Source organism: Engystomops pustulosus, chromosome 5 (assembly GCF_040894005.1).
Source record: "Engystomops pustulosus chromosome 5, aEngPut4.maternal, whole genome shotgun sequence".
NCBI classification, from domain to species: domain Eukaryota; kingdom Metazoa; phylum Chordata; class Amphibia; order Anura; family Leptodactylidae; genus Engystomops; species Engystomops pustulosus.
Window position 1 is genome coordinate 50,706,118 of NC_092415.1, and position 576,716 is coordinate 51,282,833.

The 576,716-nt window shown below is 41.0% G+C and overlaps 1 protein-coding gene across 2 annotated transcripts; it reads right to left on the reverse strand.

Annotated features, from left to right (window-relative positions):
• Positions 1-38,921: 38,921 nt before the first annotated feature.
• SNTG1 (syntrophin gamma 1) lies at positions 38,922-458,663 on the reverse strand. Of its 2 annotated transcripts, XM_072151933.1 has the most exons (21): positions 458,288-458,663; positions 316,528-316,594; positions 287,515-287,556; positions 234,815-234,929; positions 218,688-218,742; positions 186,236-186,370; positions 162,909-162,965; positions 151,336-151,393; positions 149,546-149,589; positions 149,419-149,460; positions 134,791-134,893; positions 133,797-133,879; positions 100,523-100,653; positions 76,216-76,345; positions 63,728-63,766; positions 57,833-57,949; positions 57,611-57,682; positions 57,220-57,372; positions 51,515-51,607; positions 48,033-48,143; positions 38,922-46,868 (listed from the first exon to the last, which is right to left on the reverse strand). In XM_072151933.1, the coding sequence occupies exons 5-21, from the start codon at positions 218,712-218,714 to the stop codon at positions 46,698-46,700; spliced, it is 1,566 nt and encodes a 521-aa protein (XP_072008034.1). In that variant the 5' UTR covers positions 218,715-218,742; positions 234,815-234,929; positions 287,515-287,556; positions 316,528-316,594; positions 458,288-458,663; the 3' UTR covers positions 38,922-46,697. The 2 variants fall into 2 exon arrangements, with proteins under 2 accessions (XP_072008034.1, XP_072008036.1); XM_072151935.1 differs by lacking the exon at positions 316,528-316,594.
• Between the last annotated feature and the right edge of the window lie 118,053 nt (positions 458,664-576,716).

A 576,716-nucleotide genomic window follows, 5' to 3' on the forward strand; every position in this document is an offset into this window, starting at 1 on the left:
AGCCGGGAATGGTTGTGTGTGACAACGGCCGTAACCTGGTGGCGGCTCTGCAACTCGGCAGACTGACACATGTGCCATGCCTGGCCCATGTGTTAAATCTGATAGTGCAGCGTTTCCTCAAGACATACCCCAATCTGTCTGATTTGCTCACGAAGGTGCGCCGCATCTGTGCGCATTTCAGGAAGTCCAGCCCAGATGCTGCCACTCTCAGGGCAGCGCAGCGCCGCCTCCAACTGCCCGCTCACCGACTGTTGTGCGACGTGCCCACGAGGTGGAATTCAACACTGACCATGTTATCCAGAGTTTACCAGCAGCGCAGAGCGATTGTAGACTGCCAGATGTCAACTTCCACCAGAACTGGTAGTCAGGTCAGTCAGCTTCCTCAAGTCTACAATGAGGAGTGGACGTGGATGTCTGATATCTGTCAGGTGCTGAGTAACTTTGAGGAGTCAACACAGATGGTCAGTGGCGATGCCGCCATCATCAGCCTCACCATCCCGCTGCTTGGCCTGTTGAAAAACTCTCTGGTCAGCATGAAGTCGGAAGCTTTGCGCTCGTCACAAGAGACGGGGGAAGAATATTCCCTTGTTGATAGCCAAAGCACCCTGAGGTCTGTTTCTCAGCGCATATCGGAGGAGGTGGAGGTGGAGGAGGATGAGGAGGAAGAGGAGGAGAATGTTGGCGAGACACAAGAGGGGACCATTGTTGAGTCCTTCACTGTTCAGCGTGTATGGGCAGAAGAAGAGGAGTTGGAGGAGTTGGAGGAGGAGGAAATGGACAGTCAGGCCAGTGAGGGGAGTGAATTCTTACGCGTTGGTACTCTGGCGCATATGGCAGATTTCATGCTAGGCTGCCTATCCCGTGACCCTCGCGTTCAAAGAATTTATTCCAGCACCGATTACTGGGTGTTCACTCTCCTGGACCCACGGTACAAGCAAAATCTTCCCACTCTCATCCCTGGAGAGGAAAGGAGTGTGAGAATGCATGAATACCAGCAGGCCCTGGTGCACAAGCTGAAACAGTATTTCCCTTCTGACAGCGCTAGCGGCAGAGTGCGTAGTTCTGCGGGACAAGTAGCGAGGGAGAGTAGGCGAGCAGGCAGCTTGTCCAGCACTGGCAAGGGTACGCTTTACAAGGCTTTTGCCAGCTTTATGTCACCCCAGCAAGACACTGTCACCTGTCCCCAGTCTCGGCAGAGTAGGGCTGATCTTTACAGAAAGATGGTGAGGGAGTACGTAGCTGACCATACCATCGTCCTAAATGATCACACAGCTCCCTACAACTACTGGGTTTCAAAGCTGGACATGTGGCACGAACTGGCGCTGTACGCCTTGGAGGTTCTTGCCTGCCCTGCCGCTAGCGTCTTGTCTGAGCGGGTTTTCAGTGCAGCTGGTGGCATCATCACCGATAAGCGTACACGCCTGTCGACTGACAGCGCTGACAGGCTGACGCTTATTAAAATGAATAAAGGCTGGATTTCTCAGAATTTCCAATCTCCACCAGGTGAAGGAAGCTCAACCTGAATAATTGATCCACTCCTCCTCCTCCTCCTCATTTTCCTCCTTCTCCTCCTCTTTGTACAGTAAAGCAGAGGAAAATGGCTATTTTTTGACAGGGCCCACTGGCTCTTGCTATAGTACTTCATGCATTTAATTTTTCTGGAGGGCCACCTACCCGGTCCTCTGTTTGAAACAATTTTTGTGAGTGCCACATACAGGCACTCAATCTATTCCATTTTTCTGGAGGGCCACCTACCCGGTCCTCTGTTTTAAAAAATTTTTGGGACTGCCACATACAGGCACTCAATCTATCCCATTTTACTGGAGGGCCACCTACCTGCTCCTCTGGTTTGAAACATTTTTGGGACTGCCACATACAGGCACTCAATCTATTCCATTTTACTGCAGGGCCACCTACCTGCTCCTCTGGTTTGAACAATTTTTGGGACTGCCACATACAGGCACTCAATCTATTCCATTTTACTGGAGGGCCACCTACCTGCTCCTCTGGTTTGAAGAATTTTTGGGACTGCCACATACAGGCACTCAATCTATTCCATTTTACTGCAGGGCCACCTACCTGCTCCTCTGGTTTGAACAATTTTTGGGACTGCCACATACAGGCACTCAATCTATTCCATTTTACTGGAGGGCCACCTACCTGCTCCTCTGGTTTGAAGAATTTTTGGGACTGCCACATACAGGCACTCAATCTATTCCATTTTACTGGAGGGCCACCTACCTGCTCCTCTGGTTTGAAACATTTTTGGGACTGCCACATACAGGCACTCAATCTATCCCATTTTACTGGAGGGCCACCTACCTGCTCCTCTGGTTTGAAAAATGTTTGGGACTGCCACATACAGGCACTATCCAAATTAAATTGTCTCCATAGCAGCCTCCACACGTTGTCTCCATTGCTACCTCCAAAAGTCGTCCATATAGCTGCCTCCATACATCGTCCCTTTATCAAACGAGGTGTGTCAGGCAGAAATTTGGGTTGTTTTCATGGATTCCACATCAAAGTTGTTAACTTTGTCGCCACCCTGCTGTGTAATCCACAAAATATACTTGCAAACTTTTACCATTTAGGGATATTATTTCAGCGCTTCTTGCGCATCTGTTTACATTCCCCTCACCCGCCATATCCTAAACTTATAAGAACGCTACTACACTTGATCTTATACAAAAGGTTCTTAGAAGTGCTGTTTGGGGAGTAGCCTAGAGACAGGGGCTTGGATTGGCGAAAGCTCGCCTGGCAGCGGAACGCCAGCTCCATGCGCATCATGCGCTTCTTGCGCATCTGTTTACATTCCCCTCACCCGCCATATCCCAAACTTATAAGAACGCTACTACACTTAACTTGGTGCAGGCTGGGACCGAGTCTGACCCTGGGGCTGGTCATATACTGCCGACGCAGAGAATTGCGGGGCCTACCTCGGTCCAGGTCTCAAAGGCCTACTATACCTCCTCCCACCCCTCCTCCACCTCCTCCTCCTCCGAATTACCATCCGTGGGCATGGCGCCATCAGTCGGTAGCTCTAGGCACAGCAGCAGTGCCGTCGCTAAGCGACAGCAGGCGGTGCTGAAACTGCTGAGCCTAGGCGATAAAAGGCACACCGCCCAAGAGCTATTACAGGGCATTCCACATCAAAGTTGTTAACTTTGTCGCCACCCTGCTGTGTAATCCACAAAATATACTTGCAAACTTTTACCATTTAGGGATATTATTTCAGCGCTTCTTGCGCATCTGTTTACATTCCCCTCACCCGCCATATCCTAAACTTATAAGAACGCTACTACACTTGATCTTATACAAAAGGTTCTTAGAAGTGCTGTTTGGGGAGTAGCCTATAGACAGGGGCTTGGATTGGCGAAAGCTCGCCTGGCAGCGGAGCGCCAGCTCCATGCCAAGATCCAACTAACATAGTTTTAACTGCAGCACCTTTAATCTACTACTAGTTCACTGCCTCCATACATGGTCCCCTTATCAAACGAGCTGTGTCAGGCAGAATTTTGGGTTGTTTTCATGGCTTCCATGTTAACTTTGTCGCCACCCTGCTGTGTAATCCACAAAATATACTGGCAAACTTTTATCATGTACCGATATTATTTGAGCGCTTCTTGCTCACCTCCTTTGGTTCCTCTCTGCCACCCATTGGTTTGAAGCCTGAGTCCATTTAGGGTATGTCGCCATGCCACTCTCTAGCCTTCCGCTGCTGCCGCTGCCTCTGCATGCCGTCCCCTATAGTGTCAGGGTCAATTATTGGATGTTTTAGATGCTATCTAGCTTCATTCTGTCACTCTGTCATGGCCATGCTGTTGCCCATAATTTTGGCATAATGGTGCGATTAGGCAGCCTCAGAGGCATCCATGCATGCTGCCCCTGCTGTTTCCTGTCCATTTCCGTGGTGTTTCCATCCTTTTCTGAGGTTCCCAGGTGTTTGGCCAAGCTTCCCTGTGCAGAGCCTCGGTCCCCTTGAAAAATGCTCGAGTCTCCCATTGACTTCAATGGGGTTCGTTATTCGAGACGAGCACTCGAGCATCGGGAAAAGTTCGTCTCGAATAACGAGTACCCGAGCATTTTAGTGTTCGCTCATCTCTAGTGTTTATGTATCAGCCGAACATCAGCAGGGAAAACATACCATTATTTAATAAAAAAATTCGATAGATTTAAAGGGGTTGTTCCCTTTCAGCAAATGATTGATATGTTTGTTTGTCTGTTTGTCTGAGAAAGTAATCAGAGCTGTCTGGTAGTAACATCTTGTGCACCTGCGTGTCCACATCGACAGGTTTCTGTCCACTAGAAGTAAACATAGAAGCTTTTCAACAGCAGGACAGCAAGCAGAGATCCAGGAAACCATGAGGAATTGATACAAAAAGTATATTGTAAAATTGGATAATTTTTCCTTACACAAACCATATCAATTATTTGCTGAAAGTAGACAACGCCTTTAAGTGACAAAAAGAACAGTGCCGGTTTGCCTATACTATACTATACTATACTATACTGTGCAACTATATCATCATCTTTTTAATCCTTGCTCATACAAGTGACTTTTTTGCTTTAGTTTTCATAGTTAAATTACCTATTTTTCCCCTATCATCTTTTGCTTTTGTCCATTACCAACACTCCCTACCACACACAACTGTATGCTGTACAGTCAGGGGCAAATTAGCATTTAACACCAGGGGTCCCATACCGTGGTGGGATACAGATTCATCTGGACTGGTTGATATAATCTCTGGTTTGGAGAACGAAGGAGTAGCTGCACATACCCTGTTCATCCCTTAGACCTCATGCTCATAGCACCGTGCCACTGTTTGTGGCCTGTAGGACATTCTAGTGCCACTCAAACCACTGATGTGCACAGGAAATGACTGGCACTGTCCCAAATCCTCCCAAGAATCAGCTTTATAATTTGCAGTGCAGCCGCAGATGTTCACGGTGATACACAATAAATCCACTGTGCCTCACCACGCCATGAACCATGGGGATCGTGAATTAGCTGCTGTTTGGGAGGCTAGGTCTCTGCACCCAAATCCAGTCATGTGCATGAGGCGTAAGTGTGACGCTGAGTCTAAGTTATAGAAAAATTGGTTGACTAAATCATTGACACCAGATCTGTCATTAGGCTTTACTGCCCTGTGCTTGGGTATCATAATATGAGGGGCAGTCAGCTACCTTAGTAGCCAAAGTACCCCATATTAACATCCTGACTGATAGGAGTGATCAAAGAATACGCTGGATACACATGGGCCAACTTTACTTTTAGTTATTTGTGGCACAGAAAACTGTCTCAGGCTATAGCTGAAATCTAAATGCCACTGCCAGACCTGGCATATATTTTAATTCCAGCATGCACCAGTTGTTGCACAAAGCCCTAATGTGAACAATTAGGGATAAGACTTGAAGTTCCCATTTTTAGGTTGAAATTAGAAAACACACAAGAATGTATATTAATGGTCAAAATATATTCTAATTTTTTATGAAACACCATGTGCCTACTTTCCTGGGATAATATAGTTTTTTAAAGTGTCATTAAGTTTTGAAAATTTTTTTGCTGATGAAAATTGCAGGAGTGTTAATCACCAAATCACACTGTGAACCATATACTTGATCATTGAATCATCCAGTGTTATAAAGATATTGACTGCTGAGAAACATTTTGAAACTTTGTGGTTTTATATCACTTAGCAGCACAGTTCACTGGATTTTAATTTGCATGTGTAAGATTTATTGGCAATTCCCAATAGATAAGATCTCTGCTGAATTTATATAATGCATTTCTTCAAAATCGGAAAGCTTAAAATATATGTTGCTGTTCTACACGAGACAAGTATAAATTTTGACTGTTGGGAGTTAAATGAAGTTACTTTGCAAAAAGTTAATTTTTTGGAAATAGCAAGATGTATTAGTGCTAATTTATGATGATGTATGAGGAAATTACAGTAGCAATTTAGGAATCTCCATTCTATCCACCAAAAATACAGCACAATCCCAGTCTCCCTTTGCAATATCTTCAAGTAAATAAAGTGACACCGTCCTAACTGTACATGTGCTTCCATTCACGTATTGTAATAAAGAATACCTATCTTAAAATTGTAAACTAGGATCTTATTAGATACTTTTTATAAAAGGAGATTCCATTATTTTAGGCAGAAATTTGTGTCTATATTATTGTATTTTGAAACTTTTGGGTACAATATATAAACCATTGCACATTTTTTTAAATTAAAAAAACTATTGGTCTGACCCCTGTGGAAGACAACAAATTGAGAATGCAATTTTGTTACTAAAAACATGACAATTGTATTAATAAGAAAACAAATCTAAGTCTGTTCCATATGGGTGAATAGCCACCTTTAAGTATAGCACTAAATAGGTAAATGAAACAAATGCTCTCTGCTTTACCTGGGCCTGGAGGCAGGTTGAGCATCTTGCCTCAGGCAGCAGATGGCAGAGCCCTAAGTGGATAGTTAAATATCCAAGTATATTGTGGGTCCATGGCCGCCAGAATTGCCCAACAGGAAAATAAATTGCCTCTGTGCCTTTAAGGCATATAGATGGAGGGGTGCAGACAGGTTTAGTGCCCATAATCCCTTCAGTAAAAAGGCAGCATGTATTGACGTCCTTGCAGAGAAGTGGACCTGTATATAATAAAACTTTAGGGGGTAGATGTGAATGGAGACTAGAGACTGCCAATGTGAGGGTGGCTTCATATAATATAACTGGATGGGAGCTGTATGGAGACTAGATGCCAATGTGAGGTTGGCTTCATATAATATAACTGGATGGGAGCTGTATGGAGGCTGGACTCCAATATGGGAGGGGGTTGTATATAATATAACTGTGGGGGGCTGTTTATGGAGGATGGGTGCTAATAAGGGGGCTGAGATGTGTGTAATTAAAATTTGTGTAGGGAAACTTACAGTGAGTTACATACATTTTTTGACAGAGGCAACATGATTCTAATTTTGTTTCTATACATTACCACAATGAGCTTTGAATAAAACATTTCAGATGCAGTTGAAATTCACTTTCAGCTTTATTTCAGTGGGTTGAACAAAATGATTGCATAAAAATGCGAGGAAGCATTTTTAAAATACAATCCCTTCATTTCAGGGGCTCAAAAGTAATGAGACATTTAATCGGACACTGTCTCAGACTTCTGAAGATACTTCCTGCAGATCCTTGAGGTCCTTTAAGGCAGAGGTCACTCGAGAAGTTTGATTTTATTCCTCCTGAATGATAGATACCTCCCTCTCTCATGTTGGAGAGGGAGGTTACGTCACACAGGAGACATGAATAATAAGTAGCCCGGAGCGCCAGACATCTTGTCACTGCGATCTAGCTTGCTAATTATAATTTTTTTTTAGGTGATCCCAGTCAACATTAAATAAGAACATCGCCAGGATCGGGATGAAGAGGAGCGCAGGTCCATGAGCGGGTGTTTCCCAGATGAATGCCAGAACCCTAGGAATATCCTAGCAAAAATATTGTTCATAGCATCACTCAGCCACCATATGCTCATTAATTCTCCTTGCAGTGAATTCTGGTGCTGTGCTTTCTATAGGTAAGCAACACTCATGTCTAAATGAAGTAAAATAACAAATTTCATTGCTACATGTTCACATTTAGGCACTCTAGACAAAGAAACAGTCCACTAAAGCACCATGGTCTGCATCTATTGTCATTACCCATGCCTCCTTGATGTTTTTACCTCTTTCCCAGTGTTAGCTGGTCACTTCCCAGTGTGTTAACGTCTGTTTTGTACATTCCAATTTTTGTCTGAATTTTTAATATATATTTAATAAAGCTTTATGGTATTAAGTTGCTGTGCAAATCTGTTTTTTTTCTTTTGAGTAGGTTTTATATATTTAGTACCAGTTACAGGTTTACTTTAATTGTTACTGAGAGGAGTTTGGGACAGTATTCCACCTCTGTTTCAATTGCTCTTTTGGAGATTGCTATTGATGGTCTGCATCTATGTAGCTTTATATTCAGATTGCTATGTTCTGTGTATTCTAGCATCCTTCCAGTATTATATTTTTATATAGTCATCCTATAGTAGCAGGACTGTGGGATCTAGCTAGATGTTGTCTAGCCTTCTCTCCCTATGTTCATCAATGAGCCTTTGGCAGCTGTAACTCTGTTACTGGTTTCCCAAAAGCCCTTCTTTGTTGCACTTTTGATAGCTGCAAACCTCTAAACACCAGATGAAAAACCCTCAAGTTTTTTTGTTGAGATGCTATAAACCAGACATCTAGGTAATAACTTGCTCTATTATCTATTTCTTAAAATAACAGGCAAAGGGTACTGCCACCTCATTGGCTGACATGTTTTGGGCAAGAAAATTATTGAATGCCCCTAGATGCCATCAGATGCTATGATTAAGGGCATCCGATAATCTTCTTGCCCAAAATGCACCATGCGCTTTAGGTGGAAGTACCCTTTCTCTATTACTGTATTTTAAGATGTAACTAATAATGTATTAATGTTATTATTTATATTTTTCCTGGTGCTGGAACAGTTTTTCCCTATCTTCATGAAAGTCTCCACAGCTGCAATCCAGGCAGCATTGACTCTGAGCATTGAAAGTCCATTAATTAGAACCCAGCTGATAGGCTGTGGAAGCTGTTCCTTTTTGCAGTTTTCTCCACATGGGTCCATATGGATATGGTGGGTGGATACAGAAGAATATGCCATCATGTTCATCTCCCCCCTCCCTGAAAGCAGGAAAAGGAGTGAACATTGACTGTTTAGCGTGTTATCTCCAGTCATGTTGATGTCCTTATGTGGGCAGTGTTCTCTATGGGGACCTCTCCAAGCATATGCTTAATGCAAGTTGGGAGAGGGATGCAATACTTTGCGTCCATTTCCAATAGCCTTCAATGTACCGTATTTTTCAGATTATAAGGCGCACAAAAAATCCTTTGATTTTCTCAGAAACCAAAGGTGCGCCTTATAGTCCAGTGCGCCTTATGTATGAACCGTACTTACAGACATAGCTGCCTTGAACTGTGCACAGGTCTGTCACCTGTTGGTCATTCATCCTTATAATCAGGTGTGCCTTATAATCCAGTGCGCCTTATATATGAACCTAGAGGTTTTAGCAGGCATTGATGGTGCGCCTTATAATCCGGTGTGCCTTATAGTCCAAAAAATACGGTATATGTGATGTCTGTATATGCTCAGCTGGAGGGAACATAATTCCACACTGTATACTTTGCAGAAGGAGGTAAAAGAATGGCATACTGTATTTCCTGGTGTATATGCTGAGTGCTCCCTAATATATCCCACCCCTTGCCAGGAGCTATTGTTACTAATATTTTAGATTTTGCCTGTCAGTGTTTGTGGAGTTATAGCTGATGAATGTAATCAGTTATCAGTGATCAGTTACTGCATTTGCATCCATATGTTTAGACTATATTTCTCAATGCATTAGGTAATTGGGTATTAATCATTTTATAATTACAATAACCACTGAAACAGCCATATTTCTCAATTACAGTGATATACTCAAAGGTATGTGAACTTAATAAAATGTTATTTAATCTCATCAACTAAAAGATTTATAAATCAAGTCTAGCAGGTAATAAAGCATATCCTCATCATTTAAAAAAAGGCTTATACTGTGCAGTGAATTATTGAAAACTTGACATTTTAATGTGTGAGCTATACATAACACTATGATGGCACTGCAAATGTAAATGGCAATGAAATGGCTGTAACATTGCTTAATGTTATCTAATGTAAGCTACAAATAAAGGATAATATTAAATTATATATAAGTTCCTAAGTGAATTTTAAGTTTACCTTCAAAGTAGATGGAAAATTGATTTTTAAAAAACTGAACCAATGTATTTCTGATTTGTAAGTGAAATTTATTAACATTAATTTATCATTAAATAATAAATAAAGGGAAATGATTAATTATTCTAATATTGAAGGATTTTCCAATAGTATACCACATTATATAGCAGAGTCATATATATAGCATTATATAGCAGAGATAAATATGTCACGGGTGCCCCTGCGACCCCCGCGCTACTCACCTTGCCGGGTTCCAGCAGCGTCTCCCGTGCGTCCCCACCACCTAGGGAGTGCGCGCTGGCTCTGTTAAATTTAAAGGGCCAGCGCACCGGTGATTGGTGCTGGCAAGCTGCTATTCCTGATTCAAAGCCACTTCCTGTTTCCCTGCCGAATCTTTGTGTCTCACAGCCTTAGAAAAAGCTTTGTTCCCATGTCCTTTGCCTTTATAGTGTTTTCCCGTTGTGACCTACACTCCTCTGCTGCCTGCCTTGATCTGTTGCTACATCCCCGACTCTGATCCCGTGCTTCCCGTCCTGACCTCCTGTCCCTGACTCTGATTCTGCCTAACGTCTGTGTACCTTCCCTTGGCTGCCACTGCAGACAAAGTCGCACTTATGGAACAACCTGGTGGTACCACGCCACAGTAAGTCCAACCCACTTTGCGATGGTTTTTTAAAGGGTTAACACTGTCAATGGCGTTTTAAAGGCTTTTTAAAATTGGTGCCAGACCCCATTGCTGGTTTTATCATTTGTTGTACACTTTTGTTCAAAGTTTGAATGAACACAACGAATCATTAAGAACAAGCACAGATCATAAAATATTTTTCTAGAATTAAAAAAAATTTATATTATAGCTGATGTATTGTATAAGGTGCGGGGCTTTATGCTGACTATTAGTCCCACTTGTACAGAAGTAATGCAGTAATATAATGGAACTTATCTGTCATAAAACCTACAATAAAATGTTAGTTGCACAAAGCAGGACATATCCACCATTAAACTATATAAAGTTAATATATTTGTAGATAACAAATTATTATATTACATAAAACATGTTTAGCTTATCCAGTCACTTATTGCAGAATGTTGTAGAAAATTTCCATTTTCTCATTTCCTACTAGCCTTCCATAGCTGGAACATAATACCATAAAACATACACTACAATTGCTTTAAGGGGTTTGCCCATGAAAAAAAATTCTCAAATCTCAATCCCCAAGTGATGTTTACACAATAAAGATAATTTTTAACCCCTTACCTTACAATGTTGCTCAGTTTTATTGCTGTTTTAGCTCCTATCACTCATCGATGGTCAGTGTAAGATTTCAGAGTGCGGGCGGGGTTACTTTAAGAAACTTGTCTTTGTGGGAATACCCCTTTAAGAACCTTTTTTTCCAGGGAAAGTGGATAATTCCGACCAGTCAATTGATAATTATTTTACTATAGCAATGTACAGAGGGAATCTACAATAAATTACTTATGTGGGAAGTGATAATTTTGTTAGTGCTTTTTGGAAGTTACAGATCAATCTCTTGGTACTAGTGCAAATTCCATAACTTCTCCGCCTTTACCATGTACAATATACTATCTAGAAGAGGTGAACAAACCCACATTTTGGGTTAAGGTTTGGAGTTCAACTGCATCCCGTGCAAATTTATTTTTCCAGATCGGCGGCTTTGCAGTCAATTTGGCAAACTGACATCCCTATCTATTAGCCATAGCTGTGATTGGCCATGAGGAACAGCCCTGGCTAATAGGCAGGGGCGTCAGTTTGTCAGATTGACTGCAAGGCCATTAATCTGGCAATATGTCCACTTCACAAGGCACGCACCCAAACCCCTTCACCTGAACAACAAAAGCAATCCCACTTATCTCTACTATCTAGTCTTTTAACCCAAATATGTTTCAACATAATTTATACATATACATAAGCATAGAAATGTTACACAAATAATAATGTGGGATATTTTAGTATGATGATTAGAGATGAGCGAACATGCTCGTCCGAGCTTGATGCTCGGTCGAGCATTAGCGTACTCGAAACTGCTCGTTGCTCGGACGAATACTTCGCCCGCTCGAGAAAATGGCAGCTCCCGCCGTTTTGCTTTTTGGCGGCCAGAAACAGAGCCAATCACAAGCCAGGAGACTCTGCACTCCACCCAGCATGACGTGGTACCCTTACACGTCGATAGCAGTGGTTGGCTGGCCAGATCAGGTGACCCTGGGATAGACTAGCCGCTGCCCGCGCTGCTCGGATCATTCTGTGTCTGGATGCCGCTAGGGAGAGAGCTGCTGCTGGTCAGGGAAAGCGTTAGGGTGTTCTATTAGCTTACTGTTAGGCAGGAGTGATTCTCCAAGAACCCAACAGCCCTTCTTAGGGCTACAATAACGTTCTACTTTTTTTTTTTTTATTTGCATCTAGTACCATTTTGTGAGGAATTAGCAGGGGGACTTGCTACCGTTGTGTTTAGCTCTTAGTGGCACACATATCCACCTCAAACACCAAAGTGGGAAAATTTAGTAGGGGTTTGATTTCAATTAGGCACAGTCTGCCATTAACTTTTTTTTTTACGTTTATTTTGTTTAATAACTCAGTGTCATCTCATCTGGCATAGTAGTGTGCTTTGATACTTGGCTAGAAAATAGCCATAGGAGAATCCAAACAGCTTACTTACGCCTACAGTAGCGTTCTATATATTTGATTTCTGGTTGATCTGCTGGTGGCTGTACTTGCTGCAGTGCATGTACTAGCCAATTCTGAGCAATTTGTAGTGAGACTTGCGACCGCTGTGTTCTGCGCTTAGTGACGCACATATCCATAGCAAAGACCGAAGTGGGAAAATTTAGTAGGGGTTGGATTTCAATTAGGCACTAACTCAGTGTCATCTCATCTGGCATAGTAGTGTGCTTTGATACTTGGCTAGAAAATAGCCATAGGAGAATCCAAACAGCTTACTTACGCCTACAGTAGCGTTCTATATATTTGATTTCTGGTTGATCTGCTGGTGGCTGTACTTGCTGCAGTGCATGTACTAGCCAATTCTGAGCAATTTGTAGTGAGACTTGCGACCGCTGTGTTTTGCGCTTAGTGACGCACATATCCATAGCAAAGACCGAAGTGGGAAAATTTTGTAGGGGTTGGATTTCAATTAGGCACAGTCTGCCATTTGTCCTTTTTTATTTTACGTTTATTTTGTTTAATAACTCAGTGTCATCTCATCTGGCATAGTAGTGTGCTTTCATACTTGGCTAGAAAATAGCCATAGCAATAGGATAGCATCGTTTGGTTTTAAAAACTCAAAAACACAAAAAAAAACAAAAAAAACAAAAAAAAAACAAAAAACACAAAAAAAAACAAAAAACACAAAAAAAAGTTAAAAAAAAATTAAAGTTATAACTCTCATTTTAAAAATGTTTAACCCGAGGGCTAGGGGTAGAGGACGAGGGCGGGGACGTGGGCGTCCAACTACTGCAGGGGTCAGAGGCCGTGGTCCTGGGCGGGGTGAGACACCACCTGCTTATAAGGGAGCAGGGGAACGCCGCAGAGCTACACTCCCTAGGTTCATGTCTGAAGTTACTGGGACTCGTGGTAGAGCACTGTTGAGGCCAGAACAGTGCGAACAGGTGATGTCGTGGATTGCTGACAATGCTTCGAGCAATTTGTCCACCAGTCAGTCTTCCACGCAGTCCACCCATGTCACCGAAATCGCCACTCCTCCAGCTCCTGCACCTCAGCCTCCTCCCCCCCAGTCTGCCCCCTCCCAGGAAAATTTGGCATTTGAACCGGCATACTCTGAGGAACTGTTTTCTGGACCCTTCCCACAGTCACAAACCACTTGTCCGGTTGCTGCTGAGCAATTTTCCGATGCCCAGGTTTTCCACCAGTCACAGTCTGTGGGTGATGATGACCTTCTTGACGTAGTGGAAGTGTGTAAAGAGGTGTCCGACGATGAGGAGACACGGTTGTCAGACAGTGGGGAAGTTGTTGTCAGGGCAGGAAGTCTGAGGGGGGAGCAGACTGAGGGATCGGAGGATGATGAGGTGACAGACCCAAGCTGGGTTGAGAGGCCGGGTGAACACAGTGCTTCTGAGACGGAGGAGAGTCCTCGACCAGAACAGGTTGGAAGAGGCAGTGGTGGGGCCAGACGGAGAGGCAGGGCCAGAGCTGGTGCATCAGCGCCAAATGTGTCAACTAGTGAAGCTCCCGTGGTGAGGGCTCTTGCGGCGAGGGCTAGATCTTCAGAAGTCTGGAGGTTCTTTAAGGAAACACCGGATGACCGACGGACTGTGGTGTGCAACATTTGCCAAACCAGGCTCAGCAGGGGTTCCACCACTACTAGCTTAACTACCACCAGTATGCGCAGGCATATGAATGCTAAACACCCCACTCAGTGGCAACAAGCCCGTTCACCTCCGGCCGTGCACACCACTGCTCCTTCCCCTGTGTCAGCTGATAGTCAGCCCCCTGCCCAGGACCCTGCCACAAAAACCCCATCGTCGCCTCCACGATCCTCCACAGCATCCACCAGCGTTCAGCTCTCCATACCCCAGACGCTGGAGCGGAAACGCAAATATAGTGCAACCCACCCGCACGCCCAAGCCCTTAATGTGCACATCTCCAGATTGCTTAGCCTGGAGATGCTGCCCTATAGGCTAGTAGAGACCGAGGCCTTTCGCAACCTCATGGCGGCGGCCGCCCCTCGGTATTCGGTCCCCAGCCGCCACTACTTTTCCCGATGTGCCATCCCAGCCCTGCACCAGCATGTGTCAGACAACATCACCCGTGCCCTGACCAACGCCGTTTCTGACAAGGTCCACCTGACCACGGACACGTGGACGAGTGCTGCCGGGCAGGGCCACTATATATCGCTGACGGCACATTGGGTTAACTTGGTGGAGGCTGGGACCGAGTCTGACCCTGGGGCTGGTCATATACTGCCGACGCCGAGGATTGCGGGGCCTACCTCGGTCCAGGTGTTTCAGGCCTACTATGCCTCCTCCTCCTCCCACCCCTCCTCCACCTCCTCCTCCGAACTACCATCCGTGGGCACGGCGCCATCAGTCGGTAGCTCTAGGCACAGCAGCAGTGCCGTCGCTAAGCGACAGCAGGCGGTGCTCAAACTGCTGAGCCTAGGCGACAAAAGGCACACCGCCCAAGAGCTATTACAGGGCATCACGGCGCAGACTGATCTGTGGCTGGCACCGCTGAACCTGAAGCCAGGCATGGTTGTGTGTGACAACGGCCGTAACCTGGTGGCGGCTCTGCAACTCGGCAGACTGACACATGTGCCATGCCTGGCCCATGTGTTAAATCTGATAGTTCAGCGTTTCCTCAAGACATACCCCAATCTGTCTGATTTGCTCACGAAGGTGCGCCGCATCTGTGCGCATTTCAGGAAGTCCAGCCCAGATGCTGCCACTCTCAGGGCAGCGCAGCGCCGCCTCCAACTGCCCGCTCACCGACTGTTGTGCGACGTGCCCACGAGGTGGAATTCAACACTGACCATGTTATCCAGAGTTTACCAGCAGCGCAGAGCGATTGTAGACTGCCAGATGTCAACTTCCACCAGAACTGGTAGTCAGGTCAGTCAGCTTCCTCAAGTCTACAATGAGGAGTGGACGTGGATGTCTGATATCTGTCAGGTGCTGAGTAACTTTGAGGAGTCAACACAGATGGTCAGTGGCGATGCCGCCATCATCAGCCTCACCATCCCGCTGCTTGGCCTGTTGAAAAACTCTCTGATCAGCATGAAGTCGGAAGCTTTGCGCTCGTCACAAGAGACGGGGGAAGAAGATTCCCTTGTTGATAGCCAAAGCACCCTCAGGTCTGTTTCTCAGCGCATATCGGAGGAGGTGGAGGTGGAGGAGGATGAGGAGGAAGAGGAGGAGAATGTTGGCGAGACACAAGAGGGGACCATTGTTGAGTCCTTCACTGTTCAGCGTGTATGGGCAGAAGAAGAGGAGTTGGAGGAGTTGGAGGAGGAGGAAATGGACAGTCAGGCCAGTGAGGGGAGTGAATTCTTACGCGTTGGTACTCTGGCGCATATGGCAGATTTCATGCTAGGCTGCCTATCCCGTGACCCTCGCGTTCAAAGAATTTATTCCAGCACCGATTACTGGGTGTTCACTCTCCTGGACCCACGGTACAAGCAAAATCTTTCCACTCTCATCCCTGCAGAGGAAAGGAGTGTGAGAATGCATGAATACCAGCAGGCCCTGGTGCACAAGCTGAAACAGTATTTCCCTTCTGACAGCGCTAGCGGCAGAGTGCGTAGTTCTGCGGGACAAGTAGCGAGGGAGAGTAGGCGAGCAGGCAGCTTGTCCAGCACTGGCAAGGGTACGCTTTACAAGGCTTTTGCCAGCTTTATGTCACCCCAGCAAGACACTGTCACCTGTCCCCAGTCTCGGCAGAGTAGGGCTGATCTTTACAGAAAGATGGTGAGGGAGTACGTAGCTGACCATACCATCGTCCTAAATGATCACACAGCTCCCTACAACTACTGGGTTTCAAAGCTGGACATTTGGCACGAACTGGCGCTGTACGCCTTGGAGGTTCTTGCCTGCCCTGCCGCTAGCGTCTTGTCCGAGCGGGTTTTCAGTGCAGCTGGTGGCATCATCACAGATAAGCGTACACGCCTGTCGACTGACAGCGCTGACAGGCTGACGCTTATTAAAATGAATAAAGGCTGGATTTCTCAGAATTTCCAATCTCCACCAGGTGAAGGAAGCTCAACCTGAATAATTGATCCACTCCTCCTCCTCCTCATTTTCCTCCTTCTCCTCCTCTTTGTACAGTAAAGCAGAGGAAACTGGCTATTTTTTGACAGGGCCCACTGGCTCTTGCTATAGTACTTTATGCATTTAATTTTTCTGGAGGGCCACCTACCCAGTCCTCTGTTTGAAACAATTTTTGTGAGTGCCACATACAGGCACTCAATCTATTCCATTTTTCTGGAGGGCCACCTACCCGGTCCTCTGTTTTAAAAAATTTTTGGGACTGCCACATACAGGCACTCAATCTATTCCATTTTACTGGAGGGCCACCTACCTGCTCCTCTGGTTTGAAACATTTTTGGGACTGCCACATACAGGCACTCAATCTATTCCATTTTTCTGGAGGGACACCTACCTGCTCCTCTGGTTTGAAAACTTTTTGGGACTGCCACATACAGGCACTCAATCTATTCCATTTTACTGGAGGGCCACCTACCTGCTCCTCTGGTTTGAAACATTTTTGGGACTGCCACATACAGGCACTCAATCTATTCCATTTTTCTGGAGGGACACCTACCTGCTCCTCTGGTTTGAAAACTTTTTGGGACTGCCACATACAGGCACTCAATCTATTCCATTTTACTGGAGGGCCACCTACCTGCTCCTCTGGTTTGAAACATTTTTGGGACTGCCACATACAGGCACTCAATCTATTCCATTTTTCTGGAGGGACACCTACCTGCTCCTCTGGTTTGAAAACTTTTTGGGACTGCCACATACAGGCACTATCCAAATTAAATTGTCTCCATAGCAGCCTCCACACGTTGTCTCCATTGCTACCTCCAAAAGTCGTCCATATAGCTGCCTCCATACATCCTCCCCTTATCAAACGAGGTGTGTCAGGCAGAAATTTGGGTTGTTTTCATGGATTCCACATCAAAGTTGTTAACTTTGTCGCCACCCTGCTGTGTTATCCACAAAATATACTGGCAAACTTTTATGATTAACCGATATTATTTCAGCGCTTCTTGCGCAGCTGTTTACATTCCCCTCACCCGCCATATCCTAAACTTATAAGAACGCTACTACACTTGATCTTATACAAAAGGTTCTTAGAAGTGCTGTTTGGGGAGTAGCCTATAGACAGGGGCTTGGATTGGCGAAAGCTCACCTGGCAGCGGAGCGCCAGCTCCATGCCAAGATCCAACTAACATAGTTTTAACTGCAGCACCTTTAATCTACTACTAGTTCACTGCCTCCATACATGGTCCCCTTATCAAACGAGCTGTGTCAGGCAGAATTTTGGGTTGTTTTCATGGCTTCCATGTTAACTTTGTCGCCACCCTGCTGTGTAATCCACAAAATATACTGCCAAACTTTTATCATGTACCGATATTATTTGAGCGCTTCTTGCTCACCTCCTTTGGTTCCTCTCTGCCACCCATTGGTTTGAAGCCTGAGTCCATTTAGGGTATGTCGCCATGACACTCTCTAGCCTGCTGACGCTGCCTCTGCATGCCGTCCCCTATAGTGTCAGGGTCAATTATTGGATGTTTTAGATGCTATCTAGCTTCATTCTGTCACTCTGTCATGGCCATGCTGTTGCCCATAATTTTGGCATAATGTTGCGATTATGCAGCCTCAGAGGCATCCATGCATGCTGCCCCTGCTGTTTCCTGTCCATTTCCGTGGTGTTTCCATCCTTTTCTGAGGTTCCCAGGTGTTTGGCCAAGCTTCCCTGTGCAGAGCCTTGGTCCCCTTGAAAAATGCTCGAGTCTCCCATTGACTTCAATGGGGTTCGTTATTCGAGACGAGCACTCGAGCATCGGGAAAAGTTTGTCTCGAATAACGAGTACCCGAGCATTTTAGTGCTCGCTCATCTCTAATGATGATACATTAGTCAAGATATGTAAACTACATTTACTTGATTCTTTAGGCACATAATGATTATGGACCATCACAAGTAAAAATGTCAATGACAAAAAACAAGTTATTCAGTTGCATTGTGTTTTGTAAATAACTTTATTCTTACTATTAATTATTAGTTGGGTTTTTGACATTTTTATTTGAAGATAAGTATAAACCAATTTTAAGAAAATGACAGACTATCACCATATCTGGATATACTGTGAAATATTGATTGATGCTTATAGCTGCCACTATGTTTATGATGTTTCTGATACTGAGTTTTTATATTATTATTTTACGCCTAGATAATATAAATCAGGAAACTCTTGAGAATAGATTTTTCTTTAAGGACTGTTCTTGTTTACTGTAATTTGCTATTGACCTTCACAGTATGATAAATCACTGTTTTGTATTTTCTGTAATTACTTTTAATATGCATTGCATAACTCTTATCTTCTGAACGTTCAGGTTTTATGTCCGTAAACTTGATTTTGTCCTTTTATCACTTTAACGGATTTTAATGTTCCTCTTCATCTTTGTCAGTGTCTAATCATCTTGGAAAACTTTAATATTTTTGCTTTCATTTTTTCCGATTACCTAGAGAATAGTTCATGTAATATATCTGCTCATTCAAATACCATGACTTATGGAAAAGAAAAAGAAAAGAAGAAAAAGATTAAAAGAAAGTTTAACATTTTCTCAAAATTCCGTATTGGAACAAATTAGTTTTAACTGGAAAATGTTATGAAAAAGTTTTTTCTTCAACAATATTTATGTATTTACATCTTATGTTATTTTTATTTGAACCCAAAATTTGATAGTGTTCAAAAATTACTTTTGACAAAAATGAATAATTTTTTCGTAACTTCTCACCCAGTTATATGTTGTTTATATATTTTACCATTGTAAATTGAATATGATTATATTTTATGTTCAGTCAATAAACTGGAACATAAACTAATTTACAATTGTGATTTAGTTACCAATAATGATTTTAAGCTTTAAAGGGTATTCTCATTTGGGCAATCAAATTTAATTTGACTCATCTATCATATACATACATTTCTTCAATTGAATGTTATTAAAAAATGTGTGATAAAGATAATTTCCCATTAATGTAGTTAAATGAAGAACAGCTGTCCTTGGATATGATCACCACTGCTAGAGTCATTTCTCTGGAAACAAATATTTTTGTATATGAAATGGTTATGAGTTACTACATGTCCCTCAGCCATCCTGTGTTAATTATCCAGATGGTCAGCCAGGTCTCATTAGCGCATGTCTGGTCACTGCTATAAGTTTGCTAAATGTATATGACAGGGAGTGGGAAGCTAGAGGGAGTTACATGAAATGAGTGTGGAGGTGACACAGGCACACACAGGCTGCAGCTGCCCTCCTCCCTGGAGACTCACCACAAGCTGCTGGCAGGGAGCCAGGTAATGTGAATTAAACATACACCGGGAATAAGATGGTGAACCCCGGCGGACCTGAGAGCAAAAGCGACACATGCAGGATATCGGGCGCACAATCTTAGTTAATCGCGGCAGAGAGCATGATCATCGGACAATGCATTTTCATGAACTCCGCAGGACCGGGTAAGTTAATGTGCCCCTATGAGTCAATGGGGCACATGTATTATAAGTCCAGCTTTGTCTGTCTGATTTTGGGGATTTTTCTTGGCTTTTTTGCTGGTCGGATGTATCTTAGTGTTTGTTTTCTCATGATACATGTGGCGTTTGGTCTTTGTCTTCAAAACAAAAGTGGCAAAGAACTTCCAAAAGTCGCAATTAATTCCAAGCTAATTTCTATGCCTAGTCAGGGGCAGCTGTAGATTTGTGCCAAAATTTGCGACTTTTTAAAAAAGTTGCAACCTTCACATCTGGATTTAGGTGAAATAACTCAGGGAACACTGCAGAAAACTAGACAAAGGGGACTTTTTTAGGCTCAAAAAAGTCACAAATGAGCACAAGCACCATGAAAAACGTAAAAATGACACTACAAAGCAAGCCAAAACTTTGATACATGTACCCCAATGTCATCAAAAAGCCACGTAAAATGTAACCTTACAAGTCCCATCTGCAGCAAATTGTTGGCTATCTATATGTATTTTGTGTAATATATTTCATATCTGGTGTGCTATTTATTTATATCTGGGGTGTCATAGCACACAATAAAGATTACGGAATCTTTACTGTTTTTCTCCTCTACAAATGTCTTTACTAACATTAAATATCTCCGTGCTCTGTGCAGCAGATGGTATATAAGAATATCAGCAGCAATAACAGTTGTATATGCGCATTTGGTGCAAGATATTGTCTATAGCAAAATGAAATGTTACCATAGTTGTAGCTGGTCAATCTGCCCATCCAGCTGCTGTCATTACAGGCTTTTGTCACTGCAAAGCTGCACAGTCCAGTAAGTACTTGTGTTGCATTGTCTGTACATACTGTAAAGCGATGATTTGCATGAAAATGGATCTGAAGAAACAAACTTCTGGGGATATCAGTCCGGAGCTCCACTTGTACTGCAATCATGTTGCCTGGTCTCTCATAATTAGTTGTCTTGTTTATCGCAATTAGATTTTATTCTATAGTTTCTGATGACAGTAAATAGAACACATTTCCAATGTAAGCACAGACAAAGTAGAATTAAATCAGGATTGTGGACAGGGTAGGCGTTAGGGGCAGGGAAACACATGGCAATGGCCAAGAGACCAATTCCCAAAGTAGTTCCCAGATAGTGGTTGTTGTTGTTTAATTTACCATACATAGCATGTGTGTCATTATGTACAGTCTATGTTTTATGTATAAGGTGTACTGACTAGGGATGACTGGACCTGAACCGAAATATTTGGGTCTGTGCTCAAGTTAGAAATTTGGGTTTGGCGTTCAGGTTAACACCTATGATAAGTGTTGGTACTGATTGTGGACATTATCGGTAAGTATGGAATCGGTTCCCGTTCAGCTCTCTTAACCAAACCCTTTTTTAAGGTTTGGCTGAATGTGCCCAAACCTGATTGGGTTACAACTAATTCTTATAATAAAGTTGATAGGATAATTTATGTATTCTTTCTTTTTGTGCAACTGATAGAGGTTGACCTTTATTCAAGGGGCTGAAGAAATCCCTTTTCTGATTGGCTAAAAGGTCCAAACAATAGGGAGGAGTTACGTAAAATAATTAAATAATTACTTACCCGGTCCCTTCGCAATCCAGCGGCACGTTCTCTGGGGTGGATTCGGGTCCGGCCGGGATTCACTAAGGTAGTTCCTCCTGCTTTAAATGCGGCGGTTTTTCCGCATTCGTCGGGTTTCCGTTCGGCCACGCCCCACGATTTCCGTAGCGTGCATGCCAGCGCCAATGCGCCACAATCCGATCACGTGCGCCTAAATCCCGGGGCAATACAGGGAAAATCGGCGAAAATCGGAAATATTCGGGTAACACGTTGGGAAAACGCGAATCGGGCCCTTAGTAAATGACCCCCACTGTGTCTTAGATTGTCCCAGGTGAGTGTGAGCCAGTCGGTCACAGAGTTAGACTAACGCAGTTTGTTTGTGCAATTTGACAGGAGTGAAACTGTACCATGAAAAAAGTGTATCTTATTTCATTTGTTTTTTTTATATTTTTGTTTTCAAATACAACAAATAACCTAATAAAATTACCTTAACATTGTGTCTTCCTACATGTTTCTCCCTTCATATTTTTCTTCCTTGTTGAGGGAGTAGTCTCTGTGTACTGTAGTAATAGGAGTGTTTGACATCTGGACAATGGATCAGAATTCCCCCTCTCTATCCATACCCTTACCCAGTACATACCCAGTACATACACAGAAGGCTATCCTTAACTTGAGTATGAGAAAACATTTTGGTAGATATCACATAATAAGGATGTAACTGCTTAAGAGTCAAGATAAACTTGACTACAGTTGCATTAATATCTCATGAAAGTAAGAGCATTAGGAATGAGCAGACCCAAACTGCAATGTTTGGATTTGTGCCTTATATTGAAGGTTTGTGCTGAACATTGCGGACTTCAGCTGGATATTCAGGTTGTGGTTTAGTGTTTGGGCTCACACCCACCAGTAACACCAGCAATTGGGTAAAATTGTGATGAGTGGCCTGCCAGTAAGATTTAAAGGGTTGACACCCACAATTGTTTGGTTTCCGGTGTAGAAAATATTAGCATTTTATACCTTTATTGCAGCTACGAACTGTAATAAGTAGGTTTAATACAAAATGGTATCCTGCCACTATTGGGTCTGAATAGCTTAATGATAGATTTTTACATCCTGCTGATTGGTCCATTTTAGCTAACTGAATGCATAACTGATATATGTATTCATATGTAATCAGACAACATTGATGTGGTATATTTATGTGGGTCATGCTCCCTTAGGTATTCACACAAGGCATAATTAAAATTAATCAGATATATTGTACATGGCAGTCTGTACAGAGTTTGCATAAAAGGCCTCTAAAGGAATCTAAATTTCTTTCTCTGATGAAACTAAGAATAAAATTCTTGCCTTTAAACTTATTACTGGTGCAACCATGGACTAAAGGCCCCAAGCTATCCATACAGCATGATTGTGTCTGTATCTTGCATGGTGTTTTTTTTAGACTGAAAATATTGAAAAAGTAGTTAGCGCACCACAATATTTGTATTCCATTATCCACTATGGAGTGCCAGTAGAGGAGGATGATCTGTGTCCACTTCAGCTTGAAACAAATATCAGAAAAGGAAGAATCACCAGCACTTCAGTTGTAGAAAAATGTGAAACTATTTTTTATTAAAGCATTTAAAAAAAAACAGATGTGCATCCATAGCTAAAAAGCAAAAGACCTATGCGCTTCGAGCCCTTCGAGCTAGTGTGTGTGCATCTGCTGACATGCTGCATCCTCCTAATATACCGGTGAGAGACACAGACATCAGCTACACATGAATCTGACATGTTCCACTGTAACATGGCTGCATGGAGCTGCTATATCTCTCCTACACACACACACATGCACACACAGGCTGCAGAGGGCGTGGCCACCAGCACCAGGAAGCACACCATTATACAGCCTCACATCATTATACAGGCTGTCAGTCATGCACTGGGGGTGTGGCTGTGCCTCCCACTCATGAATAGAGTGGACAGCTTGAATATGCTAATGCTTCATTGGACATTTCACAGGTCATTTTCATACAGCTTTAGGACCTCATTGCTTAGGTTTACAGGCCTGTAGAGGGACAATGAAGGGATAGAGGCAATGCTCTCTAATGGCAGTTTATGAAAATATATTTAGTTTAGGGGGTTATTTTGCATGACGGGTTCTCTTTAAGGCCACCCTACAGTACGGTGGAGACTTATAGTTATTGATGCTTCACTGAGGGATTCTGGGAAATATGCAAATACATTTTCCAGGATATGATAAGGAAAACATTGCCTCTTTTGGCAACCTTGTAAGTCTGTCTTTTTGGCAGCTCAGATTTTCATACCGGTCAGGGACCAAGTAAGGCTCAGTGGAAATAAGCACAGGAAAATGGTTCACATTCCTACAGGACAATGACCCTAACCACACAACCAATACAACAGCTTAGCGGAAACTCTGCAAACCTGTGTAATCGTACCCAAAAAGACTGGAGGCTGTAATTAATGTTAAAACTGCTACTGGTTACTGAATAAAGGGTCTGAATACTCAGGTCATTACAAGCTTTTACAACCAAGCACTGCTCATCAAATGCCCAAACACCATTGCTGCAGGGAAGCATGGTGGTGGCTGTGCCATGCTGTGCCATACTCAGTGTAGCAAAATACACAGATATTCTCAAAAACAACCCAAACCAGAGTGCTAAGGCCCTGAGGCCGATGGTTCACCAACTAGAAAATGTCCCTCACCACTAGTACAACTTGAGGAAAACTCTACAACTTGAGGCAACTTACCCAAGTAGATTGGAGGCTGTATTCAGTGCTTAAGTTACTTCAAATTATTATTGAGAAAAGAGTCTCAGTAAACCTGCATGTCCATCACATGACCATGGACACAAGCAAAGATCTAGAAAACAGTCAGGAATTGATACAATATTCTAAAAACAATTTTTATTTTTTTTATTTTAAGGTATCTATTTTATCATTTCTATAAATTTGTCCTCTTCTTTTTTTATGAAACAGAACAAGTCTAAGGGAGAAAAAATACCCACAGAGTGGTTATTGTTCAAAAAATGACAATAAAATAGACCATAATTCTGTCCTCTGCACCTCATCTTGACAGTAAAAACAGAAATGTAGATGCTTATGCTAATTTATTAATCAAGAAAAACTGAAATATGACATGGTAATAAGTATTCAGCCCCTTTGCTCAGTATTGAGTAGAAACACTTTTTGTGCTAGTACTGCCAGGAGACTTCTTAGGAATGATACAACAAGTTTTTCTCACCTTGATTTGGGAATCATCTGCCATTCTCCCTTGCAGATCCTCTCCAGTTCCCTCAGGTTGGATGGTGAACGTTGTTGGAAGCCATATTCAAGTCTCTCCAGAGATGCTGATTTGTGTTTAGGTCAGGGCTCTGGCTGGGCCAGTCATGAATGGTCGCAGAGTTGCTCTGAAGCCACTGCCTTGTTATTGTAGCTGTGTGCTTAGGGTCATTGTCTTGTTGTAAGGTGACCCTTCGGCCCAGTCTGAGGTCCAGAGAACTCTGGAAGAGGTTTTCATGCAGGATATCTCTGTAATGGTCACATTAATTTTTCCTTCCATTGCAACCAGTCATCCTGTCCCTGCAGCTGAAAAACACCCCCATAGCATGATGCTGCCCCCACCATGTGTCACTAGTGGGATTGTATTTGGCAGGTGATGAGCAGTGCCTGGTTTTCTCCACACATACCACTTAGAAAAAAAGTTCAATCTTCGCCCCATAAGACTAGATTTCTCATAGTCTGGGAGTCCTTCATGCAGGCTCTTATATGTCTTGCACTGAGGAGAGGCTTTTGTCAGCACACTCTGCCAAAAAGGGCTGATGGAGGGCTCCTGTAATAGGTGACTTTGTGGAACATTCTCCTATTTTCCATTTTTGTTTTTTTCTGTCAAGATGGGGCTCAGAGTGTAGAATATTAAGCAAAAAAATTACTTTTTTAAATCTTACTTATTGGCTGCACTGAAACAAAGAGTGACACATTTAAAGGGGTCTGAATACTTTTTGTACCCACTGTATATGGTATATGGAGCAATGGTTTATAGCTGATCATATATTCAGCAGATTATAGAGAAAATCTAATTCATACCAAGCAGGGGAGTAGTTTTCAACCAAATTGATGTCCCTTAAATCCCAATCCTACTTGCTAGGTGATGGTCATTCAACTTTAAAACAGAATATCAACATCAATTTATTACCCTTATGTATTTTCTTATCTTTATATGGCATTACATTGGGATGTCTCCCAAATGTCTAAATTTTGTCTTCACAAATCCTACTTTTCTGTGATGTCTTAGTTTTACACAGATAAACCACAACATAGCATTTACATAGAGGGGGTCATTTATCTTTTTTTTATTCCTGTTTTTCTGTCTTTTTTGAGACATTTTTTGGCGCATTCCAATTTTTGCACCTTTTGGGGGGGCATTTTGAAATTTCCACCAGACATTTGTGTTTCATCAGTACGACACATTTTACTTCTATTCCAGATGTGCTAAATGTCGCAAATGACATTTATAATTTCAAAGTGTCTAAAATGTGCAACATTTTTTGGCGCAAAAAGTTCCATACTGAACCATACTTAAGGAAAACATAGAAAATGGAAAGAAGTCACTTGTGACATTTTTGCAACATTTGTAACAATTGTCTCAAAAAGAGATCTTAAAAAAATCCCCCATTTAACACAAGAAAAAAGTGAGATTGATAAATTAACAAAGAAGCAGACAGAAAAACAACAGGCAAAAACAAGCCAAAACACACAGAGATAAGAAAAATAACTCCTGGAGTATTTCTTTACTGGAAATTTACCATCACAATCAAGCATGATGAGCCAGAGGCACCTGCTCATAGTTTCAGGTTATGTGACTATGATTACATCCATATATACTCATATGTTCTTTTAAAATTATGCTAATGAACCTGAAGGACTCCTGGGGATGTTACCAGAGCCTCTCCATGCTGCAGATTCACAGATGCACATTCGCTGTTGTATGTACAGGCAGTCCCCGGGCTATGTACAAGATAGGTTCTGTAGGTTTGCTCTTAAGTTGAATTTGTATGTAAGTGGGAACTGTATATTTTATAATTGTAACTACGGCCAGAGGTCCATTTGTAACTAGGGCAGTCTGTAGGTCAGGTGTTCTTAAGTAGGGGACCGTCTGTATTTATTTTATTTCTACTTGAGTTTGCTTTTCAGTGATACATATTGGGATATATATTCGGATATAAAAATTGGTTTTAAGAAACCTGATTTATCAACCTTCAAACCCATCAAATGTACATTATGTACAGATGTAAATAGGAAAATTAATCTTATACTATACATTTAATTAAATTCTTCCAATAAACAAGTAAGTATTGATCGGTAATCACTAAACATTTAACTCACAAGACTAATGCGATTCAGAGAGGTAACCAAGAATGGCAAATGGATAGGGAATCAAATATGATCTGGTTCAAAGGAGCAGCTACACCTTAAAGTCCTGTAATGTACCATTCATTTCTTCTAACATGGTTACACATATCACACTACTCTGTGTTTCAGTCGTTGTATAGTGAACATTAAAGGGAACCAAGTTTATACCTTATTTTTGGTTATTTGTGATGAATTTTTAAAAAGCTCCATGTCCCTTTCTATTAGTTACAAAATACTGTATTTTTCAATTTGCATTTTTAGCACTTAGCCTTATAATATGCTGACACTTCCTTATTGTGCAGGGGGTGTTCTATGGAGCAGCCACCAAATTTTCAGCACACAAAGTATTACAATAAAAGATAAAAAACACCATCAACCATCATTTCATTCTCCACTGAAAGGATGATGTCACATCTTATCTTCACCTCCTATCTGCATAGACCATGCCTATTACATTCTCCTATAGACCTGTAGCCTGACAATCAGTCCTATACATGCTGCTGCCTGTGATTGAGATTTCTGTAAAACATATCACTAAATGCCATTAACACATAGCAGAACACATAATCATGGACATAAAAGAAGAAAAACACAGTATTTTACGTAAAATAGAAATGCATTCCGTAGACAGAGGAAGCTTAATACCATAGCGCAGGCTGCTGCTCTCGCTGACGAGGTTCTCACCACCAAACTTTACTGGAGAAAGCTGTTGGAAGGTAGACAGAGGAACGTCTATGTTCATCAATCACAAATCATCTAACCAACAGCCCCTAATACTCACCCTCGAAGACGACCACCAGCTCATATACCTCCATGAGTACATTACCCTTCTGCAAACCGTGCTCTCATCCTTAGGATGGGGCTAGGCAGAACTATAACTGAGTCCAAATGTTATGCAAGTAGGCAATTTGGGCATCTGCAAGCCAGCTGTCCAATATAAATCATTCTTCACCAACTAACTGGAAATCCCTTTAGCAAAGGAAGTTACTGAAGATATTACTTCCCAAGTATGTTGGTCACATCCACCCTGGCATTATCAGGATCATACAGAACTAAAGGTGAGCACAGATGGTTTTAGCTCATCCCAAAATTCTCAAGAAGTGTGGAGATACAACTGTAATACCCACATAGATGAGATGTATGAGGCCAACCCCGGTAACCAGTGTTTATGTCCCAGAAGAAGGAGAACTCAGTCACCTATTAATGAAGTACTGTGCCCATTTTATTAGGCTCTGATTCTCATGGACCCATCTCATATGAGTTGCCAAGAAGTTTAAGAGCCCTGCCATGATGCCCTGAGGTTTGATGTGCCCAAGCAAAATGGTGGTGGAGGTGCTGCAGACAGCGTTAACTCCCATAGAGAACCATCCAGGGAAGAATATCAAAATATACTAGTCCTCAGAGTGTAGTCCTTGGACTACAAATAAAGAAACCGAGCTGTATCTGGATCGTCTGGTTACTGCATTGACCCTTGAATGTACCCCGTCACTAACCCCTTTAAAGATAACCCCTATATCTTGCCACTGACCGCATTGCCTTCCACTGAAGCTGTACAGTAAACAATTACACTTACAAGGTCCCATCTCCATCATCAAAATGGAGGAATCCAAAAAGTAGTAACATAAACTGGAAACTTCTACTGAAACTTTATATGACTTTATATTCATAATGGAAAGGGGACACGGAATACACGGTATGCATTAGAGATGTGCATATGTACTTAGTATAATGAGGACAATTATAGTGCAGTCATGACAAATGCTCTTGTCCTGATAAATGAATTGATTTGTTTAATGCAGGCATTAGTAACATCAGGACAGGCTACTACGCAACCCACTGATGTACGAATATCTAATTATAGGACAGAGTATGGTAGTGAATACAAATAGAAGAATATACATCTTCTAAACAAATTGGAAGAATTAGAATAATAACAAGAACATTTATTAGCGAAACTACACTATGATAATTGATGGGAGATGCTCTTCATGTCTTCATGTGAACATGTTTGCATGTTTTACAATGACCTGGAATTTCCAGAATTCAGAATTCTTTCTGAAGGAGTTCCATACAATACCTGTCTATAAGCTGCAATAAGATAGGCACTATTTCTGGAAAAAAATATATGTGTTATTCTTTGTTATCCAGAAACATGTGAAAAAAATATGACAAAGATCATGTAATTCTGCTGTAAAGAAACAGACAAAGATGGAAAAAAGTGAGCCCTTAATGGGGGTTTTTTCTCAAATCAAAGTTAGGCCCTATCCACAGATCTGATCAGGGGGGGTCTCAGTGATTAGACCCCCACAGATCACGAAAATGATGGGTCCGATGGGGCCCCAGTTACTTCAGTAAGACCCCTCGTCGCCCCCAGGGGTAATGGAGGGGGCGGCCGCGCATGACCATTCTGATGGAGATTGCAGCCCAAAACAAAGTCAACAGGAGATAGACAGGTGTGTTAGAATCATTTAAGACACCCATGAATGGAATAAGAGTGGTATACGTTCAGACTAGTGCAGGACAGAATGCAAACAAAGCACACAATCACAGTCAGCAGCCTATGCTTTATTGGCAGAGTATGTTACCAAAGCCCAAACAGACACAGATGTAACAGATTAAAGGAACTTGTCAGGGGTATTTGGGATACAATGCCCACCCCCTCCCTAAGGTGCCTATGATTTGATGGCTTATTGTTTCAAACAGCCTATATAAACTCTATAATGCATGCTGAGGCAATAAATAAAATAATACTTATGATTATTTTTTCATGCTACACATTGTACAGGAGTATGGTAAAAATGGTATTACCCCAAGACCAAGACACCAAACATTAGAGCTATCTTGAGGGCATACTGTTTATTTTCTAATGGCTGTGTTGAAGTGCTTTTCAGACAACGCTCATTTACATGTGAATTATTCTCTCCATAATGGTTATTTGTTGCAATATGCTGATTTTGCTAATAAAGTATATGATATAGATTATGTATATTATCATTGTGGATCATTGGTTCATGTTTTTTTTTTGGTTGTTGTTTAAGTGTGTTAAGGGTCCATTATTTTGAAGCAGAGATTTTTGTAGGTTATTATTATGAAACCAGAGGTCCACCTTTTTTGTCACGCCTGGTTTCTGTTAAATACTTTGAAACCTCTCCCAGAGACCATGGGGTCGATGTCTATTTAATGATGCTTTTTGCAGAACCAAGCATGAGCTGGAATGGATATCAGATATGACCTGCCTCAGTTTTTAATTCAATCAAGGGCAAAGAAGGAAAGATGGGGCAGGAATGGGACAATGTTTTAATTAAGGCGTTGGTGACATTTGTTACAGTCCAAGGCTTAATTGGTAAATACACACATCAACACTCGTCAAAATGGACCTCACTTCTTCATCAGGTCAGATATACAGCATGACAAAACATGAATATGACAGGATATACATAAACATGCCAGATCTTGTTCGTTGGTGGGAGGGAATAATTCCCGAATCCACCATTTTTTTGTACAAAAAAGTTAAAATAAAGTTAGTATGAAAAACAATTATAAAAAAGCTTATTTCGTTAATTATAAAACTCAAAACACATAATTTTAGATACTTTGGTATCTACATTATAAATGTAAAACAATTAGAAGTACAGGTAATTCATTGCACATGTTAAGAATAATGATATCACATATCAATGTATTAAATATAAAGTGAAGATCAAACATAAAGTGTCACCATGTCATAATATAACTACGGAAGCTGAGCAGGTCCAATCCTAAGAGTGTTTCTGTTTCAAGGGATCCTCAACCATTGTAGCTCGGCAAAGCTCACTTTGTGTTCCCTAATCAGACCAACCACCTTGTGAAATTTTATTCAAAATTAGTAGACAATGCCAAAGACGACTGTGGGAATTTGGGAACTTATCCATACCAACTTATGAGCTCACATCCTCCCAACAAGGGCTGCCGTGTGTATATATATACTGTCATATTACTGTTTTGCCATACTACATATCGAATCTTTCTCTACACTACTCTGCATTTTTCAAAGTGGATCCTGTCTGCAGCCTGTTTGACAACTAACCCCATGTTTTTTAAGTAGTTGTGCACACATAGAAAAGGTGCAGACCTATATTTTTACTTTTCCTTTATGGGAAATATAACTTGTTTTGCCTTATGAATGCTTGTTGTCCTTTTTTCTTGTCTTCTCTTTGATTTTTTAGTCATGAAATAGTACATTTGGCTGGGCCTGGCCTTTGTTGTTCCATGCCCTGGCATCCTCAGTGTCTTAAAAAGTGACACATGTGGCTCAAGAAATGAAAAGTCACAATTTTCAGGCCATGTACCTGAAACTAAAACTTTTTCATTCGTTGTACGTCAAGACATGATACATCGGTCCCCATATCTTTGTGTAAACCCCCCTCCCAGACCATATATAACTTGACAGATTATCAATTGCTCCATATGCTGTATAATAACTTAAAATATTCATTGAATAGATCTAATGCCTTTCAGTGCAGATTCCATCAAAAATCACAGATAAAATAACAGTACATGCTGAACCATTTAGTCCAGGATAGTGACAGATACCATAATCGAATTGCGATGGATGTGATTATTCAATGAGGATGTTGGGCATAGTTGGTTTTCCCCTGCTATTTGTTTTGTTATGGAAAAACAGTAGCAGAGATGTCTGCGTCTATGAGGAATAACGCCTCTATTCTGTGTCATTCATCTAATTTTTGTTACAAAATCTATTACTAGATATCAGATTCCCTATGAAGCATAAGAAGTTTGTGCTACTCAAACTCATTCTGTGTAGGAGTATGATGCATCTACACTCCTAACAAGAACCTAACATTAATTATATACAGCCCCCTATAATAACTATATACAGCCCTTTATAATAACTATATACATCCCCCTATAATAACTATATATAGCTTCCCCATTAATCACTATATACAGCACCCAGCAATCACTGTATACAGCTCCCCAGCAATCATTACATACAGCTCCCCCAGCAATCACTATATACAGCAACCCCAGCAATCACTATATACAGCTCCCCCAACAGCCACTTTATACAGCCCCCCCAGAAATCACTATATACAGCCCCCAGTAATCACTATAAACAGCACCCGCCAATCAATACATACAACACCCAGCAATCACTATATACAGCTTCCCCAGCAATCACTGTATACAGCCGCCAGCAATCACTGTATCCAGCTCACCCAGCAATCACTATATACAGCTCCCCCAGCAATCACTGTATCCAGCTCCCCCAGCAATCACTGTATACAGCTCCCCCAGCAACCACTATATACAGCTCCCACATTAATCACTATATACAGCCCCCAGTAATCACTATATACAGCTCCCCCAGCATGCACTATATACAGCTCCCATAATAATCACTATATATAGCCCCCAGAAATCACTATGTACAGTTCCACAGTAATTACTATATACAGCCCCAAGTAATCACTGTATACAGCTCCCACAGTTATCACTATATACAGCCCATAGTAATAAATATATGGCTCCCCAGAAATCACTATATACAGCCCCCAACATTACCTATATACAGTCCCCCAGCATTAATCATACACAGCCCCCTATAATAACTATATACAGCCCTTTATAATAACTATATACATCCCCCTATAATAACTATATACATACTCCCTATAACTATATACTGCCCCCTATAAATATGTACTGCCTCCCTATAATAACTATATACAATCCCCCTATAATAATTATATACAGTCCCCTATAATAACTATATATTCCCCCTATAATAACTATATACACCCCCTTTAATAACTATATACACCCTCCCTATAACTATATATAGTCCCCCTATAATAACTATATACAGTCCCATATAATAATAATATACAGTCCCCCTATAATAGCTATATACAGCCCCCTATAATAACTATATACAGTCCCCCTATAATAACCATATCGAACCCTCTGTAATAACTATATACAGTCCCCTATAATAACTATATAACTATATACAGACTCCTTATAATAACTACATATAGCCCCCCTAAAATAACTATATGCTGCCCCATATAACTATATACTGCCTCCCTATAATAACTATATACCGTCCCTCTATAATAACTATATAAAGTCCCCTTATAATAACTATATACAGTCCCCTATAATAACTATATACACCCTCCCTATAATAACTATATATACCGTCCCTATAATAACTACATACACCCTCTATAATAACTGTATAGAATACCCCTATAATAACTATATACAGCCTCCCTATAATAACTATATACAGTCCCCTTTTAATAACTATATACACCCCCTATAATAACTTAATACAGCCCCCTTATAATACCAATATACAGCCCTCTATAATAACTATATACAACCCCTATAACTATATACACCCCCTATAATAACTATATACAGTCCCCCTATAATAACCATATCGAACCCTCTGTAATAACTATATACAGTCCCCTATAATAACTATATAACTATATACAGACTCCCTATAATAACTACATATAGCCCCCCTAAAATAACTATATGCTGCCCCATATAACTATATACTGCCTCCCTATAATAACTATATACCGTCCCTCTATAATAACTATATAAAGTCCCCTTATAATAACTATATACAGTCCCCTATAATAACTATATACACCCTCCCTATAATAACTATATATACCGTCCCTATAATAACTACATACACCCTCTATAATAACTGTATAGAATACCCCTATAATAACTATATACAGCCTCCCTATAATAACTATATACAGTCCCCTTTTAATAACTATATACACCCACTATAATAACTTAATACAGCCCCCTTATAATACCAATATACAGCCCTCTATAATAAATATATACACCCCCTATAACAATATACACCCCCTATAATAACTATATACAGTCCCCTTATAATAACAATATACAGCCTCCCTAAAATAAATAACTATATGCAGACTCCTTTTGTTGCTATATACACCCCCGCTCCCTTAATTAATATATTCAATACCCCTATAATAACTATATACAGTCATAGATAAAATAATAAAATTCTTCTCACTCTCCATCGTTCCCCTTATTCTGTCCTCATCTTTCCTCGTGGTGTCAGATGGAAACAAAGATGGAACCGTTGCAGTGCCATGACGTCAAACGCTGCAACATCAACCTCTGTGCCACAATTTTTGTTTACATGCGATCGTCTATGGCAGAGCGAGAGAACAATAAATTCAGGCAGGCACATTGGCGAGATTCGGCCCAGGGAGCTCGGAGCCAAATACAATGTTGGCGATTCATGCGGTCATGTGACTGCCCAAATCGTCCACATTTGGAGGGGGCCCCTTTAAGGGCAAAGTGGTGGGGGTACTGGGGCACGAGCCTCGGTACCCCCCTCTATGATCCGCCCTGACGAAAGGATCACATGCAACACAAATGTGGTGCAGACACTTCTTAAATACATGTGCAAGCAGGTTTTTCTTTGTAACGTATTGTAACATGTAAATTGTACTTAGTTAGCATGCTTTACGTGTTTAAAATTTTGCACATAAACCTGTTGGACATTGAAAGCTTGGGCTGCACTTTTTTAAATTTAAAAATGTTACTGAAATTTATTGGATACTTCTAAATTTAGCTTGTTTTCAATCATTTGTTGTGTGGCCCAAGTACAAGTGTTTATGTAAGTTGTAATTTCCTGATTTAGTCAATTTCATATGTCACAATCTCAATCAATCTCACAATGCAGGCCTCAGACTCAAATGCATATGTCTAAAATTTATAGTAGTGTCCACTCCAGCACATAACCCTCTCATGTGACTTGTGTCAACTCCTGCACATAACCCCCTCATGTGACTTGTGTCCACTCCTGTACATAACCTCCTCATGTGACTTGTGTACACTCCTGTACATAACCCCCTCATGTGACTTGTGTCCACTCCTGTGTATAACCTTCTGATGTGTCTTGCATCCACTCCTGTACATAACCTCCTCATGTGACTTGTGTCCATTGCTGTACATAACCTCCTCATGTGACTTGTGTCCACTCCTGTATATTACCTCCTCATGTGACTTCTCAATCAATCTCACAATGCAGGCCTCAGACTCAAATGCATATGTCTAAAATGTACAGTAGTGTCCACTCCACCACATAACCCTCTCATGTGACTTGTGTCAACTCCTGCACATAACCCCCTCATGTGACTTGTGTCCACTCCTGTACATAACCTCCTCACATGACTTGCATTTACTCCGGTACATAACCTCCTCATGTGACGTGCTTCCACTTCTGTACATAACCTCCTCATGTGATTTGTGTCCACTCCTGTACATAACCTCCTCACATGACTTGCATTTACTCCGGTACATAACCTCCTCATGTGACGTGCTTCCACTTCTGTACATAACCTCCTCATGTGACATGTGTCCACTCCTGTACATAACCTCCTCATGTGACTTGTGTCCACTCCTGTACACAACCTCCTCATGTGACAAGCATCCACTTCTGTACATAACCTCCTCATGTGACATGTGTCCACTCCTTTACATAACCTCCGCATGTGACTTGTGTCCACTCCTGTACACAACCTCCTCATGTGACGTGCATCCACTTCTGTACATAACCTCCTCATGTGACTTGTGTCCACTCCTGTACATAACCTCCTCATGTGACGTGCGCCCACTCCTGTACATAACCTCCTCATGTGACTTGTGTCCACTCCTGTACACAACCTCCTCATGTGACGTGCATCCACTTCTGTACATAACCTCCTCATGTGACTTGTGTCCATTGCTGCACATAACCTCCTCATGTGACTTGTGTCCACTCCTGTACATAACCTCCTCATGTGACATGCGCCCACTCCTGTACATAAACTCCTCATGTGACTTGTGTCCACTCCTGTACATAACCCCCTCACGTGACTTGTGTCCAATCCTGTACATAACCTCCTCACATGACTTGCATTTACTCCAGTACATAACCTCCTCATGTGACTTGCGTCCACTCCTGTACATAACCCCCTCACGTGACTTGTGTCCAATCCTGTAAATAACCTCCTCACGTGACTTGTGTCCATTGTTGTATATAACCGCCTCATGTGACTTGTGTCCACTCCTGTACATAACCTCCTCATGTGACTTATGTCCATTGCTGTACATAACCTCCTCATGTGACTTGTGTCCACTCCTGTATATTACCTCCTCATGTGACTTCTCAATCAATCTCACAATGCAGGCCTCAGACTCAAATGCATATGTCTAAAATTTACAGTAGTGTCCACTCCAGCACATAACCCTCTCATGTGACTTGTGTCAAGTCCTGCACATAACCCCCTCATGTGACTTGTGTCCACTCCTGTACATAACCTCCTCACATGACTGGCATTTACTCCGGTACATAACCTCCTCATGTGACGTGCTTCCACTTCTGTACATAACCTCCTCATGTGACTTGTGTCCACTCCTGTACATAACCCCCTCATGTGACTTGTGTCCACTCCTGTACATAACCTCCTCACATGACTTGCATTTACTCCGGTACATAACCTCCTCATGTGATGTGCTTCCACTTCTGTACATAACCTTCTCATGTGACATGTGTCCACTCCTGTACATAACCTCCTCATGTGACTTGTGTCCACTCCTGTACATAACCTCCGCATGTGACTTGTGTCCACTCCTGTACATAACCTCCTCATGTGACTTGTGTCCATTCCTGTACATAACCTCCTCATGTGACTTGTGTCCACTCCTGTACATAACCTCCTCATGTGACTTGTGTCCACTTCTGCACATAACCTCCTCATGTGACTTGTGTCCACTCCTGTACATAAAATCCTCATGTGACTTGTGTCCATTCCTGTACATAACCTCCTCATGTGACGTGCGTCCACTTCTGTACATAACCTCCTCATGTGACTTGTGTCCACTTCTGCACATAACCTCCTCATGTGACTTGTGTCCACTCCTGTACATAAAATCCTCATGTGACTTGTGTCCATTCCTGTACATAACCCCCTCATGTGACTTATGTCCACTCCTGTACATAACCTCCTCATGTGACGTGCGTCCACTCCTGTACATAACCTCCTCATGTGACTTGTGTCCACTCCTGTACATAACCTCCGCATGTGACTTGTGTCCACTCCTGTACACAACCTCCTCATGTGACGTGCATCCACTTCTGTACATAACCTCCTCATGTGACTTGTGTCCACTCCTATACATAACCTCCTCATGTGACGTGCGCCCACTCCTGTACATAACCTCCTCATGTGACTTGTGTCCACTCCTGTACATAACCTCCTCATGTGACGTGCGTCCACTTCTGTACATAACCTCCTCATGTGACTTGTGTCCACTCCTGTACATAACCTCCTCATGTGACGTGCGCCCACTCCTGTACATAACCTCCTCATGTGACTTGTGTCCACTCCTGTACATAACCTCCTCATGTGACATGCGCCCACTCCTGTACATAACCTCCTCATGTGACTTGTGTCCACTCCTGTACACAACCTCCTCATGTGACGTGCATCCACTTCTGTACATAACCTCCTCATGTGACTTGTGTCCACTCCTGTACATAACCTCCTCATGTGACTTGTGTCCATTGCTGCACATAACCTCCTCATGTGACTTGTGTCCACTCCTGTACATAACCTCCTCATGTGACTTGTGTCCACTCCTGTACATAACCTCCTCATGTGACGTGCGTCCACTTCTGTACATAACCTCCTCATGTGACTTGTGTCCACGCCTGTACATAACTTCCTCGTGTGACGTGCGTCCACTCCTGTACATAACCTCCTCATGTGACGTTTGTCCACTCCTGTACATAACCTCCTCATGTGACTTGTGTCCACTCCTGTTTATAACCTCCTCATGTGACTTGCGTCCACTCCTGTACATAAAATCCTCATGTGACTTGTGTCCATTCCTGTACATAACCTCCTCATGTGACTTGTGTCCATTGCTGTACATAACCTCCTCATGTGACTTATGTCCACTCCTGTACATAACCTCCTCACATGACTTGCATTTACTCCAGTACATAACCTCCTCATGTGACTTGCGTCCACTCCTGTACATAACCTCCTCATGTGACTTATGTCCACTCCTGTACATAACCCCCTCACGTGACTTGTGTCCATTCCTGTACATAACCTCCTCACGTGACTTGTGTCCACTCCTGTACATAACCCCCTCACGTGACTTGTGTCCACTCCTGTACATAACCTCCTCATGTGACTTATGTCCACTCCTGTACATAACCTCCTCATGTGACTTGTGTCCACTCCTGTACATAACCTCCTCATGTGACTTGTGTCCATTGCTGCACATAACCTCCTCACGTGACTTGTGTCCACTCCTGTACATAACCTCCTCATGTGACTTGTGTCCATTCCTGTACATAACCTCCTCATGTGACTTGTGTCCACTCCTGTACATAACCTCCTCATGTGACTTGTGTCCACTCCTGTACATAACCTTCTCATGTGACTTGTGTCATGTGGATTTGTAACAAAAAGTCTCAAATAACAACCAAGGGAAAAGACATGAACAAACATAAGGCACAAAAAAGACAGGAGAAAAGTCTCAATTATACCAAAAAAAGTAGGCAAGATACATGTACGTTATCAAATCAATGAGAAGGCAGCCATGCAATACATCAAAGGAAAATGTAGAGATATTTTTCCTCCTCTGTCTGGAGTTGCAGCATTGAAAATGATAATAACAGCTGTGATTTCTTTTGTAAAACAATTTGCGCTTTTCCTCCGGGTCACCTGAAGACTTCTCAATCATTGTTGTGGAAAAACAAGACGTTTTAACCTTCTTGTAGTTAAGATGAAAACAAAAATCTTGGATTTACCAAACAAAAGCCACATCAGCAAAAAATATTTTATTCTCTCTTATACTTTACAGAGCAATAAACCTCCTTTTCGTAGAGTAAAATCAAGTACATCTTTCAGGTTTCAGGTTTCATTTGATACATTTCTGTAAACCCTCTTTATAGTTCTATCACAGAATCGTTTAAAAAAATAAAAATGGAGTCACTTTACATCGAGTCTTTCAACTTTCTCAGCATTTCTATAATCTTGCAAAAATAACAGCAGGATATACTGATATTGAAGTCCATAATGATTGTTACTCTCAATATTGCTTTATTCTGCAGTAAGGGTTACTCACCGCTTCAGACTACACCAGTGAAGATTTTGTATTAGTTCTATTCATGTTAAGATGTTAAAAATACTATTTACAATTTTTCTTTGGAAATACATCACCTCATTACTTTACACCCATTATCTGTAATATATATATAAAGCGCAATCATATCCTAGAAGTCTGTCTGTACACTCAATAATAAATATACAGTCCTTATATACAGAAACAAATACAAATGGTGGGAAGGGTCTTGTTCCTGAGAACATACAATCTATAATAGTTGAACAAAAGGAGAATACGTGGTAGTTAGTATTGTAGGTGAGTGATGCTCTTTAATAAGATTCTACTACATTATTTATTTATTAGTATGGATTGCAACGGGTAAAAAAATGTTATAGTGTGCATGACCAATGGGAATGAGGTATAGAATAAAATTGCCTGTTTTAAGTATTAATGGGGTATTCGACGAATCGGCATAATTCATATACAAATGGGTCCTTAAAATATAAGCTAATATGTAATTAGTTGTTATTTAAAATTTTGCTTCCCTAAGCAGAAAAATGCTGTTGACATAAACTGTAATGAAGAATTAAAATGCTACTGGCCCTTTAACCAGATTTCCTCAGCGTGGAGCAGACACAGGACAGAAGATGGCCGCTGGTCACATGTCCACATCACATATCCTGCACCTGCCTGGGCAGGTCATGTGATCACCACTACGTTTGGCTGTAGTCGGTTGGTTGCAGTGTATCCAGGATGGCCAGTGTTGTGGTGATGTGCAGGGATGGCAGTTACACATCATTACTATGGTAACAGAGCAGGAGAGTCTGTTACATCATCACTGGGAGCAGAGTATAATAGGGAGGAGGGGTTACTAAGAAACTAAAGGCTCATGGGACATCTTGGTGATAACTCCACCTACTTTAGAAAGCCCATAATATTTTGTTAATCATAAAATCAAACTATTGAGTCTCCATTTTGTGACTAATGATATGGAGTTTTGTTATATTCATTTATTTATAGCATTATGGGTTTTTGTATCAGACGGTCATATTCCCGGAATACCCCTTTACGCATTAAAGTGGTCAGTAATCCTAACTAGGTGGATGCACAAAATTGATTTGGGACTTCTGCCATACTGAGCTGTAGTAGGGATGCCATGCAGATCTAAGAGGCCGGTACTATACCCCTGCATGGAGCTGATGTCAAATGGTATTATCTGTCACATTCTGAATAAACATGACAAAAAATAAATAAATAATGGAACCTGTTAGAAATAATGTTGGAAGATTCTTCTATCTATGACCAGAATAAAAAACAAAAACTCACTTATTCTTACCTCGGTCCAGAGCTCTCGCCACTTATGCGTCATACCGTTTAACCAGTGAAGTACAAGCCCCACTTCACTACATTTCCCCAAAGTACAGCACATGTGCAATGAAGCCAGGGTGTCCTACTCCCACTCCCTATTGCAATGTGCAATGAAGTAGGAATACCAGAGATCTGCTGCTTTATCAGTCATCTCTCGCTGACCACAAACAGTGGGACAATAAACCACTGGTCCATACGGATCTGTAGTTGGTTTTGTGTCCCAAAGTGCCTTGACAGGTTCCCTGTATATTTTATTAGTTAATTACAAAATAAGTCTAGATTAGCATCTCTGTGAGTGTTTCTGTTATAAACTTGCGTGTTTTTTTTCAATATTCTACAATTATTTCCATTAATTTATTACATTTATAATGTTATTCTTCATGTTTTTAGTTTTCTGTTATTATTTATTTAAAAAGTGGAATTGATATTGGAGGGAAATAATGTTACCATTAGATATCTATCTGCGTTCATCCATTTATTGCTCACCTGTCACCGCCCCAGCGGCAGCTGTAGACTGGGCTGCATCCGTCAGACGTGACAATGTAATCACATTTTGTCTGTCGGCTTAAGAGCCCCGTACAGCCTGCAGAGAAAAGTGAGTACTGTTTGTGTATATATATATATATATATATATATAAATATATATATATATATATATATATATATATATATATATATATATACATACAATTTTTTCTTCCTTTTTTTCATCAGAAAAGAGAAGGGGGGGGGGCTTTGAACCACAGGGACATTCTGAGTGTTTGTGTGGGGGACAGAGGAGGGGCTGGAAAAAATATAGTGGCCCCTTTTCTGTTGACCTCTTTTAAAACGGCAAACCAGAGAAAAGGGGGTATTTTAAGGAGGATGCACAGAAAAACGGGACATTCTAAAGAGCAGGTCAAAGAAAAGGGGGTATTCTAAGGAAGGGGACACAGTAAAGGGGATATACTAAGGAAAGGGGCAGCAGGTACGGGAGCACTAAAAGGGGGCTAAGGAAAAGGGGACACTATAAAGAGGGGCTTAAGGAAATGGTGCATTGTAAAATGGGGGCTTCTGCAAAGGAGGCAGTATGAGATGGGCACACAAGGTTTTTTTTTCCAAGGACCGGGGGGCGCTTTTCCTTTGGTGCAGCTAGTCACTGGTTACAAAAAGGTTTGGAGCCACTGGGTTAGAGTAGTGTTATTTCCTATTTTAGCTAAATAAGGCAACATAAATCAAAATGGTAATGTAAGCCAGCGCTTAGCTGACTGATTATCATTAGGCTTTTTATTTAAAAAAGTCAACAATCTGTTATGTGGACAACCAAAGAACCTATAAAACCCAACGAAAACACAGAACGGTACAGTATACATTTCAATTATATTCAAGACATCTTTGTTGAATAAAAAGATGTTAAAATGTTAACTTATGTTTGGCTTTTGTCCAGCTGGATACTGTTTAATATTTATGCACTTTTGTGGTTGTCAATAAAATGGAAACTAAATGGTAGATGTAAACAATAGGTGAGGGTAGGGGTTATCATAAAGCATCATAGTAGGGGTGTTACTATGCATTGGTGAAGTGGTGGCATTTTTACAGATGCCCATATATTGGACTTTATAGTACTTTGAACCATGGTCCTGGTATCAGACTAAAGAAGCTACAGAAGCTGTGATACAAAGATTTAAAGACAAAGGGACACATTTACTTCCCCGTTCGTGGCGTTCACTAAGATCGTGCGCCCAATAGAATATATGTGTCGCTACCCCGCTCAGGTCCGACAAAGTTAACCTTTTTCTTCCTGGTGCATTGTCACAATTTGAAAGTTAAATCCAGCTATCAGTCCGAATCAGTCGATTCCTCCAATGGCACACCCCTTAATTTGAGCCACATGGAAGCCAGTGTAGCTGCGACAAAAAACGATTGTGTCCAACACAATCCCAGCGCAGACACCTGTTAAATGCCTGTCCAAGCTGTGCAATCCCTGAAAATGGCAAACAGTCCGACGAAAGAGCGTTCTGCGACCCTTAGTAAATGAGCCCCATAGTATGGAATCTTTAGCTGCTGCTTGTACTTCCAACTGTGAGTGTTACCTGCCCACATCTCCTATTTTGCAGCTCACAGAATAGGATGAGATTATTTTCTTTAATCTGTGGCTGTAGATCTTAATACATAGGCATCTAAATTAATGTCCCCCCTCATGACTGACCAATATCTGTCAAAAAGATAATGGGGCTCATTTACTATGGGTCAGCGGACTGCACAGTTGCACGCAATCGCGCCGGCTTTCATGCGACACAAATCGGCAGTGGGCCATCGGACAATCCAATGTATTCGGACAAACCCCGCAATTTAACTTAAAAATTGTGTTGCAAGCCATGCACTTACATGCACCAGGAGGACGATGGTGAACTCCAGTGGACCTGACTGGGGAAGCGACACATTCAGCAAGTCGAGCGCACAATGAATCGCAGCACAGTGCATTGTTGTCGGACAATGCACTTTCGAGATCTCCTCTGAACCGGTAAGTAAATGTGACCCAATACGTTCTCAGCTAATTTTTCAGATGATTTTGGAGGGAACTGTTTTATAGGTAAACTGGTGAGATTTCACATAAATGTGGCAATTCTAGATAGGATATTTCATACCTTACCTGAGTGGCTGCTCCCTCAGCACATCCACCTCCCTCTACCTGCTGTAATCTCACAAAGTGGGTGAGGGAGTGCTCCTTGCACACAGTCACAGCCTGGGATTCTGCAGCATGGATGGGTATTGGTTACACCCCCAGGAGCCCTTCAGGCTTCTTAGCATCATTTTAAAAGTTGGTATTGAAAGGCATAGAATAATTTAACTGGAAAAAGCCTAGTGCAACACCAACAAAGTATGTCCTTCTCTGCAATTCTGGCTTTTTAAATCATTTACTGTGTGACAACAGTTAACTAACTTTTGCTGCCACTGATGAATGAAATAAAGATTCTTTAATGTAAAATCACAAATAAAGTGATTTATATTCATTACAATAATTAAATAAGAATGAAATACAAAATGAATTACTAATGTTAGAATGAGAAATTAGGAACTTAGGCAGTTCATTTCAGTTCAGTGTGTAGGAAAGTCAACTTTATGTGGTTTAAAATAAATCATACAGACAAATAGTTGTTTCGTTACTGCACTTCCAGACCAGGCTTATTTTGTTTGACCTTAGAACCTTCAAAATTTTAGGCTTTCAGTGGATTCATATTTGTATATTTTGATAAGGCTTTTTGAAGCAGTTCTAAAACCAAAATAAGGTAAAATTCAGACAGCACTTTCTCTTACTTTTTTTTCACTCTAGGAAATGGTACCTGCATAACAGAACTAAACACAACCTGATCAAAAAATGCATGAGTGAATGTACCTATAATCCTGTGTCAGTAGTACTGAGAGGCTCGGTATCCAAATACATGTCCGTTCTTCACATACCGTAGAGTTGTCAGTAAGATTTCATCTGTTTAGGTATGCACCAAAATTTGGTTTGAAATATGAATTAAAAAAACTGAAACCTACTCTCTATAATTAAATCTGATACATACTGTCATTAATATGCATTCACCTTCATTATGGGAAATAAGAAAATTGACGCCTCTTAAAGCTGATCTACTAAAATGGGCCAAGATTTATACTGTCCCACATGATTCTACTTTACATAGAAACAGTAAGTGTTTGTCTTGAAAGGCTGCATGTGTAAAATGTACATACAATTTATAGCAAATGTTAGTGTGATGTTAGTGTGACCCTTACCATGATGGATACCATTGAAATGACTGGTATTTAACTATTGTTTAACTATTATAAATGTTGTACATAAATGAGTAAATACCTGTAGAGATACCAGAAAACGCATCCAATTAGGCTAAACACTCTGGAAACCATTTGGTTTAATTGAAATAATTTTATTTCAATTTCATTAAAAAGCTTGTGGCCATGGAGACAACAAAAACGTAAGGCTTTAATGCACAATGCTAGGTTGTCTTCAGCCTCCATGTCTACAAGATTTTTAATGGAATTGAAATAAAGTACATGATGTAAATGGAACATGTTGACTGCCGGTGTTTTGCCTATTTGGATGTTTTTCCTATATGTATCCATATGCATACATAGTGGGGTAAGAGGGCGCCACTTAGCAGCAGGCAAAGGCTTGGTGAATCCTTGTACACATGACTAAATAAAAATGTCATTAATGTCATGCATGTCATCATATTAGAGCTCAGTACAGCTTCTCTAGGATTTATATAGGATTTGTAGAAGAAAATATCCTGGCGTGTCACATGCCGGGTGTTAATCTATTGTTATTATATTATATTGTTGTAAGGCAATCACACAACATGTCTTCATATAGACATGTATCAGGGTTTGTATGATTATTGTTCCCTTTATGGCCACCTTCTTGCCAAAGGGGCACGGAGGGGCGTGAAGAGGGCTGCATCTGGCAGCAATGTGGGCCAGTACAGAACTTTCCTGCCCAATGCCATAGCAGTGTGATCAGAAGCAAATAATCCCTCCCCCCAACCACAGGGTACATCATTTCACCTGGTCTGATATGTTCTGGCTTTTCCCTGTCCTTCTCAGCTCTCCTATTTAGATATATAACTTGTCAATCAAATGGAGGGGGCAGGGAGAAGGAGGGGAGTCACCTAGAGGACACTTCTTCCTGTTTCCTGTGGTAATATTGTAAAGGAAAGTGATGATAGACCATAAATATGGCAGAATGAATGAAATGTTCACTTCATTTCACTTTTCTAATTGGCAGCTTCATCTGAACCATTTCCATACTCCCATCTGTTGCCTCCTTTCCACAATGACAGAGGTCATCTTTAACTGAGCCAGTGGAAAACGTGTGTATACAATGTCTAATCTACAAATCAGCATCCGGTGGTCTACCAACCAGAATCATTCCATTCTTAAGATTCAGCTGCTAATATAATTGCAGTATAAAATCAATTTTGTCATCCACACCAAGTTTCTCTATAGGATTAAATGTGTATTTCATAAGGGATTAAGCTACAAAACCAGCGGGCTTCCATGTTAGAACAAATAATAAAGGCAAAACAAGTACTAAATTCTGAATTTGCACAAAATGAAGGATTTCAAAAGAGCACACATGGATCAATCAGTATTACTCATCCTTTGGTTAATCCATGCAACTTCAATTATGAAGGGTTTTGTAAGCAGCTTACAGAGTAAATAAGTACTTAATTTGGAAACCACTGAGCATATGTTGTTTTTTGTGTTAACCAGTTGCACATTGTACACTTAATCTTATCTTGGTATGGCTTTTATGTCTCGAGTACCATGGAAATAAAAAAAAATGGTAAAAAATGACTATAAACGATGCCGGGCATCTATGGTAATGAGAACAGATTTTTGTAACTTACTTACAAACATAGGAAATAATATTATCAACACCAATTGTTGTTGCTTATTATGCATGGACTTTGTTGCGTTTCTGTGCACCACAGGCATTTGAAATGGGCTGATATTGACCATCACATGGGTGAGCTGGCTTGCATTTGTTTTTTCAAAATAATATTAAGGTACAAAAATTTCCAGTGACATGATAGCAAGCAAACGGAACAAAAAAACAAGCACCCCTGCCTCGTTTCATATGTTAAAGTTTTTCCACAATGTCTTTAAGCCATTTGCCGGAACAGTTGGTTAAATATTGTTTCTTCTTCTCTTGTTAATATAAATCCCCTCCACAAAAAAATATCATGAAACATTTTTGTTTTGCCACCTTTTTTTTAAATGTTAGAAAATAAGTGCTGATTTCATGTTGTCATATTTTTATTATTTTTGTATATATATATTTTTGTATTTATTTTTGAACACGAAGATTGAAACACATAAAATAAAAAAGGTGTCCTTGTTGCCGGAGATTTTATTTTGAATGCCCTCTTTTCCAGCAAATGGTTTTGATGTGATATGTTTGGACTGTACAGTAGGTAATAATTTTAACCCATAACCCACTTTCTGGTTAAAAAAATAAATCGGTAGCCATTTAATTTGTCTTTAAATCCAAGTTCCAAAATGTCAGGCTTTCTTGCGTTCAATAAATATTCATTCACAGTTTCAGTATCCTCAGAAGATGAGTACATTTCTTTAGGACATATCAAGTTGAATACTTTGTTTTACAAACACCTGCTGTGGTAGAAGTAGCTGATGCAGAGGCCGAAGAAGCCCCCTGGCTGTCTACAAAAAGAGGGTCCAAACAAGCTACTTTAGCTGCAAAAAATGAATGAATGCAGTGAAGAACAGCAAACAGATTGGAGAACTCCAGTTCCTGTAAGTAAAGAGTAGGAAACATTTATTTTTGTACAGTTTGCTAAACCATCAAATGCAGCCACAATCTAATATCTATCTATCTATCTATCTATCTATCTGTATATATATATATATATATGAAATATTCAGCCTGAAGTTATGTTAATTTGGTAAGTGTCCATAGATAAATAAGTGATGTCCATCAAATTTTGGTTTACAGAAATACTGTCATTTGTACATGAGAAACTTGACATCACATGGACATGTGCATATATATTATTCTTGTTTTAAAATAATATATATAATCAACACAATGCATATAATATTATATAAAAAAGGCCTAATCTTTTTTTTCTTGTTTTACTGATGGTAGACTAACCATTTCCTGAGTAATTGTTCCTCTCAGGACTTCTTTTATTATAACTCCATATGACGAGATTTTGCCAATACAGGCAGTCCCTGGGTTACGTGCAGGATAGATTCTGTAGGTTTGCTCTTAAGTTGAATTTGTATGTAAGTCGGGACTGTATATTTTATAATTGTAACCCCAGACAAAAATGCTTGCTTGGTCCAGTGACCTCTAGCACTACTAACCCAATAATCTAACCAAAGCCCAGGGGAATAGTACAGTGCTTAAACCGGAGAATGGTAAATAATCTTCGAAAATGCCTTTTAACTGTGGGTGAGCATTTATTCCATACTTGAGGGCCTTCTTCTACTATACTGGTATGATAATCTGAAAGAGTACCCATATACCCTAAACATATGCATCATACTTTATAATAATTACAAATGAAAGAACTGTGTGTATTCTCTTATAAAGTCCTAATAGCGTCATGAAAGCTAAATGAAGGGAATCTATTAAGACTGGCTCTTCCTGCCGATGCACTGAACATCAGATTTACTCCAGCCTCTTAGTAAATCCATTGAAGAGTATACAGTATGTACTGTAGAGCAATCGCTGGCAGGTCCGAAAACTGGCAGACAAGACATGTTAAATTCCCCCCACAATTTTTTACGAAAAACAACAACCACAAAATAATATCAAATCACATTACATTTCAGAGCCAATACCTTGACTGGAGACCCATGAAGATATAAGGGCAGTATGGAATCTACAGTATAAACTCCATCAATTATGCCATCAATCCCACAAAAACTAAAAACAAGTAAATCTATTTACCTTTGCTTCAATTTGTTTTGTATCTTGATTCTGGAACAAAAACTTTATTTTACTCTTTCCATCATCAGAAGAACCTTTTAGCTGAGAAAACTTATACCTCCATAGTATGGCCTAGGAAATAAAACATTGAAATAAAAGATAGGGACTTAGATCCTGGTATCTACACTATGCTGTTAATATCAGTACACAATGTTGTCACCCTTAGTTTATATCTAACTTTTGTATATATACACACATATACAAGCCAGCTACAACATTTTTACAAAAGGCATTACAAAATCTGGAAAACTTGTCAGTACTTATTGATTCTTAGAATCTCATAGTTATTGTGTATTTTGCGTGGCATTAAAACACTACAGGCAGTCCCCGGGTTACATACAAGATAGGGTCTGAGGTTTTGTTCTTAAGTTGAATTTGTATGTAAGTTGGAACTGTATATTTTATCATTGTAATCCCAGCCAGAACTTTTTTGGTCTCTGTCACAATTAGATTTTAAAAATGTTGGGTTGTCATAAGAATCAGGATTAACAATAAATCTTCATTACAGACACCTTTGATAACTGTTACAGCTAATTATTGTAGCCTAGGACTAAAGTACAATAAATTACCAATATCCACTGGTCCGTTTGTAACTAGGGGTCGTATGTAAGTCGAGTGTTCTTAAGTAGGTGACCGCCTGTATTTATAAACCCTTTGTTTAACATTACTTTAAATTCATTTTTAAAGAACTGAGAAAAAATACTCATTCTTCACTTATCTGCCTCTTCTCCTGCCCTCTGTACTTTAAACTGACTTATACTCTGAGGTCCCTGAGATGTGGTTGACTAATACTCCTCAGGACACATTGGGGGGAATTCATTAAGACTGCATTAAGATTACATTGAGAATTCATTTATGTTATGGAAGCCCTCAGGGGACTGTGATAAGAAGAAAAAAGAATGTATCCTTCCCCTATTGGCTCCTGCATTGCTTTGGTTCTCCTGATTTTGGACACTGTCGGATGTCACAGGACATGCTTGATCCAATGTCTGATGTCCTCAGACCAGGGGCAGACACAGGAAGTGAAGACCCTTGGAAAATGGCAGTGATGTCCTATGTCAGAGAAGGCCAATCATTGGATGAAGTTGATCCTGTGAGCCCCCAGAACTTCCGTTCAGGTGCAGTACCTAAAGGAAAGATACTGTAGGAACTGGAGCACAGAAACCGGAAGCCGTGTAAGTGTGAGGCTTTTTTTCCCTTATATGTCTAATAATATTTTTGAAAAACCTAATTGAATTATGAATGTCATGAATAAATTGACAACCAACCCAACCCTATCTTACCCCAGCCCTCTGGGGGTTTTCCATATTCATATTCATGGAAAACTATACTCATGGAAAAACTCTTGGATTCATGAATGATGAATGTCATAAATAAATTGACCACTATGTGTGTCCAGGCATAGTCTGACAGGCAACACTAAATCGACAGTGTCAGACAGGAAAGAATGTATGAAAACTAGCCTACTACCAATCAATACTAGTCATTATGCAAGATAATTTTCTCCATTCATTCATAGAGTATGGGAATATAATTAATTACTGAAACCAAGAAACCAAGATCCAGTTTTTCAGCTTACCACATACTAGTTCAATATATAGAAAGCATGCATTAATCTCCTAAAGGCCCTGTAATGGTGGATATTGGCAGAAAGATTTATCTTTGTGCACATGAAATCAAATAAACCAGGGACACTTACTCATAGATCCAAGCACTGTAGCCGTGTTAATCTACTTATATTTGTTATCCACAACCTTCTAAAATCAACTTTTAAAATTATGTTAATGAGCCAGAATGGCTATAGGGTGGGGTCACCAGAGCCCCTCTATGCTATAGCTTCATAGGCTGTTGCAGTGTGCAGGAGCAATTCCCCCCACCCACTGTGTGTTGTAACTTCCTCTTCTGCTGTATGATTTCAGCAGGCAGCGGGAGGGGGAAGTGCTGGGGGAGCAGGTGGGAAGGAAAGGTAGCCTGTGAAGCTACAGAACGGAGAGTTTCTTGTAACACCCCTACAGAGCCATTCTGGTTCATTCATAATAATAATAATAATAATTCTCTATTTATATAGCGCACACAGATTATGCAGCGCTGCACAAAGCTTGACAAATTGGTCCCTGTCCCCATGGGGCTCACAATCTAATCAACGTCCAGTATGTTTTGGAGTGTGGGAGGAAACCGGAGTACCCAGAAGAAACCCACACAAACACGGAGAGAACTTACAAACTCTTTAGCATATTTATAAATTTTGATTTTAGAAGGAAGGATGCCCAGGGGAAACAAATATAAGAAAATTACCACAGTCATGGTGCTTGCATCTAAGTGTAAATGGCCGTGGTTTTATCATGTTTGATTTTGATGGTAGATTTCTTTTAAGACAATTTCACGTTAAATATACATTCCTTACATTTTATTATATTAAGCATTTAGCAATGACCCAGGCTCTCAATTTTAACTCACTGGTGACTTAATGCAGTGCTTGTTGGACAGGTCTTTTTCTCTGATTATCTGTATAATCTCTGTGGTATTACTGAGATTTTGCTTCTATTTTTGACTATTCTTTGTCTTCAGATTTTCTACCTCCGTGACATATTAGTTTTGACTCAGTTTGTCTGACTACGCTATTTGTCTGTCTGTCCCTTTTGTTTGTCAATCTGTCCTGTGCTTGAACCCAGAATAGTAACTGTTGCCCAGTTGTCACCTACAATATAGTGCAGGAGTAGCAAGTAGGCAGGGACTTAGTTTGTGGGTAACACAGGGCTTGCATGTCTTCCCTGTATTGACACATCCAATATTATGTTGCATAATGTTTTTCACATGCCCTATAATGGGTGCACATATCATTTATCTCCATAGGTGTAATTTCCTGAAGAATTATTTTATCAGGTTAGTGTTTATATCTCAGTTAGTGAATTCCAATGTTTTGAATATTATATGTGCAAAGTAGTTACAAAGCACAAGCCCCAACAGTTGTCATAACAGGCACCCAACACTGTAAAAATATCCCAATGACTATTATGGGGACCATGGCCTGACACACACATATGAACTGAAGCTTATGTATGTGACACACATAGAAAATAAACAGTAAAAAAATAGAAAATATTAGTAGCTTTGTGGATATCCAATAAAGCTCTATTTTTAAGGCTATCCAGCATTCTTCATTATTTGCGGTGAGCTAAAGTAGCTCTTTATAAAAAATTCAAGCCACTGTACCATATCTAGGTACACATCATTTAGGATGATAGAGGTCAATAAGCCAAATCATTACTGTGTGTGAATCCTTAGTTCTTAACAATACAGAACTAACTAGTTGTCCAAAAACTCTCATCCCTAATTGCATGGGTCTGAAAAAGCCTTGTCAACTTCCCCTTTTCACAGTTTTCGTGGTATTATTAATATTATTGCTGTACATTACTTGACATCCAATAACACAAATGGTTTACCTTTGTTGCCGCATCAAAGCAGATAAATCCCATGCCAAAGTCAATGGTGAGGCCCATTAGATGACTTTCAATAACACATGCATACGTTTTACACTGAAAAAAGATAATACATCACTGGTCATTATTAATATCATTCAAATGTGTTAAACACAGTATCAAGCTCTATAATATTCACTAATATTGTACTTTTTATTTTGTATTTTTCGAAAACTGATATATTGATATATGTAGTGCCCATCATTGTATCGAGTATCCTCCAAATATCTAACAAATACCATATGAGCATAGCATTTATTTGGCCCTCATTTTGGAAATTGATACAAACTAGGAATCCATGTCTCCTTAACAGTTATAAAACTTTTTTAGTGGAAGTCTTTTACTTCCACTCAGACTGAGTTTCTGTACCACATGAATACTATAAAATTGGTAAAATTAGTCGCAACCTACACTTATCTGCCTTCCTTTATTGTTCTTCATTAATACAATACCAAGTTGTAGAGTCTACAGTTTTTACAGGGCTCCACCACTTTCTCATCCCATGTTCATGTACAGTATGAATAACAGTCATCCGTTACTGGTAACTGAGGGGAGGGTGGTACTAACTTATGAATACAACAGGATCATAACTTTAGATTTGCCATACTTTTTCTTAGGTACTTTGGCAGAACATTTCAGTACCATTTGGGATAATATTTAAGATGGACTGTCTCTATAACATTTTTAGAGGGGGCAATACATTCTTGTCATGGATTAGCTCAATCTGCAGTAAAGCCCCTAAGGACTGTTAACAGGAATGTTCTGTAGATTCATCCCTTGACGCCCAAAATACTAGGGGACTACTTTGGCACTAACTCTATACAGTGAATAGAGACTCCAAATCGGCAGCTGGAAGGCTGCGGTTCCATGTCAGGGGAAGATAAACAAATGTTTGTGTGTAAGACATGCTTTTGATTAATTATCAAAATGCATGGGCAGAGGCATCTCTGTGCGTTCTGCCCACATGCACTGTGCGACAGCACACAGTGTGTGCGGGCAGAGTGCATAGACTTGTCTCTGCCTTAGATGCTGCATGGGAGGACATGGGGAGAAGAGAAAGCTAAAGGTGGGAGTTAAGTTTATTTTTTTTTGTACAACAAGGATCCTTAAAGGACAATTTATTGGTGAGGGGAGGTTGCTGCTAAACACTTTTTATTGAGGGGAGGCTGCTGTCAGACATTTCATTAAGTGGAGGCTGCTGTTGGTCAATTTACTGAGTGGAGGTCGATGGTCATTTTATTGAATGGAGGGAACTGCTGGTCAGTTTATTGAGTGGAGGTTGCTGGATGTTTTATTGAGTGGACTTTGCTGCTGGAAATTTTGTAGAGTGGAGGCTGCTGCTGGACATTTTATTGAGTAAAGGCTGCCTGCTGGTGATTTTATTGAGTGGAGGTTGCTGGACATTTTATTGAGTAAAGGCTGCCTGCTGGTGATTTTATTGAGTGGAGGTTGCTGGACATTTTATTGAGTAAAGGCTGTCTGCTGGTGATTTTATTGAGTGAAGGTTGCTGGACATTTTATTGAGTAGAGGCCGCTGGTGATTTTATTTAATGGAGGCTGCTGCTGGTGATTTTATTGAGTGGTGGCTGCTGGGTGTTTTTATTGAATGGACAATGCTGCTGGGCATTATATTTAGGGGAGGCTGCTGTCAGACATTTTATTAAGTGGCGGCTGCTGGTCATTTTATTGAGTGGAGGTAAATGGTCATTTTATTGAATGGAGGGTACTACTGGTCAGTTTATTGAGTGGAGGTTGCTGGATGTTTTATTGAGTGGACTTTGCTGCTGGACATCTTGTAGAGTGGAGGCTGCTGTTGGACATTTTATTGAGTAAAGGCTGCCTGCTGGTGATTTTATTGAGTGGAGGTTGCTGGACATTTTATTGAGTAGAGGCCGCTGGTGATTTTATTGAATGGAGGCTGCTGGGTGTTTTTATTGAATGGACAATGCTGCTGGGCATTATATTTAGGGGAGGCTTCTGCTGGACATTTTATTGAGTAAAGGCCGCTGGGGATTTTATTGAATGGAGGCTGCTGCTGGTGATTTTATTGAATGGAGGCTGCTGGGTGTTTTTATTGAATGGACAATGCTGCTGGGCATTATATTTAGGGGAGGCTGCTGCTGGACATTTTATTGAGCAGAGGCTGCTGCTGGAGATATTGAGTAGACGCTGCTGCTGGAAATTTTAGTGAGTGGAGGCTGCTGCTGCAAATTTTAGTGAGTGGAGGCTACTGCTGGAAATTTTAGTGAGTGGAGGCTTCTGCTGGTGATTTTTTATTGAATGGAGGCTGCTGGGTGTTTTTATTAAATGGACAATGCTGCTGGGCATTATATTTAGGGGAGGCTGCTGCTGGACATTTTATTGAGCAGAGGCTGCTGCTGGAGATATTGAGTAGACGCTGCTGCTAGAAATTTTTGTGAGTGGAGGCTACTGCTGGAAATTTTAGTGAGTGGAGGCTGCTGCTGGAAATTTTAGTGAGGGGAGGCTGCTGCTGGAAATTTTAGTGAGTGGAGGCTGCTGCTTGACATTTCATTAATGAGGGGAAGCTGCTGCAGGACACCTTACAAATGAGGGTGGTTGTAAGACATTGGTTCACATTTATCAATAGTGTGCAGAGTGTGCCAGATTATTAAAGCAGCGCATGGTCTATAATAATCTTGGATACCCTGCATACACTAATGATGCTGACATATTTGTGAAGCACATCTGTTAAACTGAGTACACCAGAAAAAAAACTGGTGCACTCAGTTTAACAGACGTGAGCCACAATTATGTCAGGACTTCCAACACAAATATGGTGTCCTTTTAGGTGCACAGTTTTGTGTGGTGGCAAATACAGTGCAGCCCGGACACAAAACTGCCGCAAATGCATCTATGTGCAAACAGCACCAGAAAACTGGGGCAGAGCATTTCATAAATGAAGGCCATTATCTTATTAAGGGGGGTTGCTGTTGGAATCTATGTATAAGGTGTTTGAGTATGGGGCTGTGAGTATATGTTGGTGTAGCATATGCAACGTCCCTGCCAATGAGCATGGCAGAGGAATTGTGAATAAGCCCTTTTCCGATACAATACATAAAGATGTAATTGTGCAGTGGTAGATTCTGCCTGGATTGGCAAGGGTTAAAGCAATGGTATCCAATCATCATCCAATGATGTTCCACTGTTTGTAACTGGAGTGTGATTGTAGGAGGAGACCACCTGACAACGGAGTAACTAAACCCTTAGTCAGGGGAGGAGTTTCTAGTCAGTTCTAGAAACTTCAGAGAGAGCAGATCTCTCAGAACCAGCTCTCACCACAAGAGAATCTGCTAGGCCTCAGCTCATCAACCTGACACAGAGTGATACTGAACCACAAACAGGACAAAGCTGCAGCATCCAGGACGGGACACAGCTACATCCCAGCCTGTCCCTACATCCAGGCTGGTGAGACAACTCCTGAGGTTCCTCTCCAAAATCACTCCAGTACTGCATTTGTACCGAATCGTTTGGCGTGTTGTTTCCGTTGGTTGAATAAAGAACTGTAAGTTACTTTTATGCACAATATTGCCTACGTCTGGTCCCTGCTACAGCTGTATCACCATCAAGGGCGCCCCATCTATCTATCTATCAGGGACACATACTACAGACTCTATGGACTGCCCCAGGGAGAACCAGTACCACAGCCTCTCCCTCTACATCATTTCTTGCCAACACCACCTGCTGGAGACCTGCCAGGCTGTAGGACAGCCCTCCAGTCCCCATACCAAGCACCGTGGCACTGGCGTGCCTAGGCCGCAACCGCCAGCCACTCTGGTATTCTGGGCCCCGGCTGCCTCCAGACCACAAGAAAAGGCTAGGCCTCGGTGGGGGTTGTTGCACATATGTGTGTATTTTCAAGTCTATTGTGGGACGGGGTGGCAGCACGATTGTAGGTAAGTGGGGGCTACTGTTATGCCACTGCTTTTCTTTATGTACCCTCCTAATAAAATCTAAGATAGAAAATAATTATGCTACTGCATTATGTAACTTGTCTGGCAATGAAAGCTCAGACAATCACCCCTAACATTGTAGTAAAATTATAAATAATAAAGTGTTATACTGTAAAACATTTTACTTATTTTCTGGAGCTCAAGAGCCAGATATTATTATCAAGCCATGCTTGAGCCATGTACAGGACCTGTCACACAACCAATGTAAGAGCATACAGACAGCTAAAATTTAGAAATGACAGGAGAGACTCCACCATTCATGTAATGCACAGGGATGAATTGTGCAAAAAAATACCCTATTTGTTTCCTTTTTTTAAAAATAACAAGCAATAATAGACAATAAAAAGATATGATTGTAGAAACATCTTTTCCTTCTATTTTGTTTGTTAAAGTCAGCAGAATCTCAGCTTGAAAATGTAATTTGCTGGTGTTTATTTTTAGTTGAATGGACACGGTTATATTTATTGTATTTGTACTCTTGAACTCTCTTTGAGTGCCGTTCTTTATAGAAAAAGCAGCATGCGATACAATTATCTAAACTAAAATTTTAATTTTTAGTATCTTGACATACTGTGAGCCTACTTTTCCATATGCATACCAGCTGTTCTTTTCATTAAAGCATATCCTATAACAGGAAGGCTGACAGTGATAAATACTTATTAATTTTGTATTCTATCATCAGAATTAAGCAGGAGACCTTACAATCTAATTTATTTGCTTGTGGGTGTTCTCCAATGCAGCTAAAAATAAAAGTAAGAATAATTTCTGTAGAAATTATATTACAAGACAATAATTTCCTTACATGACTGATTCCACAAGGTTTTACCCTATCAATAAAAAAGAAACTACAAGAAATACACAGGCCATGCAGGCCAATGGTTGGAAACCTGAACTGCCTATATCTAACCTTATATACTAAGCGCAATGAACCAAGCATTTTGTGCAGTTATGTGATCTTAATAGTCCCTCAGGTCCAAATATATAGAGAGTGACCAACTCACTGTGCATTTACATTAATCCGAAATAAAAAGCATCAATATTGGAAATTAGGATTGCGCATCATTGACCATTGTTCTTTTTGCTACGATGGTGAAGATGCATGTGAAAGGTAAACAACAGAAAATATATGTCCATTTACAGTATTTACTGATAAAGATTCCTAGTGGAGGATTTATTAGGCAACGCTTGATACTATCCCAACCCCTCCAGCTGCACAGTATATAACCCCTCCCATCCACTTATATACCTGGCGGATGACAGTATGGCTGAACAATTCTACACTAGGTACTGCCTGGTGTAAAATTATGCCCTAACCTTCACCAGTAATGGGCTCTTGTTATAGCTAGTGCATTGGTGCTGGGCTGTCAACTCCGCCATCTGGAATGCCCCACTCAACATCCCTCAATGCCAAGTTGCGTAAGGGGGGAAATAGTCACAATTCCTGCCCCCCTTAGTGTGTCTTAGAGCATGGACACACCAGAGGATGCGGACATCATGTTCTATCTTTTTTTTTTTTAGGTATCCTATTTGCGACTGTGGGCACTACAGGAGATGTTTGCATCTTTTCCTATTTCTATCAGCATAATCAGTGTTTAAGCATTATGGCACACCTATTTCACCTTCTCTATGGCACACCCATTTTCAGGCATTACAACCACACCTTGAAACATCTTTGGGATTATATACAGAGTTTCTTGCCTGTATCCTTTCAACTTCTAAGAAAGTTGCTGTCTGGAACGATTTCTCCCAATGTATGAGCTCATTCTCCAGCTCCACAGAAAAGTACAAGTCTTCCCCAGATTCCGATTGAACACCAAAGCAGTGTTTTCGGCGGTCCAGAAGATCACTGTCCTGATGAAAACCTGAAGTTATACAATCTGGCATACATCAAGTAATATTTCTTACATAACTTTGCTTTAATAGATATGGAAGCCAAAAATAACAATAAGTTCAATTTTGCACAACCACACAATAGACCCTGTAAAATGACGTGCTAATAATAATATGCTAATGATACAAAAAATGCATATCAATAACATGCTCTATGGAATTTAATATACAATTACTTCTTACAGACATCCCCCCTTACCTTAAAAATTTTAAACATAATTTCATATACTGTAAACTTTTTTTCTGCCCTCATCCAGTCCCATGTTGTTACCTTAGTTAAAAACAGAAAAATAATGTATTTAGTATTACAAGAATTAATATAACAGAGTAATTTATAAGTATTATTATTATAATGAATTATGAATTTATAGAAAGAAAGTATAAAAGTATACATAAAAGTGTTAAGATATATGTTACTTACTGGAGGTGAATTGAATTTAAAAAGTGATGGTCCTCTAAGGGCCAGAAACTTTGGTGTGTACATGTGGTCTTGAAGATTATCTTGTTCCCGTTCCTCAACCCAGCCCATGTGTATAATCTGTCAGTAATAAAATTACAAACTGGTTCTTTAATTGGTTCTTTCTGTAATATGGATAGAAACGGCTTAAGTAATCATTTAAAATCTTTTTTACCATGTAAAAAAAAATTAAAAAATGTTAAAAATAAATACTAAATAAATAAACAATAACATTGTCTGATATATTCTTCTATTGCTACCAACAAGTCAATTTGTAGTTTGAAATGAAACCTGATCGAAAACTGATCTTTACACTGTATAATCCCAGTCCAACACATGTAAATGGGCTTACTTGTACCATAAGTCCCTCTCTTCTACCAAGCAACACCCTTGTACACTGACTATACCATCTTAACTCAAAAGTGGTTTAACAAAGAGAAGAAATGTAATGCACTGTATGTAATTCTCTTTTTTTCCAGAAATAAAACTAAAACATATTTCTTAGTAAACTTTTCTCTACAGTTATAAACAAATTAATAGCACCTGACAAATGTGACTGCAATGAAACTTGATCATTAATCCTTGTTATAATGACGACCTAAAATACTGAAAATCCAATTGTAGCAAAGACAAAAATAAAATTTGTTTGGCATTGCACATACAAAATGTACCTGGTCTGACTAACATACAAAATAAGAACAAACCAACATAATCTGAGTTACAACCGGGGACTGCCTGCACATTTATTCATTTCTTATCTGAATCTAAATGCAGTGTAATGTGAAAACTAGAGGCACTAGGGGGCAGTTATCATGACTTGAAAATCTGTTTTCCACTTTTTGGCACTGTGACATTATTCAAATTAGGCAAGGTGAGGCACATGGTGGGTACTTTAACTTCCACCAGAATACAGGAAGGACATTGGGAAGATTTCATATGGCATCTCGAGTGCTGAGTCCGGAACCTCTTCATAATCCCGTTGTGTTATGCGCTAGCAAGGGAGTATTAAGACTGAAACACGCGTCAGTTTTATATACATTTCCCCCAATGACTGTATCTAAACAAAGGACCTTAAAAAAACATAGATTGGAAAATTATATGGCAAATTGCAGTTCTCCTCTTGAAGTAAAAAAAAAAAAACTCTCTTTTGCTCGTCTTATGTCTTATCGCCCCAAGAAAACATTAAAATGCATTACAAAAACAAAGAAATCACTTTATCAGTACTATCCAAGCTGTAAAAGAAATATCTTAGTGGTCTGCAATACCCCACAGCTGAAATCCTTTTAGAACTACTTTCTTAAGAAGTCCTCTTAGTAGGACTATTCTGGAATGATTTGCTATTGATTTTCCGTGTAGAGAATAGAATTGTTCTACTATAAATCTTACTTTGTAGCTGATCATAGGAAATATAATCTGTTGAATTAATGTTTTATTATTCTAATTATTATTTCTTCACTTGTGGCACAAACTCTAGATGTGTTGAAGTGCATATATCTGGCTTACTTCTTATACATAATGATGTGTGATGATCATAACGGAAGACAAGTCACATCTAACATCACAGTTCTTAATCTTTGGATGTAAAGTTCATCATATTTTAAGATTTTATTCTGCACTTAACCAAGGTACAATTTTATTGCTTAGCAACCTGTTTTTACTTTGAAATTCCTGCTGGTTTAAAGCAACAATAGCTATAAAACATAATGGTTCATCCAAAAGAAAAGAGATAATTGCAGAGGGAGACAACATTTTCTTCACAAAATAAGAAACATCTTTTGAAGTCTCAGCGCATAATATGCAATAAAGGGACTGAGAAGAAAATGGGCTTTTTACTGTTTAGTGTTACGACAGTTAGCCCTACATCTACCTGATAACCGCTATGTAAAGTGTTCTACTATGAAAGCAAAATACAAACTGTTTCCCATGATTCATGTTTGCAACTTTACCATTGAAATGTAAGTGAAACTATATTTCTAGCACTTGATCTCAATTCACTGATCTTTGGGCTCAAGTAATTCCAGATTTTCTAGTAACTCTTTACTTTTCAACATAATTTTACTCTGTATGTCGCATCTACACGAAAAGGTTTAGAATAAGATAAGGAGGGGGGGGGAGTGGGCATTATCGTGGCTTATATGCCAGTTTTTCTGTATATTAGACATGAAAAAAATTGCAAAGCCTAGCGAAACATCAGGCACTATTTTGCAAAGGTAAATAGCAGCAAACATTCCCATCTACCTGGGTAAAATAGTGAAGGTGGTGCTGCTAGCTACAGACCGGTGTGTTTAATGGGTAAAAATGGATGCCAATAAATTGCAAAATTGCTGAGCACTCACCTCTAGTAGTGGTAAGTGCTCAGCAATTTTGTATTTGATTGACTTAGATTATTTTCACCTTTATTCCAAGTAGGGGTAGGGGCCTGAAGAAGGAGTGGAGTGCAGCGTTCCTACTCCACACCTCCATACTCACTACAGACTGCAATCGTTCAAGTCTGAATTGTTGCTGGAAATAGCACAATTCCAGAATTTTATTTCAGCACAATTACCCTGCTGCTCCGGCCCCCTGGTTTATCCAGCAGTGCTGGAGGGGCATGGTTTCAGCACAAGGTGTTGTCATATTATCTATCTACCCAATGTCTATTATTTCTATTGTGTATTTACTGCTGAGGACAGCTGACTGGTGGGCTGTTGTGTTTCAGACCACAATCAATCTGATACTGATTAAGAATTGCTATTCTTTTACTGCAGATATTGTACACTTCTTTGTTTGTCACATACATGATATTGAAAACTATTATAAACAGAAGCTACATATTACAGAATTTCACATACTGTACCCAAAAAATTTCACTCAAGGGCAACAAAATGCTCACATATACAACCACTTTTTGCACACCTTTAATACAATTAAGACTTTATCAAGATACCTTAATGAAAGGTTGAAAACAAAAAGTAATTACTAATTTTTTTACCATTTACTTAATGGATGTAGAGATGGGTGAATCGATCTTAATGAATCAGAATTCATTTAGAATTTCAGGAAAACTTTGATTCGTCACAAATCCGAAGTTTACGGTGATTTGCGGGAACGAATTTAATTTTTTTTTCCACTTTATTAGCAAAATGGCCACGAGCACAAGGTGTTACATGGGGCAGAGAACTCTGTGAAGAAGAAAGGAACCTGGTGGTACTGTTCCTCACTTAATGGGGGTAGTGTTCCTCACTGTATGGGGTTAGTGTTCCTCACTTAATGGGGGTAGTGTTCCTCACTGTATGGGGGTAGTGTTCCTCACTGTATGGCTGTATTCCTCACTGTGTGATGGTAGTGTCCCTCACTGTATGGAGATAGTGTTCCTCACTGTATGGCGGTAGTGTCCCTCACTTTATGGGGGTAGGGTCCCTCACTATATGGCGGTTATATTCCTCACTGTATGGCGGTAGTATTCCTCACTTTATGGGGGTAGTGTCCCTCACTGTATGGGGGTAGTGTTCCACACTGTATGGGGGTAGTATTCCTCACTGTATGGGGGTAGTGTTCCTCACTGTATGCGGACAGTGTTCCTCACTGTATGCGGACAGTGTTCCTCACTGTATGGCTGTATTCCTCACTGTGTGGTGGTAGTTTCCTTCACTGTATGGCCATAGTGTTCCTCTCTGTATGGCGGTAGTGTTCCTCACTGTATGGCTGTATTCTTCACTGTATGGAGATAGTGTTCCTCACTGTATGGCAAAGTGTCCCTCACTATTTGGGGGTAGGGTCCCTCACTGTATGGCGGTTATGTTCCTCACTGTATGGCGGTAGTATTCCTCACTGTGTGGGGGTAGTGTCCCTCACTGTATGGCGGCAGCGTTCCTCACTGTATGGGGGTAGGGTCCCTCACTGTATGGCAGTTATGTTCCTCACTGTATGGCGGTAGATTTCCTCACAGTATGGGGGTAGTGTCCCTCACTGTATGGCGGTAGTATTCCTCACTGTTTGGCTGTATTCCTCACTGTGTAGTGGTAGTGTCCCTCACTGTATGGCTGTATTCTTCACTGTATGGAGGTAGTGTCCCACACTGTATGGATGTATTCTTCACTGTATGGAGGTAGTGTTCCTCACTTTATGGCAGTAGTATTCCTCACTGTATGGCGGTAGTGTTCCTCAGTGTATGGAGGTAGTGTCCCTCAATCTAAGGCTGTAGTGTTCCTCACTGCATGGCGGTAGTGTTCCTCACTGTATGGCTGTATTCTTCACTGTATGGAGATAGTGTTCCCCACTGTATGGTGGTAGTATTCCTTGCTGTATGGTGGTAGTGTTCTTCACTGTATGGCTGTATTCCTCACTGTGTGGCGGCAGTGTCCCTTACTGTATGGCCATAGTGTTCCTCACTGAATGGCGGAAGTGTCCCTCACTGTGTGGCGGTAGTGTTCCTCACTGTATGGCGGTAGTGTTCCTCACTGTATGGCTGTTGTATCCCTCACTGTGTGGCGGAAGTGTCGCTCACTGTATGGGGGTAGTGTTCCTCACTGAATGGCGGAAGTGTTCCTCACTGTGTGGCGGTAGTGTTCCTCACTGTATGGCGGTAGTGTTCCTCACTGTATGTTTACTATTTTACACTTTGGTGTACGGAGCTGTGGTGTCATTTTTTAAAAACTTTTGATGATGTTTTCATTGCTATCATTTTACTGACTGTGATCACTTTTTATTGACTTTTAATATTTTTCAAACTGGCAAAAAATTGTCATTTTCGACTATTGGTGATATCTTTATGTTACGGGGTTTAACGCAGTGAAAAAATGTTAGCATATTTTGATAGATCGTGCATTTTCGGACGCGGCGATAGCTAATGTGTTTATAATTTTCACTGTTTATTTATTTTTATATCAGTTCTAGGGAAAGGGGGGGGTGAATTTTGAATTTTTTTATTTTTTTTTTTATAGTACCGACCATGGGTGTTACCAGTAAGCCTTTTCTTCAATATGCAGCATAGACTTACCAGCTGGAGAGGCCTCAGCCCGTGAGCCCGGTCCATGCATCTGCACCCGGCATGTGACATACTGTTACATCACATGTCGTGATTCGGTTTGATTCGATTCGAATCAAATTTTTTCAGAAAATTCGGAGAACCGGGTCAGTCGAATTGAGGGAAATTCACCCATCTCTAAATGGATGCAAAAACTATAAAAAGTCAATCGAGAGGTTTTTAGTTAAATTAAATTAAATCTTGATTTGCCAATGGCTTCCCACTGTCTCTGTAGTCTCTGTGCACATACAGGCACCATGTGACTAATAATATAACTCGCATCATTGATCCCAGTAATACAGTGATGCCAGTATCACTATTTGACTGCGGCAGTAAAAAGGATGAGCAGCTGTAGTTGTAGCTGTAGAGTTGTAGGTGAGTAGCATTTTTTCTTTTATTACATGATATTTTTTTCTAAACTAAATGATGCCTAGATATTTAAATTTATCTAGACCAGTCATGGCACTCAGAGCCCTCTCTGTTAGCACTCAAGCCATCACCGGGCACAGAGTTCACCAGACAGGACTCAAAGAATCTTCATTCAGTTCCAAGTAATTTTAAAATTGCTGCTTTCAACGAAATTTTAAAGCCACTCATCCCTGACTGTTTAGGATTGCAGACAGGACTGTATTATCTTTGGAGTTCCTCCTGTCAGCCCCAGAGGGACACCGGAGAGAAGCTACAATAATAATCCAAAATTTCCCATCTTCTTTCAACTTAGGAGAATTTCAACACAGACCTAGAATTTTGATACTGTAGGTGAATATGAAAACGTTAAATAACTATGGTTGTACTTGAAAAATCGCAAAAAACCTTTATTATAAAATAAAGAAAAAAAACATAATAAAACATACCTGCTGATTTACTGGAAAGTTCCTGTTAATTTTTTTAATCTGTAAAAAAAAAAATAACATGAGTGGAAAACATGAGAACTTTGCAATTAACAAAGAAAATAAGAAAATATGGTATATATTTCATGGATGGACTTATTAAGAGCTGTTATTTCCTATAGATGCAGTATGCAAGCTAGGGTCTGTTGGTTTGTTCTTAAGTTGAATTTATATGTAAGTCGGAACTGTATACTTTATAATTTATAAAATTTTTTGGGTCTCTATGACAATCTTATTTTAAAAATGTTGGGTTGTCATAAGAACCAGGATGAACAATAAAGTTTAACTACAAACACCTTTGATAACTGTTACAGCTGTTCATTGTAGCCTAGGGATAAAGTAGAGAAAATTATGAACATCCAAGGCTGTTTGTAACAGGGGACCGCCTGTATTTTATAATTCATAAAATGAGGTAAAGCCCTGTTATTGATTCATTTAGAAATTTCTGAATTTAAAAACGGAGGAATGGGACTATATAGAAAAGACTGATTTCAGTAAATGGCACCATGCCGATCCTTGTAGCTGAGTTATTGTCTGTAATCATAAAGCCTTTATTACTCCTCTCTCAGGATTACAAGCCCCAATCAATGCAACAGTTATAACATCCATAAATTATGTGTGAATAAGCAAAGTAAGGCTTGAAGGGAAAAAGGGCCCCAAAAATGGTATACTTCGGGGAGGTAAAAGAAACCAAAATACTCTTCACTAAAATACTGTAAGGAGGCATTGGCTTCCTCCAACATGAAGAATATGTCATCAATTAATCCACAAATCCTCATAATGAAAAAATATGTTACTAATTCTAGGATATTTAACAGTGCCATGTAAATCATTGCTGTGGTTACTCTTCTATATTCTATATCCAGAACCAAAAGCCTGGGGTTCTTGCTCTGCAGGATAGTAAATCACATCTCTGTGGGTACCATGTAATCTAGCTCCCACCCACCAATATATATATATTCTCAGTTTAAGCAATATGCTAATGAGGCTTTTGGCGCACATGTCATCACCTAAAGTGCTGCTATTCCCATCTAAATAATTGCCCTTTTTCATTATTGCCCCATGTTTCGAACAAGGCAAATCGCCTACTTATTTTACAAAGATGGTAGTGGTATAGGAATTACTATCGGTGCTCTGGGTGCTGGGGACACACCCTGGGTGCACAAACTGCCTCAATAGCATGCAGATTAAAATGAGAATTCATCAGAAACAGCATAATGGACATAAATATCAAAAGTATAATAAAAATCTTGATACATTTCTCTACCACATGCTGCTAACAGATTACAATTCTTGTGGCAGGTGGAAGACTCCCTTTAAAAAGAGTGACTATGACAATTTTTAATGGTCTAAATAGAAAACAGAATCAGTGAATCTGCCCTGGTGACCTGGGGAAGAAAAGTGTATTTTCTAGATAAAACTTATCAGAACATAAAATAAACCCACAATACAAATAAGTGTAGTTGTAAACACAGTAGATCACAGGAGCACTCCGTATGCAAATTGTAAGAGGAGAATGCTGATGTTCAACTCTGCATAAGTCTGAACACATGTAATAATGTCTCTCAGATGAAATAAAAAGAAATACTAGTTACATTTTTATGTCAGTTCATAGGTGTATAAAACCTCTCTGTTTAATTCAACTTCAGCCAAAAACTTTTATTTTTAACTAAACCAATTCAACAAAATATTAATTGAATAAACCAGAAAGTGGCCCTTTGTCCCATGTAGTGGCTCCATACAGTTAGATACCAGGAGACAAAACATATGGAAAGCACAGATTCGAATGAAGACCAGTGGAGCCAGATTCCTAAAGGTAAAGTGGTGGTTTCCCACAAAGCCATCGTCCCACAGGCAATATAGGTAAGTGGAAAGATATAAGGTACTCCGACTGGAAAGAGGTGCTGCTTTCATGTCCAAAGATGAGTAAGTATATTAACTAAAGCTATGTATGGCATGTATGTAATGTCCTTGCCCAAACGCGTTGTACAGAATTTTATTCAATTAACCTGGACATCATAGCTTGGCTCTTTCTACCCTGGAGTACCTTATGCCTTGCAACTTACCAATGCAAAATCAAAATCATAGTGCCAGTATGCTCATTGGATGTCCACATGCAAACTAACAGTAAATAATGTTGCATTTAAAATCTTACAACCTAATGGTACATGTATCTGGACCAGCCAATTGGACAAGTTTGAAAGCACCTAACTGTTGGGGCACTCTGGGCCCCTGTGATAACTCCTATCAGTAGTCATAACTCCTTGGAAATATGAGATATAGGGGCAAATTTACTTACCCGGTCCATTCGCGTTCCAGCGGCGGCTTCTCCGCTCTGGATTCGGGTCCGGCCGGGATTTAATAAGGTAGTTCTTCCGCCGTCCACCAGGTGGCGCTGCTGCGCTGAAAGTAAACTCATCGCGCCGGAATGCACCGAGCTGGACCAGGTGAAGGTAAGCGGTCCTTATGCGACACATTTTCGGTTTTTAAATGCGGCGGTTTTTCCGAATACGTCGGGTTTTCGTTCGGCCACGCCCCCCGATTTCCGTCGCGCGCATGCCAGCGCCGATGCGCCACAATCCGATCGCGTGCGCCAAAATCCCGGGGCAATTTAAGTACAAGCGGCGCAAAACGGAAATATTCGGGTAACACGTCGGGAAAACGCGAATCGGGCCCTTAATAAATGACCCCCAGTGTTTTTGAGAAATCTGAATCTTTTTTTAATAATCCTTATTACACTTTATGAGTGCAATTTATACCAATTTGTTCATGTCTAAGATTAGATATAGGGCTTTATATATTTTTACCGTTTCATGAAGAAACAAAACCAACAGCAGTTGGAGTAAATTTTATTCAAACGCGTGAAAGACTAAATATCCGTATATATCTCACTACTATATTACCTTCACATTGTACTCTACTGTGTTACTTTATATTAGTTTATCTTCCCTTTCTTCACTTTAAAGCATTCTCAGTCATTTTGCAGATCGATATCTGAGTTTGCAATAAAGCCTTTGAATCTGCACTTCCAGAACTGCGGTGAAGAGATGATCTCGATAAAGTGTGCCTTAAAATATGAATTGTTCAAATAAAAGGTTATCAGTAAAACCTATGATACTCGTATTTCTAGAGAGCTGCATTCAGCAAATCATTTCTCTAATACATTCACTTTATCCAGGCTTACTGTGTATTTTACAAAAACCATGCCCATTTGAAAAGTGAACCTTTAAATTCTATGTAAGTGGATGGCCATAGTGCCATAGCAATAGTGTTAGGAACGTACTGTTTTAGAAATGAATTAACATAAGAACAAATGCATGAGTTGCATGTGTTTTTTAACTGTTTTTAGACAAATAATATTTGATAATATTTAATAAAGATTTGTATGAATCTTTGATGAATCATGGACATCCCTCTTCCTTTGTTTGACTTACCAATCTGGGTGTCATCAAGCTATATCTTAGACCCTTAGGCCCCTTCCACACTAGCGAGTGTGATGCGATGAACTCGCATCACACTCGCAACGCAAGCTGCCGGGAACGCACGGCCCGAACCCTGCACCACGGGAGTGAACTGACATGCTGAGTTCACTCCCGCGGTGCAGGGTTCGGGCCGTGCGTTCCCGGCAGCTTGCGTTGCGAGTGTGATGCGAGTTCATCGCATCACACTCGCTAGTGTGGAAGGGGCCTAATTCCTATACAACAAATGAGTGACATGTGACAACATCCCATATATTTTATGTTAGAAAATAAGAAGCCATGTATCAATTACAAACCTTTATAATTAGATATCGGAGGTGCATAATTTTTAATTTTACTAATAATATTTTTTAGTTTTCAATCCCTCAGTTTTGGCTTTAAATGAAACTTCTCACTAGCACGAAGGTCTATAAACTTTCACAACCCAGTTTACCAGGTTGGCTCAACAAACAATTATTTTATGTTCTCAGAAATTCAGCATAATGTAAAAAAAATATTTTAAAATGCTGTATTTATATTATCTGTAAGGAGCAACTGTTGTGCAGGATTAGGTTATATTAGCCTGAGGGTTTCAATAATATATTTTTGATTGGGCAATTTTTATATAAGAATCCCTACAACTGATTGAACTGATAAAGGAAACCTACCATCAGGGATCTACATAACAAGCTAGATCCAATGTTAGGTTCCTACTATCGAGCTCATCCCCATAATGTATATGACTAATACAAGAGTTTAAATTTAAAAAATATATATATCTTATATCTATGCAAATTATCGATCCTCAGCTACTTGAGTGTGGAGTGGGAGGAGCAGGAGTAAACGATACTCCACGACCCGTTAGCCACGGCCGAACCCACTTATCAGTGCCTCCTATCTTCTCTTCTTCATTCTCAATGAGAGAGTGTGGTGGGGGCGCCCTGGTAGGCGGGATGACATAGCATGCGCAGAATTCCGACTTCACAATGAGGATGTCATCCCGCCTAGCAGGGCGCCCCCACCGTGCTCTCTCATTGCCGAAAAGTTGATGGGAGCGCAGCAGAGATGCACTGATAGGAAGGATCAGTTGTAACTACATGTTTGTGGAGTAGCCTTTACTCACACTCCATGGCACGGCTCCGCTATGCCCAAGTAGCCACGGACGATAATTAGCATAAACGTAAGATACGTTTTTCTGAAGTTCTGGCTCTTAATTCTTTTACTAGCCACACTCTGTATGAGAATGAGCTCAATAGTAGGAATCTACCATCGGATCTACCTTATTATATAGATCCCTGATGGTAGGTTTCCTTTAAGTCTTTCCAATATGGATCAAAAAAACAAAATCCTTTTTTTAATTGTAAATATTCAGCTGTTGACCATACAGCATATTATTTTTATTCTATGGGTCAGTAAGAGTACAGTAGGATAGAGCCTATGTAGGTTTTTTGGTGCTGTACTCGTTTTGAACATTTTTGCAAAAAAAAATCACAAACATTTGATTTTGTGGCAGCATGTCCTGACAACCATAACTACTTTAATTTTAAAGCGGACCTCTCAGGGGTGATCTGTTACAGTAAACCACTGTCAGGTCCTTATGCAACGGTGGTTTAGAGTCCGAAATTGCTCTTTAGCAAGTCCCTCTGTGAGCACTAGTAAACAAAAAACTTTTGGACTTACATTGTTCCAATGCTCCCTGATCCTGCAAAGTCCCACAGTGAAGTCAGCATACTACACCTCAGCTACACTCAGCGCAATGAAGCCAGAGTGTATTGCTACGGCTTCATTAAAGTACTGTGTAGGCATGGGAAACACTGGAGATGGGTCTAATGCGCCTCAATGGTCCCATCTGTAGATAAGTATAGTATTTTTATACTGTGTGCACGGAGGGAGGACTTTTTGGTTGTTAAGTTTCTTGACTCGACAGGTCCTCTTTAAGGGCTACTGTTTGGTAGGATGGGCTGTATTTTTTATTCACACCATTAATAAATACGTTTTTAGTTGCTGTACATTCTGTTTTAAATAGCAATGATAAACAAGGCACATCCCCTTTGAGTTTGAAGGTTTCATATTTCATCTGCATAGAGCTGTTTCTTGTCACTCCAAATGCACACCAAGATACTGGTTGGCTTGATAAGGTGTGCCTCAAACAGAATTGAAGTGGGTGGTATTGCTTCTTCATGAGGGGTTACAGATAGTGTATACAGACAAAATAAAAGGGATTGTCTTGATGAGGTGAGCCATTTACAAATAGATCAAGAAATACCAGTCAGCTACTGAGCACTTCAGAAACAAGAGTGAGGAAGACAGTGTTACATCCAATTAAAACCTCTACCTGATAGCATTGTTCTCCTAAGTAGCTCAATCCTACTACTTGCCAATACAATGTTGTGCCGGTTACATTGTACTGTATTCATTGCTATATTATCCTCAAGTGACCATGATAAAAGTCACTTTCATTTGAGTACATTCACAGACTATGTAATATTTATCTGACAGGGTCATCATTGAAATCGCAATGAACTAACAAAATATGTTCCAAAATCATGTTAGTTACAAAATAAAAAGCATGTAGCCATGAAGGGAAGGTTGAATCTCGAAATGTTCTTTCAATCTGTAATGGCCAACAAGGTCTGGTAATGTAGTTCTCCTATAACATGTAATATTTGCAGCCTTTAATTTTCATGTTAGAGACTGAAGTAGAAATTAAAAAAATGTATAGTTTTAAAGCCTCCTGTCATGCCAAACACCACATTTCAAAGTTTGCACATTCCTAGGATGAGGGTGGCACTTGCTCTCATGAGTGACCATTACTTATGATGGACAGGACAAAGAACTTGGCTTGTTCTTGCCGGACAGGGGTGAACTTTAACTTTCTGCTGCCTGAGGTGAGCTACACAATGCCCCCCGCCCCTCCCCCCATTGCCCCATTGGTAACATATAAGGTTAGAATTTTAGTGGGTTCTCCATGCTGTGTCTCACATCCATGCTGACATTGGATGGAAGAGAAACTGTTTTAAGTGTCAGTTCCTGCTTTGTAGCAGGTAGCTACATACCTGATGCTGTTCCAAATCTTTCTGCAGTGCTGCCTGAAGCAAGACGCTAAACTCACCTCATGTCTGGTGCAACCCTGTTGCCAGATTTGGCCATATGATACCTAGCAAAAGATCACTAGCTGACCACGCACTGTCCCCGCACTAATGTAAATAATGAAATAGAGAATAAGGTTAACCCATCTAAGGTTAACCCAACCCAATTAGGAAGAAGATTAAATGTATATCCCTTGATAATTCATGTTTATAAGGTAAATGGGGCCCTCCCCACCTTTGAGCATTCTCTTCAAGGTGTTTCAAATGTGCAAATGCTCCTGGTTGGCCGTGAATAAACCTTGCACCTAAAGAATATGTCTCTGCGAGTGGTATTTTACAAGACCTTCCTTTGCTATGAATATTGGGAAAGCTTCCAACACATACACATAGTGGGGGTTATTTATCATATGCCGAGGCTCTGGCCTCTTGTCTATCCGGCAGTGGCCTGTGCAGATTTTTTTTCTACATTAGGCCCTACCTGGTGTAGAAATTAACGTAGCCAGAAAATTGCCATTTGGCATAATTGTTGAAATCAAACTTTCTGCAGTTCCATGGACTATATGACACAAGTAGTAGCTTCCATTATAAGCTTCTTATAATAATTACTGTATATAATAATTATAATTAAAAACTCATAGATCAGCTTTCCTGACTGTATTTTTATGGTATGGAGAACTTGGTAGGGAGTGCAGGGATGACATCTTGTGATTCCTCTGCAATATTTCATCATTTTTTCAGAATGGAATTTTGAACTTTGAGTAAGAAATAATTTAAGTGAAGGGAATCTTCTAGGATAACAGGTTCACCATCAATACATGGAGTGATAAAGAACATATTGTAGCTGAAGCAATCGTCAATGTACCCTGTAGTTATGATGATTCATGTTTATGCTTGGATTATGGAGATAGGATTATCTATTGAAGAGATCAAACATCAACCTCTGGCTCTTTTCTGTAAGCTTTTTATAATTCGTTCAACACTATAAAGCCACACAATTGTAACATGCAAATCTATTGTATCAATCTAGTCCTGAACTTCACAGCCTTTTAGTGAGATTTTTAGCCTGATGTACAAAATTGTCATCATAGGAATTGCTATCATTTTTGTACTGCAGTTGGGAATGGCCAGATGAACTTGGTTACACTGTAAATTATACCTGTTTTTTTTAATGTTTTAAAAATCCTTTGTGGACATTATTTTAGCGCCATTTCTTTATGCAGAACCATAATCTGAGTTTGTTAAATAAAGAAACCCATAAAGAATTGATTTATTGGAATATCTGTCACCACGTCACTATAGTCATTTGGGCTTTCTACTGTGATTGAAGGATAAAAGAAACAATTTGTTACAGTTCTGTGTTTAGTGATAATTGCTAAGTTTGAAAATCCATAAGCAACTGAGAAATACCATTGTTTTGCTAAATCAGTCAATCTGTCTGAAATGTCACTGAAGCTTTCTGCCGAGAACAAGTAAAAAATTATTGCTCCTAAACCAGTTATACTTCAACAATAAGTATTGCAGTATAAATAACTGTATTATATTTTAGTGCAGCTTAATTTCAACTTTCCCGTTTCTGCAAATGTTATTGTCTGTATGTAGAAGTTATACAATTTTCCAATATACTTTCTGTATCAATTCCTCATAGTTTTCTAGATCCCTGCTTCCTGTCCTGGTATAGAAAGCTTTATTGTTTATTTCCAGTGGTGAGAAATCTGTCCATGGTCACAGAGGTTTTAACAAGTAATGTAAACCGCAGTCACTTTGCAGGCAGGGTTGCACTGGCTACATGATGATTATCACATGTTCCTGATGTCAAACGCTAATAAGAGCGTGTTCTTTAAATAGATTTGCAATTTTTTGTGAAAGTAGACCATGACTAAGCTCGGATGAGCGAAACGCATAGGTCGTTTCATGAGATGCCACATTGTACATTACTATGCACCTTGCCATGAAAGTATGTTTTTATCTGGAACTCTATAAAATGGAATAAGTTTCAACTATATTTCCCCAAAGTGCTGGTGATTCTTCTTGGAGAGCGTTTGTGCCTGGAGTCCATGGGATTGTTGTCAATTTGTGCGCTGGCGGGGAATCATTCAGAAGGCGAGCTGTACCATTTGGATTTTCATGTTTGTACAAGATGGCAGTGTATGGGGATTTTACACATCATGTATTACAAGGTGCAAATCTCACATTGTAATACATGGTGGAAAATGAGACAGCCTCATGTCTTTTTCATAGCAACGGATCACTGATCCCTGATGATGTGATGGGGAGCAACGATCCACATCAAGAAAGCAAACACTCACTGGCTATGCAGAGGGCTCAGCCCGTTAGCCCCCTCCAATCATGTGCAGCAAACATGTGACATAATAGCAAGGGGTTAAAACGTAGCAAAACCTACCATTCACAAACAGACTATCTTTACACTGTTAATGGTACTATACCTTGTGTGGTGCACAGCCCATGATACAATATACAAAGACATGAACTATAGTTTTCAGGAACTAGTTAAAAAAACCTTCTCTTTTAGTACATTGTATGGAAGCAGGAAAGCAGAGTTTCCCTTATCCTTAATCTTTTCAGGCTGATTCAGTCCCAATCTAAACAGAAAAGCTGATATTAACTCAATTTAAGTACTCTATATACTAAAGTATAAGCCGAGTTTTTTAGCACAAAATTTGTGCTGAAAAACCCTAACTCGGCTTATACTAGAGTCTATAAAAGAAATTAACACTGTACTCATTGCTTGCTGTCGATGCTCTGGTGCCTTTTCGCGTTCTCCTTGTGTCCTTCCAATCCTCTTTGGGTTCCTTTTAATGCCGGCGGCTCACAAACAATGATGTCGGCAAGCAGATGACGTCATTGTGTGCAAAGACCCAAATAGAGCCAAAAGACCCAAAGAGGAGCTAAAGAAGACCAAAGTACATGAAGAGGATCTGAAGCAAGAAGAGAATCTTACGGGGGACGGTGAGCACAATGTTTTTGATTTTTTTTTTACTACAGGGGGGCTGGCAGGCTATATAAAATGAGCCTGGCAGGCTATATAATACAGGGGCAGGCAAGTTATATACTACAGGGTTTGGCAGGCTATATACTACAGGGGCTGGCAAGCTATATACTTGGGGGGACTGTGACCAATGCATTCCCCACCCTCAGCTTATACTCAGTCAATAGGTTTCCCATTTTTTTGTGTTAAAATTGGGAACGTCGGCTTATACTTGGGTTGACTTATACTCGAGTATATATGGTATGTGATTTTCTGATTATACTTTATTTCAGAGATAGTCTTATTGTATAGCTCTATTTTATGTGGTTATAAAGAGACTAATGTATTCATTTAATTATTTTATAATTATCAACGTTCTGCATGACAAAAAATGATTATAACATGTATATATGCGAAGTATAAATGTATACACAGAGGTTCCCTGGGGTCTTCAATGCTAACTAATACATTCTGGCAAGTGGCATTTTTATATGTAGTGTTCATAAAGGTTACTCATAATGTAACAAAACCAGTTAAATGTCACATAAGATGCTATGGTAGAGATAACATACTAGAATGCTCTATATACAGACCCCTTGGGATTTTTAATTGATTTGATATATTTAAATTGATATCTTGCACAAACAATTTGGCCAATGTTGTCCATGCACATTGCTTACATCAATGTCTATTGTTAACCAAAGCAAGACTGCTCAATGGTTCAAATAATATATTGGCCGAGATCACCTTTCTGTTGTTAAACCATGAACTGCACAGCAGCTTTTTGCAGCTTGCTTTGAAAGAAAAACTTTCCTTTTTTTTTTTACACATATTTGCCAGATTTGTGTAGTGCTGGACTTTAGTTATTTCGTGGACAAATTCTCCTCCTGAGCTGTGGATCTCCATAGTGACCCTGGGCCTCTTGGTTACTTCTCTAATTAGTGCTCTCCTTTTTTGGGGTGTCCATTCAGGAATATAGTCATGTCGTTATTTTTCTAACCTGTCCGTCACTTTACTCCAACTTCACCACTGAGCTGTCTGTTGTGTCCCTTTGTTTTTTAATATGCAGTTTGTTCACTAATGTTTTCCAACAAACCTTTGACCTTCTTTAAGGTGATTTAGGATCACTGTATTGTATTTATGGGTATCCGAGTACAGGGGGCTGAATACATTAGAAAGCTAAACTTTTCACTTTCAAAATTGCAAAAGTTAAAAAAAAAAACAGTTTTCTGTACACTTCACAAATACTTGATACTTTGTTTAGCTCTATCTCATTTAATATTAATTAAAATTCCTACATAGTTTGTGGCTGTAACATTTAAAATTAACGAAAAGTGGAAGGGGTAGGAATATTTTTGAAACTCATTGCAGTTTCCACATATTATGAAGCATTTGACATTTCAGAAGTTACATGTATAAACCAAAGCAGACATTTAATGAGTAACACTCGAAATGCCACTAAAAACTGTGTAAGTCTCTGTCATATATCTGAAGGAATTAGAAATGTGCATTCCAATTATAAAGTCAAAATATAAAGTTACAGTTCTAAGTCATCTATATATTGCCTGTTCTCTAGCCCGAAATAGGACAATGGAGAGTCAGTGTATATGTCCTAATAATTACTGCTTCCACACAAAAGTAAGCAACCATTTTAGAAAAAAACATCTAACTGAAGACATCAGATATGTTGACTATGGATTCCTAAAATTTGTTTTCTGGTTGGGTGGTTGCTTTAATTTAGCTCTAATTTACTTAAGGTCTCCAACTTTTCATGAAACCAAGTCAATACAATGTTGTGACACTAGAAGAAGCAATTTACAAATCAATGAATAGTCTTGCCTGGAAATATTGTGAAGCGCATAACTGGATATTTCTAAGCAGAGCTAAACATCTGTATCACAAGGATCATTTTATGTAATGTATACAAGTGGTTATTATGAATTTTAAAACCTCCATATGGAACTGGCTGTAACACTTGTTGTAATTCATTTGTGAGTTGCATTTAAAATATATGCTGTGCATGAGTTTTCTAGGGTGACAACACCTACTGCCTTTCACTTTTTATTTTTTAAGAGAAGTTAGTTAGAAATTTGACTTTTTGATGACAGCATTCTAGAAGGTTGACATTGAGAGCCACGTCATTTTGGGGACTTGTGTATTGTGTTTTCTTGGTATCTTATTGCATTTTGTAGAAAGATTTATTCAAAGTTTATGAAATGCAACACAGCAAAAAAAAAAAAAAACTAGGATTCACTAGGTATGGCAGTTTTTGGTTTTTTGCATTTTGTTTCTGTATCTGTCTCTATCATTTTTACTCGGCAAATGTATATTATATTATGTTTCTGCCAAAAGAGTTACAGAAGAGAAAAATGCATATAAATATACACTAAAAAATAACCAAAAAACTTTATTTTTGAACATCAAATAAAACTGTATTACTCAGATTCGGAAAATGATATATTCATTACATTTCATTATTCTACGAACGTAAAGTAAAAGTATATTGAACTCAATGCATATTTTGGCTTCAATAATTCATTACTTTAATATTCAATATAAATTGCATTACTCTGATCACGTTTTAGTTAATATGTTTACCTGTTAGCATTGATTGATTTCCATAAAAATTGATATTCAGGGGGTATGTAGCTTCTTGGTTCATCGAACCAGAGCAACAGAGATTTACAGAAATGCACCTGACTCTAAATAGTTGTAATGCAGAGTAAACCCCGGGCAGAATCTCACTTTTCATGAATGTTTCATAGTTGACTTAGTTCTAGTATTATGTTCATTTCTCACGAGAAGCCCCAAGCTTTGCTTATCCAAAGATAAGACAAGGTGGCGTCTCTCAGGCATCAACAACAAAAGGATTACATGAAAAACCTTTTTAAATGAATCAAAAGCAGATTTTTGACTTACGTTGTGCTTTGTGAGATTGGAAATATTAGTAGAAATAGATTGTAACCACTCTATGCAGTCATCAGCCGATAAGCACTGTATTATTCCACTGCAAACACCATCTACCGCCGTGATTTGAAAGGCGTTCTGCCTGTAAATAGAGCAATCATTTAGGAGATAACCATTATTTACCAAGCAACAAAGCTGTGCTAGAAGAAATTATCCACAGAAAAGACATAAGCTGTAAAAAGTGCTTAAAACTATATCACAAAATATCTGATATCCTGAAAATGTTGTTAAAGGAACGGCTGTATTATTGAGCACATACAGTCTAAATTGTTTGATGACTGAAATCACTTTTTAAATCCTGACACGTCTATGGGGGTCATTTACTATCTGTTGTCTGTTGTCTGACTATTTTTTAACCTCTGCTTTGTCAAGGCACAACTATGCAACTCCGGCATAAAGGGGGTTTGCCACTCTCTGATCGCATTTGGATACTACTGAAGTATCTCCAGGTCACCAGTACCTGATTGGTGGGGTTTCAATACCAATCACCTGATGTATACAATATTGATATTGATACCCCACCACCACCAGCTAGGAACATTGCTCTAGATATACTGAGAGCCTTCAGATGGATGAATTTTGAGCCAGTTCTTTTCTGCCATCAATTTGCACTATAACATGCACAAGGAATGCAGACTATGGTAAATGCACCTCATGTACTGTCATGCTTATTTAGCGTGAGATGGGGAGGGGGGAATTTGCATTGCCTGATCATAGGCCAGGTATTACAACTTTTTAATGTACAACAAAGAAAGAAGGCTTGCATCTTCACAATTTACACTGAAACTGGGAACGAAGCCATCTGCTGCCAGATCCATCCACTGTACAGGAGTTTGCCAGAAAAGTGATTATGAAATTCTTAGTTGCTGAATACACCCTGGTTGGAGAATGATGCCCTAATAGGCTGCAAGTTCATCAGTATAGAAAAAGATTAATGAAGAAGACAGCTGCATTAAGTTTAGTACTTAATCTATTTGCTGTATTGTCAGAAGCTGCAGGGTTTGCGTCGTGCCTAACATACTTTACATGCTGTAAGCTCTGCATATTCTTATTCATTAAAGGGGTTATCCGAGATTAATAAATAACTTAGGGCCTGGCTAGGGTGGGCTTTTAAAAAATAAATGTGTACTCACCTCCGTGCCACAGTCCATCTGATCCATGCCGCTCTGGGAGCTTCTGGCTGGCCGACCACTCTCATCCGACACCATATCCCAGAGCCCTGCAATTCTGAGAGATAGGGACAGATGGGAATGGCCGACCACCTCGGCCAGCCTGAAGCTCCCACAGCATAGCCTCCGTGCCCCTTAAAACAAACAGGGGCACAGATCAGACGGACAGCAGTGCGGGACTTCAGCATCTGCGGAGGAGGTGAGTACACGTTTATTTCTTTTAAAAAGCCTGCCCCAGACTGGCCCTAAGTTATTTATTAATCTCAGATAACCCCTTTAATTAAAAAAAGGACAAATCCAACACAACAAAATCACCATTAATTATAATAAGCCCAGAATTATAGCAAACATATACTACAAAGCCCCCAATGAGAAAAAAGGATGTGTAACATCTGCGCCAATGTCTTCCTCTGTCCGCATTATGTTACTTAGGTGGCATTCATTTTTTTGCTTTACTTGTCAGTTGTCTGTGTGAACACGCAATCAGCTTGCAGGATGAATTAGAGTTTATTGTATCACGTCCTTAACCTCCTGCAGTATCCTCTGGTCCAACTCCTATAAGTGACTGGTTATCATTAAGAGCAGTACCGGTTTTGCTTGGTCTGCTTCTTTCTCTTTTTCTGTTCTGTTGCTAATCTTCTCACATCTCTGGTTTTCTGATTTGTTTTTTTAACTTTTTGTATCTGGGATTTTGTACCTTATCTGCCATCTCTGCTGTGACCTGGACCTCTGACTACGCCTTATTGTGTTTTTTGGCATTCTTGTTTTTTGTCCGCACTTTGCATAGGGAGAGAACGGCTTCTAGTTGTCCTGTATCATTTTAGGATAGCTGAGGCAAGCAGGCAGGTGACAGTTTCCTATCTGTCCTTCCCAGATGGAGAGCCCTCATTACAAGATTATTATCTTTCTGGAGAAAATGTAAAATTTCTGAAGAACCATATCCAAATACTGGGTACAGATGTGTTTGCTCAATGACCCCTTTTACATCAGCTATAACGTGGGAGCCTTGGATAATTTCAAGCTTCTTATGTACACAGATATTCTCTTTCTTTGATCATTTTTATTTCTTTTTTTATATAACTTCACAAAAATTGGATATTTTAATATATTGAATAAATGTTCTCATGATTTGTTAAACCAGTAAGAAAATGCTAGTCACGTGTAATACAGATAAAATAAAATGTATTAAAGGTAACCTATTGCTAAGCAAATGTAGTTCAGTTTGCAAGCAGCATAGTATAAAAGTATCTGTTCAGCTCTTTCTGCTCTATAACATATTAGTTGAAGAACTTCTACCTGCAGATTACACTGTAGTTTCAGGCTGACATATTTTAAGCATCCTATTATAAAATGTATTTGCACATAATGATATGATGACTGGAACAGTAAAACAGAATAACAAAAAGATTGCTGTGATTTTCTGCATTTCTTTAACACAGTCCATTAAAAAATGGGTCCGTGTTGTAAAGAAAATTGATAAAATCTTTAATCAAATAATTAATATTGTTTGTGTGATAAAAAGTTATACATTCTTCCAAAATACTTACATTATCAATTCTTCACCGTTTTCTAGATTTCTGCTTGCTGTCATTCAACAAGAAGCTGCATTGTTTATATCCTGTACAGAAAGACCTTTCCATGGTCATGTGATGTCAAACAGGTATGCGGCTCGTTATATCAGATTTGATTGCTCTCTGTGATCTAATCGGAGCCGTGCACCTGTGTGACATCACATGACCATGGACCGATTTCTATCCACTTGAATTAAACATAGAAGCTTCCTGTAGAATGACAGAGATCTAGAAAGAGAACAGTCATGATCAGATACAGAAAGTATATTGGAAAACTGTATAACTTTTTATTACGCTAACAATATAAATTTTCGTAGACAAATCCTTTAAGGTTGTTAACTGCAATAGAAACATATACCCTATTTATTGTATAAGGGATAAGTGTCTGAAAGGGGAAAAGCGTCCAGTGTATACAGTGTCTGTACATACAGGGGTCTATATAAAGGGTCTGTACATACAGGGTCCATATACAGGTGCTTTACATACAGCATTATCATGTTCTAGAATTTATATGTTTATGTTAAGCACAGCCTAAAATTTGTGGTAAAAAGTTCCAAAATATCCAACTGTCACTCTTTTCATCAATGGAGGAGTCCTTACACCCCTCAAAAATATATTAAGTTAAGTGAAATCTACCATCAACATCAAGCGTGATGGTAACAGTAAGTGTGTTTTTTTTCTTATATTTGTTATCCATCACCCCTTTCTCCTAAAATAAACTTGAGAAATAGTAATAATAAATAATTGAGAAAATACCCTTTTTGCTGTAGATTTATGGGCTGTTACACTGTTTTATCCTCACCCTCTACTCCCTTAGCACTTCTCCCTCCCTTCTAGTCCATTAGCATGCTTTTAAAAGTTGATTTTAGCAGGAAGGAGGGCATGGATAATAAATATAAGAAGATTGGCACAGTTGTGATCCCTGGATCTATGAGTAAGTGTCCCTGGTTTATGATTTTTTTTTTGTAGATTTCCTTTACGTCATCGGTAAACATAAAGGGAGTGACTTATATCCACTTAGTCTGCTTTTTTTTTTTTTTAAAGACAAATAAGTCTCAAAAAGCAGTAAATAAAACTAGACAATGTGATGATAGATCACCCCCAAAGACTTTTTAAGATTTCCGTAGAGTGAGACATTTCCTCGGGGATGAGTTTTGTTTATTGTACAACTTGTATATAATATCTTTTACATGACTGCTAAATGGATGTCATTGTTGTTTATCATACAATTTTTCTGCTGAGGCCAACATATTGTTCGTGCTGGTTTATTGCTTAACAATATGCTAATTAGAATTTAATGACTCTTTTGTATTTATGCTGGATAGTTGTGTGTGGCCTCTTTTGTTATTAATGTCTGTAGGATTCTAAGTAATGGAGCCAGGTGTTCTTGTTTTAAGCTTTTTGTCAAGGGAGTCTCTGCTAATTAATACACAACATATGGTCGTTTTGTAACCTTCCTTTACTTTGAGAAAATATGTTTTTTTATACTTTCAACATAATGACATTTTTTTGGTTTAGAACTTCAGTAAAATCCATTGTTTGTAAATGTATGAGTCTGATACAGAACCGTGCTCATTTATCCTTAGTCTGCAAATTTTTGTCTATTGTTTTGGGTTGGGGGGGTTCTTGTTTGATTTATCTTTCTCATTGGCATTGTTTGTCACATCCATGGTTCAGTAATTGTCACTGATGCCTCACTGATTTTTATGGGTGTTTTCGCATTGGCTTTTATTTTCACTGATCCGTGGAAATAAAAAGTCTATGGTGGACATGTATCTTAGTTCTTCTTCTTTGGTGTATAATTGCGACACTTGGAAGGTCTTTTTTGTGCCTTATCTATGATCATTTGTTATACATGTTTAGTTTTTTCTATCCTGGCAGGTGTAACTTTTGGCTTTTTTTGAAACTTTTTGTTGAAAATGTCCCAAATCCACATGGGTACAAGTCAAGCGAGGGGGTGATGGTGGTGGTGGGGGTTATATACAGGAGTGGATGGACACTGCTGTAAACTTTGGATTCAAGGCAGTGTTCTACATTTTTAAGAGCTCTAGTCACACCCCAGGGAGATGACAACAGATGAATCAGCATTTAAAAAGTCGCAAAAATAAGCAAAAGAAGTGATACTTAAGTGTAAAATAGCATGGAGCATCTGGAAAATAAAGATACATTTGGCGCAGATCAAGGTGTACTTGAAAAACGATAGCAAAAGTTGCTGTGAAATGTTGTTAAAACAACAAAAGTTAAACTAGAAGAAATATAGTTACATGTCCCCCAATGGGTCCACAAAAAACAAACAGTTTTTTTTCCACTGATGAGACTGAGAAAGCAGTGTATTATGTTTTCAAAGCAATGTTAAACCTTCAGGTTTTTTGCGTACATGGAGATAAAACGGAAGTAAAATGGAGACACAATGGAGAACGGATGCTCAAGAGAAGCGGAGCACACTGAGATAAATGTGACATCTGAGCTTGTCATTTTGTTTCAACTTTTTTAAGAAGTTGCACAAAAGTTTCAAATTCTTACAGAAGGGGAATGGAGTTTTTTGTGCAAACATTTTCTTTTTGCAAGTGTTGCACAAAAATGTGCAACTATTTTGAGCCTAAAAAATGTTGGTTCTAAATTGATAAAGTCACAAAAAAGCACAAATCTAAAAGAAGTGGAAAAAAAGAGAAAATAATGGGGGGGGGGAGAGGTTGTATCAATCTGTCTACTTCAGTAAACAGGAGTAATGTATGCCTGAAATGCTATGCACCACATTTATTGAAGGTTAAAAACTATTTTTAGGCAGTTTTCCGACTCATCTGAAAAAAGGGGCATGCCCTCAGTAACTGTTGGGCATGACCACAAAATTTAGTTCATGCGCCAGAAAATTCAATATTGTGGAGCAGCAAACTAGACCAACTAATAGGAAGTGCAAAGGAGGATTTACACTGCAGCAGATTAATAATCCAGCACCAGACACAGGGGTTAATCTGGCTCAGCAAAAAACTGCCTAGTTCTACTCTGAACCGGACAAAACACCTATATATTAATACATCTCCCCCATGTGATAAATCCACCCTCATTTGTTTTGAAAGGTCAAATACTATATAACTGACTCTAGAACCAGCAATAGAAATTGAATGACAATATACATTAATGGCAAACAGAAATTTCTAAGTAGAACAGATTCTGTTATAATCTGATTGCTTTAATTTTCACATTTGGATTAAATACAGAAGTTCCTTTGAATGAACAGATGTTTGACACATTAGGTTGTGAGATTAGATTTTCACTGTATTCATATGAAGATCTATACTGTATGTGCAGTCTGTTGAAGGTTGAAGCAATGTATTACTCCATAAACTTGCAATTGCAGATACTACTATTGATTTCTATTTTTTTGGATATTTAGAATATTGCAAAATACAAGAAAATCTGTAAGAAAAAGGATCTACATATGGATATAAACCTTGGCATCTTATATAATCTTGTTCTCATTCCGCCAGAGATGCACCTCCCACATAACATCTATACATACTACACTGGATGTGTAAAACTACAAATCAACTGTTCCTTTCTGCTCAGTATTCTACAATACATAGATGACTGAATATAAAGAGTGGGGGATGTGGACCAGAATTGTGGAATGTTCCGTGGACATTATTTAAAATTTTTCGGGCTGGTAATGAAACTTTTTGAATGAGAAGACAAAGGAATCTTGATTTTTTTTTGTCAGATTTAACGGGTGTGTTTATATTGTGTGGCAAGAGATATAGCATTTTGATACATTTTTTCACTGATTCTGGATTCTGAAAAAAATGACCCCCTAAGAATATCTAGTATTAAATTGGCAGAAGTGTCCACACAATTTTAATCTTAAAGGCTCATGGTGAGCTTATTTTATTCATATTTCACATTTATAGAAGTATTTTCTTTTCTACATATTGGGGCAGATTATCAAAAGCGTCACCATGTAAAACATCTAGACCAGACAGGCTTATACTGTGACATTTGTATGGGTTACCTGTTGTGTGTGATAAAGCTTGTGTCTTTGAAGACTGTGAAGTCATAGTTTGCATGATCTTTTAGTTGGTTTAGCTCACGTCAGAAAACTTTTTATTAATTTTTATTTTTATTTATTTATTTTTTGTTATTGGAAAATAGAATGATGTATTTTTGTATTGTATTTGGAAAAATTATAAAGTGTTTATGAAGCAAATTTCTGTTTCAAACAGTTGGCTAAATCTGCTGTATAGCTTCCTTCACCAAAAACAAAAAAAGCCTTGGACAGTCAGATATGGTTATATTTTTTTTCTTCTGTAGAACATTCCGTTTTACCATATTGACAATTTAGTAATATTCATAGACACAAGCACCAAAGATAAGTGAATTAATAATAATTTTCTTTCCTGCTTAATGACCATAAGAAGATTCTGGGTAATTTACTGAACCCAACAAATTGGTTCCACGAGATCAAGTGAATGCTAAGAATGTGTTAATTTAAGAACTCTTTTTTTTCTCTGATTCTGTGATGTATGCTTCAGCCTGAATTACTACAAGCCTTGCACTCGACAAATCGATGACCAACAAAAGGGCTTGAGTGAATGTCAAAATAATTTTGTGTTTTAGATAGTTTGGCCCTTACCCTTCAAAATCTCAAGAAGTTGTTTGAAAATGTATAGAAAACAATTCTAAGGTTAGGTAAACATGTTTATTCCCAATACTTTCGAAAGTGTCCTGTCAATCAATAGAACTGAACAAACAAATGCCTTACAGTGATGTGTCTATAGAGAATTATAGGGAATCATGCTGGCTTATCTTTTACCTTCTCTAGCTTTACTGAATGCACATTGTGCCGCTCCTGCAACTCTTTCTTTAATCATCAATCCCAACTGAGAAAATATGGTAATGTCAGGGAAAGAGAAGGAAATCCTTATTTCAAACAAACTGATCTTACATGGTAAACATTTCTTGTCCGTCAGCAAGCAGTTTGAGACAAAGGACCCCCAATTTCCATTGGTTATCATTACATAGTTGGGTTTAATTTAATAAACAAAGTTGCCAACGGAGAATGAGAATTTTGCTAAAAATGTAGACAGCTAATGCTAACCTTGATATCATGTTACTCTTTGAAATAATCAACATTTTGGAATAATCAACCTTTCTGTTACGTCTGTGTCTTCCTCTTCCTTTATTCACACTAGTAGGTTGTGGAAACAATGAGTGTTCCTGTGATTCACTCATCTGGTAGTATGAACTAGGCTCTAGTAGTAGGCTGCCTATTATATATGCGACACCCATCTCTCTGCAGTCAGACCAGCAAAAGTTAACACCTGTGAGTGCCTGCTCGTCTCCTTACTATTAGGGTCTTCCTCCTTCACCGTTGGCTAGTTAGATTCAGTTGACTTTGTTCTATTTCTGTGATTCTCCTGGTTCTTAATTTATGGATATGTTTTACTGGTTAATTTCTGCCTCTGTTTGCTGACTGTTTCTCTTCTGTCTTAGTAATTTTTTTTTTTTTTTTATCAATTCTCTTTTTATTAAAACATTTTGTAAAAACAGGATTCATACAGTGTACAATGTCAATTTGTTTGTTCAATGCAAGAATACAAAACATACCTCGTAATAATTCTACTGTAACAATTGAACAAATATATTCAGTATTATTATCTCCATCAGGTTCGCGAGCATTTACAGATATACTGCGCGTTTGTGCAACAGAAAGTCATACTCCATACCTGCACGAAACCTTTTTGAGCTCATGACATTGCAAGGTATTAGTAACAAAGCAAGTGTAACAACATAATATCGTGAACAAATATATAACCAGATCATGATGGTAGGATCCAATTTTATGGTAGCTTTTGTACATGGGGGGGGGGGGGGGAGGGAAGGGGTCATGGGGAAGGTAAGTCAGAGGGAGAGAGTGTGTTGTGTTATAGTACTGTCTGTTACTTGGGGGGAGAGAAGGAAGTGTTGTTTTGTTTTTTGCTATTCGGGGGGTGTGTGCTCACACTACAATCGTAGCCATTATCCTTTATTGGCATTGGTTCTGTAATCTATCCAAGGTTGCCATGTTGTGACAAATTGCTCATGAGTGTGAGACGCCCAGCTCGAAAGTTCCTCCATCCGACAAATCTGAGCCACTTTCTCCTCCCAAGCTGAGATGGGTGGTGCAATGGGTTGTAACCAGTAAGTGGGTATCAGCGCCTTTGCTGCCGCGATGAGGTGTGTAAAAATAGACTTCACATCTAACTTAGTATCGTCTGACGCCCATCCCATACAAATTAAGGGTAGTGTTATCTGGGGGGAAGCAGAGCATATGGTGCGAATTCTGCTTTGGATCTCCAGCCAAAAAGTTTTAATTAGAGAGCAGGACCACCACACATGCGTGTAAGAACCTAGTTCTAGTCCGCATCTCCAACATACCCCTGAAGGGTGCAAGCCCCAGTGGAACAATGATTCTGGTGTTTTGTACCACCTCGATAATAGTTTGTAATGATTTTCTTGTAGCCTAAGACAGCGCGAAAAACCATAGGAGTGTCTCAGTACCCAATCTTTTTGCTTTTCTGTAAGGGTAAGTCCCAGCTCCTTTTCCCAAGCTGAAATGTAAAGTGGGTAATCTGGTGCTTTTTTAGACAACAAAATGTCATGTAGAAACGACACCTTTGCAGCCCTGGGGGCACCTACCGCTAAAGATATTTCTAGAGTGGTTGCCTCTCTTACTGCACCGTGGTTCTTTAGGAACTCCCTACACACTGATTTGAGCTGCATCTTGATGAGTGACAGACAACCCCCCCCTTTTGTTCTATCTTTAATTTCCTCATCTTTCATAGTGTCGGTTTTTTTCAGAAATTCCCCTAATGTGAGGTCCTCAAATCCCGCCCACCAGGTAGGCACGTCAGACCACTTCTTAGATATCGTGTAGGGTAGTAGACTAGCTGGCATTAAAGGGGATGGGAAAGTGGATAACTCAAATCTCTTGTTTACCGCATGCCACATCTGAAGTGTGTGTCTCGTCAGTTTGTCCAGACAGTCTAAGTTCTGTCTCCAGGGAGGTGGAATCCATGCCCCTCCAAGCGTCAGTAATCTCTCTTTCTGCTCCATTGACTTGGTGATTACTGAGGAGCTACCTGGTGTTCTATACGCTAACCCTCTCACCGCCTGTGCAGCCCAGTAGTAGAATCTTGCATCTGGTACCCCCAGACCTCCTCTCCCCTTCTTCCGCATCAGCAGAGTATGTGCTAACCTAGGACGTTTCCCTCTCCATAGATAATTCGAAAACATTTTCTTAATTTTGGAAAAAAAACATCCTGGTACTGTTATTGGGAGCATCAAAAGGGGGTAGAGTATCTTGGGTAATACATAAGCTTTTAACACGTTCTTCCTACCCATCCACGAGATGTTTGGTAGGTTGTAGTCTGTTAGCTTTTGTTGTATGGTGTCTAGAAGCGGAGTGAAGTTTAGTTTATAAAGATTACGTGGATCTCTAGACAGCTGGACTCCCAGATATTTAATAGAGTCATTTTGCCAACTAAAGGGGGACGTTGGTTTGATCTTGTTGACTTGTTGCGCTGGTAGGGATATATTTAAAATTTCTGACTTGCTCATGTTTACTTTAAAGTTAGCAATCTGATTAAAGTACTCAAAGTGTTTGCAGAGGATCGGTAAGGCTTCCGATGGATTGGTAAGCAGGAAAATTAAGTCGTCGGCAAAGGCCGCTAGTAAACATGTGGATTTTCCCATCTTAAGCCCTTTAATGCGTTTGTCTTGACGTACATACTGAATCATAGCTTCTAGGCAGAGTATGAAGAGGGAGGGGGATAGGGGACACCCCTGCCTCGTTCCGTTTCGTATATGGAAGGTGGGTGACAAGATCCCGTTGATTCTAATACGTGCAGAGGGCCCGTTGTACAACGAGAAGATAGCTTCCACAAAGCTACTCGGGAGGCCATACTTTAGGAGGACCTCCTTCATAAAGAGCCAGTCTACCCTATCGAATGCCTTCTCGGCATCCGTGCCGAGAAGGATTAGAGGGGTCTTCCTGGAATTAGCTAAGTGTATGGCTTTGATTACTTTGGATACATTATCTTTGCCTTCCCTCCCCTTGACAAATCCTGCCTGATCATCCGCTATAAGACGTGGGAGCAGTGATGTTAATCTGCTGGCCAGTAATTTAGCCCATACCTTTAAATCCACGTTCAGTAGGGAGATTGGGCGATAACTCCCAGGCTGTTCAGGGTCTTTGCCCGCTTTGTGTATTATGGTAATATGAGCTGAAAGCATAGAAGGAAGTGAATGTTCCCCTCTGAGCAGTGCATTGCACATATTCGTAAAGTGGGGAGTCAATAAAGGGCCTAGTTTCTTATAATAAAGTATTGTGAACCCATCTGGGCCCGGGCTCTTTCCCCCTGGTATGGACGCAATGATCTCTCCCAGTTCTTGTTCTGTTATCGGTTGTGTTAATGGACCCATGTCCGCCTCACCCAAGTGTGGGAGCTGCACCCTCCCCAGGAATTCTCGGATATTATCCAGTCTCACTCCTCTTTCCTGGCTAGACTCTCGTTGTCTCAAGTTATATAGGCCTGTATAATATTCTTGGAAAGCCTGGGCTATGTCTTCCGTTTTGTGTACTCTATCCCCTTTTGATGTTTTAATCGTAGAGACGAATGTACGTGCCTGTGCCTTTTTCAAAAGACTGGTCATGGTTCTACTACACTTGTCCCCGTGAGCGTAAAATTTATGTTGGGCTTTTAAATAAATCTTTGATATAGTGATGTTAAGGTGGTCCTTCAATTGGTCTCTAGCCAATTTCAGATCCTCTTCTACCTGCAGGGCCTTAGATCTCGTATGTTGTCTTTCTAGGTCTGAGATTCTTTTTAGCAGCCCCTCTATTTTCGCGTTCCTTTTTTTCTTAACCCTAGCTCCCATCTCCATTAGGAACCCTCTAGCGACAACTTTCTGACCTTCCCACAGGGTTACTGGATCTAGTTCAGTATCGGCGTTGTCAGTGAAAGATTTGGACATCTTAGTTGTTAGTTCCGCTACTAGAGACTCGTCTCCAAGAAGCGTCTCATTTAGTCGCCATGTCCACTCTTTAGCCGGGATATGCGGTAAGAGGAAGGACATCAAAAGAGGCGCATGATCAGATATCGTGCTTGGTCCTATCTCTACCGACAAGGCCTGTTCAATATAGTCTGATTGTACGAAGAGGTAGTCTAATCTCTGCCATGTGTTGTGAGGGACAGAGTGGAAGGTGTAAGATCTATCCCCTGGATGTAAACTTCTCCAGGAGTCCAACAGTGAGAGATCCCCCAGAGCCACCTTAATACGCTTTATAGCCCTAAAAGAACAAGCAGAGTGCCCAGTGGAGGAGTCCTCTAGCGGATTCAGCGTGACGTTCAGGTCACCTCCTACTATAAGGATTCCTTCTGCGAATAGCTTAATTTTTTCTAAAATGCTACACAGCCACGCGCATTGGCCCCTATTTGGCCCGTACAATGAAACAAAAGTAAACATCACTCCCCCTAATAGACCTTTTACTAGAATGACCCTTCCCTCAGCATCTTTGTATGTATCTTTTAATGTGAAGGGTGTGTTCCTATGGATCCCTATGGAGACTCCTTTAGAAGCTGCAGAAGAACTGCCGCTGTGGAACCACTGATCATACATCTTAAGCGGTAGTTTTGGTATCCTATTTTCTTTAAAGTGGGTTTCCTGAAGTAAAATTACTTCAGTGTTAAAGCGCCGTAATAAGAGCCAAAGTTGGGATCGCTTACCAGGGGAGTTGAGACCTTTCATGTTCCAGGAGGTAATCTGAAGGGTCGCCATCACATTTGTATCATGGGTGTGGAGTCCAGTTGCGAATTGCACCTCTTTGCTCTACTTGGTTGTGTTACCTGAGGGGGAAGGTAAGACCAGGAAAAAGGGGGAGGGGGGGGATGGGAGGAAGCTACCACCTTGTTACCATGAACATGATCTAGCAAAAGACACACAGAAAACAATGAAAAGAACAAGTAAACAAATGAAACAGACCCATGATCTCTCTGTGGGCGTTTCGCGGTACAGGTGCATAGAGCTTCCACTTTTGGAGAGTGGTCTATACAACCTGCGACAATGCGCCTGAATGCGCTGGGGGGCACTACTAGACTGGGTAGTCGCATCGCCATTTTAGGCGAGACCTATTATCTGCATAGGCCATCAGCTAATAAGTAAAACTGGGTTTTGGGCTGGATAGTGTATCTACGGTCCCAGGTGTTTTACCGAAATTTCGTGCCAGCTTAGACTTGTTGACCGTCACTGGGGCAAATGGTGAATAAAAATACTAAGCTATGCAAGTGCTTAACTTATTAATGAGATAATAACATTTAAACAAAATACCGCATGGCGGCTGAGCATCTTACTACATAAACGAGATGAGAACCAGTGAAAAGATGAAAGGCAAGTTGAAAGGTAAGTTAGACCTGTCCGATGCGAGTGATTCAAGTGTCCTCTTTCCAGGTTGATCTCTTCTTCTTCTCTCTCACAGGTTTCGGCGCCGCCACTAGCTGCCAGGGAGTAGGTGTTTTCAGTAGAGGTAGCTCTATCTCGTCAGCTGCCGGTAGCCATGAGGGAATGTTGATGGGATTAATTCCTAGAAGCTTCCAGGCTTTCTCCAGGTCTCTCGGGTGTTTGATCGCTACTTGCTGGTTCCCTTTAGAAAATTGCAGGCCAAACGGGAAAAGCCACTTGTACTGTAGGTTGAGGTCGCGCAGTTGGGTCAAAAGTGGCCTGAAGAGGCGTCTTTTAGCCAGAGTGGAGGCTGCTAAGTCCTGAAAGAGGGCCACTTTAGCGCCTTCATATTCTAAGTCGCCATGTTCTCTCGCTTTGCTGAGGATGGCTGCCGTGTCGACATAGCTCAGGAGCCCGCAAATTATGTCTCTAGGTGGGTCTGATGGGGCTGGCTTGGGCCTAAGGGCTCTGTGCACTCTCTCGATTATCACTTTTTCAGAGCGGTCTGCCCCTAATAGCATAGTGAATATCTGCTGCATGATGCTTGGCAGCGCTTCTGTAGCCCAGGATTCAGGGAGGCCTTTTAGCCTGACGTTTTTGCGGCGACTCCTGTTTTCTTGGTCTTCCAGCATCAGGAAGGTATGATTTATCTGGTTGTCCTTGGCTGTTAATTTGCTCCTTACCGCCTCAGCAAAGCCCACTAGTTCTTCCTGCCCCGACTCGAGAGCTTCCACCCTGTGCCCCACGTGGCGTACCTCTGCTTTGATCTCCGAGAGCTCCTTCATGACCGGGGCCAACGCTGCTGTGATCGTTCTTTGTAGCACTGCTTGTGAAATCTCAAAGCGTGAGGAGCCGGGCTCGTGGTCTGACGACGTGTCCGAGTGCTCTGAGGCATCAGAGGGTGAGTTGCTCGGCGCCATCTTGTGCCGCATGCACGCGGGTCTTTCTGGGCTCGTTTTCTCTCTAACAGTTTTATGTGCGCTGATTTGGGAGCGATCGACTTGTCCCCGGTTACCTCCGGGACCGCTACCTCCGTACTTCACCATTTGCCGCTGCTTCTGCCCAGTTTACTACGGGTCTCACATGTGTAGCGCACGGAGCTCCGGATTTATGCTGCCATCTTCCGCAGCGGTCAGCTCCGCCCCCCCAGTAATTTGTTTTTTGTGGCCTCCCACCATTGTGACTCCAGACAGTTAACTACCCAAAATCGTGCTTCCTCTTTGTTGTCCTGTTTTGTGTGTGCACAATGACCTAGCAAGAGAACGGACCCCAGTTATTGGCCACCAGTAATTTCCAATAATTTGTCAGGTGACAATTTGGGGCTCTCAGCTTTAAGGATTATTGTACTGTACATCTTCCCTGTGTCCAGAGTCGCCATCACAATTTATTTATTGTATTCAATCTTTCCTTGCTATTTCATAAAAACTCATGATGAAGACTTACTTTTACTTACCCAACCCATATTAGAGCTCAAATGATACTCATGCAGACAAGCAGAAACCCTCTCTGTAATGAGGAAGGGGAAGAGCTCAAAAAGAGGTGGCTCTACAGATAGGCGTCTCTTCCATTTATAGGAGAGGCTTTTTAATGCATTCGATATTGAGTTACACAGTAGTCTCTTATAAGTGGCATTAGAAATACAGGGATTAATGTACTAATAAAAGTCTTAATACTTGTCAGATCCTGTGTGCAACATACTGGAATTGCTTAGAGGTTGCAACCACTTAAATTTTGAAAGTACTTGTGCATCAAAAATGAAATTCAGGCCTCACAATGATTTCAACAGCCTCATTCCATATCCCAAAGTGTTCAGTTTTTTAAACAGTACTGCATGCACCAGGAAATGTGACTTTTTCATGCCTTTAATGCCTAAATAATAGGGAAAAAGGCAGGATACTGTACATCAGCCAAATGTGTTAGTTCTAGAGAGCACATAAGTGTATAAGGGTTGCCTCCATATTGTGCAGATACAAAATATAACTCTAATGTAGGACGATTGGGCTTTGAGCAATACCTTTCAAATTATTTATTGGATATTGGATAGCATTAGAGATGAGCGAGCACTAAAATGCTCGGGTACTCGTTATTCGAGACGAACTTTTCCCGATGCTCGAGTGCTCGTCTCGAATAACGAGCCCCATTGAAGTCAATGGGAGACTCGAGCATTTTTCAAGGGGACCAAGGCTCTGCACAGGGAAGCTTGGCCAAACACCTGGGAACCTCAGAAAAGGATGGAAACACCACGGAAATGGACAGGAAACAGCAGGGGCAGCATGCATGGATGCCTCTGAGGCTGCTTAATCGCACCATTATGCCAAAATTATGGGCAACAGCATGGCCATGACAGAGTGACAGAATGAAGCTAGATAGCATCTAAAACATGCAATAATTGACCCTGACACTATAGGGGACGGCATGCAGAGGCAGCGGCAGGCTAGAGAGTGGCATGGCGACATACTCTAAATGGACTCAGGCTTCAAACCAATGGGTGGCAGAGAGGAACCAAAGGAGGTGAGCAAGAAGCGCTCAAATAATATCGGTACATGATAAAAGTTTGCCAGTATATTTTGTGGATTACACAGCAGGGTGGCGACAAAGTTAACATGGAAGCCATGAAAACAACCCAAAATTCTGCCTGACACAGCTCGTTTGATAAGGGGACCATGTATGGAGGCAGTGAACTAGTAGTAGATTAAAGGTGCTGCAGTTAAAACTATGTTAGTTGGATCTTGGCATGGAGCTGGCGCTCCGCTGCCAGGCGAGCTTTCGCCAATCCAAGCCCCTGTCTCTAGGCTACTCCCCAAACAGCACTTCTAAGAACCTTTTGTATAAGATCAAGTGTAGTAGCGTTCTTATAAGTTTAGGATATGGCGGGTGAGGGGAATGTAAACAGATGCGCAAGAAGCGCTGAAATAATATCGGTAAATGATAAAAGTTTGCAAGTATATTTTGTGGATTACACAGCAGGGTGGCGACAAAGTTAACAAGTTTGATGTGGAATGCCCTGTAATAGCTCTTGGGCGGTGTGCCTTTTATCGCCTAGGCTCAGCAGTTTGAGCACCGCCTGCTGTCGCTTAGCGACGGCACTGCTGCTGTGCCTAGAGCTACCGACTGATGGCGCCATGGCCACGGATGGTAATTCGGAGGAGGAGGAGGTGGAGGAGGGGTGGGAGGAGGAGGAGGTATACTAGACCTTTGAGACCTGGACCGAGGTAGGCCCCGCAATTCTCTGCGTCGGCAGTATATGACCAGCCCCAGGGTCAGACTCGGTCCCAGCCTGCACCAAGTTAAGTGTAGTAGCGTTCTTATAAGTTTGGGATATGGCGGGTGAGGGGAATGTAAACAGATGCGCAAGAAGCGCATGATGCGCATGGAGCTGGCGCTCCACTGCCAGGCGAGCTTTCGCCAATCCAAGCCCCTGTCTCTAGGCTACTCCCCAAACAGCACTTCTAAGAACCTTTTGTATAAGATCAAGTGTAGTAGCGTTCTTATAAGTTTAGGATATGCCAGGTGAGGGGAATGTAAACAGATGCGCAAGAAGCGCTGAAATAATATTGGTAAATGATAAAAGTTTGCCAGTATATTTTGTGGATAACACAGCAGGGTGGCGACAAAGTTAACAACTTTGATGTGGAATCCATGAAAACAACCCAAATTTCTGCCTGACACACCTCGTTTGATATGATGTATGGATCATACGATGTATGGAGGCAGCTATATGGACGACTTTTGGAGGTAGCAATGGAGACAACGTGTGGAGGCTGCTATGGAGACAATTTAATTTGGATAGTGCCTGTATGTGGCAGTCCAAAAAAGTTTTCAAACCAGAGGAGCAGGTAGGTGGCCCTCCAGAAAAATGAAATAGATTGAGTGCCTGTATGTGGTAGTCCAAAAAAGTTTTCAAACCAGAGGAGCGGGTAGGTGGCCCTCCAGAAAAATGAAATAGATTGAGTGCCTGTATGTGGCAGTCCAAAAAACTTTTCAAACCAGAGGAGCAGGTAGGTGGCCCTCCAGTAAAATGGAATAGATTGAGTGCCTGTATGTGGCAGTCCAAAAAACTTTTCAAACCAGAGGAGCGGGTAGGTGGCCCTCCAGAAAAATTGAATAGATTGAGTGCCTGTATGTGGCAGTCCAAAAAACTTTTCAAACCAGAGGAGCAGGTAGGTGGCCCTCCAGTAAAATGGAATAGATTGAGTGCCTGTATGTGGCAGTCCAAAAAAGTTTTCAAACCAGAGGAGCAGGTAGGTGGCCCTCCAGAAAAATTGAATAGATTGAGTGCCTGTATGTGGCACTCCCAAAAATTGTTTAAAACAGAGGACCGGGTAGGTGGCCCTCCAGAAAAATTGAATAGATTGAGTGCCTGTATGTGGCACTCCCAAAAATTGTTTAAAACAGAGGACCGGGTAGGTGGCCCTCCAGAAAAATTAAATGGATAAAGTACTATAGCTAGAGCCAGTGGGCCCTGTCAAAAAATAGCCAGTTTCCTCTACTTTACTGTACAAAGAGGAGGAGAAGGAGGAAAATGAGGAGGAGGAGGAGTGGATAAATTATTCAGGTTGAGCTTCCTTCACCTGGTGGAGATTGGAAATTATGAGAAATCCAGGCTTTATTCATCTTAATAAGCGTCAGCCTGTCAGCGCTGTCAGTCGACAGGCGTGTACGCTTATCGGTGATGATGCCACCAGCTGCACTGAAAACCCGCTCGGACAAGACGCTAGCGGCAGGGCAGGCAAGAACCTCCAAGGCGTACAGCGCCAGTTCGTGCCACATGTCCAGCTTTGAAACCCAGTAGTTGTAGGGAGCTGTGTGATCATTTAGGACGATGGTATGGTCAGCTACGTACTCCCTCACCATCTTTCTGTAAAGATCAGCCCTACTCTGCCGAGACTGGGGACAGGTGACAGTGTCTTGCTGGGGTGACATAAAGCTGGCAAAAGCCTTGTAAAGCGTACCCTTGCCAGTGCTGGACAAGCTGCCTGCTCGCCTACTCTCCCTTGCTACTTGTCCCGCAGAACTACGCACTCTGCCGCTAGCGCTGTCAGAAGGGAAATACTGTTTCAGCTTGTGAACCAGGGCCTGCTGGTATTCATGCATTCTCACACTCCTTTCCTCTCCAGGGATGAGAGTGGAAAGATTTTGCTTGTATCGTGGGTCCAGGAGAGTGAACACCCAGTAATCGGTGCTGGAATAAATTCTTTGAACGCGAGGGTCACGGGATAGGCAGCCTAGCATGAAATCTGCCATATGCGCCAGAGTACCAACGCGTAAGAATTCACTCCCCTCACTGGCCTGACTGTCCATTTCCTCCTCCTCCAACTCCTCCAACTCCTCTTCTTCTGCCCATACACGCTGAACAGTGAAGGACTCAACAATGGTCCCCTCTTGTGTCTCGCCAACATTCTCCTCCTCTTCCTCCTCATCCTCCTCCACCTCCACCTCCTCCGATATGCGCTGAGAAACAGACCTAAGGGTGCTTTTGCTATCAACAAGGGAATCTTCTTCCCCCGTCTCTTGTGACGAGCGCAAAGCTTCCGACTTCATGCTGATCAGAGAGTTTTTCAACAGGCCAAGCAGCGGGATGGTGAGGCTGATGATGGCGGCATCGCCACTGACCATCTGTGTTGACTCCTCAAAGTTACTCAGCACCTGACAGATATCAGACATCCACGTCCACTCCTCATTGTAGACTTGAGGAAGCTGACTGACCTGACTACCAGTTCTGGTGGAAGTTGACATCTGGCAGTCTACAATCGCTCGGCGCTGCTGGTAAACTCTGGATAACATGGTCAGTGTTGAATTCCACCTCGTGGGCACGTCGCACAACAGTCGGTGAGCGGGCAGTTGGAGGTGGCGCTGCGCTGCCCTGAGAGTGGCAGCATCTGTGCTGGACTTCCTGAAATGCGCACAGATGCGGCGCACCTTCGTGAGCAAATCAGACAGATTGGGGTATGTCTTGAGGAAACGCTGAACTATCAGATTTAACACATGGGCCAGGCATGAGTTGCAGAGCCGCCACCAGGTTACGGCCGTTGTCACACACAACCATGCCTGGCTTCAGGTTCAGCGGTGCCAGCCACAGATCAGTCTGCGCCGTGATGCCCTGTAATAGCTCTTGGGCGGTGTGCCTTTTATCGCCTAGGCTCAGCAGTTTGAGCACCGCCTGCTGTCGCTTAGCGATGGCACTGCTGCTGTGCCTAGAGCTACCGACTGATGGCGCCATGCCCTCGGATGGTAATTCGGAGGAGGAGGAGGTGGAGGAGGGGTGGGAGGAGAAGGAGGCATAGTAGGCCTGAAACACCTGGACCGAGGTAGGCCCCGCAATCCTCGGCGTCAGCAGTATATGACCAGCCGCAGGGTCAGACTCGGTCCCAGCCTCCACCAAGTTAACCCAATGTGCCGTCAGCGATATATAGTGGCCCTGCCCGGCAGCACTCGTCCACGTGTCCGTGGTCAGGTGGACCTTGTCAGAAACGGCGTTGGTCAGGGCACGGATGATGTTGTCTGACACGTGCTGGTGCAGGGCTGGGACGGCACATCGGGAAAAGTAGTGGCGGCTGGGGACCGAATACCGAGGGGCGGCCGCCGCCATGAGGTTACGAAAGGCCTCGGTCTCTACTAGCCTATAGGGCAGCATCTCCAGGCTAAGCAATCTGGAGATGTGGACATTAAGGGCTTGGGCGTGCGGGTGGGTTGCACTATATTTGCGTTTCCGCTCCAGCGTCTGGGGTATGGAGAGCTGAACGCTGGTGGATGCTGTGGAGGATCGTGGAGGCGACGATGGGGTTTTTGTGGCAGGGTCCTGGGCAGGGGGCTGACTATCAGCTGACACAGGGGAAGGAGCAGTGGTGTGCACGGCCGGAGGTGAACGGGCTTGTTGCCACTGAGTGGGGTGTTTAGCATTCATATGCCTGCGCATACTGGTGGTAGTTAAGCTAGTAGTGGTGGAACCCCTGCTGATCCTGGTTTGTGAAAATGTTGCACACCACAGTCCGTCGGTCATCCGGTGTTTCCTTAAAGAACCTCCAGACTTCTGAAAATCTAGCCCTCGCCGCAGGAGCCCTCGCCACGGGAGCTTCACTAGTTGACACATTTGGCGCTGATGCACCAGCTCTGGCCCTGCCTCTCCGTCTGGCCCCACCACTGCCTCTTCCAACCTGTTCTGGTCGAGGACTCTCCTCTGTCTCAGAAGCACTGTGTTCACCCGGCCTATCAACCCAGCTTGGGTCTGTCACCTCATCATCCTCCGATCCCTCAGTCTGCTCCCCCCTCGGACTTCCTGCCCTGACAACAACTTCCCCACTGTCTGACAACCGTGTCTCCTCATCGTCGGACACCTCTTTACACACTTCTTCCACTACGTCAAGAAGGTCATCATCACTCACAGACTGCGACTGGTGGAAAACCTGGGCATCGGAAAATTGCTCAGCAGCAACCGGACAAGTGGTTTGTGAGTGTGGGAAGGGTCCAGAAAACAGTTCCTCAGAGTATGCCGGTTCAAATGCCAAATTTTCCTGGGAGGGGGCAGACTGGGGGGGAGGAGGCTGAGGTGCAGGAGCTGGAGGAGTGCCGATTTCGGTGACATGGGTGGACTGCGTGGAAGACTGACTGGTGGACAAATTGCTCGAAGCATTGTCGGCAATCCACGACATCACCTGTTCGCACTGTTCTGGCCTCAACAGTGCTCTACCACGAGTACCAGTAACTTCAGACATGAACCTAGGGAGTGTAGCTCTGCGGCGTTCCCCTGCTCCCTCATAAGCAGGTGGTGTCTCACCCCGCCCGGGACCACGGCCTCTGACCCCTGCAGTAGTTGGACGCCCACGTCCCCGCCCTCGTCCTCTACCCCTAGCCCTCGGGTTAAACATTTTTAAAATGAGAGTTATAACTTTAATTTTTTTTTAACTTTTTTTTGTGTTTTTTTGTTTTTTTTGTGTTTTTTAGTTTTTAAAACCAAACGATGCTATCCTATTGCTATGGCTATTTTCTAGCCAAGTATGAAAGCACACTACTATGCCAGATGAGATGACGCTGAGTTATTAAAAAAATAAACGTAAAATAAAAAAGGAAATGGCAGACTGTGCCTAATTGAAATCCAACCCCTAATAAATTTTCCCACTTCGGTCTTTGCAATGGATATGTGCGTCACTAAGCGCAAAACACAGCGGTCGCAAGTCTCACTACAAATTGCTCACAATTTGCTAGTAGATGCACTGCAGCAAGTACAGCCACCAGCAGATCAACCAGAAATAAAATATATATAACGCTACTGTAGGCGTAAGTAAGCCGTTTGGATTCTCCTATGGCTATTTTCTAGCCAAGTATGAAAGCACACTACTATGCCAGATGAGATGACGCTGAGTTATTAAACAAAATAAACGTAAAATAAAAAAGGAAATGGCAGACTGTGCCTAATTGAAATCCAACCCCTAATAAATTTTCCCACTTCGGTCTTTGCAATGGATATGTGCGTCACTAAGCGCAAAACACAGCGGTCGCAAGTCTCACTACAAATTGCTCACAATTTGCTAGTAGATGCACTGCAGCAAGTACAGCCACCAGCAGATCAACCAGAAATAAAATATATATAGCGCTACTGTAGGCTTAAGTAAGCCGTTTGGATTCTCCTATGGCTATTTTCTAGCCAAGTATGAAAGCACACTACTATGCCAGATGAGATGACGCTGAGTTATTAAACAAAATAAACGTAAAATAAAAAAGGAAATGGCAGACTGTGCCTAATTGAAATCCAACCCCTAATAAATTTTCCCACTTCGGTCTTTGCAATGGATATGTGCGTCACTAAGTGCAAAACACAGCGGTCGCAAGTCTCACTACAAATTGCTCACAATTTGCTAGTAGATGCACTGCAGCAAGTACAGCCACCAGCAGATCAACCAGAAATCAAATATATATAACGCTACTGTAGGCGTAAGTAAGCCGTTTGGATTCTCCTATGGCTATTTTCTAGCCAAGTATGAAAGCACACTACTATGCCAGATGAGATGACGCTGAGTTATTAAACAAAATAAACGTAAAATAAAAAAGGAAATGGCAGACTGTGCCTAATTGAAATCAAACCCCTAATAAATTTTCCCACTTCGGTCTTTGCAATGGATATGTGCGTCACTAAGCGCAAAACACAGCGGTCGCAAGTCTCACTACAAATTGCTCACAATTTGCTAGTAGATGCACTGCAGCAAGTACAGCCACCAGCAGATCAACCAGAAATCAAATATATATAACGCTACTGTAGGCGTAAGTAAGCCGTTTGGATTCTCCTATGGCTATTTTCTAGCCAAGTATGAAAGCACACTACTATGCAAGATGAGATGACACTGAGTTATTAAAAAAATAAACGTAAAATAAAAAAGGAAATGGCAGACTGTGCCTAATTGAAATCCAACCCCTAATAAATTTTCCCACTTCGGTCTTTGCAATGGATATGTGCGTCACTAAGCGCAAAACACAGCGGTCGCAAGTCTCACTACAAATTGCTCACAATTTGCTAGTAGATGCACTGCAGCAAGTACAGCCACCAGCAGATCAACCAGAAATCAAATATATATAACGCTACTGTAGGCGTAAGTAAGCCGTTTGGATTCTCCTATGGCTACTTTCTAGCCAAGTATGAAAGCACACTGCTATGCCAGATGAGATGACACTGAGTTATTAAAAAAATAAACGTAAAATAAAAAGTAAATGGCAGACTGTGCCTAATTGAAATCAAACCCCTAATAAATTTTCCCACTTTGGTGTTTGAGGTGGATATGTGTGTCACTAAGAGCTAAACACAACGGTAGCAAGTCCCCCTGCAAATTCCTCACAATATGGTACTAGCTGCAAATAAAAAAAAAAAAGTATAACGTTATTGTAGCCCTAAAAAGGGCTGTTGGGTTCTTGGAGAATCACTCCTGCCTAACAGTAAGCTAATAGAACACCCTAACGCTTTCCCTGACCAGCAGCAGCTCTCTCCCTAGCGGCATCCAGACACAGAATGATCCGAGCAGCGCGGGCAGCGGCTAGTCTATCCCAGGGTCACCTGATCTGGCCAGCCAACCACTGCTATCGACGTGTAAGGGTACCACGTCATGCTGGGTGGAGTGCAGAGTCTCCTGGCTTGTGATTGGCTCTGTTTCTGGCCGCCCAAAAGCAAAACGGCGGGAGCTGCCATTTTCTCGAGCGGGCGAAGTATTCGTCCGAGCAACGAGCAGTTTCGAGTACGCTAATGCTCGACCAAGCATCAAGCTCGGACGAGCATGTTTGCTCATCTCTAGATAGCATGCTTCATTGGATTCTGTGTAATGAGGTTTTGTTCCCTAAAAGCATTGCTGCCTCAAAGATATAAAACAATGATTGGCACATTGGGCACTAAGCAGAAAACAGTAAACTGTTTGTCTGGTTATTACTTAGGAGTAGTGATGAGCGGAACCTGAGCCACAAAGACTAGGTTTCTACCAAAGTTTCATGGTTCAGCCCCCTGCAACAATAACAAACTGCAGTGTGCCGCCACTTTGGGCAGGATTTTCGCTCCCCGGTGAGCAACGATACTCCCTGAAATTGTGGTTTGCAGTGCTGCCAGCATGTTAGTGCCAGTGTGCATGCCCAAAGGACTTTAAATGCTGCTGGTGACTTTGCCAGCAGAATTTAAATTGTTAACTCTCACAATAGGTCCTGGCACCAATCACAGGCGTGACTGGTTGGATAACTGAGCAGAATTTTAACAGGTTCGCTCATCCCTACTCATAGACGCATCAGTTATCACATTTATATAAAACATGCAATTATTTTAATATATTCATACACCTTCTTCGGTCAGAATACAATCTAACCAGGTATAACATTTTTCTTTTATGAGTTTCATTGTTCCAGGGCTCATCAATAAAAATTTAAATCCAAATGATCTCTTGACAGTTTCAAAATTGGTTTTGCTATTGTAAACTATAAGCACTAGTACACATACATAATTATGTTATCAAGACAATATCACAGCATAATTTCCCAGGGTACTGGATCATACATTTAAATAAAGTTGAAGAAGTTTTTTACCTGCATAAATCTGTTCCAGTAATATGCTGTGATAGTCTTGAATGCAGCAACGGGATTAGTCGGAGATCACACCACCGTTTTTCCCATCGGAGGCCAGGTGATGCTGGCCACGAAGAACAAGATAGAGTATCCTATAAAATAAAGATTTTGAATTGGAAAAATATCTGGTTAACTTGTTAAAAATGTAATTACATACATATAAATATAGTATAGCAGACCTACAGCAGACCCATACTCTTTGCCATTAGAAAGTTCTATCTACAATGCATATTCATATCTACAGACCCTGTAGGTTGAGAAATCATGATATTACAATGAAAAGACAGAAAGTCTTTATAAAACAGTAAGATACCTACATGTGCAGTGCACCTTAGTTGTACAATGATGGGGTCTTAACCCCTTAACACTGAAGCCACTTTTCACCTTCCTGACACGGCCCATTTTTTAAAATCTGACATGTGTCACTATAAGTGGTTATAACTTTGGAACGCTTTAATATATCCAGTTGATTTTGAGATTGTTTTTTCGTGACACATTGTACTTCATGTTGGTCGAGAAATTTAATCAATATGTTTAGTATTTATTTATGAAATAAATGGAAATTTGCCAAAAATTTTGAAAAAAACAATGTTTTCAAAATTCTAAATTTTCTACTTTTTGGAAAGTTAGTCATATCACTAAAATAACTTGACAACTAACATTTTCCATATGTCTGCTTTAACTTGGCAACATTTTTCAAACATCTTTTCCTTTTTTTAGGATGCTAGGAGGCTTATAACTTTAGGTGCAATTTTTCAGATTTTCACGAAAATCATCAAAACCTACTTTTGGAGGGTCAGTTTAGTTAGAAGTGACTTTATAAGGCCTACATGACAGAAAACCCCCACAAATGACACCATTTTAGAAACTACACCCCTCAAAATATTCAAAACAACCTTTGGGAATTTTGTTAACCCTTTGAGCGTTTCATGAGGGTGAAAGATAAATGAAAGTGAAATTACAGAAATGTAATTTTATCTTACAATAGATTCATTGAACACTAAAATTTGCACCTTCACAATGGGTTAAAAAGGAAAATGCATTTTCAATGTTGAGGGCAATTCCTCTTGAGTATGCCAATACCCATTTTGTCACTGTACCCTGCTGTACGGACACAGGGGGGCACTTGGAATGGAAAGAGTGTTGTTTCGTTTTTGCAGGGCAAATATGGCTGAAAAAGTTTTCATGTGTCAGGATGCATTTGGAGAGCCATAATGGTACCAAAACAGAGGAAAGCCCCAACAAGAGACACAATTCTGGAAAGTACACCCCTTGGAGAGTTTAGCAAGGTGTAATTTGTGTATTTGCCCCAACAGCTGTTTGATTCAATTAGGCCCCAAAAGGGAAAAAAGGTGAAAATGTTCTCAAAAAAGTCACTTTTACCCCAACTTTTTGTAAGCCACAAGGGATAAAAGATGAAACAACCCCATAAATGTGTACAACTATTTCTCCTAAGCACAGAACTGCACCACTTTTGCATATAAAGTGTTGTATGGGTACGCAGTGAAGCTCAGAAGGGAAAGAGGGGCTTTGGCCTTTTAGAAGCCAGATTTGACAATCATCCTTTACAAGTGTCAGGATGCATTTGGAGAGCCCTAGTGGTACAAAAACAGAGGGGAACCCCAACAAATGTCACCATTTTGGAAAGTGCACCCTTTGGAGAATTTAGCAAGGTGTAATATGTGTATTTTCCCCCACAGGTGTTTGCTTCAATTAAGTCCCTAAAAGGAAAAAGATGAACATTTTCCCAAAAAAGGCTAATTTTTGTATCCCATAAGGCATTAAAGATGAAACAACCCCAAAAAATGTGTACTAGCATTTCTCCCGAGTATAAAATTGCTCCACACATGCAAATAAAATGTTGTATGGGTACGCAGTGAAGCTCAGAAGGGAAAGAGGGGCGTTGACCTTTTAGAAGCCAAATTTGACAATCATCCTTTACATGTGTCAGGATGCATTTAGAGAGCCGTAGTGGTACCAAAACAGAGCGGAACCCCAACAAGTGTCACCATTTTGGAAAGCACACCTCTTAGAGAATTTAGCAAGGTGTAATATGAGTATTTGTCCATAAAGGTGTTTGATTTAATTAGGGCTTAAATAGGACAAAGGTGAACATTTTCTTATAAAGGTCATTGTACCCCTAATTTATTATAGCCACAAGGGATAAAAAAAATGTAATAACCCCCCAAAATGTGTAAACCTATTTCTCTCAAGTGTAGAAGTACCTCACATGTGTATATAAAATGTTGTATGGGCGCACAGTAAAAGGAAAAGGGGAGGTTTGCCTTTTAGAAGCCAAATTTGACAGAAATGTTTGACATGCATTTGGAGAACCCTAGTGGTATAAAACAGATAAGAATCCGAAAAGTGACCCTAATTTTTGAACGCACACCCCTTAAAGAATTTTGCTATGTGTAATATATGTATTTGCCCCTACAGGTGAATGATCCAATTAGGCCCTAAACATTAAAAAGGTGAAAATTTTCCTATAAATGTCACTTTACTCCTAATTTTTGTAAGCCACAAGGGATAATATATTAAATAACCCCAAAAAAGGTGTAAAACTATTTCTCCCGAGTGTAGAAGTACCCCACATGTGCATATAAAATGCTTTATGGGCGCACAGTAGACGAAAAGAGGGATGTTTGTCTTTTAGAGGCTAAATTTTACAGAAATCCTTCACATGTGTCAGGATACATTTGGAGAGCTGTAGTGGTACCAAAGCAGAGGAAAACCCGAAAAGTGACCCTAATTGTTGAATGCACACCCCTTGGGGAATATAGCAAGTGTATTATGTGGTGTAGTGTAATACACGTGGTGAAATGAGCATTTTGAACATATAGTTGGTTTCCAAATATGATGTGCAATGGAGTCCAAGATGCAAATTGTAATTATTTCTGGAAAGTTCAGTGCCCGTTATGTGGCGCCCCTTATGAAATAATGGAGGGGTATAGGGAGCAACGTGACCCTCCAGTTGTTACAATTATTCATTTTACTGAATTCACAACAGGTTGGGCGTGAATTGTGAATGTATTGCGTATAAGGAGGTGGAATATACCAAGGGACCAACTAAACTTTTGTCACACTTGGAGTTGTCGCAGGTCTCTTAGTATATAGTGTCCATCCTAACTCCTCTTTTGGAACAGACTCTTTATTGAGTCTTACCTTTAGAAGCAGCAGAATTTACCGGGAAAATGCTGCCCTGGCAAAATACAGGAACATCTAAACCAGAGGTACTGGGGCCCCGTCCTTCTTGTCCCAATATTAGTTTCCTAATATCTTCCTCTTGAAAACGGAGAAATGATACGGCAGGACCTGCACATCGGAACAGCGTAAGAGTTGTACAGCATAATCTGTACAATGTGCACGGCCAGCACTTTTGTACCATATCTTCGTTTTTCGTAGGGAAATTATCGCCAAGTGTTGCTCTTATTCACCCTAGCGATGCCCATTGTGATGAATATTGCTGCTTTTAGCTGGACCAAATCGACCAGCCAATAGCGGCTAACATGGACAGAGGGGGCAACAAAACCCCTCTGAACCACAAGGCACAATTGGTGGCTGTCAGGAACAGCCGCCACTCTGCCCCGATCACCGTGTCTACAGACATAGTGACCGGTAATACTGACGTCATAAGTAAATTCGCTGCTATTGGCTGGTCTGCATTGATGAGCCAATAGCAGCGATCATGAACTGGGGGGGATGCGGGGGGACGTAACCCTTCTGTTCCATGGGGCAGGATGGATGGCTGTCAGGATCAGCCGCCATCTTGCCCCGATTACTGTGTCTGAACCGTGTTGGCAAGTCACTGCCCGCCGCACCGTTCTATTACAACGCGCGTTGGGAATAGGCCATACAATCTTTAATTTTTAAGCAATTTAGACAAATAAGGGCTTATTTTTTGCGAGACGAGATGCACTGTAAAAAAAACCTTTATTTTAGAGGGTGTTTAGCTTATCGAAGCAATTTTATTACCTTTTTTTCGTGTGGAGGAAAATAAAATCATCAATTCTTGTTTTGGATTTTTAGCATTTTTTGGGGGGGTGTTCGCTGTAGCATAACAATAATATATTATCTTTATTCTACGGATCACTACGATTACGGTGATACCTCATTTATATAGTTTTATTTATATTTGTCCAATTTTATTGAAGGAAAACTAGAATAGAAAAAATTACATTTGTTTTAGTATTGCCATTTTTATAGCGGCATAACTATAGTATTTTTTTGGTTGACGGAGCTGGTTGTGAGCTTATTTTTTGCATGACAAGTTGTTCTTTTCAGTGGTATCATTTTGGCGCTTGTAACTTTTTCGGATCACTTTTTAGAACATTTTTTGTAAAGCAATTTGATAAAAAGTTTTAATTTTTGGCAAGTTTTTGGTTTTTTTTTTTTACCACGTTCACCTAGAACAGTGATGGCGAACCTTTTAGGCATGGAGTGCCAAATCTACAAGCAAAAGCCAGATATTTTCACAAAGTGCCAAATGCCAATTTAAAGATATTCACAGGTTTTCAACATATTGGCGACCTGATTACACCAATACAAGAGAAAAAAGGAGAAATTTGGTTTGTTATTGTAGTTTTCCTCTAAAGTCCTCTTAATAGGATGAATCATGGGTTCCAAGAAGAGGCTACAATGATAATCAAGGTCTGTCCACACCTCCTTGATTCAGGTCTTGAGTCCTGAATGTTGACATTTGTGCTGGGCCATGGCCTGGGTGCCCACCCGTGCCATAGGTTGGCCATCACTGACCTAGAGGGTCCAATTATGATTAGGATTCATTGTACAGATTGTTACGGACGCGGCGATACCAAATAAGTGGTTTTTTTTTGTGATGTAGTGTTTTTTATACTTTATTACTTGTGTACAGGGAAATGTGGTGTTTGTGGGGACTTTCACTTTCTTTTATTATTTATTTTTATTTTAAAAAACCTTTATTTATTGTTTTAACTTTTTTACAGTTAATGACATCTAAGCTTGAACAAGTGATCTTCTGATCACTTGTTCAAGCTATTTTACAGGTTACACAGTGCAATACAGATGTATTGCACTGTGTGATGTAAGACACTGAGCTGCTGCGCATGGAAGGCAGGGACCCGGCTTCCGGATGAAGATCTCGCAGCCCCGGGCACCGGCAGTCCCGGGGCTGCGATCGGAGCAGCGGACCCCTCCGGTAAGCACCGCGGGGGGGTCCGATTCACTTTAGATTGCATTTAAATGCCTCTGACACGCCGCGGTCAGCGCGACCGCAGCGTGTTAGGGGTTAACACCCGCGATCGGAGAAATCTCCGATCGCGGGTGTTAGAGGCAGGTGTCGGCTATAATATATAGCCGACACCCGCAGCTTCTGGCGCCGGCTCCGTTCAGGAGCCGGCGCCAGAAGCTTGACGTAATAATACTGCATTTTGCGGGAACGCACCTCCCGCCATGCAGTACTATTACGTCAAATGTCGGGAAGGGGTTAAAATGGATTTTATAGGTGGGTCATATAAATCTCATTGTGATACACAACACAAAACAGAAATGTAATACAGGTAAATTAATGAGGTCTAACAGTGAAATAACTTCATGCACACCACCATCTGCATTTTGTGCCAATGTCTATTGAAAATGCCCAGATAAGAGCACCATAACCGTGCACAATATAAGTCATTGAAGTCAGCCACGAATTAGCCACATTATTTGCTGCTAGCTCATAGCCCCAAAAATATGATTATGTGCACAAGGTCTATATCTGTAAATCAGATTCAAATATTTAATAGATCATTAATAGAGATGAGCGAACACTAAAATGCTCGGGTACTCGTTATTCGAGACAAACTTTTCCCGATGCTCGAGTGCTCGTCTCGAATAACGAACCCCATTGAAGTCAATGGGAGACTCGAGCATTTTTCAAGGGGACCAAGGCTCTGCACAGGGAAGCTTGGCCAAACACCTGGGAACCTCAGAAAAGGATGGAAACACCACGGAAATGGACAGGAAACAGCAGGGGCAGCATGCATGGATGCCTCTGAGGCTGCCTAATCGCACCATTATGCCAAAATTATGGGCAACAGCATGGCCATGACAGAGTGACAGAATGAAGCTAGATAGCATCTAAAACATCCAATAATTGACCCTGACACTATAGGGGACGGCATGCAGAGGCAGCGGCAGCAGGCTAGAGAGTGTCATGGCGACATACCCTAAATGGACTCAGGCTTCAAACCAATGGGTGGCAGAGAGGAACCAAAGGAGGTGAGCAAGAAGCGCTCAAATAATATCGGTACATGATAAAAGTTTGCCAGTATATTTTGTGGATTACACAGCAGGGTGGCGACAAAGTTAACATGGAAGCCATGAAAACAACCCAAAATTCTGCCTGACACAGCTCGTTTGATAAGGGGACCATGTATGGAGGCAGTGAACTAGTAGTAGATTAAAGGTGCTGCAGTTAAAACTATGTTAGTTGGATCTTGGCATGGAGCTGGCGCTCCGCTGCCAGGCGAGCTTTCGCCAATCCAAGCCCCTGTCTATAGGCTACTCCCCAAACAGCACTTCTATCCCTAAATGGTAAAAGTTTGCAAGTATATTTTGTGGATTACACAGCAGGGTGGCGACAAGGTTAACAACTTTGATGTGGAATGCCCTGTAATAGCTCTTGGGCGGTGTGCCTTTTATCGCCTACGCTCAGCAGTTTCAGCACCGCCTGCTGTCGCTTAGCGACGGCACTGCTGCTGTGCCTAGAGCTACCGACTGATGGCGCCATGCCCACGGATGGTAATTCGGAGGAGGAGGAGGTGGAGGAGGGGTGGGAGGAGGTATAGTAGGCCTTTGAGACCTGGACCGAGGTAGGCCCCGCAATTCTCTGCGTCGGCAGTATATGACCAGCCCCAGGGTCAGACTCGGTCCCAGCCTGCACCAAGTTAAGTGTAGTAGCGTTCTTATAAGTTTGGGATATGGCGGGTGAGGGGAATGTAAACAGATGCGCAAGAAGCGCATGATGCGCATGGAGCTGGCGTTCCGCTGCCAGGCGAGCTTTCGCCAATCCAAGCCCCTGTCTCTAGGCTACTCCCCAAACAGCACTTCTAAGAACCTTTTGTATAAGATCAAGTGTAGTAGCGTTCTTATAAGTTTAGGATATGCCGGGTGAGGGGAATGTAAACAGATGCGCAAGAAGCGCTGAAATAATATCCCTAAATGGTAAAAGTTTGCCAGTATATTTTGTGGATAACACAGCAGGGTGGCGACAAAGTTAACAACTTTGATGTGGAATCCATGAAAACAACCCAAATTTCTGCCTGACACACCTCGTTTGATAAAGGGACGATGTATGGAGGCAGCTATATGGACGACTTTTGGAGGTAGCAATGGAGACAACGTGTGGAGGCTGCTATGGAGACAATTTAATTTGGATAGTGCCTGTATGTGGCAGTCCCAAACATTTTTCAAACCAGAGGAGCAGGTAGGTGGCCCTCCAGTAAAATGGGATAGATTGAGTGCCTGTATGTGGCAGTCCCAAAAATGTTTCAAACCAGAGGAGCAGGTAGGTGGCCCTCCAGTAAAATGGAATAGATTGAGTGCCTGTATGTGGCAGTCCCAAAAATTCTTCAAACCAGAGGAGCAGGTAGGTGGCCCTCCAGTAAAATGGAATAGATTGAGTGCCTGTATGTGGCAGTCCCAAAAATTGTTCAAACCAGAGGAGCAGGTAGGTGGCCCTGCAGTAAAATGGAATAGATTGAGTGCCTGTATGTGGCAGTCCCAAAAATTGTTCAAACCAGAGGAGCAGGTAGGTGGCCCTGCAGTAAAATGGAATAGATTGAGTGCCTGTATGTGGCAGTCCCAAAAATGTTTCAAACCAGAGGAGCAGGTAGGTGGCCCTCCAGTAAAATGGAATAGATTGAGTGCCTGTATGTGGCAGTCCCAAAAATTGTTCAAACCAGAGGAGCAGGTAGGTGGCCCTGCAGTAAAATGGAATAGATTGAGTGCCTGTATGTGGCAGTCCCAAAAATGTTTCAAACCAGAGGAGCAGGTAGGTGGCCCTCCAGTAAAATGGAATAGATTGAGTGCCTGTATGTGGCAGTCCCAAAAATTGTTCAAACCAGAGGAGCAGGTAGGTGGCCCTGCAGTAAAATGGAATAGATTGAGTGCCTGTATGTGGCAGTCCCAAAAATGTTTCAAACCAGAGGAGCAGGTAGGTGGCCCTCCAGTAAAATGGAATAGATTGAGTGCCTGTATGTGGCAGTCCCAAAAATTGTTCAAACCAGAGGAGCAGGTAGGTGGCCCTGCAGTAAAATGGAATAGATTGAGTGCCTGTATGTGGCAGTCCCAAAAATGTTTCAAACCAGAGGAGCAGGTAGGTGGCCCTCCAGTAAAATGGAATAGATTGAGTGCCTGTATGTGGCAGTCCCAAAAATTGTTCAAACCAGAGGAGCAGGTAGGTGGCCCTGCAGTAAAATGGAATAGATTGAGTGCCTGTATGTGGCAGTCCCAAAAATGTTTCAAACCAGAGGAGCAGGTAGGTGGCCCTCCAGTAAAATGGAATAGATTGAGTGCCTGTATGTGGCAGTCCCAAAAATTTTTTAAAACAGAGGACCGGGTAGGTGGCCCTCCAGAAAAATGGAATAGATTGAGTGCCTGTATGTGGCACTCACAAAAATTGTTTCAAACAGAGGACCGGGTAGGTGGCCCTCCAGAAAAATTAAATGCATGAAGTACTATAGCAAGAGCCAGTGGGCCCTGTCAAAAAATAGCCATTTTCCTCTGCTTTACTGTACAAAGAGGAGAAGGAGGAAAATGAGGAGCAGGAGAAAGAGTGGATCAATTATTCAGGTTGAGCTTCCTTCACCTGGTGGAGATTGGAAATTCTGAGAAATCCAGCCTTTATTCATTTTAATAAGCGTCAGCCTGTCAGCGCTGTCAGTCGACAGGCGTGTACGCTTATCGGTGATGATGCCACCAGCTGCACTGAAAACCCGCTCGGACAAGACGCTAGAGGCAGGGCAGGCAAGAACCTCCAAGGCGTACAGCGCCAGTTCGTGCCACATGTCCAGCTTTGAAACCCAGTAGTTGTAGGGAGCTGTGTGATCATTTAGGACGATGGTATGGTCAGCTACGTACTCCCTCACCATCTTTCTGTAAAGATCAGCCCTACTCTGCCGAGACTGGGGACAGGTGACAGTGTCTTGCTGGGGTGACATAAAGCTGGCAAAAGCCTTGTAAAGCGTACCCTTGCCAGTGCTGGACAAGCTGCCTGCTCGCCTACTCTCCCTCGCTACTTGTCCCGCAGAACTACGCACTCTGCCGCTAGCGCTGTCAGAAGGGAAATACTGTTTCAGCTTGTGCACCAGGGCCTGCTGGTATTCATGCATTCTCACACTCCTTTCCTCTCCAGGGATGAGAGTGGGAAGATTTTGCTTGTACCGTGGGTCCAGGAGAGTGAACACCCAGTAATCGGTGCTGGAATAAATTCTTTGAACGCAAGGGTCACGGGATAGGCAGCCTAGCATGAAATCTGCCATATGCGCCAGAGTACCAACGCGTAAGAATTCACTCCCCTCACTGGCCTGACTGTCCATTTCCTCCTCCTCCAACTCCTCCAACTCCTCTTCTTCTGCCCATACACGCTGAACAGTGAAGGACTCAACAATGGTCCCCTCTTGTGTCTCGCCAACATTCTCCTCCTCTTCCTCCTCATCCTCCTCCACCTCCACCTCCTCCGATATGCGCTGAGAAACAGACCTCAGGGTGCTTTGGCTATCAACAAGGGAATATTCTTCCCCCGTCTCTTGTGACGAGCGCAAAGCTTCCGACTTCATGCTGACCAGAGAGTTTTTCAACAGGCCAAGCAGCGGGATGGTGAGGCTGATGATGGCGGCATCGCCACTGACCATCTGTGTTGACTCCTCAAAGTTACTCAGCACCTGACAGATATCAGACATCCACGTCCACTCCTCATTGTAGACTTGAGGAAGCTGACTGACCTGACTACCAGTTCTGGTGGAAGTTGACATCTGGCAGTCTACAATCGCTCTGCGCTGCTGGTAAACTCTGGATAACATGGTCAGTGTTGAATTCCACCTCGTGGGCACGTCGCACAACAGTCGGTGAGCGGGCAGTTGGAGGCGGCGCTGCGCTGCCCTGAGAGTGGCAGCATCTGTGCTGGACTTCCTGAAATGCGCACAGATGCGGCGCACCTTCGTGAGCAAATCAGACAGATTGGGGTATGTCTTGAGGAAACGCTGCACTATCAGATTTAACACATGGGCCAGGCATGGCACATGTGTCAGTCTGCCGAGTTGCAGAGCCGCCACCAGGTTACGGCCGTTGTCACACACAACCATTCCCGGCTTGAGGTTCAGCGGTGCCAGCCACAGATCAGTCTGCGCCGTGATGCCCTGTAAAAGCTCTTGGGCGGTGTGCCTTTTGTCGCCTAGGCTCAGCAGTTTGAGCACCGCCTGCTGTCGCTTAGCGACGGCACTGCTGCTGTGCCTAGAGCTACCGACTGATGGCGCCGTGCCCACGGATGGTAGTTCGGAGGAGGTGGAGGAGGGGTGGGAGGAGGAGGAGGCATAGTAGGCCTGAAACACCTGGACCGAGGTAGGCCCCGCAATCCTCGGCGTCGGCAGTATATGAGCAGCCCCAGGGTCAGACTCGGTCCCAGCCTCCACCAAGTTAACCCAATGTGCCGTCAGCGATATATAGTGGCCCTGCCCGGCAGCACTCGTCCACGTGTCCGTGGTCAGGTGGACCTTGTCAGAAACGGCGTTGGTCAGGGCACGGATGATGTTGTCTGACACGTGCTGGTGCAGGGCTGGGACGGCACATCGGGAAAAGTAGTGGCGGCTGGGGACCGAATACCGAGGGGCGGCCGCCGCCATGAGGTTGCGAAAGGCCTCGGTCTCTACTAGCCTATAGGGCAGCATCTCCAGGCTAAGCAATCTGGAGATGTGCACATTAAGGGCTTGGGCGTGCGGGTGGGTTGCACTATATTTGCGTTTCCGCTCCAGCGTCTGGGGTATGGAGAGCTGAACGCTGGTGGATGCTGTGGAGGATCGTGGAGGCGACGATGGGGTTTTTGTGCCAGGGTCCTGGGCAGGGGGCTGACTAGCAGCTGACACAGGGGAAGGAGCAGTGGTGTGCACGGCCGGAGGTGAACGGGCTTGTTGCCACTGAGTGGGGTGCTTAGCATTCATATGCCTGCGCATACTGGTGGTAGTTAAGCTAGTAGTGGTGGAACCCCTGCTGAGCCTGGTTTGGCAAATGTTGCACACCACAGTCCGTCGGTCATCCGGTGTTTCCTTAAAGAACCTCCACACTTCTGAAGATCTAGCCCTCGCCGCAAGAGCCCTCACCACGGGAGCTTCACTAGTTGACAGTGGCGCTGATGCACCAGCTCTGGCCCTGCCTCTCCGTCTGGCCCCACCACTGCCTCTTCCAACCTGTTCAGGTCGAGGACTCTCCTCCGTCTCAGAAGCACTGTGTTCACCCGGCCTCTCAACCCAGCTTGGGTCTGTCACCTCATCATCCTCCGATCCCTCAGTCTACTCCCCCCTCGGACTTCCTGCCCTGACAACAACTTCCCCACTGTCTGACAACCGTGTCTCCTCATCGTCGGACACCTCTTTACACACTTCCACTACGTCAAGAAGGTCATCATCACCCACAGACTGTGACTGGTGGAAAACCTGGGCATCGGAAAATTGCTCAGCAGCAACCGGACAAGTGGTTTGTGACTGTGGGAAGGGTCCAGAAAACAGTTCCTCAGAGTATGCCGGTTCAAATGCCAAATTTTCCTGGGAGGGGGCAGACTGGGGGGGAGGAGGCTGAGGTGCAGGAGCTGGAGGAGTGGGGATTTCGGTGACATGGGTGGACTGCGTGGAAGACTGACTGGTGGTGGACAAATTGCTCGAAGCATTGTCAGCAATCCACGACATCACCTGTTCGCACTGTTCTGGCCTCAACAGTGCTCTACCACGAGTCCCAGTAACTTCAGACATGAACCTAGGGAGTGTAGCTCTGCGGCGTTCCCCTGCTCCCTCATCAGCAGGTGGTGTCTCACCCCGCCCAGGACCACGGCCTCTGACCCCTGCAGTAGTTGGACGCCCACGTCCCCGCCCTCGTCCTCTACCCCTAGCCCTCGGGTTAAACATTTTTAAAATGAGAGTTATAACTTTTTTTTTTTTTTTACTTCTTTTTGTTTTTTTTTGTGTTTTTTTGTGTTTTTTTTTTTTTTTTGTGTTTTTTGTTTTTTTTTGAGTTTTTAAAACCAAACAATCCTATCCTATTGCTATGGCTATTTTCTAGCCAAGTATCAAAGGAAGCACACTACTATGCCAGATGAGATGACACTGAGTTAGTGCCTAATAGAAATCCAACCCCTACTGAATTTTGCCACTTCGGCCTTTGCTATGGATATGTGCGCCACTAAGCGCAGAACACAGCGGTCGCAAGTCTCACTACAAATTGCTCAGAATTGGCAAGTACATGCACTGCAGAAACTACAGCCACCAGCAGATCAACCAGAAATCAAATATATAGAACGCTACTGTAGGCTTCAAGAAGCTGTTTGTATTCTCCTATGGCTATTTTCTAGCCAAGTATCAAAGGAAGCACACTACTATGCCAGATGAGATGACACTGAGTTATTGCCTAATAGAAATCCAACCCCTACTGAATTTTCCCACTTCGGCCTTTGCTATGGATATGTGCGCCACTAAGCGCAGAACACAGCGGTCGCAAGTCTCACTACAAATTGCTCAGAATTGGCAAGTACATGCACTGCAGAAACTACAGCCACCAGCAGATCAACCAGAAATCAAATATATAGAACGCTACTGTAGGCTTCAAGAAGCTGTTTGTATTCTCCTATGGCTATTTTCTAGCCAAGTATCAAAGGAAGCACACTACTATGCCAGATGAGATGACACTGAGTTATTGCCTAATAGAAATCCAACCCCTACTGAATTTTGCCACTTCGGCCTTTGCTATGGATATGTGCGCCACTAAGCGCAGAACACAGCGGTCGCAAGTCTCACTACAAATTGCTCAGAATTGGCAAGTACATGCACTGCAGAAACTACAGCCACCAGCAGATCAACCAGAAATCAAATATATAGAACGCTACTGTAGGCTTCAAGAAGCTGTTTGTATTCTCCTATGGCTATTTTCTAGCCAAGTATCAAAGGAAGCACACTACTATGCCAGATGAGATGACACTGAGTTATTGCCTAATAGAAATCCAACCCCTACTGAATTTTGCCACTTCGGCCTTTGCTATGGATATGTGCGCCACTAAGCGCAGAACACAGCGGTCGCAAGTCTCACTACAAATTGCTCAGAATTGGCAAGTACATGCACTGCAGAAACTACAGCCACCAGCAGATCAACCAGAAATCAAATATATAGAACGCTACTGTAGGCTTCAAGAAGCTGTTTGTATTCTCCTATGGCTATTTTCTAGCCAAGTATCAAAGGAAGCACACTACTATGCCAGATGAGATGACACTGAGTTATTGCCTAATAGAAATCCAACCCCTACTGAATTTTCCCACTTCGGCCTTTGCTATGGATATGTGCGCCACTAAGCGCAGAACACAGCGGTCGCAAGTCTCACTACAAATTGCTCAGAATTGGCAAGTACATGCACTGCAGAAACTACAGCCACCAGCAGATCAACCAGAAATCAAATATATAGAACGCTACTGTAGGCTTCAAGAAGCTGTTTGTATTCTCCTATGGCTATTTTCTAGCCAAGTATCAAAGGAAGCACACTACTATGCCAGATGAGATGACACTGAGTTATTGCCTAATAGAAATCCAACCCCTACTGAATTTTCCCACTTCGGCCTTTGCTATGGATATGTGCGCCACTAAGCGCAGAACACAGCGGTCGCAAGTCTCACTACAAATTGCTCAGAATTGGCAAGTACATGCACTGCAGAAACTACAGCCACCAGCAGATCAACCAGAAATCAAATATATAGAACGCTACTGTAGGCTTCAAGAAGCTGTTTGTATTCTCCTATGGCTATTTTCTAGCCAAGTATCAAAGGAAGCACACTACTATGCCAGATGAGATGACACTGAGTTATTGCCTAATAGAAATCCAACCCCTACTGAATTTTCCCACTTCGGCCTTTGCTATGGATATGTGCGCCACTAAGCGCAGAACACAGCGGTCGCAAGTCTCACTACAAATTGCTCAGAATTGGCAAGTACATGCACTGCAGAAACTACAGCCACCAGCAGATCAACCAGAAATCAAATATATAGAACGCTACTGTAGGCTTCAAGAAGCTGTTTGTATTCTCCTATGGCTATTTTCTAGCCAAGTATCAAAGGAAGCACACTACTATGCCAGATGAGATGACACTGAGTTATTGCCTAATAGAAATCCAACCCCTACTGAATTTTGCCACTTCGGCCTTTGCTATGGATATGTGCGCCACTAAGCGCAGAACACAGCGGTCGCAAGTCTCACTACAAATTGCTCAGAATTGGCAAGTACATGCACTGCAGAAACTACAGCCACCAGCAGATCAACCAGAAATCAAATATATAGAACGCTACTGTAGGCTTCAAGAAGCTGTTTGTATTCTCCTATGGCTATTTTCTAGCCAAGTATCAAAGGAAGCACACTACTATGCCAGATGAGATGACACTGAGTTATTGCCTAATAGAAATCCAACCCCTACTGAATTTTGCCACTTCGACCTTTGCTATGGATATGTGCGCCACTAAGCGCAGAACACAGCGGTCGCAAGTCTCACTACAAATTGCTCAGAATTGGCAAGTACATGCACTGCAGAAACTACAGCCACCAGCAGATCAACCAGAAATCAAATATATAGAACGCTACTGTAGGCTTCAAGAAGCTGTTTGTATTCTCCTATGGCTATTTTCTAGCCAAGTATCAAAGGAAGCACACTACTATGCCAGATGAGATGACACTGAGTTATTGCCTAATAGAAATCCAACCCCTACTGAATTTTCCCACTTCGGTCTTTGCTATGGATATGTGTGCCACTAAGAGCTAAACACAACGGTAGCAAGTCCCCCTGCTAATTCCTCACAAAATGGTAAAAGATGCAAATTAAAATAAAAAAAGTAGAACGTTATTGTAGCCCTAAGAAGGGCTGTTGGGTTCTTTGAGAATCACTCCTGCCTAACAGTAAGCTAATAGAACACCCTAACGCTTTCCCTGACCAGCAGCAGCTCTCTCCCTAGCGGCATCCAGAGACAGAATGATCCGAGCAGCGCGGCCAGCGGCTAGTCTATCCCAGGGTCACCTGATCTGGCCAGCCAACCACTGCTATCGACGTGTAAGGGTACCACGTCATGCTGGGTGGAGTGCAGAGTCTCCTGGCTTGTGATTGGCTCTGTTTCTGGCCGCCAAAAAGCAAAACGGCGGGAGCTGCCATTTTCTCGAGCGGGCGAAGTATTCGTCCGAGTAACGAGCAGTTTCGAGTACCCTAATGCTCGACCGAGCATCAAGCTCGGACGAGCATGTTCGCTCATCTCTAATCATTAATTATCCAATAATTTAAAAGCCCTAAATGTAAAAAGTTGCAAAATATTGGATTTATAATCATACTTTAAAGGGTTGTCCACTTTAAGCACATTCCAGCAAATAATTAATATTGTTTATATGTAGAAAAGTTATAACATTTTCCAATATACTTTCTGTATCAATTCTTCAAGGTTTGCTAGATCTCTGCTTGCTGTATTCTTGCTGTCATGCAACAGGAAGCCTCACTGTTTACTTCCTGTAGTTAAACATCGGTCCATTACCATCTGATGTCACACAGGTGCTTGTTGTAACACACAGGGGATCATTTACTAATGGTCGTGGATCGCACTTTCGTCGGACTGTGCGTCGTTTTCGGGGATTCCTTGGCTTGGACAGGTATTTAACAGATGTCTATGCAATCTATGCAATCGTTTTTTTGACCCAAATTGGGGGGTAGGGGGTGTGTGCAAGATTTTACTTTCAAATTGTGTCACAAGCTAATGCACTTACATGCACCACTGAAAAGAAGGTGAACTCTGTCGGATCTAAGAGGGTAAACGATACATGCAGGATATCGGGCACACAATCTTAGTGAATCACGGCAGAGTGTATGATCGTGGGACAAGCAGAGATCTCGAATACTGTGAAGAATTGATACAGAAAGTATTTTTGGAAAATTTAATAACTTTTTGTTACACAAAACATTTTCTGGAATGTGCTTAAAGTGGACAACCCCTTTAATGTTTAGGCTTTTAAAAGGCTTGTAAAACTAATAGAGAATTTAAAAATCTTCCATAAAATTCCCAAAACTAATAATTTTGTAACTATTCAGTTGTAAAGGAGTTTTTATAGACCTAAATATTGGAACCACTCTTTCCACGCCTCAATAAATTCAAAACCGTTAAAGAAGTCTGTTAAGCATTTAAAGGAAATCTACCATTGAAGGGCTCTGTGGGTGTTTCACGGGCTGTAGTGTACAAGAAGCACTTCTCCCTCCCGCTGTGTTCTGATATGTCTTCCGCGGCAGTGAAATTACATAAGGCAAAGGGAAGCGGTAAAGTGCGGGAGAAGGAAGGAGGGTGAGAAACTCTAAACGCCTGTGAAACCACAGAGGGGATTTGGGGGTGTTAAAATACTTTTATAATTTATAAAAACTCTCTTTGCTGTAGCTTCACAGGCTGTTACCCTGTTTTGCCCTTGCCTCCTATGCCCTCATCACTTCTCCCTTCTGGCTCATAAGCATAAGTTTAAAAGTTGATTTTGGGAGGAAGGAGGCCATGGATAACAAATATAAGAAGATTACCACAGTCACGGTGCCTGGAACTATGAGTAAGTGTCCACAGTTTGTCATGCTGGATTTTGATGGTAGATTTCTTTTAAAGCGTCATGCATGTGACCAAAATTTTGGCCAACTCATAGCCCCATAGCCTTCTAATGGGTACGTTCCCATTGGGATTTCATGCACTGTGCCTTATCATACCACTTGCCACATGAAAATGCAAATGGCCTGAAGATTGCAACCAAGAAAATGCAAAATCTTATATGCATGAGGGGCTAATATATCACAGAAACAAAAGCAATTTTAAGACACATGTATAACACTTAGAACAATTTTTTCTAATTACACATAATTTTGCCTTAATTTTCTTTCATTAATAAGGAGGGAAGGTAAAAATGCATTCATTAATAAGGAAGGAGGTGAGAATATATTCATTAATAAGGAGGGAGGTGAGAATGTATTCATTAATGAGGAGGGACTGTGAGAATTTATTCAATAATAAGGAGGGAGGCGAGAATGTATTCATTAATGAGGAGGGACTGTGAGAATTTATTCAATAATAAGGAGGGAATGTGAGAATGTATTCATTGATAAGGAAGGAAGGTGAGAATGTATACATTAATAAAGAGGGAAAGCAAAAATGTATCCTATAAAACATAATTTCTCTAAAGCATCGAAATACCCCAAAAGTAGGTGTTAACAACTATTTGAGTACAAGGTAGGGCACAGAAGGAAAGGAGCACCATTAAGCTTTTGAAGGGTAAAATAATTTTTAGGCACTATATTTGTAGAGCCCCAAGGGGTCAGAACACTGACTTTGGGTAAAGTCATAATTTTTATCCCATAGATATATCCAAAGATTTTTCACAGAATTTAACAGTTTAACATTTAGCCATGAAAATGAAAATGTATTTTTTTAATTAGAAATCAGAGCACCAAAAAGCCCTGTACCCTAAGGAGGATTTATGGATTAAATAAGATTTAAATAAATAAAAATATATGTAAAAGTACTTATACACGTAAATTTGTACAATGTCTTCCAAAGTCTTCGTACAAATCTGTGTAGTTGATCACATGGAACTGAGACAAAGTCTTACTAAAATATTCATGTTCAGTTGGCAGAGTATTTTGTGAGTCAAATAATTAGTTTAGAATGAAAAAGAATCCCAAAGCTGAAAAACTCCTTAATCCTTAAACTGAGACGTAGTTAAAGAACAGCTGGTGTTTTATGACTTGTCTACCTCCAACAATAACCAGAAGTCCTAGGGGAGCGTCATCATTTCCAAAACATTTTACAAATCGGAAACATCTATACTCATGGATTTGAATAATTAAAGATTTAATTTCACTTTCAATTATAAGTTTCAGTATCACATGTACAACCTTTCATTATAACATTTTTTCTACAGTTACTGTACCGTAAAAACCATTTTGTATTTATGATATCTGTCCATAAAGCAGTCGGCTGAACGTTTAGACTTGCCAAATTTAAACGCTCTCATAGATGATGCCGGTCAGAGTGGTGTTTAAAAGCTGGTGTTTAACATGCCTTTGGGGGCCCTACCCCCACGATCGGTGCCCCATAACATATAAAGAGACAATTAACCCAAGAAAAGTCTAAATCATAACATAAACCCCGCATGTATAGCATCACTGCGTCCGTAACAACCCGTATAATAAAAGTAAATCATTATTGAATTGAATTATTTGACAAATTTAATAAAAAGTAAGAAAAAATATTCAAGTCTGGTATCCCCGCAATCATATCGACCCATAGAATAAAGATGACATGATTATTAGGCTAAACGGTGGACACGAAAATAAAAAAAGTAAAAAATCTGGTACAGAATTGATGTTTTCTACTCCTGCCCTCAAAAACAAAGCTAACATTTTATAGCCTACAACGAGAAAACTAAAATCCTGGCAGTTGCAGGGCGCTTCTTCCCTTCTGCGCCTAGCTGTGCGCCCATAAAACAAGTAACAGCCACATGTGGGGGGTCTCTGGACTTATACTCTGTACTTATACTGTACTGAACAAATTATATGGTGGGTTTTCTCTTTTTATCTTTTGAAAATGAGTAAATTTTAGGGATAAATGAACATATAACCGGCACAATTTGACCATTCTAAATTTCACCTCCATTTTGATTCAATTACTATGAAGATCTCAAGAGGTTCAATATCTTCCTAAAAGCTGTTTCTGATAGTTTGAGGGATGCAGATTTGAAAATGGGTAGATTATATAAGGAGTTTTTGATGTTAAATATGTAAAATTTCATTCAAAATTGTATTTATCCCCAAAATGGTCAATTCTGAAAATACGTAAAATTATTATTCGATTTGTAAGCCGCGTGACATCAAAATAAATTATTCAGAAATGTAAAAAATTATGAAAATGTAAAGTAGACATATGGTAAATGTTATTCAGCAACTTATTTAGGTGGTAAATCTATGTGCCTGAAAACGCGGTGATTTTGAATTCCGAAAATGGCAACTTTTTCAAAAAATCCATCATTTTTTCAGTCCTTCTTGGCAGGAAAGCAATGTCCTTAAAACAGTGTCATTTAAAGGGGGGTTCCCATCACAGCAAATTAATGTTATTGTTTGTATAATAAAAAGTTCTAATATATTTTCTGTATCAATTCCTCTCAGTTCTCTAAATCTCTGCTTGCTATCATTCTATAGGAAGCTTCTATGTTTACTTCCATCTACTCTTGCCAAAGTCCCATGCCTTTTTTAAGTATTCAGGACTTCATGCCATCTGACGAGGGTATTGTCATCAAAGGTCCTGTTACATATGCAAAGTGTACCCCATGTATGTATCTGATTAAATGAAATCACAGCATTCCTTCATAGAGGCATGGGGAGGAATAGAAATCCATGGAGGAATGATGTGATTTCATGTGATTAGATACATACATGGGTTAGACATTGCAGATGTAACAGGACTTTAGATGACATCAACCTGGTCAGATTACTTCTAGTGCCCAATGTTCCATACAGAAGCATGACCTAGCACCGAGAGCATGACCTCAATCAGGAACAAGTAGGGAGGGCAATTCAGTAGCCACTTAATATGGAAGACCTCATTGGAATCAATTAGTGTGATTGGACTCACATCAGGTGAGTTGCATACAAGTTTACAAACTGATTTTTAATCTTTTTTAATCATAGTTTTTAATTAAGTATTTTTTTTTTGGTGTGTTAATTTCAATGGTAGGTTATCTTTAACGTTTGTCTGGAGAAGTTAAGATCTAACTTGGAAGAAAATGTTAAAATCTTTATTTATCAAAAAGTGAACTTGTATCATGTATCATGCGATGGACCAAGAGGAGCTGAGCAAATTCACATATAGGTGTAAGGGGAAAGTATAACCTGTCATTTATGTCTACATATCTGCCCTACTTCAATCCTTTCACTGCCTTTGATCCTTTTGTTTACATTGGCCATGTACATTATACAGTATGTGATTCTCTACATCTCCTAAAAAATCAATGACCATGATTAATTGTCAATTAAAAGTATCTGCAGTGTAAACTGTGCATTAAAAATCCTTGTGCGAGGCCCTCAACAAGCTCATTGATATATTTTAGTAGAAGAAAGTACATCAGTATTCAACAATTTTTCATGTCTCCATGTCAACCAAAATCACTATTGAGTCACATCTTAGCAGATTGTTCCCTAGTCAAGGATTTTCATTATACACTGACAAAAAAAATGAAAAGTTGTTTAGCCATATGTGTTGACATTTCAAAGGTAGAAGCAATGAGCTCTCAACTAAATATAAATGTGTAAACTGTATTATGTGATGAAAACAAATATAAGTATAATATCACATTACTGTAAGGAAAGCAGTAAAAAGGGAAACATATCAAGTAATAATAAGATCTAATAACTGCATCCAATTCAGACTTATATGTATTAAAAAAAGATATAAAAAAGGTGTTTTTCAGGTGCTGGCTACTATGGGTTGAGCGAAATTTGAGTTTGATGGGTTGGTCCAAATACCGGGAAAAATTTTGTTTCAAGGCCCGGACTTTGGCACAAAATTGAAACCAAACATGGACCCCATTTAAATCAATAGGGACCTGAATTTTAAAACCCAAATGTAGTAAGTAGTAAAAGGTTTAAAAATGGAGGGAGGGGGGGCGTGGCTTGGCGATGGCGGAGTAAGTCGCACTGACTGCGAGCTCCCGGCCATTCCCGCCAGACACCCGCGGCACAGAGCGCAAAGAGCCCCGACTACATCATGGTCCACAGGAGGGGACCGAGGAGGACCACGGCACCCCCAGCAGCTGACCCGGGAGCCATAACTAAATTCCTCAGGACAGCGGAGCTGCCTGAGGACGAGGTGCACGAGGCTTCCAAGATGGCGGCCGCGGCCGCCCGTCATCCCCACACCACAGCGCCATCCTCCCAGCAGGAGCTGAGTGAAGTGGAGGAGTCTGCCCCGCAGTCCCCGGGCATCACGGTGAGTGCCCCTTCAGAGGGGCATCATGAAGATTTCCCCCCACTATCGGGGAGCAGAGGAGAAGTGCCTCCATCCCAGGCCTCCCCTTCATTATCCTGGCCTCCCACTCCTCACAGGGCCCTACCTCCCACCCCCACTGCAAGCCAGGGGGGCAATGTTTCCCCATCCCAGGGGGCAAGTGCCTCCCAACAAGAATGGGACTGGAAGGCTCATATACGTGCCATGCCTACCAGGCATGAAATTAATAACCTTTTTTCAAGGCTGGAGGAATCTCACAAAAGGGACATTGCTGGTTTGCAAAAAGAAATACATCACATTGGCCACAGGGTGGCAGAAGCGGAGTCTGCCCAGGAGAAAATTCGAGATCAATTGGACACTCACTCACAAGTTTTACAGGAACATGCATCCCATATCTCTAGCATTTTGACACATCTGGAAGATATTGAGAACAGACACCGCCGTAACAATCTGAGGATTAGAGGTGTGAATGAAGACGTGGAACCATCTAAACTTGAGGAGTGGGCCCAAGCGTTTTTTGCAGAGATCTTGAACCAACCTTCTGCCTCTCCAATTGAACTGGATCGTATCCATCGTACACTGGGCCCTAAGCCGGCGGCTTCTGAGCGTCCTAGAGACATCCTATGCCGAGTCCATTTTTTCAAGGAAAAAGAGGAGATACTTCGCCGTGCAAGGGAGCTCAAGGACATCACGTTCCGTGGATCCAAAATTATTGTTCTCCCAGACCTAGCGAAGAGAACCCTTCAACTGCGGAGGGCCTTGCGTCCTCTATTGACGGAATTACAATCCAGGGACATCCCGTATAGATGGGGCTACCCGTTTCAACTGATCGCTAAGAAAAATGGGAAGTCGGCTGTCTTCAGATCCCTCGGAGACCTCCCGAAATTTCTGGGGACGTTCGAGCTGCCACAGATAGCCCTACCTGAGTGGCCTACAATCAACTCGGCCCCGGTTCAACCGCCGAGAGAGAAGTGGCAGGAAGCACGCAGAAGAGGCTCAGATCGAGCTGCGAATCACTCTACCGGAACCTGAACGGGTTTTTTGTATACTTTTCTATTTGATAGGTGTTACCTGTTATAATTTCCTTACCATGCTGTTATAATCTTTTTTCACGTGGTTTATAATAATACCTGTACTCCTCGATTTATCACAGGTTACGATACCTTTGGGAGTTTAGCAGGGGCTTTTATAGTCTTTAATTATTTGAAATTGTAACTCAGAAGCGCTTAGTATATTTTTTCTTGTATTATGAATACATTGTTTTTTGGCGGAGATGTGCCGGGGGACTCGCCCCCCATTCGTCTCCTCGTCTCCCCCTTAGGGTTGCGGTGCTGGACATCGCCTTGGCTTTTTATGCCTTATCTTAGATTTACTAGGCTCACTAGGGGCCTGGGTTGTACATTTTCTCATGTATGTTATGTTTGTCATGTTTGTTTACCCCTTTCTTCCCTCCCCATTCTTTCCTGGTCTAACCTCCTCCCTCCCCTCACTACATCATCTATACATGATCTAAGCTCTCCTTTACCTAAACTATGGCGGTATTAACTTTCTGTACATACAATGCCAGGGGTCTAAATAAACCGGAGAAACGAAGCCAAATATTATATCGTCTCCATAAGAGACGAGTTCTGGTAGCAATGTTTCAAGAGACTCACTTTAAAGTGGACAGCATTCCCAAATTGCATAATAAGTATTACCCTGTATGGCACCACTGCCCCCACCCCTCTAGGAAGGCTTGTGGAGTTTCCATAGCTTTTCACAAGTCGTTCCATCCGACCATATTGGCCACGGAGATAGACACGGAAGGCCGTTACATATTTCTTAAAATTGACTTACTGGGAAATGTTTTCACACTCGCTAATGTTTATTTTCCTAACCAGGGCCAGGTGTCTTTTGGCTTGGGGGTTCTGAAAAAATTGGCTGTCTTTGCTGAAGGATCTGCATTGATTCTAGGAGGCGATTTCAACGTCCCTCTTGATCCTGCACTGGACTCATCCACAGGTAGGTCCTCACTTTCCCACCTGGCACTACGTAGGCTGAGACGCTCATTATTAAACCTTAAATTAGTAGATATGTGGAGGGTGCTTCACCCGGGAGTCAGAGATTATAGCCATCACTCTCAAGCACATAACAGCTATGGCCGCCTAGATTACCTCTTCGTATCACACCAACTGTTAGATCGGGGCCCTAAGAGTTCTATCGATTCCACCCTTTGGTCAGATCATGCCCCTGTGTACGGGTGGCTAGGCCATCTGGGCAAACGTACAAAGGAATTCTCCTGGAGATTAAATGACAACCTGCTAAATGATGCCCTCTGTGAAGCTGAAGTCCGGGGTGTAATCACGGACTTTATATCCTCAAGTCAGGCTCAACATCTTACAATGCCAGTTAGATGGGAGATTTTAAAGGGATCCATCCGAGGGGTGTTTATGGCACATGGGGCGCGACTTAAAAAGGAAAATTCTGCAAAACTGAGCTCCTTATTCTCAGAATTGGGTTCTAAAGAAACCGCTAATAAATCTTCCCCAACTGATCTTTTGAAGACGGAAATCTCAACTATTAGACACAAGATCCTCCAAATATTAGATCAAAAGAGCCTATGTTTTAGAGATAAGGTGAGAAAAGATTACTTCGAATATGGGGATAAATGCGGGAAATTGCTAGCCAAAACCCTACATCCTAGGACCCCTCAGGCACCAGTTATGTCCATATACTCACCTCAGGGCACCTTAGTTAACTCACCGAATGAGATTCTTCGGGAATTTAGTAACTTCTACTCCGCTCTATATAATCTGGATGTTCCTGCTACTGATCCTGTACGCTTCATGGAGGAGATCTCAGGTTATCTCAGGTTCCCCAGAGGAAGCCTCTACAATTGATAACGACTTCACCTCAGAAGAAATTCTGCAGGTAATAAAGGAACTGAAAATGGGCAAGAGCCCTGGGCCAGATGGCTTCACACCCAGATTTTATAGAGTCTTTGGGGAAGCCCTAGCTACACCTCTGACGGATTTCTTCAACTCTATAGACATAGACAGTCCCTTTGACCCACAATCCCTTAGAGCCCACATCTCGGTTATCCCTAAACCGGGTAAGGACCCCAACCACTGCAGAAACTATAGGCCCATCTCCTTGATTAATATCGATCTCAAAATATACTCCAAGATTTTAGCTTTACGCATCTCCCCATTTATTCCAAACTTAATTCACCCTGAACAGGTGGGCTTTGTTCCGGGTCGTGAGGCAAGGGACAATACCCTAAAAACGCTTACCCTGATCTCGTGGGCTCGGCGCTCGGGGACCCCTTTGTGTCTGCTTACGGTGGACGCTGAAAAAGCTTTTGATAGGGTACATTGAGGGTTCCTGGGTGCCACTCTCACGAGGTTGGGTTTGGGAGCAAAGACAAGGAACAGAATTATGGCCCTCTATACAAATCCGTCCGCGTGTGTCAGGGTTAACGGGTCGGTATCCTCCCCCTTTCCCATTCGTAATGGCACGAGACAGGGGTGTCCATTGTCCCCACTTCTTTATATCCTGGTGATGGAATCTTTGGCTTGTGCACTTCGTGATAACCCATCCATTAGAGGTCTAGAGGTCAAAGGAAAACCTTATAAACTCTCACTGTTTGCTGATGACTTACTCATTTATGTCTCGGATCGGGTAGTAAGTCTACCTAATATTATGAGGGAGTTTGAGGCATACAGTAGAGTAAGCAATTTTAAGGTTAATGTCCAAAAACATTAATATCCCGAATCATCTGGTCTCCTCCCTGACCTCCTCCCTTCCCTTTAAATGGGCAAATGGGCATATTAAATATCTTGGAGTGCACATTCCATCAGATCCTAACCAAATCTACGCTTTGAACTATGCGCCCCTGCTTAGGAACATAGAAACCGATCTCAAATCATGGAGTTCCCTCTCCCTTTCTTGGTTTGGTAGGATGAATACGCTTAAGATGGACGCCCTGCCTAAGATCCTCTACATTTTTCAGACGGTTCCCTTAGATCTAAGCGCCGCTTTCCTAGATCGACTCAGGAAACTAGCTACTAAATTTGTTTGGAAAAACTCCCCCCCACGGATAAAACATAGCATCTTAACAAGACACAAAGAATTAGGGGGGGCAGGTCTTCCAGATTTCTCACGCTACCATAGAGCGGTCATAAGTAAAGTAGTACTAGATCTGACAAGTCGAAACAGCGGGAAGCTATGGGTAGACCTGGAATGTTCCCTACTGAATAATGGCCATCTCCCAGTTCTGTTCTGGCTCCCCCCTAAGAGTGATTGGGATTCCTACAACATCTCACCACTAATGTTGCACATCTTGAAAGTCTGGGGCAAATTCGCCATCAGGGTCAAACTTATTAATGTCCCCGGTCCTCTGTCCCCGGTCATGGGTCTTCCCGGAATGCCGGAAACCTTAAATAGATGCCCTATTTTACTAAATGACAATGGTCGTCATAAGACTCTGGGGGAGATAATATCCACAACAGGGATACGCTCTCTAAACGACATCTTGGGGGATAGGAGACCTTATCCTGGGGTATGGCTACATTATCTTCAACTACGTAGTGCTATTCAAGCTCTGACTCCCGGGGGAACCTTGACCTCCACACTTACGGCTTTTGAGTCCATCTGCAGTTCGGCCAAACTGACTCCTCATGGAGTGTCTCTAGTCTATGGGATGTTGTCGGGTTGCGGGGGGGAGGACCTACCACTGCCATATATGAAGGCATGGGAAACTGAGTTGGGTAAAACCTTCACAAAAGAACAATGGGAAAAGTCCCTCCTTCTAACCCATAAGATGTCGGTGTCCAACAAAATCCAGGAGAGTAATTTTAAAATCCTTACTAGATGGTATAGAACCCCCACTTGCCTACATAGCATGTTCCCTTCAGTTTCTCCTATTTGCTGGCGTTGTCACAAGGACAGGGGCACCATGCTTCACGTGTGGTGGGACTGTGGAGTGGTGGCAGCAGTGTGGAACGCCATTTGGGATCTCTACAAGCAGCTATACGGCTCCACAGGGAGCATTTCTCCTGATATTGCTCTGTTATCAATGCTCCCAGGGCGGCTTAGAGACATCAAAAAAGGCCTCCTGCGACACTGTATAGTGGCAATGAGACAGGTAATCCCTAGATTGTGGAAATCCACTTCTCCTCCTACCAGATTATTGTGGGTGGAGGAGATGGACAGACTGAGACGAATGGAGGAACTGAGAGCATTAGATAACAATCAATATGATGTTTTCCATAAAACCTGGTACAGATGGGACACGTTCAGGAACTCACCTGCTCTAACCTCTTGGATATAGACGTCGTAATCGTGGGCACCGCTGTCTCAGCAACAGGGGGTACCCCCTAACCTTGATGTGTAGTGATTGATTCCTTGTCTCCCCCTTCCCCTTCCCCCCCCCCTTCTTTCCCTACCCCCCTTATTTTTCCACTTCTAGATGTTTAGTTAATGTTAGATACGTTTATATTTGCTTGGTTGAGCTTGAGTTCTACTTGATTATGATTCCTTGTCATAGCTAAATATGGGGCTGCGACCCGAACATGTGCCTGACTTGTAGGCCTCTCGCTCACTTGCAATAAAGTTTATTGAACCATAAAAATGGAGGGAATAAGAGGGCAGTTGTCAATACAATAATAGGCTAGGAAAAGTAATTGAAATGTTAACATAACATAAAAAAATAAATAAGCAAATAAATCATTTTTAAAAATCATTTATGAAATACAGCCTGCTGGTATCTCCCCCGCAGAACCACATTCCGTCTTTTATGGCCAAATGGGAACGAGATCTTGAACTGGATCTCTCTGCTGAGCAAAGGGAAAAGATATACGAGCTAGCACATAAATCATCATTAAGCACGGCCTACCAGGAGACAAATTATAAGCTATTGACCAGATGGTATAGGGTCCCCCATGTCCTCCATAAAATGTACCCCGAGGTCTCTCCAAACTGTTGGCGCTGCGGTAAAGAGGAGGGTTCTCTCCTACATATTTTCTGGAGCTGCCCCTCTCTTGCTTCGTATTGGACGGCGGTGCTGGAGGTGATTTGCGAGTTGACAGGCAGAGAGTTGCGGGATGACCCCGCTTGGGTTTTGCTCCACCACCACGAAATTTCCCTTGCCACCTACAGAAAGTCCCTGCTGTGCTATCTCCTTAATGCAGCAAAGGCTTGCATCCCAGCTTGCTGGCGCTCTACTGATCCACCCTCCTTGCATCAGTGGTTGGGCCGTGTTGGGGAGCTGCGGCGGATGGAGAGCCTCCTGAATACCGACCCCAAGAGAGCAGCCCGCTCTCAGAAGACTTGGTTCCATTGGATGACCTTTGTGACATCTCCTCGCTATTTGGAATTGACTAGTACAATCCCGGTACGGCCACAAGATGGTGAAATTATGGAGCACTGAACACCAGGTAGAGGGGAGGCACGGCCCTTTTTTCCTCCTCCCATTCCTTCCTCAATCTTTCAACCTTCTTTCCCCTTCCCTTATTTCTCTCTCTTTTTCTTTCTATCCTCTCCTCCCCACTCTCCCCGATTCTCTACTTATCTTTTCTGGTTCGCCATTTAATCTGGAAATTACTCTAGGTAACTGATTAAGAACGTTAGGCAAATAAGGATATTCTGGATAACCACAGTAACACTGTGCGACAACTTATGGTATTATTGTTTTTATTGTTGCTTTGTATCTTTTCTTCAAACTGAAATTTGTTGTTACTCTTATTTGTAAACCCCCCATATTGGACACTACTTGGTATCCATGATTCCTTTCACATTGTTTTACCTCCCTTCCCTCCCCCTCTGATTCTTTTAATGTTATAAAAATCTTAATAAATTTAAATATGTAAAAAAATCACACTTCAATGTGGTTGAATGGTGTAAAAGAAAAAAATATTTATATTGTATAACCCTCTAATTTCATAAGGGAAAAATTGGGTATTCCCTTACCATTGCATAGTACATAGAACATGTTTACAATTAATAGATGAACATTATAGACTCAAAATTATGAAATTGTAGCTTCTTGTTCGCTTGTTTGTTTTTGGGGCACTTTAACCCCTTACCACCAACACTAGTTTTCAGCTCAATGACCAGACTCGATTTTTTGAATCTGACATGTATCACGATAATTTAACATATCCAGGTGATTTTGAGAATGTTTTCTCGTGAGACATTGTACTTCATGTTAGTTGACAATTTAAGTGATAAGTTTTGCGTTTTGTTCGGAAATAAAATAAAAATTTGGCAAAAGTGAAAAAAAAAAAAAAAAAAAAAAAAAAAATAAAATGCTTTCAATGTCACTGATGTTAAAGGCCCTCTGGGTGTTCAAAACCAGTTATACTTCTAGTGTTAAAAGAAGCAATGGGAAAATCACAAATCCTTCAACCTACTGAAGTTAAAACCCAGCTACTGCGGTATTTGACAATTCAAATTTTTTTTTTTTAAGTTTTATTAAATATTAACACATACACAAAGGACTTGTATACACATCTTACTATATACCATTGGTACAACAAATTATTGTTATTAAAACAATATTCCCCTGATAGATATGCACTTATCTACTACCCAAATATTAAATACCATAGAAATGTTTCCTCCCTTTTTTCTTTCTCTTTTTCTTTTCTTTTTTTTTCCCCTTCCCCCCTCTCCCCCTCCCCCCTTCTCTCTTCCCCTCCTCCCTTCCCCAATTCAATTTATTTAATGTAGTGCAGAATTTTACAATTTTGAGTTTAAATTAAGGTAAGATAAAATTTGTAAATTTCGAGCTTAAATTCCAATAATGCAACATTGACAGTTTAAAGTTTAAATTCAGATAATGCAAGAATTTCACAATTTCAAGTCAAAATTCAGGTACCGTATATACTCGTGTTTAAGCCGAGTTTTTCAGCACAAAAAATGTGCAGAAAAACGTCCCCTGGGCTTATACATGAGTCTATTACAAAAAAAAATTACCCACTTAAAAAAAATAAACTTAAATACTCACCCTCCGATGTCAGCGCGGCTCCCCGATGTCGGCGCGGCTTACCGATGTCCCCGATTTCAGCGTGTTCCGTCTTCTTTCTTCTCCGCAGCTCTTCTTCATTCTTCTTTCTTCCGGCATGGACGCGGCCATGTTTTCTTCTTGGCCGCTCATACTATGACGTCAGCAGCGGCCGCGTCATAGTATGCGCCTGCTAGAAGAAAACATGGGCGCGTCCATGCCGGAAGAAAGACGAAGAGCCGCGGAGAAGAAAGAAGACGGGACGCGCTGACATCGGGGACATCGGTAAGCCGCGCCGACATCAGGGAGCCGCGCTGACATCAGAGGGTGAGTATTTAAGTTTATTTTTTTAAGGGCCGTGGGGGCAGGCTGCTGTATACTATTAGGGGCTGCTGTATACTACTAGGGGCTGCTGTATACTACTAGGGGCCGTGGGGGCAGGCTGCTGTATACTACTAGGGGCTGCTGTATACTACTAGGGGCTGTGGGGGCAGGCTGCTGTATACTACTAGGGGCTGCTGTATACTACTAGGGGCTGCTGTATACTACTAGGGGCTGTGGGGGCAGGCTGCTGTATACTACTAGGGGCTGCTGTATACTACTAGGGGCTTGCTGTATACTTCTAGGGGCTGCTGTATACTACTAGGTGCTGTGGGGGCAGGCTGCTGTATACTACTGGGGGCTGCTGTATACTACTAGTGGCTGCTGTATACTACTAGGGGCTTGCTTTATACTACTAGGGGCTGCTGTATCTACTAGGGGCCGTGGGGCAGGCTGCTGTATACTACCAGGGGCTGCTGTATACTACTAGGGGCTTGCTGTATACTCTTAGGGGATTGCTGTATGCTACTAGGGGCTTCTGTGTACTACTAGGGGCTGCTTTATACTACTAGGGGCTGCTTTATACTACTAGGGGCTTGCTGAATACTACTAGGGGCTTGCTGTATACTACTAGGGGTTTGCTGTATACTACTAGGGGCTTGCTGTGTACTACTAGGGGCTTGCTGTGTACTACTAGGGGCTTGCTGTATACTACTAGGGGCTTGCTGTATTCCCACCCTTGGCTTATACTCGAGTCAGTAGTTTTTCCCACTTTTTGGTGGTAAAATTAGGGGTCTTGGCTTATACTCGAGTCGGCTTATACTCAAGTATATACAGTACTGAAGAATTTCACAATTTCAAGTTACATTTCAGGTACTGTAGAATTTAACAATTTCTAGTTAAATAACAGGTGCAGCAGATTTTGACAATGTCAAGTCAAATATTAGGTACTGCACAAACAACAGAAATTGCCCCCTATGTCTGGGACATGGGCAAGTGCATGGACCAAAGATTTCCAGCTAGGAGAGTCATCATGCAGCATTAGTGACTGCCAGTTTTTCCTGAGATGATAAAGCACCTGATTGCACCAAAGGAACTTGGAGCAGACAGAGATAGAACACACCAGGGCTGATTTACTAAGGGTCTGAGGAACACACTTTCATTGGATTTTGGAAACTTTCAGGATTTGCGCTGCTGTGAAAGCTATTTAGAAGGGGATTGTGTCGCATGTGATCGGATTTTGGCGCAACGGTGCCGGCTTTCATGTGACAGAAATCAGGAGGCGGGCTGTCGGACGATCTGACTGATTCGGACTGAGCGCGGGATTTATGCATCAAATTGTGTTGCAACTAATGCACTTACACCGGGAAGAAGATGATGAACTCCAGCGGAGCTCAGCGGGGAAGCGACAGATGCAGGAAAATGGTGCACAACTGTGCCTTTAAGATGGAGATGGAACTGCAAACTATACTGCAACAGCGCCTTTAAGATTTTGATGGAACTGCAAACTGTACTGGGATTTGAGTCTTAGAGAAACTGCTGGATGATGCCAGAACTGCAAACTATATTGTGACATATGCTCTTTTACTGCAGTCACATATTCAGCTTAGTCAACCACAGCCATTCCCACAGAAGACATGCCTGTGTTTGCTAGGGGACTGCAAGCTGGTTGATAAACCAGTTCAGAGCTATTTCCAACAAACAGGATCCCGAAGCACGAATGGAGATGGCTGTTTGGTTTTGGGGGTCCTGGGTACGGAATCCATTATATTGGGTATGGACCAGAAATTAACGGTTTGAACCGGTTCATCACTAGTGCAGCCAAAACAAGGTTTTTGTTTGCATAATGAAAAATTATGTCATCTGCTGTATCTATTCCTCTATTCCTAGATCTCTGCTTGCTGCTATTAATTGCTTTCTTCCATTGGGTAGAAATCTGTCCATGGCAATTTTATGTCACACAGGTGCAAGGCTTGTTATATCACACAGCTCTGATTACACTCTGTGATATAACAAGCCGTGTACCTGTGTGATATCACATGACTATGTTCTGATTCTTAACCAATTAATATAATGTTTTACAGCATGCAAAGATCTGGAAAACAATTAGGAATTATTATAGATAGAAATTGGATGACTTTTCATTTTACAAACCATAGGATCTATGTGGACAATACCTTTAAAGCATCTTTGTGTTAAAATAAATCAAGGGAGCTCACTTAACATTTCTGTTCCAGAGCCTGAGGTCTTGTGTGGATGTTGCCATGTTAAGTGCTGCTCATGGGAGGGTCACTACTGCAACCAATCACCTTTCTCTAACCTCAAATGGCATATCACTGCTAAGGTCGGTCAGTGACTTGAAATTTGAGCAGAGGTCACGTCAAAATTTTTAGCTGTAATTCTGATTTGCCACAAAAGACTTGTGCTTACTTTGTGGTGCTTGAACAATTATGGCAGCAAAATGTAATTTTAATAGTTTAACAATACCTTACATTCAGAGCAGCTTTGTGAATAAGTGGGACAACGCCTTTAAATCGCTTGAAACATTTTACCATAATGACTTTCCTTTACTTGTATTCATAGAATGGCCTAAATAAGAGTTCTGACCAGGAAGAACAGACTGTCCGACTTTGATCCTCAAACCCCTTTCTCACCCACAGCCTTTTATAGGCTGCAGCCTGTCTTCACTGAAGACTGAATCAAGCAGAGAATTGAATAGTTAATGAGATGGCAGAGGAGAACAGTAGAAAGAACTCTCATTTTTTTACACAGCATTTCAAGTTGCTCTTTGTACTGCAAGCGCAGACGTGGTGACATCATTTTAAAGGAAATCTATCACCAGGATCAGGGATTGTAAACCAAGTACATTGAAATACTTGTGTATGCCCCCTCTGACAGGATCCACTCTTCTTAAAGAGTAAGTAGCTCCTAGTGCTAAAACATAAGGCATAAGGCTAAGGCATAGAAAGCTTAAAGAGGACCTGTCACCCTGAAATTCGACACCAGGTGCCGCTTACTCCCCACCTCCCCACAATCCTGCCCCCTCATGAATGCACCGGACCGTTTTGAGAGCAGTCCGGCCTTTCTATTGTACTCTGCAACAGTGTTAGATAGCGTTATGGGAGGTTTCTGATAATGCTATCATTGTAACACTGCTGCATTTGTTTTAGCACTAGGAGCTGCTTTCCTTAGTGCCGAATTTCAGGGTGACAGGTCCTCTTTAAGCTTCCTATGTTCTTTTATTAAGAAAAAAGGCTTCAAAGATTATGAAAAGGAGCCTGAGGGGCTCCAGGCTCCATCAACACCTACAGAGCCTGGACCTCAGCCTCATTTGCATAATTTTAAAAGCCTTTTAAAAATAAAACAGGACATAAGAAGCTAAGAGAAGAGCAGATGCTGCCATAGAGGGCACACACCGGTATGGCAGTGTGCTTGGTTTACAATCCTATATCCTGGTGCTGGATGTCCTTTAAGTTTGTTTTTGCATATATTCTATGGCATGTGTATTGCTGACATGTTGCTATAGTGCACGGAGCTCCTTAACTATATTAACTACACATCTCTTATACTGTAGATGCACCCCAAAGACACAGGCAATTATACAGATACAGCATTGGCTAAAAACAAACAATAAAAGCAAAGTAGTAAAGAATAAATAGTAATTCATACCGTGTTGTTGGGATGATAGTTTAGATGCAAGCCGCTGTCACACAAGGGAGACGATGTGCCGCTACTCTGGTCACTTGGGGCACCTATTAAAAATATAAAGATTGTATTTGATGCATTCAGTGATCAAGTACTTGATCCCAGTAAAAGCAATGACAAAAGGAACACCAAATAAAATTATAAGGAACTTATTTCTAAAAATCAGCAAATTGAAATAGAATATAATCTGATTGGATATTGTGGGCCCCAGATTTTCTCAATTTAGAATACAAAGGGGTCATTTGTCATAGATAGGGCCTTTCGGACCCTTCACCAGCCTTGACTAGAGTGTTCCTTTAAATATCCTGGTATTCAAGTGATCCTGCAGGTCCTGATGTGATAAAATCACTGGCCTCAGAAGTCATGTGCTATATGTGTCAGAATCACCGCTGAGGCAGGTGAGGAGCCTCAGCAATCATATACTGTAAGTGATGTATGTGATGTCATCAGTGCAGGACTGGTAGGGACTGTATCAGTTGGACATTTATTGGGTAATATTTTCTCCCTACACTTAACAATTATGTTTTTGAAATTGCAGAATAAATGTTCATGATCAATGCATAGTACACATGCTCCAATTAGAAGCAGCTATACCATACAAGTCCTAGTGACACGAGCTGCTGTGTCCTTCACTAGAGCTTTTCTCATATTGTTATCCATCTCCATCACCTTGATCACGTCTTTCACCTCTAGCTGCCTCTTTATAAGACCCTGTGCTCTTTCCTCTTCTCCTTGTTAATTATTTTCCTCCTTCAACTCTTCACCGTGTAATTTTCTGACTCACCTCGTATCATCCTCTCCACGCACATGTCAGCTGCTCAGTATCTCTGACAAATGGGATGCATTTTTCACATAATTTAGCATGATGTGAGCTACATTTACACCTGGAGAATGGTTACAAAGTATTTATATACTGCCCTAACAGATGTCAAAAGATGAAAATCTGCAAGGCACTTACAAGTACAATCTTCGTTTAGTGGTAATTTAAGGAAAGCAGGTGCCCTTTTCAAAAAGGAAACGGTTAATGTAACCTCCTCGCCGGCATTCCGTAAAACTTGCACCTATAAAGAAAAGGGAACATCTCAATAATGGTCCTCCATTTTCCATTTATATAAGACGATGCTGGTCACAAATGCTTGGGGTAGATAAATAGATAAAAAAATGGGGGATGATAGATGACAGAAAATAGATAGATAGATAGATAAATAGATAGATAGATAGATAGATAGATAGATAGATAGATAGATAGATAGATAGATAGATAGATAGATATGAACCTTGGAGTGCTGCCTGCCTTTTCCATTCGTTGACTACAAACCAGGATCAAGCCGAAATCCTTGGAGGCATTGCACCCCTCCTTCTCAGGAGTCACTTTACTGTGCGGACTTGAACTTTTTCCATTTTAGATAGATAGATAGATAGATAGATAGATAGATAGATTGATAGATAGAAGGATTAATGATTTATAGATGGATGAATAGATAGATGCATAGATAGATAGATGTTACATACATGGATGGTTAGATGGATAGATAGGTAATAGATAGATGGATAGATAGATAGGTAATAGATAGATGGATAGATAGATAGGTAATAGATAGATGGATAGATAGATAATAAAGGAAAATCCAAAGCAGCACAACAAATGATCAACGAGTGCACAGCCGTAGGTTCCGTGGCGTGGACCGTTATAAAAAAAATCCAAAAATAAGCAGCACTCCAAGGTAATTCAAAGTTCAAAGGTAAAGTTTATTCCAATAAACTTCACCTTTGAACTTTTAATTAGCTTGGAGTGCTGCCTAATTTTGGATAGATAGATAGATAGATAGATAGATAGATAGATAGATAGATAGATAGATAGATATGAGATAGATGGATAGATGGATAGATGGACTGATAGATATGAGATAGATAGATATTAGATAGATATGAGATAGATGGATAGATGGACTGATAGATATGAGATAGATAGATATTAGATAGATAGATAGATAGATAGATAGATAGATAGATAGATAGATAGATAGATAGATATGCGATAGATGGATAGAAGGACTGATAGATATGAGATAGATTGATATTAGATAGATATGAGATAGATGGATAGATAGATAGATAGATACATACATACATACATACATACATACATACATACATATAAGAAAGCGGGTAGCACTCCAAATTGTGGTGAAAAATAGTAGTGTTTCTTTATTCCATAGTCAGCATCAAAAACAGCAACGTTTCGGCTCCAATAAGCCTTTTTCAAGCCGTCTATACAGTGTAAATGGCGGCATTATAAACATATCCACGTGGTCACATGACCCACTAACCCACGCCCACCATATTAACATATTTGTGATACAAAATTTGATATACAAAAAATTCATTGATATACAATAACCATGTGCATACATTAAAACATTTTATATATATATATACAACATTAGGGAGGTCAATATTTAGTAAAAACCTGTGATGGTGTTCTCCCTCAAGTGTCCATCACTGACCTCACGTGTGAGGAAAAAGTGCTATAGTGCTTCTGTGCAAGAGATTGAGCATTGTGCATGTTGTCCAGGTGTCTCCCTGTAATAGCTGTGTCCTCCGATCTCCACATATTTGATCGCAGAGCAAAAAAACAGGTGAAACGCATGTTGGAACGCACGCTGGAACGCACACCATGAATGAAACAATGTAGCTGGCTGTTGTAACCAATTATATGGGACATCATGAAGTGCAGGGCATCAGCCAAACGTCGCTGTTTTTGCTGCTGACTATGGAATAAAGAAACACTACTATTTTTCACCACAATTTGGAGTGCTGCCCGCTTTCTTATATGTATTGCTGAGGGACTTCAGGTCAAGTCCCAGGACGCCTGCACCCACTATATCAACGATTTGTGCTTCTTGGACTTTCTTTCTCTAGATAGATAGATAGATAGATAGATAGATAGATAGATAGATAGATAGATAGAATATGGGTAGATAGATAGATAGATAGATAGATAGATAGATAGATGGATAGATGTATAGAAGAAAGTCCACGCCAGCATAATGTCAAAATCCCTCAGAAGGGAGGGTGCACAGACTCAAGAGTCGTGGTATAAGACTCACATGCATATATTTCCAAAAAAAGCAGAAAGCACTCCAGGTTCCAAAGTGAAAAGCATCTGCAGGTTTTTGGATTAAATAATTCCTTCTTCTCACTTTGGAACCTGGAGTGCTGTCTCATTTTACTTATATTATTGGAGTGTTACATGTCAGAATAAATATAGTAGATGGATATAATTGAAGGATAGAATGGATGGATGGAAAGATAAAGTTTAGATAAACATCAAGATACACAGCTCTGACATAGAGACAGATATTAGATGGATACCGTAGACGGAAAGAGATATATTGAAGAAATAGCTAATAAAATTGAGAAATATAAGAATCTTGTGATACATTGGGTAATGTCAAAATGCACCTAAAATTCTCTGTTTAAATTGTAACATGTGCTACTGTGACTAGTAAGTTCATATTAGTGAAATGACAAGTACGTTTCTCCTACTCAGTCCTTTTCAGTAATGCCTACAGCACATGTCAGGAAAGCCGGTGTGTTATCTGGAGACCTTGCTTCCTACTCCATTTCTAAACTATTAAACCTTCATTATTGCTTGCATGTGGGCTCAAATACATAGAATGATAAGATACATGGACTGAAGATATAGAGCACAATATATTCATAAATTGAAAGAAAATTACCTTGGGAGCTCTAAGCTTGTCAGCTCACCTTTAAAGAGCACTAATGCAATCCTAAAATGTTTGTTGGAATGTTTTAGTCCCTCTATTATTACATAGCAATTGGTGCATTATTTTCAGCATCCCACATGTATTTTAGACGGAAAGTTACAACACTGTTGGAGAAATTCCTACTTTAGGATGTAGAGTGTGGCACTTAGTGGGGGTGAAGAAAAGTGCTCTTTAAGCAGAGGATACAGTAGAAAGATCAACCATTAGACAACCATAAAGATTGATCGGGAAGGAAACTGGATAGTTGTTTTAAATATCTTATGTCTAACTTTTCAACAAACTTTCCATGAATAAATACATAAATAGAAGCAAACAAAAGGTGGGCTTCCCTCTTACAGGTGACCAGTGGCGTAAGTAGAAGCTGATGGCCCCCGACTATAATGTATGGTTTATAGTGATAGTCTTCTCATATGAGAAAGTGACACCATAAGGTCCCCTAAACCTCTTGGGCCCTGGTGCGACTGCAACCTCTGCAACCACTCAAGTTACGCCCTTGCAGGTGACTCTCACCTAGTGGGCGCTAGAGATTGGAGGCAGGTGATCACCACGAGACTTTAAAGGTAGGCTCCACAGGCTAGGAGGTGCCTCTGGCCAAAAGTCTAGGATTGGGCCATTCCTCCTACTGTCTACCCAATACTGACTAGCTCAGTTTATATGGATGTGGTACTGGTTCTAACCAAGGGGGACTCCCTTAATTTGTATCTATATTTCATTATTTGTTTACTTTGCTGACTGGGAGCTCACTGGTTCACAACTTGGGCTCTCTTTCTGAGTGCTTTTGTCTGATAGACTATTTATGTGTTTTTCTATGTATGTGACTATACCGTACCGCTGTCATAACTCACTAATGCTTACCTGGTGTGAGGGGATTGTCTTTACCATTTGTCGACTTGTGGCTGTTTGTGAATGTTTGTGACTGGCTCCAATCCACACGTTCTTGTTGATGTGTGGCATCTTTTTTGTGTCTATTGTATGTCTTGAAATAAAATTATCTGTTCTTCAGCCTATACACACTGGCTTGCTCTTTGTTATGGTCAAAAGGTGGGGTGGTTATCAAGACTTGTACACCTGAATACCCAGCTCTGCACCCTACCCTGAGGTTACTGCACACTCTACACTGGTTGGCCGGAACTGGCATAGAACCAAGCAATTGCGCCCATGCCGATGGATATCTATCAGGAGGCCCAAACCTTCTGATAGATCGGGTGGGTGCTGGAGGCAGAAGTTGATTCATATGCTAGCACATGACACACCAGCGTATGATATATCCCCCCATATATCATTTTAATTTCTTTTCCACTTTTTTTGATAAACTTGTGTTTTCTATACACTAAAAAATTGCAAATTCTCTGCTGAATACCCTGTTGTTAGCAAGATGGACAAAAGCTGTTATTCAGGAGGAGTGAATTACAGCAGTTTTTAGTTTTTCCATTAACTATATCATTCCTTTGAGTTTGTGAGTCTGGCTCTTCAGATATTGGTTCCTTGATGGTTATGGACACCTTTTTGCTAGAGGAATCAATAAACATATATGGTACTAAGTTCCTGTAATAAAATAAGATGGACTAAGCTGTATGCACTGAGATTTTATTGTCAGACATTTTTAAAATTTAAACTGTACAAACTTCTACATTCAGTATTTTGTCTTTGGCACTGGTCACATGTTCTCTTCCATCTGTTTCTTATCTCACATGCACCATAACTCTGATCCCCATCTCTTCTTCACTCTGACGGTATAGCTACTGTGTAAATAGCTATTGCCAGGAGCTTCTGTACTTTTTCCTTCTTCAACACGTTATACTGATATTTATACAGAGATAAATGTGTCACAGCTTATCCTCTTTTATCTATTGACACTGCTACACATGAATGTGGAAAGACTGAGAAGCGAGTGAGTGTTAATAAGGAAGGGAAGATGGCATCAGGGCCGTAACTACAGGGGCAGGAGTCGTAGCAGCTTCTGTGGGGCCCACATGATGAGTGGGCCTCGGCATCTGGGGTATTGGATGTGTGTTGTTTATATAATGTATGCTTAGTGTATTTGCTGTATGTGTGTGTATATGCTGCATAGTATATATGGTACTATATGTACTATATGTATGTATATGTACTATATGTATGTATGTATATGCAGTGTTTGTATACTGTATGTATGTTTTTGCTGTATGTATATACACTGTATATATAAGTATATTATATTTTTTATATGAGTTTATACTATGTATATTTTTTCAAGTAAAAATTATTTTCAGCCTCTCCTAGTTACGTCCCAAGGCGTAACTAGAGCACTGTCATTAAAGGGTTAGGTGTTTGCCAATGAGGTTGTGATTAGTTTGGATGTCACCTGGCAGAGAGGCTTTAAGATGTTAAGGATGGTGTTGGGTGTTACACAACATTTACATATTTTGTAAAAGTATAAAGGATGCAAAAACAACTACAGGCAGACCCCTACTTAAAAACACCTGACTAACAGACGACCCTTAGTTACAAACGGACCTCTGGATGTTGGTAATTTACTGTACTTTAGCCTTAGGCTACAATGATCAATGATAACAGTTATCAAAGCGACTGCAATTAAGATTTATTGTTAATCCCGGTTCTTGTGACAATCCAACATTTTTAAAATCCAATTGTCACAGAGACTAAAAGAATTTTGTCTGAAGCTACAATTATAAAGTATACAGTTCCGACTTACATACAAATTCAACTTAAGAACTGCCTGTACATAGACCATCTTTATTTCTCCTAAATCTACTGTAATACTTCTATGAGTAATAATAATGATGTTTTATTCCTAATATAGGATTATGTGCACACACTGATTCACCCAGATGACTGATGCATAACTTTAGCTGTCACTGTAAGGTCGAGCAGCATGTATCTGAGTAGTGTAACTGCAATGCAGTCATACAGAGCATGTGTATTCCAGAACTGTCTATGCATCAATGACAGATCTGCCACTGCTACGAAGTGCTCTGGAAAATGTTTACTTCCAAGTTCCATCCAGCCTTGTCATATTTTAGTAATTGGAGCTCTACTGACAACAGGTAACTATTTAGAGTAGTATATAAAACTTTCTTATTGTCCAATATATCCCAATGATTACTTATGGGGATATATATTATTTTTACAAAAATTGCAATATAATCTCAATCTGCCATAATAATGGTACTGTATCTATATTAAATTAGACAATGTATGTCATTCAAAGCTCCCAAATATGGCTGCATTAAATATCTACTGTATACATTAATATCTAAATTATTAGGACTGTAGTTCTACAGTCTCCAGTTTCATGTAGAGAAATATATAGTACATGCAGTGAACAAAAAAATATGGCATCCTCTTTAATCCCTCCTTGAATCTGGGCTATTCTTAAAGGGAACCCTTGCAGCCAGAAACATTAAAGGGGTATTCTCGACTGGGCATTTACATTCAGATTCATCAATCTGCCATATATAAACATTTCTTCAATTAGATGTCATAAAAAAAAAATTATCTGGGTAAAGATAATTACTCATAAATGTAGTTATATGGTCCCTTAGAAACATGACTGACTCCTCGGATACGGCCACCTCTGCTGGAGGGATTGCACAAAGAAACAAAGGGTTTTGGTATATGAAATGTCCAGGATTTACTGCATGTCACACAGCCGTCGTGTGGTAATGATCGCTGAATCCAGGAGGTCAGGCAGGACTGAATAATACATGTCTGGCCACCACTGCCAAAATGTGAGGTGGTCGTATCCGGGAAAGCTCTCTCGTTTCTAAGGGACAACATGGCTACATTTATGAGAAATTATCTTCACACAGGAACATTTTTTTTAATAACATCCAATTGAAGAAATGTTTACATATGGCAAATGAATTAAAGTAAATGAAAATGCCCAGATGGGAATACCCCTTTAACTTATATCCATGGACCGCTTTTAATCATAGGTGTGGGGATCCGGGCACAGGAGTCAAGGAGGCGCCAGCCCTCACAGCTGTATCTTTACATAACTGCATCTTCTTATCTCCTTGTAGCTGCAGCAGACAGCTTCTTGGCTTTCTCCTTCTTGTTCTCTCCTTGGCCTGCCATGGCCTCGTCTCAATTCCCGTGCAGTACGCCTTTCTCCCACCGCATACGCACAGGGTCAGAGGGGAGATGACCAGCGCATGTGTGAGAATTGAGACAAGACGGAGATTACAGGGAGGCACGGTTATGTAAAGATGCGGCCGTGAAGGTTGGCACATCCTTGACTGCTGTGCCCAGAGCCTCAATTCCCCGACTGGAAGCAGACGGTGAATATAAGTTAATTGATGCATGCATCCGACCATACAAGGTACGTATTGTGGTTTCATAGCGATTTGTCTGATGACAGGTTCACTTTAAGAAATTGATTGGTGGGAGCCAACATATAGTCCACATATAAATTATTATATCATTTTTATGTTAATAGTTATTCAGAACCATATAAAGAGCACACAGATGGAAGCATTGTGCTCCATGTACCTTTAGTGGCTAGGGGATGTAACCGCAGGCACAGCTTCCATTCACTTTTAATGTATGGCAAGTAAGAGGACTACTTATAACTCACCTCCCTCTTAACATCAGAAACCCTCATGACATATAATCAAATCAGAATATATATTACACAAGGAACCGAAGCACAACTGAAGACAGCGCTGTTTCTCAATGTCTGTGCATCTCTTCAGTACAGTGTAGGGAACTGGTTTGGCGAGAGTGCGAAACTTTTGACAGGGAGTAAGAGCTCTCCTTGAAGAATTACAGTCATTGATGCTCCACTGGTGAATTGTGGGGAATATACAAATACGTTTTGCAGGATGAATAAGGAAAACAGTGCAGTGTAGGGAACTGGTTTAGCTGAGTGTGAGGCTTGTGACTAAGTCCATGAAGTAAGAAGATCCAAGAGGGTGGCTATTTAGGGCCACCCCTGCCTATTCACTTTCAAAGGGAGCTGTGGTTGCAATGATAGGACTTTGATTGGTCAACAGACAGGTATTGGTCCATCACTATGATCAACATTTGATGGTATATCCTGTGGATAGGTCATCATAATTTTTTTGTATATGGGTTGTTCCAGCTGTAGGATTTTGCATAGGATAGATTGCCAATTTCAGTTTGATGATCAGCTGTTCTCACCGCACAGAGAATGGTGGTGGGCCTTTAGCCCTGTCATCCATTTAGTGGGCAGGGCCAGGAAAAGCAGATGAGTGATGAGCTGCAGTTTCTAGCAGTAAAGATTGAATTTAGCTTCCAATAAAATCAGTGGAAGTACTGTAAAGGGTAACTAGCCTGACAAGGCCCCTACACTGAGTTGGACTCTATGCTACATTCTTTTTGTGTAAGCAATACCTAGTTTTCAGGGTTTCAAAAAAAAAATTCAGATCACTTAGAACACTCAGATTACAAAATTGGAGGCATAGCTTCTGACAGTGCTAACACTGCTGTAGTGTATAGGGGCAGTTAAAAGGGAGCACATGCCCCCCCCCCCTGTTTCCTAGCTGTCGCCCATCTATGACGTGGACAAGACCACAAAGTGGGGGCTGGATAAAAGATCCAGGAGAAGCTGTCCGTTTGGTTTTAAATTCCTGCCACCGGGGCTCAGTGTGGGAGCTTGGCAGGGAGCCAGATAAAATACACTATGTGATCATAGCGAGTCAATACTAATCACAAACACAACAAAAGCAACTATGTAATTGTCTTGTTATGGGCATTTGGAACATGTACATGGTGAAATATGGGGGTTGTCTGGTGACTTAAAAGGACTCTCTGCCATACGTTTCCACAAGGAATACCAAAGGATGATGGAGAGTCCATACAATAGCTGCACTAGAATCGTATTTTTTAATTAGTGATGCAATGGAGTGTATGTAGTAGGGACTTGTTCTCTTTAAACAATATATTTTATAGTTATATCCCCATGAATACTGTTCTTCAATGATTGAGTAAATGTGAAAAATTCAAAATGTATCATGGGAATATATATTATTTCTAAAATGCAAACAGTTGTCAGAGCAAATGCACAGATGGATAGTAGCCTCTGCTGTAATCTGCAAGAAGCATTTGTGAGACACCTAAAATCACAGCTGAATCAACTGTCAGAGCCATTTTAATTACCAGAAGCCGAGCAGAAGACAATAAAAAGTGATTTGCAGATCTGTCCTCTAAGCAAATCCAGACAATAGCAATAGGACTGCAACACATTAAACTAAGCATTTGTCAACTAAAATTCATAAAGGAAATGTGCAATAAACCGGCTATTGCCTCAGCACTTGCTAAAATGTCAAACAGAATCTATTTGTCACAAAACATTAATAAAAATATGAAGCTTATGTTCCACGCCTAGACTAGCTGGATGGCATTAATCAGATTTTTTTTAATGATGCAAGTGTGCTTATTGCCTTAAAGGTTATTTTTGGGCAATACATGTTAATGACCTATCCACAGGACAGGGCAATGGTATGAGATTGGTGAGGGTTTAATATCTGGCAGCCCAATGCCCCATGATATATTATAACTATACAGGAGCTATAAAATTCCTCCATATCAATGTATTATTGTGGTAACTGGGGACAGGCGCTATGGGCAACTGTCATCCAAATCTTCCAACAGAATCTGATATACAAAGAGGCAGATTAATTGATGAATGTGGCAGAATTCTGATAAGTCTAAGTTTGCACTAACTTTTGGACCGAGGAGATATGGGATGAAATTGCTGCCGGTTAGCCTCTGTAATGGTGGCTAACCGGCAGCAAAATGACAGTTGACATACATTTCCAGGAGGAAAACAGAAATTAAAATAGTGCTCAAAAAGCAGAATTGTTAGTTTTGGGCCATACACAGTTTTTACCTCATATATAGCTTACGTGATTTATTGAAGCAGCACTAGTGGCCAAGTCCTTAACGCTTAGTTTCACATGCTTAGCTGCACATTCCCAAAGAAATGGTTGCCCCCTCACACCCAAAAGTTTGAAATTTATTTTGGAAAGAGCATATGAATAATACATCTTTGCTAGCAACACAGCTAAGATACAGCGGCCCTACATGGGAAAAATGCCTATATAATGGCAGTTACCGAAACTCCAGCCCTAGACACCAGCCTACAGCAACTTCTGACCATGAAGGGTTAATTGTCTTTTAAAAAGATAGGTGCACTTTCAGTTCAAACCTCCAGATTCTCCTCGTTCCACCTATCACCAGAAATGTCTTTTTTTTAGCTGGTGACAGGTTCCAATTGCCTGTGATATGCTGATTTTAAAAAGACCTTTTTCAGAATTCTGAATAATTCAGGACTTCATAATAGTCTTGTTTACATTACCTGGCTCCCTGCCAGCAGTGAGTGGTGAGTCACGAGGAAGGAGGGAATCAGTTGTGTCAGCCTATGTCTCCTCTTGCATTCTTCCTCTCTTCTACATCAACCCCTTTCCTCCCCTGCCTGCCCAATGCAGATGACATGAAGTGCGGAGGGATGAGGGAGTTGGATGAGTGTAAAGAAGAGGAGACTGACAGAGGCACCCCCCTCCCCCTCATCCCTCTGAGATTCACCACAAGGTGCTGACAGGGAGTCATGCAACATGAAATCAACTATTATAAAGTACAGTGATTCAGAATACTGAAAAAGCCATTTTTTTTAAACCAGCATAGCATAAGCTATTGGAACCTGTCACCAGCTAAGAATTGTAAATACAGGCGGTCCCCTACTTAAGGACACCTGACTTACAGACGGCCCCTAGTTACAGACGGACCCCTCTGCCCACTGTAACCACTGGTGACCTCTCTGGATACATTACTATAGTCCCAGGCTGCAATAATCAGCTGTAAAGTGTCTGTAATGAAGCTATATTGATAATCCTTGTCTGTGGTTACAATTATAAAATATACAGTTCCGACTTACATACAAATTCAACTTAAGAACAAACCTATGGACCCTATCTTGTACGTAACCCAGGGACTGCCTGTACTTCACAGAATTCTGTTGAAGTATTTACAATTTACAAGATATAAAATGAGCTGCTAGAGCCTCTTTAGTTACACCACTGTTTACTACTATTAACATGACAGGATTTGCATGAATTTTTTCCAACAGTATTTTTCTTTACCTAATTTGGAGCTTGACAGCATTTGTAAATATCCTCATCATTATGATTTACCCATTTAGACACTCAACTGAGTGTTTACGCTTATTCTCGCCAAATAAAACACAAGTCACGTGAGGGGGATTTAAATTTTAAAAAAATCACGAAATTGTGGAAATTTTTTTTTAAGGAAATAGGCAAATATATTTTCCAAGATTGCTTAAGGAGATGTGATTGTCAGGAAGCCTAATGACATGATGCAGGATAAAAAAATCTAAATATCTACATCTATTCCAAATGTCTAAACCCACTAGAAAAATTAGTTTACATTGGTCCAAATACTTAAAGGGGTTGTCTGAGAGTACCGAAAAAAAACTATAGGTGGCCGAGAGCGGGCTGCTTAAAAAAATAAAGTCCTACTTACCTTCCGGTGCCCTCCGGTATCCAGTGCTGCTGTCGCTCAGGTCCAGACGCCATGTAAACAAACATGCTGCAAAAACGCTGCATTCAGCTTCCGGCCAGCCGTGGCCGGGTATGCCTATCCATCCCTATTCACAGCATTGTGAATGCGGGCCAGAAGGTTGTCGCGTCCGGCCGGAAGCTGGATACCGGAGGGCACCGAAGGTAAGTACATGTTTATTGTTTTAAGCAGCCCGCTCCCGGCCACCTATATTTTTTTTCAGAACTCGGACAACCCCTTTAAACCACTAAAATACTTAAAAATGCTTAATTTTTGTGACATTTCGTGATAAAAACTACACAACAGTAGACAATTTCTAGAACGTTGCGTATACACCACATCAAACACTTCCTAGGCATATAAATTCTAATATTGTAGAAGCATCTTGTCCTGAAAGATCAATTGTAATATTGTATTTAAAGTGCCAGTGCCTATAAGTCCGGAAAGCCGGCAGACAATGCTACATATATAAGGGCAGATTAAACATTATATTCTAAACATAAGTATGCAGTTCAACTCTTACTCATATGTAAGGTGCCTATTGGGGAAGATGAGGTTCCCCAACGCATGTTTCGTGTATAACCGCGACAGCACTGTTTCAGTGTCTTTGCATCTATTCAGTAAAGTGTAAGGAACTGGTTTAGCTGAGTGACAGGCTTTTGACTGGTGTCGGAAAATAAGAGCTTTCTTTATGGAGAATTACAGTCATTGGTGCTCCACTGGGGCATTCTAGGAAATATGCAAATAAGTTTTTCAGGATAGGATAAGTAAACCCACAGAAAAACAGCACTGTCTACAGTTCTATAGTCCATTTCATTTGGAATAGATATACTGGGTGCCTTTTGGCTTTTTCATATCATTAGGATTCCTGTGAGCAATTCTTTAGGGGGCTGCCTTTCAAGGCAGCTAAGAGGCAATGTTTATCCGACAGAAGTCACCACACACCTGCATTGTCAAAGTCTCCAAAAGGAAAGCTTTTACTTCTCAACCCTAACAATATTTATAAATACGAAAGAAGTCAAAACTAATTTACGATGTAAAGATGTCAAAAAAATAAACATAATCAGTACTGTCTCTCCTATGCAATTCAATGCAAATAACTCAATAATTAAAAAAAAAACAATAAGAGTAATTACTATGTTATTTTACCTGCGCAGTGACAGCCATAAAACTATAATAATAGAATTGCTGTTGTACCAATTTCTTTTCTATTTTTATGCAGTTTCAACACCAGAATATGCATATGTTAGACATTAATATTGTGTTTGAAGTCAATTTCAAGCTCACTATAAAACTTTGTGTTTTGGGACTCCCTAGTAATCTGGTTTCATTCCCAACGGATTTTCTGGCAATATAAAAGTCGATTACTAGATAGTGGTTATCACAGGAAGTGCCAACTAGGTAATGAATTAATCTAATTTATAAAATGGTTTTGTTAAAATATGCTAAATCCAAATCACATTCTTTGAAAAGATATGTGGAAAATGGTTGTTCCTCAATACATTTATACATATATACGATAATGTACTGACCCACAAAAAAAATGCACCTTTTACTGTATAGGGAATAAAAGAAATCAACATCATAATACATATGATTTAAGTGGAAAAAAAGAAAATAAATGTATACCATACACTATTGGCACAACTCTCTTGATTGGCTCTTGGTCAGTTTTCTGACTTGTGAACCACAACAAGTGATTGGTTGCTGTCTTAGCAGAATTTAGTTTGCTTGGCTGAGCTGGGTGTGTGTTTTGTGGAAAGCTGGGATGGCCGAAACAATCTGCAGCTCCCAGAAAGTCCACCTTTACCTGCACCTCACTTTACCCAGGGCCTGATTCTTTTGGGACCCATATAGGTCTTTTGTCACTTGTGGTTCTACATCCTCTATTGCACTATCCTCTTTTCATGGATTGTTAATCAAACATATCTTGTGAATGGTGTAGCTACACTTATGCAGAAACATATCTTGTTTAATCCCTGAATTGAGTGGTTTTGTTGAAAAAAACTATTATAAAATTATGAAAATTATGATAATGAGGCTCTGTCACTCCTGTGGCTTTGCCTCTAACCCGATTTATGCACTGCTCCCGATTTATTCACTATATTGACCCTTACAGGCAGAAGTAATTAATCGCTGCACCACCGCTGCTGTATATGAGTCATCCAGGTTAGGTTGTTTAGTCCAGCCTGGACAGTTCAGGAAGCTCAGTGTAATGTAATGTTGTCCTGAATTTTATAATTGTTTTTTGAGCAAAGACACTTGGATCAAGGATTAAACAAGATATGTTTCTGCATCAGTGTAGCTACAGCATTCTCAAGGCATATTTGGTTCACAGTGCATGAAAACAAATGGTTGATTTCCTTTAAAGAAAATGTACAAAAACATGTGTCATATAGCAAAGAATGATATCTTTATTAACTAAATTTAGGCAATAACTAATGTATACACCAGACAAACAGGTATAAAAATAATGAAATGGGGTAAAGATTAATTTTACTCCAAGAGACAAACATAGTATCATAGTATATTAGACTGTAAAAAGACGCAAATCCTTTGAGTCCAACCTTTAAAAATTAAACAATTATTTTATCCCCATAACCCGTGATATTTTTTCTCTCCAGAAGGGCATCCAGGCCTCTCTTGAACATGTACATAGAGTCCGCCATAACAACCTCCTGCGGCAGAGAGTTCCACAGTCTCACTGCTCTTACAGTAAAGAACCTTTGTCTATGGTGATGGTAAAATCGCCTCTCCTCGAGGCGTAGAGGATGCCCCCTTGTCCTGGTCACAGGCCGAGGTATAAAAAGATCTTTGGAGAGATCCTTGTACTGTCCATTCAGGTATTTGTACATTGTAATGAGGTCTCCCCTCAGTCGTCTTTTTTCTAAACTGAGTAACCCCAAATTTTGTAATCTGTCATTGTATTCTAATCCCCCATTCCCCTAATAATCTTGGTTACTCTCCACCGCACCCGTTCCAGTTCTATTATGTCCTTTTTATGCACTGATGCCCAAAACTGTACACAATATTCACAAATATTAAGATGATGGACAAGAAGATGTATACCAATGGAAATTTCTGCCCCTCATGTCACGGTTTCTGTAGATAAGTAACAAGTGCACATAATGGAAAAACTGTTGTTTTTCCCTTTAATACCTGTGATTTTGATTGAGATCTTCTTGTTTGATATGACTATAAAGTAGGGTTATAATGACTATAACTTTTCTGTTTTTTTGTAATGAGACACTTACCACCTCTTCATGCTTGCACTTTCTCACATTTATGCCATTAATCTAATAAAATCAAAAACATACGGCCAGTTATTGATGGCAGCCATGATGTACAAGCATTAGAAGTAAAGCACAAGTTATGTCTTACTTGCAGAATAGCATCTCCGATGAAAAGAAGACCAGAAAGCTCAGCTGTAATAATGAGACAAAAATCAAACACAAAATTGGTGAATAAACAACATCGGCAAATACATGAATACTATAATCTTCAATAATTGATTGATGAAAATAATGAGAAAAACTGTTTCTTTCCTCTAGAATCCTACTTGAAAGCATTTTCCATGCTGATAATTCCAAATATAAGATAGAGAAAGTCATTTTCCAGGCTGCCAAAAGTAGTGGGCCTGGGAAGAAAACATTAATCCTCTTAAGTCTCCTATGGGCAGTCGTAGGAGTCTCACACTTGGTAATTTTGGTATTTCAGAGATTGCATTTTCTTGATTAGCAATGAGAAGGATGCATCTATCTGCCACAGTGGTATAATTCAATTTGCCTCTAATTCTTCCCCAAGTAATAATTTATTTTTTCATTATCCAGTCATCACACAGACATTGAAAGGCTTTGTAATGACTCCCAGACTTTAAGAAGAACTGTGTGTACTTTGTGCATCAAGGCAAAAAACCCACAAGGATAAATAATTTCTTAGATAAATGAAAAGGATGTGGTTTATTTACATAGTTGTGGTTTTGCAGCTCTCTAGGCATGCTAATGGTAATCTTCCAGAAATAGTTTTTTTTTTTTTAACTGATTGGCTTTATGTGTATATACAAAATGTTTTGACATTATCGCTATGGGAACCAGTTCAGACAGACAATGGTTGCCACATATCATGCAGCTAACGTGACACACTGGCATCAATGATGTAGTGTGATGGAAATAAGCTTACGGTCTCGTGGATAGTAATCCTAAGAATTAGAGCTTAATAACCTCCAATTTGAGTTTTCAGCCATCTTAAGTTTGGCAATGACATATATTTAAATGACATCTAGGAGGACCCTGCAGTGACATAGACTGAATGTCCTGTCAAAAATCTACTGTGGGAAGAGCCCTCCCCCGAAGTGTCTTATACACCAAGTCATCAGGACATGCCAGAAAGGGTTCCAGGAGGTCAGACAGGACCTCTAAAACCTCCCAATCTCACCATGGAGCACCAAACTTGCCCCATTCTTATCACCAAGTCCATTGTCAGGGTCCCTGAGTATGCGCTTGGTAAGAGAAATGGAACACCCTGTGCAAAGACTTACCTGTAGAAATGGGGTGATTCCAGCCCTTCGTGGTGAGATTAGGAGAATGTGAAAACCTTATCCGACCTGCTTTAGCCCCTTCTAGCATGAGGTGTAACCTTGCTCTATTCACTGCAGAAGTAAATCAAATCAGGGAGCCATGGCAGCTTTTCTGGAGCCCTGGCCTCCCTACTTTTTAAGATCCTCACACTCTTCTCAGAAATTATGTTGTGTAGAGAATGAAGCTCCAGGACATGCTGAAAATGGCTCAGGGAGTTTGGTTATGGCTCCCGCGACCTCTTAGACCAGGAGCAGGAGAGGACCCTGGTGCAGTACAGTACAGCTGACAAGTACTTACCACTCCTGGTTCCTCTCCTGTTAAGAAACTTACCATCTTTGAATAATTAGGGATTTTTACTTTCAAATCGGTACAAAACCCTGAAGTCTTAATTACATGGTTAGCTGTATTATTTCTGTGTTTTTTTTGTAAGATTCTGTAACCTCTTTATTTATTTAACATAGAAACTCTTTTCTTCCACATGCAAATTGTCAACGATAGTCCCTTTTGCAGTCCCTATTCTTGGCAAGCCCTTAGAACTCTGACAGATACATTTTTATTATGCAGTCATATAGTAAATATTGTACCATACTATACCTCTTTGTTCTTTTGAAATTTTGGATACAACAACTGGAATATTATGTTCAGATCCTCCCTAAAACAAATAAAATACATTGAAAAGACATTTAGAAATTTAAAGCAAAACCATGAGCGGATAAACCTAGAATGTTTTATGTTTTGATACAACATGATCCTTACATTACACGGTCATAATATATTATCTTACTGAACTCATTACAAATGTAGTAATATTGTGATGAACATCCCTCCAAGTATGCTTTTAATATTCTTAAACATAACTGCATAAAATATTACTGGGTAAACAATCTTAGGGTTCATTTAGATGGCCATATGCTTACCAAACTAGATCTCAGGCAGGCACAAGAAGTGAGGGAAGGGGTAAGTTCTCTTCACCCTTCTCCCTCCATAAGCAGATGAGCAAATCTGCCAAACTATAGGAAATACCCTATAGTTTGCAACGTGGCCACCCAACTGTGACAGGGAGCAATAGTGGTCTATGGGTGATGTTATCTGGTTGTGTGTGTGAATGCACCCTTAAGTTTAAACTCAGGTTTTATGAAAATAATCTTATTTTAGGCTCTGTATAACTTGTTTAATAGACCATTGGGACCTTGCTCCACCATTGTATACCTTCAATTTATATGGAGGTAGGTAGAGGGATATTTTCTGTTAAGATGAATCTCAACTTTAAGATTACCATGGCAAACAGAGTGCCCACAATAATATGGACTGATAGGGAAGGAATTTGAGGACCACCATAGAGAATCCTACTACCTATGTAGATGACATTCTGCTCCATTCAAAAATGGAATGACCCCTGCCTGATAAACGGGGTGGACCCAACTGATCAGACGGTCATCCACTATCCTGCAGACATGAGATTTGAAACATTAATGTTTGTACAGCGTCTCTAAAGGTTTTGGCTACATATAGGAATGTTTACCAGTGTAAGTACTATCCCTTATTAATGTAACCCATATTGTACATATTATATTATATTATAGTTTTGCTCAGATGTTCCATTCTGATTCCATTCCAGATATCCTGTGAATGAGGGATTGCTTAGTTTATGCAGGACTCGTTCATCAGCTCCTGCACACCCATCCAAGCAGTATCGCCTTGATATAGGAGTCTGGAGCTCAGGGAGGAAGCATGTGTATAATAATTAGTCTGTTTCTTCACATCCCTGCTTTCATCCTGGACACTGTGCCTGGCAGCCACATGTATAGCCTGATGTAATATCTTAACCTCACCATTAATTGTAATGAGTGCAGAATACAATTCGGCATTATATGTAATTACATCTAAACTGTTAACACTATGGAGGAGTATAAGGAGAAGTGTATTGGTGGCACCATGGAGATGTGCACCAACATGAGGATCTAGGGGGCATCGCAGTAGATTTTGGAGAGCTGAAGAAGAGAGTGTGTGAGAAGAAATAGTTTATTACTGCCATATGGGGAAGGGCCTCTTTATTAGAGACAATAGAAACTACTCCAAAAATTGAGCTTGGAGGAACAGAGGCATTTGGAGAGTTGGTCTTAGTTTGGAAGGAGGTAGAGAATGGCAAGGAAGGATAGGGAGAGAGCGCTAATAGTGTGACACCTTTTTTGGAAACGATCACAGGGTATAGGAGAGAAATGTGCTCACCGTGTGTGGTTGTGCTGAGAGTAGGCACAACACTACGTTCAGGTATTGCAGGTGCTGCCTTCAGATAGAGATCTCCTATGTGTCGTTCGCCAAAAACGACACAGGAGGTATGGGCGATATTTGGAGAGGGTAGTCTAATCGAATGGCGCACTCTGGGGTATTGGTAAAAGGTATTTTATTGACAATTGATTTTATAAGGTCTTTCAGTCACAACGCGTTTCGGGGCGCAAGGACCCCTTTATCAAGTGGAAAAGATTAAGTTCACTAGCCACTTAGAATCATAAGCCAAAACTGAGCGAGCTCAGTTTTGGCTTGTGATTCTAAGTGGCTAGTGAACTTAATCTTTTCCACTTGAGCCAAACTGAGCGAGCTCAGTTTTGGCTTGTGATTCTAAGTGGCTAGTGAACTGAATCTTTTCCACTTGATAAAGGGGTCCTTGCGCCCCGAAACGCGTTGTGACTGAAAGACCTTATAAAATCAATTGTCAATAAAATACCTTTTACCAATACCCCAGAGTACGCCATTCGATTAGTTTGGAAGGAGGAAGAACTGTGCAGCACACTAGGGGGACTGATACCCTGTTTCCCCGAAAATAAGACAGTGTCTTATGTTAATTTTTGCTCCTAAAGAAGAACTAGGTCTTATTTTCAGGGGAGGTCTTATTTTTCCATGAACAAGATTTTACGTTTATTGTTGAACAAAAAATCAACTTCTCTTATGACTCTCCAAACTCTGAATTTCATGCTGTATTTCTTGTGTCTCCACTCTATTAGAACCATTGGCCCCGATCTCTCATGTTTAGTAAAAGCACTTCCCATAAATGACCCTTCTTATCCTTGTAGCTGCTGGTATCTCATTTGTAGCACAACATCCAGTGATTTAATTCCATGAATTCTTCCCCATGTCACAACCTTCTGCAGCATCTAAAAGGGGGAGATGTAGCAATGACGGCCACTAGGTCTTATTTTCAGGGGAGGCCTTATATTTCTAAGCCCGAACAAAATTGTACTAGGTCTTATTTTCGGGGGATGTCTTATTTTAGGGGAAACAGGGTAGCTATACTGGGTGGGTCTTGAGGAGGGGCAGGAAGTAAAGCAGGAGCATGTTGGAATTTGTAGTCAGTACCAGGGAAAAATAAAAGGAACACAATCATTTAGGATATTTTTCAAAATTTTATGTTTATGGTGGAAAAATCATATAAGGACCATGAGTATACAAGTCTCTGGCCCTGTGCAGGCCTTCTGCATGTACTCCAATTTGCAACAGAAAAGCCAGGCAACAGCTGAAATCTATACTAGCCCTCAAATGCACTTGAATTATTTGGAGGTTGAAAATCTCCCAATACTTCGGCACCAATGTCTTGTGAATGTAAACGTTTCCATTTCAGTTTGAACCATTGTTTTATTTGGCTATTTCAAAATGTTCAAACCATATTCAATTATATGAATTATGTTACTTTGTCTACAACTGGCAGTAAATGCTTCATTGCTTTTTAGGCAGTCACAGCTAAGATTTAAATCCTCAAGAGCATGATTTAAAGAAATACAATAATGGAAAAATAATGACGTACAAGTAGAAACGGAGAAAGTGATAAGAAAATTGACCATGCAGAAAGAGCCTAGATAACAAAATAAATAAGCTGGATGACAGTGTATTATGTACTAATTAATAAGTCAACCAGTTACTGAGGAGACGCCAAGGGTCACATAGAGCCAATAAGTGAGGAAGTGTAAAGACAGATGCCTGGAATACTGAACACTGTCATAGATAAAGACTTAAGATATAATACATATTACAGTGAGATACCATGCAAGAAAATAATCTTTTTATACAAACAATCTCCACACGGGCAATTATGTGGGGTCCAAGACCACAGACCACAGCCACATCTCGATGCAAGGGTAAATATTGTATACAATACTTCATTGATATTACTCTAGGAGAAACTCCATCTGTAAGCTTTTGAAATGATTTCGGGATTTCGGTTTAATGGGTGGCTACTACAAATATAGAGTTAGAGGTGATTATAATACAGTATAGCTTATAAATAAGAAAGACGACACGGTCATGTGACATAACATTAAAATATAAATATCACAACACACAATGACCAGATGTACCCACTAGGTTCAGCCTGGAAAAAAGTGATAATTTATATTTACTTAAAGGGGTATTCTTGTCTGGGCATTCACATTCAGTTTCATTAATCTGCCATATATATAAAGATTTTTCAATTAGATGTTATCAAAAAAAAATGTTCCCATGTGAAGATAATTTCTCATAAATGTAGTGATTTGGTCCCTTAGAAACAAGACTGTGTCCTTGGATACGGCCACCTCTGCTGGTGGGATTGCACAAATAAACAAAAGGTTTTTGTATATGAATTGTCTGGGAGTTACTATATGTCCCGCCCTGTGGTAATGATTGCTGAATCCAGGTGGTCAGGCAGGGCTCAATAGAGCATATCCGGCCACCGCTGCCAAAATGTGAGGTGGTCGTATCTGGGGAAGCCATCTCGTTTCAAAGGGACAACATGACTACATTTATGAGAAATTATCTTCGCAGTGGAAATTATTTTTTAATAACATCCAATTGAAGAAATGTTTACATATGGCAGATTAATGAAACTGAATGTAAATGCCCAGACGAGAAGACCCATTTAACTCTACATGAAGGGAACTGTAATGTATTGAATAATACATACAAAGCTTTTGTTTTTGATCAGCGTAACATACTTAACATACGTTTATACATTTTTCACTCATAGCAGATGCTGCGGCTGGTATAGGTGCTTTTATTACAAGGAGTGTACACTGCAACCCAGAACACTGTCCCTTTCAGTCACCATCACGCTTATAGGCAGGAGCTGCCGATCGTCAGCATTAGGAAGTATGTGGCCATTGGAGGCAGGAACCAGAGCAGCTGTAACAGCAGCGGCAGCATTTCAGCTACCGCCATGCTTATTCCATATTTAAGACTTGGTTCTGGTACTGTATTTGTATGATGGGTTTTATTGTAGTGCTGAATTTCTTTTAGTGAGCCTTTATTGGTGATGAATTTATGTAATCTTTTAGTTCTGATACTGAATTTCTTTTATAAGTTTGTGCTTGGTGCTGATAATCTTATTGACTTTGTGCTCATACTATATTTATGTTATAAATTTAATTCTGGTACTGTATTTGCTTTGCTTCTGGTACTATACATTAGATAAGGGCAGCAGCAGTAGCAAGCAGTTAAGAGACCTTTCGAATGTGCTGAATTTGTAAATGCAGCCCTAGTTTCAGGCTCAGTTGCTAGAATGAAAGTTTCAAGATTGACTACATATTCTAACTATAGATGATAAAAATAATAACTTTAAATAATAAATTCTTAAAACATAATTTTTTTATAAAAAATTGCTTTAAGCAATTATTGATGACATCACCTCTAATATATTTTATGTGGAGTTACTATCTTTTGTATGGTGACGATGCTTTACTGTTATTTTAATACCGTTTTTTTTACATATTTAATCCTTCTATAAAGTGCTCATAAAACTACAATGTACTCTTGGTGTTTATGTTATCCCCTAGCTTAATGTTATTTTTAACAAATATTTTACACATGTTTTACATTACTGTTTGTAAAAGAAAACTAAACATAACTCTGAATAGGTTAACTGCAGCCTTGGGACCAATGTTGTGCCAGTTTTCCGACATACTGCATATTCTGATCTTGCTTCCAGTTTTTGTTTTTCTTCACAATTTATAGAATACAAAGAATTCAACACTATTCAGCAACGCATTTATGTAACTTTAAAGCAAAAAAATTATATTTCAATAAAAAATCAGTTTTTTGTGTTGCTAGTTATACATAAAAAATAGAAAATAGTAATGTTGGGGTCATGAAAAAAATCACCAAAGCATGAGCTGGATCTACCCATGCATTGTTAGTTCTGAGGGATAGATTTCTACATTCAGTGATGCCCAAGTAAACATTACACCTTACTATAAATCTGGCCTTGGGATTGGATCCTTGAATTCCTTGTATTTTACTCTCAGCCTTGAGCCATTGTTACAAACAATTCGGATGAATCCTGACATTAAGAGATTGAGCATAGGTGGTATAGTGCATAAGATTCCCCTTGTGGATGACTTATTCTTTTTATTACAGCTCCCCAAATCTCGCTACCAAACCTATTTCAGGAATGAAAGCAGTAGCTTATTATAAAATTACCATTCAGAAGTCTGAAGTACTTAATATTAATTTACCAGCTCCTTAATTATCCAAATTAATGCATTATTTTTCTTTTCAATTATCTTCCACATCTGTTCATTATTTGGGCACCTGCTTCACCTCTTTGCTGTTGCATCTTGACATAGCTAATTATGATCCACTTCTTCAAGTGATTAGAAAACACCTATCTACCAGGCTTACTTGGTTCATTCACAGTACTATTATTAAGATGAATTTATTCCGTAGAGTATTGTATATCTTTCTTACTATACTTATGCGAGTGCCTAAAACTATCATCTCACTTACTAGGTCATTCATTCGGGGAAAAAAATAACTCAGATAGCTGAAAGTTTAATATATAGTCCCAAAATTGAAGGTGGCTTTACTCTCCCAGACATTTTTCTTATTATATTGCAACACAGTTGACCAGAGGTATAGATTAGCCTAGAGCAGTGGTGGCGAACCTATGGCACGGGTGCCAGAGGTGGCACTCGGAGCCCTGTCTGTGGGCACCCAGGACATCACCAAAGAGAACACAAGGGATCTTCATGGATTCCCAGAAGGCCCAGGATTTCTGTGTCAGTGCTATCTAAAAGCGACAATGCTGCCCGAGACTACAGGAGGAATGGGAATGGGTAGATAGATCTGGAATATTATTGTAGCTTCAGCTCCAGGTCCAAAAATTATTCCTATTCAGGGGAACCTGAATTTGTCACCCTTTCTTTCTACTGTGTTGGTGTTCTTAGGATACTGATATGATTGAAAGCTATAACAGCAAGAAGTTACGGCTTAAATTGTACTTAAATGTTGACACTTTGGGATAAATAAGTGGGTTTTGGTTGTAGTTTGGGCACTCCGTGTCTAAAAGGTTTGCCATCACTGGCCTAGAAGAACAAATAAGGAAGATATCACAATTGATTTTATCTATTTACAGCCATGTGAAAGATCAAGATGGTAAAAGGTGCAAGCCAAAATACATGCCATGTTTCTCGAGGCACTTTCTAAATCCTGGAGATGTAGTTCATGTTTTTGGAAGTGTCTTGTGTTAAACATTTTGGAAACAGGTATGATGAACTATAGCATCCTCAATGGAAGCTCTTTATAATCCATCATTTCTACTATTACAAGTTTCCACTAGTCCATTGAGGAACTATAGATCCTCACTTGAAAGAGAAGGTATTGTAGTTGGAGGATATCAGATACCTAGAAGCGCTTACAGCATTTTTTTATTACAACAAACTTATCAAATGTATCCATACTTGCACTCTATGTATACAATTCCAACAATCCAGAGAATATGCCAACTTAACAGAAATCTACGGTTAAAATCAAGCATGGTAAACCAGCGACATTTACTCATAGATTCAGGCACTGTGACCATGGTAATCTTCTTATGTATGCTATCCATGGGCACATTCATTGTAAAATAAACTTTTAAAATTATGCTAAGGAGCTAGAAATGCTCCAAGGGTGTTTCCAGAGCCCCTCATTGATTTTTTTTTTTCAATCGTTATAATGAGCAGAACAAGTTTCACCCTCCTCCTGCTCTCTTCCCCCTCACTCTGCCTGTGTAACATAACAACAGCAGGAAGTGCAGGGGGATTGTAAAGCCATGTGAATCTACATGGTGAAACTGTTAATAGAATCTAATAACAAGGGTGGCATAGTGGCTGAGTGGCTAGCACTTCTGCCTTACAGAAGTGCTAGCCATGGGTCATGTTTTCAAATCCCACCCAGTTCAACATCTGCAAAGAGTTAGTATTTTCTCTTAGTGTTTGCGTGGGTTTCCTCCCGGTACTCCGGTTTCCTCCCACACTGCAAAACATACTGTTAGGTTGTTTAGATTGTAAGCCGAAGGGGCCAATTTGACATGCTTTGTGCAGCGCTGTGTAATCTGTGTCCGCTATATAAAATAAAGAATTATTTATCACAAAAATAAGAAATATCTAGGTTTTATTTATCAGTAACTTCCATGTGTGTACTGAGGACCAAAATTATTTTTTAAGGTTTTTGGGGGTGATATAGAACAGAGAGTATTGGTAATTAATTTATACAGTGATATATGCTTCTTATAATGCTGTAAACCATAAACAACAGTCTATCATGTTATTCTTCTTAGCAATAAAGACCAGTTTACAATAGGTAAATTAAGATTATTATAGTCAATTGGTCTATCCATGTCATCAGCTCCATAAACCAGTCAGAGTATGTTTTGCAGTGGAAAAAACTGGGAGAGGGAGGTGCAGGGGTGTGCATAATTAGCAACCCAAAGCACCGGACATCTTGTCCCTGCGCTTCGTGCAGATTATTGTAACTTTATTTTCTAGGTGAGTCAAGACTAGTGACAGACATCGCCAGGGTCAAGAACAAGAGGAGCGGAAGTGAGTATTTCTAGGTTTTCTTTAGTTTTTTAAGTGGCTGATTTTCTTTAAATATTTCCTGATGGGACCTCAATGACCTACAGGATATAATGTTTTAGCAGTAAATCTAACTGAATGTGCAGCAGAGAATGTAAATTAACAGTAAATGCAGAGAAATCAAAGAAAAAACAAGGGCACAACCCTACTGTATTCCATTCCTGGATAGGAGATGGTAGAGGTATACAACAATTGATGCACTGAGTAAAAGAGAATATGAGCCTTACAAGTACATCCCTGTGATGGCAGACTGGCTACTCTAAAATAACCTTTGTTGGCACTCCAGGATGATCAAAGTATGTAAAAGCAGAACATAAATCCTGAAAGATATGGATCAATGTCCTTGGAACCACAGAAATAAGCCAGTGTGCAGCTTAAAATATAGATTTTAATTTATATCTAGCAATGTGTTTGAGGCTGTTATCCAGGCCTTTGTCAGGCATCAATGGTATTTGTATGGCATAGTATGGCATGGTATGGCAACATTCTGCTAAATTTTTAGTCATCGAAGGGGTGCATGGTAATGCTGCTGCAATATGTACTGAGCAGGATGATTTTTGCAAGCTAATCACAAAAAAAGTATCAGATATTCATAATGTAAATAGTGCCAATAGTCGAGCCACTCTACAGAGTATGGGCATCCCAGCATAGAGTTTTATATATATAATTTCTACAAATTTTCACACCATAGGAGACAAGTTAGAAGGAGCCAAACAGCTCATTGCTTACCGCAATGAAATGATCGATGTGGATATGAGGCAAAACTGAACCAGTGCACTGGAAGCGAGAGGTAAAGGCCAAAGTGTGACTGGAATGGACCAGTGAAAGGCTGCATCTACACAGACGTATGTTCACCCGGCCTTAGCAAACAAACAGGGAAAGAAAGAATATGTTCTACCTTTTCCCCATGTGTGGTACAGTACCGTACCGCCGCCAGATGCCTATTGCCTGCTATGGGGGTGTATATGGTGCCTCAGACTTGTGGCCACATACACGTTCCCAAAATGGCAGAATGAATGTAGCCTTAATTGGAAGCTACAGGCTGCTGCCAACACTTTTTATAGTGTTGGGTGCAGTGAGAAGGGCCATGCTGTGTTTTGTGAAGGAATCCCACACACCAGGGCACCAGAGGCATCCAAGTCCAGCTACAATCCTGTGATATAAATGTATTTTTTACAGTTTTGCTTCTACTAACACACACAAATTTATGGATTCGCAGCTCTCCAGTTCTACTACCTAACACTGTCTGCACTCCTCCCAAATTTCCTTTTATTGTCTCCTGAATCCAATTCAATAAATGGCATATGAGCATTTTTGTGCACAAAATATACTCTTTAAAGCCAATAATTTTGTGTTTACATATCTTAGCATTTGAAGCCAGAAAGGAAAAGTAAGGAACGACAAATATTTAACTATGGGATATGTCCCTAGGAATCTTTGTGCATATTGGTTCATAACTGTGGTTTCTATCTTTGCCAATTGACATATATTAGGAAATGTCATCTCTACAGGTTTATTGCTAGGCTCCTCATCTTATTTTATTCATTGCAATATATAATAATACAAGTTATTAGATTCTCCTTATCATACTACTGTAAAAGTATGTTATTTTATGTTGTATCAAACTGACGTGGTAAGTAGGCATTGATGAATATTCTTATTTTCTTAAAATGTATGCAAAATACATGTTCTTATTATAGCTATTCTGTTGAGATACGGATTGTGTGGGCTTGATAACAAAATTGCTAATTAGTACGCATGTAATTTTCCTCCTTTGATCAAAGATGTTTCATAAAGATCTATTGTATGCATATATTACTGAAGGCAAAGGTGTAAGTTAATGAATAGGCCTAATGACATGGGAAAATATGTGTGCTGTTTAAAATTATAGTAAAATTAAGAATCAAGGATCATTTCCCCTGCACACAGCAAATTAGCTCAAGTTGCAAATGATCTATGATTTTTCCTTTGATTACAGGTATCAAAAAATAATCAAGTGTAGAAAATATTATATCTTTACAGGAAGATTTACAGGAAGCCGAAACCTATTCATAATCAGAATAAATAAAATGTTGCATGAAAATTGCAAGTTGAGCATTAAATCATTGTATGGACAAAAACAATAGGCTTCAGTGGAGGAAAATATCGTTCATTTGACACAAATTTCATAGTGGCTTAAACTTGTTTTATGATTTAAAGATATGATTAAATAAGTACTAATTTTCACTTATTAAAGATACACACAACACAGATAATTCATAGATAGAAAATAGAAATAATATGTAACTTTGTAATCTTTAAATATAAATATATAAATATATATATATGTAGGATGAAGAAAAATGGCAGCAGTCCAAAGTTGTGAATCAAAGTACTGGTTTATTCCCACATGTGCCAAAAAGTACTTTGCTTCACAACTTTGGACTGCTGCCATTTTTCTTCATCCTGACTTGAGAGAGACTTATTGGGGCTCATTTACAAGGAGTCAGCGGACCGCGACTCTGTAGGGTTTCCCCCCGAATTTCCCCAAGATTTTGGCGCACGCAATTGGATTTTGGCGCATCAGCACCGGCTTACATGCGATGGAAATCGTGGGCGGGCCGTCAGACAACCCAACAGATTCATACAACGCGCAAGATTTAAGTTTTAAAATTGTGTCGCAAGACGCACTTACAAGCACCGGGAAGAAGCAGGTGAACTCCAGCAGACTTCGGCACAGAAGCAACGGACGCAGGAACTCGGGCGCATAATCTTAGTGAATCACGGCAGACATGAATCCTCATCGGACAACGCACCGCAGGATCGCAGCAGGACTGGGTAAGTAAATCTGCCCCATTGTATCCTGGGGCGTGCACCCAACTTATATCCTTTATTCATAGTGCTGCTACTACTTTCTTTGTTATTTATATATATATAGACAGTCACCGGGTTACATACAAGATAGGTTCCATAGGTTTGTTCTTAAGTTGAATTATGCAAGTCAAAAATTTATATTTTATAATTGTAACTCTAGAAAAAAGGCTTTTTTCACAAGTGACAATTGAAGTAATGAAGGATTATAAATAAAACTTCATTACAGACACCTTACAGCTGAATAATGCAGTCTGAGACTATAGTAAAGCATCCAAAGAGCTTCACCTGAGGTCACAGTGGGCAGAGGGGCCCGTCTTTAACTTGGGATCGTCTGTGAGTCGGGTATCCTTAAGTAGGGGACCGTCTGTATATATAATTTTACAAATATAATTATATAATATAATATAATATTATATATATATATATATATAAAAAAATATATAGATACTTTACCTTTATGCTAAGTCCAAATCCTCCAACAGTTTGTCTTCGTATTGCTACTGTTCTTTCCTAGAATCAGAAATTGAAAGAAATTCCATTAATTCCATTATACATTTTTTTTACCATGAGCAGTGTTTAATAGTAGCATATGCTGTGTAAAGGAAATAATCCATTGATCATGATCTTTAGTCAAGGTCAGGAGCCAGGTATAGGTCTTATTCATATCCCTCCCCACAGGCTGCTGCCTCAAAGTTGAACCCACACTATTGCATTTATCGTATCACATAAATATAAAACCTCTGGGAACTAAACATAAAAATTCAAAAGACAAAAAAAAACCCATATGAATGACATTTCAAACATTTGACTTTAATCTAAATTGTCCAAACTGTTTAATTACACAAGCAACAAATAAGAATAATGCTCCAAATGCTATTTTTGTCCCTTCAGCTTCCAATAAATGATCAGAAAGTTTAATGTATCACCAATGTGTACTAATAAAACAACAGGACACCTACTTAAGGGGTTCTTTTAAGAAAATGTGTATTTTTGGGGGGGGTTTTTTGATTCTTTATAAAAATTCACTATTTATAGTTTCTAACAAAATTGTTCCACCTCTTGTTAAAAAAACAAAACAAATAAAATAATAATACACATTATAAAAACTACTGTTTGTTTACTGTATTACTTATTAACTGCTTAATTTACTAGTTTGTTGGTTACCTATTGCCCCAATAGATTTGGTGGCTTCCTATTCCGCTGCAGGAAATTATGCAAATTCTAAAATGGTATTAGGAAAACTATGCCTCTTTTAGCTACTTAGTAAGGCAGCGCCCTTGACATGGTTTTCATTATCCTGGCAAAGTTATTTGCATATTTTCCCAGAATCCCCCTAGTGGAGTGTCAATGGCTATAAGTCTCCACACACCTACAAGGCAACCTTAAAGGACACCTGTCATCAGGTCTGTGTCACTTGTCCTGTCACCTCCACCTGTTGGAGCAGCTCACAAGGATCCCATCCCAGCCTTTATCTAGTTATTTCATACATTATTCATTGTAAAATCATCTATTCTTTATCATATAAATGAGGTTGGTCACATGGTCAGAGGCAGTGATGTCACCCCTGTTACCCCTCCCCTCTCCTCCCCCTGCTCATGTCTGTGTGTAATGTATAGTAAAGCATGGCTAGTGTGTGCTGCATCTGCTGACATGCTGCATCCTCCTAATATACAGGTGAGAGACACAGACATCAGCTACACATGAATCTGACATGTTCTGCTGTAACATGGCTGCCTGGAGCTGCTGTATCTCTCCTAAACACACACACATGCACACACAGGCTGCAGGGGGCGTGGCCACCAGCACCAGGAATCACATCATTATACAGCCTCACATCATTATACAGGCTGTCAGTCAAGCACTGGGGGTGTGGCTGTACCTCCAACTCATGAATAGAGTGGACAGCTTGAATATGCTAATGCTTCATTGGACATTTCACAGGTCATTTGCATACAGCTTTAGGACCTCATTGCTTAGGTTTACAGGCATGTAGAGGGACAATGAAGGGATAGAGGCAATGCTCTCTAATGTCAGTTTATGAAAATATATTTAGTTTAGGGGGGTTATTTTGCATGACAGGTTCTCTTTAATTGGCAGTTTCTGTAAGGAGAACTCTTACTTCCCAACCCTATTCCGCTCTAATAACATAAACATGCACTTTTGTCCAGTGATGGAACATGAAGACTGAAGGTTGCCCTACATTTATAGAACAGCTCTATGTGGGAGTCCTCCCTTCTCTGCTTAAGTAATGGGAGGTGGCGATGTTGAAGCTGCTGTTTATGGGGCAGATTTATAAAGCTGTCTGAAAGTCAGAATATTCCTAGTTGCCCATGGCAACCAATCACAGCTCCCCTTTAAAATATTCATGAGCACTGGTAAAATGAAAGCTGAGCTGTAATTGGTTGCCATGGGCAACTAGAAATATTCTGACTTTCAGACAGCTTGATAAATCTGCCCCATATCTTTATTGCCAGGAAGCAGCGAGAGCGGGTCCGGCTATGTCTGACTTGATGGACCCTCCGCTGTGAGCAGGGCACAAAACAAAATACATTTATTTATTTAGTGCATACAATTTGCATAATAATAGCAAACTCTACTCTAATTTTTTACACAGGGTCCACCTTTTGGGCACCTTTTGTTATAACTGTATACTTATAGGTAAAATGTTTCACATTTGTCATTTTTGATACTAAATTATGTGTAATCATGACAAGCTTGTGATCATCTTCTCAGCTTAAATGGAGCTGAAAATTACCAAATTGAAAAATGAAAAATCATGGCATTTACAAGCATAGCTAAAATAAATTAAGAAGGTCACTGTATGCAAAAACATGACTACAGCGATTCATTGACGGATAAAAAGTTGCTGTTGTTATTATTACAAATTGCATTAAATTTACTGACGTCAAAATGATCTATAGCAGGTCATGCTGTATAACGGATAAAGCGTGAAGATTAAAAGACTTAAATGGTCTCCTATTAAGAGCCATGTTTTGTTAGGGTGCACACTATGTATGTTCTTTATGGTATATAACAAAGACTTTGTCATAAAGCAAATTTCATTCGCTATTAGACATAATGAAGATCTCATAGACCTAATGAGGCTGGGACACTTTGAAAATCCTTGTCACAATGGATGCATGATCCTTTTAAAAGTTTTTCAATCTGATATTATAATGAGCATTTTACAGTCTGTAGCTGAGCTCAACTCATGCTTATAATAATATGTGGAGAGAAAATTGTCATGGATTTTCAGCGTAAGCACTACAGCCACTCTAGTTCAAAGAGATCTATTTTAACTATTTTATAATGCATGTGCTCGGTATTGAGAAATCTTGAATTAAGCCATGAAGAACCTAGCAAAAGCTAGGTTGCTATAAAAGTGTTACCAGGGGGATATACATGAAAGTGTGCAAGCCTCATTACAAGGCTGGCACTGAATCTAGTGGTTCCTTTTCAGCTTCTATGCAAATCACTGTTCACAGTTATCCATGGGTGCAAAGGTCAGAACTAAGGCCAGTGATTATGGGTGGGGATAGAGAGGAGTGAGCTAGAGACTTGTGCCTGCCCTACACCCCCCTTGGACAAGTGCAATAACCACTTGGATGCAAGTAAACTGTTGTAGACCAATGTTACTGTTAAAGAAGACAACTTTATCGCTACTTCAAAGAACCCACTGTAGCTATTTTAGACATCCTACATTATGAATTCCCAAAGTGCAGTATCCAGTAACCTTTTCTGACCCTGAAGCATCAGTTGGTGAGATCTATGTACATTTATTATTTGTGTAACTGTTTGCATTAACTCTTCGTACGCCACTAAACTACTGAAGACGGGTGATATTGCAAAGGGGGTTACCCTGTTCCTGAAGTGTTGTATCCAGTAGCTATTACAAACCCAGAAGCATCAATTGGTGATATCTATCCATTTAGTGACTATTTGTATTAACATAAGGGTTAACTACACTACTACTCACTGCATAAAATATTTACATTTTATAAACATGTAAATAGTAGGAAGGCGTGGGGCATGTAATGCACAAAAAGCTAATTTCCCTAACTCAAGGAGAATGTATACTTAGGTTCACCAGCTACATCTAAAAAACACCTCAGTGGACAAGCTTGGGTAATATTTGGGGAAAAAATAAGTTGGGATACATAATATTGGGTGAATATACAGTTATACAATTGAGTGAAAATGTAAAACTTTAGTCTAGGTAAATCCTAAAGGATGAAATATGGTTCCAACATTTGTAGTTTGAGCTGTTTCCAGATGCAAAGTGTTTGTCAGAGAATAGAATGCAGAAAGATTTGAAATTGGGAATAATATTGAACTAAAGATTCTGACAAAGACGAAAGGTATGATGAAGGGAAAAAAATTATTAAAATATGCAATAAATTAATGTAGGAAATTTCAAATTAACACTAAAATGTATTGGAACAGAACTGGCATAGGTATATAGAGCACAAATCATTAAGATTTGGGGAAAATATAATAATAAAGGCTGCTAATAACATTATATCTAAAGCACATAATGTTACACAAGTTTATTTATTTTTAGAACTTATTATAAAATGTTTACAATTGTAAAAAAAAAGGGGATGGAAAGACCCTGCAAGATGCTGTCAATGTGATATGAAAAAAAACTGAGCTGGAACATATTTGGGGGACTGTAGTAAAACACAGGAATTTTGGAGCAATATATTTAAGAAATTATGGCGGATTTTTAGCGTAGTATTTCCAGAAAAATTTTGGTTTTGTTATATTAGGTGATATGGAAAATATAAAAAGGTATAAAGAGATAAAGTGTTGCACCAAATGATATATAAGACTATTGTATGGCTTGGATAGTAACAGCATTGTAAATAACCCTCAAAAAAAGAAATAGGGAATAAATGGATGGAATATTATCTAGAGCAAGTAGTAAAAAACCTGTCGTCAAGATAGTGGGTGGGTAAGAGGCGCGTAATATAAAATAAATTGGAAAATTGATATATAATGTTATTGTATTTTATATGCAAAAACATATGAAGGAAAATAAATAGAGGACAATGACTATGATCACCTGTGCCTAAAAGGCACAAGACATGGTAGGAATTGAGTAGGAGAATTGGAGAGCTCCTTGAACCACATTAATGCTGGACAGGAGCATTGCTCTCTTAACAGTTATGTAGCAATTTCTATAAGGGAACAAACAAAGATGGAACGTTAGGACAGATAAAGATACTGAGCCCTAAAGCTATACGCCTCTGCTGTCCCTATCTAATAACCCATCCAACCCTGAGGGCTGGGTGACAATGGGTTGACACCACCAAAGTGAAAACACAGAGACAAAAATAGGACAAAACAAACATGTAAGAAAACTCATGCAAATTTAGGTCAAAACCAGAAGGGCAATGTAGTATGGTATCAAAAGACAAATGGATGGTCAAAAGACAGGCAATGGGTCAAATAATACATATATAGAAGTTTAGGAAACACTAGCAGGCTTCAAGCAAGACGTATAGCAAGCACTGGGAAGTGGGCAGACATACCTCTTATGAAAGAATAAAGCCTGGTCTGTCTGCAGCCCAGAACATAGTCAACAGCAGACAGACGGATGTGGTAGAAGTAGAATAAGGCTAGTATAAGATATAATGCAAACTATTTACATAATTACAGCAGTGTGAAACTAAAGCCTGAAAGAGTTTAGATATAACATAATGGGGCTTATTTACTAAGGGTCCGTGGACCACACATGCTTCGGGTATTCCAACAATTTCCAATGTGCGCCGCATTTAAAAGGGGTTTGTGTGGCACGCTATCGGATTTTGGTGCATCAGTGGCGGCTTTCATGCAACACAAATCGCGCTGAGGCGGATCAGACGATCCAACTGATTCAGACTGAGCGCAGGATTTAACTTTTAAATTGTGTAGCAAGACATGCACTTACATGAACGGAAAGCGACACATGCAGGATATCGGATGCACAATCTACGTGGATCGTGGCACAGCGCATCATCGTCGGACATTCCAGATCGGGGATCACGAGTCGGATGGGTAAGTAAATGTGCCCCAATGTGCATATAATTTTTTTGATCTATTTGAAATGTATTCAAATAAAAATATTAAAGAGAACCTGTCAGGCAAATTAACCCCCAAAACAAAATATATTTTCATAAACTGCCATTAGATAGCATTGTTCCTATTCCTTCTTTGTCCCTCAACATGCCTGTAAACTTAAACAATCAGGTACTAAAGCTGTATGCAAATGACCTGAGAGAGGTCCAATAAATCATTATCATATTCAGCAGTCCAGGTTATTCATGAGTGGGAGGCACAGCCACACCCCCAGTGCTTCACTGACAGTTTGTATAATGGTGTGACACTCCCGTGCTGGCTCCTCTATGTAGCTGATGTCTGTGTCTCACACATGTGCATAGCAGAACATGTCAGGTACTTGTGTACTTGTGTAGCTTATGTCTGTGTCTCACACATGTGTATAGCAGAACATGTCAGGTACTTGTGTAGCTGATGTCTGCATCTCACACATGTGTATAGCAGAACATGTCAGGTGCCTGTGTAGCTGATGTCTGTGTCTCACACATGTGTATAGCAACACATGTCAGGTAGTTGTGTAGCTTATGTCTGTGTTTCATACATGTGTATAGCAGAACATGTCAGGTAGTTGTGTAGCTGATGTCTGTGTCTCACACAGGTGTATAGGAGAACATGTCAGATACTTGTGTAGCTGATGTCTCTGTCCCACACATGTGTATAGGAGAACATGCCAGGTACTTGTGTAGCTGATATCTGTGTCTCACACATGTGTATAGCAGAACATGTCAGGTGCCTGTGTAGCTGATGTCTGTGTCTCACACATGTGTATAGCAATACATGTCAGGTAGTTGTGCAGCTTATGTCTGTGTCTCATACATGTGTATAGCAGAACATGTCAGGTACTTGTGTACTTGTGTAGCTTATGTCTGTGTCTCACACATGTGTATAGGAGAACATGTCAGGTACTTGTGTAGCTGATGTCTGTGTCTCACACAGGTGTATAGCAGAACATGTCAGGTGCCTGTGTAGCTGATGTCTGTGTCTCACACAGGTGTATAGGAGAACATGTCAGATACTTGTGTAGCTGATGTCTCTGTCCCACACATGTGTATAGGAGAACATGCCAGGTACTTGTGTAGCTGATATCTGTGTCTCACACATGTGTATAGCAGAACATGTCAGGTGCCTGTGTAGCTGATGTCTGTGTCTCACACATGTGTATAGCAATACATGTCAGGTAGTTGTGCAGCTTATGTCTGTGTCTCATACTTGTGTATAGCAGAACATGTCAGGTAGTTGTGTAGCTGATGCCTGTGTCTCACACAGGTGTATAGGAGAACATGTCAGATACTTGTGTAGCTGATGTCTCTGTCCCACACATGTGTATTGCAGAACATGCCAGGTACTTTTGTAGCTGATATCTGTGTCTCACACATGTGTATAGCAGAACATGTCATTTGCTTGTGTAGCTGATGTCTGTGTCTCACATGTGTATAGGGGAACATGTCAGGTACTTGTGTAGCTGATGTATGTGTCTCACACATGTGTATAGCAGAACATGTCAGGTACTTGTGTAGCTGATGTCTGCATCTCACACATGTGTATAGCAGAACATGTCAGGTGCCTGTGTAGCTGATGTCTGTGTCTCACACATGTGTATAGCAACACATGTCAGGTAGTTGTGTAGCTTATGTCTGTGTTTCATACATGTGTATAGCAGAACATGTCAGGTAGTTGTGTAGCTGATGTCTGTGTCTCACACAGGTGTATAGGAGAACATGTCAGATACTTGTGTAGCTGATGTCTCTGTCCCACACATGTGTATAGGAGAACATGCCAGGTACTTGTGTAGCTGATATCTGTGTCTCACACATGTGTATAGCAGAACATGTCAGGTGCCTGTGTAGCTGATGTCTGTATCTCACACATGTGTATAGCAATACATGTCAGGTAGTTGTGCAGCTTATGTCTGTGTCTCATACATGTGTATAGCAGAACATGTCAGGTACTTGTGTACTTGTGTAGCTTATGTCTGTGTCTCACACATGTGTATAGGAGAACATGTCAGGTACTTGTGTAGCTGATGTCTGCATCTCACACATGTGTATAGCAGAACATGTCAGGTGCCGGTGTAGCTGATGTCTGTGTCTCACACATATGTATAGCAACACATGTCAGGTAGTTGTGTAGCTTATGTCTGTGTTTCATACATGTGTATAGCAGAACATGTCAGGTAGTTGTGTAGCTGATGTCTGTGTCTCACACAGGTGTATAGGAGAACATGTCAGATACTTGTGTAGCTGATGTCTCTGTCCCACACATGTGTATAGGAGAACATGCCAGGTACTTGTGTAGCTGATATCTGTGTCTCACACATGTGTATAGCAGAACATGTCAGGTTCCTGTGTAGCTGATGTCTGTGTCTCACACATGTGTATAGCAATACATGTCAGGTAGTTGTGCAGCTTATGTCTGTGTCTCATACATGTGTATAGGAGAACATGTCAGATACTTGTGTAGCTGATGTCTCTGTCCCACACATGTGTATAGGAGAACATGCCAGGTACTTTTGTAGCTGATATCTGTGTCTCACACATGTGTATAGCAGAACATGTCATTTGCTTGTGTAGCTGATGTCTGTGTCTCACATGTGTATAGGGGAACATGTCAGGTACTTGTGTAGCTGATGTATGTGTCTCACACATGTGTACAGCAGAACATGTCAGGTACTTGTGTAGCTGATATCTGATAAAGTTGCACCACCCTTCATTCCCCCCTTTTAAGAATATGATGTGCAGAGGTAAAATGGGCTGCAGTGCTTACCCAAGTGGTGTGACCAGTACAAATAGTTTATTAAAGGGAAGTTGGACAATAAGTGATGTGATATTGATGGCCTGTGTTACGTGTATCTCATCTGATCTCATAAAGAACCTTCTGATCTGGTAGAGAAGGGCCATGCCAGATGTATTACACAAGCATTAGCTAATGTCATGAACTGAGTTATACATAATAAGCAAGAAATCAATACTAGATCTGTATACTGGAGTCAAAATATGAATTTAACTTGTCAGGATGTTGCTCAGTGTTAAGAGCATCAGGAATGAAGGATTATAGTAGAAAAGTGACCTTTGCATTTAACAGCTAACCATCTAGAATGCCTTAAGAGGTGGAGGTGTCAAGCTGAAGGAAATAAGAAATCGAAAAGGCTTGGAAGTAAATGGAAAGTTCAGAGAAGATGTCACAGGCTAAATGCCATTTAGTGGAATCAGTCCATAGACATGTTGAACACTGCAGTGGGGCCACAATATTACAATAGTCCTAAAAACATAGGAAGGAAGGCAGAAACAAAATTGTAAGCTGAAATAAGAGCTAGTTTAAGGATAATGCATCCAAAGCAGTTTTCTTATTTGCTTGTCATAATAGGAGAATCCATTAACGTGCATCTCCCGCTATGCAAGAAAAACGATAATAGTGCCAGGCTCGGGAAAGAAATACCTTATATACTCGAGTATAAGCCTAGTTTTTCAGCACAAAAAATGTGCTGAAAAACCCAAACTCGGCTTATACTCGAGTCAAAAAAATAAATATATCTAAACTCACCTTTCCGGCAACCCCTGTATATCTTCTGTGCAATCTGTCCTGCAGCAGCGGCAGGCTATATACACTGGGGAAGGGTCTGGCAGGCTATATACACTGGGGCAGGGTCTGGCAGGCTATATACACTGGGGCAGGGTCTGGCAGGCTATATACACTGGGGCAGGGTCTGGCAGGCTATATACACTGGGGCAGGGTCTGGCAGGCTATATACACTGGGGCAGGGTCTGGCAGGCTATATACACTGGGGCAGGGGCTGGCTGGCTATATACACTGGGGCAGTGTCTGGCAGGCTATAAACACTGGGGCAGGTGCTGGCAGGCTATATACACTGGGGCAGGGGCTGGTTGGCTATATACTGGGGAGGCTGTGACCAATGCATTTCCCAACCTCGGCTTATATTCGAGTCAATAGGTTTTCCCAGTATTTTGTGGTAAAATTAGGGGCCTCGGCTTATACTCGGGTCGGCTTATACTCGAGTATATACGGTAGTTTCTGTAGTTGAGTTATGCTCAGCGTTAGAGGTTTTTATATCACAATTTGCATCTTTTTTGCGTTTGTTTTCATTTTATGCTTGGTCTATGTATAGAAGGTCAGAAAATATGCCTTCTGACAGGACCCGGCTGTAACACACTGAGCATGCGCATCATGCTCAGTGTGTTACATTACACAGTGTAATACATCTGTATTACACTGTGTAATGTGAAGAATAGCTTGAACAAGCGATCCGTGGATTGCTTCTTCAAGCTTACCTGTCAAAGTAAATTAAAAAAGTTAAAAACATTAAATAAAAACATTTTTGAATAAAAATAATTAATTAAATAAAGTTAGAGTCCCCTAAACACAAATATTCCCTATACACATGCAATAAAGGGAGAAAACACAAAATCGCCAAAAAAACCCACATATTTGGTATCGTCGCGTCCGTAACAATCCATACAATAAGTCAGAAACATTATTGGACCTGCTCGGTGAACGCTGTAAAAACAAAACCCGAAAAACATTCCAAAAATGTACATTTTTCATAAAATCTCTGCACAAAAATGTTCTAAAAAGTGATCAAAAAAAGTTATGTGCGCCAAAATGGTACCACTGAAAAGAACAACTCAACACGTAAAAAATAAGTCCTAAACTAACTCTGTCAACCAAAAAATATTAAAGTTACGTCTCCAAAAAGATGGCGATGTAAAAACAAATAAGATTTCCTCTATATTAGTTTTTATCCAGTAAAATTGTAAAAATAAATGAAAAACTATATAAATGAGGTATCACTGTAATTGTAGTGATCTGTAGAATAAACATAATATAGTATCTTTAGTGTACGGTGTACGACCCCCAAAATATACAAAAAGAAAGGAAACCAAAATTGACAATTTTCTTTTCACCCATACATTCAAGAGTTAATAAAACCTCATCAATAAGCTAATGACCCACTAAAATGAAGTATTTGTAAAGTGCATTTCATGTCGCAAAAAATAAGCCCTTATATGTCCAAATTGCCCAAAAAATAAAGATTGTATAGCCAATAAAAAGTGACAATGCATAATCTGCTCTGAATGGCGCAGCTTCTCTTTGATGCCATGGCGTGTGCCCATACAGCAGTCACCACCACATATGGGGAATTGTTATACGCGGGAGGGATAGGGTTTCAAATTTTGTGGAGCATTTTGGTATTTTATCCACTGCAAATTTGTACATTTTTTGAAAAACACATTAATTTAGCCAAAAAAATCTCCCTTTCAAAATTGCATCCGATTTTGTTTTAACCCCTGTAAAACAATAAAGGGTTAACAAACTTCATAAAAGTTGTTTCACGTACGTTGAGGGGCGTAGTTTCTATAATGGGGTAATTTATGGGGTTTTACTTTTATTTAGGTCTCTCAAAGTGACTTGAAACCTGAGCAGGTCCCTCAATAGCAGGATTTAGTGTTTTTTATGAAAATGTGAAAAATCGCACCTAATGTTCAAAGCCCCATAACATCCTACAAAAATAAGACTATGCATAAAAAACCATGTCCACATAAAAAAGACATTCCGTGAATGTTAGTTATTAAGTATTTTTGCGGTTATGACTATGTATGGAAAAAGTAAAACATTTTGAAGTTTGAAAATCAAGAATTTTTCCAAATTTTCACCAAATATCTGATTTTCTCATAAATAATTGCAAAACATACCACCAAAATTTTTCAACTAACATGAAGTACAATGTGTCACGAGAAAACTATTTTAAAATCACTTGGATATGTTAAAGCGTTCCGAAGTTATAACCACTTATAGTGACACAGGGTAGATTTGAAAAAATGGGCCGTGTCAGGAAGGTGAAAAGTGGCTTCAGCGTTAAGGGGTTAATGCTTTGAATACATATTGATGTACTGAGCACCCCCTGTAGACAGGCCCATTAGTCAGTGGTTTTCACCGGGTGCTTTTACCGCGAGCCGGTGTGAAGATTGATGCAGATTTCTAATGCAATCAGGATAATAGTACTACCCTGAGACCTAACACTGTCATTATGACATTGGAGAATTGAAAATATGGAAATCGATTGCTTGAGAACAGTGGAAAATTCCAACAATCACCCCCTTCACTCCCACTCCCAACTCCTACCCCTCCAAATTCAATTTGTGTATTTTACTTTATCTTATTGGCAATATGCATTGCCCTTTCCCTGGCGAATAGTAAAAGGCGGCACTTTTAATAAGAGCACTATATGCACTATATGCAAATTGCCTGTGTATAGTGCAGAGTGAGCCAGATACCAAATACTTTATCATTATTTAATGAAAGGCTCATTAACCCGACATTCATATTCCTCTTGTAACAGATGCTGACAGACCATCGGATATTTATCATGGAGATAATGGTAATGAAATGTAGGTTTTGCTGTTCACTTGAAACATATGCATTTTATATTTGATTTATGATTGAGTACAGCATTTCTACTTTATTATGTGGTTACTTATTACTTTTATAATTTGATCCCCTGTAAGTCCTATGAAGACTGAGCCTAAGGCTACACAGCCCACACTTCCTATTGATTGATCTTGAAAGTAAATGGCAACAAATGATACAATCTTCTAGGGTTCCAAGATTTATCTGTTGCAAGAAATAAAATATGTATCACATAAATCACAGTTTGTTTTTTATTGACACGTGAAAATGTGACTGCATGTAGAAAGGAAAGACAGTTTTCTACAAGATTTTGTGCCATTGAATAAAGCTATAAAAATATGAGAGTAATAAATCACAATAGAACTTATTTTATTCAAACATATTCCTGTTTTGCAGATTTTATTTAAATTTTACTTTTAAATAATATCCATATCAAAATATGTGATGTTATGTCAGAGTTTTAAAGATCACCTTATCTACTAATATTCATTGTTCCAGGTACTAAGAAGAATGGTAGTCCTATGGTTCTCAAGGCAGGGCACAGTCATGTGATCCAGAGGAAATGAAGTAGTCGTATACACCCATGAAATAGCTCGGATACAAAAAAAACTCAGTCACATGCCCACTTGACATAAGTAGAAAGTAGCTTCATAGTGTATGGCCCAGAAGTCACTAACCACTCCCTAAAATCAGTATTTATCTATAATATACCTTCTATTCTGGTGATATTCTATTTTTCTTCCTGTCATTTACTCAAAATTTTTTGGATTGTTATGCAAGTAAAAAGTGAATGCAATATGGAAGCCAAACATTTTTTTAATTTGAAATCTACACAAAAAAATAATGCTTATATTTTGTAGTAATTCGCCGTTGGGTGTATTTGCAGTCTGGTCATGGTCACTGATTCTATTAGACCGATATCTCACATTACTCTTGCTCTTCCTCGCTCCACTCTCTTACCACAGGGTCTTATCAGGCCTTGCTATAGACGCAGGACTTCATTGGATAAACTACAGTCACTTGTACAGCTTGTAATGACCTGTTAGGGTAAGATATTAAAGTTGTCTTAGACATATCTCTCCAAGTCTTTATCTGTGTAGCTGTCTCTTTCCTTTTCTCCAGGGAGGGAGTAAATGGTTGCAGTGATTCAAGTTTGGAGTGTGCAGTCTGCACTTGTATTTTCTAAGGAGTTTGTAAGTTGATTAATAGAGGTTTAAGGCAATAAAACTAGAGATGAGCGAACATGCTCGTCCGAGCTTGATGCTCGGTCGAGCATTAGGGTACTCGAAACTGCTCGTTGCTCGGACGAATACTTTGCCCGCTCGAGAAAATGGCAGCTCCCGCCGTTTTGCTTTTTGGCGGCCAGAAACAGAGCCAATCACAAGCCAGGAGACTCTGCACTCCACCCAGCATGACGTGGTACCCTTACACGTCGATAGCAGTGGTTGGCTGGCCAGATCAGGTGACCCTGGGATAGACTAGCCGCTGGCCGCGCTGCTCGGATCATTCTGTCTCTGGATGCCGCTAGGGAGAGAGCTGCTGCTGGTCAGGGAAAGCGTTAGGGTGTTCTATTAGCTTACTGTTAGGCAGGAGTGATTCTCAAAGAACCCAACAGCCCTTCTTAGGGCTACAATAACGTTCTACTTTTTTTATTTTAATTTGCATCTTTTACCATTTTGTGAGGAATTAGCAGGGGGACTTGCTACCGTTGTGTTTAGCTCTTAGTGGCACACATATCCATAGCAAAGACCGAAGTGGGAAAATTCAGTAGGGGTTGGATTTCTATTAGGCAATAACTCAGTGTCATCTCATCTGGCATAGTAGTGTGCTTCCTTTGATACTTGGCTAGAAAATAGCCATAGGAGAATACAAACAGCTTCTTGAAGCCTACAGTAGCGTTCTATATATTTGATTTCTGGTTGATCTGCTGGTGGCTTTAGTTTCTGCAGTGCATGTACTTGCCAATTCTGAGCAATTTGTAGTGAGACTTGCGACCGCTGTGTTCTGCGCTTAGTGGCGCACATATCCATAGCAAAGGCTGAAGTGGCAAAATTCAGTAGGGGTTGGATTTCTATTAGGCAATAACTCAGTGTCATCTCATCTGGCATAGTAGTGTGCTTCCTTTGATACTTGGCTAGAAAATAGCCATAGGAGAATACAAATAGCTTCTTGAAGCCTACAGTAGCGTTCTATATATTTGATTTCTGGTTGATCTGCTGGTGGCTGTAGTTTCTGCAGTGCATGTACTTGCCAATTCTGAGCAATTTGTAGTGAGACTTGCGACCGCTGTGTTCTGCGCTTAGTGGCGCACATATCCATAGCAAAGGCTGAAGTGGGAAAATTCAGTAGGGGTTGGATTTCTATTAGGCAATAACTCAGTGTCATCTCATCTGGCATAGTAGTGTGCTTCCTTTGATACTTGGCTAGAAAATAGCCATAGGAGAATACAAATAGCTTCTTGAAGCCTACAGTAGCGTTCTATATATTTGATTTCTGGTTGATCTGCTGGTGGCTGTAGTTTCTGCAGTGCATGTACTTGCCAATTCTGAGCAATTTGTAGTGAGACTTGCGACCGCTGTGTTCTGCGCTTAGTGGCGCACATATCCATAGCAAAGGCTGAAGTGGCAAAATTCAGTAGGGGTTGGATTTCTATTAGGCAATAACTCAGTGTCATCTCATCTGGCATAGTAGTGTGCTTCCTTTGATACTTGGCTAGAAAATAGCCATAGGAGAATACAAATAGCTTCTTGAAGCCTACAGTAGCGTTCTATATATTTGATTTCTGGTTGATCTGCTGGTGGCTGTAGTTTCTGCAGTGCATGTACTTGCCAATTCTGAGCAATTTGTAGTGAGACTTGCGACCGCTGTGTTCTGCGCTTAGTGGCGCACATATCCATAGCAAAGGCTGAAGTGGCAAAATTCAGTAGGGGTTGGATTTCTATTAGGCAATAACTCAGTGTCATCTCATCTGGCATAGTAGTGTGCTTCCTTTGATACTTGGCTAGAAAATAGCCATAGGAGAATACAAATAGCTTCTTGAAGCCTACAGTAGCGTTCTATATATTTGATTTCTGGTTGATCTGCTGGTGGCTGTAGTTTCTGCAGTGCATGTACTTGCCAATTCTGAGCAATTTGTAGTGAGACTTGCGACCGCTGTGTTCTGCGCTTAGTGGCGCACATATCCATAGCAAAGGCTGAAGTGGGAAAATTCAGTAGGGGTTGGATTTCTATTAGGCAATAACTCAGTGTCATCTCATCTGGCATAGTAGTGTGCTTCCTTTGATACTTGGCTAGAAAATAGCCATAGGAGAATACAAATAGCTTCTTGAAGCCTACAGTAGCGTTCTATATATTTGATTTCTGGTTGATCTGCTGGTGGCTGTAGTTTCTGCAGTGCATGTACTTGCCAATTCTGAGCAATTTGTAGTGAGACTTGCGACCGCTGTGTTCTGCGCTTAGTGGCGCACATATCCATAGCAAAGGCTGAAGTGGCAAAATTCAGTAGGGGTTGGATTTCTATTAGGCAATAACTCAGTGTCATCTCATCTGGCATAGTAGTGTGCTTCCTTTGATACTTGGCTAGAAAATAGCCATAGGAGAATACAAATAGCTTCTTGAAGCCTACAGTAGCGTTCTATATATTTGATTTCTGGTTGATCTGCTGGTGGCTGTAGTTTCTGCAGTGCATGTACTTGCCAATTCTGAGCAATTTGTAGTGAGACTTGCGACCGCTGTGTTCTGCGCTTAGTGGCGCACATATCCATAGCAAAGGCTGAAGTGGGAAAATTCAGTAGGGGTTGGATTTCTATTAGGCACTAACTCAGTGTCATCTCATCTGGCATAGTAGTGTGCTTCCTTTGATACTTGGCTAGAAAATAGCCATAGCAATAGGATAGGATTGTTTGGTTCTAAAAACTCAAAAAAAAACAAAAAACACAAAAAAAAACAAAAAACACAAAAAAACACAAAAAAAAACAAAAAAAAGTAAAAAAAAAAAAAAAGTTATAACTCTCATTTTAAAAATGTTTAACCCCAGGGCTAGGGGTAGAGGACGAGGGCGGGGACGTGGGCGTCCAACTACTGCAGGGGTCAGAGGCCGTGGTCCTGGGCGGGGTGAGACACCACCTGCTGATGAGGGAGCAGGGGAACGCCGCAGAGCTACACTCCCTAGGTTCATGTCTGAAGTTACTGGGACTCGTGGTAGAGCACTGTTGAGGCCAGAACAGTGCGAACAGGTGATGTCGTGGATTGCTGACAATGCTTCGAGCAATTTGTCCACCACCAGTCAGTCTTCCACGCAGTCCACCCATGTCACCGAAATCCCCACTCCTCCAGCTCCTGCACCTCAGCCTCCTCCCCCCCAGTCTGCCCCCTCCCAGGAAAATTTGCCATTTGAACCGGCATACTCTGAGGAACTGTTTTCTGGACCCTTCCCACAGTCACAAACCACTTGTCCGGTTGCTGCTGAGCAATTTTCCGATGCCCAGGTTTTCCACCAGTCACAGTCTGTGGGTGATGATGACCTTCTTGACGTAGTGGAAGTGTGTAAAGAGGTGTCCGACGATGAGGAGACACGGTTGTCAGACAGTGGGGAAGTTGTTGTCAGGGCAGGAAGTCCGAGGGGGGAGCAGACTGAGGGATCGGAGGATGATGAGGTGACAGACCCAAGCTGGGTTGAGAGGCCGGGTGAACACAGTGCTTCTGAGACGGAGGAGAGTCCTCGACCTGAACAGGTTGGAAGAGGCAGTGGTGGGGCCAGACGGAGAGGCAGGGCCAGAGCTGGTGCATCAGCGCCACTGTCAACTAGTGAAGCTCCCGTGGTGAGGGCTCTTGCGGCGAGGGCTAGATCTTCAGAAGTGTGGAGGTTCTTTAAGGAAACACCGGATGACCGACGGACTGTGGTGTGCAACATTTGCCAAACCAGGCTCAGCAGGGGTTCCACCACTACTAGCTTAACTACCACCAGTATGCGCAGGCATATGAATGCTAAGCACCCCACTCAGTGGCAACAAGCCCGTTCACCTCCGGCCGTGCACACCACTGCTCCTTCCCCTGTGTCAGCTGCTAGTCAGCCCCCTGCCCAGGACCCTGGCCCAAAAACCCCATCGTCGCCTCCACGATCCTCCACAGCATCCACCAGCGTTCAGCTCTCCATACCCCAGACGCTGGAGCGGAAACGCAAATATAGTGCAACCCACCCGCACGCCCAAGCCCTTAATGTGCACATCTCCAGATTGCTTAGCCTGGAGATGCTGCCCTATAGGCTAGTAGAGACCGAGGCCTTTCGCAACCTCATGGCGGCGGCCGCCCCTCGGTATTCGGTCCCCAGCCGCCACTACTTTTCCCGATGTGCCGTCCCAGCCCTGCACCAGCACGTGTCAGACAACATCATCCGTGCCCTGACCAACGCCGTTTCTGACAAGGTCCACCTGACCACGGACACGTGGACGAGTGCTGCCGGGCAGGGCCACTATATATCGCTGACGGCACATTGGGTTAACTTGGTGGAGGCTGGGACCGAGACTGACCCTGGGGCTGCTCATATACTGCCGACGCCGAGGATTGCGGGGCCTACCTCGGTCCAGGTGTTTCAGGCCTACTATGCCTCCTCCTCCTCCCACCCCTCCTCCACCTCCTCCTCCGAACTACCATCCGTGGGCACGGCGCCATCAGTCGGTAGCTCTAGGCACAGCAGCAGTGCCGTCGCTAAGCGACAGCAGGCGGTGCTCAAACTGCTGAGCCTAGGCGACAAAAGGCACACCGCCCAAGAGCTATTACAGGGCATCACGGCGCAGACTGATCTGTGGCTGGCACCGCTGAACCTCAAGCCGGGAATGGTTGTGTGTGACAACGGCCGTAACCTGGTGGCGGCTCTGCAACTCGGCAGACTGACACATGTGCCATGCCTGGCCCATGTGTTAAATCTGATAGTGCAGCGTTTCCTCAAGACATACCCCAATCTGTCTGATTTGCTCACGAAGGTGCGCCGCATCTGTGCGCATTTCAGGAAGTCCAGCCCAGATGCTGCCACTCTCAGGGCAGCGCAGCGCCGCCTCCAACTGCCCGCTCACCGACTGTTGTGCGACGTGCCCACGAGGTGGAATTCAACACTGACCATGTTATCCAGAGTTTACCAGCAGCGCAGAGCGATTGTAGACTGCCAGATGTCAACTTCCACCAGAACTGGTAGTCAGGTCAGTCAGCTTCCTCAAGTCTACAATGAGGAGTGGACGTGGATGTCTGATATCTGTCAGGTGCTGAGTAACTTTGAGGAGTCAACACAGATGGTCAGTGGCGATGCCGCCATCATCAGCCTCACCATCCCGCTGCTTGGCCTGTTGAAAAACTCTCTGGTCAGCATGAAGTCGGAAGCTTTGCGCTCGTCACAAGAGACGGGGGAAGAATATTCCCTTGTTGATAGCCAAAGCACCCTGAGGTCTGTTTCTCAGCGCATATCGGAGGAGGTGGAGGTGGAGGAGGATGAGGAGGAAGAGGAGGAGAATGTTGGCGAGACACAAGAGGGGACCATTGTTGAGTCCTTCACTGTTCAGCGTGTATGGGCAGAAGAAGAGGAGTTGGAGGAGTTGGAGGAGGAGGAAATGGACAGTCAGGCCAGTGAGGGGAGTGAATTCTTACGCGTTGGTACTCTGGCGCATATGGCAGATTTCATGCTAGGCTGCCTATCCCGTGACCCTCGCGTTCAAAGAATTTATTCCAGCACCGATTACTGGGTGTTCACTCTCCTGGACCCACGGTACAAGCAAAATCTTGCCACTCTCATCCCTGCAGAGGAAAGGAGTGTGAGAATGCATGAATACCAGCAGGCCCTGGTGCACAAGCTGAAACAGTATTTCCCTTCTGACAGCGCTAGCGGCAGAGTGCGTAGTTCTGCGGGACAAGTAGCGAGGGAGAGTAGGCGAGCAGGCAGCTTGTCCAGCACTGGCAAGGGTACGCTTTACAAGGCTTTTGCCAGCTTTATGTCACCCCAGCAAGACACTGTCACCTGTCCCCAGTCTCGGCAGAGTAGGGCTGATCTTTACAGAAAGATGGTGAGGGAGTACGTAGCTGACCATACCATCGTCCTAAATGATCACACAGCTCCCTACAACTACTGGGTTTCAAAGCTGGACATGTGGCACGAACTGGCGCTGTACGCCTTGGAGGTTCTTGCCTGCCCTGCCGCTAGCGTCTTGTCCGAGCGGGTTTTCAGTGCAGCTGGTGGCATCATCACCGATAAGCGTACACGCCTGTCGACTGACAGCGCTGACAGGCTGACGCTTATTAAAATGAATAAAGGCTGGATTTCTCAGAATTTCCAATCTCCACCAGGTGAAGGAAGCTCAACCTGAATAATTGATCCACTCCTCCTCCTCCTCCTCATTTTCCTCCTTCTCCTCCTCTTTGTACAGTAAAGCAGAGGAAAATGGCTATTTTTTGACAGGGCCCACTGGCTCTTGCTATACTTCATGCATTTAATTTTTCTGGAGGGCCACCTACCCGGTCCTCTGTTTGAAACAATTTTTGTGAGTGCCACATACAGGCACTCAATCTATTCCATTTTTCTGGAGGGCCACCTACCCGGTCCTCTGGTTTGAACAATTTTTGGGACTGCCACATACAGGCACTCAATCTATTCCATTTTACTGGAGGGCCACCTACCTGCTCCTCTGGTTTGAAGAATTTTTGGGACTGCCACATACAGGCACTCAATCTATTCCATTTTACTGGAGGGCCACCTACCTGCTCCTCTGGTTTGAAACATTTTTGGGACTGCCACATACAGGCACTCAATCTATTCCATTTTACTGCAGGGCCACCTACCTGCTCCTCTGGTTTGAAGAATTTTTGGGACTGCCACATACAGGCACTCAATCTATTCCATTTTACTGGAGGGCCACCTACCTGCTCCTCTGGTTTGAAACATTTTTGGGACTGCCACATACAGGCACTCAATCTATTCCATTTTACTGCAGGGCCACCTACCTGCTCCTCTGGTTTGAACAATTTTTGGGACTGCCACATACAGGCACTCAATCTATTCCATTTTACTGGAGGGCCACCTACCTGCTCCTCTGGTTTGAAACATTTTTGGGACTGCCACATACAGGCACTCAATCTATCCCATTTTACTGGAGGGCCACCTACCTGCTCCTCTGGTTTGAAACATTTTTGGGACTGCCACATACAGGCACTCAATCTATTCCATTTTACTGCAGGGCCACCTACCTGCTCCTCTGGTTTGAACAATTTTTGGGACTGCCACATACAGGCACTCAATCTATTCCATTTTACTGGAGGGCCACCTACCTGCTCCTCTGGTTTGAACAATTTTTGGGACTGCCACATACAGGCACTCAATCTATCCCATTTTACTGGAGGGCCACCTACCTGCTCCTCTGGTTTGAAAAATGTTTGGGACTGCCACATACAGGCACTATCCAAATTAAATTGTCTCCATAGCAGCCTCCACACGTTGTCTCCATTGCTACCTCCAAAAGTCGTCCATATAGCTGCCTCCATACATCGTCCCTTTATCAAACGAGGTGTGTCAGGCAGAAATTTGGGTTGTTTTCATGGATTCCACATCAAAGTTGTTAACTTTGTCGCCACCCTGCTGTGTAATCCACAAAATATACTTGCAAACTTTTACCATTTAGGGATATTATTTCAGCGCTTCTTGCGCATCTGTTTACATTCCCCTCACCCGCCATATCCTAAACTTATAAGAACGCTACTACACTTGATCTTATACAAAAGTGCTGTTTGGGGAGTAGCCTAGAGACAGGGGCTTGGATTTGCGAAAGCTCGCCTGGCAGCGGAGCGCCAGCTCCATGCGCATCATGCGCTTCTTGCGCATCTGTTTACATTCCCCTCACCCGGCATATCCTAAACTTATAAGAACGCTACTACACTTGATCTTATACAAAAGTGCTGTTTGGGGAGTAGCCTAGAGACAGGGGCTTGGATTTGCGAAAGCTCGCCTGGCAGCGGAGCGCCAGCTCCATGCGCATCATGCGCTTCTTGCGCATCTGTTTACATTCCCCTCACCCGGCATATCCTAAACTTATAAGAACGCTACTACACTTGATCTTATACAAAAGTGCTGTTTGGGGAGTAGCCTAGAGACAGGGGCTTGGATTGGCGAAAGCTCGCCTTGCAGCGGAGCGCCAGCTCCATGCGCATCATGCGCTTCTTGCGTATCTGTTTACATTCCCCTCACCCGGCATATCCTAAACTTATAAGAACGCTACTACACTTGATCTTATACAAAAGTGCTGTTTGGGGAGTAGCCTAGAGACAGGGGCTTGGATTGGCGAAAGCTCGCCTGGCAGCGGAGCGCCAGCTCCATGCCAAGATCCAACTAACATAGTTTTAACTGCAGCACCTTTAATCTACTACTAGTTCACTGCCTCCATACATGGTCCCCTTATCAAACGAGCTGTGTCAGGCAGAATTTTGGGTTGTTTTCATGGCTTCCATGTTAACTTTGTCGCCACCCTGCTGTGTAATCCACAAAATATACTGGCAAACTTTTATCATGTACCGATATTATTTGAGCACTTCTTGCTCACCTCCTTTGGTTCCTCTCTGCCACCCATTGGTTTGAAGCCTGAGTCCATTTAGGGTATGTCGCCATGACACTCTCTAGCCTGCTGCCGCTGCCTCTGCATGCCGTCCCCTATAGTGTCAGGGTCAATTATTGCATGTTTTAGATGCTATCTAGCTTCATTCTGTCACTCTGTCATGGCCATGCTGTTGCCCATAATTTTGGCATAATGGTGCGTTTAAGCAGCCTCAGAGGCATCCATGCATGCTGCCCCTGCTGTTTCCTGTCCATTTCCGTGGTGTTTCCATCCTTTTCTGAGGTTCCCAGGTGTTTGGCCAAGCTTCCCTGTGCAGAGCCTTGGTCCCCTTGAAAAATGCTCGAGTCTCCCATTGACTTCAATGGGGTTCGTTATTCGAGACGAGCACTCGAGCATCGGGAAAAGTTCGTCTCGAATAACGAGTACCCGAGCATTTTAGTGTTCGCTCATCTCTAAATAAAACCAAGTTTATATTTATGATAACTCCCCATTAAGTGATGCTACAAGCATTGGTGATACCTCCTCCGCCACTCACTAATCTGTTATATCAGATACTAGTTTGGCCAGAGATGTCTTCTACTGTATGCATGCCATTATAATTAGAGGTGCAGTGTATTTTACTGTCCACATGCTATGCATTGAATACATTGAAATATCTTGGTTTGTGCTCCCTAATTTCTCCTGCAGTGGTACGGATGGGAAAATATTTCAGGCTTCTGTGATTATATCCACACCCAGGTCAGCTTGGCTGGGAACATCAATTGACAGCTGCCTTTCAGACTCAGTTCCCTTGGCTGAGCTGGGTGTGTTCCTTTGAAGAGCTGAGTGGCATCATCAGATTGTGTGTGCTAGTATTATCTGTGAGCTGAGTGATGGATGGCTTAACCAGTTCCTTCTGGGTGCACATCTAGGCACTCTAGGCAGTCCTTTTACTATTGTCTATTTCTTTGCTTTTCAGTGTATCCAACCTCTGCTAAGTTTATTTGACCATTCTCTCGCTATACTATTTTGTGCCTCACTGCCATCTTGGGTTTGACAAAGTTCAGAGTGACTTAGCTTGTCTGTTCATTATCTGTTGCTTTTCCCTCACTGTCTTGTCTATCATGGTGTGAACAATGGTCTGTCTCTGACTTTGGTTACCTGCATCCATCCTGCGGCTGGAATAAGTAAGTCTTTCCTTTTAGCTATCAGGATCTCCCAGGGTCATTTGTAGGTTCCTGATAGTGGGTGACCTTTGTCAGGACAGTTAATAGACTGTGGGCATGACATCATAGGGTCAGGTTGCCAACCCTTACCCAGTCTGACAGCTTGTACCAAGTCTGGTTGTGGTTGTTTTGTTTGATATACAGATACTTGACTATGTAAAGGATTACAATACATCTTTTACAGACATGTTCATTTTCAGAACATATTGCAATTGGCTGAAAATAGAGACATTTAGTCATAAAAGATTAGCGCTTAGTCTTTATGCTGTCAGTTAGAACATTTGGCCACAGGTGTTACAGAAGAACTGAACACAGATGGTATAGTCACTATATATTTATTCTGCTGTTGGACTCAATAAAGCAATCTACAGATTAAATCCAAGTCAGTATGATTTGTAGAAGTAATGATAAACAATAAGAGTAAATATAATTTTTTAATGATTGTTAATTCAACATTTTATGTACTTACTCCAGAGTAGAAAGGTTCACCAGACACACAAATAACATCCTGTTCTTGAATCATCAAAATGTCTTTGGCTAAGTGGAGTCGAACTTTGAAAGGCTCTTGACTACCATCTTGCAGCAAACAAATTCCTGTCTTTGCCTAAATATAGGTTAAATATATAAATATAGACAAGAAAGAGATGTATTAATTATGATACTTACTACCATGCATGCATTATAAAACAAATTAAACAAAAAGATGTAATAAAATTCTTTAAAGGAGTTTTAAAATATTGAATAAAATGGTATTAATAGAGTACAAAAACCCACAAAATCACACATCTTTGGTACTGCAGCATCCATAACAATCTGTACAATAAATCCAAAACACTATTGGACCCACTTGGCGTAAAGTACATCTCATCTGTATTTGTAAAATACATCTCATCTGGCAAAAAATAAGCCCTCATTTGTCCAGATTGCCAAAAACTAAATATTGTATAGCCTTAAAAAAATGACAATGCAAATCTGCCCTGAATGGCGCTCCTTCCCCTCAGTGCCATGGTGTGTGCCCCTACAGCAGCTTACCACCACATATGGGGTATTGGCATACTAAGGAGAAACTGGGTATCAAACTTAGAGGAGTGTTTTGGCATTTTATCCATTGTGAATGTGTACCTTTTTTTGAAAAAATACATTTTTTAAAAATACAGTTAGCCAAAAAAAAAATCACTGTACCTCTTTTCTGCACCAAACTTTGGGTTGAGTCGTTTAGTTTCTATAATGGGGTAATTTAAGTAGTTTTACTATTGTTAGGCCTCTCAAAGTCACTTGAAAGCTGAGTAGGTACCTAGAAAGTATGATTTTCAATTTTTTATGAAAATGTGAAAAATCGCACCTAAAGTTCTAAGCCTCATAACACCCTACAAAAATGAGTAAATGCACCAAAAAAATTCCAACATAAAACAGACATTCAGTAAATGTAAGTTATCATGTTATTTTGGTGTTATGACTATGTGTCGGAATAATCGAAAGTTTTTAATTCCAAAAATAAAAAAGTTTTTTTGCCAAATATCCATTTTTAAATAAATAAACGGAAAACATATCACCCAAATGTTTCAACTAACACAAAGTGCAATCTATCTCACAATCCCCTGTATAAGTTATAGCTCTCCACAGGGCAGATTCAAAATAATGGGTGGTACAAAAATGGCATGGTTGTTAAAGGGTATATAAAGGCTGTTACGTACAAGATAGGGTCGGTAGGTTTGTTCTTAAGTTGAATTTGTATGTAAGTCAAAACTGTATATTTTATAATTGTAGTTCCAGACAATTTTCAAAATTTTTTGCTGTAATGGGACCAAGGATAATCAATAAAGCTTCATTACAGACACCTTACAGCTGGTCATTGCAGTCTGTGACAATAGTAAAGCATCCAGAAAGCTTCACCAGAGGTCACAGTGGGCAGAGGGGTCCATCTGTAACTAGGGGTTGTCTGTAAGTAGGGTGTTGTTAAGTAGGGGACGGTCTGTATAGCTTTGATGTGCACAAGAAACCTTTATTATTTTGTTTGTGCTCTGCGTATTAAAAAAGGAAAGTGTTATGTTTGCTGATTTTAATAAAAATTATGTGATAAAGAAAAAATCTATAGTCTACTTATACCGTATAAGATCCATTTATATGTAGCCAGCTAGACAGAAGACATGAACATTAATTATTGTGAACATAGACTCTTAGCATTGGTGGCTGGGCTATCCATCCTCCGCTGTCTATATTGGGATTTGTACATGTACAGTATAAGGTTCAGGACACATGGTCATTTTCTGTCACTGCTCACTTCGCTTTTGACAGGGGAATAAACAGAAGATGGATCTTCTCATAAAGCTAATTTATCTCTCTGAACATTGCGCCTCTGCAATGGGGATCTAACAGAGACAGATGTCAGGGTAGGATGGAAGAAAGCTTGACAATAGTCTATTTTCTCTCCATCAAACATTTGTCTTTTCCGGTACCAGTGTGTGTGAGCTGTTATTCCATCGAGAGCAATGTGTTTTTATGTTTTACTTTCCTTCCCCTTGTCAAGAAAAATATCAAAACAGAATCTTCTTTTCTTACTTTTAAAATATTTTCTTAACCTTACACAAACTCTTTCTGTATTCTATATAGAAACGTGAAATTGTTTTGTCCAATCCTTGATATGAAATAAGACAGCAAGTTGGTGGAAGATTTGAATAGCATATTGTATGACTAGATCAGAAACACATTGGGATCACCTTAAAGGGGCTGTTTGAGACTGTAAAAAAAACATTGATGGCTTGGTGGGGGTTGCTTTAAAAAATAAACATGTACTAACCTTTATGGTCCCTCACCAAAAAACAAGGGCATGGAATATGTGCTGTGATCAGCTTCCAGCCGGTTGAGGTGGCCCGTACTGCATTATATAACGCTGGTAATAGGGATGGGTGGGGGTGACCAACCACCTCAGCCGGCCCGGAAGCTGAACACAGCACAGTTTCCATGTCCCTGTTTGTTTATTAGGGGTACAGATCGGAGAGATGGCAGGGCGGGATGCTGGAATTGACTGCAAACGGGGCCGGGTCTAGACAAAGTGGGGCCCTGGGCAAAACTAAAAGTGCGACCCCAAAATAAAACTATTTTATGACTAGTCACAGTCAGTAAGAGGCTCCCTTTAGCATGGTAAAACAAACAGTAATATGGCTCAGTGGTTAGCACTACAGCCTTGCTGCACTGGTCAACATCTGCAAAGAGTTTGTATGTTCTCTCTTTGTTTGCGTGGGTTTCCTCCGGGTCCTCCAGTTTCCTCCTACACTCCAAAAACTTACTGGTAGGTTGATTAGATTGTGAGCCCCATGGGGACAGGAACTGATATGGCAAACTCTGTGCAGCGCTGTGTAAATTGTGTGCGCTATACAAATAATTATTAATTATAATTTTTATGATAGAACATAAATATGAAAGATTATAGAGATTTCTAGATGCAGAACTATAAAGTAGATGATATATACAGTAGATGGATATGAGAGATAAATACAGTAGAAGAGAAATAGAAGATTGATTGAATAATAGAGAAAAAGCGAGATATATAAATGGTCAAATTATATGAGATAGATAACTATACAGATAGAATATATATATATTTACAGAAGAAAGATGATAAGCATCTTCACCCAGGAATTCAACCAAGGGGTATTAACCCTTTCACTGCCACTGCCAGGCATTTTTGGATATTTTGTTGTGTTATTGGCCAGAGCAATTTTTACAATTTTGACGCTTACAAATAAAACCACATATTTTCTGCAAGCAGACACTTGCCCCATTTTCAAAATTGCATTAAAGAGTTTATAGACATAGGCGCCATCATGCAATTTTTATTCAAACTGAAACATTTTATTAAAAATACTTAAAATTTGACTTTGATGACAAAAAATTTGCTCCAAACAGAGAAGTTCACAAATGCCTCATATTGATATGTTCACATGAATTATCATATCACTAAAACTGAAATAACTAAATATCTGCTTTTAGAAATTTTAAGACAGTCACAACCTGCAAAATATGTCAATAAAACAGATTAAAAGTAAAAGAACCACTAAAACCTATATATTTTTGAAAGCAGACAACAAGGCGATGCATTTGTAAATTAAAGTAAAAAGTAAAGTAAATTTGACCACACTCATGTAACTTTGTGACAAATTTTTAAACAAAATATGCATTGTAAATGCCTTGATAACATACATTTTTACATAAAACTCACATTGAAGTGGAGGTTTACGCACAAAAAGGCATTTAAAATAATAACACAAAGTGAGCAGATTTATATATACCACAACACACAACATCAAGAATTTATACTCCTAAAATGCTAAAACAAAAACTGTGACATATTTCCTATCCACAAATCTGTTTAAAAATATATAACGCACAAATAAAAAGCTCCTACTCTGTCAAAATCAAATTTTTCCAGAAATCACAATGTAAACAAGAATAACTTTTAAATTCATGCACACTACCACCTTCATGCAACTTTGCAGCAAACGTCAATAAAATGCAATAATTGCATGAAAATTCTAAATTTCCTCTAAAATATGTATACATCCAGATTACTTATATAAAGAAAACAAACTTTCCTAAAACAGCAAGATCTGAGGAGATGATACATACCCCACATGTGTATATTCACCAAAATATGCAGCAAAGGGAACGTTAAATCCACAGGGGACACCAGACAATTTTTGCATTGTTTGCTCCTTACACAATGGTGACCCAAATAAATAACTATATATCCATAAGCCAAGCTAATGAAATAGCAAAAGTCAATTTTCGAAAAAAAAAAAGTGTGTTCTCAGATAGTTCTGGATAGGGGAGGCTTAAAAACATGAATATTAGTTGATATTATTCCTTGTCAAGTAGTAACATATAAAGTGAATATTTCCATTGACCGTGAGGTGCAGCAGCTCTTGTGTCTTGTAGCTGCCGACTAAGAATCTGGGGGGGGGGGGGGGGGGTGTGTACACTTCAGAGGGCTATATCTCTGGCTCTGTGAGACAAAGACCATCACTTATTTTTTTCCTATGAAAAAGCTGAGCTGTAATTGGTTGGTTCATTTTATGATCCTGAAATTTATAAACAAAAAAAATCAACATTTTCTTATTTAAAGACCATCAAATCAACAACTTCTGTAACTTCCTTATAATACCCTAAATTTATATAAGGAATTCTTCATGCTGAATTTCTATTAGAATTATTGGTCCCGATTAGAGATGAGCGAGTATACTCGTCCGAGCTTGATGCTCGTTCGAGTATTAAGGTACTCGAAACGGCTCGTTGCTCGGACGAGTATTTCCCCTGCTTGAGATCGAGCATTTAATTAAACAAACACAGTGAAGAAGAATGAATAATAGAATAAAAACTGTGAACAGAGGATCATTTAAGTGAAAAACACAGTGAAGAATAGATTACAGATGTTCGGCACATCTGCTTACTTGTCGGAAGATACGCGCGGAACGGCAGCAGGGAGACATCAAGCAGCAGGGAGACATCAAGCAGCAGGGAGACATCAAGCAGCAGGGAGACATCAAGCAGCACGGGGGAGACATCGGGCAGCGGGGAGACATCGGGCAGCACGGGGGAGACATCGGGCAGCACGGGGGAGACATGGGGCAGCACGGGGAGACATGGGGCAGCACGGGGAGACATCGGGCAGCGGGGAGACATCGGGCAGCGGGGAGACATCGGGCAGCACGGGGAGACATCGGGCAGCGGGGAGACATCGGGCAGCACGGGGGAGACATCGGGCAGCACGGGGGAGACATCGGGCAGCGGGGAGACATCGGGCAGCACGGGGGAGACATCGGGCAGCACGGGGGAGACATCGGGCAGCACGGGGGAGACATCGGGCAGCACGGGGAGACATCGGGCAGCACGGGGGAGACATCGGGCAGCACGGGGGAGACATCGGGCAGCACGGGGGAGACATCGGGCAGCGGGGAGACATCGGGCAGCACGGGGGAGACATCGGGCAGCACGGGGGAGACATCGGGCAGCACGGGGGAGACATCGGGCAGCACGGGGGAGACATCGGGCAGCACGGGGGAGACATCGGGCAGCACGGGGGAGACATCGGGCAGCACGGGGAGACATCGGGCAGCACGGGGGAGACATCGGGCAGCACGGGGGAGACATCGGGCAGCACGGGGAGACATCGGGCAGCACGGGGAGACATCGGGCAGCACGGGGAGACTTCAGTGGAAGAAGAGGAGCGATCCCGGGACAGCGTATCACCCCAACAAGTAAGCAGATGTGCCGAACATCTGTAATCTATTCTTCACTGTGTTTTTCACTGCGTTTTTCACTTAAATGATCCTGTGTTCACTGTTTTTATTCTATTCTTCACTGTTCTTCACATCTGTTAACTTGTCGGGAGATAATATACGCGCGGAACAGTGAAGAATAGATTGCAGATGTTTGCATACATCTGCTAACTTATCAGAAGACATTCTTTTTCAATTAAATAACACATTTTATTCCTGAACCATGGTCCCTTTGAAAAATGCTCGGGTCTCCCATTGACTTCAATTCGAGCATCTGGAAAAGTTTGTCTCGAATAACGAGCACCCGAGCATTTTAGTGCTCGCTCATCTCTAGTCCCGATCTCTCATATTTAGCACTTTTCATGACCCCTTCTTGTCCAGGTAGCTACTTGTATAGCATTTGCAGCGCAACAGTCAATGATTTTATCCCATTAATTATTCACCCATGGCATAACCTTTTGGAATCTAAATTATCTAGTAATATAAATGTATGGCGTGGGGAGAGGGAGGGGATGTGCTGCAATGACTGCCACTAAGCCTTATTTTCAGGGGAGGTCTTATATTTCTCAGCTTGAACAAAATTGTACTAGGTCTTATTTTCGGGAGTTTTCTTATTTTAGTGATATGTTTATGTATAATGAGAGATGTGAGTCTGTAAACCAAATGGTGATGCTGAGTGTGGTGCCATACACATGTCATTGTTGGAGGTAGCAGAAATATATCATACATATACACTCAGTGATCAATGAGTTCCCACAAATCAGATCAGTAGTTGCTGTCATTAACAGTTGGTAGAAGAGAACTACGATGATAGGTACTACCACTAGAGATGAGCGAGCACTAAAATGCTCGGGTACTCGTTATTCGAGACGAACTTTTCCCGATGCTCGAGTGCTCGTCTCGAATAACGAGCCCCATTGAAGTCAATGGGAGACTCGAGCATTTTTCAAGGGGACCAAGGCTCTGCACAGGGAAGCTTGGCCAAACACCTGGGAACCTCAGAAAAGGATGGAAACACCACGGAAATGGACAGGAAACAGCAGGGGCAGCATGCATGGATGCCTCTGAGGCTGCTTAATCGCACCATTATGCCAAAACTATGGGCAACAGCATGGCCATGACAGAGTGACAGAATGAAGCTAGATAGCATGTAAAACATCCAATAATTGACCCTGACACTATAGGGGACGGCATGCAGAGGCAGCGGCAGCAGCGGCAGGCTAGAGAGTGGCATGGCGAAATACTCTAAATGGACTCAGGCTTCAAACCAATGGGTGGCAGAGAGGAACCAAAGGAGGTGAGCAAGAAGCGCTCAAATAATATCGGTACATGATAAAAGTTTGCCAGTATATTTTGTGGATTACACAGCAGGGTGGCGACAAAGTTAACATGGAAGCCATGAAAACAACCCAAAATTCTGCCTGACACAGCTCGTTTGATAAGGGGACCATGTATGGAGGCAGTGAACTAGTAGTAGATTAAAGGTGCTGCAGTTAAAACTATGTTAGTTGGATCTTGGCATGGAGCTGGCGCTCCGCTGCCAGGCGAGCTTTCACCAATCCAAGCCCCTGTCTCTAGGCTACTCCCCAAACAGCACTTCTAAGAACCTTTTGTATAAGATCAAGTGTAGTAGCGTTCTTATAAGTTTGGGATATGGCGGGTGAGGGGAATGTAAACAGATGCGCAAGAAGCGCATGATGCGCATGGAGCTGGCGCTCCGCTGCCAGGCGAGCGTTCGCCAATCCAAGCCCCTGTCTCTAGGCTACTCCCCAAACAGCACTTCTAAGAACCTTTTGTATAAGATCAAGTGTAGTAGCGTTCTTAAAAGTTTAGGATATGGCGGGTGAGGGGAATGTAAGCAGATGCGCAAGAAGTGCTGAAATAATATTGGTAAATGATAAAAGTTTGCCAGTATATTTTGTGGATAACACAGCAGGGTGGCGACAAAGTTAACAACTTTGATGTGGAACCCATGAAAACAACCCAAATTTCTGCCTGACACACCTCGTTTGATAAGGGGACGATGTATGGAGGCAGCTATATGGACGACTTTTGGAGGTAGCAATGGAGACAACGTGTGGAGGCTGCTATGGAGACAATTTAATTTGGATAGTGCCTGTATGTGGCAGTCCAAAAAAGTTTTCAAACCAGAGGAGCAGGTAGGTGGCCCTCCAGAAAAATGAAATAGATTGAGTGCCTGTATGTGGCAGTCCAAAAAAGTTTTCAAACCAGAGGAGCGGGTAGGTGGCCCTCCAGTAAAATGGAATAGATTGAGTGCCTGTATGTGGCAGTCCAAAAAACTTTTCAAACCAGAGGAGCAGGTAGGTGGCCCTCCAGTAAAATGGAATAGATTGAGTGCCTGTATGTGGCAGTCCAAAAAAGTTTTCAAACCAGAGGAGCGGGTAGGTGGCCCTCCAGAAAAATTGAATAGATTGAGTGCCTGTATGTGGCAGTCCAAAAAACTTTTCAAACCAGAGGAGCAGGTAGGTGGCCCTCCAGTAAAATGGAATAGATTGAGTGCCTGTATGTGGCAGTCCAAAAAAGTTTTCAAACCAGAGGAGCGGGTAGGTGGCCCTCCAGAAAAATTGAATAGATTGAGTGCCTGTATGTGGCACTCCCAAAAATTGTTTAAAACAGAGGACCGGGTAGGTGGCCCTCCAGAAAAATTGAATAGATTGAGTGCCTGTATGTGGCACTCCCAAAAATTTTTTAAAACAGAGGACCGGGTAGGTGGCCCTCCAGAAAAATTAAATGCATAAAGTACTATAGCTAGAGCCAGTGGGCCCTGTCAAAAAATAGCCAGTTTCCTCTGCTTTACTGTACAAAGAGGAGGAGAAGGAGGAAAATGAGGAGGAGGAGGAGTGGATAAATTATTCAGGTTGAGCTTCCTTCACCTGGTGGAGATTGGAAATTATGAGAAATCCATGCTTTATTCATCTTAATAAGCGTCAGCCTGTCAGCGCTGTCAGTCGACAGGCGTGTACGCTTATCGGTGATGATGCCACCAGCTGCACTGAAAACCCGCTCGGACAAGACGCTAGCGGCAGGGCAGGCAAGAACCTCCAAGGCGTACAGCGCCAGTTCGTGCCACATGTCCAGCTTTGAAACCCAGTAGTTGTAGGGAGCTGTGTGATCATTTAGGACGATGGTATGGTCAGCTACGTACTCCCTCACCATCTTTCTGTAAAGATCAGCCCTACTCTGCCGAGACTGGGGACAGGTGACAGTGTCTTGCTGGGGTGACATAAAGCTGGCAAAAGCCTTGTAAAGCGTACCCTTGCCAGTGCTGGACAAGCTGCCTGCTCGCCTACTCTCCCTCGCTACTTGTCCCGCAGAACTACGCACTCTGCCGCTAGCGCTGTCAGAAGGGAAATACTGTTTCAGCTTGTGAACCAGGGCCTGCTGGTATTCATGCATTCTCACACTCCTTTCCTCTCCAGGGATGAGAGTGGAAAGATTTTGCTTGTACCGTGGGTCCAGGAGAGTGAACACCCAGTAATCGGTGCTGGAATAAATTCTTTGAACGCGAGGGTCACGGGATAGGCAGCCTAGCATGAAATCTGCCATATGCGCCAGAGTACCAACGCGTAAGAATTCACTCCCCTCACTGGCCTGACTGTCCATTTCCTCCTCCTCCAACTCCTCCAACTCCTCTTCTTCTGCCCATACACGCTGAACAGTGAAGGACTCAACAATGGTCCCCTCTTGTGTCTCGCCAACATTCTCCTCCTCTTCCTCCTCATCCTCCTCCACCTCCACCTCCTCCGATATGCGCTGAGAAACAGACCTAAGGGTGCTTTGGCTATCAACAAGGGAATCTTCTTCCCCCGTCTCTTGTGACGAGCGCAAAGCTTCCGACTTCATGCTGATCAGAGAGTTTTTCAACAGGCCAAGCAGCGGGATGGTGAGGCTGATGATGGCGGCATCGCCACTGACCATCTGTGTTGACTGCTCAAAGTTACTCAGCACCTGACAGATATCAGACATCCACGTCCACTCCTCATTGTAGACTTGAGGAAGCTGACTGACCTGACTACCAGTTCTGGTGGAAGTTGACATCTGGCAGTCTACAATGGCTCGGCGCTGCTGGTAAACTCTGGATAACATGGTCAGTGTTGAATTCCACCTCGTGGGCACGTCGCACAACAGTCGGTGAGCGGGCAGTTGGAGGCGGCGCTGCGCTGCCCTGAGAGTGGCAGCATCTGTGCTGGACTTCCTGAAATGCGCACAGATGCGGCGCACCTTCGTGAGCAAATTAGAAAGATTGGGGTATGTCTTGAGGAAACGCTGAACTATCAGATTTAACACATGGGCCAGGCATGGCACATGTGTCAGTCTGCCGAGTTGCAGAGCCGCCACCAGGTTACGGCCGTTGTCACACACAACCATGCCTGGCTTCAGGTTCAGCGGTGCCAGCCACAGATCAGTCTGCGCCGTGATGCCCTGTAATAGCTCTTGGGCTGTGTGCCTTTTATCGCCTAGGCTCAGCAGTTTGAGCACCGCCTGCTGTCGCTTAGCGACGGCACTGCTGCTGTGCCTAGAGCTACCGACTGATGGCGCCATGCCCACGGATGGTAATTCGGAGGAGGAGGAGGTGGAGGAGGGGTGGGAGGAGGAGGAGGCATAGTAGGCCTGAAACACCTGGACCGAGGTAGGCCCCGCAATCCTCGGCGTCGGCAGTATATGACCAGCCGCAGGGTCATACTCGGTCCCAGCCTCCACCAAGTTAACCCAATGTGCCGTCAGCGATATATAGTGGCCCTGCCCGGCAGCACTCGTCCACGTGTCCGTGGTCAGGTGGACCTTGTCAGAAACGGCGTTGGTCAGGGCACGGATGATGTTGTCTGACACGTGCTGGTGCAGGGCTGGGACGGCACATCGGGAAAAGTAGTGGCGGCTGGGGACCGAATACCGAGGGGCGGCCGCCGCCATGAGGTTGCGAAAGGCCTCGGTCTCTACTAGCCTATAGGGCAGCATCTCCAGGCTAAGCAATCTGGAGATGTGGACATTAAGGGCTTGGGCGTGCGGGTGGGTTGCACTATATTTGCGTTTCCGCTCCAGCGTCTGGGGTATGGAGAGCTGAACGCTGGTGGATGCTGTGGAGGATCGTGGAGGCGACGATGGGGTTTTTGTGGCAGTGTCCTGGGCAGGGGGCTGACTATCAGCTGACACAGGGGAAGGAGCAGTGGTGTGCATGGCCGGAGGTGAACGGGCTTGTTGCCACTGAGTGGGGTGTTTAGCATTCATATGCCTGCGCATACTGGTGGTAGTTAAGCTAGTAGTGGTGGAACCCCTGCTGAGCCTGGTTTGGCAAATGTTGCACACCACAGTCCGTCGGTCATCCGGTGTTTCCTTAAAGAACCTCCAGACTTCTGAAAATCTAGCCCTCGCCGCAAGAGCCCTCGCCACGGAAGCTTCACTAGTTGACACATTTGGCGCTGATGCACCAGCTCTGGCCCTGCCTCTCCGTCTGGCCCCACCACTGCCTCTTCCAACCTGTTCTGGTCGAGGACTCTCCTCTGTCTCAGAAGCACTGTGTTCACCCGGCCTATCAACCCAGCTTGGGTCTGTCACCTCATCATCCTCCGATGCCTCAGTCTGCTCCCCCCTCGGACTTCCTGCCCTGACAACAACTTCCCCACTGTCTGACAACCGTGTCTCCTCATCGTCGGACACCTCTTTAGACACTTCTTCCACTACGTCAAGAAGGTCATCATCACCCACAGACTGCGACTGGTGGAAAACCTGGGCATCGGAAAATTGCTCAGCAGCAACCGGACAAGTGGTTTGTGAGTGTGGGAAGGGTCCAGAAAACAGTTCCTCAGAGTATGCCGGTTCAAATGGCAAATTTTGCTGGGAGGGGGCAGACTGGGGGAGAGGAGGCTGAGGTGCAGGAGCTGGAGGAGTGCCGATTTCGGTGACATGGGTGGACTGCGTGGAAGACTGACTGGTGGAAAATTGCTCGAAGCATTGTCGGCAATCCACGACATCACCTGTTCGCACTGTTCTGGCCTCAACAGTGACTTCAGACATGAACCTAGGGAGTGTAGCTCTGCGGCGTTTCCCTGCTCCCTCATAAGCAGGTGGTGTCTCACCCCGCCCAGGACCACGGCCTCTGACCCCTGCAGTGGTTGGACGCCCACGTCCCCGCCCTCGTCCTCTACCCCTAGCCCTCGGGTTAAACATTTTGAAAATGAGAGTTATAACTTTAATTTTTTTTTTACTTTTTTTTGTGTTTTTTTGTTTTTTTTTGTGTTTTTTTGTTTTTAAAACCAAACGATGCTATCCTATTGCTATGGCTATTTTCTAGCCAAGTATGAAAGCACACTACTATGCCAGATGAGATGACGCTGAGTTATTAAACAAAATAAACGTAAAATAAAAAAGGAAATGGCAGACTGTGCCTAACTGAAATCCAACCCCTAATAAATTTTCCCACTTCGGTCTTTGCAATGGATATGTGCGTCACTAAGCGCAAAACACAGCGGTCGCAAGTCTCACTACAAATTGCTCACAATTTGCTAGTAGATGCACTGCAGCAAGTACAGCCACCAGCAGATCAACCAGAAATCAAATATATATAACGCTACTGTAGGCGTAAGTAAGCCGTTTGGATTCTCCTATGGCTATTTTCTAGCCAAGTATGAAAGCACACTACTATGCAAGATGAGATGACGCTGAGTTATTAAAAAAATAAACGTAAAATAAAAAGTAAATGGCAGACTGTGCCTAATTGAAATCCAACCCCTAATAAATTTTCCCACTTCGGTCTTTGCAATGGATATGTGCGTCACTAAGCGCAAAACACAGCGGTCGCAAGTCTCACTACAAATTGCTCACAATTTGCTAGTAGATGCACTGCAGCAAGTACAGCCACCAGCAGATCAACCAGAAATCAAATATATATAACGCTACTGTAGGCGTAAGTAAGCCGTTTGGATTCTCCTATGGCTATTTTCTAGCCAAGTATGAAAGCACACTACTATGCCAGATGAGATGACGCTGAGTTATTAAACAAAATAAACGTAAAATAAAAAAGGAAATGGCAGACTGTGCCTAATTGAAATCCAACCCCTAATAAATTTTCCCACTTCGGTCTTTGCAATGGATATGTGCGTCACTAAGCGCAAAACACAGCGGTCGCAAGTCTCACTACAAATTGCTCACAATTTGCTAGTAGATGCACTGCAGCAAGTACAGCCACCAGCAGATCAACCAGAAATCAAATATATATAACGCTACTGTAGGCGTAAGTAAGCCGTTTGGATTCTCCTATGGCTATTTTCTAGCCAAGTATGAAAGCACACTACTATGCAAGATGAGATGACACTGAGTTATTAAAAAAATAAACGTAAAATAAAAAGTAAATGGCAGACTGTGCCTAATTGAAATCCAACCCCTAATAAATTTTCCCACTTCGGTTTTTGCAATGGATATGTGCGTCACTAAGCGCAAAACACAGCGGTCGCAAGTCTCACTACAAATTGCTCACAATTTGCTAGTAGATGCACTGCAGCAAGTACAGCCACCAGCAGATCAACCAGAAATCAAATATATATAACGCTACTGTAGGCGTAAGTAAGCCGTTTGGATTCTCCTATGGCTATTTTCTAGCCAAGTATGAAAGCACACTACTATGCAAGATGAGATGACGCTGAGTTATTAAAAAAATAAACGTAAAATAAAAAGTAAATGGCAGACTGTGCCTAATTGAAATCCAACCCCTAATAAATTTTCCCACTTCGGTCTTTGCAATGGATATGTGCGTCACTAAGCGCAAAACACAGCGGTCGCAAGTCTCACTACAAATTGCTCACAATTTGCTAGTAGATGCACTGCAGCAAGTACAGCCACCAGCAGATCAACCAGAAATCAAATATATATAACGCTACTGTAGGCGTAAGTAAGCCGTTTGGATTCTCCTATGGCTATTTTCTAGCCAAGTATGAAAGCACACTACTATGCCAGATGAGATGACGCTGAGTTATTAAACAAAATAAACGTAAAATAAAAAAGGAAATGGCAGACTGTGCCTAATTGAAATCCAACCCCTAATAAATTTTCCCACTTCGGTCTTTGCAATGGATATGTGCGTCACTAAGCGCAAAACACAGCGGTCGCAAGTCTCACTACAAATTGCTCACAATTTGCTAGTAGATGCACTGCAGCAAGTACAGCCACCAGCAGATCAACCAGAAATCAAATATATATAACGCTACTGTAGGCGTAAGTAAGCCGTTTGGATTCTCCTATGGCTATTTTCTAGCCAAGTATGAAAGCACACTACTATGCAAGATGAGATGACACTGAGTTATTAAAAAAATAAACGTAAAATAAAAAGTAAATGGCAGACTGTGCCTAATTGAAATCCAACCCCTAATAAATTTTCCCACTTCGGTCTTTGCAATGGATATGTGCGTCACTAAGCGCAAAACACAGCGGTCGCAAGTCTCACTACAAATTGCTCACAATTTGCTAGTAGATGCACTGCAGCAAGTACAGCCACCAGCAGATCAACCAGAAATCAAATATATATAACGCTACTGTAGGCGTAAGTAAGCCGTTTGGATTCTCCTATGGCTATTTTCTAGCCAAGTATGAAAGCACACTACTATGCCAGATGAGATGACACTGAGTTATTAAACAAAATAAACGTAAAATAAAAAAGGAAATGGCAGACTGTGCCTAATTGAAATCCAACCCCTAATAAATTTTCCCACTTCGGTCTTTGCAATGGATATGTGCGTCACTAAGCGCAAAACACAGCGGTCGCAAGTCTCACTACAAATTGCTCACAATTTGCTAGTAGATGCACTGCAGCAAGTACAGCCACCAGCAGATCAACCAGAAATCAAATATATATAACGCTACTGTAGGCGTAAGTAAGCCGTTTGGATTCTCCTATGGCTATTTTCTAGCCAAGTATGAAAGCACACTACTATGCAAGATGAGATGACGCTGAGTTATTAAAAAAATAAACGTAAAATAAAAAGTAAATGGCAGACTGTGCCTAATTGAAATCCAACCCCTAATAAATTTTCCCACTTCGGTCTTTGCAATGGATATGTGCGTCACTAAGCGCAAAACACAGCGGTCGCAAGTCTCACTACAAATTGCTCACAATTTGCTAGTAGATGCACTGCAGCAAGTACAGCCACCAGCAGATCAACCAGAAATCAAATATATATAACGCTACTGTAGGCGTAAGTAAGCCGTTTGGATTCTCCTATGGCTATTTTCTAGCCAAGTATGAAAGCACACTACTATGCCAGATGAGATGACGCTGAGTTATTAAACAAAATAAACGTAAAATAAAAAAGGAAATGGCAGACTGTGCCTAATTGAAATCCAACCCCTAATAAATTTTCCCACTTCGGTCTTTGCAATGGATATGTGCGTCACTAAGCGCAAAACACAGCGGTCGCAAGTCTCACTACAAATTGCTCACAATTTGCTAGTAGATGCACTGCAGCAAGTACAGCCACCAGCAGATCAACCAGAAATCAAATATATATAACGCTACTGTAGGCGTAAGTAAGCCGTTTGGATTCTCCTATGGCTATTTTCTAGCCAAGTATGAAAGCACACTACTATGCAAGATGAGATGACGCTGAGTTATTAAAAAAATAAACGTAAAATAAAAAGTAAATGGCAGACTGTGCCTAATTGAAATCCAACCCCTAATAAATTTTCCCACTTCGGTCTTTGCAATGGATATGTGCGTCACTAAGCGCAAAACACAGCGGTCGCAAGTCTCACTACAAATTGCTCACAATTTGCTAGTAGATGCACTGCAGCAAGTACAGCCACCAGCAGATCAACCAGAAATCAAATATATATAACGCTACTGTAGGCGTAAGTAAGCCGTTTGGATTCTCCTATGGCTATTTTCTAGCCAAGTATGAAAGCACACTACTATGCCAGATGAGATGACGCTGAGTTATTAAACAAAATAAACGTAAAATAAAAAAGGAAATGGCAGACTGTGCCTAATTGAAATCCAACCCCTAATAAATTTTCCCACTTCGGTCTTTGCAATGGATATGTGCGTCACTAAGCGCAAAACACAGCGGTCGCAAGTCTCACTACAAATTGCTCACAATTTGCTAGTAGATGCACTGCAGCAAGTACAGCCACCAGCAGATCAACCAGAAATCAAATATATATAACGCTACTGTAGGCGTAAGTAAGCCGCTTGGATTCTCCTATGGCTATTTTCTAGCCAAGTATGAAAGCACACTACTATGCAAGATGAGATGACGCTGAGTTATTAAAAAAATAAACGTAAAATAAAAAGTAAATGGCAGACTGTGCCTAATTGAAATCCAACCCCTAATAAATTTTCCCACTTCGGTCTTTGCAATGGATATGTGCGTCACTAAGCGCAAAACACAGCGGTTGCAAGTCTCACTACAAATTGCTCACAATTTGCTAGTAGATGCACTGCAGCAAGTACAGCCACCAGCAGATCAACCAGAAATCAAATATATATAACGCTACTGTAGGCGTAAGTAAGCCGTTTGGATTCTCCTATGGCTATTTTCTAGCCAAGTATGAAAGCACACTACTATGCCAGATGAGATGACGCTGAGTTATTAAAAAAATAAACGTAAAATAAAAAAGGAAATGGCAGACTGTGCCTAATTGAAATCCAACCCCTAATAAATTTTCCCACTTCGGTCTTTGCAATGGATATGTGCGTCACTAAGCGCAAAACACAGCGGTCGCAAGTCTCACTACAAATTGCTCACAATTTGCTAGTAGATGCACTGCAGCAAGTACAGCCACCAGCAGATCAACCAGAAATCAAATATATATAACGCTACTGTAGGCGTAAGTAAGCCGTTTGGATTCTCCTATGGCTATTTTCTAGCCAAGTATGAAAGCACACTACTATGCAAGATGAGATGACACTGAGTTATTAAAAAAATAAACGTAAAATAAAAAGTAAATGGCAGACTGTGCCTAATTGAAATCCAACCCCTAATAAATTTTCCCACTTCGGTCTTTGCAATGGATATGTGTGTCACTAAGCGCAAAACACAGCGGTCGCAAGTCTCACTACAAATTGCTCACAATTTGCTAGTAGATGCACTGCAGCAAGTACAGCCACCAGCAGATCAACCAGAAATCAAATATATATAACGCTACTGTAGGCGTAAGTAAGCCGTTTGGATTCTCCTATGGCTATTTTCTAGCCAAGTATGAAAGCACACTACTATGCCAGATGAGATGACGCTGAGTTATTAAACAAAATAAACGTAAAATAAAAAAGGAAATGGCAGACTGTGCCTAATTGAAATCCAACCCCTAATAAATTTTCCCACTTCGGTCTTTGAAATGGATATGTGCGTCACTAAGCGCAAAACACAGCGGTCACAAGTCTCACTACAAATTGCTCACAATTTGCTAGTAGATGCACTGCAGCAAGTACAGCCACCAGCAGATCAACCAGAAATCAAATATATATAACGCTACTGTAGGCGTAAGTAAGCCGTTTGGATTCTCCTATGGCTATTTTCTAGCCAAGTATGAAAGCACACTACTATGCAAGATGAGATGACACTGACTTATTAAAAAAATAAACGTAAAATAAAAAGTAAATGGCAGACTGTGCCTAATTGAAATTAAACCCCTAATAAATTTTCCCACTTTGGTGTTTGAGGTGGATATGTGTGTCACTAAGAGCTAAAAACAACGGTAGCAAGTCCCCCTGCAAATTCCTCACAATATGGTACTAGCTGCAAATAAAAAAAAAAAAGTATAACGTTATTGTAGCCCTAAGAAGGGCTGTTGGGTTCTTGGAGAATCACTCCTGCCTAACAGTAAGCTAATAGAACACCCTAACGCTTTCCCTGACCAGCAGCAGCTCTCTCCCTAGCGGCATCCAGACACAGAATGATCCGAGCAGCACGGGCAGCGGCTAGTCTATCCCAGGGTCACCTGATCTGGCCAGCCAACCACTGCTATCGACGTGTAAGGGTACCACGTCATGCTGGGTGGAGTGCAGAGTCTCCTGGCTTGTGATTGGCTCTGTTTCTGGCCGCCAAAAAGCAAAACGGCGGGAGCTGCCATTTTCTCGAGCGGGCGAAGTATTCGTCCGAGCAACGAGCAGTTTCGAGTACCCTAATGCTCGACCGAGCATCAAGCTCGGACGAGCATGGTCGCTCATCTCTAACTACCACCTATTAAAGTCAATTATGAACACTGAGAATTTTGGCGAGGCGAGCACCCCACCATTAACATATTAACTACGGTATGCCCATCTTTCTCCACGGAATTAATATGTTCCTCTTCAAAAACTACCCCTCTCCTGTATTTATTTCTTTATCTTACATACAAAACATTTGATGTTACTACAAGCACAACATTAATTAAACGTTATCTGCTCCATCAACTTTCGAAAGGCAGAAAATGAAGAATAAATCTCAGTGAAACAACTTTTAGGTATAGACGTCTGAAGTCCCTGGGCCAGTGGTGGCGAACCTATGGCACGGGTGCCAGTGGTGGCACTCAGAGCCCTTTCTGTGGGCACCCAGGACATCACTGCAGGACAGAGTTCACCAAATCCACCAAATCTTCCTGCAGTCCCAGGCAACTTAAGAGGTGCTGCACTCAGTGCTATTTTAATGTGACACTTAATTGGCTGTTTGGAACTGCTGGACCCACCATTCTTCCTGTACTGAGAGACCCTGGAGAGAAGCTATAAGGAGAGTCTGAATTTGCCCTCTTTCTTTCAACTGTATTGGCTGCCTCAGGCAGCCGATACAATTGAAAGATGTGGAAGAAAAGGTAGCAATAAGTAACTGCTTAAAATGCCATGTTGGCACTTCATAGTAAATAAGTAGAGTTTGGGCACTCAGTCTCTAAAAGGTTCCCCATCACTGCCCTAGGCCATGATTCTAAATATTTAATAGGTATAATGTTCTGTGGATAATAAGAGTCTCCCCTTTTGTACATAAAAGAAAATTGCCCCTTAAAGTCACTAGTGTTCAGGATGTCCTTGGCTAGATGGATTAAAACATGTTTAACCCCTTAATGACCGCCCTATCGGGATTCTACGTCGGTCATTAAGGGTACTTCTTCTGACGCGACGCCTTTCTACGGCGCCGCGTCAGAAGAAGATTTCGGGACATCGGGTTATTATAGTGCCGGTGTTGGGCTGTGATATGTGAAAAAACTCCGGGGGATCCGATCCATCCTGCCGCTGCCCCGGGTCCCGACGAGTGACCCGAGGCTGTCGGTTCCTCTTCTCGCCGGGTCCTGCCTTCCTGGGCGGCATGCTCAGTTACTTACACTTTACACTGCAATACAAGTGTATTGCAGTGTAGAGGCTTGAATAAGCGATCGGATGATCGCTTATTCAAGCCAAAATGTGGAAAATATGTGAAAGTAAAAAAAAAAAGATTCAATCATTTTATAATAATAATTAAATAAATAAAATAAAGTCCCATAATCTCCCCAGTTACACATATAATGCAAATACAGTATATAAAACACAAAAACACACGAAAAATGTACATATTTGGTATCACCGCGTGCGTATTAATCTGTACAATAAATCTAAATCAATATTGAACCCGCTCGGTGAACGATGAAAAAAAAACTACGAAAAACTTCTCGTAATATACAATTTTTCATCAAACACCATCACAAAAAATGTTCTAAAAAGTGATCAAAAAAAGCTACGTTCCCTAATATGATACGACTGAAAAGAACAACTCTTTTCGCAAAAAATAAGCCCTCAACCAGGTCTGACAACATAAAAATACAGAAGTTATGGCAATAAAAAGTTGTCAATAGTAAAAACAATGCGATATTCTCCAATATTGGTTTTGCTCAGGAAAATTGAGCAAAGATAAGAAAAACTATATAAGTGAGGTATCACTGCAATCGTAGTGAACCAGAGAATAAAGATAAAATATTATTTTTACATTACGGTGAGCGGGGGAAAAAAAATGCTAAAAATCCAAAATAAAAATTGATGATTTTGTGTGTGTCCCCCTTGAAATAGTTAATAAAATCTCATGAATAAGCTATAGACCCCCTAAATGAATTATCTATACATTGTATCTCTGCGCCTCATAACATCCTAGAAAAGTGAGAGGATGCATAAAATATCATCCCAACATAAAACAGACATTCCGTAAATGTAATTTATCAAGCTTTTTGGGTAGTTTTACTTCCTGTCTGGAAAGGAGAACATTTCAAACTTGGAAAATGAAGAATTTTTACAAACTTTTGCCAAATTTTCACTTTTTTTCAGAACGAATCGCAAAATGTATCACTTAAATTTTATAACTAACATGAAGTACAATGTGTCACGAGAAAACATTCTCAAAATCACCGGGATATGTTAAAGCATTCCGAAGTTATAACCAATTATCGTGAGACATGTCAGATTTGAAAAATCGAGTCTGGTCATTGAGCTGAAAACTAGTGTCGGTGATAAGGGGTTAACATGTTTAGCTTTGGGAAGACATAAAGTAGTTGTTTGACATAAAACTGCATCAATTTTGAGCTTCATCTTCTCTAATATAATGTCAAAATTTTGGACTTTATTTAGACATTTATATGGAAAGTGGTCAGACAGAAACAGAACTATCACTACATCACAGATGGGATATAAATGCCAGGCATGAGAAAAGCTCCTCTGTTTCTGAGCCAAAATGTGGCCTGTAAACACATGGAATAAAGCACCTTAACTTTTGGTTATTGAAATCCTTGAAAGGCTGCTACTTTTTTTCTTTCTATTCTTTGGAAAGACCATGTCTAGGCCGTGAGCTGGCAATTCGGTAATTCGGTGCTGCTTTCTCCTTTTTTTTCATATATATGTAGATATATACATAGACTATATATATATATATATATATATATATATATATATATATATATATGTCTATGGACGAAATGTTCAACCTCCGAAACACGTAGGTTCCTCTGCCTCCCCTCTTTTTTTCTGGTATGTAAGCTTACACCTTTTTTGTCAATATGTCATATTTTTCCCTTTTTTAATGGATTTGCAATAAAGAAAATACTAAGTATTACAAGTGCCAGATATCCAATTTGCTCTTTAAGCACCTACCAGGACCGGCACAGGATTAATTTACCATATATCCTGGGCGGCTGGAAAGATTTGAATGCACAGTGTTTGGGTTGGCTGTATTTTCTCCTTTTACTTCTCTCAAGGTATATTAATATACCAGTGTAAAAGAAATATATCTCCATATACCATTACTTTGTGGCTATAAACAAAAATATTTCTATTAAGATTTTTCTCACTGTGTCATTGTATTCCAGGACCTAAGACCATGAGATATCTAGAGCACCTCATAAGCAGTGTGTGACCTGAGAGTTGACTGTCCCTGGACACACAAACAAGAGGGTTCGTAAGCTCTTTGGCCAGAGGGAAGCTTCCCGTCTAGAAAGTAGGAGCACAATATCTTATTTAAGATGACTGAATGACAATTAAATTCTACTATAACTATACAAATAATATTACTATAAACACTATTGTAAAGGCAAAACAGCACACTATTAAAAAGCTCCAAAAGGAGAGACGGACACAATGTACAACATATCCATAGCTGACCAACTTCTTTTCTATTTTATAACCTACAGATTTCATCCACATATATTACAACACAACGTGAATTTTGTTGCCTACGGCAATCGGTAAGAGGAGCTTGTTTGAGACCAGAAGGAAATGACATGGACATTTAACCAGGCTTTGCAGCTTCAGAATGGCACAATTAGCAGCTTGTGACCTGCAGCTATTAAATTCCATGTTACTTGGAATTGGTAAACGCTAGAAGTATTGTGGTGACTTGTAAACATCTTCATCACATAGCATCTTCTGTTAGAGTTCTTGTTGTAAAATAACTTGTGCTAAAATGGTATTTTCCAAAATAGAAAAACTATTTTTTTGAGTCTTATAAGTATAATAAAGGTTACATATACAGAACAATGTAGTCATAATCTCTTCTGGCAAGTATATTGTTTATAAGAGAATTTGCCATTGTATGAGAGGACCAATCAGATTTCTTACAGAGCTGTCACAGAGTTTCAATAATTACCATATTTTGTCTCAACAAATGGTACCTGAATTTAATAACAGAAAGCTGACTAAACATTTTTGGCTTATAACATAGCTTTTGATTACTTAAGACAAATCAACAAAGATAGTTAAAAAGATGGTAGTTTATGTGACGATGAGTCTGAACAGGATAAGAATAGATTAATCTTCACTTCAGGATTTACAACACAAATTAGACATGAAAAATTTGGATCAAATAACACATCATTCAATCACGTACGAATGTAACAGTTTTTTTCCAATCAATGTTGGTATATATTTCCATGAAGTCCAGGATCTCATTTGTTTCAGTCTGTAAGTTAGCTTCTGTTTGGCTCTCCACATGTTTGTCCTCATAGATCTGTGGTTCTTGTCATATTGCCCTAGTATTAGACCAAAGGCTTTTTTTTAGGACTCTAAATCTCTATGCAGCTAGAGTTATCTTAACAACTGTTAAGGGGTCCAGGATAACTTCAGCCTATGTTATCTTACTTTGCTATCCTATGCAGTGAAGTCCTAATTTTTCTACCAATGAAATATGATGCCCACTAGAGATATCCCTTAGATACAAGCACCTGTTTTTATTAAGAGCCAATCAGATTTTAACTAAAAGTACCCAATATTAGATTGAATATGATAGTATCAAGGCTCCTGTGCACACTGCAAAAGCTGTACAAGGTCAACTGCATCCATGGGAGGTACAGATGATAAAAATACAGTAGTAAAAATTTTGATTTGCCAGATATGGAAAAAGTAGATGGGATGAAAAGTCTTTTTTTTTTCAGATACAACTTAATAAAATACATTATTCCAAAATTACCCTTGTAGTCAAGGTAAAACATGTTTTTAAAAGTAAATAACATAAACAAAATCTTAAAAATGTTACCCACACATATTTAAAGTTTGGCTAACAAGCGTGTGACCTAGTTGTCATACCAGGGTGGAAGGTGCTAGTTAGCATATTATTTTTAGTCTTTTATAATTTTTAAAGAACACCAGGATTTTTGTATATATTAGGCTATATTCACACTGCCGTTGCCAGCTGTATTGTAGCACGACGGGTACGCGGCAGTGCCGGGGAGAGGAGGAGGGGATGAGCACCGCTCACCCCTCTCCATAGGAACATATGGCCCATTGCACCGTATTCCGGAGAAAGATAGGACATGTCCTATCTTTCTACGGGGTGCGGAGCAGTATGGTGCCATGCGCCCATTGCCGTCTATAGAGGATGTATATCGGCCCCCATATGGCAGTGTGAATGTAGTCTTAGTCCAATTACATTCTTTTCTATTTGCACAGCTGTGAAAGCAAATAATACTCTGATACCGCTATCCAAAGGCACAACAGTCTACTACATATTGCCCATTTTGTGAATACATCCAACACAATGCCTACTTCACATATACAATGACTTAGGAGTTTGGTAAAAGTGGAAGCATTCTGTTGGGCTTTGGAGATTTGCCGAACCTGCAAGTCTCTCCTTTTTAGAAGCTTCCTGGTATACTTTTGTTGGACTCCATAAGATGCATTATGTGCAATTACTATATTTGTATGCAGTGAGCTCTCCTTCATCATAATGACAAAGCACCAATTTACTTTTTCTTGGAATGTTTGAATGTTAGAACTGAAATTAACATTCCTGGATCTTAAAATAGAGATCCTGAATGATGGGAATCTGCAGACCATAAGCCCACAGCATTTAACAATCTTTCCCTAATATGGAGCATTCCTCTTCCCATATAGAGTTGGACAAGAGGTAGAAATTATCCCTAACACTAAACAAATGAAAGAAATTGAGGAAACTATCTTGCTCATTGCCACATTCGACCATAGAGCCCTGATTAACAAGAGCATCCTCCAAAAATTTTGGGGCTGGAGACTGGAGATGGAGCGATATGGATAGATTAGATCACAGCCATCTGTCCACAGCTATTTCTGATAAGTGTTGTATTAAGTAGACGTTCAAATGTGGACTGCGAGGCCTTTAAAAACATTCAACAAAGTAATACATTTCGCAGTATTACCACTGGGGCCACATTTGTTAAAAGAGTATTCATGAATTGTTGGGCATAATATATATGGCCACAGGTACCTGCCCACCAAAACTTCTGTCCACAAGAGAAACATATCATCCATATAATGGATGCATATGGGATTCCAAGTTATTACAGAACTCCCCCATGGAAAGATGACTGTGTCCTCCCACCACCGGACTCCCCATCGTTGTACCCCATAGCTGGTGGTAGGCACGGCCGTCAAAGATGAAGTAATACCTTTCAAGAAGAAGCCTCAAAAAGGTGAATCACGAATAGATTGCGCCCTCTAAACTGCATCTCTCTTAAATCCAGAAAGTATTGGATAGCCCTACACCCTAGATCATGAGGTTTAGAAGAGTATAGGACTTCTACATACAGACCGACAGCCCTACTTTGCTATAACAGGTTATAGAAGCCCATTAAAAGCTGCAGTTCAACTGCATCTGTTACTCCACTTACAGTGTATATTATTATGATGTGCCTTGGATTATGTTTTTATCGCCTGACTGTACTGTGACCGACGTTGGGTTGGGCAGCATTTGGCAGCATCCCCTCGGGCTGGGGAGCATTGCTCTAGTTCTGCCCGCAATATGGCGTGATCAATGCAGCTGAGGGCTAACTCTGGCAGAACCACCCAAGGGAGGAGTACCAGAGACAGCAAGACCGTGGCTTGCCCGCAAGTTGATATCTCCATCTGTTAATGGGATGGGAATGGGTGTGGGGGACGCCAGTACTCTCTCCCAAGTTTGGGCGTGATATCTGGCCACTCTGTGGGTAATGCAGTGGTGGGGCAACAGCCGTGTTTACATCCCCGGGACATTTTAATAACCGACTATTGGGGGGACTTACCCATTCATGGCAACTGATTGGTGCCACTGTTATGAGGGGAGGGGATTATTTTATATAATACAGCCACGTACTGCTGCTTTCAGTGCTAATGTGTTCAATATAATTACACATAAAAAGAATATCCAGCATGTATTGAACCCCTGACAAATCTCTATATGAAAGGAAATACATTGATTAGGTGCACTGCAGCTTTTCCTGTTTACCAATCAGTACAGGGTTCTAGGGGTGTAAGGGGACTATAGGGCTAGTGGAAGAAAAATACAGCCCTTCAGTTGTTTTGTCTGTTAACCAACCCCCATCAAGCCCCTGACACCCAATAAAGTGTACATTTTTAGATACACCTCAATAAAAGTTCCTTTTTTATCCCTGGTTTCAGTGACCCACGAGTAATCTTCCCAAAGGCATTATTCACCTGTTTGTTCGATGACAAAATCTGAAAATGTAAACACTGAGCAGAGACTGGATTCATATGAATATGTTTGACAGGGGAGATGCTATACATTGAAGTGTTTCTATTTGAAAATGTTCTGCCTCTGCCAGAAATAGTATGAAGTGCAAACTTTTTTAAGTGATGGTTCTATAAACTTTTTGTGCCATTGGTTAAAGAAAACTTTTAAAACTTAGTGACAGCACGGATAGACAGTAGAGAGCATGCCTGGATAACATTCCCCCTCTACAAAGCCTGGTTGTGTAAACACCTTTGCATTATATTCTGCAGAAGTTTTTCAGTATACAAAGTTGTCAGAATTTTTTTTTTTCTGATTTTGAATTTCAGTAGTAAGTTCAAGACTGCGAAATCTTTCAGTTGGGAAGGTTTTCCTTTTTGTTATTTTTAAGTAAGAATATAAAGGAGACTTCTATCAAAATCGTAAGAACCTGAAGTATTGTATATGTTTTATGCATCTTTAGTTCCTTGCTTTGCAAATTTGTGAAAAAACCCAGCAAACTCTTAGAGGTGGATGTGTAGAGAAGGAAGTGGATGCTGACAATGAATGATTGTGTGGACAAGTTCACTGACAAACCCCACATTCACAGCGTCAATCAATCAGTCCTGAAATGACACAAACAGAAGAAAAAACTTAAGGGTTTATTTCCAGGTTTATATATTTTATAGAAGACAAAACTCCTTTCTTGACAGTCAGGACTTTCTGAAATCTCTTTTCTTGATGAAATGTATAACATAACTTAGCCACTTCATAGAACACTAAAAAGTACACAAATACATCCACTGAATGTACTCTAAAACTTCAAGGACAAAGCTTTAGCTTTAAGAACATGATGATTCTGGTTTTCTTTTTTAAAATACATCTTTAAAGCATAACTTTTACCATCAACATAGCTGTTTGTGTTCTTATATTTGTCCAATGAGTTCTATTTTTCTACTGGTACTACTTCTGTGAAAATAACTTAACGGGGCTCATTTACTAAGGGTCCGCGGATGGCATTTTCATTGGGTTTCACGACAATTTCCGTTTTGCAACAAAGTGCCCCGGGATTTTGGTGCACGTGATCGGATTTTGGCACATCAGTGCCGGCTTGCACGCAACAGAAATCGGGGGGTGGGTAATCAGACAAACTGACGGATTCGGACAACGCGCAAGATTTAACATTTAGAGTTGTGTCGCAAGACACGCACTTACAAACACGGGGAAGGAGAAGGTGAACTCCGGCGGATCTCGGCGGGGAAGCGACGGATGCAGGAACTCGGGCACCCGATCTTCATGTATCGCGCCGGACTTCATCCTCGTTGGACCGTCCAAATTGGGGATCGCGACCATTCTCTGGCGAATTGTGGAGGCACATGAAGGGGGCTGTGTCTGGTGGCATAGTGGGCATTCATTCTGGTTCCTGGAATATTGATACAGCAGAAAAGGATTCCTACAGTATATTTATAATCCACATCATATCACCTATTTGATGCAGATTCCAGTGCGAAATTCAGCTCCTTTGATGCAGCAAAAACGGGGAAACAAGAAATTGTGTCTGTTGTTAATAGAATAACTGCAAAATTTACCATATGCGTAGAGCCTTATTCGTGAATGGAAATCAAATACTAAGTATTTCTATTTGTCCAACTCTACACATCATTTTGCGGTAGCTAAAATATGAAGTTTTCCAAAGAGAGTTCTAATAAACTTGGGATCATCCCAAAAAATCAAGGGCAGATGGCTCTTTTGCTTCTTGAGCAGTCTGCTGGCAGCAGGTACAGGTCAATGATAAAAACTACACAATCTGTTCTAAGAGGACTGATAACTGGAAGTTACAATATTAATGCCAAGAACCCAAATCCCCCTTCTCACATATAGTAACCATTCCACAAAGCTATTACTTTATTTAAATACAAAATTGTGAACATAATGAACCATAAGCTCTTTTATAGGTTGACTTTTGCTTCCATTTGGTCCTTTTATGCATATTTAAAAGTCTATCGTTTTCTTATCTTCTAGCACAGAATTCATTTTTTTATGGAGATATCCTATTGTTGTTCAAAAAATACAGAGTCTTTTATACATTCCTTTCTTATGTCTGCCCTTTATAATTGCAGACAATGACATTTTAGAAGAGCACTCAACCTATAAATCATCACACAAACCCTATGTCCTCCTTGATAATTCAATTGAAGAAGTCCAAACTAATAAGGTAATTAAATCTTAATGTGGCTTTCCCTTTGAAAAATAGAAAGAAGCTGAAATGGAGGCTATTCATTATTAAGAGGTTTTTTTTGTATTTTAAGCCCATCAGCTTTCACGGTTGTTATGTAATAGTGCAATAAATTGGCAAATTAGTGTCATATTCTGCTTTGTAAATATCAACAAGCCCCAATGAAGACAGAATTAGAGCTTCATCCCCATACATTATTTATGTGCAGTTTTATTTGCAATAATAAGTATTTTACATAAATGTCAGGCACAGCAAAAAAAAGAGAAACAATTCTTTTATTGTACGTAATACTCTAGGTAGTTAGAACGAGAAAATCATCTTGCTTTCTTGGGATTTGAGTTTTTCAGTAAAGTATATTCTCAATCTCGATTTAAAGGAAACCTCCCATGAGAAATCTAGAATCAGATGTATCCTCCCGTCTGCTTCTGCTCTAATCTGTTATTTAATAATCTTGGAACCTAACCTAACTTGTTTTAAACTTTATTTTAGTAATATGTAAATTAACTGCACAGGCTACTGGGGCGTGTACTAGCTTGACTGGGAACTTGGAGCTAAGGCTACTACATACCCCAGTAGCCTCCAAAGTAAAATGAAGTTTCAACAAGTTAGGTTTGGTTCCAGGATTATAAAATTACAGATTAGGCCAGAGGCAGGCAGGAGGAATCTACCATCAGATCTATTTCTGATAGTAGATTTGTCATGGTAGGTTTCCTTTAATACTGCACCTACCATAGTGGCAAAAAGAGGGTTAATTTATTGTATAAAAATGCAAATAAATGCCCATCTGCAACTTAATTATTGTAGAAGAATTGAATGTATACAGTAAAACCTCAGTGTAAGATGCAATTTTAAGGAGACTACCTCTTTAGAAGACCAGATGGAACAGGTGATCAGTTCCACCATATATTTGCATTCTTCTGACCTTCTTTGTGAAGCTCAACTCCTAGAGGACTATTTGAATGGCCATGAGCGAGTATGTTGCTGTCAGAAGAACTCATTGACGAGTTTTGCTGCAGAGCTCTGACCACACCCAGGCCTGCTTTGCTGGGAGCTGCCAGGCAGAGTCAGGTTACTTGGCTGAACAGAGTGTGTGCTTCTGGAAATCTGGGTGGTGTTTTCTTGGAGGTCAGTCTGTGTCTCATCTGGGGTGGCATCCAGGAACTCCTTTAAATATTTGTTCTGTATCCACCCAAGTTACTAGTCTCCTTATTGTTCAATTATTATGTTGTTGCTTGTGTTCTATCACCTTGCTATTTGTTTTTACTACTCTTTTGCCTTTTGATTCTTTACCTTGCTGCCATCTTAGACTTGATTTGTCTGACTACACTTGTGTCTGTTGTTCTTTACTGTGTTGTTCTGTATTTATCATCTGTTCTGAGCACCTAGTCATAATAGCGATTAATTTAATAATTTAGGTTATCCCTTACCATTAGTGTAAGCGAGGTAATTAGGTAGTGAATTGGGTTCATGGGTGAGCTCAAAGCCTACCCTCCTTACTCTGTACTGACAGAGAGGGTATCCCATTTGTATCAAAGGAACTTAAAGAGCTAAAGATAAGTTTTTATAGGAAGATGGTAACACGATAAGATCACAATTGCCACATATTTTTGTGATTTTTGTGATGTGTTTAATTATAACTACTAATTCAGTACCTTTTTAACTCTACTGTACTCATATCAGTGCCAGGAGGACTTTAAGGGGTTTTTCACCCATTTCTTATTATTTATCCTCATATTATCCTGAGGGGTAGGCAGTCTCTGTACCAATCAGTTATTATGTACCACTACCATGTAGCTAAACAGTGGACTGGGAGATTTGCTTCTGGTTCTGTCCAAGTGGTCATTTGAATAATAAGTAAGGAAGGATATAAACATAGATGGTAATATAGATGTATCACACTGTTGTTTGATTTCTTGAACTACTTTTTGAGACTTTTGTTATTTAAATAGCAGCCCTGGAGATCTTTGTAACATTCCTTTGTGTTAAAATATATTTATATTCTAGGATTTTAGCTGAATTTGGAACATTGTGATGCACTGGTGTGTGGGATCTCTTCACTGTACTACTAGAGCTGAGGGGAGGGGCTGCGCTATGTTCATTGAAAAGATCTCACACACAAGTGCACCACGCTAGGTGTAGTCCAGCTACAATCCTGGAATATAAATTCATTTTTACAGTCCTGCTACTATTAGCAGCACACACACAGTAATAGTTACAGATCTCCAGGATTGATACCAAACAATGTCTACAGATTTGTATAGTCAAAACTGCTGACAGATTACCTTTAAAAATAGTGAGAAGAAGAAGCATATTATATCAATTACTGAAATTTAAAGAATATTTGTTCCGAGAATATCAGGCCAAAAAGGAAAAATTCAGTCCACTTTTCTTATATTCTCGTAACTCTCATAATTATTGTGCTGAATGTCTAAAGGCATGGGACCAAATGACTTGAATATAGTATTAAATGTGGGTATCAGACTATTTCCTAATGTGACCTGTTTTACAGGAACAATAGATCAGAGGTCCTATCTGCTTCAGGGGTAATAGAGGGAAGCATAATACACAGATTAATGCAAAGTAGACATCTGTTAAAAGGTCATCTGATTTTCTATTTTCAGTCATTTCCTTCTTGTGCGACAAATTTTGATTACATCTAAATACATCTAAATGCAGAAGCTGGAGGTTTAATCGGAAGTACAGACATCTCCCTGAATCCCATTATCAAATTATCCAACAAATCCTTAAATAAGATGCTCAACAATTACTGCACAATCCAACATATGAAATGGATAGTACTTGTCACCTCAGTGCGAATCATCTATTCAAGGTGAGGAACATCTAACTTCCCCTTAATGTTCCTATCTTATTGGACCTCATGCATGACATCAATGTATTTAGTTCAATCTTCTGCTTGCGATACTACCAATTTTAATTGGTGATTAGCTCAATATCACGGTGTATGTTCTTAGGGTATGACATGTGAAAACAATCTTATAGAAAGTACTAGGATCATTAACTTTCAATCAGACTCCCATTTGACTTAGCGAGAGAGATGAAACCTTGACTCTTCGAAATTTGTTTCTGTTACCTTTATGGTCCAACTGAGCACATATACTATTAACCATATGTCAGAGCAATAGTTCCTATTATTTTTATTTTGTTGCATGTCTAGTTTTTGTCAGTACAGGATTTTAAGTAGAAACATTCAGCCGGTTTGTGCATCTTAATTTAACATTGCTAGACAATTCCTCTATTACTTATATAAGTCTAATGTACTATTACTTGATACAATTAAAGCAATCACACAATTAAAAGCTGTTACGTAAGTTGGCACTTTGGGGCTGTATATTAAGACTGGGGCATTGGGGCACATGTATCATAGTTTCAGCTAGGAAAATTGTCCTTTTTTGCGACTTTTCTCGTTTTAGCGACTTTTTTTGGTGACTTTTGTTGGCTCTCTTCAAGTGCACCTCGGTCTGCACCTTTTGCAGTGTGCCACATGTATCTTAACTTTCCAGATGTTCTGTGCGACTTTTCACCTTTTCTGCAACTTTTTTGCAACTTTTTAGTTGCAAAATCTGCATCTGGTCCAGGGCAGGTGCAAAGGAAGTTTTTTCTTTTAATGGATCCGACATTAACATGTAAATTGGATTTATTTCACTTGCTTTAACTGTTTAACATTTTGCACAGTAACCTCTTTCGTCAAAGTTCTTAAATTTTGGCTTTTTTTTTATTGGTTACCTCTAAGGTAACCAAGGTCACACGTAGCGGTTTAATTGCATTTTTAATGCATTTTGAAACTAATTACAACAGCTGAGGAGAGGTGATTTGCCTTATTTCATTACTGTTAACATTTGTGTTTACAAAAGACAATATAAACACCGCATTAATGCATGTGTTAAGTTTGCGCTTACTATGTAATTTACTTTGTAAATTCATAAAAAGTAATGAAATAAGGCAAATCACCTCTCCACAGCTGTTGTAATTAGTTTCAAAATGCATTAAAAATTAAACCTGTTAAATCCCAAATTAACAGCAGCATCCACTCCTTTATATAACCCCCTCCCATGACTTGTGTCCACTCCTGTGTATAACCCCCTCACGTGGCTTGTGTCCATGTGGATTTGAGACATTTGTAACAAAAGTCTCAAAAAGAAGCCAAAATTTGCACCTGCCAGAATAGGAAAAACTGAACATGTATCACAAGAAAAAAGACAGGATCATACATATGGTGAAAAAACTAGCCGCCAAAAGTCTCTAAAATTCACCTCAGAGAGACCAAACTATGATACATGTGCCCCATTGTGCATCAGTCTTAATAATTGGCGCACCCAGCACGCAACATGCTGGAATTACTAAAAGGATCTGAAGTATTAGTAATTCAGAAACAGAACTCTTGTACAAAGACTGAGATTTATGCCTGGCGCAAGTTATAGTAAATTTGTCTACGCCCTGCCATGAACCCTGTGGCACCCCGTAAGTGGGTTATCCATGCAATTTCTCACTACCATGCTGATATTGATTTTGAAGAGACACTTTTTTTAAGTGTCAGTTCCTGCTTTATATCAGATACCTGTGCACCTGATGCTGCCCCCCATCTTTCTGCAGTTGGTGCTGCCTGAGGCAAGAAGCTCAACTTGCCTTATGCACACCTGGCTGCATCTACTTTTTTTTAAAAAAGTGCCATGCATGATGCAAAAGGGGCAAAGAGTTGAAATGTACATTTTACAGAAACTGGCGAACACAGCATAGTATATTATGTATTTTTTTGTTTTCTATTGTTATATAGAATAATATATCAAATAATATTTTTGTTTTTCAGTAAATAAAGAAAAATATTGAAAAATTATTCTGAAATTTATGTAAATGCTAAAAAATATAAAGTCCATAGCAAATGTCATTTGATTTACTAGTCAAAATACTGATAACTTAGGGACACATAGTATCATGGAAAACACAAAAATTAAAAAAACAACAACAAATAATATTACTTCTTAAAGTTTTAAATAACTTACTGCTCACCTCATCACATGTCGTCCGGAAATCCATATGCCGTAGCACAGATAAGAATATTCGTCTTTAAAAAAAAATTAAAAGAAACAATTAGACTTTTTTACATTTTAACACTCGATTAATCAGAAAACATCAATTTTCAATAACAATGAAAAGAACAAACTAGCTGATACTGAAGCTTTTCCAAGTTTTCTGCTATTTATTTGTTAGTGGTAAAAGAGGACCTGTCACCAAGTACATCACATAACATTCCTCTTTCATTGCTGTTGTTCTCCTAATCAATCTGGTCTTTATTAGTTTTTGTTTGGTTTACTTATTTTAGTGGTCTCCAACCATCGGTCCACAGCCCAAGACCAGGATGTGGCACAAAGAACTTAAGATAAAAAACTATACTCACTTCTGAAGCTCCTCATCTCCCCATGGCTCCAGGTAAAGGGGACATTACTATGGGGGCTGCAATGGGGACATTACTATGGGTGTTGGGCAGAGGACATAACTATGGGGGTTGGGCTGAGGGCATTTCTATGCAGGCTGGGCAGAGGGCATTACTATGGGGGTTGGGGACATTACTATTATGGCTGGGTATGGACATTACTATTAGGGGCTATGTGTTTTTGCCGGGACCCTGCTCTAGATATTTTGTTAATGAAGGGAGGCTGAAAGAGTAGTGGCTGCATTTCTCCTCCTAGGCATATACTCAAGTCAATAAGTTTTCCCGTATATTTTGTGATAAAATTAGGTGCCTCAGCTTGTACTCAAGTATATGTGGTATAAAAAGGGGGCTACAGAAAAAGGAGCAATAACAGGAGGGGGCTGCATAAAATGGGGAACTCTAAAGGGGATATATAGGAAAGAGAGGTGGGCTGCAAAAAAGGGGCATTATAAAGGGAGCTACAGTAACATATGATGATTGGTACATAAAAGAGATCACTATAGAGGGGGGCTACAGAAAGCTGAGGGGGCACTATAAAAGGGGGATACAGAAAAAGGGACACTTTAGATCAGAGGCTGCAGGAAATTACACATTATATGGTTTGGGGTTAGATATGGGTTATTTGGCGGGGCACACAATTTTATTTTCCAGGGACCATGGTTCCGGTTCCTGGAAAAAAAATTTGTGTGAAGCCAGTCCCCCCCCAAAAAAAAGGGTATTAACCCAGGAAGTTTATATGTGAATTATCTCATACTAGCCAAGGAGCCAATACCTTTATGAAGAGAAAATAAGAAGAAACTGCCTTCTTGACTAATTCATAAAACACTAAATTAAACAGGGACTTAGCTGTAACTAAGGAAGGATATCATGAAGTTTTTTTTTATTTGTGGACAGGTCCCCTTTATTGACACTTGAGCTTAAGGAAAGGTTTTTGCACAGCATTTATGATACAGTTTTCTTAGCCAAAGCCAGATGTACCTGTGATCAGGCAGAAAGGAAAAAGCTTTTCCGTTCAATCCGCTTATGATTTTATGGGTCAAAAACAGGTGAAAAAATACTGAAGCATTTTTCTTATGCACATGACTATATACAATTTGCAGTACTGTATTTACATCCATTTTCTGGCCATAAAAAAATATGAAACCAATTTGCCACCATAAACTGCATGTATCCACAAAAAATATGGTGGGCTGCCATCCATATGACCTGGTCTCCTGAGCAAACTGCCGCAAAAACGGGCAATATAGACTTCTATGGATAGACTGTACTGCAATAACATAAAAAATAGAACTTTTTTAATGTTTCGGTTTGATTGCCAGTTCATGGTGCGGTGAGAAATACAGTGACCAGATACATAGCCATAGCCAAAAAAATGGTTTTGGGAAGGATACTGTTTTCCTTATTTCCTGATTTTCACAAAAAAAACCTTCAACAAATGCTTTCTATGAAGTTGCATCAAAAACTGAACTACAGACCACATTTTACTTTTCTAATAAACATAAAACTCCTTAGGTATATGTTTAATTGAAGGCTTGCCCAAGCATCTTTATTTGTTGCTCTGCAACTGGCTATTGTGTAGCACCAACACATCAGTAAGGACATGGATGATTTTTTTACTGCATTTTTTTGGGAGGAACATTAGACTAAAAAAGTAACTAAAATGGACTGGAAACCGAGCATCATCTGTTTTATGGGTAGTATACAAATATGTTTTCCAGTGTGGGATAAGGAAAACTTTTCCTTAAAGCTACCTTAAGGCAGCCCCCGTAACATCAAGCATGACTTTCTCAAGTTGACTATCACATGATGTTGGAGGGCATTTATCATGCATTGTACATTAGTTTTCTCACAAAGATGGTGTGAAAAAGTCACAACTCCTGGTACACACCCAGGAAATTGCATTTTTCTTTTACTCTTTTGCCACCCTAGTGGCACTGTTTTTAAAAAAGTAGGCTGGGCTGAGCACAGGGTTTATTAATGGCTGGTCTTTACCCTAATTTTAGGCAGCCACTTTGCTGCAGCAGAATAGAGGAGTTCAGTTGAGTCTTTGTATTGTAAAAGTTATATTATGCTCCCAGAAACTAGAACAATTATTAACACACTTAAAGCTTGTGATGAGACATCCTTATTATTGCAGCATGTGGATGGAATTTGTATATGCGGTTACCCAACCAATACACTGCTAATGTAAATCGTTGTTGCCCACAGCCGAGGTTGGTCCATGAAAAATAAACTGTGCACCAGGCAGATTTCACAGGCCGATCAAAGTGCAAAGGACAGGAGTGCAGTGAATTGCTTTATAATATGTCTGGGTATCTGGAAGACCAAATTCCCCATCTTCCATCTTCTTAATTAAGTTGTCATATGCCAGCCTAACCCTCTTGCCTTTCCATAAGAAAGATACGAAGAGAGACTTGACCTAATAGAAAATATAGATGGGCTCCTCAATTACATTTTATTAAAAAAATGTCCTCATGTGAAGATAATTTGTCATAAATGTTACCATATTGTCCCTTAGAAACAAGACAGACAACTGTTTTCGGACACGTGGTATAAACATGGGCTCACATTTATTAACTGACCTGCGCCAGTTGTTAGATGTACTTGGCACATAAAAACATGTGCCAACTGGTATTATGTGTTTATGTTTCCAACACTTACCTTGCACCTTAATGGGCGCACTGTTTAAATTAGTGCAATGTTAACACTATGTAAATACAATTATCAATGCAAACATCATGCTGACATTTACGTTTACATAAATGCGGTGTAAACATGTGCAAATTGCATTTACATAAACTCAATTGATGTGATGTTAACAAAATGGAAAAGTATGCGACTGTAGGCTAATTTCAAGTTCAAGTTGTGCTTACATAAATGCAGTCAAAACATCACGTTCACATTGCTTTTACATAAACGTGTTTTTAATCAACGCAATGTGGGAACCTAACTTTGAATTCACATTGCTTTCATGTAAACATGCTTTAAATATCCTGTTCACGTGACCAGAGAACGTTTCTGAAGTGGTGGAGATGAGCACTCCTCCCACTCTCATAATAACATGTGACATCCTGGCTCAGTCATGATATAATGAGACTCGGGGTGCTCACCACAACGTGACCATGCATAATGCTAGTCAATGACAGTTTTGAGCAGTTTGAGTGACCGGTTCACTGCCGCCCAAAACGGTCATGTCCAGGAGCTGCGAAAACCCGTGAAGTGGTAACATTATGTCCTAAATGGCTTTATTCTTGACTGGACTATTTTACACCACTAAGTACACTTATTAAAGTGAGAAAACCAGTGAAGCAATAACATTAAGGTCTGGATGGATAGGACCTGGATTATTTTATACCTCCTGGTATGGAGCTAATCTCCATGGGTACAATGTGGCATGGCCCAGACTATTCCCGGCCACAAGGGTACATTCAGGCCTGGGGGAGGGGGTGGGTTGTATACTGTGGGCTAGAATGGGTACCTGTCACGAGGAGACCCATTTTTAGCACTCCTCCAGTCCCCACAGAGCATAGTACATACTCTGCCAAAGTGTTTTTGTATAAAAAATTGGTTTTACAGAAAAAAAGATATGTTATATAGTACCTTTCATTAGCATCTGCTGTGTGACTAGGCACTTGTCCCCTGGGAGTGGCTGTAAAGGAGCAATCCCCCCCCCCCCGCCCTTGGGAAACAGCTTTTCCATGTGTCGTTTTCAAATATATGAAAACACCCATCACTTGGCTTAGCGACGCCCCCTGGTCCTCTACAGCCAATCCCTAGTGATGGGAGTTATTCATATATTTGAAAAGGGCATGTGTTTCCAAAGGGGGGGGGGGGAAACTGCTGCTTTGCAGCCACTCTGAGGGGTGCCTAGTCACACAGCACATGCTAATGAAAGGTACAATATAACATATCTTTTTTTCTGTAAAACCTATTTTTTATACAAAAACAGTTTGGCAATGTATGTACTATGCTCTGTGGGGACTGGGGGTGTGCTAAAAATGAGTCTCCTGGTGACAAGTTCCCTTTAAGTAATTATTGTGTATATCACAGTGCTACTGATGGGAGTTTATTCTGGGTTGGGTGAGTATACTCTGGCCTAAGCCCTGATTATACTCTTATTCTGGCCTGCTACACTGTATAAGTGGCAATATGTGGCTACATGTGTTAGACAGATTATTTGATGTGGACTTTGCTTTTAGTTCTTATTCACCAAAGTGTCACATCAGGAAGAAGCAGCTGCCAAATTTTAAGAGAAACAGCATGTGCTAATGAATCCTGATTATAATTCCCAATTAGCCATGCTAGATTTGTAATTACAGGTGTAGCATACAGCTCTTATTTCATCTCATTTCTTTTATGCACCGTAATAACTCAATGAATTCTTTTGACTTCCTAAATCTGTTAAACGTTGCTGCAAATGTAGAGTGTAGTATAGTGTTTGTTAATATTACCATCACTTGCTCCCTCCACTTGTATTTTTGTTCTTTTTGTAGATGATGCACATGATCTTTTAATGGTTCTTCCATTAGTTATATATGGAATGAACTCTTCTTTTGGTCTCCTGTGATAGAATACGGCTCACATATATGCAAGCCATTTTGCATGTGATAAACATCTCTACAGGTTATATTCACAGTTGGAATTGTTTATAGGGGTCACAATTAAAGTGATTCTTAAAATATATTAATAGCATCAAGAATATTAACAGGAGGAGCTATAATGAACACTTCCCATTAATGGCAGCTTATTGGTGAAAGACAAGGGCTGACTAAGTTATTCTTGCGCCCCAAGCAAATTCATGTCCTGGAAACTGGTAATGCGGAGCTCTGCTCTGAATAAAAAAACAAGGAGTGGGTGCATTGCTCTCTGCTCTAATGTAGCTGTAAACTGTATTGGCATCCTCTTTATGCTTTAAAGTATGTTGGTTTGTTACAACCCCCACTGGCTTCTGATAGGTTCCCACCAATGTGTTAAGGGGTTCCAAGCAATTTCTTGAGTTCTACTGTATTTTGGACATGTCCACCCCTGGTAGAGGATATGATGCTGTTAGGTAGGTGGTGCATTAGACAAAAAGTATAAAGTAACAATGACAGGAAGAAGGAAGGTAAACTACTTCAAATTCCCCAATTGTTATATTGTGCAGTGTGACTATGTAACCTGTGTTACCCATGCAATGTGTAGAAATTCCCCTACAAACATGTTTTTTTTTCTAAGATACAACAGAATCGTCATGGGGGTGCGTATTACAGAAAGAGCAAGGATAACTTTCCACATTCAGATTTTTATGGTGTTTTTAAAAACAAAACCAATTGAGTGGATTGAACGAAAAGTCCTTTACAGCTTCAGAAAACATGAAATCCCAGTCTACAGGTTAGTAATGGAAATGTTAATACAATTTAAAAGAAACAAATGCAATGATGAAACGGAAATGACGAAGCATCAGTGCGAAACGCGCGTCGGGGTGTTCCTGTTGTCCCTCCCTCTGATTGCCTCTGTGCCTTTTGTATAATGCCTTTGGGTAAGTGTGGCCTGCTTTTTTGACCTTTTCACTAGTACCGGACGGTACCTCCGGTTGTTTGTACTGTCTAATTACATATATGTCTACTTTTCCCAAAACAAGTCCTACTTTCGGACATAATACATAATTGATATGTCTTTTTGGCATATTTTTTTGAGGCATGTGTAGGGGGGTCATAGGTACTCTGTGTTTGTCCCATTTCCACCTGGACATATCTTGTTCCCCTTATATTTCGACTTTCAGGAATCCCTTTTGAAAGTTGTTTACATGTACAATATGTGTTATTTTGAATAAAGTATAAATTATTATTTTTCAAAGCTCTTTTGTTTTTGGTGTTTGTTGTTTCTGGATTTTGGAGGGCGGTTGAGACTGCATACGCGGCCTTCTTTGCTTTTTGATGAAAAGGAAATTAAACCTGGACACCAACTCAATGTAATGTAGGTAAGAGCAGATGGCCGCTTCGTTGCAGTTTAATATTATGGGTAAAAGACATGACATGTATGACATTGTGACAACTGTCAGCAGAAAGTACAAGAAAACAAACATTTTCTGACAAATACATTTGTTCAGTAATTTGACACAGAATCACAAGGTGACATGTCATCCAAGCCATGCAAGCAGATGTTCTAGAAAGCGAATGTCAAAAATGTCATCTTCAATGACTTCGTCTGATATTAAAATTGTATACAATCTCCGTCTAAATTTGATTTGTGAAAATCTTGCGTTTAATTTTAATATGTTAAAAGCCAAGCCAAGTCATTTCATTTTTGGATGAAGAAACCTGTTTGTTTTAATAAAGCAGACTATGGACTTACATCTCAGCATCTGACATTGCATATTACTTCACTTACATTGCTGTATCTCCCGATGAGGCACATCCAACCCCATATTCTACACATCAAACTTAAAAGGTGTCCGGCACACTGGAACCATACAAGTATTTGATGTAAAAACTTGCTTCTATAGTGGTATAAAAATGCACGAAGTGCAGCTGCTAACAGATCACTTGTGAAGCGTGAATTTTTATACTCAATAAAGAAGCAAGTTTCTACACCAAATCCTTGTGTGGTTCCAGTGTGCCGGACACCTTTTAAGTTTGTTGTGTAGAATATGGGGTTGGATACCTTTTATATTTATGCTGTTGTTGGTCCGTGGACTTCAGGTGGTTACTTGAACACCACCCGCAGTATGGATTTATGCTGAACATCAACATGAGGAAGGGGTGAGCTGCCTTACCAAGTTTTGCATTTGCTACACAAAAACTAAGTTTCATTTTTCCATTCAAAGACAACTTAAAATGATATATTCCAAGTATGTCTTCATGCTCATCAGGGACGGCCTAGTCTGATCGTAAAAAGTAAAATAACACATGTGTAGTATGATTGTGCTGAATTTTCAATGAATATTACATGATCCTTACTACCATTGGAATATTGAAATGCACATTGTCTGGCTGTATAATTAAAGTGCACTTCCCTTTATGTAGCCATTTTACAATATAATAGCTCTGCTTATAAGTAATAAGCCAGGCTGTAGCCAACTGCTCAAACAGCATCGCTGTAACATTCTCCACCTTATTTTACTGATGTTGTTTGAAATAAAATAAATAATTGTAGAAATATGGTTAATAATTAGAGATGAGCGAGCACTAAAATGCTCGGGTACTCGTTATTCGAGACGAACTTTTCCCGATGCTCGAGTGCTCGTCTCGAATAACGAGCCCCAATGAAGTCAATGGGAGACTCGAGCATTTTTCAAGGGGACCAAGGCTCTGCACAGGGAAGCTTGGCCAAACACCTGGGAACCTCAGAAAAGGATGGAAACACCACGGAAATGGACAGGAAACAGCAGGGGCAGCATGCATGGATGCCTCTGAGGCTGCTTAATCGCACCATTATGCCAAAATTATGGGCAACAGCATGGCCATGACAGAGTGACAGAATGAAGCTAGATAGCTTCTAAAACATCCAATAATTGACCCTGACACTATAGGGGACGGCATGCAGAGGCAGCGGCAGCAGGCTAGAGAGTGTCATGGCGACATACCCTAAATGGACTCAGGCTTCAAACCAATGGGTGGCAGAGAGGAACCAAAGGAGGTGAGCAAGAAGCGCTCAAATAATATCGGTACATGATAAAAGTTTGCCAGTACATTTTGTGGATTACACAGCAGGGTGGCGACAAAGTTAACAACTTTGATGTGGAATCCATGAAAACAACCCAAATTTGTGCCTGACACACCTCGTTTGATAAGGGGACGATGTATGGAGGCAGCTATATGGACGACTTTTGGAGGTAGCAATGGAGACAACGTGTGGAGGCTGCTATGGAGACAATTTAATTTGGATAGTGCCTGTATGTGGCAGTCCAAAAAAGTTTTCAAACCAGAGGAGCAGGTAGGTGGCCCTCCAGAAAAATGAAATAGATTGAGTGCCTGTATGTGGCAGTCCAAAAAAGCTTTCAAACCAGAGGAGCAGGTAGGTGGCCCTCCAGAAAAATGAAATAGATTGAGTGCCTGTATGTGGCAGTCCAAAAAAGTTTTCAAACCAGAGGAGCAGGTAGGTGGCCCTCCAGAAAAATGAAATAGATTGAGTGCCTGTATGTGGCAGTCCAAAAAAGTTTTCAAACCAGAGGAGCAGGTAGGTGGCCCTCCAGAAAAATTGAATAGATTGAGTGCCTGTATGTGGCACTCCCAAAAATTGTTTAAAACAGAGGACCGGGTAGGTGGCCCTCCAGAAAAATTAAATGCATAAAGTACTATAGCTAGAGCCAGTGGGCCCTGTCAAAAAATAGCCAGTTTCCTCTGCTTTACTGTACAAAGAGGAGGAGAAGGAGGAAAATGAGGAGGAGGAGGAGTGCATAAATTATTCAGGTTGAGCTTCCTTCACCTGGTGGAGATTGGAAATTATGAGAAATCCAGGCTTTATTCATCTTAATAAGCGTCAGCCTGTCAGCGCTGTCAGTCGACAGGCGTGTACGCTTATCGGTGTTGATGCCACCAGCTGCACTGAAAACCTGCTCGGACAAGGCGCTAGCGGCAGGGCAGGCAAGAACCTCCAAGGCGTACAGCGCCAGTGCGTGCCACATGTTCAGCTTTGAAACCCAGTAGTTGTAGGGAGCTGTGTGATCATTTAGAACGATGGTATGGTCAGCTACGTACTCCCTCACCATCTTTCTGTAAAGATCAGCCCTACTCTGCCGAGACTGGGGACAGGTGACAGTGTCTTGCTGGGGTGACATAAAGCTGGCAAAAGCCTTGTAAAGCGTACCCTTGCCAGTGCTGGACAAGCTGCCTGCTCGCCTACTCTCCCTCGCTACTTGTCCCGCAGAACTACGCACTCTGCCGCTAGCGCTGTCAGAAGGGAAATACTGTTTCAGCTTGTGAACCAGGGCCTGCTGGTATTCATGCATTCTCACACTCCTTTCCTCTCCAGGGATGAGAGTGGAAAGATTTTGCTTGTACCGTGGGTCCAGGAGAGTGAATACCCAGTAATCGGTGCTGGAATAAATTCTTTGAACGCGAGGGTCACGGGATAGGCAGCCTAGCATGAAATCTGCCATATGCGCCAGAGTCCCAACGCGCAAGAATTCACTCCCCTCACTGGCCTGACTGTCCATTTCCTCCTCCTCCAACTCCTCCAACTCCTCTTCTTCTGCCCATACACGCTGAACAGTGAAGGACTGAACAATGGTCCCCTCTTCTGTCTCGCCAACATTCTCCTCCTCTTCCTCCTCATCCTCCTCCACCTCCTCCGATATGTGCTGAGAAACAGACCTAAGGGTGCTTTGGCTATCAACAAGGGAATCTTCTTCCCCCGTCTCTTGTGACGAGCGCAAAGCTTCCGACTTCATGCTGACCAGAGAGTTTTTCAACAGGCCAAGCAGCGGGATGGTGAGGCTGATGATGGCGGCATCACCATCTGTGTTGACTCCTCAAAGTTACTCAGCACCTGACAGATATCAGACATCCACGTCCACTCCTCATTGTAGACTTGAGGAAGCTGACTGCCCTGACTACCAGTTCTGGTGGAAGTTGACATCTGGCAGTCTACAATCGCTCTGCGCTGCTGGTAAACTCTGGATAACATGGTTAATGTTGAATTCCACCTCGTGGGAACGTTGCACAACAGTCGGTGAGCGGGCAGTTGGAGGCGGCGCTGCGCTGCCCTGAGAGTGGCAGCATCTGTGCTGGACTTCCTGAAATGCGCACAGATGCGGCGCACCTTCGTGAGCAAATCTGACAGATTGGGGTATGTCTTGAGGAAACGCTGAACTATCAGATTTAACACATGGGCCAGGCATGGCACATGTGTCAGTCTGCCGAGTTGCAGAGCCGCCACCAGGTTACGGCCGTTGTCACACACAACCATGCCTGACTTCAGGTTCAGCGGTGCCAGCCACAGATCAGTCTGCGCCGTGATGCCCTGTAATAGTTCTTGGGCGGTGTGCCTTTTATCGCCTAGGCTCAGCAGTTTGAGCACCGCCTGCTGTCGCTTAGCGACAGCACTGCTGCTGTGCCTAGAGCTAGCGACTGATGGCGCCATGCCCACGGATGGTAGTTCGGAGGAGGAGGTGGAGGAGGGGTGGGAGGAGGAGGAGGCATAGTAGGCCTTTGAGACCTGGACCAAGGTAGGCCCCGCAATCCTCGGTGTCGGCAGTATATTACCAGCCCCAGGGTCAGACTCGGTCCCAGCCTCCACCAAGTTAACCCAATGTGCCGTCAGCGATATATAGTGGCCCTGCCTGGCAGCACTCGTCCACGTGTCTGTGGTCAGGTGGACCTTGTCAGAAACGGCGTTGGTCAGGGCACGGATGATGTTGTCTGACACGTGCTGGTGCAGGGCTGGGACGGCACATCGGGAAAAGTAGTGGCGGCTGGGGACCGAATACCGAGGGGCGGCCGCCGCCATGAGGTTGCGAAAGGCCTCGGTCTCTACTAGCCTATAGGGCAGCATCTACAGGCTAAGCAATCTGGAGATGTGGACATTAAGGGCTTGGGCGTGCGGGTGGGTTGCACTATATTTTCTTTTCCGCTCCAGCGTCTGGGGTATGGAGAGCTGAACGCTGGTGGATGCTGTGGAGGATCGTAGAGGCAACGATGGGGTTTTGTGCCAGGGTCCTGGGCAGGGGGCTGACTATCAGCTGACACAGGGGAAGTGGTGTGCACGGCCGGAGGTGAACGGGCTTGGTGCCACTGATTCGGGTGTTTAGCATTCATATGCCTGCGCATACTGGTGGTAGTTAAGCTAGTAGTGGTGGAACCCCTGCTGATCGTGGTTTGGCAAAGGTTGCACACCACAGTCCGTCGGTCATCCGGTGTTTCCTTAAAGAACCTCCAGACTTCTGAAAATCTAGCCCTCGCCGCGGGAGCCCTCGCCACGGGAGCTTCACTACGTGACACATTTGGCGCTGATGCACCTGCTCTGGCCCTGCCTCTCCGTCTGGCCCCACCACTGCCTCTTCCAACCTGTTCTGCTATAGGACTCTCCTCCGTCTCAGAAGCACTGTGTTCACCCGGCCTCTCAACCCAGCTTGGGTCTGTCACCTCATCATCCTCCGATCCCTCAGTCTGCTCCCCCCTCGGACTTCCTGCCCTGACAACAACTTCACCACTGTCTGACAACCGTGTCTCCTCATCGTCGGACACCTCTTTACACACTTCTGCCACTACGTCAAGAAGGTCATCATCACCCACAGACTGCGACTGGTGGAAAACCTGGGCATCGGAAAATTGCTCAGCAGCAACCGGACAAGTGGTTTGTGACAGTGGGAATGGTCCAGAAAACAGTTCCTCAGAGTATGGCGGTTCAAATGCCAAATTTTCCTGGGAGGTGGCAGACTGGGGGGGAGGAGGCTGAGGTGCAGGAGCTGGAGGAGTGCCGATTTCGGTGACATGGGTGGACTACGTGGAAGACTGACTGGTGGACAAATTGCTCGAAGCATTGTCGGCAATCCACGACATCACCTGTTCGCACTGTTCTGGCCTCAACAGTGCTCTACCAAGAGTCCCAGTAACTTCAGACATGAACCTAGGGAGTGTAGCTCTGCGGCGTTCCCCTGCTCCCTCATCAGCAGGTGGTGTCTCACCCCGCCCAGGACCACGGCCTCTGACCCCTGCAGTAGTTGGCCCCCCCACGTCCCCGCCCTCATCCTCTACCCCTAGCCCTCGGGTTAAACATTTTGAAAATGAAAGTTATAACTTTAATTTTTTTTTTACTTTTTTTTTGTGTTTTTTTTTTTTTTTTTGTGTTTTTTAGTTTTTAAAACCAAACGATGCTATCCTATTGCTATGGCTATTTTCTAGCCAACTATGAAAGCACACTGCTATGCCAGATGAGATGACGCTGAGTTATGAAAAAATAAAAAGGAAATGGCAGACTGTGCCTAATTGAAATCCAACCCCTAATAAATTATCCCACTTCGGTCTGTGCGATGGATATGTGCGTCACTAAGCGCTAAACACAGCGGTCGCAAGTCTCACTCCAAATTCCGCACAATTGGCTAGTATATGCACTGCAGCAAGGACAGCCACCAGCAGATCAACCGGAAATAAAATATATATAACGCTATTGTAGGCGTAAGTAAGCCGTTTGGATTCTCCTTTGGCTATTTTCTAGCCAAGTATGAAAGCACACTGATGAGATGACGCTGAGTTATGAAAAAATAAACGTAAAATAAAAAGGAAATGGCAGACTGTGCCTAATTGAAATCCAACCCCTAATAAATTTTCCCACTTCGGTCTTTGCGATGGATATGTGCGTCACTAAGCGCTAAACACAGCGGTCGCAAGTCTCACTCCAAATTCCTCACAATTGGCTAGTATATGCACTGCAGCAAGGACAGCCACCAGCAGATCAACCAGAAATAAAATATATATAACGCTATTGTAGGCGTAAGTAAGCCGTTTGGATTCTCCTTTGGCTATTTTCTAGCCAAGTATGAAAGCACACTGATGAGATGACGCTGAGTTATGAAAAAATAAACGTAAAATAAAAAGAAACTGGCAGACTGTGCCTAATTGAAATCAAACCCCTAATAAATTTTCCCACTTTGGTGTTTGAGGTGGATATGTGTGTCACTAAGAGCTAAACACAACGGTAGCAAGTCCCCCTGCAAATTCCTCACAATATGGTACTAGCTGCACTACTAGTGCCAGCAAGCCCAGCCACAAGCAAACAAAAAAAAAAAAAGTATAACGTTATTGTAGCCCTAAGAAGGGCTGTTGGGTTCTTGGAGAATCACTCCTGCCTAACAGTAATCTACCTGCACACTAACGCTAACCCTGACCAGCAGCAGCTCTCTCCCTAGCGGCATCCAGACACAGAATGATCCGAGCAGCGCGGGCAGCGGCTAGTCTATCCCAGGGTCACCTGATCTGGCCAGCCAACCACTGCTATCGACGTGTAAGGGTACCACGTCATGCTGGGTGGAGTGCAGAGTCTCCTGGCTTGTGATTGGCTCTGTTTCTGGCCGCCAAAAAGCAAAACGGCGGGAGCTGCCATTTTCTCGAGCGGGCGAAGTATTCGTCCGAGCAACGAGCAGTTTCGAGTACGCTAATGCTCGAACGAGCATCAAGCTCGGACGAGTATGTTCGCTCATCTCTATTAATAATACAATAAATCATAATCTGTGATAACAACCATGTATTGTTTATAAAGTGTCACTTAGAAAGTGAGCCATGTGGGTAACTCCTACCTTCATGCCCTAAAATCTCCCTTGGCTCGTCCAATGCTACCTTGGACTTTTAGATAATCTGATACACAAGGCATAATACATATCTGATACACATCAGCGGGCACCTGGCAACAAAGGTTTACTATAGCCTGTTCCAAAAACAGGTTTGCTGAAATCCATGCTTTATAAGCGGCAGTCTATTCAGAATTCCCTGGAAAATGTTGGCATAACAACAAAAAGTGTTATAATTTTAAACAAAGGGGCTAGTCCGCACCGTGGTCCATTTATGGTTTTATAGATGTGTGATCAGATCCATGTGTATACAGACAGTCCCAGGGTTACATACAAGGTAGGTTCTGTAAAATTGTTCTTAAGTTGAATTTGTTTGTAAGTTGGAACTGAATATTTTATAATTGTAGATCCAGACAAATATTTTTTGGTCTCTATGACAAATGTATTTTTAAAATGTCGGGTTGTCATCAGAACCAGGAATGACAATAAAGCTTAATTGCAGACACCTTTAATAACTGTTATAGCTGTTTATTGTCGCCTACAGCTAAAGTACAGTAAATTATCAAATACCAGAGGTGCATTTGTAACTAGGGGTCGTATGTAAGTCGAGTGTTCTTAAGTAGGGGACCGCCTGTAGTTTCTAAAAGAAATGTATAATCAATTCTGTATGTCTAAAAGAAACACACAGTGTGAAAAATTTAGCCAACATTATATCCATGTCTCTTGGGGATGAGAGGTAGAATAACACCCTCAATGATACACCTTCTCAACTCACTATTTCTGATGTGTAGTTTTGTGCATATTAAAATTTTTTAGACTATTCAAATAGGGATGAGTGGGTTTATATGTGCTGTGGTTAATAAGGAACAGTACATCATTCTCTATATAGATCTCAAAAAGACCTAGTAGTAAGAGTGATGAATTTTGCATCAGTTTGTGTTGCGCATAAGTGTTGAGATTTAAAAAAAACCCTCCTAAGGAATTCTGGTACAATCTAACCTTAAGAGTGGCTCATTATGAAAAAATTGTAAGACCGAAAAGCAGATCACTAAATGGAAAAATACATGGTCGACTTGGCACTAAGAAATGCAGAAACTGAGTGCAGTCTTTCACCTTTTTTTTGTTTTTTTCCTGAGGGGGTGGAAGGAAGGGAGGGGGAAAGTCTATAAGGTATATGGTTGCAATTATTTGTATAGTATTACTCCCCCTTGTTAAGATACTGGGGGAATGTGCATATGTAAGTGGATATATATGAAACATGTTTAAAATTGTTATGATTCCGTATACCCTTTCCAAACTAAAATGTTTGTTGATATTTATGGATGTACTATGTAAAATGTTTAATAAATGATTTATTCAAAAAGAAAAACAGAAATATAAATATAGCCATATTTATCATTTAGCATTAGACACTTGATGAATCTGGAGTTGCATCAGACTGTCCAATCTTAAGCCTCATGCACAAGAATGTGTAATGGAACCTTGTACAGGCGGTCCCCTACTTAAGAACACCTGACTTACATACGACCCCTAGTTACAAACGGACCTCTGGATGTTGGTAATTTACTGTACTTTAGCCTTAGGCTACAATAAACAACTGTAACAGTTATCACAGGTGTCTGCAGTTAAGCTTTCTTGTTAATCCTGGTTCTTATGATAACCCAAAAGTTTTAAAATCCAATTGTCACAGAGACCAAAAAATATTTTTACAATGATAAAATATACAGTTCCGACTTACAAACAAATTCAACTTAAGAACCAACCTAAAGAACCTATCTTGTACGTAACCCGGGGACTGCCTGTACTTGACTTTTTTTATGGCTAACACAAGGACCAATTACTTTGTATGGCTCATGACAATCGGGATTGCCTGTGCCGAGTGCAAAACAATACTTTTAGTCCAGCTAATGGGAAGCTTCAATTATTCCTTTAATGGCACAAATTTAAACATCTTCATGCCTTCTGTTAGGTCTTGGCCCAGGGGGTGGCCCCGGATGACTGGGAGCAGATTGCTCTCCGTATGTATGGAGCCTTGGATGAGATTGCATTGGAATGGAGAATGCTGACTCTTCCCATAAGTGGGTGAATTTTTCTCACAACTCGTGTTTATGAAAGCAATTGTTTGCTGAAACCTGAATTCCGGCTTTTTATCTTTATCTTTTTATCATGTTATGTCTTGTTTCACCTTACAGTGGTAGGATCTTAGGTGGAAGCAGAGGATGGTGAGCTGGACCCTATTTTTATTCGTTTCCTGTGCCGACTTGTGATGCAGATTATAGGGCAGGTCCTATTCCTGCACATCTTTGCGGCCTGTGCAGCAATTTTCTATTGACATCATAGAGCGTTCACTTATTTGCATACTGCTTAATGCACATGGTGTGCATGAGGCAATTACTTTCAAAAAGTATGTTTTATACTTCTATAAATAGGATGGCATAAAGTGTCAGATTAAAATTAGTCAATAATATCTCACTAAAAATAGAAATCACATGAACTTACTACTTGCTCATGAAGCACAGCTGATTTATCAGAAAAGGCAATCAAAAATTCATCCAAACATGAATCCAGATTTTGATTCTCCTTAATTTTAGGTTGCGAAGAAAACAGCAGACATCTGTTGATGAGAAAAAAAAAAAATCAATCAACCAAAATCTACATAGCAAATATGTCCAAATGAGAAAAAAATCTTGAAACAATGATGCAAGTAGTGTGTTCTGTAGAATGACCTGAGCATAGCTCTCCCCAATAACAATAGGACTAAGTTAGAAACAATCTAGAATATCTGGAAAGAGCGAATAAATTGTGTCTGGGATTGTAATTATTGAGAAAGAACTGGATTGCTGAATAGCTACTCAACATGCAAAGTGTTTTGTGAATTCTCAAATAGAGGTAATCAGTAACAATAATTAAACTTGACGTTAAGCTTTCATTTGATGATTCTATCATCCATGGTGTGCTATACCCCCCTCAGATTTAAGAGAGGTTCCATTTACTTGTCTGTTTCAAATGTTGTGAGACTTTAATGAGCCTCTGCACTAACGTGTGTTTTTTGTGCTGGCAAATTGCCCGGATAGTGCTTACAACCTGTGTCTTTATCCTCCGCCGTTGCAGGATGTAAAGGGAACATCCAAACTATTATGCTACAATTTTATCAGGAAATTGTTAGTAATTAAATGAACATAAAACTGTTATTGGCAGCATGAATGAAGCAGTTGCACTGTTTAATTTGGCCATGCTCTAAACAGAAAGGCACAAATAATCAGATTTCCATAAAATATGAAAATTGGGGTAAAGTTTTTACTTTTTAGCACCTTATAATATACCGAACATCACAATACTTTTTGATTGTTTATGCCAATTTCAGCTTATAGATAGTTCCCAGCTCAGTACTTGCACATCTCAATACAAGGGATCAGATACTTTCAACCTCGGCTTATTGTAGATTGACAACCATATCCAGGACCTCTGCATACTCTGGAAGTCTCTACCAAAATGTGACAGACTGTCCCCACCTTCCAATCCTTCAAACACAATCTGAAAACCCACCTGTTCAGGATCACCTACAATAAACAATAACTGCTCTGCTCACTCACCTCGTGTCTCAATCTACCCTATTTTTTTTTTTTTACCAAACAAATTTATTTACTTTTTGTTTAAAAATATTTTTGGTGCCATAGGATTTTTGAATCATAGGCATTTGCTCGCTTAAACCATATACTGCAATGCTACAATATTCCAGAATTTTTAATTTTACTGGTTTCCTATTGAATTTTCACACCCATTTTGTATGGAGAGGGTTAAGAAGCAAAAACCATAAATAAATGGAACTGGGCACTCAAAACTAACCTTTTGGGGATTTTGGACTAGGGACTAGGGCAGTGTAAGATAAAATATAATTATAGTTAAAATATATATTTATTTTGCTCGGGTTGTCTGTTCCAACATTGCAGCTCTCCAGAAATTTCTTGCTCTCTTATACTCCTGGCTGGGCAAGAAGCACTGGCAGTCAGAGGGTCACAGTGGCAAGTCAGAGTCATAGTACGCCCCAGTAACTTCACTTGTTACATGCTACCAGAGCCCACTGAGGTCACTGAAGATTAGACAAAACCTTGCAATCATGATCCAGATGAGTGGAGCAGGGTTAGTACAGGCGGTCCCCTACTTAAGAACACCCGACTTACAGACGACCCCTACTTACAAACGGACCTCTGGATTCTGATAATTTACTGTACTTTAGCTCTAAGCTACAATTAACAGCTGTAACAGTTATCAAAGGTGTCTGCAATTAAGATTTATTGTTAATCCTGGTTCTCATGACAACCCAACATTTTTAAAATCCAATTGTCACAGAGACCAGAAAACATTTGTCTGGGGTTACAATTATAAAATATATAGCTTTGACTTATATACACTCACCGGCCACTTTATTAGGTACACCTGTCCAACTGCTCGTTAACACTTAATTTCTAATCAGCCAATCACATGGCGGCAACTCAGTGCATTTAGGCATGTAGACATGGTCAAGACAATCTCCTGCAGTTCAAACCGAGCATCAGTATGGGGAAGAAAGGTGATTTGAGTGCCTTTGAACGTGGCATGGTTGTTGGTGCCAGAAGGGCTGGTCTGAGTATTTCAGAAACTGCTGATCTACTGGGATTTTCACGCACAACCATCTCTAGGGTTTACAGAGAATGTTTCGAAAAAGAAAAAACATCCAGTGAGCGGCAGTTCTGTGGGCGGAAATGCCTTGTTGATGCCAGAGGTCAGAGGAGAATGGGCAGACTGGTTCAAGCTGATAGAAAGGCAACAGTGACTCAAATCGCCAACCAAGGTAGGCAGTAGAGCATCTCTGAATGCACAGTAGGTTGAACTTTGAGGCAGATGGGCTACAGCAGCAGAAGACCACACCGGGTGCCACTCCTTTCAGCTAAGAACAGGAAACTGAGGCTACAATTTGCACAAGCTCATCGAAATTGGACAGTAGAAGATTGAAAAAACGTTGCCTGGTCTGATGAGTCTCGATTTCTGCTGCGACATTCGGATGGTAGGGTCAGAATTTGGCGTCAACAACATGAAAGCATGGATCCAACCTGCCTTGTATCAACGGTTCAGGCTGGTGGTGGTGGTGTCATGGTGTGGGGAATATTTTCTTGGCACTCTTTGGGCCCCTTGGTACCAATTGAGCATCGTTGCAACGCCACAGCCTACCTGAGTATTGTTGCTGACCATGGGCATCCCTTTATGACCACAATGTACCCAACATCTGATGGCTACTTTCAGCAGGATAATGCGCCACGTCATAAAGCTGGAATCATCTCAGACTGGTTTCTTGAACATGACAATGAGTTCACTGTACTCAAATGGCCTCCACAGACACCAGATCTCAATCCAATAGAGCATCTTTGAGATGTGGTGGAACGGGAGATTCGCATCATGGATGTGCAGCCGACAAATCTGCGGCAACTGTGTGATGCCATCATGTCAATATGGACCAAAATCTCTGAGGAATGCTTCCAGCACCTTGTTGAATCTATGCCATGAAGAATTGAGGCAGTTCTGAAGGCAAAAGGGGTTCCAACCAGTTACTAGCATGGTGTACCTAATAAAGTGGCAGGTGAGTGTACAATTAAACTTAAGAACAAACCTACAGAACATATCTTGTATGTAACCCGGGGACTGCCTATATGCAGTACTTTATTCTTTTCTGTCCCTAGGTTTTTTTTTATGGAATTCTTGTAAAAACCATGTAACCTAATTACATGCCACAACCATTTAGTTTTTTATTTTTTGCATTTCCTTTCTTTTTTCCTTTTGGAGTATTTATCTCACTTAGAAGCAAAATACATTATGAAGATATATGATAAACAGTACAATAGAGGATACTTTAGGAATATAGGCATGAATTTATCTTTATTGTGTTGTTAAATCTATTACAACAGTGTGTTATTATATTTATTTTCACCATTTATCATGGTGCTAACTGAGATACTTAAAACTTCATTTCTAGTTGTAGGGTGGTTGGTGGACTGCAGCTCGTTTTATTTGCCTGTTTTTTAAAAAAAAAGTTTTCATTGTTTTTAATTCCTGTAGTGTTGTTTACATGTGTTTAATAAAGTATTTGTTTTCTACATCTTGTGTGTGTTCTTGGTTTGTGTCTCTTGGATTATACTTTTCTTTTCCCGTTTTTGTAAGTCTAGTGTTATAACCTGACCGCACCCTAGAGGTATTTTTTCAATGCTGCCCGTCATATTGTGGCTCTCCATTTCCAGAGCATTCACAAGGACATGTTAGTTGTGGGACAAGGTGTACTTCCTAGTGGCAACATTTAATATTCCATGCAATGCACTGAAGAGTTAAAAAAACTAATTCCAAATAGATTACCCAAACGACCGAAAAAAATAGTTGCTTCAATAGCTTAAAATTTCCTTTTTACTGTTTTGTGGTCCAAACCAAATATCCATACTTGTGTAAGGATTACTTTTTGAAAGAACAGCTGACATTTTCATTTATATTTATTTATTTACATAATTGAGACATTTTTCCATTACCTATTCACTGCATGGGATAATTATTTTTTATAGATATGACATTTTGGGACTCCGAGATACAGAAAATGTTTATGGTTTTGTTTATTTATTTATATGTATATTCCTTGGAGTCATTAACATTTTTATGTATTTATTTTGTTTTGATTGTTCATGCAATATACTACAAATCAAGTGTTTTCCAACATACTGGGACTCATTTACTGAGGGTCACAGATCGCACTTTCGTCGGACTGTTCACCGTTTTCAGGGATTGCACGGCTTGGACAAAAATTTTACAGTTTCCTGAGCTGGGATTGTGTCGCATGCCAGTAGTTTTTGGCAAGCTGGCTTCCATGCGACATAAATTGGGGGGGGGGGTGCCGTCGGATGATCCAACTGATTCGGAGTGAGCACAGGATTAAACTTTAAAATTTTGTTGCAAGACAATACACTTACATGCACCACAAAGTAGAAGGCGGACCTGAGCGGGGAAGCAACACATGCAGGATATTGGGCGCACGATCTAAGTGAATCACGGCACACAACGCATTGTCGTTGGACAATGCACTTTCGTTAAACTCCAGCGGCCAAGTAAGTAAATGAGGCCCATTGAGAATCATTCCCCGGGTAGTAAGATGGCTTCCTTCCAATGAGGTCATGGGCAGATGAATATTATTTTCAATATAGTTGCGAGCATGTTGTGGTTTGACATCAATAGTTAAAATGTTAGCACCTGTGATCTGTGCCAGCACCAATTGTAGGTGTCTGCTGCAGACACTCTGTACTGAGAGGGTTCAACCCTTAAGCTCTCTCAATACAGATGTAAATATGCTGTCTGTACTATGCACTATCATTCAAGCTCAGCTAAGGGTGAACACATATGTACAATCATTAGTGTAATCATTCTGTGGAAGGTTAGGTTATCAATATTGGATCAGCAAGGGTCCGTCACTTGGCAAAGTTGAAATTTTCAGCAAAACTACTATAGAGTAGATGATATGTAAGTAAAAAACTGAAGATGCAGTTTTCTCATGAGCTCTGTGGCCCCTTCACAATCATTTTTTTTAACCTTTTAATTTTTCTGTTGATGTAGCTTATTTTTGCAATACAAGTTGTATTTTTCAAAGGGTTTATTTTAGATAGAATAAATAATATTTGAGCATGAACAGTTATTTTAGAAAATCTGTTTTGCCTTTTATATTAATAGGTTGTGAATAGAAAAGCTGCTAACATAAGAAGCCGAGTTATGGAATGTGTCTTTCCTGAGCAGATGTATTTTTCTATCATGCTGAGAAACTCCCAGTGAGTCAAGGATAAAGATTTTTTCTTGTTATTTACCTATATGTTTGCAGTATTTACTATAGCTAGTGTTGAGCGGACCCAGATCTGTGTCTGGGTTCAACTATACCCTCTGCCATTAATGCACATCACAGGTGCTAGCACCGATCGTGGTTGTTAATTCTGCTGGCAAAATCATCAGCGGTATTTAAATCACATTTTGGGAATATCATCAATCCCTGGTGACTCAATACCTAAACTTTAAATTTGGTTTTCTAATAGCTTAACACCGACCATTAATGCCTGTGATCAGTGCTGGAACCGATCACGTGAGTTGACTCTTTAAATGGCACTGGCAAAATTGCCAGCAGCATTAACATCCCAAGGTGGAGCCATTTTGGGGAGGATCATTACTACCTGATGATGTCATGTTTTTTCCCTGAATCCTGATCCAGTTTTTAAATTGGGGTTCAGTCGAACTAGGCCAAATATAAATTCTAACGGGTCTGCTCATCACTATTTATAGCCATTGTTTATGCTTTGTGTAAAGATAGATAAATGTCCCCCTAATATTCCTCTAGCAATGGGCTGAGAAGGCCTTTTGTACCCTACATTTTAAAACCTATTTTTGTACAACCTGTATATGCACTATTTTACATTTATTATAATCATACAGTATGTCTTTTCTAAAAACTAAACGAAATCTAACTCTTTCAATACTTTCCCTTTATTAGCTTTGTGACACTTCTGTGGACTTTATCTTACTCCAGCTTATCTATCCCTTGTGAACCTAGACCCAGATTAGTAATGCTTTGTCTAGAGGTAAGATTATGGGGTTTACTGTATTTAAAAAGGGTCCGCAGATCGCATTTCCGTCTGGTTTTCCAACGTTTTCGGGGATCGGGCCGCTGGGACAGGTATTTAGCAGGCGATTGTGTCACACACTATCGGATTTTGGTGCAATCACGCAGGCTTTCATGCAACACAAATCAGGAGGCAGGCTGTTGGACAATCCAATGGATTCGGACAAACTGCAGGATTTAACTTAAAAATTGAGTCGAAAGACATGCACTAACATACACCGGGTGGAAGATGGTCATTTCCGGCAGACCTGATCGGGGAAGTGACACATGCAGGTTATCGGGCGCACAATCTTATTGAATTGCGGCACAGTGCATTGTCATCGGACAATGCACTTTTGGGAACTCCACCAGACCAGGTAAGTATATGTGCCCCTATGTCTGTATCCCATGAGGTCATGCATCTTTCCATTTAGGGTTTTGAGTCAGCTGATAACATGCTGAGGGGATATGCTGATAAAGTCATATATAATGTCAGGAAGATATAATATATGCTTTATCTTTTATAACTTGTTGGATACGTAGCTTTTTTGCAACATATAAATAAAGCAAAATTTAACTGAACATTTGATGCTTTAACAACCACTCTGATAAGATATCATGATCAGTGTGTAGTGAAACTTAGCTATAAATGTATCAGGAACACATTATTTTCATTATTATAGGGAAGCCTTTTGGAGTCAATCAAAATTGGTGTCAAGACACAGGAGAGTTGTGAGCCCTGCACTTCCCACAACCTCTTTCCCTGTCTACTTGCGGCCCCTGTGATAAAAAAACAACTGGGCGGAAGTCCCTACCCTGGATAAAAGCACAGTTCAGAAAGCTGACAACCCAACAGGCACAAGATGGAGAAGAAGGCAACATCACAACACTAAAGCAGGCAATGGGGCAGCAAAATCACAGCAGAGTATCAAGACAAAGTTAATAACAGGCACAGGTAAATAATTGTGGCTGGTTTATATGAAAAGAGTGGCCACTGTCGCTGCAGCCGATTGGATCAGGCATGCATCACTGGAATTGGCACGCGAGACACAACCCAGATTAGAGAAGCTGATGATCTGTCAATCAAACAGACATTTGCAGAACATTACAACCAGATGTGTTGATCAGCCAGGAGAACTACACTGATTGAGATGAAGAGCTAAATTTACAAAATGTTTTTAGATTCCTCATTTATGTGAATGACATAAAAAAGTCATTCCCCTCTCATGTTTACAGACATAACAGACATAAATTGTTATAAATTCTGCAGAGAAGCATTGAGTATACCTCAAGTTATTTCCAGTATATATTTTTAAATAGATGTTTTGTGCTCAACAACGGTGTGATTAAATGGCTGTGGAAAGAAATAGCATTTTGTCAGTGCCGGTCTTAAACAATAGTGCTTAAAGATAGAATGTAATGGTTGCGATTTTGCCATCAGGTGACATTAATTAGTGACCCAAACTTTGGAAAGTGTAATTCCCTTTCTTGCAATAGGAAAAAAATAAATAAAAATCAGGTACTATTAAGGAAGAGGGACTGCTAATAATGCTCAACCAAGCTGTAATTTGGAATGGTACCCATTATAAGCCCAGTTTAAACCTCACTGATAATGTGTGTTTGAAGTGAAGGCTGGAAGACAACATAGGTCTAATTGAGTCAAAGTGCTTCTAACCAGGTGACTGTAGTGCCCGGACTTCCATTATTAGCTTTGCTCTATGTTTAAGACTTGGCTCAAATGTGGAAAGTGAAGTTACATGACCCACAGAGTTTTATGTTTCGGTAGAACCAAAGTGCTCAATCATTATAGGCTTTCAGTTGCCTAATTACTCTGTCAACCTACAATATATAGTTTGTAATTCTATAAGGTCAACATTACTGCTGTGTCTAGATGGACATTGTGCAAATGCCATTTATAAATGTCCAAGGTAAAGTCAGTTTATATGAAAAGAAACATGGCTAAGAGCAGGAAAATAACCTATAACCGGCCATTCCAGCATCGGTTCTCGGAAGGTTCCTTATGCAACAACAGAGTTATGTACATAACTCAAAGATTGTATACAGTGCAGAAGGAACACTGGAACAGCAAGGTCCTAAATGCAGAGTACATTTCCTGCTCAGATGACCCCTTTAATTTTGTAAAATATACTGGAAAATAAGGTGTCCTTTGCTTATGTCTCCTGCTACAGCGCAGCTTTATTTCTATTGGGCTTGAGATGTGGCAACACATAAAACTATTTAGCAGGTGAGGAGAAAGCAATAAAGCATCTACAGTATGTATTTTGTCTCCTGGTATAATACATACTTTTTGTCCTGTAACAACCTCTCTGAAGTATCCATGTACTCACAGTCTAGACATTTTCACAACTTTTTTTTTAAGAAATATATTTATTTTTCCTAAAATATCAAAATAGAAAAAAAAATCCAATAATTTTCTAATTTCTTCCAAGCATTACAGTAAAAATAAATAAAATGGATGTATTACACTGAACAAACACAGCATTGAATAAATACAAGAACATAATTATCATTTTTATCCTTCCGTGTTCCTTAATAGTTTACTATTTTATTGTCTGCATTGTATGATACCAATAAGTCTACAGTGACATAAAGATTGTTTGCACTCAGACTTTAGGAAGAGGTAATTCCTAATAGTGGAGATGTGCTTACATTCCCCTAATGGTCATGCACCTAATGGTTTATTGGCCAGCAAGTTACCACATTCAACGCTCCTCAACATTGACATTGCGAAACCAACATAGACAAGCCGTAAAGTTATGTAATCAATGAAGTAGCTGGCGTTGCCTATTTCCACAAATATTGTCATTTTAAAGAAACTAGCTCCAATCTATGGAATTTGGGAGGGGCATAGAATACAGAATAAATTGGATCAAGTCTTAATAGTACACTTGCCTTCTATTTTGCCAAAGTACCAGTTATTGCTACTAAAAAATGAAATGAGAGGGGTGGAATTACATAAACTGAGAAACCTTGTTTTATTACTCTCGCAGATCATTACCTACATAGGCCAAGGTGTCAGCACTCTTAAAAATTAAAGGGGTTGTTTGAGAGCCCATGAAAAATACATATGCGGCCGGTGGGAGCTCCTTAAAAATAATTAACTGCGGTCCCTCCCGGTGTCCTTTGTTGCGCTCTTTCAGGTCCATGCCCCTGTTTGTTTCCAAGGAACAGAGACCCATTGTGAACAACTTTCGGCCGGCTGAGGTGGTCAGCCACGCCCACCCTACATCATTCCCATTGATTGGGAGAACAGCAAAAAACTAAATTGAGAACAAATGGTGCACAAGCTGATTAGAAGAATGGTGTGCAGTCATCTACTATGTACTGCAAGTGAAGTTTGATGTTACATATTCATCCAAGAGCATCAAACAATAGCTACTCAAATAAGCAGAAGACATTTACATGACATTGGGCTACCAAGCCAGATATCCAGTCATATGGGTTCCATTGACTTCATACCACTGATGTACAAGCTTATCATGACAAACAACAAAATGTTTATGAGGCAAACTCTAGTCCTGTTTTTGTCTTTGGCACAAATACAACCATCTCTCAGTACTTAGTAAAATGGCTGAACATTCAGAATTTACAATTCTACTGATAGTGTCTTCATCTGCTAGCCCATACTAGTGACCTAACCACAACACCTCAAATAAGATTTACACATACTGGGTATTAACATTGATAATGTACATGTTGATTGTTTATACAATATGGTGGGGTATACATATGGTGTTGTGATAAATCATTATGTTTAAGAAAGTTCCATACATTTTCTTTATAAACCTATTTATATAAAGACAGATTACTCTTTAAAATATTTTTTTGCCTTCATGGCAATATGTTTAAAAAACCAAAGTGGAAATTCAAGTGATAAGTTAATACAATATTATTGGAGAAAATTGTAAAATTGAAAGGAGGCCATAGTACCCATTAGGCAGCTGTTAGGTTATGAATAGAAGTAGAGTTGTTTTCTTCTAATTTATATGAATCTTTATTAGTTGTATCATAATCATTACACAAACATATTTAACCCTTTTGGACTAAGCCATTTTAGGCTTATTTTAAGCCTGATCTTAAATCTTCCCTGGATCATTATGAAAGGATAAAACTTTGTAACGCTTTTACATATCCAGGGTATTTTGAGATTATTTTCTTGTCACACATTGTATTTAACCCCATAACGCTCTGCGTCGTAGCTCTATGGCGCAGAGGTATAAGGAGTGTATGAAGAGGGCTCACAGGCTGAGTCCTCTTCATAAAAAGGTGGGGGTGCTTGCACCGATCGCGGCTATAAACCATGTAATTTCCGCCGGCAAATTCGCCGGCGGCGTTTAAAAACGGCGGCGATCGGTTGCCATGGTAGCCTCGGGTCTTCTTTTGACACGAGGCTTCATGGCTTCTGCAGATTCGTTACAATGAGCCTGTGGCTCATTGTAATGAATGTGCTGCAAAAATGCCATATATTGCAATACAGTTGTATTGCAGTATATGGTAGGAGCGATCTGACCATCTAGGGTTAATGTACCCTAGATGGTCTAAAAAATAGTGGGAAAAAAAAGAAAAAAAAGTTTAAAAAATAAAAAAAAATTATAAAATATTAAAAGTTCAAATCACCCCCCTTTCCCTAGAACGGATATAAAACATAATAAACAGTAAAAATCACAAACATATTAGGTATTGCCGCGTCCCAAAATGCCCGATCTATCAAAATATAAAAGCGATTACGGCGGGCGGTGACCTCCAAGGGGGGAAAAGGCGCCCAAATGTCCGAAATGCGACTTTTACACCTTTTTACATCACATAAAAAATGAAATAAAAAATTATCAAAATGTCGCACAGACCTCAAAATGGTAGCAATGAAAACGTTGCATCATTTCGCAAAAAATGACATGTCACACATCTCCGTGCACCAAAGTATGAAAAAGTTATTAGCATCAGAAGATGACAACATTTTTTTTTCTTTTTTGTACACATTCGTTTAATTTTTGAAAATGTATTAAAACACAATAAAACCTGTATAAATTTGGTATCACCGCGATCGCACCGAACCAAAGAATAAAGCTGAGGTGTTATTTTGAGTGCACAGTCAAAGTCGAAAAAACTGAGCCCACAAGAACGTGACGTTTTTTTTCAGTTTTTCCACATTTGGAATTTTTTTTCAGCTTCGCGGTACACGGCATGTTAAAATAAATAACATTACGGGAAAGTAAAATTTGTTAGGCACAAAATAAGCCCTCACACAGGTCTGTACACGTAAAAATGAAAAAGTTATGGATTTTTGAATTTGGAGAGCGAGAAATAAGCGAAAAAAACCCTGCGTCCTTAAGGGGTTAAAAGTAGTTTGGCAAAAATAGTCATAGCACCCAAAAAACTTCATAACTAACAAATGTCTCCTTTATATTGGAATGGTTTTCATGCATCATCTATTTTTCTAAGCTGTTTAGAATTTTGGGTGCAATTTTTCTAATTGTTATGAAAATCACCAAAACCTGTATTTAGAGGCAGCTGCGCAGCTTTATGTGACTTTGAGAACCCTAAATAACAGTAAAAGCCCACAAATTATGGCATTTTAGAAACTACACCCCTCAATATATGAAAAATCAACTTTAAGAAGTAAGTTGACCCTTTAGCAGTTTCACAGAGGTTAAAACAAAATGGAGGTGTGATTTACAGCTGTAATTTAATTATTTTTGGCCGAAAATTAAACAGCCAAAATTTATTAAATGAGGAAAAACTCCACAAAGTTTGATACCCAATTTCTCCTGAGTATGGGGCAAAATATGTGTTGGTAAACTGCTGTATGGGCACACAATCAGGCGTAGAACGCAAAGGAGTGCCATTCAGAGCAGATTTGCATTGTCACATTTCACAGGCTTTAAAGTGTTTTCTCTTTTGTAATTTGTATATACGGGAGATTATTTTTTTTCGTGGTTGATATCCAATTTTCAAGTACATCAATTAGGTGGATTCAATTGCTAATTGAAGAGATTTTATTACCGTTTTCTGAGTGGTGGTTTAAAAAATTATGAATTATGAAAAAATTATGGTAGATTACCATATATACTCGAGTATAAGCCTAGTTTTTCAGCACAAAAAAAATGTGCTGAAAACCCACACTCGGCTTATACTCGAGTAAAAAATATATAGGTGTTACCAGGTTTTTGTGGTAAAATTAGGGGCCTCGGCTTATACTTGGGTCGGCTTATACTCGAGTATATACGGTAAGTGTTTTTTTTCATTCTTTCTTTCTTTCCTGCTCTATGTTTCTATTCCAGGGTCTTACAGAATATTTCACTAGAAGAAATAGTAGATCTTATTTCATAAGTTACTTATTTTCTTAAAAATAAAATACACAATACATTTTCTTTATCAACCAAAATGTCTGATATGATTTACTGGAACTGCATTGAAATGCAATGTGTGGTTTTTTTTTTTTACAATAAAATCTTGCACAGCAGAAAAGCTAAATCTTTACTTTCATGTTTAATATACTTCCAAGGTAGATTATACAGAACTGGCCTTATCTGCCAACACTGTAAACTGCATTTCCATATATTTCATGTCGGTGATACTGTGGTTGTATATGCTATCTTCAAATCCTTTCCAGCTCATCCAGGTTGTATTTCTATACATTCTGTTAACTTGTATCCTCACAAATAACGAAACATGTATTTTACATTGAAAGAAATGTCTAAAGGGAACCTGCCAGTTAGGAAGTGGGTTACCGATAAATTAAACATATGGCTTTGTACTGTAGGTGAAGTGTCCTGCATCATAAGCAAATCTTCTTCAGAAAATCTGTGTCTGAATCCAGGAGAGGAGATCCTTGAATTTTTGTGATGTCAGAGCAGGGGACATGGTGGTACATGTAGTAAAGCGGTGGGGCTTTGGCCATGACAGTGGTGCATTAAAATTGTCTTTTACACAGGGAAACTGTTGTTAGCTGACAAGTACTGTGTTATATTATGAGTTCTCTATGCTTAAAGAGAACTGCAGGTCAATTTGGGAACCTAAACCAACAAGAGCTCTGTGTCGATCCTCTGTTTAGGATCCCAAATTAACCTGTATGACAGCTGTCAGTGACTGCAATGTGAAAAAAACAACCATTAATACTCACCTAGATGTCAGGTTGATGAGGCACATTGGTCTCACATCTGCAGAATTCAGTACTGGCTCCTATTTTTGCATTGCTTCATTGAAGTCAGGATAATATCCCAGCTTCATTGCGCATGTGCCCTACCTATGGTGCTTGTGAATGAACAAGTGATTGAATGAATGCTTGTTCAAGCAAAATAAAATTTAAAAAAAACTAAAAATCATTTTATAATAATAATAATAAAATAAATTAATTAATTTAAAAAAGTCCCCTAATCACCCCAGTTACCATATATGCTCAAATATAAGCTGACCCGAGTATAAGCCGAGGCCCTTAATTTTACCACCAATAACTGGGAAAATCTATTGGCTCGAGTATAAGCTGAGGGTGGGAAATGCATTGGTCACAGCATCCCAGTATATAGCCTTCCAGCCCCCCAGTATATAGCCAGTCAGCCCCCAGTAGTATATAGCCAGTCAGCCCCCAGTACTATATACCCAGTCATCCCCCATTAGTATATAGCCAGCCAACCCCCTGTAGTATATAGCCAGCCAACCACCAGTAGTATATAGCAAGCCCCCAGTAGTATATAGCTAGCCAACCACCAGTAGTATATTGCCTGCTAGCCACAAGTATTATATTGTCTGCCAGCGCCCTGTAGTATTTAGCCAGCCCTCTGTAGTATATTGCCACCTGCCCCCTGTAGTATACAGCCAGACCCCTGTAGTATATAGCCTGCCAGCCCCCAGTGGTATATAGCCTGCCAGCCCCCAGTGGTATATAGCCAGCCCCCAGTAGTATATAGCCATCCAGCCCCAAGAAGTATACAGCCAGCCCCCTTAAGTATACAGCCAGCCAGTCTCCTTAAAGGGGTATTCTTGTCTGGGCATTCACATTCAGTTTGATAAATCTGCCATAAATATACATTTCTTCAATTAGATGTTATTTAAAAAAATGGTCCTGTGTGAAGATAATTTCTCATAAATGTAGAGATATGGTCCCTTAGAAACAAGACTGCCTCCCTGGATACGACCACCTCTGCTGGAGGGATTGCACAAAGAAACAAAAAGTTTTTGTATATGAAATGTCCGGGAGCTACTGGATATCCTACAGCCATCCTGTGGTAATGATTGCTGAATCCAGGCGGTCAGGCAGGGCTCTATAGCGCATGTCTGGCTACCACTGCCAGAGTGTGACGTGGTCGTAACCAAGGAAGCTATCTCGTTTCTAAGGGACAACATGGCTATGTTTATAGGAAATTATCTTCACACAGGAACATTTTTTTTAATAACATCCAATTGAAGAAATGTTTATAAATGGAAGATTAGTGAGACTGAATGTGAATGTCCAGACGAGAATACCCCTTTAACCCCGCGATTAGCGCTCAGCGCAGTACAGCTACTGCGCAGAGCGGATGCCGGTTCAGCGCTGCATAGCAGCCGAACCGGCATCGTTAGCCGCAGGATTTCAGCGGTAATCTACCGCTGACATCCCCGGCTAACACCCGCGGTCGGAGTGGGCTCCGATCGCGGGTGTTTAACCCGTTAAATGCCGCGGTCAACGCGACCGCGGCATTTAACATGCCTTCTGGGGGTCTTTACCCCACGATCGGCCCCCCCGCACCGTTTTCGGGGGGGCCGATCGCTGTTTTGGCTCCTCTGGGGTCCGATCGGGACCCCAGAGAAACCTGGAGGGTTTGCCTTTAAGATGGCGTCTGTGACGTCATCTTAAAGGCAAAGTGTCAGCCTATGCATCTGCATAGGCTGGCACTGATAATACCCTGCAATACATTAGTATTGCAGAGTATTATCAAGAACAAGCAATCAGATGATTGCTTGTTTATATCCCATGGTGGATCATGTAAAAAATGTACAAAATAATGTTTTTCAATAAAAAATTACTTTATAAATCACTAAAAATGCCCATAAGCCCCAAAACATATAAAGAGACATATAACGCTCAAAAAAGTCTAAATCATAACACAAACCCCACATATATAGTATCACCGCGTCCGTAACAATCCATAGAATAAAACTAAATAACTATTGAACCCATATGATGAACGCCGTAAAAAAAAACGTCAAAAACCCGCCAAAAATTATGATTTTTGCCTATTATATCCCACTAAAAATGCAATAAAAAGTGATCAACAAAACATATGTACTCCAAAATGATATTGTTGCAAAGAACAACATTTTCCGCAAAAAACAAGCTATCAACCAGCTCTGTAGCCAAAAACGTAACAATGTTATGCCACTTGGAAGACAGCGATGCAAAAATGATAGATTTTTCCCCACATTAGGGTTTTATTTGGCAAATTTAGTAAAACATAAGAAAAAATATTCATGTCTGGCATCCCCGTAATCGTATCAACCCATAGAATAAAGATAATATGATTATTAGGCTATACGGTGAGCACGAAAAAAAAAAAAGTAAAAAATCCGGTACAGAATTGATGCTTTTCTAATCATGACCTCAAAAAAAGTTCCAAAATTTTCAACAATAGGTGATACCAACCCCAAAATGGTAACACTGGAAAAAGCATCTCGTCCCGCAAAAAAAATGCCGTCACATGGCCCAAATAACGGAAAAGCGAAAATTTTATAGCCTTCAAAAGGGGGCAACCAGAAAACTTAAATCCTGGCAGCTGCAGGGTGCTCCTTCCCTTCTGCGCCTCGCTGTGCCCCCATAACACAAGTAACGGCCACGTGTGGGGGGTCGCTGCACTCAGGAGAAATTGTAGAACAAATTTTATGGTGAGTTTTCTCTTTTTATCTTTTGGAAATGTGTAAATTTTAGGGCTAAATGAACGTATAACCGACAAAATTTGACCATTCTAAATTTCACCGCCATTTTGATTAAATTACTATGAAGATCTCAAGGGGTTAACAATCTTTGTAAAAGCTGTTTCTGATAGTTTGAGGGGTGCAGATTTGAAAATGGGTTGGTTATATAGGGGGTTTTGTTGCTAAATATGTAAAATTTGATTTCAAACAGTATTTATCCCCAAAATAGTCAATTCCGAAAATACGGAAAATCGCTATACGATTTGTAGGCCGCGTGACGTCAAAATAAATTATCCAAACATTTCAAAAATTATGAAAATGTAAAGTAGACAAATGGGAAATGTTATTCTGCAAGTTATTTAGGTGGTAAATCTATCTGCCTGAAAACGCGGTGATTTTGAATTTCGAAAATGGCAAATTTTTCTAAAAATTCATAATTTTTTTCTTTTTTTTGTAAATAAACGCAAAACTTATCAGCCAAAATTTACCACTAAAATGAAGTACAACATGTGGGGAAAAAACAGTCTCAGAATCGCTTTGATAAGTAACAGTGTTCAAAAGTTATTACCACAGGAAGAGACACTGGTCAAATTTCAAAAAAAAGTTGCGAGCCTTAACCTGCAAACAGGCTGCGTCCTTAAGGGGTTAAGTATACAGCCAGCCAGTCCCCTTAAGTATACAGTCAGCCCCCTTTAGTATATAGCCAGCCTGCAGTTTGCCAAGCACGTAAAAAAATAAACTTACATACTCACCTTCCATTTTCTGTGATGCTTACGCGGCTTTCAGATGCTCATTGTGGGTCCTCTTCTGTCTTCTTTCCGCTGTTACATCTGGCAGAGATGCAGTCATGCACAGTCATGGCCGCGTTTCTGCAGGCTGTTACCGCAGAGAGAAGACATCGGGAAGCCGCAACGAGCATCCAGGACGCTGAAAGGTGAGCAAGTAAGTTTATTTTTTTATTGACTCGCGTAAGCTGAGGTGAGATTTTTCAGCACATTTTTTGTGCTGAAAAACTCAGCTTATACACAAGTATATACGGTACATATAAAATCCAAATTAATGCATATAAAAGAAAAAAAACACAAAAAGTTTGTATTTGGTACTACCAAATCTGTATCAATCTGTACAATAAATCTAAATCAATATTGAACCCGCCCGGTGAAGGACGTAAATAAAAAAACACGAAAAACTTACTATAATATACAATATTTCAGCAAATACCCTAACAAAAAATGTTCTAAAAAGTGATTTAAAAAATTATGCTCCCTGATATGATACGACTGAAAAGAACAATTTTTTTCGCAAAAAGTAAGTTATCCCCCTGAAAAATTGTCGATAGTAAAAACAAAACAATTTTCTCCAATATTGGTTTTGTTTAGTAATACTGAGCAAAGATATGAAAAACTACAGGCGGTCCCCTACTTAAGAACACCCGACTTACAGACGACCCCTAGTTACAAACAGAGCTCTGGATTTTGGTAATTTCCTGTACTTTCGACCTAGGCTACAATAAACAGATATAAGAGTTATCACAGGTGTCTGTAATTAAGCTTTATTATTAATCCTGGTTCCTATGACAATCCAACATTTTTAAAATCCAAGTGTCATAAAAAAAAATTGCCTGGGGTTACAATTATAATGTATACGGTTTCGACTTAGATACAAATTCAACTTAAGAACAAACCTGCAGAACCTATCTTGTACGTAACCCAGGGACTGCCTGTATAATAATGAGGTATCACCGCAATCGTAGTGAACCAGAGAATACAGATGAAATATGTTTGAAATTATTAAAATTATGATGAAAATATATTTATGTTATGGCAAGTAGGGAAAAAAATTCTAAAACTAAAAAATAAACAATGATGAATTTGTTTGTGTCCCCCTTGAAATAGTTAATGAAATTTTGTGAATAAGTTATATACCCCCAAAATTAATAATCTATACATTGTATCTAATCCCTCAAATAATGAGACCTCCTTTGTTAGCATTACCAAAAAAATATTTAAAAAAAAAAAGGATTTGTAGCCTGTGCAATGTTGAAATACAAATCTGCTGTGAATGGCGCAGCTTTCATTTTATGCCCAGTCGTGCGCCCATACGGCAGCTTACCACCACATATGTGCTATAGGTACACTCTGGAGAAATTGGGAATTTTATTAATAAAGTAATTATGAAAGTGTCATTTTTAGCCTCAATAAATATTCAAAAGTTTAAAAACCTCACTTATATTTTGTTTTAGCCCATGTGAAACACTTAAAGGGTAAATAGACTTAATAGAATTTGTTTTACATACGTAGAAGTGTTTAGTTTCTATAGTTGGGTAATTTATGGGGTTTCACTATTATTTAGGTGTCATTGAAGGACTTATATTCAATGTGGAGAATTTATGAAATATATGACACTTGGCATCTATTGAAACATCCAGGCAGCTTTTACAACATCCTGGAGGTCTTTATAGCTTGATAAACTCTGAACTGAATACTGGTCTGTGCTGACTTCAAAAGACATTTGGTCATCTCTTCTCCACACCTTCCCCTATTCCTGCATCAGAACTTGGAAACAAAGAAACTGTTTGCATATTCCTGGACTCCCCCCCTCATTTATACTTTGTCCATTCATGAGAAACTATTTTAACTAATTAATCAATGAGAGGTTCTGAAAACTGAACCAAATAGAAAATGTATAAAACATTGTGATATGCAGGAAATAAGGGTTCACTCTATGGAGGCTGCCAGACAAGCAGGGGTGCTCCACATTTCTCCCACCTCCAGGGTATCAGGATTTACTTTAATTTGTAAATTTCTGTTATTTTTCTACCTTTTTATTTATTAACTGTTTTGCCTTGTGCGTGTCATTTTATTTTGTAATTCTATTGTTTTTAGTATCTTTTGTAATTAAAATTTCACTTTAATTTTGGTCCCTGTATGCTCTGCGAACTCATTGCCTTTTAAAGTCTGGTTAGCTTTGTGACTGCTAGAGAGCTGAGAGTGCATGTCTAGTGGTGTAACAGGGTGACTGCTTGAGAAGCAAGAGTGAATGTAGAATGGGGTACTTATTGGTCCCAGTGTAAACGCAATAAGTGGTGGCAGCGGATTGATTGAAGTGTGAATCTGTATAAGTTGTGATTTATGCTTAATTTGTGTCCTTAGTGAAAGGTGAGTGAAGGTTTGAGTAGGCTAAATTAACCCGTACAGTTTGATCCTAAGTCATGTGACTTTTCATGGATCACGTTGGGGATTGTGTCGCACGCGATCGGATTGTGTCGCAATCGTGTCAGCTTCAATGCAACACAAATCGGAGGGCAGGCCGTCTGACGATCTGGCCGATTCTGACTAAGCGCGGGATTTAACATTTAAATTTGTGTAGCAAGCCAAGAACTTACATGCAGGATCTTGGGCGCAGGATCTACACACCTCGGGGATTGCGACTCGGACAGGTAAGTAAATATGCCCCAATATGTATGATGAGAACACTCCATAATTTGTGTATTATCTTAATTTGTTTATTTAAAAAATAGTATCATGAGAATATTACAGCTCGCTGGCACGTGGTAATGATTTTCATACTGAAATTTGACCATATTGTAGACTGTACAATTGCATTGTTTCTCATTTCTCATACTACTTTCCATTTTGCTGAGATAGTAATTCCTGCAGTGTCTGCTGGTCATACATATTCATACATTCTAAATTTCTTTCCTAGAGATGGAAATGTTTAACATTTCTCACTTTATAGTGAATGCTTTATCCCCATATGTCCTTTGGTTATATTTTGTTTTTACAACATTAAGTTGCTTTAAAGATTATCACCTGCATTGTGTCAATTTTTTGTTGTTGTATTTTTTTTTTATATAAATTCATATATTCACTTTATTTTAGAAAACTATAGGACAACCCATTACTTTTTGTCAAATAAAAAATGTCAGTCGTCTTACTGAAAGTAGAACAAGCACTTAACAATGCACTATGTTATTTAAGTTACTCTAAAAAGAAACATTAAAAAATAATTATAAGAATTTTGTAATTTATTCGGATTGAAAGTGTAGATAAGTGTAGATTTTATTATTGAGTGCTAAATTGTATAATGACATCCTTAATGTCTCACTTAACGACACAAATAGTTTCATTGTCTAGGAAGCAGTATTTTATTATTCCATGATGCTAATAGATATAACTTTTTATATTGTTTCACTAACAGTGTTCTCAGTTCTTGTTATTTTGTATTTTGGGGTGTGTTATGGTAAATAAAAGCTAGAATTTAAGTTCTATTTTTTTTTTTAGATTTAATTCAGTATTGACATTGTTGTATACATTTAAAGTCATTATATTGTTTGTAATGATTAAATGTGTTCTTCACAAAACATGGCATGAAATTCTCATCAATTCACCCGGGGATCAGCAATACGCTGATAAAGTGAACAAGTGAACAAAATAAAAATAATTTAAAAACAAAAATTAAAATCATCTTGCTTTCCCTAGAACTGATATAAAAATAAAACAAAGAAATAAAACAAAGAAAATAAAACAAAGAAAATAAAAAACATGTTAGGTATAACCATGTCCCAAAAGTTTTGATCTATCAAAATATAAATATGTTTATTCCCAAAAGTGAACCATGTAACGGAAAACAACACCCAAATGTGTGAAAAATCCCACTTTTTTGCCATTTAGTAACACAAATGTTTTTAAAAAAGTGATCAAGAGGTCATACATTCAACAAAATAGTAGAAATGAAAACATCAGCTGGTGCCACAAATAAAGACACTCTACACAAGTCTGTTCTCCAAAGTATGAAAAAAGTTATTCGCATACCAAAGGTTTTAATTTTTCATTAAAACATAGAAAAACCTTATACAACTGTCATAAAACAGAACCCACAAGAAAAAAATGCATAGATGCGTTTTCTTGTCAATGTCATCACATTTGGAAATTTTTTTGCAGCTTCCCAGTACAAGGCATGGAATATAAAATACTGAAAGTAGCAAGTACAATTTGTTACACAGAAAACAAGTCCTTTTTGTCGAGGTAAAAATTGAAATGCAAAAAATGTAAATAGGCCTGTTACTTTTAGCACAGCTAAAAATGCTGCCTTTTACCTGGACTTATATATATATAATCATTTCTTATGAAATCATATTCAGAAGTAGGTGGGCACTTCCTGGTTGTGAAGTCAGCTAAGGGCACTAAAGTCAGAGCAGTCAGAGCATTCATAGAAATCAGGACAGCAAGTTTGTAATTGAGTGACTGGAAACATCTGATGAGTCACATGCTTGTGATTTCACCCAAGGTCCTATTTTCTTGCACTCTTCTACTACAGCCCCTCCCAACAAGCCTCTTCTTGTTTTTAGCAGTCCTGTACAGATTCACTTAATCTGGATGCATGGTACATTAGCCTGGGAGGACAAGGTAAAACCTCTGCTAGTTACTAAACACCTGCAGATAGCTAATAAGGGTAAATACGAGATTTGCTTATTTTTGCTTAGCTAGGCAAAAGTTTTTGTACTTTGAAATGGTAATTTAAAGGGAGGGATTATGATTCCCAGACAACCCTTTTAATGGTGAAGAAATATTTGTGTGTGACAGAGCACGGAGGTTGGTTGGGAAACAACAGCTATGTAACAGTATTTTATACATTTCGACAACAGACGGTAGATAGTAGCGCATTGTACTACCAGAGACTCTATAAAACTTGTAAATTACTAGATTACTGTCAGTCTCAAGTGTAAACTAAAGTCCCTATTGAAAATCAGGAATTAGCTAAATCTGCAGTAAATTTTTTCAGCATCTTAAAAGAAACGATAGATTAATAAAAAGAGTTGCCTTACAAATGAATGCTTCAAGTACAGTAATGGTCCAAGTCATTAGAATAAATGACTTCATGCATCTAATGAAGGAAACAAAATAGCACTAGAACACTCTTGCAACAGAACGTAACACTTGGGAGAAAAATGGATGATAGAATGTAAAGAAACATCATTTATTAATTGTTTCATGAATGTTAAGCATAAGTTATCGCATATTTTATAATCACTTTAAAGCAAACTGTCATCTTTACTAATGGGAACAAACAGATATGCCAAGACCCATCAAGACATCTTGCTTCTAAGTGCAGTGAACTTAATGCCTTGTGAAAATAATTGTACTTTAGGGAAATCAATTGATTAAGTGAAAGCTGAGCTTCATCTTACCAACGAATAAAACTTAATGAAAGAACAAATGCGGATTTCAATCTTTAAAATATCTATGGGAATCCCTCCGTCTTCAGTGAAGTGGGATAGTACAGGGCATTTCAAAGTCTAAGGGGGTCATTTATCTTATCTCTGTTTGTTTTTGCCTGTCTTTTTTCAGTCTGCTACGTTTTTATCAATCTCATTGGGATTTTTTTCCAGATCTATTTTTGCGATATTTGTTACAAATGTCTCAAAAATGCCGCACAAATGTCTTGAGTCACTTCTTTCCATTTTCTAAGTTTCCCTTAGGTATGGTGTCCTCAGGAGTTATTGTGCCAAAATATGTTGCAAATTTTAGCCAATTTGAAAAGATAAATATAATTTGCGACATTTAGAACATCTGGAATAGAAGATAATGTGGCACATGTATCATAAGTCTGCCTGTCTGTTTTTTGAAACTTTTCTTGGCTTTCCTGCTGGTCAGATGTATCTAAGGTTTTCCTTATTGATACATGTGGCGTTTGGTCTGTAGTGAATTTGTGACTTTTCTCCAAAAGTCACAAACAGTTCCCCAGCTTTTTTCTAAGCCTGGTCAGGGGCAGCTGCAGATTTGCACAAAAGTTGCAATTTTTTTGAGACTTTCACATCTGGATTAAGGTGATAACTAAGGGAACACTTCAGGAAACTAGACAATGGCGCACATTTCAAAAAGTCACAAAAATTGCAATATGCCAAAAAAAAGTCCCAAAAAAAAAAAGGAAGAAAAATAAAGATGAATGACCACCTGAGATGTATTTATAAGGTATATAAAACACTGCAGTCCAAAGTCTGATACCGCAGTTCATGCACCTCTGGTTCCATTAACATAAAGGACCAACCTTAAACTCCAAAATCCATAAGAGTAATGCTATTTTATAGGGTGTTTTATCAAAAATATTGCTTCTACGTAGAGATGAGTGAAGCATCAAAAACTTGATTTGTCAAAGCTTAAATACATTTTTCGAAGGATTCAGTTTGGGTCCAAATCTATTTGGTTTGAGCCGATGTTGCTCCAATTGTCCTGTAAACCTACATAATAACCCCCTCTATTCCTCTAAATTTGCCCTTTTTTTTGTTTTCCCTTGTCTGTTTCTGCTCTTTAAACTCTGGGATGAATGACAGTAATAATTTACAAGATTTGTCGGAAGCGAATCAGAAAAGATATGCATTCAGAGCATGAAAAACATATAAACCAATAAAAAGATTTTCTCATCACTACTTAAAGAAAACCTGCTTAAAATAGAAGAACCAAAAATGAGCTGATTTTATAGAAATAATAAATACATACGTACCTTCCATTTCTATAAGTAATCTTGTATCTTACTGCGCTTTTGTTTACCAACGAACCTTTACATATATTTTCTACAAACCTTCCAACCCAAAGAAAGTAAGCGCCTTCCATTTGCAATTGTAACAATTCAATTATACAAAGACCATTGAAAAATAGATAGATTTGATCCATTAAACTTTATTGCTCCCACCTAAGAAACATTACTGTTGCTAAACTGCATTTGTAAAGAAAGACTTTATATAATTAAGTGTATCATTCTCAGCGTGTATGGCAGCAAATACCTTGGGAAGTACATAATACAATACACATAATGAACAATATCAACTGAGAGGCAATTTCATTCCTAAAGGGTTCTTTCATATGGCCACACAATATAAAAAATGGGGAAACTGATTCAAAGCAACTCTCTATCGGATCACTTATTACCAGAAATTCTTTGTCAAGTCTAAATATAGCATGTTCTTTTATCCCATTGTATAGGCCCCTTCCCGAAAAGAAACAGTGCAAACATGCTCTTAACTTATATCTGAAATTGAAGTCTCCTCCTGTTACTTTCAAGCCTCAGCATTACCATTTGTCTGCCCTTTAAGATAAAGTAATATTTTGCAGTAAAACAACAAATAATGAAAGTAGGTTTAACAGCTCCCAAATCACCTCATAAGTAGAAGTAGTATTGTGAAAGGAACCTTGTTAGCATTCTAGGCATAGCCTAGATCTGTAATTTTGGAGAAAATAATATTTTTATCTTTATGTAAATACAATGCTAATGAGCATTGGGACACCGTCACCCTTTTCCTCACTAAACAGCAACAGCCTATTACACAATCCCGTAGAAAAATGAGAGGGATTTAACACTATGTTGTCTGGTTTCTTGTACTACTTTTTGAGACTTTTTTGTCGCAGTTAAAGGGAACCTGTCAACAGAAATTGACCTATTTTGCCACTAGCAGTTGTCTCAATGCTAATCAAGCATCTGATCACCTTCTAGATTGTGTCTATTTTATGGCCCACCGTGGAGTCATCGTCCAGAAAATCAAATTTGCTATCCCATATCTACATGCTTTGCAGAGAAACAAAAGGTACCTCTACTGTTAGTGGGAAATCATCAACCCAAGTGGACTTGAGTTTATATAGTGGCAGAGTCAACTTAGCCCTCTGCGCTGTATATTTCTGGGATTCAAAGGATAAGTTGTACAAGGACCTTTGGATTATTTTAGGAACCAGAAGTAGTAGCTTTTTGCATTGCTTAGATACTTAAGCAGAAAGCTCCCTAGCTTACAGGGAGGGAAAAGACTCAAGCACCATTGGAAAAGTCGTTATTATGGGATAATGGGGCTTCCCAGCCTCCTACTTATAGCAAAAAATTGAGGTTTCAGAAAGCTCTCTCTATCTCCATTCACAAGCACAGTAACTTATTCAAGACTTGCATTATTAAGATGTACATGTAACTGGAGTGTACAAGTGCCTTTAAGTTATCAGTAAAAGAGTTATTGTTACACTGCCTTGTCTCCCTGTTGTCTGGTTCAGCTGCACCTCACTATCATCAAGGGCCAGATTGCCGAACAGCAGTATCAGGAACTACCGTTCCCCACGCTGCACACTACAAACATAAATTTAACCCCCGAAAACCTCTACAGTGACTCCCAGAAGAGAAAAAGATTTAAGGGAATTGCCAGAGAGTAGTCACTTGAAAGCCCAGTCATCCAGGAGGTAACAGCCCCTATCTCACCCTGTAACTCGTTGTATCCCCGCAATCAAGAGCCCAGTGCTTTACATACAGTTCATAGAAGTCTAAACAACTAAAGGCTTTGCTACTACCAGCAACATCCCCTCCTATGTCTCACTCTCTTCCACACCCAGCATCTTAGCAACAACCAGTTGAGATATTATTGACATGTACTGTAAAGATTCAAGTACTTTGAATAATTATTAATTAGTAATTTCATTTGACACAGCAAGATACAAAATGGACAGCTAATATGAGGATTACTGAAGATGGTTCATGAAAGCATAACAGTCATTTCAGATGATTTTTGATATTTGATATTTTTTTAATATACTTCAGAAATTCTCCTTAGTTTGTAAAGTACTGTTACAGGCTGCAATGTGCCCCATAGCTAAAATGTTACTCTTCAAGTATATCAATAACTAAACTTTAATCACATTAAACCACATCTGAAAACATTGCTTTTCAATTTCAAAAGCATTAACATTGTATTTCAGATTAATATTTTAACAATATGAGGGTCCTCTCAGAATCTGTTGCATCTCATCATTTTATTTACAGACTGATCCTGTACAGGCAGGTTATTCTACAAGTTTATACAATGTATCAGTGTGAGGTTTTTAACTTTTAAAGGGAATCTGGGCAGTTTACACCATTAAAAACTGTAGACAGTGCTGTATAACCATACATTTTGCATGTGCTGTAGTAGTAGGAGCAGTGAAAATAGATCCACATTGCAGATTGTAGCTTCCCAAAAAGACTCTGCACTTGGTGGCACAGATCACCAGTGACGGACAGTGTTGCATCTTTTCATAGTCTCCACCACTGTACAGCTACCTACACATATTAACTAATATCCATTCGCAAATTTCTAAAACATAGCTAACCCATAGCTTGCTTTTTAGATCTGGCCTTGGACTTTTTATGGTTCTAGGAGCATTGTCAGGAACCTGCTGACTGGCCTTGACGTTAAGCTACCATTAAAGTTAAGATAAATTAAACCACAGATACTCACCTACACTCCTATTCACCTTGATCCCGTCGCTGGTCTTATTTAAGCTTGACACACAGGGTACTACTAAAAAATTAGTTATAAAGAGCAGACAGGAGTGTGGGGACCCAATTTTTCTTTTTAATATATTCTAATAAAGATAGTTGTTTTAACATTTCTCCCCCTTTTTCTTGACTAATGGGTTCTAGTGAGGCCGCTTAGGCCTTTTTTGTGAATAAATTGTCTGAATCTAATGAGGACCCAGTCAAGACCTTGACCACAACCTAACTCTTTTGTTAAGGGACCCAATGTCTGGCACTCTGGGCTTATTTTAGCCGAAACGTTACGTTATAATGATTACCGCAATAAAGCTTTGTTCGTTAACTTCAACTTAAACTTTGTGTGCCTGGATATTCTTTATACATGCAATGGGGTAGGATCCCTTCCAGAAGCAGCAACCAATAATGAGGAGTGCATAACAAGGGTATTTGATATGTGGCACTCTGGGCAGTTAATTATTTGTGTGAATAATTAACTGATGATATTTATAACTTTTTTAAAGCAATCCCGCTATATCAAGTTTAAAGAGGACTAGTGCCGGGTTTGAGGTGAAGAGGATTATAGGTGGCTATAAATTATATTTATATTTCATCTTAGTCATCCAATGCATCTACGGCATCTAAATAAGTGTGAGATAATCTACCCATATTATTATAGAGTGGTTGAAATACTGTAAGCTGTATAATATCTCAATGACATACTGTGAGGGATCTGTACAACATATGCAGGGCCAGGGGACCTACAAAGATCAACGGCCCACCGGTGGATCAGTCTGAGCCTGCAGACCATAGCAGTAAACCTATTAGGTACTTTGGTTTATTTTGAAAAGTCCATATATAACATGACGGGTTCAATAGACACCAGGCTCTTGTAGTTCCAAAGACAAGAAGAAGGCAAAACAGAAATCTCCACAATCAAAATCCCCCAGATTGCTGGTCAGTAACACCTTTTATACAATTGAAAATTCCAACAAATCTCTGCAGCTTACCCTGTAAAACACCAGAGCTGCTTCTCGCCTGCATCTTATAAGGTCAGAGCAGACACACCCTGCTGCAGGTAAGAAGAACAGAACATATATTACATTGTCTTACATTGTAACAGCACCTTCCCTGGTTTTGGTACATAGCTCCCAGGTGGTAATACCAGACAGAAGAGAATAGAGCATTAGGTGGCCGGCCTAATGAGAGAAGTAGAATAAGAAGTCATTCACACTCATTCACACAGAAGTTTACCAAACCAGGAAACTAATGTACCACGACCAGAGTTACAGAAAACCAGTTTTCAATACTACAAAAAATCATATGTCTTCTTCAGAGTTCAACTCCTACCAGCACCGGCATATGATGTCATCGGTGAGCACCAATCATTTGCAATGACAACTAGGAGCCTGTAAGATGCTGCTTCTGTTACAGTCTGTAATATGTAGAAATTTTTGGATCTGAAAACTAGTAGTTGTGATATTTAGCTACCAAGTGTGTCCCTGCCCTCTTACATAGTATATTATATAGAACCCAGTTCTATTGATTTAGCTCACAATTTCTCCTTTAGACTTGATATCACTAGACTTCAGGAGCCCTTTTCTACCTTGGCATCTCAAGCTATGTATATTGGCACCCATATTACAACAGATGTAAGCACATCTATCAAATGCAAGATGGTGAAGAATGTTTTTACCTCCAGGGTGTGATTTTCTTCTGCGGGTGGGAGGCTTTACATTACTGCCGCTCACGATTGCCATAACTAATCACAGATGCTAGTTACCCATGAAAATTGCTTTTGATAAACCCTAGTTATTTGATAGAAATCTTATGTAAATGAATTATCATTCTAGTGAATGAAATATTACTACTTGAGTATGCCCATATCTATTAGCAATGATTGTGCAATGGATGAATCCACAATATGGCAGTGCCCACCTTCCTACAGCAATAAAATGTGTTTTGCTGTTCAGACTTTATCTTTATTAGAGCTTATAAAATGCTTTCTAAAGGGTATTGAGCTTTGTCTTTCTTTTTTTCGCTATTTGTCAATATTCATTTTCATTCTGTTGTTCTGCTGCTTATTTGTTTTCGTGTTCTTCCTTTTGGTTCTACGTTCAGGGACTTGGCAATAATTTGCACATCTGAGCCTAATGTCACATTATTTGCTCTATCTTCTCCCTTGTGAAATCACAGCAAGTCACCTTTGAAATGAACAGAGACAAAATCTGATTGACCTGCTATCTGGTGTTTAACATATATTTACATTGAGCTTTATATGCTTCAACAAACGTTATTATGTCTTTACACTGCGGTAGTAAATATTCACTGAATTATAGTAATTTACCAATGCCAATTTGAAAACTAAATAGAAAACATGTATAGAATTTACACAAATTGTCATCATGGAGTATACTGTTGGATTGATTTCTAATAATTTCTTTTTTAAATCATTTTGTGGGAAAGAGTTTCAAACGGTCAGAAAGTTTCCAACAACTTTGCATCAATCAATAGTAAAAGTTAATATTGGATATATTTAAGTATATTGTATGAAGAAAATAAGCCTCTTTCTCTAACTGGCTCTTTTTCTCCTTTTTTGCTAAAATGATATTGGCTCTCATCTCTATGCTGCATTCCCCCTTGCTAGAGAATCCATGTGAGTCAGGGGGGTGTATATAATTAATCCATAGGGGCTTATATTAAAAAAAAACATTAGGGGGGTGCTAGGAAACAGAAGACTGTTCTAGTTTTTGAATTTTTATTGCTACCACATAAGTTCACTGCAAAAGGGCCATCTGAGACCTGGAGCCGACCCTGCTCTCATCCTCCTCACAATGACAGTCATTGGAGTATGCAAATATATGGCAGCTACATGTCAATCACCAATAAGAGGGATGACTTCTATGTGCACTTCTTGCTTCAGTTTATTATACTTGTAAAGGTTTGCGCAGGGCTTAATGTGAATAAAATGAGATGGCGTAACTTGAGACCTTTATTGGGACCCCCATTTTGGAGAACACCCCAGATTTGGAGAAATAAGTCAGTTGCATGCTATTACACTCGAACCTTGGGACCCCGATTTTGGAGAACACCCCAGATTTGGCGAAATAAGCCAGTTGTATGCTATTACACTGAAACCTTTGTTATCGGAAGACACAACTGTGTATTAACATGTCAGTCAAACCATTCATTTATTCCAAAGGGCTGGATGGAAGCAAACAAGAATTGTCTTATGAACAGAACCCCACTAAGTGCTTTGGGACATCCTAGAGAGTCATACCATGCTCTAGATCCCCCTTGTGGGTCATTTTGTAGACTTGGTTACTGATATCATCAATTCCAGGTGTTACTGCTTAATATGTAGGACCATATTTGCCCAACAGGAAATACTTTGGAGGTGATTCCTAGCTTGAGTAAGAAATTGAAAGTGTAGGTTGAATGAAATTAACTTTGATTATTTTACATGCTCTTTTTAAGCCATCTTGTATTTTTTATGTCTTTGGAAAAATTCACATGAAGAACAAGATGATCCAGTAAGCATGGGGTTTAATTATTTATCAACCAACAGGAATAGCTGCTTAATTGAATGTCTTAGTAAAAGTAACATATGCATTTATTGCACATCATTTACTTCAAGATGAACATGTTTTATTCACAAATGTACTGTAATAATGGCACCACAGGGGAAGCTGCAGGATCTCAATCCATTCCAAAATTTATACTAATCCTGGACTGCAGAAAATTGCTTTTTTATATCAGTGACTCCAGATGACTTCAAGTCTTTCAGCATAACCTACCACATGTTATTTCTTGGGCAGTATTCATGATAGGTACTGATAGAAGACTACATTTTAGATGAAGGTAGAAAGATCAAGCAAGATACATCAATGTTTTTGATCATTTGGACACCTGTGGGATGCCCAGAAGACTCAACATTAAAATGGAATATATAACATAATGTGGTATCTGTGCAGAGTTTCTCACAATGAATAAAATATTACATCTAAATCTATTAGAATGTATAAAACTGAGACATCAATTAATACAATAAATACATTACATGTTATAAAAGCTGGCCCCTAAAGCTGCACTTGAATCACTTATCTAAAAAAATAAATAATAAAAGTCAGAAAAAAATCTGACAAAGCCTAATAGCAAGATATTCATAAACCAAAGGGAGGCTGTTCTTCTCAAATTCAACAGCAAAAGTGAAAATTAAATTAATGCACATAAAAGAAACAAAACACCCAAAGGACAGGCTCAGTGTGCTGCATATTACACTAGGAGAAAATACTAAAAAAACATACTGGAAACATTTTAATGATTGTTTATAATCAAAGCAAAATTGTAAATACCATTCTGTAGTAATGGGAAAATTCCACATTATGCTTAATGAAGGGTCCTATTTAGCATCTGTAATTTTTCCATGGTTTTTCTCCTTAGCCGAAGAGAACAAGAGCAAGTGGCAGAACATAGCCTAACACTTAAAAATTTGTTCTCTAACTTTGTTCTGGCTAAAAATGTATGGAAAAAAAGACTCCTTGTATGATATGATTTTTTGGGGGTGAATGACTTAATCTACCAATAATAAATGATCAATAAACACAAATAACCCACAATTGATGCATAGGTTATTATTTGTGCAAGAAATCCATCACGAATTCTATCTAATATAAAAGTTATGCTCAGAATATATGCAGAAAACATTTTCTTTACAAGAGATGCAATAAATATATCTTTGCTGTAACGGCAGTGAACTCTCAATACTGTACATTCCTAGTCACTGATAATAAACCTGTTTTTATACATAGTGGATGATTAGAACTAGAGATGAGCGAGTATACTGCTCGGTCGAGTATTAGCATACTCGGTCCGACTCGTTACTCGGACGAGTATTTCCCCTGCTTGCGATCGAGCATTAAATTAGGTGAAGAACAGTGAAGAACAGAGTTTTTATTGTTTAATAAAATATTGCAGATGTTTCCTGATGTTTTTCTTGTAAGAACACATGGAAATAACACTATTCTTCACTTTGCAGGTGTTCGCGCGTGTCTCCCGCTAAGTTAGGAGATGTGCACGAACATCTGGAATGTGAAGAATAGTGTTCTTTCAATGTGTTCTGCACATAAATGCTCCTGTGTTCACTGTTTTTAATGTTTTAATTCTATTCTTCACTTTGCAGGTGTGCGCGCGTGTCCCCCGCTAGGTTCGGAGATGTTCGGAACAGTAATGTTTTAATTCTATTCTTCACTTTGCAGATGCGCGTGTGTATCTCCGAACCTATCGGAAGACAAGCGCCCACATCTACAAAGTGAAGAATAGAATTAAAACATTAAAAACAGTGAATACAGGACCATTTAAGTGCAGAACACATTGAAAGAACAATATTCTTCACATTCCAGATGTTCCGAACATCTCCTAACTTAGCGGGAGACACGCGCGAACACCTGCAATGTGAAGAATAGTGTTATTTTAATGTGTTTTAACAAGCAAAACATCAGGAAACATCTGGAATATTTAATTAAAATTTAAAAAAATGCTCAGGTCTCCCATTGACTTCAATGGGGCTCGTTATTCAAGACGAGCACTCGAGCATCGGGAAAAGTTTGTCTCGAATAACGAGCACCAGAGCATTTTAGTGCTCGCTCATCTCTATTTAGAACACATAGAGCTACAATGTATTCAGCCTGATAGCAGGGGTGAACTAGAACTTTCTGCTGCCTGAGCCAAGCTATGGAATGGCGCCCCCTCAACCCTATTCAATAGTAATATATCAGGTTATTTTTTAGTATGTTGGTTCTCTATACAGTGTCTCACATCCACACTGACATCTAGTGTGAAGAAACAATACTTTTAGGTGTCAAATTCTGCTTGTATTATGCCTACCTTCTGGCTACAGGTGGTGCTGCCTGAGGCAAGAGTCTTAACTCGCCTCATGGATATTACACCCCTGCCAAATAATGGCCACAAGTTGTGCTTTTGATGGTGAGCAGTGCAAGTCCTAAATCTGTAGTTGCATTGCTGCATTGAATCCCCTGATACTGGGCATCCAAAGGTTCTGGTAGAAGACAGAAGCAACCATGGGTAGAAGAAAGAAGCAAGTTATTTCCACTTTTATCTCTTTCGTTTTCACGCTATGTAATTCTATATCAGTGATCTAGGAAGTAAATGAAGGCAAAGTCTACTTCTTGCTACTTCTACTGGACCAAGTAATCTAGCTAAAGAGGTAGAGGAAGCTTTACTGCTCCTATTGGACCAAAGCTACTGTGTATAATAAGAGCCACTACAGATCGGAAAATCACTGCTGTCCCAATGGGGTATTTGTTTTAACTATACCTGGGGCTCTAACAGGGGGCAGAGATAAAGAAAGATCTATAAAGGAAATTTTGTTCCACAGGATTTTTATGCATTTGGAGCTCAAGTTATTCATCTTCTTTCAGGAATCTACAGGAGGACAGCTAAAGAGAAATTCAAAGAAGAAAAACTGATATAATGACCCCAGTTATCTTTTAATTAAAGATATACGATATTCCCATCACAGCCATTTATAGAATGCCTACAATTTATATCTCAAATAGATATGAGACCAAAGTCCAGAATGGGGGTCTCGTGGTTCATCGTTCCATTTTTTCAGAAAAAATGTAAATGCTAATTTGTTTAAATTTAAACCCAATTTTTTATATTAAAATATTGGAAAATGGAAAACTTTAAGTGTACTTGCATACAGAAAATGAAGTTTGCAGGCTTTTATAGAGGAGTCTAGCAAATGTATAATTTGTTATTTTTTTTTTGGGGGGGGGGATATAATGCAATTTGTAATCTATATCAATAGAGGGCCATGCATTGGACTCCAAACTAAGAAGAAGCAGACATTTGTAGTATAAATAAATTATTATTGTAATAAATTATAAGTCATACTGAATCTTAGCCCTCGAAATCTATATCAGTTGCCTCAGCTTTTGCTCTATAATATGAAAGATCAGACTGCATGTTCAATGTGGCAAGTTCCCTGTAAGGATCAAGGATTTGCACATGATTAAAGGAATGGATCATTACATTTAAGGAAGAGGATGAAGTGTCGGCTCAAATAAGAGATGGCAGCTGCATTATAGTGAGAAAAGATTAAGGAGGCAAATATTGGGGTGGGAAAGGGGACTTCAGAAATTCAGAGATTACATCTTTTGTTATAGGCTAAGATCAGGAATCAGAAGAAGAGCAAAAAGAGTCGAAAATTGCTGCTGGAGATATTTATAGAAAGTTTTGATGGATGACAGTTTTATATGAGAAGATGAAGCAAGGCCGTCACTCTAAGATCAGCAATAGTTGTATGTACTTATACACAAAGGAGGAAGCAATGAGGTGATTCTCTAAGAAATACTTTTTTTCTTTTAGAAAATTGGTTTGAAATTCATTAGGAACATTGTAATCTCTAAGCATAAGCAATAATGAAATAAGAGGGTGGAAATGAGGGCTGGATGAACGACAACTACAACAATTTACAATGTGGAATATTTTTCATGATTGGAAATGAGAGATTAACAAGCAACAGCACAGAACTTGTAGATGACATGAGTTACATGTGATAAATGAGAACATCGCAAAGACAGATGTTCCTTTTAATTCTATCATCTTTAAACTCTGCTTTTCCAGGCTTTTAAGGAGTTTTGAATGGAAAGATTGGGTAAGACAATTTCACTTGAGAACAAAACTATTGGACATCAACATTTATCATAAAGTACCCTTTATACCACCATTTTGGTCTGTAAGCTTGAAGGCTCTTCTAACACATCCAACTGCAATTCATGGGTTCAGCCGATTTAATCTAAGCAACAGCATAGATGAACATTAGCTCAGTTGATGAGTGTGCAAACACTCGAATTGCATTCCTGTTGCATTGAAAAAGTGCACCTTGAATTTTTAAAGAGGGAATGATAAAACAATACTTATTTTTAAAGAAGTGATTAATTCTGTTTTAATTTACATGTAATGAGAGGGACTAAATCAAAAACCAATTATACTACATAGATACAGCCAAGGAACCACGCTTACTACAAAGATACAGGAAAAGATAAGTACAGCATTGGAACCTAACTTACAATGCAGGACCAACACCAAAATTACTACACAGATACTGGTACAAAACCAAAACAACTGCACAGATATGTTACCAGAAACAGGTTTACTGCACCAGATTTATCACAGTGCCTGATGCTGTATACTAAATAAAATAACATGTATAAGACTGCCTCCATGTAGCTCCCCTAATAGGAGAAGAAAACAGCTTAGGGGAATTTTTGCAGAACTTTGAGTTCAAAGGTAATACCAGCATATACTGTAGATCTGGTGACAAATTATGCATTTGATTGGAAGACTTCTTTTCATCTACCCGACCACCATGTGAGCTCCTTCCAGCTATGATTCAACTAGGCAGATTTTGCAACAAAAAATGCTTGTGCTGTGGTATAGTCAAAAAAAGATGACTTGTCCATCTGTGCTGGAACAGCTCCAGCCATAGGTCTCACAACACCTGGCACAGGAAGACATGTCACAGCTGCTCCAATAGTTGCCAAGTGACAGGGCCTACCTCTACATACTGTCCCCCTCATGGTATCCAAGTCACAGGGCCCACTTGTTTAATATAACCACCACAACACCAATGGTGCTTCAAATTTTAAAAAATACTCAGCTTGCAGCAGTCTTCCTCCGGAGCATGCATGTGCTGCAACACAGTAAAAGAGTGATGTCTCATTCTCCTTTGCTGAGACACATCCAGGCAAAGGCCTCAAAACATCTTCCATAGGCGGATGTGTCATATGATGGCACTTGTGACTCATGTTTTGCATCTCACGCGCTGCTAGCATGCGGCTTGTGAGATTGATGTATAGCAGCAGGCTCCTGTTCTCTGCAGCTAATGCTAAGAGGTTGGATTCGGTGCAGGACCTGGGTTCTTCCCAGTTGGATCCCACCATAAAAGATGGAATCTGTGTTGGAGGGGGGCAAAATACTGGGACTCTGGGGGCCAGAGCCCCCTCTCTCGGCAGGGCCCGTGACTTGAACCCAGAATTCCCCCCTTCATGGTTGCCTTGACTGAATTTAACTTGGCATTAATGATGCACAAAATTTGTAAGATTCAATTTGTTTTAGTTTCAGAAGAATAGACTCTACAAGAGAATTCAGAAGAATAGAATATATATCGTTTTGTCAAGTAAATAATTAAAAATCATGGTAAATATACTACAGATTCAGCAAATGTCTCAATGCTTGTTGAATCAAAACAGTTGCCTTGAACTTTTATAATGACTCAACAAAATCACTAAATTGTTAAAGTTTGCTTAAACTGGGCATTTAATGTATTAAGTGTCAACATAAGGTTTGCTCTATCTGTATTACTCCCTTGGGTATGTCATATACCATTACCTTTTACAGTGAGTGATTATCACACAGTGATATTTATTGAACTAAAAATTTGTAGTATTGCTTAAAGCAGAGCTTGGCAAATGAACTGGCATATTTACCAAGTGTGGTAAGCATTAACAGCATCATATGTAATTTCATTGTGCATTTTGTTACATGACACCATTAGCGCTTAATTAAATGTGGTAGGATGCTGAGTGTGATGATATAATTACATTTCTGCTTCATTACAAACCCAAGCTTGCAGCTTTAGTCTTCACATTGCAAAGACTGTTATTTGAGTCAAGAGAAAGCAAATTCGCTACCTGACATTCTGAGTACAAATGATTCATAAACACTGAAACTGTGTGGGACGCAAGCTAAATATTCATCAATTCCAAGGCCGTTTTGGAAGTATTCCACTGGCCTCTGATTAATTTGGAGTATAAGTCAATCTTTAAGCAGAATATGAAAGAACTGTGCCCTATTCTTATTATTAAACTTAATTTGGTTGACTCCGTGGTGAATGGATGACATGAAAGTTTCTCTCTTGTCTCTGTAGAAAATTTTAAATATCCATTTTGCACTGTAATGTACATGTAGAATCAAAGAGTTTTCTATAGAATTCATTAACTCTGTAGCATTCCAATCAACTTATTAGCATAGCCGTTACCTGTGAGATGATCGCAACATCATGGACAACATAAGGACATCATGGACAGTAGATAAAATATGGTCTGTATGTTGAGTAAGCTCACCAACGGCTTGTAATGGCTACCATTGGTAAGATCATGGCAAAGCATGTGTTCTACCTGAAACTCGTTGATCACCATGCTGTTTTGTATACTTTGTGTACCATGTTTTGAGGAGCGCTGGAAAATGAAACCATACAAATCTCCCATTTTTTGTTGGTGAGAAAGCTCTAGCTACACAGCGTAGGCATTTAAAATACTCTTTTTAAAGTCTGTCCCCACCTTTGATTCATTTCAACTCATGTCAGAAATCCTAAAAATTCTACAGTCCAATGTCCCAAGTTTGTATTTGCTAATTAATAAGTTAGTTAATTAAATTGACCAACCAATTCTCTATTTCTTAATATCATTGATAAAGTTAGATACATGTGAACCAACAGAATGAAACTTCCTTTGTAAGTTATTTTCCTTTGCTTGGGTCTTACTAGAGCTACTCAATATGTCTAGGTGACAATTTATACAAGAGTCTAGTTAGCGCTCTACTGTGGTGCAGTCCGTGGATCACATATCTAGGGATAATGTGACATCTCTGCATTAATAAATAGAAGACTGGCACTTACAAAATCCAGTCTGTGAGATTTATTTCAACAGCATCAAATGAATCAGTCTACATGACATGTTTTAGCTCAACCTGTGCCTGTTTCATACGTGTTTTATACACTTTTAAAATAGGACAAGTCTGAGCCAAAACCATTGTGACAACTGATTTATTTAATACTTTTGAAATAAATCGTTTAGACCTAGTGCTTGTCTTGCTGCTATTTACATGTATCACTAGCAATCCTATAAAAGGCATAAAGAGAATTTTTTACATACTGTATAAAAGAGTGATACAGTATGTTACCCCACTACTGTGACTGCAATTTTTTTTAAAGTTAGATCAGAGTGTGCAGAGCAGTAAACAAAGCAAAAGGTGGCTACTTTGAAGAACCCACAATATAAGACATATTTTCAGTTGTTTCACACTTTTTTGTTGGGTATATACACTCACCGGCCACTTTATTAGGTACACCATGGTAGTAACGGGTTGGACCCCCTTTTGCCTTCAGAACTGCCTCAATTCTTCGTGGCATAGATTCAACAAGGTGCTGGAAGCATTCCTCAGAGATTTTGGTCCATATTGACATGATGGCATCACACCGTTGCCGCAGATTTGTCGGCTGCACATCCATGCTGCGAATCTCCCGTTCCACCACATCCCAAAGATGCTCTATTGGATTGAGATCTGGTGACTGTGGAGGCCATTTGAGTACAGTGAACTCATTGTCATGTTCAAGAAACCAGTCTGAGATGATTCCAGCTTTATGACATGGCGCATTATCCTGCTGAAAGTAGCCATCAGATGCATAAAGGGATGGACATGGTCAGCAACAATACTTAGGTAGGCTGTGGCTTTGCAACGATGCTCAATTGGTACCAAGGGGCCAATTTGGGCCAAGGGGCCCAAAGAGTGCCAAGAAAATATCCCCCACCCCATGACACCACCACCACCAGCCTGAACCGTTGATACAAGGCAGGATGGATGGATGCTTTCTTGTTGTTGACGCCAAATTCTGACCCTACCATCCGAATGTTGCAGCAGAAATCGAGACTCATCAGACCAGGCAAAGTTTTTCCAATCTTCTACTGTCCAATTTCGATGAGCTTGTGCAAATTGTAGCCTCAGTTTCCTGTTTTTAGCTGAAAGGAGTGGCACCTGGTGTGGTCTTCTGCTGCTGTAGCCCATCTGCCTCAAAGTTCGACTTACTGTGCGTTCAGAGATGCTCTTCTGCCTACCGTGGTTGTAACGGGTGGGGATTTGAGTCACTGTTGCCTTTCTATCAGCTCGAACCCGTCTGTCCATTCTCTTCTGACCTCTGGCATTAGCAAGGCATTTCCGCCCACAGAACTGCTGCTCACTGGATGTTTTTTCTTTTTCGGACCATTCTCTGTAAACCCTAGAGATGGTTGTGCGTGAAAATCCCAGTAGATCAGCAGTTTCTGAAATACTCAGACCAGCCCTTCTGGCACCAACAACCATGCCACGTTCAAAGGCACTCAAATCACCTTTCTTCCCCATACTGATGCTCGGTTTGAGCTGCAGGAGATTGTCTTGACCATGTCTACATGCCTAAATGCACTGAGTTGCCGCCATGTGATTGGCTGATTAGAAATTAAGTGTTAACGAGCAGTTGGACAGGTGTACCTAATAAAGTGGCCGGTGAGTGTAATTCCACATGTGTTAACTCCGAATTTGCCTTCAATGTGAATCTACAATTTTTATAGTCATGAAAATACAGAAAACTCTTTGAATGAGAAGGTGTATCCAAACTTTTGTATATATTATACTTTTGTAAAATATCTAAATCCCCAGGACTTCTCACAAGCTGCTCTAATTTTCTTGGATGCTCTATCCCGGTCTATCAGGCTTAAACCCAAGCTCCAAAGCTTCAAATGTGCTCTTAAAACCCATTTGTTTATGCAGGCCTATCACAATCGCTACCTGCACGCAACTATTACTTTCTTTATTAACCGATTCTGAGTAATTCACCCATCTGTTATTCCAAAAAATGACAAAAAAGTCTCAAATGCATCAAAAATGTCTCAAAAATTGGTGATAGATCCGTCCCACACAGCCTTCATATCAACTCTTTCAAAATATAGTATGGGGAGCCGTAACATGATTTGTCCAAAATGTAAATCTGAAAAGTTTAATTAATTTATTTTGGACTTTTCCAAGAATTAAATTATAAAATTGACAAGACAGGTAGAACCCTCTGTTGGAAATTTTATTAGAAATAACAATAATAAAAAGATCCGCTTTAACCTCTTAAGGACATAGCCAGTTTATAGCTTAAGGCTCAGCCCCATTTTTTGTATTCTGACCGGAGTCGCTGTACTTTTGAACACTGTAACTTATCAAAGTGATTATGAGATTGTTTCTTCCTGACTTGTTGTACTTTATTTTAGTGGTAAATCTTGGCTGATAAATTTTGAGTTTATTTAAAAAAAAAAGTAAAAATGATGAATTTTTTGAAAAATTTGCCATTTTTGAAATTGAAAATCATTGCACTTTCAGGCAGATAGATTTACCACCTAAATAATTGGCTGAGTAACATTTCCCATGTGTCTGCTTTACATTTTCATAATTTTTTTTAATTTTCTGAAAAAGTTATTGTGATGTCAGGTGGCTTAAGATCGAATATCGCTTTTCCGTATTTTCAGAATTGACTATTTTGGGGATAATTACTGTTTTGAATGAAATTTTAAATGTTTAGTATTTAAAAAACCTTATATATCAACCCATTTTCAAATCTGCACCCCTCAAACTATTAGAAAGAACTTATATGAAGATTGTTAAACCCTTGAGATCTGCATAGTAATTAAATTAAAATGGAGGTAAAATTCAGAATGGTCAACTTTTGTCGGTTATAAGCCCTAAAATTTACACATTTCCAAAAGATAAAAAAAATCATCTGATTGCTTGTTCATGATAATACTCTGCAATACTGATGTATTGCAGGGTATTAGCCATTTAAGCCTATGCACATGCAAAGGCTGACACTATGCCTTTAAGATGATGTCATAGATGCCTTGTTACAGGCACTACTTGCAGGCAGCCTTGGGGTCCTGATCAGACCTCAGGGCTGCCAAAGGAACGATCGGCGCCTCCCAAAGAGGTCGCAGGGGGGGGACAGACCCATGTCAGGCAAGTTAAATGCCGCCGTCGCACTGAACCCCCTAACCGCGGGTGTTACTCGGGGATGTCAGTGGTAGATGACCACTGACACCCCGCAACTCCCGATGCTCCAGCTCAGAGCCAAACCAACATCGGCTCAGCGCCATATGGCGCTGACGGCAAACTGCGGGAGCCAGCGCCGTGCTAGTGCAGTGCTGAGTGCTAAGGGGCTAATTTGGAAAATACTAACTTTCCATCATCAATAATATCGACAAATTCTTAGCAGCATAAAATGCAAAATTGACAAACTGGTTAAATAAAAAAATCCTCAAAAGTAGAAACCATGGCAGCCTTTTACCAAAACTGGTGAAACTAGAAGAGGATTATAAAATAAAATATTAGGTTTTGTCATCAAGTATTTTATTAGCAAAGTTGGAAAGATGGGAGCCTCAAATTGGGGTCCACTGGTATGCATTTGTCACATGCATCTCAAAAACATTTCTAGAATCTGCCAATTTTTTACAATCAAAACCTCTAAAATACTACTTGTCAATTCACTCTCATCTAGACTACTGTAACTTTCAGTCCAAACGCTACACAATGGCTTCCACTCTGTGCCAGTCACTGCACTGGTTGCCCGTCTGCTTCCAATACAGTTTAAACTAATCACCCTAAACCATGAAGCTCTGCAAAGAGCTGTACCTCCCAGTCTCTCTTCTTTCATCTCAGTCTATTGCCCAACCCATGCTGTTCCATTGGATCATAGATTATTCTCTTGTTTTATTTGAACCTCCCACTCACATCCCCTTTTCCATTTTGGTAAAATCCTGAAATCAATCACCCTGATTATGTACCTTGAGATAGGCATAATAGTAAAGAAAATAACTAATTACAATAAATGCAGGGAGAGGTGGGTAAGTCCTGGGTATCAGATATAGAAAAAAAGAGAAAAGTGTTAAAAACATCAGTGAGATTCTGAGATGCACAAATGTCATGACATCTCAACCTCCATCTTTTGTACTTGTACAGCCATGTTATCCCATGTTTCAATAATTTAAGTCAAGAATAGAAGGCAAAGAGTTTGTGGGCACAGCCGGCACCGTATTGAGATAGGGCAGCGTGATGGAGAGGACAGGGGGTATATGGGCAAATGACTACACCGAGGTGGTGCTCAATCCCAAAGGCAAATAACAGTTCGAAAGGTAAAACAGAAGGCAAGATGGCACTCACCGGTGGTGATTAGTCTTCTTTATTAGTGCAAAAACATACACAGGGAGGCACGCAGTGCCGCTGAGCCGACGGGCCGTTTCGCTGCCTGGAGATAGCGCCGAGCTATAATGCGTTGCAAAAGAATATTACGTAAATAAGACAATGTCTAGGATTAAATGTATTGCCCTGTTAAATAGAGACATTAAGTTGATTTTTCCTAGGTTAAAAACTTTTTACTGAAGGAATTATTTGCTGAAAGGGCAACTTGTGTTCTAATAATACAAGAGTGCTTAAGCCGAGATCTTGTAGTACACAGGCAGAAGAGAGGAGATTGCAAGTACAATACGGTTTAAATGTTGAATCACTTTATTATTAAAGGAAGGTCAGAGAACATGGGTACAGGAAACACAATGCAGTTTAATTAAGAAGACTTGTACGCTTGTAGGAAAAAAGACTGTTTTCTGTAGACATATTACAAAAGCTCCAGTTAGTTGAAAAGGGATGTGGGAATCCAGTACAAACTATGAAACAAAATACTGAACGTGGGTGTGCTAAGAGCTACTAACTTAAAAAAAACTAATAATTACAGCTCTTTGCTCCCCAATCAATCTAGTAGCACTATCACCCAGCCGTGCTACGCTCTATATCCTTTATATCTCCCTACGCCACAAGAAACACTATGGGAGGCCATTCAGCCATGATTAAGTGCCCAGTTAGTACACATGAGTTATGTTTTTAATATCTCGTGCCCTAAAAAATATCACCATTACAGTCCCAACTACTTGAGACAGAATGGTTGAGTACTATAAATTAGAGTGATGGGACACACACAAGTTCTGCTCCATGGCCCACATTTATCAAAGCGCTCTATGTTAAAGGTGCACCAAAAACAGTTGGTGTATCCTGTTGGAGTAGTGCAAGGTGTGCCAGGGTCATTAAGAATGTGACTCACAAATCATGAATCTGGCACACCCTGCATACTCCAAAGGCAAACTGCTGCTAGCGCAGTTTTCACTGTTCACAATGCCCAAAGTGTTTTCTGTCAAAAGTATGATAAGTGAGGTTGGATTATTCTGGTCAAATACAGCTAAACATTTGCACTTTTTAGGCAAACCCAGTGTAGTCTGACAATTGGATATTTTTTGTATAAGATCTGAGAAACAACTGGTCAGCTACATTCTGACATTCATTGCATATAATGCTGGTATGGTTTAGGTGTCATTACTAAATATTGGTTCTCCTGTTGGAGTGGACACAAAGCAACCTGCAGTGATCTGTAACCAGTACCAGTTTTCAATAGTAAAATCCAGTTTTTCCAAGTGATCTCTAGATAACCTCCTCATTTGGATATGTATATATTTAGATTCTGTTGATACTTTCTAATGCCCTGGTAAGATGCCAGCTGTCTAAACATTCCAAGTTCTAATGTTCTAATCTAATTATTATCTCTATTCCACTTTTGATTCCCTAGCTAAAGATGCTAACATAATGGGCTTCACATGTACCATCAGCCTGGACCTATTACATAAACTAGGAGTGCTGCAAGGGGAACCTTGTTACCATCCGGCCTCCTCTTCTTGTTTCACTCTGCTAGCAGTAACAAATGTTGAGGAGGCCTCCAGTGTGAATGTATTGCCCTGAACAATGCCACAACCTGCAAGCCACTCATCTCCTGGTGTGTTGTTTTCCTCATAAAGTGTTAGGCCCCAGAGGTTGACCCTGGAGTTGGTGCACAATATTGATTTACTAGCAAAACACTTTAAGGAAAGCAAGGCACACCACAACTACTGGGTGAGTACACACAGACATGTATAGGATTTTGAGGAAATATAATGAAACTATTTGTGCTGGAAACTGTATCACTTCATAGGACACTCATGAAGAAATATAAGGGCACATTGTTTTTTATTACATCTGTTACCAAAATAATTATGGTAAATTAGCTTCTTCTCACTAGGAATGTTTTCCAATACAATATATTGATAATTAATCATAGAAGATCACTATATGAAGGAGCTGCATCCAATTAGTGGGGTCAAGTATGATACAAAATAAGAAAAGCAGGATTAGTCACTGCCAGAATTTTAAAAGTTGACTACAGGAAGGAGGTTGTGGATAACAAAAATAAGTAAGTGCCCCTGGTTTATCATATATATCCTTTATTTTTCATACATATTTAAATGGTAATTTTACAGAATGCAGCTTGATCCACAATAAGTGCTCATATGGCCATATTGATGAAAAAATATAAATGAAAATGCTCTGGGAATTAGGATAGGAGAAAAAAAGAAAAAAAAAATGTATCAAAATATTCTGCATGTTTTAGAAATGAAACACAGAGTTGAAAACCAAGAACTGAGATCCAGTTTGTTGAATTCATTGCTCTAGATTTAACCATCTCCTGCAACTGTCTCCTAATGAAATCCTGAAATAATAATGAATGAACTGCACAAAGCAATGACATTCTACAAAACCAAATGACTTTGACCTTCCAGACAGGACACTATGTGCATCTGCTGATGGAAATAGAATATACATGGCAGGGGTTATATTAGCAACGTAAACACCGAGCAATGCATCATGGCCAGGGACTATAACCGCGCTATAAACATGCCGCTCAGCTAATACTATATTTACTTTCACTTGCGGGTAAGACCTCTTTCTCAATAAACGGTAAATTGAAATGTACAACGGTTCTATAGATTTGCTGATGTGAGCAACAAGCTAAACAGTTACATGATACTAATAGTATTTATGTGTCCTACTAGAGATAACGGAGCAGTAAATTAGAGCACCGTATAGCCACATTTTCAGAGATGATATAGGTGCTGTAAGTCAAAATTACCGGTTAATGGAAATTTTACCTGGTTTATGTTTCCTGTAGAGTTTACAGTTAATTCTACATTTAGTATTCTAGTCTTAGAGGTGCTCCCATTAACTTAAATAATATTTTCATGTTAATCCATCACTTCTTACTACAGGTTCAATATGTTGGCAAAACGAAATTAAAATTCTAGAGTGTAGTAATATATCTGCTGCGGCACAATTAGAGCGGTGGCCCAGCCTAGTGCTATTTGCTTTACTGGAACTGAATATTGAATCAGCAATGTTCTGGAAAATATGCAATGATAGAATAAAAGTTTCTACTAAGTAAAGAAGATAATGAAAGGGATTAAAATAAAACAGCTTTGTAATGCGGACATAAACCTAGCAAATACTAAAATGAAAATTAAACTATAATAGCTATAGGGTAGGAATGTCATGTTCTGGTTGGCTTAATCTCACTTTTGATCTAAACAAGAGAAATAATATATTGAGGAAAATAAGCCTGCCATTCTGTTTTATAGGGAAGTAAATGAGGTTGTCCCACCAAAAACAATTATACGTATTTCATTGAATAGTGGATAAATATTCGGTTTCTGAAGGTCTTCCTGCTCATGCCCCAGTGTACATGCTTAATTGGTGGTCCATTTAGTCCTGTGTGGCTACTTCCATGGCCAAAAGTGTAACACCAGTCTCACATGTGCTGGGGTGGACACAGGAAGACTTTCAGGTCCCTGTGATTTCTGTTGGTCTTAGTGGACAACCCCTTTAAAAGAATTATGATAAGGTCAGCACTCACTGTACAGTAGATTTTAAAGGAAACCTGCCAGGGTGATTTGGGACACTAAACCATCTGCAGGTCCATATAAACCAGTTATGATTTTTGAAGTGTGCGCTAATCCTTTGATGTCTGTCCATTGTGGGTAGTGAAGCCAGCATTATGCACCCCAGCTTTACTGTACAAGGAAGCGTCATTGGTACATTGCATGCGCAGTGAGGTTGGGATGTTATCCCGACTCACATTGAACTCACATCTAGGTGGCTATAAAAGTTTATTTTATTTTATTTTCTTCCACCCACATCCCTTGTACAGGTTAATTTGGGACTCTAAACCACAGGTACAAAAAAACATATAGTCCAAATCGACCTAAGAGGTCTTTGAACTTCACTCTAATTCATTCCGCCGTAGGCTGAACACAATAATGTGGAGGAATTCTATTGGTGGATCTGACATACATTGTCTATCCTGTGGATACATTCTTTTTAAACCCCTCTAAGTAAACATTCGAACCTGATCTGAAGGTAGTTTCATCTTTGGTATTTTAACATTTTCACTGGATAGATCCAACCTATGGGACCCACACCTATCTTAAGAAAAAAGATAGAAAAGACCACCATCTCACTTGCTACTTGAATGAGGCACTGGTCAGACTGAACGTCTATTTTCAAATCAAGTCCATTGGAGTGGCAATAAAAGCCAAAGCTGCAAACCTGGCTATTTTCTGTCTTTCAGTCTGAACAGTACAGATGTAGCAATGGTTAACATGACCTACGATGCTGTAAATTATTTTTTGAGCTGATAAAAGGAGTTGTACCCTAACATTACAGACCGAGATTTCACATCTGGCTAACCAGTAAAAGTGAACCCATCAGAAATTAAAGTGATTCATCAAAATTGCCCAAATAAACCACTGCCAGTATGTTATCAAGCAGCAGAGCATCTTCTAGATCATGTTTCTTTCATGTCCTGGTATGGTGGCATCATCAAAATAATAATCTTTATTTATACAGTGTCTTCAATTCCGCAGTGCCGTCAAGGAGGCAGAGAGTTTAACATTGAAGGCAAGCTTTCCCTGACTCAGAATTCCCCCTTCACTGTAATTAATGGTCCTACTTCTAGGGACATCATTAACCACATCTCCTGAAGTCTGGCACATAATGTCAATCACAGGGGAGGAGGGGTTTAAAGGTGGGGGGAGCTTGACTTTAGTGTCAATGGATTTCAAAGGTAATTTTCTTGATGATGCCATCAAGTTGGACCATGAAAGAAACATGATCGAGAAGCTGTTCAGCTGGTCTGAAATGCAGAAATGGACAATCATTTAACAATAACTTATTGTTGTACAATTGGTAAATTTAACAGTGAATTTTGTGGCAATGGATTTTATTATGTCATGTTAAAATCACATGGATTGCGTAAATGAGCATTGTCTGTTTTTGGGCAAATATGTCTCCATTGATGTCAGTCATGTGCCAGCTTATACCAAGCTTTCATTCCATATGACAGAACAGTAATACTGAATAGATGCTGAGAATGAGCTTTAGCATCCATAACAAGATGAAGCAAAATAACAAATAAAACTCCTACTCACCTTTAAATCCCTGATTCCCAGGACTGATAATTCCCCTTCCATTGCTGAAGTGCTGTGATATGTGATCGCTGTAATTACTGGCTGGAAATAGCAATTACAAATCTTATCATGAGAGGTGTAGGTGTTTTATATGTTTTCGTGTATTTGTATTTGTAGGAGTTTGTTCATTTTTATTTATCGTTATGTAGCATTTATGACATTGAATTGAATTATTCAGAGTACAATAGAGTTTTTTATTGAATTGAATTTATAGCATTGTATTGTATTTTTAGGAGAACGTTGGTATTTATTTGTTATTATGTAGCATTGTATTTTAGGAGCATATTTGTGTTGGCTATTGTATTAATCTGAGAATTTAACTTACAAAATCTGAGACTAATGGAATAAGGGAAAGCTGAAGACTGTTATTTTTTGTATTAGCAAAACAATTCAATGACATCTTAAATTAGAAGTAAAGGATTAAATTTAGTAAAATGACACTTCACCGAATATATTTCAGTTTATTTAATATTTACATTTTTGAAATTGTGACTTGAAACACACAATTAAGGGATCATTCATGGAGTTTGTCAACATAGATTTTGTGAACACTAGGAGGTTGGGAAGCTTCAACTTAGCAGTTCTGAAGCTGCAGACTAGTTATGAATTATTGAAATGTATTTCTATAATCCCTAGAACAAAAAAATCTGAAGTAATTTGGGATAATAAAACAATCTTTTCAAGCAAATTAAAAAGTTCCCCCAAAATCTTCAAACAAGGAAGTATTTACATCTATGTATGAGATATGTTAATAAAAATATTCTGTTTATAAGACTGTTTTGTTATTTTCAACATATGAGTCTTCCATTATTTTTATTTTCCTGCTCAAATTATGTATGTAGGAGATCAGAACATAACTTAAAACACACAGAGTGGCCATTTGAACACTGGGATATTTATGCACCCTACTAGATAGTGTCTAGAAATTTTAATGTAAGTTTCATTCACAGACAAATGACTTAAATGCACCAATTCTTCTAAATAATACCAAAAATTGCTTCTAAAATATTAGAGTAAATAAAGCAAACCAAAAATGGTGAATAAAATCTCATGTGTAAAAATAAGAACCATTTTCATTATACATTATGAAAATTATACATTATGAAAACTTTACACATCTTTTGCCCTTACAGTTTGGTTTCAAGATTTCTTAATGGAAACCTACCATTTGATTTGATACATTATGAACCAAACATACCTTGAGAATACTGTGGCTACACTGAGGCGGGATCATATCTTGGTTAATCCCTCAGCTAACATAGAGCGTTCAACACTATTATGTCGGACTCTGCATGATAAATGTGTCACACGGTCTGACTGTGTACCGGAAAGCCCCTTTCAGTGTATTTAGTGAATTTTGTGTCACGTCAGGTATAGTGCAGCCGCTTTATAAATACATGTGCAAGCAGTTTGCACCGAAAAGAACGTGCAAAGTCAGACAGAAGTAGGAACAAAAGATTCACTCCGGCACTGAGGAACTTTTCTATTTCTGGTTACTTTATTTTCAACATTTTGTCAAACAGGTTACAGGATAAAAGCTAAAAATTCAGCAAAGCCTCACCTTGTAGATACAGTAGGATACTGGCCTACGCGTTTCGGGTGTAATGTCCACCCTTATTATGGCGCAAAAAACAGATGACGAAAAATATGTACATCCGGTAGTAGCATAATCCTAGTTAACCCTACAAATCCGTACATATTTCATAAAATACAATATTATGTTGAAAACCTTCCAAATTGTGTATCTCAGTTTTTTGGATTCTCACACAAAAAACAACAAACGATAAATAATACATTTTGTACATCCCCGATATAACTTTCAATAACAAAACTCGAACTATCCGACATGACCATATATTTTTCACTGATCTATCAGATATAGGACTACCTCGAAAGATACAGGAAACATCTGATTGTTAGACAATTGGTCCACTTGTTTAGTTCATTGTAGTGTATTTCATTGGTGCGCAAGCGCACTAAGTACTTTTGCACAGTTTTCAGACACCCAAATCAGTGAAAACAACTCGGGCACACGCATTCAGAGGGGAAGCAACACAAACGCAGGGTAAATACATAGTTGGTATATAGATAGTTATGAAGACTTTATAACATATTTTAACAGGGCCCTTTCCAGTTTTTTTATGTCCATTTTTGACTCCCCACCTTCAAAAATCTATAACGTTTTTATTTTTACACGTAACAAGCTGTGTGATGGCTTGTTTTCTGCGTAACAAATTGCACTTCATAGGGATGGTATTAAATATTCCATTCCATGTACTTGGAAACGGTAAAAAAATTCCAAATGCAGTGAAAATGGTGAAAAAACGCATTTGCGCCATTTTCTTGTCGGCTTGGATATTACGTCTTTCACTGAGCGCCCCAAATGACATGTCTACTTTATTCTTTGGGTCGGTACGATTAAGGGGACACAAAATTTGTATAGGTTTTATAATGTTTTTATGCATTTACAAAAATTAAAACCTCCTGTACAAAAATTATTTTTTTGATTTTTTTTTATTTTTCTGGCGCTAATAACTTTTTTATACTTTGGTGTATAAAGTCCATTTTTAGGACTGTACAACCTTTTGATCACTTTTTATAGATTTTTTTATATTTTTCAAAATGGCAAAAAAGTGCCATTTTCGAATTTGGGCGCTATTTTCCGTTACGGGGTTAAACGCATTGAACCCATGCGCCGCTATCTTTTTGAGGCTGCAGGTAGCTTTGCCGGCAGCCATCACTGTGAAAACACCCGCGATCGGTGCTGCAATATGCAGCAAAGACTTACCGGCTATGGAGAGGGCTCAGCCCGTGAGCCCTCACCATGCAGGGCGACCCGTGAATACATGGCGGGCGGTCGCGAACTGGTTAAAACATATTTTGAAGCGTCTAGCATATCATGCATTTATTCAGATCTAACTACTCATTTTTAAACTCACTAGCCATTTTTTGTTGGGTGATATTTGTTTAAGCTGTACTTATTTTAGTACGAACATGCCTCTATCTCAATAAACCATCTACAAGTATGTATGACATACACTGTGAAGACTATTTATTTACATGTACTATAAGGTTGTTGATTTGTTGTTATATCTTAATAATGAAATAAAAATTCATGTTTGTAATTAAGATCCCCTTGGAATTCTTGTGCTCAAATGAAAAATCCAGAATGCTTCCCTGTTGTGTAGAGCTTTTTGTCTATCCCCTCCTCTCCTATTTTTATGAATCTCTTCAATAACAAAGGTCTCAAAACTGGATACATTGCCCTGGTGAACCTCTGAAAAATGTTTGACTGCTCCGCAAATATTTAGTTTATAAAAGTTCCTTTTGTTCTTTTGTTGTTTACAATGTCTCTTAAATGTTCTGTAAGTCTTTCTTTAAAATGACGGATGGTAAACCCAATATACATCAAGTTGCATGCATTATAGCGAATGGCATATAGCACTCAGTTGCTGTTGCACGTCAAATGTTTCTTGATGACATAAGTAGATGTACCATCTACATCAGTAAATGTTTTGGTATCTTTTGCAAAACTGCACATTGTGCACGGGTTTGTCCCACACTTAAAAAACCCTTTCGTAGTAAGCCATGTGTTTTTTTTTTTGTGTGGTTTGCGTACTGCAAAACAAATTTGGGGAAATTACATTCCCAATAGTGGGTGACCTTCTGGAGACTATCCTACAACCTTGTTGCAGGATATTAGCTAGTTTCTCATCCTCCATTAAAATTAAAATTAAAAGTCAGACAGAAAACTGGGGCAGGGGCTTAATAATATGTGGGTCATTGAGAATAAATCTGCCCCATTTTTTATTGTATGGCAAAGTTAATGTGGTCAAAGACAATGATAACGACATTTATATAACAGACTAAATTATTTTTTATTATCTAGCCTCGTTAAAAACTACCGTAATTGTATATTTCCCTTAATTATATAACTTGTCTTTCAGTTAAATGGCAAATTGATGATACATTGGGATTTGTTTTGGATGCATCAACAGATACTGTACAGTACTTTTCCAGCAACAGCCTTGGTACAAAGAACACAGGGGGTCAATCTGATTCTGGTGTTATAATATATGTAGTTATGCTATGAAGGTAATATTACCCATATAACTGAATTAATGTCATCTCTAAACTCACCAATCCATAATGGAAATACATTTATATTCCAGTCTACACTGAGTCTTACATTATAATCTGCAGAAATTTTTACGTTAGGTATATGCTTAAAAATATAACTGAACTTAAAATTAAAATTGATTTCAATTTCCAAGTTAACTTTCCTCCAGTTGCGGAGCTGAGTGACTGCTTCCCTGGGGCATCACTGTGAACCTCCACCATGTCAGATCTTGGTTTTACCACCTGCTGTATGAGTCAGTTTGTTGCAAATGTATCCTTTGACTACCTTCTGTGTGATTCAACCTCTGGGAACTAATTAGTGCATCTATGTATTTTCTATATTTCACCAGCAAGAAGCAAACTTCTAGATTATTTATTACTTTGTGTAGAAAATAACCACATATAGTCTTTATTTGGTTTTCCAAATAATTGTTAAATGAAACATTCTTGTAAATAATGTTATTGGTATGAAATAAAGGAATTTTACATTTTAAGCAACATCTTGCAATTACTGGGTCCAAAATGCAATCTCTAGGCCGAGGAAAAATTGGGCAGGTTGGGGGGAAGGATATTTTTAGTATTTAATTTTATTTTTGGCAGTGCAATGAAATATAAAATTGCCTAGTCTGAGTCTTGGCATGAACATATTTTGGTTGGCTTATTTATTTGTTTGTGTCTTCCATGGGCTAGTTAAAACACCAGTTCCTAGTCCGATACATGTTTCAATGTCATATTTTGGCATTGTACAAGTGTGAAATACTGGTGAATATACACATATCAAACAGCACAAAGATTGAGGGAGTAAATCACATGGTTATGTACAGTACCTTGCTCTAACAGAAGTGCAAGAATGTGCTTCAGAGTTGATGGCTCCAATGAATTTTGTCCCACATGGGTTAGAATTAGTGATGCACGTTTTTTTATCTAGACCTGACCCAGACCTGGCACTAATACCCGGGATCGTAAAAACTCAGATCCCCGGTGTCTTACCCCTTACACACCACGGTCAAGCAGCAGGATGAATCGTGTAAGTGTGTACCCCATGGGTTCATCCTACAGCACCCTCAGGCTCCAGCATACGCCCCGAGGCTGCCAGCTCCATTCCACGCCGGGTTTTGCCTGATCCATTTAGGCCTCCTTGATTGGTTGTTTACATAATTAACATTCTCAAATACAAGTTATATATAGGGAGTTGTGTCCTTAGAACACCCTTCTGGCAGTGTGAATGCACCTCCTCCCACTCCAACTGGAGCAACGTGGCTTACTTTTTTAGACTAGTAAATATTATACTAGTAAATACTAGTAAAGTCCGCACGTCAATAGTAATGTCTGAAGTACTACTTATATTTCACATTTTCTGCTGTTCACTTATTTAGTAAAAATGTTTCAATTCAAGAGCAAAGGTTATCAATTACCAGACTACTGACTGACCTCATTTGGGTAAGACTCAGTAGGTCCTTCTCACATTCTACATCTCATTTCCTTCTAATTCTCTTCTCATTTAGTTTTACTAGTTTTAAAAATGAATTTTTGCAAAAGCGTGATTGACATTGTAATGAAATCTATTATGTTTAGAACTTTTCCTTCCTTCTGCGGAATGAGTATATTATTTATTGGCCACAGTTATAGTTTACATGCAGAGATCATTTCAAAACAGAAGATTTGTTTCTGAGCTCAGACTGTGGTATGCACATTTGTAGGGGTCTCATTTACTTTATATGACATTACTTGTACAGTTTTAAATTCTTTAAAAATGTTATTTCATATCTCTACAATGGATGAGAAGACTATCTGATAAAAACAAAAGTGGAACACAATATTAGGGCATATAGACATTATATTGGCAGCAAGTTATTTTTTCCCCACAAATTTTAGCATTACCACTTTGAGTTGTCCTGTATTTAATAATAATTCTTGATTGTTTTATATAATGGTGTTTTTTATTATATGATTACATATTTATTTAACTCAATTCTTTATTGTTATTATAAACATGTTATAAACAAGTTATAATTATTTCTTACCTTTTGTATTGGACAAGTGCTTGATTTCTGAAACTGGATCATCTGGAAAATTAACAAAGAAGGAAATAATTTTTATTAGAAAACCTTGTCAAATGATCTCAAATCCTAAGAAAAAAACAGCTGTTATAAATCATTCTACAATTTAATTTTACTTCCATATGGCACCTGGACCATATTAACCCCTTATCACCGACACTAGTTTTCAGCTCAATGACCAGACTAGATTTTTCAAATCTGACATGTCTCACGATAATTGGTTATAACTTCAGAACGCTTTAACATATCCCGGTGATTTTGAGAATGTTTTCTCGTGATACATTGTACTTCATGTTAGTTATAAAATTTAAGTGATACGTTTTGCGATTCGTTCTGAAAAAAAAGAGAAAATTTGGCAAAAGTTTGTAAAAAATCTTCATTTTCCAAGTTTGAAATGTTCTGCTTTCCAGACAGGATGTAAAACTACCCAAAAAGCTTGATAAATTACATTTACGGAATGTCTGCTTTATGTTAGGATGATATTTTATGCATCCTCTCACTTTTCTAGTATGTTATGAGGCGCAGAACTTTAGGTGCGATTTTTCTCATTTTCATGAAAATTGCCAAAACTCACATTTTGAGGGAAAACTCAGCTTCCAAGTAACTTTGTAAGGCCTAAATAATAGTAAAACCCCATAAATTACCCCACTATAGAAACTTCACCCCTCAATGTATGTAAAACAACTTCTATTAAGTCCATTAACCCTTTAAGTGTTTCACATGGGTTAAAACAATATGGACCTGCGATTTAGAAACTATGGAATTTTTTTGGAAAATACATTCATTTAGGCCAAACTGACATTTTCAGAATAAATTAAATGATGAAACGCACTGTAACGTTTGATGCCCAATTCCTCCCGAGTGTACTGATACCCCATATGTGGTGGTAAACCTCTGTACGGGCGCACGGCCAAGTATAGAATGAATGGAGGCGCCATTCACAGCAGATTTGTATTGTCACATTGTACGACCTATACATTTTTATTTTTTTGGTAATGCAAACATATGAGGGCTTATTTTTTACGGGATGAGATACAATGTATAGATAATTCATTTAGGGGGTCTATAGCTTATTCATGAGATTTTATTAACTATTTCAAGGGGGACACAAACAAAATCATCAATTTTTATTTTGGATTTTTAGCATTTTTTTTCCCCTGCTCACCGTAACATAAAAATAATATTTCATCTTTATTATCAAATATGTACATTTTTCGTGTGTTTTTGTGTTTTATACACTGTATTTGCATTATATGTGTAACTGGGGAGATTATGGGACTTTATTTTATTTATTTATTTAATTGTTATTATAAAATTATTTAATCTTTTTTTTTTTTTACTTTCACATATTTTCCACCTTTTGGCTTGAACAAGCGATCATCCGATCACTTATTCAAGCCTCTACACTGCAATACACTTGTATTGCAGTGTATAGTGTAAGTAACTGAGCATGCTGCGCCGGACCCGGGGCAGCGGCAGGAGGGATCGGATCCCCCGGTAAGCACACCGGGGGGTCAGATCCACGTGGGACACACTTGCACGCCGTGGTCATACTTGACCGCGGCGTGTAAGGGGTTAAACACCCGGGATCAGAGTTTTTCCGATCCCAGGTGTTAGTGCCGGGTCTGGGCTGTGATATCACAGCCCGACACCGGCACTATACTGACCCGATGTCCCGAAATCTACTTCTGACGCGGCGCCGTAGAAAGGGGTCGCGTCAGAAGAAGTACCCTTAATGACCGACATAGATTCCCGATAGGGGGGTCATTAAGGGGTTAAATAACAATTCTCTCTTAAAATCAGGAATCCACAACATTAAATGGAAACCATGTTTTACAGTACTAAAAACTGAACTGTGCTCTACATAAAAGTACTGTATATACGGCGACCCGAGTATAAGCCGAAGCCCCTAATGTAACCACAGATAACTGGGAAAACTCATTAACTCGAGTATAAGTCTAGGGTGGTATATGCATTAGTAACAGCCTCCCCAAGTAATGTAATGCCCAGCAGCCTTCCTTCAGTAATGAAAAATGCACCATGGACCATCTTAATGAAATGCCCTGCAACAGCCCCCTAGTAATGAAATGCCCTGCAGCATCCCCCCAAATAAGTAAATACCCTGCAGCCCCCCAAATAATGAAATTGCCGATACAGCATCCCAAATAATGAAATGCCCTGCAGCCACAAAATAATTAAATGCGTGATGCAGCCCCCTAAATAATTAATTGCCCTGCAGCCCAAAAGTGCATAAAAAGATAAACTTACATACTCACCTTCTGATGCTCACCGATCCTCCATCTTCTCTTCCTCCTTCTCTTCACTCGAAGCAGAGCAGGCAGGAACTCAAGGAAGCGCTCTGCCTCAATATGTGTGATGCTGTCTGCACCGGCTATGTCCATATTGAAGTCAATGGCTTATTGGCTCAGATGCAGGATGACAGACTCAAATTGTTAATGACCTGTCCAATGAATTGGACGTGATATAATATTTTTGATCAATAGGGGTGCTACAGGTGTAAACCATCACGTTATTATTTCTACTATAAAATTTTGTATAGTAAATAGAGATGAGCGAGCACTAAAATGCTCGAGTGCTCGTTATTCGAGACGAACTTTTCCAGATGCTCGAGTGCTCGTCTCGAATAACGAGCCCCATTGAAGTCAATGGGAGACTCGAGCATTTTTCAAAGGGACCATGGTTCGGGAATAAAATGTGTTAATTAATTGAAAAAGAATGTCTTCTGATAAGTTATCAGATGTATGCAAACATCTGCAATCTATTCTTCACTGTTCCGCGCGTATATTATCTCCCGACAAGTTAACAGATGTGAAGAACAGTGAAGAATAGAATAAAAACAGTGACCACATGATCATTTAAGTGAAAAACACAGTGAAGAATAGATTGCAGATGTTCTGCACATCTGCTTACTTGTCGGGAGATACGCTGTCCCGGGATCCGCTGCTCTTCTTCCACTGAAGTCTCCCCGATGTCTCCGTGCCCCGATGTCTCCGTGCCCCTATGTCTCCGTGCCCATATGTCTCCGTGCCCATATGTCTCCGTGCCCCGATGTCTCCGTGCCCATATGTCTCCGTGCCCATATGTCTCCGTGCCCATATGTCTCCGTGCCCCGATGTCTCCGTGCCCATATGTCTCCGTGCCCCGATGTCTCCGTGCCCATATGTCTCCGTGCCCATATGTCTCCGTGCCCCGATGTCTCCGTGCCCCGATGTCTCCGTGCCCCGATGTCTCCGTGCCCATATGTCTCCGTGCCCCGATGTCTCCGTGCCCCGATGTCTCCGTGCCCATATGTCTCCGTGCCCCGATGTCTCCGTGCCCATATGTCTCCGTGCCCCGATGTCTCCGTGCCCCGATGTCTCCGTGCCCCGATGTCTCCGTGCCCATATGTCTCCGTGCCCATATGTCTCCGTGCCCATATGTCTCCGTGCCCCGATGTCTCCGTGCCCATATGTCTCCGTGCCCCGATGTCTCCGTGCCCCGATGTCTCCGTGCCCCGATGTCTCCGTGCCCATATGTCTCCGTGCCCATATGTCTCCGTGCCCATATGTCTCCGTGCCCCGATGTCTCCGTGCCCCGATGTCTCCGTGCCCCGATGTCTCCGTGCCGCTCCCCGATGTCTCCGTGCCGCTGCCCGATGTCTCTGTGCTGCTCCCCGGTGTCTCTGTGCTGCTCCCCGGTGTCTCTGTCCTGCTCACCGTGTTCTGCAATGTCTTCTTCACACATATATATTGTTCTTCACATACTATTTTGTTCGCACCGTTCCGCGCGTATCTTCCGACAAGTAAGCAGATGTGCCGCACATCTGTAATCTATTCTTCACTGTGTTCTTCACTGTGTTTTTCACTTAAATGATCCTGTGTTCACTGTGTTCACTGTTTTTATTCTATTCTTCATTGTTCTTCACTGTGTTTTTTTAATTAAATGCTCGATCTCGAGCAGGGGAAATACTCGTCCGAGCAACGAGCCGTCTCGAGTACCTTAATGCTCGAACGAGCATCAAGCTCGGACGAGCATGTTCGCTCATCTCTAATAGTAAAGCAATCTGCAACTTAAATGCAAACCAAAATGTAAAAGTAAACTAAAAAGACCTAAGTCTTTTCAGGGCATCCATAATTCTTTTCTAGTGGTCATACTTTTTTTAAATTTTTTTTGTTTTGGTTGCGATTTATGTGACCGTGAGATCCACTCAAAAAGCACAGTGTATATTTTATGCTGTCATCTTTTTAAAAGGAGACTGGGAATTTAGAGAGCAGCTGTAAAGCTGCACAGAGGAATCCTTTATTCTGAAGAGGCACGGCTAAGAAAAGAAAGATGCAAACTTTGCTTTGATGACTGGAATGCCAGACTGAGAATACATGAAAAATATGAAGACTATATACTGCATGCAGCTTTTTCTCAGTCTTCACTAGTGCAACAACAGGTCTCAAGATCAAAGGCACAAACTTTATCTTATAATTCTTATCTTGTCTTTACCCTTATCTGACCAGACCTTAAAAGGCTTTAAAGGGAACCTGCCTTTCAAATTAATTAATTAATTTAAAAACCTATAATTAAAAAGCATTGCCCTTATTGGTAAATGGGATTCTTTCCATGGCTGCAATGTAAAATATTAGTTTGTAAACTTATATTTAATGATAATAATGAGTCCAAGGAAAATAATGAAGACCTGTATATCCAGTTTTTACTGCCCTCCCTTATTAGCCATGATTGATAGGTCTCCCTGCTACCAGTACTTAGGGACCGTCTGTCAGTTTTCAACTACATACATATACAGCTCTGTAGAACATACTGTGTCATATATTTTACACACTACCTTGTTGAAACATTGAGAGAGAAAGCTATGTTACATCATTCAGAAATCCATGTCATGTGACCCCTAACATTTGAAAAATCTATCCCATGCATGTACCTGATCACATGAAATCACAAGAGACTGCTTGACTGTATATTTATGAGAGAATATACTGTAGAAAAAAAACTAATTATGCCTTCAATTGTCCATCATTTACCAGTCCTCATAGACTGCAAGCTCTTGCAAGCAGGATGCTCACTCCTACTGTTCTATATGAATGAGTTTGCACTCGGTTAGGTCTTATTTTATTTGTATATGTCCCTTACGATTTGTAAAGTGCTACAGAATATTATAGCAAAATTTAAATAAAGATTATTTTTACTAATTACACTGTCCCCAAAATGCACAGATTGCCTGTAGCTAACTATGTGATGCTTTCCTGAGGCATTATGAATATCATCTTGAAGAGAGTCAGATTAAAAATTGTTTATTTTTTAGGAAGGTGAAATCAGTATGGAAATCAGTGTCTCTCACATTCTTTTCTGTGCATGGATTAGTAATCATGTTATATGAGTAGGAAAATATACTGAAAGGGAACCATAAAACATTCTCTTATTTGCTGCTTATTTGCTTCTAATAGAATAACAGTGATAGATGATGTCAGCTGACAGATTGGGGATCATTTACTTACCCGGCAGCTGGAGTTCACGGAAAGTGCATTGTCCGACGATAATGCAGTGTGTCGTGATTCACCACAATCGTGCGCCCAATATCCTGCTCGCGTCGCTTCCCCGCTCAAGTCCGACGGAGTTCACCATCTTTTTCATGGTACATGTCAGTGCTTGGGCTTGCGACACAATTTTAATGTTAAAACCCGCGCTCAGTCCAAATCAGTCAGGTCATCCGACAACACGCCCCCAAATTTGTGTTGCATGGAAGCCACCATAGCTGCACCAAAAATTCATCATGTGTGCCAAAATTTCAGAGCACAGTCCAATGAAAGTGCGCTCCGCGACCCTCAGTAAATGAGCCCCAATATTTCTGAATATTATTTTTAATTATTATAAGAAATGTCAGAGTAAATGGAAAAAAAATATAGGTGCCAGAAATTACTTGTGCCTCAGAGGAATTACAGATATTTAATGATTTTTTCTTTGTTTCTACAAGAAAAATACTTGTAACTTTAGATCACTTAAATTGTCCTTAAATATAAAAATCTAGTTTCCAGTGCCCTGCTGTTGCCTTATTAGTAAGGAATAAAGCCATTTAGATGTGTATCAAAGCCTTGGATCATAAGCTCCATAAGAATTGTGTGCTCCTCAATATCTCAAGCTTTTTAAAAACAGATGTAGCCTCTTTATTATGTCTATTGAGGCTATAGACCAATTAGTATGCTGAACTTTGTTCCCACAACAACTTTGCTCCTAAAAATACCACAGTCACATACCCTAGAGAGTACAATTTATAAAAACTATGTTCCATACTGTAACAAAAAATGAATTATATAATATACAACATCCCCTTTAATTTGAAATAAAACTATGCCCCCTAAATTATTTTGCATACAACCTGCTGTAAATTGTCACTTAAATACAGTATCCACCTAATTAGTTTAAATACAGTACCCTTCTAATCTACATACAGCAATCCTCATTAATGAATTTATACAGAGACCCCTTTATTTTTTTCTATAAAGCACACTGTTTATTTTTATTATTATTTATTTATATATAGTACACAATTATTCATGAATTTCTATGTGACAACCCCTAATTAATTCCCTTCCATACAGCGCATCTAAATAATTCCTATGTATAATGCCCAAAATATATTTATTTACAGACCACCTTTTAATTGATTTATATATAAATAACATCCCCCAGATTGTGGACTGTATAAAAACAATACATTTTCTGCTCTCATATTTTATTGTAATAGCATGTAAGTTATATGTTCAGTTATATGTTTGTCCATCCATTGTTTTTGTGCCTACTGATATCCTCAACTACAATCTAAAGCCTCTGATGTTCTGTGTAATCGCATGGATGCAGCCATGTTTCTCTGGAGGATGAGACATTTGTGTTTTTATTTTAAATGTATTTTTGTTGTTTATATTCTGTACATTGTAAACTTTCAACAAATATTTATTGATCCATAAATTACACAGATACAAGTAATTTTTTTCTTGGCAGTTAGGACCTCCCAATGGTGGACAGTTTAGGTGGCTAAGAGCGCCCAAAATGCTAAGGTCCTGTCTAGACTGTTCCACCAAGGCCATGTTTAGTTAAAAAAAATGGTATGTTTGGGTAACCATCTTAAATTTTGCAAGATAACTGAGTACATTAACCCCTTAACGACTTGGCCTTTTTTAGTTTTTTCACTTCCATTTTTCACACCTCACCTTCAAAAATCTATAACTTTTTTATTTTTCCACATAAAGAGCTCTGTTATGGCTTATTTTCTGCGTAACAAATTGCACTTCGTAGTGACGGTATTTAATATTCCATGGCGCGTACTGGGAAGCGGGAAAAAAATTCCAAATGCAGTGAAAATGGTGAAAAAACACATTTGCGACGTTTTCTTGTGGGCTTGGATTTCACAGCTTTCACTCTGCGTCCCAAATGACAAGTCTACTTTATTCTTTGGGTTGCTACGATCACAGGGATACCACATTTGTACAGGTTTTTTAATGTTTTCATACATTTAAAAAAATTAAAACCTCCTGTACAAAATTTTTTTTTTTGATTTTGCCATCTTCTGGCGCTAATAACTTTTTCATACTTTGGTGTACGAAGCTGTGGGTGGTGTCATTTTTTGCGACTTTTGATGGCGTTTTCATTGCTATCATTGTTAGGACTGTGCTACCTTTTGATCACTTTTTATTAATTTTTTTATATTTTCCAAAATGGCAAAAAAATGTCATTTTTGACTTTGGACGCTATTTTCCGTTACGGGGTTAAACGCAGTGAAAAACCGTTATAATATTTTGATAGATCGGACATTTTCGGACGCGGTGATACCTAATGTGTTTATGATTTTTACTGTTTATTAATATTAATATCAGTTCTAGGGAAAGGGGGCTGATTTGAATTTTTAGGTTTTTTTAATATAATTTTTTTTTTTTTAACTTTTTTTTACTTTTACTTTAACTATTTTTCAGACTCCCTAGGGTACTTTAACCCTAGGTTGTCTGATCGATCCTACCATATACTGCCATACTGCAATATGGCAGTATATGGGGATTTTACTCCTCATTCATTACAATGTGCTGATAGCACATTGTAATGAATAGGTTAAAACGAGACAGCTTCGGGCCTTCGTGAGGCCCGATGCTGTCATGGCAACGGATCACCGCTCCCCGTGACGTCATCGGAGGCGATCGCGGTGAAAGCACCCGCGATCGGTGCTAGCACCGATCGCGGGTGTTACCGGTAAGCCTTTGCTGCAATATGCAGCAAAGACTTACCGGCTATGGAGAGGGCTCGGCCCGCGAGCCCTCTCCATGCACCGGGACCCGGCGCGCGCCGTACTAGTACGGCGCGCGTCGGGAAGGGGTTAATAAAACAACACGAATAAGTATAATTGTTTGCCAAATCAGACATCCAAAATATTTCCTGCATTTCATTACATTTTTTTCACCTTGTCTCTCACTCCTTATTTTACATGTGTACATAAATAACATGGAATACATGTAAATAGTACCCCAAACCGGGATGAAGCCAGACTTTTACACAGTGCATGTCAGAGCACATGAGAATCTTGAGATCTAAGGAACTACCCAAGGAGCTCAGAGACAGAATTGTGGCAAAGCGGCACAGATCTGGCTAAGGTCACAAAAGAACTCCTAAGAGCACATTGGCCTCTGTAATCCTGAAATGGAAGAAATTTGGGACAGCCACAATTCTTCAAAAGCTTCAAAATAGTAAAAAAATCTGAAACTAAACATTTATTCCCTTCCAAAAGTACCTTATTATTGAATATTTCTAGGATATATCATATACTTAAGTTTTTTCCTATACATATATAGTAAAATATTTATTTTGTACCAATGCTACCTACAACTACTAAAAGTTTCTTAATAAGGACCAAAAAATTCAACACATGGGCTTGAAATTGCCAATGTAAAAGAGGTGATGGATAAAAGAAGTAGGTAGAAGTGAATCAATTTCAGAGCTTAGTGTAAGGGTGGGAGGACAAGGGGCTATCACAGTTATCTTTCTTTTATTTAATGTACGAATTCAGAGAGAGCCCCATTGTAGAGAGTTGCCATAAATTACACTTATCTCCTACTCACAGGATCATAGGACCAGCATTTATTGAGTGCCCTATGTGAATTACTTGAAAATAACCATTTAGCTCAAGTCAAAATAAATTAATGGTGGAAACATCTTCTTTTTCAAAATTTACAGAGCTTTCATGTATGGAATATTGGTTTCTTCATGCCACCTTTGCTAGCTTCTAGCAAAATGAAGCAGGTGGTTATTTTACCTTCAGTAATCGGGATTATAAGAAGATTATTAAGGTATCTTAATGGAAATATTTACTGTGGATATAATTTCAAACTAGTTCACTACAGAATAGGACCTGTTTGCATCTTTGTTAGGTCTTCAGTTATTTTGTTCAGTTATTGGAAGTCTTTCCAGCAACTATACACTTACAAGGAAAGAAGTATAAGAAAAGTACTTTTACCTGTTTTGTGTGTTTGATCATACCTGGTTCTGATTCACAATAACTGAAGATGTAACGGGGGGGGGGGGGGGGGGTGAACTTGACCTTAGTTCCTATTCAAATAAATGGGACATAAAATATCTTGGTAAGTGTTAATGTATTCAGCCTAAGGGCTCTTTCACATTGCCGTTGTTGCTCAGATTCAGTTGTGCATCCGTTGCATTTTGTTTCCATTGTGTCTCCGCATCTGCAAAAAAAAACCCTTACCTATGTGCGCCATCATAGTACAGTACATTTTGGGAGTGGGAGGATGTAGAATGCTCACTGGCACCTTGATTGGTGTTAACTACGAAAATGCTACGAAAACTATGAAACTTAAATCCCGGCTGTGTGTGGGTGTTGCCCTGTTGCATTCAATTGCCACCCCTGCGGAGTCCTTGGGGTCGGCGGTTGGTTACTATGACAGCCTGGAGTCTTATGCAGACCCAAGGCTGTCTCGTTTAGCCCATTTCTTACAATGCGCGATTTACAAATGCTCATATACTCCATATCCCAAGATTTGGAAAGTCCCCATATACTACCATACTTTAGTCTGGGAATGAAAAATAATAATTTAAAAAAATTATAAAAAAAGTTCTAAAAAAATTAAATAATAAGCAACATACAAATTCAAATCTCCGCCCTTTTCCCTAGAACTGATATAAATAAACAGTAAAAATCATAAACACGTTAGGTATTGCCACGTCCCAAAAATATAATGATAACGGTTATTCCCAGTGTTTAAACCCATAATGGAAAATAGCAACCAAAGTTGAAAATGCCCTTTTTCACCATTTTGCTAAATATTAAAAATTCAATAAAAAGTCATCAAAAAGCTGTACAGTCCAAAACATGGTAGCATGGAAAACATCATTGACCCCTTAAGGACCAGGCCCTTTTTCGTTTTTTTTGCTTTTTTTCACTCCCCGCCTTCAAAAATCTATAACTTTGTTATTTTTCCATGTACAGAGCTGTTTGATGGCTTATTTTCTGAGTAACAAATTGATCTTAATAGTGATGGTATTAAATATTCCATGCCATGCACTGGGAAGCGGGAAAAAAATTCTAAATGCAGTGAAAATTATGAAAAAACACATTTGCGCCATTTCTTGTGGGCTTGGTTTTTACAGCCTTCACTGTGCGCCCTAAATGACAGGTCTATTTCATTCATTGGGTCAATACAATCACGGGGATACCAAATTTGTATAGGTTTTATAATGTTTTCATACATTTACAAAAATTAAAACCTCCTGTACAGAAAAAAAATTCTTCATTTTGCCGTGTTCTTGCGCTAATAACTTTTTCATACTTTAGTGTATGGAGCTGGGAGTGGTGTCATTTTTTGCAACTTATGATGACGTTTTCTTTGGACTGTGCGACCTTTTGATCACTTTTTATAGAATTTTTTTCTATTTTTCAAAATGGCAAAAAAGTGCTGTTTGCGACTTCGGGCACTATTTTCCGCTACGGGGTTAAACGCAGTGAAAACCGGTTATTACATTTTGATAGATTAGGCATGTTCAGACACGGCGATACCTAATGTGTTTATGATTTTTACTGTTTATTTATATTTATATCAGTTCTAGGGAAAGGGGGGTGATTTGAATTTTTATGTTTTTTTAATATAAATTTTTTTTTACCTTTTTTTTTTTTAAACTATTTTTCAGACTCCCTAGGGTACTTTAACCCTAGGTTGTCTGATTGTTCCTACGATATACTGCCATACTACAGTGCAGATCGCACATTGTAATAGATAGCCTCGATCATGAGAGCCTCAGATCTTTGTGTGATCCAAGGCTGTCATGACAACGGATCACCGCTCCCCAGTGACGGCCAGGGCGATCAAAGGGTCAACACCGATCACGGGTGTTAGCGATGGGCGTTTGCTTCATTATGAAGCAAATGACCGGTGAGTATGAAGAGGGCTCAGCCCGTGAGCCCTCTTCATACTCCCCCATGCGCAGTAAGACGTAAGGGTACGTTTTATTGCACTATGGGGTTAAAAGTCGCAAAAATTGACATTGCCCACAGCTCCGTTCACTGAAGAATGAAAAAGCGCCAGAAGATGGCAAACTAATTTTTTTTTTGTACAGGAGGTTTTAATTTCTGTAAATCTATGAAAACATCATAAAACCTATAAAAATTTGGTATCCCTATGAGAGCACCGACCAATAGAATAAAGTAGACATATAATTTGAGGTGCACAGTGAAAGCCGTAAAATTCAAGCCAACAAGAAAATGAAAATGAAGCAATTTATTTCACCAATTTCAGAGCATTTGGTATTTTTTTCCTGCTTTCCAGTATAGATTTTTGAAGGTGGGGAACAAAAAATGGAAACATAAAAATGAAAAAAAGATGAGTCATTAAGAAGTTAACACTGCTTTGAAGACATCACACCTGGTTTCTTAGGCTCTTCAGTGAAAAAAATGGAGGTTTCATGATTTTTTTGCGGATCCATATATTTGTATTGTCTTTCGTGAAAAAAAAGGATGTCTCATAATTTTTTTATGGACAATGGATCAGTGATGTGATGTGAAAGCACCTATTGAAACAAATGGCTTTGTGACACATCGGTGGAAAACACTGAACCAGGGAAGAGAAAAACAAAGCCAATGTGAAAGAGCCCTTAGGAACCCCCTTCAATCAAGATGAGCGAATGAAATCAATTGGTTTTAAGATTCACAAAGAATCTCAGTGATGAGTGTTGTTAAGAACAGAAATGGAATAGAACTTTACAGATCTGTTCATCTATACTTAAAAACTCTACTTTTGGTCTTAGTTTGTGGGTACAGGCTGTCAAAATATTTCAGTATGACATACAATTAGATGAACAATGTACATTACTAGGAAGGCGTGGGTGCGTGATGAAGGCTTTAAGAAATATAAGAGATGTTTTTCTGCTGATGAATATAAGTAAAATGAGCACTAACAAGGAATAGCCTGGAAGTTTGTTACATTCAGCCGACAAAATGAATTTCATTATTAACATTAGACATGTAACCTAAGTGTTTTATTGTTAGATTGCTTTATTTCTATATTTTTTATGTAAACAATGTACTTAGGTAATTCACATAGTTCTTAATATATCATGAACATATCCTATCCAAATTTTGGGGAATCTTTATATAAAAAAATATATATTTGGTAACAGGTCCAATTATTGCTAAATTTGTTCAATCCTTCTGTGCAGCATTTTACAGCACCACATGTCTCTTTCCAACTGGGTGGTTTTTACAAACTCATGGCGCTGTGCCAACACTGTGCAAGTCCTCCTGTGCCCTGCAGACAGGTATTCATTAATTAACTCTCAGGCTGTCAGCCATGTACACTTGAACTTCTGCATAAAATGACTTAATGATGCATACTAAATAATGGCAGGGCATAAAATGACATAAAAGGAAATGTTATTGAGATAAAATATATATAGGGAAAAAAAAAAACTATCCATCGATCCATCTATCTATCTATCTCTTTCTAATAAGTTATAAAATATATGTTTCTTTGTTCGTCTATCCCTCTAACATTTTGTCTAAGTACTTTGTGAGAACTTACAATATCATGAATTTCAATGTTAGCTAGATGCACTTGCTACATTGGGGCTCATTTACTAAGGGTCGCATGCACACTTTTGTCGGACTGTGTATCGTTTTCGGGGCTGCGCTGTTGTGTGCGCTGGGATTGTGGTGCATGCAACCCTTTTTGTGGCAAATCTGCGCTGGCTTCGATGCGACGCAAATTGGGGCCGTGCTGTTGGACAATCCAACTGATTCGGACTGAGCACAGGATTTAGCTTTCAAATTCTGTCGGAATCCCAAGCACTTAGATGAACCACTAAAAAGATAGTGAACGCTGTCGGACCTGAGTGGGGAAGTGACACATGCAGGATATCAGGCGCTCTATCTAATGAGTCGCCACATGGTGCATTATTGTCGGACAATGCACTTTCTGTGAGCTTCAGTGACCCTGTTGGTAAATGTGCCCCATTGTGTCGTATGTTTGATTTTTTACAATACAAATTTTACATACAAAATGTATTTCAATATAGTTTTACTATCAATTTTTCTGCTGCTTCCACTTCATATTGGGAAGTGGTTTTACGTTTCTGCTGACTGAGTGCAGCAATGAAGTTACTAAGATGTTGCTGACCTTACATGTGTGATCCCGTGGATGCAATGTAAGCAGTACATAACCGGAGGCATCAACTACAAGGAAGTATTGTGCAGAAAGGTGCTCCAGGCCACACAGACTCTTCACACACGCAACAGGGGGACTGGAACTAGAGGGGAATTTCTGACCCCTCAGTTAATCTGCAAATGTGTCAGTAACCTAGATAATGAGCAGTAAATAGGTAGAGCCAATACAACAGCATATCAAAAGAAGTAAAACATTTGGAAAAAGCATGCAATGGATATTTTTTATTCAAACAAGAATTTCAATTTAAAGTAGTTTCCTGAGTCTGCAACCCACCTATAATTTATCACACTACAGTGAAGGCACATAGCATGCCGCTTTCCCTATAGCCCTCATCACACTATGGGACTGCATTTCTACAGCTACCATTTTGCTTTACTTTATTCTAATACAAAGAACTGAGGAACTAAGGAAGTAGAGATGTCATTTGTCTTACAATCAGACTAATATTAATTGATTTTAATAATAACTACTACTGCAAAGAGTAACATTAGTGCTTAGTGAAAAATCCTGATTCAGGTCTAAACAAAGGAACAGCAGTAAGATGACCAACTTGAGTTTTATAAAGGTGGAAATAGGATATAACTTTAAAGTAAATTGACCTAAAATGCCTAGATCATATTTATAGATCATATTTTATAGATCATATTTTTTTACTTTCTTTAATGGCCCATTGGCCAAAATCAAATTTGAAGAAAGATACATATTGCTTGTATAAAGTGGTAGAAGAGAGCTCAGCACTTCAGTCAAGCTCTACCAACACCCGAATGCCCCCTTCACAGTAATTGGAAGTCTTACATACAGGTAATCATAATCATAAATTCTGATAAATCATAGAAGAGGAGATGTTCTGAGGTGGGGAGAGCTTGACTTCAGTTTTAAACTTTCCACCTTCAGTTTATTTGACCAATTTACAACTCACTTCAAAGTTGATTGTTTGAATGAAGCCACCACATTGCATCATAATAGAAATATGTTCTGAAAGGGGTTATCTGTTTCCCAAAGTACTGATAGTGGTTTATTAGGTCAAATAGTGTCCTAGGAAGGGCACCATTTTTTATGATACTGCTAACAAATTAATGATGGAAAGGGACCATGAAGTCAAAGGGAACTGATAACAGAAGAGTTTCCATTTACCATCAATATTTTGCTTGTGTTCGGAAGAGGATTGCAAATATTGTCAGCAAAGGGGGCTGAGAAGAGAGCACCCAACTGAGTTGAATTTTCAGTCCAGTTGCAATAAATTACATCCTTGTTTCAGAAAAGACTTTGAATTGAGCTTCTAAAAATATCTCAAAAGGGTTCAGCCAGCTTATACTAAAGCTAAATGTACCAACAAAAGCTTCCACCCACAAGTTCCTAAACATCTCTAATTTCAATTAGTTATATGAAATTATTTATCGCCTTTGGCCTTTGTGAATTCCAATCTTTTTTTTACCATTGTATTTAGTGAAAACCATTTTAGTCTCAGCTTTGTAATCAGTGGTGGTATAAGGGCTTTTCTCCCATCAGGTCTTTTGTGCCTTTCATGTGCTCTGTACATTAATGTCAAGCTACAAGAGCAATGATTGCATACGCAGTGTCGATGCTATATTATGCAGCTCCAATTATCCAGCCTTCAGCTGTCAGGTTTTATATGGTCCTGAGTTTTTACATTATGAAAGGAGAAAAAAAGATATTTCACGTAAGGCACATGCACATGCAGCTCCATCTAGAAATCCATTAGGAAACAGTTTATTGAATAACAAGTGAAAATAGTTATTATGCTGAACGAATGGGACAAATACTAAGTATATGGAATCTCTTAAAGTGCAAGACAACTCCAATACAACTTTCCCCGACTTCCATGTTTTCCATCTGCTTCTTTGGTAATTTATCAATCTCACTTTTTCCTTGTGTTAAATGGGGGATTTTTTTAAGATCTCTTTTTGAAACATTTGTTACAAGTGTCGCAAAAATGTCTCGAGTCACTTTTTTCTATTTTCTAACGTCTTCTTAAGTATAGTTTGTTTTTTTTTTGCGCCAAAAAATGTTTGCAAATTTTAGACAATATGAAATGCTAAATGTCTCCCACCTCTGCCACCCGTTCAGTGTATGGTGCGTATTGTGGCTTAGGTTTGTGTATGGGTATACCTGTGTGCTTTGCCAGGCCCAGTTGTACCCGGTTTATTTATACATTGGATCATTACATGGTACCTGCTCTCTTTTGTAAGAGTCATATTGCACATGTCTAAATACTTTGTATGTTTTGTTGGCAGGTGATTCCATGTCAATTGTATTCTCAGCTATATACTAGTGGGATGTTTACATCTTTTGTACTTGTTCATTCTAGCCACTGATACGCATTGAATTGTATACCGTGACATCTACTTGACTTCTTGTATTTTGTCCATACACTCGTGGATAGGGGTGGTGGATGGAGTAGAGCCATTGGCCCACTCCACCCTGTGTTCTTTCTGACATTTTTAATTGGTTTTATCAAATTGTTGTGTATTTTTGATATTTTGGAATAAGGATTGGATTGTATTAAAAATTGAATTTTGGTCCAGTGTAGCACACGTCTTTTCTTCTCAGTATATATAGTCTCCTATTTGTGTGCGGACCAGTATATACTCTAGCTGTGCACGCCCCACTCTGTTTAGTGTGTTGCTAAATGTCATTTGCAACATTTAGCACACATGGAATAGAAGATAAATGTGTCTTACTGACGAAAAACAAATGTCCTGCGGACATTTAAAAATGTTCCCAAAAAGGATGCAAAAATTACAATGAGCCAAAAAATGTCTCAAAAAAGACAGAAAAAAACAGGAAGAAAAATGAAGATAAATGACCCCCAATAACTTTTTAGAGCATACCGTAATTGTACTTTTTTTACTGTAGACTTTGTGTTACATTCCAGTTGGGCAGGAAAAATACAATGTCTGTTCTGCTGTTACAACTTTACATTCTAAATTGATTTAAGATATTTTTAAATAATCTATGATTACTGTACTATATCTCTCTTTCTGCAGGCTCTCCTTTCCAATGAGTGTTTGATAGGTCATTGGAAATGATGAGATTACATAGGGGCCACTACATTTTTGGTCCATGTAACCTGATATCCAGAAGATATCACAATTAATACCATCTGTTATAGAAATATTATGTTTTCCCATATCCTTCTCCTAGTACAAAAGGAAGCATAAGGTGCTTGCACAATATTTCTATCCCCTGGCATTATATAATTCTGTAGCAGAAATAAACAAGTAGTGCCTGGCTCCTACTTATACAACATCTATAAGAAGAACAGCATTTCCACCCCAATCATGCGAACTAAACTGCAAATGTTCCACATTCTTCCAGCTGACTTCTTGACGTCCCATTGAATGGATGAATTTCGAAAGCCAGAAGCAATTTAATTTTTGACAAGTTAAGATGCACAGTGTACACTGTATACATCTTAGCACATAAGTGTGAGAAATGAAAGCTTGATGGCTGCTTTACATGACTGAGAGAGACAGAATCTGACACCTCTCATAACACATGTGTCAGTAAGACCTGTGCAGTTCAAAACAGTTTTTAGAATTATTTCCACTGAGACACAGCTGAAACCACATTATCCGTACAGCAACTTGTGCCCATTCTTCCAATGACATACTAATACCATTAAAATATTGAAATATATAGAAAGCCTTTCTCAAACTGTGCTACAGAAAAACACTGATATGAAGGTTTTTTTTTAACTAGCTTTATTGCGTACAAAATATTAAAAATACAATTTATAAAGTACTGGAGGATACATTTTATTGAAATGAAACAAATAGAGATGAGCGAACATGCTCGTCCGAGCTTGATGCTCGGTCGAGCATTAGGGTACTCGAAACTGCTCGTTGCTCGGACGAATACTTTGCCCGCTCGAGAAAATGGCAGCTCCCGCCGTTTTGCTTTTTGGCGGCCAGAAACAGAGCCAATCACAAGCCAGGAGACTCTGCACTCCACCCAGCATGACGTGGTACCCTTACACGTCGATAGCAGTGGTTGGCTGGCCAGATCAGGTGACCCTGGGATAGACTAGCCGCTGGCCGCGCTGCTCGGATCATTCTGTCTCTGGATGCCGCTAGGGAGAGAGCTGCTGCTGGTCAGGGAAAGCGTTAGGGTGTTCTATTAGCTTACTGTTAGGCAGGAGTGATTCTCAAAGAACCCAACAGCCCTTCTTAGGGCTACAATAACGTTCTACTTTTTTTATTTTAATTTGCATCTTTTACCATTTTGTGAGGAATTAGCAGGGGGACTTGCTACCGTTGTGTTTAGCTCTTAGTGGCACACATATCCATAGCAAAGACCGAAGTGGGAAAATTCAGTAGGGGTTGGATTTCTATTAGGCAATAACTCAGTGTCATCTCATCTGGCATAGTAGTGTGCTTCCTTTGATACTTGGCTAGAAAATAGCCATAGGAGAATACAAACAGCTTCTTGAAGCCTACAGTAGCGTTCTATATATTTGATTTCTGGTTGATCTGCTGGTGGCTTTAGTTTCTGCAGTGCATGTACTTGCCAATTCTGAGCAATTTGTAGTGAGACTTGCGACCGCTGTGTTCTGCGCTTAGTGGCGCACATATCCATAGCAAAGGCTGAAGTGGCAAAATTCAGTAGGGGTTGGATTTCTATTAGGCAATAACTCAGTGTCATCTCATCTGGCATAGTAGTGTGCTTCCTTTGATACTTGGCTAGAAAATAGCCATAGGAGAATACAAATAGCTTCTTGAAGCCTACAGTAGCGTTCTATATATTTGATTTCTGGTTGATCTGCTGGTGGCTGTAGTTTCTGCAGTGCATGTACTTGCCAATTCTGAGCAATTTGTAGTGAGACTTGCGACCGCTGTGTTCTGCGCTTAGTGGCGCACATATCCATAGCAAAGGCTGAAGTGGGAAAATTCAGTAGGGGTTGGATTTCTATTAGGCAATAACTCAGTGTCATCTCATCTGGCATAGTAGTGTGCTTCCTTTGATACTTGGCTAGAAAATAGCCATAGGAGAATACAAATAGCTTCTTGAAGCCTACAGTAGCGTTCTATATATTTGATTTCTGGTTGATCTGCTGGTGGCTGTAGTTTCTGCAGTGCATGTACTTGCCAATTCTGAGCAATTTGTAGTGAGACTTGCGACCGCTGTGTTCTGCGCTTAGTGGCGCACATATCCATAGCAAAGGCTGAAGTGGCAAAATTCAGTAGGGGTTGGATTTCTATTAGGCAATAACTCAGTGTCATCTCATCTGGCATAGTAGTGTGCTTCCTTTGATACTTGGCTAGAAAATAGCCATAGGAGAATACAAATAGCTTCTTGAAGCCTACAGTAGCGTTCTATATATTTGATTTCTGGTTGATCTGCTGGTGGCTGTAGTTTCTGCAGTGCATGTACTTGCCAATTCTGAGCAATTTGTAGTGAGACTTGCGACCGCTGTGTTCTGCGCTTAGTGGCGCACATATCCATAGCAAAGGCTGAAGTGGCAAAATTCAGTAGGGGTTGGATTTCTATTAGGCAATAACTCAGTGTCATCTCATCTGGCATAGTAGTGTGCTTCCTTTGATACTTGGCTAGAAAATAGCCATAGGAGAATACAAATAGCTTCTTGAAGCCTACAGTAGCGTTCTATATATTTGATTTCTGGTTGATCTGCTGGTGGCTGTAGTTTCTGCAGTGCATGTACTTGCCAATTCTGAGCAATTTGTAGTGAGACTTGCGACCGCTGTGTTCTGCGCTTAGTGGCGCACATATCCATAGCAAAGGCTGAAGTGGCAAAATTCAGTAGGGGTTGGATTTCTATTAGGCAATAACTCAGTGTCATCTCATCTGGCATAGTAGTGTGCTTCCTTTGATACTTGGCTAGAAAATAGCCATAGGAGAATACAAATAGCTTCTTGAAGCCTACAGTAGCGTTCTATATATTTGATTTCTGGTTGATCTGCTGGTGGCTGTAGTTTCTGCAGTGCATGTACTTGCCAATTCTGAGCAATTTGTAGTGAGACTTGCGACCGCTGTGTTCTGCGCTTAGTGGCGCACATATCCATAGCAAAGGCTGAAGTGGGAAAATTCAGTAGGGGTTGGATTTCTATTAGGCAATAACTCAGTGTCATCTCATCTGGCATAGTAGTGTGCTTCCTTTGATACTTGGCTAGAAAATAGCCATAGGAGAATACAAATAGCTTCTTGAAGCCTACAGTAGCGTTCTATATATTTGATTTCTGGTTGATCTGCTGGTGGCTGTAGTTTCTGCAGTGCATGTACTTGCCAATTCTGAGCAATTTGTAGTGAGACTTGCGACCGCTGTGTTCTGCGCTTAGTGGCGCACATATCCATAGCAAAGGCTGAAGTGGCAAAATTCAGTAGGGGTTGGATTTCTATTAGGCAATAACTCAGTGTCATCTCATCTGGCATAGTAGTGTGCTTCCTTTGATACTTGGCTAGAAAATAGCCATAGCAATAGGATAGGATTGTTTGGTTCTAAAAACTCAAAAAAAAACAAAAAACACAAAAAAAACAAAAAACACAAAAAAACACACAAAAAAAAAAAAAAAAAGTAAAAAAAAAAAAAAAGTTATAACTCTCATTTTAAAAATGTTTAACCCCAGGGCTAGGGGTAGAGGACGAGGGCGGGGACGTGGGCGTCCAACTACTGCAGGGGTCAGAGTCCTGGGCGGGGTGAGACACCACCTGCTGATGAGGGAGCAGGGGAACGCCGCAGAGCTACACTCCCTAGGTTCATGTCTGAAGTTACTGGGACTCGTGGTAGAGCACTGTTGAGGCCAGAACAGTGCGAACAGGTGATGTCGTGGATTGCTGACAATGCTTCGAGCAATTTGTCCACCACCAGTCAGTCTTCCACGCAGTCCACCCATGTCACCGAAATCCCCACTCCTCCAGCTCCTGCACCTCAGCCTCCTCCCCCCCAGTCTGCCCCCTCCCAGGAAAATTTGCCATTTGAACCGGCATACTCTGAGGAACTGTTTTCTGGACCCTTCCCACAGTCACAAACCACTTGTCCGGTTGCTGCTGAGCAATTTTCCGATGCCCAGGTTTTCCACCAGTCACAGTCTGTGGGTGATGATGACCTTCTTGACGTAGTGGAAGTGTGTAAAGAGGTGTCCGACGATGAGGAGACACGGTTGTCAGACAGTGGGGAAGTTGTTGTCAGGGCAGGAAGTCCGAGGGGGGAGCAGACTGAGGGATCGGAGGATGATGAGGTGACAGACCCAAGCTGGGTTGAGAGGCCGGGTGAACACAGTGCTTCTGAGACGGAGGAGAGTCCTCGACCTGAACAGGTTGGAAGAGGCAGTGGTGGGGCCAGACGGAGAGGCAGGGCCAGAGCTGGTGCATCAGCGCCACTGTCAACTAGTGAAGCTCCCGTGGTGAGGGCTCTTGCGGCGAGGGCTAGATCTTCAGAAGTGTGGAGGTTCTTTAAGGAAACACCGGATGACCGACGGACTGTGGTGTGCAACATTTGCCAAACCAGGCTCAGCAGGGGTTCCACCACTACTAGCTTAACTACCACCAGTATGCGCAGGCATATGAATGCTAAGCACCCCACTCAGTGGCAACAAGCCCGTTCACCTCCGGCCGTGCACACCACTGCTCCTTCCCCTGTGTCAGCTGCTAGTCAGCCCCCTGCCCAGGACCCTGGCCCAAAAACCCCATCGTCGCCTCCACGATCCTCCACAGCATCCACCAGCGTTCAGCTCTCCATACCCCAGACGCTGGAGCGGAAACGCAAATATAGTGCAACCCACCCGCACGCCCAAGCCCTTAATGTGCACATCTCCAGATTGCTTAGCCTGGAGATGCTGCCCTATAGGCTAGTAGAGACCGAGGCCTTTCGCAACCTCATGGCGGCGGCCGCCCCTCGGTATTCGGTCCCCAGCCGCCACTACTTTTCCCGATGTGCCGTCCCAGCCCTGCACCAGCACGTGTCAGACAACATCATCCGTGCCCTGACCAACGCCGTTTCTGACAAGGTCCACCTGACCACGGACACGTGGACGAGTGCTGCCGGGCAGGGCCACTATATATCGCTGACGGCACATTGGGTTAACTTGGTGGAGGCTGGGACCGAGACTGACCCTGGGGCTGCTCATATACTGCCGACGCCGAGGATTGCGGGGCCTACCTCGGTCCAGGTGTTTCAGGCCTACTATGCCTCCTCCTCCTCCCACCCCTCCTCCACCTCCTCCTCCGAACTACCATCCGTGGGCACGGCGCCATCAGTCGGTAGCTCTAGGCACAGCAGCAGTGCCGTCGCTAAGCGACAGCAGGCGGTGCTCAAACTGCTGAGCCTAGGCGACAAAAGGCACACCGCCCAAGAGCTATTACAGGGCATCACGGCGCAGACTGATCTGTGGCTGGCACCGCTGAACCTCAAGCCGGGAATGGTTGTGTGTGACAACGGCCGTAACCTGGTGGCGGCTCTGCAACTCGGCAGACTGACACATGTGCCATGCCTGGCCCATGTGTTAAATCTGATAGTGCAGCGTTTCCTCAAGACATACCCCAATCTGTCTGATTTGCTCACGAAGGTGCGCCGCATCTGTGCGCATTTCAGGAAGTCCAGCCCAGATGCTGCCACTCTCAGGGCAGCGCAGCGCCGCCTCCAACTGCCCGCTCACCGACTGTTGTGCGACGTGCCCACGAGGTGGAATTCAACACTGACCATGTTATCCAGAGTTTACCAGCAGCGCAGAGCGATTGTAGACTGCCAGATGTCAACTTCCACCAGAACTGGTAGTCAGGTCAGTCAGCTTCCTCAAGTCTACAATGAGGAGTGGACGTGGATGTCTGATATCTGTCAGGTGCTGAGTAACTTTGAGGAGTCAACACAGATGGTCAGTGGCGATGCCGCCATCATCAGCCTCACCATCCCGCTGCTTGGCCTGTTGAAAAACTCTCTGGTCAGCATGAAGTCGGAAGCTTTGCGCTCGTCACAAGAGACGGGGGAAGAATATTCCCTTGTTGATAGCCAAAGCACCCTGAGGTCTGTTTCTCAGCGCATATCGGAGGAGGTGGAGGTGGAGGAGGATGAGGAGGAAGAGGAGGAGAATGTTGGCGAGACACAAGAGGGGACCATTGTTGAGTCCTTCACTGTTCAGCGTGTATGGGCAGAAGAAGAGGAGTTGGAGGAGTTGGAGGAGGAGGAAATGGACAGTCAGGCCAGTGAGGGGAGTGAATTCTTACGCGTTGGTACTCTGGCGCATATGGCAGATTTCATGCTAGGCTGCCTATCCCGTGACCCTCGCGTTCAAAGAATTTATTCCAGCACCGATTACTGGGTGTTCACTCTCCTGGACCCACGGTACAAGCAAAATCTTGCCACTCTCATCCCTGCAGAGGAAAGGAGTGTGAGAATGCATGAATACCAGCAGGCCCTGGTGCACAAGCTGAAACAGTATTTCCCTTCTGACAGCGCTAGCGGCAGAGTGCGTAGTTCTGCGGGACAAGTAGCGAGGGAGAGTAGGCGAGCAGGCAGCTTGTCCAGCACTGGCAAGGGTACGCTTTACAAGGCTTTTGCCAGCTTTATGTCACCCCAGCAAGACACTGTCACCTGTCCCCAGTCTCGGCAGAGTAGGGCTGATCTTTACAGAAAGATGGTGAGGGAGTACGTAGCTGACCATACCATCGTCCTAAATGATCACACAGCTCCCTACAACTACTGGGTTTCAAAGCTGGACATGTGGCACGAACTGGCGCTGTACGCCTTGGAGGTTCTTGCCTGCCCTGCCGCTAGCGTCTTGTCCGAGCGGGTTTTCAGTGCAGCTGGTGGCATCATCACCGATAAGCGTACACGCCTGTCGACTGACAGCGCTGACAGGCTGACGCTTATTAAAATGAATAAAGGCTGGATTTCTCAGAATTTCCAATCTCCACCAGGTGAAGGAAGCTCAACCTGAATAATTGATCCACTCCTCCTCCTCCTCCTCATTTTCCTCCTTCTCCTCCTCTTTGTACAGTAAAGCAGAGGAAAATGGCTATTTTTTGACAGGGCCCACTGGCTCTTGCTATACTTCATGCATTTAATTTTTCTGGAGGGCCACCTACCCGGTCCTCTGTTTGAAACAATTTTTGTGAGTGCCACATACAGGCACTCAATCTATTCCATTTTTCTGGAGGGCCACCTACCCGGTCCTCTGGTTTGAACAATTTTTGGGACTGCCACATACAGGCACTCAATCTATTCCATTTTACTGGAGGGCCACCTACCTGCTCCTCTGGTTTGAAGAATTTTTGGGACTGCCACATACAGGCACTCAATCTATTCCATTTTACTGGAGGGCCACCTACCTGCTCCTCTGGTTTGAAACATTTTTGGGACTGCCACATACAGGCACTCAATCTATCCCATTTTACTGGAGGGCCACCTACCTGCTCCTCTGGTTTGAAACATTTTTGGGACTGCCACATACAGGCACTCAATCTATTCCATTTTACTGCAGGGCCACCTACCTGCTCCTCTGGTTTGAACAATTTTTGGGACTGCCACATACAGGCACTCAATCTATTCCATTTTACTGGAGGGCCACCTACCTGCTCCTCTGGTTTGAACAATTTTTGGGACTGCCACATACAGGCACTCAATCTATCCCATTTTACTGGAGGGCCACCTACCTGCTCCTCTGGTTTGAAAAATGTTTGGGACTGCCACATACAGGCACTATCCAAATTAAATTGTCTCCATAGCAGCCTCCACACGTTGTCTCCATTGCTACCTCCAAAAGTCGTCCATATAGCTGCCTCCATACATCGTCCCTTTATCAAACGAGGTGTGTCAGGCAGAAATTTGGGTTGTTTTCATGGATTCCACATCAAAGTTGTTAACTTTGTCGCCACCCTGCTGTGTAATCCACAAAATATACTTGCAAACTTTTACCATTTAGGGATATTATTTCAGCGCTTCTTGCGCATCTGTTTACATTCCCCTCACCCGGCATATCCTAAACTTATAAGAACGCTACTACACTTGATCTTATACAAAAGTGCTGTTTGGGGAGTAGCCTAGAGACAGGGGCTTGGATTTGCGAAAGCTCGCCTGGCAGCGGAGCGCCAGCTCCATGCGCATCATGCGCTTCTTGCGCATCTGTTTACATTCCCCTCACCCGGCATATCCTAAACTTATAAGAACGCTACTACACTTGATCTTATACAAAAGTGCTGTTTGGGGAGTAGCCTAGAGACAGGGGCTTGGATTGGCGAAAGCTCGCCTGGCAGCGGAGCGCCAGCTCCATGCGCATCATGCGCTTCTTGCGTATCTGTTTACATTCCCCTCACCCGGCATATCCTAAACTTATAAGAACGCTACTACACTTGATCTTATACAAAAGTGCTGTTTGGGGAGTAGCCTAGAGACAGGGGCTTGGATTGGCGAAAGCTCGCCTGGCAGCGGAGCGCCAGCTCCATGCCAAGATCCAACTAACATAGTTTTAACTGCAGCACCTTTAATCTACTACTACTTCACTGCCTCCATACATGGTCCCCTTATCAAACGAGCTGTGTCAGGCAGAATTTTGGGTTGTTTTCATGGCTTCCATGTTAACTTTGTCGCCACCCTGCTGTGTAATCCACAAAATATACTGGCAAACTTTTATCATGTACCGATATTATTTGAGCACTTCTTGCTCACCTCCTTTGGTTCCTCTCTGCCACCCATTGGTTTGAAGCCTGAGTCCATTTAGGGTATGTCGCCATGACACTCTCTAGCCTGCTGCCGCTGCCTCTGCATGCCGTCCCCTATAGTGTCAGGGTCAATTATTGCATGTTTTAGATGCTATCTAGCTTCATTCTGTCACTCTGTCATGGCCATGCTGTTGCCCATAATTTTGGCATAATGGTGCGTTTAAGCAGCCTCAGAGGCATCCATGCATGCTGCCCCTGCTGTTTCCTGTCCATTTCCGTGGTGTTTCCATCCTTTTCTGAGGTTCCCAGGTGTTTGGCCAAGCTTCCCTGTGCAGAGCCTTGGTCCCCTTGAAAAATGCTCGAGTCTCCCATTGACTTCAATGGGGTTCGTTATTCGAGACGAGCACTCGAGCATCGGGAAAAGTTCGTCTCGAATAACGAGTACCCGAGCATTTTAGTGTTCGCTCATCTCTAGAAACAAATCAAAAAGGAATGTGAAGCTCCTAGTAGATCTATAGAAAAGATAATGCCCTAGTCCTCATTAGGACTATTACTAAATAGAGTAATACCGGTTATAACATACACCATTTCTGCTGGTATAACATACACCATTGTGATTCTTCCAATTTCTTTTTCTTTAAATTGTTCCATAATAATATGGTCAAGATCACCATATATAATGCCAAACCACCCCCACCACAACCCCTTCTGACCAAAGAAGGAAAAGAGAAAAGTAAAAAAACAGGTTAGCTGAAGGCTAGTCCTCTGTATTGCTTGAGTACTAGTTGCTGCTATAAATAATAATGCAAAGAAGATATTTTACACCTTTCAGATGGACTTTGAGGGATGGAACCTACCGATGAATCACTAATGATTTTGAATCACCAACCATTTTGAAAAATGATTGCTACTCCAGCTTTCTATGTTTGCATCTCACCCAACACAGAGTATATTTAACTTGCAAACACGTTGGGTCTCATTTACAAAGGGTCCAAACGCAGCACTTTTGTCGGGTTTCCCAAATATTTCTGATTTCACACAACAGAAATTGTGGGGCGGGCCGTGAGGCAACCTGGCGGATCCTAAAAAAACGCGGAATTTAAAAAGTGATTTGTGTCGCAGGATCAAGCACTTACATGCATCGGGAAGAAGAAGTTGAACTCCAGCGGACCTCGGCGCAGCAGCGACACCTGCTGGATATCGGGTGCACGATCTTAGTGAATGCTGGCAGACAACGTGCCACGGGATCGCGACTGGAGCGGGTAAGTAAATGTGCCCCACAGACTTTTCATGTGGGCAATTATCTTCCTTCAATACATAAAATATGCATCTTGAATTGAAAAGGATTAACTTTTCAGGCTGATGATAGATTCCATATCTGACACACCAACCAACTTCCTTCTATCTCTGCTCCCTCCTGCCATCTCCAAACATAGATTCATTCCTAGGTTATGAAAAACTATACTTTCCTCCGCTATTACCATCTGGTTCCCAGGGATCCTTCACATACAAAGGATGGAGGAGCTTATGGTATGGGAAAATGGAAGATCCTCAGTTAACTAGAGAACTTCTTGCTTCTCTAGCGTCATTAAGGCCAACATTCCTACCATTGGCTAGCTTCTTAATTACTTATACCTCAGCCCTAACCAATTCTTCCCCTGAGATTCCCTTCTCTTTTTTGTTTCAGGAATGTGTGTTTCATATACTTTTCCCTGTTACCTGTGAGCTTCACCTAGATTGATCTTACCTTGATGATTACCTGTATGACTGACAACCATCTATACTACTCTACAAACCTCTGTACCTCCTCATGCCGTGTTTAATTTGACATGTGCTATTCTTTATAAGCGCTGTATGTTCTTATATGTTTGGTTCCTTTGATTTACCTGGAATTTTCCTCTATAGAAGATGTTTAATCATTACAAAATTGGCATGGAATTAAATATTGCCTATAAAAGGGATCTTGATAAACTGTGGAAGAAATTAATTGCCAAAGTCTCCATAAGGAAATCTCTTTCTTCCCAACATAGGCTCCTGCTCATTCTAGTGCCTGTAGGGATCATTCTTCTCCCCTTGCTGCCAAACTGTGTCTTCCAACAGTCATGGTACACATTAAGCACATGTGAATCCTACTTTCTCCCCACTATGTCAGACAAGGGAGTTCACTGTTTCTCCATGTTCTCTGTATTGTATCGTCCTGGTGATCCAAACACAAGCCAGGGATTACACTCTTTCAAACTGTTGAAGTGCTGGCCATTTGAGCCATCATGGTAGGATAAAGAGTTGTTAGCAATATTAATATTAAAGAATTATTAAATCATGATTATAAACATACTATGTTACACGATAGATATTACATTGTTAGCATGAAATCATTGCCTGTGACAGAGGTCATGTGACCTGGAAGTTGACGCTAGCAGGAGGTAATAGAAGTAGACTTAAAAAGCTAATTCTGAATTAAAGCTGAAAACCTTATTTCAAATTGATTCAGATGACCCTTTTTTGAGGACAAAGTCTTCAAATGTTTAATAATTTCAAGATATTTTTACAGACAAATAGCTAAAAGGATCTTCAAAGTCACAGAAAAATACTGCATAATTACCAATTCATACAGATCCTGATTTCAATCAACCTGACATAAAAAGAAAAGCCGAAATTTAAGTAGAAAATATCCTCTGTATAGACTTCTTGCTCAAAAATGCAACATACTGAGTCATATTAAAGTAATTTATCATTTATTAAAATAAATAAAATACAAAATTTACATAAACCACAGATACGTAGTTTAGTAATACATTCTTAGACATGACATAATGATTGAAAAATATAACATTCCCAGCACTATGGTATATAAAATATTCCCTTGTGAAATGAAAACTTGCAGCCTAACATGCAGTGGCAACCAAAGAGTATCCCTATTGTCAATAATGTCATTAAGGTGGCATGGAGAAGATTGAGCCACAACTGGTGCTGGGCAATTGCGGGTGCTAACATGTGAGCTTCCATATTGGTTGGGATAGCCCCCCCCCCCATTGTATTATCAGGTGGTGGTGATCTGTTGCTAAACCAGGAGTCTCTCCGAGACTCTAAAGCCTGCAATTGAGTGATTTGAATTAAACCCTGCTTTAGGCAAATAAACAACAACAACAACAAAAAAGAGTTAATAAGAAGAATTATAATGATAAGCGGTAGCAAATACCCACATGTTAAAAATAATGGTAAGAAAAGTGTTCAAATGTTAGCATTTGTCCGTTGATATCTTTTAATTTACAATTGTTTCACATTTTGTATTCTATTTTATGGTGCGCTATGCAATTTATAAACATTTTTTATGTTTTGACTTGACCTATAAAGTAATATTTAATGCTTAAGCTGTCTCGAGAGCTTGCAATGCCTTTATTATTTCTTTCCCTTATCCTTTGCTATCCTGTATTAGTCTTTACAAGCTACATCATGTCCAGCAAAGAAGAAAAATAGGAATGATACATCTGGATCCAGTTACTAAGATTCGTTATTCAAATGGTGGTGAACTATAGCTACTTTTACTGGAGTAGGCAGCAATACATGTGTTAGAAATGTCAAGGTTTGGAAACAAGTCCAATTGATTTTAAGTGATCAATAATGGGCTTACCTTTAGATGGTACAGAGGTTGCAGGACTCAATGCCTGAGGGATCTGAATAGCTTCATGATGCACGTACTGTAAAAGAATAGGATTGTTTTAAATGTCTTGTGAAAGTTGGAGAATCTTTTATAGATTGTGTATCAAGGTTAAAGAAATGTGTCCATTTTGCCAATATATAGAATTTCCTTTTACAAAGGTTCCCTATCCTCCAAGATTTTTTTTTTATTTATCCTGGCGCTCTGTGAAGCTGGAGACATAGCTTTTTGTTATTGCAGGGGTCTTTACATGTTTATTTTATAAAAACTGCATAGAATGTGCAGAATTTTCAGATCAAGGTATAGGGACTTGGAGCTGGGGGCATCAAGTGGGGCAGGTTTACAATGCAGAGTGAGTAGGGGGGAGGCGGCTTCACTGGATCTAGGAGCTCTCCCTCCTCCTTGATTGTATCTGAGAAAAGACTGATAGGGAATAAAACATTTTTTGGAGCCAAATCACCAATGCAGCCCCTCTGGTATCATTATGCTATGATACTAGTCATCTATAAGTTACAGTTCAAGGTTTATTTTGTTTTGTGCTGAGAGGTTCCCTTTAATACTGCATTCAAATGAAATGAATGGAAATGAATGGAAGAATCAGCAAAAAAACATTGAAAATATTGATTTCAGACGACAGCATAGAGTCACCTTTTGGGAAATGAAGCTCATGATTTCAGTTACTCTTGAAAATTAATCGCTTTAAAACGGTAACTCATGATGAAGCACAAATTGTATTTACTCTTTACCCTATGAAATATGAACTGTTGTACCCATTGTCTCTATGTGGTAAGTAATGAACTTCATATGACCTGACAAGGATATATGGAGAAAGAAAGTAACACCTGCTGTGATCTCATTCAGTCACCGCAATGACAAATTATGCTCCATTCATTTACTGCATCTGCTATGACTGCAACAAGATTGTTCATTATGGCCAATGCCAAACAATATTATTATTTAATTGTGTATTCCTTAATATAGAAAAGGCATCTTTCTTATTTTTCTTCCACTTTCCGATACTGTACATTAAAGTACTAGGACATTTTCAGACTAGATACCAAAATATCATTCAACATTTCTTTTCTATATGAGGATCTATATCACTAATACTTTCCTGCATTTGATATTGCACGTTTCACTCTAGGCATCTAGCTGAAGCATCTCTCTGGGATTTTGGAGTAGTAACATGTAATTAAATCCTTTAAATGGAACACTAGATAGGACAACTTCAAAGGGAAAATCCAGGCAAAATTATCTCAAGTAGTATCGGATGGGTGCTCCATGGGCACACCACAGAAAATTAGTTGCAGTTGGCCTCAATGCAGTTGTGTGCCCCCTCTTGCAGGATCTGCTATTCTTTTAGCTTCATATGTCCTTATTTTTAAGAAAAAGGCTTTACATTTATGCAAATTATCTAATTTGTCAGTAGTATGTCAGTAGTATGTCAGTGTGCTTGGTTTACAATCCTTGATCACAGTGATAGATTAAGGACTGGAACATTGCTTAACCCCTTAAGGACGCAGCCATTTTGTAGCTTAAAGCTCAGCCCGATTTTTTGGATTCTGACTTGCGTGACTTTATATGAGATTGTTTTTTCCCCACATGTTTTAGTGGTAAATTTTGGCAGATAAGTTTTGCGTTTATTTACAAAAAAAAAGAAAATATGAGAAATTTTTTGAAAAATTTGCCATTTTCGAAATTCTAAATCATTGCGTTTTCAGGCAGATACATTTACCACCTAAATAAGTTGCTGAATAACATTTCCCATTTGTCTACTTTACATTTTCATAATTTTTGAAATGTTTGGATAATTTATTTTGACGTCACGCGGCTTACAAATAGAATATCGCTTTTCCGGATTTTCAGAATTGACTATTTTGGGGATAAATACAGTTTTGAATGAAATTTTACATATTTAGCATCAAAACCCCCTATATAATCTACCCATTTTCAAATCTGCACCCCTCAAGCTATCAGAAACAGCTTTTACGAAGATTGTTAACCCCATTGAATCAAAATGGAGGTGAAATTTAGAATGGTCATATTGTTCCCTTATACGTTCATTTAGCACTAAAATTTACACATTTCCAAAATATAAAAAGAGAAAACCCACCATACAATTTGTTCTGCAATTTCTCCTGAGTACAAAGACCCCCCCACACGTGGCTGTGACTTGTTTTATGGGCGCACAGTGAGATGCAGAAGGGAAGGAGAGCCCTGCAGCTGCCAGGATTTTAGTTTCCTCATTGGCCCCTTTTGAAGGCTATAAAATTTTTGCTTTTTCATTATTGGGGCCATGTGACGGCATTTTTTTTTGCAGGATGAGATGCTTTTTCCATTGTTACCATTTCGGGGTTGGTATCACCTATTGTTGAAAATTTAGGAACTTTTTTTGAGGGCAGGAGTAGAAAAGCATCAATTCTGTACTGGATTTTTTACTTTTTTTTTTTTTTGGTGTTCACCGTATAGACTAATAATCATGTTGTCTTTATTCTATGGGTTGATACGATTACGGGGATACCAGACATGAATATATTTTCTTACGTTTTACTAAATTTGTCAAACAAAACCCTAATGTGGGGAAAAATCTATCATTTATGTATTGCCGTCTTCCAAGTGGCATAACATTGTTACTTTTTTGGCTACGGAGCTGGTTGATGGCTTGTTTTTTGGGGGACATGTTGTACTTTGCACCAGTATCATGTCTGAGTACATATGGTTTTTTGATCGCATTTTATAGCATTTTTTGTGGGATTGAAAAGGTAAAAATCATAATTTTTGGAGGGTTTATAACAGATTTTTTTTACGGCGTTTATCGTGGGGGTTCAATAATGATTTACTTTTATTCTACGGGTTGTTACGGACGCGGTGATACTATATATGTGGGGTTTGTGTTATGATTTAGACTTTTTTTTGAGTTATATGTCTCTTTATATGTTTTGGGGGTTTGGGGCATTTTTAGTGATTTATGACTTTATTTTTTTATTGAATAACTTTTTTTTTTTTACTTTTTCACTTTTATACCATGGGACATGAACAAGCAATCATCTGATTGCTTCTTCATGATAATATTCTGCAATACTGATGTATTGCAGAGTATTATCAGTGTCAGCCTATACACTTGCATAGGCTGGCACTGTGCCAGTAAGATGACGTCACAGACGCCATCTTACCGGCAATTCTTGCAAGTAACTCTGGGGTCCAGATCGTACCCCAGAGTTGCTATAGCAACGATCGGTGCCCCCCGAAAACGGTTCGGGGGGGCCGATCGTGGGGGAAAGACCCCCCAGATGCATGTTAGATGCCGCGGTCGCGCTGACCGCGGCATTTAACGGGTTAAGCACCCGCGATCGGAGACAACTCCGATCGCGGGTGTTACACTGGGGTGCCGGCTATTAGTTACAGCCGGCACCCCGTGTTTCCCGATGCCGGTTTGGCTCTGATCCAGAGCCGAGCCGGCATAAGCGCCGTGGCGGATATATCCGCCACTGAGCGCTAAGTCACTGCGCTCCGTGGCGGATATATCCGCCACGGAGCGTGAAGGGGTTAAAGATAATATTGACAAGAAAATAAGCACCATATTATCAAAAGTTTGTCCCTTCAAATCGCCGGTCAGACCACATATGCAACATTCTTTACAGTTTTGGGCCCCAGTGTATAAAAAGGACATAGTTGAACTGGAATGGGTGCAGAGGAGAGCAACCAAGATTATTAGGGCAATGGTGGGATTAGAATTAGAATTACAGATTACAAAATTTATTCAGTTTAGAAGAAAGACAACTAAGGGGAGGCCTCATTACAATGTACAAATACCTACATGGGCAGTAAAGAGATGTTCCCAACATGCGGGTGTCCTCTATACAGGTGGTTCTACCATCGCCATAGACAGGGAATCTTTTATGTAAGAGCAGTGAGATTATATAACTCCCTGCTGCAGGAGGTTGTTAAGGCAGATAATATGTACATATTTAAGAGAGGCCTGGATGATTTTCTTGATAATGAAAACATCACATGTTTTCATTCTTAAAGGTTGGACTTGATGGACCTGTGTGTTTTTGCAACCTTATCTACTGTGATAAGATATGATGTACTATGATGTTACTAAGATATCAACATTTGATCCCCTTCTGTCTTTTTTACAATATTTTAAACTCATTACCTGTTTACTACAGGCAGTCCCCGGGTTACATACAAGATAGGTTCTGTAGGTTTCTTCTTAAGTTGAATTTGTATGTAAGTCAGAACTGTATATTTTATCATTGTAACCCCGGCCAAAATTTTTGTCGTCTCTGTGACAGTTGGATTTTAAAAATGTTGGATTGTCATCAGAACCAGGATTAACAATAAAGCTTCATTGCAGACGCCTTTGATAACTGTTACAGCTGTTTATTGTAGCCTATGGCTAAAGTACAATAAGTTACCAACATCCAGGGGCCCGTTTTTAACTAGGGGTCATCTGTAAGTCGGGTGTTCTTAAGAATCTGATTTTTTAAGAACTTTTTCTCATTCAATGCTTTTTCTTGATCTAACTGTAAAGCAATGAATTACATACAATTTTAGCATTTTAACCCCTTTCCATTGTGTGACATATCTGTAACACATGCATCGGCTGTGGGTGATTAGAGAGAGCTCACCGGCAGGGCCCTCTTCATAGCCAGTAAGTATTTGCTGCATATTGCAGCTAACACTTACTGGTAACACCCATGATCGGTGCAGCTTTGCCGGCAGAATTAAAGAGCCGGCGGTGCATGGGTGCTGCCCTCTTGGCTTGGATCGTCGCTCCCCATGATGTCATCAGGGACCGGCAATCCGTTGCTTTGACGGCCTTGGGTTAAGCAAAGACCCAAGGCTGTCTCTTTTTCCACAATATATTACAATGTGTAAGATCCCCATATACAGCCATACTAAAGTACCCTAGGGAGGCTGAAAAATATAATAGAAAAACAACACAAATGCATTTGGAACTATTTTACCGCTTCCCAGTACATGGCATGGCATATTAAATAACTGATTATGAAGTGCAGTTTGTTATGAAGAAAAGAAGCCCTCATAAATCTCCTTACATGGAAAAATTAAAAAGTTATGGACTTTTGAAGGTGGTGATAAAAAATAAAAATGTTAAAACCAAAAAGGCCTGGTCATTAAGCGGTAAAGTAACACTAGTTTTACATAAATTAACAGGGTAGTAAAGAGAGGGAAAGAAAAGTGGGTGGAGGGATGTAGGATGGTATATTCACCAGGATGTTAACTAGAATAAGGAGAGATCAGCATTTACTGAGAATGTAGTTCATGAGACCCAGGTTTGGTTGAATTTCCTAAGAGATCTTTCTTTGCATGAATCAACAGTATAAGTGACGCATGAATACCATTTCAGATAAATGTGCCTCCTTATAGCTTAGAGCTTAAAGTTCAATCACTGTTTACTTATAGGGCAAATATTTTTCTTGTAATTAGCAATGAACAGACCCATTGAGGTTTGGGTTTGCTGCGTGTAGACAAGAAAAGTTTGGTTTGGATACCAGAAACCAAACCCAATTCAACTATTACTAATAGTTTCATTATTTAATACCTGCTATAGGTGCCATTCTTCTTAGATGATCGCTACCTTGACATGGCTTTTCTAAGAGCATTTAAAGGGTAGACACAAACACTATGGGGCACATTTACAAAGGGCCTTGCCACAGTTTTCTGTCGGACTTTGCACGTTCTTTAAGGTGCAAACTGCTTGCAAAGGTATTTAAGAATTGTCTGCACCACATTTGTGTCGCACACAACCATTTTGTGGCATGGTTGCACTATGTTTCATGAGTCCAACAAAGCAAAGTCTGACAGAAATGTGTCACACACCCTATGTTAAAGTTACACCAAAAAAAAGTGGTACACATTGTTGGGGCAGTGCAGAGGGTGCCAGTTCATGCAGAATGGGTGCCAGAAATCCTGAATTTGGCACACTTTGCACTATACACAAGCAAACTGCACATGTGCCTCTATGTGTCAGCACCGATTGTAGGATCTACCGGCTTGGTTGAGCCTAAATGCCAAAGTTCTGGCTAAAGAAAGCACATAGCCAAAACACCAATTTACTTAACCAAATAATGTAAGGGAGAACTCACTTCATTTTTCACAATGGGATACAGATTGAATATGTATCCCACAGATCAGAAACATATAATTCACCGTAAAATATAGAAACACTAATTGTTCCAAGAGTAATTTAAAAGGCTACTTTATTTTTTTTTAAATATATAATCCACCAATTCTTTTCCTTTAACTGATGGAGGAGGTATCATTTGTATGAGCTATACTTGTTCTAAGCTTGCTTATAATGATTGGTTGTACCAGAGTGGCTCGGCATTGAGTAAAATGTACATCTAGACCAGTCTAGGTTACAAATTGCAGGTAAATGAACTTTTGCCACTCAGATTTATAACCATGAAGATTGTTTTATTTGCAGTAAATTTTAAACTAAAAAAATTGAAATTGTCAACTTTCTGTGTGTAGCTCAACTTTGATTTGTCTACAACATATGAACTCAAGGCAAATCCACAAATCCACACAGTGCCATGGTTTCATTCACATCCACCTCAGGGTTGTAGAGGATTTGAATCATGTGAATCCAGGCTTGCATACTTTTGAGGCTCAAACATTTATGCAAATTATTTTCTAAGGAAGACTTTATAGTTTGGAGCTATACCCGATAGCGACACAGTCAAACACAGTCGAATACAATTATAGAACTGGAATGTACAAGGACACTAGGGTAAAGGTTAAAGTGGACCTGTCACCTGAATATTGCCTCTAGGAGCAACTTAATAAAGTAATAAGCTCCCTATCCCTACCCCAGTAATAGCAATGTTAAATTGCTGGCTTTATCAGAACATACCAATAAAGCTAGCAAACACTGCACTACATAACTGCCTGAATGCTGGAATAAGCTTACAGTGGTTAGCCGCATTCATGAGGGGGCGGTGACTGGTGCATGATGCTTAGCCGTCATCATAGGCCTATATTTTGTGAGGGGCGGTCCGGGAGAGAAGCCAAGGAGCGCCTTGGACCGACCCCTCATGAATATGGCGGACCATTGTAAGCTTGGTCTGGCATTCAGATGACTGTGTAGTGCAGTGTTTGCTAGCTTTACCGGTATGTTCCAGTAAAGCTAGCGATTTAACACTGCTATTACTGGGATAAGGCTAGGGAGCAGTTCCTACAGGCAATACTCAGGGGACAGGTCCTTTTTACGGTTGTGGTTCTCCTTTGTCCCAAAGACTAACACAAGCATGCAACATTAATACGACGATATCATCTACGTAAAGTACACTGTAATGGCAGTTGTTGTGTAAACTTTTCTGTAGATTTGCTTCCATTTATAAGGTAATGACCATGGAAGAAAATGAAACAATTAAGAACTTTTACCCCCCCCCCCCCAATGTTATCACCTTTCCTTTGTAGTTTTAGTTTCTTATCTTATCTTGTCTCTTATCTGTTATTGTATTTTAATTTAATCCATTTAAACTTTTTTTTCTGAGAATAGCGGTACAACTGCCTTTTGATTCCATTATTGCTTTACAAAATAATAAAATAAAAGCAATCTACTGTAGGCACTGAAAGGACAAACACTGAGTTTGCTAAATATAGATTTAATTTTACATTTGTGCAACAAATGAATGTTTTTTTTGCACAGCAAGGTTAGTTCGGGACATATACTTACATGAAAATTACATTTGAAATATTCGTAATAAAAATAAAAAACTTTACCCAAATGATATTTTTCAGTTTGTGTTTCTCATCTATTCCATTTTAACTCTTTGTTTCATTGCAGCTAACCGGTAGGTAAAATCAAAAAAGTTCTTTTTTTGCCATTCATGTACACACTGCACCCCATCTTGACAGAACAAGCAAAAATGTAGATATTTAGATTATTTAATAAACAAGAAAAACATAACATAGCTATAAGTATTCAGACCCTTTGCTGCAACGCTCATCTTTAACTCTCTTGCTTTCCTTTTAATTCTGATCCTCCTTGAGATGGTACTACTCCTTCATTGGAGTCCAGCTATGTTTAATTACACTGAGTTGACTTGAAAGGCACACTCCTGTCTACTTAAGAACACACAGTGCATGCCAAAGCACATGAGAATCATGTGCTCTAAAGAACTGCCCAAGGAGCTCAGAGACAGTACTGTTGCAAGGAACAGATCTGGCCAAGGTTACAAAAGAATTTCTGCAGCACTCAAGAGTACAGTAACCTTCATAATTATTAAATGAAAGACATTTGGAATGATCAAACTCTTCCTCGACCTGGCTGTGCAGCCAAACTAAGAAATTGTCAAGAGCCATGCAGAGAGAAGTATAGAAGAACCCCAAGATCACTGTAAACAGTGATGCTCCAGAGATGCAGTAGGGATATTGGCGAATGTTCTACAAAGTCAACTATTACTGCACGTCTCCACCAGTTGAAGCTTCATGGCAGAGTCTGCTGATGGAAGACACATAAAGCACATGTAAGACTCCCAGACTATGGGAAATAAGATTCTCTGGTGTGGTGAGAAGAAGATTGAACTTTTTGGTATTAATTCTAAGCAGTATATGTGGAGAAAACCAGGCACTGCTCATCACCTGCCAAATACAATCCCAACAGTGAAACATAGTGGTGACAGCATCATGCTATGGGATGTTTTTAAGCTGCAGGAACAGGAAGAGTGGTTGAAATTGAAGGAAAGATGAATTACAGAGATCTCCTGGATGAAAACCTCTTCCAGAGTTCTCTGAACCTCAGACATCGGCCGACGGTTCACCTTCTAACAAGACAATGACCCTAAGCACACAGCTAAAATAACAAAGAAGTGGTCAGAGCCCTGACCTTAACCCATTTGAGCACTTAAATTAGCTGCAAGTTAGGCCCTGTACCTTAATTACAGTCATTTTTCACATATGCAAATTAGCTTTTCTGACTCCCCTGAGAGAGGAGAAGAGTCAGAGATACCATTGAACCATGCCCCATTATTCTGACTTACAGTTTTATGTCTCTTCAAATCTCTCTCTTTTAAATTAGTTTAGTTATGAATAGAGATGAGCGAACATGCTCGTCCGAGCTTGATGCTCGGTCGAGCATTAGGGTACTCGAAACTGCTCGTTACTCGGACGAATACTTCGCCCGCTCGAGAAAATGGCAGCTCCCGCCGTTTTGCTTTTTGGCGGCCAGAAACAGAGCCAATCACAAGCCAGGAGACTCTGCACTCCACCCAGCATGACGTGGTACCCTTACACGTCGATAGCAGTGGTTGGCTGGCCAGATCAGGTGACCCTGGGATAGACTAGCCGCTGGCCGCGCTGCTCGGATCATTCTGTCTCTGGATGCCGCTAGGGAGAGAGCTGCTGCTGGTCAGGGAAAGCGTTAGGGTGTTCTATTAGCTTACTGTTAGGCAGGAGTGATTCTCAAAGAACCCAACAGCCCTTCTTAGGGCTACAATAACGTTATACTTTTTTTATTTTAATTTGCATCTTTTACCATTTTGTGAGGAATTAGCAGGGGGACTTGCTACCGTTGTGTTTAGCTCTTAGTGGCACACATATCCATAGCAAAGACCGAAGTGGGAAAATTCAGTAGGGGTTGGATTTCTATTAGGCAATAACTCAGTGTCATCTCATCTGGCATAGTAGTGTGCTTCCTTTGATACTTGGCTAGAAAATAGCCATAGGAGAATACAAACAGCTTCTTGAAGCCTACAGTAGCGTTCTATATATTTGATTTCTGGTTGATCTGCTGGTGGCTTTAGTTTCTGCAGTGCATGTACTTGCCAATTCTGAGCAATTTGTAGTGAGACTTGCGACCGCTGTGTTCTGCGCTTAGTGGCGCACATATCCATAGCAAAGGCTGAAGTGGGAAAATTCAGTAGGGGTTGGATTTCTATTAGGCACTAACTCAGTGTCATCTCATCTGGCATAGTAGTGTGCTTCCTTTGATACTTGGCTAGAAAATAGCCATAGGAGAATACAAACAGCTTCTTGAAGCCTACAGTAGCGTTCTATATATTTGATTTCTGGTTGATCTGCTGGTGGCTTTAGTTTCTGCAGTGCATGTACTTGCCAATTCTGAGCAATTTGTAGTGAGACTTGCGACCGCTGTGTTCTGCGCTTAGTGGCGCACATATCCATAGCAAAGGCTGAAGTGGGAAAATTCAGTAGGGGTTGGATTTCTATTAGGCACTAACTCAGTGTCATCTCATCTGGCATAGTAGTGTGCTTCCTTTGATACTTGGCTAGAAAATAGCCATAGGAGAATACAAACAGCTTCTTGAAGCCTACAGTAGCGTTCTATATATTTGATTTCTGGTTGATCTGCTGGTGGCTTTAGTTTCTGCAGTGCATGTACTTGCCAATTCTGAGCAATTTGTAGTGAGACTTGCGACCGCTGTGTTCTGCGCTTAGTGGCGCACATATCCATAGCAAAGGCTGAAGTGGGAAAATTCAGTAGGGGTTGGATTTCTATTAGGCACTAACTCAGTGTCATCTCATCTGGCATAGTAGTGTGCTTCCTTTGATACTTGGCTAGAAAATAGCCATAGGAGAATACAAATAGCTTCTTGAAGCCTACAGTAGCGTTCTATATATTTGATTTCTGGTTGATCTGCTGGTGGCTGTAGTTTCTGCAGTGCATGTACTTGCCAATTCTGAGCAATTTGTAGTGAGACTTGCGACCGCTGTGTTCTGCGCTTAGTGGCGCACATATCCATAGCAAAGGCTGAAGTGGGAAAATTCAGTAGGGGTTGGATTTCTATTAGGCACTAACTCAGTGTCATCTCATCTGGCATAGTAGTGTGCTTCCTTTGATACTTGGCTAGAAAATAGCCATAGCAATAGGATAGGATTGTTTGGTTCTAAAAACTCAAAAAAAAACAAAAAACACAAAAAAAAACAAAAAACACAAAAAAACACAAAAAAAAACAAAAAAAAGTAAAAAAAAAAAAAAAGTTATAACTCTCATTTTAAAAATGTTTAACCCCAGGGCTAGGGGTAGAGGACGAGGGCGGGGACGTGGGCGTCCAACTACTGCAGGGGTCAGAGGCCGTGGTCCTGGGCGGGGTGAGACACCACCTGCTGATGAGGGAGCAGGGGAACGCCGCAGAGCTACACTCCCTAGGTTCATGTCTGAAGTTACTGGGACTCGTGGTAGAGCACTGTTGAGGCCAGAACAGTGCGAACAGGTGATGTCGTGGATTGCTGACAATGCTTCGAGCAATTTGTCCACCACCAGTCAGTCTTCCACGCAGTCCACCCATGTCACCGAAATCCCCACTCCTCCAGCTCCTGCACCTCAGCCTCCTCCCCCCCAGTCTGCCCCCTCCCAGGAAAATTTGCCATTTGAACCGGCATACTCTGAGGAACTGTTTTCTGGACCCTTCCCACAGTCACAAACCACTTGTCCGGTTGCTGCTGAGCAATTTTCCGATGCCCAGGTTTTCCACCAGTCACAGTCTGTGGGTGATGATGACCTTCTTGACGTAGTGGAAGTGTGTAAAGAGGTGTCCGACGATGAGGAGACACGGTTGTCAGACAGTGGGGAAGTTGTTGTCAGGGCAGGAAGTCCGAGGGGGGAGCAGACTGAGGGATCGGAGGATGATGAGGTGACAGACCCAAGCTGGGTTGAGAGGCCGGGTGAACACAGTGCTTCTGAGACGGAGGAGAGTCCTCGACCTGAACAGGTTGGAAGAGGCAGTGGTGGGGCCAGACGGAGAGGCAGGGCCAGAGCTGGTGCATCAGCGCCACTGTCAACTAGTGAAGCTCCCGTGGTGAGGGCTCTTGCGGCGAGGGCTAGATCTTCAGAAGTGTGGAGGTTCTTTAAGGAAACACCGGATGACCGACGGACTGTGGTGTGCAACATTTGCCAAACCAGGCTCAGCAGGGGTTCCACCACTACTAGCTTAACTACCACCAGTATGCGCAGGCATATGAATGCTAAGCACCCCACTCAGTGGCAACAAGCCCGTTCACCTCCGGCCGTGCACACCACTGCTCCTTCCCCTGTGTCAGCTGCTAGTCAGCCCCCTGCCCAGGACCCTGGCCCAAAAACCCCATCGTCGCCTCCACGATCCTCCACAGCATCCACCAGCGTTCAGCTCTCCATACCCCAGACGCTGGAGCGGAAACGCAAATATAGTGCAACCCACCCGCACGCCCAAGCCCTTAATGTGCACATCTCCAGATTGCTTAGCCTGGAGATGCTGCCCTATAGGCTAGTAGAGACCGAGGCCTTTCGCAACCTCATGGCGGCGGCCGCCCCTCGGTATTCGGTCCCCAGCCGCCACTACTTTTCCCGATGTGCCGTCCCAGCCCTGCACCAGCACGTGTCAGACAACATCATCCGTGCCCTGACCAACGCCGTTTCTGACAAGGTCCACCTGACCACGGACACGTGGACGAGTGCTGCCGGGCAGGGCCACTATATATCGCTGACGGCACATTGGGTTAACTTGGTGGAGGCTGGGACCGAGACTGACCCTGGGGCTGCTCATATACTGCCGACGCCGAGGATTGCGGGGCCTACCTCGGTCCAGGTGTTTCAGGCCTACTATGCCTCCTCCTCCTCCCACCCCTCCTCCACCTCCTCCTCCGAACTACCATCCGTGGGCACGGCGCCATCAGTCGGTAGCTCTAGGCACAGCAGCAGTGCCGTCGCTAAGCGACAGCAGGCGGTGCTCAAACTGCTGAGCCTAGGTGACAAAAGGCACACCGCCCAAGAGCTATTACAGGGCATCACGGCGCAGACTGATCTGTGGCTGGCACCGCTGAACCTCAAGCCGGGAATGGTTGTGTGTGACAACGGCCGTAACCTGGTGGCGGCTCTGCAACTCGGCAGACTGACACATGTGCCATGCCTGGCCCATGTGTTAAATCTGATAGTGCAGCGTTTCCTCAAGACATACCCCAATCTGTCTGATTTGCTCACGAAGGTGCGCCGCATCTGTGCGCATTTCAGGAAGTCCAGCCCAGATGCTGCCACTCTCAGGGCAGCGCAGCGCCGCCTCCAACTGCCCGCTCACCGACTGTTGTGCGACGTGCCCACGAGGTGGAATTCAACACTGACCATGTTATCCAGAGTTTACCAGCAGCGCAGAGCGATTGTAGACTGCCAGATGTCAACTTCCACCAGAACTGGTAGTCAGGTCAGTCAGCTTCCTCAAGTCTACAATGAGGAGTGGACGTGGATGTCTGATATCTGTCAGGTGCTGAGTAACTTTGAGGAGTCAACACAGATGGTCAGTGGCGATGCCGCCATCATCAGCCTCACCATCCCGCTGCTTGGCCTGTTGAAAAACTCTCTGGTCAGCATGAAGTCGGAAGCTTTGCGCTCGTCACAAGAGACGGGGGAAGAATATTCCCTTGTTGATAGCCAAAGCACCCTGAGGTCTGTTTCTCAGCGCATATCGGAGGAGGTGGAGGTGGAGGAGGATGAGGAGGAAGAGGAGGAGAATGTTGGCGAGACACAAGAGGGGACCATTGTTGAGTCCTTCACTGTTCAGCGTGTATGGGCAGAAGAAGAGGAGTTGGAGGAGTTGGAGGAGGAGGAAATGGACAGTCAGGCCAGTGAGGGGAGTGAATTCTTACGCGTTGGTACTCTGGCGCATATGGCAGATTTCATGCTAGGCTGCCTATCCCGTGACCCTCGCGTTCAAAGAATTTATTCCAGCACCGATTACTGGGTGTTCACTCTCCTGGACCCACGGTACAAGCAAAATCTTGCCACTCTCATCCCTGCAGAGGAAAGGAGTGTGAGAATGCATGAATACCAGCAGGCCCTGGTGCACAAGCTGAAACAGTATTTCCCTTCTGACAGCGCTAGCGGCAGAGTGCGTAGTTCTGCGGGACAAGTAGCGAGGGAGAGTAGGCGAGCAGGCAGCTTGTCCAGCACTGGCAAGGGTACGCTTTACAAGGCTTTTGCCAGCTTTATGTCACCCCAGCAAGACACTGTCACCTGTCCCCAGTCTCGGCAGAGTAGGGCTGATCTTTACAGAAAGATGGTGAGGGAGTACGTAGCTGACCATACCATCGTCCTAAATGATCACACAGCTCCCTACAACTACTGGGTTTCAAAGCTGGACATGTGGCACGAACTGGCGCTGTACGCCTTGGAGGTTCTTGCCTGCCCTGCCGCTAGCGTCTTGTCCGAGCGGGTTTTCAGTGCAGCTGGTGGCATCATCACCGATAAGCGTACACGCCTGTCGACTGACAGCGCTGACAGGCTGACGCTTATTAAAATGAATAAAGGCTGGATTTCTCAGAATTTCCAATCTCCACCAGGTGAAGGAAGCTCAACCTGAATAATTGATCCACTCCTCCTCCTCCTCCTCATTTTCCTCCTTCTCCTCCTCTTTGTACAGTAAAGCAGAGGAAAATGGCTATTTTTTGACAGGGCCCACTGGCTCTTGCTATACTTCATGCATTTAATTTTTCTGGAGGGCCACCTACCCGGTCCTCTGTTTGAAACAATTTTTGTGAGTGCCACATACAGGCACTCAATCTATTCCATTTTTCTGGAGGGCCACCTACCCGGTCCTCTGGTTTGAACAATTTTTGGGACTGCCACATACAGGCACTCAATCTATTCCATTTTACTGGAGGGCCACCTACCTGCTCCTCTGGTTTGAAGAATTTTTGGGACTGCCACATACAGGCACTCAATCTATTCCATTTTACTGGAGGGCCACCTACCTGCTCCTCTGGTTTGAAGAATTTTTGGGACTGCCACATACAGGCACTCAATCTATTCCATTTTACTGGAGGGCCACCTACCTGCTCCTCTGGTTTGAAGAATTTTTGGGACTGCCACATACAGGCACTCAATCTATTCCATTTTACTGGAGGGCCACCTACCTGCTCCTCTGGTTTGAACAATTTTTGGGACTGCCACATACAGGCACTCAATCTATTCCATTTTACTGGAGGGCCACCTACCTGCTCCTCTGGTTTGAAGAATTTTTGGGACTGCCACATACAGGCACTCAATCTATTCCATTTTACTGGAGGGCCACCTACCTGCTCCTCTGGTTTGAAAAATGTTTGGGACTGCCACATACAGGCACTATCCAAATTAAATTGTCTCCATAGCAGCCTCCACACGTTGTCTCCATTGCTACCTCCAAAAGTCGTCCATATAGCTGCCTCCATACATCGTCCCTTTATCAAACGAGGTGTGTCAGGCAGAAATTTGGGTTGTTTTCATGGATTCCACATCAAAGTTGTTAACTTTGTCGCCACCCTGCTGTGTTATCCACAAAATATACTGGCAAACTTTTACCATTTAGGGATATTATTTCAGCGCTTCTTGCGCATCTGTTTACATTCCCCTCACCCGGCATATCCTAAACTTATAAGAACGCTACTACACTTGATCTTATACAAAAGGTTCTTAGAAGTGCTGTTTGGGGAGTAGCCTAGAGACAGGGGCTTGGATTGGCGAAAGCTCGCCTGGCAGCGGAACGCCAGCTCCATGCGCATCATGCGCTTCTTGCGCATCTGTTTACATTCCCCTAACCCGCCATATCCCAAACTTATAAGAACGCTACTACACTTAACTTGGTGCAGGCTGGGACCGAGTCTGACCCTGGGGCTGGTCATATACTGCCGACGCAGAGAATTGCGGGGCCTACCTCGGTCCAGGTCTCAAAGGCCTACTATACCTCCTCCCACCCCTCCTCCACCTCCTCCTCCTCCGAATTACCATCCGTGGGCATGGCGCCATCAGTCGGTAGCTCTAGGCACAGCAGCAGTGCCGTCGCTAAGCGACAGCAGGCGGTGCTGAAACTGCTGAGCCTAGGCGATAAAAGGCACACCGCCCAAGAGCTATTACAGGGCATTCCACATCAAAGTTGTTAACTTTGTCGCCACCCTGCTGTGTAATCCACAAAATATACTTGCAAACTTTTACCATTTAGGGATATTATTTCAGCGCTTCTTGCGCATCTGTTTACATTCCCCTCACCCGCCATATCCTAAACTTATAAGAACGCTACTACACTTGATCTTATACAAAAGTGCTGTTTGGGGAGTAGCCTAGAGACAGGGGCTTGGATTTGCGAAAGCTCGCCTGGCAGCGGAGCGCCAGCTCCATGCGCATCATGCGCTTCTTGCGCATCTGTTTACATTCCCCTCACCCGGCATATCCTAAACTTATAAGAACGCTACTACACTTGATCTTATACAAAAGTGCTGTTTGGGGAGTAGCCTAGAGACAGGGGCTTGGATTGGCGAAAGCTCGTCTGGCAGCGGAGCGCCAGCTCCATGCCAAGATCCAACTAACATAGTTTTAACTGCAGCACCTTTAATCTACTACTAGTTCACTGCCTCCATACATGGTCCCCTTATCAAACGAGCTGTGTCAGGCAGAATTTTGGGTTGTTTTCATGGCTTCCATGTTAACTTTGTCGCCACCCTGCTGTGTAATCCACAAAATATACTGGCAAACTTTTATCATGTACCGATATTATTTGAGCACTTCTTGCTCACCTCCTTTGGTTCCTCTCTGCCACCCATTGGTTTGAAGCCTGAGTCCATTTAGGGTATGTCGCCATGACACTCTCTAGCCTGCTGCCGCTGCCTCTGCATGCCGTCCCCTATAGTGTCAGGGTCAATTATTGCATGTTTTAGATACTATCTAGCTTCATTCTGTCACTCTGTCATGGCCATGCTGTTGCCCATAATTTTGGCATAATGGTGCGTTTAAGCAGCCTCAGAGGCATCCATGCATGCTGCCCCTGCTGTTTCCTGTCCATTTCCGTGGTGTTTCCATCCTTTTCTGAGGTTCCCAGGTGTTTGGCCAAGCTTCCCTGTGCAGAGCCTTGGTCCCCTTGAAAAATGCTCGAGTCTCCCATTGACTTCAATGGGGTTCGTTATTCGAGACGAGCACTCGAGCATCGGGAAAAGTTCGTCTCGAATAACGAGTACCCGAGCATTTTAGTGTTCGCTCATCTCTAGTTATGAAATTTGTATTTCTATCTGTTTTAGTAAATGAACTAAACTGTTGACAGCAATACTGCCCATCTGTGAATAAAACATTTATGAAAATAGAACTCTGTAGGACGTATCACTGGGAATGATTTGCAGCTTTGTTGTGCTTGTCAACACCACTTATTTACTTTTAAACGTTTTTCAGATTAATTAAGCAAAATGTGCAAAAATGTTGTCTTAAGTTGCACCAAAAATGGAGCTCAAGCTAGGAACATATTTTAAAACTGTATTTTAGACTATGTTTATATTTACATATAGATATATACACTTTTTGAAAAAGTTCTGTGTGAGTTTTGTGAAAACATTTTGGACATTTTTCCCCTCAGTCTTTTTCTGGAATTGAGCTCAGGGTATTTATACATGGGTAGTTGTTGTACCTGGGTTCTGGAGACTAAGAAGACTCCATGGCTGTTCTCCCTCTTAAAGGGGATATTGTGGATTTAAAAAAAAACGTTATATATGGCTGGGGGCTATAAAACAATAAAAATTTTATGCGCACCTCCTCCTGTGCTCCCGTTCACCCAACTATCACTGTTGTGTCTTGGTTTCTTTACAGAGGCTACTGATGCTATCCCGACCACAGCCATATGCAAACTAGTTTCAGGCTATAGCATGCATGGGGCAGTGATTGAGTCATCAGCTCTGACCTCTGCAAACAGAGATCCTACGGTGACACTGCTGACGGTAACAGCAGTGGAGGAGGTGAGTATGACAGGTATATTGCTTTTGATGCCCCCCCACCTCAGCCTTAAATGACTTTTTTTTTAATTCCCAAACAACCCCTTCAATAAAACAAGCAAGTAAGTAGGGGATTATTTTTGATGTCTTTAATTTTGATGCATTCAATTTTTATTTAGTGGTTATTTGTGTTATATCTAGGACAAAGTACATTCACAATAAATCTGTCAGTATGTGCATTTCTCAAGCCTGCATAATAAAGGTAAATAGGTTAAGTGGTATAACACAAAAAACCCCAAACATGTTACTTCAAAATAATTACTTGCAAAATAATGATGTTATGACATAACAGATTTCAAACGAGTTCACCCTAAAGATACAGTTATGATTAATGAGGAGATTCTGAGTCATGGCAAGTTCCTTGGAGGGAAGAAAATAGGTCGTTGTTTTCATAATTACAGATTTTTAAGAAAACAAAATTAGCAAATTTATCAGAGTTCATGAAAAATTAAGCAGCCACTCGGTCAAATATATATTTCGTTTATTTCTTAATGTTTTCAATAACATATTTGTAATAATATATATTCAAGTATTTTTCTAATACTTTTAAATATTTCATAAACTTTATTCCATCTGTCATTAGGTTAACGATATGTAGGTTTTTTCTGAATAACCTGTGTAGGAAGATAGTACTTAAAAATTCATGTTTACTGGCATGTTCTTATATTCAGTTATGTGGAGACAGGATGCAGTAAAAACCTGCAATAACATAATTATGTCAGTGAATTTCCACAATTAGAAAAGTGATGGGCTGCAGTGGAAACACAATCTATATATGATTCCAATGCATTAAATACGCAAAGTAAAAAAATAAAAAATAAAACACCTCGGATGCAGATATTACTTCTCTTGATACCTATTAATGGTTAGAAGTGATAGAAATGAAGAATAAATATTTTTAGAACTTAAATATTAAAGGAAACCTACCACTGCTAATGGTAGGTATTAGCTGTAAACACCGGGCACCAGCTCAGGGTGAGCTGGTGCCGGACCTTACCTTTGCTAGTGTTTTAAACCGCGATATTGCGCCGCCGAAGATGCTTCGGGGCTGTTCATCAAAATGTGTTTAAACCGCGATATAGCGGTTTAAAACACTAGCAAAGTTAACCCCCGGCACCAGCTCACCCTGAGCTGGCGCCCTGTGTTTACAGCTAATACCTACCATTACCAGTGGTAGGTTTCCTTTAAAGAAAATCACATAGTATTTTTAAAACTAATTCCCAATCTGATTTTATAATCAAAATTACAGCTTCCACTGACTTAAAAGTAGATAATAGAATACCTGGCTCCCTGCCAGCAAACTGGATTCTGTGCAAGGTTTCAATCCCTAAGTCATCATCATTATCTCCTTTCTGCTATTGCTTCCTCCCTCCATCCAACCTCTCCACTCCCTCCTGCAGATGTGAGTTGACCTTTTTGGAGCACGAGGTCAGAAGGAGGAGGGAAGAAGGTGGAAGAAGAGCTAGCAGAGCAGGGAGGACAAAATTATGATGATACAGGGACTGTAGCCTTGCACAGACATCCCTAAGACTCGATCCAGTTTTCTGGCAGCAAGACAGATATACTGTTTCCAACTTTTATATGTGAGTGGAAGCCATAATGTTAATTATATAATCAGATTGGGAATTTGTATCAAAAAAGACTATGGAAAATTGTCATTAGTTGAAACTCAAATTCTGATGACAGGTTTCCTTTAAACACAGATTTGTCCCTAATTAAATTACACTTCCAAAAATGAAGACAAAAATAGCTTTATGTTATGCTGTCTGCTGTGGAGGATACAACTTTAAAAAAATCGCAAATTTTTGTAAAAAAATGTGCAAATCCAAAAGCTATGCACCACAAGTTGCATTGGAAATATGAAAAAAAAATGCACAAAAAGCAAACTGTTCAACAATGTGCGACTTTTGTGCACTAAAATTAGAAAGAAAAAAAATTCTAAATCTTCCCTCTGTGTCCTCAAGGGAAGAAGGCTATAACTAATTTGGCACAATGGATGAGCTTGAGGCTTTTGTATTACAGGAACAGTTAGATTTAGTTGATGTAGCAGAGACATGTTTAGATGAATCACATGATTGGGGTGTTAAATATTTACAGTTTTACACTTTTTTGGAAAGACAGGTAAATAGGAGGGGAGGTGGTGTATGTCTGTATGTCAGAGGAGACTTTAAAGCGATTGTGAATGAGACAGTGGTCTCGAAGAGTGTGAGGAGGCTGAAACTTTGTGGGTTGAAATTCAAAGCCAAGAGAACTTTGAGAAAATTATTTTTGGTGTAATTTATAGACCCCAAATACCTCTGAGGAAATAGAGGGTTACCGATATATAAAGATAGAGCGGGCTGCTCATGAGGGGACTGTAGTGATCATGGGAGGATTTAACTTTCCAAATATAAACTGGGGTTAGGGCTCTTCTTCATCTGTGAAGGGGAGATACTTTATCAACTTTCTGCAGAGTAATTTTATGGTACAGCTTGTAGAAGATCCCACAAGAGGTGATGCTTTGTTGGACTTTGTGATTTCTAACAATGCAGAGATTGTCCAAAACGTCACTGTCCGGGAAACCAGGGAACAGCGATCATAATATAATTATTTTCCTCTTAAACTGTGGAAAGCAAAAACATGTGGCAAAACTGAAATCATTGAGTTTTAAGAAGGCTAATTTCCTGAAATTCAGGGCTCCACTGCAGGATATAGAATGTGATCTGATACTGTCACATGATGATACAAATGTTAAATGGGAGAAATTCACATCTATACTGGGTCATTATACTTCTATATTTATTCCTATAGGTAACAAGTGTATACGGGTTAGATTACAGCCCACATGGCTTACTGCTACAGTTAAAAGGGCAATGAATAATAAAAAGAGAGCATTAGAAATATAAATCTAATGGGTCGCCTGAAGCCTTCAATAATTACAAAACACCAAAATCTGTAAGAAGAAAATAAAATCAGTCAAATTACAACATGAAAGACAGTTGGCCAAAGATGGCAAAACAAATCCTAAGAATTTTTTTAAGTATAAACTCGAGTATAAGCTGACCCAAATATAAGCTGAGGCCCCTAATTTTAAGCCGAGGGTGGGAAATGCATTGGTCACAGCCCCCCCCCCAGTATATAGCCAGCAAGCTCCCTGTAGTATATAGCCAGCCAGCAACCAGTAGTATACAGCCAGCTCCTGTAGTATATAGCCTGCCAGCCCCCTTTAGTATATAGCCATCCCATTGTAGTATAAAGCTAGCCCCATTTAGTATATAGCCAGCCCCCATTAGTATACAGCCATCCTTAGTAGTATATAGCCCATCAGCTCCCTTTAGTATATAGCCATCCCCCTTTAGAATACAGCCAGCCAGCCCCCTGCAGTATACAGCCAGCCAGCCCCCTGCAGTATACAGCCATCCTGCCCCCAGTAGTAAACAGCCAGTCCCCTGTAATATACAGCCTGCCTGTCCCCTGTAGTATACAGCCAACCCATCCAGTACTTAAAAAAAATAAACTTACATAAGCACCTTCAGGTGGTTCTGATGTCGGTGTGTCTCCCCTTTTGTGTTCTCTGCAGCTGTACTTCTTTCTCCGGTCTTCTGTAACAGCCAGCAGAGAGGCGGCCATGCGCTCTGCCGGCCAGCGCATACTACGATGAGGATGCTGATGACATCATAGTGTGCACCGGTTACAGAAGACTGAAGAAAGAAGAGGAGCAGCGGGGAAGACAGAAGAGGAGCTGCGCCGACACCGGGGAGCCACGCTGAGCATCTGGGTTGCTGTAGGGTGAGTATGTAAGTTTATTTTTGTTATTGACTCGTATATAACCCGAGGTGAGGTTTTTCAGCACATTTTTGTGCTAAAAAACTCAGCTTATACACGAGTATATAAGCCAATAAAAAAAATGGGTCAGAGCTGGTGGGACCCCTGTATTCCGAAAAAGGGACATTGGTGACTGGAGATCAAGAGAAGGCAGTGATACTAAATGGGTTTTTTAGCTCAGTTTGTACAATAGAAGAAAGAACTTCTGACATGGGAGGTGCCAGTGTGGGTGATACATCCTGTAATATACTGGACTGGCTGAAATAGGCATGATCCAATCTAAGCTCAATAAAATCAATGTGCACAAGGCTCCTGGACCAGATGGGTAAGACTCCAGAGTTCTTAAGGAACTCAGTTCTGTTAATGCTGTGCCACTGTATAAAATTTACAGAAATTCCCTAATGACTGGTATGGTGCCAAGTGACTGGTGCAAGGTGAATGTGGTGCCATTATTTAGAAAAGGCTCTAGAACTTCACCAAGAAAAATTACATGTCCTTAAGCTTAACATCCATTGTGGTGAAAATATTGGAGGGGTTACTAAAAGACTACATACAGGAGAATGTGACATCAATTAGTATAAGAAGTGAAAGCCAGCATGGGGTTACTAAGGATCGAAGTTGTCAGACTAACCTGATCTGCTTCTATGAAGAGGTGAGCAGATGCTTGGACAGTCGAGTTGCTGTGGATATTATGTTCTTGGACTTGCAAAGGCATTTGTCTCATGGATGCCTGATGGGTAAAAATACCCAAATGGCAGGAATCATTTGCAATTAGATTGAAAACTGGCTGAAGGATCGTATGCAGAGAGTTGTAGTCAATGATTCCTACTCGGATTGGTCACCAGTTATGAGTGGTGTACCCCAGGGTTTTGTGCTTGGCCCACTACAATTTAATTTATTCATTAATGATATAGAGGAAGGAATTAATAGCACTCTGTCTATTTTTGCAATTGACACCAAGTTGTGTAATCTAATACAGTCTATGGAGGATGTTCATAGGCTGCAGGTTGACTTGGACAAACTGAGTATTTGGTCATCCACTTGGAAAATAAGGTTCAATGTGGATAAATGTAAGGTTAATAATCCACATGCAAGATATGTCCTTGGGGGAGTATATCTGGGAGAGTCCCTCCTTGAGAAGGACCTGGGGGTACTAGTAGATCATAAATTAAATAACAGCATGCATATCAATCAGCTGCCTCTAAAGCCAGCAACATTTTTGTCTTGTATCAATAGTGGTATGGACTCTCTGGATAGGGATGTAATATTACCACTGTACAAGGCATTGTTTCGGCCTCACCTGGAATATGCCATCCAGTGCACCGGTCCATAAATAGGATGCCCTGGGGCTGGAGAGGGCACAATGAAGAGCGACCAAAATGATACAGCAGTGGTGGCAAACCTATGGCAATGGTGCCAGAGGTGGCACTCAGAGCCCTTTCTGTGGGCACTCGGGCCATCGCCCCAGCACACCAGACAGGACTTGAAGAATCTTCCTGCCGTTCCAAGCAACTTAAAAGATGCTGCTGTCAGTCATATTTTCATACTTACTTCTCTACTTGGGACTGTAGGAAGAGGGAGAATGAATAATGCCAAATTATCTTTGGAGGACCTCCTGTTGGCCCCTACAGGTCTACAGAGGGACACTGGAAAGAAGCTAAAATGATGCAAGTTTTCAATCTTTCTACTGTGTTGCTGTCTTCAGGAGGCCAATATGATTGTTGAAGAACAGGGAGCAGTAAGTTACTGCATTAATTTTTGGTTGGCACCTCACAATAAATAAGGGGAGATTTGGGTGTCTTTTTGGGCACTCGGCCGCTAAAAGGTTCGCCATCACTGTGATAAGGGGTAAGGAGGGTCTTGGTTATGAGGAAATATTTAGACAACTAGATTTATTAAGTCTGGAAAAGAGACGACTAAGAGGCGTACATGATTAAGTTATATATATATGAAAGGTCCCTACAAAATATATGGTGGAAAGTTGTTCCAGATTAAATCAAATCAAAAGACAAGGGGGCACCATCTCCATCTGGAGAAAACAAGGTTTAATCATCAGAGGCGAGAGGGCTTTTTTACTATGAGAACTGTCAATCTGTGGAATAGTCTGCCTCAGGCGCTGGTCACAGCAAGGACCGCAGAGAGCTTCAAGAAGGGCCTAGTTGCCTTTTTACACCTAAATAAGATAGCCAGTTATGTTATATAGAATTGTTTCCCCTAGATCCCTTCCTCATCCAATTCCTTATCTTTCTTGTTGAACTTGATGGATATGTGTATAATCTATGATACTATGAATTCAATAAACTGTGATTCCAATGTTTTCTTTTAGTACTTTGACCTATTTGATTCCCTTTGCACATACACACAATAAATACATTTTATAACCTATTTTTAGGTTCATACCCTGTTTCCCCTGAAAATAAGACAGTGGGGCACATGTATCATACACCTGGCTTTTAAGACTTTTCTTGGCTTTCCTGCTGATCACATATATCTTAACAGTTTTTCTTTATTGATACATGTTGTGTTTGGTCTCTAGTGAATTTGCAACTTTTTAAAACAAAAGTCACAAAAAGTCTCCAAAAGTCGCAAACAGTTCCTGGCTAATTGCTACACCTGGCCAGTGGCATCCGTAGATTTGCCCAAAAATTTTTACTAATAGTAATGTATGGATTGCGGTGGTAGTTCTGTAGCAATGACCCCCTCTAGGTCTTGTTTTCATTGCAGACCTTATATTTCTAAGCTTTAAAAAAATGAGCTGGGTCTTATTTTTTTTTTTGGGGGGGGGGGGTTATTTTGAAGGAAAAAGGGTATCATCTAATTATGGATGCGATTTAACAATGTGATTTATTCTGACCACTCAAGAGAACGTTACTTTTATATGGCTGGGGTGACGCCTCCAGAGCCCCTTAGGCTGATTTGTATAATTTTAAACAAGGACATAGGGATTCAAAAAAAAGAGTGGATCCTGACCGCAGGGAGGGTCTATTTAAGTCTACTTGGATTACAATCCTTGATCCTGGTGGTAGATGTCCTTTAAGATTTCATCAGATATATGTTCATTATTCTAATTGATTATTGACTCATTTTTGGTTATTCAGTGAATATTTCAATATATTAACTGTATGCAATTTAGAGAATAGAGCTGGATTACTCCTTTCCTACACTAGACACATTGTCAGGATAAAGTTTATGTTTATTCGCACATCTTTCTTAACAGGGTTTCAGCTGTTTTCTTTCCTTGGCTTACGACTTATAGGAACATAGGGGGCACATAATTTAGCTGCTTTATTGCTACATTAGGCTGCCGAGTATTTGTTTTTCAGGCCATTTACTCTGTGAGTTTTAGAAGTATATTATTTATGCTTAACCATGCACTCTGTTTCTTGTGTAGAGGATGTTCCAGGCAAAAATGTGAATGTTAAGCTCAATAATTGCATATAATGATGAAAATTCCCCAGTTTTTTTTTTTTTTTAACCTTCTGTTTCTTCATCATATTTCATTTTTAATAAAGTATTGTTTTGTGGCTATATGAGCACCTCAGTACACCTAATTCATCTAGATTTGCCTAGAAACACACAGTGATTTAACTTTTTGCCTAGGCCTCCTATTTAGTGTGATTTAAAAAATAAGGGCAGGAGAGATCATAAAAGTGACTTTGTGAATATTTGTGGCTTAACATTCCATTGAATAGTTTATCATATGAGAATATATAATATATTTTCTGTTATTTTGACCCTGAATCCGAAGGTTATAGAAAACGAATTCAGACCAAAAGAACCATTTATCTCGTGCCATTTTAAACCAGTAGGTAGAGATGAGCAGGCTTAAAGTTGCGGTTTGGGTGTGTCCCGTGTAAACCGGAAACTTTGTCAGCGGATACGGCAAATTGAGACTCCTTGCTACTAGCCATGACTGCTATCAGCCATGGGGACAGACCATTTCCCTGATGTACGATCTAAAATGAACTGCTGTGCCTCATTAATACAGTAAACTTCTCGTTTATGATTGAAAATGATAAATGTATGTCTTTTGCAGTAAAATGTAAATTGAGGGACTGGCTAAATGTAAATTGAGAAACCTGTTACTTAATCAAGTCATGTGATCACAGCAGCACAGGACTGGATACCAGAATCTGGAAAGTACTGCAATAAGAGATGGGCAAGTGTATTTATAACAGAGAGACAAAGGGGGCCATCTTCTCTTTTTAATTCTCTTATATTTGAGACTTACTTTGGTGCATTTGCATGTTTAAAAAGATGCAATTTTGGTGCAAAAAAATTCTTGAGTCTTGAGCAGGCATAGGCAAATATTTACAAGGGAGTTGTAGAAAAATTTGCAACTTTTTTTCTTTAAAAAGGTGCAAAAAGCAACAGACACACATGCTTGATATATAATGAAAAGGAAGAACTGGTGGTCGGCACAGCTATCACTGTAGCTCGAGTTAGAAATCAATGGCTGCGTAAGTAGAGAGTTGGCATCAGGAAGACAATAGTCCAGGGTGCTCATCCAATGTAGATGTTCACAGTAAATGCAAGTAGCAAGAGAGAAGGAAAAAAGAGAAGACAGATTTGCTACTGCTCCAATTATTATGAACCATAGGTAACTTGGCAAACAGATATCAGTTAATTTGTGGACTATGAAAGTGGAATATAAATTCCAGCAGCAGGCAATGGTGCTCTATTCCCAATGTAAAGGAGAATTTGAAACTTGCAAGCAAAAATGGAGCGCAGAAAAAAGGAATGGCACTCACTATCTTAGTAGTGTATTTATTAGTGAATACTTAATAACTTTATACAGACATGACAGAAGCCATAACAGGGAGGGATGAGAAAACAAAGGTGCAGGGCTTCCCATCAAGACAAAACGACAACTGTTTTGCGCTATATATCGCTTTATCCGGTACGCTTGTGTGTAGAGGAATAAAAGGCTCAAGCTCTTATAGCTCCCTATTCGCCAGCCTACTCGGTCTCATTGGTCACTTTTCTTATTGTTTATTGGTGAGTTGCCTGTCTGTTAATCACTCAGGACATGCCTACATAATATGCTGCAGCTGGGGGCACAAAAAAACACCTTATGTGAGACACTTGTCTACCTGGCCGGGGGTTGTCGGCTATCCGCCTCACGCGATATGTCTGCGGGGCATGCGCACAAAGTGACAATGGGGGTCATTTACTAAGGGCCCGATTCGCGTTTTCCTGACGTGTTACCCGAATATTTCCGATTTGCGCCGATTGTACCTGAATTGCCCGGGATTTTGGCGCACGCGATCCGATTGTGGCGCATCGGCGCCGGCTTGCGCGCAACGGAAATCGGGGGCGTGGCCGAACGAAAACCCGACGTATTCGGAAAAACCGCCGCATTTAAAAACCGAAAAAGTGTCGCTTGGGAAGCGCTTACCTTCACCTGGTCCGAGGTGGTGCATTCCGGCGCGTTGAGATAATTTTCAGCGCAGCAGCTCCACCTGGTGGACGGCGGAGGAACTGCCTTCATAAATCCCGTCCGGACCCGAATCCTGTGCAGAGAATGCGCCGCTGGATCGCGAATGGTCCGGGTAAGTAAATCTGCCCCAATGTGTGTGGGCGGTGCTCCGCGAAGGCTCACCTCCTTGGAGGTATCACCCACAACCCCGGATCTGAGGGCTCTGCTAGGTGAGTGTTCACACACTGTATAGCAATCTTTTTTTTTTCTTAAGCGCAGCATAGCAATATCGATCAATATTATTAAGTTAAAGTTTTTTTTATGTGAAAAGCATCTAGAGTGGTTTTTATGAGAGAACCAAGGAGCTGTTTAGGAGATACAAAAGAGCACAGAGCTGAAGAATCATCTGTAGCAATATCCAAAAACTACACAGGCACATAGAAATTGGTTCCTACTAATGTACAATGCTTAACAAAGATAAGAATAATAAAAATTCTTTAGGGACATAGCAACAATATCATGTAGAGTGCTCGTATTAATTGGACTGCAAACAAAAGGGGTACATTGTTCATGATATATATGTTGTGTATTTTGATCATAAAAACACTTCCATGTCTATTCTATTGTTTAGTCCTGCTGGTCCTAAGGCACCTGTTTTCCTTTTTTTTGTAATAGCAGCCTCTGTCGATCCCCCCTGCTTTTAATAGGGTTACATGTTCTATCCCTACTATGAATAAACAATTGGGATCTGAATTTTATTGACCTTATATGCTTGCTGAAACGAATATTCGCATTTTGTATCGTTTTCCCTATGTAAAATCTGTTACAAGTACAGAAAATAGCATACACAACATAAAGCGTTCTGAACGTTCTGACCACCGCATTGTATATGTTTTGTTTTTATGAATTGCCTGCAATAATTATAGTTTCCACATGGAAAATTTCCTTTTGGTATACTTTTTTTTAACCAGTGATCCTTGTTCAGATTACATCCAATTGTCACCAGTTCCGTTTTTATAGTCCTACCCCTACGAAAGGTGACAAGGGGTCCCTTGTCTATTATCTCTTTTAGGTACCTATCTCCTTCTAGGATTCTTCTAGGATGCCAATTCTTCTTTATGGCCGATTTTATCTGTTCTGCCTGTGGGGAATAATCAAAAGAAAACACAAATCTTTTGTTATTGTTATGGTTCTTTTCTTTTCTATTGTTTGTGATTCTATTAGGACCTGCAATAGTTCTCTCATATGCTTCTTGAATGAGTATATTGGGGTAACCTCTTTTTCTAAACCTGCATTTAGATCCTCTGCTTGTGTAAGGAAGCCTTCATGGGTACTATTGGTACGTTCTAATCTGACAAATTGACTATAGGGCAGTGCCTTCTTTATGTATTGAGGGTGGAAGCTTTGAAAATTGAGCAGGGCATTTTTTGATGTAGGTTTCCAAAAAACTTGAGTTTTGAGTTTGTCTTCCTGGACCTGTATAAGTACGTCAAGGAATTCTAGAGAGCTGACCCCCATTTTATATGTAAGCAGCATGTTTATGTCGTTTGTGGTATTGAGGTTATGTACCATCTCTTCAAAACGGTCACAGAAGGAGAGAAACTTGGTATTCACTGGAGCTAAATGCTGGGATCTTTATTGTAGAGGCGCAGGACAGAGTGGAGTGCTGCCTCGTCAGAGGTGATGGGCCGCATCCCGTGAGAAAATGGGTTTTCACAAACCTACTGATGTAAGCCGTACGGGATACGTAAGACATACCTGTCTCCCCTGCGGGCATCATGGAAACTACCGGCGGGCGTCATGGAAACAGTAAATCACATGTGATCTTTCTTTGCAAATGGGATTGCAGGGAGTCTGTACAAATGAGAATCATTGTCGGCACAACCTGTAACCCTCATTATGACCATACACACACCGTGAAGATAAAATAGACCTTTCAATATCCATATAAATTGGATATAGGTCTAAGTAACATATTAAGACATACCACAGATTAAAAAAGGAGAGGAGTGATAGCATATTTGAATGATCTGGATAATAACTGGAAGGGTAGAGACATACATATTATAAAGACAGAAACAGTAAATACTGTAGATATTGGTCTTAGTACTACCAGACTAGACAGGTGTAACGCTCAGATGACATACCCATCATATTACTATAGAAAATCACTCAACTCATTCCGATCATTTAATCCAAACTGTCCCCTAGCCTTGTATTTCATAATATATTTGGCTTCTTGTCTTCGCAAGGCAAGGAATTGGTCACCTCCTAATGGATTATTTTCTAGTCTCGCTAGACCTGCAAAGCGTAGCACTTTTTGCCTGATATATAGCCTTCTAAGATTAAATGAAAAAACTCCACAATCCAAAAAAAGACACACAAAATGTTTTGACTAAAGATAAATGACCCCAAGGACATTGGCCCAGATTTACTAAGGGCTGTGTTGTCTGGATGACTTTTCACATTCTTTGATGTAAAACGTTTTGCACATGTATTGCACCACATATATGCCGCACGTGACCATTTTGTGACGCAGCTGCAGTATTCTTTACACAACACAAATTTCGTCACTGAAATGGGGGTTCTGGTGCACAGTTGGACTTTGCGCCACATTTAACATGCAAATTCAAACAGAAATGTGTCACGCAACCCATGTTAAAGGTGCACCAAAAAAAGTTGGTGCACTCTGTTGGAGCAGTGCAGAGGGTGCCGGATTCATGAAGAACGTGCACTATAAATCATAAATCTGGTGCACCCTACACTATACACAAACTGCACATAGTACAGACTTAACTGTTTTTGGTAAATGTGAGCCATTATGATGTACCAATCATGTTTACAGAGCATGACTAGGATGGTGTTCGATAAGCTTTCATTTCTAGCGATAAACGTTAAACAAGCATCTAAGTGCCTATTAGGGTACAGAATTAAAGACAGGTCTCTTTCTCCTCTCCTGTTACACATCTGCAGTATTCTCTCCTCTGGCGGCAGTATGCTATGAACATTATGGTATTTTGAAAGATCAAGATGAAAGTTATCTCAAACACAAGGAGATTAGTGAGCTCATGCAGCCTCTTTAGACACACACTGTAGCGGCTGGAATATACTGTACATCTTTATGGGGGGGAGTAGCTTGAATTTTTTTTCTACAAACTAAATAGAATTTTTTAATAAGAAAAATGTACACCACCCCTCCAACACACACAATATAAAAAATTATAAATTGTGAAAATTGTGATTTTTTTTTCTGCAGTTACTGTAACAAAATATACCTGTTCCGACTTACATACAAAACTGAAGGACCTACCTTGTACATAAACTGGGAATAATCTGTCGACATTATATGTCATCTACGTGCTAATCCCTTCTAAGTATTTATTAGAAAGCACATAATTTGTTTAACTAATATTTTTATTTGGGTGTTTTTCGTAATTTTGTGTTTTAATGACATACGGTAATTTGTTTTTCTTTTAAATTAGCATGGAATAAATTGGAGAAAATATTCAGAGCCATATGGAAGTGTATAGTGAAGTGCTGCATAAGCTCTCATTTTGGAACATATTCTACATTAAGAGAGTACTGGAGAACGGTATGGATGTAAAGTCAGTAAAGTGACTGTAAGTCTTTCTGAAAACCACAGATAACAAATTATAATTAATGATATTTTATGTCAGATGAAGAAAAAACTTTGTTCTGCTGTACTGACATGCACGGTTCTGCTTCATGTTAAGTAAAAAGAAAACTAGGCAGTTTGGCTTCAGCATTGAGACTATTTAATATGCTAGAAGCCTTCCTGCCTGTAAAATTTGATACTGCTCTGAATGTATTGTATAAAGACCTTACAATACTGGATATATTTCACAAAGGTCATTCTATATACTGGAATCGGGGAGCCACGGTAAAACTCATCAGAAGAATCGTGGTTATTTGTATGTCCTTCCGTAAGATAACAGCAGAGGAATTGATGTTCACTATTTTTGTGTGTCCTAACTATAAAAAATACCTGCAGCTCTCTCTGACTGCAAATATTTATAGAGCTATTTAGACATATATCACGTGTAACCGAGGAAAAGAGCAAGTGCGAGGCTTCTGAAGATTGACTGGTATTAGTTCAGACAGGGAAATTTTGCCTGTATAATTTCTATTTAAATTTCCTATACATAGCCTCACGTCATATCTCCCTTAACGGCTGGTGATTTTACTCTCTAAGAAATGTCATTCAGCATGGGAAGTATAATCCAGAAAATGACAGGTCAATGGAATACATTCAGAACACATTAAGGAGGCATAAATCATTACACAAAATGAAAAAAATCGGGGATGTACATTTTTTTTAATATAAAATATGTAATTAAAGTAAAATAAAATGTCAGTTAAAAGCGCAGCAATAATGATATACATTACAGAGAAGCCATGAAGATAATCAGTAGAAAATGGAGAAAATGACTAAATAGTCAAAGGAAGTATAAATGTCTGATCATGGTGGGTTACAAGGCCCAGAATAAGGTCATACGAGAAGCTTGAAGCAGGGTACAATGTGCAAGGAACTGGCAGCTGTGCGGGGTAAGCATTTTCTATCCTAGTGGAATCATTTGCTTTCTCGCTTTTTGTATGGACCAATGAGTCTTCATAAATAGTTACATAACCACATATGGTTTTCTCAGTGTATAGAAACTGTGGACTGCTGAGGGCGCCACAATGGGCAAGGAAGTTAATCCTGTCAATCATTTTGAACTGATCCTAATATGTGTTAGCAAGGAGAGTTTGTTGTGTACTTGTTTTGTGTTCTGTACTCATCCCTTATATTTCAGGGTTGGTTTCTTTTCTAGTCTTTTACTAAATCTTCAAAGAAATATTTGAACAATGAATTACATTTATGCTTCACAGACAGCTTCATCCATTCAATTTTTATTAATTTGTTTGCAGGAACACCCTTGAAAAATTCCTCACATAATCAACAATTTACCAGAGTCATATGTGCCACCAAATGCTGTACATAAAACAATTCCGAGGCAAAATGCTGACATAATCAAAAATTAACAGCTGTGTTTATTGGCTTATTCATATACCCCATCAGCAATGCATAAGTGCATTAAGTATCTACTGTACATTTATATGCCACAAGTATATGAATAAAACAATACAAAGAATATTAGTTCAGCTCACCTCTTCCAATCAATTCACTCCCGCGCACGGAGCAGCAACAACCCCATGGACCTAGGGCATACGAATCCAAACAAGAAAAAATAGCACCAGCGCTTCAGGAGATGTATAATGTAAAATCTTCTTTATTCAATCCAAGTAAAACTGACACATGGCTTGGTACATAGGTAGGTGGACCGGCAGGTTTAAAACCAACGCGTTTCGCTCCTTGCGAGCTTAGTCATGGTTAAACAAGCTTCTTACTATGTGAGAGCTATTTAAAGATCGCGCCCTGGGTGGGCGTGTGACGTCACCGACACGTGATGTGAGTCACGTGATCGGAACTGTACACTTCCTCTAATTCTTTAACCCTTTCTCCCAGGACGTAATGGAGTTAAAATACTTATAACAAAGATAAGAACAAAATACCAACCGGGGTAAGATGATTGTGAAAAACTGTTGCATATATAGAGCATTTCTTAATGGACATAAAGAACTATTTCATATATGTATAGATACGAATGACAGTTACGATGCAAGGCAGAAGAAATACAACCTAATACAACGACACAAAAGCGGTTGGAAGGGAAGTGGGAGGAAAAAGGAGATAAAGGTTGGAAAACATGTTGATATAACAATTAATCATAACACAGGATCAAATCCTGACGCAGATTCAGACCTATGGGTTGTGTCGTTTTGAGGATGAACATCCAATAGGTCTCTCTGCTCATGAGTTTTTTTCTATGATCTCCTCCCCTGTCCGGTCGTTTGACCTTTTCTATTCCCTGCCATGCAAAGTGTCTATTGTCACCATTGTGGACATCACGAAAATGTCTCGAAGCCGCAGACAAATTAGTTAAATTACTGTTTTTTATGTCGGATAAGTGTTTCCTTATGCGGACTTTGAGGGCATTTGTAGTGCACCCCACATATTGTTTATTGCATAGAGTGCATTTAATACTATATATAGCAAATGATGTATTGCAATTCAAATATGAGGTAATTTGATAGCTCTTTTGGGTGGTGCACGAAGTGAAGGAATCTGAGGCACATACAAATTTACATGCTATACATTTTAGATGTCCACATTTGTGACTACCCAGATGTTGTAATCAGGTGTATTTGGTGAGGTTCGTGGTGACGCTTTTGAATAAGCTGGGAGACAACATAGATCCAAGGGTAGGGGCTTTTTTCAAAATGCATCTAATTCCTCTCGAAAGACAAAGTTTCAAATCTTCATTTTGCTCTACGATGGGTAGATGTTTTTTAATAATCCTCTTTATATGGTAAAATTGGTTGCTGTACGTGGTTGTAAATGTAATAGGTTTATTGGTAGATATCTGTTCTCTCCTTTTTGGAGAATCAGACAAAAGTGTCTCCCTATTAACATTAGCAATTCTTTTTTTAGCCATGTTTAGAACATGTGGCTTGTATTTACGTTCCCTGAATCTCTTTTCCCAGACATGTATTTGTGCGTCAAAGGTGGAATCTAGTGAACTGTTCCAACGAAGCCGAACCAATTCACCATAAGGAACATTGTCCACCACATGTCTGGGGTGGCACGATGTGGACAATAGAATTGTATTGCCCGCAATTGATTTGCGGTATGGCGATATGTGTATGTTTCCATTTGTCCCTCTCAGGGTGACGTCTAGATAATTAATTTCTGCCCCTCCAAAAAAATGTGTGAATTTTAATCGAATTCCATACTGGACCCTTCCCACACCCATAACAGGTCATCTATTAAGCGACCAAACCACTTCACAGACGACCTGTGCGGGTTATGTTCTGAAAAAATAAATCTCTTTTCCCACTGTATCATAAAGATATTTGCAAGGGAGGGGGAAAACTTGGCCCCCATAGGGGCCCCCTCCACTTGCAAATAGAATTCCGAATCAAACATGAAAAAGTTATTGCTTAATAAAAAATGTGTGACCATAATGATATATTCCTTAAGTTCCGGTGAATAAGTACACAAATCATTTAGATGTTGAGTAAGGTATACTAAGGCCAATTCGTGTGGTATGGAGGAGTAAAGAGCGACCACGTCACACGAGGTCCAATTGTATGTGTCTTTCCATTTCATCTGATCCATGATTTGTAGCCGGTGTTTCGTATCTCTCAGGTATGTGGGCGTGACTTTCGTCAGTGGCTGCAAAAGGTGGTCAAGCCAATCTCCCAGTTGCTCCCCAAGGCCACCAATGCCGGCGACAATAGGTCGACAAGGGGGGGGGGAGACTCCCTTATGCACCTTGGGGAGAGAGTGGAAGATCGGCATGACCGGATGTTTATTGTATAGGAACTCCTTTAATCTAACATCCAACACTCCCAACGCTACTCCCTCCTCCAGCAGTTTCATCAAGCTGTTTTGACAACTAGACGTGGGGTCCATATTAAGTTTACGATATGTATTATGATCGTTGAGTAAATCTTCATTCAGTTTTTTATATAGTGAAGAATTCATAAGGACAATGGATTCCCCTTTGTCCGCATTTCTGATAGTTAAATCTGAATTATTTTGTAAATCGTATAAAGCTTGTTTTTCTAAATCCCGACCACTGTATATTCGGATGCTTTTTTGGAGAAATGGAATGAAACCATCAGTGATTGCTCAGAGAAGTTGATGACTCTCATTATATCGGAAGAATCAAAACTACTGGACACTATTAAGCAAGAAATGGAAGACACCAAAAAACAATTACAAACATTATCTAGTCAGAATGATGTGGCGGTTTTGGAACAAGAACTTGCCACCAAAATTGCTTCCATTGAAAATGATATTATAGAAACAAAAAAGAGAAAGTTTGATCGTGATCTTCTTGACTACAAATATAACGAAGTCTATTCTTGGAAGTCATTCCGTCATGAGAGAAATCAACCCCCCAAATCCATTCTCAAAAAAAACAGATACAAGAAACATTGCAAAGGCAGAAATAGCAATAACACCTCTCATGTTAGTTTCTCTGAAACAGAGGAATCATATAACAGCTCCTCTTCTTGTCTATCAGATGATGCATCAGAAGCTACAGCCAGTATAAGGGTAACCCCGTCAAAAAACGGGGGAGGAGAAGCGGCAGAAAGCACAGAAGTGATAAAAGAAAAAATGCAAACACGCCACGGGACAACCAAGAAACGCAGGTAGATTCACCGGTGATCAACCTCTCAAATTACATCATATCGGACATTCAGTTGAGAGTCCTTAGTAAAGGACTCAACTTTTCTCCATCAACGGACTTTGATTTATATAGAACTTTATTAGACGTTAACAAATTTGTTAGGAATTTAACGGTTAAAATGCATTTCTTGGACAAATCCCGAGATATGCATTTTGAAGGAAGTGGTATAGAGTCTGACTGTTCTGATGTAATTCATGATCTAAGTGAAAACATTTTTGTGGATTTTGTAGATCAAACAAATGTTCTCAACCTTAAAATTTTAGAAAACGAATCGTTGGCCATTAAAGATACAGTAGCGATACTTTTTACAACTAAGAACCCTAGTTTCTATCCCATTAACTCTAGATGCGGGTGTATGGATAAATTTCAAGATATGGTGGAAATAGAACTCACCACTTAAAAAGCACAGGACAATCCTATCCATACTAAATCTAATATTACACATTTAGAAAAACAAGCTTTATATGATTTACAAAATAATTCAGATTTAACTATCAGAAATGCAGACAAAGGGGGATCCATTGTCCTTATGAATTCTTCACTATATAAAAAAACTGAATGAAGATTTACTCAACGATCATAATACATATCGTAAACTTAATATGGACCCCACGTCTAGTCGTCAAAACAGCTTGATGAAACTGCTGGAGGAGGGAGTAGCGATGGGAGTGTTGGATGTTAGATTAAAGGAGTTTCTATACAATAAACATCCGGTCATGCCGATCTTCCACTCTCTCCCCAAGGTGCATAAGGGAGTCTTCCCCCCCCCCCCCCCCTTGTCGACCTATTGTCGCCAGCATTGGTGGCCTTGGGGAGCGACTGGGAGATTGGCTTGACCACCTTTTGCAGCCACTGACGAAAGTCACGCCCACATACCTGAGAGATACGAAACACCGGCTGCAAATCATGGATCAGATGAAATGGAAAGACACATACAATTGGACCTCGTGTGACGTGGTCGCTCTTTACTCCTCCATACCACACGAATTGGCCTTAGTATACCTTACTCAACATCTAAATGATTTGTGTACTTATTCACCGGAACTTAAGGAATATATCATTATGGTCACACATTTTTTATTAAGCAATAACTTTTTCATGTTTGATTCGGAATTCTATTTGCAAGTGGAGGGGGCCCCTATGGGGGCCAAGTTTTCCCCCTCCCTTGCAAATATCTTTATGATACAGTGGGAAAAGAGATTTATTTTTTCGGAACATAACCCGCACAGGTCGTCTGTGAAGTGGTTTGGTCGCTTCATAGACGACCTGTTATGGGTGTGGGAAGGGTCCAGTATGGAATTCGATGACTTTGCTTCATATCTAAATCGTAACGATATGAATTTAAAATTCACACATTTTTTTGGAGGGGCAGAAATTAATTATCTAGACGTCACCCTGAGAGGGACAAATGGAAACATACACATATCGCCATACCGCAAATCAATTGCGGGCAATACAATTCTATTGTCCACATCGTGCCACCCCAGACATGTGGTGGACAATGTTCCTTATGGTGAATTGGTTCGGCTTCGTCGGAACAGTTCACTAGATTCCACCTTTGACGCACAAATACATGTCTGGGAAAAGAGATTCAGGGAACGTAAATACAAGCCACATGTTCTAAACATGGCTAAAAAAAGAATTGCTAATGTTAATAGGGAGACACTTTTGTCTGATTCTCCAAAAAGGAGAGAACAGATATCTACCAATAAACCTACTACATTTACAACCACGTACAGCAACCAATTTCACCATATAAAGAGGATTATTAAAAAACATCTGCCCATTTTAGAGCAAAATGAAGATTTGAAACTTTGTCTTTCGAGAGGAATTAGATGCATTTTGAAAAAAGCCCCTACCCTTGGATCTATGTTGTCTCCCAGCTTATTCCAAAGCGTCACCACGAACCCCACCAAATACACCTGGTTACAACATCTGGGTAGTCACAAATGTGGACATCTAAAATGTATAGCATGTAAATTTGTATGTGCTTCAGATTCCTTCACTTCGTGCACCCAAAAGAGCTATCAAATTACCTCATATTTGAATTGCAATACATCATTTGCTATATATAGTATTAAATGCACTCTATGCAATAAACAATATGTGGGGTGCACTACAAATGCCCTCAAAGTCTGCATAAGGAAACACTTATCCGACATAAAAAACAGTAATTTGACTAATTTGTCTGCGGCTTCGAGACATTTTCGTGTTGTCCACAATGGTGACAATAGACACTTTGCATGGCAGGGAATAGAAAAGGTCAAACGACCGGACAGGGGAGGAGATCATAGAAAAAAACTCATGAGCAGAGAGACCTATTGGATGTTCATCCTCAAAACGACACAACCCATAGGTCTGAATCTGCGTCAGGATTTGATCCTGTGTTATGATTAATTGTTATATCAACATGTTTTCCAACCTTTATCTCCTTTTTCCTCCCACTTCCCTTCCAACCCCTTTTGTGTCGTTGTATTAGGTTGTATTTCTTCTGCCTTGCATCGTAACTGTCATTCATATATGAAATAGTTCTTTATGTCCATTAAGAAATGCTCTATATATGCAACAGTTTTTCACAATCATCTTACCCCGGTTGGTATTTTGTTCTTATCTTTGTTATAAGTATTTTAACTCCATTACGTCCTGGGAGAAAGGGTTAACGAATTAGAGGAAGTGTACAGTTCCGATCACGTGACTCACATCACGTGTCGGTGACGTCACACGCCCACCCAGGGCGCGATCTTTAAATAGCTCTCACATAGTAAGAAGCTTGTTTAACCATGGAGCGAAACGCGTTGGTTTTAAACCTGCCGGTCCACCTACCTATGTACCAAGCCATGTGCCAGTTTTACTTGGATTGAATAAAGAAGATTTTACATTATACATCTCCTGAAGCGCTGGTGCTATTTTTTCTTACAAGTATATGAATGCATAATGTATCTCTGTACTAAAGTAGATCTTCTCTAATAGCTCCATGCAAAGGGCTAAGTCCGAGGAAACAATTGACAAAGATACATGACTATGATACTTTAAAAAGGTAGTCCACTTAAGTGAGGAATCAAGTTTTCCCCTACCCACAGAATAGGGGACATATTGCAACCAGTGGGGATTCCAGTTGTGTGACCACCAATGATGACGAAAATAAGAGTCTGTTGTAGAGATGAGCACATCCAAACTTACCATTCGGATTCAGGTGTGCTCAGTGCAAATGTGCAGTTCATTTGCACTACAAAAGACTAGAGATTGGATCCAAACTTCTCGTTCGGGTTGGAGTGCCCCCTTTGCAGCCTGGACATGTTGCCGGCAGGATCTGGCAAATTAACACCCATACGAACTTTCCAAGGCTATAATTGGCCTGGGGTGCCCTGTTGGGCAATCACAGGCATGACTTGTAGCTAGTGGCATAAATTTACCAGATTGGTTGTTTAGCAGGCAATATGGAAATATGTCCTGGCCGCGCAGGGTGCACTCCAACCTGATTGAGAAGTTTGGATCCTATCCCTAGTCTGTTGTTCTGCAAATGAACTGCACATGTGCACTGCTACTAAGTTGATCTCTAAGGTGCTGACAAGGATAGCTGAACACTCGACTATCACCATCAATTCCATAGACCACTAATGAGCAGTAGCGCACATGTCCAATGGACTTTCCATTTTAAAGGATCTTGACAGTTTAGATAGAGTTAGTAAAAAGCTGGTAAACTAAGAATTGGTCAATAAAACTTGTTGTTAGTTTTGTGTCCCAAACAGCCTTGACACTTTCTTTTTAATTTCTGAAAATTTGAGTTTTGTATCCAACATAAATTATTGTTATGTGAGCCCAATATTACATGATTATATCAATTATCTACTGTATGGCATAGTTACCCATACATGACAGTAGACTATTATAGGGCATCATGAGCACATATTGCACTGATCTAGTGCCACTCAAAGTGAACTTTAAATTTCAGTACTCAAGACAGATCTGCTGCAAATTTTTGACTTTTTGGATTACAGAACATATTTGAGTCATGCAAGAAAAATTTCAGGAAGTAAAGTCAGTGTATAGTAGTAAAAAATATTTAAAAAGTAACCCTGCATAAACAGGAAATACTTTTTACTAAAATAATCAAGCATTACCAAAAAAATGCTTCCTAGTTTTGTTAGGAAGAAATCCAAATAAAAATTAAAAGGGTTTTTGTTCCTCTGATTTTGAAATGTTAAAGATGTTATGACAGCACTCACTTGCTTTGCTTTATGAGCTATGCAAAATGCATAAGAGAAATTTCCAATAAAGTTTATTTACTGTTCCCATAGTGAATATTGTAGAGCTTTAACTTTATGGAGTTGCAAACCACTCATGATTAAAGTCTAAACTACATTCTGCACATAAACCATATTATAAGTTGACATTTTAAGGAACAAGGAAAATTGATTTTTTAAAACTTTAGTATAAAATGGTAGTGCAAAGAATACGGAGTGATCTACTTTTGCCATAGTTTTGTTACATACAATAGGTGAAATTACTATTGAACACTGCACCAGTTTTCTAAGAAAATATATTTCAAAAACTGCTATTGATTAAATTCTCACCAGATGTCTGTAACAACTCGCTAAATCCAATGGTAAAGAAATCCAAGCAAGATATCCATAGACTAAGTTATTTGTGATTATGAGAAAAGACACAGAGTAAAGGTATTGAACACATCGAGATACAAAAACCCATGAAAAGTCAAGACACCACCTGAACTCTATCAGTAATTAGAAAGAAATTCTGCCATTTACTAGAAGAAAATATAATCTGATTTAACCGATGATTATAGAACATCTCCTAATGAGTGAAACCAGTGAGTTTTTTCTGCAACCTTATTGTTCCAGAACATACTGATTTTAGCTCGTTTAGCGTGGTTACTCTCTCAAGTGAATCTGGAGTTGGGAGGCTCGTTTGAGCAAGAGCTTGAAGTCATATGTAAAGATTAGAGATGAGCGAACATACTCGTCCGAGCTTGATGCTCGATCGAGCATTAGCGTACTCGTAACTGCTCGTTGCTCGGACGAGTATTTCGCCCGCTCGAGAAAATGGCAGCTCCCGCCGTTTTGCTTTTTGGCGGCCAGAAACAGAGCCAATCACAAGCCAGGAGACTCTGCACTCCACCCAGCATGACGTGGTACCCTTACACGTCGATAGCAGTGGTTGGCTGGCCAGATCAGGTGACCCTGGGATAGACTAGCCGCTGCCCGCGCTGCTCGGATCATTCTGTGTCTGGATGCCGCTAGGGAGAGAGCTGCTGCTGGTCAGGGAAAGCGTTAGGGTGTTCTATTAGCTTACTGTTAGGCAGGAGTGATTCTCCAAGAACCCAACAGCCCTTCTTAGGGCTACAATAACGTTATCCTTTTTTTTTTATTTGCTTGTGGCTGGGCTTGCTGGCACTAGTAGTGCAGCTAGTACCATATTGTGAGGAATTAGCAGGGGGACTTGCTACCGTTGTGTTTAGCTCTTAGTGACACACATATCCACCTCAAACACCAAAGTGGGAAAATTTATTAGGGGTTTGATTTCAATTAGGCACAGTCTGCCAGTTTCTTTTTATTTTACGTTTATTTTTTTCATAACTCAGCGTCATCTCATCTTGCATAGTAGTGTGCTTTAATACTTGGCTAGAAAATAGCCATAGGAGAATCCAAACGGCTTACTTACGCCTACAGTAGCGTTATATATATTTGATTTCTGGTTGATCTGCTGGTGGCTGTAGTTGTTGCAGTGCATCTACTAGCAAATTGTGAGCAATTTGGAGTGAGACTTGCGACCACTGTGTTTTGCGCTTAGTGACGCACATATCCATCGCAAAGACCGAAGTGGGAAAATTTATTAGGGCCCGGGGTTGGATTTCAATTAGGCACAGTCTGCCATTTCCTTTTTTATTTTACGTTTATTTTTTTCATAACTCAGCGTCATCTCATCTGGCATAGTAGTGTGCTTTAATACTTGGCTAGAAAATAGCCATAGGAGAATCCAAACGGCTTACTTACGCCTACAGTAGCGTTATATATATTTGATTTCTGGTTGATCTGCTGGTGGCTGTAGTTGTTGCAGTGCATCTACTAGCAAATTGTGAGCAATTTGGAGTGAGACTTGCGACCACTGTGTTTTGCGCTTAGTGACGCACATATCCATCGCAAAGACCGAAGTGGGAAAATTTATTAGGGCCCGGGGTTGGATTTCAATTAGGCACAGTCTGCCATTTCCTTTTTTATTTTACGTTTATTTTTTTCATAACTCAGCGTCATCTCATCTGGCATAGTAGTGTGCTTTAATACTTGGCTAGAAAATAGCCATAGGAAAATCCAAACGGCTTACTTACGCCTACAGTAGTGTTATATATATTTGATTTCTGGTTGATCTGCTGGTGGCTGTAGTTGTTGCAGTGCATCTACTAGCAAATTGTGAGCAATTTGGAGTGAGACTTGCGACCACTGTGTTTTGCGCTTAGTGACGCACATATCCATCGCAAAGACCGAAGTGGGAAAATTTATTACGGCCCGGGGTTGGATTTCAATTAGGCACAGTCTGCCATTTCCTTTTTTATTTTACGTTTATTTTTTTCATAACTCAGCGTCATCTCATCTGGCATAGTAGTGTGCTTTAATACTTGGCTAGAAAATAGCCATAGGAGAATCCAAACGGCTTACTTACGCCTACAGTAGCGTTATATATATTTGATTTCTGGTTGATCTGCTGGTGGCTGTAGTTGTTGCAGTGCATCTACTAGCAAATTGTGAGCAATTTGGAGTGAGACTTGCGACCACTGTGTTTTGCGCTTAGTGACGCACATATCCATCGCAAAGACCGAAGTGGGAAAATTTATTAGGGCCCGGGGTTGGATTTCAATTAGGCACAGTCTGCCATTTCCTTTTTTATTTTACGTTTATTTTTTTCATAACTCAGCGTCATCTCATCTGGCATAGTAGTGTGCTTTAATACTTGGCTAGAAAATAGCCATAGGAGAATCCAAACGGCTTACTTACGCCTACAGTAGCGTTATATATATTTGATTTCTGGTTGATCTGCTGGTGGCTGTAGTTGTTGCAGTGCATCTACTAGCAAATTGTGAGCAATTTGGAGTGAGACTTGCGACCACTGTGTTTTGCGCTTAGTGACGCACATATCCATCGCAAAGACCGAAGTGGGAAAATTTATTAGGGCCCGGGGTTGGATTTCAATTAGGCACAGTCTGCCATTTCCTTTTTTATTTTACGTTTATTTTTTTCATAACTCAGCGTCATCTCATCTGGCATAGCAGTGTGCTTTCATACTTGGCTAGAAAATAGCCATAGCAATAGGATAGCATCGTCTGGTTTTAAAAACTAAAAAACACACAAAAAAAAAAAAACACAAAAAAAAGGTAAAAAAAAAATTAAAGTTATAACTCTCATTTTCAAAATGTTTAACCCGAGGGCTAGGGGTAGAGGACGAGGGCGGGGACGTGGGCGTCCAACTACTGCAGGGGTCAGAGGCCGTGGTCCTGGGCGGGGTGAGACACCACCTGCTGATGAGGGAGCAGGGGAACGCCGCAGAGCTACACTCCCTAGGTTCATGTCTGAAGTTACTGGGACTCGTGGTAGAGCACTGTTGAGGCCAGAACAGTGCGAACAGGTGATGTCGTGGATTGCCGACAATGCTTCGAGCAATTTGTCCACCAGTCAGTCTTCCACGCAGTCCACCCATGTCACCGAAATCGGCACTCCTCCAGCTCCTGCACCTCAGCCTCCTCCCCCCCAGTCTGCCCCCTCCCAGCAAAATTTGCCATTTGAACCGGCATACTCTGAGGAACTGTTTTCTGGACCCTTCCCACAGTCACAAACCACTTGTCCGGTTGCTGATGAGCAATATTCCGATGCCCAGGTTTTCCACCAGTCGCAGTCTGTGGGTGATGATGACCTTGTTGACGTAGTGGAAGAAGTGTGTAAAGAGGTGTCCGACGATGAGGAGACACGGTTGTCAGACAGTGGGGAAGTTGTTGTCAGGGCAGGAAGTCCGAGGGGGGAGCAGACTGAGGGATCGGAGGGTGATGAGGTGACAGACCCAAGCTGGGTTGAGAGGCCGGGTGAACACAGTGCTTCTGAGACGGAGGAGAGTCCTCGACCAGAACAGGTTGGAAGAGGCAGTGGTGGGGCCAGACGGAGAGGCAGGGCCAGAGCTGGTGCATCAGCGCCAAATGTGTCAACTAGTGAAGCTCCCGTGGCGAGGGCTCCTGCGGCGAGGGCTAGATTTTCAGAAGTCTGGAGGTTCTTTAAGGAAACACCGGATGACCGACGGACTGTGGTGTGCCACATTTGCCAAACCAGGATCAGCAGGGGTTCCACCACTACTAGCTTAACTACCACCAGTATGCGCAGGCATATGAATGCTAAACACCCCACTCAGTGGCAACAAGCGCGTTCACCTCCGGCCGTGCACACCACTGCTCCTTCCCCTGTGTCAGCTGATAGTCAGCCCCCTGCCCAGGACCCTGCCACAAAAACCCCATCGTCGCCTCCACGATCCTCCACAGCATCCACCAGCGTTCAGCTCTCCATACCCCAGACGCTGGAGCGGAAACGCAAATATAGTGCAACCCACCCGCACGCCCAAGCCCTTAATGTGCACATCTCCAGATTGCTTAGCCTGGAGATGCTGCCCTATAGGCTAGTAGAGACCGAGGCCTTTCGCAGCCTCATGGCGGCGGCCGCCCCTCGGTATTCGGTCCCCAGCCGCCACTACTTTTCCCGATGTGCCGTCCCAGCCCTGCACCAGCACGTGTCAGACAACATCACCCGTGCCCTGACCAACGCCGTTTCTGACAAGGTCCACCTGACCACGGACACGTGGACGAGTGCTGCCGGGCAGGGCCACTATATATCGCTGACGGCACATTGGGTTAACTTGGTGGAGGCTGGGACCGAGTCTGACCCTGCGGCTGGTCATATACTGCCGACGCCGAGGATTGCGGGGCCTACCTCGGTCCAGGTGTTTCAGGCCTACTATGCCTCCTCCTCCTCCCACCCCTCCTCCACCTCCTCCTCCGAACGACCATCAGTGGGCATGGCGCCATCAGTCGGTAGCTCTAGGCACAGCAGCAGTGCCGTCGCTAAGCGACAGCAGGCGGTGCTCAAACTGCTGAGCCTAGGTGATAAAAGGCACACCGCCCAAGAACTATTAGAGGGCATCACGGCGCAGACTGATCTGTGGCTGGCACCGCTGAACCTGAAGCCAGGCATGGTTGTGTGTGACAACGGCCGTAACCTGGTGGCGGCTCTGCAACTCGGCAGACTGACACATGTGCCATGCCTGGCCCATGTGTTAAATCTGATAGTTCAGCGTTTCCTCAAGACATACCCCAATCTGTCTGATTTGCTCACGAAGGTGCGCCGCATCTGTGCGCATTTCAGGAAGTCCAGCACAGATGCTGCCACTCTCAGGGCAGCGCAGCGCCGCCTCCAACTGCCCGCTCACCGACTGTTGTGCGACGTGCCCACGAGGTGGAATTCAACACTGACCATGTTATCCAGAGTTTACCAGCAGCGCCGAGCAATTGTAGACTGCCAGATGTCAACTTCCACCAGAACTGGTAGTCAGGTCAGTCAGCTTCCTCAAGTCTACAATGAGGAGTGGACGTGGATGTCTGATATCTGTCAGGTGCTGAGTAACTTTGAGGAGTCAACACAGATGGTCAGTGGCGATGCCGCCATCATCAGCCTCACCATCCCGCTGCTTGGCCTGTTGAAAAACTCTCTGGTCAGCATGAAGTCGGAAGCTTTGCGCTCCTCACAAGAGACGGGGGAAGAAGATTCCCTTGTTGATAGCCAAAGCACCCTTAGGTCTGTTTCTCAGCGCATATCGGAGGAGGTGGAGGAGGATGAGGAGGAAGAGGAGGAGAATGTTGGCGAGACACAAGAGGGGACCATTGTTGAGTCCTTCACTGTTGAGCGTGTATGGGCAGAAGAAGAGGAGTTGGAGGAGTTGGAGGAGGAGGAAATGGACAGTCAGGCCAGTGAGGGGAGTGAATTCTTACGCGTTGGTACTCTGGCGCATATGGCAGATTTCATGCTAGGCTGCCTATCCCGTGACCCTCGCGTTCAAAGAATTTATTCCAGCACCGATTACTGGGTGTTCACTCTCCTGGACCCACGGTACAAGCAAAATCTTTCCACTCTCATCCCTGGAGAGGAAAGGAGTGTGAGAATGCATGAATACCAGCAGGCCCTGGTGCACAAGCTGAAACAGTATTTCCCTTCTGACAGCGCTAGCGGCAGAGTGCGTAGTTCTGCGGGACAAGTAGCGAGGGAGAGTAGGCGAGCAGGCAGCTTGTCCAGCACTGGCAAGGGTACGCTTTACAAGGCTTTTGCCAGCTTTATGTCACCCCAGCAAGACACTGTCACCCGTCCCCAGTCTCGGCAGAGTAGGGCTGATCTTTACAGAAAGATGGTGAGGGAGTACGTAGCTGACCATACCATCGTCCTAAATGATCACACAGCTCCCTACAACTACTGGGTTTCAAAGCTGGACATGTGGCACGAACTGGCGCTGTACGCCTTGGAGGTTCTTGCCTGCCCTGCCGCTAGCGTCTTGTCCGAGCGGGTTTTCAGTGCAGCTGGTGGCATCATCACCGATAAGCGTACACGCCTGTCGACTGACAGCGCTGACAGGCTGACGCTTATCAAGATGAATAAAGCCTGGATTTCTCCTAATTTCCAATCTCCACCAGGTGAAGGAAGCTCAACCTGAATAATTTATCCACTCCTCCTCCTCCTCATTTTCCTCCTTCTCCTCCTCTTTGTACAGTAAAGCAGAGGAAACTGGCTATTTTTTTACAGGGCCCACTGGCTCTAGCTATAGTACTTTATGCATTTAATTTTTATGGAGGGCCACCGACCCGGTCCTCTGTTTTAAACAATTTTTGGGAGTGCCACATACAGGCACTCAATCTATTCCATTTTTATGGAGGGCCACCTACCTGCTCCTCTGGTTTGAAAACTTTTTTGGACTGCCACATACAGGCACTCAATCTATTCCATTTTTCTGGAGGGCCACCTACCTGCTCCTCTGGTTTGAAAACTTTTTTGGACTGCCACATACAGGCACTCAATCTATTCCATTTTTCTGGAGGGCCACCTACCTGCTCCTCTGGTTTGAAAACTTTTTTGGACTGCCACATACAGGCACTATCCAAATTGAATTGTCTCCATAGCAGCCTCCACACGTTGTCTCCATTGCTACCTCCAAAAGTCGTCCATATAGCTGCCTCCATATATCGTCCCTTTATCAAACGAGGTGTGTCAGGCCGAAATTTGGGTTGTTTTCATGGATTCCACATCAAAGTTGTTAACTTTGTCGCCACCCTGCTGTGTTATCCACAAAATACACTGGCAAACTTTTACCATTTACGGATATTATTTCAGCGCTTCTTGCGCATCTGTTTACATTCCCCTCACCCGCCATATCCTAAACTTATAAGAACGCTACTACACTTGATCTTATACAAAAGGTTCTTAGAAGTGCTGTTTGGGGAGTAGCCTAGAGACAGGGGCTTGGATTGGCGAAAGCTCGTCTGGCAGCGGAGCGCCAGCTCCATGCCAAGAACCAACTAACATAGTTTTAACTGCAGCACCTTTAATCTACTACTAGTTCACTGCCTCCATACATGACCGCCTTATCAAACGTGCTGTGTCAGGCAGAATTTTGGGTTGTTTTCATGGCTTCCACAACAAACTTGTTAACTTTGTCGCCACCCTGCTGTGTAATCCTCAAAATATACTGGCAAACTTTTACCATTTACGGATATTATTTCAGCGCTTCTTGCGCATCTGTTTACATTCCCCTCACCCGCCATATTCCAAACTTATAAGAACGCTACTACACTTAACTTGGTGCAGGCTGGGACCAAGTCTGACCCTGGGGCTGGTCATATACTGCCGACGCAGAGGATTGCGGGGCCTACCTCGGTCCAGGTGTTTCAGGCCTACTATGCCTCCTCCTCCTCCCACCCCTCCTCCACCTCCTCCTCCGAATTACCATCCGTGGGCATGGCGCCATCAGTCGGTAGCTCTAGGCACAGCAGCAGTGCCGTCGCTAAGCGACAGCAGGCGGTGCTCAAACTGCTGAGCCTAGGTGATAAAAGGCACACCGCCCAAGAGCTATTACAGGGCATTCCGCATCAAACTTGTTAACTTTGTCGCCACCGTGCTGTGTAAGCCACAAAATATACTGGAAAACTTTTTTCATTTACGGATATTATTTCAGCGCTTCTTGCGCAGATGTTTACATTCCCCTCACCCGCCATATCCCAAACTTATAAGAACGCTACTACACTTGATCTTATACAAAAGGTTCTTAGAAGTGCTGTTTGGGGAGTAGCCTAGAGACAGGGGCTTGGATTGGCAAAAGCTCGCCTGGCAGCGGAGCACCAGCTCCATGCCAAGATCCAACTAACATAGTTTTAACTGCAGCACCTTTAATCTACTACTAGTTCACTGCCTCCATACATGGTCCCCTTATCAAACGAGCTGTGTCAGGCAGAATTTTGGATTGTTTTCATGGCTTCCATGTTAACTTTGTCGCCACCCTGCTGTGTAATCCACAAAATATACTGGCAAACTTTTATCATGTACCGATATTATTTGAGGCTTCTTGCTCACCTCCTTTGGTTCCTCTCTGCCACCCATTGGTTTGAAGCCTGAGTCCATTTAGGGTATGTTGCCATGTCACTCTCTAGCCTGCCGCTGCTGCCGCTGCCTCTGCATGCCGTCCCCTATAGTGTCAGGGTCAATTATTGGATGTTTTAGATGCTATCTAGCCTCATTCGGTCACTCTGTCATGGCCATGCTGTTGCCCATAATTTTGGCATAATGGTGTGATTAAGCAGCCTCAGAGGCATCCATGCATGCTGCCCCTGCTGTTTCCTGTCCATTTCCGTGGTGTTTCCATCCTTTTCTGAGGTTCCCAGGTGTTTGGCCAAGCTTCCCTGTGCAGAGCCTTGGTCCCCTTGAAAAATGCTCGAGTCTCCCATTGACTTCAATGGGGCTCGTTACTCGAAACGAGCACTCGAGCATCGGGAAAAGTTCGTCTCGAATAACGAGTACCCGAGCATTTTAGTGCTCGCTCATCTCTAGTAAAGATCTGTTTTAATATTTTAAAAAATGTATGTAAATAAATTATTGTGTATAATAAACACAACTTTACCTGAATAGTGATTGAAAATGTACTATATGCATTATTTCTTTGAGCTCTCCGAAAGGAGAAAAATATCCTTGACATACTGCATGGAACCAAGGAGACTCCAGCTAATAGTAGGGACAAAAGTCCCAATGTTTTCCTGTAGAACAGAAGAGGAGGACAAAGGTCTGTTAAGCGTAAGAGTGAGTATCCTCAACAAACAGAACTTTGGTAATTCCTCTATGATGTAGGAGGATTGTGATCATAAGGCATTGTGTATTCGCCGGCCTGTAAAATCATGCGAGGGAAGAGAATAATTTATAAAGACGACGAAAAATTAGATCTTAAATATCTATATAAATTCTGAAAATTTAGTCCTGGTCAAATGAGACAAAAATTTTACTCCTTGGGGCATATTTATCAGGACCTCTGCGCACTGCCAGTGGCGCAGAGGCCCTGAAATAATCGCAAATGCTAGCTTATTGCTAGCTTTTGCGATTATTTTCCCTAATCCGCCACCTTCACGCCAGTGGGACGTGAAGGGGCGTAAAGGGGGGGCGCGGCCGGCCGAGCGGCTGCGCCTGCGCACTCACTGCTGCCGGCGACTTTTCATACGTGAAACGTCGCCGGCTGTGCCTTTTTCTACGCCAGGCCCTGCCTGGCGTAGGTTAAGCGCTGCGCTGCTGGCAGCCCGATACATCAAGAGGCAGAAGCAGCGGCGGGGCGATCATACGCTGGCGCACGAGCGCCAGCTTATGATAAATATCCCCCCTTGTGTGCTATAAAACACTCCATGTTTGGAGACCAAAAGGAACTGCATATCAACCTAAAGCACTGTAGCAATAGTTCGGAGGTTAGAACATGATGTGGGCTAAGTGTGGTCTGCACTGGCAGATTTATAATTGAAGACATTTTATGTCAATATCACCTTTAGAAATATATTTTTTTAGAAAATTAGTTACGTGTATATTCACACAAACCTTTTAAAAGTTTAATAACTGGAAATTGTTTGTAGAATGTCCTCAAAAGAAATTAAGTACATATTATTAAAAAAAAATGTGTGAAAGTACTGGATTTATAGACAATAATCGGAAACATAAGCATGAAATGTAAACAAAACCCTCTGTAAGGCCCAAATGTAACAAATTAAAGTTTTTGAGAGGTTAAAGCGACCAGTCACTAGGAATGTCATTTATAGATAGCCTTTGCCACGCTGATTTAAAAAAAAAAAAAAAACATTTGACCAGTTTATATCAGTTTTATTCAGTTTATTCACTTTACCCGTCTCCCTGCCAGCTGTGTGTGTTTAGTCCCAAGGAAGGGGTGGGGGCAGCTGCAGCCTGTGTGTGCCTGGTCAGTCTCCTCTCCTCCACACTCTGCTCCCTCTACTCTTCAAACTTCCTGTCATGTCCACTGAGCAGGCAGGGGAGGGAGGGGGATGGTATGGAGTAGAGTAAGAATGCATGAGGAGACACAGACACACACAGGCTGATAGCCGTCCCTTGGGACTCACCACATGCAGCTGGCAGGGAGCCAGGTAATGTAAATTAAACTTATATAAAGTACTGAAATGATTTAGAAGACTAGTGTAGGCTGCAGCAACAAGTCTGCTTGTCTAAAGAGCCATTAGCTGCAAAAAAGCAGGATAAATCTCTAGACTTCAATTGACTAAAGTCACTGAGCAAGCACAGAAGCAGCAGTACCTCACAATATACGCACCAGCCACTGCAGAACCACCCAATACACGTGCCAGTCTCTGCAAAACCTCCCAATACATGCGCCAGTCTCTGCAGAACCTTCCAATACATGTGCCAGTCTCTGCAGAACCTTCCAATACATGTGCCAGTCTCTGCAGAACCTCCCAATACACATTAGCTGCTGTATAATCTGTATAATCTCCCAATACAAGTGCCAGCCACTGCAGAAACTCATTATACATATATATTATATATTAATGCAGAAATGCATTTTGGGGGAAGATATGTGGTAACGATGCAGAGTGGGTGGGGGCCACACAGTTCCTCAGGTTTTTGTATTTTTGTTTGGACCTACTTTAGTCCTTATTCACACTCAGCATGTTAATATGTGCTAGAGATAACTATGCTTGGTTTTTTATCTAAATCGTGTGCAGTGCATGTTAGTCTGTTTGTTGCTCTGTTACATGTATTGAATAAAAATTATTTATTTAAAATCTAGTTATGTGTATTTTGTAAAATAGCCATGTACTGCACAAAATAACAATGTGCCTTTTTATAACCTCTTAACGCTCTGCACCGTAGCTCTACGGCGCAGAGGTATTAGGGATGTATGAAGAGGGCTCACGGGCTGAGTCCTCTTCATACAGAGGTGGGGGTTGTTGCATATTGCAGCAAACCCCCACCGCTAATAACCGCTGTCGGTGCTTGCACCGATCGCGGCTATTAACCCTTTCAACGCCGCCGGCAAAGTCACCGGCGGCGTTTAAAAGACGGCGGTGCACGGGCGCCGCCATCTTTATTACGATCGCCGCACCCCCGAACGTCATCGGGTTGCCATGGTAGCCTCGGGTCTTCGTTTGAACCAAGACTATCTGGCATCTGCAGATTCGTTACAATGAGCCAGTGGCTCATTGTAATGAATGTGCTGCAAAAATGCCATATATTGCAATACAGAAGTATTGCAGTATATGGTAGGACTGATCTGACTATTTAGGGTTAATGTACCCTAGATGGTCTAAAAAATAGTGGAAAAAGTTTAAAAAATAAAAAAAATTAATAAAATATTAAAAGTTCAAATCACCCCCTTTCCCTAGAACGGATATAAAACATAATAAACAGTAAAAATTACAAACATATTAGGTATCGCCACGTCCCAAAATACCCGATCTATCAAAATATAAAAACGGTTACGGGCGGCGGTGACCTCCGAGGCGGGAAATGGCGCCCAAATGTCCGAAATGCGACTTTTACACCTTTTTAACATAACATAAAAAATAAAATAAAAAATGAACAAAATGTTGTACAGACCTCAAAATGGGAGCAATGAAAACGTCGCCTCATTTCGCAAAAAATGACCACTCACACATCTCCGTGCGCCAAAGTATGAAAAAGTTATTAGCGTCAGATGGCAAAATTTTTTTTTTCTTTTTTGTACACATTCGTTTAATTTTTGAAAATGTATTAAAACACAATAAAACCTATATAAATTTGGTATCACCGCGATCGCACCAAACCAAAGAATAAAGTAGGCATGTTATTTGGAGCGAAGAGTGAAAGTCGTAAAAACTGAGCCCACAAGAAAGGTGACGCACGTGCGTTTTTTTTTAAATTTTTCCACATTTGGAATTTTTTTTCAGCTTCGCAGTACATGGCATGTTGAAATAAATAACATTACGGGAAATTAAAATTTGTTACGCACAAAATAAGCACTCACACAGGTCTGTACACGTAAAAATGAAAAAGTTATGGATTTTTGAAGTTGGAGTGCGAGAAAAAAAAAAAAGAAACTTTTTTCGACTTTGGGCGCTATTTTATGTTACAGTGTTAAACACGTAAAAACATGAAAAACGTGATTATATTTTGATAGATCGGCATTTTGGAATGCAATGACTACATTACAGGTCTACTGCGGGTGTTTGGAGAGGGATCACGGACTGATCACATGGTAAGTGTATCCTGCATATTGCAGAAAACAACAACTGGTAACACCTGCAATGGGTGCTAGCACCGCTCACAGGTTTCAATCCTTTGATCGCTTTGCCAATGGTATTATATACCCGGCAGCGTGTGGTTGCGGCCATATTGGCTTAAATCAATGCTCCCTGTGACATCATCGGGGAGCAGCTACAACTGTAGTATGGCAGTATCTGGTTGGATCAATCAGACAGCCTAGGGTTAGAGTGCCCAAGGGGGTCTGAAAAATAGTAAAAAAATAAATTTTAAAAATTAAAGAAAAAGTCAAAAAATTACATCACATAGCTCTCTATGAAGTATGAAAATGGCAAATGAAGATTTTTTGTACAGGAGGTTTTCATTTTTGTAAATGTAGGAAAACATTATAAAACCTATATAAATTTGGTATCCCTGTGAACCTACTGACACAAAAAATAAAGGAGACATGCCACTTGGGGCGCACAGAAAAGGCTGTAAAAACCGAGCACGCAAGAAAATAGATGCATTTTTTTCACCAATTTCACTGTATTTGGAATTTTTTTTCCTCTTCCTATTCCTTGGTTAGGAATAATTTGTTACGCATTAAACAAGCCTCACACAGCTCTTTACATGGAAAAATAATAAAAGTTATAGATTTTTAAAAGTGGGGAGTGCAAAATGAACTCAAAAAACTAAAAAGGGTCTGGTCGTTAAGGGGTTAAAATATAAAAACTATTATTCCTGATTATGAACCCTTTCATGGAAAATAGTGCCAAAATGTCCAAAACCCTACTTTTTTGCCTCTTTGCCTCTGTTAAAAATCTGAATAAAAGGTGATCAACAAGTCGTAGAGTTTTAAAAATTGTATTAATGAAAACGGGATCCCAGTCTGCAAACCATGACATGCTCAGAAAACTCCATACAGTGAAGTATGAAAAGTTACAGGTGTCAGAATATTATGATATTAGGTATTGAGACCTAATTAAACTTTATAAATTTGGTACCACTGCAATCATACTGATCTAAAGAATTAAGGTTGTTAAGGTGTTAATTTTTTCCCTTTTTTAATTAAACAATGGCTTTATTTAAAGGCTTTACCAAATGTATGCTGCCTAGAAAGTCTAGCATACAAGGAAGAAGCCAACATGTTCAACAACAAAGGAAGAAATGTAAAAATCATATTTTCTTGACCTGAATAATGAATGAAGATATATATTCTACTGAACAGATGGAGGCTTCCAAATGCTGACCATGTCACACGAAACGACCCTAGGCACTGCGCACCAGATGGGTAGCTAAATAAATGATACAGGCTCTGTTAGTGTATAGCTGTGCCAATCCTTCAAGCTGAAAATCAACAATTTACAGTGGTTAGAAAGGACAATAATATAGTAATTTCAACAAAAACTTTGATTGGCCCAATTGATCTTTAATATTTGAATATGGTAAAATTATTTGGTAGTTATACTACTGCTTACAATTATTACAACTGTATATTTTATTAAAGGGAACCTACCACCACGGATCTACCTATAAAGGTAGATCGGGTGGTAGGTGAATCCATAGAACATGAGGAAAGCCCTTTTAAGGGCTAATGCTCATATTCCTGCAATATTTGACTAACTTTTAATTCCCTAATATGTACATTTTGTAAAGAGGCTACTGGGGTGTGGAGTAGCCAGAGCTGAGGCTACACGGTGCGGCTTCTCCATGCCCCAATAGCCTCTTTGACCTTCCTACCTGATGTCTTCGGTGCTGGGAAGTGGAGTAGTCGCGCCGTGTAGCCTCAGCTACGGCTTCGCCACGCCCCAGTAGCCTCTTTACAAAATTGTCACTTGTCAAATTGTCAATTGTCACAGAGACCAAAAAGGTTCTGACTGAATGACAATGGTAAAATATACAGTTCTGACTTACATACAAATTCAACTTAAGAACAAACCTACAGACCCTATCTTGTATGTGACCCGAGGACTGCCTGTATTACCAAATATGTGACTGGAGCTTATTATCAAAGGTTATTGCTAATTTCCAGAAGAAGTTTAAAAGGATCCACTGAGAAAATATGAAGAATGCTGAAATTCAATCCAAAAAATAGGCTCTCCATCAGGTCTTCAAAAACACTATAAGATTCCTTATTTCCACATACATAGGGGGAAATTCAATATGTCTTCTTTGCCAATTTTCTACCAGAGCATGCACACAAATCTTTCCTCCCCACCAGTTTCTCCCCTTTGGGCTTGAAAGCCCGGCCCACCGGATTTACTATAGTCTCCAAGGGAAACCTATAGTTGAAAACTCAGTTCAGACCCAGTCTTAGGTCTAAACTGATGGAGTTTGCCCAAATCTACTAAGAGCATGGAGTCTGGAATGTTGGGGAGGGGCAAATTTAATACTGGCATTTAAAACACCAGTTTTATTGATTCCTCCCATAGTTTCCAATTTCATTTCCAATTATATTATTAGGAAAAGTATAAGGATATAGCGTAGCCAGTACAGGATGTTTACAATTAAACTTTTATATCGATATCATACTCATATTCAGCAAGTCAAATCTTGCCAAGAGTTTTCGACGGAATGGTTCTTCGAGGCCAAGAAAAAATTATTAGTTTAATAATATACATTATGACCTGGTCTGCAGAGCACCAAATGGTTTCCTATTCTATAGTTGTTGCCCCATCAATTAATCTTCATTTGTGAAACAGATATAAGATCATACTTAAAGTTGAAATATGATGAACCAGAACCGCAATATTAAGGTCCAAGCTGAACATTGCTGGTTCGGGTCTTCAGCCAGAAGTTTGAGTTTGAACAATGGGAAGATTGGTGATTATCATCTATTTTAAGTTACTTTAATGTTGAGGCTAAGTTTCCAGCACATTTGTGTTGTAGCGTCAGTGTATAAGTGTATATGCTTGGAAAATCTCCCAAAGTATTTGTTAATGTGTCTATACACGTGTGCCAAGTACCGCTTGGATAGGTAATTGTACCCAATAGACTTTAATGAAAACATGTATTTCATTTAACATTTGCTTTTCAAGGATACAATAACAATCTAAACCCCAATCTGCACTGAAAATTAGAATTTACTGTACAAAAGCAATTAGTTGCAGTTTTATAGAATTGTACAATCAGCAAAAAATTTGCTAGATTTTAAAAAATAAGGTATGATATGAGCCAACAGTTTCTATGACGCTGTCAATTGTACTTTTTTGATGTACCGATGTAAATGTACTCGTTCCCTTTAGAGATACATTTGTTAATGATCTTCATTTTATTCCAGCTATACCGTAGGTCAATCATATCAGCTCAATTACAATTCCATTTAATTAATACTGCTCCCCATATAATAATATTATACAATTAACTTCAACGTTGTGAAAGGTTAAATTTGATGCACTGCAATTCGTTAGACTCTCGTGCTGTTTGTCTTTTGTAGTTTGCACATTAATAAAGGTAATGTTCATGCCTGGATTACCCCAATTATTGTGTGCAAATCACTTGTGTTCATTTTCTTAATAATGGCAGGATTTGTTCTTTAAATATAAAATATGTTTGCTGGATGTTCTCATTTTAATATCAGCAGATTGGCAGCACAAAGCCAATAACATAAAAATCCACTTCAACAAGAATCTAATCATCGAAATGTCCAATTAATTTTTTCCCTAAGTCTCACTAACAAGGGGAACAGATTGGAATACAATTATTCATCATGACTGTCCTTTTTTTCAGATATTATAAAATTTAAATGAGAGGCATTAAACACGTTCCCATGAATCTGGGCTTGAAATATATTCAGTATTGTTCAAAACAAGAAGTGCATTTACCATATCTATATTTATAGATTGTAACCTGGAACATTTTTTTTACTAGAAATACAGAGAAGGAAAAAATGATTTGATCTCTGGCTGATTTTGTAAGTTTGCCGACTGACAATGACATGAACAGTCTAGTTTAAGTTTAAGAGTAGGTTAATTTTAACATTGGGAGATAGAATATTAAAAATTGTATAATTGTACAGGTATTTGCATTTTGCTGTGAGAAATAAGTATTTGATCTGTCTGGAAAACAAGACTTAATGCTTTATGGCAAAACCCTTGTTGTCAAGCACAGGAGTTGTTGATGAGGTTTGTGCACATGTAATAAAAAATTTTGGACCTCTCCTCTCTGCAGATTATCTCTAAAGCATTAAGACTTTGAGGCCAATGCTTGGCATCAAAGAACAGTGTCCTATAAAATGACCATGAAAAACTTTTTTTTGTATATTTTTCAAGCTTTACTTCATTTTGGTATATACATATATTTACAACAATTATTCTTTAATCTTCATATACATTTTCTTACATTCATGAAGTTTAAATCTTTCTTATGGCCAGAAATACATATACAATCCCGTGAGTGTGTTAATGTATGATGTAGTTTAGTTAGAAGTTTCACCTTTTTAAGTGTTCAAAGGAATCTTCTTCACACACACTTGTTTGGAAATCCCCGGGGCTGAGACACAAACTTCTCTGACTGTTGGACAGAGTAGTATCGTCCACCTGTTGTGACGTTTCGAGGGACACGCCCTCTTCCTCAGACGTATGCGATACGTGTCTCCAAGGTATTTAAAACCCTATTAGCAGGAAGTGAATATATTATAGATATAAACTTTAAAAATGCACGAAACTGCTAAATTATTGATATATGTGTTTGTTATTAAATATTTTATGGTCTAATTAAAGAGGCTAGGTGTAAATATTATAAGTTTTATTTTTTTATATTTTTATTTATATTGCACTACCCTTTTGTTTTATTTCAAAAATACATTATAATTGCACTCTTCATTAAGAGATAGAGATAGACTGTCATTTATATCTACATATGATAGGCATTCAAGAATGGTTCAGAATGTAATATTGAAACATTGGGACATACTTCAATGTGATCCCAAGTATGGAAAAATATTTAGAGACAAGCCACAATTCATTTACAGGAGAGGTAAATCTCTAGCGAACTATCTAATTAGAGCAGATGTGGAAAGACATCCTAATAAAACAAAGAAACAATCTTTCCTTTAAGCACAACATAAAGGCACATTTGCATGTCTATCATGCCAAAATTGTAATTCTATCATTAAAGGTGACAAACTGTACCATCCCACCCAAGGTACATTAATTCCAGTAAAAGGCTGGTATTCCTGCAACAGCAAAAACGTCATATATATGTCGAAATGCCCATGTGGGAAAGTATATATAGGACAGACATCTAGAAATATTCGAATTAGACTTAACGAACATAGAAGTGCTATAAGAACAAATTTAAAAACAGGTGCAAAAGAAGAAAAGAATAAAAAATATGGAGAAACTACAGTGGCAAAACATTTCCTAGAAAGCGGACATCAAGTGTCAGATCTTAGGTGGATGATAATTGAAGAAGTAGAAGGCAGTGACAGCGAACAAATTAAAATACGACTATTACAAAGAGAAGTTTATTGGATTAAACGTTTGGAGTCCCTAAAGGTCTTAATGAAGAGTACAATTATAATGTATTTTTGAAATAAAACAAAAGGGTAGTGCAATATAAATAAAAATATAAAAACGTGAAATTTATAATACTTACACCTAGCCTGTTTAATTAGACCATAAAATATTTAATAACAAACACATATAGCGGCGTTTAAAAGACGAGCCATTGGCTCATTGTGGCTCATTGTAATGAATGTGCTGCAAAAATGTCATATATTGCAATACAGAAGTATTGCAGTATATGGTAGCAGCGATCTGACCATCTAGGGTTAATGTACCCTAGATGGTCTAAAAAATAGAGAAAAAAAAAAGAAAAAAAAAGTTTAAAAAATAAAAAAAATTAATAAGATATTAAAAATTCAAATCACCCCCCTTTCCCTAGAACGGATATAAAACATAAAAAACAGTAAAAATCACAAACATATTAGGTATCGCCGTGTCCCAAAATGCCCGATCTATCAAAGTATAAAAACGGTTATGGGCGGCGGTGACCTCCGAGGCGGGAAATGGCGCCCAAATGTCCGAAATGCGACTTTTACACCTTTTTACATAACATAAAAAATGAAATAAAAAATGATAAAAATGTCGCACAGACCTCAAAATGGTAGCAGTGAAAACGTCGTCTCATTTTGCAAAAAATGACACCTGACACATCTCCGTGCGCCAAACTATGAAAAAGTTATTAGCGTCAGAAGATGGCAAAATTTTTTTTTTCTTTTTTGTACACATTCGTTTAATTTTTTAAAATGTATTAAAACACAATAAAACCTATATAAATTTGGTGTCACCGCGATTGCACCGAACCAAAAAATAAAGTAGGTGTGTTATTTGGAGCGAAGAGTGAAAGTCGTAAAAACTGAGCCCACAAGAACGTGACCACGTGCGTTTTTTTTTTCAATTTTTCCACATTTGGAATTTTTTTTCAGCTTCGCAGTACACGGCATGCTAAAATAAATAACATTAAGGGAAAGTAAAATTTGTTATGCACAAAATAAGCCCTCACACAGGTCTGTACACATAAAAATGAAATAGTTATGGATTTTTGAAGTTGGAGAGCGAGAAATGAGCCGAAAAACCCTGCGTCCTTAAGGGGTTAAAGAATAATTGTTGTAAATATATGTATATACCAAAATGAAGTAAAGCTTGAAAAATATACGAAAAAAAGTTTTTCATGGTCATTTTGAAGGACACTGTTCTTTGATGCGTTTTATAGAGGATATGGAGATCCACCGAGTCCTGGACCAAGTGTAAAAATACCCTCTGTATATCTATATCAAATACTTCTACTATATTGAGGCCAATGCTTGGCTTCTGCTCCCTCCATAAGTTTTCTATGGGATTAAGGTCTGGAGACCAGAAAGACCACTCTATGGCTTTAATGTGCTTCTTTTTGAGCCCCTCCTTTGTTGCCTTGGCTGTATGTTTTGGGTTATCATCTTGCTAGAATACCCATTCAAGACCCACTTTTAATGTCCGGGTGGAGGGAAGGAGGTTTCACTCAGGAGTTTATGGTACATGGCTCCATCCATTCTCCCACTGATGCAGTGAAATAGTCGTGTACCCTTAGCAGAGAAACATTCCCAAAACATAATGACCCACAGTTACTAAAAACAGTGCAAACTGCACTAGGTATAGTTTGCCTGTGTAGTGTGCAGAAAAGCCAGATTCAGGATTACTGGCGGCCATTTTTCATGAATCTGGCGCTCCCTGCACTGCCTCGATAGAGTGCACTAACCTTTTGATGCACCTTTAACATGGGACGTGCGACACACTTCTGTCATACTTTGCATGTTAAATGTGGTGCACAGACCGACTGTGCGCCAGAATGCCCTCTCAGTACAGAAATTTGCGTTGCATGAAGAAAAGTGCCCCAAGATTGATGTTGATTGACAGTAGAGATGAGCGAGCACTAAAATGCTCGGGTGCTCGTTATTCGAGACAAACTTTTCCAGATGCTCGAGTGCTCGTCTCGAATAACGAGCCCCATTGAAGTCAATGGGAGACCCGAGCATTTTTTAAATAAAACTGAACAGTAAAAGAACAGTGCAAAAAAAAAAATTCCAGATGTTTGCAGATGTTTTACTTGTAAGAACACATTGAAATAACACTATTCTTCACTTTGCAGGTGTTCGCGCGTGTCTCCCGCTAAGTTAGGAGATGTGCACGAACATCTGGAATGTGAAGAATAGTGTTCTTTCAATGTGTTCTGCACTTAAATGCTGCTGTGTTCACTGTTTTTAATGTTTTAATTCTATTCTTCACTTTGCAGGTGTGCGCGCGTGTCTCCCGATAGGTTCGGAGATATGCGCGCACAGCTGCAAAGTGAAGAATAGAATTAAAACATTAAAAACAGTGAATACAGGACCATTTAAGTGCAGAACACATTGAAAGAACAATATTCTTCACATTCCAGATGTTCCGAACATCTCCGAACCTAGCGGGAGACACGCGCGAACACCTGGAAAGTGAAGAATAGTGTTATTTCAATGTGTTCTTACAAGTAAAACATCTGCAAACATGTGTAATATTTTTTTTTTACAATAAAAATACTTTTATTCAATTTATTTTATTAATTTACTGCTCGATCTCGAGCCGGCGAGATACTCGTCCGAGTAACGAGCCGGTCCGAGTATGCTAATACTCGACCGAGCAGTATACTCGGACGAGTATACTCGCTCATCTCTAATTGACAGTTATTTTGTATTTCTTCATTTTTTTTTATATTCTCTATATGATCTTTCAAAGTTAAAATTAACCTACTTTTAAAATTAAGGATTGCTCATGTCTTTATCAGTTGACAAACTTGCAAAATCAAATAATTATTTCCTTCACTGTGATTATATATGTATTCTAACTTCTCTATCTCTTACCTCTCAAATGTCCTTTTTACTGCTCTTAAAAAATGTTAAGCACCATTGTTTTTCTATTGTTAACACCTCTAGGCTAATTGTAATGTATATAAAACACTATAATTGTAATGTATATACCGTATACCCGAGTATAAGCCGAGGCCCCTAATTTTACCACAAAATACTGGGAAAACCTATTGACTCGAGTATAAGCCGAGGGTGGGAAATGCATTGGTCACAGCCTCCCCAGTATATAGCCAGCCAGGCTCTGCCCCAGTGTATATAGCCAGCCAGACCCTGCCCCAGTGTATATAGCCAGCCAGACCCTGCCCCAGTGTATATAGCCTGCCAGACCCTGCCCCAGTGTATATAGCCTGCCAGACCCTGCCCCAGTGTATATAGCCTGCCAGACCCTGCCCCAGTGTATATAGCCAGCCAGACCCTGCCCCAGTGTATATAGCCAGCCAGACCCTGCCCCAGTGTATATAGCCAGCCAGACCCTGCCCCAGTGTATATAGCCTGCCAGACCCTGCCCCAGTGTATATAGCCTGCCAGACCCTGCCCCAGTGTATATAGCCTGCCAGACCCTGCCCCAGTGTATATAGCCTGCCAGACCCTGCCCCAGTGTATATAGCCTGCCGCCGCTGCCGGACAGATCGCACAGAAGATATACAGGGGTCGCCAGAAAGGTGAGTTTAGATATATTTATTTTTTTGACTCGAGTATAAGCCGAGTTTGGGTTTTTCAGCACATTTTTTGTGCTGAAAAACTAGGCTTATACTCGAGTATATAAGGTAACACATTTCCATGTGTACAGCCTCATATCTAATAAGAAACTCGGAGGATTTATCAAGATTGGTGCCCAAACGCTTTATGTTCTCCCCGCAGGCCAATAAACTAGAAGGTTCCACTCTTAGTAAGTCTGTCACCCGACCAGGCGGCTGGATAATTCTACGCCAGGCCTTGTCTATTAAAGAATTGCTCTATATCCTGCACCAAATGATCTAGTGGTAGAGGCTTAATGTGTTGATTTTTAGGTTTGATAAGTTACTGTGATAAGGGTTTATGCCTTTCTTCTTTAGAGAGACTGTGCAGTACAGTTCATGTACTATTCACATGGACAAAATTTTATATAAATGAGTTTAAACTGACACCCATTACGCCAAGACTGACAGCTGGCATCTAGGTATTGGTTTTGTGGCAACCAACAGAACCTTTGAAGTGCTTGTCCCAAAATGTCATTTCCAAATTAATAATCTTAATCATTTGAAGCTTTAAAAAAAAAATACTGATATCTCTAGCTACAATGATAGCCACATGCAGGCTTTAAAAGACCTACATAAAATATCATAAAAGCAGAAAGTTGAATGTTAATATTATTTCGGCTAATTTCGGCTGCTGACTTTTAATATAAAGTAGATAGGCTTACTGTAATGTTTTCATTAAGGAATTCAATTTCAATAATAAAGAAAAATTGCCACCGTATAGCCGATTATGGATTAAGCGTGTGCTAGAGTTATGACACGCATTCCCACTATGGAATATTTAGACAGTATAATACGGTCTATTCCAGAAACAAATGATTCAGTTAATCTCTATAATGATTTTCTCTCACTTCAGCAAATATAGAAAATTAATTGTGATAACAAATTTAATGAAAAATCTGCATCCGCTAGTTTCATAGTAAATCTAGCACAACTCATTCATGAACTCAGATGAGAGCAAGATTGAGAAGCAATGTACTGTAGTATAAAACATGGAGGGATAATTAGCTGGTTATCATGGGATATAGTCTTAGGGAAATTATGCACATCTCTCACTATACAAATTCAGCACAATATTATATATTGAGCAAAATGATCCACATTCTATTACTCACATCATAACTAGACATAAACAAATACAGCACATACATCAGTTGAGTATTGCGCCAAAAAGAAATATCATCCTTGCATATCAGTAATTCTCTCCTAATAGGGCTCTCAATTAGTGCTAAGAGGGCCTGAAACACAAAGTTTGGGTTTGTACTGAATATTGCTGGTTCGGGTCCCCCAGACCCAAACTGAACCTGACTGGGTTTGGCTAAACCCCCAGCAGCATTTAAGTGGCTGCGATCAGAAAAGTTTTTTAAATTTGGGTTCTATAAGTTTTTGAAGTGATGGAAGACATTGGGGCACTTTTACTTACCTGGTCCCTGTACGATCCCCAAGGTCGTTTTCCGCTGGAATGCCCATCTGCCGAGATTCATGAATATCCTGCGTCCGATTTTCTGCATGTGTCGTTTCCCCGTTCAGGTCCGCTGGAGTTCACCATCTTCCTCCTGGTATATGTAAGTGCATTGGATGCAACATAATTTTAAATGATAAATCCCGCGTGTTGTCCGAATCTGTCGGATCGTCCGTCGGCCCGCCCCCCGATTTGTGTCGCGTGAAAGCCGTCACGATAGCAACACAAATCCGATCATGTGCTGCAATCCCTGGTGCGATCCCCAAAAACGTCGCAAAACCCGACAGAAATGCGTCCGTGGGTAAATAAGCTCCATTGGATTGATCCCTTAACCCCGAGGCACTTTTTTTTGTATTTTTTACTCCACACCTTCAAAAATCTGTAGCTTCTTTATTTTTACAAATAAAGAGCTGTATGAGGGCTTGTTTTCTGCTTAACAAATTACACTTCATAATGACTTCATAATATTCCATGCCATATACTGGGAAGCTGGAAAAAAATTTCAAATGTAGTAAAGTTGATTGAAAAATGCATTTGCCCCATTTTCTTGTGGGCTTGGATTTTATGTGTTATGACATGTCTCCTTTATTCTTTAAGTTGATATGATCATGGGGAAACCAAATTAATACAGGTTTTATAATATTTTCATACACTTACAAAAATAAAGTAAGTGACTTTGGGCGCTATATTCCGTTAAGGGGTTAAACGTTGTGAATAACCATTATTATATTTTGATAGATCGGACATTTTGAGACGCGGCGATACCTAACCTGTTTATGATTTTAACTGTTTATTTATATTTGTATATTTTTTTTTTTTAACTATTTTTCAGACCCCCTACGGTACTTTAACTTGAATTGTAAATTGCACATTGTACTGAATGTGTTAAAAAGAGACAGCCGCAGGTCTTTGTATGACTATGTGAAAAGTTTGCAAATTACTGCAAATTCCTATTTCATCAACAATTAATGTAGCATGATCAGAGGGCAGTAGGTGAATCCAGCAACCAGGCAAAAAATATATTAAATCATAAGTATAAAACTTAGTTTTTATTTCATCCTTTTAAAAAAAAAAGGTTAAAAAGGTACCATGGTAATGACAGAAACTGACGCGTTTCGAACTAAATGACTAAACTATGATTAAGAACAGCATTTAGTTCGAAACGTGTCAGTTTCTGTCATTACCATGGTACCTTTTTAACCTATTTTTTTTAAAAGGATGAAATAAAAACTAAGTTTTATACTTATGATTTAATATATTTTTTGCCTGGTTGCTGGATTCACCTACTTTTCCTCTGAATATGCACTGAATCATCTCAGTTTGTCCGAGCACCGTCTCTCAACACATGGCTACAAGAAATGGGTGAGCTGAAAATTTTTTTTTCTCTTTTTGTCTAATTAATGTAGCATCTTAAGGGAAAATTCCTTTAGGTTGAAATTATAAAAAACAATTTTTGATACAGTCCCTGAATCAAAGTAACCAGACTTGTCCTCCTCAATGTTTCATGCGTAACTCATTCCAAGGAAAGTCCATAAGCTTTTAGTGCAAAGGATTCTGGTTCCTCTGGCAGTGGGGGCAGGAACAGACTCATGGCGGACCACCAGCTTGTTGTCAAGATCCAACAATGAGCTTTTGCAATGAATGAAACATGTATGTTCAAAGACAATCGGATAACTTATAGTAGTAGTGAACTGCTGGTAGTACTAACCATAAATGATGCCAACCAAGCAGCCCTACTTTCATACAATATATGATTATTGACATTCTGGATTCCATCACACTTTTCCATGATGTTTTGATGCAATTTTGTTTAGCAAAATACATCTAAATAAAGCAACAGTATGATGAAAAGTAATGATTTTACGCCACTTACAAAAAACAAGATCACGTAAAATCTTATTACAAACATACGTTTAGAATGTTTTTCATCAATAATAACGAAATAGATGAAAGCTCGACAAAAATAACTTTGTCAAGACTACTTATTACTCATATTAACCCCTTAAGGACGCAGCCATTTTGTAGCTTAAGGCTCAGCCCGATTTTTTGGATTCTGACCTGCGTCGCTTTATATGGTTATAACTTTTGAACACTGTTACTTATCTAAACGATTCTGAGATTGTTTATTCCCCACATGTTGTACTTCATTTTAGTTGTAAATGCTGGCTGATAAGTTTTGAATTTATTTACCAAAAAAAAAGAAAAAATTATGAATTTTTTGAAATATTAGACATTTTTGAAATTTGAAATAATTGCGTTTTCAGGAAGATAGATTTACCACCTAAATAAATTGCTAGATAACATTTCCCATATGTCTATTTCCATAATTTTCATAATTTTTGAAATGTCTGGATAATTTATTTTGATGTCACGCGGCTTACAAATCGAATAGCGATTTTCCAGATTTTCAGAATTGACTATTTTGGGGATAAATACAGTTTTGAATGAAATTTTACATATTTTGCATCAAAACCCCCTATATAACCAACCCATTTTCAAATGTGCACCACCCATCAGAAACAGCTTTTACAAAGATTGTTAATCCCTTGAGATCTTCTTAGTTATTGAATCAAAATGGAGATAAAATTTAGAATGGTCAAATTGTGCCGGTTATACGTTCATTTAGCCCAAAAATTTACACATTTCCAAAAGATAAAAAGAGAAAACCCACCATACAATATAATCTATAATTTCAGTACAGAGACCCCCACATGTGGCCATTACTTGTTTTATGGGCGCACAGCGAGATGCAGAAGGGAAGGAGAGCCCTGCAGCTGCCTGGATTTTAGTTTCCTCATTGGCCCCTTTTGTAGGCTGTAATATTTTAGCTTTTTCCTTATTGGGGCCATGTGATGGAATTTTTTTTGCGGGATGAGATGCTTTTTCCAGTGTTACCATTTTGGGGTTGGTATCCCCTATTGTTGAAAATTTATGAAATTTTTTTTAAGGGCAGGAGTAGAAAAGCATCAATTCTGTACTAGATTTTTTGCTTTTTTTTTGGTGTTCACCATTTAGCCTAATAATCATGTTATCTTTATTTTACGGGTTGATACGATTATGGGGATACCATACTTGAATATTTTTTCTTACGTTTTACTAAATTTGTCAAATAAAACCCTAATGTGGGGAAAATCATGTGGGGGCGTTTATCATGTGGGTTCAATAATTATTTACTTTTATTCTACAGGTTGTTACGGATGTGGTGATACTATATATGAGGGGTTTGTGTTCTTATTTAGACTTTTTTTTGTTATATGTCTCTTTATATGTTTTGGGGCTTTTGGGCATTTTTATTGATTATTTTTTTTATTTTTTATTGAATAACCTTTTTTTTCTACTTTTTCACTTTTTCTACCATGGGACATAAACAATCAATCATCTGATTGCTTGTTCATGATAATACTCTGCAATACTGATGTATTGCAGGGTATTAGCAGTGCCATTAAGATGACGTGATAGACGCCATCTTACCAGCAGTTCTTGCAGGCATCTCTGGGGTCCAGATGTGCCACAGCACGATGGGTGCCCCCAGAAAACAGTTCGGGGGGGGGGGGGGGGCGATTGTGGGGGACAGACCCCCAGAGGCATCTTAGATGCCACGGTTGCGCTGACCGCAGCATTCAACGGGTTGAGCATCTGCAATCGGAAACCACTCCGACTGCGGTGTGACACTGGGGTGCCGGCTATATGTTACAACCGGCACCCCGTGTTTCCCGATGCCGGTTCGGCTCAGATCTTGAGCTGAACCGGCATTTGCTCTGCGTCCAAAATACATTGGATGCTGAGCGCTAAGTCACCAAATAATGGGGGTCATTTACTAATGGCCCGAATCGCGGTTTTACGTCGTTTTACCCACATTTTTCCATTTTGCGCCGATTTTCCCTGAATTGGTTTTGGCGCACATGACGGAAATCGGGGGGCGTGGCCGACTGAAAACCCGACAGATTCGGAGAAACCGCCGCATTTAAAAACAAAAGGGTCGCTGGACACGCGTTTACCTGCACCCAGCAAAGGATGGTGTACTTCAGTGCATTCCGATGAACTTCAGCGCAGCAGCGACACCTGGAATGCAATACATGCATTTGTATGTGCATGTATGTCACTGAATCTGTACCGTATCCATATAAAATATGATGGGCTGGCAAATGATGGCTGGCTGATGGATGACTATTGACTGTCTGACAGAACGCACCTCCCATTGGGTGTGGTCTCTCTGGATACTGCACCTATTAATATTGGAGCATACAGTGCATAACCGTGTGCAACATCTATTTAAAACATTCCCATAATCTTCAATGGGGCATACAGAATGGATATATTAGAGAAAATAGGATATGCTCTATATTTTTTACATCTCGCTCATGGTACGGCACGGTGGACTATATGACCATTTAATGGATAGCCCATATGAAAACAGTACACTACAGGTAGCATGCGGCTGGTTTTTATATGTTTACGTGAATCCATATATATGTGACGTTTTCTTATCCGCTTGCACACGTATGTCACTGTTTCTGTACCGTATCCGTATCCATATAAAATATGATTGGCTGAAAAATGATGGCTGGCTGATGGATGACTGACTACCGGCTGGCTGACAGAATGCACCTCTCACTGGTTCTGGTTTCCATGGATACTACACATATTAACAGCAGTATACGGTGTGCAATTTTATGCAGCATGTATATAACATGTATTTTAAACATTCCCATAGATTTGGGGCATACATTCTGGAGAAATGAGGAAATGCTCTGATACGGTGGACAATAAATATTGTCCACTGAAATTAATGTGGCTGTATGCTACCCATATGAAAACGGTATTGTACAAGCAGACGTTTTCATACATGTGAAAGAGGCCTAGGTGAAAATTAGCTCATATGCAGCTGAGGAGTGACAGGGTGCATGGTTCTGCATATATCAGGAGTAACAGGGTGCACGGTTCTGCAGATCTGAGGAGTGAAAGGGTACACCACTATGCAGATCTAAGGAGTGACAGGGTGCATGGCTCTGCAGATCTGAGGAGTGAAAGGGTACACCACTCCGCAGGTCTGAGGAGTGACAGGGTGCACGGTTCTGCAGATCTGAGGAGTGACAGGGTGCATGGTTCTGCAGATCTGAGGAGTCACAGGGTGCATGGCTTTGCAGATCCGAGGAGTGACAGGGTGCACGGTTCTGCAGATCTGAGGAGTGACAGGGTGCATGGCTCTGCAGATCTGAGGAGTGAAAGGGTACACCACTATGCAGATCTGAGGAGTCACAGGGTGCATGGCTCTGTAGATCTGAGGAGTCAAAGGGTGCATGGTTCTGCAGATCTGAGGAGTCAAAGGGTGCATGGTTCTGCAGATCTGAGGAGTCACGGGGTGCATGGCTTTGCAGATCCGAGGAGTGACAGGGTGCACGGTTCTGCAGATCTGAGGAGTGACAGGGTGCATGGTTCTGAAGATCTGAGGAGTGACAGGGTGCACAGCTCTGCAGATCTGAGGAGTGACAGGGTGCACAGCTCTGCAGATCTGAGAAGTGACAGGGTGCATGGTTCTGCAGATCTGAGGAGTGACAGGGTGCATGGCTCTGCAGATCTGAATAGTGACAGGGTGCACGGTTATGCAGATCTGAGGAGTGACAGTGTGCACGGTTCTGCAGATCTGAAGAGTGACAGGGTGCACGGTTCTGCAGATCTGAGAAGTGACAGGGTGCATGGCTCTGCAGATCTGAGGAGTGACAGGGTGCATGGCTCTGCAGATCTGAATAGTGACAGGGTGCACGGTTCTGCAGATCTGAAGAGTGACAGGGTGCACGGTTCTGCAGATCTGAGGAGTGACAGGGTGCATGGCTCTGCAGATCTGAAGAGTGACACAGTGCACGGCTGTCCCCAAAGTGAGAGATTGTAACAAAAAATTGCACTTCTTCAAATCTTTAAAGCAAATCAACCCCTGCTTTACAGTTTTCTGCTATAGTGTTCTGACCATTTCTGCTATACAGTTTTTACATACTGCATTGGTGCTGCTGGTGCAGAATCTGTAAAGCTAAAGCCCAGAAATGGTCCATTTGTGGAGAAAAATCCATGGACTCGGCAGCCCTGGAGCACCTGAGGTAGAGAACCTTTCAGGCCCTCCCTATAGGGCTACTACAAGGGAATGAGAGGAAGGAGGAGGGAAAGCTGCTTTGAACTACTGTAAAGGAGTGGTTGATTTCCTTTAAAGTATTACATTTGCTGCAATTGTGCCAAATTTGTGACTTTTTAACTAAAAGTCACAAATATACTGCAGAAATTGAAACCTCACATGCCACATTTAGCCCCAGGTAGTGAAGTGCAGAAAATCCCATAATTGGAAAATTACCCTCTTTGCTTTCTTTCTTCCTATTGCACTTTTTGCTTTGTAATTTCCTTTCAATTCTTCAGTTAATCAGTTTGATTCATTAATAAAAATGTTTTTTTAAATGACGGCTTTAAAGATAAATTCTGCAGGCCCAGCAAAGTGTTAGATCTTCCTACTCCACTACTAAACAAAGAAATCTCCGACCTTCTGCTGCACCAGCATAAATTGTGTTACTTACCTAGACCTCATTTACATGCGCATACATAAATAAGTTTACAAATGCTTGCATAGATACACACATAGTTACGCATTTATAAGCATTTATGGCAGTGTTGATTTTATCATTTCATGTTTTGTCAGCATTTGTTTAGTTTAGGAAGGCTGAGTATTCTGCCAAGCATCTCATAGTTTTGTTCCATTACCAGAAACAAAAAATCAAAAGCTATCCAGTGACAAATCCATCATATGATGAACACCAATGGCCTCTTGACTGTATTAACGTCTGTTAGATTTCTGTTATCCTATAAACTATTTTGTATTATTTTTTCACCCACTCTACTGTTTTGTCTACAATTTATTTAATTATTCTTATTAAGTGATCTAGTTTATAAAAGGCTAAAAAAACACATAGGTGCACATTTACTTACCCGTCCCTGCGCGATCCCCGAGGTGCGTTGTCCAACGATCCCGTGCGACACAATTCCCGGCGCGATCCCTGAAAATGTCGGAAAACCCGACAAAAATGCTGCCGCGGGACCTTAGTAAATAAGCCCCATAATGTGAACGCAGTCTAAGACCATGTGCACAAAATGTAGTTGAATTGTGTTTTAAAATGATTTTAGGCCCATCTGAGGAATCTCCTCCTGGAACGTCTGATGCCAGGGAGGTGATTCTCCAGATGCGTCTTAAATGTAATTTAATCTTGTTACCATAGATGTAAGGTCCAGCATTAGGAAGTACCTGTTGAAAGCAATCAGCCCCTCTGCCAGCTCCTAATGTGGCACCTCACCTTCCCCTCAGATTGTGACCTCACATCTCCCCCTCATATTATGACCTCTCACCTCCCCCTCACATTGTGACCTCTCAACTCCCCCTCATATTGTGACCCCCTCATCTCGCTCTCATATTGTGGAACCTCTCATCTCCTCCTCAGATTGTGTCCCCTTATATGATAGACAACTCTCATACCCCCCAAATTTTAGGCCACCTCTCATATGCCCCATGTTTTGGCCTCCGCTCAAACGCCCCATATTTTGACGTCCTCTCATAACCCCTGCATAACCCCCACATATTGTGGTCCACCCACTTGTTCTCTTTTCCTTATTTCAAATGAATCTTAAATTAATAAACACCACATACTCACCTGTCCCACTCCCCTCTTCTCAACTTCCTCTGTGCTGTGATGTCGGCAGATGTTGACTTCATCATTCCACACCTGCCGGCATCAGGGTAACAGGCTAATAGCTTTATGCATCATCCTGTTTTTCAACTCTATATGTGCCCTCTCCAGACAAAGATAGAGGTTCGGGACCCACCAGTGTTTTAACCGACAGACCGGTGGGCCAGTACAGCCCTGGAGGTACCCACCATATGTAGCATACCTAGAACCTAGCTGTCCACACAATGACAACAATTTTTCCATACAGAAGACTATACTGGTGAAGATTAAATGAAGAGATAGACTCTTAGCTTTCCATCTATGATGGATATTCTCATTATAGACATTTATGTGAAACCCACACATAACTGAAGAATAGCAGTCACTCTCCTGGCCAACTGTGAAGGACAGTTACCTGGATCTCCATTTACTTTTGTGAAAGTTCCAAAAACAGCCACGGACACTTGAGTTAGATATGACATATATGGCTCCGATAAAAAAATAAAGCGGTATCTGATCATCTCAATTATATGTAATAAATATCTCTGGGGGTTTCCATATGAACCTCAATCTGTTATCAGAATGTGCCTACAATGACAACTGTTTAACCTTCAACTGTATACAGGCATAGAGGGAGGGTAACAAAGTTTACATCTGCCACTCTTAACTTAAAGGGTTTGTTGAGGGAAACTTACAACCATTTATGATCTTAAACTTTCTCAGATTCCCTGCCATGCTAGTTCTAATGTTACCGGGATTCCTGCTGCTCTCCTCATCCTGGGTGAGTGGGCAACTACAATTGTTTCCTTTTCTATGATGGGAACCAGGAAGTGAAGCGCAGCAGGGACCCGAGCGGCATGGGAACATAACCAGCGGGGGAATAGTGAGGGAGGATTAACATACTTTTTATTTTAGGATGACATTTTTAGATCTTTTAACTTTATCTTTAAAATTATCTCAAAAATTCCAATAATTCTGTAAAACCATGAAAACTTGTGTCTTATTTCTTGACCTTTTCTTACTTTTATTTTTCTTTTCAGCTTATTTTTTTCACAATTCTTTCCCCACCTTTTATATGCTGCCTGTGTCCTCAGCAGATAAAGTGAATTAAATCTAAGTTTTACTTTTGTATTTCCAGCGACTTTACAAATAAATGCGACAAAATAGCTATAGCCACGTGTAACCCCAAATTATTATTGCCTTGGACATTGACTTTAACCATATATTATAAAAATGAAGGAGAAATATAAACATCATACTTATCCTTCAGACATCTTGTTATCACATGCTAAGCTTTCAGTTTCATTTGCCATGCTCTTGACCTTGCTGCAATTGTAATATAGTTTTAAGTATATCATACTTTGCAAAGATTTTTAAGAACTCAAAAATTGACAACACACTTCAAAGCTTTACATTACATATATCATGGAAATGAATGTAAAAAATGAAACCTACATAAGATATTTTATCCTTTAAGAAATTGGGGCTATTATATAAAATAATGATAAAATATTCCGGATTTCATTAGGGCATCAGAACATTATTGACTACTTTTACCTATCATTCACATATACCCGGGATAAGCAGAGTACAGATTAAACCAGTTACAGACATAACCATTTTCCACACTTTGTGAGGTTTATTTTAGTATACAGGCACTCCCCTACTTAAGGACACCCGACTTACAGATGACCCCTAGCTAAAGCCAGACCCCTCTGTCCACTGTGACCTTTGGTAAAGCTCTCTGAATGCTTTACTATAGTCCCAGGCTGCAATGATCAGCTGTAAGGTGTCTATAATGAAGCTTTATTGATTATCCTTGGTCCCACTAAAGCAAAAAATTTTGTCTGGATCTACAATGATAAATTATACAGTTTCGACTTACATACAAATTCAACTGAAGAACAAACCTATGGAACCCATTTTGTATCCGGGGACTGCCTGTATATGATTTTGTGTTTTTTTAATGAATTACTGAAATAATTTTGCATTCTTTTTGGAGTTTATATGTAGCTATGAGCAGACCTGCTAAAATTCCAAACCTATTCACCAACCAGCAACACCCACGCTTAGTGCTAACACTGATCACAGCTGTTCACTGTCTAAATGCTACTGGCAAAGTCACCAGCATTATTTAAACTACTGCTGCTCTGCGCCACAACTGGAATGTCATCGAGACTAATGGCCCTTCCCAAGTTGGTCCCTATGGCATATTAGTTCTGGTGCACACCGGCAGTAGTTTAAATGGCGCTGGTACTTTGACTTTGCTGGTACCAATTTTAATGTCGCTGCCATCTATGTTAGTGGCATTTGAAGAGTTAAAGCATGTTTTAACTGCGGGAGGGGGGGGGGGTGTGGAGTTGAACTAACCATAGGGGAAATAGGAGGGAGTTTAGTTGAAGTTTGCGGTTCGGGTTCTCTCAACACTTTTCATAGGTCTTTATTTTTATGTCATGTCATGTATTTTTTTTATCTAATAAAATAACACAAAGTACCACTGAATTACGTATATGTAAAGTATTCATAGTACTGTGATTTCTTGATGAGAAAGGATATTAACACTTCACACACAGAGTGTCACTTATGCCTGGTTTAAGACATCAGTTTCCCTCAAACATAAGTAGGGGACAAATGCTGGAGAGAAAATGAATAGATAGGCTGCATCAAGTTGTTACACATTATGGCACTGCACCAATGCAAGGTGCATATCAAGGAGTCAGATCAAAAAATGCTACATGCTGAATTTGATGTGGCTATGGTGTGCCAGATGCAGCCATACAACTCTGTAGAGATAGAATAGCCACATCAAATTCAGCATGTAGCATTTTTTGATCATCAGTAGAGATGAGCGAACATGCTCGTCCGAGCTTGATGCTCGTTCGAGCATTAGCGTACTCGAAACTGCTCGTTGCTCGGACGAATACTTCGCCCGCTCGAGAAAATGGCAGCTCCCGCCGTTTTGCTTTTTGGCGGCCAGAAACAGAGCCAATCACAAGCCAGGAGACTCTGCACTCCACCCAGCATGACGTGGTAGCCTTACACGTCGATAGCAGTGGTTGGCTGGCCAGATCAGGTGACCCTGGGATAGACTAGCCGCTGCCCGCGCTGCTCGGATCATTCTGTGTCTGGATGCCGCTAGGGAGAGAGCTGCTGCTGGTCAGGGAAAGCGTTAGGGTGTTCTATTAGCTTACTGTTAGGCAGGAGTGATTCTCCAAGAACCCAACAGCCCTTCTTAGGGCTACAATAACGTTCTACTTTTTTTTTTTTTTATTTGCATCTAGTACCATTTTGTGAGGAATTAGCAGGGGGACTTGCTACCGTTGTGTTTAGCTCTTAGTGGCACACATATCCACCTCAAACACCAAAGTGGGAAAATTTAGTAGGGGTTGGATTTCAATTAGGCACAGTCTGCCATTTTTCCTTTTTTATTTTACGTTTATTTTGTTTAATAACTCAGTGTCATCTCATCTGGCATAGTAGTGTGCTTTCATACTTGGCTAGAAAATAGCCATAGGAGAATCCAAACGGCTTACGCCTACAGTAGCGTTATATATTTGATTTCTGGTTGATCTGCTGGTGGCTGTACTTGCTGCAGTGCATCTACTAGCCAATTGTGAGCAATTTGTAGTGAGACTTGCGACCGCTGTGTTTTGCGCTTAGTGACGCACATATCCATTGCAAAGACCGAAGTGGGAAAATTTAGTAGGGGTTGGATTTCAATTAGGCACAGTCTGCCATTTTTCCTTTTCTATTTTACGTTTATTTTGTTTAATAACTCAGCGTCATCTCATCTGGCATAGTAGTGTGCTTTCATACTTGGCTAGAAAATAGCCATAGGAGAATCCAAACGGCTTACGCCTACAGTAGCGTTATATATTTGATTTCTGGTTGCTCTGCTGGTGGCTGTACTTGCTGCAGTGCATCTACTAGCCAATTGTGAGCAATTTGTAGTGAGACTTGCGACCGCTGTGTTTTGCGCTTAGTGACGCACATATCCATTGCAAAGACCGAAGTGGGAAAATTTAGTAGGGGTTGGATTTCAATTAGGCACAGTCTGCCATTTTTCCTTTTTTATTTTACGTTTATTTTGTTTAATAACTCAGTGTCATCTCATCTGGCATAGTAGTGTGCTTTCATACTTGGCTAGAAAATAGCCATAGGAGAATCCAAACGGCTTACGCCTACAGTAGCGTTATATATTTGATTTCTGGTTGATCTGCTGGTGGCTGTACTTGCTGCAGTGCATCTACTAGCCAATTGTGAGCAATTTGTAGTGAGACTTGCGACCGCTGTGTTTTGCGCTTAGTGACGCACATATCCATTGCAAAGACCGAAGTGGGAAAATTTAGTAGGGGTTGGATTTCAATTAGGCACAGTCTGCCATTTTTCCTTTTTTATTTTACGTTTATTTTGTTTAATAACTCAGTGTCATCTCATCTGGCATAGTAGTGTGCTTTCATACTTGGCTAGAAAATAGCCATAGGAGAATCCAAACGGCTTACGCCTACAGTAGCGTTATATATTTGATTTCTGGTTGATCTGCTGGTGGCTGTACTTGCTGCAGTGCATCTACTAGCCAATTGTGAGCAATTTGTAGTGAGACTTGCGACCGCTGTGTTTTGCGCTTAGTGACGCACATATCCATTGCAAAGACCGAAGTGGGAAAATTTAGTAGGGGTTGGATTTCAATTAGGCACAGTCTGCCATTTTTCCTTTTTTATTTTACGTTTATTTTGTTTAATAACTCAGCGTCATCTCATCTGGCATAGTAGTGTGCTTTCATACTTGGCTAGAAAATAGCCATAGGAGAATCCAAACGGCTTACGCCTACAGTAGCGTTATATATTTGATTTCTGGTTGCTCTGCTGGTGGCTGTACTTGCTGCAGTGCATCTACTAGCCAATTGTGAGCAATTTGTAGTGAGACTTGCGACCGCTGTGTTTTGCGCTTAGTGACGCACATATCCATTGCAAAGACCGAAGTGGGAAAATTTAGTAGGGGTTGGATTTCAATTAGGCACAGTCTGCCATTTTTCCTTTTTTATTTTACGTTTATTTTGTTTAATAACTCAGTGTCATCTCATCTGGCATAGTAGTGTGCTTTCATACTTGGCTAGAAAATAGCCATAGGAGAATCCAAACGGCTTACGCCTACAGTAGCGTTATATATTTGATTTCTGGTTGCTCTGCTGGTGGCTGTACTTGCTGCAGTGCATCTACTAGCCAATTGTGAGCAATTTGTAGTGAGACTTGCGACCGCTGTGTTTTGCGCTTAGTGACGCACATATCCATTGCAAAGACCGAAGAGGGAAAATTTAGTAGGGGTTGGATTTCAATTTGGCACAGTCTGCCATTTTTCCTTTTTTATTTTACGTTTATTTTGTTTAATAACTCAGTGTCATCTCATCTGGCATAGTAGTGTGCTTTCATACTTGGCTAGAAAATAGCCATAGCAATAGGATAGCATCGTTTGGTTTTAAAAACTCAAAAACACAAAAAAAAAAAAAAACACAAAAAAAAGTAAAAAAAAAATTAAAGCTATAACTCTCATTTTAAAAATGTTTAACCCGAGGGCTAGGGGTAGAGGACGAGGGCGGGGACGTGGGCGTCCAACTACTGCAGGGGTCAGAGGCCGTGGTCCTGGCCGGGGTGAGACACCACCTGCTTATGAGGGAGCAGGGGAACGCCGCAGAGCTACACTCCCTAGGTTCATATCTGAAGTTACTGGGACTCGTGGTAGAGCACTGTTGAGGCCAGAACAGTGCGAACAGGTGATGTCGTGGATTGCTGACAATGCTTCGAGCAATTTGTCCACCAGTCAGTCTTCCACGCAGTCCACCCATGTCACCGAAATCGCCACTCCTCCAGCTCCTGCACCTCAGCCTCCTCCCCCCCAGTCTTCCCCCTCCCAGGAAAATTTGGCATTTGAACCGGCATACTCTGAGGAACTGTTTTCTGGACCCTTCCCACAGTCACAAACCACTTGTCCGGTTGCTGCTGAGCAATTTTCCGATGCCCAGGTTTTCCACCAATCACAGTCTGTGGGTGATGATGACCTTCTTGACGTAGTGGAAGTGTGTAAAGAGGTGTCCGACGATGAGGAGACACGGTTGTCAGACAGTGGGGAAGTTGTTGTCAGGGCAGGAAGTCCGAGGGGGGAGCAGACTGAGGGATCGGAGGATGATGAGGTGACAGACCCAAGCTGGGTTGAGAGGCCGGGTGAACACAGTGCTTCTGAGACGGAGGAGAGTCCTCGACCAGAACAGGTTGGAAGAGGCAGTGGTGGGGCCAGACGGAGAGGCAGGGCCAGAGCTGGTGCATCAGCGCCAAATGTGTCAACTAGTGAAGCTCCCGTGGCGAGGGCTCTTGCGGCGAGGGCTAGATCTTCAGAAGTCTGGAGGTTCTTTAAGGAAACACCGGATGACCGACGGACTGTGGTGTGCAACATTTGCCAAACCAGGCTCAGCAGGGGTTCCACCACTACTAGCTTAACTACCACCAGTATGCGCAGGCATATGAATGCTAAACACCCCACTCAGTGGCAACAAGCCCGTTCACCTCCGGCCGTGCACACCACTGCTCCTTCCCCTGTGTCAGCTGATAGTCAGCCCCCTGCCCAGGACCCTGCCACAAAAACCCCATCGTCGCCTCCACGATCCTCCACAGCATCCACCAGCGTTCAGCTCTCCATACCCCAGACGCTGGAGCGGAAACGCAAATATAGTGCAACCCACCCGCACGCCCAAGCCCTTAATGTGCACATCTCCAGATTGCTTAGCCTGGAGATGCTGCCCTATAGGCTAGTAGAGACCGAGGCCTTTCGCAACCTCATGGCGGCGGCCGCCCCTCGGTATTCGGTCCCCAGCCGCCACTACTTTTCCCGATGTGCCGTCCCAGCCCTGCACCAGCACGTGTCAGACAACATCATCCGTGCCCTGACCAACGCCGTTTCTGACAAGGTCCACCTGACCACGGACACGTGGACGAGTGCTGCCGGGCAGGGCCACTATATATCGCTGACGGCACATTGGGTTAACTTGGTGGAGGCTGGGAGCGAGTCTGACCCTGCGGCTGGTCATATACTGCCGACGCCGAGGATTGCGGGGCCTACCTCGGTCCAGGTGTTTCAGGCCTACTATGCCTCCTCCTCCTCCCACCCCTCCTCCACCTCCTCCTCCGAACTACCATCCGTGGGCACGGCGCCATCAGTCGGTAGCTCTAGGCACAGCAGCAGTGAACTCTCTGATCAGCATGAGGTCAGAAGCTTTGCGCTCGTCACAAGAGACGGGGGAAGAAGATTCCCTTGTTGATAGCCAAAGCACCCTCAGGTCTGTTTCTCAGCGCATATCGGAGGAGGTGGAGGTGGAGGAGGATGAGGAGGAAGAGGAGGAGAATGTTGGCGAGACACAAGAGGGGACCATTGTTGAGTCCTTCACTGTTCAGCGTGTATGGGCAGAAGAAGAGGAGTTGGAGGAGTTGGAGGAGGAGGAAATGGACAGTCAGGCCAGTGAGGGGAGTGAATTCTTACGCGTTGGTACTCTGGCGCATATGGCAGATTTCATGCTAGGCTGCCTATCCCGTGACCCTCGCGTTCAAAGAATTTATTCCAGCACCGATTACTGGGTGTTCACTCTCCTGGACCCACGGTACAAGCAAAATCTTTCCACTCTCATCCCTGCAGAGGAAAGGAGTGTGAGAATGCATGAATACCAGCAGGCCCTGGTGCACAAGCTGAAACAGTATTTCCCTTCTGACAGCGCTAGCGGCAGAGTGCGTAGTTCTGCGGGACAAGTAGCGAGGGAGAGTAGGCGAGCAGGCAGCTTGTCCAGCACTGGCAAGGGTACGCTTTACAAGGCTTTTGCCAGCTTTATGTCACCCCAGCAAGACACTGTCACCTGTCCCCAGTCTCGGCAGAGTAGGGCTGATCTTTACAGAAAGATGGTGAGGGAGTACGTAGCTGACCATACCATCGTCCTAAATGATCACACAGCTCCCTACAACTACTGGGTTTCAAAGCTGGACATGTGGCACGAACTGGCGCTGTACGCCTTGGAGGTTCTTGCCTGCCCTGCCGCTAGCGTCTTGTCCGAGCGGGTTTTCAGTGCAGCTGGTGGCATCATCACCGATAAGCGTACACGCCTGTCGACTGACAGCGCTGACAGGCTGACGCTTATTAAGATGAATAAAGCCTGGATTTCTCATAATTTCCAATCTCCACCAGGTGAAGGAAGCTCAACCTGAATAATTGATCCACTCCTCCTCCTCCTCATTTTCCTCCTTCTCCTCCTCTTTTTACAGTAAAGCAGAGGAAACTGGCTATTTTTTGACAGGGCCCACTGGCTCTAGCTATAGTACTTTATGCATTTAATTTTTCTGGAGGGCCACCTACCCGGTCCTCTGTTTTAAACAATTTTTGGGAGTGCCACATACAGGCACTCAATCTATTCAATTTTTCTGGAGGGCCACCTACCCGGTCCTCTGTTTTAAACAATTTTTGGGAGTGCCACATACAGGCACTCAATCTATTCAATTTTTCTGGAGGGCCACCTACCTGCTCCTCTGGTTTGAAAATTTTTTTGGACTGCCACATACAGGCACTCAATCTATTCCATTTTACTGGAGGGCCACCTACCTGCTCCTCTGGTTTGAAAAATTTTTGGGACTGCCACATACAGGCACTATCCAAATTAAATTGTCTCCATAGCAGCCTCCACACGTTGTCTCCATTGCTACCTCCAAAAGTCGTCCATATAGCTGCCTCCATACATCGTCCCTTTATCAAACGAGGTGTGTCAGGCAGAAATTTGGGTTGTTTTCATGGATTCCACATCAAAGTTGTTAACTTTGTCGCTACCCTGCTGTGTTATCCACAAAATATACTGGCAAACTTTTATCATTTACCAATATTATTTCAGCGCTTCTTGCGCATCTGTTTACATTCCCCTCACCCGGCATATCCTAAACTTATAAGAACGCTACTACACTTGATCTTATACAAAAGGTTCTTAGAAGTGCTGTTTGGGGAGTAGCCTAGAGACAGGGGCTTGGATTGGCGAAAGCTCGCCTGGCAGCGGAGCGCCAGCTCCATGCGCATCAGCCGCTTCTTGCGCATCTGTTTACATTCCCCTCACCCGCCATATCCCAAACTTATAAGAACGCTACTACACTTAACTTGGTGCAGGCTGGGACCGAGTCTGACCCTGGGGCTGGTCATATACTGCCGACGCAGAGAATTGCGGGGCCTACCTCGGTCCAGGTCTCAAAGGCCTACTATACCTCCTCCCAACCCTCCTCTACCTCCTCCTCCTCCGAATTACCATCCGTGGGCATGGCGCCATCAGTCGGTAGCTCTAGGCACAGCAGCAGTGCCGTCGCTAAGCGACAGCAGGCGGTGCTCAAACTCCTGAGCCTAGGCGATAAAAGGCACACCGCCCAAGAGCTATTACAGGGCATTCCACATCAAACTTGTTAACTTTGTCGCCACCCTGCTGTGTAATCCACAAAATATACTTGCAAACTTTTATCATTTACCGATATTATTTCAGCGCTTCTTGCGCATCTGTTTACATTCCCCTCACCCGGCATATCCTAAACTTATAAGAACGCTACTACACTTGATCTTATACAAAAGGTTCTTAGAAGTGCTGTTTGGGGAGTAGCCTAGAGACAGGGGCTTGGATTGGCGAAAGCTCGCCTGGCAGCGGAGCGCCAGCTCCATGCGCATCAGCCGCTTCTTGCGCATCTGTTTACATTCCCCTCACCCGCCATATCCCAAACTTATAAGAACGCTACTACACTTAACTTGGTGCAGGCTGGGACCGAGTCTGACCCTGGGGCTGGTCATATACTGCCGACGCAGAGAATTGCGGGGCCTACCTCGGTCCAGGTCTCAAAGGCCTACTATACCTCCTCCCAACCCTCCTCTACCTCCTCCTCCTCCGAATTACCATCCGTGGGCATGGCGCCATCAGTCGGTAGCTCTAGGCACAGCAGCAGTGCCGTCGCTAAGCGACAGCAGGCGGTGCTCAAACTGCTGAGCCTAGGCGATAAAAGGCACACCGCCCAAGAGCTATTACAGGGCATTCCACATCAAACTTGTTAACTTTGTCGCCACCCTGCTGTGTAATCCACAAAATATACTTGCAAACTTTTATCATTTACCGATATTATTTCAGCGCTTCTTGCGCATCTGTTTACATTCCACTCACCCGGCATATCCTAAACTTATAAGAACGCTACTACACTTGATCTTATACAAAAGGTTCTTAGAAGTGCTGTTTGGGGAGTAGCCTAGAGACAGTGGCTTGGATTGGCGAAAGCTCGCCTGGCAGCGGAGCGCCAGCTCCATGCGCATCAGCCGCTTCTTGCGCATCTGTTTACATTCCCCTCACCCGCCATATCCCAAACTTATAAGAACGCTACTACACTTAACTTGGTGCAGGCTGGGACCGAGTCTGACCCTGGGGCTGGTCATATACTGCCGACGCAGAGAATTGCGGGGCCTACCTCGGTCCAGGTCTCAAAGGCCTACTATACCTCCTCCCAACCCTCCTCTACCTCCTCCTCCTCCGAATTACCATCCGTGGGCATGGCGCCATCAGTCGGTAGCTCTAGGCACAGCAGCAGTGCCGTCGCTAAGCAACAGCAGGCGGTGCTCAAACTGCTGAGCCTAGGCGATAAAAGGCACACCGCCCAAGAGCTATTACAGGGCATTCCACATCAAACTTGTTAACTTTGTCGCCACCCTGCTGTGTAATCCACAAAATATACTTGCAAACTTTTATCATTTACCGATATTATTTCAGCGCTTCTTGCGCATCTGTTTACATTCCCCTCACCCGGCATATCCTAAACTTATAAGAACGCTACTACACTTGATCTTATACAAAAGGTTCTTAGAAGTGCTGTTTGGGGAGTAGCCTAGAGACAGGGGCTTGGATTGGCGAAAGCTCGCCTAGCAGCGGAGCGCCAGCTCCATGCGCATCAGCCGCTTCTTGCGCATCTGTTTACATTCCCCTCACCCGCCATATCCCAAACTTATAAGAACGCTACTACACTTAACTTGGTGCAGGCTGGGACCGAGTCTGACCCTGGGGCTGGTCATATACTGCCGACGCAGAGAATTGCGGGGCCTACCTCGGTCCAGGTCTCAAAGGCCTACTATACCTCCTCCCAACCCTCCTCTACCTCCTCCTCCTCCGAATTACCATCCGTGGGCATGGCGCCATCAGTCGGTAGCTCTAGGCACAGCAGCAGTGCCGTCGCTAAGCGACAGCAGGCGGTGCTCAAACTGCTGAGCCTAGGCGATAAAAGGCACACCGCCCAAGAGCTATTACAGGGCATTCCACATCAAACTTGTTAACTTTGTCGCCACCCTGCTGTGTAATCCACAAAATATACTTGCAAACTTTTATCATTTACCGATATTATTTCAGCGCTTCTTGCGCATCTGTTTACATTCCCCTCACCCGGCATATCCTAAACTTATAAGAACGCTACTACACTTGATCTTATACAAAAGGTTCTTAGAAGTGCTGTTTGGGGAGTAGCCTAGAGACTGGGGCTTGGATTGGCGAAAGCTCACCTGGCAGCGGAGCGCCAGCTCCATGCCAAGATCCAACTAACATAGTTTTAACTGCAGCACCTTTAATCTACTACTAGTTCACTGCCTCCATACATGGTCCCCTTATCAAACGAGCTGTGTCAGGCAGAATTTTGGGTTGTTTTCATGGCTTCCATGTTAACTTTATCGCCACCCTGCTGTGTAATCCACAAAATATACTGGCAAACTTTTATCATGTACCGATATTATTTGAGCGCTTCTTGCTCACCTCCTTTGGTTCCTCTCTGCCACCCATTGGTTTGAAGCCTGAGTCCATTTAGGGTATGTCGCCATGCCACTCTCTAGCCTGCTGCCGCTGCCTCTGCATGCCGTCCCCTATAGTGTCAGGGTCAATTATTGCATGTTTTAGATGCTATCTAGCTTCATTCTGTCACTCTGTCATGGCCATGCTGTTGCCCATAATTTTGGCATAATGGTGCGATTATGCAGCCTCAGAGGCATCCATGCATGCTGCCCCTGCTGTTTCCTGTCCATTTCCGTGGTGTTTCCATCCTTTTCTGAGGTTCCCAGGTGTTTGGCCAAGCTTCCCTGTGCAGAGCCTTGGTCCCCTTGAAAAATGCTCGAGTCTCCCATTGACTTCAATGGGGTTCGTTATTCGAGACGAGCACTCGAGCATCGGGAAAAGTTCTTCTCGAATAACGAGTACCCGAGCATTTTAGTGCTCGCTCATCTCTAATCATCAGTCATAAGGCTCTTCATCAGGTCCAAGAAATAAAGGAATAGGACTGTAGTGGTATATTAAAACTAAAAAAAAGATAGATATCATAAAACAAGATAAAGTCATGATAATAAAATTAATAAAAAAAGATATTAATACATATTAGCCACAGAATTATAGTACATAGTATAAAACATCTTGTTTTATGATATCTAACTTATGTGTGAAGATATAGCAGATTCTGTATTTTTGGACTTTAGTTATATAAATACCGTGGAATATTAACATATAAATAAATAAAAATAATATATGCTATATTTTTGGATTTATTATTTTAGTTGCGTTTTTGTACTAAAAAAAATTCTTTCAAGACTAATAGGCTAATATCATACACAATAAAGCTGGCATATCATACTATTTTATACTATAGGTTTTCTTATTTTCTTCCTCGAAAATACCAGATAACTCTCAAGTTAGAGATATAGGGCTAATATAAAATTGTTTATTGATTTCACATAGGTTTTAATGTGCGTGAAATCTCTGGAATAGCCATCCTCAGGAGCTGGTTACTGCAGTAACAGCAGAAGGCTTCAAATAAGGTCTAATGCTTTTTCACAGCAAGTACCATCAATGATTTTACAACTGCATAGAATTTTTGGGGGTTATTTTTCAATGACTTTTTGGCTTAAAAAAATTCACACACAGAACTACTGCTAGTGCAATGCAATTCAAAGCCAGATATATGACTTGCGATTTTTAAAAATAATCACAAAAAAGTCTCTCCACGCCCTTCCCAGCATATGTGCGGTAGCGATTACTTTACTCTTCTTGCTATTATTTTACAATTAATTTTTAAAATTCCCAAAAGGGCCAATGCCACATTAATAAATATAAAAAAAGCAGCAGAGCTCCAAAGGCAGATATAGAACTATAACAAGGAACCTGCATAATGATAAATCTCCCCTTTTGTCTGAGTGTGAAATCAGGATGGGACATTTTCATTTCTAACTACTTAGCTCCATTACACTCCCTGTTCACATCATTTTTAAGTGGCACATTGTGCACTAGGGCATGAATAGCTAGTGCATGATTCATCTGCCCTACATGTTGACACTTCTATGTCAGAAGAAAAATTAGAGTGGAACACCCCAGTGGTTAATTTTTTAAAAATTAAATCAACAATAAATTTTATTTAAGGACTCTTTGAAGATACAATTTACACAGCAAACATTGCGCTTCAATGGTGGTCTAGCAGGACCCATAAGAAATGAATGACACGAAGTAGAATGCATAGTTGTACATCATGCACAAATGGTCCACTACATCAAAAGGATCATCTCCACATGAACACATACAGAAGTATTGATCATAATTGTATGTGACCATGTGGAAAGTATGTAGTAGTGCATTGAAATACATAGTTCAAACCCATGTAACAACACATGTCGACAAAACAAAACAAAACACCTAACACCACACCTGAGCCATGACCTCACTCCAGGGCCATAACTAAATAAAATACAACCCAATAAGGGCAAAGAGAACCTACTCATGTCGCATGACATGTGGTTAGGATGGAATTTGGGGGGACAGCAGTAAATGGCGATTCAAGCCATTTCCCCAGGTAATGTGGAGCCTCTTATCCTTTCTGTGAATGAATATCCACTTTTTGAGTGGAAGAGCAATGTCAACTGTCATAATCCAATCTTAGAGAGAAGGTGGATGGGCAGCTATCCAGAATCTAGCCACCATTTTCCTGAGCACAACACAAGGTTTCGTCGAGGAAAGCTCACTCTGTAGTAGATTGGAACAGTTCAGGATCAACCGGAAGAAAAAAAACTTAGGGTAATCAGGGAGGGCCACCCCCATTTTATGAAACAGAAATTTGTGGACTTGTTCCCAAAACCCCCTGACTACCCTGACCATATTAATTGAAATAAAATATCCTTTATTAATCATTCAGAAAGAAAAATCGTTCTTAAATATTTTTCTCCAACTACCTAAATGGCACTTTTCTTTAAAGGTGTGGAAGGGAAAAAAGCAGAGGCATAAAAGGGAGGGAAGGGAGAGGAGAAAAAAGAGAAAAAGGAGAATAAAGACAGTGGAGGTTACTGAACACAAGAGAGGACCTCAGGGGAGGGGAATATTTATCAGCAGGGCCAGGGATTCCCTACTTTATACATCCATCTCCTTGCATTATTATATTGCCCCTGCACTGAGTACCTCATATCCAAATACAGAATGCAAATTGGAGACTTAAAAATCTAGTTTCAACCAACCATTCCAATTTTGCATAAAGTTCTTGTTTCCAATTAGACCTTGTTCCCAGATATATCTTTCATAGCAGAAACACTCATTCATATTATCCCTTATTATATCTAAGTCAAGGTAACTTAATCATTTCCATTGTTTAGAGATCATAGTTCTCACCACCGCACATAACCTACTGCTTATCCATTTTTCCTTCTCTGAAAAAGTGCTTGTATATATATCTAGGAGGGGAATGGCAGGGCAGGGAGAGGTATGTATATTACGTATTTTAGAAATGAGCTTAAAAGTATAGTTCCAAGTATGGACTACCTGAGTCAAATCCCACCACATATGCATACAGTCCCTCCAGCAATGTTCGACAAGATCCTGATTAATTCTAGCCAATTTTTGGGTGGTCATGTACCATCTCGTTCGCAATTTAAACAGGTTACCCATATGATTTGTACAGAGCAAGTTCCTATTCAAATCATTAATTGCCTTCATGCACTACTCGTGCAACAAGGTCATGTTTAAATCTTTTCCCCAATTTAGCATATATGGTTGTTGACCCCTACCATATCGGTAAATAAGATCCTTATACGCTGCTGAGCCGTCTCCGTTCGGTCTATCAGACTTCATAAATATCAGGAATCTAGGGCTGGTGTATACAAGTTCTCCTGGGGAATCATTTAACAAGTACATTATTGATCTTAGTCTATGGTATATTAACAAGTCTGACACAGGTATATTATATTTCTACCTCAACTCCTTGAAAGATAGATAACTGCCATCCTTCCTTAGAGACTCCAAATTTTGAGATCTTGGTGCACTTAGGGCAGAGATCCCGGAACCCAGGGTGAAATTTGCTGCCAGTAGTTAAGAACGCTTAGTGAATTATATAAATCTGAGACACTCTATCCCCTAGGTTAGGGGAGTCCAGTTTGGGGGAGGAGAGGGAAAGAACCCTCCTCTTATCTGTCAAGGGATGTCTTCTCATCCATCAGTCTTCCAGCGCATTCTTGCCAGAGAAGCTGTCTGCCTAGTGTGGGTTGATATTAATTCAATATACAACTGAGATATAAGGGCCTTGCCAGTATTGTACCTGATATAACCTACCTAATATCATATTTTTGGAGGAATACACCACTCTGACAATATCACAGATGGCTTATGAATTATTATATTATATAGTACACCCTGAATAAATAATTGAATTAAATTGAAATAGACTGTTCCAAAGTCCAGAACCTAGTTGGCACAATGTCCTATACTGTTATGTAGAAGGCCAGGAGCAAAATTGAAAATGAAGGCTGTGTGAGCGCTGCAAAATAATTGATTTTATTATTTATTCTTGGACCCAGTATATATTACTTCATTCTTCGTGGGTTCCCTGCGAATACCAGATTCTTGGTCATGATCGACAAATAGAAAATGATCACTCAGCAATCAACATGTGAAAGGACAAAGAAGCAGAAATTGTCTGAGGACCTGATTAGCACTGGAATGGGTGTGCAGGCTAATTGGTGAGAAAAGGATAATATATGGAAAAATATAGAATTATCAGCCACACGACTACCCTTTATTCCTGGATGAGTTGTGTGTCACCCACCAATCTACAGATGTGCTGGAGGTGCATGAAGATGATTTCCCAGCAGTATTTATGGAACCATTGTAATTTCTTTATATAATAATGTTCAGTATGCTTCCATTAGTCAGACCCCTTTCTGTAATGCATAGTCTTTAGAGTATGTATTAACTCTATGTTTGATAGCAGTGTACACCTGTGCCCTTGTATTTCCCCAAGGTAAAGCAAACAAACTATTTCTTTCCACATATATGCATCAATAATGCATTCCACAAGGTATATATTCAAAATGCTTTATATTGATGTATGAGCCAACACCACTATAAGAAAATGGTTAAGAGATAACAGCTGCAAGCTACAGGGACATTATTAGGAATGCACAGACTATACTGTATTTAATGAATGCATTGTCCAAGGATTTCTAGACTATATAAATCAACTTCACAGCGGGCTGCAGAAATAGAAGCCATTATCTGAGCAATCTAGTATATCATTGGCTGATGGTTCTATATACAAATACACAAGCACAAAATATGTAAAAAAAAGCAGCAACACTCAATGCAGCGCAGCTTTTATGTGTAAATTTAACAGATTTGAATAGACAATGTTTTCTTTTGAAATCTGTGTGTTTTGCTTTCAAGCTATTTGTTTTATGTATGACTGTAGATATTCTTAAACTTTTGCTAAAAGGATGTCTGCAATGTGGTTTCTTTCTTTAGATTGGGAAGGCAAATTAAGGAAAACCTGTCACCAGCACCCCCCCCCCCCAAAAAAAAAAAAATCTCACACAGAACTTTTTAGATGTCTCAATAAATATTTTACTGATGGCTCTATCCATGGAAATGGGGAGCTCCAGCATCTGACCAGCATCCTCCTGCATCCTAAGCTATCCTACCTTCTAACTGATGCTGACACTGCTAACCCAGACCCCCTCGGGATGAGGGAGAAGTTGTCTGTGTATGACTCACTAATTAAAACATAGCCAGCATCTCTATACCTCTTCATTCCCCACCCCCTCATGAATTTTCTTCAGTGAGTCAAAGACAGACATCTTCCTTCTTAACCACTTCATTCCCCCTTCCCTCTTTCCTTTCTTCAGTGAGTCACACATAACAAGTGTCTCTCTCAACTCCTTCATTCTCCCCTCCCTCAGAAATTTTCTTCAGCAAGTCACAAACAGCAATCTTCTCTCTTAACCACTTCATTCCCCCCTCCCTCAGGAATTTTCTTCTGCAAGTCACACACAAGCAGTGTTCCTCTAAACACCCTCATTCACCTCTCCCTTAGGAATTATCTTCAGTGAGTCACACATAGACAACTTCTCTCTCATGTTAAAATTCACTTAACAATAATAATAATTTTTGTGTAAATGAATTAGTCACTTTTAATGCTCATCATCTACTAAGAAAATAAAAGCTCTGGAGAACTGTAACAATGGAGGGATACCAAAACTAGAATCCCTGTTGCTCTTTTCAGTGGAATCATGGGAACTCTATGCATCATATGCTTCTTATATTTATGGCGTTCTATTAAGGCAGCATTTTTACTGTGCCAATGACAACAGATACAAAAACACCAATGTGTGTTACACCTTGCCATGTACATACAGAGTAAGGCTACATGCACACAATGTATGCCCGCGTACCATGGTGCGGCAAGCATACATTGGCGCTGCGTAGAGGAGCAGGGGATGTGAGCAGCTCACTCCCGCCCTGCTCCATGGGCATATACAGCGCACGGCGCCATATCACATAGAAAGATAGGACATGTGAGCCGTGAGCCCATAGAAGTGTATGGGGGACATATATCGACCGTATATACGCTAGCCGTATAAGCATCCCCCATACATGTTTCTGAATGCAGCCTAGGAAGTAGTTTTCTAACAGAAAGCTTTCAATAATCTTCCAAACAGATTTTTCATAAAGAGTTCCTAAAACTACACTTTAGAAATGTCATTATTGATAGTCCTCATGAGTGTGTGAGGTTGTAATTGCAGAATAGAATGGTGTCAACATGTCAATGATACCTCAGACTAGCTAAAATCTATGGACATGCAAAACACTTAACTCATCAATCCATCTCCCCGACAGCTCACTGCAGCCTTTATAAACTATGGCGCCTGTCCTTTCAAACAGAAAAAAAATCTATACTCCAGATGGATTATATAATATGCAATTAATAGGAAATGTATGTATCCTTCATAAAAGAAATGGACGAATTATTACTTCAGTATAATCCCATTATCTATCGTTGGCATCGTTAGCACTGGCTCAAAATTAAAATCTATTGAAATCCACAAAGAACAAATATTAAATGCTATTTTATTGTGGTGCCCAATTGTGCCAAAAATCAATAAACATTCCCAACCAATTAGTGGCAGACAATTCCGACGTCTCCCATGTACTACAACATTTGCTAATTTTATTGCAGACATTAATTTGGTTGGAAGCTGAAGTTACATTCTTGCAGTTTTCCAAAGCAGGAAATATTTTCAGGGATAATGATGCTGTAAGCAGTCTGACAGCAAACGACGCACCTTATATATAGCCATCAGAGGAACAGCTTGCCTCGACATTACTCTATTTGCAACTGTCATTAAACAGAAAGAAAGATCAGTATAATTGTTAGACAATAGTTACATTTCCACCCGATGCTATGGGCCTAGGCTAAGCAAAGTTTTTTTCTTTCTAGGGCTGGTGCAAGGTACTGTATATTGAAGCCATATGCAGACAAGCCAACTGAATTGCAGTCAATTGAAACTTTACAACTATACTATTGAGTCCTGCTGCAGGGTTCAATAGTAATATACAAAGACCCTCTGGCTGTCATTGGTACAGAACTGCTCCTGTTTTGGGAGCCGTTCCACTGCTTTCATGGCAAATTAAAATGAAGCTTATTCAGCAACAACGTCAGAGTAGTTAATAGTACATGACAAATTGGCTCAGACCATGGAAGCTACTGCCCAATCAGCAGGCTCTATCTTTTACTACCTAGTGACCACCCATATGGTGGTCACAAAGACTGACATTTTATTACAGCGGCCTAACCTACATTATTTGTTGACTACCATGCTGTTCTTGTGACAACTGGACAAATTCAGACAAAGGGGAGATTTATCAGCAGTGTCTTAGGCAAAACTGTTTTAGTTGCCCATGAAAACCAATCATGGCTCAGCTTTAATTTTACAAAAAGCTATGGGAAAATAAAAGCTGAGCTCTGGTTGGTTGCCATGGACAACTGGAACAGTTCTGCTCTCAGACACTTCCGATAAATCTCCCCCAAAGATGCAATCGTGTCTACAATAGCAAAAAAATTAAAAAGCCATATGGGAAAAATGCAATTAAATAGCTTTTCATGAAGGCATCTTCTGTACGTGTATAACACATATCGAGAATAGGTTAAGTAGTGAGATCGAAGCATGGTGGATATATTTTCTAACCTCTCAGCAGGATGATATATGCACAGGTAGAACACTCCATTCCACTACATAGTATGGTTGTAAAATAAGACATAGATTAAATGAAGTGCTTTGTCCTTTTCCAGGGCTATGACTGACAATTCAGATTTATATTATTTAAGTACCTTTTTTGTCATTTACTGTCCATTAACAGGAGCTGTGAGCCATGTGGGATGTAATTTAAGGTTTTCACATTTGTTCTCTGTAGGAATATTTTTTTGTCTAATAACCCAAATATTTGAATGTTACCTCAATAAGCCTCTATATCATAATATGTTAATAGCCTATCCTGAAGAGCAGCACTGTACCTGGGGAGATTGACCTTTAGGAAACATTTTTACATATCTATCTCCTCATTTAACTATCCTTTTCTGATTAATGATTAATGTACACTCACCGGCCACTTTATTAGGTACACCCTGCTAGTAACGGGTTGGACCCAATTTTGCCTTCAGAACTGCCTCAATTCTTCGTGGCATATATTCAACAAGGTGCTGGAAGCATTCCTCAGAGATTTTGGTCCATATTATCATGATGGCATCACACAGTTGCCGCAGATTTGTCGGCTGCACATCCATGATGCGAATCTCCCGTTCCACCACATCCCAAAGATGTTCTATTGGATTGAGATCTGGTGACTGTGGAGGCCATTTGAGTACAGTGAACTCATTGTCATGTTCAAGAAACCAGTCTGAGATGATTCCAGCTTTATGACATGGGGCATTATCCTGCTGAAAGTAGCCATCAGATGTTGGTTACATTGTGGTCATAAAGGGATGGACATGGTCAGCAACAATACTCAGGTAGGCTGTGGCGTTGCAACCATGCTCAATTGGTACCAAGGGGCCCAAAGAGTGCCAAGAAAATATTCCCCACCCCATGACACCACCACCACCAGCCTGAACCGTTGATACAAGGCAGGATGGATCCATGCTTTCATGTTGTTGACGCCAAATTCTGACCCTACCATCCGAATGTTGCAGCAGGAATCGAGACACATCAGACCAGGCAACGTTTTTCCAATCTTCTACTGTCCAATTTCGATGAGCTTGTGCAAATTGTAGCCTCAGTTTCCTGTTCTTAGCTGAAAGGAGTGGCACCCGGTGTGGTTTTCTGCTGCTGTAGCCCATCTGCCTCAAAGTTAGACGTACTGTGCGTTCAGAGATGCTCTTCTGCCTACCTTAGTTGTAATGGGTGGCGCTTTGAGTCACTGTTGCCTTTCTATCAGCTCGAACCAGTCTGCCCATTCTCCTCTGACCTCTGGCATCAACAAGGCATTTCCGCCCACAGAACTGCCGCTCACTGGATGTTTTTTCTTTTTCGGACCATTCTCTGTAAACCCTAAAGATGGTTGTGCGTGAAAATCCCAGTAGATCAGCAGTTTCTGAAATACTCAGACCAGCCCTTCTGGCACCAACAACCATGCCATGTTCAAAGGCACTCAAATCACCTTTCTTCCCCATACTTATGCTCGGTTTGAACTGCAGGAGATTGTCTTGACCATGTCTACATGCCTAAATGCACTGAGTTGCCACCATGTGGTTGGCTGATTAGAAATTAAGTGTTAACCAGCAGTTGGACAGGTGTACCTAATAAAGTGGCCGGTGAGTGTATATTATCATTAATAAGCAGGGAAGATAATCTTCTTTGTTTATATTAATTTTTATGGGTATACTGTTATTTTGGTGCACCATGGTTCTGGCCATGAGGCCTCCCTTTGCCAGTTTTAACACCCTGCACCTCCCGCTCACCCATGACTGTTAGTACTGCCTTAGACAAGAGGGGGATGGGACATATTTACTTACAAGTACACCTGAGCTCACTGCTATTTCCATGTATAATGCTATACGTGTGGCGATTCACTTAGATCGTTCTCCAGAAATCATTAATCTGGCATTTCCTCGAACTGGTCCAACAGAGTTCATCATCTTTTTTGTGGTGCACCCGGTCCAAATCAGTCGGACCGTCTGACACCCGGCACCCCTAATTTGTGTCGCATGGAATCCAGCGCCGCTGCGCCAGAAAAGGGTCATGTGCACCACAGCCCAGACACTCATTAAATACCTGTGCAAGCCAATACCTTTTAGCCAAGAATAACATGCACGGTCCGATACAACTGCACCACGTGACGCTTAGTAAATATGCACTGGTGTGTTGTAACAACGCTCATGATGTACCAAATGCTCATTTGTATGTAAATATAAAAAAAAATGAAAAAATTCTCAAGGAAAAAGATAATATAATAATTATTATTTTTAATCTTTATATGACACCATCATATTCTGTAGTGCTTTACAGTCTAAACGCAGTCTATGCGTTTCAAATACTGTTTATGATGCACCATACTTTTAAGCTAGCATCTTTATTTTTATGGGAATGGAAAGCTGAAGGTTTACTTTAAGGTGAATATATTGGCATTTTAACAAACTAACAAAACCCAGTACAGCATAGTTTGTAAACTATCTTCTATTCTTTAAAAGCACAAAATAAAAAAAACTCACAGCAGTGCAATATATCACCAAGGAAACCTTGCGTCTTCGAACAAATACTGGGCCAACGCGAAAGCTGCAAGTAGAAAATAGGAGGAGAAATTCTGAAGAGTAGTCCAGAGATGCAGAACAAGTTTATGCGTTTCACACCCTTTCCGAGTTCTTAATCACAACATCAACTATGATTAAAAACTTGGGAAGATTTTGAAACGCGTAAACTTGCATCTGTTGTGTGTTGTGCATCTCTGAAATAAATCTACTTCTTTGCTCTCTGTGCTAGAACTTCTCTTTCTATTTCTCCATAAAAGCACATTGGTTTCTAAATAACTCAGTCTATTTGTGTATAACATAACATGTGCATGTAAAATAGAGTCAGCCTGGTTTCAAAAGCTTTACAATATGCAGAGTTAAATTCTTCCTACGCACCCACTTTAGAAGGAATTGAAGGAACAATTTTTCCGAGGCAAACAAGTAGAAAAAGATCAGCTCCTTCAATCTATTTTCATAACTCTACACTTCCCAAAAGTGAAGCTCAACTTTAATATAAAACATAGAGACATTACCTCTGGCATGTTGTGGATATTGTATTAGTAAGGCCCTGTGGAAAGATGACGAAAATATAACTAATGGTGAAAATTTTGGTCCACAAAGCATATCCAATTATTCAGGCCAGAGTCAGGGTCACAATGAACTGCATTTTCTTGAACATTCCAGTAGAACTCTTCTCTGCCCCTACTCCTTACAGGTCATTTGAATATGGTTAGCGTTGAGCAAACCGAACTAAAAAGTTGGGGTTCGTATGTTGTCAGTGGAATTGAAATTGTTGTGTCCAGCACTTTGTGGTGGATTGTTGCTGCCCAATGGCATCATCGCAAGTGACGCCATTAGTAATCAACGCTTCTTTTCCTTGCTGTTTGTCAATACGGAGAAGAATATGCAAATCAACAACCTCTCGTCCCTACCTACTTATCCGCACTGCATTATCCTGTAGGTGAAAACTGAACAGCAGTCTCTATTGAGAGTATGTGCTGCAAATAGATGACAAATGAACAGAGGGAGAAAACTGACAAACACTTGCAAAGTCAGGATAACTAGGTCAAAACCTACATGGTGACAAGGTACAGAATCGTAAGGCAAAGAATAGTCAAAAAATTAAGCAATGATCAGAATTCCAGAAATAGCAAAATAGAGGAGGTAGAACCACAAGTAACAAGAGACCAAGAGATACATGGAGACCAGGTTCCTGGACAAAGTCTCAGTCTCTAAATGGTTCAACCGTCCCTCAGTCAAACTTCACCTCACACACACTTAGCTCCAAGATGCTCTGTACACAGCAAAAGATAAGGGTGAAACAGGCAAAAAGTTATTAAATAGCATTCATTCTTACATTATTCTAAATTTTGTTATTTTAACACATGGGGAAAATATTCAAAAAGGAAGGGTTTTTAAATGTCATTTTCAATTCAAATTTGATAGAAATTGTGCCCCCCCCCCCTTAAGGTCATGACACCCATGTATAGGTATTTTAACATTAAATAGTTTTTTCTACACCTGATCTACACTTATATTGGCAAGTATACTATAGCTTACTGAGTTACACTACAGTGCTAATCTGGGTCTCCATAGGACCTAAAATCTCCTACAACTACCTGACACTCAATAATCATGTAAATGTCCAACTCGGAGAATCAAACCAAACTGCAGCTTCCACGTGCATAGGGAGGGTAACATTCTGTCTCTGCTTTCTCATTCGGTATTCTACCCATCCCCCACACATATGTAGGAATATAGCAGAGTGAAATGCTAACCCACTGAAAGTTAAATCCTATATAAAATATCTCTTTTCTCCTGAATAACTCAGAGGCATATTGGGATAATGTACAGTTTGTCAGAGATAACATTTCTCTAGATGTTTCTCTGTATATTAGATCTCCCTTCTTGGTTTAATAGATGAAGACTACTGATGAAATACTGAACAGTGAATAAGGCCTAAGGGATGTGAAATGTAGTCATTGATAAAGCATAATGGATCCTTATTAAAGCAAGCAGCGGGGGAAGAGTGGTCTCTCTGGTGGGCACCAGCCAATTACGAGATAATAAATATCAACAAAATTGAGGTTGTGTCTCCCTCCTAACCAGATGCTGGACTTATATTGATCTTTAAAATACTAACTAATTAGATTAATCTACTCCAAACCAGTGGCAATAAATGTAGGTTCTAAAGCCACTTATTTAAACATATTGGAGACGTAATGGCCCTAAACACTGCTCTTCTGGTGTAGGTCTTACAGGCCAGGCCGTAGTGAGAAAATAGACTGACAATATATTGTGATGTTTATGGTTTTTATACAATGGGGGAATGTGCTAGGAGGGATAATAAAAGAGCTGTCCTACATTGAAACAGTTTTGGATGCCCACTACAATAAATCTGTCATGAGTTATACTGCTCTTGAAAAATGTACCCTGTGCTGTCATTGGCGCCCCTCCACCCTAAATCCAAGATACAGTATGATTGACAGGGCTTGGATCCATAAGAAGGCTCCCAACTGATCTAGCATCAGAATGGTTTCCTTTATTATCCTTTACGAGAACATTTTTTTTTTCTTTACCAGATATGAAACTCAAAGTAATCATTTAGATAATATGGTCAAATCTTGTCACAGCAAAAAAGCTTTTTATGAACATGGGTCTAGGGAAAAAACTGGTACTTACCCCTCTATGGATCCCTGTATCTGTGGAGCAACCCACCAAGCAGTTTACAATGAATGGGGATAGAACAAAACAGTAGATGGACGGCACTCCATAGGTGTGCGGTGCTCCGGGTACGGCCTTGGCCTCAATGTAAATTATAGAAGAGATCCCGGCACTCCCCAGATACGTGCAAATATATTTTTATTGTAAGATCAACTTACAGCATGTTGTGCAGGGACACAAAACATTTTGTGTCCCTGCACAACATGCTGTAAGTTGATCTTACAATAAAAATATATTTGCACGTATCTGGCGAGTACTGGGATCTCTTCTATAATTTACAATGAATGGGGAGCTGGAGTGATACATTTTTTAATTTCCAACTCCCCTAACCCAGGTAGCCAATCGTTTCAAAGTTATGCTTGAAAGCCCCTTCCATGTCTTGACAGTACTTCTTAGTATTTGCACTAATTTATTTAAAGACCCGAAAATCCGCCATACATATAGGGGCTTATTTATTAAGGGTACGTGGCCGCACTTTTGTCGTTTTTGGGTTTTGCATGGCTGTGACAGGTGCTTAAAAGGGGATTGTGTTGCATGCGGATCAGATTTTGGAACAGCTGCGCTGAATTTCATGCAACAGAAATATGTCTGACGTGCGCCATGGCCATGTTTTTAATTTGAAGCAAAACACTGTTGCATGTCCCATTAAAACATTTTGCAATATTGTACAGTAGTCATAGTGCCACCATACAGGCACTGCACCCATGCTCAGAAGTTTGCATAAAGCCTATACTGTATATATCCAAGAAAATGTAACACAGAAGTCACAGTCATTTGTTGTGTCTCAAAGACCAGAAAACTTGATTGCTACAGAACAGCATAAATAGCTGCTGCAGAGACCCCAGGGACCAGAGCTGCTGAGGGGCTCACAAAAGTCTGTACATAAGGAATCCATGGGGGTAAGAGGTAAGCTATAATATCTAATGAATCCACAGGGCGTAAGGGGGCTTTTATAAAACAACCATGAGGGGGCTGTTTGGTATGATAAACTGGGGAATAGGAGACTGTTTTAGTTTCTGAATTTTAATGCTGCCACGTAAGTTCACTGCAAAAGGGCCTTCTTCTGAGGCTGTGTCGCCCAGGGGTCTAATGAAACCTGGTACTAACCCTGTTTGGGATCTACAGTATGTTTAGGTTAGAGTATGCAGGCCCCATGCTAAGTGCTTCTATCATGCTCTTCCTGAGGGGAAACACACTGCCCCAACTGCTGGTTTGATCACCTGCAGATCCATTGATTATGGCATCAGTCACTTTTAATAGTGATACAAGAGATTTAAAGAGCACAGAGATATGTAAATTATATCTTGTTTTCTCTGTGGCAGGGCCTCCAAATAACTTTTTAGCAGGATAATGGTTGTTCTCACAAGCATTTCCTAATAATTTATCTGCTTGGTTGCAACACGTAATTGGCCTCCCTACTTCCAGATTTATCTCCAATTGAGTATTTATGTGGCCATCTGCGGTGCCAGCTTTGTAGGATCCAGAGGCCCTGCTGCCACATCTGTGGACAAATGTGCCCAAGGAAACCATATGGAACAGAGATTGCCCAACACAGTCCTAGAGTCTCCTTTCAGTTGTTTACAACAAACATATCCTCTTCCCGTAACATTGTAAACGATGACATACAGAATCGTTACATTGACATAAAGTTTTATTCTCCAACAACGCTATTTTGGTGCATTATTTTTTGTCAATGGGCAGTAATGCAAAGAAAAGAGTAGTCAGATTACACACAATTGCCTGCTCCTCAATGTATTAAACTGGCAGTCAGACATCTGAAATTGTAGGAATTACCTATTTTATCCTGTAATTGAAAAAAATAAGAACTCATACTGACATACCAGTCCTGCGAGGACTGTGAACGGCCTTGTTGATGTCTTGCAAAGTAGGTGGCATTGCTTTGTATTGACTGAGAACACAGACACTTCTTAACACGGAATTGTTTTATTTTGAGAAAAAAATTACTCATACCAAATCATACATTGACATATTTTCCTGTCAGCAGGTTCTGGCTGTTGCCAAAGTAGGTGATGTATTCTGCTATTTCAAATAGGTTTATATAGAATCATGTAATTACAAAAACAAAATAAGGCTACATTGTTTTTTGTACTGTATGTTTTTGGTTTTTTTTGCAGTCAACATACTAAATTCCTGCCTACTTGCCTGTGGAGGTGACTTTAAAGCACCAGGACACATGCAGATACATTAAGAGGTAAGGCCTTATGTAACGTTTTTTTATTTTTCTCGTCTTTTTCTCTCACTTAGAGGCACATTTACTTACCCGTCCGGAGGAGTCCACCGAAAGTGCATTGTCCCACCTGAATGCACTGACTGCCGTGATTCACTAAGATTGTACACCCGATATCCTGCATGTGTCGCTTCCCCACTTAGGTCCGCCGGAGTTCACCTTCTTCTGTTTGGTGTATGTAAGTGCGACAAAATTTTAAATCCTGTGCTCAGTCCGAATCAGTCAGATCGACCGACAACACGCCCCTCGATTTCTGTTGCATGAAAGCCAGCGCAGCCGCGCCACAACCCGCTCGCGTGTGCCACAATCCCCAGTTTAATACCTGTCACAGCAGTGCAAATCGCGAAATCCAAAGTTGGTCACTCAGCAAGAGGGTGGCTTACATCACACAACAACAATCCGGAAAAAGCATAGTTAGGCAAAACAGTTGTCGCTGGTCTGTCAGCGCCTCTGCATCAGCACCCCCACCCCTTTAAACAACACCAATAATTTACTTGCCTTGGGTGAATGCTATTCTTCACCTTCATTGTCATTTACACTTGGCCACTCCTTCACAAAAATTGCCCATGTGCCTTTACTGTCTTAATAATAATCCCTGAATGTTCAACAATTGATTCATCATCCCTGATACTTACTTTAGTGCTCTCTGTAAACTCTTTGTTAATCTTTGCTAACATGTCTCTACACTTATAAATAGGAAGGACCTGCAGAAGATTATGACTTATAATGCTCCTTCCTCCCCTCTCCCTGTGTCTGTCAGTGAGACGGATTGAGAGGAAAAAGACACATTGGGGCAGATTTACTTACCCGGTCCATTCGCGATCCAGCTGTGGATTCGGGTCTGGCCGGGATTCACTAAGGTAGTTCCTCCGACGTCCACCAGGTGGTGCTGAAGTGCACTCAAGTACCCCGGCCTATTCCTAGTGAAAGTAAGTGCAAGCTCCGCAACACTTTTTGTTTTTTAAATGCGGTGGTTTTTCCGAATCCGGCAGGTTTTCGTTTGGCCACGCCCCCTGATTTCCGTCGGGTGCATGCCAGCGCCGATGCGCCAAAATCTGATCGCGTGCACCAAAATCCCGGGGCAATACAGGGAAAATCGGCGCAAATCGAAAATATTCGGGTAACACGTCGGGAAAACGCGAATCGGGCCCTTAGTAAATGACCCCCATCAGGTCATTGGGACGGACTGAGAGAGTGAGAACAGGAAGTTGTGTATATATGTCGTGGGCAGCAAGGTGAGAACAGGGAAAGGCTGAGGCTCTCAAAGAAGGCAAAGAGAAAGGTAAATGGACATGCAGAGGTATGTCTAATGGAACAGATTTATTGAAAAGTGGCCAACCCCTTTAATTTCAGTGGACCCATGCTCATGAACATGTATTTCACAGATCTGTGAGAAGTCTGTATAAAACTCAGAGCAGTTCATATTCCTTGCTATACCTGCTGCCTATGTGTTCTCATAAAAGTCTATGGTAGCATAAAAATACTGATGCCACATGGATTATACACAGGTGTCATCCTCATGTGGTCTCATATGGTCTGTATTTGCTGATCAGTTGCCATTTAATTAATCAAGTTGTCCTGCAAGAGGTTGGGAGAAGATGGTGATATCACTTGCTAGCCTTCTAAATTTTTTGTGGATCCACAACAATGGATGACAGTTTTTGCAGACATGCGGCCCAGGAACTCATTACATACTGATGAAGCTGTGCCTCAAAAAGGTATTGCCTAATTTCTTCACTCTTCTTCTACATACTAGACCACGGATATATTGTTTGCAGTTTAAGAAGGGCATATATGTGCACGTGCAGGTTGTCGTATTCCATCGAATAGAAAAATTCCTTCACCAATGTGATATCCTGGGATAATCCTCGGAAAGCCCTCTTTAATCACCTAGTGCCTTTGTCAGTCATCAATTCTAAACCTGCAGCACGACTGGCACAGAGCTGTCTGTGAGCTCAGATGAATGGAGGTGGCTGTGCATCTAGTGCATCTATTACACATCCAGCAATGTGATTCTACTTAGCAGTAATAGCAAATAGGTCACTTACCTAAATCTAGTTCATGCCTTTCAAAGAAGCTATATTTGCATTACTAGAACAAACAGGAATCCAACAATAACCAGCGAAATGTAGCCAAAGTGATTAGAGAAAATCACATCACTGTGCCAAAACGGCCTCAACACTAAAGAGTGTATTTTTTGGGATAGAATCAAAATCTGCCTCTTCTGTATATTCACTAAAGAAAAATCATTACCAACCTACTGAGTTTGGAAACAAAACAAGGACTTCTTTCGGCATTTTGGAATGTATTTTAAGATCTCTACTTTTTCCTATAGGTTTTTTATTGTTGAAATAAAAGTTTATATTGAAGACGTAAGCAACAACTGGTCAATGTATGGATTGTAGAAATACGCTGCCAATGCCTTATATATGTGTGTATAAGCCGAGACTTTCAGTACAAAAAATGTGCTGAAAAATTTGAACAAGTGTATAGAAAAATAAAAATTACATACTTACCTTCTGATGCTCCCCGTGGCTCCTATTCCTTTTCCTTTTTTGACTTGTACCAGAGTGGGTAAAGAGGCTTTGATGTGCAGAGCGCGTCGACAAGTCTCTGGCCCCTCTGTTTCGAGTAAAGAGGAGAAGGAAGATGAGCATCTTGGAGCATTGGAAGGTGAGCGGCTGTTTCACTTGATTTCATTTTGGGTGTACTGCTCCTGCAGGGCATTTCGCTACTAGTGGGGCTTCTTCAGGACATTTCATTATGGGGGGTTGCATGGGGCATTTCTTTACTTGGGGGATGCATTTTATTACTGGGAGAGACTAATGCAGGACATTTCTTTACTGGGGGGTGCATGGGGCATTTCATTATGGGGGAGACTGCATGGGATATTTTATTACAGGGGGAGGCTGCTTAGCATTTCATCAGTGGGGTAGACTGCATGGGGCATCTTTACTGCGGGGTGCATGGGGCATTACATTACTGGGAGAGACTGCTGTAGGCCATCTCTTTACTGGAGGGTGCATGGGGCATTTCATTACTGAGGGAGACTGCATGGAGTATTTTATTACTGGGGAGACTGGATGTGGCATTTTATTACTGGGGGAGACTGCATGTGGCATTTTATTACTGGGGGAGGCTGTTGAGCATTTCATTACCGAGAGAGACTGCTGCAGGGCATCTCTTTACTAGTGGGATGCATGGGGTATTTCTTTTCTGGGGGAGGCTACATGGGGTATTTTATTACTGAGGGAGATTGCTGAGCATTTTATTACTGGGGAGGTTGTGACCAATGCATTTCCCCTGCTTGGCTTATATTCAAGTCAATCAGTTTTCTGATTTATTTGTGGTAGAATTAGGTGCCTTGGCTTATCTTTTGGTCGGCTTAAACTTGAGTATATAGAGTATTTCCTATTTTTTATATTATGTTGGTTTGTATTATGTTATAACAGAGAGAATATGATGTGTCTATTTGTCATTTTACAAAAGTAAAAGTTGTGATCACTTTTTGGCATGTCCATAAGATTCTTTGGAGAAAAAGTGATATATGCTTCGCATGCCATGAATGGTCAAGTAGTACTGTACATTGTTACAACTAGGCCATCAGAGCAGGATTATTCATGCACTTATGTCATGAATAATGGAGGAAAAAGTCTCTAGGGTAATGGACAGGCAATTTACACATTTACTGTGTGTTATAAATACTGATAGTGTTCAATGCCACATGAATAAATGTATGGCACTGGTGGACAGAGTTTATTCTTTTTTCCCAAAAGGTAACTTACTGATTTTTTTAGATGAACTAATTTTTTGCACATCCAGTCAGGGGTGAACCAAAACTCTCTGCTGCCTGAAGCAAACTATAGAATGCTGCCCTTTCCACCCCATCCAATAGTAATGTATTAGGTTATTTTTTAGTAAGCTTTATACAACGGGGGTCATTTACTAAGGGCCCGATTCGCGTTTTCCAGACATGTTACCCGAATATTTCCGATTTGCGCCGATTTTCCCTGTATTGCCCCGGGATTTTGGCGCAAGCGATCGGATTGTGGCGCATCGGCTCTGGCATGCACGCAACAGAAATGGGGGGGGCGTGGCCGAACAAAAACCCGGCGGATTCGGAAAAACCGCCGCATTTAAAAAAAAAAAAGTGTTGCGGAGCTTACACTTACCTTCACTAGGAATAGGCCGGTGAACTTGAGTGCGTTCCAATGCTGTTCAGCGCAGCAGCGCCACCTGGTGGACGTCAGAGGAACTGCCTTAATGAATCCCAGCCGGACCTGAATCCACCACAGAGAACGCGCCGCTGGATCGCGAATGGACCGGGTAAGTAAATCTGCCCCAATGTCTTTAGTAAGCTTTATACAGTGTCTCATTCCCATGATGCAATCAGGTGTAAATTTTTAAGTGGCAGATGCTTTGTAGGAGAGAACTGCACCCCTGATGCTGCCCCCTATTTTGCTGCAGGTGGTGCAGCATGAGGCAAGTGGCTCACACCTGCTTTTAATACTGCTAACCCAGGTCTTATGTTACAAACACTGAGCCCCAGTGTTGAGCCCACCATCACAATATAATGCTAATAGCCTAATTTGCCTCTTTACAGAACACTTGTAGAACCATTTACTATGACCCTGCCTACATTAAAGGGGTATTCTCATGATTAAGGTTTATGAAAAATCCACAGGATATGTCATAAGATCATAATAGGTGGATGTCCCAGAGGTGGAACCCACATCTATCTCGAATACATGGATTCTCTTACCCCATTCCCAAAGTGATGGTGGGGAGGTGCAACATTCTGAAACAGAAAACGGTATAAGTAGCACAAAACTGACTACTATGTAAACTACCAAAAACTCGGTGTCATACTTTACTCATGCCCTGGTTTTAATGAAGTCTTTTCCTGCTACAACAAAAACTAATGTTAAAGTTTTGCACGCATTGAGAGTTTGACAAATAAAGTCCATTACTGTGAACTGCATTTATTACACCAGAACCTAAATGCTAGCGACAGGTTAATATCAGTATAATGTCATGTTAATAATTAAGACTATGAACCCTTCATTATTTTAGGTAGGCGTCTCTAAAGAACGGAGCAAGTGGAAAATATAAAAAGGTTTTTACCTTACTACCTACAAAAGAACATAAAAGTGTCATTACCATATGAATGGGGCCAGCTGCTGCAGCTGCACAACGCTCACCAATGTTTTCTGCCTCTTGTGTATCTTTCCATATCATTTCCTTATCCGTAAGTAAAATATTTCTTCTTCTCCTCATGCACAATGCATCTGCAAACCCGGTAGATGTATTGATCATAAAATTAATTTACTGTATTGCTTATTAATTCATCAAAATGAGAAAACAAGCAGGTTCACATGTAATCTCTCCCCATGCTTCTGCACAGCTCTTTGATTTAGAATTAATCCCTTTAAGTGAGGATGCTGGAAGGGTTGAGTGTGTGGTTGGATAGGATCACATACTGTGCATTATAAACTATGTTTACATTGCCTTTCTGCAAAAGATTCTGCATTACTTATGTAGGAGGAAATCATTGGGTATGTAAGGTCAAAATAAAAAAACAAGCATAATAATGTAGTGTATACATTGCTGTCTGCAAAGGACGATTTGGGGAAAGCACTTTTGCAACGCTGGGGACTGTTATACAGGTAATCTACAATGTAAACCATGATAAACCAGGGACACTTTATCATAAATGTAGACACTTTGACTGTGGTAATCTTGTTATATTTGTTATCCATGGCCTCCTTCATTCTAAAATCAACTTTTAGAATTATGCTAATGAGCCTGGGTGGTACCAGAGCCCCTTCGAGCTGTAGCTTCACATGCTGTTAGACTGTATCCCTCTGCCGAATGTAATCTAACGTCAGCAGAGGAAGTTTCAGCACACAGTCGGAGGGGCAAGTGTAATAGCCTATAACAGCCAGGCATTATTGTATAATATCTGCATCAGTTGTAATCTAGTACATTTAGTATCATTCTCTATATTTCTGGGAACGCTGATAATCGGATCCAGAAAGTATATGTAATGGCAGGACACAAACAAGGACAGTGAGCCCTGACACTGAGACCCCCAATCTGTCCTTAGCTACTTACTGGGTTCCACCAAACGGAGGACAATAACTGGGTGACGTTCCCTCCCTGGGTAAGGTGAGAACATGTAACAATAAAGACAAACAAACACAATAAGGCAAGGTGAACAATCCGAGTCAACAACAGGGAATAACAATAACCAAATCACAATCCAAATAGAGTAGTCAAGACACAGGCAAGAATTCAGAATCCAGAACTAGAGAATGCAAGAGAAGCTAGTGAACACAGCAAGATATCAGTTTGACCAGCAAGGTCTCATGGGAGTAGGCAGGTATATAAGGCAGTTCCCAGACACGCCTCCAGCAGCACACTGGATGAACTGTCAATCAGGCTAGTAACCCTTGCTGGTCAGGGCTGAAATGCAAGGAGCAGGGTGTGGCTCAGTAAATCCAAGCCCCAGTTCAAACACAAATCAACACCACCTATTCTGTCAACTGCGGATAGTGCGACGTTTTGGTACGGACGTTACAGTATATTTGTAAATAAAAAAGCTGCAACAGATAAGGACAATATCAGTCAACAAGGCAAAACAAGTCACCCAGACATCAGGACAACAAGCCATCACATCCCTATGTGAACAGAAAAATAAAAAAAGTTATGTCTTCTGGATGGAGAGGATGGAAAAAACTAAAATAAATGTTGGGTCTTAAACAAGCCCAAAACAAGCCGCTTCCTTAAAGGGTTAGCAAAATTATGTTTTTTGCAGCAGCCATGTTTTTTGTAGAATAACTAGACTTTACAAAACAGTTTTAACATTGTTGCCCCTACATAAACGAATATCTTAATACATGTTGCCCCCCACAGACAACTTTGTTAATCCATCAAAATCCCTTCTAACTACCTAAATCTCATGGATAGGGGTTTAAGCTCTTTAAAGATAATATCGAGTTCTAAGAGACCAACCGCTGTGCCCAAATCCATCTCTAAAAACACAGTTGGCTAGAGGTCTCCAGCGAGTAGTGAGGAACTTATTACCATTTTCTCTGCATTTTCTCTGGAAATAAATGATTTACTCAACATTTTCCAATAAAATTGAATAAAATGAAAGAAGCAAGGAAGACAATGGGAATTTTCAATAACATTTCTTTCATCCTTAAAATATGTCACAAATATATTATACCAACTTTTCTCTTCATTGTAATTCCAAAATGTTATGTTGTAAGATACATAGATGAGAACTTTAATGAGTTCACCACAGACCTAGGCAGTGTGTGCTGGTTGGATTTTTTTAAATCACTGTTATGTGATTGTTTTGTTGTAGTGTCATTTCTTTTACAATTTTAGATGACAATGTTGTTTCTTGGCTGTTTGTTACATGTTTTTTACTGGCTAGCAGAATGAATGAAGTTCGTATGATAAATTACCCCCAGAATATTATAGATCAAGTTATATTAAGTCGTTTCAGTTTTATTTCTTCTTCTGCAAACAAAAAATCAACATAATAACAGTATAAAACATAACATCAATGCTTTTGCTCAGCTATATCCACCATCTTTAATCGCAATCATTCAAAAAGTTTGGACAAACTGAAATTTAACATGTCCGCTTCCTCTGCCACCCACAATACACACGGGGGGAGGGGATTGATTTAACAATGTGTCTCAGGTTCCGCCAATTTCCAGCTGGAAAACACTTGTCTTTTGCTCCCCCAGATTTATCACTGTGATGATGAATCCTGGTGCAGGATAAGACTGTCGATTTCTACTTTAGACCTATTTTTAGTTCGTCTACTGTGCGCCAGAATTTTGGACCCACGGGCGATTTCCCATAAGCCACGCCCCTTTCTCATTAGGTCACGCCAATTTCCCCAAAGGCCATGCCCGTTTGGGTCAAAAGTCAGAAAACTGCCAAAATGGTCTAAAAGCCTTGATAACTGTGGTGCAAAGCATTTTAGGCAGTGTTTTTGATGCAAAATGCCCTACTTAAGGACAACCGACTTACAGACGACCCCTATTTACAAATGGACCTCTGGATGTTGATAATTTACTGTACTTTATCTTTACGCTACAATAAACAGCTATAACAGTTATCAGAGGTGTCTGCAATGAAGATTTATTATTATCCCTGGTTCTTATGACACTCCAACATTTTTAAAATCCAATTGTCACCAATTGAGACCAAATAATTTTTGGCTGGGGTTACCATTCTAAAATATACAGTTCCGACTTGCATAAAAATTCAACTTCAACTACAGAATTGATCTTGTACGTAACCTGGGGACTACCTGTACCAGTGAAGATAAATCCCCACTTCACTTATATATATGGTCTGTCATGCAATATAGTGACACAAATAAAAAACCACAGCATATGCTGATAAAAGAACTAACAATCATAATTTATTGCAGTTCTTACGCTATTCTATCCAGGGAAATGATAATACTAATATGTTGTCTGCTATTTGTATAAAATAGATGCAACAGGCAATTAAGCCAAAAGCTGAATGTCCGTCTCCATTGTATAATCATTTTGATTAATCCATGATGAACACGTCGAGAAAATAAACATAATCGTCATCTGCATAAAGTATTAATTTTATCGGACTAGAGCGGGAAACTGTTGTGGCTCTAGAGAGAAACCTCATGGATGATACATTCCAAAATCAAAATTAAAGTTGCAACAAAGCCAGAAGTGATACGTGATCCATAATGTGGAGGACACACTGCTACTCTCAAGGTGAAAGCACAGATAGCCGGAGATGGAATATATTACAAATCACGTAGGGAGCAGTAGCTTTATTGAAAAAAATGATTATTATCCAGTGGAAAAGCAGCAGCAGTGAATATTATAGAAGACAGTAGACATTGCTTTAAGTGATGAATTAAAATGGCATCAGAGGAATTATTTTTCAAACCAACAAACTTTTCCAAGTCTAAAAACTAATTCTGAACTTGTATGGAGTTATACATTCATTTTCTGCGTTTTATAGAAGATTAATATGACAAGATGGCATTTTTCCCTCATTTTATTATTGCTTTTTAAAGGGAACCTGTCATTAGCAATTGGCATAGCAAACCACTACAAGAATATTGTCAGGCGACTTAATACCTTCTAGTTTTGGTTTCTTTCATGGCCCAGCGCGGTGGCATCATCCAGAAAATCAAAGTGAGATGTAAATTGGTTGTATAAAGTCAAGGTGGTGGCGAGTTTAACACAGAAGTCAGGGTGGGGAGCCCTGAACGTCTCCTCCTCTGTGAGTGACATCATGCATCGGACTTCAGGAAAAGTTCTGGTTAGTAATGTCTCGGGATGTAGGACCATTAATTGCAATGAAGGGGCTTTCTGAGGAAAAGAGATTTTGATTTCAGTGTTACAATCTAAGCCTTCTTGACCTTATGCATCCGAGTTACATGTAACTTCAAAGTGGATTTTCTGGATACTGCCATCGCACTGGGTCATGAAAGAAACATGATCTGGAAAGTGTTCAGCTGCTTGACAACATACTGGTAGTATTTATTAGGTCAATTTCTGCTGACAGGTTCCCTTTTAGTAGAAAAATCAGCAAACAATTATCCTTATTATTATCACAACATCCAGAGATAAATCAATGAACACTTTTGGCACATACTATACCTACAACATAAGAAATTAATTTTTTGCAAAAATATTGTCCCCCGATAAACATCTGTTTAGGCATAAAAATATTGTTATGTAGTCAAGTACTTTAGCGGTTATTATTCTGCAGCATATTGCCAAGGCCATATTGCACATGATTTACATGAGTTAATTACATGAGTTAATAGCTGTAAACTGTATAATTACTTTGACACATAATTGTTTTTTTTTTTTTTTTGCTCTCAGAAAGTGAGGGAGACCTTTTAGTCATTAATGGGATTATTAGTATGGAAGGGCTCACATTTTTTTATCCACAATAATTCACTATGTACATTAATCCAACATAAGTAGTATCCAGTAATCCAAAGCCATGGAACACACCTAGCTATCATTATAGTATCATTTGGGGAGAATATCCAAATAGATGAAGCATATATTATTATTTGCACACTTTAACCAAAATTTATTTACAAAGGATTTTTCAAAAAAAAATATCATAATTCTGATAACCTTTTTTGTTTTTGTGTTTTAATTTTTCACTCACTTTTGCTTTCTGTGTAACAAATTGCACTTCATAGTGTCAGTATTTAATATTCCATGGCGTGTACTAGGAAAAGCAGGGGAAAAAAATCCAAATGTAGTGAAATTGTTGAAAAAATGCATTTGCGCCGTTTTCTTGTAGGCATGGATTTTTAGGGCTTTCACTGTGCGCCCCAAATGATATGTCTATTTTATTCATTGGGTTAGTACGATCCCTGTGATAACAAATTGTAATAAATGAGTTAAAATCAGACAGCCTTGGGTCTTTGTCATGGTAACTGATTGCCACCCCCAATGACTTCACAGGGGTTGCGAATGAATCCAAGATGGCAGCGCCCATGCACTCCGGTGGTATTTACAGGGTTAAAAAACAACATCGGCGCCAGCACTGACCCTGGGTGTTACCAGTGGGTGTTTGCTGCAATATGCAGCAAATGCCCACATTGTATGGAGAAGGCTAAGCCCTCTCTATACACTCACAGCCGACGTGTGATGTACAGTTACATCACGCGCCAGTAAGAGGTTTATAGTACTGCACAGCTTACTTGAAATGTAAAAGAAAGTCCCCTAGTTCAGAAATGTGTTTTTATTTCATTTTATAAACTACAAGTAACAGCAATACAAAAGATTATAGTCACATTTAGACAATGTCATTGTAGTAAAAGAAAAAGCAGTAATTGGCAATTTACCATACAGAAACAGTATAACCAATGAAAAATCTCTGCCAGTGCTATATTAAGAAACATCATGCCCGAAATGAAAATTAAGAGGAGCAAGAACCTAATCTGGAGGGTTGGAAACTGTGGTGTTTGATTGTAGCCATTTATCCCAAATTGTATTGAATTTATCAAGCAAGCTCTATGTGAATAAATTAATTGTTAATATGGTATGGTGGTATGTGCTAGGTCTGCCCATTGTGAAAGAGATGGTGTTCTGTCAGTCATCCAGTGTAATGCAATATCTTTTTGTGCTAAAAATAAAGATTACGGTATTTTAAAAATATTCTCATATTGTGTGACCAAACCTCCTCGTCTAATATACCAAATGTAGCTATTTTTGGGGAATAAGTAAGGAGTTGCAACACAGAAAGAAATTCAAATATTTGGGTCTAGTACAAGTGTATTTAAAAAAAATCCAAAATTAAATGCCAAAATTTTGCTTGACAACAGTGACATCCGGATATGGAAATTCTCCCATGCTATGTACATTTTTCAGTGTTAGATAGGATTGGTGAATCACATATAATTAGAAATGAGCAGCCCCATATATTAAGTTTTATGCAGTTCCCAATTTATTCATAGATTTATAGGAAGAGCAGAAAATAGTAGAACACCAATTATCGTAAACTTTATCTCATTGGTTATATTATTAGTTACTTAAAAGGACACGTCAGGAGAGCCGACAGATATTCCAGTTTATTTTGGCTACAACCAGTGACATCAATGTCTAGATCTAGATTGCCCCATCTACGTGATAATCCAATGAGCTAGGGTCTCGGTTCCATTGATTCCTTTAAGGGCTGTTTTTTTTCTATAGAAGATTGGAATGACAGTAGATTTTGTGGTTTCAGATACAATTTGAGTCTTTAATGAGGACTGTGTGTTCCAAGGATTACCTTTTGATGTGCATAAACATAATAATGCCTTGTACTTAAGTCTGTTTTCAAAGAAACAAAACTTTATCTAAAACCATTATTTTTTTTTCACTTCATGTCATAAAAAAAGAAAAATCCAATAGTGTTCGCCTCAAACCTTGTAACAATGACATTGAAAGATCATCTTAAGACCTCAGCCGAAATCACAAAGTCAGATCTCTGTGCCCTTGAATAAGTCCTTTTAGCTTTCTGTGTCATTGGCACTAGACATTGACTAGAAGCATAAGTGGGCATAGAAATCCTTTGCAATGTAGGCAGAGGTGATGGGATGAAGCTAGAACTACAGTCTTCTTATTGATTTCTATATGTCTGAACATAATACATGAACAATGTATTTACTGATCAATATAAAAGGGGTATGCCGGGAATATGAACTTCTGCTATAAATAAATGAATACAACAAAACTCAGTGTCAATAATCACAAAATGGAGCTTAAATAATTTGATTTTCTGATTCAAAAAATTTTATGGGCTTTCTAAAATAGGTAGAGTTATTTCCAAGATGGTCGCCACCTACAACTACAAGTCCCATAATCCTGTAGTTCTCAGTAACAGCTTCTCCCTCTTATGTTCTGCTTCCAGTGAGGATGTAAATGACTGTATAGCAACCAGCCAACTGCAGCCAAGCATAGTGGTGATCACATGACCTGCCCAGGCAGGTGCAGGACATGTGATGTGGGCATGTGACCAGCAGCCATCTTCTGTCCTGTATATTTTCCACAGGGACAAAGTCACAGGACTGGTTAAAGGGCCAAAAACATTTTAATTCTTCATTATAGTGTATGTTCACAACATTATTCTGCTGAGTGGAGCAAAATTTTAAATAACAACTAAATACGTGTTAGCGTTTATTTAAATGACCAATTTGAATATAAAATATGCATATTCCCGGAATACCCCTTTAACAGTCCAAAGAAAATTGAAAAGGATGTCTGAATATCTTCAGGAGGTGTTGGTCTGCAGTATAGGGGGTTACATTCAAAACAGAGAAGGCTAAACTGCTGAAACCCCCTGCAGATTAGCAGATTATACCCTATTCTATACATCAATCCCTTTTAAGAGAATGTGATACCATTTTTTTATTTACAGAAACAGTTTTTTTTATCTTTATTTTCACTTTGAAAATATTTTTTTATTTTTTTTATGACCATGATTATGGAAACCACCTTGATTGAGTTTTAGGAATACAAATTAGTGACATACTATGAAGGCAGCAGTCTAGAGCCAACTCATTGAGCCCTATAGGGAGTTTACTAGACATGCTCAGTGTGAAATAAGGTGACATCCTCTATTTTTAAAAATGGATGCAAAGATGTTGCTTTCTACGGAGGCTTTTTATTGTAATTCTGTGTATGATACACAATCTGTAGGTAATTCTATGGAAATAGAAAGTTTATTGCAAGAATTACCATGAAACGGTGACATCACTAGGAATGGGAGGGAGTGGGTGGAGAGGGAGCCAACAGGAGGCGTGCATAATTATGAGCAGAAGGAGGCCCGAGTGGCCTGTCTGATGCACTGCAAAACGAATATGCATATTTTTAAAATATGTATTATTTTTTCACAGTAATCTTGTATCAGTATGAACCACAAACCATTAGGTTTCTTTTGTTAAAGAAAACTTGCCTAACAAATTGATAGATTTCCTTTAAGCCCAATACTATTTTACACGCAACTCTATATTGTATATAGATGTCACTAATGACATGGAAGCCTTATGTCAAAATTATGAATGCTACGTCTTTATCAATTCCTAAAAAATATGTTTAACATAAAAACAACTAGGTTAGAATATGGGTCATATTCTTGGGAAATACAGATATTCAACATTTGGTAAAATGTGCCAACGATATCCATCGGTCACATTCCAACAATTTTGTGAACACCATAACTTACAGTAAGTAAAACACATGACATTGCCTTCCTTGGTTCCTAGTTGGGTTTTCGGAAAAAAAAACTTTTTTAGATCCTCTTTAGCGGGGAATACTTACCTTTGTCCTCTCCTTTCCTTTTTTTTTCTCTCTCTCCCTTTCTCACATATTCTATTTTCTTTTCCTTTGTGCTTTTTAATGTATTGTCTTGCTATTATTAAAATATAAAAAGGACTGGGGCACAGTGGGCTATTTCCTCTTTTTTATGGTTTAGTTTGCAGGATTGTCCCAACGGAATCAGAACTGCTGGCAAGTATGTTTTTAATCTACAGGGAATGAAGTGTAGTATTTATTACATTTATTTCCTACCGCTATATTGTATAGGGATTATCTTTATTTTCCTAATCTTCATATTTCCTTGGCTCTCAATCCATGCATCAGAGTCATATATCATATACAATGGTATCAGGATTGAAAGCACTGTGGCCCAAGACCAGTTTTATCCCGTGTTGCTTTGTAACAACACAGTACTATATATTAAATATAATATTTTGAAATTTTCCAAGAATGTGTCATGTAAATACATGACAGTGGCAAAGATAATAGATCTACCTCCTTTGTATTTTCCCATTCATACTATCGGTAAATATCTGCAGTCATATACAGTAGGATTGTGTTTTGTGTGTAATAAAACACTGGGCTACTCATGCGAATTAGTAATAGAATACTGCATCAATAATAAGTCAAAGGGGTATTTAAAAGGGAAATTCTAATAGGGCAGTCCCCTTTAATTTGATTTATGAATTGGATGTAATTAAAAAAATGATACAACCACTGCAACACCCTGGCAGAGGTGGCCACACATGTGCTATTGAGCCTTACCCAAGAACCTAGCTTTACCTTTCATTACCACAGGATGGCTGTGGAACATACAGTTTCATATACAAAAACAATTTGTTTCTTTGTGCAATCCATCCAGCATAGGTGGTTGTATCAAAGGATACCTGCCCTACATTTCTAAGAGACCATATCACTACAATGACTATGCAAGTGAACAAATGCATGTAAATGGCAGATGAATTAAATTAAATGTGAATGCTGAAAGGAGGAATGCCCCTCTAAATTACAACTGTAAAGTTTTTTTTTCCACAAATCAATAGCTCTTGGGATGTAGAACAACTTTGCCTATTATCTTTGTTACCTATATCCAGCATGCTCTTTGCTGTAATACTTATTTCAGTGCTGAAGTAGCTCCTTCCTCTGCCTGTGCTGACAACAACTCTATGGACTCAAAAGGAGGAGGCGGCTTCTGCTCCATGCTCACAGAGGAGGAATGAGGGGGAGGTCATGTGACTTTGCTCTCTCTCTCTCTCTGTATAACAGAGCTTAATGTGTTCAGTGCCGTGGATACATATGTCTCTTAGACAGAATATTTAGGATCAAGATCTCCCCTGTTCCCTACAAGTCCCTCTATCCCAGTCTGTGATTCTACAGAACCTTCTCTGCCTCTCTTTGCTCTTCATGCTGCTCCCTTCCCCCACCTTGGGTACTTTGTGCTCTGTGCAGAGAAGCTATTAACCCTCAGTTACCTGTGGAAACTCACTGACTTTGCTGCTATATTAAAGGGGTATTCCCATCTCGACATTCACATTTAACCCCTTAACGCGCTGCTCCGTAATTCTACGGCGCAAAGATGCAGGGAATGTGTGAAGAGGCCTCACGGGCTTACACCGATCATGGCTATTAACCCTTCCATTGCCGCCGGCAAAGTCGCCGGCGGCATTTAAAAGAAGGCGCTTGGGCGCTTGGGCACCGCCATCTTTATTCCGATCGTCGCTCCCCCGAATGTCATTGAGGGGGTGGCGATCGGTTGCCATGGTAGCCTTGGGTCTTCGTTTGACCCGAGGCTAAATGGCTTCTGCAGATTCATTACAATGAGCCACTGGCTCATTGTAACGAATAACATGCAAAAATGTCATATATTGCAATACAGAAGTATTGTTGTATAAGGTAGGAACGATCTGACCATCTCAGCGTTCACTACCACAGGATGGTTGTGGGACATGTTGTAACTCCCAGACATTTCATATGCAAAAAATGTTTGTTTCTTTGAGCAATCCCTCCAGCAGAGGTGGTTGTTTCCAAGGACATTGTCTTGTTTCTAGGGGACTATAATGAGAAATTATCTTCACACAGGTAATTTTCTTTTAATAGCATCTACTTGAAGAAATGTATACATATACAGATTAATCTAATTGAATGTGAATGCCCAGACGAGAATACCTCTTCGTTGAGAAGACAAGGAATCATGGGATCTAAGAGCAATATGAATTGGACTCAGCTTTAGGGCAGATACAGGAAAAGGTTAGTCTCCGCAAACTTCACCTCTCACTTTGGTAAGAAAGATCTTTGTCAAACACTTGCAGAACAGAAAATGCCATGACTTTGGAAAGATAAGGGTGAGCAGCATAATATGGGCATCGTTCTCGTTGTTTTAAAATGTAGAATCACATAAAAGAATTTAGTTAAATCATTATAACTTTAGAGTTATGCTTTAAGCATTTATTGGTGGTATACAATGACAACCTGCTGACAGCACCAGAATGAAAATGTAAAACTTTTTTTTATCAAAAACATAGTCCCAATTCTGGTACGTTCTCCTCTGTAATCTAAGAAACTCAAATAGTTGTCAATATAATTGATGCTGTAACCCCCACTGCACTTTTACCGAGTAATAGAAAATGGATTTGCAACCCACTTTGGAAGAACTAAATGAGTTTGTTTTCAGCCGATATCTTTTCAAGATTGTTTCTCCTATATATTACAGAACATGAACATTCAGTTGCTTTTCATCTTTTTAGTCCACATAGTACTGTAAATTGCCCCTATTTTTTCTTCTTCATGTTGTACATTTACAGACAAATTTGTGTGTCAATGCATGTGTCATTTTAATATTGATTGTGCTAAAAGATAATAGACTGACTTAAGGTAACCATGGTTACTAATGGGTTACCAACTGCAACACCAGACATATTAGCAAAAGTGTAAGGGGCAGTAGATTTCTGAATCACTGAGTCTGTCAGGGGACAATGACAATGATTACAATTTTTAGAAAATGATTCTAAAAAAACAAAAATATACAGTAAGAAATTTTTCACTGTAATCTTGTAATCTTCTACACGATAAGGCCTCATGCACACACATACAGCCTCACAATACAGTGACCGTACATAATAAAAATCTTTGGCATCCATTAACTAGCCACAATTTATGTGGATTGCTCATGGCCGTCACATATGGTCATGTACATGAGGCCTAACTGCAAGAAACATTTCGATTGGCCATCAGTATATCTTATAAGGGTCTGTGTTGTCTATTGAGCGTCTGGGTGAAGTAGTTCATACAGCTGGATCAGCTTTTGAGTCTGGTGCTTGTAATTGTGACCCCAGTGAGACAACAGAAAGTCTAGTAATTCCCCAGAAGTTACCATGAGACCATACAAATGAAAGGTAAATTTAAGAAAGCAAAGGTAGATTTTAGATATTTTCAGAATAAAAGATTTATGGATATTTCTTTACAGGGGTATCCCTACATATACAAGATTATTACAGTATATACTCGAGTAAAAGCCGACCCGAGTATAAACCGAGACCCCTAATTTTGACACAAAAAATGGGAAAAGACTCGAGTATAAGCCTAGGGTGGGAAATGCATTGGATTATATAGCCAGCCAGCCCCCTCAAGTATATAGCCAGCCAGCCCCCTCAAGTATATAGCCTGCCAGCCCCCTGAAGTATATAGCCTGCCAGCCCCCTGTAGTATATAGGCTGCCTGCCCCCTCAAGTATATAGCCTGCCAGCCCCTCCCAGTCCGTCGCAGGCACCATGACGTCAGCCGCAAGCTGACATCATAGTGTGTGCCAATGCGGCTGACTTCAGGAAGACTGTGACGGACCAGGACCCAATGTCGGAGCCGCGATGGATGCCAGGGAGCGTCAGAAGGCGAGTTCACTTTTAGTTTTTTTTCTTGGACTCGAGTATAAGCCAAGTTAGGGTTTTTCAGCACAATTTTTGTGCTGAAAAACTAGGCTTATACTTGAGTATATATGGTAAATATACTCAGGATAATAAATACCACATTCTCTAATTTACTGCTATTAACAAAAATATATCATTGCACAGATATATTTCCGACCTGTTTCTATCAGTCCTGGTGTTTACAATTTTGGTTGTCCCTGGATACGACCCTAAATCTTTTGACTATGGTCGGATGATTCTCATGAATAGACTCTCCAGTCTTCACACAGCAGTGCTCTGTGCCTCCTGCCCCTCTCCCCCTGTATTACAAGACCAGGTCAGATACAGGCACCTCCTGCCCTACTAAAATAGTCCCTGCCCACATGCTGGAATTTTACACTGACCATCACTGGATTATATGAGCTAAAACGGCAATCAAAACTGAGTAAAAAAGTAAGGAGGTTAATATTGACCTTTATTGTGTAAACATCACTAGGGGATTAAAATTTGAGAACTTCCTTCATGGGTAAACCCCTTTAAAGCTTATTTAGTATGAATATATAGTACTCAGTGGTGCTATTGACTTTAGAGATATTAAAAGACATGTCCTTAATTTTCCTATCTTAATTGAGATCCTTCTTGCTCCTGCAGGCACGTCGATGCAGCTTATGTGAGATCATTTGAATATCAAAAGCTATTAGTTATGTGAAAATCATCCCCTGGCACAATTTGTATTAGCAGAAGTAAAGCCACCGGGTACCAATGTATAGGCGATGCCAACTGCCAGATTGCTCAGGCCAATAACATGTAAACAGTTTAATAAAAAGATACGTATAGCAAATTTTGTTCTGAAAGGTCCAGATTTTACAAAGATGATACAATAACTGTTCCCCTATTTTCATTCTTACACAATTCTGGTAAAGCTTAGATCTAATTCATTCTAATTCATCTAATTCTATTTATATACATGCAGAATGTTCTTGACATTTCTGGCTATTAAATAAAGCTCCACTGTTGAATAATAATTATATGCTAACACTAAAAAGATACCTAATAGCAGATGTATGTAACTATGGAGCATTTCTGTGGAAACATAATGGTGAACTTTAGCTTAGTTAGCAAATTCTTTATATGTTATGTTCTTCCGGCGTATTTTAAAGGTAAGGAGTAATATTGATGAGATGACTCAGAAGCAGATTATTTTAATCCTATTAGAGAGAAGTGGGTGAATGGGGGCAGTAATCATGGCTCATCCTCAAGTCATTCTCTCAAAATCAGAAGTAATTGTGTTAGATTAAAATAAGTGTACACTATAAATGTGTATGATATTAAAGAAGCTAACAATGTTTGATAACTATTGTAAAGGCTTTCAAAGAATGATTTTTACTTTCAGGGTTAGACTCCCAAGTATTGATTTCTACAGCGTCCCCTGACCCCTCACTTTTGGCCAGGTAAAATGTGGACAAGAAATACTATGGAAGAGCCAAATAGAGAAAATTAAAAAGTAATGGAGAGGGTAGAAGTGGCATGTAGGCTTAACCACCTCTTCATTCTGACTGGCTATCAAATAGGGGTCAGAGGTTCCCATTCTTGAATTGTGGGACCCAAATCTATCAGGTACTTATGACATTTCCATCCAAGAGCGGTATAAGCTTAATAGGGTCTATTTTTTTCTAAAAACATTACCAAAGACCTATACCTAATATGGCAACTATGCCCCATAGAAAATAGGAACATATTGCAATTCTTGTAGAGTTTAGTTTAGGTGTGAGGCTGGGGTGTATGCCACGCGACCAAGACAAATTGCTGGAATTGCGGCTGAACAGCCAATTCGGCAAACTGATGCCCATAGCCAGCTAGCCATGACTGTGACTGGCAGGGTGACAATAAAAAGGTATTTTATGTGAATAAGATTATTAGGCCTATTAACTACCGATAGGTAAATGACCAAGTCAAATGTCTGTTGTCTATGACCAAAAGCATGTGAGCGAACCACTACCGTGTGGACATAAGAAACGTACGGTAAAATGATCAGTGTTAATAAGATCTATGGTATTTGCATCACATAATTATTTATTGACATACAGAAGTAGACGAGTACAGAACAGCTGGTGTTATGACAACCCCTGGTCCTTTGGTCTTTTTGTTGCTGTTTATCTCGCTATAGACATTAGACACCTTGTTAAATTATGATTTATATTGTAAGAGTAACTAAATAAAGAATGTCTTGGCCTACGATAATACTAAATATATCCCACTTCTTCTGTAACTATTGCTCTTTAAAGTTGCAATTCTGGATTGTATGACTTAAAAAAAAGTGGGCATGGTGAGGCACAAGATGGACTTACTATGAATTGCACTTAAAAGAAACCTGTCCCCACATTATTCACAAATACAGTGGCAGGTTCCCATAGAGTTCTTGGGGCATATTTATCATATGCTGGCGGTCGTGTGCCAGCATATGATAGCCCTGCCACTGCATGTTCGCAGCGGGATACATCAAGAGGTTTCTGCATATGAAAAGTCGCCGGCAGCAGCGAGTGTGCCGGGGTAGGGACAGTAACGCCCCACACCGGCCCACTCCAGGCCGCCCCCCCCCACTTGGCCGGCCACACCCCCCTTTCACGCCCCACTGGCGTGAAGGTGCGCAGATCAGGGCAAATAATCGCAAGTGCTAGCAATAAGCTACCATTTGTGATTATTTCAGAGCCTCTGCACCACTGGCGTGGCACAGAGGACCTGATAAATATGCACCCTTGTAACTGATACTCTTATTTTAGCTCAAAATTGTTCCCCTCATATTCCCATAAATTCAACTTTATAATTTTGCCTGGTGTCTAAGCATGTCTATAGCAAGTCCAGGTGGCCTCCTTGGGCTGAATCCAGCAGCTCCCCCCCCCCTGCTTTCTCTGCATGCAGAAGTAATGTTATGTACAGTATTAACATTAGAAAACTGTACACCAAACATACATCTAATGAAATCAAAGCAAATCATATCACATGAAATTAGCAGCCTGCATGGAAAGGAGTATGTCCTGGTCAGATATGTGCATGGGGTACAGTTTGCTAATGTTAAGAGGCTAAAGGAACTGTGATGATGTCACCCTAGTCACATGACATTAGGCCACGCCCCTCGACTCGCTCTAAGGATGCATAGATATCAGGGAAGTTTATAACTCTGATTTTCTGGGGATCTGAGGGAAACATTTTTTAGTTAAAAGAAGGGTGTCAGTTAGTTACTAGGGTTCTGTAGGAACCTGCCATTAGCTGTGTTTGTGAAAAATGTGGTGTCAGGTTCCCTTTCAAAGCTTCCACAGATTATAGCTGAAATATTTATGTGTCAGATCTGGAAAAGATGTCAATTCCAGTCCAGATAACTTCTTCTGATATGTCATGTACCACGTGTACCGGTGAATAAGACTGGCTCACAATGCACAAGTTTTAATTTATCGACCCCACTGTCCATAGCTTAGAATAATAAATATATGCCTATATTTTTTTCCATTTAATGATCGCTGAATTATTTGTTATTCTTTATTCATATGCAACATAATACATGAATGTACTCTGAAAAGAAAAATAAATAAAATGTCTGACCCAACATATACCATCATCATAGAATGCCAACTTCTTGAGGTTCCACTATAACTTCCTTAGTTTCCATTTAGTTAGCATTTGATCTTGAAACCTGCGGACTACATGCACAATTTCCTTCACACTGAGACACAATGCCTTTTCCACAGTTTTTAGGTCAGTTAAACACGATGACCTCACAAATTAAACATGTTGCTTCATATTAGAATTGCGACCACATTCCCCATTCACACTGTAAACTCCGCTGCAATAAATAGGTTTTGTGTAGCTGTTTGTGAAAGGAATTTCAGTGGTTTCACCTTGTATACTACACTGTGAAATTAGTTTTTCTGGTTGAGTGGACCACAAACAGGTCTTGCGTGACTGTGACAAATCCAAACTGAATGCGTTAAAGAAGACCCAATGGATTTAGACTTATGAGTAGAAGTTTGTTATCGCTCAAGAAAATTTTTGTTGTTTTTTCGATAGTTCTTTTAAATTAGCTAGAAATAAGCCATCTTATTCTTTTCTATTCTTCAGAAAACCTCATATTTATTCAATAGATGCCAATTTACAATAACGCCTTTAGGTAATGAGGGCATGTTCCGTGAATGTGCCATAAAGGACTAAGATCTAAATTAAAAAATACAAACAATAAAAATCTAATGTCAGACATTGGGGCAGATTTACTTACCCGGTCCATTCGCGATCCAGCGGCGCGCTCTCTGCGCTGGATTCGGGTCCGGACGGGATTTGTTAAGGTAGTTCCTCCGCTGTCCACCAGATGTCGCTGCTGCGCTGAAGAGCATCGGAACGCACTGGAATACACCGAGCCGGGCCGAATGAAGGTAAGCACAATTTTTGAGACACATTTTTTTTTTAAAATGCTGCGTTTTTTCCGAATCCGTCGGGTTTTCGTTCGGCCACGTCCCCCGATTTCCGTCGCGTGCGCCAAAATCCCGGGGCAATACAGGGAAAATAGGCGCAAATCGGAAATATTCGTGTAACACGTCGGGAAAACGCGAATCGGGCCCTTAGTAAATGACCCCCAATGTTTTAAAAATAGTAAATGTAAAATTTCTCATCTATTCTTTCTTCAACCTTTCTGAAACTTCAGCAACAGCGCCCCCCACCAGTCCCCTTTTACTACAATCTAGTCTATGGACGACATAAATCAAGACCAGTAATTTTCATGCTGGTCTTGATACACGTAGTGTGCAGGGACACCGAGAGACGTAGTGTCTTGCCGAGACACGTAGTGTGTAGTGATTTTTAACACCAGCACTTCATAGTTTAGAAAAAAAGTAAAACTGTAGTTTCTGCATTTTTTTACACCTTCTAGGCAATGATGTATGTCATCCATTGACTACTCCAAATGGCAACGGCAGTCACGTGAGACAGTCTAGTACGTCATGACTGTAGATCTTTCATCCAGCCTCTGATGTAACTGATTTGCTGGATTGGTCTCATGGATTGGTTGTTACTAGAGATGAGCGAGTATACTCGTCCGAGTATACTGCTCGGTCGAGTATTAGCATACTCGGACCGGCTCGTTACTCGGACGAGTATCTCGCCGGCTCGAGATCGAGCAATAAATTAAGTGAAGAACAGTATTTTTATTACATAATAAAATATCCCAGATGTTTACTGATGTTTTGCTTGTAAGAACACATTGAAATAACACTATTCTTCACTTTCCAGGTGTTCGCGCGTGTCTCCCGCTAAGTTAGGAGATGTTCGGAACATCTGGAATGTGAAGAATAGTGTTCTTTCAATGTGTTCTGCACTTAAATGTTTGTGTTTTCACTATTTTTAATGTTTTAATTCTATTCTTCACTTTGCAGCTGTGCGCGTATCTCCGAACCTATCGGGAGACACGCGCGCACACCTGCAATGTGAAGAATAGAATTAAAACATTAAAAACAGTGAAAACACGAACATTTAGGTGCAGAACACATTTAAATAACACTATTCTTCACATTGCTGATGTGCGCGCACATCTCCGACATTATCGGAAGACACACGCTAACATCTGCAAAGTGAAGAATAGAATTAAAACATTAAAAACTGTGAATACAGGACCATTTAAGTGCAGAACACATTGAAAGAACACTATTCTTCACATTCCAGATGTTCCGAACATCTCCTAACTTAGCGGGAGACACGCGCGAACACCTGGAAAGTGAAGAATAGTGTTACTTCAATGAGTTCTTACAAGCAAAACATCAGTAAACATCTGGGATATTTTATTATGCACTGTTCTTTTAATGTTCTCTTTTACTAAAAAAATGCTCGGGTCTCCCATTGACTTTAATGGGGTTCGTTATTCGATACGAGCACCCGAGCATCGGGAAAAGCTTGTATCGAATAACGAGCACCCGAGCATTTTAGTGCTCGCTCATCTCTAGTAGTTACCTACCAGAAATTATAAACTATGGAGAGCACTGTAGCGACTGGAAGAAGAATTGGGCTAAGACCTCTTGTATTGTAAATGTCAGCTTTAAATTGTATGATCTATCCTGAAAGAAGATAAGAATAGCAACATTTTAATTTACAAATTGATGGTAAGGAAATCTACCACCAGAATCAATTTTAACCCAAACACACTGAAATACTGGTGTGTGGCCCCTCTGGCAGGATCCACTCTTCTATTAGCTTTTAATGCCTTTGTTTCTTACAAAAGAAGGCTTTAAAAATAATGCAGATGAGCCTGAGGGGCTCAGAGCTTGATAGCTGTTAAATGAGCCTGAAGCCCTGTATAAAAATTTTGAAAACCTCTTTTTTCTAAAAAAAAAAAACTGTAATGAGCATCAAAAAGAAAAGCAGGTCCTGCCATAGAGGGCACACACCTGCACATACGTGTGCTTGGCTTACAATCCTTGATCTAGGTGGTGGTGTCAAGGGTGCTCCCACGACCTGTGGCCCTCTCCATGCTCCAGTGGCCCCGGAACATCTCTTATTTGTCCCAGTTCTTGCTCCAGTGGGTATGTGCATGCGTCCTTGTCTCCTACGGCGCGAGCGCCACCTTCCAAAGATTTAAAGGGCCAGTGCACCATTAATTGGCGATGGCCATTCCCAGAATTCCTTATAATCCAGCCTCCCCTGCCGGATCTTTGTGCCATATAGCCATTGAGAAAGCTTGTCCCTGATGCCCTGTGTTTCCTCTGTGATTTCCTGTTGTGACACCATTTCCACTATTGACTCTGATTCCGTGCTGCCTGCCCTGACCTACCGCTTCATCCCCGACTCTGATCCTAGGCTGCTTGTCTCGACCTCCTGCTTCTCTCCGACCCCAAGTTTACCTTGTACTTCGCCTTGGCTGCCACTGCGGACGAGGTCACGCCTGTGGAGTGACCTGGTGGTACCACACCTCAGAAAGTCCAACCCACTTTGCGGGGGGGCACTGGTGAAAACCAGGTGCCACTAAGACTCTGCTCCCAGGTAGCGTCCGCGGTGGTCCAGTGGGTCCACTACCCCTGGTGCCTGAAAGGTAGGTTTCCTTTAAAATTGCCGCATATATTAAAGCCATATTGTCCTTGTCATAGCTTGATATGGCATGTGAAAGACATGTCTTGGATTTACCTAGAGATTACCAGTGAAGTCAGTATTTTAGCTGAGCGTTATTTTAGCTGTATTTATTTATTGCCGAAGAACTCTGTTAAGTATTATAGCTTTTTTAGTGAATAACACCTTTTCCATCTTTCCCATGACATTTATAGTGGTTTCATTTAAATGTCTCATAACTTTAAATACACAGATGTGAGAGACATTTTTATGTTTTCTTTAAAACCTGTTACTGCAGCACCTTAAGACATTTAGCAGAGTTTGTAATTCAGCATCACAGTATCTATAAATCTACCTATTTACTTACCGTATATACTCGAGTATAAGCCGACCTAAGTATAAGCCGAGGCCTCTAATTTTACCAGAAAAACCTGGTAAAACCTATATTTTTTTTACTCGCGTATAAGCCGAGTTTGGGTTTTCAGCACATTTTTTTGTGCTGAAAAACTAGGCTTATACTCGAGTATATAAGGTATATGTCTGCGTTAGACAAACACAACATGAACTGTGTGTTTCTTGACAGTTGCCATAGTTTTCCTAAACCTACAATACAGATTTTTTTACGTATTTTTGTATTTACATAATGCTAATTTATTGTACTAACAGTAATATGGACACAACATTTTAAATATATATATTTTCGCATTTATCTGATAATCCTGCACAAATAGAATATCACGTATAATGTATCTCTCATTTATTATACATCCTTTTTTAAATAAAAAACCTTATGAATTAGGATTTGCATGGATTAAAATACTGTAATCAGGGTTATATTTGCCAATAAGCACTTAAAGGAAATTTACCATAAAAAAACAAGCAAGATAAACCAGAGGCAATTACTCACAGATCCTGTGACTGTGCTATTATTCTTATATTTGTTATCCATAACCTCCTCCCTTCTAAAATCAACTTTAACAATTATGCTAATGAGCACAAAGGGTTCTGTGGGTGATACCAGAGCCCCTCCATACAGTAGCTTCACAGGCTGTTACACTGTCTTACCTTTCCCCCTGCTCCCACAGCATTTCCCTTCCCACAGGACAGTTTCAGTACACAGTGAAAGAGTGAGTACTCCTGCACAGTGAAACAGCCTGTGAATTTGCAGGCTGGAGGAAGGGGCTCTGAAAACCAACCCGTAGCCTAGATTCATTAGAATAATTTTAAAAGTTGATGTTGTTAGGAAGGAAGCCATGGACAACACATATACTGTATACTGTAAACCTGAGTGTTGTCCCCCACAGCAGTCCTACTTTATTTATTCGATCCTGTATTAAATCATAAAGAAAGCCATATGGCAAGTATGTATCACGTATGTATTTTTCTTTACATTGTTTCTGAAAAAAGGAAAAATGCATGGCCATTGATATAACTTGTTCTTCCTTCTAATTCTAATCCTTCTAACTACAATATTTGCTATTTTACCAGCATAGTCAACTTGCATTTAATAAGAGTCTATCCTAGAAGAGTCTTCTTCAGGACACCAGTATTTTATGGGTAATATATTAGGAAATATGTATCCAGATCACATTCTAGCAGTGGACTCTGCAGGAGACAATCAATAATTCTGAAGCAAATAAACCAAGAAAGTAAAAGCAATCAATAACATTTCCTAATGTCTTCATTACAGATATGAGTGAATGGTATTAGATATGTAAATATATTATCTGAAACTAAACCTTGCATAACTGGGAAATGAGCTCTAATTCTCAATCCCTTAGCGACCGGCCTGTCTGTTTTTACCCAATGACTGGTTTTCTTGTGTTGTTCTATCGGTGCATTAGAGTAGCCCCAACTTTTTACAGGCGGTCCTCAACTTACAGACAAGCCCTAGTTACAGACCCCTCTGCTCACTGTGACCTCTGGTGAAGCTCTCTGGAAGCTTTACTTTAGTCCCAGGCTGCAATGATCAGCTGTAAGGTGTCTGTAATGAAGTTATATTCATAATCCTTTTTTCCATGACAGCAAAAAAATAGATTTGTCCCGGAAGCAAATTAAATTTTTGTCTAGAGTTGCAATTATTAAATATACTTGTTCTGACTTAAATAAAATTCTACTTAGGAACAAACCTATCATGTACGTAACCCAGGGATTTCCTGTATTTTTACATCAGTGCTACCCTATGAGAACTCTTGTTTCTAACGGAACAAATTAAAGGGCTTGAAATCATTGTTTTGGGGAACATATATGTAACTAATTCATTTATAATATACTACAAACTACAATTCAGCAACCACCTTTTTATGGTATAGATTTTGTGGAAGTCGTCATGTAACAGGAAATAACAATTTATCTGTTATTATGTATACGACAATGTCAAATTTTTAAAGTTTAATTAAAATCATCTTTTTTTTTTGTTAAACTAATTAACCTTCAAACATAGCTTAGCAATGTATTGTTTACGATGGAAAATGGAGATTTTAATCATTGTGATCCAGACAGGATGGAGTTACACAATTAGTTTTGGTTTTAATTATTAAATGACAAACAGATATGAATAGATCTCAAGATGAATAAAGATGAATGTTTTGGTTGGTATAAATAAATACCTGTCATTTACATTTTCATTTACATAGATTTCAGAAATATACTGGATTGAATCATCACAATGACTCTTTAATGGTGAAAAATTTGTTGGAGAATTAATGCAAAGTTTATTAATAAACATCCAGTATCATAAGACCCTTTTTACAGCTTTTGTAATGGTTGAGGGTGAGCAGTGATAATTTTGTCTGGCATAGGGAAAAAAGGACATGTCTTCCACCTTTCATATTTCATTTAAGATCTCTACCTGGAGGTGACGTGTTCCCCACAATGCCTAACACACAAGATGGTGCAAAAGGTCTGAAGCCTCAGCATCTAGTAGTATCGGGCAAATTCCAATGTGGCTCTTCTTCCACTAAAAGCTTGAAATATATGTACAGTAGACATGTACCTACCTCTGGACCACAGAAGAAGCTAAGTAACCAAAAATCTGTCACTTCATATTCAGTGTGTACTCAATACCAAGACCTTTACTTCAATAGTTGTGAACTATACTTTGGCAACCACACTATGTAACTGCTATATCAGCACCACCAGATTTTGCCAATTTGTTCCCTACTAGTTAACATTGCCCATCTGCCTGTATGATTGACACTTTCAGAAAGGTACTGAAGAACCTTTCCACCGGTGGCAACAACACTGTAGCCTATAGCATAACCAAAACCCTTCCCTGTAAGTAGGTCCTGTTATGCAGGACATTTTAATAACACACCATTCCAGCTTTTCCTTTGTGCAGTCTAGACTATTATTTAAACACTGTTACCTTTACAGCATTAATATAGTCTACACTATTTTCAATAAAAACTAAATCTTCCTCTATAAAAACGTTGGCAACGCCATGAATATTTTCCATTTTCCCCACTGCATGGATCTTCGAACCATCACCACCATTAATAGCAGCAAATGTACAGTAATATTACACATTGTCCACAGAAGAGTAAGGTTTCATGCACAGAAAGAGTATGCAAAACATATAATGGTAACAATAATGGTGCACTGCGTAACAAGAGCAAAAGTAGTACAGCAATGTCCAATGTGCAAAAAATAGAAGAGAAACGGTTCACTCACCAAAGAATGCAATGCTTTATTTGGGCCAGCTGGAGTAACAAAGCCGTGCCGAGCAAGCACACAAAAACGAGCCGCAAACTGGTCTGGGTTTGCAATCCATATTTGGCTGGGGGGAGAAAGCGGTGAGTGCAGATCACCCTCCCCTCTCCATTGGAAGCTGAGCGGCAATGCCATGCAATTCCATGCAGGACTTGGACCTGCCCTATCTTTTGTGACACAGACATCTTGCTCAGTAGATGTGCCATGAGACAGTGTGCCCACCGCACCACGACCAGGTATATAAGAAATCAATGGTGATCAATGATTTGGCCACAATTTGTAATATGATTATAAACATTACTCCTTAGTATGAGTCAGGTGAATAACTATGATACCATCCCTTATTCAACTATATCAAAAGAGTTACCACTCATTCTAAAATAATTTTTTATTGATATTGCCATGGCAATCCAAACTAGTGTAAGGTTTTGGGCCCCAGCAGGTCCTTCATCAGACACTAAGAAATTAACATAAAGATATATAGTTATATTTCATGGTAAACAACAAACATCTTTCACAGAAAAGCATAGGTCCATGTAGAATGATTTAGATTATGTGATGTTTTGTGCAATACGCAAGTCATATAATATGGTGAAGCATGGAGGGAGTAGATGATGGCATGACATGGTAGGTTCAGATCTAAAACAAAAAAAGTATCACTGGAGTGGATGATGGACCTTTATCTTGACATGTAGTGCGTTTTCAGACTCTCATCTTTCCTTGCAGTACACGGCCTAAGTCTGGGGATTACTTTGAATGCAGAGGCCCTCCGCTTACACGGTTGTACTTCCTCCCGCCACCTTACTAAGCGATACTATTGCTACTTCCCTCTCTTATACCTACGCAATTCGCTAAGTATACCTATGCACCAATGGATATATGCTGATCTTCTATATCGTGAAGGCATCTCTGGGTTCTCCTAGCTTTCCCAAAATTACACGCTACCTTCCCCAGCATTGATAAGATATCCTTGAGGGGTTTTTGTCCGTTCCTCCTTACAGCAGGATACTCACATTGGATGTGTATCTAAATTTGTATGGCCACCATTTGATTCACAAGATCTTGATCACAATAACAGTTGTGTGATGAGGCTTCACTGTAGTATCCATAGTCATATTGTCTCCTATTCACCTAATATGAAGGTGTTATGTGGCAAATCGTCCCACATATACATATTAATAATATATTTGTATATTCAACTAAAACAGTAAAACTTGCTGACATGTCAACATGATCAACTTGTCTGAATCTGGATAACGAACAACCACAGACAACAAGGATACAAGAACAATTTAATTTGCCATTAAGATTGCAATTAGACAACAACAATTATTCATGTAATTAGGAACAAATCCTTAGAATAATAGATATTATTTCATTTTCAAGTTTCATTTTAAAAACTATAGAAATTTAGTATCTTTATATTTGTTCCGACACAAAGAATAAAGGTTAGGAGTTATCTGGACTGAAAAGGGAAAGCCATAAAATCAGATTATGATTATTATCAAGTTTTTTTGGTCAATTTCACTACATTTAAAGAAAATCTGCCATCAAAATCCATCATAATAAACCGTGGACACTTATTTGAAGATCCAGGCACTGTGAATGTGGCAATCTTTTTATACTGTTATCAATGGCCTCAACTTTATCAACTCATTATGCTAATGAGACAGAAGGGCTCCATGGGGCATTACCAGAGCCCCTCTGTGCTGCAGCTTAAGTGAATGTTAAACGGTGCAGGAGAACTTCCCCTCTCCCTGTTTGCTGGAACTCCCTGCTGCCTTCAGATTACCGCAGAAAGAGAGAGGGGAAGGGGAGCAGAGGGGGTTGGTGTGAGACTTGCACAGTGTAACAGCCTGTGGGGCGCTGATAAAAGAAAAAACAGAGGACTTCTGGCTCATAAGTATAATTTTAAAAGTAGCTTTAAGAAGGAAGGAGGCCATAAATAACACATATAAGAAGATTTCCAGAGTCACTCCTGGATCTATGAGTAAGAGTCTCTGGTTTATCATGCTGGATTTTGATGGTAAATTCCCTTTAAAAAACGGGAAGAGGTATAAATTTATTTTCTTGCTCTTGTTTCCTACATCACACTGGTTCTTTTGGTCTTTGGCACCTGCACCCAGCTGATGCAGGTAGGTCAATGAGCTGCTTCAGCTAACCTGTGGCCCCCCTGGACAATGGGGCATCACATTAGAGGAAGTTATGTCCTATGGTCAAAGGAACTATGGAGGGAGTCTGGACTACTTTCCCTGCACTTACAACCAGGCAAACATATACATGGTCATATAAATTGAGTTCTCTTCATGTATAGTACCAATGTAAAGGAAATCTACCATCAAAATCACTCATGGACATATCAGGAACACTTACTCATAGATCCAGGCTCTGTGATTGTGATAATATTTTTATATTTGTTATCCATGGCCTCCTTCCTTCTAAAATCAACTTTTCAAATGATGCTTATGAATGAGAAAGGCTACTGGGGTGGGATGGCAGATTCAAATGCTGTCTCCCCTTCCTCTGACCCTCAGCACTGACCCCCTAACTCTGTCTGATGTAACCTCACTGTAGTACAGGAAGTTTCAGCACACAGTGGTAAGGAAAATTCTCCTGCACTGTGTATTAGCTTTGTGATGCTGCATTATGCATTAGCATCATTTTAAAAGTTGATTTTAGAATTAAGGAGGTTATGGATAACAAATAGATAACAAGTTAAATACCTCAATCCAGTAACCCGGAACCAGTGGAAGATAACTACAGATTTTTGTAATCCCCTTCTCCCAAGCATACTAAAGTATTAAGTTTTAGTTGTAGTTGTACAGTCCCAATGCTAGGAACAATAGGAACGATCTTATACAATGGCTTGCAAATACTGCTTTAAAGAAAATCTACCTTTTGTTTTCTTGCATTATGAACCAAAAGTACCCTGAGAATGCTGCAGCTACACTGATGCATAAACATATGTTGTTTAATCCCTGAAGTGAGTGGCTTTGTCAATCCTGTGGCTTCCCGGCACTGCACTGCTTCAACCTTGTTGTACCGAGCATAAGCCGAGAATACATCATCACTGTGTTGTCCCTGACAGGCAGAAGTAATCAACCGCTGCACCATCCTCTAGCTGCTGTATAAGAGTCATCTCGCTCAAGTTGATTAGTCCTGTCTGTACAGTTCAGGAAGCTCAATGTAATGTGTTTATGCATGGCAGGCACTCTTCACCCAGCTTTCCCAAGGCCCTGAATTTTATAATTGTTGGGTAGGATACTGTTGGGTAGTCTCCATAGCCACTGAAGAGTGCTGCTGTTATTGGTATCTTAGGTAAAGAAAAGCCTTAGAATTACATGAGGAAATATAATATACTTATTGTCTACCTACCTGTATTGTCTCACAATATGTGTAAATGTTTTTCTTCAATTTACACATTGATAGTGTTAACATAATGCATTGAAATAGTTTACTTGTTATACAGTATATTCCTGAAAAATGCTGCAAAGCAACGGGGGAAGGTTAATACAGAATAAAACATTCTTAGCGACAACTGCAAAAGCTGCAGTAGATAATAGAAAACGATTTAGTGCCGGAGCAGAAACAGCTCACCAAGGTCAAAGAAAATAGTTTCTCTCCTTTTTTCTAACATTGTAAGATATTTTCTGACAAGCTGCTTACATGACAACATACCCGCTGCTCTTTGACCCTTTTGGTCACATGACATGCCAGTGGCCTGAGACAAACTGGACAAAATAACATCCAGGCATCAACCAGGAGCAGTGGCTACTGCTGACAAATACAAGTAGATTGACTTAGCAAGTGACAAATGGGTCTCACCTGACCTCATATAATTCTTGCCCTCTCAATTTAAATTCTTGCTCATGGCCTTCACACTCAAAAAAATTCAATATCTTTCTTTGAAGTCAAGTGAAATCATTGTGTGCATACAGAACGGCTGCTTCGTGCTCTACAAACAACAAGGACTGTTGTACAATATAGAAAACATAGGAATAAGACCGGTTAGGGGCAGAACTGCTTCTTGTATTATGTCAGTCATTGTAGCAAGTGCTGAAATAACTGTGTTTATTTTTATCTCAGAGATATGTTAATATTAACAATGAATTACAATAAATAGAAATGATTATAGTGACTAAAAAGCACAACAAACTAGTCCTCAGACATTATTCTCCAATCCTACATACAGAATGAGCTCTACTTCATCCCAGAACCTTCCTTATTACTATTATAGTTATATCTGAGATCTAATATGAGATTGTAATAATGTAACATAACAACCTCCTAAGGAACAAGATGTAGGTATTTCATTCTTTCCTATGTTCTGATACATTGATCAGCACCAGCTATGGCATGTTCAACAGCAGATTGTAGATCAGTTTAAAATCCTGCTTGACCCAGCAACATCCAAAACCCATTTAATACTGAAATGTCTATGGAAGGGTTATCAGATAAAAGTCATTATTATTATCTGGAGTAAGATATTCATACTGAGGGGTTATTATTACACATGCACAGCTCTTTGTACGCAGAAACATAACCCCTCTGAATCTGTGGATATGCAACAACAAACTGTAGGACAATGGGGCAGATTTACTTACCCGGTCCATTTGCGATCCAGTGGCGGGTTCTCCGATGCTGATTCGGGTCCGGCCGGGATTCACTAAGGTAGTGCGCCTGATGTCCACCAGGGTCGCTGCTGCGCTGAAGTCCGCCAGAGTTCACCAAGCTAGGCTGGGTGCAGGTAAGTGCGTGTCAAGCAACACATTTTTTTAAAAAAAACACACGATTTTTCAAAATCTGTCAGGTTTTGTTATGGCCACACTCCCGATTTCCGTCGTGTGCATGCCGGCAATTCAGGGTAAAACGGTAATATTCAGGAAACACATCGGAAAAAAGTGATTCGGGCCCTTAGTAAATGACCCCCAATGTCTGGCACTACCAAAAAATTCTAAGCCTAAAAGTCTAAAGATTCAAAGTTGGTACTGAAGATGTAACTTTAGAAGGTTAGATACTGAAAGATGGTATCTGAAAGACCTGCAGTTTGCCCTTTCTCTGAATGAAATGAATGACATGGATTATACTAACAAATACATTTTGGAGCTCCATTTGAAGACCTATGTTGTCACCACATTTAAGACATAAGGGAAGCCTTCAAAGCTTTACAATTGTCAGTCTCTGCTAGTGTGCACTACCTAAACTTCTTATAATGAATGGACAAATGGTCATGCCAAGGTATCTAGACCGATTATAATTAGGGATAAGTGGACCCGTCCAAGAGAGTTTTGCTCGGGTTTGGGTCCTGAACTTGAACACTCACCCCCAACTGTATTATCCACGATTGTTGCTGGATTGTAGATGTTACCCTTTAAATGGTGCAGGCGAGTGAGACACCATTTTTACAGAGGATTGTCATTTCCTGTGACGTAATCGCAGAGCAAAGATCCCCGGGAAAGTGATGGTGTGCACATGCTGCAAGCATCTAAATGCCGCCGGCAGATGTGGAAAGAAGAAACTCCAGAGATTTCAAAAATCCCAATAACATAGCTACAGGACAGTCTGGTTCTCAATGCTAATGTGCAAGGTTCAAGGTGACCATTAAAAGCTTCCCATCATCTAGGTCTTCTAACTCAAGATAAAGTCTACTGTGATAATTACATGGTCTTAGTATTATGGACTGAATATATATAGGTCCATATTGATGAAAAAGTTTTTAAAATCTGGAAAGAATTGTGCTTGTATATAGAAAAGATTAAAAGATCTAGAAGATCTGAGAATCTCTATGTCACATTATATTAGTTAAAAGAAAGGACATAAAGGACATAAACCATGCAAGATGTAACACATTCTTACCCAAAGTAAGAATGTGTTATATCTTTTTTTTTTCAGCTTACATTTTTTATTAGATTTCATAAAATTTACAGGGATAGACAAAAGTACAGTAATATCGATATAAACAGTAAGAGCACAGATGTCATGCAACTTCAGTTAGGTCACGCAGGACCATCAAAAATATCAGGCAACGAGGGAGACATTTAAGCAATCTTTATGAAATGTCAGTATATGGGCCATTCCTATGTTAAAAAAATATCACTCATTACCCACTGTCGGCGTGTGCCTCTGCTGTATACTCAATGATTTACATCCATAAATAGACTGTGTTACATCTTTAATCCTTTTCAGTTAAAGGGAACCTAATGTTCTGCATTTATCTGATAATGATATCATAAAAAACTACATTTTAGGTCAATCTTAATCTCCTTAAAAATTGTTTGAGTATCCAAACTTCCTCCTACCGGCTGTGCAGAAAAGGATAAAATTGTTGCCAAGGTGGGGGTTCAAACTTAGATATTCAGTTAAAGGGGTTGGCCACTTTACCTCATGTATTTTTGTAATTTTTTTTAAGTGTGTAATTTACCAAAATACATCCATCAATAGTTCTTCACCGCTTTCTTGATATGTAAAGTAAAACCTCATCAGACAGAAATCAACCTCTTTTACCTCATCAGCCAGACATTCCTGTCCATAAAATGGCTGCAGATGGAGGGTCTTATGCTCTTCCACGGTCCATGAACAATCACCCTGCCAGGACCTTGCAATAGTATTCATGAATAAAAGATTAAGGTCCTATTTGGGCAATTGCTCATGGACACATAGGGGCAAATTTACTTAGCCGGTACCTGCACAATCCCCGATCCGGACAGTCCGACGAGGATAAACTCTGCCGCGATTCATGCATATGTCGCTTCCCCGATGAGGTCCGCCGGAGTTCACCTACTTCTTCCTGGTGCATGTAAGGCTATATTCACACGAACGTATGGGGGACGTATATACGGCCGACGTATATACGGCCGATATACGTCCCCCATACACTCCTATGGGCGCACGGCACCCTACGGGAGCGGTACGGTACAGCACACGTGCGGCACCGTACCGTTCCGTACCCGGGAAAAAGATAGGACTTGTCCTATCTTTTCCCGTAATACGGGGCCGTGCGCCATAGGTTGCTATGGAGAGGGGCGGGGGTGAGCTGCGCTCACCTCCTCCTCCTCTCCCCGTACACTGCCGTTGCCCGCTACGGTACGGTACGGGCGGGCAACGGCAGTGTGAATATAGCCTTAGTGCTTGGCTTGCGACACAAATTTAAATGTTAAATCCCGCACGTAGTCCGAATCTGTCTTTCGTCCAATGGCCCACCCCCCTCGCGTGAAAGCCAACAGGATTGTGACACAAAAAGATTGCGTGCGACACAATCCCTGGCACGATCCCAAAAAGTCGGGAAAACCGACGAAAATGCGGCCGTGGGACCATTAGTAAATAAGCCCCATAAAGTTTACATGACCCTCCATCTGTAGCCATTTTATAGACAGGGATGTCTGGCCAACCCCTTTAAAGAATTACATACTTGCCTCCAGCTTGTCAGTGCTGTAACAATATGGTGAGATGTCCAGACTTTAATTTGCACTACAACATTTCATATAAATTGGGAAGTCTCTACTGAAATCAGTAAAAGAACTATCCCAAGGGAGCAGCAAACTAGTTATTTAGACTATAGAAAAATTTATCAATAATAAGTCAAGCATTGAAATAATTTTCCAATACTTTTGGGGAAAGCACGGTAAGGAATGTGAAAATGATGAAAGTTTTAAAGCATAGGAAAGGCTGAGAATAGAATTAATCTGAGAAGAGAACAAGAGTCATTTATCTTTAGGACTCAGCGTCACAGAACGCAGCACAGTCAGACGTGATGGCTCGTGTCAGGGCTCAAAAATCTGGTTGATTTATCTAATTTCGGAAACATTTTGTACAACATTATCAGTTTAGTCTTAATGCATTAACAACTTGAGTAAAAAGCATTAGCCTGTGCCAAGCACGTTCATACATGGAATGATAAGGATTAGACTGGTGAGAAGATACAAAGAACTGTTGGGGTTTTACGCATATATTTATCTCTGACCAAACAGAAAAGTGCAATAGCAACGGCTAAGCTGTTATGGTCATCTCTGCACTTGAATGTGCCGTTTGTCCCGTTTGTATTAAGAACCTTATTGCCCCATTACCATTCAGTACTTGTTCTTGGGCCCATCAATGTGAAAAAAATGGGAAAGGAAAAACAGCTATGCTTGGAGCACTATGAAGACATTCCCATCCTAGATTCTTTATTATTTCAGTCATGTTACAAAACAATCTTGTTTTTTTGGTTAAAATGGTTAAAAATTGCCCCTGGGTTTGCCATTCTGTGTTAAACTACTGTAGTAGTAATTTCTAATTTGGGATTTATTTAAAATATCTGAAATGAGAATCCATTAAACACAAATATGTCTCTCTAAACTGTAGAAAAGTCTGTAGATAAAATTGTGAAAGATAAGCTGAAAAAAATCACATGTCAGAGGAGATTACCACCCACCAAAAATCTGGACATAACAGCAGAAGAAGATCTGAAATAACAGCATTGGTTTCCCATACACATACATGTTGCTTAGCTTCTAAGTCTGGGTCACATTATGTTTCTTGCCATATGCTGTAAGAACATGTCTGGGGATTATAACACATAGCACAGACATTTCCCACTATATGATTATATGAATGCGGGGGGAAGAATGTGTATATCGGTAGCTTCCAGAGATTAGCTGCTGCTGATGTACGGGGTGTTTCCTAAGTGATGTCACTCTCCTTATATGGACAGTGACATAACTAGGCCCCCCCTCCTGATGAGCAATGTAGGTGCCTTGAGAAAGGATGCAATATGCTGCATCCACTCCCATCAGCTTCTATTGCCTCACTGAGTGCAGGATGGAGCAGGATGCAAAGACCTATCTTTCAATCCTTCCTTTTTTGCAAGATACAACGTATAGTTGTCAGATGGAGGCAAAAACGTTGCTTCCGTCTGCCAGTATATGTCCATGTATACACTCTACATATGTTTGATTTGAACGTCATGTGAATCCAGCCTTACTGAAAGGCTATTGCAAATATGCTTCTTGTCAGGGGCGAATTAAGACTGCCATGGGCCCTGGGATGGATGAATATTATTGCCCCTGTAATTCACATCTTACACAAGGTACTAGAATCAAGCTTCTTGGGGAATGCCTTCTGCCTGCTTTCAATCTGCAGTTTCTGGACCTTTGGAGGACCTTCAATTATCCTGAAATGGTTCTTTTGTGCATGTATATTGAGAGCAGGAACAAATTAGTAAAAAATTTGGTTGGTGGTTCGGGTCCCGGGCTACCGCCCAAACCACATATATAATAATCCACTACTGCTCAATGTAGACTAAACAGCACCTTTGAACCAATTAAAACTTCTATTTTTATACACAAAAATGAAATATTTGACATCTGCACAAATGTAAATTGTAGACATTAACACAGTGGGGCACATTTACTAAAAACAGTGGTTTATACTATGTGCAGTGTGTAATGTGCAGAGGGCTACAGATTCATGATTTGTGTTGCCCGCTTTTGATGAATCTGGCACCCCCTACACTGCCCCGACAGAATGCAACTTTTTTTTCGGTGCACCTTTAACATGGGGTGTGCAACACATTTTTGTCAGACTGAGCACTGGAACGCCCATTTTCGTGCAGAAATTTGTGTTGCGTACACCATAGTGCAGCCGTGGCACAAATGTGGCGCAGATATTTCTTAAGTACCTGCGCAAGCAGTTCACACCTAAAAGTACGTTCAAAGTCTAAAAGAAAACTGCCGCAGGGGCTTCAGTCAATCTGGATCAATGTGCTTCTACTTCTACCAAATAAATAAGAAAAAAAGAATACACAGTGTAAAAAAAAACAGAAATAAACTCAAATGGTTGCATTGTTATTGTTACACCCATTCATTCCTACTGCAATGCCTGGTGATATTTCCATTATAAGGTGAACACAGACAAATATATATCCAGGTATATTAGGGCTACATTGCAAGAATTTGTAAAAGAGGGGTGACCAGACATAAAGATATGCAGAAGAGAGGGGGGGGGGGTGTACATTGAACTGAAGCTTTACTTTTTTCAAGTAATGGAGACATCATATCTAGAGATGATCCTTCACCTTTTACAACAATATTTGTACAGTTGTTAACCTTTCTTTGACATGTATGCCGAGTAGTGAAAAGTCCATTATCATCTACTGGTGATGCCTTGAAGTAGCTTTAATATTCTTGAATTTGTGCCAAATTTTCATCTGCAAGTTTTTGCATGACATGACCTCAAATAGTGTAAGATGTATAAAAATGTATAATCGTATAAAATTTTAACACAGGTTTATACAGAAATGTTTTACTGTTCCCAAGTAATAGTTTCTATGAGCTAAGCAACACATGGTAGCTTTCGTTCTGTGTCTAATAATACATTTGTCCTTGAGAATTATTGATGACTATGTCAAAGGATATTTCCACACTTTAGATGTTTATGTCACAACCTCCGACCTCTGGGTCCCTAACAACAACAAGTATTTCCATGTTATCCAATTGAATTGAGCGATGTTAGGCAGTCCTTTACAGCATTGTTATGTCTTCTATGCCCGATTATTTGGTGATTGAATAGGCCATGTAGACAGCGCTAGAAAAAGCCATCTCTGATGCCAAGGATGTTTTTGGCTACACTGCTACCAGCTCTATTCAGGAATTAGGGAATTAGCTACAAGTCCCACTTTTGTGATTGTAGGTCTCATGAGCAGACATTTATCCTCTATCTGGTGAAAATCCTTCTAGAGTTGGCCTCCCAAATAACCTCATTTAGATGAATGAAAAAAAAACTGTAAATGCATTGCAAACGGTGTAATCTGCAATTGAAATCCAACATCCACACACATATTCTCGGTGGATTTTTTCTACATTTTAGGCATTTTGAACATACTTAACAGCTAATTAAAATATACTATAGATTAAATAATTTTTATTTCAGAAAAACGAAACTTTAATAAACTATCTTGAAAAAACTTCTTTGTCCTTTGGCTCCTCTCTTCCCTGTAGCGAACAGGGGATATGAGAGAAGTTCATACACAGCAGATAGATAAGGAGAGGAGGCTAAAGTTAAGCTTGTTACAAACCTGGATAACATTTCATATGATAATTTACCACTGTAAAGAGATACATGTCTGTGTTTTAGGAGTTAAGTGTCTTTTTATCAGCTTCTCCTTATCTATAAGCTGTCTGTTTGAGTATGTAGGAAACTGATACTTCTTTAATCTATTTTAGTTTTAATTTCAGAAATCAAAAGTGTAGGTAAAAATCTAATCTTTAATAAAAATTTGTTGAAAAAACTGCCCTGTCCTATTTCTTTGGTTTCTATCTTCACTTCAGCAAACAGGGGATCTGAGCTAAATTTATACACAGCAGATAGATAAGGAGAAGAGGCTAATATTAAGCTCCTTACAAACCTGGATAACATTTCATCTGATAATTGATCACTGTAAAGAGATACATGTCTATTCAGTGACTGTGTGTTAGAAGTTAAGTGACCTAAAATTTTATCAGCTTCTCCTTATCTATAAGCTGTCAGAATGAATATGGAGGAAAATGATACAAAAGAAAAAAATTAACATAACAAAGATACAAAGTTTTTTATCATCACCTGCACTATTGATTTATGCAATATAAATGTCTCATAAGTTTAGTAACGCTTCTAGAATTATTTTTTCATATGTGCGCTATGTTCTTTTACTGTAAGTCTTGTATTTGTATATGTGGTAATTTATACTGGAATTAACAGTAGTTACAGTATTATGTGCACCTTTCTACTGACTGTCAAGGTAACACATTGCTGTCCTTATGTTCTGAGAAAAATAAGAAGGTAAGGGGGCAGTATATATGAAAAGTAAGCATTGAAGAGAAGTCTCGGAGAAAGGTGACTTGGGGCAGTTATCCAAATAGGAAGTCTGTGCAGCTGAGGGATGCATCACATAGAAGCCAAAGTGAGAGAAGGAACGCTGGGAAACAGTTTGAGAAGGAAATGGGAGCAGTCTGTGGAAGGGTGGAGTATGAAGAGCAGGTTGTGAGTCCGGCTTAGGAATGGAGAATAAGTTGGGGAAGAGAAAGTAGTCTATGTATTTTTAGTAACATGAGAGCAATCTTTGAGAAATGGTGACATGAAATTAGTCAGGATAAGGTAACCATGGGGAGCAGTCTGTGTGATAAAAGAATTGTCTGTTTATTGCACAAGGCAAATCATGCAACCTAGAGAGCGGTAACATTACTAAATTTATCAGAGGTATGGATATTAATGTTCTCCTTAGGTCTCATGGGATATTAACATAATCTCCTTCACTGCTCTAGACCACCAATAAAAAATAAATAAATATTACACATGTTGACGAGGTTAATGATAGAACAGCACCACCTGCTGTTTTTATTTCATAACATTTCTGTGTCCACCTCATTAATTATTCACAGGGGGACACACATGCGCAACACATGCCTCTTTTTTCTGCTACATTAGAAATGGCTGGTGTGAACACATCAGCTGGTTTGTTCAGCTGATTGTTTCTGTATATTTTATCAATTTGGCAGAGCTGATAGTGATGTCAGATACTTTCTATTCGTTGCACAAGAAGGTTTGAGACTGTTGCTTTTTAGCCTCACCACACTAGGATATTGCTGCTTACAGGAAGTCACACAATTGAAATGATGTAAAAACATCATTTCAATTGTGTGACTTCCTGTAAGCAGAAAAATTCTAGTGTGGCTAGCAACTGGCAAAAACCCAGGAAGAACAATCAGAAGTTTAAGGTAGTTTAAGCACTCTAAGGTAACTTTGCGAACACCTAAGACAACTTAATGCTTAATCAACCCCAATTCTTCTGCAATTATGAAGATGAACAGAAAGACCCTTAAGTAAAAACAGAAGATATAAGGGGAAGATTTATGAAGACTTGTACTGCCGGCCAGGAATTGTGTTTTTACCTTCTCTTTTGCCATTTCCTTGCCAAATGAGCAGAACCCTTTACAAAATAATTTGGCTGCCGGGCTGTGTGCCAGGGTCTGAAAAATCACTCCCCAATGTTTCGGCAAAATTCATGATATATCAACAGCATATCTAATTATTACTTGAAAGGTTTTGATCCCAGAGGAACTTGGAACTTGTATCTTTCTCAATAGTGGATGTCTCCTGGCCCTTTCCCATGGCTGGGCCAGAGAGATGGTTGTGCATTTAAACCCATTGGAGAGCCAAGTTTGTGGACTCCTGATCTTGAAATATTCCATGAATGTGTCATAAATACCACAAATGAGAACCCCTCTAGCTTCCCAATCTAATTATGGCTGATTATTTGGCACTATTCTCATTTATTGGTATAATGGGACACCCCAATTCAGAAGTAACAGCACCCAGGTCCCCAATAACATCTATACTAACTAGCTATAAAGACTCTTAGGAAACATTGTTGCAGGATTGACTATTTGATTATAAAACTGACTATAATATTACATATTAAAATTCTGGGAAATTAATTTCCAGAACAGGAGGAAGTTGTATGAGATGATCCAGATTTACAAATCATCAATAAAACCTTCCGCTTAGCAGTGGGCAGTGTTCTAAGGGATGAACAGTGGATTTTAGTATCTCCAATATGTAAAGTCATTAGAATTTCTAATTTTGACTTTGTCTTTAGGCATTTTTTTATCTAAAGCACCAAAATTGCTAAGACAAATTCATTCTTTTTGTGAGGCTTCTCCAACTTATTATGAGTTGCGGAGCTGTGATAAAGTGGTTCTGCTTTGTAGTTTTTCTGCTTGTTAATCTCACTGTTATTATTCCTTTTTCCATTTCTACTGAAGACAGTGTTTGAGAAATCATCTCTTGGTTACTAGTCAATCTATTTCTTTACTTGAGGGAACGTGATGTCATTACACTCTCAGCCGTCCACATGCAAGAATGTTTTACAATAACATAATTTGTGGAGTACATGGAGCACGGGCTGTGTGGAGGTGAGATTGATGTAGGAGACATTGCGTACATGCCCGTGCACACTAATTAACAAGAAAACTACAGAATGATCCATAGAAGAATGACTTCTACCTTCCTATTCTCAAACACTCATATTATACAGTATTTACACCGACTCGTATCCCCCTGTCAAAAACATACTATGATATTTATTCACCCTATGCAGAACTTCATTAGCACCAGTGGTCACCGTAATGTGCTAAGACATGGAAATCCAATATAATTCATTGATATGATTAATAGCACAGCCTGGACTCAGTTCCATGACTTTACATGTGTAAATGAGATTAAACAGAACAATATTTCCCAACACCAAGACATAAAAATCAATTGATATTAAATAACAGCAGATGTGACAAGTGCACAGAAGCCACATAAACACATATATAATATCTGAGTTCCTACTTTAGTTTATATAAGGCAAAGTTAATACCAGCATTGTATTTCTATGTGAATTAGGCCACTTGGCATACCGGTGGTCCCTTTAGGATACTGCAGACAGGAAAAGTAAATGTCTATGGCTGTATATGAAAGAAATTGAATAAAAATGACATCAATTAATATGAGAACAATAAGATTTAAGAGAACACGATGTGTCAAGATGTAATGCGTAAAGATATGACTAAATATTTAACCATATTAAATATTTCACTAGACAAAGCATAATGCAGGCAGAACGCTGGGTTCTCATTTATTAAATCAGCAGTCGGATCTCTTCTTTTATTACGTGCCCAGTTCCAGACCCTATTTCCATTTGTAACAGATTTACTTCCTCTTATTTCACCTTCTGACCCTCAGTAAAATAGAAGAGCAAGTTCCACAGTGCAAACATTTTCATTAGGGTCTATGCGCCTCAAGGAAATTCTCAGCCAACAGACCAACCATTCATATATTCTCATGATTTGTTTGAGAGCCTTCTCTCATGTCAATGGATCAGCTGAAATTTCCAAATGGGAAATTCAATGATATATTTTCAATGAGCTTATCGAGAAAATAGTATTAGATTGTGGTGAACACTGGATATTCACCATAAACCATGAAGAGAAAAGAAATCTTGTAAAAATACTTCTCCAAAAAAAACCAGGGCTTTACAGCTCAGCAATCCTGACATCCTGGCAATATATATCTGTACTGTATGTGGATGGATAGATGGATAGATATGATATGGATAGATAGATAGATAGATAGATAGATAGATAGATAGATAGATAGTGCCTTGAATGTGTGCTGCAACATAGTAACACACAGTAAGTGGATTCATTCTCCAAGTTTATAAAACCCATAGGAACCACCAACCCTTCTCACACCTCCTACACAGAAATGATTGGAATTGATCAAGCTCTTAGTATAATGTCACTGGTGCACTATAAATCTAGATAACTGCTTTACTTGCTATAGCTTAATGTTTCCCACTGAATATTTATCAAGGAGTAGGGATATTAGATGGATTATTTGCAGCATGGGCAGAACAGAGCATGTATATGTACACACTATAGCTATATACCTTATGGAATCTTTCATATTTTGGAAATAATATTTAGAAGGTTCTTCTAGAACTTTATAAGAAGCTGTAGGGGCATGCATGTAGTGCACAAGTGTGCAAAAGTGAGGGGTGCATGTTACCCATACAATGAATAATCCTGTAATAAGCTGTAATAGGAAACAGTAACTATGATCAGATTCTGCATTCACTGCTGCCTCATGTTTCCTGTAAAACAAAGCTATATTTACTTCCGAACCTGCAGGATTTCCTATTGAATATAGGAAAATACAACATAATGAAAGCCCAGCAACCCTGCTGAAAATGACTATAATCACTTGCACTTACCAGCCAGTTGCATGCAGAGATAATATAGCAATCCTGGAAAACAGGTGAAAGCATCCACTCCTATAGATGGGTACAGATCTAATTCCAAAACGTGTTCAGCCTCATCCTGCTTATTCTGTGGGATTCCCTGAACAATCCATTCTCTGTCACACTGCCCTTCTCCTGGTGATCACAGATTGTTGCTTAGAACTTCCTGAGCAGAGAATAGACAGCGGTCATAGTGATGGGAAGTGCAGCCCTGCTATTGCCATCTGCCTGGACTGGACTGTGGGCAGCATCACAGCAGCATCAGCATCAGCAGCTCAGCATCACACAGCTGCAGTTCTCCTCTCTGCCTCTGCTCTCCATCTCCAGGCAGACACTCCCCTTGTGACATGTCAAAAACGTGACATGGACTGTGACAAGAAATCCTGCATCTGCACACAGCCAACTTTACTCACATAGCTGACTAGAGGCGATGCTGTGATTGTAGCTACTGCAACTTCTTAGGTTATTTATCAGGAAGCACAAGCAATGCAAGGCTGCTCAAGAAAAGACAAAAAAATGGAGCTTTTTGTAGCTGTGGCATGGCTGCTACAATGTCTTTAATTACTAAATATTAAAATCAGCAGATTATATCATTAGCTAAAGTCAGAATTTAAGCGGAGGCGCCACAGAGCATTAATCACCGTAAGTCAGTATTTAAAGGAAATCAACCATTTAAAAAAAAACATTGTTGCTGGATTGATTATTTGATTATAAAACTGAGTATAATATTATATATTAAAATTCTGGGAAATTAATATCCAGAAAAGGAAGAAGAAGTTGTATGAGATGATCCAAAAAAACAAAAACCCATCTAAGGATACTCACCTAAGCTCCTCTTCACTCCGTTCCCGACGTTTCCTCCGCTAAGCTTGACACACCGGTGTTAACCATTTTTTGTCTATAACATAAAAACTTGACAGGTCTTTTTATAACACAAAAATGAGTTACAGGAATTGCTTATTTATTAGCTAAGGCTGAGATCACACAATGCATTTTCATTGGGCTTTAAAACCCGTTGCAAACATTTTAAAAACAAGGAAATGTATTGTAGATTGTTAGAGGAAATCAACCATTTAAAAAAAAAAATATCTAAGGGAGTAGCTCTTACAGGAAACCTACCACCACGAATCTACCTATTAAGGTAGATGCTGTGGTAGGTGTACCTAACGAATGTAAGGATAGCCCTTTTTTAGGGCTAATCCTTTAATCCCCACAATCTATTAGGAAGTTTAATTGCCTTGATATGCTAATTTTCTGAAGAGGCTATTGGGGCGTGGAGTAGCCAGAGCTACACAGAACACAGGCCAGCGGCTGCGTGATCTCGGCTCCAAAGCCGGATTTACTGCGCATACGCAGAACTCTGGCTTCACGGACAAGTGCACCCAGCTCCTTGTAGCTGTGCCCTGAAGATATCTGGTAGGAGGATCAAAGAGGCTACTGGGGAGTGGAGTAGTGGCGCGGCATGGCCTCAGCTCTGGCTACTACACTCCCCAGTAGCCTCTTTAGAAAATTTGCATATGAAGGCCATTAAACTTTCTAAAAGATTGTGGGGACTAAAGGATTAGCCCTAAAAAGGGCAATCCTTACATTCGTTAGATGCACCAACCACCGCATCTACCTTAATAGGTAGATCCATGGTGGTAGGTTTCCTTTAACTGGAGTTCTATCGAACCTTAGGGGTTTAGTGAGTCGGTCTCAGGGATTCCGTGGAGCCTCAGCCACGAAGGTCAAGTCACACACATATTTGATTTATCACTAAAGAAGGGTCCGGTGAATGTGCATATGAAACTGTTGGGTGCGGTACCTCTAACAAGGTTAACAACCACTGATCTAAGGATAATCATCTCCGCTCCTTTTCAAGCTCGACACACCAGGATTACCTAGAAAAGAAAGTTATAAAAAGGGGCGTGGGGACAAGATTTCTGGTGCTCCAGGCTGTCAATTATAACATTTGTGTTGCGGGTTGCACTATACACGATGCAACACAAAATTTTGCACGGCACATTTGGACCGAGTGCCACATTTATCATGCAGAGTCCAACAGAATTGTGTTAGAGGGGGCACCAGATTCATGATGAACGTGTGCCACAATTTATAGATGTGGCGCCCCCTGCACACTACACAGGTAAACTGCTCCTAGTGCATTGTGCAGTGATAAATGTTGGTCATTGTTCATGAAAAGCCCCTATGTTGCTTAGTTAATAATTAGCAATTCCCTCACCCGTCTCCCCTCCCTAAACTCTAAGATTAATGACAGGAGTGGCTAGCTGCCATTTTGAAAGATTTATTTAGAAGCGAAAGCAGGAAAGATTTACTTTGTATTTGATGCCAGAAAAATTGCTGATTTTTTTGGAATCAAAAGGCCAAGTAGTTGCTTATGGTTGCTTATGTCTTCTCCGAACCCTGATTGAAATCAAAAAATAATAAAGGACATCTACCACCAGTATAAAGGATTATAAACCAAGCACACTTACATGTTGGTGTGTGCCCACTCTGGCAGGGTGTGCTCTTGTTTTAGCTTTTTATGCCCTTGTTTTACAATTATTTAAATGAGCCTGAAGGGCTCCGGGCTCCATTATCAGCTGTGAAGCCCAGAACCCTTCAGGCTCATTTGCATTATATTTAAAGTACATGTTTCTAAAAACAAGAGCATAATAGATTGAAAATAGTGAAGAACAGATCCTGCCAGAGGGGGCACACACCATTATGTCAGTTTGCTTGGTTTACAATCCTTCATCCTGGTGGTAGATGATGTTTTTTAAGGAATCTGCAATGATAAGCATCTGTGCGGTAACTGACATGTACGCCATCTTATCCCTATTTTAATGTTACACTTGAAGCGCCTATATTTCTTTAAGTGGTGCATAGGAATTCCATAATAGAAGACAACTGTGAATCGCACTTACCTCCCACTGTCCGCATTGTGAGCATCAGCACATAACAGGTCACTCAATGGCTTATAAATGCCATAAACTGCACATATATTCTGCTGACAGGGAAACTGATCACCTCTCATGGCATAGCATCCATCATAGAAGGCAGTGCATCACCTTAATAGGGAGCTGTACATCCTCCATACTGAGTGCATGAACCATTACATAAACTGCAATAGTTACACAATTGTATTCGGGTAATAGGATTTATTCAATTGGCTTACATATTACTAAGGCAATATTCACACACATTCCCTGCCACTCCCTACCTCAGAGCTGCAGGCGTTCTGTATGCCGCCATATGGTGCCTTTGTACATCACCCTGTTAGAGTGATATTTTCCGTAGAAGCAATGTGTTTATTCATATGGAAATATTGGAATTGTCCTAGAAAATAGCACATTTATTTAATAAATATATTATGAGAAACATGCAGAGATCTGTTTGCTATTCACATCATACTGCAGAGTGATCCAAATAGCTGTACAAGTTAGGATTGCTTACATTAATACATATGAAGAAGGCTTCTGGTCTTTAAAATTTAACATAAATACCAAAAAAACTGAGTCACAAGCAAACATGTTATATTCTGTTCCCTGTACTGTTTCGTTGATACCATTTGGGGAATTTTATAACTTTTTGAATACTTTTATTAAAATTTTTATGGACAGTAAAAAATGTTGGTTTATTACTGCCATGTGGATCAAGTAATTTTATGTCTTCTTATTCACATTTCTAGACACAAATAATAAATAATAATAATTCCTTTATTTATATTGCGCACACATATTACGCAGCGCTGCACAGAGCTCGCCAAATCGGTCCCTGTCACCAATGGGGTTCACAATCTAATTAACCTACCAGTATGTTTTGGAGTGTGGGAGGAAACCGGAGGACCAGGAGGAAACCCACACAAACACAGAGAGAATATACAACCTCTTTGCAGATGTTGACCCTAGGTCCCCAGAGCTGCAAGGCTGTAATGCTAACCACTAAGCCATCCTGCTGCCCTACACAAACACCTAGTGTGTTTGTAATGTTTTTAAATTTATATAAGATTTGTTTGGATAGGAAAATATTTATATATTTGTATTTTTACAACTAAAAAAAGAGTTTGCACTTCAGGCTCATGGCTGCCTTAGCAATGAAACTGCCCCCCTGATCTCAACCGCAAAGCAGTCCAACATCTGAGCGCCCATAATGCACCAAACACCCACTCCTTACACTCTTTAAACTCTTAAGAATGTCATGATATGTAGATCAGCAACAACCCTGCCAATGTGCAGGGTAGGTAGTTGTTGCGAATAGCGCCCTCTCCATGTTAGGAGCTGCCTCAGGAGAATGGCCATCTCTCTAGGAGATCTCAAAAAGTGAAGAGCTTAGTAATTGCAGTTGGAAACCACTGCCTGGTAAAGCGAGAGTTAACATGTGAAATGTTATAAAACCAATCATGTCCTGTGTACCATTGTAAAGCAAGTTGGAAGCTGATTGAAGAGTGCTGCCCCCTTGTGGGCAGGAGCAAATGGTCAGAGGAGAGAGAGTCAGAACTCGTGGTCTGAGTTCTTGGATTTTAGTCAGCAGAGTAAGAAGCAGGTCCAGTGTGCAGCCCCTGCAGAGCTGCCATTCAGATACACTACCAGGCCATGAATAACAAATTTGAGATTACCACAGTCACTGTATCCCTGTTTTTTTTTTAATGACAGTATCCCTGGTACGTAGATTTCCTTTAAGATTAAATGTATTTTCTATATTCAATACTATAGTCACTTGTCCACTCCAGACTGATACATTAACTGGTTCGCGACCACCCGCCGTGTATTCATGGCGGCGGTCGGGTCCCGCTGGATGGAGTGGGCTCACGGGTTGAGCCCTCTCCATAGCCGGTAAGTCTTTGCTGCATATTGCAGCAAAGGCTTACCGGTAACACCCACGATCAGTGCACCAATCGTGGGTGTTATCACACAATCAAAAAGATAGCGGCGAAAACTTGCCTAGGATCGTCGCTCCCCATGACGTCATCGGGGAGCGGCGATCCGTCTCCATGGTAGCCTCGGGTCTTCCGAAGACCCAAGGCTATTTCGTTTTAACCCTTTCATTACAATGTGCTGATAGCACATTGTAATGAATGAGGAGGAAAATCCTTATATACTGCCATACTGTAGTATGGCAGTATATGATAGGATCGATCAGACAACCTAGGGTTAAAGTACCCTCGGGAGTCTGCAAAATAGTAAAAAGAATAATTTAAAAAAGTTTAAAACTAAAATTTATAATAAAAAAACCTAAAAATTCAAATCACCCCCCTTTCCCTAGAACTGAAATAAATATGAATAAACAGTTAAAATTATAAACACATTAGGTATCAACACGTCCAAAAATGCCCGATCTATCAAAATATATTAACGGTTTTTCACTGCGTTTAGCCCCGTAACGGAAAATAGCGCCCAAAGTCGAAAATAGCATTTTTTGCCACTTTGAAAAATATAAAAAAAATTCTATAAAAAGTGAACAAAAGGTCCTACAGTTGTAAAAATGATATCATTGAAAATTTTATCAAATGTCGCAAAAAATGACACCACCCACAGCTCCGTAGAACAAAGTATAAAAAAGTTATTAGCGCCAGAAGATGGCAAAATAAAAAAAATTGTACAGGAGGTTTTAATTTTTGTAAATGCATGAAAACATTATAAAACCTATACAAATTTGGTATCCCCGTAATCGTACCAACCCAAAGAATGAAGTAGACATGTCATTTGGGGCGCTCAGTGAAAGCTGTAATATCCAAGCCCACAAGAAAATGGCGCAAATGCGTTTTTTCACCATTTTCACTGCATTTGGAATTTTTTTCCCACTTCCCAGTACATGGCATGGAATATTCAATACTATCACTATGAATTGCAATTTGTTACGCAGAAAACAACCTGCCACACAGCTCTTTACATGTAAAAATAAAAAAGTTATAGATTTTTGAAGGTGGGGAGTGAAAAATGGAAATGAAAAAACAGGAAAGGGCCCGGCCCTTAACCGGTTAATATCTAGATGTCTATTTTGAATCCTTCAGGGGAAAAAAAAAGAGTAGAACACAAAACAACCATGCAACTATACTTTAGTGGCCATTTTATTGCTTTTTGTCCCTTATACACACCCTCTGTAGGTTTGAAGACTTTTTCCTATTATGTGTAACGTCCGTGCCAAAACGTCGCACTATCCACAGTTGGCAGAATAGGTGGCGTTGATTTGTGTGTGAACTGGGGCTTGGATTTACTGAGCCACACCCTGCTTCTTGCATTTCAGACCTGCCCAGCAATGGTTACTAGCCTGATTGACAGTTCCTCCAGTGTGCTGCTGGAGGCGTGTCTGGAAACTGCCTTATATACCTGCCTACTCCCATCAGACCTTGCTGGTCAAACTTCTATTTTGCTTTGTTCACTAGCTTCTTTTGCATTCTCTAGTTTCTGGTTTCTTGCCTGTGTCTCGACTATTCTATTTGGATTGCGATTTGGTTATTGTTATTCCCCGCTGTTGTATACCTCACCTTATTGTGTTTGTTTGTCTGTATTTTTACATGTTCACACCTTACCCAGGGAGGGAACGTCGTCCAGTTATTGGCCTCCAGTTAGGGGGGACCCAATAAGTAGGTAGGGACAGATGGGGGGGGGTCTCAGTGTCATGGCTCACTGTTCTTGTCTGTGTCCTGCCATTACATTATGTCTCTGCACTCAAGCTCCCACTTTCTGGTAACCATGCTGTCCCCACAAAATGAGTGTAGCACCCCTGTGTGCCACATACACTACTATTGCCCTGTTTTGTGCCCCACATAGTAAGGGAAACTGCACATGCTGCAGATAACCAGTACAGTGTAAAACCACATCAACTATCTACAAGTGTGTCACTTGATCGTTTTGTGTTGTGCACTGAAGCTGTAACATGCAAAGTCTGACAGAAGTGTGTTGCATGGCCTATGTTAAAGGAGCACCAAAAAAAGTGGTGCACTGTGGGCAGTGCAGGGAGCACCAGATTCCTGCAGAACACGCGGCAGAAATCCCAAATCTAGCGCCCTTTACAGTATACACAGGCAAGACTGCTCTGCTCTTAGTAAATGTATCCCATCGTCTTTATTAGTTTTTCCAAATTACTTTAGTTTTAATGCTAGTTTATTGTTTTAATGTCTAAAGTTTACAGATTTTTGGCAACCCACCCAGTGAAAATCCAAATTTTTTACTCACTATATGTTTCTTATTTTGATTGTTTATAATATTTTAAATTATTTTATAAGACTCTTTTTTATCATCCCCAACCTGTTCAGTATATCCACCTCTTAAGGATTCAACTCAGTGGCACAAATATCGAGGCATATGTACCTGATGTATAGAGTCAAAAGTTTTTTTTGTAAAACATCTAGATTATTTATATTTAGTGGTAAATAATATCTGATTTTATTTTTACTTCAGATAAATCAAAGTCTCTTTGAAATAAATGGATTATGCACATTCATATGTTTTTCAGCACTGATGTCCTTTTATCTTGGTAAGGAAAATGAAATTAGTGCCAGACATATAATGCCAAAGAAATCTAAAATGACCAGATGCCTATCTCTCATATCTCTGTTGTTGTCTTGTCCATTGAGATGTTTTTGCCAAAACAATTTCATCGTGTTTGGGAATTTATTTTGCCAGTGACAGCAGATATGTGACAGACTGACTGCAAGCTTGTGTTCAAGCAGTCCCAAACAAGGCAGATAATAAATGCCCGCAACAAGGATTCCTGTAATATTTTCTATTTTGGCTTTTTTAAGGTTGGTTTGTTGAGATAAATTATATATTCAACATAAACTACTTGTAAGGCTGCATTTACACACAGTATGCCTGCCGTGCAGGCATACCGCCGTGTGCTGGAAAGGAGGAGGTGGTGGCCCCTCCCATAGGAAACAGCGGCGCACGGCCGCACACCAGGGAAAAGATAGAGCATGTTCTATCTTTTCCTGGTGTGCGGTGTATAACGGTGCCACACATATGTGGCACCGTACCGCCGCCCCCCGCCATTGTCATTCACACTGCAGACGGCAGTGTGAATGAACCCTAAGGCTCAGTTCACAACTGCATTCGACAGGTTCTTTCCTCCTTCCATTATCAAATGTGTGTGTAACCAATAATATGGGAAAATAACACCAATTATATTAAAAGCAATGAATACTTGAATATAACTTGCAGCAATGAATATATAATATATACAAGTAAAAATGTTAATATTAAGAAGGGCAAAATACTCATTGGGGGAAATCACAAGCAACAATGAAAAGCATGTGGAGCCTATGATTGATGGTATTAATAAAATTGATAAGATAAAAGAAAAGGAAGAGAATGGAGTACCTAAATGTGAAGTAAGGTAGCAGCTGTGCCAGATAATGCAAGTAAATGTACAATATCGAATAAGAACGTTACCTGATTGCAATTGACAACAATTACAAAAATGTATAGCTGTAACCAGCAAATACAACAATGAAACATGAAATCTCATCAGGATACCGATCTAATGTTGCTCTGTTTTCACACGCCCCGATGCACGTTTTGTGTACTGCTTATATAGGAGGGGTGTTGTTGTTGTGGGGGACCTGGATTTAAAAAGCTGCTGTGAGGCAATCGGGAGGTAGCAGAAGAACAATGGGGCAGATTTACTTACCCGGTCCGTTCGCGATCCAGCGGCGCGTTCGCTTCGGTGGATTCGGGTCCGGCTGGGATTCACTAAGGTAGTTCTTCCGCCGTCCACCAGGTGGCGCTGCTGCGCTGAAGTTCCCCGGAGGCGCGCTGGAATGCCCTGGAAGGTAAGTGTAATTTTCGCAACACATTTTTTTTCTTAAATGCGGCGTTTTTTCCGAATCCGTCGGGTTTTCGTTCGGCCACGCCCCCCGATTTCCGTCGCGTGCGTGCCAGCGCCGATGCGCCACAATCCGATCGCGTGCGCCAAAATCCCGGGGCAATTCAGGTACAATCGGCGCAAATCGGAAATATTCGGGTAACACGTCGGGAAACCGCGAATCGGACCCTTAGTAAATGACCCCCAATGTGTGTAATGACATGCCATTAGCCTATCTATATGTGGGGAGTATCCGATGCAGTGTCCACCCTTAACTAAAAATAGAGACCTGGTCCGTCCCGTGTGATCACGCACCTATGAGGCGGCCAGAGAAGCCTGACCCTTTTACTTGCAAACTGATCTGAACGGAGGCTCCGGGTGCCAGATGAACATATTAACCAGACTAAAAAAATTGGTGCAGCATCTTGCATAGTTTTTCCGCTATTATAACAGAAGGCAGCCTTTTTTATATTGAATTTGATGGGGAACAAAATACTTTTTCACCTTCTGTTCTTAGTTTTTGTCATACTCTACAAAAATGGAGAGTAATGAAACCTCTGATAAAGGTATAAACTGAGCCATAGCTAATACCCAGTAATTATATTTTTACCAAATTTAGTAAAAATCAATAGCACAAGTGAAGATGATTTCTTATGTAACTTACTAGCGAAATAAGCTTCTAACTCCACTTATTTTGGCTTTGATTTGATCCTCCCATTTTCTCTTTTTTCACAGTGAAATTTTATACTTTATAAATCAGCCCCATTAACATCAGACATAAAAGACAAACCAGCATATATATTCCAGAAGGAACAGATACCCAACTGTATGCAGTACTGTTTCCATGTCTTTGCATCTTGTCAGTACAGTGAAGTGGTTTAGCTGAGTGAGTGGATTTTGACTAGGTTCGGGAAGTAAGAGCTCTCCTTATGGAGACTTTGCTACTTATGGCTGCCTTGCTGGCGTCTGGAGACTTACAGCCATTGAGAAATATACAAATAAGTTTTCCAGGATGGGATAAGGAAAATATTGCTTTACAATTATCCCATCCTGAAAAACATATTTGCATATTACCCAGAATCCCCCAGTACAGCATCAATGGCTGCAAGACAAGAGATCTGTAAGTCTCTGTGAGGAGATCTCCTACTTCCTGACCCTAACAAACTGACAGAAACTCACAGAGGGGTCACATTACCTAGAATATTCATTTTGGGGTGAGGGATAAGAGCTGCTGGTGAATGAAGATTACAGATCAGACCAGATACAGTGTTACTTCTCACATACACACACAGAATTACTGATTTCTGCAAAGTTTGTTTGAAGGTCATTTAATCTTTTAATTCTTTTTGTGTTTTGTAAAAAAATGATGCAAATAAATTAGACGGAAGCTTTACGGTCGGCATGTATCAATCCAAGATTTTGTTGTGTGTAAAAGGAATGTTTATCATTTATTTAATCTGATTTCTATTAAGGCATTAACGAAATGTTTTCTTTGCATGTGGGGTATGATAAAATTGTTTTTCATAGGTCTTTATTGCTAAAACTCATGTCACTAGGCATTGTAGCTATTTGTGTCCCTGTGACTTAAGTCAGATATCTGTCATATATTCAGGATGGGCTCCTTAATAACCACAAATGTTCAAATTGTACACAAAAGCCACTGAGGCTCATTTGCATATTTTATAAGTTCTTTTTTAATGAAAAATTTGCCATTAACAGCTAAATGAAGAACAGATCACAGGCCAGCATGTATGCATGATTGGGTTAGAACTTCTAAATCCATGTGGTTTATTTCCTTTAACAGCTAAAAAATGACTATGAAGCTCATAATCCAGAAGAATCTCTGTATATTGTTCTGGTGTTGAGGTGAATCCCAGAAATCTCTCAGTTATTGAGAATTACTTATCCACCAAAATAGACCTTGAGAGAAGTAGCATAACATTCCAGTTAGCACCTTTCTGTGTTCCCTTTAATGGTCACAAATACTGATTTAAACTGATTTATGGTCAGTCTGATAAGTATTCTCTGTGGAGAAAATAGATAAGAATTAAACTCTAGGGGCTCTTTCACATTGGCGTTGTTTTTCAAGTCTGTGGTTCAGTGATTTCCACGGATGCCTCACAAAGCCACTGTTTTCAATCGGTGTTTTCACATTGGCTTGTATTTTCACTGATCCTTCAGTGGAAAAAAATATGGAACATCTCCTATTTTTTTCAGTTCATTCTTTTTCTTCAGCTTTTTTTTGTGGACACGAAAACTAAACAAAAAAAAAAACGAGATACAAAATGCAATAGAGGTGCAACTGAAGCTGAGCACCGATGCCAATTTGAAAGAGCTTCTTCATTTGATTTCTATACCCAGCCAACAGGGAATGTGAGAAATGGCGTCCACCGAATTAAATTGAAAAAAATTTACTCTATTACATTTACAAATTTACTCTATTTACTTTATTAAAAAATAAACTCTAAAAAATCCTATTTAGCCCATAATAGATGCAATGCAATATTGAAAGATGTCCCTCAAAAGTTGACATAACTCTGAGATTTTCGAATCAGAGAAAGATCTTGGTTAGCAATTATTCAGTATTTGTGATAATAATTTAGACATGATTTTGTGACACATGGAAATTTGAAACATGATTTTGTTATAGCATGGAAATAACTGAACATTAATAGTGATTTGGTATATTGTAGATACGATGATCACATATACATATGGATCAAGTTGTATGAATAAAAACCAATGGGGGGATTTACTAATTGTGGAGCAAGCACGTCTGTCGGCATCGAAGATCAGTCTCCACAAAGCACAGTCCGATGTATTTAAGTGGGGCAAGGCTGTTAGTAATTAATGGGTAGACATAACTGATCAGTCAGGTGCCATAAAAATGCCCAAATCAATGAGATATGTGCCAAATCTTACATGGACAGCGCCTTAATTTTGCTATCTGCCCAATTTTTTCCTGGTCTATCGTGCGCCAAAAATTGTGCCTAAAATTGCCAACAAAATACACATAAATGTGGAGGATAATGTGGAAACGTTAGGCCACGCCCACTTGCGCCACAAAAAGACTGAGGTGTCAGGATAGTCAGAAACAACTGTTCTTTCTGGCGAAACTCATTATAAATGATCTGCAACAGTTCTGCACCAAAAAAAACATTAAAACCCCGGCATTTTTTTGGTGCAGATGCAATAATACATGTGCCCCAATGTATTATTGAATACACAGTGGGGCACATTTACTTACCTATCCCGTTGACGCCACTGATCCGGAATGTCCGACGAGGAGTCAGAGCTGCTGCGATTCACTAAGATCGTGTGTCCAATTTCCTGCATGTGTCGCTTCCCCTTTGAGGTTCACCTTCACCTGAGTTCACCTTCTTCCCGATGTATGTGCGTGCTGATCTTGCGACACAATTTGATTTTTAAATTCCGTGGTTTGTCCGAATTAGTGGGGTTGTCCAATGGCCACACCCCGATTTGTGTTTCATGAAATCTTGCGCCAATGCGCCACAATCCGATCACGTGTGCTAAAAATTCTGGGCAATTCTGGGCAAATTGGAAATATTCAGGAAACCTGACGGAAATGCGTCCGATGGACCTCAGTATTGATTTTGAAACTTCATTCTTATCAAAAGAGGATACGAGGATTGAATTTTTAAAAGAGTGGAAAAAAATAGCTTTCTATAAAAGCAACTAATATACAGTAGACTGCAACATAAAAACTGATTCACTGTTCAGCCAAATAATCTATATGCAAAATAATTGTATGCCTACAATGTGCAGATTTGGGTTTTAGCTTCATGTCAAATTTTCCAAATGGGCGTTTAATTAAAATTCTAAAATGCTGTTTATTAGAAGTCATGAGCGCAAAATGTTTTTGTAGCCCTGTAATTACATCTCCATAAAATGCATTGTCCACTGCCCGCTGATAAAGCAATCGTACAGTTAATAGTTATTAGGACACCGATAAATCCAGTGAACAAAAAGCGTCGTCTGATCGCCAGCAGTTGATTATTATGGGGAAAACAATGCTCTGTGTAATTATCGCCCTTGTTTAAAGGCTCGGGGAGAGGAGACTTTACTGGTATTAAAATAATCACTGGAGCCGAAATGTAAATGTTCTGCCCTATATAATAGCGCCATTCGTGAATAGCTGTACAGATCGGGCCTTTGTTTCTTAGCTGTTGGAAATATAATGTAAGATTTATCCCCTGTTACGGACATTATGGAGAGGCAGCACAAGGTTTCATGCTCACAAATAGAAAGAGAATTCTAAAGGCTCGGTTCACACATCACATGAATTTTTCTATTCTTTCCTTTTGATCTGTAACATTGCTCTGTACTATTATTAATACATTGAATTTTCCAGACTTCTTGCAAATCCTTGGCTTCATTTGCATATTTCAGTTATAAATAGCCAGGGAAAAAAAAGGAAAAAATAAGAAAGAAAATAAGCTCCAATGTACTGTACCTATTTAGCGCGTCATGTGCAGAGACAGTTGCCAGGGCTTAGAGACAATCTCCTACTGCCTTATATGGAAAGTCAGAAATGATTATAAATACATTTTTTAAATCCAAAGTGATGGAAAAACAGAAATTCTCTAATGGTATTTACACAGTTATCATAATGCTGAGCAATCCAGAAAACTGGAATGTAGATATGAATACTTTACCCTTAGTGTGACATTTATGACATTATCATCCTCTGTCTATGGAGAGCCTCTGAGGATGCTCTGACTGTGTCATTATGGGGCTCATTTACTAAGGGTCCCGGATTGCACTTTTGTCAGACTGTCTTTTTCTGGATTTGCACGGCATTGACAGGTATTTTACAGGTGTCTGCACTGGGATTGTGTTGCACGCAATTGTTTTTGGCACAGCTGTGCTGCTTCCATGCGACACAAATTGGGGGGCGTGCCGCAAGACGATCCGACTGATGAAGGAAGAAGAAGGTGAACTACAGCGGACCTGAGCGGGGAAGCAACACATGCAGGATATCGGGCGCACGATCTTAGTGAATGACGGCAGAGTTTATCATTAGATAATGCACTTTCGGTGAACTCCGTTGGAAGGGTAAATAAATGGGCTTAAAGAGGACCTATCAACCATAAAAAGGCACTAGGAGCTGCTTAATTAAGTAAGCAAAACCTATCCTAGGAATAGGGTCTTGTTTCTCTGCTATTAAAGGAGTAACAAGTTTCTCGTCTGCATTAATTCTCTATGGGACTGATAGAGATAGAACTGTACTCAACTATCTCCAGCAGTCCCATGCAGAATGAATGGTGCAGCAAGGTGTATATGTGACTGACAGCTTTATTCATAAGTGTGAAACAGAACCCTACTCATAGGATAGACGGGGATTTTATGATAGGATCACCACCAACCAGTATGTTACAAACTATCCTTCAGATAAGTCACAACTTTCTATCCTATAGAGTAGGAATGGAGCAGAAATGTGCCTGTAAGACTGGCGCATCCATTTATTTAAGGGAAAGTGGATCTCCGTCAAGTGATAAATGTGGGTCTCAGCAGTTGGACCCCCATAAGTAAGATAGATGATAATTGGCTCATTGCAATATTTGCTAGATGAGTTTGTATATAGTTTGCATAGCTATGGCTTGCTCTAGCTGTATCTTGTGGGAAAAAGAGGCCAGACACAGCTCATGTCTGTTTTCAAAAACAACTACCGCACTAAAAAAAGACCAAAGCGATAAAAAATACACTCCATAACAGACAAGTTAAGTGCTGTCTAAATCCAAAGGATAATTTATGACTAAATCTGGATGTTTTTACTTTTAAAATAAAAGAAGTTTTAATGAGTATATTATTATCTAAAATCATAGTGATTGGTAATTGCAATTCATTGAATAGTCTCCAACATTAGGTCACCCCACAGAGAAGTGAATGACCATTGCAGCCTGGGACTAAAATAAAGCATCCAGAGAGCTTTACCAGAAGTCACAGTTGGAGGAGAGGTCCATATGTAACTAGGGGTTGTCTTTAAGTTGGGTGTCTGCCCGTAATCAGCAGGATTGTCTGGAGTTGGACCATCATGAACATAATATTTATGTCATAGGCTGTGGGTAACTCATCCTCATTAAGATTTTGAAATACCCCTTTAAGAACATTTCCCCACAATCCACATTTATTTAGCAGCAAGTTGAAATATATGTATTAGTCAACATGCTCCCAGAATTATTTGTGGAATTAAGAGCAGATTGAATACTTCGCTCTTTGTTGAATGTGATGACAACAATATCATAAAACAAAATCAATGGAAAAAATGAGACTTAGTATTGTGTGTGGCCTCCACATGCCTGTAAGATATCCCCTCAACACCACGGCGCACTCCTGATGAGGCTGCAGATGGCTTTCATCTTGCAGGAATTGCTGACCCACTCCAGCCACATGAGGTCTAGCATTGTCCTGCATTAAGAGGAACCCAGGGCCAACCGCAGAAGCATATGGGCTCACAAGGCATCTGAGAATCTCATCTCGGTACTTAATGGCAGTCAGGCTACCTCTGGCATGCACATGGAGGGCTGTGCAGACCTCCATAGAAATGCCACCCCACACTATTACTGACCCTCTGGGTGTTGCCCTCTACAGAGTCTCCAAACTCTTTCACAACTGTCACATGTGCTAAGTGTCAACCTGTGTTCATCTGTGAAGAGAACAGGGCACCAATGGGGAATTTTGCCATTCCTGGTGTTCTCTTGCAAATGCCGAGTGTTTTGCACGGTGTTAGGCTGTGAGCACAACCCCCATCTGTGGACGTTGGGCCCTAATACTATCCTCATGGAGTCAGTTTCTAACCGTTTGTGCAGACACATTCACATTTGTGGCTGCTGGAGGTCATTTTGTAAAGTTCTGGCAATGCTCCTCCTTAAAGGCGGAGGTAGTGGTTCTGCTGCTGGGTTTCTGCCCTCCTATTGTCCCCTCCATGTTTCCTGGTGTACTCGCCTGTCTCCTGGTAGCACCATCAGCCTCTGGACAATACCAAACAGGCAAAGAAAACCTTGTTGCCAAAGGTTGCATTGATGTGCCATCCTGGATGATCTTTACTACCTGAGCCACTTGTGTGGGTTGTAGATGCTGTCTCAGGCTACCACGAATGTCAAAGCACAACGAATATTCACAATTGACCAAAACATCAACCAGAAAGCATTGGTACTAAGAAGTGATCTGTGGTCCCCACCTGGAGAACCACTCCTTTATTGAGAGTGTGGTGCTAATTGCTTGTGAAATTGATTGTCAATTAGTGTTGCTTCCTAAGTGGACAGCTTGATTTCACAGAAGTTTGACTTACTTGGAGTTATATTGTGTTGTTTAAGTGTTTCCTTTTTTGAGCAGTGTATGTGGAGTCAATACAATTCAAGGCATGTAGGAAAATGCGGATCGTCACTATGCAATTCGCCAGCATTGCTATAGAAAGAGCAGACCTTAACTTCGGATTTGGCGTCCTCTATACAGCAGCTCTGGCTAACACTGGAGATGTTGCTTGATTGGCTGCAGAGTAGCCAATCAGGCATCTTTACACCCCAAACAACTAGGCATGGCTGTGATTGGCCAGGTAGACACCTGGTGTACCCAAGCCCACCAAGCAGCATATCCAGGTTAGACAGAGCTGCTGAATGAAGGACACTGAACTTAAAGTTTAGGTTGCTCCTCTCTGTAGTGTAAAATGTGTAATGTAAATCCCTGGCACAACCTCAGCATCTCTTGCTGGTTTATGGCCAGCTCCAGACACTTTTGATAAATGATTCCAGTCTGATATGAAGATGAGTTGAGTCCTGATTGAATAACAACCTGCCCTCAGTGTTGAACGCAGCACTCCTAACCTCGGTAGATAAATTTCTCCAGCCATTGATTTGTTAGAAAATGATATTATTGTTACACTGAGTGACCGCCACAGATGGGAGGACACTATTGTGCCATAACATTACTACAGTTATTATTAATATATTGTCAGTTATTGTTTCTACATTGTTTCATACCTCATATAATATCTCTTCCCTGTCAGTTAAGATTAATGACAAATAAAAACCAACCATGATACATAACCTTCCTGGGAGTCGGCAGTGATCTACATGTGCTATTAAACCTTTCCGTGAAGTATAAATATTAATTTTCACAGTACACTGGTATTTATGACTGATATTTATGACTGTTGAGTTAAATACAATGGTATGCTCTATGTGTGCAGCACAATGTGAATTATACGCTGGGCAATCTAAAGCTATTGAGGTATTAGATGAGTAATTTTAACTGTCTCTCCATTACAACTGAGTATAGTCCAATCAAAAAGGCCAAAGAGATCCTATAATCTTCTTATGTAAAATTGTAAAAGTCATTTTTGCATATTTGCTAATAATATATTACTTTATATTTCGAAGCAAACTCAGGATGAATGTATTCATTTCCTTCTCTTGGGAGGTATGCACCAAGGAGTAATAGGGACGGGCACATTATGTTTCTTCTCTGCACAGCAAACATATCTGAGACAGAAATGGAGCAATGGAAGATGTTGGGGTCATTGATTCCTGTGGGAAGCGTATGGTTCTTAAGACATGTGAAAATGGATTGTGGTGCAAAAATAAAATGACATATACAGCTAAAACACAAGAGGCTATACTGATGCGTAAGGTGATTGAAGGGATTCTTCATAACAGTGTTATAGGTCTAATCATTACAACTACATTTCCCTTTTAAGGGAACCAGGAAAGGCTTTTAAGAGACGATGGTGGCTTAGTGTCTTACAAAGCTCAATATGACAGTAACTCAGTCTATGGTCATATTAAAAAAAAATCTCTAATAATACCTATGTAAAAATCCACAATCTCCCAGAGAGCAGAGCCTCCACACTGCTCCCTCCTCTCCCGGGTGTCCTGAAATAGTTATTACCTACAGGAACTGGAGTAATAATAGAAGCAGGTGACTGATCACATGCTTCCTACATCAGTCAAAGTCTTCCCGCTGCTAGGGATCGGGCAGAGAAGAAGCTAGTGATGGGTATTCTCGTTCTTTTCAGTGAGCTGGATCATTAGGCTCAGTTCACTAAAAAGAGCTGGCTCATCTGGCTCCTATTTAATATAATAGAGGGAGTCTCTGTTCAGGGGTGGAGTCAGACCGTAAGAAGCGGGGTTTCCTAAGCCACCGTCTCCCTATCCAGAGCTACCTAGTCTAGGTTGATTTTATTGGAAATAGACAGAGGGACAGGTCAGGTGGAGATGAGCAGAGACCCCAATATGATGTGCTGTCTTCCTGCCTGGTCTGACCCTCTTTATTATAATCTGATGGAAACGGCTCACTGGATCAGCTCTCAGGAGGGAGCCAACTCACCTTGTTCACTAAAAAGAGCCGGTCGAGAAGTGTGTGTGTATCTGTGTATAGCAGTGCCCAGTCAGTGTTCCTGTGTGTTTGTATAGCAGAGCCCAGTGTATGTAGTAGAGCCCAGTGCATGTAGCAGTGCTCAGTGTGTGTAGTAGAGCCCAGTGCATGTAGCAGTGCTCAGTGTGTGTAGTAGAGCCCAGTGCATGTAGCAGTGTTCAGTGTGTGTAGTAGAGCCCAGTGCATGTAGCAGTGCTCAGTGTGTGTAGTAGAGCCCAGTGCATGTAGCAGTGCCCAGTCAGTGTTCCTGTGTGTTTGTATAGCAGAGCCCAGTGTATGTAGTAGAGCCCAGTGCATGTAGCAGTGCTCAGTGTGTGTAGTAGAGCCCAGTGCATGTAGCAGTGCTCAGTGTATGTAGTAGAGCCCAGTGCATGTAGCAGTGCTCAGTGTGTGTAGTAGAGCCCAGTGCATGTAGCAGTGCTCTGTGTGTGTAGTAGAGCCCAGTGCATGTAGCAGTGCTCAGTGTGTGTAGTAGAGCCCAGTGTATGTAGTAGTGATGAGTGTATGTAGCAGTGCTCAGTGTATGTATTAGAGCCCATTGTGTATTGCAGTGCCAAGTGTATGAAGTAGTTCCCAGTCAGTGTTCCTGTGTGTGTATAGCAGAGCCAGAAAGAGAGAAGATGAATGTCCTGAAATCAGGGATTCTGAGGAGAACAAAGGGCAGAAGACTTTTGGACAAGTTATTTTTCCATCCTGTAGCTTTTGCTGATCTGCAAAAATGGATTACACATAAGACTACATTTCTTAAAGTTGTTGCGCCAGTTCTCTATTGTGCTTTGCACTGAAAAGTGCTTGCACATGTATTTATGATGTGTCTGCGCTGTGTCCGCCATGCCACAAAACTCTGCACATAAATGGGCATTCCGGTGCCGATTCGGACCAAGCACCACATTTATTACAATGACTTGACACAAATGTGCAGCCTGCCTGTTAAACTGAGTTCCCCCCCAAAAAAACTGGTTCAGTTTAAGCGCAATCGGCGCTTGCAGGGTGTCCATGCACCAGTCGTCAATAATCTGGTGTACTCTGCACATTAGTGAGGCTACGTGCAGTTTGCATCACTATTGATAAATCTGGCCCACAATCTCTCTGTGGCCTACTTTACATGGGAGAAGTTCAGTTTTGTGACACAAAAACAGCAGAGCAATAGAGCCATTTTTGCCCCCATATATAATTGCTATGTTATGTAGATCTATGACCACACGTATCACCCAAACCTTTGTTAATGTTGTCCAACTACTCCTTTCATACCAAAATTTTACTTTTAGAAATATGCAAATTAAGCTGAGATGCCTTTGGGGGTATTAGCAGACCTCCTCAGGGCTCTAGCTCCACATCTCACTGGACCCAGAATTGACATAATTGAAGGGGAAAGGATGAGAGAAGGTGCTGGTTGGTGAACGTGTAGCAGGAGGTGTTGTTATTGCTGTGGAACTGAAGACCTGAGGTGCTCTCTCAATGCACCCAAAGCTTTCAGCCTAATGCACATATTTCTAAAGTGAACTTTTGTCTTAGAAGGAGCAACTGAAAATTGAAAACAATAGCATTGAAGACATGTCTGGGAAAAGTACTATATAACATAGCAGTTACTTCAGTTAGGTAACTCATAGTGATGAAGCCCTGCCTATGTCCAGGAAGGTGTTTGGAAGGATATTATATGTGTCAAAGAAGACATAGGGGACCCTAGACTACCCCACAACCTCTGTCACCTACCTAACAGGTCTTGCAGACCCTATTGATTAGGAACTTCTGTTCTACAATCCCTACACTGACTAAGTGCACAGGAAAGATGACAAAACACAGATGAACAGACAACCGATAACAGACAGACAAGTGGACAGAATTAGTTCAAAACCAAGATAGTGGTAAATGTACATAATCAAATCACTGGAGAAAGGGTTGAGTAAACATAGCAGACATCAGAAAAACAGAATAGCAAGTAATAACAGGGAACAGGTATGAGGAGACTAGAAGAAACAACAAGGAGTGATGGAACTCAGCAGATCTATAAAGGAGCCGCTGGGCGCCGCCTCCTGCACCTGACTGGATCAGAATTCTAGTAACCCTTTCTGGACAGGACTACGCTGCAGGGAGCTGGGTGTGCCTCCATCAATCACAGCAGAAACCTTAGCCACATTCCATGCACAAAACACAGAAGAGAATCAACAGCTTCTAATTGCCTCCTGTGGGCAGAAGATGATGCTGGCGCGGATGTTACACTATGGGTACTGGTAGGGAAAGTTGAATTCAGGTGAAATCCCCGGTAAATTTTCATGTTTACTCACTCTCAATGGTATCTAGTGCAGACTATTTATCTATTTATGATTTTTTGTGTGTGAATTCCCCAGTAAGAGACTCCATAAAATATTAAACTAGAATGTTCTAGAACAGTGGTGGCGAACCTATGGCACTGGTGCCAGAGGTGGCACTCAGAGCCCTTTCTGTGGGCACTCAGGCCATCACCAGAGATGACTCCAGGTATCTTCCTGCAGTCCCAGACAGCCCAGGACTTGCCATGCACAGAGCTATTTTAAAGAGACTATTTTCTGCTTTATTGGTGTCCTCAATAAAAACTATGACAAAGAAAGGAGTATAAATCACAAATTAAATTTCTGTGTTGGCACTTTGCGATAAATAAGCGGGTCTTTGTTATAGTTTGGGCACTCGGCCTCTAAAAGGTTCGCCATTACTGTTCTAGAATGATTAAGGGAATCACTGCAGAGTCATGGGATATCGGTTGGTATCCTGCTAAGTATAACGTAAGGCCCCTTCTCCACTGGCGTTTTTCACGCGCGAGTTCTGCGCGTGCATTTGACGCTCAGAACTCGCATTGCACTCTGTCCCATTGTATTCAATGGGTCTTTCTCCATTAGCGTGGTTTTTAACGCGCGTGCTTGCGTTCGTTTGCACGCGCGTCAAAATCGCAGCATGCTCTATTTTTGCGGGTCACGCGCGTTTTTCACGCCCCATTCAAGTCTATGGAGATGCATCAAGAACGCATTGCACTCGCAATCATTGCAAGTGCAATGCGAGTGCAATGCGTTTTAAACGTAAGGGTTGCTAGGTGACCAGTATAACAGTATTTCCCCTGCTCGCGATCGAGCATTTAATTAAAAAAACACAATGAAGAACAGTGAAGAATAGAATAAAATCATTGTACACAGTGAACACAGTGACCACAGAATCATTTAAGATAAAAACACAGTGCAGAACACAGTGCAGAATAGATTACAGATGTTCGGCACATCTGCTTACTTGTCGGGAGATACGCGCGGAACGGCGCGAACAAAATAGCATGTGAAGAACAATATATATGTGTGTGAAGAACACATTGCAGATGTATTTAAACATCTGCAATGTGTTCTTCACACACATATATATTGTTCTTCACATGCTATTTTTTGAAACTTTTCTGCGGCATTTCATTCCAAGTGAAATGAAGAAATGAAGCAGAGCTGAGTCTGTTATACGGCACACGCGCAATAGATTTGTAATCTTGGAATTACAGCGCCGCTTTATCGGATTCCACAATCTGTTTATTATTTTTCTATAAAAAAAAAGACATTTATTTTTACAATTTCTCTGATATTTCGATGTGCAGCCATGTAGCAGTGTTGGGTTTGTTGCGTGGCACAATTATGACATCACAGTAGGTCTGACATCGGGCGCCGCTCAGGAAGGTCAATCCGAATTGACTATTCCATTATTTATTATTAGAGTATAAGGGATTTTTTTTTTAATTTGCTGAACTCTATGAACCGTGGTGCGTGGCTGAGAGTATTGGGGTGTCGGGTACCACATCACACCCCCTGAGTATACGCCGTGTCATACAACCATCAAGTTTGTTCGCAGACACTTCCCATGAGTGACAGTAAAACTACGACATAGAAGAAGCAGATACAAGATGCAATAGATATAAAGATGATGTAGGATTGATGAGTTTGTCGTCGGATACAATGTATCAAAATATTATATTGTATCAAAGACAAATTTAACACTGCTACATCTGTATTTGACTCTTTCAGCTCTGCTACATATTTTTTTGCAATGAGTAAACCCTGTTCCTTTAGTTTTTTCTGCATTTAATTTTTCGGATAGTCGCAGTCGCGTCTCCGGTCGCTTGTTGATGCGCTTAAAAAGTCATCGACTTATTCCCATAAAATGAAAGTTCTGCAAACTTTACAGAGAATAAATAAACCGAGGCGGCCACTGATTTATGGCCCCGGGTACAGGGGGGGCTGTGGACCCGTGTAGCAGAGCTGAATGTGTCATTACACGGCAGATGTGGGTTTGTCAGATGTACAAAAGTTAAATATATCTGATGCAGCAGAGAGGCGTTAGTAAGAATGTTGATGTTTGTAGTTGTATTTAAACATCTGCAATGTGTTCTTCACACACATATATATTGTTCTTCACATGCTATTTTGTTCGCGGCGTTCCGCGCGTATCTCCCGACAAGTAAGCAGATGTGCCGAACATCTGTAATCTATTCTGCACTGTGTTCTGCACTGTGTTTTTCTCTTAAATGATCCTGTGTTCACTGTGTACAATGATTTTATTCTATTCTTCACTGTTCTTCACATCTGCTAAATTGTCGGGAGATAATATACGCGCGGAACAGTGAAGAATAGATCGCAGATGTTTGCAAATTATCAGAAGACATTATTTTTCAATTAAATAACACATTTTAATCCCAAACCATGGTCCCTTTGAAAACTGCTCGAGTCTCCCATTGAAACGCGCGTCAAAAATGCGCCGAAAACGCAAAAACAACGCTAACAACACGCGCGTGAAAAACGCAAAAACGCAAATTACTCCAAGGAAAAATGGAACAAAAACGCAGCCAAAACGTCAGTTTTTCACGCATTGCACCCGCACGTGAAACGCAACGCTAGTGTGCAAGAGGCCTAACATCTGTCTGTTTTCTCCCTTTGTAACAAGAAGGATCTGAAATCTCATATGTTGAACTGACCTCAAATAGATACAAATGCAGTATAAAAGGATATATTTTTAGAAACAAAAACTCACAAGCCACTCTCCACTCTCCACTGTTGACGTGGGAGCTACAAGTACACATCGTCAGGCAAGCTATAATTTCATACTTTCTGTCAATGATAAAAAATGACTGTTGAACCGAACATTAGTTTATATGTAAAGTTATAGAAACCTATTACTGTGACATAGTCCCTGCTGTATACAACTGAGAAATACAAACACAAGCATAAAAACCTGCATGAATAATAGGATGTTCAGCACTGTAAAACATGCACATCTGTGCATAAAATTAGAACGAAATGTGTTAGAATGTTTTCTTTTGATAATTGCTAAATATTTTTACAGCAAAAAGTGAAAAATGTACAAAATGGAGATTTCAATAAATATGTTGCTATTACAGACTGCCTATGATCACATCTGTGTTGAAGGCTCTACTAGGCATTGTTGGGACACTCGGGAACCAAGGACAAAGCATCACACAGGCCCCCTGGAAATGAGAAAGTGCAGTCTGTGGAAAACGCTGTGCAGAGGACGGAGATTATATTTGTACTCAGGTGTCAAGGCCTAGAATTAGAACCAAGTCCATCCAATCAACAGTGTAAAAAAGTTCCATAAATTGATCATGACATAGTATCAAAGAAGAAAAATTGTAGGGATGACAGGACATCAATGAACAAACCGGATGAAGCGTTGCGAGCGTAAAACGGCTTTTGTCTTACATCATTACTATGATTTTTACCGCGCATGTAAGTCGATAATGGATAAGAAGAAAACTAATGGTGAGTGCTGTTTTACTATTTTTCTTCTAAGATGCTAAACAAGGATGTGTAGCTTGATACTAACCAGGGGCATAACTACAGGGGTAGCAGGCATAGCAGCTGCTATGGGGCCCTCACTTTGAGAGGGCCTGGTTGCGCGACCTGACACTAAAGAATGAGTATGTGTACCATTATATACATATTGGGGCAGATTTATTAAGCTGTCTGAAAGTCAGAATATTTCTAGTTGCCCATGGCAACCAATCAAGGCTCAGCTTTCATTTGACCAGTGCTCATGAATATTTTAAAGGGAAGCTGTGATTGGTTGCCATGGGCAACTAGAGATATTCTGACTTTCAGACAGCTTGATAAATCTGCCCCATTATGTAGAAAAGTGGAAGTCAGCTCACCTGAAAACACAGCAGTATATGACCAGGAGTCCAAGCACGGATTTTCTTTGTTCCAGTTCCAGCGGGCAGTTTAGCAGAGGGTGCGGCAGGTCTGGAGTGTGAAAAGCCGCTGGCTACGCTTATTTCTACGTCGCCCTAATCTAAGACTACATTATCTATATTTAAATGTTGTGAAACCTTTCAAATGTCATGGGTACACCTGATCGTGTACTTGATCTTGATCAGATGGACAATGCTTGTGTGTAAATAACATGTTCATTTGTAATGATCTAAAGCATAAATATCTGATACAGTCCCCATCTCTGGACAAGTATGTGATTTACGATACACCACATACACTGCTCTCCTTACGTCTCCCCAATCTCCGCAGCGCTGAGAGATACTATAATCATCAGAGGCAGGCCAAAATGAGTTTTCTGTATTCCATTCTGTTTTACACAGCACTGAATATTTCCTATAGCAAGTAAATCAATGTGTAGTATTATGAGATCAGATCCTGGATAACCCCAGCTATCTCCTTTTCAATGATAAGTCTTCCTCAATGTTCGAACACATCAGTGTTTCTATGATGAGAACTACTGTCTTGACTCACTTCCCGAAGCATCCAAATAAAGTATGCATCAAAGAGAGACATTCATCAGTAAAGTTTTATCCTCGTGAGTTTCATCAGATGCTGGTAAGATCTATATGTCTTGGAGGAATAAGGCCTCATAGATCATAGAGTCTATACCGAGGAACATGAAGTTCTGCACAGCAAAGTCATGAATCTTCTGTATGCTTCCTTATAAAATCACAGTCACACATTAGTACAGAAAAGGGTTCATGGACCTCTATGGAAACGTAAATAAGTCATCTAACAGCTATGTACAGGAACTATAACATGACATCTTTATACAGATGAAATGTGCCACAATTATTTATAAGTGAACATAAAATATCTGTCTGCCTCAATAAGAAGGAAAGTTAGTAGAGTGAATAGCATGTTGCACTGCGATGTTTAGTCAGTTAAATGCACAAGCTCGTAGAAATATTATTCTTTGACCCCATTCAGAAGGTAATACTTTCTACAAAGAAAAACTGTAAGGTAAGTATTTGCAGCTTTTATGTTTTGCCTTTTTAAAGCACTGAAGGAAAATACTGACAGAATACTGCCATCTGAATAGGACCTTTAGCAGATGTATGTTTGACTTGAATTATTTCCCACTGGGTCAACTATTGGACCTCAATAGTGGGGAAAGCCTAAGCCAAGTGATGGTCAGACAAGGAGAATTTTGGCATAGTGGCACAGGGCCCTATTTTCTTGTTCGCAAGTCAGTGATTGAAGCTAAACCAAAAAGGTTGGCAAGCAGAATGAAGGAGAACATACAGTGGGTACGGAAAGTATTCAGACACCTTTACATTTTTTACTCTTGTTTTCCTTGCAGCCAATAAGTAAGATCAAAAAAGTTATATTTTGGCTGATTAATGTACACCCTCCACCCCATCTTGCCAGAAAGAAAACAGAAATGTAGATACTTTTGCTAATTTATTAAACAAAAGTATAACTGAGTTATACTCCAATTGAATTCACCTCTTATAATTACAACCAAAAAATGTAAAATGGTGAATAAAACACTTACTAAAAAGACATTAAATGGGATATAACAAGTATAATAAGCAATATGAATAATGACACATATACTCACTGTAACAAGAAAACAAAGTTTTTAAGAATGTATATGTCAATGAGTTTATAGTATCAGAAAAATGCCATTACATATAGAATTGCTCTCCTGCTTTATGTGCAAAAAGACTCCAATTGAGTCTAGCACGTATCCCTATTGGATTGGCATCAGTAGCTAATGGACCTCTTGCAGGTATAGTCACACAACAAGCGGTAAGCCAGGGTATTCAAGGTAACAAACTTCTTATCCATTTAACGTGTAGTGGAAATGAATGCTAGTCAGGAAAAAGAGATTTAACAGATCATGTAGAAGATAGTGAGAGGCAGAATGGTGAGTGTATACAGGGTGACTTGGGACAATAGTCACTATTTTGCCCTGAAATACACACTATATAGCCCTTAAACCTGACCTCGGGACTGCAGCCGTAAAAGACTGCCACCCCAACTGGAACATGATCCTGGTGATAAAGGCCTATAGAAGTCCCAGAATAGTATTGGTTACATTAATATTTAATGCCATAATTTCCAACATGTTTAGCCCAGAGGGGCTTGTCAGCAGAAGATTCATTGTAACTAGAGATGAGCGAGCACTAAAATGCTCGGGTGCTCGTTATTCGAGACGAACTTTTCCAGATGCTCGAGTGCTCGTCTCGAATAACGAGCCCCATTGAAGTCAATGGGAGACTCGAGCATTTTTCAAAGGGACCATGGTTCGGGAATAAAATGTGTTATTTAATTGAAAAAGAATGTCTTCTGATAAGTTAGCAGATGTATGCAAACATCTGCAATCTATTCTTCACTGCTCCGCGCGTATATTATCTCCCGACAAGTTAGCAGATGTGAAGAACAGTGAAGAATAGAATAAAAACAGTGAACATAGGATCATTTAAGTGAAAAACACAGTGAAGAATAGATTGCAGATGTTCGGCACATCTGCTTACTTGTCGGGAGATACGCTGTCCCGGGATCCGCTCCTCTTCTTCCACTGAAGTCTCCCCGATGTCTCCCTGCTGCCCGATGTCTCTCTGCTGCCCGATGTCTCCCTGCTGCGCGCGATGTCTCCCTGCTGCGCGTGATGTCTCCCTGCTGCGCCCGATGTGTCTCTGCTGCGCCCGATGTGTCTCTGCTGCGCCCGATGTGTCTCTGCTGCGCCCGATGTGTCTCTGCTGCGCCCGATGTGTCTCTGCTGCGCCCGATGTCTCCCTGCTGCGCCCGATGTCTCCCTGGTGCGCGATGTCTCCCTGCTGCCGTTCCGCGTGTATCTTCCGACAAGTAAGCAGATGTGCCGAACATCTGTACTCTTTTCTTCACTGTGTTCTTCACTTAAATGATCCTATTCTATTCTTAATTGTTCTTCACTGTGTTTGTTTAATTAAATGCTCGATCTCGAGCAGGGGAAATACTCGTCCGAGCAACGAGCCGTTTCGAGTACCTTAATACTCGAACGAGCATCAAGCTCGGACGAGTATACTCGCTCATTTCTAATTGTAACCAAAAGGTCATATTTAAAAGGATCTATCAAGACATGATTGGCTGCATATGTATGCTTATGGTGCACTCTGCTACACAAAATGGTGTGCAGCGTTATGGTGATGACCACATGCTGTCAATTTTCTTCTGATCCTCCTTGAGATAGTTCTACTCTTTCATAGCAGTCCAGCTGAGTTTAATTAAGCTCATTGGACTTGATTAGGAAAGGCACACACCTGTCTCTGAAAGACCTCACAGCTCTCAGTGCATGTCAGAGCACATGTGAGTCAGGTCTAAGTAACTTACAAAAGAATTTCTGCATCAATCAAGGTTCCTAAGAGCACAGTGACCTCCATAATCCTTACATGGAAAAAGTTTGGGATGACCACAGCTCTTCCTCAACCTGGCCTTCCAGCAAAACTAAGCAATCATGGGAGAAGAGCTTTGGTGAGAGAGATAAAGAGTCAACTATCACTGCAGCCCTTCACCAGTCTGGGTTTTTTTTGGCTGCAATGAAAAATGTAAATACTTTCCATAACCACTGTAGATATCTTCCATAATTCCATATTTCACCTGTCAAAGATGTTATAAACTAAGGAACCTTCTACAATCAATGCCTATGCAGTTATTTCTGCTATACATATCAAATAGTCTGCCAACACATATAGATACGGAATGTACATTACAGGAATGTATCAGTCACATAATTTACAGAATAACAAAGGAAGTGTTAGCCATTCCTCATCAGAGAGAAGCCATGGAGCAGCGGTCGAGTCATTCTCAGTCAACACCTGTGCTTGAAGGCGTGAATGATTGCAGTAAATTATTTGTGAAATTGCTTTGTCTCTAGTTCTCAGAAGTTTGGGCAATTAATTTTTTAGTCTTATGAAGGTTTGGTTAGTGTAACCTATTACATTATGGTAATTTCATTGACAACACTGTAGTGCTCAGCTACTGTTTCAAATAAATAACTTTTTCTAACACATTTAGATTGGAATCCATTTTTCATAATATAGAGCAGTACTCAGGGAACTACTTGTAATAACATATTACTAAGAAGTGAAATTTATCCAAATACCAATTTTGTCTGCAGTAGCTTTGAGCAGATGATAAAAATAGATCATTACCACGTTGTAAATGCTCAGAGGGCTGTTTGCCTCTCATTTACATTCCACAAATGTGTTAAAAAATAGGGTTTCTGATGTAATATTTCTTTTGAATACTAGCAAAGATATAAAACATCAAACAAACATTCCCTAAGAATAGATGGTGTATGTACAGTAACGGTCACATAGTCAACTGGAAGGTACTTGGGAGTACCCGGGAGGAAGGTCTCTATGTGAAGAGTCCGGAGGGAGGAGTCTGTGGACCAGTGGACCCTCTGGACCACCGTGGGAGATGGAGAGAGTACTAGCCGCAACCCGGGACCGGAGACTAAGTGGCACCCTGGTCTTCACCAGAGCCCGCTGCAAAGCGGGATAGTCTGCTGCGGCGGGGTGCCACCAGGTCATTCCACAGGTGCGACTAAATCCGCGTTGGCAGCCCGGGATGACAGGGGACGTAGGACACATTCCGAGCATGGGATAACAGCAGGAGTGCGGCTTGGAAGGATGAGCTGGAACTCACAGCAGGCAAGTAGGCAGCAGCTGGCACAGGACCCAGGTGGGAAGGAACGGAGAGGTCCTTGGTGGAGAGTTGGTGGCTTGGAGGCGTCTGGAAACGCTGGAGGAACACAGGGAACACGTAGGCATCTGGAAATGCTGGAGGAACACAGGGAACACAGAGGCATCTGGAAACGCTAGAGGAACACAGGAAGCGGGGAGGCACCTGGAAACGCTGGAGGAACACGGAGCGTCTGGAAACGCTGATGGACTTTCTTCTTCAGCAGGAACAGCTGACGGAAGCGAAGTGTGGAAACCTTGGAAGTTCCTTGTAGCATTCCGAAACAAAGCTGCAACAATGCTGAAGATCGGGCCAGGAAGGGAGGGAGTTGCCGTATTATAAGTGCTGAGCCAGCACCAATCAGGAGGACGCTGGCCCTTTAAGGCTGGGAGAGAGGGCGCATACAGCAGGAGCCAGGATGTGGCCTAGTCAGGAAGCAGGCTCATGGAGAGGTAAATCCGGGCCGGGGAGCGCAGCGCCACGCCGGGGGGCACGGTGTGACTCCAATTCTTCATGGTGACGGAACACCTAAGGAGGAGAACAGGGACCAACAGCCGTGGAACTTGGAATGGCACTTGGAAGACCGGAGACTGGAATGGCTCTGGGAAGCCGGACACTTGAGAAGCTTTTGGAAAAGCCGAAGACTGTGGAGAGGCTTCTGGGAAAGCTGGAGACTGTGGAGAGGCATTTGGGAAAGCCGGAGACTCTGGAGAGGCTTCTGGGAAAGCCGGAGGCTGGAGCGGCTCTTGGAAAGCCGGAGGCTCAGGAGTAGCTTCTGGGAAAGCCAGAGACTTTGGAGTGGCTTCTGGGAAAGCCGGAGACTCTGGAGTGGCTTCTGGGAAAGCCAGTGGTTGGAGCGGCTCTGAAAAGCCGGAGACTGGAGCGGCTCTTGGAAAGCTGGAGGCTCAGGAGTGGCTTCTGGGAAAGCCGGAGGCTGGAATGGCTTCTGGGAAAGCCAGAGACTCTGGAGAGGCTTCAGGAAAAGCAGGAGACTCAGGAGAAGCTTCTTGGAAAGCAAGAGACACTGGAAAGGCTTCTGGGAAAGCCGGAGACTGGAGCAGCTTCTGGAAAGCCGGAGCCAAGCGAGGCGGACGTGGAAGTCGACCTCGAAGTTGATGGCAGTCAAGCAGTTGATGAAGCATGGAAGCAACTCTACTTTTGAAAAGTTAACTTTAACACCAAATGAAAAAAAACCTTCAACAATTGTTAATTTTAACTAGCCCTATGCACACTGAAAAAACACTTCTAACACACCCAAAATATAAAGTTATGGCCCTTAAATCACTGCATCTGCAAATTAGCTAAAAATGTCTGGTCATTAAATGGAACCTGTTATTGAGTTTTTACCATTAAACAAAGTGACCGGTTGCCACAGAATTATGAGAAGTCTCAGAATAGTGAGCCCCATACTTTTTTAAAATCAAAATACATAGCTCAGATATGGCTAAAATCGCTTTCATAGAAGTTACCCGTGTCCTTCCTTTAAGGCCTCAATTAAATAGATGTCAACTTTCCTGACACATTGGGGCTCATTTGATTAAGGGTTGCGCTGCTCACTTTCGTTGGACTATGCACCTTTTTTGAGGATTACACGGCTTGCACAGGTATTTAAGAAGTGTCTGCTCCAGGATTTTGGTGCATACGATCCATTTTGGCGCAGCTGCACTGGCTTCCATGAGACACAATTAGGGGGGGCGTCCCGTCAGACGATCTGACTGATTCGGACTGAGCGTAGGATTTAACTTTCAAATTGTGTTGCAAGTAGAGATGAGCGAGCACTAAAATGCTTGGGTGCTCGTTACTCGAGCCGAACATTTCCCGATGCTCGAGTGCTCGTTTCGAGTAACGAGCCCTATTGAAATCAATGGGAGACCCGAGCATTTTTCAGTAAAATTACAAACTGAACGAGCGCTGTTCAGTGCAGATGTTTTCACTGAAAGAACACAGTGAAAGAACACTGTAGAACAGATTGCAGATGTTCGCGAACATCTGCGATCTGTTCCGGAGACACGTGTGCAGAAAGGTGTTCTCTGCAATAGGTTTTGAAGAACAATATGTGTGAAGAACAACTTGCAGATGTTTGGAATCATCTACAAGTTGTTCTTCACACATATTGGGGCAGATTTATCAAGCTGTCTGAAAGTCAGAATATTTCTAGTTGCCCATGGCAACCAATCACAGCTCAGCTTTCATTTTACCAGTGCTCATGAATATTTTAAAGGGGAGCTGTGATTGGTTGCCATGGGCAACTAGGAATATTCTGACTTTCAGACAGCTTGATAAATCTGCCCCATTGTTCTTCAAATACTATTGCGGAGAACACCGTTCTGCACGTGTGTCTCCGGAACATCTGCGATCTGCTCCGGAGACACGCGTGCAGAACGGTGTTCTCCGCAATAGTATTTGAAGAACAATATGTGTGAAGAACAACTTGCAGATCTGCAATGTGTTCTTCAAACATATTGTTCTTCAAATACTATTGCGGAGAATACCGTTCTGCACGCGTGTCTCCGGAACAGATCGCAGATGTTCGCGAACATCTGCAATCTATTCTGCACTGTGTTTTTTCACTGTGTTCTTCAATTAAATAATTAAATTAAATGTTTTAATTGTATTTTTTTACTGTTCTTCCCTTTTTTTTTATTAAATGCTCGTTATCGAGCAGGGCAAATACTCGTCCGAGCAACGAGCCGGTCCGAGTATGCTAATAAGATGAGTATACTCGCTCATTAGTAGTTGCAAGCCCTAGCCCTCACATGCACCACTAAAAAGATGGTGAGCTCCATTGGACCTGAGCGGGGAAGCGACACGTGCATCGGGCGCATGATCTTAATGAATCGCAGCACAGTGCATGATTGTACTTTCAGTGAACTGCAGGGACGAGGTTTAACAATTTAATTAAAAATTATTAAATAAAACTCCTCTTTCATTCAGGAAAACAAGTATATTTTCATCTAATAATACCAAAAAGCGCTGCTGAAAATATCAAAGCATAAGTTGTAATTAAACATTGTGTAACTGACAACCCCTTTAAGTCGTTTTTTAATACTTGCTTTTGTTGAGAATACAAATCTATGAATGAGGATATTTTCAGTATTGAGAATAAAATGTAGATGAATTGCATGTCTTGTCTGAAGATTCACTTTTAATAATACATCCTGAAAGTAGGTTTAACAGACTCTCAATACCTTTGAAGAGTGAATAACCACCGATAACTTCTATTTTATTATGTGGTAAATTACCTTCTGAGTGTTAAGGAATTCAAGATTGTATCTGCTATCAAACAAAATCTCCTTCTGATTGAGTAGGTTTCTACGGTGTAATTTGGAACATTCGAAATCCTAAAGTTATTTTAGGTTTCCATTTTCCTGATTCGAGACGGTGTTGAGTTTATCATTACTCTTAGAAGGTTAACATGATTTGTGCCCCGAATGCTTACTACGTATCCAGGCTGTGCAGAGAACACGCTTTCACTGTACTTGCTTGGATTTCAATTCTTGCCACATGTTTAAGGGAATTTTAGACAATTTGGTTGTCTAATATCACAATTTTCCTTTAGATCACACAAAACATAACATTATTTATTCTTTTACTGCTACTGTGGCTACAGTGAATACTTGAATACTTGTTGTGATGCTCCTGAGGTTAGTGGACAGGAAAGTTGGGGTTTGTATCAAACTTTTCCAGTTTAGGACATTACTGGCTCAACCCTTCTCCCCCCCCCCCCCCCCACCTTGCCGGTAAAGGCCACGATTATTAACTTCTTAAACGCTGCTGCCAAAGTCACTGGCGACATTTAAAGGAAAACTACCATGAGAAATCTACTATCAGGAGTAGATCTGATGGTAAATTCCTCCAGCCTGCCTCTGCCCTAATCTGTAATTTAATAATCCTGGAACCAAACCTAAGATGTTAAAAAACTTTATTTTAGTAAATTAACTGCAGAAGCTACTGGGGCGTGGAGTAGCCTTAGCTCCCAGTGCCCGGACAGACTAGTACACGTTTGGTAGTCTCTGCAGCTAATTTATATATTACTAAAATAAAGGTTTTTTTAAGGAGTTAGGTTAGGATTTAGGATTATTAATTGGCAGATTAGGTCAGAGCCAGGCAAGAGGAATCATCAGATCTACTAGATTCCTCATGGTAGGTTTCCATTCAGCTGATCTGGCGCATGTGTCACAATTTTGGGGAGGATCAGTGCTCTCCTATGACATTGTTGATCTAAATGCTGCCGTGGAGGTCATGGATAACAAATATATGAGGATTATCTAGCTTACAGTGCTTGGATTTGTGAGTAAGTGCCACTGTTTTATCTTGATGGATTTTGATGGTACTTTCTTACCCCCTTCTATAAATCTGTGTGGTTGATTTGAGAATGCATTTTGTAGACCCTGCAGGCACCTTGGAAATGCAGTAGATATTAGAATGACATATGCTGGAGTGCTGCCTGCTTTTCTGCACACAGAATAATGATGTGTCTGATGTTTAGCCAATGTTAATCAAACCGGTTTAATATTTGAGTCTACTGATCACTATAGTTTCTGGCATAGAAGCACTAAGTGGGCATGAAGGGGGCATGGATGCTGATAGAGTGGGTGGGCACAAGGTCAATCCTGCACCGTTCTTTTTGTTCACGAGATTTTATGCAAAATTATGCCAGGTCGTATGTGGTGTACTATGGCCCGGCGTCTGTGCCGACCAACTGTTACATCTAGAGGCCTAAGCCCCTGATGTATCACAGGGACACGGGGACATAGTGTCCCCATTGTGTGTGTCTTATTAACACATGCCATTTATTCTTCATTATTTAGCAGTTTTCCCTATGCTGGTCTTGCCTGGAATTATATATTTCCTTAAGCTGGTGGGTGTAGACATAGCTGCTGTGACTCTCTGCTCCCCATGTAATCTGTCCCAATTGTGATCTTCTGTTCATCTTGCTAGCAAATTGGAATTAAGCGCAGATTTTACAGTAAGAGACCATTATTCATGGAGATAATGAGAGTGAAAGTGGAGGTAGAATGGTAAGTGGAGGTAGAATGGTAAGTGGATGTAGAATGACTTTCCTCTGATGAGACATGTTACACAACTTGTTGCAAAGATATATGGACAGTCTGTTGAAAAGTTAGTGACTATTTTATGGGAATTTTACATCATTAAACCACAAGCACCCTTAGGTAGCATTGCCTCTTTTATTTGAAAGCTCATCTTTTACCTTCTGTAGATCACAGAACTGCAAACCTTATGAGATCTAAAAGATGAGATTATTATCTTTAATATGATATCAAACCACTATATGAGCAAAGATATGGATATCTTCTAGGGGTTTTCCCACGAACAAAAGTTAGGCCCTATCCACGGGAAGGGTCCGATGGGCTCCCACCTACCTGTCGGACCCCTTGTTGCTTCGTCAGGCTAATGGAGCAGACGGCCGCGCATGACCGTTCTTCTCCATTAATCTCTATGGAGCTGACGGAAATTGCCAAGCGCTGCGCTCTGCAATCTCTGTCAGCTCCATAGAGATTAATGGAGCAGAAAGGTCATGCGTGGTCGTCTGCTCCATTGTTCTGATGGAGCAACGAGGTGTCGGACTGACCCCTCGTTTTCATGATCTGTGGGGGTCTCATCACTGAGACCCCCACTGATCAGCAAGTTAGGCTCTATCCCATTGTTTGTGGGAAAACCCCTTTAAATTAAGAGCCTCTAAACTTGATTTATCTGAGGCAAAATATGACTCTTCTCTGCTCTTTTTTACATGACATTGAAGAAATATTTTTTTTTAAATGATGTTTCACATAAATGAGTTCTATAAAGGACATATCATATGAGAGGGGTAGTACTATAATGGGATACAATCTGGTGGCAGGTCCCAAATGAAACACCAAATAATTAGAAATTATGAGTCATGTTGAGAACATTTTGTACAGACATTTGTAAATGACAGACACCCCCCGCTGCTATTTTCAGAGTCACGTGCATGAGCCCTCAGCATCCTCCCAATAGAATAAGGGGTAGTTTTGTAATAAGCTGAATTCATGTCACCATTATTTCTAGATTTCTCATTTTCTAAATTCTTATTTTACAAAGCTGTAAACAATGGTGCTGAGTGGTGCTTGGCAGTGTGAAAGCGCCAATTCATATACACACGAAAAATACATACAAAAAAGAAATTTCCCTTTATAACACAGAACTAGCAGTGTTATAATTACATAATGATCATTTTGTCATGTTGAATAGCTTTTGATTTTTTTTTTTTTACATTTAATAATGTTTTGTGAAATCGGGATATTAGTTTAGTGAAGCGGAATAGAGCACTCAGGATATAGTCCTGCCATAAATTGTATGGATGTTCCCTGGATATATATTGATGTCTCACACATAAAAAAATTGTTTAAAGTTCTCTTAAGTAGTTCACTATATACCTGTTATTTCCTATAGTTGTAGTGACCTACAATTAGAATTTTTTGTTTTTCATACTAAAGATATGTATCTTATTTTTTAAAATATGTCAGGTTTTTGATTCTATGAGCTACAGAGAGGGAGAGACAGGCAGTTAAAGACAGAGCTGGAAATGTGACCTGCACATAAAATTTTAGTTCTTACTTACTAGTTCTTGTCATGCTCACTGAGGCTCTGGCCAGTTATACGAAAACTCTGCCGCAAAACTACTCTGCCGCTCACTGTACATGACAAATTTTGGTATAACAATGCTCCAACAAGATTTAGCGGGAAAGGAGGATGAAGTCAAAGAAGTGGAGGAGTAGCTCGGAGTGATAATGGGAGGGGTGGTTTAACTCGGCCGCATAAGAACCAACTCTGACTTGCGGCTACCAGTTAAGATTTAAAAGTGGTTTTAATGGAAATAGAAAGGGCTGCTTTACTAGCTAAAAGGGGCGGCCATTAGTTTAAAGAGTACTATGGGAACCTGTCAATAGCTGGAATTGCAGAAAATGTGTTGTTAGGTTCCCTTTAACTGTATATATGCCCAATTGTGTAGCTCAAGGATCCACCATTCTAAAGCAATTTGAAGTGTGGCTCCCCCTTTAGCCTCTAAAAGTCACTCACCAGAGGCAAAATATCATTTTTCAGTAAATTTGATTGTGACTTTGGAGGAGATTTTTTTTTTATAGGTAAATATGTAATTGAAAAGCATTGCCCTTATCCCTAAATGGTTTCTTTCCATGGCTCAAATGTAAAAAAATCAGTTTGTAAACTGATATAGGACTAACCGGTGTGAGTTAAATGATAGTAATGAGGTCCAGTATTTGCAGTGATCACTTCACTGCCCTGCCTCCCTGTTCCTGATTGACAGGTATTTGCTAGGACATGCTGCTGTGTGAAACATTAAGAGAGAGTTCTGTTACATCATTGGCCACTTTATGCTATGTGACCAGGATGAGGTCATCTATGTCCTTTACCCCGTTACATGTGAAATGTCTACCCCATGATTATATCTGATCACATGAAATCACAGCATGGCTCCATGGAGGATGGGGAGGAGTATAAGTCCATGGAGGCTGCTGTGATTTCATGTGGTCAGATACAAACATGGGGAAGACTTTGCAAATATAACTGGGTAAAGGACCTTAGATGACATCACCCTGGTCACATGACATTAGAGGCAGGACACATAGAGGGAGTAGATGGGAGGGGCTAGCTCAGCAGGACATATCCCCTCTAAGTCCAGATAATATAAGATTATGTTGATTTATGAAGATGTGAAGGAAACAATTTTCTAGCTAAAAGAAGGGGGTCAGTTAGTACTACTGCGAAGCTGGAAAAAAATTCCAAATGTGGGCTCAGTTTTTACGACTTTGACTGTGCGCTCCAAATAACAATAATTCTTTGGTTCGGTGCGATCGCGGTGATCCCAAATTTATGCAGGTTTTATGACATTTTAATACATTTTCAAAAATTAAACGAATGTGTACAAAAAAGAAAAAAACATTTTGCCATCTTCTGACGCTAATAACTTTTTCTTACTTTAGGGTACGGAGCTGTGTGAGGTGTCATTTTTTGCAAAATGAGCCGACGTTTGCATTGCTACCATTTTGAGGACTGTGCTCTTTTTATTCCATTTTTAATGTGATGTAAAAAGGTGTAAAAGTCGCATTTCGTAAATTTGGGCGCCATTATCCGTCTCGGAGGTCACCGCCGGCCGTTACTGTTTTTAAATTTTGATAGATCGGGCATTTTGGGACGCGGCGATACCTAATGTGTTTGTGATTTTTACTGTTTATTATGTTTTATATCAGTTCTAGGTCATCTATGTCCTTTACCCCGTTACATGTGAAATGTCTACCCCATGATTATATCTGATCACATGAAATCACAGCATGGCTCCATGGAGAATGGGGAGGAGTATAAGTCCATGGAGGCTGCTGTGATTTCATGTGGTCAGATACAAACATGGGGAAGACTTTGCAAATATAACTGGGTAAAGGACCTTAGATGACATCACCCTGGTCACATGACATTAGAGGCAAGACACATAGGGGGAGTAGATGGGAGGGGCTAGCTCAGCAGGACATATCCCCTCTAAGTCCAGATAATATAAGATTATGTTGATTTATGGAGATGTGAAGGAAACAATTTTCTAGCTAAAAGAAGGGGGTCAGTTAGTAAATAGGACTCTATGGGAACCTGTCACTTGCTGTATTTGTGAAATTGTGGTGACAGGTTCCCTTTAACATAAAAGAGGGAATTCTAGAAATTATATTTCATACCTTACCTGATGGGGCTAATAGTTTGTCCCTTTAACCCCTTGAGGACGCAGGATTTTTTCGCTCATTTCTCGCTCTCCAAATTCAAAAATCCATTACTTTTTCATTTTTCTGTGTACAGACCTATGTAAGGGCTTATTTTGTGCGTAACAAATTTTACTTTCCCGTAATGTTATTTAATTTAACATGCCGTGTACTGCGAAGCTGGAAAAAAATTCCAAATGTGGGCTCAGTTTTTACGACTTTGACTGTGCGCTCCAAATAACAATAATTCTTTGGTTCGGTGCGATCGCGGTGATCCCAAATTTATGCAGGTTTTATGACATTTTAATACATTTTCAAAAATTAAACGAATGTGTACAAAAAAGAAAAAAACATTTTGCCATCTTTTGACGCTAATAACTTTTTCTTACTTTAGGGTACGGAGCTGTGTGAGGTGATTTGATTTTTTTTTTCAATATATCTTAGACTATCTAGGGTACATTAACCCTAGATTGTCAGATCGTTCCTACCATATACTGCAATACTTCTGTATTGCAATATATGGCATTTTTGCATGTTATTCATTACAATGAGCCACTGGCTCATTGTAACGAATCTGCAGAAGCCATTAAGCCTCGGGTCAAGCGAAGACTCGAGGCTAGCACCGACCGCGGTTATTAGCGGTGGGGGTTTGATGCAAATGCAACAACCCCCACCCTTGTATGAAGAGGACTCAGCCCGTGAGCCCTCTTCATACATTCCCTGCACCTCTGCGCCATAGAGCTACGGCGCAGAGCGTTAAGGGGTTAAGAAGACTAAATATTGTTGCAGAAGTCATGAAGCATCAAAATATATTTGATTGTCAAATCTAAGATTCATTTTAAATTCATGCATGACCTACCATAAAGCATGGGGTAGGGAATACATTTTTAGCGCATTATAATAATTGGCACGATAATATATTTTTTCCAGAACTCACACATGTAGATGTTATCAGGTCATTGATATGATAAAGCGCACAATTGCTGATCTCTATGAATAACAACATTACAAGCGCTGCTCAAAAATGTAGGAGACAAATCTAACAGATGACCCATGTATGCTACAGTGCACAGTCTCTTCTTGTATCCAGCCATTCCAGATGTGATATAATATATACTGACTAGCTACAAATGGAAACATTATTCATACATGGGGATTTTTTTTTCTTCATCTTGTAACAAAATGAAAAAGAAATGATGAAGTGCCTATATTTTCAAAAATATTTATGAGCAGATGAAAAGAGCTATGATATTTCCAATTGACATGTTTTCTTATTGTTTTATACGACATTTTATACAAAACACATAAATAAAGATGTTCACATGATGCAGTTCTTGCAGAGAAGCAATAAGGCATATTGTCCTGGTTTTGAGAAAAAAAATAACATTTTATGGAGAAATTAAATGGAGAAAATAAAAATATATATTTTTTTACATATACAAGATAAGGTATAAACCGATGATACATACATAGATAGACAGATAACAAAATGGACAAACCACGGCGGACATCTTAAAATTCAAAGTAAATCCAAGTGAGTATTAAGAGGAAAGACATCATACATGATTTGCATAAATGTGGTTGTGTACATATTTCATACAGTTCTAAAAAATATACACAGTGAACAGTGAAGAGAAAGGGAGATTATGAGACCATACCAACTGTGGGCAAATCCACTGCGGGAGTGTTTAAAGGATTGCCAAGGATTGCCAAGCAGTACTTACAGATCATGTTTCTTTAAAGGGCACCTACCACCCCGATTCTACCTATAAAGGTAGAAGGGGTGGTAGGTGGATGGATGGGACGTGAGGAGAGCCCTTTTTTGGGCTAATCCTCACGTCCCGGGTGTCTTTTAGAAAACTTTATTGCATGTATATGCTAATTTTTTTATGCGGCTACTGGGGCGTGGAGTAGCCGGACATGAGGCTACTAGTCGCGGCTACTCCACGCCCCAGTAGCCACGTTACTCCACCTACCAGGTAATCTTCGGCGCGCAGCTACCAGGCGCGCCCTCGGCCGAGTCCCCCGGCTACTGCGCATGTGCAGTAGTTCCGGCCCCGGAGCCGCGGCCACGCAGCCGAAGGCCTGCGTTCTGCGTATGCGCAGAACGCATGGGACCCGGACGAGGGCGCGCAGCTACCGCGCCGAAGATTACCTGGTAGGCGAAGTAACGTGGCTACTGGGGGTGGAGTAGCCGCGACTAGTAGCCTCATGTCCAGCTACTCCATGCCCCAGTAGCCGCATAAAAAAATTAGCATATACATGCAACAAAGTTTTCTAAAAGACACCCGGGACATGAGGATTAGCCCAAAAAAGGGCTATCCTCACGCCCCATCCATCCACCTACCACCCCTTCTACCTTTATAGGTAGAATCGGGGTGGTAGGTGCCCTTTAATGACCCAGTGTGGTGGCATCATCAATAAAAATCTACTTTGAAGTGAAATGTAAACTTGTTGTATAAAGTCAAGCTCTCTCTTCCTCAGAAAGCCTCTGCACTGTAAATGATGGTCCTGCATCCAGAGACATCACTAACCAGATCTCCAGAAGTCTGATGCCTGATGTCAATCACAGAGGAGAAGGTGATCAGAACTCCCCACCTTCACTTCAGTATTAAACTCTCCTCCTCCTTGACTTTATACAACCAATTTACATCTCAGTTCAAAGTTGATTTTCTGGATGATGCCACCGCACTGGACTATGAAAGAAACAAAATCTAGAAAGTTTTACACCCCCTACAAAAAAGTTAATATATTTTCCTGAATAGGGCATAGCTATTGAAAATAGTATCAATGAATCACATCCCGCAAAAAATAAGCCCTAACATGGCCACTTCATGGAAAATCTAATATTTTATAGCTTATCAAAAACTGTTTCATCCTGCATGACCCTCCTTCCCTTTTGTACACCGCTGTGCACCCTTACAACATGTAACATTCATATGTACAGTGTCTCCACACTCGGGAAAAGTAGCATAATAAATTATAAGAGATGTTTTCTCCTTTTATCTTTTGTGAATGTGTAAATTTTAGGGCTAAATAAACATATTACAGACAAAATTATGGTATTTTAAATTTGACCTCAATTTTTTTAGTTACTATGAAGCTCTCAAAGGGTCATCAAGGTTTGTAAAAGTTGCTATTAATAGTTTGAAGGGTGCAAATTTAAAATGTGATTCATAGGGGATTCTAATACAAATCTTTTTAATATATTTTAAAGCTGAGTTAAAACAAAAAATGATCCCCAAAAGAGTTAATTCTGAAAACCGGAAAAGCAGTGGTCGATTTGTAAGCTGTGTGACCTTGTAACTATATAAAGACATTTTAATCATCTGGGAAAAAAAATTAACTAATCTGTGTGGTAACACTATGGGGGTCATTTACTAACGGCCCGATTCGCGTTTTCCCGACGTGTTACCCGAATATTTACGATTTGCGCCGCTTGTACATGAATTGCCCCGGGTTTTTGGCGCACGCGATCGGATTGTGGCGCATCGGGGCCGGCATGCGCGCGACAGAAATCGGGGGGGCGTGGCCGAACGAAAACCCGACGTATTCGGAAAAACCGCCGCATTTAAAAACCGAAATGTGTCGCTTGGGAAGCGCTCACCTTCACCTGCTATGGGATGGTGCATTCCGGGGCGTTAAGATTATTTTCGGCGCAGCAGCGCCACCTGGTGGACGGCGGAGGAACTACCTTCTTAAATCCCAGCCGGACCCGAATCCTGTGCAGAGAACGCGCCGCTGGATCGCGAATGGGCTGGGTAAGTAAATCTGCCCCTATCTGTCTGAAAAGGAGATTTATGGTAAATATGATAAATATGGTCAGGGGGAGGGAGGCATTATACTACTAAAATTTGCCACTTCCCCCAGCCTCAGCGTAATTAGCCTAATGGAGCTAGCTAGACTGTTATCTAACACGACAGATGGCCGACCTTCAAAACATCTCTGTAGCCACATCGTCTTGGACTGGAGTCGTGGACTGGAGTCTAGGGAGGGGCGTCTTGGACTGGAGTCCGGGGAGGGGCGTGAGGGAGGTAGGCGTGTCATCTGATATACCTGTGAGTGTCCTGCTAGTAACGGGCTAGTGTTACAGTATGTGACCCCAGAATTATCTGGGACTGGTTCCGCAGATGGCAATATCCAACCTGCTTCTGTAGCTGATACCGTGAATGATTGTTATGACAGTGATGTTGATAGTGCCAATAATATTAATGTGTGTGACATACTGTCAGGAATGTGGGGGTGGGTAGGGTCATGGGTCCCACTTTGCCCTTTGGGGAGAGGACCATCCATGCATAGGGTCAGGCTACCATAGGGAGTGGCCTGTCAGACTCTGGAATCCTGTTGCCCTCTGAGACTCCTAGTGTAGGGAGAGGCAGGGGGCTAACAGCTGCAGGGGAAGGGCTTGCGTGGGAGGACGGGAAAATGCCTGGACCAGTGAAGCATCCAGGTAAGGACTCTCTGCAGAGCTTACCCCCAACCGGGCTGTCTCCAGACAGGGACTTTTCATCAGCCTTGACTACTGGGTCAGAGGCAGAGAGGAAGTGGATGCAGTCGGAGCGTTGTAGCACCTCGGGGGCTCGCCAGTTTCCTCCCTACTGATCAAGTGGCAGACAGGCCAGATGGAAGACATGAAGATGTGGGGGTTTCTTCTACTCTCACCACATCAATTCAGTGGTCTCAGGTAGGAGGGCCTGTCAGTGAGGATGGGAAAGTGCCAGGAGAGGTAGGTCTTCATGGCAAGCACTCGCTAAACGGCCCATTCCCAACCGCGATGTCACCGGATTGGGTCGATCTGTCTGCCTTGGAGACTGGGTCAGAAGGTGGGTGGAAGAAGACACTATCTGAGGTCGCTGTGACCATTGCCGCAGTGACGTGCAGTCATAGCGTTGAGGCCCCTCATTGGTCCACTGACTTGCTCCCTTCCGACCAAATATCTCTGGATAGGCACATAGCAAATAGGTTTGGAATCAATGCGATCCAGGGATTCACCCGGATCCAATACCAGAACCCTGACCTTACGACTTTCCCTTGAGAAGCTATGACTTCTCCAAGGTTCTGGACATAATACCAGGTAGGATGGACCCTAATAGGGCCATAGCTCAGACTCTGCAACACAATTCCTCCTGTTATACAATAAAAGCTTTCAGTCAGTAAATGGCGAACCCACTGGACCCCTAAGACCATGTGAAGAGGAATATCAATGTGTGATTCACAAGCTATACTGAATCTTTCCCCAAAACTACATATCATTCTGCTTAGCTCCTCCTGCTCTGTAACATGCTACCTGCAAATTAATCTGAAATTATTCTGTAACTGTATATTAACAGAGCAAGGGGGAGTATTTCTGGAAAAAATGTGCATAAAATAAAGTTGTCTACAATTAATGAAAAATGAAATGTTTAAACTATAAATCTTAATATCTACAAGGAGAAACGAAGATATTGTCTATTACAATATACGGAGCGGAAACTCCAAATGTTTGCTGTATTTTATTATTATTACTATCTTTATGAGTTGTAACATATGTCTTATCAAAATGTCTAATAAACTCTTATTGCTCTAAAAGATAAGATTTAATAAAACTTATGAGATTTCATAGCTGACTAATTCTTACCCACCAGGATTTAGTAGAATAATAAGTTTATGCTCTTCGACAATTATACTGTAATGATATTATTTACAGACGTGTCATTTCTTATGTTACCCTGGGCTGGACATATGCCACAAGACATATGGCTTTTCAAGACTATGGACAGTCGGACCGTGCGCCACATTTCTCATGCAAAGTCCAACAGAAAAGGGTCACACAACCCATGTTAAAGGTGGACAAAAAAAAAGTTGGTGCACTCTGAAGTGGCAGTGCATGGAGCGCCAGATCCATGAACAGGCGCCAGAAATACTGAATCTTGCGCACCCTGCACACTACACAGGCAAACTGCACATAGGTGCACACATTTACTATAAATGTGTAGTTTGAATGCGTAGTGTGCAGAGGGTACCAGATTCATGATTTGTGGCACCTCTTATTCATGAATCTGGCACTCCCTGCACCGCCCTGACATGTGCAAGAAGTTTGCACTTTAAAAGAATGTGCAAAGTCTGACAGAAAACTGGCACACGGCCCTTAGTAAATGTGTCATTTTTTGTAAATGTTTTTAGTAAATGTGTCGCTATCTGTTTTATGATGTTAACTCACAAAGTAGTATATTACCGTATCTACTCGTGTATAAGCCGACATGGGGGCAGGCTGTATACTACATGGGGCAGGCTGTATATTACATGGGGCAGGCTGTAAAGTACATGGGGACAGGCTGTATACTACATGGGGGCAGGCTGTATACTACATGGGGACAGGCTGTATACTACATGGGGGCAGGCTGTATACTACATGGGGACAGGCTGTATACTACATGGGGGCAGGCTGTATACTACATGGGGCAGGATGTATTCTACATGGGGGCAGGCTGTATGCTACACGGGGGTTTTCTGTGGTAAAATTAGGGGTCTTGGCTTATACTCGAGTATATACGGTACATCTGTAGTCAACCATTCTTTATTTTATATTACTGATCATAGAGAACTGTCTTACTGTTGCAAGTCCCCTCTATGAGCCTGAATAGAAATGTTCTTTAAGAGCATTTCATGTACTTTAGTTTGACTGTCCCCCCCTATTACTACATTTCGCTATAGCAGCAGCTAGGTGAGGAGAACAGCATTGAGTTGCAAATGCAGTTATATAAACATCCTATAACATAGTGACATTAACCCCTTAAGGATGCAGCCATTTTCTAGCTCAAGGCTCAGCCCCATTTTTTGGATTCTGACTTGCTTCGCTTTATATGGCTATAATTTTTGAACATTATAATTTTTGAACATTATCATTTTTGAACATTATAATTGTTGCTTATTAGAGATGAGCAAGCACTAAAATGCTCGAGTGCTCGTTGCTCAAGTCAAACTTTTTCCGATGCTTGAGTGCTCATTTCGAATGCTATGATTGCAACTTCAGGTCTCCAGCATGGTGGCGACAGATGGGCTGAGTTCCATTATGTATCTGAATGAAACACCCGAAAATTCTGCCTGACAGAGCTCGTTTGATAAGGGGACGAGGCAGTAAGGTAGTAGTAGATTAAAGGTGCTGCAGTTAAAACTATGTTAGTTGGATCTTGGGATGGAGCTGGCGGTCCGCTGCCAGGTGAGCTTTCGCCTGTCCAAGCCCCTGTCTCTCGGCTCTTCCCCACCCAAAATGGGCCTGGGGGGCCAGAAGCATTTACTTTGAAAAAATTATAATTTTCAAACCAGGCGGGGGCTACAAGCAGCACTTCTAAGAACCTTTTGTATAAGATCAAGTGTAGTACTGTTCTTATAAGTAATTGGCCTGGTTATGGGAACGTAAACAGATTCGCAAGTAGCGCTGAAATAATATCGGTAAATGAGAAAAGAATGGCGGTATATTTTGTGGATAACACAGCAGGGTGGTGGGTAGGTGGTCCTCCAGAAAACTTAAATACATAGAGTACTATAGCTAGAGCCAGTTGGCCCTGGCAAAAAATATCCAGTTTCCTCTGCTTTAGTGTACAAAGAGGAGGAGAAGGAGGAGAATGAGGAGGAGGAGTGCCTACATTATTCAGGTTGAACTGCTTTTACCTGAGAAATCCAGGCTTTATTCATCTTGATAAGCGTCAGCCTGTCAGCGCTGTCAGTCGACAGGCGTGTACGCTTATCGGTGATGATGTCACCAGCTACACTGAAAACCCGCACTCACAACACGCTAGCAGCAGGGCAGGCAAGAACCTCCAAGGCGTACAGCACTAGTTCGTGCCACATGTGCAGCTTTGAAACCCAGTAGTTGTAGGGAGCTGTGTGATCATTTAGGACGATGGTATGGTCAGCTACGTACTCCCTCACCATCTTTCTGTAAAGATCAGCCCTACTCTGCCGAGACTGGGGACAGGTGACAGTGTCTTGCTGGGGTGACATAAAACTGGCAAAGGCCTTGTAAAGCGTACCCCTGCCAGTGCTGGACAAGCTGCCTGCTCGCCTACTCTCCCTCGCTACTTGTCCAGCAGAAGTACGCCCTCTGCCGCTAGCGCTGTCAGAAGGGAAATACTGTTTCTGCTTGTGCACCAGGGCCTGCTGGTATTCATGCATTCTCACACTCCTTTCTTTTACAGGGATGAGAGTGGAAAGATTTTGCTTGTACCGTGGGTCCAGGAGAGTGAATACCCAGTAATCGGTGCTGGAATGAATTCTTTGAACGCAAGGGTCACGGGATAGGCAGCCTAGCATGAAATCTGCCATATGCGCCAGAGTCCCAACGCGCAAGAACTCACTTCCCTCACTGTCCTGACTCTACATTTCCTCCTCCTCCTCCAACTCCTCTTCTTCTGCCCATACACGCTGAACAGTGAAGGACTGAGCAATGCTCCGCTCTTCTGTCTCGCCAACATTCTCTTCCTCTTCCTCCTCATACTCCTCCACCTCCTCCGATAAGCACTCAGAAACAGACCTGAGGGTGCTTTGGCTATCAACAAGGGAATCTTCTTCCCCCGTCTCTTGTGATGAGCGCAAAGCTTCCGACTTCATGCTGACCATGTTTTTCAACAGGCCAAGCAGCGGGATGGTGAGGCTGATGATGGCGGCATCGCCACTGACCATCTGTGTTGACTCCTCAAAGTTACTCAGCACCTGACAGATATCAGACATCCACGTCCACTCCTCATTGTAGACTTGAGGAAGCTGACTGACTTGACTACAAGTTCTAGTGGAAGTTGACATCTGGCAGTCTACAATCGCTCTGCGTTGCTGGTAAACTCTGGATAACATGGTTAATGTTGAATTCCACCTCATGGGCACGTCACACAACAGTCGGTGAGCGGGCAGTTGGAGGCGGCGCTGCACTGCCCTGAAAGTGGCAGCATCTTAGCTGGACTTCCGGAAATGCGCACAGATGTGGCGCACCTTCGTGAGCAAATCAGACAGATTGGGGTATGTCTTGAGGAACCGCTGAACTATGAGATTTAACACATGGGCCAGGCATGGCACATCTGTCAGTCTGCCAAGTTGCAGAGCCGCCACCAGGTTACGGCCGTTGTCACCCACAACCATGCCTGGCTTCAGGTTCAGCTGTGCCAGCCACAGATCAGTCTGCGCCGTGATGCTCTGTAATAGCTCTTGGGCGGTGTGCCTTTTATCGCTTAGGCTCAGCAGTTTGAGTACCGCCTGCTGTCGCCTGCAACGGCACTGCTGCTGTGCGTAGAGCTACCGACTGATGGCGCCATGCCCACGGATGGTAATTCAGAGGAGGCGGTGGAGGAGGGGTGGGAGGAGGAGGAGGCATAGTAGGCCTGAAAGACATGGACCGAGGTAGGCTCCACAATCCTCGGCGTCGGCAGTATATGAGCAGCCCCAGGGTAAGACTCGGTCCCAGCCTCCACCAAGTTAACCCAATGTGCCATCAGCGATATATAGTGGCCCTGCCCGGCAGCACTTGCCCACGTGTCTGTGGTCAGGTGGACCTTGTCAGAAACGGCGTTGGTCAGGGCACGGTTGATGTTGTCTGACACGTGCTGGTGCAGGGCTGGGACGGCACATCGGGAAAAGTAGTGGCGGCTGGGGAACGAATATCAAGCAGCGGTCACCACCATGAGGTTGCGAAAGGCCTTGGTCTCTACCAGCCTATAGCGCAGCATCTCCAGGCTGAGTAATTTGGAGATGTGGACGTTGAGGGCTTGGGCGTGTGGGTGGGTTGCACTGTATTTCTTCTTGCACTCCAGCGTCTGGGGTATGGAGAGCTGGACGCTGCGCATGGAGAGATTGGTGGACGCTGTGGAGGATCGTGGAGGCGAAGGTGTGGTTTTCGCCTGGGAGGTGTTTGTGCAGGGGTCCTGGGCAGGGGGATGACTAACAGAGGCAGCAAATGACACAGGGGAAGGAGCAGTGGTGTACCCGGCCTTGATTCCATTGAGTGGGGTGTTTAGCTTTCATATGCCTGCGCATACTGGTGGTGGTTAAGCTAGTAGTGGTGGAACCGCTGCTAATCCTGGTGTGGCACAGGTTGCACACCACAGTCCATCGTTCATTCGGTGTTTCTTTAAAGAGCCTCCAGACTTCATAAAATCTAGCCCTTGCCACGGAAGCTTCACTACGTGAAACATTTGGCGCTAATGCACCAGCTCTGGCCCTGCCTCTCCGTCTGGCCCCACCACTGCCTCTTCCAACCTGTTCTGCTATAGGACTCGCCTCCGTCTCACAAGCACTGTTTTCACCCGGCATATCAACCCAGCTTGGGTCTGTCACCTCATCATCCTCCGATCCCTCAGTCTGCTCCCCCCTCGGACTTCCTGCCCTGACAACAACTTCACCACTGTCTGACAACCGTGTCTCCTCATCGTCCGACACCTCTTTACACACTTCTTCCACTACGTCAAGAAGGTCATCATGATCCACAGACTGGGACCGGTGGAAAACCTGGGCATCGGGAAAGAGCTCAGCAGCAACCGGACAAGTGGTTTGTGACTTTGCGAAGGGTCCAGAAAACAGTTCCTCAGAGTATGTCGGTTCAAATGCCAAATTTTCCTGGGAGGGAGCAGACTGGGGGAAAGGAGGTTGAGGTGGAGGATCTGGAGGAGTGCTCACCTGGGTAACATGGATGGACTGCGTGGAAGACTGACTGGTGGACAAATGGCTAGAAGCACTGTCCGTAATCCACAACATCACCTGTTCGCATTGTTCTGGCCTCAACAGTGCTCTACCACGAGTCCCAGTAAGTTGAGACATGAAGCTAGGGAGTGTAGCTCTGCGGCGTTCCCCTGCTTCCTCATCAGCAGGTGGTGTCTCACCCCACCCAGGACCACGGCCTCTGACCCCTGCAGTAGTTGGACGCCCACGCCCTCGTCCTCTACCCCTAGCCCTCGGGTTCAACATTTTCAAAATTAAAGTATATTATATAAACAAAACAGAAATATAAACTGTAAATTTTTTTGGTGAGTGTTTTTTTGTGTTTTTTTTATTTTTTGTGTTTTTTTGTTTTTTTAATTTTTTTATAGAACAAAACGTGCAGAAGAAATCACACAGCAACCACAGAAGATGATGATTGCTATGGCTAGTTTCTAACCTACACTGACAGCACACAACAGGATTTTGTGCTGTGCCTGTGACTTTCAGTTTTGAAAAAAAAAAAAAATCGGCAGACTGTGACTAATTTAATCAAACCCCTAATAAATTGTCCCACTTAGGTGTTTGATATGGATATTTGTGTCACTAAGAGCTAAATAGAATGTTCGCAAGTCTCCCTGCAAATTAATCACAATATGGTACTAGCTGCACTACTAGTGCCAGCAAGCCCAGCCACAAGCAAATTAAAAAAAAATAAAATATAATGTTATTGTAGCCCTAAGAAGGGCTGTTGGGTTCTTGTAGAATCACTCCTGCCTAACACTATTCTAATAGACCACCGTAATGCTTTCCCTGAGCATCCAGACAGAGAATGATCCGAGCAGCGCGGGCAGGGGCTAGTATATTCCAGGGTCACCTGATCAGGCCAGCCAACCACTGCTATCGACATGTAAGTGTACCACGTGATGCTGGGTGTAGTGCAGAGTCTCCTGGCTTGTGATTTGCTCTGTTTCTGGCCACCAAAAATCTAAACGCCGCGAGATGACATTTTCTCGAGCGGGCGAAATACTCGTCCGAGCACCGAGCAGTTGCGAGTATGCTATTGCTCGAACGAGCAGCAAGCTCGGACGAGTATGTTTTCTCATCTCTATTGCTTATCAAAATGATTCTGAGATAGTTTTTTCCCCACATGTTGTACTTCATTTTAGTAGTAAATTTTGGCAAAGTTTTGTGTTTATTTACAAAAAAAACCTGATTTCTCATTTTTGAAATTCAGAATCATCGCAGATAGATAAGCAGATAGATTTATTACCTAAATAAGATACTAAGTAACATTTCCCATATGTCTACTTAACATTTTCATAATTTTTGAAATGTCTGGATAATTTATTTTGATGTCACGCTGCTTACAAATCTAATATCCATTTTCCGTATTTTCAGAATTGACTATTTTGAGTATAAACACTGTTTTGAATAAAATTTTAAACATTTTGCATTAAAAATAACCCTATATAATTAACCAATTTTCAAATATGCACCCCTCAAACTATTGGAAACAGCTTTTAGGAAGATTTTTAACCCCTTGAGATCTTCATAGTAATTAAATCAAAATGTAGGTGAAATTTAGAATGGTCAAATTTTGTCATCTTACAATTTTTTATGCAATTTCTCCCGAGTACAGAGATCCCAAATATGTGGCCGTTATGGGTGCATGTTTTATGGGTGCACAGCGAGGTACAGAAGGGAAGGAGCGCCCTGTAACTGCCAGGATTTTAGTTTACTCATTGGCCCCTTTTGTAGGCTGTAAAATTTTAGCATTTTCTTGTTAATGGGGGATGAGATGCTTTTACCATTTCGGGGTTGATATCCTCTATTGTTGAAATAAATGTTATGAACTTTTTTTTTAGGGCAGGAGTAGAAAAGCATCTATTCTGTACTGGATAGTTTCCATTTTTTTTGGTGTTCACCGTATATACTAATAATCATGTTATCTTTATTCTATGGGTCGATACGATTACGGGGATACCATACTTGAATATTTTTTCATATATTTTACTAAATTTGCTTAATAAAACCCTAATGTGGGGCAAAATCTATCATTTTTGCATCACCGTCTTCCGAGTGGCATAACATTTTTAAATTTTTTTGGCTACGGAGCTGGTTTAAAACTTGTTTTTTGCAGGACATTTTGTACTTTGCACATTGTACACTGTTGTAAATGTTGTACTCTTGAGTACAAATGTTTTTTATTCACTTCTTATTGCATTTTTTGTGGGATTAAATAGGAAAAAAAATCATTATTTTTGGCCATTTTTTAACATTTTTTTACGGCATTCATTGTGCGGGTTCAATAATTATTTACTTTTATTCTATGCATTGTTACGAAATGCGGTGATACTATATATGTGGGTTTTGTGTTATGTTTAGCATAGACTGACACTGTGCCTTTAAGTTGACATCACAGACGCCATTTTACAGTCACTGACTGTAGACAGCTCTGGGGTAATGATCAGACCTCACGGCTGCCATATGAACAATTGGCGCCCCCACAAAAATGGCACGGGGGGGAGGCGTTCTTGGGGAAAAGACCCCTGGCAAGCAGTTTAAATGCCACTCCGACCACGGGAATTAAACTGGGATTTCAGCTGCTCGTTACAGCTGGCACTCCATTTATCCTGATGCTGGCATCAGCTCTGCGTCCGATATAGATATATAGTGACAGTAGCCAATAGTCACAGAGCCTTCATCTGTCACAGGATGCCCATAGTAGTCAGTAGTAGAAGTTCCCCCAATAGATAATAGTCACCTTGCTCCCAATAGTGACTGGGCCACTCTGTGGCAATTAGTCCCAAGAATCCTATAGTAGTCAATAGTCACAGTACCCCCAGTAGCCAATAGTCACAGTGCCCTTCTGTAGACCATAATCACAGTGCCCCCACTGCAGCCAATAGTTTCAAAGCCCCCATGGTAGCCAATATTCACAGTGTCCCTCTGTAGCCATATATATATATATACATATATATATATATATATATATATATATATATATATATATATAGCCATCACAACATGCCAGCTCTTGATAAGTTCCTCCCCAAAGAGTGAAATGCATTAAAATTTGCAAGGTATTGTATTTCACAGTAGATGGTCAAATATGTATGTAAAGGTGTTTTAGCCAACATTCTCTAAAACACTATTAAAATAAAATACATATTCTAAGAATTGTATGTTCTTGTGTCCTATAATTCAAATTAAGAACCGCTTGATCGCTTCCCTATAACTACAGCAGAATGATATACCAGTGTTCAGAGCACCAATGTACTTATAGTAGTTGGACTATAGGGAGACTATAATTATTTACTTGAGCTTACAAAGCAATTAACTAGAATTAGAAGGATTACCACGGAGCAGCACAACATTTAATAGGCCAAGTCATCTGCAAAAATATATTTCTCTTCAAATTTCCAGACTGATCCACGACGTATGATTAGAATCAAGAACATTTCTATACATAACATTCTTTAATAGGCTTTATAGTCATGAAAAAAGTGTTGCTCATTTTTGATTTTCATCAATATTACTGGGGTTAATAATTACTTGTAAGAAGGATCCATTGACAATAAATAGATATCAAAGTATCTTTGCTTGTTTGAACCACCAACTATTATTAATGGGGAAACAGAGCGGTCATTTTTATAGTTTCTCTCTAGTGCCCCCACAGGGGATATTAAGCATTACAATGTGTCCATTCAGATAAATTACTTGCTTTTGTGATGTAGGACAGGGTAAGCTTTGTAAGAACCAGAGAACCAGGAGTGAATTCAGTAAACAAATCTAATTCCTCTTAGTTGGATAAAAATGTATGATGAGCAGCTCTGAAAAACTATTTTGCTTTGGGTTATGGTGTCTCAAAGTTGTATGCTTTGACCAATGGTGGGATTTAAAATATAGCCTCGCAACGACTTTGTTAGCTTTGTGAGTTCTAAGCCTAATTCAACCTAACTAAAAAGGGGTTTGTAAAACATCACAAATTTGTGAGAAATCCTGACACTCATTCACACATTTTAAGGATAGGCTGCCAATGTTTTCATTTGGGAATCCCCTTTTAAAAATCTATCATTGTTCATGTTGGTATTTAGTAAGTTTAATAGGAATTGGGGGAACATAGAAAAACTAGCAGAGAGTCCTTCATTGTTTGTTAATAGTATTCAGACCGAGAAGGAACAATGTCACCATTGTCATCTTAGTGGTTATATTTTACAGATACATGAGCAGAAAATAATGCTTTACCATTAAATATTTTTGTTAAACCAATTTGAGTGCCTCTGGATGAAATAAGAAACCCAGAATATTAGGAAAGGGAGACTACACTAGAGAAAGAGTCATGCATTTAAAAATGACTGCCCGGGGCACAAAATGATTTTGCAGCATCAGGTTATGCCAAATGCACATCTCACCTTAAAGCGAACCTGTCATCAGCAATTCACCTAATAAATCACTACCAGAATATGGTCAAGCAGCGCAACACCTTGTAGTTTTTATTTATTTCATGGTCCAGTGTGGTGGGATCAACCTGAAAATCAACTTTTAAGTGAGATTGTATAAAGTCAAGGAGGAGGAGAGTTTAACACTGAAGTTAAGGTGGGGAGCTCTGAACGCCTCCTACTCTGTGATTGACATCATGCAAGTCCCAGGGTCAACATCTGCAGAGAGTTTGTATGTTCTCTCTGTGTTTGCGTGGATTTCCTCTGCTTTCCTCCCACACTCCAAAAACTGGTAGGTTGATTAGATTGTGAGCCCCATTAAGGACAGGGACTGATTTGCCAAGCTCTGTGCGTATTCTGTGTGTGCTATATAAATAAAGGAATTATTATTATTATTATTATTATTATATATTGTACATGTTTTTCCCTATTTTCAATGAAAAAACAATTTCTAAACCTTTATAAAAATCTACAAATTTTTCAAGCCAAAAAAGAAAAGCTTGTGCTGTTTCAGCTGCTTCTAGTTTCTGTATGTCTTGTTATGTGTACAGTTTTCTGTTGCACTAATTGAATAGGTGCTAAGTGCACTAAACAGTAATTGCAGAAAGTGCTAATGAACTGCACATTTAGCGTATCCCTTGACAATGAGGAACATAAGTGTTGTTTTAGTTTCATGGAACAGGGAGGAATTGTATAGAATTTTTGCACATTATGTACAATCTTACATTTGATGTGAAATTTGCCAAATGTTTAATAATTTATAGTGGCACCTCTTCACACGGCGCTTGGTCTCCGGTCAGCGCTACACGTTACTATATGCAGACCTTCTATCAAATTATCTACAGCAGATTTGGTAAGCCTCTTATATATCTCTTCTATTTTCCATATAAAATTTTGGGTCTTGATTGATACTGAATACTTTGATATATCTCTCATCATGATACCGACACTGGAGTCATCTAAGCAACATGTTGGACCTAGTAATCATTTTAACCATTCTAATAATGGGTCCTCACTAGAGATGAGCGAGCACTAAAATGCTCGAGTGCTCGTTATTCGAGACGAACTTTTCCAGATGCTCGAGTGCTCGTCTCGAATAACGAGCCCCATTGAAGTCAATGGGAGACTCGAGCATTTTTCAAAGGGACCATGGTTCGGGAATAAAATGTGTTAATTAATTGAAAAAGAATGTCTTCTGATAAGTGATCAGATGTATGCAAACATCTGCAATCTATTCTTCACTGTTCCGCGCGTATATTATCTCCCGACAAGTTAACAGATGTGAAGAACAGTGAAGAATAGAATAAAAACAGTGAACACAGGATCATTTAAGTGAAAAACAGTGAAGAATAGATTGCAGATGTTCTGCACATCTGCTTACTTGTCGGGAGATACGCTGTCCCGGGATCCGCTGCTCTTCTTCCACTGAAGTCTCCCCGATGTCTCCGTGCCCCGATGTCTCCGTGCCCCTATGTCTCCGTGCCCATATGTCTCCGTGCCCATATGTCTCCGTGCCCATATGTCTCCGTGCCCCGATGTCTCCGTGCCCATATGTCTCCGTGCCCCGATGTCTCCGTGCCCATATGTCTCCGTGCCCCTATGTCTCCGTGCCCCGATGTCTCCGTGCCCCGATGTCTCCGTGCCCATATGTCTCCGTGCCCCGATGTCTCCGTGCCCATATGTCTCCGTGCCCCGATGTCTCCGTGCCCCGATGTCTCCGTGCCCCGATGTCTCCGTGCCCATATGTCTCCGTGCCCCGATGTCTCCGTGCCCATATGTCTCCGTGCCCCGATGTCTCCGTGCCCCGATGTCTCCGTGCCCCGATGTCTCCGTGCCCATATGTCTCCGTGCCCATATGTCTCCGTGCCCATATGTCTCCGTGCCCATATGTCTCCGTGCCCCGATGTCTCCGTGCCGCTCCCCGATGTCTCCGTGCCGCTGCCCGATGTCTCTGTGCTGCTCCCCGGTGTCTCTGTGCTGCTCCCTTGTGTCTCCGTCCTGCTCACCGTGTTCTGCAATGTCTTCTTCACACATATATATTGTTCTTCACATACTATTTTGTTCGCACCGTTCCGCGCGTATCTTCCGACAAGTAAGCAGATGTGCCGAACATCTGTAATCTATTCTTCACTGTGTTCTTCACTGTGTTTTTCACTTAAATGATCCTGTGTTCACTGTGTTCACTGTTTTTATTCTATTCTTCATTGTTCTTCACTGTGTTTTTTTAATTAAATGCTCGATCTCGAGCAGGGGAAATACTCGTCCGAGCAACGAGCCGTCTCGAGTACCTTAATGCTCGAACGAGCATCAAGCTCGGACGAGCATGTTCGCTCATCTCTAGTCCTCACTAGAACCTACACTCACCATGGGTCATTTGTTAGTGATAACTTGTTATTCTTCATACCCTTTGCTGCCATCATTTTTATGCCACACCAGCCATTCATCATGTACCTATTATGGTATCTGACTAAAATGCATTGCTGAATGAATAGGATTCTTAGATTTTAGCCTTTTTGTAAATATGTACAGTAAATAGTATTATATCTTGTTAATTTCTATTACTGACAGAGTCTGAAGAAGATCCGTGAATGACTAAAACGTCACTGAAAATCTGCTGTTCTAAAATACTCTAATTAAAAAAAACCACAAAACTATTAGGAATTAACACAGTGGGGGTCATTTACCAAAGGCCCGATTCGCGTTTTCCCGACGCGTTACCCGAATATTTCTGATTTCCCCTGAATTGCCCCGGGATTTTGGCGCACTCGATCGAATTGTGGCGCATCGGCGCTGGCATGCACGCGACGGAAATCGGGGGCGTGGCCGAACGAAAACCCGACGGATTCAGAAAAACCGCCGCATTTAAAAAAAAAAAAACTGTCGCGGAGCTTGCGCTTACCTTCACTCAGCCCGGCTCGGTGAACTCCAGTGCGTTCCGATGCTTTTCAGTGCAGCAGCGCCACCTGGGGGACGGCGGAGGAACTACCTTAATGAATCTCGTCCAGACCCGAATCCAGCGCAGAGAATGCTCCGCTGGAACGCGAATGGACCGGGTAAGTAAATGTGCCCCAGTGTGACTGGAATGAAATATTACTTATTATGCTTAAAGGGAACCTACCACCACGAATCTACCTATAAAGGTAGAACAGGTGGTAGGTGGATCAATAGGACGTGAGGATAGCCCTTTTAAGGGCTAATGCTCACGCCCCCGCACTGTTTTGAAAAGTTTTATTATCCCTATATTCAAATTTCCTTATGTACTGGGGTGTGGAGTAGCCGCATCTGAGGTTACACGGGGCGGCTACTCTACGCACCAGTAGCCTCTTTTCTCCTCCTACCGAAAATCTTCTTCTGACGAATCTGCCTGTCTCTCGTGTCTGTGCAGCTCCGGCATGCCCAGACAGCAGATTCATTAGACGAGGGCGCGCCGTGTAACCTCAGATGCGGCTACTCCACGCCCCAGTAGCCGCATAAAGAAATTTGAATATAGGGATAATAAAACTTTTCAAAACAGTGTGGGGACATGAGGATTAGCCCTTTTAAGGGTTATAGCCACGTCCTATTGATCCACCTACCACCCGATCTACCTTTATAGGTAGATTTGTGGTGGTAGGTTCCCTTTAATATTACTGCCATTGTAGTCAAGGGACGTATATCAAAAATCTCACCACCCCCCATGCGCGGTTATTAAAATATATACGCCCTGTCTGGCGTAGGAAAAACGCTGCGCAACTGGCAGCCCGATACATGAAGAGGCAGAAGCCTCTTCATGTATCGGGCTGCGAATTTGCAGCGGCGGGGCGATCATACGCTGGCGCACGAGCGCCAGCGTATGATAAATATCCCCCAATGTGTCCAGATTTTTAGCATAAACAGCCCCTCACAAATTAAAAATATTATAGACACAAATTAATGTAATTATAGTGTATGCAGTACTATCCCATTATGTTAGCTTACACATTGCTGACCACAAATGAATTCTAACATACAGCGTAATCTCCTGAAGCTCTGGTCTTTCTATACATATACTCCCTATACACATACCGAGTGCACCAACCTTTTTTGCGGCGTCCGACACAATTCTGTTGGACTTTGATGACATGATAAATCTGGCGCATGGTCCGACCGATCACCAGAATGCCACTTATTTGTTTCGCATGATGCCTAATGCAGCTGCACCACAAAACAATCGCATGTGACAGAATTATGGTGCAGCCACTTCTTAAATACCTGTTCAAGCAGTTTGCACCTAAAAGAACATGCAAAGTCCACTTACTGGCACACGGCCCTTACTAAATGTGTCCCAAGAAGTGCCGTACAAAGTGCATATGTGCCTGAAACAGTAAAATAAAAAAATTATGAATGTTGAATCTGCACAAAAATTTTGAGCATCATTTACATGAAATAAAGAGGTGTGCTGTCCAGAGTCTACCCCAACATGTATTTCAGTGAACAAACCTTCTTAAGGTGTCAAAAAACTTGTTGATACTTATATTAGTTTTGCAAAAATATACTATGTAAATATGAGCAATGTGTGCTATACATTTTTCTTTGTTTTTGGTGTTGAATTAGTAATGAGCTCTCAAAATACTACTCTGATGGACCCATAGAAACCCAATCTGACACTGATCCAAACCTATGCTGGGTTGAGGGTGTTTGCCTTTCATAATAATAAAATATTATTATTAAATTATTATTTACCGGTAGTTATTATTAGTTTACATATTTTAAAAAAAAAATCTAAATAGAACACTTCAATTCATATAGAAAAATGTAATAATTTCATACAATTCATCTTTTTAAGGATAACTTACATTGTCTTCTCTAAGTAAGAGATGACCTATACATGGCCTAATGAAACCACAAATTCATAGATACGCAATAATGTTAAAACTTCAAATCCAACACAGATAAGCTTCATGTAGATTACTGTAGTAGCGAGTGGAATTCATTAGATTGTCTAGAGGGAAAATACTACTATGTAGGTTAAAAGGTCAATAATCTTTTTAAAGTAATAGAAAAGACACAACTAACATAATGGATAACACACTGGATTATCAGCGGTAGTCAGATGTTTTATCATGGATATTATTATGAAAGTGAAAAATCTATGAAGAAAATGTTAGAAGTGTTATTAAACAGGTTTATCAGACATTCACTTTCTATACTAAGTAGACATATGGTAAGTATAACACAAAGGCATTATTACAATCCATGAAACACATTTGGTCTACACAAATTGCGTTCAATACCGCGTTAACTTTCCACCATCTGTTCCTTATTGTGTCGTTCCATCAGCTCCTCTATCTATACAGTATATTCCATCCGTGCATCTAGGGCTCCACTAACTTAAATAATATTTACTCACCATTGGAGGAAACGTTGTGGGGCATCGCAGGGCAAAATGACAGGGTTTACACAAAAAACATAGCCAAGTAGGAGATAGCAACACAGCCTCAGTCTCTATAATATCAAAGGTTGTGCTCAGCTGAAGAATAAGTCTGTATAGCGTAGAATAAGAAAGAGCAGCAGCACTCACCAATCCGATAATATGCAGGTACTTTATTGAGTTTGTGCAGTTCGTGTCAGGGAGGACGCAGTAACACGGCAGGCCACGTGCCATTTTGCCCAAGAATGCGCTTTCTCAAGCCTCTCAATGGACCCGAGAACGTGTACCAACAGTGACGTGAGGAATCTGCCATGCGAATTAACCAATCCAAAATAAATAACTTCATTTAAAACTATGAGTTGAAGGCATTGCCCTTATCCCAAAATAAAACTTATATAAAATTCACCTGATGTAGTCCAATGATATTAAAGGGTAACCTATATTTGCAGTGCACTGCACTAGCTCTCTGTTCCTGATTGGCAGGTGTCAGCAAATAGTAAACTATGGACATATGCAGCTCCCTTTACTTTACTGCAGGGGCTGTAGGAAAGGTAGGAAATTCTATACAATCTCTTGCTGAGATTCCCATGTCTCATTATTGAGGGGGCCTGGTTAGCTGTTCAGCCTTAGTGAGGAGGAAAAGTGAATAGACTGTATTCTGAAGCTCTCCACATCCATAGCTGAAACAGAGGATATCAATAAAGAATGCTGGCTCTATTCCCATGGGATCAGCATAAAATGTATAAATACATCTAAAAGGTACTGTTTGTGGTTTATGGTGGGTCACAGGTGACAGGTTCACTTTAATTGGTCTTTTTTAATAATAAACTCAATAAGACACTTTCAATTTTATAAGAGCTACATGCTTCTCAATCACTTACTTTACTTTTCTTATGCCCCTCCCTTTCATGATAAAATGAGTTCGCTGAGCTGGAGGGAGGAGTGAGTCTCAGCAGCTAAGTAGAAATCCACCACTATGGAGACTATAACAGAGTCATAAAATGACAACAGAAAATAATTGTGGAAACATGATATTTAATCAAAGCTGCTGTGATATAATGGAAAGAACAATGTATTGTTTACTACAAGATTCTTATTATGGAAAAGTAACAATTTGTTGAATTGATGTAAAGAAATATTTTATACAGTTGTTTCCATACTTTATAAATAGCCCCTAACAACCCAGTAAAGTCATAAATCTTTTTAGACTTTATGTTAATTTTGCTATTATTTATCCAATAAATCTTTCACTATATAAACCCAAGTAGCTAGATAATTAGCTATGCTTTTGCCTGTATTAATTTCATAGTATTCATGGACTTCATAAAAGTCAGTGATCTGTGTGCTTTTAAGTAGATTAAACGATGAATAACTTACCACAGGCTGTTGCATTCTGATGTTATTCATTACAGAAATCCTGAATGAAAATTGGTATAATACATAGCCCATGATGATACTGCAGCTGTACAGCTGTACTAAAAAAAATCTAATGTCATTGCACGCAGCAAAAAGGCAAGTTTTAAAGGAAATCTACCATCACAACCAGGGGCATTTACTCATAGATCCAGGCACCGCGACTGTGGTAATCATCTCATATTTGTTTTACATGTCCTGCTTCAATCTAAAATCAAGTGTAAAAATTATGCTAATGATTAGAGATGAGCGAACATGCTCGTCCGAGCTTGATGCTCGGTCGAGCATTAGGGTACTCGAAACTGCTCGTTGCTCGGACGAATACTTCGCCCGCTCGAGAAAATGGCAGCTCCCGCCGTTTTGCTTTTTGGCGGCCAGAAACAGAGCCAATCACAAGCCAGGAGACTCTGCACTCCACCCAGCATGACGTGGTACCCTTACACGTCGATAGCAGTGGTTGGCTGGCCAGATCAGGTGACCCTGGGATAGACTAGCCGCTGCCCGCGCTGCTCGGATCATTGTGTGTCTGGATGCCGCTAGGGAGAGAGCTGCTGCTGGTCAGGGAAAGCGTTAGGGTGTTCTATTAGCTTACTGTTAGGCAGGAGTGATTCTCAAAGAACCCAACAGCCCTTCTTAGGGCTACAATAACGTTCTACTTTTTTTATTTTAATTTGCATCTAGTACCATTTTGTGAGGAATTAGCAGGGGGACTTGCTACCGTTGTGTTTAGCTCTTAGTGGCACACATATCCATAGCAAAGACCGAAGTGGGAAAATTTAGTAGGGGTTGGATTTCAATTAGGCACTAACTCAGTGTCATCTCATCTGGCATAGTAGTGTGCTTTTATACTTGGCTAGAAAATAGCCATAGGAGAATACAAAGAGCTTACTTACGCATACAGTAGCGTTCTATATATTTGATTTCTGGTTGATCTGCTGGTGGCTGTACTTTCTGCAGTGCATGTACTAGCCAATTCTGAGCAATTTGTAGTGAGACTTGCGACCGCTGTGTTCTGCGCTTAGTGACGCACATATCCATAGCAAAGACCGAAGTGGGAAAATTTAGTAGGGGTTGGATTTCAATTAGGCACTAACTCAGTGTCATCTCATCTGGCATAGTAGTGTGCTTTGATACTTGGCTAGAAAATAGCCATAGGAGAATACAAAGAGCTTACTTACGCATACAGTAGCGTTCTATATATTTGATTTCTGGTTGATCTGCTGGTGGCTGTACTTTCTGCAGTGCATGTACTAGCCAATTCTGAGCAATTTGTAGTGAGACTTGCGACCGCTGTGTTCTGCGCTTAGTGACGCACATATCCATAGCAAAGACCGAAGTGGGAAAATTTAGTAGGGGTTGGATTTCAATTAGGCACTAACTCAGTGTCATCTCATCTGGCATAGTAGTGTGCTTTGATACTTGGCTAGAAAATAGCCATAGGAGAATACAAAGAGCTTACTTACGCATACAGTAGCGTTCTATATATTTGATTTCTGGTTGATCTGCTGGTGGCTGTACTTTCTGCAGTGCATGTACTAGCCAATTCTGAGCAATTTGTAGTGAGACTTGCGACCGCTGTGTTCTGCGCTTAGTGACGCACATATCCATAGCAAAGACCGAAGTGGGAAAATTTAGTAGGGGTTGGATTTCAATTAGGCACTAACTCAGTGTCATCTCATCTGGCATAGTAGTGTGCTTTGATACTTGGCTAGAAAATAGCCATAGGAGAATACAAAGAGCTTACTTACGCATACAGTAGCGTTCTATATATTTGATTTCTGGTTGATCTGCTGGTGGCTGTACTTTCTGCAGTGCATGTACTAGCCAATTCTGAGCAATTTGTAGTGAGACTTGCGACCACTGTGTTCTGCGCTTAGTGACGCACATATCCATAGCAAAGACCGAAGTGGGAAAATTTAGTAGGGGTTGGATTTCAATTAGGCACTAACTCAGTGTCATCTCATCTGGCATAGTAGTGTGCTTTGATACTTGGCTAGAAAATAGCTTTAGGAGAATACAAAGAGCTTACTTACGCATACAGTAGCGTTCTATATATTTGATTTCTGGTTGATCTGCTGGTGGCTGTACTTTCTGCAGTGCATGTACTAGCCAATTCTGAGCAATTTGTAGTGAGACTTGCGACCGCTGTGTTCTGCGCTTAGTGACGCACATATCCATAGCATAGACCGAAGTGGGAAAATTTAGTAGGGGTTGGATTTCAATTAGGCACTAACTCAGTGTCATCTCATCTGGCATAGTAGTGTGCTTTGATACTTGGCTAGAAAATAGCCATAGCAATAGGATAGCATTGTTTGGTTTTAAAAACTCAAAAAAAAACAAAAAACACAAAAAAAAACAAAAAACACAAAAAAAAACAAAAAAAAGTTTAAAAAAAAATAAAGTTATAACTCTCATTTTAAAAATGTTTAACCCGAGGGCTAGGGGTAGAGGACGAGGGCGGGGACGTGGGCGTCCAACTACTGCAGGGGTCAGAGGCCGTGGTCCTGGGCGGGGTGAGACACCACCCGCTGATGAGGGAGCAGGGGAACGCCGCAGAGCTACACTCCCTAGGTTCATGTCTGAAGTTACTGGGACTCGTGGTAGAGCACTGTTGAGGCCAGAACAGTGCGAACAGGTGATGTCGTGGATTGCTGACAATGCTTCGAGCAATTTGTCCACCGCCAGTCAGTCTTCCACGCAGTCCACCCATGTCACCGAAATCGCCACTCCTCCAGCTCCTGCACCTCAGCCTCCTCCCCCCCAGTCTGCCCCCTCCCAGGAAAATTTGGCATTTGAACCGGCATACTCTGAGGAACTGTTTTCTGGACCCTTCCCACAGTCACAAACCACTTGTCCGGTTGCTGCTGAGCTATTTTCCGATGCCCAGGTTTTCCACCAGTCACAGTCTGTGGGTGATGATGACCTTCTTGACGTAGTGGAAGTGTGTAAAGAGGTGTCCGACGATGAGGAGACACGGTTGTCAGACAGTGGGGAAGTTGTTGTCAGGGCAGGAAGTCCGAGGGGGGAGCAGACTGAGGGATCGGAGGATGATGAGATGACAGACCCAAGCTGGGTTGAGAGGCCGGGTGAACACAGTGCTTCTGAGACGGAGGAGAGTCCTCGACCAGAACAGGTTGGAAGAGGCAGTGGTGGGGCCAGACGGAGAGGCAGGGCCAGAGCTGGTGCATCAGCGCCAAATGTGTCAACTAGTGAAGCTCCCGTGGCGAGGGCTCTTGCGGCGAGGGCTAGATCTTCAGAAGTCTGGAGGTTCTTTAAGGAAACACCGGATGACCGACGGACTGTGGTGTGCAACATTTGCCAAACCAGGCTCAGCAGGGGTTCCACCACTACTAGCTTAACTACCACCAGTATGCGCAGGCATATGAATGCTAAACACCCCACTCAGTGGCAACAAGCCCGTTCACCTCCGGCCGTGCACACCACTGCTCCTTCCCCTGTGTCAGCTGCTAGTCAGCCCCCTGCCCAGGACCCTGCCACAAAAACCCCATCGTCGCCTCCACGATCCTCCACAGCATCCACCAGCGTTCAGCTCTCCATACCCCAGACGCTGGAGCGGAAACGCAAATATAGTGCAACCCACCCGCACGCCCAAGCCCTTAATGTGCACATTTCCAGATTGCTAAGCCTGGAGATGCTGCCCTATAGGCTAGTAGAGACCGAGGCCTTTCGCAGCCTCATGGCGGCGGCCGCCCCTCGGTATTCGGTCCCCAGCCGCCACTACTTTTCCCGATGTGCCGTCCCAGCCCTGCACCAGCACGTGTCAGACAACATAATCCGTGCCCTGACCAACGCCGTTTCTGACAAGGTCCACCTGACCACGGACACGTGGACGAGTGCTGCCGGGCAGGGCCACTATATATCTCTGATGGCACATTGGGTTAACTTGGTGGAGGCTGGGACCGAGTCTGACCCTGGGGCTGCTCATATACTGCCGACGCCGAGGATTGCGGGGCCTACCTCGGTCCAGGTGTTTCAGGCCTACTATGCCTCCTCCTCCTCCCACCCCTCCTCCACCTCCTCCTCCGAACTACCATCCGTGGGCACGGCGCCATCAGTCGGTAGCTCTAGGCACAGCAGCAGTGCCGTCGCTAAGCGACAGCAGGCGGTGCTCAAACTGCTGAGCCTAGGCGACAAAAGGCACACCGCCCAAGAGCTATTACAGGGCATCACGGCGCAGACTGATCTGTGGCTGGCACCGCTGAACCTCAAGCCGGGAATGGTTGTGTGTGACAACGGCCGTAACCTGGTGGCGGCTCTGCAACTCGGCAGACTGACACATGTGCCATGCCTGGCCCATGTGTTAAATCTGATAGTTCAGCGTTTCCTCAAGACATACCCCAATCTGTCTGATTTGCTCACGAAGGTGCGCCGCATCTGTGCGCATTTCAGGAAGTCCAGCCCAGATGCTGCCACTCTCAGGGCAGCGCAGCGCCGCCTCCAACTGCCCGCTCACCGACTGTTGTGCGACGTGCCCACGAGGTGGAATTCAACACTGACCATGTTATCCAGAGTTTACCAGCAGCGCAGAGCGATTGTAGACTGCCAGATGTCAACTTCCACCAGAACTGGTAGTCAGGTCAGTCAGCTTCCTCAAGTCTACAATGAGGAGTGGACGTGGATGTCTGATATCTGTCAGGTGCTGAGTAACTTTGAGGAGTCAACACAGATGGTCAGTGGCGATGCCGCCATCATCAGCCTCACCATCCCGCTGCTTGGCCTGTTGAAAAACTCTCTGGTCAGCATGAAGTCGGAAGCTTTGCGCTCGTCACAAGAGACAGGGGAAGAATATTCCCTTGTTGATAGCCAAAGCACCCTCAGGTCTGTTTCTCAGCGCATATCGGAGGAGGTGGAGGTGGAGGAGGATGAGGAGGAAGAGGAGGAGAATGTTGGCGAGACACAAGAGGGGACCATTGTTGAGTCCTTTACTGTTCAGCGTGTATGGGCAGAAGAAGAGGAGTTGGAGGAGTTGGAGGAGGAGGAAATGGACAGTCAGGCCAGTGAGGGGAGTGAATTCTTACGCGTTGGTACTCTGGCGCATATGGCAGATTTCATGCTAGGCTGCCTATCCCGTGACCCTCGCGTTCAAAGAATTTATTCCAGCACCGATTACTGGGTGTTCACTCTCCTGGACCCACGGTACAAGCAAAATCTTTCCACTCTCATCCCTGCAGAGGAAAGGAGTGTGAGAATGCATGAATACCAGCAGGCCCTGGTGCACAAGCTGAAACAGTATTTCCCTTCTGACAGCGCTAGCGGCAGAGTGCGTAGTTCTGCGGGACAAGTAGCGAGGGAGAGTAGGCGAGCAGGCAGCTTGTCCAGCACTGGCAAGGGTACGCTTTACAAGGCTTTTGCCAGCTTTATGTCACCCCAGCAAGACACTGTCACCTGTCCCCAGTCTCGGCAGAGTAGGGCTGATCTTTACAGAAAGATGGTGAGGGAGTACGTAGCTGACCATACCATCGTCCTAAATGATCACACAGCTCCCTACAACTACTGGGTTTCAAAGCTGGACATGTGGCACGAACTGGCGCTGTACGCCTTGGAGGTTCTTGCCTGCCCTGCCGCTAGCGTCTTGTCCGAGCGGGTTTTCAGTGCAGCTGGTGGCATCATCACCGATAAGCGTACACGCCTGTCGACTGACAGCGCTGACAGGCTGACGCTTATTAAAATGAATAAAGGCTGGATTTCTCAGAATTTCCAATCTCCACCAGGTGAAGGAAGCTCAACCTGAATAATTGATCCACTCCTCCTCCTCCTCATTTTCCTCCTTCTCCTCCTCTTTGTACAGTAAAGCAGAGGAAAATGGCTATTTTTTGACAGGGCCCACTGGCTCTTGCTATAGTACTTCATGCATTTAATTTTTCTGGAGGGCCACCTACCCGGTCCTCTGTTTGAAACAATTTTTGTGAGTGCCACATACAGGCACTCAATCTATTCCATTTTACTGCAGGGCCACCTACCTGCTCCTCTGGTTTGAAACATTTTTGGGACTGCCACATACAGGCACTCAATCTATTCCATTTTACTGGAGGGCCACCTACCTGCTCCTCTGGTTTGAAAAATGTTTGGGACTGCCACATACAGGCACTCAATCTATTCCATTTTACTGCAGGGCCACCTACCTGCTCCTCTGGTTTGAAACATTTTTGGGACTGCCACATACAGGCACTCAATCTATTCCATTTTACTGGAGGGCCACCTACCTGCTCCTCTGGTTTGAAAAATGTTTGGGACTGCCACATACAGGCACTATCCAAATTAAATTGTCTCCATAGCAGCCTCCACACGTTGTCTCCATTGCTACCTCCAAAAGTCGTCCATATAGCTGCCTCCATACATCGTCCCTTTATCAAACGAGGTGTGTCAGGCAGAAATTTGGGTTGTTTTCATGGATTCCACATCAAAGTTGTTAACTTTGTCGCCACCCTGCTGTGTTATCCACAAAATATACTGGCAAACTTTTACCATTTAGGGATATTATTTCAGCGCTTCTTGCGCATCTGTTTACATTCCCCTCACCCGGCATATCCTAAACTTATAAGAACGCTACTACACTTGATCTTATACAAAAGGTTCTTAGAAGTGCTGTTTGGGGAGTAGCCTAGAGACAGGGGCTTGAATTGGCGAAAGCTCGCCTGGCAGCGGAGCGCCAGCTCCATGCGCATCATGCGCTTCTTGCGCATCTGTTTACATTCCCCTCACCCGCCATATCCCAAACTTATAAGAACGCTACTACACTTAACTTGGTGCAGGCTGGGACCGAGTCTGACCCTGGGGCTGGTCATATACTGCCGACGCAGAGAATTGCGGGGCCTACCTCGGTCCAGGTCTCAAAGGCCTACTATACCTCCTCCCACCCCTCCTCCACCTCCTCCTCCTCCGAATTACCATCCGTGGGCATGGCGCCATCAGTCGGTAGCTCTAGGCACAGCAGCAGTGCCGTCGCTAAGCGACAGCAGGCGGTGCTGAAACTGCTGAGCCTAGGCGATAAAAGGCACACCGCCCAAGAGCTATTACAGGGCATTCCACATCAAAGTTGTTAACTTTGTCGCCACCCTGCTGTGTAATCCACAAAATATACTTGCAAACTTTTACCATTTAGGGATATTATTTCAGCGCTTCTTGCGCATCTGTTTACATTCCCCTCACCCGCCATATCCTAAACTTATAAGAACGCTACTACACTTGATCTTATACAAAAGGTTCTTAGAAGTGCTGTTTGGGGAGTAGCCTAGAGACAGGGGCTTGGATTGGCAAAAGCTCGCCTGGCTGCAGAGCGCCAGCTCCATCCCAAGATCCAACTAACATAGTTGCAGCACCTTTAATCTACTACTAGTTCACTGCCTCCATAATAATAATAATAATAATCTTTATTTATATAGCGTCATCATATTCTGTAGCGCTTCACAAATCATAGGAAACAAATACAAATGTAATGTAACAGAGCACAACATTTGTATGGAACAACAGGAGTGAGGTCCCTGCTCGCCAGAGCTTACGGTTTATGAAGATGATGGGGTAACACGAGGTAAAAGAATATTTAATGGTCAAGCCATTCTTCTTAGGGAATAGAAAAAAATATAATAAATGGAATTGCTGTCGCTTGAACCACTCAGCCGTCATCTTATATACCAGGTCCAGGGTGAATGGGACTGCAGAGAAGTCTGGTGCCTGTTGGTTGCTGGATAACAGATGGGAGGACGACACAGGACGGGTTAGTAGAAGAGTTAAAACTTCATGCAGTTAATGAGTGTTATAGGCTTGCCTAAAGAAATGGGTTTTAAGAGCACGTTTGAAACTTTGGAGGTTAGGTATTAGTCTGATAGTCCGGAGTAGAGCATTCCATAGAATTGGTGCAGCTCTAGAGAAGTCTTGGAGACGCGAGTGGGAGGTCCGCACTAGGGTAGAGGTTAATCTAAGATCACTGGCGGATCTAAGAGCACGGGTTGGGCGATAGACTGAGATAAGAGAGGAGAGGTAGGGGGGTGCAGCATTATACAGAGCTTTATGGATGAGGGTTATTATTATTTTAAACTGTATTCGAAAGGAGACTGGCAGCCAGTGCAGCGACTGGCATGAACTGTAAGCATACATGGTCCCCTTATCAAACGAGCTGTGTCAGGCAGAATTTTGGGTTGTTTTCATGGCTTCCATGTTAACTTTGTCGCCACCCTGCTGTGTAATCCACAAAATATACTGGCAAACTTTTATCATGTACCGATATTATTTGAGCGCTTCTTGCTCACCTCCTTTGGTTCCTCTCTGACACCCATTGGTTTGAAGCCTGAGTCCAATTAGGGTATGTCGCCATGCCACTCTCTAGCCTGCTGCCGCTGCCTCTGCCTCTGCATGCCGTCCCCTATAGTGTCAGGGTCAATTATTGGATGTTTTACATGCTATCTAGCTTCATTCTGTCACTCTGTCATGGCCATGCTGTTGCCCATAATTTTGGCATAATGGTGCGATTAAGCAGCCTCAGAGGCATCCATGCATGCTGCCCCTGCTGTTTCCTGTCCATTTCCGTGGTGTTTCCATCCTTTTCTGAGGTTCCCAGGTGTTTGGCCAAGCTTCCCTGTGCAGAGCCTTGGTCCCCTTGAAAAATGCTCGAGTCTCCCATTGACTTCAATGGGGTTCGTTATTCGAGACGAGCACTCGAGCATCGGGAAAAGTTCGTCTCGAATAACGAGTACCCGAGCATTTTAGTGTTCGCTCATCTCTACTAATGATCGAGAAGGGATTTGACAGGATTTACCAGAGCCCCGCTGTTTTGAAGCTTCACAAACTGTTACACTGTGTGGGGCATTTTTACCCTCCAGTTGTGTGAGATTACAGTTGTTAAAGGGAAAAGGATGTGTGGAGGCAGCAGGGGGAAGGTTAGACAGTGTAATAGACTGTGGAGCTCCAGCATTTAGAGGGCACTCGAAACATCCCCCAGAGCCCTTCTTACACATTAGCATAATTATAACTGTTCATTGTAGAAGGTAAGAGGCCATGGATAACAAATACAAGAAGATTCCTACAGTCCCTTGTTTGATTTATGAGTAAGTTCCCTGCTTTACCAGCAGTTTTGACCATACCAAGAGTAAAATTTAAGTAGCAAAGGAGATCTGTGTAACCAGACTCTTTCCATCAATTTTGGGTCCATTCTGAATTTGACAGATTTGGCACCCATGAGCCTTAAGTTGAACAAGTGCCACAATTTGCACTTTGTGTTCACGGAAAATGCAGCAAACTTGTTGATTGACAGTTTAGCAGCCAATCAACCAGCTTGCAGCCCCTTATCAACCACAGTAGCAACCACATAGCAGACAGGAAAAAAAGCTAGGGAGAGGTTTCTGCTATTAATAGGGTTGGTCTGGGATGCAAGTGCTGCCAAAATAATCTTTAAATAAATCATTATGCAAATTATATTCAGAGACTAGTGAGAGCATGTCACAGTCTCATATCATTCTGGAGCTGAAGGCTTCTTCATGCCCCAGTAGCCATTTCATACCTGCCTCTATGCTAAATCTACTTGTAGAGCATGAGACAATAATGAGGACAAGAGTGAATTGGTGTACAGTAGGCACTACTGGTGGAGCTCCCATCTGACATTAAGAGCTCAATGACAGCACGGGGAGAAAGAGGAAGTCTCCATTGCAACAGTCTATTCTGAAATCTCCTTGAAATATTGAAAACTTATGTTTGATTTGTAAACTATGTGACATCAAAATAAATGATCCAACATTTAAAAACGTATGAAAAGTAAAGTAGATATATGGGAAATGTTATTTGGCAACTAACTTGGTAAAACTATCAGTCTGAAAACAAGATAATTTTGAAAATTGCTAATTTTTAAACAAATTCATAATTTTTTAATTTAGAGCAAAAATAAACGCAAAACTTATTGGCCAAAATTTAACATTAAAATGAAGTACAAAATGTGATGAAAAATCATTCCTAAAATAGCTTTGATAAGTAAAAGTGCTCAAAAGTTAATACCATATGAAACGATGCATGTCAGAACACAAAAAATGGGGCTGAGCCTTAAGCTATAAACTGTCTGTGTCCTGCAGGGGTTAAAAGAACAAAATACATTTTAGAATAGAATTCTTTTGTACACATATTTATAGATTTACCCATGGACTTTGACAGAATAACTTTTGCTGTCCAATCCCAGCAGGGCGTGGTGTTTCAGAAGGGTCCTATAGGCTAGTGGCCATTTTACAAATACTATTGGAGGAACATCAGAAAGGCGGAGGACATCAAGTTCTAGGTACATGCATTGATTTTTTTTTACTGTGAACGGATGATTATTTTACTAGGTTTTAGCAATAATCCCCTCTGTGCTATTTATACCACATTTGTACTTTATTTCTATTATTTGAGGCTGTAAAAAAACATCACTCCGAAAAAATAAAACATTGATGAGACATCTACATGGCAAATATCAGATGATTCCATAGCTGAACATTGTGTATCCAACGTGAACAACGATCACCCTTCTAACTATGCAATGATACATTATTTTTGCATTTATGTAGTCAAAAATAAGGATTATTTTGTAAATGTGGCACACAATGTCCTCCAAGCAATAAGCCATACCTGACATCTGACTGGGATTACAGCCGGCATCACATTTAAATTGCTAATTCCACCATTAGTTTTCTCCCTTTTCTCTGGTCACGTAGTTCACCCTATAAAACATTGTTTATGTACGTGTCATTTATCGTAAAACTGATAGAATTCTGCCATTTGTCACATTACAATAACAATTCTTATTTAATCATACTTTCACGCTTGGAAGCGGCATCAAGGAGAACTGTGCTTGAAATGAAAAGTCCTTATGTGGAAAGCTATTTACCTGTAGATGAAAGGATACACTGCGCCACTTCAAACATCATTTCACATTCAATTCTTCATTTAAAGTCGGTAAATAGACTGTATCCAAGCAAAACACGCTGTTTACATTTCAGTATTCGGACCAAATTAGATCTGTCAAGTTTTCTCCAGAATCTTGACCTGCTGTGCGATTGTCTGGGATGCCGTAGATAATCACTGTTTGGAAGTTTGATTTACAATGTAGTGTCAACTTCCAGTCCCGTCTTTTGTTGGTAGATAATATTGGTTCCCAATCAGTGACTCGTCAGCTGTTCTGCGGTTACAACTTCTGCCAAGCTTTTACAGTCACAGGCTACCAGGAGGGTCAGCTGGATAACCACAGTTTGGAGAAGACAGTGGTTCTCAACCTTCATAATTCTGCTGCCCTATAACACTTCAGCCCTTTTTCGTTTTTGCGTTTCGTTTTTTTATTCCCCTCATTCCAAAAGCAATAACTTTTTTATTTTTTACGTATACATAGATGTGTTAGGGCTTGAGATCTGTGGAACAAATTGTACATTTTAGTGGCACCATTTTACCATGTACTGGAAAGCTGGAAAAAAATTCCAAGTGCAGTGAAATTGACAAAAAAAACCCACATTTGCGGCATGTTCTTGTGGGCTCTGTTTTTACGGCTTTCATTTTTTGCTCCAAATGACACCTTCTCTTTATTAGTTGGGTTGATATGATCACAGTTATGTGCCACTTTTTCAAGTTTTCTTAAGTTGGCCTACTTTATCATTGAAATGTGTCTTAAGTTTTTCCCCTTTTTGATACATGTGATAAGTTGTCTGTTTAGTCTCACTTTGGGGACTTATGTGTTGTGTGACTTTTTAGTCCCAAATAATAGTTAATAATAGTACCAAAAGTAAGTGTGGGTCTAGCATGCTCTGTTTTTGCAGTTATTAGGCGCAAGAATGGGATAATTCCAAGCCCAAAAGTTGCACAAGTTGCACAAACATCTGGGCTACAAAATAAATATGGTCACTGCACTAAATCCTTGAAGCAGCTAACTTCGGTACACTGCTTGATTCTGCACCTAAAAAGTTGCAAACTGCGAAAAGTCTCACAAAGAGTCGCACAAAAAAAAGAAAAATAGGATTGACACACCAAAAAGTTGCAGAACAAAAAATACATCTGTCTCGGAAATATACATTTAGGAACAGTGCCACAGACACACTCACCAGCAAACTTCTTCTATTCTTCCTGGCATAGTCACAGAAATGCACCTAAAAAGTCCCCAAAGTTCACAAAGAAGATAGAAAAACAAATCTAAATAAAGATACATGCCCCCCTATGAATCATAATCGTAGTCATAGTAATCGCTCCAGTAGCCAGCAGTCACAGTGAACCAGTAGTCACAGCCCTAGCCCCAGGCCACAATAGTCACAGTAAAGACCTCAGTAGTCACAGTGATGCCCATAGTAATCAGTAGACATAGAACCCGCCTCAAGTAGTCACAGTGAAGACACCAATTATCACAGTAATGACCAGGTAGACACAGTGATGCCCTCAGTATCCTGTAGTCAGTCAGTGAGCCCTTAGTAGCAATCAGTTACAGTGATGCGCCCAATAGCCAATAGTCACAGTAATGCCCCCAGTAGTCACAGGGAACCCCCAAAAGCCAGCAGTTACAGTGATCCTCCCCAGTAGCCAGTAGTCACAGTGATACCTCCAGTAGTCACATAATCTGCCCCCAATAGTCAATATTTACCCCAGTAGTCACAGTGATGCCGATAGTAGCTAGTAGTCACAGTGTTGCCCCCAGTAGTCACAATGATGCCCCAGTAGTCACAGTGATAAATACAGTAGTCACAGTGATAAATACAGTAGTCACAGTGATGCCCCCAGTAGCTAGTAGTCACAGTGAGCAATCAGTGGCTAGCAGTCACAGTGAAGCCCCCAGGAGACAGTAGTCACAGTGATGCCCCTAGTGCTAAAAGTGATGCCCCCCCATGGTTTTCTGCAAGCACTATAAAATAAAGTTCCCTTATTAATTATATTATCATTGTACCCCCTTGCCATAATTATGTTATAGAGTCCCTCTATAGCACCAACCAAACACCAACGCGAATAGATTTAAAAAAAAGTACTTATCTGCCTAGTCTCTCCATTTTTCTTTGCCTCTCCACTCTCTTTTGTAAGGACGCTGGCAGTCATTATGCTACTGACATCTGGAAGATGCTGAGCTCAGTTGTAACTGTATAGTGCCGGTTTTCTGAGCAATTGCATTTCCGTTTTAAACGTACAAATACATTTGATTATTAAATTACGGATAGGTGAGCAGTGTCTTGGTCCCAAAGACCCCTGTGAAGCGGTTGTTGGACCCACAGGTTGAGAACCCCTGATCTAACTATGTTTGCAAATCATTTTTACATACAGGGGGAAGATACTGCAATGTATATATCACAAAATTACAAAAAAATATGCATTTTAAGTTCAATGTTCTGCTTTTCTGGGACATATTACTGTTCACAACATTTTACTAAATCAATGTGCCCTCACATAACTCTGGCACTAGGAGTGGGGGAGAAAACTGATATTAAAAGATAATCATTCTTCATTCGCTTTATTACTTTTTTCAGTTTACTTTGCTTTATAGTATTGAGCCCATAACATTTTCAAAAAAGTGATTAGATAATATTTAGATTGTTCTGTATTTTTATGTCTCAACACTTTGGGGGTCATTTATCCTTATTTTTCTTCCTGTTTTTTCTGTCTTTTTTGAGACATTTTTTGTGCATTGCAATTTTTGCGCCTTTTTGGGGATATTTTGAAATGTCCGCCAGACATTTGTTTTTCATCAGTAAGACAAATTTCTCTTCTTTTCCAGGTGTGCTAAATGTCACAAATGACTTATCATTTCAAATTGTCTCAAACTTGCGACATTTTTTACACCAAAAACTCCAAAATAAACCATGCTTAAGGAAAACTTAGAAAATGGAAAGAAGTCCCTTGAGACATTTGTGCAACATTTTTGCAACATTTGTAACAAATGTCTCAAAGAAAGATCTTAAAAAGATCCCCTATTTAACACAAGGAAAAAATGAGATTGATAAATTACCAAAGAAGCAGACAGAAAAATGACAAAACAAAAACAGAGATGAGATAAATGACCCCATTCATGTTTTAACAGTGCTTTATTGTTTTTTATACATTCTGTATGTCAAGCCATGTGAACCATGTACTTCCCACAACCTCTACCCTTGTCTTCTTCCAAGGCACTCAAGTGACAACTGGGTGGCGGTGCCTATGCTTGATAAATCAGTTTATCAGGGTTTTTCCAGAAAGTATGAAAGGTTATAATATTTTTGTGTCTAGAAAGATCAACCACTGATACAATTGAAAAGCAAAGTGGTTTATTCTATAAATCAACTTAAAATTAACATAAAATTACAAAACTGCATAATGAAGACAAAGATAACTTCAATTATTTTAAATATATATCCTGAAACAGCAAAAATAACTAAACTGTATTTCTTTGTAATTATATCAATCCCTATAATTGTACTCTCTGTATTTGCTTATAACTTTTTAGCAATTCAATGTTGTTGTTTGCTTATTTTCTTTTTATGTATCAAAAAAATTCCAAATGCTTTTTGCACAATGATTTGGAATCTAAAGAGAAAAGATTATCAATTGTTTTTTGTAACCATCTTTTCACGTTCTATTAAATCTTGGTAATACATTTATTTAAACAGAATCATATGTCATACAAACTGAAATCATATACACATATACACTGAAAAAATAGAAAGCACTTGATGCTTGATACCTGCACCAGTCAGCTTAATATAATTATACTTAACCCGATTTAGAGCTCCTAGTGCTTCTGTGGTTGTTAAGTGAAGACACAAACAGTACAACAGGACTGCCATAGGTACAGCACACACCTTTAACAAAGCCTGGGTGTAGCAGAACATCTTTGTTAAAGCAAGATGCAGGCACCAGAGTCAAAGCTTCAGCATCATCTTCTATCCATAAAATAGAATAGAGGATGCATTGGCGACTATAATTTTGTACTTTCACTCCTGGCTGTCTTAATTGGATTCCACCAATTGGGGGGGGGGGGGCGGTATGAGAGTGGGCCACATTAAAAAGAGGGAGATGAGAGGTACCACAAAAAAGGGGGAATTGAGAGGGGGTCAATATAATTGGAGGCCAGCAAGATGAGGGTCCCTGAGGAGGAGTTGAGAGTTGGTAGAAAAAGGTGGGGAGATGAGAGAGGGAGATACCAGGGGCCTCACAATAAGAGGGACAAATACAGAAGGATAATAGTAAGAGATTGGAGACGAGGGGGCCATAAATAAGAGGGGTGAAAGGGGGTACAGAAGATCAGGGGGCCCACAATAAGAGGGAGGAATACCAGGAGGCCAACAATAATAGGGGGAGATACAAGGAGATAACATTAAGAGGAAGGAGGTGAGAGGGGCCATAAATGAGAGGGTTGAAAGGGGGTACAGAAGATCGGGGGGCCCACATTGAGAGGGGGAAATACCAGGGGGTGCACAATAAGAGGGGGGAGATGAGGGGGCTAGAAAATGAGAGGAAGATGAAAGGAGGCCCATAATATGAGTACAAGTGGCAAACATTAAGAGGAGAGAGATGAGAAAACCACAAATGAGAGGGGGAACAGAAGATAAGGGGGCAACAAGATAGAGGGGGATACCAGGGGACCCACAATAAGAGTGGGGTGAGGGGCTACAAAATGAGGGGGACATACCAGGGGGAACATTATGAGAAGGGAGATGAGCGGAGGTAAAGAAGATGAGGGGGGCCCACAATAAGAGTAGGTCAGAAAGAGAGGGGTAGATACCAGGGGGCTCACAATATGAGAGGAGGAGATGAAGAGCTGCAAAATGAGGGGGGATAACAGGGGACTCACAATAAGAGGGGTATATATAAGGGGGACCATAATTTGAGGGGGAGAAGAGTAGGGCCACAATAAGAGGGGGAAAATGAGAGGGCACCAACAATTTTTCAGTGTACTGAACATATTAGAGTATAATCTGACCCAAATATTAGCCGAGGCACCTAATTTTAACCAAAAAACTGGTAAAACCTATTGACTTGAGTATAAGCCAAGTATATAGCTGCAGCCCCCTGCTCCCAGGATATAGCCCGCAGCCCCTGCCCACAATATATACCCAGCATTCCTTGCACCCAGTATATAGCCTGCAGCCCCTGCCCCCCAGTATATAGCCTGCAGCCCCTGTCCCCCAGTATATAGCCTGCAGCCCTTACCCTCAGTATACAGCCTGCCATCCCCTACACCCCAGTATATATACTGCAGCCCCTGCCCCCCAGTGTATAGCCTGCAGCCCCTGCCCCCAGTATATGGCCTGTAGCCCCTACCCTCAGTAAATAGCCTGACAGCCCCTACATGCCAGTATATGGCCTGTAGCCCCTACCCTCAGTAGATGGCCTGCCAGCCCCTACACGTCAGTATATATACTGCAGCCCCTGCCCTCAGTATATAGCCTGCAGCTCCTGCCCCCGGTATATAGCCTGTAATCCCTGACCCCTTTATATAGCCTGCAGCCCCTGCCCTCAGTGTATAGCCTGTAACCCTGCCTTAAGTATAAAGCCTGCAGCCCCTACACCCCAGTATATAGCCTGTTGCCCCTGCCCCAGCATACGGCCTGTAGCCCCTGCCCTCAATAAATAGCCTGTACACCTGCCCCCAGTATATAGCCAGCCGCCCCTGCCCTTAGTATATAGCCAGATGCCCCTGCCCCCAGTATATAGCCTGCAGCCTGCAGCCCAATAGTATATAGCCTGCAGCCACTGTCCCCAGTATATGGCCTTCAGCCCCTATCCTCAGTATATAGCCTACCAGCCCATACACCTCAGTATATATCCAGCAGCCCCTGTCCCCATTATATAGTCTGCAGCCCCTGCCCCATAGTATATAGTCGGAATTGACTCGAGTATAAGCCTAGTATATAGTTGCAAGCTCCCTGATCCCAGGATATAGCTCGCAGCCCCTACCCCCAGTAAATGATCAGCAGCCCTTGCCCCAAGTATATAGCCTGCAGCCCCTACACCCCAGTATATAGCCTGCAGCCCCTGCCCCCAGTATATAGCCTGCAGCTTCTGTCCCATTATATAGCCTGTAGTCCCTGCCCACAGTATAAAGCCTGTAGCCCCTGCCCACAATATATAGCCTGTAACCCCTGCCTCCAGTATATAGCCTGTACCCCAGCAGCACCTGACCTCAATATATTGCCCTTGCCCTCAGTATATTGCCTGCAGCTCCTGCCCTCATTATATAGCCATCAGTCCCCGCCCCCCAGTATATAGCCTGTCGCCCCTCCCCAAGGAATGCGCAGCCTATAAGAAATAGAAACAAAATGTGTACTCAAATTCTGATGCCCCTCGGCACAAGAACCAAGTCACCAATGGCATAATTAGTCCTTTATTTTTAATTACTTACTTTTAACTGTATTCAGTATATATTTAGTTAAAATTTTTGATAAATATTATTTTTTTTTTACATTTTTTATAGTTAAAGTTTTAATATTTAAATCATGCCTTAACAAGTCCACATGTTTGTCTTTTCTAGAAATTTCTCAAAGGCAGCTGAAGCCCTTATTTTTACTGCTGATTTCTTTATGGGAGAAATATGTTACAAAAGGATAACGTTTAACAAATCTGCATATTAATGATAAGATAAAAATTTGGACTTTTTGGTCTATCAGGAAACCAACTAAACAATAAAGACACATCTTCATTCTGAAATCTTCAAGAAAAATAATGCATAATTTGTCTTAAAACCTTTTCATTTGGTGGTTGAGATAGCATTCTCAGTAATTTGCCTAAGATGAAAATGTATAATTCATTTTTTACAGTAGTACTGTAATTTACTTTTAAAGTCTTTGAAACATTCCCTCATTAAAACTGCTTCCAGCGTGCATTTAAATGAGTGAAAAACAGACTAAAAGCTTAAAGACAGCAGTAACCAAAATGTGATAAAAAAGAGATAGAAATTTTATAATTAAAATTGTTGCGGCTTAGAAGTTTCAAGTCCATTGCACTAGAGAGAATGCAGATTTGGTAGCAATTTGTTACACTTGCTACGTGTTTGAGGATAGTATTAAGATGACCAAGCCATATCCATCACCTCATTAAAAACCTACATTTTCTCATTTGAGCCACAGAGGGACCTTTCTGTAAACTAAATTTGCTAAAGCAAGCGCAGAAACCCTAGAAAACTGACTTCAAAGGGCCTCTAACACATTGAGGTTTTGATGAGGATTTTAATGTGAGAAATCACCTTCTACATTTAAAGGAAATCTACCATCAGGATCAAAGATTGTAAACCAAGCACACTTACATGTTGATGCATACTCGCTCTGGCAGGATCCACACTTATTTTAGCTTCTTATGCCCTTGTTTTTAAGAAAATAAGACTTTAAAAATTATGTAAATGAGCCTGAAGGGCTCCAGGCTCCATTAACTGCTATGAACCCCAGAGTCCCTCAGGTGCATTTACATAATTTTTAAAGCCTTGTTTTGTAAAAACAAGGGTATAAGGAGCTAAAAGAAGAGCGGATCCTGCCAGAGCGAGCACACATCAACATTTAAGTGTGCTTGGTTTACAATCTTTGATCCTGGTGATAGATTTCCTTTAATGCAAGTGAAGGGGTTTATCTCAGTAACAAATAGCAGAATAAAAAACATGTAGTAAGCAAAATTATAAACTAGTAAACCTTTTTATTTAATTAATTTTTATTAACAACACATTAACAATACAAACCAAAAAAAAACAACCTAAATTCTGTACATTTATAGACTTAAAAATGTTTAGCCCCGATTTTCCTTACAATAGTTCCAAGTTTCATAGTAAATTGTTTTATCCAGTACATATATGTAAGCGATCATGACCAGGCACACTGTTAAAACTATACAGCACAATAAAAAAAATACTATGAAAAGGTATCACCTTGTGTTAGCCATAGGCCATTAGTATTGCGTTGAGATCTAACGTAAGTTGTACTAGGAAAGTATAATGTATACAGCCTCAGATAAAACTTACTTTGTGACATTTTTCGCCCAAACTGGTGGGTATTGTGTTAACTATGTTTTGACGTTCTGTGGCTAATAGGGGAGCCCTGGCTGTTAGCTCTGTTCCACAAGGTTTCCAGATTGGAGTCCCATCTACTGCAACATCCCGGGTGCTACAAATAGCCAGTGGAGAACATAGGGGCCAAGGGAGAATGGAGGCGCCACACTTGTCCACAGCACTGGAGATAAGTGAGTGTAGGATGTTTACTATTTTTACAGACTCTAAAACATTCCCAGAAAATGTCTTTAAGATGAAGGACAATTAAGATACAATGGGGCATATTTATCAGGACCTCTGCGCACTGCCAGTGGCGCAGAGGCCCTGAAATAATCGCAAATGCTAGCTTATTGCTAGCTTTTGCGATTATTTTCCCCAATCCGCCACCTTCACACCAGTGGGGCGTGAAGGGGCGTGAAGGGGGGGCGTGGCCGTCCGAGCGGGGGGCGCGGACGGACGGGAGTGGGCCGGCGCGGGGCGTTACTGTCCCCGCGCCTGCGCACTCGCTGCTGCCGGCGACTTTTCATACCTGAAAAGTCGCCGACTGCGTCTTTTTCTACGCCAGGCAGGGCAGGTTAAGCGCTGCACTGCTGGCAGCCTGATACATCAAGAGGCAGAAGCCTCTTGATGTATCGGGCTGCGAATTTGAAGCGGAGGGGCGATCATACACTGGCGCACGAGCACCAGCGTATGATAAATATCCCCCAATAGCTCAATAGTTGGAATTCTAATATTAAAATATACAAAAAAAAGATACAGATAAAAATATTACATGAAGAAAAACTGAAAGAAGAAATGTAACTAACACAGGAGAAGCCTGAAATCCTATAGTTATTCCTTTATTTTATTTATGTACATATTTATCTGTATTTAAAATCTAGGATACAGATAATATTAGCTTTCCGTCAATAGACCCAGTAAAACACGCGTTATCCCAATGCTCATTATAAGGCATCAATCTCAAAGGAAAATATAAATATTTCATTTTAGGTGAATAAAATATTTTAAAATAAGGAATATCCCTATGGATAGCCCTCACTTCATCCAGATCTCATCTCGTATTCACCCTCATAAATATCAGCCATAATTGAACTCATGTCATTTCCACCATTCATGCAGTGATTCGCCTACAATAGAAGTCAATCCATAATGATTTTCTAGCTCAGTCATAGATTCCAGACAATACAGGTATTTGCAGAGTCCCAAGAAAGCATTAGAAGAATGAATCACATGCATAATGTCCTGGTGCTTACCATCATGTAGGAAATGAAATTCAGCTCCGGTGCTGCGCAGAAGAAGAAGATGCTTAATTTAGCTTTCAGTGAAGCTGAACTTTTACTAAGATTGTGGTGGGAAGATAAAAGTATAATAGTGTGTGATATCCAGAAAAAGAAATATAGTAGTTTACGTTACTAGTGATATCGCTGTCTAGGTCCTCTTCTCCTTTAAAATCTGCTCGCAGCATAAAAATAGCCATGCCCCCCCGACTGTAAATTTGTTAAAAAGTAATAGACATTGAATTGGTGTTTTGTACTGGACGGAGTGGTAGAACTAGAAGCTATTGGGCCCCAGTGCAAAGTCTGTGCCAGGCCCCCGACTATAATGTATGTTTTATAGTAAAAGTCTTCTCATATGGGAAAGTGACACCATAAGGGCCCCCTAAACCTCTTGGGCCCAAGTACGACCCCCTCAATTACGGCCCTGACAGGACATGTATACAGATTTAGTCATTTTAAAGTAAAAAATGTATTCCCATTGCCGCACATACATTTTATTGGTTGGATTCTGAAAAGTTATACAATTTTCCAATATACTTTCTATATCAATTCCTCCATGCTTTCTCGATCTCTGCTTGCTATTATTCTACGTCACACAGGTGCACAGTTTCTAATAACACACAGCTCACCTAATGAGTTGTGTATCTGTGTGACATCACATGACCATGAACTGGTGTTTATCCCCAGGAGAAGCTTTTTATAGAATGACAGCAAGCAGAAATCTAGAAAACAGTGAGGAATCGACACAGAAAGTACAGGAGGTGAAAGGGATTTTCCCACAAGTTAGGCCCAAAACACTAGGGGTCATCTGTAAGTTGAATTTTCTTAAAGGGGTTTTTCCACAAATACATGTTTGGCCCAATACACAGGACAGAGCCTAACTTGCTGATTAGTGGGAGTCTCAGTGATAAGACCCTCACAGATCACAAAAACGAGGGGTCCGACGGGTTCCCACTTAACGCTGTAGGACACCTTGTCGCTCCATGAGAGTAATAGAGCACACGGTAGAGCATAACCGTCCTGCTCCATTTATCTCTATTGACGGAGATCGCCAGGCGTGGCGCACGGCAATTTCAGTTGGTTCCATTGAGATGTATGGATCAGAATGATCATGCACAGCTATCTGCTCCATTAGTCTCCTGGAGCAACGAGGGGCTCGATGGAGGTATGTTGGACTCCATCGGACCCCTAATTTTTGTGATCTGTGGGGGTCTCATCACTGAGACTCCCACTAATCAGCAAGTTAGGTCCTATCCTGTGGATAGGTCCTAACATGTATTTGTGGAAAAACCCCTTTAACAAAATCTGACTTACAGACGGACCCCTCTGACCACTGTGACCACTGGTGAAGCTCTCTGGATGCTATTACTTTAGTCCCAGGCTGCAATGATCAGCTGTAGCAGTAAGGTGTAAGGTCAGTAAGGTGTCTGTAATAAAGTTTTAATGATAATTCCTTTTCCCGTGACTGCACTGGGACAAAAAAAAATTTGTCTGGAGTTACAATTATAAAATATACTCGTTCCGACTTTCATACAAATTCAACTTAAGAACGAACTTAACAACCTATCCTGTACATAACACGGGCACTGCCTGCATATTGTAATTGAGGTCCCATTAGATCAGTTATAACACAATTATACAGTATTACTTGCTGAAGGAATTTTGCAGGACAAATGGTTACTTAGAAAGTCTCACTATCAGCATATATTACATTTAAAGTACACAGAGTATTCTCAACAATTGATCTTTGCTTAAAAAGAAAATTGTTTCTCTTAATCCTTTCATGGCATATTTTCATCTCAGGGTGATAGGAATGATAATTTTACAATGGTTTATGTAAATCTGGCCCTAGGCCATAATCGCTTGAGTTACATAAGAAATGTGAGATGAATATACATGTTCATGGAAATGGAAAATGCACTTTGCAGTTGAATGAGGGCATCACATACATTAACCTTTCTGTAAGGAAAGCGATCCAGACAGAATATTCTTTCTTCCTACATTCCTAAAATTCACATTTTATAAGTATTCGCCCAACAGTAGACATGGAACATTTTTTAAGCATTTATGATTTTTAAGAAATAGTAGGGATAGCGTACAAAATAAAAAATCTGATGTAAATACTTTTGTGTAAAAACTACAAAAGTGCTTAAGGAATGATACCTTTATTGGCTAACCAGAAAAATTATATTTGGTGCAAGCTTTCAGGGCACACCGGCCCCTTCTTCAGGCATGGATACAAATGAAGCACTGAGAGAAAAACACAATATTTGAGGGATGTTACAACAAGATAATTAGTACATATGGTGAGACTCAATTAAGATAAGCTGGGGCAATAAAACTAGAGGTTATGTTACAGAGAGAAGGGTGATGGGCAGGGGGTCGGGGGCTAGGATGGCAGGGGTCTGGAGTTAGTCTCTTGTTGGGATTGAAGCGAGTCCATGTAATGAGCCATAAACCCAGGTGCAATATTGAGGCCTTGTGTCAGTGACTGGAAGGTCATCATCAGTTTGAACTCCCAGGTTTTCCTTTCTCTGCTGTCCTTAAAGTCACCTTTCAGTACTAGGACCTTTAAATCCTTCTCGCTGTGGCCTGGTCCAGAAAAGTGTTTTCCCACAGGTGTGTCCATCCCCTCACTTATGGTGTGTCTGTGAGAATTCATCCTCCTCTGAAGTTTTTGTTGGGTCTCCCCAATGTATATATTATTTGTGTGACACCTCATGCACAGTATCATGTACACAACATTGGAGGATCTACAGGAGAATGTGCCTGGGATTTTATACTCCTGTTGTGTGTTGGGGATGTGGACTGTGCTTGATGATAGAACATGGGCACACGTCTTGCATCTTTTGTTATGGCAGGGAAAAGTGCCCGTCTGTGTTGGTGGTGAGAGGGCACTTCTTACCAGGAGATTCCTTATGTTTGGTGGCTGTTTGTAAGCAAGGAGGGGTAGGTCCGGGAATATGTCCTTTAGCCTGTTGTCCTTATGAAGAATGGCTTGGAGATCTTCTGCAATTTTCTTTAAAATCTTCATTTGTGGGTTGTACATGACCACTAGGGGCACTCTGCACTTGTCCTCTTTCTGTTGGTATTCCAGCAGGCTGCTCCTTGGAATCCTTCTAGCTCTGTGGATCTGTCTATCTATAACTAGGGGGTGATACCCCTGTTGTAAGAATGTTCTTCTTAGTGATAGAAGGTGTTGTTCTCTATCCTCACTCTCTGAGCAAATCCGGATGTATCTCAGAGCTTGGCTGTAGACAATAGATTTCTTGATATGTTTTGGATGGAAACTGTTCCACTTTAGGTACGCTGGACGACCTGTAGGTTTTTGATAAATTGTAGTTTGTATGCTGTTGTCCCTAATGTATATGGTTGTATCCAGGAAATGTACCTTAGATTTTGAGTAGTCCAGGGAGAGTTTTATGGTAGGATGAAATTTGTTATAACTTCTATGGAAAGACAACAGTTCATCCTCAGATCCTGACCAGATGATAAGCAGGTCATCAATATAGCGGAAGTATGCTAGAGGTTGAGTGGCGCAGGTTGTAAGAAACTCCTCCTCTAGTTTTGCCATGAACAGGTTGGCATACTGTGGTGACATTCTGCTTCCCATGGCACTTCCCATACACTGCAAGTAAATGTCCTCACCAAAGGAGAAATAATTGTGATGCAGTACAAACCTGATGAGCTGTAGGACAGGTTCTGTGGCCATGTTGTTCTTCTGCAGAAAGTATTTGCAAGCAGCTATACCATCTTCATGTGGGATGTTGGAATAGAGGGATGCAACATCCATAGTTGCCAATATTGTGCCATCTGGTAGTGGACCCAGGTTGGAAAGTTTACGGAGGATGTCGGTGGTGTCTTGGACATAGCTAGGCATCTCCTTCACTAAAGGTTTTAAAATGTTCTCCACCCAGCCAGAGATACCTTCAGTTAGGGTTCCAACACCAGAAATGATTGGTCTCCCTGGATTTCCATCTTTATGTATTTTTGGGAGCATGTAGAATGTACCTATTCTGGGAGTGTTTGGTATTAAATCCAGTAGAGAGTCAGATATTGGGTCAAAGCCATTAATGATCTCAGTAAGTTCTCTTGTATATTGTACAGTGGGATCTTCCCTCAATGGTGTGTAGTATCTTTCATCAGAAAGTTGTCTGTTAGCTTCCTGAATGTAATCTGAAGTGTTGATAATTACTACGGCTCCACCTTTATCTGCTGGTTTGATGACAATATCTTTGTTGGATTTTAATGACCGTATGGCTTTTCTTTCTTGTATGCTTGTATTTCTTCTGTTGTAAACCTCTCTCAGTATAAACCTAGCACAGTGGAGATAAATGTTTTATCTAAAGGACTGACATTTTGTCCCACAAAACCACTTGACAAGGTACAATTCTGCAGTGATGTAGAAGAATTTTTTCGCAGATTACGACTGAAAGAATTCTTTTTTGACAAAAGTGAGACCACATTACAGACTGACCCGGGACATGAAACATCAAGAAAGAGGAAAAAGTCTAATTGGACCCCTCAACCCGGATTTAATCAAACCTTGGATTACTACATAGACTGTTTCAGAAAAAAAGTGAAATCGGAATTGTTAGACAGAAATCACAACATCACGGACAACCTAAGCATACAAGAAAGAAAAGCCATACGGTCATTAAAATCCAACAATCCATATTGTCATCAAACCAGCAGATAAAGGTGGAGCCGTAGTAATTATCAACACTTCAGATTACATTCAGGAAGCTAACAGACAACTTTCTGATGAAAGATACTACACACCATTGAGGGAAGATCCCACTGTACAATATACAAGAGAACTTACTGAGATCATTAATGGCTTTGACCCAATATCTGACTCTCTACTGGATTTAATACCAAACACTCCCAGAATAGGTACATTCTACATGCTCCCAAAAATACATAAAGATGGAAATCCAGGGAGACCAATCATTTCTGGTGTTGGAACCCTAACTGAAGGTATCTCTGGCTGGGTGGAGAACATTTTAAAACCTTTAGTGAAGGAGACGCCTAGCTATGTCCAAGACACCACCGACATCCTCCGTAAACTTTCCAACCTGGGTCCACTACCAGATGGCACAATATTGGCAACTATGGATGTTGCATCCCTCTATTCCAACATCCCACATGAAGATGGTATAGCTGCTTGCAAATACTTTCTGCAGAAGAACAACATGGCCACAGAACCTGTCCTACAGCTCATCAGGTTTGTACTGCATCACAATTATTTCTCCTTTGGTGAGGACATTTACTTGCAGTGTATGGGAAGTGCCATGGGAAGCAGAATGTCACCACAGTATGCCAACCTGTTCATGGCAAAACTAGAGGAGGAGTTTCTTACAACCTGCGCCACTCAACCTCTAGCATACTTCCGCTATATTGATGACCTGCTTATCATCTGGTCAGGATCTGAGGATGAACTGTTGTCTTTCCATAGAAGTTATAACAAATTTCATCCTACCATAAAATTCTCCCTGGACTACTCAAAATCTAAGGTACATTTCCTGGATACAACCATATACATTAGGGACAACAGCATACAAACTACAATTTATCAAAAACCTACAGGTCGTCCAGCGTACCTAAAGTGGAACAGTTTCCATCCAAAACATATCAAGAAATCTATTGTCTACAGCCAAGCTCTGACATACATCCGGATTTGCTCAGAGAGTGAGGATAGAGAACAACACCTTCTATCACTAAGAAGAACATTCTTACAACAGGGGTATCACCCCCTAGTTATAGATAGACAGATCCACAGAGCTAGAAGGATTCCAAGGAGCAGCCTGCTGGAATACCAACAGAAAGAGGACAAGTGCAGAGTGCCCCTAGTGGTCATGTACAACCCACAAATGAAGATTTTAAAGAAAATTGCAGAAGATCTCCAAGCCATTCTTCATAAGGGCAACAGGCTAAAGGACATATTCCCGGACCTACCCCTCCTTGCTTACAAACAGCCACCAAACATAAGGAATCTCCTGGTAAGAAGTGCCCTCTCACCACCAACACAGACGGGCACTTTTCCCTGCCATAACAAAAGATGCAAGACGTGTGCCCATGTTCTATCATCAAGCACAGTCCACATCCCCAACACACAACAGGAGTATAAAATCCCAGGCACATTCTCCTGTAGATCCTCCAATGTTGTGTACATGATACTGTGCATGAGGTGTCACACAAATAATATATACATTGGGGAGACCCAACAAAAACTTCAGAGGAGGATGAATTCTCACAGACACACCATAAGTGAGGGGATGGACACACCTGTGGGAAAACACTTTTCTGGACCAGGCCACAGCGAGAAGGATTTAAAGGTCCTAGTACTGAAAGGTGACTTTAAGGACAGCAGAGAAAGGAAAACCTGGGAGTTCAAACTGATGATGACCTTCCAGTCACTGACACAAGGCCTCAATATTGCACCTGGGTTTATGGCTCATTACATGGACTCGCTTCAATCCCCACAAGAGACTAACTCCAGACCCCTGCCATCCTAGCCCCCCACCCCCTGCCCATCACCCTTCTCTCTGTAACATAACCTCTAGTTTTATTGCCCCAGCTTATCTTAATTGAGTCTCACCATATGTACTAATTATCTTGTTGTAACATCCCTCAAATATTGTGTTTTTCTCTCAGTGCTTCATTTGTATCCATGCCTGAAGAAGGGGCCTGTGTGCCCTGAAAGCTTGCACCAAATATAATTTTTCTGGTTAGCCAATAAAGGTATCATTCCTTAAGCACTTTTGTAGTTTTTACACAAAAGTATTTACATCAGATTTTTGATTTTTCCTGGCTAACACGGTACGTCAACAATTTTCTCAACATACTACGTACAAAATAAAGTGAGAATGTTGCGAGCAAGAAGAACTTTATTCAACTTTAAAACAGTAGGACATTGGATGCAGATTGGGGTAATGTTTTGATATAAACATTTATAAGTTTTTTGGTTTGCCCAAAAAAACAAAGTCAATGATGTGCAATCAAATAGATAACATAAAAGAGGCAATTATGTAAGGAGTCCTGGGTAAACGCACATGGCAGAAGCAAAATAGGCAACAAGTATCGATCTAGTACATTATTTATATGGAAGTTGGTCCAGTTTTCTCAGATAAGATAAACACTTCCAGGTTTGCCAATCTGTAATCTTCAATGTCCTTGAAATGACCTTATTATGTTAACCCATTTATCCACTTTAGAATACTGCGTTGTGATGAATTTGATCATGTTGGAGCGAGTTAATTATTTTCTAGTAATTTTTTTTTATTGAAACACAGCTTTACTTTTCTTTAAAAGGAAAATGATCATTTCTGCATTGCTCATAGAAAAGCTTTTGTGTTTTTAGTTCACAACCTGCAAACTCAATGCAGTATTGTGCTTAACCCCTTATCAACGACGCTTGTTTTCAGCTAAGTGACCAGACTCGTTTTTTATAATCTGACATGACTCACTATAATTGGTTATAACTAGAGATGAGCGAACATGCTCGTCCGAGCTTGATGCTCGGTCGAGCATTAGGGTACTCGAAACTGCTCGTTGCTCGGACGAATACTTCGCCCGCTCGAGAAAATGGCAGCTCCCGCCGTTTTGCTTTTTGGCGGCCAGAAACAGAGCCAATCACAAGCCAGGAGACTCTGCACTCCACCCAGCATGACGTGGTACCCTTACACGTCGATAGCAGTGGTTGGCTGGCCAGATCAGGTGACCCTGGGATAGACTAGCCGCTGCCCGCGCTGCTCGGATCATTCTGTGTCTGGATGCCGCTAGGGAGAGAGCTGCTGCTGCTCAGGGAAAGCGTTAGGGTGTTCTATTAGCTTACTGTTAGGCAGGAGTGATTCTCAAAGAACCCAACAGCCCTTCTTAGGGCTACAATAACGTTCTACTTTTTTTATTTTAATTTGCATCTAGTACCATTTTGTGAGGAATTAGCAGGGGGACTTGCTACCGTTGTGTTTAGCTCTTAGTGGCACACATATCCATAGCAAAGACCGAAGTGGGAAAATTTAGTAGGGGTTGGATTTCAATTAGGCACTAACTCAGTGTCATCTCATCTGGCATAGTAGTGTGCTTTGATACTTGGCTAGAAAATAGCCATAGGAGAATACAAAGAGCTTACTTACGCATACAGTAGCGTTCTATATATTTGATTTCTGGTTGATCTGCTGGTGGCTGTACTTTCTGCAGTGCATGTACTAGCCAATTCTGAGCAATTTGTAGTGAGACTTGCGACCGCTGTGTTCTGCGCTTAGTGACGCACATATCCATAGCAAAGACCGAAGTGGGAAAATTTAGTAGGGGTTGGATTTCAATTAGGCACTAACTCAGTGTCATCTCATCTGGCATAGTAGTGTGCTTTGATACTTGGCTAGAAAATAGCCATAGGAGAATACAAAGAGCTTACTTACGCATACAGTAGCGTTCTATATATTTGATTTCTGGTTGATCTGCTGGTGGCTGTACTTTCTGCAGTGCATGTACTAGCCAATTCTGAGCAATTTGTAGTGAGACTTGCGACCGCTGTGTTCTGCGCTTAGTGACGCACATATCCATAGCAAAGACCGAAGTGGGAAAATTTAGTAGGGGTTGGATTTCAATTAGGCACTAACTCAGTGTCATCTCATCTGGCATAGTAGTGTGCTTTGATACTTGGCTAGAAAATAGCCATAGGAGAATACAAAGAGCTTACTTACGCATACAGTAGCGTTCTATATATTTGATTTCTGGTTGATCTGCTGGTGGCTGTACTTTCTGCAGTGCATGTACTAGCCAATTCTGAGCAATTTGTAGTGAGACTTGCGACCGCTGTGTTCTGCGCTTAGTGACGCACATATCCATAGCAAAGACCGAAGTGGGAAAATTTAGTAGGGGTTGGATTTCAATTAGGCACTAACTCAGTGTCATCTCATCTGGCATAGTAGTGTGCTTTGATACTTGGCTAGAAAATAGCCATAGGAGAATACAAAGAGCTTACTTACGCATACAGTAGCGTTCTATATATTTGATTTCTGGTTGATCTGCTGGTGGCTGTACTTTCTGCAGTGCATGTACTAGCCAATTCTGAGCAATTTGTAGTGAGACTTGCGACCGCTGTGTTCTGCGCTTAGTGACGCACATATCCATAGCATAGACCGAAGTGGGAAAATTTAGTAGGGGTTGGATTTCAATTAGGCACTAACTCAGTGTCATCTCATCTGGCATAGTAGTGTGCTTTGATACTTGGCTAGAAAATAGCCATAGCAATAGGATAGCATTGTTTGGTTTTAAAAACTCAAAAAAAAACAAAAAACACAAAAAAAAACAAAAAACACAAAAAAAACAAAAAAAAGTTAAAAAAAAAATAAAGTTATAACTCTCATTTTAAAAATGTTTAACCCGAGGGCTAGGGGTAGAGGACGAGGGCGGGGACGTGGGCGTCCAACTACTGCAGGGGTCAGAGGCCGTGGTCCTGGGCGGGGTGAGACACCACCCGCTGATGAGGGAGCAGGGGAACGCCGCAGAGCTACACTCCCTAGGTTCATGTCTGAAGTTACTGGGACTCGTGGTAGAGCACTGTTGAGGCCAGAACAGTGCGAACAGGTGATGTCGTGGATTGCTGACAATGCTTCGAGCAATTTGTCCACCGCCAGTCAGTCTTCCACGCAGTCCACCCATGTCACCGAAATCGCCACTCCTCCAGCTCCTGCACCTCAGCCTCCTCCCCCCCAGTCTGCCCCCTCCCAGGAAAATTTGGCATTTGAACCGGCATACTCTGAGGAACTGTTTTCTGGACCCTTCCCACAGTCACAAACCACTTGTCCGGTTGCTGCTGAGCTATTTTCCGATGCCCAGGTTTTCCACCAGTCACAGTCTGTGGGTGATGATGACCTTCTTGACGTAGTGGAAGTGTGTAAAGAGGTGTCCGACGATGAGGAGACACGGTTGTCAGACAGTGGGGAAGTTGTTGTCAGGGCAGGAAGTCCGAGGGGGGAGCAGACTGAGGGATCGGAGGATGATGAGGTGACAGACCCAAGCTGGGTTGAGAGGCCGGGTGAACACAGTGCTTCTGAGACGGAGGAGAGTCCTCGACCAGAACAGGTTGGAAGAGGCAGTGGTGGGGCCAGACGGAGAGGCAGGGCCAGAGCTGGTGCATCAGCGCCAAATGTGTCAACTAGTGAAGCTCCCGTGGCGAGGGCTCTTGCGGCGAGGGCTAGATCTTCAGAAGTCTGGAGGTTCTTTAAGGAAACACCGGATGACCGACGGACTGTGGTGTGCAACATTTGCCAAACCAGGCTCAGCAGGGGTTCCACCACTACTAGCTTAACTACCACCAGTATGCGCAGGCATATGAATGCTAAACACCCCACTCAGTGGCAACAAGCCCGTTCACCTCCGGCCGTGCACACCACTGCTCCTTCCCCTGTGTCAGCTGCTAGTCAGCCCCCTGCCCAGGACCCTGCCACAAAAACCCCATCGTCGCCTCCACGATCCTCCACAGCATCCACCAGCGTTCAGCTCTCCATACCCCAGACGCTGGAGCGGAAACGCAAATATAGTGCAACCCACCCGCACGCCCAAGCCCTTAATGTGCACATTTCCAGATTGCTAAGCCTGGAGATGCTGCCCTATAGGCTAGTAGAGACCGAGGCCTTTCGCAGCCTCATGGCGGCGGCCGCCCCTCGGTATTCGGTCCCCAGCCGCCACTACTTTTCCCGATGTGCCGTCCCAGCCCTGCACCAGCACGTGTCAGACAACATAATCCGTGCCCTGACCAACGCCGTTTCTGACAAGGTCCACCTGACCACGGACACGTGGACGAGTGCTGCCGGGCAGGGCCACTATATATCTCTGACGGCACATTGGGTTAACTTGGTGGAGGCTGGGACCGAGTCTGACCCTGGGGCTGCTCATATACTGCCGACGCCGAGGATTGCGGGGCCTACCTCGGTCCAGGTGTTTCAGGCCTACTATGCCTCCTCCTCCTCCCACCCCTCCTCCACCTCCTCCTCCGAACTACCATCCGTGGGCACGGCGCCATCAGTCGGTAGCTCTAGGCACAGCAGCAGTGCCGTCGCTAAGCGACAGCAGGCGGTGCTCAAACTGCTGAGCCTAGGCGACAAAAGGCACACCGCCCAAGAGCTATTACAGGGCATCACGGCGCAGACTGATCTGTGGCTGGCACCGCTGAACCTCAAGCCGGGAATGGTTGTGTGTGACAACGGCCGTAACCTGGTGGCGGCTCTGCAACTCAGCAGACTGACACATGTGCCATGCCTGGCCCATGTGTTAAATCTGATAGTTCAGCGTTTCCTCAAGACATACCCCAATCTGTCTGATTTGCTCACGAAGGTGCGCCGCATCTGTGCGCATTTCAGGAAGTCCAGCCCAGATGCTGCCACTCTCAGGGCAGCGCAGCGCCGCCTCCAACTGCCCGCTCACCGACTGTTGTGCGACGTGCCCACGAGGTGGAATTCAACACTGACCATGTTATCCAGAGTTTACCAGCAGCGCAGAGCGATTGTAGACTGCCAGATGTCAACTTCCACCAGAACTGGTAGTCAGGTCAGTCAGCTTCCTCAAGTCTACAATGAGGAGTGGACGTGGATGTCTGATATCTGTCAGGTGCTGAGTAACTTTGAGGAGTCAACACAGATGGTCAGTGGCGATGCCGCCATCATCAGCCTCACCATCCCGCTGCTTGGCCTGTTGAAAAACTCTCTGGTCAGCATGAAGTCGGAAGCTTTGCGCTCGTCACAAGAGACAGGGGAAGAATATTCCCTTGTTGATAGCCAAAGCACCCTCAGGTCTGTTTCTCAGCGCATATCGGAGGAGGTGGAGGTGGAGGAGGATGAGGAGGAAGAGGAGGAGAATGTTGGCGAGACACAAGAGGGGACCATTGTTGAGTCCTTTACTGTTCAGCGTGTATGGGCAGAAGAAGAGGAGTTGGAGGAGTTGGAGGAGGAGGAAATGGACAGTCAGGCCAGTGAGGGGAGTGAATTCTTACGCGTTGGTACTCTGGCGCATATGGCAGATTTCATGCTAGGCTGCCTATCCCGTGACCCTCGCGTTCAAAGAATTTATTCCAGCACCGATTACTGGGTGTTCACTCTCCTGGACCCACGGTACAAGCAAAATCTTTCCACTCTCATCCCTGCAGAGGAAAGGAGTGTGAGAATGCATGAATACCAGCAGGCCCTGGTGCACAAGCTGAAACAGTATTTCCCTTCTGACAGCGCTAGCGGCAGAGTGCGTAGTTCTGCGGGACAAGTAGCGAGGGAGAGTAGGCGAGCAGGCAGCTTGTCCAGCACTGGCAAGGGTACGCTTTACAAGGCTTTTGCCAGCTTTATGTCACCCCAGCAAGACACTGTCACCTGTCCCCAGTCTCGGCAGAGTAGGGCTGATCTTTACAGAAAGATGGTGAGGGAGTACGTAGCTGACCATACCATCGTCCTAAATGATCACACAGCTCCCTACAACTACTGGGTTTCAAAGCTGGACATGTGGCACGAACTGGCGCTGTACGCCTTGGAGGTTCTTGCCTGCCCTGCCGCTAGCGTCTTGTCCGAGCGGGTTTTCAGTGCAGCTGGTGGCATCATCACCGATAAGCGTACACGCCTGTCGACTGACAGCGCTGACAGGCTGACGCTTATTAAAATGAATAAAGGCTGGATTTCTCAGAATTTCCAATCTCCACCAGGTGAAGGAAGCTCAACCTGAATAATTGATCCACTCCTCCTCCTCCTCATTTTCCTCCTTCTCCTCCTCTTTGTACAGTAAAGCAGAGGAAAATGGCTATTTTTTGACAGGGCCCACTGGCTCTTGCTATAGTACTTCATGCATTTAATTTTCCTGGAGGGCCACCTACCCGGTCCTCTGTTTGAAACAATTTTTGTGAGTGCCACATACAGGCACTCAATCTATTCCATTTTACTGCAGGGCCACCTACCTGCTCCTCTGGTTTGAAACATTTTTGGGACTGCCACATACAGGCACTCAATCTATTCCATTTTACTGGAGGGCCACCTACCTGCTCCTCTGGTTTGAAAAATGTTTGGGACTGCCACATACAGGCACTCAATCTATTCCATTTTACTGCAGGGCCACCTACCTGCTCCTCTGGTTTGAAACATTTTTGGGACTGCCACATACAGGCACTCAATCTATTCCATTTTACTGGAGGGCCACCTACCTGCTCCTCTGGTTTGAAAAATGTTTGGGACTGCCACATACAGGCACTATCCAAATTAAATTGTCTCCATAGCAGCCTCCACACGTTGTCTCCATTGCTACCTCCAAAAGTCGTCCATATAGCTGCCTCCATACATCGTCCCTTTATCAAACGAGGTGTGTCAGGCAGAAATTTGGGTTGTTTTCATGGATTCCACATCAAAGTTGTTAACTTTGTCGCCACCCTGCTGTGTAATCCACAAAATATACTTGCAAACTTTTACCATTTAGGGATATTATTTCAGCGCTTCTTGCGCATCTGTTTACATTCCCCTCACCCGCCATATCCTAAACTTATAAGAACGCTACTACACTTGATCTTATACAAAAGGTTCTTAGAAGTGCTGTTTGGGGAGTAGCCTAGAGACAGGGGCTTGGATTGGCAAAAGCTCGCCTGGCTGCAGAGCGCCAGCTCCATCCCAAGATCCAACTAACATAGTTGCAGCACCTTTAATCTACTACTAGTTCACTGCCTCCATAATAATAATAATAATAATCTTTATTTATATAGCGTCATCATATTCTGTAGCGCTTTACAAATCATAGGAAACAAATACAAATGTAATGTAACAGAGCACAACATTTGTATGGAACAACAGGAGTGAGGTCCCTGCTCGCCAGAGCTTACGGTTTATGAAGATGATGGGGTAACACGAGGTAAAAGAATATTTAATGGTCAAGCCATTCTTCTTAGGGAATAGAAAAAAATATAATAAATGGAATTGCTGTCGCTTGAACCACTCAGCCGTCATCTTATATACCAGGTCCAGGGTGAATGGGACTGCAGAGAAGTCTGGTGCCTGTTGGTTGCTGGATAACAGATGGGAGGACGACACAGGACGGGTTAGTAGAAGAGTTAAAACTTCATGCAGTTAATGAGTGTTATAGGCTTGCCTAAAGAAATGGGTTTTAAGAGCACGTTTGAAACTTTGGAGGTTAGGTATTAGTCTGATAGTCCGGAGCAGAGCATTCCATAGAATTGGTGCAGCTCTAGAGAAGTCTTGGAGACGCGAGTGGGAGGTCCGCACTAGGGTAGAGGTTAATCTAAGATCACTGGCGGATCTAAGAGCACGGGTTGGGCGATAGACTGAGATAAGAGAGGAGAGGTAGGGGGGTGCAGCATTATACAGAGCTTTATGGATGAGGGTTATTATTATTTTAAACTGTATTCGAAAGGAGACTGGCAGCCAGTGCAGCGACTGGCATGAACTGTAAGCATACATGGTCCCCTTATCAAACGAGCTGTGTCAGGCAGAATTTTGGGTTGTTTTCATGGCTTCCATGTTAACTTTGTCGCCACCCTGCTGTGTAATCCACAAAATATACTGGCAAACTTTTATCATGTACCGATATTATTTGAGCGCTTCTTGCTCACCTCCTTTGGTTCCTCTCTGACACCCATTGGTTTGAAGCCTGAGTCCAATTAGGGTATGTCGCCATGCCACTCTCTAGCCTGCTGCCGCTGCCTCTGCCTCTGCATGCCGTCCCCTATAGTGTCAGGGTCAATTATTGGATGTTTTACATGCTATCTAGCTTCATTCTGTCACTCTGTCATGGCCATGCTGTTGCCCATAATTTTGGCATAATGGTGCGATTAAGCAGCCTCAGAGGCATCCATGCATGCTGCCCCTGCTGTTTCCTGTCCATTTCCGTGGTGTTTCCATCCTTTTCTGAGGTTCCCAGGTGTTTGGCCAAGCTTCCCTGTGCAGAGCCTTGGTCCCCTTGAAAAATGCTCGAGTCTCCCATTGACTTCAATGGGGTTCGTTATTCGAGACGAGCACTCGAGCATCGGGAAAAGTTCGTCTCGAATAACGAGTACCCGAGCATTTTAGTGTTCGCTCATCTCTAGTTATAACCAATTGGAATGCTTTAACCTATGCAGGTGATTTTGAAATTGTTTTCGCGAGACACATTGGGGCACATTTACTAAGGGTCCGCACACTACATTTCCCCTGGGTTTAACAACTATTTCCGTTTGTGCCACATTAAACAGGGGTTTTTGGTGGACATGATCGGATTTTGGGCAATCGTGCCGACTTTCATGCGACACAAATTGGACAACGCGACTGATTCGGGCTAAGCGCAAAATTTAAAATTCAAATTGTGTCGCAAGACAATGCACTTACATACACCGGGAAGAAGAAGGTGAACTTCGGCGGACCTCAGTGGGGAAGTGACACATGCAGGATATCGAGCGCACGATCTTGGTGAATCGTCATCCTCGTCGGACAACGCACCTCAGGGCGACAGGACCGGGAAAGTTGCCCTATTGTACTTTATGAGTGGTAAAATTTAAGTGATACATTTTGCATTTTGTTCTGAAAAAAAATGAAAAAAACGCACATTTTGAGGGACAACTCAGCTTTCAAGTGATTTTGAAAGGCCTAAATAATAGTAAAATCCCATCAAATTACCCCACTATAGAAACTACACCCCTCAACATATGTAAAACAACTTCTATTAAGTCTATTAACCCTTTAAGTGTCTCACATGGGATAAAACAAAATGGAAGTCTGATTTAGAAACTTCAGAATTTTTTTGGAAAATACATACAATGAGGCCAAGAATAGTGTCATTCTTGGCCTCATTGTATGTATTTTCCAAAAAAATTCATTAATTTAATTCATAATGACTTAAATGATGAAATGCACCGCAATGTTTGATGCCCAATTTCTCCCGAGTGTGGTGGTAAACTGATGTAATGGCGCACGGCCGGGGATGGAATAGAAGTAGCGCCATTCAGAGCAGATTTATATTGTCACATTGTACAGGCTATAACATTTTTATTTTTATGGTAATGCAAACATGTGAGGGCTTATTATTTGCGGGGTGAGATACAATGTATAGATAATGCATTTTGCAGGTTTAAAGCTTATTCATGATATTTATTTAACTATTTCAAGGGGGACACAAACAAAATCATCAATTTTTATTTTGGATTTTAAGCCCTTTTTTTCTGCTCACGGTAACGTAAAAATATAAATTTATTTTTTATTTCTCTGGTTCACTGCGAGTACGGTGATACCTAATTTATATAGTTTTTCTTATCTTTGCTCAATTTTCCTGAGCAAAACCAATATTGGAGAAAATCACATTTTTCTACTATCAATAACTTTTCAGGAGAATAACTTCTGTTGACAGGTCTGGTTGTTCAAAGCTGAGGTTCAATATTGATTTAGATTTATTGTACAGATACAGATACGGAATACGGACACTGTGATACAAAATTTATATGCTTTTTTGTGTTTTTTGTTTTATACACTTTATTTGGATTTTATATGTAACTGGGAGCACTTTTATTTTATTTATTTATTGAACTATTATTATAAAATATTTTTTAAGGTATTTTTTTAATGTTTTTAATTTTTCTACACTTACCGTGCACGGTGAAAAGATAGAGAATGCTCTATCTATTCTTGTGTTCACAGCCGGGTGCCATGCCTCGTTAGAGAGGCTAGAGAGAAGCACTCACCCCTCTGCCCCTCCAGGGTGCAGATGTCCCGGCTATGGCCAGGGGAGCATACGTCCATGTGAAAGAGGCATTAGAGTCAGTCTTGCGGCTGCCCTTGTAAGGGCATATATCTCGGGTTCCAGGTATTGTGTAAGTATGCAGTATACCAGGGGAAATAAAGTTATATTTCCCTGACCTTTCGAACCCCTTGCTCCTCCCACTGAATCCTTCCATGTTTGTGCACCTATGATACCAGTAAGACCAAAGTCATTTGTTACTATTTGCCCTACTACTTTAATTCTTGGCGGTGGGGGTAAAAAACTCAGGGTCTAATGCTTATTTTATTGTAAATTGTTGCTATGTGGTTATATTTTAATGTTCTCGTGGTAAAAGATTCACCCTCGTTTTTATTCAATCTTGCCTGAAATATACCTTTACATATACCTATACATCTACCTATACCAATACAGATACATACTATGCCAAGTGGTGCTATGCCAAAGGAATGACTCTCTGGCAATAGATCATCTTCCCAATAGCATAAGGAAAGGACAGATAAAAGCTAACAGTCCACCTCTCATCTACCACACACTTGCCATGAGGGAACAGTTGAGGACACTCACACCTAATATACATGAATTGAATGGTTGTTTCAGTCTAAGTCAGTAAATATCTGATCAGACAAGCAGGTTAAACGGCTATCGAGGAAAGATGAGCACTTCTTTATTGGAATAGACAGCTGCTCAGAAGTTTAGGATCAGCATTTGCAGCACTAGAAGTGAACATTAATTGGTATAGAAAATATATTAATTATTTAGTATATGCAAATATACTTTGTTAATTACTCGTAGACTCCTTATCATCATGTGCCAGGGTAATGGTCAATTTTTTGGATTCAACAAATGTCATGGTAATGATTCATGCGTGTTTGCATCACACCAGCTACACAGTTTTGTAGCAAATTTATAAATATTTCTAGGGGTTGGCTTAGACCCTTTAAATGGCCAATCTTAATGTTGCAGAAAACAATGACGTTTTAAAGAAGTTCGTTTTTTTAGTATGTTTCACTGGAGAAACTTAGAAGTAGCTTTACTATTTGTGCTATATGCTCCCAATGGTGGGTGGCATCAGAAAGCAATAATTTAGCATATGAAAGGTTTTCATGCCAAGCTATTGGCATATCATTCTAAAAAGTCAGAATTAGCATTTTTCATTGACACATTGGTTTGGTACCAATGGGATAGGCATTTAGATGGCCTGAATCCTCTTCTAATCCGAGAATTTGAGTCGGAAAGGCCATTAGGGGGAAGTAAGTGCAGCCAACCTGAATTCTTCATTCTCTGTTAGTTATTGTGCTTGATTGTTTCACTATCTGCTTACATGCAATTTTGTGATCCAGTGTAATAGTGGAAATGACTTACATATTTAAACATATGTTGACTTTGGTCTGATGCCCCAGTTTTTACACACAGTACCGCTCTGTGCGCCCAATGCCGGCCAATGGGGGGGCAAGATTGAGGCCGTGTATAGGTCCCCCAGCAGTCATGTGAATGTAGTCTAACTCATAGATCAAGGCACTGTGACTGTGCTAATCTTCTTTTATTTGTTATCCGTGGCCTATTCCTTCTAAGATCAAATATTCCTTTTATGCTAATGAGCCTGAAGGGTGTTACCAGAGACCCTCCATGCTGTAGCTTCACAGGCTTTTATACTGCTCAAACTGTTTGAGATTACAGAAGGCAGAGGGAGAGGTAAGTGCTCATTGAACAGAAGGGAAGGGGGAGACAGCCTGTGAAGCTGCAGTATGAAGGGGCATAATTTGAAAAGTTGATTTTAGAAGGATAAAGTCAATGGATGACCAATAAAAGAAGATAACCACAGTAAGAGCCAGGATCTATGACCTGGTTTATCATGCTGGATTTTGATGGTAGATTGCCTTTAATGTCTACTAGGAATATGGCAGCCCTTATCTTTGGTGAGCAGATTTAATTTAAAATAACACTGCAGTTTTATAAAAAAGCTATCAGAAATTTTCATCTTCAAGTTCCCATCCTGTGACATAAAGTATTTTCTTTGCAATTCTTTCTGAAAAATGTTAAAGATATTTAGCAACAAATTCATAAACAGAAATTCTATGTTTTAAAGAAACAATAAACAAACACAAATAAAACACATACACGTATTTACAATGACCCCCAATAATAACCTACCATTACTTATTCCATACAATGAACATTCTCTAAAAAAGTGTTATTTTTTCTTCTATGGTCAACAAGTTGCATGCAATAATAACTCATTCTCCTAAAGGTAACCCTCACACAGCTTCATAGTTGGAAAAATACAAATGTTTTTAGTCAATAAATGCAGAGACACAAAATACACATATTGGGGATTGGGTGTGTGGGTCCCAAGCTTCACCCCTTTGGTGTGCATGCATGATACCTATCTATCTATCTATCTATCTATCTATCTATCTATCTATCTATCTATCTATCTATCTATCTATCTATCTATCTATCTATCTATCTATCTATCTTTGTATCTAGTCAAAATACAAAATACAAAGGCAGCATGCCAATGGTCCAAAAATTGAGCTGTGGTAACGTTTCGGTGTCAATCACCATTTTCAAGATTGACACCGGAACATTGCCACAGTCTCAATAAAGTTCACCTTTCTTTGAATTCTAGATCATAGTAATGCTGTCTGCGGTTTTGCATTTTGACTATTTAAAGGCCCATGCCAGGACCTGTGGAGGTGCTACACTTTAGAGGAGTATCTACATTGTGTGGACTTGTGTTTAATGTATCTATCTATCATCTCCACTTCTGTATCCATCCCTTTACGTTGCTGAATGATCAGAGTGCTGAATAATCCCATATTCGCTTTATATATTCATATGTATATATAAATTCTATTTTATGGATATAACCTACTGTGCTTTACAGTTAATATATTCCAGTCTTTCAAACCTCGTAAGCCACGAATTGCTGATATTGGCATAAATCATTTCATCCAAGTAATGTACAACAAAAATGTCATCTGCATATGTCTATTTCTGTTACATCCTATGTGTACATGGATCACACAGTGAAATGAAGAAGAATGTCTGCCTTGTTTATCATTTGATGTCTTCAAAGCCTGACCTTTTCCATAGAAACAGTTGTATACTTCTTAAGATGTCTAAAAGCTTTCACTTTCATGTTCTGATGACATGCTTTTACTGATGTAATTCATTCATTCTGATCAAAACCTCCAACCCTGGGATTAATTAATGACTTCTTCAGGGTAGAAAATGAGAAACCAAGTAGTGGTGCACATTACTATGTGAATCATATCATCAACTTGGCTCACAGCACTTAGGGCTCCTTCACAACAACCTGTATGCATCAATTACTGCAATACAAATTCCTTTGACATGGAATTAGTGAGATCTAATGAACTATTAAATACAAAGCCATTGTTGGCTTCTGAAAACACCAGACTTGTGTCAGCCATGTCCTGGTGTAGGCCTCTCCACACCTGTCAGAGTCAGCGGGGTAAAGCAAGAAATGGAGGCTGCATGTTAACAAGGTTCCCATTGGGGCACTACCGGTATCGATGATAATAGGTTCTGGCTGATTATACAATGTGATGTTAGCGGCTTTTGCCTAGGACTCACACTTGGAAACAGACATGATGCAAACAGGTCAGCCAGTAGTAACAGGCTGTGCACCTTTCCCCTCTGATGGCATTCCAATGGCTGTCCGAATTTGTCTAGCTTGTTTCAGGGGTAGGAACAGGACATCAGCCCTGCAGCAGTGATCTTCAGGGCTTGGTAAATCTCCTTTGGGAGTTTTGAAGTTAAGTATGAAATCTAGTCAGGAATAAATAATAACAACTAAGACCCAAAACTCAGGGCTCAGCCTATATTTATAGATTCTAGGTCCCAGCCAATGGAAAGTTCCAGGGAGCTAACCAAAAAAGCAGGCTGCATTAGCACAGGTGACTTACAATAAACATTACTACAGTGTTTAGGGAGCAAGAGGTAGGAGAACCTTGCCCTTCGGGGCTCACAATCTAATCATAATAATCATTAAATAATTATAATCATCATTAGAACATATGAATGTGCATAAATATACTGCACATAACTTTTACTTATTTGGAGAACTTGGTGTTCTACAGTGTTTAGCCTAGGAGGAGTTAAGTGGGGGAACAAGCTTGTGAAAGCTGGGTTACACACCTTAGAAAGATGGATCTCTGAGTTACAGAGCTCCTAGAGTGATCAGTCCTACTGAATCCACTCTACCAAGATTTCCAGACTATGAATTTCATAATGACCACAATTCAGGGGCCATCACACTGGTAAAATTCTATAATGTGAGCAGTGCAGTTACTTTTTAATTTACATATTGCTCTACTCTCCCTTGTGACACCAGTGCCTTCATTTACTTAACATATCCATTAGTTTTCCAATAGTGTAGCATTAGCATTAGTTGAGTTCCCCTATTCTAATTCTGTATTCAAAACACTATGTAGTATTAGTGGACGACCTTAGCAGGAACATGATAATTTTATGCCTCTCCAGTATCCCTCTAATCTTGTATACTAAAAAAAAAAAAAAAAAAGTATAGTACATGTTTTTAAGCAACAAATGTAAATGTGTGCAAAACATGTAGGATAACAGCAGAGGATACATTAATTTAGGGTCATTTAGGCAATTTTTACATATTAGTATTTTATATGAGTATATATTGGCCAAAACCTTGAGTACTTCCATAACAGATGTAAAAGTATTTCCATTACACTTTTGCTCTTTAGATTTCATTCACTACTGATGCAAAGTACTGAGCAGAATACTGCTGTGTGAACACCGTTAGACACAACGGGGCTCATTTACTAAGGGTCATGGAGCTCACTTTTGTCGAACCATGCGCCTTTTTCGGGGATTCCATGGCTTGGACATGTATTTAACAAGTGTCTGCAGTGGGATTGTGTCACACACAATCGGATTTTGGCGCAGCTGCACTGTCTTCCATGCGACACAAATTGGGGGAGGGGTGCAGTCGTCCGATTTGACTGATTTGGACTGAGCTCGGGATTTGACATTCAAAGCCCATGCAGTTACATGCACCACTAAAAAGATGTTGAACTCTCTCAGACCTGAGCTGGGAAGCGACACGATTTTAGTGAATCGCGGCACAGTGCATTATCGCCGGACAATGCACTTTCGGTGAACTACAGCGGACAGCTAAGTAAATGTGCCCCAACATGTTGTTGGAAAGCACAGAATGATACCCGGTTTACATCTGTTTACAAGTTCCATACAAAATACCAGAAAAAAAACATAATATAGTTATTCAATAGCAAACCAGAACAATGCAGAGAAAATAGTTTTTTTATAAATTCTGGTAAAATTCTGGAAACCCAACAGATCTTATTGTAGCCAATGGATAGGCCAGGTTCCAATAGCCAATGTGTAGGTCAATGGGTGGAATCTGCCCTGTAATGTATCTATTAAAGTTACTATTTTTATTTGTTTCTGTGATGAAAGAGAAAGCATTTTTCTGGTATGTTTACTCCCTAGACAATCCTTTCATTTATCGTAAAAGATTCTCTAGAATGAAGGTTGTTTATCCCGTTTTTCTATTCCACTATGTCAGCATAGTGGTACAGATAAGTGGTGCCAGAGATGTAAAGTATCTTCGATGCTGAAGCTTATTCATTAGCTTTATCGTTATCCCTAAGATCAAATAATCATGTTATAAACTGACTATGTCTCAAACCAGGATCTACAGGGTGGCTCTGGAGGCTTCTTTGACATAGATGCTATCAAGTAATTATGGCTCCTGTGTGTAGCTTTTGTTTAATAATAGATGTGCTGCTTCAAGTGCCGCTTCAATCTGCTGCTGTGCTAGAATTTAAAACCCTCTTAACCACATATCTGTAAATTCAAATTGTCAGTCCCTGTCTCCTCCCTCTGCTTCCATTCCCTGTCTCTTATTTTTGTATCTCTATGGATGTGACTTATTTTAGACTCTATTTTAATTTTATTCTTGCATTCCAGACAAACTAAAAATTTAAACTGTACATTGATGGAACAAATTATCTTAATATACACAGCCTGCAACTCCCAGAAGGTTTGTCGGTAGAGAATGGATGCAGCAGAACCGCATTAGTCTTATTTCTGTCTTTTTATGTACAGCAATGACACAATACATTAAAATGGTGCAGCAGATTTAAAGAGAACCTGTCATAAGAATTTAGTCGCACATACCACCATTTACCTGTTATTCAGGACTGTGTCTGAATCACAATGATGTCTTTCCATATTCTAGAATGGGTGAGGTACTGCCAGTCCTCTACTTTTTCTGGTACTCCTGGTACTAATGGGTAATGTGCAAAACTCAGACCCATTACAGGGGTTGTCCTTTTATACTAAACTTTAACACTGCACACTATGCTGGAGATTGATTATGCCCTCTCTGCCAGTTTTCTGGTGGAGAAGGCACATAATTCTCCCCATTCCTGCCAGTTTTTCGCTTTCTCCAACCCACACGCCACTATAGGAGTGTCAGGGCAGGTGGAGGGCAGACTGGACATTTCCATTTTACTATAATTTCCACTGGAAATTAGACCAGTTCAGATCTGGTCTACAGGACCAAACTGGCAGAGTTTGTGCCCCAATTTACTGAGAGGTCAGAGCCTCTTAGTGAATACAGACAAAGGACTATTAAAAATGCCAGTCTTAATGAATCCCCCCTATGTTCAAAGGAAATTACATCTCCACCAAAGTTACTTACCAACACTTAAACATTTTTGTTTCTTGTGTGAATATTTACACTTGAAAAAGATTTAGTAAGAAAAATCAATAAAACTCAGGAAACTGAGGAATTATCTTATATAAGATGAAACATCTCTCTGCTAGAGGATGATATTTACAAAACTAGTGAAAATTTTTAAGATCTAGAATGTTGCGGAAGCATGATAGAAAATGGCACTCATTGGTTCCAGTAATATAAAGAGGGGCTTCTCTTGGGGGTATGTCAATGTTACTCTAGTTGTGTATGATCTGCACGACCTGGAACTATAAGTGCTTCAGATTAGGGATACAACCTCATGTTCATAGATGAAGAGAGAGTACGGTGTGGGTGTTGATTTTATTTATCAAGGCAAAATTGTAAGAACAATGTATTACTGCGCTATTTCGGCCTTCATCAAAAACAATGGGAGTTACTTATCTTTAGTCGGGATAGTTGTGTCTTTTTTTGCTCGGTCATGGACTTGTTTGATTTATCCTAGACGGTAATATATTAGGCATGTATGTCTGTTGGCTTTATGCTCCTTTTTGTAAAAAAAGTCACACAAAAGTTGCAAATTCTTCTGCAACCCCCTTCTAAACCTTTGCACACAGTTTCTCGGGACTGGTGTGGTTTGTGTAAAAATTCCACCATTATACATACATTCACATCTGGATTTTAAGAATATTACAGACACAAAAAAATTTAAAAATTCTTGCATGTCTAACTTTGCTAGGCAAGTGGAAAATTTCCTCATTTTTGTGCACATATGCAAAGGTGCCAAAAAATTGCAAACAAGAAAAAAAATGCGTAAGATACATGTTGATAGATGGGAAGCAATTCCTTGTCTCATTGGAGGCAAAACCAATGTTGATACAAATGGTCAGAAACCACATCTTCATCTTGCTACATAATGGGACCGGGCATCAAGCCCTCCACCCTCAAAATACGGAACTACTCCCAAACATAATCAATACCACATAAGAAAAAAAAAAAAGGAGCCACTCAGTTCTCAAATATAAAATTAAACAGAAATGTTATTCAATTAACATATTAAAACAGGGGTACCCCCTGAGGAAGCCTGGGTGAAACACGTGTTGGGGTGTCCGAGAGCTTCTCCTGCCACACCACATTATGGGTAAGACACTGGTCTTCTACTTTTATTTCCACCAATTGCATTTACTTTAATCATTAGGTGCATTCCAATTGGGATATATGCACTTTGGAGATTACTTAAAGACATCAATTGTGCTAGGTGTTACCTTTTTGGTGGATATACCCTTTTGTGTTAGTGAGGTGGGCAGCTAACTCGGACCAACAATATTGGATTTCTTCCATTAACATCCATTGTAATCAATTTAGTTTTAATATGTTAATTGAATAAAATTTCTGTTTAATTTTATATTTGAGAACTGAGTGGCTCCTTTTTTTTCTTATGTGGTGTTGATACAAATGGTGTAGCTTTCAAAGATATTTTGTACGAAATTCAGGAATTCTTATCCATGTACTCCACATTTTCTGTATCATACGAAATATTTATGGCATGGTTAAAAACCAAGTAACAAGTTAGATTTACTGAAACTTTTTAATTATTTTGGTGACCAGCAAATGCAAGCTTCAGATATATCACTATTATGCTTCACAGCTTCTACCATTGACTTTATGTGATTTTGATATCTTAAGGCTATCTATTTTTACAAAATATACTTTCTGTCATAATTTGTTCAATATTTTAACAGTTTTAGAGGTTGATATAGCCACGGGGAGCCTGATACATTCTGTATTGAATATGGTAAAAGCTATTCTTAAACTTTAAGGTTTATTTCCTTTTTCATCTACTGTATTTAGCAATCAAATTCTAATGTACAGCATATACTGTAATAATACCTTTAAGGGGAAATTTACTAGTCTTTATGTTGTGCAAATATTCAAAAATTTATATTTAAAGGGAACCTGTCACCAGATTTTCACTAAATAGGTTCCCATAAAACTATGCTACATACTGTTTTTAGCTAAAAAATGCATAGTTCCTAACTCCAGAAAATGAACTCTGTAAGCCTACCTGGTACCCTGCCAAAAGGAGCAGCGAGTCACAAGATGCGTAAGTCATTTATACAAGTCAATATGATCTGCTCTTCAGAATGGAAGAATGAGAAAGATGCCAGTGACATTGGTCTCACACAAGACTTATTACACATAACATAAGCCCAGCAGGGTGCCAAGTATACTTGCAAAGTTCATTTTCTGGGAATAGGAAGCATGTATGTTTTCAGCTAAAACTGTGCAATAGTTAGTATAGTGCTATAGGAACATCTGATTAGGTCTATTAGTGATATCAAGTGATGGGTTTCCAACTTTATTGACCATGTACTTTCCTTCTGTTATTTGAATACAAATGCATGAAAACAAAAAAAAGTAAATCTGTTGACATTCAGAAAAGTATGACAGCAGTAATTCTATCATTTCTGGAATATACAGTTCAGTATAGAGGAAACAGTGCTCACTGTCACAGGCTCACCCGTGCCCCTCCCGCCCCGCCAGTGCAGCGCTGGCGCCACTCACCTGTCCTCATTCCTCTTCCATCTCGGTGGCTGTGTGCCCGCGTCCCTGACTCCTAGGGTGCGCGTGCGCTGGCTCAGGAAGATTTAAAGGGCCAGTGCACCGCTTATTGGTGCGGGCCATTCCAGGATATAGTAAAAAGCCGGCCTCTCCCAGCATTCCCTGACGGATCTTCATGCTCTATGCCAGTGATGGCGAACCTTTTAGAGACTGAGTGCCCAAACTACAACAAAGACCCACTTATTTATCGCAAAGTGCCAACACAGAAATTTAATTTGTGATTTATACTCCCTTCTCTGTCACAGTTTTCATTGATACCAGCAACTGAGGACACCAATAAAGCAGAAAATAGTCCCAGCTACAGCTGTCACTTTAAAACAGCAAGTCCTGGGCTGTCTGGGACTGCAGGAAGATACCTGGAGTCATCTCTGGTGATGGCCGAGTGCCCACAGAAAGGGCTCCGAGTGCCACCTCTGGCACCAGTGCCATAGGTTAGCCATCACTGCTCTATGCTGTTGGGAAAGCTTGTGTCCCTTCCTTGTGCTTGTTTATCGATTTCTCATTGTGACCCCAGTTCCGTGTTTAACTTTGATCCTGTTCCGCCTGCCCTGACCTGTTGCTATGTCCCCGACTCTGATCCCTTGCTTCCTTTCCTGACCTACTGCCTGTCCCCAACTACCATTCTACCTGATGTCTGTGTAATTTGCCTTGGCCGCCACCGCAGACATAGTCCCACCTGTGGAATGACCTGGTGGTACCATGCCGCAGCAAGTCAAACCAGCTTTGTGGTGGGCTCTGGGGAAAACCGGGTGCCTCTTAGATTCCGGTCCCAGGTGTCGGCTTACGTCATCGTCTGCGGTGATCCAGTGGGTCCACTACCCGTGGGGCTGACACTCATCATAGTGCTATTTTCACAGTAATATTGGTCAATATTTCCCTGTAATTGCCTCTATTCCTCTCTTTAATTTTCTGCATTATAGCATTTCATGTTTGGCTACTAGTCCAGAGAAAACTGACAAAAGCTTCTAAATGGACTCTGGCTGCTGAGTTCAGAGCCGGTATTTACACCCTGGGCTGCCTTGCTGGGATGATTGTCAGCTGCCTTGTAGTATCTGTTTCCTGGAAGGTTTTTTTTCATTTTTAAAATTTGGATTTTTAAACGTGCATGATTATACAATCTTTCATATTTTTTGAAATAAGTGACAGAGGGCAGTTCCTTAAAAAACCCACATACAAACTCAATACCACATTCAAACTCACATTCAAAATCAACTTCCAATAATTAAGTGATAGGGTATTTTCCTCTATATAATACCCCTTAAAACTTGGAACAGTTAATCATTCCTCCTTAATATCTTAAGTTAAATACAACTATATCCTATTCCGCTTTCTGCCCAAAATTAATTTAATGACCAACCACTCTATTAACCTAAATGTTTTTTCATCTATCCAAACCGGAGAAGCTGCTAACACAAACAATAAGTGCGGAAAAATCAACATTTTAAGAAGCCCAATCCTATCTGCCCTTGTCAATGGTAATTTTATCAAAATAGAAATAAGAGGCATAAGGTTCACATCCACAAATTCCCCTTATATTTATAAAATTTAAATTTATTTTCAACCCTAAATACTCAAAGGTCTGATGAGCCTCCAGCACTTTGCTTACATACTTCTCTCTCCAGATCCAGATAACGGCAACAGGATAGTCTTAACCAAATTTCTCAAAAGTCCAGAATATTGCCCATCACTTTAGGGATAGAGATCCTGGGATTCTGCAAGGCTTAAAATCAGCATATCCTCACAGCCTTCATCCCCCTTTAATTTATTTATCCAATCTTGTCCTTGCTGCTAAGGGCTCCATATAGATAGCAAACAATAATTGGGGAAAAGGACAGCCCTGACAAGTGCCTTTTTTCAACCTGATTTCATCCAAAGTAAATCCATTAATAGCAAGCCTAGCAACAGGCGATGAATATGGAAGCTTGACCCATTTGACAAACTCAACCTCAACCCAAACCTTCTCATAGACTGATACAGAAAGGGCCACTGCACACTGTCAAACGCCTTAGCCACATCCAAACCTGAGACGGGAAAGAGTGCCCCCCCCCCCTTCATCACCCACTTGCATACCAAAAAATCCTTTCCATATTCCTTGTAATCACTCTACCTGGGATAAAACTACATTGCTCACAATGTTTATTAGTTTGAATCACATTTTGGACTCTCAAATCCCTCGCAAAATTTTACAATCTGTGTTTAACAGGGAAATTGGCCTGTAGAACTCAAATTTTTAAAATCTTTGGCTTTCTTAGGGATAAGAGTAACAATGGTCCCTGAAATTGATTTAGGAAGACAGGTCAACCCCTATGCTTACTCCAATAGTTCCAGTAATCTTGGCAACAAGATATTTCCGTATTTCCTGTTTATTTCAAAAGGAAAACCATCAGAGCCAGGACAAGTTTTACCTGATATGGTTTCTAGTGTTTTTAAGTTCTTCTAATGTAAAAAGTTGATCCAGTTCCCTGTGTTTGAGGAAAAGGTATCTAATTCAAATAGTTTTCAATTTCATGTATCCCACAAGCTTAATCTGTGATGTGTGTGTGTGTGTATATATATATGTAAAACTTCTCTGTGATCTCCTCTACCTCTTCCACTAATCTTCTGTACCCGTTTCTGACGTCTTCAATACTATTCTTTTGATATTGATTCCTTACTATATCCGCCAGCAGCTTACCCAGTTTTCCAGACTCACAAAAAACTTTTGTCCAAGAAAAAATACTTTCTGCTGTGCCTTTACTTAAATTAGTACACTATATACAGTTTGGTCTATTCTTGCTCTATCTATGCCAAAAATAATTACAGATATTAACTGCTGTCAATATTTCATCCAAAATATTGGGATTTTCTGAAATATTTACTCCATCAGGAGACTGTATATAAACCCAAATTCATTCTAAAGGGTCTTTTTTGTTTTGTCTGGGGTTATTATATGTTTTTTTTATATTTATACATTTTAGAGGCCACCACTTTTTCCTTAACCCCTTAACGCTGAAGCCACTTTTCACCTTCCTGACACGGCCCATTTTTTAAAATCTGACATGTGTCTATTTAAGTGGTTATAACTTTGGAACACTTTAACATATCCAGTTGATTTTGAGATTGTTTTTTCGTGACACATTGTACTTTATGTTGGTTGAGAAATTTAATCAATATGTTTGGTATTTATTTATGAAATAAATGGAAATTTGGCAAAAATTTTGAAAAAACCAATGTTTTCCAAATTCAAAATTTTCTACTTTTTGGAAAGTTGGTCATATCGCTAAAATAACTTGATAACTAACATTTTCCATATGTCTGCTTTAACTTGCCATCATTTTTCAAAAATCTTAGGAGGCTTAGGATGTTAGGAGGCTTATAACTTTAGGTGCAATTTTTCAGATTTTCATGAAAATCATCAAAACCTACTTTTGGAGGGTCAATTTAGTTAGAAGTGACTTTATAAGGCCCACATGACAAGAAACCCCCACAAATGACACCATTTTAGAAACTACACCCCTCAAAATATTCAAAACAACCTTTGGGAATTTTGTTAACCCTATGAGCGTTTCATGAGGGTGAAAGATAAATGAAAGTGAAATTACAGAAATGTAATTTTATCTTACTATAGATTCATTGAACACTAAAATTTGCACCTTCACAATGGGTTAAAAAGGAAAATGCATTTTACAATGTTTAGGGCAATTCCTCCTGAGCATGCCAATACCCATTTTGTCACTGTACCCTGCTGTACGGACACAGGGGGGCACTTGGAATGGAAAGAGCGTTGTTTCGTTTTTTGAGGGCAAATATGGCTGAAAAAGTTTTCATGTGACAGGATGCATTTGGAGAGCCATAATGGTACCAAAACAGAGGAAAGCCCCAACATGAGACACCATTTTGGAAAGTACACCCCTTGGAGAGTTTAGCAAGGTGTAATTTGTGTATTTCCACCAACAGATGTTTGATTCAATTAGGCCCCAAAAGGGAAAAAAGGTGAAAATTTTCTCAAAAAAGTCACTTTTACCCCAAATTTTTGTAAGCCACAAGGGATAAAAGATGAAACAACCCACATAAATGTGTAAAACTATTTCTCCTAATCACAGAACTGCACCACTTTTGCATATAAAGTGTTGTATGGGTACGCAGTGAAGCTCAGAAGGGAAAGAGGGGCTTTGGCCTTTTAGAAGCCAGATTTGACAATCATCCTTTACATGTGTCAGGATGCATTTGGAAAGCCCTAGTGGTACCAAAACAGAGGGGAACCCCAACAAGTGTCACCATTTTGGAAAGTGCACCCTTTGGAGAATTTAGCAAGGTGTAATATGTGTATTTTCCCCTACAGGTGTTTGTTTCAATTAGGTCCCTAAAAGGAAAAAGATGAACATTTTCCCAAAAAAGTCACTTTTACGGCTAATTTTTGTATCCCATAAGGCATTAAAGATGAAACAACCCCCAAAAATGTGTACTAGCATTTCTCCCGAGTATAAAATTGCCCCACACATGCAAATAAAATGTTGTATGGGTACGCAGTGAAGCTTAGAAGGGAAAGAGGGGCATTGGCCTTTTAGAAGCCAAATTTGACATACATCCTTTACATGTGTCAGGATGCAATTAGAGAGCCGTAGTGGTACCAAGACAGAGGGGAACCCCAACAAGTGTCACCATTTTGGAAAGCACACCCCTTAGAGAATTTAGCAAGGTGTAATATGTGTATTTGTCCGTAAAGGTGTTTGATTTCATTAGGACTTAAATAGGGAAAAGGTAAAAATTTTCCTATAAAGGTCATTTTACCCCTAATTTTTATAAGCCACAAGGGATAAAAAAATATAATAACCCCCCAAAATGTGTAAACCTATTTCTCTCGAGTGTAGAAGTACCCCACATGTGTATATAAAATGTTGTATGGGCGCACAGTAAAAGGAAAGGGGGATGTTTGCCTTTTAGAAGCCAAATTTGACAAATGTTTGACATGCATTTGGAGAACCCTAGTGGTATAAAACGGATAAGAATCCGAAAAAGTGTCCCTAATTTTTGAATGTACACCCCTTAGAGAATTTTGCAATGTGTTATATATGTATTTTCCCGTACAGGTAAATGATCCAATTAGGCCCTAAACTTTAAAATTTTCCTATAAATGTCACTTTACCCCTAATTTTTGTAAGCCACAAGGGATAATATATTAAATAACCCCATAAAAGGTGTAAAACTATTTCTCCCGAGTGTAAAAGTACCCCACATGTGTATATAAAATGCTTTATGGGTGCACAGTAGAGGAAAAGAGGGATGTTTGTCTTTTAGAGGCCAAATTTGACAGAAATTCTTCACATGTGTCAGGATACATTTGGAGAGCCGTAGTGGTACCAAAAGAGAGGAAAACCCAAAAAGTGACCCTAATTGTTGAATGTACACCCCTTGGGGAATTTAGCAAGGTGTAATATGTGGTGTAGGGTAATACACTTGGTGAAATGAGCATTTTGAACATATACGTGGTTTCCAAATATGATGTGCAACGGAGTCCAAGATGGAAAATGCAATTATTTCTGGAGAATTCAGTGCCCATTATGTGGCGTCCCTTATGAAATAATGGAGGGGTATAGGGAGCAATGGGACCTAACAGTTGTTACAATTATTAATTTTACCGAAAATTAATTCACAACAGGTTGGGCGTGAATTATGAATGTGTTGCGTATAAGGAGGTAGAATATACCAGGGGACCAACTAAACTTTTGTCACTCTGGAGTTGTCGCAGGTCTCTTAGTAGTATATAGTGTCCATCCTAACTCCTCTTTTGGAACAGACTCTTTATTGAGTCCTACCATTAGAAGCAGCAGAATTCACTGGGAAAATGCTGTCCTGGCAAAACACGGGAACATCTAAACCAGAGGTACTGGGGCCCCGTCCTTCTTGTCCCAATATTAGTTTCCTAATATCTTCCTCTTGAAAACGGAGAAATCATACGGCAGGACCTGCACATTGGAACAGCAAGTAAGAGTTGTACAGCGTAATCTGTACAATGTGCACGGCCAGCGCTTTTGTACCAAATCTTCGTTTTTCGTAGGGAAATTATTGCCAAGTGTTGCTCTTATTCACCCTAGCGATGCCCATTGTGACGAATACTGTTGCTTTTGGCTGGACCAAATCGACCAGCCAATAGCGGCAAACATGGACAGAGGGGGGAAACAAAACCCCTCTGGACCGCAAAGCACAATTGGTGGCTGTCAGGAACAGCCGCCACCCTGCCCCGATCACCGTGTCTACAGACATGGTGATCGGTATTACTGACGTCATAAGTAAATTCGCTGCTATTGGCTGGTCTGAATTGATGAGCCAATAGCAGCGATCATGTGGGTGGGACGTAACCCTTCTGTTCCATGGGGCAGGATGGATGGCCATCAGGAACAGCCGCCATCTTGCCCCGATCACTGTGTCTGAACCGTGTTGGCAAGTCACTACCCGCCGCACCGTTCTATAACAACGCGCATTGGGAATAGGCTATACAATCTTTATTTTTTAAGCAATTTAGACAAATAAGGGCTTATTTTTTGCGAGATGAGATGCACTGTAAAAAAAACTTCATTTTAGTGGGTATTTAGCTTATTGAAGCAATTTTATTAACTCTTTACGTGAGGAGGTAAATAAAATCAACAATTCTTGTTTTGGATTTTTAGCATTTTTTTTGGGGGGTGTTCACTGTAGCATAACAATAATATATTATCTTTATTCTACGGATCACTACGATTACGGTGATACCTCATTTATATAGTTTATTTTATATTTGTCCAATTTTATTGAAGGAAAACTAGAATAGAAAAAATTGCATTTGTTTTAGTATTGCCATTTTTATAGCGGCATAACTATAGTATTTTTTGGTTGTCGGAGCTGGTTGTAAGCTTATTTTTTTGCGTGACAAGATGTTCTTTTCATTGGTATCATTTTTGTGATTGTAACTTTTTCGGATCACTTTTTAGAACATTTTTTGTAAAGCAATTTGATAAAAAGTTTTAATTTTTGGCAAGTTTTTGGGGTTTTTTTTTTACCACGTTCACCGAGCGGGTCCAATTATGATTAGGATTTATTGTACAGATTGTTACGGACGCAGCGATACCAAATAAGTGGGGTTTTTTTGTGATTTAGTGTTTTTATAGTTTATTGCTTGTGTACAGGGAAATGTGGTGTTTGGGGGGACTTTCACTTTCTTTTATTATTTATTTTTATTTAAAAAAAAGCTTTATTTATTTTTTTTACTTTTTTTACAGTTACTAACATCTTAGCTTGAACAAGTGATCTTTTGATCACTTGTTCAAGCTCTTTTACAGGTTACACAGTGCAATACAGATATATTGCACTGTGTAATGTAAGACACTGAGCATGCTGCGCATGCCCAGTGTCTTACAGCCGGGTCCTGCCAGAAGGCACGGACCCGGCTTCCGGATCAAGATCGCGCAGCCCCGGGCACCGGCAGTCCCGGGGCTGCGATCGGAGCTGCGGACCCCCCCCGGTAAGCGCCGCGGGGGGGTCCGATTGACATTTAATTGAATTTAAATGCCTCTAACACGCCGCGGTCAGCGCGACCGCGGCGTGTTAGGGGTTAACACCCGCGATCGGAGAAATCTCCGATCGCGGGTGTTAGAGGCGGGTGTCAGCTATAATATATAGCCGACACCCGCAGCTTCTGGCGCCGGCTCCGTTTAGGAGCCGGCGCCAGAAGCTTGACGTAATAGTACTGCATTTTGCGGGAAGTCACCTCCCGCCATGCAGTACTATTACGTCAAATGTCGGGAAGGGGTTAAGGGAACTAGCCCCCAGGAACTTCGTGTTTAATCCTTTAGGAGACATAATCACAATTGTCTACTACACTTATATGCAAAAATAATATATACAAAACTATAACCCCAAAGGTAATTTCTATATACAAATTCAGATATAACTAATTGTCATAATCAATCCAAATTTTAACAACAATAGCAACAATGATCCATTGGAATCCAATATTTGTTTCTTTAGCATTTTGACTGAAAGCCCACTATCCAGTGATCAAACCTTTTATTAGCAGAAAGAATCAAAAGACAAGACTCACCTTTGATGAGGAGGATGTTGTGTGGACAGGGAGAAGTGATCCATAGCTCTCTTTAGTGATGAAAGCAAGTTTAATTTATTTGGGTCCTATAGAAAACATTATGTTCCTTGACAAACTGGGGAAAGACTGAACCTAAAGTGTGTAAAGAAGTCAGTGAAAGGTGGTGGAGGAAATTTTATGGATTGGGAATGTTTTCTGCAGCAGGATTTGGACCTCCCATACAGCTACATGGCAAAGTGAATGTAAACAGTGTCATACTGGAGCACCCAGGAACCACAGGTAAAATCTTTTCATGGGGCTAGACATTAGATGTCATCTTAGTCATGCAAAGCATATACCGTATATGAAAGTAAACTGTAGATTTTTTTTAGATAATATACCTATATTATTATAGGGATTCACCTGTAGGCCAGTTTCAATCTGATTACAAATGTGTATCACAACCTTCTTCACAAACAAATAGTTCATTCCTTGTGTTCTCGACTCAATCAGCCAGTGCTAGACTATGGGTGCACTGAGCACCAGAAACGCGTAGGATTTTTGTGACCTCGTTTGCATTTGTGGGGAAAATGCTTGCCATGTTTTACTGGATTTAACCTGAAATAAAGAGTTCTTCAGAGGAAGACAAGATTTTTTTTACCAGCACTGTTGTGGAGTTTTGTGTTTTCCTTGAATTATGTGTAGCACCAGCACAGGTGTGGATCTCCGGCACATGCACAAGTGAATGAACGGTGAGCTGTACATCTTTTTTTTTCTCTCTTTTACAAAAATCTATCAAGTGTTAACTAATGATTAAATTATTAATTTTATTAATTATATATTTATTGTATATATTTGATTGATTGTAAATATTGATTATATTCATTTTGAAACAAGTGATCAAACACTGTTGTCCAACTTTGATCACCAGTGTAAATCTCAGCTGGTGGTTGAGTGATGAAGACCCTAGCCAATCAGCTGCTAGGAACTGGATAAATGGCTAACCCTCACTTTACTCATGGCTGGTTTTACTTTTTTCTGTGACCTGTAGTACTATTGCTTATTTGTGTTTTGCTGGACCTGAAACCCTAAACTTGGACCTGAGCCTGTATTAAGCCTGAAACAGTACCCTGAACCTCATCATGCCTTACCTGGAACCCTGTATCCTACCCCATCCCTTAAGCTTGTATCTTGCTAAAACCCCAAACCTTGTATCATGTCTGATGTGGAACCTTTTACCACAGCCTGATCCTGGACTTTGTGCCATGCTTGATTCAGAAAACCGAACCCTGTTCCTGTACCTATATTGCATATCTTGTTCATGTCCATGTATGCCAATCCCTAGCCAGACATCATGGTGAGTGACAAGACCCCCACTGCAGTCACCGATCGTGGGTGTTCGGGTACATGAACTCAGACTTTTGGTCTAGGTAAATCCCCCCCAATGAATGTGTGACAAATGTTCTGTTTGGTTCCAATTATTTTTGGAGAAAACAAATGTTATCAATTAGACTCAGTTTGTTTACCTTTGTAAAAGGGAGTTGTAGAAAACTTAATTGTATCCATATGTCCATTATCATTATGCTTTATGCTTCTAACAGGAGAAAACAAGGTTGGCGATACTAGGGTTTAGGGTATCGCTCTTTCTATTTATTTGACTAACTTTGGATTAACTTCAATTATTGTTTTAATTCAATGTTTCCAAACTCTGCTGTTCTTATAATATGCTATTTTTCCACTCTTATTCTAAAACTCGGTCTCTAATTATCTCTTGCTGTGTTTTAATTACATAACAGAACATTTGCTTTGTGCATATTCAAGTGGAACTTATTACACATTAGGGAATTGGCAAATACAGATCAACTAAGCATCATTTAACTAGTGTTTGCGCAAAAATCCATATGCAGAGTACAGTATGTGTTAGGACACTCCGTATCCAAATAATATCAAATATTATTTCACTTATTAAAGAATAGATTGAATTGTATTAGATTCCAAATAAAACCAAGGTGCAGTATAAGATTGTCGGTTCCTACTTTAGACCTTAATTTTAGTCTAAAGTGTGCACCAGAATTTTAGTCAGGAAGCAAGAGTTCTCTTTACTGAGACTGACAATTGAGGCCATTTTGTAGGCGTGTGGAGTCTTAAAGCCATGGTTACTCAACTAGGGGGATTCTGGGAAAATATGCAAAGTTTTCCAGGATAGGCTCCTGTAAGCTACCGTGTAAGGCAGCTCCCTTGACATCAAGCATGACTTACAAGAGGCCTTATTACATGATGCGGGATTAAAACCAAACAAGCCACACTCATCTCCCAAAGGTCACAACTAGAGATGAGCGAGCACTAAAATGCTCGGGTACTCGTTATTCGAGACGAACTTTTCCCGATGCTCGAGTGCTCGTCTCGAATAACGAGCCCCATTGAAGTCAATGGGAGACTCGAGCATTTTTCAAGGGGACCAAGGCTCTGCACAGGGAAGCTTGGCCAAACACCTGGGAACCTCAGAAAAGGATGGAAACACCACGGAAATGGACAGGAAACAGCAGTGGCAGCATGCATGGATGCCTCTGAGGCTGCTTAATTGCACCATTATGCCAAAATTATGGGCAACAGCATGGCCATGACAGAGTGACAGAATGAAGCTAGATAGCATCTAAAACATCCAATAATTGACCCTGACACTATAGGGGACGGAATGCAGAGGCAGCGGCAGCAGGCTAGAGAGTGTCATGGCGACATACCCTAAATGGACTCAGGCTTCAAACCAATGGGTGGCAGAGAGTAACCAAAGGAGGTGAGCAAGAAGCGCTCAAATAATATCGGTACATGATAAAAGTTTGCCAGTATATTTTGTGGATTACACAGCAGGGTGGCGACAAAGTTAACATGGAAGCCATGAAAACAACCCAAAATTCTGCCTGACACAGCTCGTTTGATAAGGGGACCATGTATGGAGGCAGTGAACTAGTAGTAGATTAAAGGTGCTGCAGTTAAAACTATGTTAGTTGGATCTTGGCATGGAGCTGGCGCTCCGCTGCCAGGCGAGCTTTCGCCAATCCAAGCCCCTGTCTCTAGGCTACTCCCCAAACAGCACTTCTAAGAACCTTTTGTATAAGATCAAGTGTAGTAGCGTTCTTATAAGTTTGGGATATGGCGGGTGAGGGGAATGTAAACAGATGCGCAAGAAGCGCTGAAATAATATCGGTAAATGATAAAAGTTTGCCAGTATATTTTGGGGATTACACAGCAGGGTGGCGACAAAGTTAACAAGTTTGATGTGGAATGCCCTGTAATAGCTCTTGGGCGTTGTGCCTTTTATCGCCTAGGCTCAGCAGTTTGAGCACCGCCTGCTGTCGCTTAGCGACGGCACTGCTGCTGTGCCTAGAGCTAGCGACTGATGGCGCCATGCCCACGGATGGCAATTCGGAGGAGGAGGAGGTGGAGGAGGGGTGGGAGGAAAAGGAGGCATATTAGGCCTTTGAGACCTGGACCGAGGTAGGCCCCGCAATCCTCGGCGTCGGCAGTATATGACCAGCCCCAGGGTCAGACTCGGTCCCAGCCTCCACCAAGTTAACCCAATGTGCCGTCAGCGATATATAGTGGCCCTGCCCGGCAGCACTCGTCCACGTGTCCGTGGTCAGGTGGACCTTGTCAGAAACGGCGTTGGTCAGGGCACGGATGATGTTGTCTGACACATGCTGGTGCAGGGCTGGGACGGCACATTGGGAAAAGTAGTGGCGGCTGGGGACCGAATACCGAGGGGCGGCCGCCGCCATGAGGTTGCGAAAGGCCTTGGTCTCTACTAGCCTATAGGGCAGCATCTCCAGGCTAAGCAATCTGGAGATGTGGACATTAAGGGCTTGGGCGTGCGGGTGGGTTGCACTATATTTTCTTTTCCGCTCCAGCGTCTGGGGTATGGAGAGCTGAACGCTGGTGGATGCTGTGGAGGATCGTGGAGGCGACGATGGGGTTTTTGTGCCAGGGTCCTGGGCAGGGGGCTGACTATCAGCTGACACAGGGGAAGGAGCAGTGGTGTGCACGGCCGGAGGTGAACGGGCTTGGTGCCACTGATTCGGGTGTTTAGCATTCATATGCCTGCGCATACTGGTGGTAGTTAAGCTAGTAGTGGTGGAACCCCTGCTGATCCTGGTTTGGCAAAGGTTGCACACCACAGTCCGTCGGTCATCCGGTGTTTCCTTAAAGAACCTCCAGACTTCTGAAAATCTAGCCCTCGCCGTGGGAGCCCTCGCCACGGGAGCTTCACTACGTGACACATTTGGCGCTGATG

What these genes read in the sequence shown, in the direction of transcription:
- SNTG1 (XM_072151935.1), bottom strand. Translation starts at nt 218,714, where the DNA reads ATGGATTTCCGGACGACATGTGATGAG. An exon ending in AATTTCAAAAGAACAAAGAG is followed by an intron (nt 149,590 to 151,335) that starts GTATAGTATGGT and finishes TCATTATTACAG; the next exon opens with CTGAGCTTTCTGGTCTTCTT. An exon ending in TTAAATTCAATTCACCTCCA is followed by an intron (nt 57,683 to 57,832) that starts GTAAGTAACATA and finishes TTTTTAACTAAG; the next exon opens with GTAACAACATGGGACTGGAT.